The sequence below is a fragment of the Plecotus auritus genome (assembly GCF_963455305.1).
Source record: "Plecotus auritus genome assembly, chromosome: 5".
In the NCBI taxonomy this organism is placed as follows: Eukaryota; Metazoa; Chordata; class Mammalia; order Chiroptera; family Vespertilionidae; genus Plecotus; species Plecotus auritus.
In genome coordinates this window covers 155498905-155997495 of record NC_137776.1, presented here as the reverse complement: position 1 = coordinate 155997495, position 498591 = coordinate 155498905, and the positions used below count along the sequence as shown (strand labels likewise).

The window sequence follows — 498591 nt, the reverse complement described above, 5'->3', positions numbered from 1 at the left end:
ATCTGGCCACTCAAAATAATATGCTCATTTTGAATGATGAACTAATTTGACAGGCACTACAATATCATATGCCAATGTTTGTGTGGGTGTTTTCTGGGTAACCTCAACACAGACCAATCACACTATGTCTACAGAGCCTGCCCTTACTCTAACATGCAATGAGCCATCTCAGTCAAGTGACTTTTGATAGAGTGCTCAGTCATTGTGTATGAGTAACAGAGGAAAAGGATGAGTTATTGTCCTAGAGAAAATTAGAATGCATAAGGCTCCTCATGAACTAGGGTTGCTAGATTTAGCAAATAAAAATACAGGACACACTGTTGTTTATCTGAAATTTAAATTTAACTTGGCATCCTGTATTTTATCTGGCAATGCTCTGAAGTACTGGAAGTTGAAGAGAAAATAAGTCACACAATCCTGAGTATTCTGGGGATACTGAGAGCTTAACAGGGAACCTACACAGGAAAATAAAAAAGCTCATTAAAAATGTATTCATCACCCCCCAGGTCCTTGTGGCTTAGTTGGTTGGGCATCCTCCCATGCACCAAAAGGTTGCCAGTTTGATTCCCCGCCATGGGCTTGATCCCTGGTAGGGGGAATGCAGGGAGCAGCTGATGTCTTGCTCTCACATCGATGTTTCTCTCTCCCCTTCCTCTCTTTCTAAAAATCAATTAAAAACCTTTTAAAAAATGTATTGATTACAAAAAAAATGTATTGATTTCCAGATACTATACCCATTAATCCAGCTCAGGAGCTCCTCCCTGCTTTAGGTTTTTATGATCCAAGATTTACTTATAAAGGGAAAGTGAAGAGGGATAAATCAAAGCTACAAATGGATGGGAACATACTCAGACTCCTGTTTGGCAGACCTGGCCTCAAAGAGGTACCTTAAACACTTAACCTAAAAATCAGAGGAAATCAGATTTTGCCTTTGGCTCAAAGCCAAAGAGTAACAATGGTGGTAAGTGCCCTATGGCCATACAGCAGAAGGAGCACAGTTAACAGAATAGCAGGCATAGGTGATGGGATCCCTCTTTTCCCCCATAATCCATACTATGGCCTAAGAACTCTAATCACTATTTTTACCTACTAATACTCTGAGTCCTAATTACAATAATGCCACTCCTAGTCAGGCAACTAACTACTTCTAAGCTTACAAACTCCTACAACTTTCTAGCTATTGTTTTATCACTCAGCAATGGTATCTACTTTCCCCACAGAACCTGGGCCCAAACTGAGGTCTGCACCCTGTCTTACCTTCAAGAAACTGAATCTGTTTAGGTCATCATCCTCCCAGGAATCAGTAAAAACAGGTCCCAGGCTCTTGTTCTTTGAGAATTCCATCGCTAAAAGGCCCGTGTTCTTGTTTATTACTGACACTGTTCCTTTAGTGGTAATCCCTGTCTGACTCTGGTCTGCTGAGATATAAATGGCCCATATGGGCTGATTATACTACAGCAGTATTTAGGAATCTTTGATATCTGTCACACTAGGTCTGCCTGGGATGTTTATCCCACCAGTCGGAGATAGGGGGTGGGGTGGTGGTGCGGGCTGGGTATCCAGGAGCTAAAGGGTAAAATAAGTAAGGTTCTTCATTCCTCGGACCTGTCCTGAAGCACCCGCCGACCAGCTACACTGAGTCAGCTTTAAAGGCTGTGGCTAGCCTCCAGAATTCTTCCCCAGGGGAGCAGTTAGTCTCTTGGGCAAGAGGAGTGGTTCACCTGGGCAAAGCTCTTTCAAGATTATCTGGGCAGCCTCTAAGGCACTAACCAATACAAATTTCTGCAGCCCCAGCCCTGATTTTCTTTCTTTTTTCTTTTTCTTTCTGTAAGTAGAACATAAGTGGGAACAGCTGATACATAGAAGCTAGTATGTAAATGAAATTAGATGTATGACTTGAAAGACTGAATATATTCCGTTTTATGCTCCCAATATGAGCACTGCAAGTACACCCCCCCTCCCCCAATGCTCTTCCTTTTTTCACCCTTTCATGTGCCTAGTGACACCTTTCCCACTCAAGCACTCTGCTCACAGCCTCTGCATTGGGCTCATTCATTTATTCATCCACCATCAAATATTTACTGAGTGCTACCACGTGTCACACACTGTCCTGGGCACTGGGGATACAAATGAGTAGTGCGCCGTCCTTGCCTCCAGGGCAGTCCCCCGGGGTCCACAGGGGCAGCCTGGCGGTCCCAAGCCAGTCCGGGGCAACAGAATCTCGGTGCCCTTCGCAGCAGGTAAGCGCAGTGGCAGGGGACTGGCAAACTGCCAGGCCAAAGGTTTTCGCGAGGTAAAACTGGATGCATCTGAGTTCCCATCCCGGCAGATATCAACTTGGGAACCGGGTACCGCGGGGCGGAGAGCGCAGAGGACCGGCTGGGGCTGGCCGTGCGGAGGTCCCCACCGCAGTCCCGGGGCTGCATGCGGGGCTCCGCGCTCCCCAGGCCGGCACAAGAGGTGTGGGTACAACGATGACCACTGGGCGCGCGTCAGCTGAGCGGGTGTCTCCGAAGGGACAGTTTGAGGAGACGGTTGGGCTGGATCTGGGGTGACTCTCAAAGGGAGAGGTGGCCCTGGGTGTTTGCAGGTTCCGTGGATGGTAGAGTTGAAGGGTCAGGAAGAGGACGGAGAGGGTCAGAGCGGACGGGAGACAGGGATGAGGGAACGAGAGGGAGGCGCTGAGGGAAGGGCGGTGCCGCGGGCTGGATAAGTGGGCAGACAGAGGGCCTTCTTCTAAGGGGTCATTCGGAAGTGAGGGCGAAGGGTAGCCCGGATCCCGCTGGCCGCGAAGAGGCCTCCCTACCTGGTCTCTCGTCTCACGTGGTCGATCCTGCAGCGGCGGCGGCGGCGGCGGCGGCGTCTTGCACCCTCCAGAGATTGCGCTGCAGCCGGGCAGGCCGGCGCCCCCCTCCTCTCCAGGCGGGTTGGTAACGCCCGGTCCCCCTGCAGCTGCGAGGCCGATGGTCCAATCTGGATTGCTCTCCAGCCGCCCCTCCGGACGGCGCGTGGGTCTGACCCACTAGGCTCGGGGTGCTCGCGGACCTCTTCTGCTCCGGCTGGGAAGGGCCCAGCGAGTCACGCGCAGTGCTTTCCCGCGAGGGGAGCGGCCGGGCTACAGCGGTGGCCCCGCCTTCTGCTGCCCGTGCCCCGCCCCTTCGGGGTGGTGTTCGCCGGAGCGGGGCTTGGGTGGGCTGGAACCTAGAACCCCGGGCGCAGGCCCACTGGTTTCCAAGGCAGGTGCAGTTGCTCAGCCACCTCCGCCTAAAACGGAGACGAGCAATCCTGCCAAAGCTCTTGGGGAAAATTGAAAAACGACAAAACTAAGGCCTGATCTCAGCTGAGACCGATTGAATCAACATCACTGGGGTGGTGCCCAGGCTTTGATAACTGTGAAAGCACCCCATGTATAGAAGAAGCCCTGGTAAAATCTGGAACTGACAAAGACTATCTCCTTTGACCAAAACTTCAGTCAGGCCCTTCTGAGAACTCTGCTGGACTTAGGCTTGACCGCCGGCTTCCCTCGCTGGCCTTGTAGAATCCAGTTTGAGCAAGGATCCTGGTAAGTCAGTTTAGTGAAGATTCCCCATCCTTAGTATTGGACCACCCTGGATATCTTATCACCCTGGGCTTGGCGTCAGCGAGAATTTTGTTGAATCAGTCTAGCAAGAAACCCTTACCCCTGACGTTTCCTCTTAGTAATTGCCATAGTCTGGGTGCTAGGGTCCACATGAATGTTAGACCAAGTGCTATGGTCCAAAATTCATATGTTGAAATCATAACACCCAAAGGTGATAGTATTTGTAGATGGGGGCCTTTTTGGGATGTGATGAGGTTATGAGGGTGGAGCCCACATGAATAAGTTTAGTGCTCATGAAGATCTCACAGAGCTGCTGTAGCTGGTTTGGCTCAGTGGATAGCTTGTAAGTCTACAGACTGAAGGGTCCTGGGTTCGATTCCAGTCAAGGGCACATGATTGGGTGTGTGGGGTGTGCAGGAGGCAGCCCATTGATGATTCTCTCTCATCATTGATATTTCTATCCCTCTCTTCCTGTCCCTTCCTTTCTGAAATCAATAAAAAATATCTTAAAAACAATCTCACAGAGCTTCCTAGTCTAATCCTACAAGAAGCCTGCAACCTGGGGGGAAAAGAGCCTACTCAGCACTCTGATTTTGGGCTTTCAGCTTCCAGAACTGAAAAATTAGTATTGCTTATAAGCTACCCAATCTGGTAGTATTGTAACAGCCTGAATAGATGAAGACTACTTTTCTTTCTTTTTTGTTGTGGTTGTTAATCCTCACCTGAGGATATTTTCCGCACGGATTTTTTTTTTAAGAGAGAGTGGAAGGGAATGGGAGAGACAGAACCATCGATGTGAGAGAGACACATTGATTGGTTGCGTCTAGCATTCACCCTGAAGGGGCCAGGGATTGAGCCTGCAAATGAGGTATGTGCACTTGTTCATAATTGAACCTGCAGGTCTTCAGTCTGTGGGCTGACGCTCTAACCACTGAGACAAACTAGCTAGTGCAAGACTAATTTTTCATTCACTGACCCCCACCCTTTTTCCTTGGCTATAAATCCCTATTTGTCCTTGTTGGGATCTGAGTTGAGCTCAATTTCTCCTCCACTGCAAGACTTCATTGCAGTGGTCCCAAAACTTATCACAATAGTCCCCTTTAAATAAAGTCTGTCTTACCATTTTTAACAAGTGTCATGAATAACTTTTTCTTTAACAAAACTCATGCGCTTCCCACTCCTTATGGTAGACAGGGTGTGTGTGAGACACGAGGATCCTATTGTCTTCTTCTAGCTAAAGGCGGGGTAGGGGCAGGTGGTCATTCAACAAATAGTTATTAGGAGCACGCTAGGTACCATGCTCTGTGAAAGAGTTAGAGACTGTGCCTTGTGCTCTGGGCACTCACAGGCTTGTTGGGTCACAGTCAAGAGAGCAGATGTCACTTTGTGTAATGCATCATCAGGCCTCTCCGAAGTGATGTGACCTGAGTTTTAAAGAATGAGTGGGAGATTAAGGGTGTGGAGGAATCAGCCTGAGCAAAGAACAAAGGAGTAAAATAACGGATATGATGGAGGTGTGGGGTGCAATGGAGAGAGCACAGCAGAAATGGTCAGGGGAGTGATGTTGAAGAGCCTCCTGTGACATACTAAGGAACTCATCAGTAAGCAGTGGAGACACTGAAGGGCTTTATGTGGAGGCAGTAATGGCAAATCAAATACAAACTTTAGAAATAAAATTCTGAGGGTGGAGAGGGCTTGGAATACCAGCAGGGGGACCAATAAAAAGCCACATATTTGTATAGTTAAATAGTTCAGGGAGGAGACTTATCCCAAAATAGGCCAATTAGAATCCCTTCTCTGAGAATTTGGACTTGGGGGAGAAAGAACTACACCCTTACTCATGGTTAGACTTACAATGGAAATTTGAAAACTGTGTGTGACTATCTTTAACTTGCCAAATGGCCTGAGGAGCAAAGAAACTCTATTTGCTAAGAAGACTCAGTCTGTTGTATAAAGAGGAGCCCAGTCAAGACACAAAATGACGGGTCCCCAGGTTCTTGGGGCCTTCCAGCAGCCCGTTCCACTTCTTACTGAAGCCCAACTTGATTCCTGCCCTGGGTTGATGACACATCCTTCTATCCACTCATACAGTCTTTTTCAGCAAGTGTGGGTTACTTCCTGTTATTTGTGTCAAGGGATAATTTCCAAAAAGGTAAAATCGTGTCTTATACAAATGTAAAATAAACACATATTAAACTCACTAATTAATGAGGGAACCAGCAAGATACTAAAATCAGTTCAAATGAGGATCTGACTTCCAGAAATGTCTATTTTCTACCAAAGTTAATTTGCAGCACTGGAAACAGGACTCATTTGCATTGTTATGGGCAGAAACATCCTGCATCATTACCAGTATTTTGAACAGAATTGCAATTTGGAAATCTCAATCTAGCTGGAGTGTGAATATTGAATTAGAGGAAGGTAAAGAGGCCAGTTAGGTAATTATGATGAGAAGTGAGAGGGCCTGAATTAGGGCAGTGGCTGAGGGGTTAGATAAGAGGAGATAGATTCAAGAGAGTTTAGGGTGTAGAATCTATAGGACTTTAATGAAGTGTGTCATTGGGGGTGGGGTTGGGGTAGAGTAGAGCCAATAGTCTAGGATGACTCCAGGATCCTTCAAATGCTGAGTCTTCTCCAAAACCCTTTGCTTGTATCTTAGAGGACTTGGGGCCAGAAGCGCAGGGAAATGCTGGGGCTAGGACAATGCTTCCTTGTTTTCCTGTTTCTGGCAGTGATAAATAAGGTTATTTCCCCAAAAAATTCTTAGAGAAAAAGGTGCAGGTGAACCATATGGTGCTGTGATCGCTCCTTGTTCCTGAGAGACTGTAGATGAGGAACAAATGTAAACCTGGCCCATGTAAACTTGGATTTGATGTAAGGAGGACCAACCCAGCTTCAGAAAGCCCCTCGTGAGGCTGTCTCTAGGAATGAAACTTTATTAAAGTGGCCAGACTAATGAAATCACTTTTAAACTTCAGACTTTAAAATTAAGGCTTGCATAGCCAGTTTGGCTCAGTGGATAGAACGTTGGGTCCCAGGTTCGATTCCCGTCAAGGGCACATACCTTAGTTGCAGGCTCTTCTCTGGCCCCGGGGCCCTGATCAGTTCGTGTGCAGGAGGCAACCAATCAATGTTTCTCTCTCATCAATATTTCTCTCTGTCTCTCCCTCTCTCTTTTCCACTCTCTGAAAATCAATGGGAAAATATCCTTGGGTGAGGATTAAAAATAAATGAATAAACAAACAAACAAACAAACAAACAAATAAATAAATAAATAAATAAATAAAATAAAGGCTTTTTCCCATTTTCATCTTGGCCTTACTGCAAATGGCCATGTTGAGTGGGAAATGGAGGTGGCACCTGGATGTCTACCTTCTCCCACTATCTCTTCTCCTTTCCCAGCTTGCTATCTCTCTTTCTCCAGGTTTTGAGCATGGTGGAAGGAGAAGAGATGAGGAAGGTTCTTACTCAACTAATAGTATCACAAACTAATTTTAGTAAATTAGAGTAAAATTAATTTCCTATGTTTATATAAAAATTTAATTTCAGAGTTGTAGAAAGTGGATTCACTTACTATCTACTTAAAAATATTTTTTATTGCCCTAACCAGTTTGGCCTGTGGACTGAAGGGTCCCTGGTTCAATTCTGGTCAAGGGCATGTACCTTGGTTGTGGACACATCCCTAGAAGGGGGTGTGCAGGAGGCAGCTGATCGATGTTCCTCTCATCGTGTTTCTAATCTCTATCCCTCCCTTCCTCTCTGTAAAAAATCAATGAAATATATTTAAAAATATATATCTATTTTTTTTATTATTGACAGTATTACATAATTGGTCACTTACAACTCCTTTAGAAATCTCTAGGCATTAAAAAAATCAATTTTATTGAAGTATAATTTACAATAAAATGCAGATTTTAAGTCTATAGTTTGATAAGTTTTGACAAATGTATACACACATGTAACCACCTCAAAATCAAGATATAGAAAATTTGCCTGGCCGGAGTGGCTCAGTGGTTGAGTATCACCCTATGAACCATGAGGTCATGGTTCAATTCCTGGTTAGGGCACATACCCAGGTGTGGGGCATGCAAGAGGCAGCCAATCAATGATTCTCTCTCATCATTGGTGTTTTTATTTCTCTCCCTCTCCTTTTCTCTCTGAAATAAAAAAAAATACAAAAAAATCCTATATAATAAAAAGGTAATATGCAAATTAACCATCACTCCGTCACAAAGATAGCAGCACCCATAGCCACAAGATGGCAACACCCAGTCCTCTTAGCCCCACCGGAGTCCCCCAGTCCAGGGGCCGGGGGGCGGGGGTGGGTGGCCATTGAGAGTGGGCAGTGTGAGTGGCCTGTCGGAATGCTTGCTGCCACGGAGAGCCTCTGGACAGCGGGTGTGGAGTGGCCAGGCCCTGCAGAGAGCTACTGGTGCATGGATTTGTGCACAGGGCTACTAGTATATATATAGAAAATTTACCTCATGCCCCATTTACAGAAAATCAACCCCCCCTTCAGGCAACCTTCTATCTAATTAGAAATCTGTAGGCATTTAACAGCATTATCTCATGTTTCCTTCTGCTGAGGTCTCCTTGACCTTTCAGATGCTATCTCTGACAAGACAAAGACACCCTACTAGGTCTCTTATGTGGCCCATATCTGGTCTATGGGGAGCACCCATGCATCCCTTTGTCCTGAAAGACAATGGGAATATTAGGCCTATCTCACCACAGCCACCTTGACTTGCTCTGCCAGAAAACAAATAGTTAGTTGTTCTCTTGCTTTTTAGATTTTCCAGTTATGTCAGGTATGAATTCTCTTGAGCCCCCCCAAACACATTAATCATATCAATCTCTCCAAGTAATTTCCTTAAAACCATCTCAACTTGAATTGAACTGGGGTGGGGGTGGGGGACTCAAAGCCCTCTAGCAAGTCTGTCTAAAGATCTCTCTCTAATGTCTGAATTTCTGGCCCTTTTCTCAAGGTGGGTGAGATCATTAAGTGCTACAATTTTTTTTATCTCACACCTCTTTTTTTGTGCATGTTAATCCTCACTCGAGGATATTTTTTTCATTGACTTTGGAGAGAGTGGAAGGGAGTGGCAGAGAGAGAGAGAGAGAGAGAGAGAGAGAGAGAGAGACATCAGTTGCTTCTTGCACGTGCCACGTGCCCTGACCAGGGTTGGGGATCAAACCTGCAACCCAGGTATGTGCCCTTGACTGGGAATTGAACCCACATCCCATTGGTGCACTGAGTACACCGGCCTAGGCTCAGACCCCTGTTTGCGAGTCTCGCCTGGTCATCATATCTCATTTTGGAATGTCTTGAATCCTCAGCAGAGACTGACTCAGATTTCCCAAGATGCATATAAACCACTGGGAGAGGATGCCAATTGTTCAGGGGCTTGAGGGGAATATTATTGGTCCAAATTGTATTTGTACAAATTTCTTAAATGGTAGACCATGAGTAACCATGTTTCATAAAAAAGGCCCCTAAAGTATAACTGGAAACGAGATGCCAAAGGATAAGATTCATTTTGAAAGAACAGAGTAAGAGACAAGTTTAGGACAAATAAGAGGTGGTAGATTTCATTCATTTACTCATTTATTGAAAAACAGCAATCTAAGTGCTAGCAGTTTCCTGGGTGATAGGTATACAAAAATGACACAAAGTTCTTGCCCTCAAGGAGATCATCATGGCCTAGCAGAGAAGTAAACCACAATTAAAATAGGCATGTGAGTGAAAATACGTTCAACTCATGGTAATAAAAATAAGGGAAATGTACAAGGTGGTTTAGTGAATAGGAGCTTTGGAGTCAGTGAAATCTTCCAAAGGAAGTGACCAAAACTGGGAGTGAAGAGCAGTAGACATTAGCTAGATGAAGGAGAGATATGTATACGAACAGGGCAGAATAGAAAGGTCCAAAGCATAAAGGCTTCTGAATATAATGGGAAATTTGAGGAACTGTGTATAGTTTGGTATGGCAGAAATGAGGGTATAAAGATGGAGAGGTAGGCAGCACCAAGGTATGGAAGTTGTGAGGAGTCACTAAAGAATTTTAAACTGGCAAATGGCATGATCCGATTTGTACTTTTGAAAGCTCATTTTCTGTGGTGTGGATAATGAATTGAAAAGAAGCAGAGTCAGAGGCAGGGAGACCGGAGAGGAGGATGTTGCCATGTAATAGGCAAGAAATGATGAAAGCAGTGGAACTGAAGATGAATAAGAAGGGAAAGATTTGAAGACATTTCTAAGACAGAGTAAGTGGAACTTGGTAACAGAATGGATTGGATTAGAGGAATACCAGGGAGGAGTCCAGAAGGACTTTCAGGTTTCTGGTTTGAGGTATTTATTGGGTGGTGGTGCTATTTAGGGAATCGAGAAAAATAGGCAGAGAAGCAGATTTCAATTCTTTCATTTGTTTATTCATTCAACAGACATTTATTAAAGGCCCATTACATGCTATGAATAGCCAAGTAAATAAATTATTAAAATGCCCTGGGAAAAGTGTCAATGATAGACACTTTTCAATTGCACAGGGGAGCAATTGAATAAATACGATAGGTATATAAATCACATTGAGGAATTAGGGGAAGCCCTTGGAGGAGACAATGCCTAATCTGAGCTTCTTTAAAAAATTGAGGTGAAATCCATATAACATAAAATTAACCATTTTAAAGTATACAATTCAGTGGCATTTAGTACAAAGTGTTGTTCAACCACCACCTCTATCTAGTTCCAACTATTCTGAATTTTGAAAGGTGACTAGGAGTTTGTTAGATGAAGAAGGGGGCAAGGGAAAGCATTTTAAGATATGAGAACAGCATGTTTGATGACATGAATGGAATGCAGAAGGGGGAGTAGTGAAAGACAAGGCTAAAGAGGGCCCAATAATAAAATGTCCAAATTTTAACTTGATCCAGAAGACATGGGAAGCCCTTAAAGGATGCAAAGATGGGGTTTGACATGATCAAGTTTGCCTTTCAGATTATCTGGGGATGCTTTGGATAGGAGAAAGCTAGGAAAATGAGTTGGGAGATTTTATGCAGCAATCCAGGTGAGAGATTATTAAAGTCTGACCAAGGGCAATGGTAGTAATAATGGAGGGAAACTGAAAACAAGACATAATAAAGATGCAGAATTCACACCACTTCATGACTTATTAGACATCAGACTAGAGGAAGACTATAGGATGATTCCCATTATTCTGTCTTGGGTGACTGGAATGATGGTGGTAGCATCCTGGGATGAAATTTTTTGGGGCAATGGTAGTTACAGGTTGGTGGGTTGAGTGTGAGTTTCCTGAGATTCAACTAAGTGAAGGGTCTCAGAGTCAGTTTAATAAATGGATCTGGATTTCAGAAAGAGATCTTGGATAGAGACTTGAGAATATTTTTGTTGGTAAATGTATCATGAGTTTGGATAAAATCACTCAGGAAAAGTGTACAGAGAAGGATGAGCAGGGAACCTAGTGCTGAGCTTTGGGAATCAACATTGAAGGTGTGCTAAGAGAATAGAGCTATATGGTTATATTGTGGTCATACTGAGGTCAAGAAAGAGTTGAGCAGCAGGGGGCAGAAGAGTGGCATGGAGTTTAAAAAAGGAGAGAAAAAGGGGGTAAGGGAAATGCTGGTTTAATTTGAATGGGGAGGGTGGTGGGTCTGTGGTTCAATGATATTGCTTGGACTATGTTATTGTCCCTGGGGCCCCAACAGACCATACAAATCTCTCCACTCCAAAATAAGCAATTTATTGCTCCACCAACTTTTTTATAAACAATTTACCAAGTAAATACAATTTCTTCTCAAAAGAATTTTATGGAATGAAGACAAATGTTCACCAATTATGGCTATATCCCCTCAAGCAAAGATTTAATCCTCTGAAATTTCTTCCTCCCAATTCTGAGGCCCAAAAAGGTATCAGTTTTTGGGTCAAAGGCATCAAAGAGAGAAGAAGGCAAAATTTTGAGCTGTCTTTAAGGCAAGAACCACCTCCCCCCCCTTTTTTTTTGGTCCAGATACTCTCCTTCAGCTCTTATGACCATTATTTTTATAGATGTCTCCTCTTTTTGTTACCCAAGGCCAACAAAAGACTCTTCCTGAATCCCCCAGATAAACCTGAGAAGGGTGCTTGAATGGGACTGTTTGTGTGGGGCTCTAGCAAGGTTAATGGTTGTTCTGAGTATGGAAAACAGGACCCTGAGTCAGGTTCTTAGGTTCTATTTTTTTCCCTTCCTCACACTGCCCCTCTCCACCCACTACTTCCACATTTGCTTGTCTGGACTAAAACTTAGAAGGGTTGATAGAAGGGAGGCCTAAAGTCACTTTTTTCTTGAAATGCTGCAACTCTGACAGATATCTGGGAGCTCTTTCTTTACCTTTCTTTGCCTTACCTGGCACAGCCTGCTAGGGAATGAAGAGGCTGAGCCCCTGGAGTAAGAGTGGAAGTGCAGGTTTATGCTGCTTTCCCAGTGTAACTAAGCCCTCCTTACTAAGTTAGGTGAAAACAAGGGAGGAAGAGCAATGACTGACTCCTTTGGGGTTTCCCTAAAGGCCTCTACTTTCTATAAGGACTGTTTTTCTTGGGCCACTTGGACTTCATAAACATGCCAGAAGTGATGAGGGGCCCAAAGCCCTGTTTATGGGAGAATGCGTAGGCAGAACGTCGAGAGCCTGTAATTTTCAGTTTACTCCGGACTGGGAATGTCAGCGGATGTCTCATGCCATGAATTGTGTCAAAAACCTATAGCCAGAGCAGGGGGACAGAGTTTTTATCCACAGAGGCAAAGGCAAATAGGGTCATGAATTGAATTATATCTCAGTAGATTCCCTGTTCCACTCACCTTATCCACACTTAAGGGCCATAATAGTGGTTTGAGAAACTGGTACCCAATGGCAGGCAACACACAGAGGAGCACGCTGAGCATAATACTCAGCCACAGTTGTGGCACATTCAGAGTGTTCTTTGTCACACCTGCAAACAATGAGCCAGGAGGGGAAAGTCTGAACCAGAGCATAGAGGAAGGGGCTGTCAGCCAGAACTTAGATACCTCTACAGTCCAAAGAAGGAAGTTATTGATTTGGGGACAGTTTAGTCTCCTCAGAAATAATATAAATGCAAAAGAATTGCAGTGAGGTCCTTTTTACAGCCAAAGTCACTGTGAATTCACATGCCTTTGTCTCCCTCTAAAGGCCGGGCAGGACAGGAGAGTTGGAGATTGGTTATAGGAATCATGGAGCATTGGACTGGACATAAAAGTGGGATAGAGGACTTTTGGAGGAAGGAAATGAATGGCTTGATAGAGGTGGGAGCCAGCTACATCTACGTATATACTCTCCCTGTCCTCATCAGAGTGAAGATGAGAGAAGGGAAATTAATATGGGAGACAATAAGGCAGGATTCCACAGTGAAAAGAATATTGGACTGGGAACCAGGAGACCTAGATTTGAGTCATTTAAAATTTAAAAACCTTCAGTCTCTAAAATGGTGCTAATAATTCTTGCTCTGACTACCTCAGAGGATGCTTGTAAAGATCAAATTAGATAAGGAATTGAAAATGTCTTCAAACTCTATAAGGTAAAATAGTTCCCCTAGCTAGATTCTGAGTCCTTTTAGGGCAAAGGCCATGTTTTGCTCCTGTCTATCTCCACAGAGCCTAGCACATAGTAATAGCTTCTCAGTAAACATTTATTAATGTCCCACCTTACCTCCCCTCTCCAACCCCCCCCACCCCGGACACACACTGTACAGAGCCTTACCTAGGAATTGGAAGATATTGGGTAATATTACACATAAGCCATCATCACTGTACAGGAAGAATAAGATGCAAAAGTAGAAACCCAGGCTACCCCAGGTGAATAAGTGATTTATCATCGTCCAGTAGGTTGTCTCCAGGGCAATCTGAAAAACACCCTCTTATGTGCAATATTGTATAACCTGGGACCTATCAGCCACTTCCATTCTCCAATTCTATAATAGGGGATTCTCCCTTCCCACCTTCCCTCCTTGCTTCCCTCCCTCTCTTCCAGACAGCCTCCCCATCCAATGCCCTTACCCCCACCACTACTGTCCACACCTGCATTGTGACCACCCAAAGCAAGGAGGTCTGCACTATTAGGGAGAAGGACTGGTAGTCAGAGATTTCCTTCCCATCACTGCGCACTGAGTTGAAAATGGTACCCATAGGTATAAAGAACAGCACGAAGGAACTGTAGATCCCATGTACTAAACACTTCAAAAATTCCTTCTTGTTGAAATAGAGGTTGAGTTGGCCTGGCTCATACAGCTCTGGGAAGCGTAGGCTCCATGTTTCATTCACATCCTGGAAACACCAGAAGGTAAGGAGGAAAGCTCAGGAAGGTCCCATCTCCATCAGAGTAGAGGCTTCTCCCCATATTGAATCTGCTGCCAGCTGCATAGGAGCTTCCTCATGGATTACTTGAGAAGTGGGACTAGAGTACAGATCAGTGACCGCAGACACTGCTTGAAATCCTACTCTTCAGGCAAGGATCTAGTTGGTGGAAGAAAGCTAGGAGAAGGTCAAGATGGTGGGAAGGACCTAGAGGCAATGAGGATTGGGGACTTTTAGAAAGGAGGCAATTAGGATTGGGATAGCTGGAAGGGAGGATTGGATCTTGGGGTGGGGGAGGCAGTTGGGGGTATGAGTCCCCAGTTTTAAGTGTTCCAGTGGGAGGAGAGGGGGAAGCCAACGGGGACCAGAGAGTTTATTGGAGGTATCCATGTTATGTGATGCCTCTCACATTCCCATGGCTACTGGTGACTCAGGTAAGAGGATTCTCTACGTTGATGACATTGGACCATCCTCTTCTCCTAAATCTGAAACTCTGGATAACAAAGCTTGGGGCTTATTTTGAGAGGGTGTGGATCCCTAGAATTAGACCATTGAAGCTAGTTAGGACTGTTGAGTGACCCAACTCATCCCTCTTGCTCCTCTGAGGCTGGCAGCTATGTCATGGAGAATTTTCCTTCCTACCCTGCTGGAGATTGGGAACCATGATCCCATGATGTCCTCTTTCAGCTACTTTATTCCTCTTTGGAGACTCCTTTTCTATTCCATGTGCCCAGGACTGGAGGTTGAGGTAGAAGAGGAGAGAGGTAGGGCACCAGGACCTCCAATGCCCAGGATATTTCTGACATGGACAGATGGCTCCCTTGGGCTGATTCCCTATAATTCAAAGGTATCATACCCATACTCCCATGCTTAGCCTTCAAGAACCCTCATCTAGGTCTCCCTGCACTGGCTTATCTCCTTATCTCTGAATGGGTCTCTCCTCTCTTAAAGTCCCTTGCTTTATCTAGTCCTGCCCCAGTGACTATTTCCTTTCACTACTTTGGTACATACTCAAATTATTATACAGCACAATTTCCATGTTACTCTCTACAAAGATAAAATGCACGCAAGAAAGCTTGGATTTCTAAAACTGATGATTAATCTATGTGGAGGAGGATTCTTTATCCCATGATACCTCTCCAGTGATGAGCTCCCTTCCTTGCTCTGGAAATTATTCCATTTACACATGCATAGCCCAGCTCTTTCTGTCCTCCTCACTCTTGGGAATATTCCTCAAGGGCCCAGGGGCTTCAGCTCTGACTAAGGCTTGCTGCTAGTCTTACCTGGTCAAATAGACTCAAGCCCAAGACAGGGAGGCAGGTGTAGACCAGGTTGTAGAAAGTGATAAACCAGGTATCATAAACTGTCTGGAAGGATACCAAGGCAATTTCTTAGGTTCTCCTCTTCTCCAAAGTTCCAGCTCCACCTCCCAGGTCCCAGGCAGCCCTTTCTCCCCCCCCCCCTTCCCATCCCCCCTTCCCCCACCACTTATCCATCACTACACTAATTTAGAGTAGGATTTGAATTTCAGAAATCTGAGATGGCTGACTTCAGTCTCTATTGGTCCTACTCTACCTAGAACTCTGGCTATCAGGCTGAGGCAAGGCTATATCAAGTTTGTTTGTGGCCAACCTTATGAGGTTGATTTGGACCAACCCTACCATGACCGGCACTGCCCCCTCCCTGCACAGAAAGGACCCGGAGGGTGCTAGGGAATGCTAGCTATACCCCTCAGGAATGTAAACCTTTGGGCTTTTTTCTTTTTTTTTTTTTTGAGTTTTTCTTACTTATTTATTTTAACTTTTTATTTTTTTTTGCCAGTCTTTTTTTTTTTAATGGGCTTTTTTCTTTATCTGCTTTATGGCATTCAGTAGCTTCTGTAACACTGGACACTTTCTAACATTGGCAAGCAGGATAGGATAGACCCACTGACCCTTCCCTATCTAGGTGCTCCATCCTAGGGCCTAGAGAGGGCTCCTTTCCTTACTAGCCACAAGAGGTCAGCAGCAACACATACATGCACACACCTAAACCTCCCACAAACCAGACCTGCTTTGTTAGACACTGCAGGTATACAAGTCTACTACTGTCTGCTGACTAGTCCTTTTCTCTTGGAGCCAAAGGCAACAGAGGCAGTAGGGCTCTCCCAAGAGAATTGTTCCCAAGGTTGTTTCTCTTGGGAATCTTTGAGAGACTCTTGAAAAACTTCTCATAGGAAAAGGGACTACTTGGGGCATATCAAAATCCAGGTGTCACTTCTCCCCACTACTGTGGGAGAGATTTCATATTCAAATGGGGAATTAATTCATTAGAGCAGACCTAGATGCACAAGAAAATAGACAGGGCTTGCTTAAAAACCTTTCACTGAAGAAGCTATAGGTCTGGGGTGTGACTAACCACCATGATCTGCCCAATTTAGAAATTTCTGAGTTATTATAGCACTCCTTTTTCATCAGCAGAACTGTTGTAGGCAGTTAGATAGGCACGAGCTGAGTAGAAATGAGAGCCCAGGTGTAGAGGGTGCCTAGCAATGGCGAAACTACAAGCCCTTGCACAAGCACTCCCTTAACTATTAACCCCTGGAGATGACATCTAGCCTTCAGCTGTGTTTCAGTTTCAGAGCCAGAAAAGTAGCAAAACCAGATGGAATGACTGACGCCATGGCTGACATCAGGACCAGCTGCATTGACTCATGACCCCCTCTGCTCTGATGCTGACCTATCAGTGGAGACCATGACGCTGAGGAGACACACCTGGAAAGCTGATGAATCTACCTCCCGATAAAAGCCCTCAGGATGGAGGGCCCAGTGGGGATCTCTCTGAAGCACACCTGAGCCCTTCCCTTCTCCCCTCCCTCCCCCCCCCCTCCCCGTGCTCCAAGAGCCCTTCTTTTGTGTCTCTAACTTGATCCTGAGCCCACTTCTATGGCTCACTACTGCTGCCTCTGAGACATTCTAAATAAACTTCCTCTTATAGTTTTTAAAAAATCATCAGAACAAAAATAGTGTGTGGGGTTTTTGTTTTTTTCTTTTGGAGGGGGGTGTTGGGTTGGGGAAGGAGAAATAAAGGGAAGCTGTGTTTCCAAGTATGGCTAATAGGTGAACACCATAACCAGCCTACTGCCAAGACCCAGAGCCCCCTTGAGGCTTAGCCTGTTCCATAAAGATTACTTTGAATGCTTAAAAAAATAGGAAAAAAGAAAAATTCCCATTACATATGTTTGGAAACTCTAGGTCTCTTTCAGGAAAAGTTGAAAATATCTTATGGGAGAGTTCTGAAGGTAGGAGTCATGGCCAAATCAGAGCCAGGTCAGATAAATTAGGGTTTGGAAATCTAAGGCTAAGTGTAGGGTTCGGAGATGGGATAAGCATGGGTGAGGAGCTTTACAGATGGATGGCAGCATGTCAGACATTTGGTCTCTAGAGGAGAAAAAGTCTGAGCTGGCTGAAGTGGGGATGACGAGAGCAGACCCAGTTTACCAACGTGGGAAATGCCACCTGACCGCCTACCTGTGCAGAGAACCCGTTGTAGAAGGAATACCAGAAGTGCAGCAGAGTGAAGGCAAAATTTTTGTAAAAGAAGTAGCTGAGAAACTTGCACATGCGATTATAGGACCAGCGGCCGTGGACCAAGAGTAGACGCTGAAGATAGCAGAACTGGGAGAAGGTGAAGTCACTGTTGAGCATGGCCTGCATTCCCTCCTGGCCACTAATACCGACCCCAATGTGGGCAGCTGCAAAAAAAACCCCAGGAGCTTCTCAGTCACAGATGTTGAAAATGTAAAAGGAAGGCTGAGGTCATGTTGTACAAGTCCCTTATTTTACATTTGGAAAACAGTTAGACTCGGCTCAATATGGCACTTAGGGCAGTTCCTCCTTAGTGGACTGCCCCACAAGTCAGAAAACAGCTCCTTCATCTGCACTGTTTTGGATGCTGCTGCTCAAGAACGCCTGTCATGTCTAGTTTTAGAAACGGTCTTGAATGGTTTTTGCACCTGCTATAGCCATCTGGGCTCTGTCTTACTGCCCAGATGTTGAAGTAAACATTTCTTCATATCTCTTGAAGCCACTTAAATCAATTAGAAATGCAGGATAGATGCCAATCTAACACAATATTTAATTATCTAAGTTTATCTAAGCAGCTAAAATCCAACTGTTGGGAGGAATAAGTGATCTACTACTTTGTTACTGTTCTTCAGGAAGTCTAAGGTGACTTTTTCTGGATAAAAAAGATAACATGGAAGTTCCTAAAACTTTTAATTAGTCTGTTGTAGTGTAGGTCAAATTCATTGATTTTTCTGGCACAAAACTATTGCATTGCTTAATGGATAATTAAAAACACTAAGGTCCTAAAAAACAGATACATTCTAGAAACTGGGGGAGAGAGAAAGAACACTTCCTAGTGGAATATCTGCTAGTGTTTCCTGTATGGAGGGAGGCTGGACTGGAGGACCTCAAGATGTTGTCCACATCTCATAGAACTACAAGCTGTTGGAGGCTAACAACATTCAGCTGAAATTAAAACCAGTTTCAGCCATTTGTTTCTATTGGTCCAAAGTATCAGTGAGTCTGCTATTCTCTCCCAGCCAGAGGAGTCCGGGCAAGCTCTCTAGAACACTGCCTTAGGGAGGAAAAGATCCCTGCATTGGGCCTCGCCGTTAATTTCCTGGTTGGGCGGCCCTGTCTTCAGCCTAACTTTGCTCAGGCCTAAAGCCTTCAAAAAAGGAACAGGTTATGACTCCTGTCCAGGGGTCCTTTCTGTGGGCTTTGATGCCATCTCAGAAAGATAGTGTGGTAGTAGCACAGCCTGTTCTGTGTATAGATGCATGGGTTCTTATGGGAGCTGTGTGCATCTATATGTGTATAAGTGTTAAGGATATGAATCTAAATGTGCATGCATACCTCTGGGTATGGGCTGATGTATACTGTATATGTGTAAATAAATGGGAATGCAGGTATAGAGGAGCATGAATGTAGTTGAAAAACAGTATCAATGTACAATATAGTATATGCTATACAGGAGTGTGAGCCAGTAACACAGTGTCACCCAGATCAGTTTTGCCAGTAGAGGAAGGAAAGGGCAAGCCTGGGGGCTCACATGCCTTTGATCATGCCGACATCATTGGCCCCATCCCCGATGGCCAGTGTCACCACCTTCTTGTACTTCTTCACCAGCTCTACCACCTGGGCCTTCTGAAGGGGTGTCATCCGGCAGCAGATCACCCCCTTGCACATGCATGCTGCTCGCAGCAGTTCCAACTCCAGGTTCCCTTCTAGAGCACAGGCCTGCAGCACCAGGGCACACCCACATTTCAGGCTGCCCAAAAGGTTCTCAGGGCAGGACCTTCCTAGGCCCCTCCCCTCCCCTCCATACTCTCCTGTACTACAGAGAGAGGTCAGGCATAGCTGTTCCCAAGGTGCTCTATCCCAAGGGTCCTAGGCATCCTCACATCTGACCCAGCCTCCAGCAGGAAACCAGTCAGGGTCTCTCACTGGGTCTAATCAGTTGACTGGGCTATAAAGCAAATTTCCTTTTGGAGGACCTGGTTCTGCTCACTTCCCCCCTTCCCCTAAGTGACAGGCCACATCAGTAGTAAAGAATTTGGATAAAGAAGGAATGTACTCTTGGCTTCCCCGCCCTCATTATTCCTGCCTAGAGAAGGCTTGGGAAAGGTGTTTGTCAGGCATGAGCACCTGAAAGGAGGAGGAATGGGGTGGCTCATGGGTCTTGAAATTTCCCTGAAGTGGGCTGGACCTAGGAAAAAAGATCCTTGAAGGAAGAGAACAGAGCTGTAGCTCTGTGTTGCCCACCAGACTGTAGCCATTGATGATCAAGCCATAGTTGCCACTGGGCTCCTCCTCAGGTATCCTGACAGGCATTTTGGGCTTCGTGGCGAGGTACCTATTTACTGGGTCTGATTCCAATAGAGACTCAGGTTTCATCTTGTATAATGCTGACCTGAAAACCAAGAGGAGTGGTCAGTGTCTGACCTGAAGCCCCAGAACTTCGGAAGGAAAATGTGCCCCAGAGTGAAAGTGGGCAAGATGGACATAGAGCCTCTGAAAAGCACCAGCCAGGATGTCCGACTTGAGACCTGCCACTGACTTAGGTCCCTGACCATTCACACACCATACTTCACCTCCCCTCCCACCCTACCCCCACACTCCAACCTCTTGAACCCTAATGCTTATTCACAAAATTCTCTCAAATATTTTAGGTTTTTTGTTTCACCCCTCCCCCATTTCTCTTCTATTCCTTCTGGTAGTGTGGGGGTCACACTGGGTGAAGAGGTGGGTGGGAACTCTTGTGTCCAGGGACAGGCTGTGGCAGCTCTCTCATCTATACCTGAGTTCTTTCTCAACAGTCTCATCATCCTTGCCTTCCACGAAAAGCAGCCCATCCATTTCATCCTCAAATATGTTAGAGGCATAGGCAATGTTCACAGCAGTCTCTGCAGGGAAGGGGGACACAGGTCACACTTTCACTGGAACTGGGTGTTTTCACAGTATACAGTTACACAGACACTAACCGTGGGCTACCGAGCCCATTTGTCCACATTTGCCATGGATGCAGAGTGCGTTTTTCACGAGTCAGTGGAGACCATATTCAAACATACACAGAAGACTATCTACTTGGTAGAGACTTGTGAGTTATTTATTGATAGCTAGAATTATTCTGGCTTAGCCTTCTCTACAAAGCCTTCCAGTTTCTTAAAGCAATTTCAGTTTGTATCCACTTCTCCAGGCAATCAGGATGTATTTCCTTGAACAGAACTATGCACATTTCTATGCTGGATTTTATGAGAGACTGAGATGTTTAGGTTGTAGTGTTTCCTTTACATCAAGAAATCTGAAATTCAGAATAAATTCATACTAAAGAAAAAAAAATTAAGTCCTGAACCCTGGCTGGAAGTGGTATTAATAGTCAGAGGAGAGTTGCAATTGTCAGAAAAACTTTCTTGGAGAAAGGCTTTGAGGATGAATAAGACTTGTCTAGGGGAAGAAAAACATTTCAAATGGGGAAACAACTCAAACAGAGGCGCTACAGGAGAAATTAGTTTGTTTTGGGACATATTGGAGGTAATGGTCGCATTAGGATGGAAATAAGGATGTGTAGGCAATAGATTATCAAGGTCTGCAGGGCCAGACAGTAGAGTTCCACCTACCATGTAGAGTCACTGTAGGGACCTGAGCAGAGGAGTAACATCATAAAAGTAGAATGTTTTAGGTTGTTTGTAGGTTATACTAAAATGAGTAAGGGCAAGAAACAGAGAAGTTTTTGCAAAAGTTCAGCCAGCAGGGGGACAAAGGCCGAAAGAGGGTGGTGACATAGCCAAGAGGATTTTCAGAGGAACTGATGAGACACGGTGAGAGAATGAATCTTTGGGACAACAGAGAGGGTACAGTCAAAGACAACTCTAGAATTTTTAGCTTGTGAGCTCCTCGATGACAGACATCTGTGTCCTCTGCCTAATACAGCAACTAGCATAAAGTATGTAGTTAGCAAATTGTATGTAGGACTGGAATTGTCCTAATGGACTTGACCTGGGTATTTTTCAAATAAATGAATAAGAAAAAAAGAAAAGGAAGAAATGGCTAAGGTGGATTGGGAACATGATTATCAGGTGAGGTACTCCCCTTTACCTTGCTTATCTCCAGTTAAAACCCAGATTCTGATTTTGGCTTTGTTCAGCATTTTGATTGTCTGAGGTACTTCATCTTGCAGCTTATCTTCTATGGCTGTGGCCCCTAAGAGCTTCGAACAGAGATAGCAACAAGTGAGGAGAAAGGAGAGTCACAGCATTTAATGCTACCCAACAATTCAATGGGCACTTCAGCATCCTCTGTAGTAAGCTGGCCCTGTCCTGGCATGAGGAACCCAATAATATAAAACTCAGCACACTCTACCTCTCAACAGATGTAGCTTTTCAACCACACGCTGAAATCAAATTTGGAAACATAGAATATTAGGGACCAGAGAGGGAAAAGACTTGCCCAAGTCATTCATGATGCTTTGTACCACTTCTAAACCATTTGTTTCTCAACATACTTTCACTTCTCTCTGGATTCACAGCATGCTTCCTGCCTTTGGTCTCCAAAAGCAATGGGTTCCAGATAAAGGACCCCCTACATCCCATTCCAGTTTTTATTTCAACCCTACAAGAGCTTGGGTGGACCTCTTTTGTTTGTACCTACTATAGCCCTCTAAGGTTTTTAAGGCCTTTACCCATGAAAAGGGAAATAGCTAGATTAAAAGCTTCTGAGTCCTCAAATGCTTCTCTGTCTCATGTCCTTTAAGTCTCTCCTCCTTACTTGCGCTGTTCCAGCCACCCCAGCTGTCTTGCTGTTCATTTAACAAGATAAGCCTGCTTCTGTTTCAGGGTCTTTTTTCTTGCCATTTCTTCTGTCAAGTTAATCCCAAAGAGACCTGCTTGGGTTGCCTGGCACATAGGAGGAATTTAATAAATATGCCAAATGAATGAGAGAATATTTTTGTCTTAAGTCTTCCATCAATTAGTTCTGGACTATATAATCTGTGCTTTATTCAGATCCTGATTTCTCCCAGATGACTTAGCTTCTGTGAGCAGATTTGGGATAAGAAACATTGCCAGAGTCCTACTTGGTTTGGCTCAATGGATAGAGTGTAGGCCTGCGGACTGAAGGGTCCCAGGTTCGATTCCGATTAAGGGCACGTACCTTGGTTGCAGGCTCCTGGCCCTGGCAACCAATCAATGTGTCTCTTTCACATCAGTGTTTCTCTCTGTCTCTCCCTCTCCCTTCCACTCTCTCTAAAAGTCAATGGAAAAAATATCTTTGGGTGAGAATTTAAAAAAAAGAAAAAAGAAACATTGCCAGAAAGATGAAATTTATAACTAGTGCATTTTTTCATTATTTATGGATTTCAAAGATCCAGGGCATTCTGAATTAGCTTGGATTCAGTATCCAGTATCCAGAGCGAGCCTGCAGCTATTGTTTTGCTGGCAGCCACTCTCAGAGCCCTTGCTCATTGGCTGACCACCATCCCCCATCGTGCCTGTCCCTGGCTTCCTCCCACTAACCGTCAAGTCTTTTTCGACCTCTTCATAGACACTTGATATTTTACTTTCCCGGTCCTCCAAAGACAAGCAGACTTCACTGTGTTTCCTATACCAGGCATGGAAGAACGACTTGTCCAGTTCTCGGTAGGCCACAACAAGGGTGCGAAGGCCTTCACTGGCAAATTCCTGGAAGACATGTATGTGTACTGAGTGGACCTGGGCTGGGATAGGGCTAAGTCCAGGGAGCGGCAACTGACTCCACAGGCCCCGTCTATCTGCAAAATAGGGTTTAATAGTTAGTACCATGGGGCAAGTACCTACCCTAACCAGAAAGCAACTGCTGAGCTTTCTCAGCAAAATGAAGGATTGAGCCAGCAGAGTTGGGGGCAAAGTTTGAGAGTACTGACAGAAGGTTTTAGCTTCTATCTGTAATTAGTTAATTTGCAGTGCGACCATAGGAAAAACCAAGCCTTCTAGATTTATTTCTTGTAAAATTCAGCCCCTACAGAGAAGTTAATGATGTCTATAATATGAAAATGAAGGGAGTAAAAAGAAAAAAGTTCTTATAAAAAAAAAGTTGTTATAAAAAGGTGTTTCTATTTTTGACAAGCATACATTCATTTTATTTTCCTGTCTCTGACATCCTTCATTGAGCATTCAATGAACATCTCAAATAGCACACATATTACATATTTGTCTACAGCTGGTTGACTCAGCAGTGTTAGTGAGGCCACTGCTGAAATGCTTTCTGGGTGAGCTAGCATCTTTTTACTCTGTGGCCAATGAGATATATTCTAACCATAGTTTGCTGTCTTGCAGAAGTATAGTCCTGCTCACAAGGAGGGCTGGATGAGAATGTGGGTGGTTTAGGGTAGAACTCAACTGAAGGTGGGTCAGAAACAGATTTTGTGTACTGAGAATTGCACATGAATAATAATTCTACATGATCACTGTTATAGTGAGCTTCAAAACAATTCACTTTTGCATTATAAGAACAAAGAGAAATATAATTTATCATCTTGATATTTTGCTCTTAGTTCCCTGTGTAACTCCTGAGTGCTTGATGTTAGCTGTCAGGTGAAATTAACATAAAGCAGTATATGTAAGGATGCCATCTTTTAAACCTCTGTACTGTTGGCAGGTGAAGCTATGAAACAGAAGGTTGAGAGAAGATCTTAGAAACTTCTTAAGAAGAAAAAAAACGGCAGAAACTGATTTTGCATAGGATACTGATAACAGGAGTTGGCAAGCTTAACAATACACTGACAGGTTATTTTTAAAATATATATATTTTTTATTGATTTCAGAGAAAAAGGGAGGGAGGGAGGGAGAAAGAGAGAGAGAGAGAGAGAGGGGGGAATATCAATGATGAGAGAGAATCATTGTTTAGCTGCCTCCTGCACACCCCCCACCGGGGATCAAGCCCACAACCTGGGCATGTGCTCTTGACTGGAATCGAACCCGGGACCCTTCAGTCCACAGGCCAACGGTCTATCCACTGAGCCAAAATGGCTAGGGCCACTGACAGATTCTTAACCCTTCAAAAAATAATTTAGCAGCCCATGTCAATGTCAACAGTATTTCTTATTATCCCTTCTGTTTTAATTTTCTTTTCTGATGGGCAAACTAGGGCTCTGGGGCAAAATCCCGACTGCCACTTATTTTTGTATGGACCGTTTGCTGATCTCTGTCCTAGAGGTTCTAGAACTATGCTTCTGCATGTGTAGGTTTTTGCAGCTTAACTCATAGGTTTATCATCAGTGGTTAATAGATTGTAATGTAGTCAGGCTTCACTATGGGTTTCTGTTAGGTTGGTATAGGAAGCAGGTCAAAAGATCTGAAACCGTTTTATGAAGCAAGTCTGTGGAAATGCTAAGAAGATAACCTAATTCATGTGTTCTAGAAGGTTTAAAGATAAGAGTTTTCAGACTAGCCCATAAAAAATACTGTGGCCTATTGGAACCAGTGTAAGACATAAGAACCATCTTGTGTGGGATATTTAGCTAACTTTTATTTTTTAAAATATGTTTTTTACTGATTTTTAGAGCAAGAGGGAAAGGAGAGAGATAGAGAGATAGAAACTTTGATGAGAGAGAAACATCATTGATGGGCTGCCTCCTGCATGCCCCTTGACTAGGAATCGAACCATTAGCCTCTTGGTTCATGAGTCGATGCTCAACCACTGAGCCACACCAGCTGGGCTTAACCAACTTTGAAAACACTTGAGATATAATGTAGATAACATAAAACTCAGTCTTTTGAATTATACAATTCAGGTTTAAAAAAAAATATTTATCCATAAAGTTGTGCAACCATCATTAGTATCTAATTCCAGAATATTTTCATCACCCCCGAAAGAAACCCCATTAGTAGTCATTCCCATTCCCTTTTCTCCAAATCCTGGCAACCACTAATCTACTTTCTGTCTCTACAGATTTGCCTATTCAGCACATCCTATCTAATAAAAGAGTAATATGCAAATTAACCATCACCCCGCTACACCCACAAGCCACGCCCATCAGCCAATCAGGAGCAAGTATGCAAATTAACCCAATCAAGATGGTTGTAGCCACGGAGTGAGCAGGAGGCTTGGGTTTCCCTGGCAATGGAGGAAGCCAAGCTTTCTGCACACCCTGGCAGGCCCAAGCCTCCACTCAAGGCTACAAAGTTTCAATTATAGAAGATAAATAAATCCCAACAAAATGGCGGCAGCCACGAAGCTGGAGAGAGCAGGAGGCTTGAGTTGCCCCCGGCGATGGAGGAAGCCAAGCTTTCCGCACACCCTGGCAGGCCCAGGCCTCCACTCAAGGCTACAAAGTTTCAATTATAGAAGATAAATAAATCCCAACAAAAATGGCTGGGGCTGCGGAGCAAGCAGGAGGCTTGGCTCCACTCAAAGCTACAAAGTTTCAATTATAGAAGATAAATAAATCCCAGATACCAGGGCCTCAGCTTGGGTCGCCGGGGGGCGTGGCCAGCCTGCAAACCACCAAGTCCCCTCGCCCAGACCGCCCCATGCCCCAAGGGAACCCCCATCCTGATCCGGGACACCCTTCAGGGCAAACCAGTTGGCCCCCACCCATGCACCAGGCCTCTATCCTATCTAACAAAAGAGTAATATGCAAATTGACCATCACTCCAACACACAAGATGGCTGTCCCCATGTGGACACAAGATGGCTGCCACAAGATGGCCAGCAGGGGAGGGCAGTTGGGAGGGACCAGGCCTGCAAGGAAGGGCAGTTGGGGGTGATCAAGCCTGCAGGGGAGGGCAGTTAGGGGTGACCAGGCTGGCAGAGGAGGGAAGTTGGGGGCGACCGGGCCTGCAGGGGAGGGCAGTTAGGAGCAAACAGGCTGGCAGGGGAGCAGTTAGGCATCAATCAGGCTGGCAGGGGAGTGATTAGGGGGTGATCAGGCAGGCAGGCAGAAGCGGTTAGGGCAATCAGGAAGGCAGGCAGGTGAGCAGTTGGGAGCCAGCAGTCCTGGATTGTGAGAGGGATGTCTGACTGCCCGTTTAGGCCTGATCCTACAGGTGCACTGGGCCCACCACCAGGCATGGGAAAGCGGAGTCCAGGCAGGAGCAGCTCGAGCGCATGTGGCTGGGTGGCCTCGGGGGCCATGCAGATGGATGGACCGCTCTGGATGGTGCCGGCAGGCTATGCAGAGGGCTGCAGAGCTGTTAGGGCAGTGGCCCGTGGGGTCAGCGAGGCTGGGGTAGGCTCCAGGTCCTCAGGCACCTCCGGGGGAGCGTGGCCATCCAGAATGGGAGAGAAAGCCCTTCTTTCCGGAAGAACACAATGGTTTAAACGTGCATAGAGAAACTGCAGCGGTACTGACATGGCTATGTCAGTTCCCTGAGCTGCCTGTCAGTGCCCGACCGCAGGCTTCACTGTGGGGCATAGGCCCGGATGTGGGCCAGGGCATGGCCTTGGCAGCCAGACTCACCCCCAGCGTCGCCTCAGCATCACGACTTCATGACGTCACCCGCAAGTGGCCATTGTTGCTGGTTTGTGGGCCCCAGTGAGTCGGCAAGATGTGTGCTCAGGGCAGTGCTCTCTGTGTTTCCGCTGAAAGGACACCGTATGTGATGGGTGCTGTTGATTCCTTAAGGTTGAAATGGGGCAGCTTGAACTTGCTTACGTGATTTTTTCTCCATATTTTACCGCACAGTCTTCTCGGGCTCAGGGAACCGGCAGCCACTGGAGCACCAGCTTGGCCATCCCACACAGCCAGACGCCACCAGGAAGCACAGAAATGCCAAAGCCCCAATGGAACCCGTCGCGAAACAGACCCCAGTTCACATACTGGAGCGGAAACAAGAAAACAGCGGCACCTGTTGGACCTCAGCTGGGACTGTGCCCACAGGTCCGTCTGCAGGGTTCCTGCACCCTGGCCATGGCCCAATGGCTGAGGAAGCTCTGCAAGCCTTGATTCTGGAGTTACAGATCTTAGCAAATAGGCAGGTGCACAAAGGTGGAGTGGAAAATAGCAAGGTTGGACTGTGTGTGAGTGTGTGCATTTATACACATACTAGATGCCTGGTGCACGAAATTCGTGCATGTGTGTGTGTGTGTGTGTGTGTGTGTGTGTGTGTGTGCCCCCAACTGCCCTCCCCTGCAGGCCTGGTCGCCCCCAACTGCCCTCCCCTGCAGGCTTGGTTGCCCCCAACTGCCCTCCCCTGCAGGCCCGGTCACCCCCAACTGCCCTCCCCTGCAAGCCTCGTCTCCCCCAACTGCCCTCCCCTGCAGGCCCAATTCTCCCCAACTGCCCTGCCAGCCTAGTCCCCCCCCCAACTGCCCTCCCCTACAGGCCTGATCGCCCCAACTGCCCTCCCCTGCCGGCCATCTTGTGGCAGCCATCTTGTGTCCACATGGGGGTGACCATTTTTGACCACATGGGGGCAGCCATCTAATGTGTTGGAGTGACGGTCAATTTGCATATTACTCTTTTATTAGATAGGATATGCCCATTTCCCCCAGTCTTTTTCTGAGCTGTTTGAGACCATGCTCTACACATGACAGGATGCCCGGATATTCCCCTGTGTATTTCCCAAAAGCAGACACTCCTACATAATAATTCTCCACCCAACCACGTGAGGAAATCTCCATTCAAATGGTATTAAGGTTCAATACACAGACCCCATTTGAATTTTGACAACTGTGTCAACAATGTTCCCCACTCCCCCACCCCCAGAATCCCATCCACTTAGGATGGGTTTCTGTCATCCTGTCCCTGACAGTTTTTCAGTTTTAATTAAAGATCATAGACTTTTGGCCTAAAAAAAACATTTAAATAAATAAAAATAAAGAAAGACCCACTGGCACTCTGAGTTAGGAGCCAGCAGTCCCGGATTGTGAGAGGGATGTCCGACTTCTGGTTTAGGCCTGATCCCTGCTCTGAGTTAGGAGCCAGTGGTCCCGGATTGCGAGAGGGATGTCCAATCCCTGTGGGATCAGGCCTAAACCGGCAGTTGGACATCCCCTGAAGGGTCCCAGATTGGAGAGGGTGCAGGCCGGGCTGAGGGGCCCTCCCCGCCCCCCTGCACGAATTTCATGCACCAGGCCACTAGTTTTATATAAATGAAATTATACAACATGTGGCCTTTTGTGACTGGCTTCTTGCACAATGCTTTCAAGGTTCATTCACATTGTAGCATGTATGAGTATGTCATCCCCCCCCTTTTTTTTTAAATCCTCATCTGAGGACATATATATTGATTTTAGAGGGAGAGGCAGGGAGAGAGAGAGAGAAACAATATGAGAGAAACATCAATTGGTTGCCTCCTGTACGTACCCTGATCAGGGATCAAACCTGCAACTTTTCAGTGTATGGAACAATGCTCCAACCAACTGAGAGTCACAATGACCAGGGCTATGTCATTTCTTTTTGTGCCTGAATAATTCATTGTATGAAGACACCACATTTTGTTTATCCATTCATCCATTGATGGACATTTGGGTTGTTTCTACTTTTTTGCTATTGTGAATAATGCTGCTATGAACATTTGTGTATAAGTTTCTATGTGGATGTATATTTTTATTTCTCTTGGAAGTATGCCTAGCAGTGGAATTGCTGGGTCATATAATAACTCAACATCTAATATTATCAAGAACTGCCAGACTGTTTTCCAAAATGGCTCCATTATTTTATATTCCCATAAGCAATGTATGAAGGTTAAAATTTCTCTACATCTTTGTCAGTACTTACTATTGTCTGGTCATCTTTGTTATTTTAGCTACCCCAGTGATGTAAAGTAGTATCTATGGTTTTGATTTGTATTTTTTTGATGGCTAATGATATTAAATATCTTTCATGTGCTTATTGGCCATTTGTTCAGACTTCTGACTATGTGTTAAATATAGTCAAGCCAAAATGTCCCAAATAGCATGTTCTCTAATATATTTCCTCTTTAAATATTTTTTTCTGATCTACCTCTTCCTCATCCCATTCCATGCCCTATTCCCCCAACCCTCTATATATCCAGGTGTAAGGGTAGACACTCCAGAGAATATGGATTTAGTTTTCCTTCCTAGTGCTAGCACACTGGAGCCACTCTCTGATATATCTCAAATCCAAGAGGTTGGATGTGGAGTGGGATAGGTAGAGGGGAGGTAGCCTTGGTGATTCTAATTCTGTGGTCAACAGGATGGTATAAAACAGTCCCCTAAACAGCTCAGGCCTGGCGATTTCTGCTCCATGCCCTAAAAACAATCTAATCTCATCATGGCTGGTGGGATGGGGCCTCCCATACCAGCAGACCTATTCTGAAGCAAATTCTAGGTCTGACCATCAGACCTCCAAAGCCAGGAATTAGAACTATTCTGATGTGGTAAGTGGTCCCACTGACATAATCCTTGTTATGCTCTTGGGATCCTGTGCCATCCAACTCCTTGACAATGTGGTCAGTGAGAATCCCACAGATTGAGGTAGTTTTTATTCTTCCATCAATTAAAGAGACACAGACACCAATATACACCCATATAGAAACACGACAGAGGGACACATGTGGACACATATCCAGGTACACAGAACCACCCTCAGCTTCCCTCCCCTACAACCTACACACTTACATCTAAATGTTCCATGGTCACATCTCTGAGGGGTGTACAGGATGGAAGAAGCAGCTGACAAAGGATGGTGTCTGCTCCCTTGCAGAACAACATTATCCGATCTTCAGGTGTCTTCACTAAGAATAAGCAAAGTAACCATATAGGCCCACTGTTAGAAGAACTTGTCTGGGCCACTGAGGGATAGCAGGTAAGTGATATGGTGAAGGCTGGTGAGAATGAGAGAGCACTTTATGAAATCAGTTCTTCCACGGGTTAAATATCACCTGTGGAAGACTAATGCAGATCCACATTTAGCTTCTCAAGTCTGAGTTCCATACTAAGGCTCACACCTAGTAAGTACCAAGGATGAAGAATGACCCAAACTAATTGAGCAAAAGATAGTATAAATTTCCCCTATATTTCTGCCCCCATCTCTTACTCCAGGTTCAGTCTTTATGGATTTTATCTTAGCTTTAAGGGTTTTTATAAGGCACTACTCAGGAAAACTAAAGAAGGGCCCTTACATATGGTAGCAAGCCCCCTTTGTGTTTAAATATAAAGATATGTAACAGAGAAAGTGGAAATGGCTGTGCGTTAGTATTTGAGGCATGGTACCTGTGAGAAGGCATGTGAGTGGGAGAAAACATGTATGTGTAAAGAGAAAGTCAATGTGTAAAAGTATATGAAAGACAAATAAGGAGAGAGGACCTACTGGGAGGGGCACCTACCAATAACAGACATCCTCTTGCGCACATTGCTGAAGTCCAAAATAGCCAGCAGATGGTAGACTTTGGTTTTTCCCATTTCAACTACCGTGATTGTCTCAGGCGAACGGGAACGCAACACAAAGCCGAAGTTCCTGGCAGCAGTAACCAAGGCACCTTCATCTGGGGACTGAGCCTGGTATACCAGCTCACCTGGCAGGAGAGAAGAGAGCAGCGAAAGCCCACAGAGAGGTGCAACTGAAGTCCACCCAGAAGTGACACTGTCTTCCAAATTGTTTACATAAAGATGGCGCCCAAGAGGGCACATTTTTCTTTAAAAATTCCTCATAGTTTGGCCCTAAAAGGCCAGGTTGTATAGAACAAGTCAAATTGTTTTCTTTCCAATATTTTCAACTCATTTCACAGGCCTGAGTTAGTATTACAGAGGTACATGGTACATGCAACATATACAGATGAACAAGGACATAGGTAGTTATTTTCCACCTTTAATGGATAAAGATGGCTTAGGGGGCTTGTTAAAAATGCAAGTTCCTTGGCCTATCAAAACTTACTAATTCAGACTCATAAAATCTCAGAGGAGGGCCCAAGAAATAGAATTTTCAACAGGTCTCCTTTGTGAGTTTCATGCAGATGGTCCTGCATAAAGTGCTCCTGTATAAGACTGGCCAAACTTTAAATAAATACTGCTAAATGGTAATAATATTGATGGTTTAATAAACAATTTAAAAATATATATGAATGAGTACTGTCATCTTTGAAACTCTCATCTTGGGAAGCTAAATGACTTACTTTGTCCAATCAGTCTTTCAATCTGATATTACTCAAGACATTTCTTGAGTTCCTCTTTTAGTTCCTCTTTCACTACAACCTGAGATATATTTTGGATTATTTATATTCTGAAGGACAATTTAATTTTTAAAAACAGTTATTAAGCCCTGACCGGTTTGGCTCAGTGGATAGAGAGTTGGCCTGCGGACTCAAGGGTGCCAGGTTCGATTTCGGTCAAGGGCATGTACCTTGGTTGAGGACACATCCCCAGTAGGGAGTGTGTAGGAGGCAGCTGATCCATGTTTCTCTCTCATCAATGTTTCTAACTCTCTATCCCTCTCCCTTCCTCCCTGTAAAAAATCAATAAAACATATTTTTTAAAAAATCAAAAAACAGTTATTAATAATCAGAGTCTAATACTTGTGAATGAGGTAGGTGGGGAGTATAATTTTAGGTCAGCCATAAGGTATATCTATGGGACAATAAGACTATTTCCTACTGTATTTCTTTTTCATTCAAGGTATAGTAAACAAAGTCCAAATATGCTCCAAGCAATAGCAGCTTTTGGAATGTGAAGCTGGAGAGGTGGGGTGGGAGCTCATGGGGTCAGGAGACGTGAAATTTGGGTTCCTATTTCACCTCTGCCATTCTTATGGGATTTTAAGAAAGTCATTTAATTTCTTTTAGTTTCAGTTTCCTTGAAAACTGGGTTCATTTTTCATTTTTTGCTTACCTCAGAGGGCCGTTGTAAAGATTGTAGGAGATAATATAAATGAAAACAATTTATAAAACTGTAAAGTAATCAAGTAGAAGTATTATATAAAGAGTATATTAACTTTAAAGGATGTGATTTATTCAGTTGCTTAAGTTCTTTTTTGTTAAGAAAAAAGTCTTAATTTATAATTGGTCATTTCTCATTGTTTCTAAAAAAGGTTTGGATAAATTCCTGGATAATATAGTTATACAGGTTGAAGCAAAAGTAGGTTTATAGTTGTTTGTATAGAAAATAATACAATAATAAATGATAATACAAGAATAAACTGTGTTTCACATATCCACATCTACTGTTGCCCCACCCTGTATTTCATTACTAAAGAAACTAGGATATGTGGGGATACCTTTAAATTATGAAGTTTGTTACTTCACCTTTCAGGAAGTCTTGTCAGAGACAGTGGGACTGATCTTGGGGACAATTCAGATGGATTCTATGACAGAATATCACATAGTCTAAGATCAGAAGCTCCCTAAATAGCAACAAGTCTGACCCCTATCCAATGATTGAATCTTCTTTAAGACCAAGAGATTGTTTTCTACTTGAATATCTCCAGTGACTAAGAGCTCACTACTTATCTTGACTATCCATTCCATTGTTAGGTAACACTTCCTTTCAGAAAGTTCTTGCTTAGCCCTGGCTGGTATTGCTTAGTGGTCAGAGCATTGGTCTGTGCACTGGATGGTCAGTGCACAGACCAATGCTCTGACCACTAAGCAATTGGTCAGAGCACAGACCAATTTTTTCCATTTTTCCCTGGCCCCGGTCAGGGTACATGTAGACAGCAATTAATTGATATGTCTCTCTCACCTCTCTCTCTCTCTCCCCCACTTCCCTCCCACTCTTATAAAAGCAATGGAAAAAACACCTTCAGGTGAGGATTAAAAAAAATAATAATAATAAACATCAAAAAAGAAAGTTCTTTCTTAGACTAAGAAAGATAATGAACCACCCCCACCTCCAACCAGCCTAGACTCTATGACATATTCTCAGTTCGTGATGCCTCGGGCCCCTTCTCACCTTCCACTTTCTCCTCTGCCATGACAGTATGACACAATGCGAGTGAGCGAAAAAACAAGTGCACACAAGGATCTCTCCTTTTTACTGCATCCACCAACGTCTTGTCATAAAATGAAAACTTAGGATCAGCCAGTTTGTTGTAGCTGAAGTTGACCTTTTCTGTTTTCTGGAACACATAAGCCAGAACAAACTTCTCAGCAGCAGCTTGACACTTTGTAAAAGGTCAATTTGGGAGCAATTTCTGTAACGTGATAAGAACTCTTAGGAAGATGGGAAGAGAAAAGCAAGATAACTGGTTTCTCAGGCCTTTTTAGCTCTGACCTGGACTACCCATTCATTTGGGCCAGAAAAGATTCATCCCACAGGAGACAAGCTGAGCACTGCCTGGCAGGCCCTTCTTACTCCCCTTCTCCCCCAGCTACCCCGAATGATCAATGGCCAGCTTCAGTCTCTCCTCTTCCAAGTCCCAAATCCATGATAATCAAACCTGAGGACAGAAGGGGGTAACTGCGCCCTATTAGTAAATGGTATCTGGAAAAAGTTTTTTCTGTAGCTGTCCTCTGCCTGATTTGGGGAGCTGGGAATAGAACTGAGTTCTGATATCACTGTGGTATCAGGTCAGTAATATCACTGTGTTACATTATTCCGATTTAACTCCACAAGGAGGCTAGAGAGGAATACTGCAAGATACAGGCAAGGCTGCATTGCAAGGACTCTTCAGTACATACCACTTGTTCCAGATTTCATTTTAAACCATTTTACTTGACCTGCCAGCATACCTGACTCCTTCCTGCTTCTAACCCGCATGGTCCTTGACTTTGCCTCAGTCTTTGGACTTAATATTAATTACCATTTTCCTGGCTATGACCTTGGCTCCTATAGATAGACATGCCTCTCATTCTCCATTTCAGCTAGGCTGTTGGTAGCTACCTTGGGTAAACATCTTTTTCTTTTTTCTGGTTTAATTTGACTCTGAGGCTCTTTCATCCCCTGGAGTGTGATATTAACAGATTTCTCCAGTCCATACTAGAACTCTCACTGATATTTCTCCAGTTCTTTGTAGTTGTGGTACTACTTGGGCTGGGATCCAACATGTCAAATACAGACACAGTTGTCCTGCTGATGCTATGTTGGGGTAAGGGGAGTTTGTAGTGAGCTATATGGGCTTTTTTCTATATCCGATATAGAAAGAGTTTTGTAAATGCAGTAAGGAAGTATAGTCAGGTCCAATGCCAAGCCCTAGACCTGGCCAACTACAGTTATAAACTCTGGGAAGTTTGTGGGTTCAGTAATTTAAGATAAATCATTATATAGCATCCCCTGAGCCTTTTCTAGAATTGGGTTCTTGTACTGGCACATTCTTTAAAATTAGAAGCTGGTGCGTGAGGAGAGATAAATTGAAGAGGGAGGCATGAGGCTGGTCTGCATTAGTATGTGAACAGGCAGTTCACAAAATAACTTTAAATGGGCAATAAAGTGATCGGGAAGGAAAATAAACATAAAAATGGTTCAACCTGATTAGTAATCAAAGAAAGGTAAATTAAATGAGATATCATTTTTCACCAATTAAATTTCTAAATATTAAAATACTGTTAATAGCCAGTATTGACAAAGATAGGGGAAAAAGAAATTTTCATATATTATATTTTGATTATATTTTGATTTAATCTATCTGAAGGGCAATATGGTAACATTAAATGCAATAAAAATGTGGCTACCCTTTGATCAACCAATTTCACTTCTAAGACTTTATTCCAAGGACATATTTATCAGAAGAGGAGACAAAAATGTGTGTATCGGGTGCTTACCACAATGCTATTTATAATAGCAAAACAAAATGGAACAAAAATAGGTCTTGGTTAAATGAAGGTATATCAATATAATTGGATACAATGCTCATTCAAAATGACGATGCAGACTTTAATTTAGTGACATGGAAAGAGGACCACAATATAGTGTTAGGTGAATAGAAAGAGGCTGAAAATAGCCTGTATGCTATGATTCTTTTCTCCTTCCCTCCCTTTCTCTCTTTCTTCTTATCTATCTATCTATCTATCTATCATATCTAGGTTTATATATATGTGTATATATACATAGGAAAAGCATATGTTACATTGGTTACCTAAACAGGATTAAATGATTTTAACTTTCTTCTTCAGAGATTTCTGTATTGTTTGAATTTTTTTTAAGTGAGCGCAGATTTTTTTTTAACAGAAACAAGCCCCCACCAATAAAGCCATTTTCATTTTAAAACACAAACCCAAATCTCCTCAAATAAACATAGGTCATTTATATAATGCTTTCTGATATTATGGGGCCAACAAAAGCTTTAATATTTCAGGGACTAAGGGCCTCCCAACTTGTGTTAAGATGCTACCATGTACCAAGGCCTCACTCAGCTCCCATATGCATTTCACAGGGAACTGTAATCACTCACCTCAGAGACTTCCACCCTCTGTCCATACCTGTCATAGACAGTACCTGTTAGCAAGTAAAAAGAGCAGAGACTTGACAAGGGTTTTAAAGAAAAGTTTAACGTTTTTTTGTGGTAAAATATATATAACATAAAATATGCCATTTTAAACACTTTTAGTGTACAATTCAGTGGCATTAATTACATTCGTAATGCTGTGCAACTATCCCCATTATATATCCCAAACTTTTTCAGCATCCTACACAGAATCTCCCCATTCCTCCCTATTCCCAGACCTTGGTAACTTCTAATGTATTTTCTATACATTTGCCTATTCTATAGATTACAAAGAATCATACAATATTTCCTTTTGTGTCTGGCTTATTTCATTTAGCATAATGTTTTAAAGACCATCCATGTTGTAGCATGTGTCAGAACTTCATTACCTTTTTTTATCATTGACTTTACTTTTTATGACTAACATTCCATTGTATGGATATACCACAATTTGTTTTCCATTCATCTGTTGATGCACACAGGAGTTGTTTCTACTATTGGGCTATTATGCATAATACTGCAATGAACACTAACATATATCTATCTGCTTGAATTCTGTTTTCAATTTTTGGGGGTATATACCTAGGAATGAAGTGACTGGGTTACATGGTAATTTAAAGGAGGATTTTTAAAAGCTTTTTTCTTTTGATTCTATCATCCTAGACTTGCAGTCAAGCTGCCTGGAACCCACTCAGGCCACCTAGTCCTCAGTGCTACAGTAAGCTTCCTTCCTCAAGCCCATGGTAAGAAGAAGGTATCTGCTTGGGTCCCAACTCTTCTCCCTTAAGTGAGAGTGAGGGGAGGCTGGAGGTTAGTCACTGGATCTATGAGAGACTTCATACTTCAGGAAGCCCTCCAATCAGAAAAGTTACCTAGGAGAGATCTGAAAATAGAGCTAGAATGTTTAGGATCTAGGTCAGTCGATAGTACAGACAGAATGGGGGTGGGAGGCATTCTGAGTCCAAGCACAGAAATACCCACGATCCTTTTCAACCTTATCTAGTATATGGTATGGTCTTACAATAAGCCAGAGAATAAGATCCTCACCCAAATCAATTCATCCAAAAACAAACCTTGTTTGACAGGGGTAATAGGAAATATTAGAATGCTAGCTTTCTTTTAAATTAAAAAATTATAATTATTTTTTAGTTGAGGAGAAATTCATGTAACACACAAATAATCATTTCAAAGTGTACAATTCAGGGGCATTTAGTGCATTCACAATATTGTGCACCTACCACATCTCTCTAGTTTCAAAGTTTTTTCATCATCCCAGAAGACATCCCACAGGCTCTAGCTTTTTAGATGAGATTGCCTATCTCTGTTAGTTAGTGCACTGGGCATGAATGTTCACACACATGAGGCCTTCATACTATCACAAAAACAAGCTTATGATTAAGGTATGAAATAAACGAGGAATGGGGCATGGAAGATACTGATCAAACTCTGACTACACTTTGATGGCTTCTTTCAAGACTGTTTATTGGCCTGAGGGAGAATCCGAAATTAGTAGCTACAGTAATATGCTGGTTTCTCTATCTGATTTAATATGAGAGTGAACGAACTGATATTCCAAGACATCAGAAATTCCTTGGGACAGAGATTAAGTTTGTATATCTTGATATTTCCAATGTCTAACATGATAGTTTGCATCTACAAGGTACTAATTAAATACTTTTGAATAGAACTGACTGGGCTAAGTGATCTTTACATTTTATCTAGTGAATAGAGAAGGCTATGAGAATAAAAGGCAAATGTGAATTTAGAGCTTGATTATCCTTGAAAACAATCTGCAAAGTAGTTCTCCAAGACTGAGGAAAAGCAAGAAGACATGCATACCATATAGTGTCCCATTGATAGAACACTTGTTGAAAACCATGATGTTCTTAGTCAGGGTCCCTGTTTTGTCTGAGAACAGGTATTTGACCTGGCCGAGCTCCTCATTAAGAGTGGTGGTACAAGCCTGTGCTGGTGTGTTCTTTGGCGCATAAAACATCTTCTGATCCCAGTTGATATAGAAACTGTTGCCCAATCTTATTATCTCAACACTAAGGAGAAAGCAAGAAAAGAAGGGTCCCGGATCAGAGTAGGACAAACAAATACATTATCCTGGTTTCATTACCAGTCCTGAGGTAGGCCAGGGCCAGCATCTGAAAATCATATCAGAGTATCTTCCTTGGGAACTTACAATCAATCTTGGATCACAGGACCCTTGCCACCAGCCAACCCATTGTAATTCTGATTTTGACCATTATCACACAAAGCATTACCATCTGGATCCAGAGATACCTGATTACTTTTGCTGGGGCATTTCCCTTTTCACTCTTTCTTCTAAAACATACCTAGGAAAAGTCACAAATGTTGAACTTCTGCAGTAATGCAAGGCCTGCAAGAGCTAACTTATAAAAGGCTGCCCAGGCTTAATTAGATGATTATTGTTGCTGTCATGTAAATCCATTGGCGGGGGAGAGAGAGAAACTTGAAACACTCAGAGCTTTGTTGTTTCAGAAGAAGAAGGGAAGGATCAACGAAAATCAGAAACAGCTTACAGGAGCTGACCCTCTGATAAATTTCCAGGCAGAAACAACCTACCTGTGGGGTAGCTTCTCCCCCTAATCGCCTTCTTTTCATTTTATCTGACTTTTCCCTACTGCCTTTGTCACATTCAGAGGTAACAGAGAGGATATGAGAATAAGAGAAAAATAACATGCCTTATAGATTCTTTATGGTTAACATAAAGCATCTTCATTTTAAAACAGTGAAAACTATCAAGGTGCCTTCTTCCTATGATCATTCATACTTAATATGGGTTAGATTGCTTCATTAGCAGCCCTGTCTGAGGTGCATTGAGCAACATGGATTTGTTTGTTTGTTTGAGGGAGGCGGTACTCAGACCCACATTTTTTACTCTCTTCATTTGTTGTCACCCCCCCTTCCTTCACCATACCAGACACAATAGCAGCCACAATCTCTTCTAAACAGAAACTTTTAATCTCATTATTTCTTTCCTTAGAAAGATCTTTACTGCTTTTAGGATAAAATCCAAACTCCTTGGCTTGACAATTAAGTCTTTCCTGGATCTGATCCTAAACTACCATCTAACATCTTAGTTTAGATTGTTCACTGTTCTATGACCAGATCAAACTTTAAAAAAATCTCCAAAACTTTGTACATGCTGATATTTCTGCCTGCACTATTCTTTTTCTATTTTCTGCTTGGTGAGTTTTATTCTTTTCTCAATTATGAATTTATTACCTTTTTCTGTAAACATCTAAGCCTTTCTAGGCAGAACTAATCCATCCCTTTTCAAGGCTCCCATAGCATTCACATATGTATTTCTATTATATAATTTTTTGTATTGTACCATAATTATTTATTTAAGTATCTGTTTCCATGGCTATGCTGTAAGTTTATTTAAAGGGCTGCCTTGTTGTTAATGTTTCTTTCTCTAGCATCTAATACAGTATGTGGCTCATAGTAAGTGCTCAACAAATATTTGTAATTTAACAAGACAATTTAATTATGTAGGGTGCTTTTCAGGTTTGAATGCCACAGTGCAGGTTTTAGAAAATCTGGAAAGAAGGATGAGAAAATGTATTTGAGATGTGTGTATGTGAGAGGAAATGTTGAAAATAGACAAAAAAGGATATCAGAGTAAATACTTTTAACTATTTCAATTTTTGTCCACAGTACTAATGAAAAGGGGAGAGGAGACATCCTTCTTCTTCTCTTCTCCAACTTTTAGGAAGCAGAACTTAGGTCACAATTACACCTATCTACCATTTCCCACATTGTTTCCATGGGAAAACGAATTCTGAGTTTTGAATAACTGATTTAAATGAATCAGTTATTCAAGCTGCTAATGAATGTTTGGACTCTATCTCATTGATAAACTAGGGGCTGCCTGGTTTATGCTTTAGCATCACACAATTTGTGTGTATTTTTTTCTAGTTATTTCATGTGCTTGTATGTCTAATTCAGTCACTTACATTTTAAGTTATTTGAGGGCAGGACAAATTTCTTTTTGTATAACCCACACAGTATCTAGCACAATATTCTGGACATAGAAAACATTTATGCAATCTCTAGATATTTCTCAGAGTGTTTTGTACACCAGGCACTGTGGAAAGCAGTGGGTTAAAGAGCACACAGTCTATGCTTTCTAAAAGTTCACACTGTAGTTGGGGAGTTCATCAGGGATTATGAGTCAGTTCCTCCACCTATAACCCAAAGTGATCAAAGAAGCCTACCTGACATAGAGTGAAATAGGCACCATGGTGTTGAGAATAATGAAGTAGGACCAGAATATGAGGATGGCAGACACAAACGATGAAGAGACATAGTCTTTCCATGGCAGAATACTCTGGAAGTAGTAGCCTCTCTTGCTCTCCCAAATGCTATGCCCAATTGCTAGGATAAAACACATGCAGCCTAAAAACAGGAAAATCTAGAAAACAAAAACAAAAAGAATTAACATTTCATCCAAGGCATGTGCTGCTTCAGTTCTGCCCTTTGAAGCCTTTTATCTCAACAAAGCTCCTCTCTCTTCTTGAAGGGTGGGGGAGCTTATGAGGGAAGTGCTGTAGGCGGTAGTACACAGGACAGAAAAGAAAGCCCAGCAGGAGCTATCCTGGGAGTTTTGAAGGGATATGATATATTAAATAATATTTAATTACTAAAATATATTAAGTAATATTTAAGTACCGGGAACTGTGCTAAGTACTTTACATATATTATTTTATTTAATATTTATAATACCCCTCTTTTAATAATAGATGAGGAACTTGATATTAAGAGTGGGAAACTATTTTGCACAAAGTCATTTAGCAAATCTATCTAAGAGAGATAGGTTTGAACCAGTTCTAGAACCCAACCTCCTAATCACTCCATTATTGAAGTTAGATGCTGCTTTAACAAAAATCTAAAATGTGTGGCACTGGCTTAGCAGTGGGGGTTAGGTAGGTGGTAAGATACTGATAAAAGGCTTAAATATGGCAATCACATTAATAAAGAATTTGGTAAAACTTGAAGACAGACCTGCTGAACCTATAGCTTCTAAGGGAGGTGGCTAGAAAGAATTAGAATATTAGTGTGTGTTGACTGCCTTTGACAAGGTATCAAAGAAAGAGCTGAACTAGGGAAATAATTGGCCAATTTATAAGCAGAAATGAAAAAAAAGAGGGAGAAATTTGGGTCATCAAAGGATTGAAAAAGCCTATTACTTTTAGAAAGTAAAGAGGAAGAGGTAAGATTATGATCTTAAACACACAAGTCCCAATAATTCTTTCTAATTGAATTTTGCCTGGAGGCAAAGTTGAGATTAAAGATGATACCTTCTTATCCAAGAGTATTGTTCCAGATAACAGCAATTTTCATGCCATTAAATTGAGAGAGAAAGGCCTGGAGGAGCATGGAAGCAAAGACATAAGATACATTTGAGAACTAAGTTTAGAAAAGAACTTTGGGGAGAGGAGATAACACCCTGGAACTCCTTTACAAGGCCAGCATTACCCTGATACCAAATCCAGACAAGGACACTACAAGAAAAGAAAGTTACAGGCCACTATTCCTGATGAACATGGATGCAAAACTTCTCAACAAAATAGTACCAAACCAAATTCAACAGCACATTAAAGAATCATATATCATGACCAAGTGGGATTTAGACATTACTGAAAGAAAATGCAAATAAATGGAAAGATATCCCATGTTCATAGATTGGAAGTGTTAATATTGTTAAAATGTCCATACTACTCAAAGCTATCTATAGATTCAATGAAATCCCCATCAAAGTTATAATTTTTACAGAAATAGAAAACCAATCCTAAAATTTGTATGGAACCACGAAAGACTCAAAATAGCCAAGGCAATCTTGACAAAGGAAAACAGAGCATTACAACTTCCCAAGTTCAAACTGTATTACAAAGCTATAGTAATCAAAACAGTATGGCACTGGCACAAAAACAGCACTTCCACCCCCTACCCTGGCCCACCTGGCTCAGTGTTTAGAGTGTTAGCTCACATACAGAAGGGTCGCAGTTTGTTTTTTTAAATAAATATTTTTATTGATTTCAGAGAGGAAGGGAGAGGGAGAGAGAAACACTGAAGAGAGAGAATCATTGATTGGCACCTCCTGCACACCCCCCACTGAAGATGGAGCCTGCAACCTGGGCATGTGCCCTTGACCAGAATCGAACCTGGGACCCTTCTGTCTGCAGGCCGATGCTCTATCCACTGAGCCAAACCAGCCGGGGCAAGGTTGCAGTTTTGATTCCCGGTCTAGGGCATACACCTGGGTTGCAGGTTCAATCCTTAGCCTCGTTTGTGGGGAGGCAACCAATCAATCTGTCTCTCATATTTCTCTCTCTCTCTCCTCCCTCCTATTCCTCCCTTCTACTCCTCTAAAAAGCAATGAAAAAAAAAAATATCCTCAGGTGAGGATTAACAACAACAAAAAGAGATATTTATACCCCTATGTTCATTGCAGCATTACTTTCAATAGCCAAGATATGAAAACAGCTGTGGCAGGTTTGGCTCAGTGGACAGAGTGTCAGTTTGTGGACTGAAGGGTCACAGGTTTGATTCTGGTCAAGGGCACGTGCCTGGTTTGCAGGCTTGATCCCCAGTAGGGGGTGTGCAGGAGGCAGCCAATCAATGATTCTCTCTCATCATTGATATTTCTATCTCTCTCCCTCCCTTCCTCTCTGAAATCAATAAAAATATTTTAAAGCCCTGACTGGTTTGGCTCAGTGGATGGAGCGTCAGCCTGCGGACTAAAGGGTCCCGGGTTCGATTCCGGTCAAGGGCATGTACCTTGGTTGCGGGCACATCCCCAGTAGGGGGTGTGCAGGAGGCAGCTGATCGATGTTTCTCTCTCATCGATGTTTCTAACTCTCTTTCTCTCTCCCTTCCTCTCTGTAAAGAAAATCAATAAAATGTATTTAAAAAAAAATATTTTAAAAAAAGACATGCAAACAATCTAAGTGTCTATCAACAGATGAATGAATAAATAAAATGTGGTGTTATATATACACATACAATGGAATATTATTCAGCTATAAAATAAGTAAATTCTGCCATTTGTGACAACATGGATAAACCATGGGGGCATTATGCTACGTGAAATAAATCAGACAAATAAATCAGACTGTATAACTTCACTTATCTATGAAATCTAAAAAATGTAAACTCAAAAAAACAGAGAGAAGATTGGTAGATGCCAGAGGACAGGGCTGGTTGAGGGGGAATGGGTGAAGGTAGTAAAAGGGTACAAACTTTTATTTATAAGTTTTAGGAATGTAATGTACAGTATGGTGACTACAATTAACAATCATTATATATTTGAAAGTTGCTAAAAGAGTAGATCTTAAAAGTTCTTATCACAAAAAAATCATAACTTTGATGTGTTAGCTGACCTTACTATGATAATCATTTCACAATATATACATATATAAAATCATTATGTGGTATACCTTAAACTTACACAATGTTATATGTCAATTATCTACACTAATAAAAGAGAAACATGCAAATTGACCATCACTCTGCTACACACACCAGCCAATCAGTAGGGAATATGCAAATTAGAAGGACAAGGATGGTGGCCGCCCAGCTGCTCCAGGCGTGGAGTGACCAGGTGGGGCATGACGCCTGCTATGAGAGGGAGGGCCGGCAGCGAAGGGATCTACAGGAGCGGCACTCCGGCCACAGCAAAGATGAAGACTGCAGACTTCAGATCTGCAATGAAGATGAAGATGGCAGACTCCAGCTGGAGTCTACAGCAAAGACGAAGATGACAGACTCCAGCCGGAGTCTGCAGCAAAGACGAAGATAGCAGTCTGCAGCGAAGATGGCAGACTCTGGCCAGAGTCTGCAGCGAAGCAGCGAAGATGAAGATGGCAGACTCTGGCCAGAGTCTGCAGCGAAGATGAAGGCGGCAGACTCCGGCCAGAGCAAAGCCCTGGGTCCCGGGTGCCGGAGGAAAACCGGTGCTGGAAGCCAAGGGAAGGAAGGCCTATTGCACAAATCTCTTCGTGCAACGGGCCTCTTGTCATAATAATAAAAGGCCAAGAGGCGTCATGACCAAAACGACGAAACAACCCGTCACCATGAGGTGCATGGAGCACCTCTCGGGCCCTCCCCTGCAGCAAGGCTGGTGGCCGGTGGGCAGGTAGGCGGCTGGCAGGAGGGCGCGATAAGGCAGGCCTGGCTGCGAGCGTGGCAGGCGGGTGGGTGGAGCCACGCGATTGTGTGTGCTGGGCCTCTAGTATCTTAATAAAGCTGAAAAAGTTAAAATTATATAAATGGAATAATACAGTATACTAGTGGCCTGGTGCACGGATTCGTGCACATTGAAAGGAAATTAATAAGAAGAAATATTTTAATATCACTACTTGCCCTTTCTCTATAATAGAAGTGTCAACCAAATTCACAATGGACAATGATAGATCGAAATACATGCGTGCAATTGGCGCCAGTGAGAGCTTTATATGTATTGTGCATGCGTGAGTCAACATTTATTTTTAAATTGTCAGGGCGTATCATATGTACCAGCTGGTCGGTTGGATGGTTGGACAAACATATGGTCGGTCACTTAGCCCAGTGGTTGGCAAATTGCGGTTCACAAGCCACATACGGCTCGCAAGCCATGGTTTGCCGCTCTGTTGACTAATGAGTTTGCCGACCACTGACCTAGACTCTCGATTCCAATAATTACAGGCTGTTGTTGTTCCTTGTGATTAAGCCCCTATCCCAGTGGTCAGCAAACTCATTAGTCAACAGAGCGGCAAACCGCCGCGAGCCGCATGTGGCTTGTGAGCCGCAGTTTGCTGACCACTAACTTAGCCTTTTATATATAGGTACTCTTTTCTAGTCTGGCTTCTTTCACTCAGCAATTGCAGATTTCTTTTTATTGCTGAGTAGTATTCTATTGTATGGATATCACGCAATTTGTTCATTAATTTATTTTTTATTGGACATTTGGGTGTTTCCAGCTTCTGACTATTACAAACAAAACTGCACTGAACATTTGTGTACCAGATTTTTCATGGACATTTGTTTTTATTTCCTTTGTAAATATCTAGGAGTGAAATTGCTGAGTCCTATAATAAATTTATATTTAACTTTTTAAGAAACTACCAAGCGGGTCCTGGCCAGGTGGCTCAGTTGATTGGAGTGTTGTGGATTCATCCTCCATCAGGGCACATAAAAGAAGCAATGAATGAATGCATAAATAAGTGGATCAGCAAATTGATGTTTCTCTCTCCCCCTTCCTCTCTCTCTCAAATCAATTTTTTAAAAAAGAAACTATCAAACACTTTCCAAATTGGTTATACAATTTTATATTCTACTGGCATTACATGCTCTCATGCCTCTAGAGAATATATGAATGACATTGTGAACATGTCTATATCTACTGAATGATCTTCAAACGTGTGCCCTTTGGCACAAAGTGTGACGACCTGAAAATAACCATGCCCACTGCTATGTGATCAGAGGTCTCATTTTTAAAAAAATATATTTTATTGATTTTTTTACAGAGAGGAAGGGAGAGGGATAGAGAATTAAAAACATCAATGAGAGAGAAACATCGATCAGCTGCCTCCGGCACACCCCCTACTGGGGATTTGCCCGCAACCAAAGTACATGCCCTTGACCGGAATCGAACCTGGGACCCTTCAGTCCGCAGGCCAACGCTCCATCCACTGAGCAAACCGGCTAAGGCCAGAGGTCTCATCTTTTAATTACTGATGGGAAAGTATTTGAAGATAAGAATAGAAAGGCAGGAGGAGCAGGTCTAACTGGCACCATTCTCAGAAAATGAAATTTTAAATACTTTTTACTATAAAAAATTTCAAATATATATTAAGGTATATAAATAATACAACAAGCCCTGGTCAGGTAGCTCAGCTGGTTAGAGTATTGTCCTGCTGCAACAAGGTTGTGGGTTGGATTCCCAGTCATGTCACACACAAGAAGCAACAATTCATACAATGAATGAATAAATTGATATTTTTCTCTCTCCCTTTCTCAAATCAATAAATAAGATTAAAATTTTAATAAATAGTACAATAAACCCCTATGTATCCCTTTACCCAGTTCCAATAATTATTACCTCATGGACAGTCTTATTTTAGCCAAACCTCTTTTTCTCCTGCCCTCCTTTTTGTTTTAAGCAAATTTATTACATTATATAACTTTATCTGTAAACAGTTTAATATGTATCTTTAAAGGATATTATTTAAAGACATAACTACATAAAATAATTAGCAATAAATCCTTGAAATCATTTAAAACATGAGATCTGAGAGATGGGTGATGGATGGGGAGAACAAGACAGAGGAGGATTGAGATAAAACAGAAGAAAATCTGCTTTTATTCTGAGCTTAATGCAGATTCATACTGAGTAGTTCAGCTCTTTGAGATAAAGGTCTCTCTAAGGCCATCTAGCCCTTCCTTCTCAATCTTACTCCCACTTCCTCATCCTTCTCTCTCTTTAAAAAAATTTTTTTAATTGATTTCAGAGAGGAAGGGCAAGGGAGAGAGAGATAGAAACATCAAATATGAGAGAGAATCAATGATCAGCTGCTCCTTGTATGCCCCCTACTGGGAATAGAGCTTGCAACACTGGTATGTGCCCTGACTGGGAATTGAACATTGATCTCCTGGTTCATAGGTTGACACTCAACCACTGAGCCACACTGGCCAGGTTCATCCTTCTCTTCAATGAGTCTTAAGAAAGCAAGGGTATCCTCATGATGCAGATCAAAACTCAGTGATGAGTTCTACTGGCTTTGCCTTCCTTTTTGGATAGTCTATGTGGCCAATATGAAATCTGAGACTATATTCCTCTACCTGCCACTTTGTTAGGCCTACTTCATCAGCTCCATTGGGAAAAAATGGGGAAGGTAAAATTATTATATTTATAAATATAAATTTATTTATAATTTATTTATTATACATTATTAGAATAAATAATTTTAAACCCTCCAAAGCTGTAGAAGATTATAAGGTGACCTTAACACCCTTGCTCCATCCCTATTGCTTGGATAACAATTACCCATAGTTTCCAGAGATGTGCCCTGTCTCCATTGTTAGACTATGAGTTCCCCAGAACCAGATCTTTCTGCTCAGATTAGGCCACTAGAAAGGAAAAGCACCACTATCAGACCAAGCCCCAGAGGGCCGGGCTTCCCCATCAGCATGAGGCCCCGCAGGGCTAGGACACATTCTGCTCTTCCCTCATTCCTTCAGCTTTTCCTGCTATCCTGAAGCTTTCTAAACCCTTGTATATGTTCTGAGTTTCTTATTGTGATGGAGTTTACTGGTACTTATCTCTTAGTGTTTCATTTTGCTCCCTTTCTATAGGAAGAAACAAGAATGGCCAGTCAGACCCCAGAAGTGCAGATAGCCTCTTACTTAGCAAAAAGTGGTTCCAGCAAATGCTGAAATTACACTCAGTTTTGTCACTCTTGACAAAGGTGACTAAAGCCACCACTGTCACAGTGAGGCTCCCAGGCTTCACAGGCAGGCTGTAAAAAGAAAGTACTCCTTATTTCTTCAGCCTTTCACATCTGTGCTTTTTTTCATTGTGCCTTACCCAGAAGTATATCCTAAATTTCTGGCATCATTCTAATTTCAACCACTCTGCTTCTCTGCCCCACAAATACGTTCCTACTTAACAGACTAGGGTGCAGAAAGCATTATCACTGTGAGCTGTGGTCACTGGGGAGAGGTAAAGGGGTCAAACCCCAGCTCAGCTGTGAGTTCATTAGGAAGCCGCTTTGCTAAACATGCTTCTGGTGTCTGCCAGATTTCCCCCTAAGAAACATTTCCAAAAATGGGGAAAAGTGTTTAAATCAGGAAGGTTTACTGCTTCAGCTTCGAGAAATGTGACTGTATTATATCTAACTACATTTACAATGTCCTGGCAAAAATTCCACATAAACAAAACTGCTAAGCTGAAAAGAACCTAGCTAATTTGAGGACATATCTTCATTTAATAACCATTCAAAGATATTTCCTGAGCACTACTTTATGCAAGGCACTCCCAGGAATATGGAGATGAGTATGACACATTTTCTGCCTTAGAGGCTCATTAATTTGGTAGCTCAGATATTCACTATTTCCAAAAAAGCAACAAATAAAAATGAGGTTCCTAGTATGTGTCAGACACAGCTCTAGGGACTGAGAACACAGTGGCGAAAAAAGACAATGTCCTTACTCTCAAAGAGTTTATAATCCTGTGGAGATAGGTGGACAGCAGAAAAGTTAAGAAACGGGAAAATATAATGTAATTAGAGGTAAGTGCTGAGAGGAAAATAAAAGTTTAATAGATTAGAGAAGATGTTGGTGGAGGCGGCTACTTTACTTATTTTTTATTTCATTAAAAATTTATTTTTGGACCTCACAAATGGGTACATTCCCAAACAGTAGCAATACAGAGTACTTAAAAACATCTTAATATTTCTTTCTCTTCAACATTCCACCTTTGTTTTGCTTCCTATAAACAAACATACCAGATTAAAGCAACAATATTTAACCCCAAGTTCAATGCTTAGTACTTTTAATTATCTATTTTGAGCACATAATAAAGTAGAGGCAATCAATTTTCTTGAGCATGTTATTTCCATTCAGAGCTTAGCAATGACTTTAGCTTCACATTTTTCTGTCACAAATGATATAACCAAATGGCCTAAGTAACTAAAATCATAAAACTATTTTTAAGTTAAGTCAATCACATGTTAATATAAAATAACAATTATACTGGTACACATGTGTTTTTGCACCCTGCTAGAAATAGGCCAAAATAACCAGTTTTATTAAAGCATGAAGCCCTAGGGCAAAGGAAGGAGGAGTCGTATCATAAGAAATTATTAGTATCTTTCTGGTACTCCTGGTAGATAAATTGGAGGCACCTGGTTTGGCCCGCCATTCAAACATTATCTCGCCCAGCCAGCATGGTTCAGTAGTTGAGTGTTGACCTATGAACCAGGAGGTCATGGTTTGATCGTCGGGGCACATGCCGGGTTTGCGGGTTCGATCTCCAGTGTAGGGCATGTAGGAGGCAGCTGACCAATGATTCTCTCATCAATGATGTTTCTATCTCTCTCTCCCTCTCCCCTCCTCTCTCTGAAATCAATAAAAATATATTTAAAAATATATAAAAATAAAGAAGTATTTACCTCATATATTCTATCTCTTTGTCTTTTTGTTTTATGGTCTAGGATAGTTCTTGGACTCTTTATTTCAGCCCACTTATTGGCTTTTTAATTTCAGCAATTTTTACTTTTCAAAATTATTTTTTGTTGTTCACTGATTGCTTTCCCCCCCCCTTATTTTTAGCAAACTATTCTTTTTTTTTTTAATCCTCACCCAAGAACATTTTTCCATTAATTTTTAGAGAGAGAGTAGGAGAGGGAAAGACAGAGAGAAACATCCATGTGAGAGAAATATATCGATTGGTTGCCTCCTGCACAAGTCCTGACCAGGGCCTGGGCTGGGGAGGAACCTGCAACCGAGATATGTGCCCTTGACCGGAATTGAACCCAGGACTCTTCGGTCCACAGGCTGACACTCCATCCACTGAGCCAAACTGGCTAGGGCTAGCAAACTATTCTTATTTTATTCATGCAATTGCTTCTTCTAAGAATAATAAGAATTGTTTGTTCTTTTCTTTTCTATTTCCTGAAATACAATGTGTTTATTCAGAGGTCAGTTATTCTATTTGTTCATCCTTATCCTCCTCCTGTGCTCCTGATTTCTCTCTAGTCCGCTTAAAAATATGAGTAAAAGAGTAGTGTGTTCCTTTGGTTGGTTTTGCTTCCTTTGGTTAACTTTGTTTCCCCAACAGGCCACTACCCTGAGTGGGAGGATGGAACCATGAGCTCTGTGCAGATAGGCAGTATGTATTATTTGACAGGTGCACCCTAGGTTACACAAGGAGCTTGCAGGAAAACTTGAGCCCTCAAGTTTAAAATAAAGTGGGTTTTACTCGGAAGTAATGACACCCATATTAGAAGATAGCACTTTGTTTGGGACTGGAAGGTAAATACATTTCTTATTGCTATATTTATGTGATAGGTTTGATAGGATGGTACAGAGGGCCAATTGTTGCCCATGTTGTTTTATATCGGCAGTTTAAAAAATTTTTTTAAATTGATTTCAGAGAGGAAGGGAGAGGGAGAGAGAGATAGAAACATCAATGATAAGAGAGAATCATTGATTGGTTGCCTCCTGCATGCCCCACACTGGGTATCAAGCCCGAAACCCAGGCATGCGCCCTAACCAGGAATCAAACCGTGACCTCCTATTCATAGGTCAATGCTCAACCACTGAGCCAGGCCAGCTGGGCTATGGGCAGTTTTAAAATGAACTATTCTGACCATTAGCCCACATCCCCTCCTGATCATTTTATATGTTCTTCACATGTGGTCAATCTGCCATGTTAAGCAGGACTTGTTATGTGTTTTAATTTTGACTCCTCAAGGAGACAGCAAGTATAGCAGAAATAGCGTTGACCCTGAAAAGTTATGCCTAGGTAGGTAGATGTGACTATTAAATAAAATTATGTATATAAAGTATCTGGCACATTTTTATGCCCTACCCTCCCCCCAAATGTGAACTTAAAACACTTGAGGCCTAGTCCTAGGTCTTTTTTTTGTTTGTTTGTTTTTTAAATATATTTTATTGATTTTTTTTTAATTTTTATTTTTAAATAAATCTTTATTCAGATTATTACAATTATTTCTCCTTTTCCCCCCCATAGCTCCCCTCCACCCATTTCCCACCCCACCTTCTGCCTTTACCTCCCCCCCACTGTCCTCATCCATAGGTGTATGATTTTTGTCCAGTCTCTTCATGAACCCCCCATATCCCTTTCCCCCTGAGAATTATCAGTCCACTCCCTTTCTATGCCCCTGATTCTATTATATTCACCAGATTATTCTGTCCCTCAGGTTTTTAATTCACTTGATTTTTAGGTTCACTTGTTGATAGATATGTATTTGTTGTTCATAATTTTTATCTTTACTTTTTTCTTCTTCCTCTTCTTTAAGAATACCTTTCAGCATTTCATATAATACTGGTTTGGTGGTGATGAACTCCTTTAGCTTTTTCTTGTCTGTGAAACTCTTTATCTGACCTTCAATTCTGAATGATAGCTTTGCTGGGTAGAGTAATCTTGGTTGTAGGTTCTTGCTATTCATCACATTGAAAATTTCTTGCCACTCCCGTCTGGCCTGCATAGTTTCTGTTGAAAAGTCAGCTGACAGTCGTATAGGTGCTCCCTTGTAGGTAACTAACTGTTTTTCTCTTGCTGCTTTCAATATTCTCTCTTTGTCTTTTGCTCTTGGCATTTTAATGATGATGTGTCTTGGTGTGGTCCTCTTTGGATTCCTTTTGTTTGGGCTTCCGTGGGCTTCCTGGACTTGTAAGTCTATTTCTTTCACCAGGTGGGGGAAGTTTTTGGTCATTATTTCTTCAAATAGGTTTTCAGTATCTTGCTCTCTCTCTTCTTCTGGCACCCCCATAATTCTGATGTTGGTACGCTTGAAGTTGTCCCAGAGTCTTCTTACATTATCTTCAACTTTTTGGATTTTTTTTTTTGCTTTTTGCTTTTTCGGTTGAGTGTTTTTTGCTTCTTTGTAATTCAATTCTTTGACTTGATTTTTGTGTTCCTCTTGTCTGTTTTTGGGTCTCTGTATAATATTTTTTATTTCAGTCAGTGTATGTTTAATTTCTAGTTGGTCCTTTTTCATATCTTCGAGGGTCTTGTTATATTTATCGGCCTTTTCTAGGATATTCTTAAAAAGTCTTATAACCGTGGTTTTGAATTCTATATCCAGTCGTTTGTTTTCCTCCATTTCTTTCGTTTGTGATCTGATTCTTTGACGCCGCATTTTCACTGCTTCCCTGAGTTGGTAAAGTAGATTTGTGTGCTAGGTTTCCAATATGGCCCAATGGGTCTGCCTCCCCAGTTAACCTGAGGTGGACACTCTTGGTGCACCCCTTTGTGGACTGTGTGTACAGCCTTGTTGTAATTAAGTCTTGATTGCTGTTGGTATCACTGGGAAGAATTGACCTCCAGGCCAGTTGGCTGTAAGGATCAGCTGTGTCTATGCTGGGAGAAGTTCAGTGCTGGAGACAGCCTTATAGGATTAGACTTGCCAAATTGCAATAGCCTCTGTGCTCAGCTTGGATGGGGTGGAGTCTCAGTCTTGGCTTCCCGTCAGCCTTGCCCTTGCGCGCATGTGCGTGCCTTCAGACCTCTGCCTTCCCGGCTCCTGAGTCTCTGCCCGAGAGTCCAGACTCCCCCCACAAGAGCGTGGGTCCCCAGGGGCTCGCCTGGAACTGGGGTTCACTGCAGTCAGAACTGGGGCTCAGTGCATTCAGGGGCCTCTGACTCCCTTCCACTAGGGAAAGCCTGTGGCAACCTCCGCAGCCTTTGTGCGCACTGGCGCGCGCGCGCTTTCAGTCCTCCGCCTTCCCCGGCTCCCGAGTCTCCGCCCGAGAGTCCAGACTCCCCCCACAAGAGCGTGGGTCCCCAGGGGCTCGCCTGGAACTGGGGTTCACTGCAGTCAGAACTGGGGCTCAGTGCATTCAGGAGCCTCTGACTCCCTTCCACTAGGGAAAGCCTGTGGCAACCTCCGCAGCCTTTGTGCGCACTGGCGCGTAATCGCTTTCAGTCCTCCGCCTTCCCCGGCTCCCGAGTCTCCGCCCAAGAGTCCAGACTCCCCCCGTAAGAGCGTGGGTCCCCAGGGGCTCGCCCGGAACTGGGGTTCAGTGCAGTCAGAACTGGGATTCAGTGCGGTCGGAGGCTTCCTTCCCCCTTCCGCCAGAGAAAGTCAGCCAGGCTCTCAGCCGCCCTTCCTCTCTGCGCGCACAAAGCCCCTTTGCCGTACCTCCAATTCTCTGTGAGCTTTTCTCTTTCCTTCTAGTTGTAGAATTTTCACTCAGCCAGCTTTCCTGTGGTTCTGGATGGTGTCCATTCTGTCTTGTAGTTGTAGTTTTGAAATTGTTGTGCGAGGCAGCAGTTTAGGTGTTTACCTATGCCGCCATCTTGGTTTCTCCTAGTCCTAGGTCTTATACATCCTTATGATTCTTACCACATCTGGCATGTATTGGCTATATAATAAATCCTCAGTAAATATGACTTGATAACTTGATGAGTCATAGATAGACCTGTCTTTGCCATTATTTTTCTGTGGGATTTTATTTATTATATTTATCTTTACTGTGTCTCAATTTCCATGTTTGTCAAATAGGTAAAACACTTCTTCATGTGCTTATTGTTTTTTGGTTTTTTTTTTAATTTTTTTTTAAAATATATTTTATTGATTTTTTACAGAGAGGAAGGGAGAGGGATAGAGAGTTAGAAACATCGATGAGAGAGAAACATCGATCAGCTGCCTCCTGCACACTCCCCACCGGGTATGTGCCCGCAACCAAGGTACATGCCCTTGACCGGAATCGAACCTGGGAGCCTTGAGTCCGCAGGCCGACGCTCTATCCACTGAGCCAAACCAGTTAGGGCCATGTGCTTATTGTTTATGGATGTATTAAGGCTGTGGTTAGTGAGCAATATGAAAATATTATAAAAAAGTTAAAATACCTCTATACAGCCCTGACCAGTTTGGCTCAGTGGATAGAGCGTCGGCCTGCGGACTCAAGGCTCCCAGGTTTGATTCTGATCAAGGGCATGTACCTTGGTTGCGGGCACATCCCCAGTAGGGGGTGTGCAGGAGGCAGCTGATCAATGTTTCTCTCTCATCGATGTTTCTAACTCTCTATCCCTCTCCCTTCCTCTCTGTAAAAAATCAATAAAATATATTAAAAAAAAATAAAAATAAAATACCTCTATACAGATATCAATTATTATCACTACGCTTAAGACAGGTAAACAAGTAGTTTAGTTAACCTTCCTATGCATATGGGAGACATTCTGTTTTGAAGACAAACCTAGGCTAAATGACCTTGTTAAGTGTCTAATGATATATGTTTCTTATATTATCAAAGGCATATTTGCCTAAATCGCCTTTCTAATTTTTCAACTGTGATTGTCTTCCTCATTAAGAAACCAGAAAATGTCACTTTGTTTCAACTGCTGAAAGCTATGTAAACAGCAATAGAAAGAGAAAGATAGTGAATATGAATTTTTTATCTCAAAGCTGAATAAACTTTCCTAATTTTCTAAAACCTATTTACTAAATTCAAAGGATTTAGAAAAAGAAATGTGATATATCCCATAATAAATAATGGAGGGCGGGTAGTTACATAATTCAGATATTTATGAGAAATGTACAGAAAGAAAAGGCATTTTTGAATTTTCAGAGTCTAAGCAATAGAGTAAAATTAAAAACGAAAGGTCGCCCTGACCGGTTTGGCTCAGTGGATAGAGCGTCGGCCTGCGGACTGAAGAGTCCCGGGTTCGATTCCGGTCAAGGGCATGTACCTGGGTTGCAGGCACATCCCCAGTGGGAGGTGTGCAGGAGGCAGCTGATCGATGTTTCTCTCTCATCGATGTTTCTAACTATCTATTCTCTCCCTTTCCTCTCTGTAAGAAATCAATAAAATATATTTAAAAAAAACAAAAAAAAAAACAAAAAAAAAAACGAAAGGTCATATAATTAAGTATAGACAGCACTAGAACTGCTTGGTTATGCAGAGAATTTCTTCATTAATCTGTCTATATCTGACAAGAATAAAGGCAACCTGTATATGTAGCATGGAAATAAAGTAACTGATTCATTAGTCTTCAATTTAAACTTCTATTTTCAAGGCTGATTATTTTCTACTGTCGTGCTTTCCAAATTTAATTTCTTAGCAGCAGAATCCTCTGTTTTCTAACCGAAACCTTACGGAACTGATAAACATGAAGCTGCTCTTTTTGAAGCAGGACCTTTAGAATGAGGAAGCCAGGACAAAATGTAACTGATCACCTCAATCCCCCTGCAGCAGCCGTCAGACCAGGGGTGGGGAATGTCCAGCCAGCACGCCGCATAAGGCCCACGAAATCATTTGGTCTGGACCTGCCAAGCCATTAGGAGTAGGTTAATTAAATGTTTGACCAAATATAGTGGGCGAATTTTTAAGTTGATAATTTTGTATGGCCTGTGAATGATGTTATAAATACCCAAATGGCAGTTGGCAGAAAATAGTTCCCCACCCCTGCCTTAGATTCATCTAAGAGTTTGAAAATCATCAGTTCAAGTAAGGGGTTCTATTAGCCATGTAAGATTTTATTAAAGTGGTCATGAGTAAGACTGGTTATGAGAAAATAAAAACACGTCTTAATTTCGAGGCCCTTGATCCATCTTAAATAAATCATGACTATCCTCCAGAACAAAGGTATATACTAGAGAATTCCTTATCAATTGGCTCTGTTCTTTTCTACTTCAGACTTTAGTATGTGGGGGTCCCAAATATTGCTTGAGACTTTCAAAGAACTAAATCCTAAGTTGGAAATACCAGCTACTCCCACGGAAGGAAGGGAAGTATGTCTATTCATAAAGAAATACAAAAAAGTCTTTAACTTACCCAGACCACAAGGACATTCATGAGATGGTCTATGTGCGTCCGTTTAAAAGAGGATTTTCCACTGTTCTGCATTAATTTGGTGTCTGGCCCTAGTAGAAACAGGGAGACATCAGCTCTTAGAATTACTGAATATACCCAGAGGCTTGAAATTGGGTTGGGATGTGCCTTTATGATCATCTAATCAAACCTCTTTTCAGTGCCAGGGATAAAACCCTGTAGTAAGGCTCATAGTTGGTGCAGTAACTCAAAGAATAGAAAGTTTGTATCTAAGAATAACTCCAAGTATTTCTGCAAAGTAATCTTTCACAGATAAGCTGAGTCAGAATAAAAGCCACAGCTTCTCTCTCATTACCACCTGGTTTATTTAGCTTAGAAAAGGGATTTTCTGATAAGGAGATTTTTATTTTTAGAAAACCCACCGTTGAACCAAGTTTTATTTAAAGTTTCTAATTGAGAAAGGGAGAAAGGAAAAGGCAACGATTTCTGAGGTGGAAGCTGGGGATCTGAGACTTCTTTGGAGCTGAGACAGAAAGTCCATATTTCTTCATGACAGGGCAGATAGTGAGCAGAAGTAAAAAGCTTTTAATGACCATAGGCACTAGAATTGGATATTACTGGATATTGGATATTACTGGATATGAATTGGATATTACTAGAGAGATATGGTTGCAGAGAAAACAAAAGGTTTAGAAGAAAGTGTAAGTAGCAATTTCTCTGGCCTTTTACCATCTGATTATTAGTCTTATACCTACTCTAATAAAGAAATTTCATCAATGTTTACATATGAGGGAGCAGAAACTTCCCTGGTATGTGGACAAACTTATGCAGTACATAAGCTATGCCATTCTTTCCTCTTAAGCATTCCTTGAAGGGCTTGAACTAATGAGAAGTTGGCTGAGAGACTGAAATCTACAAAGGACAGTATCTTCCAAGGGTTCGTAGAAAGACTGCCTCTTCCCCAGGTTTCAAGAGGAGTGTGGAGATCACAGTAGAACTTACACATCATGTAGCAGGAACAGCAATTCAATTCTGCCCTGCATACCTTGAGAGGCTCTAGGTGGCATCAGTGCTCCTCTGTTCTGAACTTCCCAAAGTCCCCAGAGATTTTTCACTATCATGCAACCAAGAGTAAGAGGGAAATCTTAACTAGATTTGTGCTGGTTGGCAACTTCACTGCTGTTGCTTTAAGGAAAAAAACATTTTGCTGAAAATGAGCTTTTTATGCATAGTAATATGTGTGGGTAGTTAAGTACAGTGAAAAAAATAAGTCTATAAATCTTTTGAGTTTGGGACTAGGTAGCCTAGAAGCTGCCACTTATAGGTCAAGAATCAATGAAGACAGTTCCACCAAGGCCTCCCTGGATTCTTAAGCTTCTCTCTAGGGCTTGGATCCCATTATTTTCCACAGAAGTGAGGCATCTAGGACCCCCAGTCTAGGAGTAAATTCTCTAGAAGGGAAGCTCTGAGTTGAGTAGAATTCACTGTAGTAAATTTTCCTTGATGCTACCTTCAGAATGCTATCTTACTATGGTTGTTGTCAGCAATGCCCACTGTCACCGAGGGCATAGAGTAGCACAGAAGGTTCCTCCATTTTCCTGAACCATATCATAACCAGAGAAAATCCTTCATTAAGTATAAGGGATTATGATCCTAAATGACATCTCAAGAGAGGCCACTGCTAATGATCCACATGTGCCTTTCCTTTGGCATGAACCCTTCACATTAGAGTTTACATTCTTCTCCATAATGAGCACTGTGTTTATTCTCTCCTCAGGGGAGTAGTCCACATGTATACTCTCCCCTTTTACAAGTTCCCCCTTCATAGGCCAATTCTATGTGTACTTCTATATGTATTCCTTCTCTTGTGTCCAGTTATGATTTGGAACACAAAGCCTTCCTCTAACAAAGGAAGAGTTGATATGTGGACAACTCATTGCTTGGGGGAAAAAGTTTTCTTTTTAAATCCATCCATCCATCCATCCATCCATCCACCTCCCTTTCTATCTGCCTCAAAGCCATAATGTTCTGATATATACCTGAGTACTACATCTACATCCAGCAGGCTGGGGTCTAACTGTGGCTCAGGGAGACATACCAGTATAAATCACTAAGCCATAGCACCAATCTGTATTCCTGATGATGCATCCTCGGAGCAGCAGCTTATCAAGGTCCAGGAGGTAGTTTTTCCCCTTATAAGTTAGTACTCCTGTGAATCTGCCCAGCTTGTTATTGGGAGCATCACACCTCACTTCTCCTGAAAAAAAAAAAAAAAAAGGAGTAAGAGTGCTGGTTCTATAATTAAGCCTTTCCTAATAGGATAGAAGGAGGCTTAACATAAAAGAGGAAAGAACATCCCTCTTTCAAAATACATACACATCTTTTTCCTATCCTCTCCCCATTTCAGATGCTGCCCATTTCTCACCAGCTCCCTTTAGAAAGGCAGACAATGGTTTCTGGGCATCAGAGAAGAGTAATTCTGTTTGTGACATGGCTTATCCAGAGAGAGTCACAGATGAGAAAACCCACATGGTAACTTATCACTATCAGTACTGCTAGATCATATGAGCTCTGAATCTGAAAAAAAAATTTTAAACTACTTAACTTAAAGCAAACCTAAAAAAAAAAAACACACACACAAGAAAAACCACCACAAAATCAAACCTAGTATTTTCAAAATGAAAATAATTTGTACTTATTCCTGGTTAGTAAAGCAAAATATGGCCTTTGTAAATATGTATATAATATTAAAAGGAGAAAGAAGTAAAATTCACCAATTGCCTAGAGATTAAGTGTTATTAACCTTTTGAAGTACATCCTTCAACTTTTTTCTACACATGTACTCATAAACATGTTTCAAAAAACAAGTTTATGCTATATATACTAAGCACAGTCTATTGTAATATTTTTCCATTTATGACTATCCTATTCCTATATAATAATATGCAAATTGACCAAACAGTGTAATGACAGGTTGCTGTGACGCACACTGACCACCAGGGGGCAGATGCTCAACACAGGAGCTTCCCCCTGGTGATCAGTGCGCTACCACAGGGGGAGCATCGCTCAGCCAGAAGCCGAGCTCATGGTTGGCGAGTGCAGTGGTGGTGGCGGGAGCCTCTCCCGCCTCTGCCTCTGTGGCAGTCGGACATCCCTCAAGAGCTCCTGGACTGTGAGAGGGCGCAGGCCGGACTAAGGGATGCCCCACCCCCCCGCCCCAGTGCATGAATTTCGTGCGCCAGGCCTCTAGTGTTAAAAATATTTTTCCATGTCAATAAATATCAACTTGAATATTGTTTTTAAAAAATGATATAGAATTCACTGTATGAATATAAATACTTTATTGAACCATTCCTATACTGATAAAAATTTGGGCGGGCAAACCTATATGCTAACTTACCATCAAAGGCAGAAAGCAGACTCAAGTCATTTTCCATTTCACTGGTAACCTGGATGGCCTGCTTCACTTTCAGATTGGTTTCACTAGAGTAAAGCACACAGAACCAGCATACAGGACACATACACAACAGCAATACAGGTCCAGTTTCTCCTACTTCTTCATGGAGTTTTAGAAAATAGATATTGTCAACAGAACTTGGGCTATAGGTTTGAGCTGTAAGACTCACTCCTACTATTCTCTCTGACAGTATTGAGGTGGAATGGCTCTACAAGGAAGCTATTTTCAGCACACCCTCTCCCCTCTCACTGCAACACACCACGATTCTTTTAAACAACCCACAAGATCTTGCTGAATAGATGCTCTAGAGCAGCTGAAGAGACATCACAAAACAACGTGGAGGATGCACCTGCTCCCTTCAAGAATAAGGAGCATGCCCTGATAAAAACCTGCACACACCTTCAAGTAAACAAACTCATCACTTCATAAATATTTATAGAACTCATGAGGGGATCCCAATTAACCATTTGCTGATATAGGAATGCACAGAGACAGAAGCAAAAATAGAAGCCATATTTCAAAAAGCTTGTGGGCACCAAGAGGAATAGTTGTGAGAATGCAGATCCATTCAAAACTCTATAAGGCAAGCTCTCTGAAGATGGCCTCTATCATCCTAAGACCTTAGCTTTTGTATGCTAATGAATTTCTACCTTAAATCCTTTATAGAACATGGTGTTTTATCAGTAAATAGTTACCTCCATACTGGCCCCAGAAACTTTGTAACTCTATTCTGAAAATTTAAAGTTTTGTTAACCTCTTTCCTGTCACTCAGCATTATTAAATACAGGCAGAGAATATGAAGTTATTTGCCCAGATTCTGTACCCAGGGAATGCTCAGTTAATGCTATCAAGAGCTTAGCCTTAGACTTGAGGTCCCAAGAATCTGGCCTCCTATCTTCTCTTAGCTGGATATTTCTAGTCTCTTTAGTACTTCCACCTGAGAATACAATTCATTCTTGGCATCATGTTCTCTCTCAGTGAAAAATCACTCTAAGCTGCCTCAATCACCTTAATGGACCATTAGGAGGGAACACTTACCCATCCAGTTCCGCTGTTTCTATATATGTCATACTGTAGGGCTCACTGCTAGAGAGTAATAGTATATCAGCCTGTGGTCAGAAAAGTCAAGAGAAAATAAGGAAAGCAGGAAGGCGGACTTTTAACATTCCAATGTGACAAGAGTAGTTACTTTTTTTGTCTAGGACCAATCACTGCTACCATAAACCCCTCTCCCAGAACTAGTCTCACACTGTCTGTAGCTATGGTGAGAGGGGACAAGAACAAGCTTCTTATCACAGGAACTGTTGATCTCTGCATGCAAAGTGAGGCAGATGAAAGTCCCTAAAAGCAGTGGCAGTAGAAGTGCTAAAAGGGTTCCCTTGTACACACTTAAGCCAAAAGAGAAAAAACCCAAAGAAATACTCACCGTGACAGGCTGATTATTTTCTAATTTTATTATATCTCCCACTTGGATATTCATCCATTTTTTCTTCTCCATCCTATAAGAAAATAACCCTTGAATACCTGCTCTGAGAATTCCCCCGAAGTTCTTTTTTGACAATCAAAGAAAAAAATAAAAGCTGAGATAAACTCAAGGCTCAGAGGACGACCAAATCAGTTTGTGATGCATCACTGCTACAATCAAGAATATGGCCCAATTTTTTCTTCAAATTCCAGGGTTATATTTCTTTAAATCTTATTCAAATCCAACTTTCTTTTAATCTTATAATATAAACATAATCACTATGTTGTTACAAAATCACTATTTATATATCCTTGAACCTTTTTCATTTGGTTTCAAGTATCATCTCTATGCAGATAAATCTCAATACGTTTATTTATTTTATTCCTAATTTTCAAATCAGGGCGATAGTACTAAAGGTAGTAGCTGTAAGCTTTGGAGAAAAACATCCGAGTGTTTTATTTTGTCTTGATTCAAAATTCACTTTTGCCAGTTCTCTGGCATTCTGTCTGCCATGATTTTCACCAGTAGAACACAGCACTACAGCATTCGGGCCTCTCCTGTAGATAAAAGCTTGCATATATTACCTTTCAAATGTATGTTTTTAAAATAAAAATTTTAAATGTTGTATCATGTATATTTATATTACATTTGCATTATGTATTGTTATATATGTTTTTAAAACAAAAATTTATATTTTGTTATACAAGGAGCTGTCAAACTATTACTACTTTGTTCCTGGATATTATCACAACCATGTGTCCCTGATTCAGGAGAGGAGGAGATATTCCCTCCCAACTTAAAATATTCAGTCCTATTTGCCATAAGTACATTTTTAATCTCCAAGCATTTCATTCTAACTTTTGGTTTAGAAAATTTGATAGAGATAGAGAAGGCATTGCTTGGACCGCAGAGGAGATCATTCATGTTATGTTCTCTGTTTTCTGTGAATAGTACCTCCTGGAGTTCCGTAACACTCTGGTACTTTTCCTAATACAAATACTTAGAAGTGCTAGATAAAATAAAGCCAACATTTTTTCAAAAGCAAGGCTATATTTAACACTCTGTGAGGAGCCAGGAAAAAAGACAGGATTGAAATTCAGAACAGAAGTATGTTCTGAAGCTGTTGTTGCCCTGAGTGGGGGAGGGGATTGCCAGTCAATATTAATAATTAGTAACTTGAGTTTTACTTTAGACCTCCAAAGGGCCAAGAGATTAAGCCTTAGGATCTTGAGAGGCAGAGAGTTGGAACTAAGAACCCCTCATAAAGCCAAGACTCTGGAAAGGGCAACACCATTAGAAAAAAGGTGGTCTAAAAAAAATCAACTCATTGGCAAGAAAGTTTGTCTATTTTACCCTGGAGGGTTGGGGCCAGGGAGTGGAGGACTCTCCAGAGAATTTGTAACCTCATGAAGCACGGGAGAAGGTGATACCCATGAGTTACTTGGCAAAAGCAAACAAAAAACCCCTCGGAGGGATACCACCTGAACTCAGGCCACTTAGAATTCCCATAAAGAAAGTTCCACTAGCATGTGCTTTAACCAAAATTATTGAGAAATAAAAACAACAGAAATCACAACTTGCAAAACAGACAAACTTTTACAGTAGCAGCTCTGCTCAGACTCACGTGCTCTGAAGAAAGCTACTTCTGGAATATAGACTGTTTCAACAACCAGCCTCACTGCCAATGTTCAATTAATCAGACACTCACTGGGTGACTAAGTCAAGTCAGGGCCCTGCTTTCGAACTCCCACAACACCACTCTCTGACAAATTCTTCAATAACCTTATAAAACCCAAGTGCTCAAATTACTTCATTTGATCAGTAACTCCCTAGCCTTGCAAATTTCTAAAACACTCACTTTTGTCTTTCTTTTTTCTCTATTTATGTTCTTCTAAAATGTTCTTTTGACTCACTACTGCCTTTTTTGGTGGTACTTATGAAAGGCTTCAATAGATCAAAACACTTGAGGAAATAATCCACCTTGAGTAAGGATCAGCAACCACAATAAATAAAAGGATTAGATCTCCAAGAACTTCACACTATAGAATTATCTGATTAAAACTATAGTTACTGGGTGTTCTATAAGGCCTACATGAAAAAAGATGGGACCTCAATCATGAATTCCTTCAGGGTTGTACTTCTTTGCAACCTGCTTCTGCACACACTGGTCACTTTTCCTCTCACGCAATCTCTATTTGTTGAATTCTTCCCCATCTCTTAAAGCACAAACATCACCTCCTTCCAAAAGTCTTCCTTGATTCCTTTAACCAGCTATGATTGCTCATTTTTATTAATTCTTATAATAATTTTTGTACCTCTTATGACAGTTTTCATATTTTGCTTTATATAGGAATTATTCCTGCCTCTCTCCATTCCTTCCGTAAGTGAATTGCTCAAATTTTGCAACACCCCACCAAATATAAACACTGACCTAACACTTGAGATAGCTATGACCAAACACCACAGCAGTGGGGTCAATGCCAATACTTTCTTTAGATTGTTAACAAAAAGATGGTCTGGCCAAAGGCTACAGAAAGAATGACCAATAAGGCATATTAGAATTCACTGAGGTTCTAAAGAGAGATGTCTCCATGCTGATCACAGCACTAATAATAACCACTTGCACATTAATACCATGTCACAATTTATTAATTGCTGTAATATATATTATTTAATTTTTATTTTCATAAACATCCTCTAAGGTAGAGAATATGATCTCTACTTTATAGATAAGAAATACGAGGTCCAGAGAGGTCTGAGGTCATATGGTGTGTTCAGGGTATGCTAGACCTAGAAACAAATTCTTCTTATGTCCAATCTGAGGTTATTTTTACTGACCTGAACTACCTTTCCAAAGCCCCCAGCACATTAAGTGTTCACAAGGCCAACCCTCTCCCGAGCCGGTCCTACCTAAACTAGCTTCCCTAGAAGGACTTACCTGCCATTCATCAGGACCAGAACAGAACGGTTGTTGACCTGATTGTCGTTTTGGTGCCTTTTCTAAAATTACACACACACACACACACACACACACACACACACACACACAAACACACACACACACACAAAAGTTCAGGTAATAGAATTGAGCAAATGGCATGTAGAAACTTAATATTTTGAAATATTATCCAATGTAGTTCACCCTCTTTGTAATTTTCCTCAACCCCCGCAAAGTCATTCCACTATTATCCATTGACGCTTTTATTTCTCTATCCCTCTCCCTTCCTCTCTCTCTAAAAATCAATAAAAAAACATTAAAAAAAAAAAAAACCAAACCAGGCCAAGAGGCTGATTGTCTCTGAGAAGCTGAAAAGGGAATTCTGAAAAAGAACCAAGGGAGAAGAAAGAGAGAAAATCTTGGCTTTAAAGATCAAAAGCCAAAGCCCAGGGGATGAGAACAAACAACTTATATCGAAGGCCACAGAGGACAGAATGCAAAAACATGGGCAGAATGGAGTCTCATACTCCTTGGTAGGTACAGGGAAAGCTAATTATCCTTAAGCATATTCCCATCCCACCCCCAACCATGGTCCACATTCAGAAGCCTACAGTGGATGCAATGAGAACTCCACAAACTTTTCCAATAGCAGCTCTGCTCAGTCATCTATTTAGCCTCTGCCCTTACTGCCCCCCGCCGACACTGTCCTCATCCATAGGTGTATGATTTTTGTCCAGTCTCTTCCCACACCCCCCACACCCTTTTCCCCCCAAGAATTGTCAGTCCACTCCCTTTCTATGCCCCTGATTCTATTATATTCATAATAAATTTAGCAAAGACCAAATAGAAGAGTGTAGGAGAAACCAAGATGGCGGCATAGGTAAACTAAACTGCTGCCTCGCACAACAATTTCAAAACTACAACTAAAAGACAAAACGGACATCATCCAGAACCACAGGAAGGCTGGCTGAGTGGAAATTCTACAACTAGAGGGAAAGAGAAAAGCACACTGAGACTCAGAGGAGCTGCAAAAGGCTGAGGTATGGAGACTCACACACAGAGAGGGCTGGCAACTGAGTACGTGGTGGGCTTTCTCAATCAGGAGGGAGACAAAAGCTCCCCACTGCTCTGAACTCCAGTTCCGGGCAAGACTCTGGGGACCCAGACTCATACAGGGAGAAACTGGACTGTCTGGCAGCAGGTGAAACTCGAGGGCGGCTTTCTCTCAGAGGTGCTTGCAGTGATTACCACGGGACACTGAATTCCAGAGGCCTCTTAGGGCAGGGCTGACTGGAAGCCATCACTGTTTGCCCCGCCCTGTGATCCCGCCCCACGAAGCCATAGCTGTTTGCTCCGCCATGAGACTCTGCCCCATCCAAGCTGAGCACAGAGGCTTTTGCATATGAATGGCCTGGTCCTTTGAATTTTAAATTTACCTACAGCTGAGTCAGTGAGACCCAGAATATCCAAAAGAAGGCCCAAGGCTCCACAGCAGCTTGCATTGCTTCACAGCTGGGCCTCATTTGGGCACCTCCAACCTCAAACAAAGAAGAGGAATCTGCAGATCTCTCTGGAGCTCCTGCTGGGTGGCCTCAGGCAGAGGCTAAATTAGTACCTCCTTGGAGATCCAGGAGCCAGTGTACCCAGGGGTCAGAGTGGGACCATCCAGATTACAACTCCTCAGATCCATAAGGGACACACTCAGGGGGCAGACTCAGTGAGCACCAAAGCCCCACTGAAGCAAATCTTGCCCCATAAGGGTATCTCCAGCACAGATGTTCTCCCATCATAGACACAGCTGATTCTCACAGCCAATTGGCCTGGAGGTCAATCCCTCCCAGTGATACCAACAACAATCAAGGCTTAACTACAACAAGGCTGTGCACACAGCCCACAAAGGGGTGCACCAAGAGTGTCCACCTCAGGTAACTGGGGAGGCTGAGCCACTGGGCCCTATAGGACACCTAGCACACAAAGCCACTCTATCAACTCAGGGAAGCAGCCAAAATGCGGAGACAAAGAAACAGGTCACAAATGACAGAAATGGAGGAAAGCAAACGACTGGATATAGAGTTCAAAACCACGGTTATAAGGTTTTTCAAGAATTTTTAAGAAAAGGCTGATAAATTTAGCGAGACCCTTGAGGATATGAAAAAGGACCAACTAGAAATTAAGCATACACTGATTGAAATAAAGAATAATATACAGAGATCCAACAGCAGACTAGAGGATCGCAAGAATCAAGTCAAAGATTTGAAATACAAAGAAGCAAAAAACACCCACCCGGAAAAGCAAAAAGAAAAAAGAATCCAAAAATATGAAGATAGTGTAAGGAGCCTCTGGGACAACTTCAAGTGTACCAATATCTGAATTATGGGGGTGCCAGAAGAAGAGAGAGAGAGCAAGATATTGAAAACCTATTTGAAGAAATAATGACCGAAAACTTCCCCCACCTGGTGAAAGAAATAGACTTACAAGTCCAGGAAGTGCACAGAACCCAAAACAAAAGGAATCCAAAGAGGACCACACCAAGACACATCATAATTAAAATGCTAAGAGCAAAAGACAAAGAGAGAATCTTAAAAGCAGCAAGAGAAAAACAGTTACCTACAAGGGAACACCCATATGACTGTCAGCTGATTTCTCAACAGAAACTATGCAGGCCAGAAGGGAGTGGCAAGAAATATTCAAAGTGATGAATAGCAAGAACCTACAACTAAGATTACTTTACCCAGCAAAGCTATCATTCAGAATTGAAGGTCAGATAAAGAGCTTCACAGATAAGAAAAAGCTAAAGGAGTTCATCACCGCCAAACCAGTATTATATGAGGTATCTTTAAGAAGAGGAAGAAGAAGAAAAAGGTAAAGATAAAAATTATGAACAATAAATACATATCTATCAACAAGTGAATCTAAAAATCAAGTGAATAAAAAATCTGATGAACAGAATAAACTGGTGAATATAATAGAATCAGGGGCATAGAAAGGGAGTGGACTGACAATTCTTGGGGGGAAAAGGTTGTGGGGGTGCGGGAAGAGACTGGACAAAAATCGTACACCTATAGATGAGGACAGTGGTGGGGGGTAAGGGCAGAGGTTGGGGTGGTAACCGGATGGAGGGGAGCTATGGGGGGAAAAAAGAGGAACAATTGTAATAATCTGAACAATAAAGATTTATTAAAAAAAAAAAAAGTCCAAATAGAAGGGGGACAAATACAGGGTATGTCCTAGTGCTAGGACTCACATGTAGGACTCACATGAATCCCCTCCTTTCAGTTGAGATTTCTCCCTGAGAAAAGGATAGGACTGGGAAGGAGGCAGAGAAAATCCTGAATTGGTCAGAATATTTATCTTAAAGAGATTGAGTTCTAAATCAGAAGTAAATAGGTTATTTTGAATTGGCAAGTTAAGTGTTTTGTTTTTTAAAAAGGGTAGGGTGGTTGTTACCAGCAACAGTGAGTTTAGTTATAGAAAAAATAAAGTAACATTTTTGCATTGTGACTTCAGTCATAATCGAAATTTAAACCATGTGCTAATTCTGGGTTTAAAGAGTTACAGAGTTAAAGAGCTGGAGAAACATCCTTCTCTCAAACTTTGCTCTAAATATCTATTCTGGCAGAATCAGAACTCTCTTATGGAAGATGCAAGCAGGTCAACAGGACTGGCTTTCCAAATCCCACTAGTAGGCATGGTACTGGGTCCTCACCCTACCCTTCTATGCAGGACCTGCTGTAAGGAGCAAAGAGGAAGCCATGCAGCACTCACTGAGAGCCAGTTTCTCCCTCCAAGGAAAGGAAGCGTCACAAAACCAGAGGGTTCTTGGCGGTGCATACTTAATAGCATTGAAAGTCAGAAAGGGAGCCCAGCCAGTGTGGCTCAGTGGTTGACCTGGAGGTCACGGTTCAATTCCCAGTCAGGGCACATGCCTGGGTTGCAGGCTCAATTCCCAGTGTGGGGTGTATAGGAGGCAGCTGATCAGTGGTTCTCATCATTGATGTTTCTATCTTTCTCTTTCTCTCCTTTCCTCTCTGAAATCAATAAAAATATATTTTAAAAAAATAATTTGAGCCCTAGCCGGTTTGGCTTAGTAGATAGAGAGTCGGCCTGCAGACCAAAGGGTCCCAGGTTTGATTCCGGTCAAGGGCATGTACCCTGGTTGCAGGCTCCTTCCTGGCCCGGGGCCTGGTTGGGACTCGTGCAGGAGGCAACCAATGGATGTGTTTCTCTCACATCAGTGTTTCTCTGTCTTTCCCTCTCTCTTCCACTCTCCCTAAAAGTGAGGATTAACAAAAAAACCCACCAAAAATAAAATGTTTGAAAGCCGGAAAGGGAAATAGGGAGAGTTGGAGAGGAGAAATGAAATGTGCAAAGGGAAGATGAGAACAGGAAAAAAAGGGAGGAGACAGAAGGATGAAGGGAAGATAGATATAAAAACAAGAGAAGAAGGAATGGAGAAAGAAGGATGAGAGCAAACCCAGAGAAAGCTAAGAGGGGAGTGAAAGAAGAGGTGAGTTATTTAAAAAAAAAAATGGAAGGAAGCCTGGAAAAGGGGCTGAGTGGTGGTAATAGGAAGACAGAGAATGACCTTGCATTGCCTCTTTCTGGCCATGCACAGACTACCAATCTTGGGCCTATGAAAATTACATATTCTCTCTCCATTCAATGCTTCTTCTTAGCAATAGGTAGTTCTGGGAAGTCCTTCTTGTCCCCCAGCCTGACTAGGTAGTGAGGAACTAAAGGCCTAGAAAGCCACGTTACCAGGTCATCGATGGCATCTTTCACTGCTGTTATGGACAGCACCACTATCAGGGGTATTACAGTTGTGTACCAGGCCAAGGAGGAGATTTGGGGAATCAACTGTGAGAGGGAAGGAGAGAGAAACTTGGGTCAGAAAGCTTAAAGGACAATATACTTGCCGCTACCACAACACCATTTTCATCTCCATAGGTTCATAATAAATTCAACTATCCTGGTTGCTTTTCACTGTTTGCAGCCTTCATATAATCCCCAAATATAAGTATACATCTCACAAGGACTAAGGAAAAAAGAAGAGAATATCAGTTGCTACCTATGTGTCCTGAACTCTACCACATTTGTCTTGATGGCAAAGGGCCATTTCTCCTGTGAAAATGAAGGTGCTGGGGGTAGGCGGGTAAGAGTGGACATGGGAAAACCACAGACCCTCCCACACTTCTTCAGCACAAGGAAAATGAGATGATCAGTCCCTCTCTCCTAATTTGGGCCTACCTCGTCCTACTTCCTTGCTCTGTGCTGATATTCTTATGTTCTAGACCAGTGGTCGGCAAACTGCGGCTCGCGAGCCACATGCGGCTCTTTGGCCCCTTGAGTGTGGCTCTTCCACAAAATACCACATGTGGGCACACACGTACAGTGCGATTGAAACTTCGTGGCCCATGGGCAGAAGTCGGTTTTCGGCTCTCAAAAGAAATTTCAATCGTTGTACTGTTGATATTTAGCTCTGTTGACTAATGAGTTTGCCGACCACTATTCTAGACCATGCTCCTTCTGCAGCATGCCTGCATTTTAACTTTCTGTCAGGTAGGCTGGGACAGGAAGGAGGAATAGGGATGTAGCTGCAGTTGGGGTGAAGAGTCTTTAGCCTCTTATGGTCAGGCTGAACTGTGGCCGTGCAGCCATAACGAGGGGCTCCCCTTCCTTGGGATCCAGTGACCTTGTTTCCTTCCTCCTGGAGAGGCTTGTTTCATCCTGGCTAATCCTGACCAAAGCTACTCTAGAGGACTGGCCTGAGATTCCAACCATCCACTTGCCTGTTACCTAATGACAGAGGGCATTTCTCAGTTTAGGGATGAGAAGGACGGATTATACAACCTGACCCCAGAGAGGCTGATAAAATGTTCTGTGGAAAAGGTCACAAAGGCAATACCTGTAGGATTAGCAAAACGAGAAAATATGCATTGGCGAGTCTCTGGAACTGTTCAAATAGGTTCATGGGCAAGAAGTTAAAGACATTATATTTTGAGGTCTTGATGGTATTGTCCTGTGAGTAAAAGAAAACAAGCACAATTAGAGGAACAAAAGACCCCCACCTCCCAGGCTTAACAAAAAGGACCAAGGCCATTCTGAAATGGTGAAAAGCCACAATCCCCCTACCAAAGGAAGGAAAGAAGTATTTGTCTTCCCTCCTGCAATGTTTTCTTTGAGGCCTAGAGTGGTCTAGAGCAGTGGTCAGCAAACTCATTAGTCAACAGAGCAGCAAACTGTGGCTCGCGAGCCACAGTTTGCCGACCACTGGTCTAGAGAATGCAAAGATGTTGAGCCTGATCAATATGGGTTTTTTGGGGGGAGGCAGAAGGTATTTCTGCACTGGAGAGAATTCTTTGTTTATTGACACTATTGATAATGATAAAATCAACAATAAAAACGTACACTTAGTGAATATTTATTACATGCAAGGCAGTGTTCTAATCATTTTATATGTAGCAACTTATTTAATCCTCAAAACAACCCCATGAGGGAATACTATATGATCACCTTTTGAGGATGAGTAAATTAAGGCACTGAAGTTATTTGCTGAAGATCACACTGTTAGTTGCAGAGTTGGGATTGTACTGTCCCCTGAGATTCAGTCCACTTGTGTAGCCATCCAAATACTTTCTTTTCTTAGAATCGTAAATCCTTCCATTTCATCTTACCCTCTGGCCTCTAAGGTCCTCCTCAATTCTAAATAGGCAAGTTATTTGTGTTTGCTCCACTCCAGAGTTCTCTAATGAAGGTTTTCTTAGTCTGGAAAACTCATTTTGATGTGTCTTTACATGCTGGTTTCATTGCTGAAGGATGTCAATGCCAAAAGCAAATTACTTTCTTTCACCCCTAGCCCACTGAAGGTTCCGACACTGGTTGCTGTCAGCATTAGAAAATCATTTGCCCCTTAATTGTCCTGAGAGAGTTTGAATAGTTTTGGCCTATATCTAAGCTATATTTTGCTAAGTGAAAATGGGAATGTGCGCCGAAACCGGTTTGGCTCAGTGGATAGAGCGTCGGCCTGCGGACTGAAGGGTCCCGGGTTCGAATCCGGTCAAGGGCATGTGCCTTGGTTGCGGGCACATCCCCAGTGGGGGGTGTGCAGGAGGCAGCTGATCGATGTTTCTCTCTCATCGATGTTTCTAGCTCTCTATCCCTCTCCCTTCCTCTCTGTAAAAAATCAATAAAATATAAAAAAAAAAGAAAAAAAGAAAATGGGAACGTGCTACCTCTTCAGTCCCAATCTGAAGATGTTGACAGAACCATCTTACTTTCTATCTTTGAGTCTACAATCATTTGACCTCAGATGTCAGAGCTTGAATCTAAGTGCTCAAGAAAAGCAGAAGAATGAGACCAAATAATTCCCTATGAACAGGGCTTCTCCTCCACATCCTCCATCTAGAAAGCCTAAAGAAAAGAATAAACCCACGTACAGGCCTGGAGTACAGATACTACTCAAGTATGAGGAATCTTGCTGGGCCCTTCCTTGGGAGGACATCAGCATCCTCTTGGAGAACCAAAATCATTCAGTCCTGAGGCTAAACCTTGCCCAGGAAGGCTAGATAGGCTACCCAGCCAAGACTTGCCCAAGGTCTATTTCCCAAGGGAAGAGAAACTGGTCAAATAGCTTAGCACTTAGGAGGTTAGAGATCCAAGCCAAAACTAAGGTTTCCTTGGTGTTTTCCCTTTATTTTCTCCATAATTTCTCCAATTAACAATAAATTGAATACTATACATGTCTCAAGGCTTGCTCTGTTCACAGCCCTATGCTGGGCTATACTAGTAGAAAGTGAAAAACAACTAAACAAGATCTACTCCCAGAGAAGCTCAGAGGTTTGTCTTGCATGGAGTTCTAACTAAATGATCTATAAGAGCCATTCTAGTCCTGAGGGTATGTTATTCTAACAAAGAAATAGTTTTCTTTTATTATTATTCTAAGACACCTTGGATTTTTGGTGTCTAAGTCCAAATGGCTCTGATACTTGGACCCAAAGACCTTTTCATCTCTTGCCTTACTGAAGCAGCTGACTGTCACTATTGATTATTCATTTGATTTAATAGCTAACTTGAGGCCCGGTGCACGAAATTTGTGCATGGGGGGGGGGTGTCTCTCAGTCCAGTCTGCACCTTCTCCAATCTGGGACCCCTCGAGGGATGTCCAACTGCCCGTTTAGGCCTGATCCTACCTGTATTAAAGGGTCTCAGCATTAGAAAGGTTGAGAACCACTACAACCACTCTCCTGCCAGCCTGTTTGCCCCTAACTGCCCTCCTCTGCAGGCCTGGTCACCCCTAACTGCCCTCCCCTGCAGGCCTGGTCACCCCTAACTGCCCTCCCCTGCAGGCTTGATCACCCCCAACTGCCCTCCCTTGCAGGCCATCTTGTGGCGGCCATCTTGTGTCCACATGGGGGCAGTCATCTTTGACCACATGGGGGCAGCCATCTTGTGTGTTGAAGTGATGATCAATTTGCATATTATCCTTTTATTAGATAGGATTAGATAGAACAGAGGCCTGGTGCACAGGTGGGGGTCGGCTGGTTTGCCCTGAATGGTGTCCCGGATCAGGGTGGGGGTTCCCTTGGGGCATGGGGCAGCCTGGGTGAGGGGCCTGTGGTGGTTTGCAGGCTGGCCACCGCCCCCCCCCCACCCCAGTGACCCAAGTGGAGGCCCTGGTATCTGGGATTTATTTATCTTCTATAATTGAAACTTTGTAGCCTTGAGCAGAGGCCTGGGCCCGCCAGGGCAGGCGGAAAGCTTGGCTTCCTCCATTGCCGGGGGCAACCCAAGCCTCCTGCTCTCTCCATGGCCGCAGCCATCTTGGTTGGGTTAATTTGCATACTCACTCCTGATTGGCTGGTGGGCGTGGCTTGTGGGTGTAGTGGAGGCATGGTCAATTTGCATATTGCTCTTTTATTAGATAGGATTAATGTATTTCATTTGGGTAGCATTTGTTTAGCAAATGAAGACAAAAGCCATGCTGATTCTGTCTCAAGACAGAAGTATCAGTACTTCTTCACTAACTTGGCAACTAGAGTGTTTTGTTCTACTCTTAAATGTCAAGTCAGAAGCAATATCTCAAGAATGTAGAACGTCTGCTTAACTATGAACTTCCTCAGTGTTTAGTTATTTTGGCACATGTGATAAAATTTAAGCATGATAGAGGTGGTGGAATTTTGTTGGGCTCTTTATTTATTTGGGCAGTGTACTTGATTGATGGCTAAATGGGGGAATAGAGGAGAACAGAAGGCCAAGTACATAATGGGAATCAGTATTTAGGGGTTGGGAAGAGGAAACGGTGTAGGAATGGAAGAAAGTAGAGAAATAGGAGGAAAATGAACACTGGGGAGGGTCAGGGAAATGGAATCAGTCAAATCTGTTTATTTATTCATTAACTATTGGTTGCCTCCTGGACATGCCCCCACTGTGGCTGGGGAATGAACCTGAAACCGAGGTGTGTGCCTTTGACTGAGAATCGAACCAATGACCCTTCAGTCTGTGGGCCAACATTCTAATCACCGAGTCACAATGGCCAGGGTGATGAAGACATTTTAAATGTTCATCAATAGGAGCCCTAACCGGTTTGGCTCAGTGGATAGAGCGTCGGCCTGCGGACTCAAGGGTCCCAGGTTCGATTCCGGCCAAGGGCATGTACCTTGGTTGCGGGCACATCCCCAGTGGGGGGTGTGCAGGAGGCAGCTGATCGATGTTTCTCTCTCATCGATGTTTCTGACTCTCTATCCTTCTCCCTTCCTCTCTGTTAAAAATCAATAAAATATATTAAAAAATAAATAAATAAATAAATAAATAAATAAATAAATAAATGTTCATCAATAGGAAACTGGTAAAATAAATTAAGGTATCCTATATAATAAAAGGCTAATATGCAAATTGTCCCCTCAGGAGTTCGACCAGGAGACAGGGAGTTCGCTTGCTCGCTATGACAAGTGGCTGACCACCAGGGGGCAGCGTGGAACATGGCGGGCGACCAGCAGCTGAGGCAGAGCAGAGCGAGGGAAGGAGGAGCCGGGGAGGCTGGGAGGCAGGGAACCTGATTGGCCCTGATAGCAGGCCAGGCCTAGGGATCCTACCTGTGCATGAATTTCATGCACTGAGCCTCTAGTATCAATATAATGGAAAACTATGCTGCTATTAAATGAATTAGGTAGATCTATATGTATTGTAATAGATGTCTAAATGAAAAAAGAAAATTGTGGAACTATGCTTTCATCTGTGTTAGAAAAAGCAACAAGTATTTCTTTTCTAGGAGTTATATATAAAACCCAAAATATGAGATATATTATTCCCTGAGCCTAGGCCACTGGATTAATTTTGGTTCTGAGCCCTCACTGCACCAGCCTTCAATGTATAGGAATGTGAAAGAAAGCAGAACCTAAGTTATAGGATCTACATCTACAATGAAATTCCTGCCCCACCAACAAAGGGGAATATTAGAGGGAGATTTCAGCACCCTTCTGAAATAGCCAGCGACCTGATACTCACTGGATATCCAAACATACTGTTGAATTCTTCATTGTTGGCTTGCAGGTATCTCTCTTGTTCTAAGAAAGAGGAGAGAATTGATGAGAAGGATGCTTCTCTGCAAATCAGTCTGGGATGCTGGCTGCTAGTGAAGATTCACTACCTCACACTTTCTTGTTGAGGATATCTGTTTAAAAATGGGATTTTTGATCACCCCCAACTGCCCTCCCTTGCAGGCCATCTTGTGGCGGCCATCTTGTGTTCAAAGAATCAAGAAAGCCCTGGCCAGTGTGGCTCAGCTGGTTGGAGCATTGTCCCATGCACTGAAGGACACGTGGACATGTGTTTGATTCTTGGTTAGGGCACATACCCAGGTTGTGGGTTCAATCCCCAGTAGGGGCACTTACAGAAGGCAACCAATTGATGTTTCTCTCTTACACCAATGTTCTCTCTCTCTCTCTCTCTCTCTCTCTCTCTCTCTCTCTCTCTCTCTCTCACCCCCCTTTTCCCTCTCACTCTAAAATCAATAACAACATATCCCCAGGTGAGAATTAAAAAAAAAAAAAAAGAATCAAGAAATACAATAAAAATAAAACCCTCAAGTGTTTCCGTTTTCTGAAGGCAACAGGACAAGGCTGTTATAAACATTCATATGCAAGTTTTTGTGTGGCCATGTTTTTATTTCTCTTGGGTATATACCTAGGAGAATTGCTGGTATGACAATTCTGTTTAACTTTATGAGGAACTGCCAAATAGTTTTTCCCAGTAGTTGCATTATTTTATAATTGCAATATTTTACATTCCCTGCATAATGAGCGTTCTAATTTCTCCACATCCTTGCCAACACTTGTTAGTGCCTGCTTTTTATTCTAACCATCTTAGTGGATGTGAAGTAGCATCTCACTGTATCGCCAGCATGTAACACGGTCATTGGCATTCATTTTGTGATCAATAAATATTTGTTGAATAAATAAATCAGTCTTTATTGATGATTACTAAATTCATTTGCCTTGAATTTATTACTTCCTACAGTATTCTGCTCTCTATCTATTATTCTGTTCATAGGAACATGCAGGAGAAATTGGTCAGTTCATTTGTTTTCCTCAGCCCTTTCTCCTTTAGCAGCTATGAGAATAGGAGAGAACTGCCTAGTTTTCCCTTGATTGGGAGTTCACTGACTTTCTCTTCCTGTGCCTTGGAATGGACTTCTGTCTGTAACTCAGGCCTGTGCCCTTAGAATGGGCTTCCCCCAGGAATCAGACAACTGCACAATGACAGAAAGTAAAGAAGATAGAGTGTGGCCTTAAATCAGTGACCTAATTTCATTATCTGCACCTTCTCTATTCCTCAAAAGAAAGCTGAAATATATAACTACATTCTGGCTTGCTTTTTCAAAATTTTATGTTAAAAAATTTACCTTTGCCCATGTCAGGCAGTTTCATTCTGAAAGCTGGCTTGGGTGTGATTACCCCAGTTCCCTTTAGTATTTGGCTTCACCGAAGGAAAGCATGGAAGTAAATGAAAATACTTCCTGACATGATAGCCATAGCCATTTGCTGTGGCCACAAATAGGCAGCAAAGCTTAACCTTATCTGCCTTGGCAACTTCTTTTCACATTGACCACTTCTTTTCAGTAGGAGGCGGCTGGGAAGGGTGGGAGAGGAAAAGGAACACATGCTTTCCTGGTGAACTTCCAAATGAAAGTACAAAAGATGAGAGATTGTAACTACTCCAGTTAGAATTCTCAGATGTCAAAACAGTAGACCTTATCCTAGTAAGAACGAAGTATTTACTTCTGTGAAGCCTATTTCCTCTCCTCGTCAGTTGTGCAGTAGATTGGTAGTCTGGTTGGTAGACTGGCTAGTCTGTTTATCTGTTATAGGCAAGCGCACATTTTTTAGAGGCAATAATGACATACAGACTTCGATATCTCTGAGATCACCTACCTCCAGCACTTTCTCTTTCCTCACTCCGGGTGTCATACATAGACATTGCAGAGTAGTACCAACTATAATTCGATAAAATTTCTGTAAAGGAAATAAAAAGATTTGGAATGACAATTTCTCATGCCAATAACATTTCACTTAAACATGTTCTTAAGTAACAAGGAACTTGATCTCTGAAATTGAAAATAATCTACCTCTAAGATAGATATGCTAAATTTTAGAATTCATTTCATATGTCCTCAACATAAAGTTACATTTTCAAAGCTTGGGAAACAGATTCCAATTCCTGGCAACTAAGTCTAAACTGATGACTACAATCTGTCAGACAAATTATCTGAGCCTTGGAAACAGGTAAAAGAAATCATTAGGTGATCTTTTGGTGTAATTCTGGGATTACACCTTTGATTAGTTTTCTACTGACTGGACTATACTATAACTCCGTAGGGCGGAGGTTAACTTATATATATTTATTCAGTAGAGATACAAATATTTAAGTCCGATGAAAAAGATAACTCCAAAGGTTATGATTTATGGACTTTAGGACTGTAAATGCTTAGCTCCTATATTTTCACTTCAAGTGGTCTTAACATCTTACTTGCTTCCTCATAAATTAATGAGTTTAATAAAATCTTTGATACCTGTTCATTTTATATATATATGACAGTCATGTTCCTTAACCTTTTAAAAGTTATACTTTATCAAATCCCATGAGTTTGCTACACAGAAAATCCCTCCTTAACCCAATTCAGAAAAGGCCAATAAAGTATATTTTAGTTAATCAATTTTTTTCAGGTGTCCTAATTCACTACGTGTGGATAAGCCAAGACTAGAAAACTGTACAGGCATTTTCATCTTAATCATCCCAAACAAGAAAGATTGGGGGGGAGGGGCGGGAATCACTTGAGGGAAGTGTAAAGTCCAAGTAAAAGGGATTCCCAGGAAACCAAGAGATATTCAACTGCCAGAAAAACAACAACAAAACCCTGGACAACTACGATTACTTTGGAATGAGAATGAGATTCCAGTTCTGCCCTCTGTGAGTTCCAAGTGACTTCCTTAAGGATACAGTTGCATCAAATAACTTCAGGAGTCAGGGAGTTAACAGCAGTTAGGTATGAAACAGTAGAAAATAAAGTGCTGGGTATTGTGACAAATTGGTGAGTGCATGCCTTCTATAAAAGTATCCAAATACGAAAAAGAAAATTAAACATTGTGCAGGCCGAATAAAATTCACTTGTGCTTGTTAGCTACAAATTTTGTACCCCAACCTAAGGTTTCTATTTCTTCTGTCGATAGAATCGGTGTTCTCCTACCATTCTCTAAGCACCCAGTCCTACTCTCAGCTGCCTATACCCCCTAGGTAGGCTTGGGGTTCCTTCTGCTGCTGAGAAAGGAGAGCCAAGGATGGGATGTCCTTAAGTTCTGGATTCTCTCCAATCCCTGAAGGGCCATCAAGCAGTTTTGAGAGGGCAGTTGGGCCAAATCCACACAGTAGCACAGCTTAGAATGTGAAATGGTTAGAAGGCACTAAGCCAGTGGGCACATGAGTAATGACTGTTTGGCTGGAATCAGACACTCACCCAATCTTGTGACATTCTCTGCAGGCACATCACATTACATAGCAGCCAACTGGAAAGTACATTTAATCTCAGAAGAGGGATGGAAGAATGTGAGGGAAGGGAGATAACAAATGGGATGTGGGGGGCGGTGGAGAGACAGAGGGGCAGGAGGGGAAAGGATTAGGAGCCAGAGAACTGGGTTTTATTTCAAAGTTGGCTACTAAATAATGATAATGTGATTTGGGGTAAGTTATTAACTATTTCATGCCTCAAATTTCTTCTAAAAAGATATTTTTTTTAAAGAAACAGGAAATAAAAAATTAGATACATGAAAGAGAAAGACCCACTAAGAAATAAATTTTTCAGAGAGAGGTAATTATGTGTTATACACTAAGAACAGCATTAGTTCCCATTATGGGGTTGAGAGAAAGAATTGAGAGAGGATAAAATTAAATAAGGTATGAAAATGTCTGCCACTTTGCTTGGCACAAAGTAGACAATCAATAAATGGCAGTGCTTTATAATTTTAATATATACGCCTGCCAGATTGGCAAAATATTTAAAGTCTTAATAATATTGTGTTAGAGAGAAAAATGTAACTTCCAGAACACTTACATACTGTTGGTGATATTAAAAATCAGATAACCACTTTGGAAAACAATTTGGTCTTACCTAGTAAAGTTGATGAAACATTTACCCTGTAAGTCCATTTTTAGGTCTATACCCTAGGGAAACTCTCATAAAATGGCATATACAAGGATGCTGTGCAGTAGCATTGATCATAACAGCAAAACTTGAAACCAACCAAATAGCCATTAATGGTGAATAGAGAAATAACTTGTGGTATGTCCATACAATGAAAGCTACGTAATAGTGATGATGAGTGAACTACAGTTATACACATTAACATTGTTAAATCTCAGGAATATAATATTTACAAAAAACAAATTGCAAAAAAAGATGTATAGTACTAATTCATTTTCATAAAGTTAAAGATCATGCAAAACTATATCATTAGGGATACATATTTTCATGGTAAGCCTGTAAGAAGCAAGAGAATAAAAAATATAGAATTCAGAATAGAAGTTAGGGAGAGGGAGGAGGGAAGGGATTGAGAAAAGCATGCTGAGAGCTTCCAGCCACACTTGTGCTCATCTTATTGTTGCCCTTTACAATTTACACATGTTATAAGCTTTGTATCTATTCAATATATAATAACAGAAGTCCTAAACATTTTAAGTGAATATACCAACTGTATAGGAAATACTCTTCCTGTATTACTCGGAAAAGTAATTTTTAAAATACCCTTATTGAAAGAGTCGGTACAATTTGGGTTACTACATTTTAAAAAAATGTTTTGAGATCATTTTTAATTTTCAGAAGATTTCCAAAAATAGCATAGAGAATTTCCATATACCTTTCACCCATCTTACTCTTATGTTAACATCTTATAGAACCACAGAACCACGAACAGACTAAGAAGTTAACCTTGGCACAATACTATTAACTGAAGTGCATAAACTATTTTTTAACCAATTCTCTCCACTATTGTACTTTTTTAAAATTCCAGGATCCCACATTGTATTTAGTTGTATATTTCCTCCAACATGTGACTGTTCCTCATTCCTTTCTTGTTTTTTGTTATCTTAATACTTTTGAAGGTTACTGGACAGTTGTTTTGTAGAATGTGCCACAACTTAAGTTTTGATTTAAGTTAGGGATTCTTTTCACAATATTCACCACATCCCTCTTTCCCACTTCTCTCTCCAGAGGTAATCATTGTTCATGGTTATGTTTTGATATCTAGTAGGAAAAATCTCCTTGTCCTTCTTTAAAAATTTTATTTTATGCTATTCTTACATTTTCTCCTAAAGAATATTGAAATCAATTTGTCATGTCCTAAAAATTCCTGTGCGACTTTTAGATTGAATTCCTTCAAATTGTAGATTAATTTGGAGAGAATGGACATATTTTCAACATCAAAATTTTTCACCATTCACTCTATAAATATATATTAAGCATCTAAGCACCTACTTTGTGCCAGTCATTTTAGCATTTGACATACATCAGTGAACAAAACAGACAAAGAATTCTTATCTTTGTGGAACTTACATTTTGCAAGTAAAGGCAGGCAATAAACAATAAAATAATAAAAAATTATAAATTATGTTGGAAAATGATAAATGCTATATTAAAAGGGGGAAATAACAGTAAGATAAGGGTGATTATGAATATGAGAGTGAGAGGAGGTGCTAGGGTGATCAAGGTAGGCCTATGGAAAAATTGAGATTGAGCAAAAACTTGAAAGAAGGGAATTAGCCAAGGGGCTATCTGTAGAAAGAGCTTAAGTCAGAGGAATAATGACAACAAACATTAGGAAGGAACAGTCAGACTAACTGGAACAGCAAGGTAAGGAGCAGAGTGGTAGAAGAGGAGGTCAGGGAGGGTAGAGGGAGGGTCTATAGGGTCTAAAAGGCTATTGTAAGGACCTTCGCTTTTACTCTGTATTCCATCCAGAAGAATACCTATATTTTGCCATTTATTCAGGCCATCATTTTGTCCATCAATAAAGTCTTACCGTTTTCTTAATACAGGTTTTGTGCATTTCTTTTTATATTTATTCTTACATGTTTTAAGTTGTTAGTGTGAATAGAATTTTTATTCCAATATATTTTCTAATTGGTTACTGCTATTAAGAAAACTATTGATTTTTGTATATTGATTATATATCTGGAGGTCCCTTAATTTTCATGAGGAGATTATCAACTTTATCCAGCTTGGGTGGTTATTGGTATCTGATTCTACCCTGTGCCCTTAATAGTATCCTCTCCATACACTGTTGCATTAAAAGGCTCTTAAAATGTACCATAGTTGCAGGGTATCTTTCTAGGTTTTTGTGTCCAAAACATGCTCCATTGCACCCATTAGGATGGGTAGTATTGAAAAAAACAAAAACAGAAAAGAAGTGTTGGCAAAGATATGGAGAAATTAGAACTCCTATGCATTGTTGGTGAAAATGTAAAATGGTACCGCTGTTATGAAAGACAGTGTGGTAGTTCCTCTAAAAATTAAAATTATCATATAATCAAGCAATTCCATTTGTGTGTACATATCCTGAGAACTGAGCCCTAGCTGGTTTGGTTCAGTAGATAGAGAGGACTGAAGGATCCTGGGTTCAAGTCCAGTCAAGGGCACATGCCCGGGTTGTGGGCTCCATCCCCACTTAGCGGGTGTACAGGGGGCAGCTGATCAATTATTCTCTCTCATCATTGATGTTCCTATCTCCCTCTCCCTCTCCCTTCCTCTCTGAAATCAATAAAAATATATTTTAAAAAATAAATATAATAAAAATATATTTTAAAAAAACCACTTCCTCCATTGATATCATAGCTTTCTGTTTTAAACAACTTCAAAATTAAATCACTTACCTGTCTGCCTCAAGTCTTCAAGTAGAATGTTCCTCTCACTTCCCTCTAAAAAGAACATTCAAACATTACTCTCAAATGTGAAGTAATATCACCAGTGGTAATAACCATTTTTGATAATAATCTCAAGTTCAACATTATAACTATTTTCTTTACAGCAAAAAAAAAAAATAGTCTTAAGCCCATCCAGAGGGAAGTCAAGCTGTGTTTTGCACTAAGAAATTTCTTAGAGATCCAAAATTGTAAAAAGTTTCTTGGTGAGCTTCGTTCAATCCTTTAATGAATGCTCTGAGAGCACAAGCGGTCCATTTCTTGGCTTTGTGGGTGGAACATGGGATAGTGTAGTACTAAGCAAACACCATTATTGATTGGTGAACTCCGGATATCTCAGCAGATATAAGCTGAGCACTTACCTGAAATATAAAGTTTTATGTATTTCATCTCAGAGAAACACCACCTAAGAATAAAACAAAAAACTCCTTGTCAGTTAGTCCAGGTCCTGCTGATATAATAATACCTACCATTTATCAAAATTTACTGTGTACTAGACACTTTACTATGTGCTTCACATATTTAATCTTGTTTAATTTTCACTAACACCTGGGCCTAGAAAGAGGGCACTCTTCTCCTCCTCCTCCTTCTCCTCCTCTCCCTCCTCCTCCTCCTTCTCTCCCTCCTCCCCCTTCTCCTCCTCCTTCCCCTACCCCTTCCCCTTTTTCTTCTTCTTTTACAAATAAATACCCTGAGACTTAAGATTAAGTGATTTACTCAGGATCATACAATCAGAACGTGGTAGTTACAGTGTTAGATTTGAATCCCTGCTTGCCTCACTGCTCTTGACTACTATACTATATCATTTCTTTATAGACTTGCCCACAGATGAAGAGATGGTTGTGAAGCGGGTTTTTAGGGCAGTAACTGAGAACTATGGTCAAATACGAAGTAGAATTTAATATATTTTTTTTATATATATTTTATTGATTTTTTACAGAGAGGAAGGAAGAGGGATAGATAGTCAGAAACATCGAGGAGAGAGAAACATCGATCAGCTGCCTCCTGCACACCTCCTACTGGGGATGTGCCCGCAACCAAGTTACATGCCCTTGACCGGAATCGAACCCGGGACCTTTCAGTCCGCAGGCTGACGCTCTATCCACTGAGCCAAACCGGTTTTGGCCGAAGTAGAATTTAAAGTCTTAAATACCCAGATGCTCCTCTTTGATAGATCAGGCACTGAGCTCAGGGGGAAATCCATTAATCTGTCCCAACACTTCAGCATCCCTTATTTACGTTTGACCCACAAACCCTTAGAGCAATCTTTCCCAAAAGTGTGGTCCATAGACCAGCTGTTTCAAAGAGACATGAAAAGTCCTTGTGGAAAACATAGACACCTGACTCCTTCCCTGGATGTATGGGATCAGACTACCTGGGGAGGGTGGCAGCAAGAATTTTAGACTACTCATCATCTTGAGGCAAAAGAGTTAGGGTAATCAGAAGGAAGTAAATGGAAAGCTAATCTCCATAATAATCAGTCTGACAATGGATCAAATTGGTGTTAAGAAAAACACAGAACATAGCTCTTGTGAGAAAGCAAAAGGTCATAACATTGTTTGGATCTGTAAATGATTTTGAAAATTGTCCATTACAATGGTTTTCTAACAGTGCTCCATGAAGCATGAATTCTAAAATGGGACACAAGAAAAAGGGATTGGCAGTTGGAGCTTAATGTCCTAAGAAGACGGCAGAAGCCTCACTGATATGTGTGTTGTAGCCTGGATTTTTGTGTAAGATTTTATCTAACTGGTTTTGCTGATTTAAAAAATGCAAAACCTTGGCTACACACAGGGAATTAAAAAAAAATCTCAAGGCCCAGAATTTTCCCCAAACCAATTAAATTAAATATATGGGAGTGGCTTCCAGGCATCAGTATTTTTCGGCACCACGTGATTCCAACATGTTGCCAAGGTTGGGAACCAACCTGATCTCTGCTTCCTCATTTGAGATCAAAGGAGACTAAGATCCAAAGAATTTAAAGGAAATCAGGACTAGGATAAGGATCACCGACTTCTAGCTCACTGTGCTGAGTTCTCTCTCCACAATTCAGAATGAACCAAATATTCCTCTAAGGTAGAGAGCATCTGAATCAAAACTTACGTAATTTCACCTTTACAGAGCTCTCTAGACTTTTAAAGAGTACTTCATATATATTCCATCTTTAAATTCCTATAAAGACACTGGGAAGGAGACAGTACAAAACTTATTAGATCTGTTTTAGAGATGAGGAAATCAGAGGTCAATTAACTCGCAGTGGCTTAGAGGTAGAGCCACAATTAAAATCTTTAACTTCTGAATTAAATTTGGCAAGTGTTTACTGAGTGCAGAGTATGTATTGTTGTGACATGGTCAAAGATGCAAAAATAAATAAAACATCATCCATGTCCTCAATTCGTGTACAAACTTTGTGGAAAGACAGAGACTATTAGAATACTGTATTACCTGGTTTATCCCTTGGACTAGCAAAAGCTGAAAACTTCCCTCAATTGGCCTTGATGACCAAGATCAATTCTTTCCAAATTCAGTCTGTAGCTTCTAGTTTCTTTATGACTATGGCTACTGAACCTAAGAGATTTGTATATAATTACTGCATCTCTAAGCAAGGCCATGTAGTTGAAAAATTCTTGATGGTGGTAGAGAAGAGAGAATGATGTAATTTCAGTGAGGTTCATTTCATACTCTCCAGAGCCAAGGATATGACTCAGCATAAGATTGGGAGATTCCAAAACAAATAACTGGATGGGTAAAGAAAGGGTGTTTACAGAAATAATTATTTCCTTTTCACAGTTTAGAATGTATATTGTTGAAGATGACTACTGCACACCAAAAGGGAAAATAATATGCAGGAAATAATATTTGTATCTATAATTCAGAATGGTGAAGGTCACAGATGGATAAGAATGTTCCAAGACAACTTTTTCATGAATAATTAATTCATCAGACATTGCAAAATGTTGCATCCAGATTTTATTATATAAAAGTTAAAGACAGAACCAGGAACCCCCGTTTTATTTATAGACTGAAAAAATTGGCCAGGAAGTCTAGCACAGTTGTTTTCAAACTTTAGAATGCATCAATCACCTGACAGGCTGGGTTCCAACCCCCGAGTTTCTCATTCTTATGGTGGGGTTCAACAGTTTACATTTCTTACAACTTCAGGTGATGCTGATGCTGTTGGTTCTAGTCCCATACTTTGAGAACTGCTGCTTTATCCACAAGATACACACACATTTGTTGACAACTTAGCTAACTCTATTATTGATCTTGTAATGATACCCCACCAAACTAATGGCCAATTAAGACTAAGTAAGAAAAAAGGTATGACTAGTAAACTAAGGAGATGATTTATTTAAGAGTACAAATGAATGAATTTGTGAAATATGTGTTGGGCAGAGGCAACCAAGTGAGGTAAAACTAACAAGTAGGAAATACCATTGCCCTTCAAAAGCCTTTACCTATCTTGAGGCAGACATGAATTTTATTTCTTATACTCAAGATAACACCCATTGAACCTCTTCAATATTATCCAGGGTTCCATCCTCATTCTTTTTTTTTTTTTTCTCCACTGGTCATTTTTTTCTGAGTTTTGTTAATCACCCCCATGATTTTAATATATATACATATCAGTGGTGGCCCCAGGTTAAGAGCTCCCTATCTGCATGCTAATGATTCAAAAATCTGTACCTTGAGCCTAACATTTTATCCTGGGTTTCAGTACTACATATCCAAATGTCTACTTAACATCTATATTTGGATGTCAAAATCTACACGTACTGATGAGTGACTACTTAATGGGGCTAGGGTGATGAAAGCATTCTGGAACTAGGTAGTGATGGTTGCACAAGACTGTGAATATACTTAATGTCACTGAACTGTACACTTTAAAATGGTAAAATGGCCCTAACTGGTTTGGCTCAGTGGATAGAGCATCGGCCTGTGGACTGAAAGGTCCCAGGTTCGATTCCGGTCAAGGGCATGTACCTTGCTTGCGGGCACATCCCCAGTAGGAGGTGTGCAAGAGGCAGCTGATTGATGTTTCTAGCTCTCTATCCCTCTCCCTTCCTCTCTATAAAAAATCAATAAAATATATTTTTTAAAATGGTAAAATGGCAAAGTTTACTTAATGTGTATTTTACCACAATAAAAAAAATTACATTTACAAAACTGAAATCACCATCTCTATTCCCACCTGTCATATACCCAAAATCTGTGCTTTTATATTTCTGGTCTTTAACATCAGTTACTAGTCCTATGATTTACCTATGTGCCCAAGCCAGAAATCTGAGAGTTATCTTTGACAATGCTCTTTCACTCTCCCACTTGTAATGAATCATGAAATTCTGTACATTCTCCTTCATTAATAGAGAGTTAACTTGGAATAGTCATCTACTTCCCTCTAACCCTAAAGTTTCTCCCTAAGTTCAGGCTACCATCTTTAGCCTTCTTGTCTCATTTTGCACCTTTTCACCCTCCATTGCAACCCCACTTCAAATAACTTCATTATTACCTAGCCAGAGCGATCTCTCTAAAATACTGTCTTTTTGTTACTCTTTTTGCTTAAAAATCTACCACTGCCTTCAGGAGAAAATCTAAATTCCACTTCATAATCTGGCTTTTGCTTACTTTACTAGTCTTTCATTTTTCAGGTTTTTTTTTTTAATTTCAAGAAAAGCTATTTTAAATATAATAATGTTACATGCAATAAACCTTAATATTTCAAGAATAAAAGGATTTTAAGTATAATAATATTACCAAAACTGTACTTAGTATGATATCACAAAAGTTATAGGAAATATTAAAAATCTGCAAATAACAGAATCACTTCTATTATATTCTAGTATATTTCCCCCTCCACCCCCGATCTATTTTTGTTCATCAGTTTATGTTGTTCATTATATTCCACAAATGAGTGAGATCATATGACATTTATCTTTCTCTGACTGGGTTATTTTGCTTAGCATGATGTTTTTAACGTCTATTTTGTCAGATATGAGTATTGCTACTCCAGCTTTTTTATTTCCATTTGCATGGAATATTTTTTCTATGCTTTCACTTTCCATCCTGTGTCTTTTGTTTTGAGGTGGGTCTCTTGTAGATATCATATAGTTGGGTCATGTTTTTGTATCCATTCAGCTACCCTACACCTTTTGATTGGACCATTTAATCCATTTACATTTAGGGTTATTATTGCGAGGTACTTATTTATAGCCATTTTAATTTTGTATGGCTAGGTTTCTCTCTCTGTTTCTTCTTCTCAGCAATCCCTTAGCATTTCTCGTAATGCTGGCTTGGTGGTGATGAACTCTTTTAGCCTTTTTTTGTGTGTGTGTGTGTCTTGGAATCTCTTTATTTGACCATCTCTTTTGAATGATAGCCTTGCTGGATATAGTAATCTTGGTCTCAGATCCTTGCTTTCCATTACCTGGAGTGCTTTATGCCATTCCCTTCTGGCCTGTAGAGTTTCTGATGAGAAATCAGGTGTCAGCTTTATGGGAACTCCTTTGTAGGTAACAGTTTTCTCTTGCTGCCTTTAAGAATCTCTGACTTTAATTTTTGGCATTTTAATTATGATGTGTCTGGGTCTGTTTGGGTTCTTCTTGTTTGGGGTTCTCTGTGCCTCCTGAACTTGTGTGACTTTTTCCTTTACCAGGTTAGGGAAGTTTTCTACCATTATTTCTTTCTTTTTTTTTTTTTTTTTAAATATATTTTATTGATATTTCACAGAGAGGAAGGGAGAGGGATAGAGAGCTAGAAACATCGATGAGAGAGAAACATCGATCAGCTGCCTCCTGCACACCTCCCACTGAGGATGTGCCCGCAACCAAGGTACATGCCCTTGACCGGAATCGAACCTGGGACCCTTCAGTCCGCAGGCCGACGCTCTATCCACTGAGCCAAACTGGTTTCGGCTACCATTATTTCTTCAAACACCTTCTCTATTCCTTTCTCCCTTTCTGCCTCTTCTGACACACCTACTATTCTAATATTGTTAATTTCATATTGTCCCACAACTCTCTTAAGCTGTCCTCCTGTTTTTTCTTTTTTTTCTTTTTCATTCTCTAATTGAGTGATATTTTCAACTCTTGTCTTCTAATTCACTGATTTGATCCTCAGCTTCCCCTAATCTGCTGAGTATTCCTTCCAATGTGTTCTTTGTGTTATGTCATTCTTTATCTCAGACTACTCTTTTTTCCTAGTTACTATATCTTTTTTCATACCGTTGAGCATTTTTAACATCATTACTGTGAACTCTGTTTCAGATAAATTTCTTATCTCTGCTTCATTTGTCTCTTCTTCTGGAGAATTCGCTGGTTCTTTCATTTGGGGGTTCTTTGTTTCCTCATTTTGGTTGTCTATTTGGGTTTGTGACTATGTTTTAGGTAGATCCTCTATACCTCTCAATCTCTAGTGCAGGACAGTGTTAAAGGCTGTTCTGACTAATTGGATCAGGCAAAGACTCAAAGCCTCAAGAGACTGCCTCTATCTACAGACTAATAGGATTCCGACTTGAATCACCCCCAGGCAATCGTCCTCAGGTGTGGTGAGAGTTTTTTTCAACAGGGTGGGGCAGTTGATTCTGCCTGGAGGCTAATTGTTAATTTTAATCTCTTAAGTGGCCTCAGGACAAGGTGTTTTCCAATAGGGTGTGTCCACTGTCTTCTCCCCAAGCAAGGCAGATATCTATGTGGGAAAGATGTCCTCTGCTGTTTAAGGGAATGACTCAGCCCAGGAAACTTGGGGTGTCTGCCTTCTGAGCTCTATCCCCCAAGTCCCCTTCCTGGGTTCTGCTCTTACAGCTCCAGTCCACTTCACCCTTCCTCTGCCAGAGCACAAGATGGGTGGCTCCACAGGGAATTTTTGTGCATTGGCCCTTTAAAAGGGTGCCTGAGAGAGAGATAAAATGGCAGCGGAATAGACGGATGTGTCCTGAGCCTTGTCCTGGAGCAAATAAAGGGAGCAGCTGGAACGAGTGGAATTCAGCCCAAATTGGTGAAGGAGGCGCAGCTGGTGAGACAGTTTGCAGCTGGGAAGGGCAGAGATCCCCCCGATAAAGAAAACAACTCCAAGACCATGTGGATTCCTGCAACAGAGAGGAATTGACAGGTCTGCTCCAACCACGAAGACAAGAGGAGAAACAGTCCAGAGATGGAAGATGCTGACGACGCCTTGCTACGCTAGCAGTCAGCAGCTGTGCGATGCAGCCAGTTGCCTAGGACAAAACCAGAGAGGGTCGGACCTGCATTGCCACCATGTGCCCACCATCCAGATATCATTGCTGACAAGTACACTTAAGGAACTGTTTGACATTGAAACGGGTACTCAGAACAGTTGGACATTGAAATTGGGACTCAAACATTTTTTGTTATTATATGTTTATTTCTAGTCTGCAGAGGCAAGATTTTTTAAAGGAATGAAATGGGGAAAAAAATAGATACAGAGGCAAAGAAGCATTGAACAGACTGTCAAACTACAGCGGGAAGGCAGAGGAGGTTGGTTGGTGGGGGGGGGGGGGCTGTAAGAGATCAACCAAAGGACTTGTATGCATGCATATAAGCATAACCAATGGATAAAAAACACTGGGGGGGGGCATGTAAAGGCATGTACTGGGGGGAAGGGGAGGCCAGGGGAAGGTCAATGTGGGGGGGGGGAAAGGAGACATATGTACTACTATTTGTAATACTTCAAACAATTAAAAAAAATTTTTATCGCAAAAAAAAAAGTTGATTGTATCTTCAAAAGATAAAAAATAAAAAATAAATAAATAAAAGGGTGCCTGAACTTTCAGCTGCCACTCCCTGGCAGACAGCACCCCACTGCTTTTCACAGCTAGATGTTATGTGGGTACCCTCCTCAGTTTGGTGCTCTCTGCTAGGGAGCCCAGCTTCGGGATTAGATCCCAGAGTTCTCAGCGGCACTCTCTTCCCCTCCCCCGGCCCCCCACCCCCAGCTCAGATATCCCTCCGGGACTTCAGTTGCCATCTGTGGGTGCTTGGCCAGCCCTTTCACGCCTCTATCCCTCCTACCAGTCTCTATGTGGTCTCCATCTTTGGTCCTTGGGTATCAGGGTTCTGTCCTGTGAGTTTTCCATTGATTATTCAGGAGGCCATTCCGTATTTCAATTTTAATTCCAGCTTGTTACTGGTAGCATGTTCGTGCCTACTTTACTAGTCTTATTGCTCACCATCCTCCTGCTCAAAGCTAACTGTCCAGTAAATATAAACGACCTGTAATTCCCAGCATACCACCAACTTTTTATTTATTTGTTCCAAGTGCACATACTATTCCAAATGGTAGAACTCCATTTTCCTCTGTTTAGACCTGGTTAAGTGCTACTGGGTAATATTAAGCTTACATTGTCTTCTTCGGATGCCTTTTAAGAATGGGTCAGGTGTCCTTACTATGAGCTCCCATGGTACAATCTATGTTCACTCCTATCTTAACATTTATATCTGAAATGGAAATTGTCTGTCTCCTTCATAAGACCACATTGTCTTCAAGGGTAAGGACTATATATCAATGCATCTCCAGTGCCTAAAACAGTGCCTAACATGTGGTATGTTCTAAATAAATATTTTTGAATAAACAAGTGATAACCTAGTGAATGACAGGAACCCTGATGTCAGAAGTCACACTAGCCTGAAGAACTTTCCAATGACTTCCTACCTTACTCCTGTTAAAAGCCAGTCATTACAATGAGCCAGAGGGACCTACATGTTGTGACTTTACCTCCTACTATTCTAACTTCATTAACTCAGTTCCAGCCACACTTTGAGACCTTGACTGGAAAATGTATTTCAGCCAAGGAGTCATTTAGGCATGTTCAGAAAGGAAGAAAGGGACTACAATATATTGGGCCTCTAATATGTATCAGGCCCTGTGCTGGGCACCTTCACATCTCATATCAGAATCCTCACAATCACCTTGGGACAAAGGCTTTACTATCCTCACTTCACAGCTAAGGAGACTAAGTCTTAGAGAGGGAAAAGTGCATGGTGGTGACTTTTCCTTCCCTTGATTTCGTGTTTGCTGTCTCCTCCTGCTTAACTCCCTCTGTGCTGTTCTGGGAAGCTGACCTCTGTGAACTACATCACCCAGACTATCTTGCCCCTGGGCTTCTGTTGGGTTTTACCAATGGGAAGTACCAGCTGAAGACTGGAGGACAGGAAGAAAGGTTAGGGCATTTGTTTTTCTGCTTCATCTCTGCCTTGTTAAATTCTTACAGTGGCTGCTTAGCACTTATGACCATAGCTCTTTTAGACTATAGCTCTAGCTAGGCTCTGGGTAACAACACTCTCTCCTCTTTCCCTTCAGGCTGAGGAGTGCCACTGATTTGCCCTGTTGTGTTTCACCATTCCATTCTAGTTATTTTAATAATAACTGTACCTCTGTAAATAGCCCTTTGGTTAAACTCTCTTCATATTCAAATAAACATATTTGAATGCAATCCTTTTTCTGCAAGGATTCTGCCTTATACACTAGGACAACAATGAATGGCATGTCCTTCTCCTTTGTACTTCAAATAATTCAATTTCCAATATCTACAATAGAATCTCCTTCCTTTCCTCTAATCCAAAGCTTCCCATCAATCTGGGTCTACCTGGTCTTCCAGGAAATCTTTTTATATGCTCCATTACCTACAGAGAAATCCTGTTGTAACCACTATTGTGCTGAAGCTAGTGTGACATTAGCACTCTGTTGTCCTTGAAGTTCTAGGACTGTTCAGTTTTGTTAGTCTGATCATCCCAGCAGTACAATAACTCCTTATGGGTAAGGAACTTTAGCAATTAGAATCTCTAAGGAAATACATTTTATTTGGAATGAACCTTAGAGTTTACCTTGTATAACCTCTTTATTTTACAGATGAGGAAGTTCAGTCTCACATAGGGAAAGAGTCTCTCACAGCTATATTAGTGGCAGACTTAAATCCATAATCTAGATTCTTCCTACTACTTTACTATGCTATTATACTGCACTGGGTACTTAGTAGACACCCAATATGCTGATGACTCACTCCTAAATTTATACAAGGTTTTTTGTTTTGTTCAATGCTAGGCTCCATGCCTAGATGAGCACCTGGAACACAGGATGTACTCAGCAAAATATTCGTTGATTTTGAACCTGGAAGCAGCAAGACAAATACCTTGAAAGTTAATCAGCACCCAGAATGTCATTAATAATAATAATAATGCCTTATACACTTAGAGAAAATGTAGTTTTCAAAGTGCTTTCACATTTAATGAGCCCATTTGATTCCTCTGAGGTAAACATGGCAGGAATTATTGCTCTATTTAATAGATGCACAAAACAGCCTCTGAGAAATTAAAGATCAAGGATCCCTGACTATTATGTAGCAGAGCTGAGATCAGTATTCAAGGTGTTATGCCATCTCCATTATTCCATGTTGTTTATTCAGCTTTACCATTCTGCTTCTTGGTATGGCAGATTCATTCAGGGTGGGTCATACACTATGCTCCAAGAAATGATTTTTGGTTCTTTAAAAATCCACTGTGAAAGGTCCTGTTCTACTTCTGATTAGATACAACCTGCAGAACACTCCCACTCTTGACATTATGAGACCTGTTATTTCCCTCAGAGAAGAGTGTTACCATCTGTGTGTTTTGGCACCGAGACAGCACCATTGAGACATCACTTTCAGAATAGACCAGAGCCAGGCCCCTTTTATAACCCAGTATTCAAAAAGAAACAATACCTTGCCCTGATCTCATCAGAGAGGAGTTAACACAGTGGATTTCTTCAAGATCAAATGCACCAGGGAACAACCTACAGATATTTTGGTTGAATTCTCTTATTTAAAAACAAACGATTTTAGTTCAGATTTCACCTTGGGTTTTAGCTACTAGGATGATCTCTGGTCCTAATCAGAGCATTACAGAAACCAAAAGACAACCTAAACACAAATCCAACCTCTTTGTATGTCAGTTTCCATCAAGAGCTCAAAGTATCGATTCAGAAATTAAGTCCTACATCAGGAATCACAAACGCAAATGCCTACAGTAACAGGCAAATAATTGTAAAACTTAGTACAAATCAGAAAATAAGGAGTAATGTTGTCTAATGAACGGCAGTAAACTAATTTACCAGTTGCTTCTCAGCTCCAACCACCTGTCACTTTGTGAGAATGTGAGCTAAGAGTTAACAGATCCTTCAATTTTTCAGAAAGCTAAAAATCTGCATTTTAAAACGTGGTATCTGTTTTTAAAAAGTTAGCTACTGAGTCAAATCTGCAAGCCAGAGTTTGACTTTTCCTATAAAGTAGGTCCCCTGCCCTATGAGAAAGAAATTACAACAAATGTGCCACTTTCAAGTCAAATATAGTATAAGATTTGTGCCTTCTCAGAGAATTTGGATAGTGCTGGAGAAGTAGATCAAACTCCCTGAGTTAATGTGCCTCTTAGCTGGGGACCGGCTCTGTGAGGTAACTGGATAAATGGGTACCCTGTGGGAGGTATATGTGGGATAAAGATCCCCTTTGCTAGGTATCTGGACAGATACATTTTCCCTAAAGTCTGGAAAACACATTGATTCAAGTATAGGGAAGGGAAGTAACCTCGAGGAGTACTGGGAGAACAATTTACAATAAAGTCCGGGGATGGACATGGACAGGTACTGAAAAGTACACAGAGGGGTACGGATGTCAGGTAGTATAGGGACAGAGTCTTCAGTGTTGGGAAGGAGAAGGCTACAACCTCTTCTCCAGGGCCACCTTCGGGCACCTCTTGCTCACCGTCGCCACGCAGACGTCCATTCCAGCGACGTCCATCTTAACGCACCTTCATGCGCAGGCGCTGTGGAGCCCCAAGGTTCCGCCTCCGACCACGCCCCTTCCCCCACAAGCCCGCCTCCGACCACGCCCCCTCTTTCACTGGATTTCCAAAGGAGTCCTGCAGGCCTGGCTTTGAAGTACCTAGGCATCCTCTCTGTTCTGGCAGATGGGGAAGGGAGATGAAATATTCAGACCCTGCCTTTGGATAGATTCAGGCTGATGGGGAGCAGGCAGACCGAGTAAATGATAACAATGTAGAGTACTGTGTGGAGGGTGTCCAGGATTGGCTGGGTCCTAAAGGAAGTCAGGATGTCAGAACCCAGAAGGCAGTGGAAAAGGCTGCGGATATTCCAGTAAGGGGATAGGAGTGTATGGCGGGGGCTGAGCGGCGGGGTAGGCGGGGAGAGCAGGGGGAAGCCTCCCCCGCTTCCCCACTGCAAAGGAAGTGCTTTAGAATAGCCGCAGGACGGTGAGGGGTGCCTGCCCTTGTCCTGAAGGGTCTTGGAATTTAAGCCTAAAGACTACGTATGATAGGTAACTATTGAATAGCTTTAACAGGAAAGAGACCAAAGTGTGTGAAGAGGGCAGGGGCAGAATGGAGGCAGATGATCAGCAGTAATCCAGATTAAGAACTACAAGCCACTACTCTACTTGTGGTATTGTGTGGGTTTTTTTCCCCCTTTTAAAATATATTTTTATTGATTTCAGAGAGGAAGGGAGAGGGAGATAGAAACATCAATGAGAGAGAATCATTGATCGGGTGTTTCCTGCATACCCCCTACTGGGGACTGAGCCCACAACCTGGGCATGTACCCTGACCAGGAATTGAACCGTGACTTCCTGGTTCATAGGTCAATCGATGTTCAACCACTGAGCCATGCTGGCTGGGCCACTTGTGGTATTGTAACTGAGGTGAGACAATGAATTCAAAAGGTAAGTTTGAGATGTTTCATCTTGAAGGATGTTTGCTGGTTTCTTTCTGAAAGAGCTGCATTTAACACCAGTCTTTGCAGGTGACACTCATCATGATGACCGCTACTCAAATTTATCATCATTGGGCCTGGTGGCAACGAATAATTCAGAAAGGATATTCAAGTAAAATCTGCAGACATCTTGTGATTATTTCTTGTATTACATTTCTCATCATTCATAACCTGATGGCCATTTATGACAGATACTAGGAGTCATAAGATGTCACCACAATCCAACTAGAATTACCGAGTTGTTTCATTAACAAGGATCAAATTGATGCCTCACAAAGGAGAAACGGACAGACACCAAATCAGGTTGATCTTAAATTAAACCTGGACACCTTTGGGCTTTTGGGCCTTTGGGCCTTTTTAAAGTCTCTTGAGCATTTTTAAATAGAAATTTGGGCTTCACAAAACAAAACAAAACTAAACAAAAACCCAAAAGGTAAGCTTGAGGCAAAAATGATAGGCAACTGGTTTGAGAAAGGAAGAAGTTTAAAAATGACTGGGCAACTGAATTGTAAGGATTTATTTAGCAAGCAAATGGAAATAAGAAACTGGGAGGCTCTAGTTAGCTCCCTTCTCAGAGAATTTGGGTAGTGCTGGAAAAGTAGACATAACTCCCTGAGTTAAGGTGCCTTAGCTGGGGGCTGCTCTATGAGGTAAATGGATAAATGGGTGCCCTTTGGGTGCCACCCTGTTAAGTGGTGACAGGGCAAGTTGAGAGTAGGTGAATACTTTCTCTGATTCCCATGCCAGGAGGCCTCACTTTTACCTTGTTTCTTCCCTGTTGGGAGTAGACTTTATCCTTGAATTTCCCTGCATGAAAGGCCACTGTGCACTCCTAGGCTTACACCTCTGTCCTACACAGGCAGCCTCAACCCTCCCCAACCTCTGGAGACACATCTTTCCCCAGGAGGTCCCTGCCTTGTTCTTATGGCCCAGGCTGTGTCTGTCCTAGAAGAAAAGCCTTGTGATTCTAGAACAGGAAAGACAGAGCATGGACTAGTTTTCACACATGCCATCTCCTATTTTCTGGACCTTTTGCAGGAAGCTTATGCCCTGGGTCTCATGCTTTTGTTAACTGTACTGTTTGGTCTCAGGTTAAGGCCAAGATGCTAGCACATTGGCTGCTTTACTGCTTATCCACCACTTACAGGGGCAGGGGTGAGTGAGAGGTATGTTTGGGGAGGGGGTGGGAAGAGCAGCAAAGTCCACTGGTCCAAAATATGCCATTATATAGGACAGTCATTTCTACAACTTTCCACATTTTAGCAGAATTACAAGACCCCAAAGGCTGCTATAAGATAATTTATTACAGACTAGCCAATAATCTCTTGTAACAATGGCACATACAATAATTAACAACAGCAAATATGCTTAGTTTCTTGTTTAATGTAATGACCAGTACAGCTGTGGACAATGCAGAGTCCTCAGAAAGTCCAGGAAGGAAGTCCAGGAAGCTGCTACCAAGGATATTAAAGGACCATGTAATTTCTCTGAGCAAAGGCCTGGAAAGTCCACATGACCGACCTCTGGCAAGAATTTCTTTCTAACCTCCCAGGGAATATTGAGGCCCTCCTCCACCCAGCCTGTATAGAGGGATCATAGGCCAAGTTTCTTCCAGAGGGCTGAACACCTATAAGGGGGACACAGCTGACCTAAGGAAAGGAGTGAAGTCAAAGGCTAGATTCTTTCTACAAGTGGGGGGACAGCCAGAAGGCAGTGGCCATAAGTGAGAACTCCTTCTAGACTAATTTCCAAAATTTTTGGCTTTGTTCGGGGCCTACCCAAGAAGGAAATATAGTCCCCTCTCCTGCAGATGCATACACACAAAAACAGCCTCTCATGTCCTGAAGCATCACTTCCCTTCCTACAGGAGTGAGGTAGAGGGACTCCTGGGAAAGTAGCCTCTGGTACTTGGGTTCCAAAGAATATTCTGCTCAAGGCTCTGAAGCACCATATGAACCTGCTTCTGCTCACGACAGATATAAACTGGGTAAGGGAATAACAGAGCTTATTTCTAGAGGTATCTTGTTCAGTTTCAAAGCCTTTTTCTCACTGGACGCACACAAAACCAGTGGATTCTGCTCAAGGGACAGTGTGAATTCTGTGTGCTCTAGCCCTGGCTATACTTCAATCCAGACTACAGGGCTCAGTGATACCTATAGGCTCAACTGACTACTTAGCTGGCCAGGCACAAGCTCCTGGCCCTCTAAACTTGTTCTTCTAATGATTGGTACATAGGGGTCCAACTGGATAAGGTGCAGTATGGAGAGGGGTAGACATGGGATGTCGAGTGGAGGTGTGTCTACCAAGAATGGGTGACACTCTCAGAAATGTCTGTCCCTCTCTCCTTATGGAAAATCTCCCTATGCAGTAACCCCCTAGCACCACAGACCTACTGGTCAGGGATTCATGACCCTTTCTGTGAAAAGACAAACTCCTATTACCCCAAAATTTTCCTTAAATTTGTTTAACTGAAGAAGTCAGCCTCTTCACTATGAGGACCTAGGCTGGCTACACAGTAACACCCATGGCCCTGATTTGTGGAACTGGTGCCATCTGGTTGGCACAGGAGCTCAGGTGCTCAGCTCCCCTCCTCCATGGAACGAGACTCCGATTTGAGCTTCACAAACTCTCGAGCCACTTCATCATTGCTCCTCTGAGACAGAATCCGGAGAATGGTCATGCCTGTCTCATCCATGTGGATCTTCCGGCCCAAGGGGCACCAGCAGGCACAGCTGCCCTTGGCTGCCACATCCCTCAGAGGCATCACAGCCAGCCCTAGAACACGATCCTCTCGGGCAAAGCAGTAATCCTTCACACATATTTGCAATTCATAGGCTTCTGGCCCCTCTTCATTTCCCAGGAGGCTGTGATCACAGGGTAAGGTAGGAGGCCAGAAATGAGGGGATCTTCAACTGAATTCATCCCAGCTGCCATTCAGCCCATCCCTCCTCTCCCCTCTCAAGTCTTACCTCCCAGTTCACCCCCATCCCACAGTCCTGCAAATCCCCATCCCATAACTTACAAGTGAAATGTCTCATTGTACTTGGGGGCCCAGTTGTTGCTTTTTGACTTGGTTGTGAACTTCCTCTTCTTATCACTTTGATGTGGGCCAACCATGGTCACTTCCACAAAGGGTCGGAACATCCCAGCTGTCTGCCACCTGAGGTCATTAGCAGCCACCACTGTCCAAACAAGGGGAACTTGTGAGGGATTACACCAAGTGTTCCCAGTTCTTGAGCCCCAGGTGGCACTCCCCATAGAAGAGGGCTAAGCTGGAGGGCTGGGTTAAACAGGCTCTGCATTTGACTGATGAGGTCACTGAGCAAGAAATGGCGTGAGACCTGTAAGTCCAGGCCACTCACCTTTCACTGTGACCTTGTGCTCTCCAGTTCCAGGATGTGTAAACAAGTCCACCTGAATAGAGACTTCTCCAACAGGATCATCCACCCCAGACCCTGAGGGACAGATGGACACATCATCCTCCACTGAAGAAGATTTTAGGCCTAATTGTTCCAGATAAAACAGGAGTTAGGAGGCCACAACCCTATACCCTAAAGTGAGAAGCAGTCACCCACAATAGCCATGGGGAAGCAAGCATGGGAGAAGTGAATAAAAGGGGATAAAGAATGAGGTTGTGTATATTAAAATACAAGTTAGGCTGACAAGATATTAGGCAAAACTTCTTTTAAAAATGGACCAGGAATCTCTCAGGTTCCTCAAACCTCTCCTATCTCCTAGGCTGCAGATGTTGGAGAAGGCGAGTGCTTCCACCTTGTGTCTTTAGAAATTATGTCCATCCCATGGTCTTAATGGAACAAAAGCAGTAACCTCCAACCTATCCCTGGATTCCTGGAGGCCCCTGCTTGGGAGGCTGCTCTGCTCAGAAAGACGTTATCCTACTCAAATTTGGACCTCTCCACAAACAGCTTCCCAATCTCAATGTCTCGCCAATTAGCAGGTTCCCCTTAGCAGAGGCCTCACTTTATTTTGAAAAAACAGCAGTACCCTACACCCAGCTAAAACTTCTTTGTCCTAAGGTAGAGGGTAAGGATAATTCTAAGGACAGGACTATTGCTAACCCCATCTCAGACTGTATGAATACAATGCCCATCTCAAACTTGGGATAGAGCTTCTGAACTTTGACACCTAGTACCTCCACTCCAAAAATAAGCAGCTCATGTTAGTTCACAGGTGACAGTGTTAGGCAATGTTAGGGTCATATCTGCATGGTTTATAACATACCCTTTTCCGGCCGAATGTCCTCATTAGCAGTAAACCTAATACCTTTCCCATCATGCACTGAGTGAGAACAGGAAAGTCAAGAGGTAGTAGCAGCAGTAGGACAGAGAAAGAAGAATCAGTTAGTGGTCTAAGGAGTTAACAGCCATTCAGAGCAGCTCTACACATATTCTGAGGGAGCATAGAGATGGGGCAAGGTGGAGAGAGAAGTAACAAAGCTGGGGTCAGTGCCTGAATACTCCAAATCAGACTTCATGGGTCAAAGATCAATCAAATCATAAGAGAGTGAAGGTATCTAAGTCCAGTGGAGCATGAAAAAGAAAGGCTGTAGGCTCTAATTTCCTAGGCTCTTAAGTAATAAAGCAATGGGTAGAAAATATACATATAAACTCGGATCCTCCCTGCAGTGCTCACTCCTACTCTTACCTCATATCTGTCTATTCCTGCTTCTGCTCATCTTTATATTTAGCTTAAAGCTCAAAGTTGTTGGTGTGTTTTTTTTTGTGTGTGTGTGTGTGTTTTTTTTAAAGCTTCTGGATTAACTCAGAACCTTCCTAATGTTATGGACCTTTACATGTACTCAGCTCTGTAAAAGTTTTCTCTGTCCCCTTAAGTAAGGCTCATAACTTCTTTTGCTTCCTCTTCTTCCCACCCTAGAGTTAAAATAAGAACAGATATGAAAAATGTAGCACTGCAGGTCTTGTGTATCTTTTCACCTTCCATCAAGTCCAGTCTAACTGCTTAGATTCCTCTTCCCCTTTTCAGGTCACTTTATACTCCAGATCCATAGCTCAGTAAGGTCCAAGCCTTCCCAATCCCTCCTCCATCAGCTTCACTGCCCCAGGAAGCATGTCCAGGTTTCCTTGGAACAAACAATAATAAATGCACCTGAAGGTCCTTCCTGGGAGGGCGCTTCTCCAAGGTCAGAGTCAGAATTTAGCCATGTTTATGCAAATGTGTTTTGTTATGGATAGGTCTGACTGGAAGCAGGGAGGGGTTCTGAGGACTGGAGGTCACTGGGAGAAAACCAGCCTCCTGGGTCCCCTGTGCATTAGCATCACCCATGAGGCTGGAGCTCAGCTATGTATGTGATCTCCACCATTTCATCAACTCTCCTATGGTTTGCCCCTCTTCTTCTTGTCCATGCTGGAGAATCTGGAAAGTCTTTTGCTTTCTATGCCCAGGACAACTTCCAACAAAGGTTCCTAAAGCAATGAGTCCTCATGAATGTCTCAATCACTCATTCGCTAGGCTTCCTCACAGATTTTCCCCTACTAAACAAGGTATACTACTTGAGCTCAATAAACATGCACTGGACAGGCAATAAAAATCTCAGGCACATTTTCCAGGTCCCTGTGATTCTCCTGTCTGATATTGAGTATGGGGTAGGGGTAAGTATTAGGGTTCTTCAAGAAATCCTGGGGATTGAGTTTGAAGGGATCTATGAAGAAGTACCTCTTAGAAAGGTCTAAGCTAGAAGACCCTAACTCCATGGGGGCAGAGAAAGATCAGGAAAGGGAGGCAGTGACCCAAAGCCCTTAGTCTTACCCTGGGCAGTCTGTGAACGCACAAAGGTTTTGATGAGTGTATCTGTAGTCTGTGTGTACAGAGATAGGGCATAGCGGAGGGACTGCAGATCTGGGCTCTTCTCCAGGAAGGTTTTCTTCAGTCCATTGCCTCCTGCATGAAAGTATTGCTGAAAGACAGAAGAGTACTTGCTACTGCCTCATGCCCTTATAGAGAGGCAGTTCCCCAACACTGTCCTCAGAAATGACATCTGAGGTTCAACAAAGATGTCAGAAGAGGATGGTAAGAACAATAAGTCAATCAGTAAACAACAAGATCAGGCGGCGTCACATCTTTCAGGTGAAGGGTATTATTTGGGTCTCTGGTAGGAGAGGGAGGGGATGGCCATGTTACTAGATTTTGGTTTTGAAGGACAGATCTATCTGGACAAGCAAAGATATGAGACAGAAGCATTTCAGGCAGAGAGTAGACAGAAGTGCTCTTTTATCCCCTCTGAATTCTTAGAGAACTTTATACCTATGACCTACCTCTCCCAAGTGCCCTGAATCACAGTTCTCATATACCTGCCTTATAACCATTACAACCACCTTGAGGCTAGGAACCATATTGATTCTTTCTGTTTCATTCACAGTACACAGTGTCTGGTGCATGTTGTCTCATTGAATAAAGAAGTGGGTAGTAGAAAAAAATCCTTTGAAAACCCAAATGACTTTATATGTAAGCGAAAGAGGGGAATATCAGACAGATCTGGGGTATTAGGATCTGGAAGATTAATTCCCAGTGGAAAATATTCAGGAATGGTAATGAAGAGCTAAGTAAATTGAATGTATGCAATTCAGAACCCAGGAATAAGTAAGTATTCTAGGTCCATGGTGAGTCACCCTAGACCACACAGGAGGTGCCTTTTTGGTTTCTCCCAAGTAGGAATACAGACATAGCAGAGAAAGAAACGGACATAAAAACCACTCTCTCTGATGTGGGTGACAGGAGCCTGAGGGACACCTAGTCTGGCAGAGTGAAATGCCAGGGCCAAGAGGGTGTGGTAGTAAAACTGTCTGGAGGCAGGGGAAGTCTCCACCTTGATGGTGTCCAGGGCGAGGTCAAGGACAGCACACTGCTTTGGAGTGAGACTCCGTGTTTCCTCTCGCACCATGTGGTCCTGGAACCACAGAAAAAGCAACAGACCAGGTCAGCTTGGGGCTGTCATGAAAATCTTGCCCTTACCTGCCAACCCACAGCTACATGGCACTCTCCTTTCCCTCCTCTTCAGTCTCCAAAGCTTAAATTTCCTTTCTTCCTTCCAGGCAACCCCCTACCCCCACCAGCCTCAGAAGGACTCCACACATCTAGAGCAGCAGTCGCCAACCCTTCGGACCTCACGGACCACCAGTGGTCCATGGATCACCAGTTGGCGACTGCTGATCTAGAGTACCTTGAGTTTGGAAAGATGGCTCAGCTCCTTGGCAGCAGTGAAGATCAGCTGAGTGCCCTGGGCAGAGAGGAAATCAGTCAAAAGCAGAAGACTCCAAACTTGATCAGGAAGCAAGGGAGACCGCAGAAGGAAGCTGAAGGGAAGTATCCTTACCGTGTGGTCAGTGAGTGGGGGCAGAACAATCATCCTTTCCATTGTGTTCAATACCACCCGCCAGAGCTCCTTCAGTACACGCTTCAGGACTGTCTTCTCACACACAGTGGCAAACAGGGTGAGGCTGCAGGCCCAGGCAACAGGTAAGGCTGGGTGGGTGAGTGAAAACCCCCCTCCCCAAGAGGCTCCTCTGCCTTGCTTGTCCCAGAGGACAGTCTTGAGTACTGTACTCACTTGCCATCCAGGAAGTCCATGAGAGGTCGGAGCACGCTATCTGCATCCTGAGCCACTGAGGCCCTGGCATTGGGGGATGCATTCCCTGGGCCCCGCACCTGGCCCAGGATGTCGGCCATTTGTTTAATGCACTCATCAATCCGCACCTGGAAACTACACATGTGCCCATAGCGCAACCCTCTCCTTCCCAAACACACACATTGTCCCTGGAGTAGCACCAGCTATTCGATTCTACTCCAGAACACTCATGGTACAGTTCCAATAGGGGGAACCAACAGGAAGAGAGGGAAGATCCACACATCTGCAGCTGGATGAATGGGTGTGGGGCAGGGGCTTTGAGATTCATCAGGAACCACATCTGGCTCTGAGGACTATGTGTTTTGGGGCCACTGACCTGTTTCCAAACACCATGCTGAGCTCATCCAGAACTGTATTCAGTTTCACCTGCAGCTCCTTCAGACTGTCTGCAGCTTCAGGATCCAACTGTATCCACAGGAGGTGGGCTTGGCTTGGTTCAATTACCCTTGTCTCCCATCCTGTGTCCCCACTCCTCCCTCCTTGGGCCTTTGCCCCAATGCCTACTCAAATCTCTCAGCCCAAGCCAGCCCAGACCCCAAGCTAAACTTCTGGCCTACACCAAGTCAAGAAAGGGTAGAGTTCTGTGGTCAGAAAGCTAAGGAACAAAGGGAAAGTACAGCAACCCCAAACCCTAAGACCTACCTCCTTGCCTCCCATGGCCTCAAACATTTTCTCCAGCTGGACCCTCAGTTGCTGCATGTTGTTCATCAGGATGCAGGGCTTTGGGGACAGATGGAGCTGCTAAGTCTTGGCTTCTTTTAGCACAGAACCCATCAGCCTCGGGTTCCTCCCTTTCTCACACTACTCCAAAAGCCACAGGGAAATTACGACAGATTTTACATGTGTCTCTCCCTAGGCACTGAGATCTGGAACCAATTCAGACAATTCTCCATGAATGAAGACTAGAAGCAAATGTTTCTGTTTTTAAGCTGGGTGGTGGGCCCCAGGTGTTCATGGTGTTATCCTTTAAAACTCTTAGAATATCTCAACGTTTCTTTTTTTACTATTAAAAAAGAGACTAAGCAAAAGTCTAGCTTAGTAGAGGCTAAAGAACCAAATGGAAGCTCAGATGAACTCCTAGTCAAGTTCTTATTCTGTAGCACAATATCAAGCGAAGCCCTGCTGGGAATCAGAAGTCAGGAGCATCACCCCACCCTCAGCTCTAAGAATAGCTTCAAAAGGAAGGATTCAAGTGGCTTCCATTCCCTTCTTCAAGGGTCCCAGGGCCGGATCCTCACCATTTTCTCTTTTGTACAATAAGCTGGGAAGTTCTTTGATAAGATGTCTGCATACTGCATCAGCACCTTCCCGATGGTCTGAGAAAAGAAAAAAGGTAAAAAGAAGGAAACCTTAGCTCTCCCGACAAGGATCTTGCCTGAGAGGTCATACCTCTCATCCTAGAACAAAACAACATAGAGGTAAAGTAGAATCTCACAGAAAGGACAAAGCTCCCTCTCAACCCTGGAACAGCACTGAGACAAACCCATCTGTCCACCCTAGACATGAACAAAGGATAATGGGGTAACCCAGGTTTCACCTCAAGGCCACCACAAGCTCAGGCCTGTGACTAGGCTGTGAATGGTGGTAGTATGGGGAAAGGGAAGGGAGGGTCATGGTCACCTTAGCAAATCTCCTCATGTAGTGGGCAAGGATGTTGGGGTCTGGGCATTCCAGCTTTCGGATGATCTCAAAGCTCTGGTTGAGCTGTGTGAAGACGTCCACCACAGAGCAGGAAAAGAGTGCGTGCTCTGATGTCTGCTGGAACTAAGGAAGGCCACATACAGGGTCAGCAAATTCAGCCACTATTTTTCTCCAAGTTCATAGGGTTCAAAATGGCTCTTCCCAGTAGGGGTGGCTTAGTGGCCTCAACCACCCTCCTAATGGACTCCTCAGGGCAGGAACAGCCATCTAACCAAAGCCCAGGAACACTTGCTGACAGCTAATTGCTGGCCTCAACCCTGTGCAGCCCAAGCCCCTGACTTACCCCATCCTTCTTATCTCGTTCCAGGGCCCCATGTAGGAATTCCAGGGAAACATCCTCGTTCTCATCCAGCCATTGTAAGACAAACTGCTCAAACCACCTGCAGCCAGGAAAAGAGAACTGGGGGCTGGAGCTAGTTGTTGGCATATACCATATGCCTGACAGCTCTCCCAGACTGGGATCTTCTGGAAAGTAGGAAATGGTTTGACACTTTCCTCTTTCTATAGCAGTGCCCAGAACAGGTCTCAACACTGGCTTACTGAACCAAATTGAGGATACTGGCCCCATGCCCACACTAAGCCCTCTTCCCTTCCCTCCATAGTGCCCACTTGATGACTCACGCTGGGTACTCAGGTACCTGCCCCTGGAGGGCAGGCAGATCCCGCACATATTCATTGTGGAGCCACTTCACCTTGAAGTGTAGGTTCATGTAGTCAGCACTCTTACACAGCCGGTCTTTCTCATGCTCTAGTGATAGGGAAGAAAGCTGGGTCAGTCCTGGCAGTAGAGGCCTGAGTTTTCTCAAGGCAGCTGATCCAGTTAGGCAGCTCCTCCCAACCACCTCCTCATAGCCATGTTCCCCCTACCAGTGAATGCTCTGTTTTCTAAGAGGCTAGCCTAAATCTTTTATAAGAGACTAAGCCAGACTCCCAGATAAGGCCTATAGTCTTCCTGCTCTGGCTTTTGGAAGTGCCAAGTGAGGTACTGGCCTCTGGTAAAGAAGATGAGAAAGGGATATGGGAGCTAATGCTGATTGGTGGGGAGACTACCAGAACTGGAGAGGGATGTTAGTTTTCTAGGGCTTTTCTAATCCTAGAAGCTTAAATGCAGGCTTAAAAATGTAGAGATGAGCCCTAGCCGGTTTGGCTCACTGGATAGAGTGTTGGCCTGTGGACCAAAGGGTTCTGGGTTTGATTCCGGTCAAGGGCATGTACCTTAGTTGTAGGCTCCTCCCCAGCCCAGAACCTGGTCAGGGCACGTGCAGGAGGCAACCAATCAATGTGTTTCTCTCACATTGATATTTCTCTCTGTCTTTCCCTCTCTCTTCCACTCTTTTTAAAAAAGTCAATGGAAAAACATCCTCGGGTGAGGAAAAAAAAATGCAGAGATGAGCAGTTGTACATGACATGAATGGGTCAATGACAATACACAGAGACAGGGAAAACCAAAGTGGACCCAAGCTGACAGAAACTGCATTGAGCAGCCATGGTGCAACAGAATCTTGATATAAACCGAAAGACCCAAGAGCAAAGCTGAGACCCTGAAAAATGAACTCTCAAAGACGTTTGCAAATAAGAATAGTCATTTTGGAAACAATGGATACACAGCCAGATGAGAGGCCCATCATGTTACAGAAAATGGGATGCTCATTATGGACTTGAAAGTGTCCATAATTTCCAGCTGAATCTCCAAAGCCTTCTGGAAAATCTAGAACAAAACACTCATAGCTTGCCCAGAGTCTGAAGCACTGGCCGTAATCACAGGTTCTCGTCATCTATCCCCTTTATAGAAGAGCTTTCAAGGAAAGCCAGGCCAGGCAGTCCCCAGTGTGAGAAAAGAATTCTATTTATGTATTTAAGGGTCTATGATTCGTTAACATTGTAAAGATAAATTTCATACAACTCTTCTCCAGGAAGTGGGCCACTTGTGAACACCCAGATGGGAGGAGCTGATTCCTGGGCTGGGAAAGTCTTAGGCAGGCACTTGTTCTCAAGCTGAAGGAACGAACCTATAGCCATTTACATTATTTGTTTAGCTGAAGCTTTGTCCACCCAAGACCTCCTGAGGCCTATCACTCACTATGTATGGAATTCCTCTATTTCTCACTGTACCATTCACCCTGAACTTGCAGTTGCTGGGAGAGGAAAGAGAAAGCAAACCAGGTGCTTGGACAAGGGGCCTGCAGCCCACTGCCTTGGGCACACCCTTACCCTCCAGTGCATATTTCATGTCTTGGGCAAAAAGTTGCCACATCACTTCTGCGCTGACTTTTCCCACATTCAGCTCCTGAGGAAACCTGGATGATGAAAGAACCCTCAGTCAGAAAACAAGGCAAGAACCATTTGATTTGATTGATTCCAAGGCTAATGTGCCCAGTTCTTAGAGGTCATATTGAAGAAACAAGAAGCCTAGGAAACATTGGGTAGACTCACTCTGGAAAAAGGGGGTTCAGAGTCAGTGCTAGGGCAAGTGGGGGCAGAGAATTCCCTCAGGCAAAGTGGGCCCAGGGAAAGGATGCCCAAAAAACAGGGAAGTAAGGCCCAGAGGAGAAGGTGGAGGCTGGAAGGTAGGCCCAAGCTAAATAAGCTGGAGGAGGAAGGGTAAAGAGGTGGGCTATAAGGTGGCCCACTTTATTCACAGCAGACAGACACATACACACATGGTCTCTGGATCCCCTGGGACTCCTATTCCCAGAGGACTCTCACTCCAGGGAGGGTAGTGCAGTTTGGGCAGGGCCCCCCATTAGGTTTCCACACCTGTCTCCAGAAACAGCTACCCAGACAGATACAAGGGACAGAGGGACAGACGGACGGACAGGAGGAAGAGGTGGCACTGCAAACATACAGAGATAGGAAAGAAAGAGGCTGTTAGACAGATGGACAAACCAACCACCAACCAGACAGGGCCAAGTAGGGTGATACTCACTGGTTCAGAACAAGTGTGTAAGAATTCTTGTCTTCCTCTATGATTGACACAATGAGTGTGATAAGTTTGGGCCAGAAATCCAGGTTCCGAATGCTGGGCCCCTGTTCCTCGGCAGGTAGTTCCTGCTTCTTGTTCCAGAAGAGATAGTTACAGAGTCAGAGTTGAATGTGAAGAGTGTCTCTAATCTTCCTCTTTCATTCCCCTCTCCAAGCTCCTTCCTCTAGAATCAAGTACCCTTCCTAGAGTCTGTCTTCCACAAGACTGCCCCTGATATTGGGAGGTCTTTGAACACAAAGAGTTCATCCCTGTCCCCACTTCCTCAGAAGCTATAGGTATTGTGACTCCTTGACCAAAGTAAGCAGCCCCTCCAGTCTCACTAAGTAGGTCTAGTTGCATGTGACCCACACTAGCCGCCCTCCTCTGAAACCCAGCCTTCACCCCCGCCACATGCATGCACATCTCAGCTCTAAGAAGCTACTTCAAGTTTTGCAGGAGCTACTGAACAGACCTAGCATTCAGGTTGGCCTAACTGCCAATGGGTTAGGACTTCCCTTAACCCCTGGAATGTCCTTATGAGGAAGAACTGCATCTAGGAAGCTACTTGCCTAGCTGAGTAAGAAAAGGCCTTGGGAAGCCAAGAACACCCAATGGGGAAAAGATAAGACTCCTTAATAAACAGTGTTGGGAAAACTGGGTATTCACATGAAAAAGAATGAAATTGGATCCCTATCTTACCACTCACAAAAATTAACTCGAAATTAGAAAAAAAAATACTATTGAAGAGATCAAGAAAAATATAAAAAGTCACCAGGTACTAAGTTAGGATGCCAGCATAAAATAGGCGAAATAGTGGGAGAAACGAAGATGGCGGCACAGGTAAACATCTGAAATTGCTGCCTCACACAACCACTTCAAAACTACAACTAAAAGACAAAACGGACATCATCCAGAACCACAGGAAGGCTGGCTGAGTGGAAATTCTACAACTAGAAGGAAAGAGAAAAGCACACTGAGACTCAGAGGAGTTGCGGAAGTAAAATGCAGAGGTATGGAGGCATGCGCACAGAAAGGGCTGGCAACTGAGTACGCGGTTGTCTTTCTCAATCAGGAGGGAGACACAAGCTCCCGACTGCTCTGAACTCCAGTTCTGGGTGAGACTCTGGGGACCCAGACTCATTTGGGGAGAAACTGGACTGTCTGGCAATGGGTGGAACTTGAGGGCGGCTTTCTCTCAGAGGTGCTTGCAGCGATTACCATGGGACACTGAGACCAGGAGGCCTCTTAGGGCAGGGCTGAGGATTGGCCATAGCTGTTTGCTTCACCCTGTGGATTCTCTGAGACCCCGCCCCATCCAAGCTGTGCGCAGAGGCCTCTGCATATGAATGGTCTGGCCCTTTGCATTCTAAAATTACCTAACAAACTGCAGCTGGGTCAGAGAGACTCAGAATATCCAAAAGAAGGCCCAAGGCCCCACAGCAGCTTGCATTGCTTCACAGCTGGGCCTCATCTGGGCACCTCCAACCCCAAATAAAGAAGAGGAATCTGCAGATCTCTCCATAGCTCCTGCTGGGTGGCCTCAGGCAGAGGCTAAATTAGCACCTCCTTGGAGATCCAAGAGCCAGTGTACCCAGTGGTCAGAGTGGAACCATCCAGATTACAACTCCTCAGATCCATAAGGGACACACTCAGGGGGCAGACTCAGTGAGCACCAAAGCCCCACTGAAGCAAGTCTTGCCCCATAAGGGTGTCTCCAGCACAGAAGTTCTCCCATCATAGACACAGCTGATTCTCACAGCCAATTGGCCTGGAGGCCAATTCCTCCCAGTGATACCAACAACAATTAAGGCTTAACTACAACAAGACTGTGCACACAGCCCACAAAGGGGTGCACCAAGAGTGTTCACCTCAGGTAATTGGGGAGGCTGAGCCACTGGGCCCTATAGGACACCTAGCACACAAAGCTACTCTATTAACACAGGGAAGCAGCCAAAATGTGGAGACAAAGAAACAGGTCACAAATGACAGAAATGGAGGAAAGCAAACTACTAGATATAGAGTTCAAAACCACGGTTATAAGGTTTTTCAAGAATTTTCTAGAAACCACAGATAAATTTAGCAAGACCCTCGAGGATATGAAAAAGGACCAACTAGAAATTAAGCACACACTGATTGAAATAAAGAATAATATACAGAGATCCAACAGCAGACTAGAGGATTGCAAGAATCAAGTCAAAGATTTGAAATACAAAGAAGCAAAAAACACCCAACCGGAAAAGCAAAAAGAAAAAAGAATCCAAAAATATGAAGATAGTGTAAGGAGCCTCTGGGACAACTTCAAGTGTACCAACATCTGAATTATGGGGGTGCCAGAAGAAGAGAGAGAGAGCAAGATATTGAAAACCTATTTGAAGAAATAATGACAGAAAACTTTCCATACCTGGTGAAAGAAATAGACTTACAAGTCCAGGAAGCGCACAGAACCCCAAACAAAAGGAATCCAAAGAGGTCCACACCAAGACACATCATAATTAAAATGCCAAGAGCAAAAGACAAAGAGAATATTAAAAGCAGCAAGAGAAAAACCATTACCTACCTACAAGGGAGTACCCATACGATTGTCAGCTGATTTCTCAACAGAAACTATGTAGGCCTGAAGGGAGTGGCAAGAAATATTCAAAGTGATGAATAGCAAGAACCTACAACCAAGATTACTCTACCCAGCAAAGCTATCATTCAGAATTGAAGGTCAGATAAAGAGCTTCAAAGATAAGAAAAAGCTAAAGGAGTTCATCACCACCAAACCAGTATTATATGAAATGCTGAAAGGTATTCTTTAAGAAGAGGAAAAAGAAGAAAAAGGTAAAGATAAAAATTATGAACAACAAATACATATTTATCAACAAATGAATCTAAAAATCAAGTGAATAAAAAAATCTGATGAACATAATAAACTGGTGAATATAATAGAATCAGGGGCATAGAAAGGGAGTGGACTGACAATACTCAGGGGGAAAGGGGTGTGGGGGTGCAGGAAGAGACTGGACAAAAATCGTACACCTATGGATGAGGACAGTGTGTGTGTGGGGGGGTAAGGGCAGAGGGTGGGGTGGGAACTGGGTGGAGGGGAGCTATGGGGGAAAAAAAGAGGAACAACTGTATTAATCTGAACAATAAAGATTTATTTAAAAGAATTTAAAAAAGAGAAAACTGTGAAAAAAATAAAATAAAATAGGCAAAATAGGGCAGCCTTTCAGAGGACATGGCCAGCTGTGATATTCAGCTGATCAATATATCTCAGAAGACCATGCAGTGCAGAGAGAAGTGGTCAAAGGAAAAGTTAAATTTCTATTAGCCAGTAGCTCAGAGAGACAGCTATAGATCTTAAAGAAGGAGACTGAAACATAGAGAGATCCATATGAGTCAGAATAAAATTAATCTTGGGGGAGAAAAAAAAGACTCTGGGATGGACTGCAAATTCACCCTCTGAAATTGCTCAAATTTTACTCATTTTCTTAAACGAAAACTTTCTGTTCCCACTGTTGTTCAACTCAGTTATGTCACACCTGGTCCCTTTCCATCCACAAATGTCTCAGATGGTCTAAATGGTTCAAATCCTACAAAACTCACTCACCCTCAAGAACACTGGGACTTTGTCCTGAGCTCCCTTCCACCATAACCAAGGAAAGGAAAGCTGAGGCTCCAAGAGCCACTAACAGCTGGTTCCACCTGATCCTGAACCTCTTACCAGCTGATACTGGTGGCTGTATAAGTCATGGCAGTTGTTGAAGATATACTCATATGTGGAGTTCAAACAGGCCTTCACACAATCCTTTACCACCTGGCTGGCTCTTGGAGGGCTCTGCAGTTCTTGCACCTGCCAATTAAGAAAAGAAATATGGCCCAGGGTTCTGCTCACCTGGGTGGGATCTTCTCCTAGAACTACCTCTAAACTAGTCCAGATTCCTTCATTCCTCCATGGGTTCCTGGACCTTGCCCTGGATTTAAATTGCCAAGATATCTGATGGGGAGAACTGCCAAGCCCTTCCTTATTGATCCATTGTGTTCATCAAAGTAACCGAGGGAACAAATATATGGAAATGTGGGCTTAGAGGAGATGATTCTTGTAGCCTCACACTGTGCCAAATGATTCTTATTTTCCATATCCCCATGGCCAAGTCCCCAGACCAATTCATCTCTTACCTTCATCCTGAAGAAAGTGATGCTGGTCAGCAAATCCACTGTGGACTTTAAGTCTTGAAGCCGCTCAGGACTCCCAGCAGGGAAATTATTCTATTGTAAATCAAGCAAATGCAAGAAAGGAACAGAGAAATATGAAAGCCTTCCCTTCCAGAAGTAATGAAATAAAAAACTTCCCTAACTGCTACCCACTGGAATTTTTCCTAGTTGAGATGGACAAAAAAGCTGTAATATTGAGATAGGCCTTTGCCAAAAGCAAGGGTTAATCATCCCCAGCCCAGAAAGCAATGCTTCCTCCCCCAACCCTACTTCCCATGCAATGTGTGTGCATTTGCACAAATGAACACACACACACACACACACTTACACACACACACTTTTCTTGGGTGAAGATTCTTACACCCAAATAGTGAGTTCTTCAAAAGTTACAATCTAACTGTATATCCTGGAATATAAGTGTAGCCACACTCCAGACCAAGACCGGTACTTCTTGTACAGTGGGCTCCAGCTATTCCTCTGTTCTGGAGCCAGCAGATGGCAGAGCTCTGAGCAGAATTGCTTTTGGAGTGAGCTCCTTAGGACGTTCCGGCCATGCTTCACTTCATGCCCTTTGACATGAGTTTTAGGAAGAAGCTGCCAATGACAGCTGAAGGGATATGTTGAGCCACTCTCCATATTAAAAACCACTTACTTAAACCTTCAAATAGCTACTTATATGCCAACTATAAGATATACAGTCAACTCTCCATTATTCGTGCAAATGGAGGGCACTAGAAGTACAGATCATTAAAATCTCATTTCTTTTTTTTTTTTTTTACTTTGAGGTTATTTTTATACTTACTTTTTAGTGTGGATATATTGCCTGTCCTGGAAATTCACAGCACTTTAAAGCAAGTAATGAATTCATTCTAAGAAGATTTAACTTAGGAAGAATTGAAAACCTGCCCCTTTCCCTGTCCTGCCCATTCCAGGTACCTACCCTCCTACTATATCTATTTCCTCCCTCCATCCTAGAAATGAGATGACTTCTGCTACAAATTACTTGCCCAAACCAAGCTGCTCTCTCTCTTCCCTTAGCTGGATTCTCCCCTGAAAAATGAGGAGATATGGAATAATGCAAGAAGGTAACATAATTATCTAATTTTTAAAGGGGCATTTCCAGAAGAGATTATCCTCAGGGGACTCCCTAATGAGAATTATCATAAGACAATTTGGTAGAGTTAAGTGAGTGGGGTTGGAAAGTCAACTGTCTTTAAAAAGCAGCCACACATACTGCTATTACACACTGCAGGGTCCTTGGAGTTTGCAGAACCACAGGTGTCGGTGGCATTGGCCATGCATATGAGTGTGATGACGCAGACCAATATTCCTTGCTTTCAATCTTTACAGCCAAGATTGGTGTACAGTCTCTCTAGACTGAGCTAATATTATCTCTTACCCAGCCCCACAGCCATGTCTTCACTCACCCTGTATGTAGAGAGGTCAATTCTCAGGGAGTTGTGGAGCTGGTCCAGTAGTTTCACAAATCTCTCTTTCTGACAGTGGGAAACAAAAAAGAAAAAGAGAAATAATCTGTTTCTGAGCCGCTAAAACTATAAAGAAACTGAACCACCTCTGGGTGAGGAGGAGACATTGAGTTGGGGACACATCACATCCCATCTCTCCTCATGAGGAGAATAACAACATGTAAGGGAGAAATAAAATTGATGGTCTCTGTTCCATCTCTTAGCAGCTCTGTTTCAAACTGGGCAATCTTTTCACACTGGCAAAGGGAAAGGCAGTCCCTGGGAGGGAAAACTGCTCTTTCTATACACATCAATAGGAGATGACCAGATAGTGTACCTCCATCCATTTAAAATGCTAACTCATCTTAGTCAAATAAAGGGAAACTCCAAACATTCTCCAACTTGTTCCTTAGTCTGTGGTCTCCTGACTTATCTTGGGGTAGCTCAGATGAGTTAGTCACAGCCCAGCAGTAATGATGGGAGAGAGAAAGAGTAATGTATTTGGAAGGTGATCACGTAGTCTTGAGTGGATTTCTCTTTAAACTACATCTACATCATTTCCCTCAGTTTATATAACATATACTAATTTAAAAGTTGATTTTTATAGGAAAAGTATAATTAAATGTGGACTTAAATGCCTATAGTCTGTGTGGCATAGCACTCCTAGAATGCATAGATTGATTATATTATACTAGAGGCCCAATGCACGAATTTGTGAACACTGAAAGGAAATTAGAAGAAATATTTTAATATCGCTATTTGCCCTTTCTCCATAATAGAAGTGTCAACCAAATTCACGATTGACAATGACAGATTGAAACACACACGTGCGATTGGCACCAGTGAGAGCTTTATATATTTATAGATAAACTTGCTTAATTAGACCTGCTTTCTGATTTAGCTAAACTTTTTCCAGCCCATTGAAGCACCTCAACTTCTCTTTCAGGTAATTGTCAGCAACACAGCAGTAAATATCAATGCAAAGCAGATTATTATTGTAGATCACACAGGGAGAACTAAGGGTAAAACATTTAACTGTGGCAGTGTTTGACTATATTCTGCGCAGTGAGAAAACCTGAAGTCATTTTCAAGGCCCACCATTTCTTACTTCTTTTCAATCAGTTCAAGTTTCTAAACTTTCTAAATCTCTGTTTTCCGGCTAACGAAAAGAAAACAGGATTCTACCAAGTCTCCTATCTACCTACTCCAGGATTTGAGGATCAAATGAGATGAGGCATGGGAAAACGCTTCAGAGACATTTGGTTAAAGTGTAAAATGTTTGCACTTGGCTATAAAGCAAGACGTGTTCCTGGGCTGAAAAAACTCCAAGGAGGCTAGTCACTAGGGAGAGAAAGCCGAACGTTGCTATGTGATGTCATTACCCGGTGCCCACAGCCACCATTTCGGGCTGGGCTGGGCTATGGGCCACATTTTGTACTATGGAGTTTTGGCAGCGTTGGCTGGGATTTGGTGGGCTGTTGCTACGGGGTGGTGGCGGGGCCTGTGTCCCACTTGGGGGAAGCCCAGTGTTGCTTTGTCGGCGCCAGCTCCATGGTGCCGTTTCTTTATAAATGGCCAGTGCACATCATGGCGCGTCTGCCCCCTGGTGGTTAGTGCACATCATAGCAACCGGTCAGAGGGACACTTAGCATATTAGCCTTTTATATATATAGATATCTTTGGATATTAAGTCAATATATAATGGGATATAACATAATGAAACAAAGGCTTAATCAATGATATTAATTCATCTATAGAAAAACTCTCTTTAATAACAAGAAAAAGTTGTTAGGTCCATAAACAGACCTAGTGGATTTGGGGGTATCAGTGATTTTATGCCTAAAGAGGTCATTTTTGTGGTGGGTCAAAGATATTTCATCTAGTTTATATTGAAGTTATGTCAGGTGACATTCTGAGTAAAGATTCAATTTCTCAAGTACCTTAACATAGGAAAGAGCACATCCTGAATAGAAAAAACAACAACAGTCCAGACACTAGAAAAGTGATAGGCTGAGTATAAACTGATATCCTTGCTTAGGCAATAGTCTCATATGAATTTAAGTGGTATGAATCTGTCAGAGAGAGACTGAGTAATATTAAGAAAGATCCATTTGTGGACCTGTAGGACTAACGAACATGGTGATTCAGTCACGCTCTTGGCCTAGAGAGGTTCTACCTGAGTCCAGGTGTGCCCCCAAACCATAGTGATGCTATTTTTCTTTCATTTATCTGTGTCTGAGGAGAGTCTATTAGTAAGTCAACATATCCATAATGAAATAAGAATAGTTTATTAGCATAGTCTGCATACTCATAAGGAAACAAATTCACCTATCTATGTGGCATCTATCTGAATTTTAGGCTCATCAACCAACTCTACAGTACTGACCATGAAAACTCAAACTTTATTGATAACGGGTAGATATGTTTTATATCACACTCACCCCAAAGTTGGAGGCTGCAAAGCGATCAGATGCAGAGACATTGGTGGAGGCAGTTGTGTGGGCATAGTAGGCATTGATGTTGGCGAGTAAGGTGCTCATCACTGCTGGCACACCAGGACACATGTACTTGGATGACAAACATGCAAAGTGCCTGAAAAACAGCACCCTCAGCCTCAAAGACTCTTCAGGGCTTGCAGGGGAAGCCAAGTAATTAAAAGATCTCACTGATGTGTATAAAGCTTCCAATCACCTTGATATAAAAGGATCTTCATAGTTTATTTATTCAAATACATGTTCAATAAATGCCTACCATGTGCCAGGCCCTGTACTAAGTACTAGAATCCAAATATGTAATAGCCCAGCCCTGGCTGAATGGCTCAGTTGGTTGGAGTGTCATCCCATACACCAAAAGGTTGTGGGTTTGATTCTCAGTCAGGGCTCATACCGGAGGCAAGCAATCCATGTTTCTCTCTCTCTCTCTTTCTTTTTTCTTCCTTTTTCTTTTCCTTCCTTCTTTCCTCCCTTTCCCCTTCTCTCCCTCCCCCCTCTCTCCCTTCCTTCCTTTCAGTCTCTCTCCTCTCTAAAAAAAAAAAAAAATCAATAAACCTGAGGTAAAGATTTTAAAAGCCCACAAAGATGAGATAGCCAGGCAGAGAAAGTATTAGAAAGTAAGTCAACAATTCAAGGTGTGCTATGCAGAAACACTGTAGAAACATACAGGAAAAATCACCTAAAACAGAATGGTTCGGGACTGGAAGGATTAGAAAAAGGCTTCCCAAAGAAGAGATGGTTGAAACAAGTCTTAAAGGATTAGTAAGAATTAATCAAATGGAGAAATGTATAGACAAAGGGAAATTGCATAAAAAGACAAATATATTCATGACAGAGTGATTTGTTTGGGAAACAACAGTTTGGCTACTGTTAAGGTGTCTGATAGAGGAACACAAAGAAATGCAAGAGAAGTAGGTAGAGAATAGATAATAAAAGAGTTTATCCTAAAGGCTATACTAAATTTTTAAACAAAAGTATAGTGTAATCAGATTAGTCTTTCAGAAAGGTTCCTTTGATGATAAATTGGAAAGAGAAGACTAGGACAAAGATAAGAATAAGACAGAAAGATCAGTTGAGGAGTTATTGCAATAATTCAGAAAAGAAGCAATAAAGCACTAAATGGAACAGAAAAAAATGGTTAAGAGCACAGACTCTAGAGTCAGACTGTGGGTTTGAATCTCACCCCCACCATTCACTCTCCTTGGATAAATTACTTAAAGTTCTCTATGTCTCAGTTTTCTTATCTGTAAAATGGTCAATAATGATTCCTACATCATAGGATTGATATGAGTATTAAATGAGTTCTCATTTATAATATGCTTAGACCCGTGGTCGGCAAACTGTGGCTCGCGAGCCACATGTGGCTCTTTGGCCCCTTGAGTGTGGCTCTTCCACAAAATACCACGGCCTGGGCGAGTCTATTTTGAAGAAGTGGCGTTAGAAGAAGTTTAAGTTTAAAAAAGTTGGCTCTCAAAAGAAATTTCAATTGTTGTACTGTTGATATTTGGCTCTGTTGACTAATGAGTTTGCCGACCACTGGCTTAGACCAGTGTCTGACACATAAGGAAATGCTATATAGAAGTTATTATTATCATCATTATCATTATTGTTGAGCTATAGTAATAGTGATAGATTAAAAAGATTTTTAGGAGATAGAAACTAGAGATTTTAGAAATTGGATGTTGGGACTTAAAAGTACAGTAGTAAGTAAAAAAGAAAAGTTTAGGCTGACTGCTAAATTTTTTTGGACAACTACATAGAAAATCATACCATTTACTCAAGTAGAGAATATAGGAAGATAAGCATATTGGGTGAAGATAGCATTGATTTGAAATTTAGGCAGGATGGATTTACAATGCCTATGGGAATACCCAGGAAGCAGCTGAAAGTGGATCTGAAATTCAGGAAAAGGCCTGATCTGGAAAAAGTGACCTGGGAATCCTGATTCTAAAAGTAGTGGTTGAGGTCACAGGTTGGGATAAGATCATCCAGGGTGAGTGAACAGAGTAAGAATGTCAGAGGGCCAGTCTTAAACCTCATTGCTCACCATATTTCTTCTCTTCGTCTATACTGAACTTCTTGTAATTCCTTGAATGTTCTTTGCTCTGTAAGTATACCAGTAAATGCCCTACCAAAAGTGCCCTCTCTCCTTTTCTATATTTCAAGATTTAGTTCAAGTGTCAACTCTTTAATGGCTTCCTTCACAGGCCTCCCCTAAAATGCAGATGCTCTCATAATACCCTGGGATTACTTCTATCACAGCACTTATCACACTGTATTGTAATTGTTTGTTTACTGGTCTATGTCTCCTGCTAGAATAAGTTCCCCCAGCACAGAGGCCCCATCTTACTCATCTTTGTGTTCTCAGCACCTAGCACAATGTGTGGCACATAGAAGGAACGCAATATAAAATTTCAGAATAAATGAGCACAGCCAGGGCAACAGTTACCCTCTGCTTACCTAGGGCTGCTTCCTGTGCAGCCTCACCAATAGACAAACTGTACTTCTCATAGTAGATGGGAATTTCTATTATAGGAGGAGTCTTGGTCAACTCCAGCTGCTTTCCCTACAGTTCAGTGCCCTTTACAACATCCACGCCAATCGAAGAAGGCTGGTCTGTCACACACATATACATGAGCACACATGCCCTACCTCCTCAGGCCAGTGATATTTAGGCAGGTTTGTCTTTGCATACCCTCCTGTGCCCTTTTCCCTTCTTATGTCTGAACTCTGGGGTAGACAGACAAATACAGACAGTCCTCGGGTTACATCAGACTCGATGTATGTCGTTTCATGGTTACGTCACAATCTCCATTTATAAAAAAAAAAAAAGTCCCGTCATTTCGACATATGCACATATGTGCTTGATGTTTTTTATTATTTATTTACCACAAATAAAGGTCAGGAATTGTTATCTTTCTTTTAAATTTTTTTTACTGTTTCACTTCATTACTGCTGTGTATGTGCTCCATGTGAATGACATAGGTGCTTATGTAGGTGGGTTCCCACTTACAGCGAAAATTGTGTTTCACGCCGTAGGAACGGATCTCCAACATGACCCAAGGACCTACTGTACCTTCTTCCTGAGTCATTGATAAACACACTCCCTTTATACACATACCCTCTTTGCCTTGGGGCATACATGTACCTCACTTAGTTCAGAGAGGGAAGCAATGGATCACTGCATATTACCCTGCTAAGGATCTGTCTACCCTATCAGTGTGCCTTCATTAGCCACCCCAAGGGTTAGTAGCCACATCCCAAAACCCCAGGAGAGCCTCACGTCATGGCCTGATATATGGATTCAATGCCATAGCGCATAGCAAATTCATCCACAATTTCTTGGGCAGTCTCATCAAAGTACACCTTCCAGGCATCGTCTCCTCGGGCCTCTGGGATCTGGACTCCTCCATTGCCCTGAATGTCTGTGAGGTAACGGAAAAGGTTCTGCAGGAGACAGAGCAAAGGAAGGAGTTAAATATAGTTTTTAAAAAATCTGGTGGTAAAGTGCAGGGTTTCACAGAAATTCTGTCCTTCAAGTCATCGCTCAGTTCCTCCTGTGGCCCTAGTAGGCTGTGAGTGAAAGAGAACTGAGGCTGGGACTGTTACTTGGGCTGTGTAGTAGCATAGTAAGCCAAGGATAAAATAAAAAACAGGCTCCAAATCTTTAACTATCTAGCAATCCTATTCATCATCAAAGGCCCCTCCCAGCATTGCTTTCTGGCACCCCATCTACCAAGGGCTGGCTCACCTCATGGAGACATGTGTACTGTACATGATACGGTGCAACCTTCTCCTCCCCCTTGATTTCCACACTGATTTGTAGTCGAATAGCCCCTGAGACAGCTGATTTGTCTGTCCTCTTCTCTAGGAAGGAAAGAAGATGGAAATTGACACCAATGCAACTACAGACAGCGTGGACAGTTCCCGCTCTGGCTTAACCCAATGAAAAGGAGGCACTAACCCCAGGGTTCACCTAACAGGCTGAACTCACTCCAGTGACTATATAGTCCACAAACACCCCACATATTCCCAATAGGAATCCTCTTATTCCATTCGAAGAACAGGGAGCTAAAGGCACTGGGATGGATATGAAGATTAAAGGGCTTCTTGAAATCTGGAGAATGTCCAGCCAGAGCGAGTTCAAGCCACATTCCTCTGTCCCCCATCTCTACCCATGGTCGGTTCTCTACTGGGAAGGCAGGTTCTGCATAGAGGTATGTTTTAGCAATTGAGAGGTAGTTTTGGTAGATAGTATTTCCTCTAAGATCCTCATTCATTCTCTCCCTTCCCACCAACTTTCTCTGGTCCTGTTTCCTCACCCAGGTTGTACCAGACATCCATCTCGCCACTCAGTGTCCGAACCTCGATGATGGTTTGGCCAAGAAAATCATCAGACTCTCGCTTTAGCCGCTGCTTTACTCTCGACTTGATGTCATCATCCTCATCCCACACACGTACCTTAATACGGTCAGAAGAGTTGTGGCACTCACTGTGACAGAATTAGGCAGGCTCTGTTAGGGACAGACCCAGAGGCCCCCATTCCAAATCCCTCCCAAAGCTCCATCAACTACACTTAAAGCCCTACAGAGGCAAAGAAGGAGTTAGAGAACAGTGGTACTAAAGTTCCAAGGGAGTCAAGCTATCCCAGCAAATGGCTCTTTATTCCTCAGCCTGGGTGGCTCTATATATCATTATCCAGTCCTTGTTGCCTTGGAATTGGAAAAAAAAAAAAAAAAGAGGGGAAAGAAGAGTAATCAGAAATAATTCTGATTTCCTGTGCAGCTAGCTATATCAACAGCACCAAGAGGAAAACAGCTGGACAGATGCTACAGAGCCCTAGGAAGCAAATGCTAGTTCCCTCTCCAGAGTTAGTAAAGGTGTTAATGTTCATGGTATGTCCACCTTGTCATATCTGCTTAACTTTCTATCTATCTCCTCCATGTATCTATGTATGTGCTTGGTGAACTTCTATCATTCTTTAATATACACTTGAATGACCATTTCCTCTATGGTGTTTGCTTTGGAGAGGGAATTTGCCCAGGTCCCGGCCCCCTCCACCTCTTTCCCAAACAGTTGCTTTCTGGGTCCTGTTGCCTCACCCCAAAGTTGCACTTGACAAAATTTGCTGCTCCTTTCTCTGTGTTCTTATAATATCTTTGCATGTTCATTAAAATATAATAGTATAACTACTGGTGTACTGATAAAATAATAAACCAACAATGAGCTTCTTGAAGCCAGAGACTGTTATATTCATTTCTAGATACAAAACATCATGTACAGTGTCTTGTATAGAATAGAGGCCTGATGAATAGTTTACTAAATGGATAAAAGTGGGAAAATTGACAACAGAGTCAATTCATTTAGAATAAATCATAAGAAGGATTCAAGCAAGAACCATTCAGATTCTCAAAGAACCAAGTGATCCCCCAGTAACTATTGCCTCTGGATTGGAGAGTGATTTTACTAGGCCCCAATCAATCCCTTTTCACATGAGTTCTCCAAGGAACCAACAGAAGGTCTCTATATGGCCAGCCTGCTTAGCTCATCCAGACTTCAAGTACTGGTCCTGGGCCTTAGGGGTGTGACAAAGCATCTCAATTCTCCAGACATTAGTCCAAATCCTAGACTAAAGCTTTCAACAACCATCTCTTAACTATCTTATAAAGTAGTCTAATAAAGTGAGATAATAGGAAAAAAATTGGTGGGTGTGGGAGTTGGGGTGGGAATGGGGGAAGCTGAGGCAGAAAGAAAAGCAGAGTCCTTTTAGGTGAAATGGAAACTCCTCCAGACTGCAGATTTCTTCCTTCAAGCCAGAAATACCCAGTTGTAGGACAAGGACATTTCTTCCCCATTTCCCAGAATAGCCTAACCTTTCCTAGGCAGGATGGCAGTGCTGGGAGGTACACAATAGGGTGGTCAGTCCCTGGTTCTGTAACTGAGCATTAGTAATATTGTAAATCAGTAAAACTTGATAATTGTTATGGGGGTTTATTATATTAGAAAGATTAGTAAAATCTTTCTAATGCTAGAAAAAGCAGTATGAAGTGCCCAGGATCCCCGTTAATAGCCCTAGTTAAGATAGGGCTTGGGTAAAGTAACCCTGATACAACAGTCCATGAGAAGAAAACCAGAAAAAAATGGCTGCTGCCCAATTAAAGCATGTGAGAAATGGGTTTTCTCCACTGCCTCTGCCCCATCCCCTTAGGGGCCATGCCCAGAATAAGAGGATGTAATGTTGCTCCCCAAATATACATAGTATCAGTAAGACAAAGACCTCTGTGACTTACAAATGGAACTTCTCCTCCCAAACTGGATTCAGGTTCCCAAAAATGGTCTTGGTACGCTTCTTGGTTTTACCCACTTGCACAGTCACGTAAGGGTCACTGGATCCTGTCTTGTCCTTGGCTTGCAGGCCCTGAGCACACACCACTGCAACCCAAATACATAGAGGAGACTTCAAAGCATGCTCTGGAAGTCAGAAATCCTCCAAAGCATGACTCATACATTCTCCATCTTAGAAAAGCCTCTCTCTGCTTCTTGCACAGGAACTCCTCCAGATCTACCCTTAGTCCCAAACCACCAGCCTTTCCTTCAAAACCTAATTCAAGAATCTCAGCTCCCCATCAAAACCCTAACTGACCACTTACCCCTAAACCGCCTCTGATAGATACACCCTTCAGCCACATTCACCCAGCTAATATAATAAACCACTGGTTAACTATTTCCTGATCTCTTACCAGTCCCCTCTCCTCCACCCCCAGCTCCTGTATTACCAGATTGTTAACCAAGTCCATAATATCAGATTGTTACCAAATCCTTCTGTTATCACTCATATTGTTTGCAGGTGCCAGTCTTACCTCTCCCAGCCTCCTAGGAGAGGAGGAGTGATGAATAATGAGGCCCTCTTTCTTTCCCTCAGTTCTGTCTTCTTTCTTTCCAGCCCCTTGGCTCCCTCACACTCAGTTGACTTCTTCCCTAGGCTCCTCCCCATAGCCTAGCGTTTCCTGTCTCCTTACACTTTGGCCTACTCACCAGTGATAGTAATCTTGGCCGACCATTTGGAGGTGCCATCCAGTACACTCTGCTTCACTGTTTTCATCTGTTGCACATGGGCAACTTTGCTCACAGTGAAGACATCCCGGATAACTTCAAAGATCTCAGGCTTATTACGCTCTCGGATCTTCATGCGGTCCTTCATGGCCATGATAATGTTCTGGGTCCGGTCCTCGGCTCCATGTTTACAGCTCTTTTCTGCAGCCCCTGAAGGATGGCCAGAGGCAGAAAGTAAGATAACCAGCAGGCCATCTATAAGATTAAGGGTCAGATTGAGGAATGGAGTCTAGGAGAGGTCATTGAGGAGTGGAAGAAGCTTAGGAAGGCTGGGATATCTCTGGGAAAAGTTCATCACTTATGAGGCCTGCTGAAGTTTAAAATGCAATTCAAAGGGTAGCAAAAACTTGATAAATGTTACGGGGGTTTATTATATTATTCTATTTTTGTATATATTGAATTTTTCATTAAAAAAAAAGAAAAAAAGTGTAGCTCAGTCTGCAGTTGGCTTTATCTTTCTTCCACCTAGATGGTGGTTTGAGAGAGATACCCTTCAAGTCTAAGGCTCAAATATCACCAATGGATATCTCAGTTATCATGGAGGGGTGGTGGGTGGGCATGACAACTCCACCAATCTCATCCAACTTCCAAACCAGGATATAGACCCCAGAACTGGTCATAGCACACAGTTAAGTTCTGTCCCATGGCTCCAGTACCTTTAATATCAGAAAATAGTGTGGTATGGTGAGAAAAGTACGGCCAGACAGAGTAGGTAACAGAGTTAGGTTCAAATCCAGATTCCAGTACTTGTAGCTGAGTAAACTGGTTTCTTTTAAGAGAAGAAAACATCACTTTTCTTTCAGGGTGCTATGAAGCATTACATCAACATGTATAAAGCATCTAGCCCAATGCCTTGCACCTAGCAGGTACTCAATAAATGGTCACTGTTACTATCATCATTATTATCTTGGCAGGATGGCAAGGGCCACCATCACTAGCTGTGACCCCAGTCAACTTATCTCAAAGACTAGCAGACTTTCCCTGCTGCCCTAAGAATTATGAAAGAGTATAGACTCCTCCAGTATATTTCATCAACCAGGCTTCTCAGAAACCATCCTCCAGCTTTATCAGCCCTGCAGACTGATTCTTACCTCTCTCTATTCTCCAAAGGCTTAGGCCTTTACTACAAAACCTAAGGGGCGGGGCGCGGCGGGAAGGCCAACATCTGCATCCTAACCGTGGGAGGATGGCAAGCAGGTTTTCTGTCCAGGGAGGCCCATAAAAGGGCATTTCATTACACTATGTGCTTCACATAAACCTTAGGCAGAACATATTTGCTGATAAATGAAAATTGATCTGGGCTGCATTCATTTAGCACACCCTATGCAATGCTACGCCCTTGGATTGGAACTTCTGAAAGGCCCTTGAGAAGAAAATCGACACTCTTGCTACACAGCAGCATTTCAGAAGGTTTCTGGCAAGCAGCCCACTTGGCTGCTAGCAATTAAAGCAAAGACCTGCTGGCACCTGTGCTTGTCACCCGCTCATGATGGGTTTGGGCAACGTCATCATTAGCATTCATCTTCAAACCGTCTTTTCAGAGCCCCATCTCTTTTGCCGACTTGTTCTATCAGTCTGTTCATGTCTACTGTAGTCATGTCACTGGCACCAATCTAGGGCTCTTCAAAGGAGGACATTTTTTTCTTTTTAGGTATTTTATTTATTTTTCCTTTGTATTGAATTTATTGAAGTGACAATAAATTACACAGGTTTTAGGTGCAAATTCCACAACACATCATCTGTACACTGTATTGTGTGTTCACCCCAAGTCAAGTCTCTTTCTGTCACCATTTATCATCCCTATACTCTCCTCCACTTCCTCCTGACCCCGCACCCTGCACATCCCTGGCAATCACCACACTGTTGTCCTTCCTGTCCATGAATTTTTTCTCTTTTTTCTTTTTCTTTTTTGCTCAACCCCTCCACCCACTCCCATCCAGGCTCCCAACTCACTCACTTCCCTCAACAGCCTGCTCTCTGAGTCTGTCTCTATTTTGCTTGTTCATTAGATTCCACATATGAGTGAAATCATATGGTTCCTATCTTTCTCTGATTAGTTTATTTCACTTAGTATAATGCTCTCTAGGTCAATCCATGCTATCAAAAAAGTAAGATTTCCTTTCTTTTTGACAGCCAAGTAGTATTCCATTGTGTAAATGTACCACAGCTTTTTTATCCACTCATCTACTGATTGGCACTTGGACTGTTCCCATATCTTAGCTACTGTAAATAATGCTGCTATGAACAGAGGGATGCATATATTCTTTCTGATTGGTGTTTTGGGATTTTTAGTATATATTCCCAGAAGTGGGATTGCTGGCTCAAATGGCAGTTCCATTTTTAATTTTTTGAGGTAACACCATAGTGCTTTCCACAGTGGCTGTACCAATCTGCATTTCCACCAACAGTGTGCACAAGGGTTCCTTTTCTCCACATCCTTGCCAACACTTATTTTTGGTAATTTATTTATGATAGCCATTCTGACAGGTGTGAGGTAATACTTCATTGTGATTTTAATTTGCATTTCTCTGATTAGTGACATTGAGCATCTTTTACATATGTCTATTGGCTATCTATATGTCCTCTTTGGAAAAGTGTCTATTCAGGTCCTTTGCCCATTTTTTTTAAATGATTATCATCTGCTCTTTATCCTCTTTATTTCAGACACTAACGGCCCGGTGCACGAAATTCGTACACATTAAAAGGGGATTAATTAGAGGAAATAATTTAATATTGCTATTTGCCCTTTCTCTATAATAGAAGTGTCAGAGATGAAAGAAAATTAGTAAAATGTATATGAAAACCTTCCTCCTATCAGAGTCTGGGGCACACCACGGGACCCAGAGTCAAGTCCCCGCCCACCCACACGCACCTCAAAATCGAGTGAGATCCAGACCCGGCTGCCCACTCCCCATTGGGCTAGATCCAGACCCAGCCAGTCCCACCCTTGTCAAGCCCCACCAGGCAGGGGATGTAGCCTCAGGTCCTCTGGCCCGGCGCCAGGACGGGGGGCGTGGCCTGAGGTCCCCCAGCCCAGACCAGGGCGGGGGGCATGCCTTGAGGTCCCCCGACAAGCCCCGCCAGGTGTGGGACACGGCCTGAGATCCCCTGTCAAGCCCCACTGGGTGGGGGGCATGGCCTGAGGTCCCTTGTCAAGCCCCACTGGGGTAGGGGTGGGGGAGGGCATAGCCTCAGGTCCCTGCTGATTGCTCATTAAGGCTCCTTATGGGAACTTGGCCTCAGCTGTGGGTGCAGCCATCTTTGTGATGGAGTGATGGTTAATTAGCATATTCCCTCTTTATTAGATAGAATGATATTTGCTATACTGCATAGATGAACATTGTTTTGGTAGAAGCATTATTATTATTATTATTTGTTATTGTTAATCCTTACCCGAGGATATTTTTTCCATTGATTTTTAGAGAGAGGGAAAGACAAGAGAAATATCGATGTGTTTCACATGTGTTGCCTCCTGCATGTGCCCAGGCCTGGGCTGGAGCCTACAGCCATAGTACGTGCCCTTGACCAGAATCAAACCTGGGACCCTTGGTCTGCAGGCTGATGCTCTATCCACTGAGCCAAACAAGCTAGGGCTGCGCATTTTTAAATTGGATTGTTTGGGTGGGATTGTGTGTTTTTTTTTTAGTTTTATAAGTTCTTCATTAATTTTGGATATTAACCCTTTATCAGATATATCATTGGCAAATATGTTCTCCTACTCAGTGGGTTTTCTTTTCATTTTGTTGATGGTTTCTTTTGCTGTGCAAAAACTTTTTAGTTTGATAGAGTTCCAAAAAAATGTTAATTTTTTCTTTTGTTTCCCTTGCCCAAGGAGATGTATCAGAAAGAAATATTGTTAAGAGCAAGTCTGAGATTTTACTCTTTATGTTTTCAAAGGATATTTTATTCCTCGAGGCCTGCCTCTTCCTGGGTCCCTTTTATGTCACATATCTTTCCTTGAGATAATGAAAGGCTTGTGAGTCTAAAGGCGACCTTCCTTTCTCCTACCATAATCCTTAAAGCTTTTGTTGCTATGGCTTGGCTCTGAATGACATCTGGGAGACATGGAGGGGTGAGAAAATACTTTCCCACATCCCCACCCCTGGGTCCGGCAGGAGCAGAGCAAAGAGACAAGAACTTGGAGTGCTACCACCTCCAAAACAACAACAAGACAGAAATTTTGTTTTTCCTGCTCCTCTCCTTCCCTCCTCTGCACTCCCCACTCCATGAAGGTAGCAAAAAACACATTTAGTCAGGGCCTTGGGTTTCCGGCACATTCTCCTCTGGGACCCCTGCCATTTGAAACTTCTGCCCCTGACACTTGTTTAAAAGCTGCATCCATAAGCAAGGAATAAATGCTGCCTTCCCTGGATCCTAGGGTCTATTCTTCAGGAAGTTCCTCTCTGAGGCCTAACACTGAGAGTTCCTCTCACAGAATTCTCTTTCCTCATTAGTTTTGGTCCCCAATTAAACATGCTCTAGTCATTTAGGAACTGTGGCCACTGTGGTGTGTACACTACTCAAGTGCAGCCTCTGGGATCATCTGAATCCTGAAGAGATTCTAGTTCCACCAAAGGGCCTTAGAAAACTCAAAGAATTCTTCCTAAAGGTGCTTAAGAAAGTGCTATAAAACCGGTTATTTGGAAAGGCAATGCACCTTGACTCAGGACTCGACATTCTCTGAAAAGGAAAGAATTTCAGAATGAGGTAGGCTGGAGGAATGACGTCCAGCCATCCTAGCTCTTGTTTGACAGATTACTTGGGAGAGGCCCTGCCGCCCGTGCTCCCCACCCCTCATCCCACAAGAGCACTCACGCTGTAGGCAGTCAGCATTGAGCAGGTCCTGGCACTTCTCATGGCACTTGACTCCACACTCGCTGCAGCGCATGCCCTGCCGGGCAATGCCCCAGAGCAGGCCTTCACACTCATAGCAGTAGGTCGGGGTAGTGGCAGTCCAGACCTCAAAGTTGTGGGGTGTGGTGCACGAGATGGGGTAGATTAAGGCCTGCAGGGTTTTCTTATACACATGGGATTTCTGAAAGATACATATCATTACCCACCAGTGACTTTAGGTCTCTGCTGGGAGATACCAGAAATGAGACCTTGTAGGGCAATCAAGACCATGATTTCCCCTCTAGTAGTAGAGAAGATTCTCTAGAATGGCCCAGTGCATAGTCCAGCCTGGCAGAAAGAAGCACCCATATGTTGTGTGCTCCAGGTCATGAAAGACAGGTCTGACCTGAATACTGATTCTGAGCCTTGCCCCAGCATTCAAACTTTCTTGGGAAACAGAGGGTTCTAGACCCATTATAACATCCCAAGTTCAGTGGCCCATACTCCCACATGAGACTTGGGCTTATGCCTGGTCTGGACCCTTGTTTTTCCTAGTGCGGAAGATTGAGACCCAGTGCTATCTACCTGTTCCATTAACGATGTATGCCCAACACTGTTGAGTTCCCAATTAGTATGGCTACAGAGATGATCACCAGTGGATGGCTAGATCTTTAGGCCAGTGGATTCATGAAAGCCCAAGGGTCACTTACCAGCTCTTCATCCTTGAAAGAGGTACGGGTAGCCATTGCAGAAGTAATCCCTGCCTTCCGGGACTGGACCAATGACTGTAAGAGAAGACCTACTGTCAGTTCTGGCTACCACCAAGGACCGGCAAAGTCCTGGGAAGGGAGTTTCCGTGATCAAAGCAAACTGACTATAACTTACTGGCTTCTATTTTTACTGGGTAGTAGATAACAGCATCCCAGGTTAAGATCCAAAACCCAAGGCCCTCAGAGGACTGTTCTAACAATATTAGAATAGCACCTCTCTCAGGGTACCTATCATCCAAAGGTATCTTACCCCTTGTTTATAGAAAGGCAAAGAAAAATGAAAAGCTTAGAATTACAGTAGGAAGTAGGTCATTAAGAATAGAATAAACACACAACTCTGTCAGAGTTACATTCAAGAGCCATCCCTGAGAACGATTCCATGCTATCACCTATCCCCTAGTACCACATCATGCCCACACAGTCCCAAGTGGCTTTAGATGTCAGCAGCTCAAATGAGCAGGGGACTACGAAAGTAAAGGGGGCAATGTACCCTCAGTAAAATCAAGCAGGGCAAGGGGGTAAATATGAGATCTAGGGCTGCACCTAGCAAACCTGTCTCTTGTATAGAGGGGCCTCATGTATGCCAAGCCCAAGCATTAGGGGCAGCCCATGAAGAGGCATATGGTTTCCCTAATGCAGTGGACACTGGGCAGACAGAATAAAAATACTAGTCTAAGCAGGAAGAACAGTTAGGAGGGGCCGCGTGGTCTGAGATATGGATTCGTATAGTGGTTAGAAAGGGCTCTGGAGACACTCACCATTGCCTGCGCAGAGGAAAGCAGAAAAAGGAACAACATGATGTTAAAGCTCCCCCAAGGTCATTAAAAAGAAAACAAACAAACAAACAAAAAAAAAAACACCTTCAGAGGCAACTGAGAGGTTCTTCCCTATAGTCCAATGTAGGGAACACATTCCAAAACTCTCTGCTTCTATTCAGTGGAATTGTCTTCAATTCGACAGGTAGCCTGGGTGTAAGGCCTAGAGCTTTTATTAGAAGAGTTATGCCAGAAAGTGAAATATAGGAAAGGTTAAAAGATGGAGGAGGGAAAATAAGAACTGAATGAGACACTGCTATCCAAACAGTTAAGCAAAGTGGAGGTGGTGGGCAAGAGGGAGTAGAGAATGAGAAAAAATAGGGAGAACAGAAAGAAGAGAAAAAAGGGGAGAAAGAAGACAATGAAAGACAGTAATAAAGAAGAGACAGCATCAGAATGTATCTTCATCCAACCAGCTTGATGAAGAGTTGGTGGGAGAAGAGGTGCATTTGAAAGGAGGAAAAAAAGAAACAAGAAGATACACAACAGTAGGAAAGAAAAAATGATTAAGAGAAAATGGCAGAGGATAGTTCCATTCAGCCAACTATAGAGAAAGAAACTGGTGGGGGAAAAAACAGCAGAGAATGGAGGAGAAATGAGATAAGAGGTGGATAGAAAAACAGACTGAATAGAGAGAGAAAAAGAGGAGCAGAAATGGTAACAAGAAAAAGGATAAAAGTCTTACTGAACATCTAGTTTCAGAGTTATGGGAGAGCCTGTACTCCACTCTATTCCCACTATCCACTCTGTTATGGAAAATTCCTTGAGCTAATCCTGCCTTAGGACGTACAACCCAAAATGGGAGTTTCTGATCATCCTGGAGGTCCTGAGATCAGCTTTAACTCCTAAGCCCATTTCAATTCAATTCTACAAATTTTTATCATTACCTCTCAGTGACAGACACTAAGAAGAACTAGGGGCACGGAGATAGTCTAGAAAGCCTATGTCTTGAGAGGAGACTATCACTTGACCTACAGGAAGTTATACCAGCCATGCTCATCACATGCCAAGCTCAATGATCTAGGTCGGAGCTAGAGGCAGTTTCCATTCTAAGTCATCAAAAAAGGCTGTCGAGATACCCAAAAGAACTAAATACCTAGAAGATAACCACAGAGCCCAGCTTTGAGGGCCTAAGCCTTAAATGTTCCAGGTGGGAGCTTGAGCTCATGAAGAACCTCGGGTTCTGTAGGAAGTGAGGTAAAATAAAGTCTCACTAAAGCCATCACTAAGTCTCAGTAAGTCTTTAAATGATTGGTCTTCTGCCAGGCTGGTGTGGCTCAGTGGATGTGTCAACTCATAAACCAGGAGATCATGGTTCAATTCCTGGTCAGGGCACATGCCCAGGTTATGGGCTCGATCCCCAGTAGGGGGCATGCAGGATGATTCTCTCTTACTGATTTTTCTCTCTCTCTCCCCCTCTCTGAAATAAAAAAAAATTTAAAAAAGAAAAGATTGTTCTTCAGACCAATACTTGTCACTAAATGGACCACTACCACTTTTGATAGATTACCAAGGTCCAATGGGGGATACCCCAAGGATACAGCCTAAGCCTGCACAAGAGTTTCACTCACCAGATCGCTGACAAGGGGCAGTGGCTTTTTTCTGCGTAGATCTGGCATGCTGTCGATGCCATAGAGCCCTCCTGCTGGCCTGAGGAGGGAAGAAAATATGTCAGAACCTTTAGTCCTGTCCATTTTCCTTGCTCATCTTTTCCCCGGAGGAAGATGTGCTTTCAAGGGGGGTAAGGAAGACAGGAAGTGAGGGAAATAAAGCCATGGGATGATGAGCAATGGAATCTGCTCTCAGAGTGCCCCTACCTGTCTCCTTCTATGGTTTTAGCCAAGGACCTAGAGCTCTTTTATCCCATAGTGACAGTGACTCTGTTTACCTGAAGGACCTTATGCTCCATAAGGCAAGGTGGAAATGGATGGTTAAGAGGGCTCTTCTCTACATTCAGGCCAGAGACACTGCTCCCCAAAGATAAGCCTTTCTTGGCCTATGCTAGAACAGAGCCCATAGGAATAGCTCTACAGAAGAGCTGCTGCCTAGGTGAGCAAGACTACCAAATAGTGACATGTACAAGGAGATCGTCTCCATCCTGAGGAAAAGGATCTCCATGGACAAAGGAGCCCACATCATAAAGTGGAGGCGGTGGGGGTGGGTGGGATGGAGACTTCTAAAAGACCATTTAAGAAGGAAACAGCAAAAGAACTCTGAATGTCTGGTCTAGCCCTAGGGACACATCAATAGGGACCAAGAAAAAATTATAGCTGGAGATTTCTAAAATTTTTATACTTTTTCTATGTTTATTAACTTTAGTGTCCTTTGTCTGTTCTTCCATAACAATATCCAATAAAAATACAGAGAATGTCCCCCAAAGAACACCATTTTCACATTGCGATAACTCAGATTTTATTCCATACTTTTTTACTAACTCTACATGTCCTCTGCCAAAATTCCTTCCTCTTTTGGGGTCTTGGTGTCACTTCTACAAAATGAGGGGGATGAACTACAATATTTCACTGACCTTTGGAAGCTGCCATTCTTAGTCTCAATGAAAAGAACTCATGCACTTGGTTCTAATGAGAGCAATGAGGTGGGAAATGTGGGGTGGCTGGGTTGTACACCACAGCTGGTCTGAAAAGAGGTATATCTCAGAAGAATAAGAAGGTACTGCCGGCAATATAGGCCAAAAAATAAAAATTTTTAAAAAATGGAGCCACAGCCGAAACCGGTTTGGCTCAGTGGATAGAGCGTTGGCCTGCGGACTGAAAGGTCCCGGGTTCGATTCCGGTCAAGGGCATGTGCATTGGTTGCGGGCACATCCCCAGTGGGGGGTGTGCAGGAGGCAGCTGATCGATGTTTCTCTCTCATCGATGTTTCTGGCTCTCTGTCCCTCTCCCTTCCTCTCTGTGAAATATCAATAAAATATGTTTTTAAAAAAAAGCTTTAAAAAAAAAAAAATGGAGCCACAATTTGGGTCAAGGCCAGGAGTTGGAACAGGCAACCTGATATGTTGATTTCTAATAAAGTCGCTTCCAGAGTACAGGCAGTGAACTTTGTTTTCAATGAGACTACCAGACCTAGGGAAGTTCTAAACTTGTGGCAGCTTCCAAGGAGCTGAAGGGAGGAAAGACGACAATAGGAAGGCATTTAGAAAATCACTGCATGGCTCCCTTTAAAAATAGCTCAGATATGTCCCACTGGCATGCATGTATTTTACAATTATTAGAGGGAAAAAGCTAAAGCCCTGAAGAAGGGCTGTTGAAGAAACAACTAGTGCCACGAGTTTGTGGCTAATTCTAAAAACTATAATATACACCATTTAAGACATGAAGGTTTTTGCAACATAGATGAGCTTTTGACAAAAGACGGGTGGTTCATTCACATGATTAACTCTTGATTTAAAAGAAAAATCATAAGGAAAAGGAGCACGTAAAAATGTAATAGATAACGTTATGATCTGATCTTTTTTCTCCCCTGGTCATGAAGGAGAGAAGGCAGCCACTGAGAATTCTAATGTCAGAAGGTCTCTGTGGGAGAGAAGAAAGATCCTGACAAATAATTAATTGGCAGTACATGTAGGGAAGTGGAGGTAAAGAAGCACTTAAATTATTTTCTCTCTTAAGAATAAGCAGCAGTTGAGCAGTTTAAAATGACTCTCTGCTGCAATCACATGGGTCTGAAACTCCCAGATAAGAAGCACAGACAGAAAGAACACACAGAGCTCATAAGGGATGCTACTTATGTCTTCACTAGAGTGAAATGGAACAAGTAGGTGACTCACAACAGCTAAAGCAGGACAGAGCCCAGGGAGAAATCTAATCAGCTACTGCTATCTTCTACCTAGAGTAATCACCCCTATGCAATGGATCAGAAATTCCACAGGCAAGAATAGGGGAGCCCTCAAGCCCCCTCCCCTGCTCCAGGGAACCACTTGGCAAAGCTCTCTCTTCTGCCTCTAAGTAATCAGTTTGCAGAGTTCTCTCCTCTGACCCAGAGAACCAATCAATCCCTACAGTGGAACATCTTCCTTCCCCAGGATCAAGCGTATGAAGTTGTTTCTCCTTCGTCCCAGGGGAAAAGTTAAAAGCAGCATGGGAGTCTGTACAAGATCCACAGAAACCCTGCAAGAATCACTTACCCTTCTGGGAGCCACTGGGGTAAAGAGGAGTCGCCATCATCTGGAATCTTTAAAAACAGATAGAAAAAAGTTAGATCCTAGGAAAGAAGGGAGACTGCCATCTTTCTTTGGTAAGGCAGTGAGCAGTAAAGTAGGAAGCTCAGAGGAGTACAGGTCACATACACCATGTGGTGACATAGCTAGCCTGATGTCTAAGCCAATGCCCTGATGAGCCAAAGGCAACAAGCAGGCTGCTGAAATGAGCAGTACTTCATCTCCCCTCTCCCAAATGAACAGGAAGGATACAAGGCCAAGCTCACTGAAATCCCTGGGCTAAAGTCTACTGGAATTGTGAGAGCTGCCAGAATTTATATCCTTCCCCCCGACACACAACCCATTAGTATATGTAACAGTAACCAAGGCCGGGAAAAGGATCCATTTAGGCTTCCAGGCCTCACTGAGGCAAAAAGACAACTTCATATAGAATCTGGTCTTCTTCCAGTTATATCCCTAAATTCCTTTGGCTGCCACAGTCAGACCTGGTCTTTCTCAATTCCTCTCATCTTGTGATTTGACTTGGCTTAGGTTCCTTGAAGGCCGAACTCATTGACACTGAGTTCACTCAACATTTGATAAGTTCTATATTACCAGAGAATCCAAGACAGGTTAGACACTTGGATGATCACTCTGGTAAATTTTATGAGTTCTCTAATGAGAAGTTGAACATTGAGGCACCAAATAATTCAAGGAAGAAATAGGTCGAAAACAATTTTTAAAGGTTTCTGTGCCAGAATACCCAAAGCAAATCCTTCAGGCAGTGTACAGAGTTGCAAAGCTGCCAGGGCTCTCCAGGGAACCAATGGCAAATACTGTTTAGGCTTAAGGGACCCAGTGTGAGCAAGTCTGGGGCTTCCTGCCCTACCTTGTTCCCCTCCACCACCACCAACTTCCCTGCCACCTGAGACCTGGGCTCGCACTAACTATCCCAGAGCAAATGAGCTCCAGTACAAGGGAGGCAGAAGTAGGTTGCTCTGGACAGGGGGTGAAGTTTTGGGAGTGCTAAAGATGGGAGAAGTTATAGACTGAATGAGGCAAGACGGAGTAGAAAAGGGAGATGTATAACAGGTTAATGGATGAGGTAAAAGCTGGCAAGAACTACCTTAGGTCAGCTCAAAATGAACTTTGGATTTAGGACTCTTCTCAGTAAAACCCTTCTCAGGTTGTCTGTGCCCTAATCAAGTCTATCTGTTTCCTGCCCTGACCTGTGGGTAGGATACTGGTAAAGAACGGGCCAGACCCACAAGGCAGCCAGAAGTGGCTGAAGCAAGTCTCCTAAGGTTGTTTTGTGAGTGGTGGCCATCCCTAAATCCCCAGGTCCTACCAACCAGAACTTCTATTCCCTTTGAAAACAATTGCTGTACTGAGCAGATTTTTATGTCCTACCTAGAATTAAATGCTTGCCAGAAAGCACTGGGCTTAAGGAAACAAAGTCACAAAAAGTCTTTAGGAGCCAGGGTTCACTGGCTCAGATCATACACATTTCCTGTGCTTAGGGATACAGTAGGTCTACAGAAGCCTGCAGACACAGCAAACAGCATGCACACACAGGGCACTGAAGGAGGGACAGGGGAGTGAAAGGAGATCTAGACAAAGTACCTACAGGAGGTACATTCATAGACATAACTTGTGCCCGAGGGAAACACAAGGTGACATGGATCCTGCTCTGTAGAGGGCTATAGAACCAGTGTGCACACCCATCTGGGGAGGATTCAGTGTTCACTAGGGCCCAAATCACAGACAAAGCAAACCCTCACAGTCTTCAAGAACCAGTGCTTGCAGGCACAGAGCATTAGTATAGTATGCATTCACATGGCATAAGGGAACCACATCACAGGTCTATGGAAGCTTGTGCTCACAAGAGGCCAGGAAATCTTCTCAGAAGCACATTCACATTTAGGGCCACAGGCAAGAGGAACAAAATGCCTGCAGCAACACCTGCTCTCAAATACAAAGAGTGTATGCATGCTCGGCTCAGAGAGGGTTCACAGCATATGCCAGGCACAGCAACAAGTAGAAAATGGACACACAAAGTAGGAGAGGAGGAGGGCAATCAGTGTCTGGAGGAGTCAAACTGAGTACAAATATAAGCACACACATGCCACACTGAATGTACACCATGCCGGCACACAGATTCTCACACCGTGCTCCAGGGATGTCTGCAGGAGCACACACAAGCACGGAGCATGCACACACACTGCTTTTAGGAAAAACACACACACTGCTTTTAGGAAAAGCAGACTATCTGCCCAGCCAAAGCTCAGAGGCACAGATCATGTGCACTCGGCGCACACACACAAACACCCCGTGCCAGGAGAGGGGGGTAGAGAATAGACAACAAAAAGGCCCCAAAAGGCCAGACACACAACCTGAAGGGCTCGTCGCTTTCCTTCTGCAAGGAGAGAAAGAGCAGAAAAAAAGGGCAGAGAGGTTAGTAGATTCAGTCCTATAGCAGGGAACCCAAAGAAAATGCCAGCAAACATCAAGGGACATGGAGGAGAGGGAGAGGTGCTCTGAACTGGGCAGTTCACAAAGCCCAGCTCCCAGAATCTTATATTCCTGGCCCCTGCTTTTATAATGTAGGACATACCAGGTTTGGCTACTTAAACCACAGGACAAAGTCTGCCTGGGGATTCCAGTCACCTTTTGGCCTTTCCAAAGTAGCCTGCATGCAGGATCAGGGCCACCAGGGCCACAAGACCAGTTCTGTTACCAAGGGCCACTCCAACAGGCCACCTGAGCTGGCTGAGCACAGACTGAGTTTGTTCCTTCCTCAGAAAGTATATGAGCTCACTCTGGATCTGGATAAGTCCTCAAATCCCCAAGGCCTGGTGGCTGAGCCCTTTCCATTTTAAAGCAGAGTTGGCCATGCATTTTCCCAGCAAGCTCTATCCTGTTTTCTCAGAATCTAAGGTGAGCTGGGCCATGTTAAGACCTGGAGTTAAGGCCAGAACCAGGATGCTCAACGGCTATAGACTGGGGTTATCAACTGACCACTGCCCTAACAGAAGTAACCATGATCTGGATGATAAAACTATGACTTCAATCTCAGGTCTGATTATTTATCAAATATAGAACAACATTTCTAAGGATCCAAGTAAGCCACAATAGAGGAAGTATAAAGCTCAGAGGTAATTCGTCAGAGACTACATTGGCTTCTAGGCCACACATGGATAGGCCACACAGAGCCTTTCTTCTCTACAGAAAGTCCAACCACCTGGGCCCATCAGCTCCCCTCTACTTTCTTTTCCCTTCCTTTTAAAGACTCACTGGTGTTACATAACAAGTAGAAGGGAGAATCATAGAAACTAATTCATAAGTTCCCAATTTTTCAAGCCATTCTGATGACCAAATGGGTCATCTCACTTGACAGAAGAATCAACTCAGGAACTGGAATCCTCCAAAACAGTGCAGCTACAGGAAGGTGGGTGAGATGAAAAAAGACACTTCTTGGATTGGGGGGCGGGGGAACATGTCTCCTCTACATTTTTTCCCTACCTCTAGGAAAGCACTCTTACTCTGTTCCCTTTGTTTTTGTGTGTGTGGTGGTATTTTTTTTTTAGCACTGTTCCCTTTGAAAAGACAATTAGTCAAGGAACACTTTAATTGACTATGTGACTCAAATTGGAAAGGTTTCTGTCCTCCTCCACTATCTTAAATACATTTTACCATGTCAAAGTTACTTTGTGTCCTTCTGTTCTTCCCAGAGTTTCCCATTATACCTAAAGAATAAAATCCAATCTGCTGACAAAGCAATCAAGGCTCCCCCTGATCTGCCCTCTCACATCTACTGGGTAGACGCAGACTTAATTCTTAAGACTTAGCTCAAATGTTAAATGCCTCTGTAAAAGTTTCTTTATCTGCCTTTCCATCACGTGCCCTTGGTACCCACACTTTTAAATGCACACTTCTATAGCAGTATGTTGCCAGTACTGCTTCATTGTAATTGTCTGTATAAATGTCTCCCTTTATACACTGTTAATTTCTTGAGAGTAGGAATTATCTTACCTAATAATAGACAAATATGTAAATGGACCGTACCTCCACTACGACCACAGCCAATCAGAGTGAGTATGCAAATTAGAAGGCCAAAGATGGCAGCTGCCCAGCTGCTCCAGGTGCGGAGTGGCCAGGCGGGGCAGGATGCCTGCTATGAGAGGGGGGCGGGGTATGTGCAAAGGGATCTGCAGGAGCAGAGTGCCACAGTGAAGAGGAAGATGGCAGACTCCAGCCAGAGTCTGCAGCAAAGACCAAGACGGCAGACTCCGGCCGGAATCTGCAGTGAAGCAGCGAAGATGAAGATGGCAGACTCTGGCCGGATCGAAGGCCTGGGTCCTGGGTGCCAGAGGAAAACTGGTGCTGGAAGCCAAGGGAAGGAAGGCCTATTGCACGAATCTCGTCATGCAATGGGCCTCTAGTATATATATATATAACCTTTGTAACCTGAGAGATCAGCATATATCCCAGCATTTGTAAGTAGTTAAAGAAACCCAAAGTTTCAGAACTTAGAAAGCAACACCTTTTCTAAGAAAATTTCTCTTGCCATCCCCAGAGAAAAGATAGATTTCTTGGCTAGTAGTCTGTATCATTTTCTAGAAGCCAAGGAACTATTCTACTGGCTCTTCCGTTTGTCCCATCCAAACATAAAGAAACAAACACCTTTTCTTGTTAAGAACTGGAACTTAAAAAGAAAAAGAACTGAAACTTTTTGTGCTTCCTAACTTCCTTAAATGCCTTAGGATTTTTCTATTAATATTTAGTTTTCAGTTTAAATGATATATATCTAAGGAATACCTACTTTGTAGGAGAATCCCTGACCCCTAAGAATGGTCTCACTCTTCCAGACAGTTCACTCCAAACTTCCTCATAGTTAAAACAATCTTAACTTCCTTGTACTTGGGAGTCAAAAGACTTGAGGCACTGATTTATTTAAGCCTGCATTTCCTAATCTGTAAAAAGTAGATAAGAAACAGCTACCTCCAGGGTTATTGCAGGGATTCCTTTCTTCAACAAATACTTACTGAGAACATACCACATACTAGGCACCAGCTATGCAGCAGTGAATGAAACAAACTCCCTGATCTTGAGAAGTTCTACTCTAATAGGAGGAGCAGACAATTAATAATGGTGGTGAAGATGACGATAATAGCTAACACTATGTGAACATATTATGTAACTGGCATTTTATTTAAATAAGTTCATTTATTTCTCATAACAACTCTCCTGGGTAAATAGTATCTCAACATTTTTGTTGATTAAACTGAAGATCCGAGAGGTTAAAAAAACTTGCTTAAAGTCACACCAAGTGGCAAAGCCAAATTCAAACCAAGCATTCTGGTTCCATATCATGTGTGATAGGGGCTCTGCTAAAAACTGCAGGTTGGAGGCAAAGATAATGTCCCCTGTGATCAAGTTATGGTTGCTATTAAAATTTCTAAAAGGTTATAGGAAAGCCTCATGGATAAAATGACATCTAAGCAGGGACCTGAAGGAAATGAGTACAGAGGCTATTCAGAATTCTAGGAGAAAATTATTCCAGTCAGAGAACATGCAGTAAATACAATGCCTGAGGTTCAAGCATAATTGGTGTGAAGCAAGTGTGCAAGACTGCCAGTTTAAATAGGGCTCTATAGGCCCTTATAAACACTGTGTCTTTCATTCTGAGTGAGACAGAAAAATCACTGGAAGGCTGTGAGCAGAGAAGTGATATGATCTGACTCATTACTCTGCTGTGGGGAGAACAGACTGTAGAAGGATAAGGGTAGGAACAGGGAGACCAGTTAGACTACTGCAATCATCTATTCTAGAAGAAAATGGTGGCTTAGACAAGGATGACAGTGGTAAAGACAGAAATGTGGTAAAATTCAGGATTTTTTTTTAAAAAAAGATAAAGCAGGCAGAATTTATTAATTGACTGGATGTCAGTTGTGAGAGAAAAGAAGTCATGAATGACTCTGGATTTGGGCACAAGCAGCTGCAAAGATGGAGCTGCCAAGTACAACAAAGCAGGTTTGATAGGGACTTGAGGAGCAGGAGCAGGAGCAGGAGCAGGAGTTGATTGTCAAATATGTAATGCCTATGTATGTCCAAATGGGATGTTAAGTATATGTGGAATCTGGTGTTCATGAAGATCCTGGGCCAGATATATAAATCTGGAAATGCTTATGAAACTTATAAGATTGAAAGAGATGACCTAGGAGACAAGCATGACTTTTTTTAAAAAAAGTAGTGAGGACTGAATACTATAAGGTTGGGAAGATGAGGAGGGACCAAAAAAGATGACTGAGAAGGAATGGTCAATAATGTTGGGGGAGAACCAAGACTGAGAAGTGTTCTGAAAGTCAAGTGAAGGGAGTGTTTCCAAAAGAAGGAATTGAGGCATAAGGATAGTCAAGAGATCAATGGAATAGAATTGGAATCCAGAAATAAACTCTTACATTTATGGTCAGTTGATTTTTGACCAGGGTACCAAGACCATTCAATGGGGGAAAGAACAGTCTTTTCCAGAAAATGGAGCTGAGATAATTAGATATCCACATGCAAACAAATGAAGGTGTACCCCTACTCACACAATCTACAAAAATTAACTCAAATTGGATCATACACTTAAATGTAAGAGCTAACACTATAAAACCTTTAGAAAAAAACCGTAAGAGTAAATCTCTATGACCTTGGATTAGACAATGGTTTCTTATCTATGAAACAAAAAAGCAGAATCAATATAAGAAAAAATAGATAAATTGAACTTCATCAAAACTTCACCTAAAACTTTTGCACACTACTTCATTATAATGGCTATTACAAAAAACAAACAAAAAACCCAACACTCCAGTAGGAAGTAACAAATGTTGGCAAGGATATAGATCTATTGGAACCTCTGTACACTGCTAGTGGGAATGTAAGATGGTACGCCCACTGGAAAACAATATGGCCATGCCTCAAAAAATCAATTACTATATGATCCAGCAATTCATTTCTGGGTATATACCCAAATAAATGAAAGCAAGAACTCAAACAAATATTTGCACACTCATATTCATAGCAGCATTATTCACAATAGCCAAAAGATGGAAGTTATCCAAGTGCCCATCAATAAATTAATGGATAAACAAAATGTGGTATATGGACATACAATAAAATACCATTCAGAAAGGAAATTGAGCCGAAACCGGTTTGGCTCAGTGGATAGAGCATCGGCCTGTGGACTGAAGGGTCCCAGGTTCGATTCCGGTCAAGGGCATGTACCTTGGTTGCGGGCACATCCCCAGTGGGGGGTGTGCAGGAGGCAGCTGATCGATGTTTCTCTCTCATGGATGTTTCTAACTCTCTATCCCTCTCCCTTCCTCTCTGTAAAATATCAATAAAATATATTAAAAAAAAAAAGGAAATTGAGTACATTTTGCTAGGCTGATATGATGAACACAGCACCTTAACCTAGAAGGAAGCATGTATAAGTGAATATACTGAGAACAGAAAGTACAAGGCGAATTTGAACAACAGCAAAGTTTCCTTTAGGGTGGAGTACAGTGGGACTATGGGAGATAGCCTGGAAATGCAAACTAGAGACCAGCTGTAGTGGTCCTGAATGCTAAGAGAAGGAATTTAGACTTTGATAAGCTATAAGGAGCAGCCTAGGGATATTTGAAAGAAAAGTGACATGATTTAAAAATTTTATTTTTAATTTAATTTTATGACTTGATATTACAATCACTGGATTCAAAATCTAAAAGAATATTAAAAGATATTAATGAAGAATCTTCTCATCCCATTAGTTTTTCACCTAATACCTTTTCCCACAGGAAATTGTGCATCAGTTTTTTTGTATCTTTGTTACATATTCTATACATATACAAACAGACATTATGGGTTTGGATGTATATTCTTTCCCACTCCTGTTTATACAACTCTGGACATCTTAGACATCCTGTTCTGTACCTTGTTTTAGTCACATGTCAATTTATCTTAGATATTTTTCTATTTCAGTAAAAAGCTACCTTATTCTTTTTATAGCTATATGGTACTGTATCCCATTGCTTGGACATGACAATAAGTTATTTAACCAATCTTTCTTAATGAACAGTTAGGTTGTGTTCAATCTTTGCTATTAAAAACAATGCTTCAAAAACAGCCTAGAACATACGTCCCTTTCACAGGTGAAAATATACCTTGCAGGGTATATTCCTGGAAGTAATACTGGAGCTCAAAGAGTACATACAATTCTGATAAATTTCCAACTGCCTTCCTTGGATTATACCAAATTACACTCCCATCCCACAAGCAATGTGTGAGTACATAATTCCCTCACACCTTTGCCAACACAATATGTTTCATAATTTTAATTTTGCTTTGGAAAGATTAATCAGGTTATATGCATAAAAGGACAACTCCATTTATATTTAAAACTGGATGAATGCAGTACATGCTCTTTGAGTAAATTTAAATTTGACTGGGAGAAGTAATTTTAAAGCTACGTATCTCCATACTGCCTAGAAAAAAGTTCTCGTATTCCTTGTAGTCAAAACCATTTCATTCTCTAGTTCTTAGGTGGACAGCCTTTAGCTGGAGATGGAAGAATGGGAACATGGCCCTTAGGTAGGGTCAGCACTATAAACAGTTTCTGGACAGTTCCAAGTTGTAAATAAGGTTCTATGTTGTCAAGTCCAGAACTAGGAAGGAGGCAGGTGGGGATAACGGAAATTCCCAGAGTGGCCTACGAAGTGCAGAAGCACCATCAGCTGCTGGGGAAATGGCAATCTTATCTCAGCAAGAAATAAGAATAATTTTTAAATGCAACGTAGCGTTGTGTTAGCCGCTCTAGTGCCTGTGAGTCAATACGCCCCATCCCCCATTCCTGCCTCTTACTCTGCACCTACTTTACTCTGGAATATCCTAAAAATTCTACAGCTGTAAACTACTTCTGCCCAAATGTCCCTTCTTCTTTTGAAAAGGTACTTTCTAAAGCCACACACACACATACACCATTGCTATATAGGAAGTTCCTTAGAGACAGGAACTTCTTTCCTGTTGCTTTTAGAACCCTCTTTCACTCTAATTCCCTCAGGATTAGTTTAAAATTTATACTCAAGTAATTTAGACTGATTCAAGCTGTGAACCTCCCCCTTCACCTTGTGAAACTCACCACCAAGCTAGGTCTTATGCTGGCCACAGAGAGCCCATGCCCAGCTGCAGCCCCATTAAATAGAGACTCGGAATACCTGGGTGCATGTCTTCTACCGAGAGATGGTTTGCCTTCTGGACCAAATCATGCAAAAGTTTTTTCTGCCTCAGTCTTTTCTCTCTTAGAACATTTTTAAAATTGTTGATGCATTTGTTGAGGTAGATGGTCTCTGCACACACTTGCTCTAAGCTTAGTCTGCCCTGCTTGGGAGATTCAGGCATGGAACACATTTCACTTTCCAGACCCGGAGCCAGAGTCAAACCTGGCAATGAATATGCAAGAGGTGAGTTATGAGAAGCCAGAGAGAAGTTGCTGGGATCCTGAGAGGTTTGGTCTCCCTGTGTGGAGATGCCCACTCGGCCAGAGACCACACTGAGCAAGCTCTCACTCCCCTGGCTCCCAGGGCTCTCCACAGAGAAATCCTGGGCACCCCCTGAACTCGTTGTCCCAAGAAGTCTATCACTGTTCTCTGACTGGGAACAACTCTCATTGCTTTCCAGGTCCTCAGGACTGATTGACCCACTGTTCTCCAGCTTCTGAAACACTCCCTGCAGAGCTGAACGAAAGTGGTGAATTGCTCGGCCCAGTTTACTTGTATAAAACTTAATTTCTACATCTTCATCCTCCTGCGGGCCACTCACACCACAAGAGGATTTTTCAAAGACATCTTTAAGGACTTGAGCAGCACATTCTTCCTCTTCATTCAGGTCAATAGGAACCATGCCACTGAAAGTCTCAGGCCCTATGGTAATTTGCTCCATCATGCTGTCACAGCTCATAGTTGCAAACCTTCTGGACTTGTCTGTCAAAAGGTCCTCTAGCTGCTTTGAGCTCAAAATATCAAGTCCGGCTTCACAGGCCAGGAGCTTGTCCTCTGTCTTCAGCAACCCAGACAGTGACAGGCAGCTACTGTCCTCACATTTATCATTGTAGTTGTTTTCTCTTTTTGCTACTTCACATGCTTCAAGTCCTTGACTACATGGTCTGAAAACCTGGGATTTCCCAGAATCCCCCTCTTTTGAGATTAACACTAGGGAAGGTTCATCTAATTGACGAAGGGCAGACAGAGAAGCCTCTCTCTCTGTCAGTTCACCACAGCTGCCACCGATGACTTGGGATGTTTCTGATGTTCCTTTTACTTCATCCCCTGGCTTAGACAAATCACTTGGCTTTGCTACATTGTCCCTGGGTGGGAAGCACAGGCTTTGCTGCTCAGGGATCAAGGGTTTGCTATGCTGATTCTGGGCCCTCATTTGATATGCTCCATTTAAGGGTCCTCTATCTTCTCTTTCGACGTGAAGAACTGGTTTGTCTGGGATTGAGTAACTTGAATTATGATCCTGATGCTGTTGTTGCAAAAATGATAGAGACTCCTTTGGGGAATGCTTACTGTATTCCCCAGAGCACTGTAGCCAGGTTGGTTCTTCTTTGGTGGCAATCCGGACCCCTACACTTCGCAAGAGTATGGATTTCTGCAGGATGAAGTCTCTGTGCTCTACATGGGCAAGCTTCACAACAGTGGGCCTGGGGGCCTGGGCACTGCCTGCCCTATAAGCCTCTTTGATGTACCTATTGCACTGCATGCCATTAACACAGACATGCTTGGCCAGGAAGCTGTGCACCAGCTCCAAGGTATTCTCCCCATCTTGCTCAGGAAGTCCATACAGATACAAAATGTCTTCCTCAGGAAGTCTTCCCACCTGGGGCTCCTGGGCCTTTCCTCCTGCACACACCTTGGCAAGGGAGCTGCTGCCCACCTGCAAGCCTATTTCACTCAGAACTGAGTCTACACAGCTAGAGACTTCATCCACCGAACCCTGGACTTGGCTCAAGTGCTGCTGCAGCTCAGCAATCTCAGTTTGGAGACGACTGATGCCTTGCAGCTCTCTGATTATATAGTCCACTACATCCCCCAAAGGTTCTTGCTGTTCAAGGCTCCAGCCTTGGCCCCTGGACAAAAGTAACTTGGCTTGATTCCCTTCTGAGGGCTCTTGACAGCTGGTGGTAATGCTGGCAGATGAGAGGTCCTGAGAGCTAGACCCTGTGGAGCCCAGAGGCAGCAGGCTGCTGGCCTCCTGTCCAAAGCTGCTATACTGGGCCAGGTCCCCGTCTCTATCCCCACCAATGGCTGAGGCTGTTGACCCACAGCAAGGTGGCAGGGAGCTGTCCTCTGGTAAGGATTCAGCAGGTCCTGAGGACTTGCTCTTGATGCCACACATGGTCTCTGCCTTAGCTTTATCTGGGGAAATCCTGGAGGAGAGTCCCAAGGTGACCATGATTTCTTCCTCTGACTCTTGCAACAATCGCTTCATTTTCTCCCTCTGGGTTTGAGGTATTCTCTGTTTCTTCCTCTTATTTCTGTTCAGGAGCTTACTAGAGATTGTCTTGGAAGGCAATACCCTGTCCTGCTCTTTTCAGGCTACTTCTAGCAATAATTGCTGGCTTGGGAAACATCCCACAGTGTTGCCTGGATTGGTCCCATGTGTGGTCTCCAAACCTGGCACATGCCCCTGGGATCCTGGCTTGACTCTTATCCTGCAGCTAGTGAAAAAGGAAAATAGTGCACTCAGGTCAGAAAGCAGCAGGATACTTTTAACCTGAATCAAACTGTCAAGCAGGAATAAGAATGTTACCCTCTAAGACTGTGGAAGTCAACCCTGACTTGTCTCCCCATGCTGACTTTAAAGGCTATAGGCAATCAGTTCTCTTTCCTTGGCTTTTCATCAGAGTATTGATATAAAATTGAATCAAGCCCTTTTGTTCTGGGCAACCCAAAGGCACAAGGATTGAGACAAACTCCTGGGAAGTAGGTGGCGGTGAGATCAATGAGTAACTGAATCTTTATAAAATTTAACACGAGGGTCTGGTTCAGGAATGAACAAATAGATGCTTAACTACCAAAGCTAAAGTCACATACACAGTGAACAAACGACAAAGACAAGATGTAGAATGCTATTTTTCTTTTTTCCTAGTTGGTTGTTCTGGTGAAGGCTCAGCTATTCCAGGTTCACTCCTGCCTGTGCTGATGCTCTATATTCACAAGAACTTATAGCACAAAGTGATAGCAACCCTTAACTGGAGAAAAGACCAGGGTAAGTATTTAAAACTTGGAAGGAAAAAAATGTTTTCTATACCTAGTTCTAGAATAAGAGAGCACAGTGTGGGCATACTTACTGTCCAGACTCAGGAGGCATTTAGCATGTTTGGATTAGAGGGCCAGATGGCCAAAGGCACAAATATGATGGGCTCACAGGTGGGGATGAAAGAGGCTCAGGCTTAGCTGGCATTCTGAACTCCATTTAATAGTCTCTAAGGGCTTGGTGCAGCCTAATCAATACACAGGTTTGGCTCGCCTGACCCACAGAGCATCTGGTCTAATGCCTTCTTCAGAGCACCAGGGGAAGTGATTTTCTTGGAGTAACAGGAGGGTTGTTTTAGCCTTCTGATTGGCCTGTGAAGGGTAGATGGAGAGTTTATTATATCACAGAGGGCTCCACAGTGCTTTGCTGTTCTCCAAAAAGGTAAAGACAGTCTTGCCCCTACAACCTAAGCTATTGGCACCTGTACTATAGAGGTTGAGATGACTATTACCTTACATGAGGTAGGCATCCATTCTCTTTTTACTGGAAATGTACAATATAGGGAAGGAGCAGAGTGGAAAGTACAAAGGGGAAAGCAGAGAGCCCAAGCAGACATGGAACTGCCAATACTCTGGCTCTGCTGGGTCTCCCTGGGAAGGGTAAAAACAGAGATGGTTTTCCCAATTTCTAGATTTGATCAAGATTTCTAAATCTTTTAAACCCTTGCCTCCTATTCTTTTTCCAGTACTCAAGTTAACCCCAAAAATGGAAAACAGCATGTGAAAAAAACAAACTGACTGCCCTGGCTGGATTTGCTCAGGGGTTAGAGTGCAGGCCCTTGGACCAAAGGGCTGTGGGTTCAATTCCCAGTCAAAGGCATGAAACCTCATTGCAGGTTCAATCCCAGCCCAAGGTGTGAGCAGGAGGCAACCAATAATATCTCTCTTCTCTCTCTCTCTCTCTCTCCCCCTTCCTTCCACTCTGAAAAACCAGTGAAAAAAATATCCTTGGGTGAGGATTTAAAAAAAGAAAACAAAACAAACTTACAGCTCCCACTGCAATTCATTTTCAGGAAAGGCCACCATCTACGGTCTATGGGCCTAAAAGTTAAAAGCACTATGCCTCCCAGACTAGGAAGAACCAGAAGGATGAGTCACAAGATTTGGGATAAAGATGAAGCTGACTTTTTTTAAATAAGTAGGCCAAGAATCAAGAAACAGAAACTAGATTAATTCCCATTTCATTTCTTCCCTTCTCTCTAGCTCACCAAAAACTCCACTTCATCTAGAAATTCCCCATCTAAGAATTCTACCCATCCTGTAAGGCATTTGAAAGGCCTAATTATTGCCTTTCTTTTTCTTTTTATTTATTTTGGTTAATTCTCACCTGAGGATATTTTTCCATTGATTTTTAGGGAGAGAAGAGGGTAAGACAGAGAGAAACATCAATGTAAGAGAAACAACATCAATCGGTTGCCTCTTGCATGAGCCCCGACTGTGGCCCGGGCCAGGGAGAAGCCTGCAACCAAGATATGTGCCCTTGACCAGAACCAAATCCGGGACCCTTTGGTCCACAGGCCGATGCTCTATCCACGGAGCCAAACCGGGTAGGGCTTTTTCATTTTTTAAAATATATTTTTATTGATTTCAGAGAGGAAGGGAGAGGGAGAAAGAGATAGAAACATCAATGGTGAGAGAATCATTGATTGGCTGCCTCCTGCATGCCCCCTACTGGGGATCAAGCGCATAACCCAGACATGTGTCCCAACCAAGAATCAAATCATGACCTCCTGGTTCCTGAGTTGATGCTCATCCACTGGGCCACACCTGCCAGGCTAATTATTGCTTTTCAAGCATTATTGCTTTACTCCAATGTCTCAAGGGGCTGAGGTCAGCCAGACCCCTAATCTAGCCAATTCAATCTAGTCTGTGTGTGAGAGAGGGGATGCTCTATATTCACAAGAACTCCTGGGTCTTGGGCTTAGTGTCCAGCTGCCTCACCAGCAAAGCCCTCAATTCTAGTACTGACTTGTAAAATTATTCCTTTTCTCCTCCAACAGGTACAAAATTTATATTTCTAAAGCCACTCCTTTCTTTTCTCCCCAACTGTGAAAAGTATTAGCACCTTGACCCTAGAAGGGCTGGAGCTGGCAATTAGCCTTTCAAGTTTGTCTCAAGAAGAAAGATTGCTTACTGAACCAAGATGAAAGCTCCGTGTATGACCACATGATGCCATGAGGAAGTGCTACTAGGCTGAGAATCAGAAGACTTAAGTTTGGGTCTTCCTTCACCAGTGACCTTTGATTAAACATTTGACTTATCTGTGTCTTAGTTTCCTTATCTGTAAAGGGGAAAGTAGGAATGTTATAAAGCTAAAATGTGAGACTGGTAATTGGTAAACAATAAAGAACTGCAGTGTTATTATTACTAACTTGGCAAGTCCCTGAGACAAAGAAGCAAGGAAATTAATATCTAAGCCAAGCATGCAACTGTCTAAATAGTATGATTTGAGTGAACCATGACTTCTATTCCAGCCCCAGCTCCCTACCTTTCCCAGTCACTTTTAATAATCTACAGCAGTGCCTGGAATCCGACAATTAAGTGACATCCTTTGTTAGTCTTGCTTCCTTCTAGAAGCTTTTTTTTTTTTTTTTAAGGTAAGAAAAAGGAGGAGCAAAACATTCAGGTGACAACAGGTTTGCCATCCTCCCTCAGGCAAATTGAAAGTATGAATAAGGGGCAATAGCTATAGGAGGCAAGCTTTTCCTTTCTAATGCTGGTAAGGCCCAGAACTCATTTCCAGGTCCACCAAGTCAGCCTCACTTTGGTCCAGATGAGGCATTGTCTCAGGAACAAAAATGAAGCTAACTCACCTGCTATTGCTTCAGTGCAGGCCAGGTTAACTTTGGGCCTATCTGCTTCTGCCCCTCAGATCAGTACTCTAGAATAGATAGTGTTGGCCTAACTTCCTGAACATCTTGCCAGGTGAACCCTCCAAGAGTGCAGTGCCTACAATACTTGCTGGCCAGCCACACAGGGGCAAATGACTCTAAACTTGAAAATCACCTCCTGGGGATACAGGTTTCCTTAAGGCACAAAATCCACTCAGTTATTCAGATATTTAAGTTCTGAAGCAGGGGACAGAGCCCAATGTGATGCCCAGAGGATCAACCACTCTGCTCAGAACCCAATAGGATACCAAAAGCCAGGACGCACTGAAGGGGCAAGCCTCAGGGATCAGGAGGCCTAATTCAAGGCCATCTCCTTCCCCATCCTCTCTTTGCTACTACTGTCCATAGAAATGAAATAACAGGGGCCAAAGTAAGAGAAGGACAATTTGATCTCTAAATCAATTCAACCAATGTGCCAGGCACTAAGCTATATGCCAGGGATATAAGGCATAGTTCCTGTTCTCTAATATATCAAGGTTTGGAGCAGGAGATGGGCATATAGATAAGCACAAAATAAAGTAATACATGTTATAACTGAAGGGGTAAAAAAGTAAATAAAAGCAAGCATTTAATTATAGGGATGGATAATGTGAAGGCAGAGAGAGGCCCAGTAAAACTTGGGCAGGGAAGGCCACAGACAAGTAGTATTTGAGCTTATGGGATAAGGAAGCCTTGGGGTCCACCTAGCTCAGACCTGGCCCTTTAGTTTCCTCTGTTACCTACCCAGTCCTGTCACTCTGCTCTATCCTGTTGGCCTATCCACTCTCCAAATCTCATACATATACTCTCAAATATAATACTTTCTGCAATCTTTCCCTAAAGAATGTCTAAGGGTAGGAAAAATAAAGCACACCTTTCAAGGAATATCTGTGTTTGAAAAGGGAACATATCAAAACAAAATGAGCCCGGCTGGTGAGGCTCAGTAGTTGAGTGTCAGCCTATGAACCAGGAGATCCCGGTTCGATTCCTGGTCAGGGCACATGCCCGGGTTATGGGCTCCATCCCCAGTGTGGGGCGTGCAGGAGGCAGCTCATCAATGACTTTCTCTCATCATTGATGTTTCTATCTCTCTCTCCCTCTCCCTTCCTCTCTGAAATCAATATAAATATATATATTTTAAAAACAAAATGAATTAATCAAAAGGAGTAAAGCTCCAATGATAGAAAGCTAAGTACTATGGGAAGGAGTAAACCCCTTAAAGCCTACTCAAAGTCACGGAGCAAACGCCCTTCAGTTTTCTGAAAGAGCTAATTCTTTTACTACTTTCTGACTTATCAAATAAATGTGATTAAAATGTGAATATTCCTTGTAAAATTGCTTCTGACCCAAATCCTGGCTTGGAGAAAACAACTGGGGAACCTCTGGGAACAGCCAGGACTCTATGCATATCAAGCAGCCTCTCATTTTGTGTGAAGCTCTGAAGGCAGAAAGCCAAGAGCTCTGAGCCCCTTACTCCCCAGGGGTCATATATTCCTGAGCCATTTACCAATTATGTTATATGGCTAATATAGTAGAAGAAATTAATTTTTATTTATTAACGAGAGGGGGAGGAGAGAGACAGAGAAACATCGATTTGTTGTTCCACTTATTTATGCATTCATTGGTTGATTATTATATGTGCCCTAACTAGGGATCAAACCCACAACCTTGGCCTATCAGGACAATGTTCTAACAAAATGTGCTATTAGACCAGGGCCAAGGGGAGGAATGGATTTCTAGGGCCACAGCAGGTAGGGGTCCACAGGAATGGATGCTAACCTTTGAGAAAAAGTCAATGCTTACAGAGAATCTGGTCAGAAAAAATGATCAGGATCACAAGGTATGAAGCGTGAGGTTAACCAAATGGAATAAAAGAATGCCCTAGATCAAATACAGAGCAAGGTCAAAGGACGGTAGCTCCTAGGATTTATCACCCCTCCTCAACAGCTTTAGGGGGAACCCCATTTATAGGCCAAAAGCTGGACATTGTAAAGGAAAGAAAACCTCAAGCATTGTATCCAAGAGAGAACCTTGAGTAATGCACAGTAGCATGAGAGAGGAGGCAGCCTTCAGAGAGTTGGCATATGAGGACCTCAGCATGAAGACTGAGTGACAGGAGAGCTGGGGAGTCTGTGCCCTGCCCAGGCCTCCCTTTCAGCAGCACCAAGGTTTATTATACCAAAGAGTATAACAAACCATAAATACACATGTACCCAGACTCTGATACTCATGACAAAGACTCTCCTTTGACCAAACTTGAGACAGGTTGCTCTGAGTCCCCTTTCTAACTAGGCCCCTGACCTTGGGCTCTGTTTAGTCCAATTTTAGCAAGTATCTTCCTGGGTCAGTTTAGTGAAAACTCCCTTCCTTTGATATCTGACCAAATTCCTTATCTCCCACCCTAGCCAACCTTCAGCAAAAATCCTGTCAAATCAGTTTAACCAGACTCTCCTATTCTCCTGATATTTCCTCTTAGTAATTTTTATCCACTTACTCTCACCCCTGCTCCTGTCTATAAATTTCCACTTTTCCTTGTATTCAGAGTTAGGCTCAATCTCTGTGCTCTATTATAATACCCTAATGTAGTAGTCCCCTGAATAAAGTCTGCCTTACTATTTTTAACATCTGTCAAAATAATATTTTCTTAAGCACTTATCACACTCTCTTTTTTCCTTATTACCTCATGGCTCTTGTGAACAGAATGAAGAAGCCACATGAGCAGGAATCAAAAAAACATCCTACATTATCTATCACTTTACTCTGCAATAGTTTCTTCATAGAACTTATTACCTCATTACCACCTGATTGATCATATATTTGTTTGCTTGTTTATTATTGGTCTCTCCCCCACCTCTTTATCCTAGAATGAGAGCAGGCATTCTGTTTTATTCATTGCTGTTTCCTAGCACCTAAAACAGTGCCTGGCACATACGGTGCTCAAAATAAACAAAAAAATCTTGCCACTGAGTAAAAGGAACCAAAACACAAAATTAGAAAATTTAGAAGAGTCCTTTAGAGAATACTACATTGTGATATAGCCTATGGAGTAGTAGTTTTGTTTGGCTATCATAGCATTTTTCTTAATTTTAATATTTGCATTCCTTTTTTCACACAGAATCCTTGAAGTCTGGTATGTATCTTAATTTACAGCCCATCTCAATTTAGATTAGCCACCCTACAAGTATTCAACAGTCACATGTGGCCAGTAGCTACCATATTGGACAGCACAGTCAAGAAGGATGGGGCAGGGTACATTCTGGAGAGCCTTCAAAAACCTGACAGCAGATGCTCACTGCAAAGAGCAGACTATCATCACAGGGGCAGCAGAATGCTCTGTTCTTTCACTCATCCTTTTACCTGATCACTTTGATACCAGCTAGAAGCAGCTTACTTCCATTTTGTGACAGATTCAATCTTTTTCAAGGCCACAAAGAATGAAATATTAAGACCCCAACCTGCAGAGGATGAGACCTTTTCTCTCTCTCAACCTGACCCTTTCTAGACACTTTGTAGCTTCCTTCTTCCCAATTCTCTGGGCAAAACCACAGGATAAACCTAATTACTTCAACAGAAGCTACCCCTTGTCTCACAGATAAGAGCATAATCTCAATGGAGCTGGGTCAAAGGTATGCTATCCTACACAATTCACACTAGAGGGACACATAACAATAGTAAAATTGTATTTGTTTAGTATGATTCCTATTTTATCATCACAACAGCCCTGTGAGGTGGGAGAGAAAAGGTCACTTTGACTAGGATTTAAAAGGGGTCTTCAGTCTATAAAGTTAGTGCTCTTTTCACCACATATTCATAACACAAATGGACAGATTATCTATTATGCAAGGGTGCACACACTCAAGACTGAGAAAACTCAAGATGACTTTTCTATTTACATGGCATTGCACACATGAGAGGAAAAAATTAATACATTTGACAAGAGGACAGTATACAGAAAATGGAAAGGTTTTAAGTATACACAGGCACAGGAAATATACACAAGAATAGGAAAGTTACTGAGTATGTGCAAACATGCATAAGATAAAGAGACAGCTATCTATATGTGTATGTACATGGAGGGAGAGATGGCTTGTGTATATTCATATAAGATGAATGAATGAGTTGTCTATATGTATATACACACAGAGAGGAATGAACATGTTAGCTATAAACATATGAACATATCGAGAGGGAGAAAACAGATTATTTGTATGCAAGTATGCATACATCCAGAGGGGTAGGTGGGTTATGTATATACATATAGAAGAGTACCAAGGAAGAATGGATGGTCAGATTATCAGCACATAAACATGCGCACGTGAAGATTCTATCCTCAGTGCTGAGTATGCTATTTTTCACTCGTTATAATGACCCCCCACCGGCAAGTTGGCTCAAGCAGTTATATAATTAATGTAGCTGTTCCTTATCCCACCCACAAATGCTTTGCTTTTGTCCCTTCTTATCGTTCAGTCAGTCATACACTTGATACCACTTACCTTGCTGCTGCAACCAAAAGAAGAGTTAAGGAAATTTTAAAAACCAACACATTAAAACCACAAATACTCGAGTTTTAAAATGCAAGTGCTGTCTGTAAGAGGAAATCCATTCAGAAGCACTCCTTGGTTTGATAAAGAAGCCACAGGATGAACTTTCTATGCCACAGCACGGCTGTTTGCCCAACCAACAAACAGAGCCAAGGAGCTGTTATTCTCAGTTGCACCCAGCTGGCTGGCTCCACGGTGCAAAGTTGACGATAGGAACAATGCCCAGCAGAGAAATCCTCTGATTGAAAGGCTGGGCAGGAATCTTGCTGACTACAAATCTAGGAATCCAATCTGGTCCACACCTCTCTGCTGAGGGGGATTCTGACGACCAGCCTGCTTCAGCAATAGCAGCCAAACTTCAACTGGATGTGGAATTCTAACTCAATCGATTCCGGGCTTTGAGACTGAGACAGAAAGCAGGGCAGCTCCCCTGCTCCTGCTGCTGCTCCTCCTCCTCTCCAGCTGCTTCCTGCCTGCAACCTCCCATAGGGCACCAGCCCTCCTCACACATTCCTGGAGCACACACCCCCTTCCCCAGCACACTCACGCACACACAGACCTCACCAGCAAGCTCACTCACACACCCTGGGTGAGTGTCTCTCCCTCTCGCTAAATATAGATCATACTCTCTCCCCTCCCCCATTTCTTCCCCTCATTTTTCTCCCCCCTCCTTTCTTCTCCCCTGCCTATTCACCTCTCTCATGTCTGGGCTATAGGATATAAAGGCATAGAAGGAGGCCTATACTTTGAGGAGCTCCCAGTTTCAGAGGAAAGACAGAACATAGCAAGAAACTGCCAGAGCATAATATAAAGGGAGTTTTCCCTTCTGCTGAGATAAGCTCTAGGTTTTATTGTTTGATTGGTAGGTTTTTGTTTTGTTTGTTGGTTTTTGTATGAAAATAATCTGCTGTCTGCATTTGGTGGATAGGTAAAGTACCCAAGTGCAGTTAGAAATCAAATAGAATCATGTTCTCAGACTAGATACCTAGTCCAGTTCTTCCTGAACAGCCACAGCAAGAGAAGCAACTGGAAAACAAGAATGCCTCTAGGCTATGCCAAGGCAACGATTAGAGAGAAGTAGGTGATGCTGGGTAGGCTGAGATGGACCCTCTACTGCGCAAGTCATGACCACAGATTGTTTTAGAATCCAAAATTAGGAACCAAGTAACCTAAAGTGATATCACACTGACCAAAAGCTGTCTAAGGTTCAAGGCCCTGGTATCATGATCCCAAATTTCCCAGTCCTTTGCCAGTAGCATCCTTGTCTCCCTAGAGACTTGCTAGTCAGGTGGCTCTCACATGGCCCTAATTCCTAATAACTCAATAATTCTGGTTAGTACTCATCAGAAAATTGAATATCCTTATCTTCAAAGAGCACTCAAGCTGTTCACTGCAACGTGATGCCGAACATAAGCCACAAACATAAGCCACATATATGACATCCCTTTCTGATCTGCAACCACAGAAGAGGAGAAAACACAGTTTGAGCCCAGAGAACTTAAGAATTCTCAATATAGAGTTCCAATCAGCCAATAACAAACCAGTGAAGCACTCCTAGTCTACCTCCTCTGAGCCTGTCGTAATGAGAAGAGATCCACTCTTTTCAGAGGCAAACTGCAAATGGGCAAGTTTGATTCACCCAAACTAGGCTCTCCAATCTTGCTACTTCTGCTGCCCTGCAACATTCCTCATGACAATCCACAACAGAACACAGCCCTATTATACAGGGATCAGGTAGTCAGTCTATGGGGGCCACAACAGAATCTGTCACTGCAGAACAGGCAGCCCTATATGGTAGATAAAACAAGCTTTTAAATTAAGAATGATTTCCTTGGCTTGGCCAAGATCCTGAGGAGAAAGCGTTTATTCCACAGCCAACATTTGCCTCCCTACTGCCTTCTTCCAATAACATCGCTTCCCCCTCAACCAGGGAAGAAAATTTAGATTCCAAGACATGCTAAACAACCCATTTCTTAACTATCTACCTCATTATACAGCCAACGCTGACAGCAGAGCAAATACCTCCTAACCCAGTCAGGAGCTGGCTGGATGACAGAAGAGATAAGGATTGGCAGTGCAACTATAGCCATATCTAAATACAGAAAGGAAAAAAGAAACCTTGAAAACTGTCAAATTTCTGTGGAAGTCACAGCCAATTTATTGTGGAGCTTCCCATACTTCAGCCTGGAGAAAAAGGTAAAGGGTTTAAAACAAGAAACACAGGGAAGACTGATTAAGTCAGAATTCCCTCCTCAATCCTGCAGCCACTCATAAAGAGCCCAGAACAGAGGGTTGTCATTACTAGATTTGCATCTGGGCTTCCTAGACTGAGGAGAAGTTCAAACCTTAAGACTGGGGAAGATCCTCAGAGCTAGGACAATGCCCAGAAAAAAACTATTTCTTCCTGCCTCACCACCAGTGGCTCCAGGACCTGGCTGAGGCCTCTAGATGCAATACCAGAGGCTAATGTGACCCTGTCTTGTTCATCTGCCTCCCCAGACATCTTCTAAGCAGCTTGGGGTTTCCAGACAAACCAAGGCTCAGACAGCAGAAGATGTGTTTAAGACATGAGGCACAATAAATCTTCTCTCTCTAGTTATAGTCATGACTTTGACCATAAATTATCTTTGTATATTTCCACCTCCCCATGTTTCAGCAAAAGCAAGAAGGAGAATAAGTGGAAAATAGCAGTCAGTATAAGCTCTGGTAAACAAGTATGACTCCTTCTGCCACCATTCAACAGGGCCCACAGAGTAGCAGACATCCTATGACCATAGGACTATCAGACCTCCTCAGTAGACTAGCCTTTTGGGATAGACACACAATTTCTGTTTCCTGAGCTGTGTGCGCAACAATGCAGCCCCCCCCTGGTCACAGTGGATCTGGCTCTTGGGAATCCTGGGCAGGCTAAAAGGATGGGGGTGCTTTTTTAGAGGTAAGAAATAGCACAAGCACCCACCTCACTTGGGAAGATTCCTCAAAGCAGGGCTGGTTAAGAACTAGCTGGGCAGAACTGGAAAGATAGATTGGGTTAAGAAGGAAAAAGCATTTATTCAGAAGCTGTGAAATGCTCTGAACAGGCATCTCAAGGTCTGGTTCCCAATTTAAATCTTTTCAAGGATCTTTGCCTAGAGACAGATGAGTCAAGATGGAAATTCAATGAGACACTGACACTCACGCAGAGTTGTGGGAAGGTTCAGAGCTGCAGGAGCTCTAAAGGGGAACTGAATGGATGGGTTAGTCAGAAGACCACCTGGCGCACAGAATTCATCCTCAGCTAAAGATCTGAGTGGTGTCACAAGGATACTGGAGGAGGGACTCACCAACCACAATTTTCCCCTCTCATACAAAGTCTCCCTGGGACCAGATACAACTGTTCTGGAAGCAAAGAATGTGCCTGCTCCACACCTGACCTGCCTTTTCAGGTGTCACTGTTAGAGAGTGGCTGGGTCAGGACCAGCAGGTGCCTACCTTATCTCCCAATGTTGACAATGACACATACGGGGTGGAAATGATAGGTGGAAACCAAGTCCACTTATGCAGGAGTGAGCTTTGACTCTGTTTCTTCTCTACCACTAAGTGAAGCCAGAAGCAACAGGAAGAGGCGGACATGTGGACACACCACTGGGACCTGTTCATGAGGAAAATGATTTGTTTTGGTGGCTGAGAAAAACCTTTTTTCCTTCTGTAGAATTATGCCCTCCATAAACTACTCAAAAAGTATATGGAGCAGAGAATGATGGGCAATGGAAGATGATTTTCCTTCCTCCCTCAAGAACATGCCACCCTAGGGGAGTGATGAGCCTGGCAGAGATGTTACTGATGTGCTAAGACATAGCTGCTACACAGCCTAAATCAGACCTGACAAGCTGCAAGGCAGGCCTAAGGAGACACAAATTGCTGACAAATTTCAGTCCTGCAATCAGGTCAAGCACCATCCCTATTAGCAAAAACTTGAACATAAAGAGCTGATAAATTCCTCAGGACTGCCCAGCTAAACAGTTAGGTTTCTAGCCTGTACCTCTAAAGTTTATGGCCCCATTTCCATCCCAAAATCAAATGATTAAAAACTCATAATCAAAGCAGTCTACAAGTTACCTCTCCTCTCACATAAAGCTGGTCAAAAGTCACAGCTCCCAGATTTAGGACTAAGGCTGATCCTGAACTAGTGTCTGCTTATACATATTCCAGTTCAATCCATAAAATGCATTGGACCTGCCCCAGTCTCTATACCCTGAGGAAGCCAAGGGCCCATATGCTAAGGATTTGCTAATGGGAATCAAAAATGTTGAATTTCATGGGGAAAGTGAGCCTTTTGTACTAAAAGGAGACTATGTTCTAACTGGCTTAGTATTGATCAAATATCTCCTTCAGTTGTAAACCCAAATCTAGAAAATTCTCCTGGTGTAGCGTATGTTTCTATAAGCTTTTCAAAATATGTCCTTAGCCAACATATAGTATTCTCCATATACTCAAGAATATCTGGTATGAGGCACTGAGTTATATGAAGCTAGCTAATGTTCAAAGGGGGAGAAAAAGACTTAAGGGAGACCCATCCTTAGTTGGGGATTTCAGACAGGGTAACAGGGAATCATGGTGGGGAGAAAGGGAAGCACTCAACTACATGAGCCAGGAGAGAGAACTAGACCAATTCAAAAAACAGGTCAAGCAATTTGCAATTTAATCCCTTGTTCCACATCCTTGACTGGACATATGAATTTCTCCAGAGGTACTAAAAAGAATATCAAAGGCTCAAAGTAGTTTTCTCAACCTGCCTTTTCAGCCCTGGTTTATTCCAACTGACAGGGCTCCTGCCTCTAGCATTACAGCCCAATTAGAGTGCCTATCTATTCTTTGGGCCTGGAGTGAGAGAGCAGCCCTTCAGCAACTCCTAAAGGTTAGAGTGAGTGACTAATATGCATATATCATAAGAGACACAGATGAAATGTAAGAATTTGAGAGAGGAAAATATTTCCAGCTTTCAAGGTGCTAGTTTGGAAGGGATTTAGGGAAGGGTCTGTTAAAGAAGTGGTATCTGAGCTTGATACTGAGGATAAATAATATTTAGATATGTGGAAACTGAAAGGAAGAAAAGGCAGATGATACAGGATGAGCAAAAATATAAAAAAGAGAAAAAGGTATGTGTTGAAAAGAAAATTAACATTTACTGAATGCTATCAATATACCAGGCCCTGCTCTACATATATTATCTTATTTAACCTATATCCAATCATGGAAGAAAATGATATCCTATTTAGAGATGAGAAAACTAAGTTTCTAAGAGACTGGGTAACTTGTTTAAGTCTAAGGTAACACAGCTAGTAAGTGGTGGAGCCATATTTCAAACTCAGTCTCTGGCTGATTCCAAGGCCCAACTTCTAACCATACAATATGGCCTCAGGGTTAACAAGGTTAGAGAAGTAGGTTGGGCCAAGTCATGGGTGGTAATGGATATCAGGCTAAAAATGTTGAGACTATAACTTAACTACCAGTGGAAAGAAAAATTAAAGTTTTTTTGAGAAGAAATTTTCCTTCCATTCATTCACTCACAATCTGTTATGTGAGCTTGCTAGGTGCCAGGCATCGGGATATAGTTAAATAGACACAGTCCCTATTCTGTATTTCCATGCTATTTTCATTTAGCATTTATTTAAAATTTGTATTGAATTATAACATACATACAGAAAAGTACACAAAAGTACACCAGTGTAAACAGAATGCATACCAAGAACAGAATGTTATCAGAATTCCAGAAGCCCCCTTGTGCTCATATCTAGTCACTACCAGCCCCCTCATCCAAAGGTAATCACTATCCTAAAGTCTAATACCACAGATTACTTATGCCTATTTCTGAACTTCATATAAAAGGAATCATACAGTATATATATTATTTTAAGAAATACATAATCTTGAGGGCACGCTCACCCAATACTAGGACAATATGATAAACACCAAAATTAACTATATGAAATGCTATAGAAAAATATAAAAACAAGTATCTAACTCTACCTGGGGACTCTGGGAAAGGCTTTAAAGGATGTGACATCTAAGTTGAGCTCTGAGCATAACTGATAGCCATGACTAGTGCTCTGTTTCAGGAAGATAAACCTGGCAGTGGTATATACAATGGATTCCAAGAAAAATATAAAAGCAAGGAAACCCTTGGAAGGATAATACTATAATCTAAGCAGTAAAGAGGGGAACAGAGAAGATGAGACAGATAAAAGAAGTCACAGAGACAAAAAGAGCAATATCTGGCAAATGATCCAATGTGGGAGGTGAGAGAGAAGGAAGAATGACACCATGCTTTTGAGTGGGTGACTAGCAGAATGATGGTGATTTTAATACAAATACAGAACAAAGAAGAGGAATAGACCCAGAAGGGAAGTTTCAAACATTGGAAAATTGTGGTGAAAAATAACTAGTAGATAACTAGAAATGAAGGATAGAGCCTAAGGTGAGAGGAAGGGTTGGTAGTACAGATGTGGAATCATCTGCTTAGAAAGGCTAATTGGAAGTCTACTGGCTGCCTATCACAAGCCAGGATCACGCACAGTACTGGCCTTACAGTGGTTGCTCAATTAAGGATTCTGGATTAGAGGCTGAGGAGAAGCAGATTTGAGATTAAAAGAGATGCCTGAGGAGAAGGCTGTAGAAAGAAGAGACAAAGACAGGAAGGAAAGGAGATAAGCAAAGGAAGAAAGGAAGGAAGAAAATTGGGAGAATCTAGAAAAATGGAAGCCAAGAAAAGAGGAAGTTATAAGTAGGGAGTTTCAAAAAAAAAAACAACACTATGAAATGCTACAGAGAAAAATGAGAATAAAGACTGAGAAAGGTGTCTGAGGGGATGGTGGGAGTATATAAATATTTGACTGTTATCTATTTATATCTCCCCTGTGGCCTATTACCTCTCAAATAATAAGAAAATGTCTTACAAATAGCCCCAACAGCAAACAGTGGTTCCCACTTATTAGTTGGCTTCATTTAAAATGGAGTAATTATGTTAGTTGCTTCCTTTTGGATAATTCTGGCAAAAGGATTTTCTCTCACAGACGAAAAGTTCCTTCCCAGCCAGTATCAAATGTCCACATTGGTTGGATGGTCAAACAAGCAGTAGGAGTTAGAGAAAGTAGTAGAAAGAAGGGCTGCTTTGCTTATTATTTGGAAGCAAGTAATTTTGTACTGAGGCATCAATCAGATTTATTCCATAAGAGTTTATTAAGTACCTTCCTTTACTGATACTTGTCCAGAAAATACTGCCAGCTGGAACTAAGGTCTGCTGCCAGTACCTGCTACCTTCCTCTGATTCTAGGCAGGTCAATGACATCATGGCATTCCTCAGAGATGTTTTTATATGCTCCTCAAAAACCAGAGGCAAATTCCACCCCCTTTCAAACAAGCTGCCCCAAATCCAAGTTCCAGATGTGATGTTTTATAAATCAACAGGTTCAGTCACAGCCTACAACGAGATCTAAGGTTTACAAAAGACCAACTACTTGATAAATATACAGATCCAAGCCATGAACATGTCCAGAATATTTCAGAGGAAGGGGAGGAAGCATTTCTCCTGACAAGTATTCAAAAATAGCTCTTGGAAAATATTCCCACAGCAGCCTTGGACCCCCCTCCCCTAGACTCAAGTTAAGGCACTTCACTGACTTCTTCCTTAAGAGACAGGGCTTCATCATTTTTTTTCCACAAGGGGAATCCCTTTTTCAGGTTTTAATTATAGCACAAGAAAGAAGTATTTTTGCTTGGGAGAGTTACAAGTAAGAACAGAACTTTGCAGGAGAGAACATTCATTTTCTGTCTTAATGATCATCCCTGAGAAAATGCTGATCCGTCTCTCAAGCTGACCAGCTGCAATCTTGGATCTCCTGGGATTGCTCCATTTAAGCACAGCCCTTCTAATCTATATGCTCACTTCTATCTCTGCTTACTAAGCCTCTCCATCCTCAGCTTTCTTTAGCAACAACCTAAGAGCTTCTGGCAAGGCTTTCTCACGACCTACCTCCATGCCTTCTCCTTCACTGTCCCTTCCACCTGGAACACCCACCCACCTGCTGCCACCGCAGTCTCCGTTTCTAGAGCTAAAAGTCTCACCTCCTCCCCCAGACTTTTCTGCAGCTAAGCCAAATAAGGTAAAGAACCATATTCATTCCACCCACACTACCAACATTACTGCCTCATCAGCATTAGCAATGTCATCAAACACTTATTAATAAGTACATATGGCCAGGTACGCAGCTAGCCCAGATACAGAGATGCCCTATATGATCTCTTCCCTCAAGCTGCTAACACTCAAGTAGGAATGGCATAAGAATAGTTCCTCAAAGTCTACTGAATGTAGTATCAGCTAAAGAAGTATAAATGTCCTATAAACTTACAGGAATATTCAAATCACAAATAAAGAAATGCAAATAAAAATAATGGTATATCATTATTCTGCCAAATTGGCAAAATTTTTCTAAAATGACAACGTTGGTGCAGCATACTCAAATATTCAAAGTACAAATTGGAAAAATTTTCTGAAAACACATCTAGAAGTTTATCAGAAGCCTTTAAAAAGTATACTGTATACTCTAACTCGAATTTATTTGACTTCACTTTACTTTGAGAAAGCTAAGTTAAAAAAATAATCAGAAATGAAAACAGACTTAATGATGTTCATAATAGCATTGTTTATCTTAGTAAAGAAACAAGAGAAATTGTTTGGAACATCTACATGATGGAATATTATTAACCTATTAATAATCATTAAATGTTTTCAAAAATATTTAATAACCCAGATTAAGGCACACAAAAACAATCTAAATGAGAAAAATTTTAAATCCACACATAATATGGTCCAGATTCAGTAACTTTATATTCCTGTATATAAAAACTAGAGGCCTGATGCATGAAATTTGTGCAAGGGTAGGCCTTCCTTCCCCTGGCTGCTGGCTTCGCAGCCCCGGCCCCTGCCTGCACTCACCTTGGATCGGCATTGCCTGTGTCCACCGCCACACACCCCCAGTTTCCCCGTTCCACGGAGCCCCACCATAGATCATCCCGCAGAGGGTGGCCTGGGCCTCCCTCTTTGGGGCAATCACGGAAACCACCCCCTCCCCCTTGATCACCCCGCTGGCCAGTGGCCTGGGCCTCCCTCTGGGGGGTGATCGTGGGGCGATGGCAGGGCCCCAAATCAATCACATTGCACCCGCCTTGGCTGGCCTGGTGCCAGTGCATGTCATAGCGTGGTTGTCCAGACAGTCGTTCTTAGTGTCCAGTCATTCGGTCGATTTGCATATTATGCTTTTATTATTATAGATTATATTAAAAAACATAGTTAATATTTTGCTGTTATTGGTTTTAGGTACTTGCCTTAGGAAAATAAAAATAGGAATAATTAAGAGAAGATAAAGAAGCACAGGGAAACTTCTGTGGAAATGCTGATGGGCTTTTCTGGCTTCTTAAGCATCCATAAAAAGCTGGCTAAATATTCTGCTAGGTTCTACATTGGGCTCTAGAACACCAGCAATAAAAAGTATAGCCCCACATTCAAAGATCTTACAAATACACAGAAAAATGAGATGTTACAGCAAACAAGTAACTCCATTACATCATGGTAAATGCCAATCTAGAAAAAGTATGCACAGAGCCTGAAAGCTTTACACACACAAAACTTGACACCTGAGTGGGTGTTTTATTTTTAATCTTTATTGTTGAAAGCATTACATATGTCCCTGAGTGGGTTTTAAAAGATGTGAATGAAAACTGAGCTAGGAGGCCCTAGCCAAGTGGCTCAGCTGGTTGGAGTGTCATCCCATACATTAAAGAAGTTGTGGGTTCGATTCCCAGTCAGGGCACATACCTAGGTTGCAGATTCAGTTCCCAGGCACATATGGAAGGCAACCGATCAATGTTTCTCTCTCTCTCTCTCCTTCCCTTCCTTTTTCTAAGAAAAGAAATCAATAAAAATATATCCTCAGGTAAGGATTAAAAAATATATGAGCTAGGTGGAGAAAGAGAAAGAGTATTCCATGTATGGGAAATAGCAAGTATAAAGCCTCTGAGATTCTGAAAAATAATTTTGTATGTTGGAAGTGTTGATGAAACAGAACAGTAGAAAGAGGTAAGACTGCAAAGGAATATTGGGTCTATATCAGGCTTTTCAAATTCTTTTTGTGAAGGATCTGTTTTTTATTTCCAATATGTCATGGACTGGTAATTTTTATCTATACCCTTTTCAATGACATGAGACCACTGATCATGTGCTTGATGTCACAGCAATCCAAATTGCCTCTAAATGTTCACTTTCAATTTCAGTAATTATTTCAACAAAGACTAGAAACAAACTTCCTGAACTGGGCTGGTCCATGGACCACACTGAGCTGAATCACAAAAGTTTTATTTTATCATGAAAGCAATGTGGAATCATTGAAGTATATTTTTTTCTGGCTTCCTCTTTTTAAATCATAGTTTTAATACATAATTTATAATCCTAAAAGAAAAGGTACTATTATTCTCTTCATTTTCTGGATTAAGAAAATGTACCTCATTAAGGTTAAAAAACTTTCTCACAATGATACACTGAGAAAAAATATTGTACACTCATATCTCAGGTAAGAGTTAATTCCCCTAAAACAACAAAAAGCTCCTGGGATTCAAAAGCTTAATAGGAAAAATGGGGAAAAAAAAATATAAACAGACTGTTCACGGAAAAGTAAATACTAATAGCCTTTACTTATATGAAAACATGCTTAACTCTACTGATAATAAGATACATAAATTTAAACTCTACTGAGATACACCATTGCCTAGCAGACTAGAAAAAACCTAAAGCCATTTTATTAGGTTTGGGCAGCAAAAAGCACCATCGTGACATTACTGGTAGGAGTATAAATCGATACAATCTCTGTTGAAGGCAGATACCCTTTGGGGTAGTCATTAAAGCTGTTCACAAATCCTTCCCTATCTCTTTCAGAGTACAAGCACTACTAACTTGAAGTTATATATGGCTTTATGATTTGCTTTAGCTGGGAAAATGTGAGCAAAAGTGACATATTGTATCTTCTGGGCAGGAGTTTTAAGAGGCAGAATGCGATTTACTATGTTCTCTTTCATTTGTTATCTTTTCTTTCCCCCTACCACCAAGACTGGCAATGTTCTAGGTGCAAGCTATGCCATCAACCTGGTTTGCAGAGAAAACACAATTTAAAGCAGAATATAAGAACATATAGAATGACAAGTAGCATGAGTAAAATAAACCTTTGCTGTTTTAAGCCACTGACAAATGGAGGGCAATCTGGCAATATTTATCAAAATTACAAATGCATATCCCCTTAGATACATGTGCATACATGCAAAATGACACATGTAAAAGGTACTCATTTAGAACATGGTTGTTATAACAAGTGACTGGAAAAACCAAATAAACATGAACAGAGACTAGTTAAATACTTGTAGTATATTCAGATAGGGGAATATTATGCAACTGTTTACAAAAGAAAAGTACTGTTAGAGCTAATATGGAAGAATCTGTAAGTGAAAAAGCAAAATGTCCTCAGTGTGTATAATATATTTGTGAAAATAAAAAATTGGGGGGAGATTGGAATATCCCATCTAATAAAAGAGTAATATGCAAATTGACCATCACTCCAACACACAAGATGGCTGTCCCCATGTGGTCAAAGATGGTTGCCCCCATGTGGACACAAGATGGCCACCACAAGATGGCCAGCAGGGGAAGGCAATTGTGGGCAATCAGGCCAGCAGGGGAGGACAGTTGAGGGTGATCAGGCCTGCAAGAGAGGGCAGTTGGGAGGGACCAGGCCTGCAAGGGAGGGCAGTTGGGGGTGATCAGGCCTGCAGGGGAGGGCAGTTAGGGGTGACCAGGACTGCAGAGAAGGGCAGTTGGGGGAAACTAGGCCTGTAGGGGAGGGCAGTTGGGGGGGACCAGGCCTGCAGGGGAGGGCAGTTAGGGGTGACCGGGCCAGCAGGGGAGGGCAGTTGGGGGTGACCAGGCCAGCAGGGGAGGGCAGTTAGGGGCGACCAGGCTGGCAAGGGAGGGAAGTTAGGGGTAACCAGGCCAGCAGGGGTGCTGTTAGGCGTCGATCAGGCTGGCAGGGGAGTGGTTAGGGGGTGATCAGGTTGGCAGGCAGAAGTGGTTAGGGGAAATCAGGCAGGAAGGCAGGTGAGCAGTTGGGAGCCAGCAGTCCTGGATTGTGAGAGGGATCCCAGATTGGAGAGGGTGTAGGCTGGGCTGAGGGACACCCCCCCCCCAGCCCCATGCATGAATTTCATGCACCAGGCCTCTAGTCCTATCTAATAAAAGAGTAATATGCAAATTAACCATCACTCCACTACACCCACAAGCCACGCCCACAAGCCAATCAGGAGTGAATATGCAAATAAACCCAACCAAGATGGCTACGACCACAGAGAGCAGGAGGGAGGCTTGGGTTTCCCCGGCAATGGAGGAAGCCAAGCTTTCCGCCTGCCCTTGCCGGCCTAGGCCTCCACTCAAGGCTACAAAGTTTCAATGATAGAAGATACATAAATCCAAAGAGAAATGGCGGCAGCCACGGAGCTGGAAAGAGCAGGAGGCTAGGGTTGCCCCCGGCGATGGAGGAAGCCAAGCTTTCCGCACACCCTGGCCGGCCCAGGCCTCGCTTAAGGCTACAAAGTTTCAATTATAGAAGATACATAAATCCAAAAAAAAATGGCTGCCGCCTCGGAGCAAGCAGAAGGCTTGGCTCTGCTCCAGGCTACAAAGTTTCAATTGTAGAAGATAAATAAACCCCAGATACCAGGGCCTCCGCTTGGGTCACCAGGGGGCGTGGCCGGCCTGCAAACCACCACAGGCCCTCGCCCAGGCCGCCCCACGCCCCAAGGGAACCCCCACCCTGATCCGGGATACCCTTCAGGGCAAACCAGCTGGCCCCCACCCGTGCACCAGGCCTCTATCCTATCTAATAAAAGAGTAATATGCAGATTGACCATCACTCCAACACACAAGATAGCTGCCCCCATGTGGTCAAAGATCCTGCCCCCATGTGGACACAAGATGGCCACCACAAGATGGCCAGCAGGGGAGGGCAGTTGGGAGGGACCAGGCCTGCAAGGGAGGGCAGTTGTGGGCGATCAGGCCAGCAGGGGAGGGCAGTTGGGAGGGACCAGGCCTGCAAGGGAGGGCAGTTGTGGGCGATCAGGCCAGCAGGGGAGGGCAGTTTGGAGGGACCAAGCCTGCAAGGGAGGGCAGTTGTGGGCGATCAGGCCAGCAGGGGAGGGCAGTTGGGAGGGACTAGGCCTGCAAGGGAGGGCAGTTGGGGGCGATCAAGCCTGCAGGGGAGGGCAGTTAGGGGTAACCAAGCTGGCAGAGGAGGGAAGTTGGGGGCGACCAGGCCTGCAGGGAAAGGCAGTTGGGAGGGACCCAGGCCTGCAGGAGAGGACAGTTAGGGGTGACCAGGCCTGCAGGGAAGGGAAGTTGGGGGGGACCCAGGCCTGCAGGGGAGAACAGTTGGGGGGGATGAGGCCTGCAGGGGAGGGTAGTTAGGGGTGACCAGGCCTGCAGGGGAGGGCAGTTAGGGGAAAACAGGCTGGCAGGGGAGCAGTTAGGCATCAATCAGGCTGGCAGGGGAGTGGTTAGGGGGTGATCAGGCTGGCAGGCAGAAGCGGTTAGGGGCAATCAGGAAGGCAGGCAGGCGAGCAGTTGGGAGCCAGCAGTCCTGGATTGTGAGAGGGATCCCAGATTGGAGAGGGTGCAGGCTGGGCTGAGGGACACACACCCCCATGCACGAATTTCATGCACCGGGCCTCTAGTATATTCATATTTGCTTACACTTGCATAAAGAAATTCTAGAATAATAGAAACTAACAAAAAATATTATCTTGGGGCAGAGTATTAAAGGGTGACTAGATGCAACTTCCCAACTATTCAGGGGGAAAACTCTTGATGTTATACTTCTTACTGTCTCACAATCTCAAACAATCTGTCAGCAAATCTCATCTTGAGTATAAATGGTGTACTTCTGCCTCTATCTTAACCTGTTATCAAATCCTTCTTTGAACTCTGGCTTATCTTTCTTCTCTTGGCAATACTCTCAGCTTCCAGTTACATTACCTATGTTAAGAATATATTTATAATTGTTCTCTTATTCAATTAAGTGGCAATGGTTCTTAATTACTCATAAGTGAACCATGCCTTTCTCTAAATAATTCCAAGCTTTGTCAATTGTTTTTAGCTATTGTTTTTGAGAAACTCTGAAATGCCTTTTAAAAAGAACATCATAACAAACTGTTTCTGCTCCAATATATATTCTTATTTTTCTCATTCAGAACTCTTCTTTTATGTGAAGGTTATTTTACTTTCCTTTATAATAAGAATTACAAGACCCTTATTTCTTAAAAATTAGAAATAAAATATTAATAAGTATTATGACATTGACTCTTATTTTTGAAATTGACATTTCATTATTTTTGAAATCATAGTTTACAGAATTATTTGAAGGTCTAGTTCAGCTGTGGGCAAACTACAGCCCGCGGGCCGGATCCGGCCCGTTCGGCTGTTCTATCCGGCCCGCGGAGCCGAAAGAGCGGAGGGTTCTCTTGCTCTCCCCTCCGCTCCTTTACTTTGAATTTATATTGGTTCACACAAACACTCCATCCATGCTTTTGTCTGGCCCTCCGGTCCAGTTTAAGAACCCATTGTGGCCCTCGAGTCAAAAAGTTTGCCCACCCCTGGTCTAGTTCCACATCTATTATTTCAATACTTAGTTTTCATAGCTGTCACAGCTAAAAAAGATATTGATACACCAGTCAAATGAAAAATGTACAATTATGTCCTACATACCAAAGATTTTGTTGAAACCTGGCTGTTTTCATCTTCTCTGATGTCTTACAAAATAGTCAGAAATATTTTTATATTTCTAACAATTAAGTTCAAACCTCATTAAAACTATCATTTAATACATTAATAGCCTCTTTCCAAGATTTTAAAATATGCAGTTATGAGTTTTTCTAACACTCATTGTTTCTAATACCAAAAGAACACACACACACACACACACACACACACACACACACACACATGGAAGCATTTTCAAACGTGTATTGAAAATGCTTCCTTCAAAGCAGCTACTTTTTCAATCATTTTTAAAACATTATCTTCTTGCTAAAGGGTCAAATGAACAGTGCTTATACAAAGGACAATTTAAAATAAATGATAGTAAGGAATTCATGTAATAAATTAGGAATCAATGAGTCCACATAGATATAAATTGATGGGAGAAAAAGGATATCTCTTCCTCATAGTAGAATGCCAATTAATGAATGTAGAAAGGATAACAGAAATAGAAAGTTACCATTTGGCTGATTATGGTACTGAAAATAGTATATAACTTTATCTTCAGACTCTTGACCCACTAGGCCTATTTAATTTTCATTAATCAGCATAGATGGAAGCCAGTGGCCACCTCCCATCATCTCTTAAGGCTCTGGTTCACTTGTCGTATATTCCCAGAAACACACTAAGAAGATGACTAATCATTGATTGCTTCTTTGGCACCATATGTCTCCCAATTTCAAAGGAAAAATTATTCCACCTAGTACTAGAACAATAGATTTCCTACCTCCTGCAGCTGGAGTCGAACCTTGGTAACTGCTCGGATCCAATGTGCTCTGGCTTGGGTAAATGGCGAAGATGCAGTCTCCTCAGGAAAACTTATTTAACAAAAAAAAAAGAATAGTCCTTAAAAATAGTCCAGGCCACACAGTAACAGGCAAAACTGCCGAATATCTAAAATAAAATTATTTATATTCATGCCTACACTTGTTTAGTGATTCAGGCCACTAAAACAGCATGAATGTCCAATGTGGAAAAAAATAATCTTCTCTAAAATGACAGCTCCTTTGAGCTTTTCATCTATTCCTTCTCTTCCTTTCCCCTTTTTTTACTCATCCAATGAGGTAGAGTTCACTAGGACAGTCAGGGATCAGGAAATGGCAGAAATGGCAAGGGTCTGAGTTAATGTCTAGAATTAAAACTGTGCAGAGAGGTGTGGAATAACTCTCTCACCTCACCTCTTAAGACCAACAGCCTCCTTTGGGGGTTCTACATGGTATCCTTAGGGCAGAATTTTGTTCCTAAAAACCCCTGCTGCTCTACTAAGTATTTGGGAAGGCTTACCAATTCCTAGACTACATCAAAAGTGCTAAGAAAAAAGCACAGCCCTTTTTCTGCCATGATATTATTCCTTGAGCTGCCTCAGGAACATCCTCAGTGAAATGAACAATAAATATAACAAAGCAGCTTTGAGACAGAAATACTACCCTGTATTAGAACAAGTCATCATCCAGGTCCTTAACTGTAGAATAGTGGTTGATTCTTGGTGATAATACTTCTCCTATCTCCCACTGTGGTATACTGCCAAGGCAACAAACAAGTGTCTACCATCGAGACATGTAAAAATGTATATGCTGGGCTCTAATGTCATCTAACTGGATCAATTGTTCTAAAACATTTGTAAGCCCTTCTGGCCAAGGTAGAACTGGAATTCACTTGCACAGCTAGGATCTGAGAGGACACAGCCAGTAGAGAAGGACAAATGCTCATGCTGGTCACTTCTGCTGCTCTACCAACAACTCTACACAGACAACAGTATCTGCCAAGTCTAAGTTAACAGGGAATAAAAACTTAATACTACTCTGACTAACCATGAAATGGAATTAGAATAAAATGTACTAACAAACTGGTAAAAAGAAACTCATATACTGACAGTTTCCTTATAAGAATATTGCAGGCATCGGCAGTTCCAGTTCCTGCTTGTACAAGAAACAGCCTTGACCACAACTTCAGTTGATGTGGATCACCCAACTTCAGGAATTTGTCTAGCACTGACCTCCAGTATGCTGACATTAAAAATCCATATCAGGACCAGCAAGGACACTGCCTGCATGTCCACAGCCCCTCCTCCTCATCTTTGTTCTGCTTTCCCTCTTCCTCCCTATAAAAACCCCTGAAGAGGGGTGAGTTAGATCTGGCTTTGATATCAATTCTAAGATGGGCCTTGCGACAAGTCCCCCATCTTTTCAGGTTACCAGCACTTGAATAATTCTCTTTCCTTTTTCACCAGCATCTGTCTCACAAGTTTGGCTTTCATGGTGGCAGGCAGCGGAACCTTGGTTCCGGTTACATAGGTCTACAAAGAGTCATTTTTCAGTGGGTTGTCAACCCAGTAAAAAAGCTGGTCCAGAGCTCAGTTTCCTGGATGTTTCATCTATTAGATGAGCCACCAGAGATGACTAAAGATTAAGAAAAAGGAAGAAGAGAAAATATGTTTATACTTTCAGTGGTGGAGTTGACATACCAACCATTCTCTCACTTTTACCTCGTAATCAGCATTCATTGCTCTGATCTTTTAGTGAGAAGCTTTATTATTAGATATTGACATTTGAGAATCTAAATCACACCTACCCCTTATCATTCTCCATAAGTGGTTTTCAAAAGGGGCTACGGAAATCTGGCAATATCTGGAAACATGTCTGGTTGTCACGCTAAGGGCTGCTACTGGTATCTGGAGTGTACAGACCAGGGATACTACTAAACATCCTACAATGCACCCAATAGCTCCCCAAAACAAAGAGTTATCTGGCCCAAAATGTCAATAATGCCAAGACTGAGAAATCCTGCTCTGCCCCAACCTATCAGCAACATTACTGACCAATTTAGCTCAATAATAACACTCAAACTCTGTACTAAGTTTCATTATAAGACTGTTAAAAGGAAACATTTAAATTTTTTCTTATGGGTACCAATTGCCAGATACACTGCTAGGCCCTGGGGAGGCTGAGGGGTGAATTAGATCTGGCTTTGATATCAAGTCTATCTCAACTCTGTCCTGGTTTTCTCAGCCATGGGGAAAAACACACACACACAAAAGAAAACACACACACACAAAACAAAAAGCAATGTTCATAAAATCATTTTAAATATTAATATACTTGGAAGCCTATTTCATTCTAATCAGCTCCTTTGAATGAAATAATCTGCAGGGCTCAGGTCAGTTCCACACTCAGAGGCTACCATATATGGGGTCAACTAGTAAGCCAAGAACTTCAAATTTTAAAAAGCCTGGTACACTGTAGCTAACTACAAAGATCCCAAATATTCTGAAGAGATCTTTAAAATATCTTGGGACTTACACCAAAAATCAAAGGGAGCAATGTAGAGCTAAGCCTCAGTACCCTGATCACCACCAAACCCAACTGTAGGGGGTGGGAGGTGGGGGGAGAATGAAAAGCACATATTCAGCAATATAACAGGGTAGGACTGAGGAAAGCTTGTGAGCTCCTCAAGCAGCCATCACCTACCTCTCTTGGGGACCTTGGACATGGTCTTTTTGTAGCACCAGATCTGGGGTAGGATGGGTTGTGACATCTTTCATCTCCTTGGGTTCACATGCTCTCCCCATCTCTTCTTCACCAGTCACCTCCAAGGTTTTCTCTTGTTCTCCAAAACCCACTTGGACATCTCTAGAGAAGCTACCAGAGCTGTGGCAGGAATGAACTGAGTCCCTCTCCCGACGGTCATCATCTTGTTCATGACACTGGTCTAGTTCACTCAGCTGAGAGCTTCCTTGGCTCACATTACAGGAGGAGCCATACCTACTACTGCTGGTGGGGCTGTGAGAAGGAGAGGAATACAGATGAGTAAGTAAGTGTAAACTAAGGATCAGAGTAAAAGGAATAGATTAATCCAGGAAATAATGATTGTATCAATGGCAAGAATCACAAACAGGAGGTTCCTGGGAATGGAGGACCAAACTTTACAATCTAGAAAAACTAGTCTCTACTGAGCAGTCACAACAGGGGAAAAAACACATGCTGGGTTCTTAAACAGCACTTAACCTCAACACAGAAATTGACTTTGAAGAATGCCTTGTCTTAATGTGATATTCATAAGTAGATTAAGACTTATTCAAAAGTCTATTGTAAAAAGTCTAAAATTCTTTACTCAGACTTCTAAAGAAACTTGTCCAGTGGCTGTGATTAAAGTTTTCTAATTTTCACATAATAAAATGGATGAACTCTAATCCCTTTTGTGATTATTTGTTAAATTGAGGTCCCCTTTCCTTCTTGTACAATTGTTAATGTGGATGCCTGTGCCTTAGGATGAGCAAAGGACAGTGGACATGTCCCTTCAATTATCTCTCAGACATCTGCATAATAAGGTAATGGAAGCTACTGGGAGATGGAGGTTAGGATCAAGAAATTCCTCATGGGATTTCATTGACCATTCATCTCATGAATGTTACAATGATAAACTTGACAGCATACAGAATGTCCCATAGATAAACTTGCCCATCTGTAACTAAGTTGCTCTCAGGACATAGCTTAATTTTGGATAAAGTGGACAACGTCCAACTCTAGGATCTAGGTCAGGGCCATATTAATGAATTTCTGTACCTGAAGAGAGGTCAACCCAACCCTCTCTCAAACACCCGAGTTCCCACACCCAGAAAGGAAATTTGTTCCCCTGCTATGAGAGTTAGCAGCTGTAGCAGAGACTCATGGCCAAAAAGAAGAGCAGTACCCAGAAGTTACTCCCTTCAGCCATATGTAGAATCTAAGACATTCTGACCTATTCAAGATAGAGGACTTAGTGACAATCCACAAGACCTATCCCAGCCAATTTAGATAGTTCCATCCAAGTCAGGGGCCCTCATTTTACTTCTGGCATCCTGCTGGAAAGCCAGAGGGTCAAGCCTTCAACCAAAGGGCTTATGCTTACTATTGGTCAAATAAAGATACATGGTTGTTTTCCAGTAATATTTCCCTATGGTTCCTCCCAATTACCTGGTATTTTCAGCTAATTCTCATTCATTCTCTCTCTCTCTCTCTCTCTCTCTCTCTCTCTCTCTCTCTCTCTCTCTCTCTCTCCCTCTCTCTCTCTTACACACACACACACACACACACACACACACACTCTCTCTCTCTCTCTCTCTCTCTCTCTCTCTCTCTCTCTCTCTCTCTCTCTCTCAAGCCCCTGACCAGCCTCTTTGGATAGTTTTTGGCCAGAGATCAAAGCATCATTCTTAAACTGCACTGTATGGTGCTTCTTAGGAGAAATAATAGTACCCTTTGCAGATAGACCTGACAATGGTCCAGACTGAAGAACTACAGCAAATAATAGCCCTGAGCTCCTGTGAGACTTCGTTCAAAGCATTTATCAGACACAAGTCTCAGAGATAATAAAAGGCAAAGACTGGAAGAAGCTATGCAAATTCATGTGGAATAGGATATAGAATTTAGATTATCCCAAGCCATCCTTTGTACTTTGTATTTTACTTAATACCCTCATTGCCACTGAAGAAAGTGTCTTAGAAGACTTGGAAAGGGAAGTAAAGTAGGTCTCTCCCCAGCTATTACAGATATAAGTGCTGAAGGCCCAAGGAAGCATCCTAGCCCATCATGTGGTTGTAATTAATATATACTACTCAACTACTTGCTGCCTCTTCCTACCCTCCCTTCTCCATTCCATGTTATATAAGGCAGAGCAAATCAGAGTGAGTAAATGTCAGGGCCTACCCTTTCCTTTAAGTAGGAAACTCCTTGTTCCAATAAATAAATTTAAATTTGGCACTAGAGAGAAGGGAGAGGATGAAAAGACCCATACATTATTTCTTGTTACTTAACCTCTAATTAACATGAAATTCGGGTGCTAGGAAAGAAAGAGGAAGGAGGAAAAGCAGGCTACATCTAATCTACCTCTAAGTCATTGCATCATAAAAGATCAATTCCTTGAAATCATTTATGATGCTTTAGTTGAGAACAGGCCTTTCATTGGTCTTTGTTTCTTTGATGCCATGCGGCGTAACTGGCAGCTGTCCATTCAAAACAGAGTCAGAGCTAGGAGGCATTGCCTTCTCTCCTTGTGTTTCTGGCTGGTGAAGTAGCTCAGAGACAGTACAGTGCTCTTCCTCATGACTCCCTGAAGGAATGGTGAGGCCAGAGAGGTTGCCTTTGGTACTCCAGTCTTCTCCAGATGCTGGGATTTCTTGCTGGTTTTCCACTTCTCCAAGCCCTGAAAGCCCATGAGCACCTATACTTGGCTTGGCCTCGAGCTGATCAGAGGTCACAGAGAGCTGAGCAGAGACTTTAGCTGGGTGAGCACTGACCCCAGACATTTGAGAAGATTCCAAGGCTTTGTCAGCTTCACTGGAGTTAAGGTCCTGATCACTGCTGATAATCAAAATTGGAGTGAAGGATTCTGTAGGCATTTGTTCAGGGTCCCCTTTGTGCTCTTTTGGCCAGGGGAATAAAAGATCCAGCTTCTTTCCAAACCTTAGTTTAGTATCATTTGCCACTATACCGCCTTTTCCCTCATTACCTCCCTCAAACAGAGTTGACAACTTCTTAAAACCAGACATTAAACCAGTCTCTGCTCCCCTATTGCCAGAGGAGGAAGGTGGGAAAAAGAAAGAGCTCAGTGGTTTCCCATAGTCAGCAGCAGAGGATGGGAAATGGAGCTTTGGCCAATTGGTCATGTTTGGGATCTCAAAACGTGGTCTTGGCTGCTCTGTTTCCTGGAGGGCTGCAGGTGGATCTTTCTGGGCATCAAATATCCCATAACTTTCTTTGGCACAAAGCACAGGTTCCTCCCACAGAGGGTGAGAAAGGGATTCTTGGGTTTCCAGTGTGGTACTCTGACCAACTGAACTTGCCTCACTGAACAGTGTTGTGGTACTGGTTTCTAGTGAATTGGTTGCCTGTAGCTCTAAGATGTTTTGTTTTGTGAAGGCAGATTGCATAGCTGGCTTTGGCTCAAGAGGAAGAAGTGGCTGAATTGGAGAAGGAAGATCTTTGGCAATCCAGGTAGGATCTGGATGGGACGGTGTTGGCAATGAAATATGCTCTGCTTCAAATGATGTCTCTGTGTCTGTGCCCTGCAACACCCCCATGTCTCCTTCATCACTCAGAGATAATACTCCTTGTCCAGTATCATCTCCTGATATAGAAGATGTAGCCCCAATTGTTTCAGAACCCTGGGGTTCTGGAATAGTGTCAGGAATACTGTTTTCCATTTCAGTCATTAGTTTTAGATCATCTGTCAAGGTATGGTCAGGAATATTACTGTTTTCCACTTCGGTTGTTAGGTTAGGATCATTTGTCAAGGTCTCTGAGTCTGACTTGGCTCTAAGCACAGTCATTCTATAGTCATTGAGAGCAGATTCTGAATTGAATGATGTAGAAGCAGCCGCTCTCCATAAATTTTCTGGAGGCACTGATCCTACAGCATCTCTGGAACTACCATTTTGAAGCCATGCAGTAGCTGGGATAGATGATTCTTGTTTGCATGTGTCTGGTTTGGGACTTTTGACAATTCCAAATAACTCACCTTTGAGTGGCGGAGACGATGCACCAGAAGCAAGAGAGAAAAAAGAGTTTTTCTTTGGAGGTTTAGAAGAGGAGAAAAATCCAGAGAAAGTTTTGGGAGGTTCAATTAAGCTCCCAGAGAAAGATTTCACTTTGTTCACAAACCCTGAAAGCATTTCTACTGAAGAGCCCAACAATGATTTGTCTTCCTCTTTATCTGTATCTCGGCTCTGGAGGTGCCCTGCACACCCCAGCTCTTCAGAGGAAGAGGTTGGCTCCAGGATCTGTGTTAAGATCTCAACAGGGGCCTTTTCTAATGGCAAGTTCAATGGGTCACCAGAAAATCTTTCATTTTGGTGGTGGTTAGTACAAGTGTCTAAATTGTTGAGCTTTCCAATCAAATGACTATCATGTGGAAAAGACTTGGCCAGTGAGCCACTGAGGAAGGCTTCCTGCATGAAATCTTCTTCATGAGAAGCTACCTCAAAGGTGTCTGGACCAATAAGCAGTGTTTCGGTCTGTGCCTGATATCCTGGTGAATGAGGAGCAATGTCTGTTTGCAACTGACTCAACTGGAAATCTGCTAAAGATATCCATGATCCATCACTGGACTCTAGTTTTCCCTGATAGTTCTCTCCTACATTGAGCTCATCATCAAGGAAGGTAACCTCAATGGTGTTGTTAATGGAAACACAAGGAGCCATTTGCTGCTCATGAATTAACTCCTGGACTATGCTACCTCTATTGTCATTGGAACCTTCATTCACCGTGCCAGACATGTCTACAAAAACACTTGGCTTCTTACAGGGTTGGGAAGTCACTGGAGCAATAGTTGAGAGGCTATGCTTTTCCCCAGGAGTCTGCTGTTTTTCATCCAAAAAGGACAAGCTGAAGAAACTAAAGGAGCTATTATGAGAGGCATCCTTCTTGATGTTTGAATTAGTGGGAAAAAAGGAAGGGAGTGTGAATAGCCTTTCTGCTTGAGATTTGGTTCTTGGTAGAGTAGCAGAGGCTTTGTTCTCAGATTTTCCGGATCCAGTCAGGAAAGAAAATATACTCTTTCTGGTTGGCAACTCCGGTTGGGGTGGAGATATTGTGACAGTTGAAAAACTTAAGTCTTTATCAGAAAAATGATCTTGTTCATTTAAATTTTTTCTGCTCAGAATATCAAAAGATATTTTATTACTTCCTGAAACTTCTGTCACTGTAGACACACCACTAGTTTCTATTGAAGACTCTCTTGAAGACTCTTTGAAACAATTTGTTGTGAAAGATGGATTTGGTGACTGTTGGATTAAGTGGTCTCTGGAGGGTACCTCTTTTTCAGTCAAATTATTGCCCTGGATATCCTTAGTTGATGGTTCCTTTAGCCCAGTATCATCAATAGTAGTCTGCTTATTCAGACTTCTAACACGAACCTTCCCTTTAGAGGAAACTGGTGCAGCAGGAAAGTTCCCAAAATCCTGGATAGTTGGCTTCGTTGGATTAGGACTTGACTTTACCTCATCCTTATTAGTCACTGAAGAAACAGACATATTTTCAGTTGTCTGTGTAGAAGATACATTGGTTTTAAAGAAATCTCCAAGGGTACCAAAAAAATTTGAAACACCATAAGATTCATTCTTTTCCTGAGATGTTATTTTTCTATTTTTATCACCATTCTTTTCTAAGTTTGGTGATCCTTCTTTATTCATCTGGGTTTTAAAGAGGTTCAAAAACCCAGATGCCTGTTTTTCATTTGCTGTTGCACTTACTGAAGAGTCTTCTCCCTGACCAAAGAGTTTCAATGCACTTTTAAATAATGTTCTCTCAGACTCTTTAGAAGACTGGTCTTGGGGAATATCACTATTTCTGTGTTCATCCCTACTAAACTGTGATGCAAGAGGAACTGAAACAGAGTCGGTTGTCATGATTTCATCATCTTCTACACCTAATTTAGCCTGAGGAGTTATTTGGCTTACCTGAAAAACAGATTTCAACAGACTTTGTTTTTTCACATGATTGCTTTTATTTAAAGGAAATTCTTGCTTCACATTTTCAGTAAATTCTGGTTGCTGAACATCGGATACTATTTGTCTCTCTGAATATTTAAGAAGACTTTCCTCCTCATTTTGGGATTTACTCTCTGATTGCTTACGCAAGATTAATGACTGAAGCTCGTCATTTGTGAGCTCTGCCAAGTTTGACTGCTGATCCTTCTTATGTGTGGCCAAAGACTCTAAGGATTCGTTATTTTCAAAATTCAAAGTACTTCCAACTGGAGCACCCGAAGCAGAAAATAATGAAGTCACTTTGTTCAACATCTCTTCTGTTTGTTGTGGGCTGTTAGTCATATTCTCAAGATGAACCAAAGTAGTACCTTCTTCAGAAGCCTGAAGCCAATGAAAACTGGGAAGGTAAACTAATGAATCCTTAACCACAGCCTGGTTCTTGTCTCCCTCTTTAATTTGATTTTTATTTAAGACATGATTACCAACACTTTGGGGCTGATTTCTGAGATCCAATGTACATTCAAAGTCTTCAGAAACACACAACCTTTCTTCAAAAAATCCAAAATCTCCTTCAAACTTCTGAGAATTACAGACTGAAAAATCTAATGGTCGATCCCTTTGGCTGTACCCTGACTCTTCAAGAACTTGTGAAAATGTTCCTAAGTTTAGATACATTGGTCCCTCACTTCTTGGCAAAACTATAGATAAATCAAGAGGGTCATCAGTTGGTTCCTCTTCAACATACCATAATAATTCATCTTCTTTATCTAGTATTCTAAAACTACAGGCAGAAATAATGTTGTCATCCAATATAATACCTGATAAATCATTTGTCTGTAAATCACAATTTAAATACTCTTGATAAGGACAATCAGGTATAAATAAATATGCATACTGCCCAGTAGAATCAGTGAGAAAAGAATAGATATATTGACCATCATGGAACATATAATACCCATAGTCTCCATCCTCTAATGGCCACCACACTCCATTTTCAAGACATGACAACCATTCCTGGTATTCATAACCAACATTTGAAAAAGCAAAGTTTTCATCCATTCTTAATGATTCTTGATCATCTATGGGGTCTGAAGTCTTCTCATAACCTGAAGAACTTAAGTCAATGGGTAATTCTTCTAGTGAATTCTCAGTCTCATTAATTGAAAGATGACAAGAATTTCTACATGAGTTAGCTGCCCACATATCACCTCTTACTAAGTAATCTTCATTAAATGCAAACTGATCGAATGATTCATATGGTAAGTCACACCAAATGACACTGTTTGAATTTGTTCTCCACTCCAAGATATTTGCATTTTGATCTTTTTGGCAAAAATTTATTGCTGTGTTTTCTGAATCAGGCCACAAAAAAACATCAGCTGATGGAAATGTATTTTGATTCAACATATAATAAACTGGCTGAAGTATTCTGGAATCTTTAGATAAATCTTTTATATCAGAGTCCCATTCATAACAAAAATGATTATTCATCTCTTCAAAAGCTTGATAGTGGTTTGATTTATTAAGAAAGTTAGTATTTAGTATAGGTGGATTTAACTTATTTGAATTTTCATATAAGTTTGCCTCAACAACATGGTGTGGTGTTGGCCTCTTAACCAAAGATTTTTCTAAGAGGTCTTCCTGAGCATTTGGTACACTGTTCTCAGAAGAGGGGCAATGCTTTTCACTGTGCTGGTTTTTCCATATATAGGGGCAATGATGATTATCAACCCAAGCATCAACTAACGATATGTTTTCTTTAGATGAAGATAAGAAAGTTTTTAGGAAGCCAGAAGTTTCTTGTTTTTCATCATGATTCCTCTGGTTCTCAGAAGTCACACATGAAGTAACAGGGATCTCATCCAAGAATAAATGCTTATTTCCACTCAAATTATTTATGTCGCCTAAAGACATGGACTTTGCTTCATCTGGTTTATTATCATCAATCATACTGTTACTGGTTATCAAGTTAAATATTCCTGAGAGTAAGCTTGGGATATTATTCCTGTGATGAGAATCATCATTTTTCAAATTTAATTCTTGTGTACTAGACAAGTTTTCAAGAGAAGAGAATCTGTTAAACAGGCCAGAAAGGAGGCCTCCTTGGGTTCTTTTCTTGGAAGCTTTATCTACAAGTTTGTCTTCACTAATTTCATTAATCAAGGTGGGTTGTGAAATAGAAGTCAATGCTAATGAAGAGTCTGATACTATTAAAGATGTCACTTGTGAAAGAGTCTTACTTTCTTCTGAATCAGAAGGCATATGTTCTTTGGGCACAACTGCAAGGATGGCTAAAGTATCTCTTTCACAGTTCTCTTCTGCTGTGTGGTCGCTCGAATTTAATACTTCTATATCAAGATCATTATTAGTATTTGAAAGTGAATCAGACTTTATTTTATTAAGTGTGCCATCTTCAGGACATTTTTTTTGGTCATTTTTATTCAATTTCTCTGGGTCTCCAAATTTTCCAAGATTATTATGAATATTTGGAACTGAACTAGATTTTATTGAACTAAGTTTGGTATTTTCATGGCAGTTTCTATGCATCTCTTCATCAATGGCTAATTCTGAGCCATGAAAACTCTGGTCATTGACAGTGATATGGCTGTCAGTGAAAGGAAATTTAAACAAAGGAAAAATGCTTCCTTTCTCTCTTAAATCCTGCTGCTTTTCAGAATTACTAAGAACACTGAGAAATGGAATATGTAATTTTCCACTAAAGGAAAAGGAATGTCCATCTTTCTTAGGGATCCTTTCCCATCCATTTTCCTCCAACTGATGAACTTTCCTAGGTTCTGACAAAGTTTCCTTTGAACAGTTTTCAGTGGAAGTGAGTAAAAACTGGCTAAAAGATTTTCTGAGTGGCTCAAGGAAATCATCATCACCAGTAACTCTGTCTCTTTCTAATGCCGTTGAAGAAGCCTCTTTATTTGCAATTCTACTGCCAGCTACACAAGGATGTCCTCCTGGAGTATCTTTGGCACATACTAGTACTTTTGGTTCATCTGGTAAGAGAGAGAGGTCTATGTGGGGTTTTCTTTCCAACAGATTCTCAATATCATCTTTCTTACTTGCAGAACTAGCTAAGTTTGAAGATTCACTGGCTGCTTGGGAAGACAACAAATCCTCACTTATGGTCTTTTGGGACAAGCCTGTACTGTCTCCATTACTCTTGTCTAAAGCAGTGATGCTACTGTCATTGCCAAGTGTATCTTCCTTTTGACTTGATTCTGAACCACACCCAACAAAGCTTTCCTTTCTTGTTGGCTTGTTCTTATCTTTTTTGGTTTCATCCTTTTCTGAAAAGATCTTTAAAGGAGTTAGCATGCTGAAAACAGACTTTATAACTGAACTCTGACTCTGTGGATCAGAGTCCCTTCCAAGAGTTTCTGCTGCATCCTGAAAGCCTAAACTTCCAGTTTTAATGCCTATGTGCTCATTTCCAGAGGTTTTGTTATGTCTGCCAAAATCCTTATTATCAATTGTTTGAGAAGGTAATGGAGATTGCATGGAAAGATCCTTCTCTGATACTGACTTGGCTCTGGGTCTAGGTCCCGAATTAATTGTCTCTATTTTAATAAGAGTTTCTGTTCTCTCTGGAGCTAAAGAACCCAGCTTTTCCATAGAGAATGTTAGATGCTTTGTGCCCGAGCCCACCTTTTCTGTGAGTGAACTGAACAAAGAACCAACAGCACATTTCACTCCATTCAACTCAGGAAAACAGATGGCCTTGTCCTTGTCATTCTTGACAATGTTTATAGGTGGTATTTGATCCCCAGGGTTTTTTTGTTCTGCATTATCAACAGTACTATTAATTTTATATGTTTTTTTAGTTTTTGAAAGGGAACCATATTTATCAATCTCCTCTTCCTTCTCTGCTAAATATTCTGAGACTGTTTCTACAAAACACTGAAGCTCATCTATTGTATCAATATAGTTCTCCTTACATTCAGTAGAAGAAAGGGTTATCTCTTCCATGGGACACCCAGACAGATCTCCAAGTGTGTTTGCACTGCAATTCATCCTTTGTAATGGATGAATTGCTGGATTTGCTACATAATATTCTTTAGGAAAGCCTCTAATATGATGGACATTGGATGGATGGCATGTTGGTGACAATAAACCTTCCTGCTTATCAGAAGAAATGGGGGAATCCAGAAGTTCATCAGAAGTACTGCTAGTAGAATCTTCAAGAATATCCAATGGAATGAAATCAGTGACATGCTGGGTTAAGCCAGATGACTTTTCGCAGTTCCTAAAACAACCTGGAAGATCATAATCATGACTTTCCAACTTAGCAGCCCACATGCCACACTTAACCACAAATCCATTTTTGTAGGGGTGCAAAACTGGGTAATTATTTTTCTTCTTTTCAATGCTGCAAAGGTTACAATTTTCACTATAAGAATACATACTTTTGAAGTTAGTCTTAGTTCCTAATCTATCATTATATTGTCTTCTTTCATTGTCTTCCAAATGACTGTACAAGTGTTTCTTTTTCCTTCTTCTATCAATTGTATCATATTTCTGAGGATACCTAGAGGAAATAGATGCTTCAAACTTAAGGTCAAAGTTAGAGGCAATAGAGAATTCTGTTTCTTGGCTTTGAGAGGGTATCTTTTTCCAATTCTTATAACTTGGTTGTACTTGCTGGCTGTAACATTTATCAGTTTTTGAAAAAGTTCTAATTCCCTTTACCTCTGCTTCTTTTACGTTTATGTTACCGTTTTCTAGAAACTCTTGTGATGTTTTCCCCTCTATTTGCTCATATATACCTTCTTGCTCTTTATAGTCAACATCAGAGAAAGCTGAAATAATCCTAATTCTGTCAGTTTTAGCCTGTAAGCCTTGTCTAGTGTAAAGAGATAAGTTTGAAGGAATATGAAGCAAAGAAAAAAGGAAAAACAGGGAAAAGAAACAAATAAGATTTAGTGCACAGTCAATAAGAAAACTAGAATTAGTACAATTATCAATTTAATAAAAACCATTCAGATTGAAAAATATAAGGAAATCCACATGATCTTAAATTAATATTATAGCAATGTAGTAAAAGAGTATTTTCCACATCAAAAAAAGAACAGCTATAATAATAACTTTGAAATACTTCACTGGCTATCATAAGCTTTTTAAAATCCTTTATTTTCTAAGAAACAAGCTAACAAAATGAACATGTCTCAGCAATATATTAGTATAGCAGCGATTTTCAATCTTTATCATCTCATGGCACACATAAACTAATTACTAAAATTCTGCAACACACCAAAAAAATACATTATATTTTTTCCCAATCTGTCAAAAAAACAGGTATGACTTTGATTCATTCACACCAGATGGCTGTTGTTGTTGGCTGTTGTCATTTTTTACTTGATAATCTAAGGGAAAAGAGGTCAGTGCCCCTGACTAAATAGTCAGGTATTGCATGTTTTCAAAATTATTGCAGCACACCAGTTGAAAATCACTGATATATAGAATATATCTACAATGCCAAGTTTAAAACTGTTAAGTATTCCATGAAAACATATCAAGGGATTTCAAGAAACCTAAATTTGTTGATAAATTTGGGTCTGAAGAGAAGCCAAGCTGTTAACCTGCTGAAAGTTATATTTGAGGCAGTACAGCCAACAATATGGTCAAACACATTTCTTTTAGAAAGAAAAAATATACACATAATAAAAATAGTCTTTGACTATCAGAAGTCAAATCTTGTTACAGTACCAAAAAAAGCAAATTATTTAAAGCGTTATAATTGTTATTTGTGAAATCGAAGACTATATGCATTGAGGATTCCAGTGAAATGAAAATCTTTCTCTATACTGAGTACAACAGCAGAAGCCACATGTTCACCTTAAGTCAGTGAATACAGAAGAGAGCTGACCTTTCTTTCAGGTAGATTAGAGACTGCCTACTTCCCATGTAGTGAGGCAGGGGTGTAGAGAGAGCCTGCAGACTAGGAGCTTGTCAGCTCAGTGTGTTCTTTTATAGATCTAACATCCAATAACATTTATTTAGGAAACAGAAAAAAGGATCAAAGTTGTAACTTAGTCACTAAAAATCTTCAAGATTTTTAGCCTTTGAGACTGATAGTCTTTTTTTTAATTTTTTTATTTTTATTTTTTTAAATTATTTATTTATTTATTTATTTTTGTTTAAAGTATTACAGATAGTAGTACATATGTCTCCTTTTTTTCCCCATTGACCTTCCCCTGGCCAGAGACTGATAGTCTTTTGAAACCAATTAACACTAGAGATACTTTGGCGATATAACATCTAACAAAGTCTAATTCTACTATCAAACCTCAAATTATGTATTTTTACATAATTTACATACATTTCCCATTATTCTGGACTCATTAGGTGGAAGTCCATTTGAGAGAGTGAGGAAATCAACTTTACATATTTTTTTTTTCACATGCAGTTTCATTACTCTCCATTATTCTCAAAAACTGAAACTAAACTAAGTCCAGTCTGGAAAAAGTCTTTGTAGTTACAACTTAAAATCAACAGATAGCCAGCGATAGAGTGAATGAAGCTATTTATTTTTAAACTTCTGATTGGAAGATACTGCAAACATGTTTATTTCCTCAAGGTTTTTAAATGTTCTTCTTATAAAACTGTACAACTTAAGAACTTAGACTCTTTCCAAGAATTCAGTATTTATAGTAATAGAGAAGTTTAAAAAATCAATGCTAGTGATAGAATTTCTTCAAAAAGTTTTAAAGGAAAAATAATTTCAAACATTTAAGTTAAAAATGTCTATAATAAAAGTTTACTTACAGAGGTGGACTGGAGTAGGTCCATGGGGGAAAAGGGGAACACATGTAATACTTTCAACAATAAAGATTTTTAAAAAATCATGTTGCCCAGCTGGCATGGCTCAGTGGTTGAGCATTGACCTATGAACCAGGAGGTCACGGTTCGATTTCCAGTCAGGGCACATGCCCAGGTTGCTGGCTCAAATCCCCAGTGTGGGGCACGCAGGAGGCAGCCAATCAATGATTCTCTCTCATCATTGCTGTTTCTCTCTCCCTCTCCCTCTCCCTTCCTCTCTGAAATAAAAATATATATATTTTAAAATCATGTTAATTTTTCCTCTGCTGGAACTGATAAAGTATTTACTTTTTAACCTCATTTCATATAATACAGTAAAATCAAATTTATATTGGATCAATTAAAGAAAAATTTTAGGGAAAAAAATATGCAACTTAAAGTACATCACTAATGCTCTTCTAAGTGTTATTTATTATAGCAGTAGCCCAGGAAGTAAATAAAATTATAATAGGGTATTTATTAGGCAACTGCAGTTGTCCAGCAGAGTATGTAGTCATTTAGCTTGATGTGCCATTATTACTACTGGCCTGTTCATCTAATGCTTGCAAATACAGAGGGGAAAGAGGGCCAAAAATGTGTGTGTGTGTGGGGGGGGGATTGTTGTGTTTTGTTTTGTTTTTGCTATTATGTGTGGGTTTTTCTTAAACAACTAAAATCAAATGAATAAAATATACAAATATTTAAATACCTAACCATCAAGGAGTAGGGACCAACTATAGTAGGATTCCTGGCATGTTTCTTTTTAGAATCAGATTATAAAGAGTGAGAATTCTATTTGATGGTTGATATATGAAAAAATTTTCATTGAAAATATACTCAGTAATGATAGTAAATTGAGACAGGATGCTGTCTAGCAGGTGGACCATCATCTGAGGCTCAGGATATAAATATTCACCAGTTTGGTAAGGTGGGGCAAAAAATGAGATCATCACCCAGCCAGTATAGCTCAATGGTTGAGCATCGATCCACGAACCAGGAGGTCACGGTTTGATTCACAGTCAAGCAAATACCGATGTTTCAGGCTCAATCCCCAGTAGGGGGCGTTGCAGGAAGCAGCCAATCAATGAGTCTCTCTCATTATTGTTTCTGTCTCTCTCTTCCTCTCCCTTCCTCTTTCTGAAAACAATAAAAATATTTTTTTAAAGAGATCATCCTAAGATAGGTGAATTTCAGCAACCAAAATATGTGCTAAATTGGAATGGTTTTTAAAAAACTAACCTCCAACCAATGAAACAATTGATTCAGGTAAGGATCATCAATGGATGCTAAAGTCAATGGGTTAAAGGTTGTTGGGGAAACAGAATATTAACACAACCTCAGATATAACCCAGAAATCCTTAATTACAAAGGGGAAAGGTAACTTTACACTGGAAAAATATGGTATATACAGATTTATTAACCAAGAGATAAAACTGAACACCAATAATGAGACAAAGTAACCTTATGTGAAGAAAACATCATCTGTACTATTTTTTTAAATATATTTTATTGATTTTTTACAGAGAGGAAGGGAGAGGGATAGAAAGTTAGAAACATCGATGAGAGAGAAATATCGATCAGCTGCCTCCTACACACCCCGTTACTGGGGATGTGCCCGCAACCAAGGTACATGCCCTTGACCAGAATCGAACCTGGGACCCTTCAGTCCACAGACCGACGCTCTATCCACTGAGCCAAACGGGTTAGGGCAATCTGTACTATTTTTGCCAAAATGTTTAATCTGATTCTAAACATGAAGAAACAACTGGACAAAAACAAAATTAAGGGCATTCTCAAAACAACTGGCCTAAATACTTCAAAAAATGTAGTGTCTTAAAAGACCAAAATAAAAAAAAAAAAAAAGAAAGGAAATTTTGTTAATTATAGGAGACTACAGAATCAGGAATATCAAATGTTTTGCACCATGATCATTGACTGACTCCTGAATAAAAAAGGAAATATACTAGTATTATATTACTGGAGAAATTAAAATATGGTCTATATATTAAATAATTTCATTACATTATTAAATTTCTTGAGTATGATCATAGTATTGAGGTTATATAAGAGAAAGCTCTTTTTCTTAGGAGTTATATGCTGTAGTACTTCCTGGTAAAGTAACATGGTATCTGCAACTTTCTTTTTTCCTTTTTTTATATATGATATTTTTTTTTTTTTTTGAGAGAAAGAGGAAGAAGGATAGAGAGATAGAAACATACATTGATGAGAGAGAAACATCATGGATCGCTGCCTCCAGCACGCACCCTATTGGGGATCGAGCCTGCAACCTGGGCATGTCCCTGACAGGCAATCAAACCTGTGACCTCTTGGTTCCTGAGTGGATGCTCAACCACTGAGCCACATCAGCTAGCTGCCAACTTACTTTCATATGGTCCAGGGAAAAAAAAGGTATGTGTTTATTAATATACATTAGAGAAAATGAGATAAATGTGACAGAATGTTAATACAACTGTGAATCTAGGCAATGTGAATATGGGTGTTCATTGTATTATTTCTCTAAATTATAAGTTTGAATTTTTTTTAAAGTTAGAGGTGTGGGGAGCATGTATTTATGTATTTGCTTTTATAGTCATAAATATACGACAATAGTCTACGGAAAGATACATAAGAAACAAATGAGGGTGGTAAGAAAACTGAGAAATGAAGGGGATGGGGTGAAGGAGGACAAAAAGTGTGAGTGGGAGATTCTTTGCTGTATGCTGTATTGCACCTTAACATTTTTTTAAAAATATATTTTATTGATTTTTTACAGAGAGGAAGGAAGAAGGATAGATAGTCAGAAACATCGATGAGAGAGAAACATCGATCAGCTGCCTCTTGCACACCTCCTACTGGGGATGTGCCCGCAACCAAGTTACATGCCCTTGACCGGAATCGAACCTGGGACCTTTCAGTCCGCAGGCTGACGCTTTATCCACTGAGCCAAACCGATTTTGGCACATTTTTTTAACCATACAAATGTTTTATATATTTAAGAAATCAATAAAGTAAGAAATTTAAAGGTTCAGCAAAAGCACTGAATCTGCTACAGAGATATCCATAGTAGTTTTCTTCTGAAATTCCCAGGGAAATATTTAGGTAGGAGGGGTTATCCAAACATTTAACATCTGTGATTTTTCTTTTTAATTTTGGTAAAGGGTGAATCAAAATCTCTGGGCTGGGCAGAGAAGTGAGCAGGCTTTTCCCAGACATCCACCCCCAGTGGGCATTCTCTCACCATTTGAGAATCGCTAATCATAAAGAGAAATATTACTGATGGAAACGTGTAAATGTGAATGTGTGGAAGAGAAAAAAGATAACTGTACACAAAATAACTGTCTCTCGTCCCATCTTACTGCTATACTTCCATTACCACCTCAGGTTAAAGTGCCCAAATCTTTGATGTCAGTTGTATCCTGGGCTCAGCATACTAGGAAAAGAAAGTGTTTTGTTTCCAACACCCACCTGAGAGCCCGCCGCTCTGGGTAATCGAGGTCATAATCATAACTTTGCATAGAATCATTGCAAGAGTCCCGGGAACTGCCCTGAAGTAGCAGCTGCTGTGGCAATCGCACAGGCACAGGGAACTGGTGCACAGAAGCGTTGGGCTGAGAAGTCGAATGGTAAGGAGGTGGGATGCTGTTGCTGGTCTCACTGCGATAGTCACTATCTCGGTCATCGACAGCACTATCAGGATCTTCAAAAGCTGTGGAACAAGCACAGTCAAAGCTTTATTTAATTCTTCAGAATTTTTTCTGCTTCTAACTTAGGTAGCCACAAGCTGTGGGATCAAGAGCAAGCTGAGTTGCACCCGAGTCCAGTGACCTCAAAGCCGTGTACGGAACTGTCTCAATACCCACTAGTTTCTCCCCTTACCAAATGAGAGAGAATACTTGGTTTAATTTTAGTGTTGATTCTTAGAGAAGTTGCATTTTTCCAATGCAGAATTCTTTGAGATTCTACTTCTCTAGCTATCATAACCCTAAGGAAAACCTGCTTTTAAATGTCATAAACAGATTCTGGCCCTCTACTACTATCAAAAGGAGGAAAAAAATCATTTTTCCCTAACTTAATAAAAAGAATTTTTTGTTTAAAATTGTCTTGTTTTCAGACTTTAAAATACATGGCTGAACCAAACAAACAGGTCCAACATCAGAAGCTGGCCAAGGAAATCAGGTTGGTCAAGCCAAGGCTTAAGAGTCACCCTAAAGGTCCAGCACTAAACAATGAACACAGCTACAAATCCTGCTCCAAGCAAAAATAAAAATGTGCAACACTGTGCTTGGAAAGGGAGCTCAACCTTACTGTGCTCTATAGGTTACCAGACAGGGAAGCCATTTCTGACACCATCCTCATATGTACCTAATTAATAAATTCCCACATTTCCTTTCTTGCCAAGTACCCATTTGGCTCGCAATGAGGAAAACCAATATTCACCATCCAAAAAGGAGATACTTTTAGCAAATGATGGACTCCTCATATTAGTAATTAAAAAAACAAAACAAACAAACAAAACACCTTGGTAGTAGTATGGGAAACAGAAGCCTCTTGAAGACCATAGGTTAGGCTTTTACGTTTTCTCATGAAGGAGGTAAGGACCTGCATCCATACAGCAGGAATTAAAAAGAGTTACTGAACTAGGGTGGGAGGAATTCAGGCAGAAATGATAAAACTTGGAAACAAGCCCTGGTTAGTGTGGCTCAGTTGGTTGGGCATCATCCTCCATGCACTGAAAGGTTGCCGATTCAATTCCCGGCTGGATCCCGGGTAGGGGGCAGCCGACCAATGTTTCGCTCTCACTTAAATGTTTATCTCTCTCTCTCTCTCTCTCTCTCTCTCTCTCTCTCTCCCCCCCCTCCTTCTTTTCCCTTACTCTCTCTCTCTCTAAAAATAAAAATAAAAACTTGGAGACAAATGGAAGGTAACAGGAAAATGACCCTTGGGCTTCTACATTATACAGCCTAGTAGGTAATTCCACTAAAAGAGACAGGGAGCAGCACAAACGTGGGCTTTACACGAAGGAAGAAAATTTGAACACTGGATTCCAGACCACACTGTGGATACAGCAGGATACAGGGTAAGCTTTTCCCGTTTGAGTTTAAGGCAACATGTGAGCATAAGAAGAAAAAAAAAAAGAGGTTAGTGATTAGAACCCCAAGGGGAAAAATCAGTACAAGAAAGAAGCTAACCTTCAAAATGGGCAGGAACAAGATCAGTCAAAAAATACAAAGCATTCTGATCACATATTAGGAAAAAGACTGGAGGCACTGGTTTTAATCCTTGATGTATGTGTTGTTCTGAAGACTAGAAAGGATCAAAGAATGAAAACCAGAATGCCTTTCAGGTTTAATTCGAACCTACAGAAGGAATAAGTGTGGGAAAAGTCAGAACTGAATTATTCATGCATACAGGGGGAGGGGACAGATACAAAAAAGAAGACACAGCAAAAAGTCTACTTAAATTCTGGCAGGAGAAGAATTAGCACATAATCCAGAAAATCAAAACTGAGTCTCCAAAAAGGAAGCCTTGATAGACAATCCTACTGACTGTGAGGCCAGGAGAGAGCAGCTCAGCCAGAAGTAGAAGCCCATGATCCAGAGCCAGAAACTTAGTACAGAGACCCTTAGTTTCTCACTGCATCTGACCTATTACTTCTAAATAATGTTTTGCACGCGCGTGCGTGCGTGTGACTGTGTGATATTCTTTTTTATCTTAATATCTTTTTATTGATTTCAGAGAGAAAGGGAGAGGGAGAGAGAGAGAGAAACATCAATGATGAGAGAGAATCATTGATTGGCTGCCTCCTACACTCCCCCTACTGGGGATTGAGCTCATAACCCCGGCACGTGCCCTTGACCAGAATTGAACCCCAACCCTTCAGTCTACAGGCTGATATTCTATCCACTAAGCCAAACCGGCTAGGGCATGCTTTGCTTTTTTATTTTGCTAGGTTAAGGGAAGGAATATTCCAAAACTTTCCTAAAGGCTGACAGCATTTCTATACTAAAGAAATAAAGTACAAATATTAAGAAACAAAATGCCTATGGAAAAAAAAAGATTGGGAATAGAAGGAAAGAGAATATGAAAAGTAGGAGGGAACGGGAGAAAGGAAATATAGGGAAGTGAAATGAGACAAAAGAGAGAAACAGAAAAAGAGACTATGGAAGGGAATGACAGAAAATAAACCTGCAAAAGTAAACTGGAAAAGAAATCTAATCTGGGACAAATCTGGACCACAGGCACAGAGTAGGTACCCAAACAAAATTGAATGAGATACTGAACAGTGAGGCTTTCCGGTGTCTAGCACTCCTGGATTAAGTCCCTGTCTTTAAATCCAGAGTACAGACAGCAATTTACCAGCTAGAGAAGAAAGAAAAAAGAATTCAAACCTTTTTATTTTTCATTAGTTACTTATTTTCTATTTAAGTTAAAACCTTAAGTTATCCGAGCTCTCTTAGGCTGCCTTTGAGCAGTTCCCTAGTGAAAATACTCAGGATTCAAATAGCAGAAAATACATTCTCCATGAGAAATTCCAGTAACAGGACAAAATTTAGTGCCTCTTAGCACCTACTGGACACCTAATCACTGGGACTCAGCCAAAACCCCTTGCCAGATGGGTAACAACCAGTAATGTTCGCCTAGGGCTGTGTTTCTTGCTAGAAAGGACTGACTACCCACTCTCCAAGCTCTAGAACCAAGTTAGCCTACCTGGGCTGCTTCAAGCAAAGTGAAACCATGTCATCAGCCTCTTGCTCACTTCACCAACCCAATGACCTCCCCCAGAATAAACCTTCTCCTTCTAGTCACTGCACTCCTTAGTCAAGAAACCAATGGAGAGGGCTTCCTACACTGGCGGCTGATGGTACTACTTGTCTCTGGCAAAGAAAACTCAGGAGATCCTGTCAGAATTGTAACTGGGACTTTGGTTTGAAATTTATCATACACACACAGTCTTCAAGAAACCAGCCTGAAGGGATATAACATTTCACTAAAGATAACTATCTCCTGAGGCTTAAGGAGGGGAGGGAGGTGAAAGGAGGGGTGTGAAGTTATATATGCTTGTATGCATGAATATCCAGCTTTATAGTTCAGAGAGAGTATGTTAAAGGATAAGATCAAGAAAATTATAAGGAATTCAAATTCTTACGTACTCTGCTGCTCTCCCCAGCCCAGATAGGTCCAGTGACCTAAGAACACCGCAAGTGGTAGCAAGAAGAAGAGTGACAGAGATAATTTTAGGAAGAATTCAAAGATCATTTCCCCAGCCCACCAAATATTATATACCTTACCTTATTAGAGCCTTCCCTACTTGTATCCCATTAATTTTACATAACATGTAAAGAGCATCTGCCTTCTACCAAGCATAGGACAAATCTACATACAAAGTACTCTTGCTCTCTACTAGTCACTACATAGGGAATAACAAAAACACTACTGCTTCCATACTCTTTTTAAACCTCCTCTGGCCTACAACATCATTTAGAAGCTGATATACCCTTCCTTACTCCAAATGAGAAAAATTCAACCTGCCTCTACGAAACCCTTCCTTGTCTCTGTGTTCATTAAACCTGAGCCTACCACAGTATACCCATGAGAGGCTCAGTCCTGATACAGTGGGAGAGCGATTCCCTTTTCTGGAAGTGGTGGTGTCCAATTTTGCTTCTCTCCATTGAAAGTTAAAAGGCCAAAGAACAATCGCACTCTCTCATTTTTCAATATGTAATAAAACACTGTAGCCTGTTGGGTCCTCGGAGATAGCATTTTTTCTCAATTACCTATGAATTTTAAATAAAATCTATTAAAACACAGAAGCTTTGAATGACAGGAGAAATTACGTTTTCTACTCATTTTTCAAAATAAGAAATTCAATATTAATTAAATTTAACTCCTATTCTACACTCAAACTAAATTTGAGGCAACAAATGTGACAAAGAAATCACTAAAAAAGGCCTTTGTCCTAAGAAATAATGAATAATTTGGCTTCATATTTGTATTGAAGTCAAAGCTAAGTTATTCTGACCCTGCCACATACTAGCTATATAATCTTGGAAAAGTTGTAAGGATTACAAGAGAAAATTAGTTTCGTCATATTGCCAGATTTTTGCTTGCCGCATAGGTTCCTGATAAATAGGTAATGGGAGGGTCAGCACACTCTGACAGCCCTAATGTTTGCTGAGAGATCACCATGTCTGGGTTAGAAATCCCTCAGAGTTCTGAGGATGCAGTTCCCTTGAAAGCTTGCTGTAAGAATCAAAATTCTAGAAGCATCGAATGATGCCAACACAGGCTGGCTTCATTACCTGAGCTAACTTCCAATCCTGGGGATATGGGACTACTAGTCACAGGCTGTTTAATTTAGCTATACACTGAGTGTCAGTTTTCTTCCTATGTACTTAACTTCTTCCTGCCACCTATGTCTTCTTCTCTGAAAGGATACTGTGCCATTTTTAAATTTTAACAATTTATTAAACTTTCTAACCATGGGGAGAGAGGGACTTCAGCTGAAAATTCTCCCAGGCCATAGCACAGTTGTCATAGCAACTGCTAAGGGGTAATTACCTTGTTTCTTTTAAAAAGAAAACTGAAAAATAATCACATAGAACTTCAGATTAGCTTGCAACCTAGATTGCTCCAGGCAAGTAACAATACTGTTTCTCAGTGAAACTCTGGGACCAAAGAAGCCTCTCCTTACAAGACATTGCCTCATTCCTCAATGTTCCACAGCACTGCATAGCAGTTTCTTATACATAGTAAGCGGTCAATAAATGCTTATAGCATGAGTAAATCAAACAAGTGACCCGATCCCACTACGAGGTTCATTACTAACCCATTAAAATAACAATAGTTATGCTGTCTGGACAACCAGTTCCCTATTCTCACTTAAGCCTGTTACCATTATTATAAGAGAAATAACACCAGGTTAATTAAGCCAGTTACCTTCTCCACCCCCAAAATGCACTAAAACATTTCACTAACCAGTAGAACAATTAATGAGGACAGTTAGATTTTACTAGGGACAAGTACCAAGAAAGGGAGGGGGGAAATGTTCCAGGTAAATAAAATTATACATACAAAAGCACATTTAGTGAACTGATAATAATGCTAGCATATTTGAAAAAGAGGCTTCAGAATAGGGGCATGCAGGAGGCAGCCGATCAATGTATTGCTCTCAGATGGCTGTTTCTCTTTCTCCTTCTTCCTTCCCCTCTCTAAAAATAAATTTAAAAAGCCTTTTAAAAAAAGAATTCATGAGTTCATAGTGACAGTCATAAAAAAAAGTAGGATAGGAGAAGAGGAAAAGACAGCTACTCGATGTAAAAGTAATGAGAGAATTAGAAAATCATCATTTTGCAACCACCAATGTGGCTATGATCATAACAGATTCTAATATCCTATATAATAAAGAGGTAATATACAAATTAACCATCACTCCAACACACAAGATGGCCACCCCCATGTGGACACAAGATGGCCACCACAAGATGGCCGGCAGGGGAGGGCAGTTGTGGGCCATCAGGCCAGCAGGGGAGGGCAGTTGGGAGGGACCAGGCCTGCAAAGGAGGGCAGTTGGGGGCGACCAGGCCTACAGGGGAAGGCAGTTGGGGGGAACCCAGGCCTGCAGGGGAGGGCAGTTGGGGGCGACCAGGCCTGCAGGGGAGGGCAGTTGGGGGCGACCAGGCCTGCAGGTGAGGACAGTTGGAGGGGACCCAGGCCTGCAGGGGAGGGCAGTTGAGGGTAACCAGGTCGGCAGGGGAGGGCAGTTAGGGGCAATCAGGCTGGCAGGGAAGCAGTTAGGTGTCGATCAGGCTGGCAGGGGAGTGGTTAGGGGGTGATCAGGCAGGCAGGCAGGTGAGCGGTTGGGAGCCAGCAGTCCTGGATTGTGAGAGGGATCCCAGATTGGAGAGGATGCAGGCTGGGCTGAGGGACACACCCATGCATGAATTTCATGCACCGGGCCTCTAGTTAATGAATAAAAAGTTATGATAAAATAGGATATGTACACACAGTCTCAAAGTAGTATGCCCCCCCTCAGATTACTTATTAATTACCGGGGAGGGGGGCAGAATACCCTAATAGTGGAAATATCCAGAAAATACCATCTGAACTAATAATTAACATCAGCATCACAAATCATTTTTAAAAATTAGTATCAGCTATGTAGTAACCAGAATCTAATTATGAAGAAATAATAGGACAAATCCAGATTTTAGGAAATTTTATAAGACAATTTAACTGGATCCTTGCCAGTTATCTTATAGAATGTGGGTGGAACTCTTTAACCTTTTGCAAGAGCAGTTATTGGTGAAGAGAGGTTAGCCCAGGGGTGGGCAAACTTTTTGACTTGAGGGCCACAATGGGTTCTTAAACTGGACCAGAGGGCCAGAACAAAAGCATGGATGGAGTGTTTGTGTGAACTAATATAAATTCAAAGTAAAGGAGCGGAGGGGAGAGCAAGAGAACCCTCCGCTCTTTCGGCTCTACGGGCCGGATAGAACAGCCGAACGGGCCAGATCCGGCCCGCGGGCCGTAGTTTGCCCACAGCTGGGTTAGCCCATCCATTCCCTATCTCCTGGGGAAGGGAAAGATGAATAAAGTTTGGGGATGCTGGCAAAAAATGGGAGCCAGACAGGTTAGATGTCTACCTAAGCAGGAAAATTGCTAATCTGAACTCTGTACCTATCTGTAGGTATAATCTAGAGCTCATTTAGACCAATTCTTGTTTTTTATACATCAAGAAACTAAAGTAGACAAGTGGAAAGACTTCCAAAAACACTCAGAGAGACAACAGCAAACACAGATCTAGAACAAGGACTCAATGACTCCATTACTCCTCTTAATAACTTTTAACTAGTAAAAGCAGTACTTAGTTAATTATTTAGAAAATGTAAGAACTGGAATGGTTCACTGGACAACACTCAACCATCTAAGCCACACTGGCCAGGGCCCTTCCTCTTAAATTGTAACTGGTAGCCCTAGCCAGTTTGCCTCAGTGGATAGAGCGTCAGCCTGCGGACTGAAGGGTCCCAGGTTCAATTCCGGCCAAGGGCACATGCCCATGTTGTGGGCTCAATCCCCAGTAGGGGGTGTGCAGGAGGCAGCCGATCAATGATTCTCTCTCATCATTGATGTTTCTATCTCTCTCTCCCTCTCCCTTCCTCTCTGAAATCAATAAAAATATATTTTTTAAAAAGTCATAATCCCACTACCAGAGACAAATTTGGTTAATATTTTGGTGCCTCTTTTTTCAGATATTTTCCCTCCAATTATATAGATTTGTTTCCCTAAGTGTATTAGTCTGCTCCGGGCTGCCATAACAAAATGACATAGACTGGGTGGCTTAAACAACAGAAATTTATTTTCTCAGTTTCTAGAGGCTGAAAAATCAAAGATCAAAGTTCTGGCAGGGTTCAGTTTCTGGTGAGAGCCCTCTTCCTCACTTGCAAATGGCCATCTTCTTGCTGTATCCTCACATGGCAGAGAGAGCTCTGGTGTCTCTTTTTATTTATTTTTTTGTTAATTCTCACCCGAGGATATTTTTCCCCATTGATTTTTAGGGAGGGAAGGAGGGAAGGGAACACATGCAAGAGACACATCAATTGGTTGCCTCCCGCATGCACCCCGACTGGCGCCAGGGATCGAACCTGCAACCCAGATATGTGTCCTTGACTCAGAAAACCTGAGAACCTTTGGTGGACAGCCTGATACTCTAGCCACACTAGCCAGGGCTCTTCCTCTTTTTAAAGGGGCACCAGCCCTATCAGATTAGAGCCCCACCCTATGAAATCATTTAACCTTTAACACTTCCTCACAAACTCTCTCTAAATATAGTCACATTGAGGGGTTAGGCCTTCAACATGAGTTTTAGAGGACACAATTCAGCCCAAAAGCATTCTGCCTCTGTCCCAAAGCCACAAATTCATATCCTAATCACCTTCAAAATATATTCATTCCATCCCATCAGCCCCAAAAGTCTTAACTCATTCCAGCATCAACTAAAGTCTAAAAGTCTCATTTAAATATCAACTAAATCAGCCCAGCTGGCATGGCTCAGTGGTTGAGCACTGACCTATGAACCAGGAGGTCACAGTTCCATATTCGGTCAGGGCACATGCCCAGGTTGCAGGCTTAATCCCCAGTGTGGGGTGTGCAGGAGGCAGCTGGTCAATGATTCTCTCTCATCATTGATGTTTCTATCTCTTTCTCCTTCTCCCTTCCTTTCTGAAATCAATAAAAACATATTTTAAAAAGAAACACACAGAGAGAGAAATTTTCATCAAGTTAGTGACAGAAAAATAAAAATAAAAATTCGCTCATTACAATAACTTTGGAAAGGACCTATAGACTTTGAATTCACAACCTGGTCTTCAATTCAGATTCTTCTGGTCTCTATGACCCTAAATGTTTGATAAATTCTATGTCCTAAATAACCAAAAAGGGGGAAGAGTAATAAACCATGAAAAAATAGGTTTTCTTAAATAAAGAAAAAATGTTGACCTCTGCTATTGGTCTTACTTTTATCAGGAAAGTAGCCTATAGGATGGAAGGCAACCAATGGATTCATAAACCATAAATAGAGGTTTTCATTCTCAAAAACAATATGATAGAAGTAATATAACAAAGCGGTTCAAGGCATGGACTATCAAGTCAGGTTGTCTGTGTTTGAATATTTACTATACCACTTACAACCTATGTAATTTGTGGCAAATTATTCAATCTCTGTATGCCTCAGTTTCCTTATCTGAAAAATGGAAAGAGACAAGAGTAAAATTTATGTCTTAGGGTTGTTGTGAAGATCAAATAAGTTAGTACTTTTTAGTTCTTATACCAGCATCTGGCATACTCTAAGACCTCAAAATGTTAGATGCTATGGTTCTTATTATTAGTAGTATTACTACAATTACTATTACCACCAATTTCCACATGCAATTGATAAGAGTTTGACATGTGGTTCAGAAAAACAATAGTAACAACAACAAAAGTACAACACACACACCACAGGTTGAAAAATTGAAAGAGAAGCGACTCTAAATCAGTCCTTTAGTGAATCCTCAAGCTGTTTTAAGAGAAATTAAGGAGAAGGTAGCAATATACCAACCATGCATGGCTCATTTCAAGAAGAAATCTGTGTGATTTGGATAAGTTAATCTCAGGAGAAATGACATGTTCTCTCACTCAAACATTTATCAAACTTTATTGAGGCGAACTATACTATGTGTCAGGTATTGAGCCAGATGCTAGGAATACAAAAAGGAAGAAATGTCTATGCCTTTAAAAACCTTTTGTTCCTGTCAAAGAAATATACATAGATTATAATACATGGTAGGTTATATAATAAATGTATGCACAGGGTACTACAGAGGAGAGACAACTAGCTAGACTTGCGGGAAGGAAAAAGCGGCAGAAAGATTTCCCAGAGTTAATGACATTACACAAAGTCTTAAAAAATAATAACTGGTAAATGGGGATAGAAAAAGTAAAATCATTCCTCCTGGGATAAAAAGTTGGCAAATGGACAAAAAAGATGAGCCACCATTGCCCTGCCTACAACCACACAAAACCAAAAGATCTCTTCATAAAACTACTGGGCAGAGATCCATTGGAGGCATGGGTCTGAATAGGTGTGTTTCTGGAATATATTCTGTTTACACACACCGCAACACCATCCTCCCCAATTCAAAATAAGCCACATTCAGAGAACTCACAGAAAGCTGTGATTAAGAGCTTCAGAGATAAGTTTCTCACTTACAACACTGGGCGGCAGCACTGGGCAATGGCTTCCTCTGGCTTTCTTCTTGAATAGAATACTAGAAGCAGAAAGAAGAAAAAAACAAAAAAACGCATATAATAAGAGGCCCAAGTAAAGAGGGGGGAAATCACAGGTACCTGTAAAAAGGTTTAGTGTTTGACAAGAGTCAAAATTTTTATTGAAAAGAAATAGATGATCCTGCTGCTGATTTCCCTGTGTGATCCCAACATGAAGGCCAAAATATCAGATACGACACTGGTCCAACGCAACAGGCTAAATCAGGATAGCAGAGACCATTCTGGCCAAGGACACCTGCCAAGTAGCTGTAGAAGGCTTAGTCTCTTTTTTTCTTAACTTTTTAAAAAATTATCACTGGAGGATATTTATTGATTTTTTAGAGAGAGAGGAACGGGAAAAGAGAGAGACAGAGAAACATCTATGTGAGAAACACTGATCAGTTGCCTCCCGTACACACCCCGACCGGGATTGAACCTACAACCTAGGTATGTGCCCTGACTGGGAGTCAACCCTGTAACCTTTTGGTGTACAGGACAATGCTCCAACCAACTGAGCCACCCAGCCAAGGCAGAGAAAGCTTAGTTTTAGAGAAGGTTCAGAAGACTTAGAAAACTCAGTCTTCTACGTTTTCCTACGAATAAAGTATAGATTTCCCCATTGGAGTGATGGAACTGAAAACCTCTTCGAGACTGAGTTTCTGATGTTTTAAAAAAAAGTAACAGTGCTTCTTCCCTCATGAGGTCATGTGTGCAATTACTTATTTAAGCATCCAATGCAACATCTGAAATCTCCTCGAGTCCCCTTCCCACTTACATTCTAGCCTTCCCAACCCAATCCACCACCATTACCACCAAAAAAACCAATACAGGGTGCCCTGGCTGGTGTTTCTCAATGGTTAGAGCATTGGCCTGAGCACCAAAGGGTCATGGGTCCAATTTCTGGTCAAGGGCACATACCTGAGTTGTAGGTTTGATCCCTGGTCCTGGTCCTGATCTGGACACGTGGGAAAGGCAACCAATTGGGAAAGGCAACCAAGTGATGTGTCTCTTTCACATCAATTTCTCTCTCTCTCTCTCCCTCCCTCCCTCCCTTTCACTCTCTCTAGAAAGGAAGAAAAGGAAGGAAAGAAGGAAGGAAGGGAGGGAGGGAGGGAGGGAAGAGGGAGAGAAAGAAAGAGAGAAAGAAAAAGAATTGGGTTAGAATTAACAAAAACAAAAGGCAAACACAGAGTACTGAAGCCATAAAAATTTTTCTCTAAAATTTTTAATTAAATTTAAGTCTTGAGGATAGGCAGGATTTGAAAAGGCAAAAAAAAAAAAGAAAACGACATAAACAATTAACACAGGTACATAGTTTGAAAGACGGAATAGTTTGGTGCAGATCCCACTAGACGATTGGGAAAACATAATGTGGTCCAGCAACTTGCAAATAACCTGGAGTTTTCATCTTGACTCTGCCATTTATTAATAAGCTGTGAAATCCTGGGCAATACAGAGCTTTTCTAACATTGCTAATAAATGTGTCACTCATTTAACAGATATTTCTTGAGCACTTATTATGTGCAAAGCCTTATTCCAGGCAATGGGGAGGTAGAGTATGTAAACCATGGTAAGGAGTTTGGATTTTATTCTAGTGTATTGGGAGGCCATTTAGAGTTTTAAACACAAGAGCGATGTGACTTGATTACACTTTAAAATCACTCTGGCCCTGCCCAGCTAACTCAATTGGTGAGAGTATAGTCTTGATTTGCCAAGGTTGTGGGTTCAATCTCCAGTCAGGGCATATACAAGAATCAACCAATGATTGCATAAGTAAGTAGAACAACAAATCAATGTTTCTCTCCCTCTCCCTCCCTTCTTCACTCCCTTCCTCTCTCTCTCTCAAACCAATAAACATTTAAAATATCACTCTGACCCACCAGGTGTGTCTCAGTTGGTAGAGCATTGGCCCATGTACCAAGAGGTCACCAGTTCCATTCCTGGTGCCCAGGTTCCGGGCTTGATCCCCAGTAGGGGGTGTGCAGGAGGCAGCCGATCTATGTTTCTCTCTCATTAATGTTTTTATCTCTTTCCTCTCCCTTCCTCTCTCTCTAAAAAAAAAAAAAAAAATCAAGAAAAACATACTTAAAGCCCTAACCCCGTGGTTGGCAAACTACGGCTCGCGAGCCACATGCAGCTCTTTGGCCCCTTGAGTGTGGCTCTTCCACAAAATACCACGGCCTGGGCGAGTCTATTTTGAAGAAGTGGCGTTAGAAGAAGTTTAAGTTTAAAAAATTTGGCTCTCAAAAGAAATTTCAATTGTTGACTGTTGATATTTGGCTCTGTTGACTAATGAGTTTGCCAACCACTGCACTAACCAGTTTGGCTCAGTGGATGGAGCATCAGCCTGCGGACTGAAGGGTCCCAGGTTCGATTCCGGACAAGGGCATGTACCTTGGTTGCAGGCACATATCCAGTAGGGGGTGTGCAGGAGGCAGCTGATAGATGTTTCTCTGTCATCGATGTTTCTAACTCTATCCCTCTCCCTTCCTCTCTGTAAAAAAAATCAATAAAATATATTTTTTTTAAAAACATATTTTTAAAAAATAAAAAGTCACTCTGGCTACTGTGTGAGATAAACTGTAGGGAACAAAAAGGGAAATAGACCAATGACTGCAATTATCCAGACAAAAGCTGATGATGGCTTATATAGCAGTGTCAGTAGAGAAAGGCCTTTCAAGTGGTTGGATACAAAATACAAAACATTTTTTGTATAAAAATATACTTTTATATACAAAATACTATACAAGCGATAACCTATGATACAAATATCAGAGGCAGATAGGAAGGATCAGAAGTACAATTTATTTTATTTTTTTAAATATGTTTTTATTCATTTTAGAGAGAGGAGAAGGGAGGGAAGAGAGAGAGAAACATCAACGGGCTGCCTCCTGCACACCCCCTACTGGATGGGGATGAAGCCTACAACCCAAGTACATGCACTCACCGGAAATCAAACCAGCAGCTTTTTGGTGCATGTGACAATGCTCAACCAAAAGAGCCACACCAGCCAGGGTGAAGTCAGGTACTACTTATTTATTTATTTATTTATTATTTATATTTATCTCTTTATTTATTCAGTCCACGGGCCAACACTCTATCCATTGAGCCAAACCAGCTAAGGCCTACCTTACTCAGAGTTCAAATTCTCTTTATTGTCTCAAAAATGTCTTGTCACAGTTGATTTGTTCAATTCATGATCCAAACAAATTGCACATATTGGTTATTATGTCTTTCAAATCATTTTAATTCTACAGTTGTTTCCCCTTCTCTCATTTGTTATGCAGAATTCTGTACATTCTAGATTTGGCTGATTATATCCCAAGGTTTCATTTACCATGTTCCTCTATCCCTCTTACTTTCTTTAAACTGGAAATTATTTCTAATAGTTTGAGGATTCATTTGAAATTGAGATTGAAGGTGTTTTTTTTCTTTTTGGTGGGCTGATGGTGCCTTATGTCACTTTTAGTGATGTTAAATTTCAATAGTGGATTCAACTGGTATCAGCCTATTTCATCCCATATGAAATGATCCCACCAGCCTTTCACCAAATGGTTTTCACAGCATAAAAAAGACATAAAATTTTTAAGCAGACATAAAAATGAGCATAGTAAACTGAAACCTTTACACTTACCTCCAAGATTCAGTAATTATCAAGATTTCATAAATGATATATCCAATAAGGGGTTCATATGTAAAACACAAACAACTCAATAACAAAATAAATAACCCAATCAAAAAATGGGCAGAGGACATGAAAGGACATTTGTCCACAGAAGATATAGATGGCCAATGTACATATGAAAAGATGTTCAACATCACTAATCATCAGGAAAATGGAAATCAAAGCCAGAGTAGCAAAAGTAATAAATGGTGGAACATTTCCAAAAGTAAAATAACTTATTTTTTCCCTCTGCCACCAATATCAAGAGCATTCCCTATTCCTGTTGGCCCAGATTGAGTTGTGTTCTTTTCTGTGCAACAGACCCATTTCTGGAGATAAGTTAGGACAATAGGACACCAAGCATGTAATAGTCTAACCATCCTTCAAAAGAGCACACAAATAAGGATATATAGATCCAAAAATCTGGGAACTAGCAGAAGAAATGCCTTTGTTCATCTGTGTAACAAGAGGACAGTTTTTCTAGTATACGCTCCTTCCCCAACAATCTAGAGCCAGACTAGTGCCAATTCAGCCACTTCTGGGCAACAATAAGAAGAACAGGAAAAGTAGGAGAAAAATCCTTCTAATGAAATGTCAGGCAATCTTCCAGATGCCTTTTTCTTTAACACAGTTTAAATTCTTTCATTCTTCAACATACTCACAGGTCCCTCTGTTGAAAAACTATAAAGTGTTCTATAAAACGATTTCCTTTATCTCTCCATATTGCAAATAAGGCTGTTCCTACCTCATTGTCAGCACCCAAGGCATTGATTTGCTCCAATTTGTAGGTCCAATATCTGGCTTCTTCCTCTGGGATATCTACCATGAAAAAGAAGAAACCAGATTACAAGGTTAATAATTTAATCATGGGTTAATAATGCTTTGTTCAATTGGATAATCAAACTTAAAAGGGTGGTAGCAATGGACTAATTTTACTGGTAGCTTCATTCTTTCTATGAACATTATCTTGAATCTTTAAAAAAAAAAAACCCACAAAATAATGTTCTATTATTCCCACTGGACCAGAAGACTTAATATTGTTAATATATCACTACCCAAAGTGATCTACAGATTCAATGTGATCACTATCAAAATCCCAATATGTGTTTTACAGAAATAGAAACCACATCCTAAAATTAATATGGAATCTCAACAGATGCCAAATAGCCAAAACAATCTTAAAAAGTAATAATAAAGCTGGAGGACTCACATTTCCTAATTTCAAAACTTACTATAAAGCTATTTTAATCAAAAATAGTGTGGTACTATATTATGTGACATGATAGAGGTATCAGCTAATGCTATGATGGTGGTAATCATTTTCCAATATATAAATGTATCAAATCAACACATTGTGTACCTTAAATTTACAGTGTTAAATGTCAATTATATCTTAATACCTGGTACAAATATTTTAAGTGGGGGAAAAAAACAGTGTGATACTGACATAAAGACAGATATATAGATCAACAGAATAGAGAGCTAAGAATTAAACCCTCATATATGTGGTCAAATGATTTTTTGACAAGGTTACATTCAATGGGGAAAAGAATCTTTCAACAAATGTCAAACTGAATATCTGTATGCAAAAGAATGCAGTTGGATCCTTACCTAACACCATATAAAAAAATTAACTCAAAATGAATCAAGACCTAAAACCATAAAACTACTAGAAAAAAGCATAGGGCAAAAGCTGCATGACATTGTATTTGGCAATGATTTGTTGAATAGAACACCAAAGGCACAGGCAACAAAATAAAATGTAGACAAATTGGACTTTATGACAATCAAAAAATTTCTGCAGTAAAAGATAATACCAATAGAATAAAAAGGCAACCAACAGAATGGGAGAAAATATCTGCAAATCAAATATCTGATAAGGGATTAATACCCAAAATATACAGAGAACTCCTAAAACTCAACAACAAAACAAAAACCCAATTAAAAAATGAAGGACTTGATTCTCCAAATATATACAAATGGTCAATAAGCACATGAAAACATGCTCAACAACACTGATCATTAGGGAAATACAAATCAAAACTACAATGAAATACTACTTCACACCAATTAGGATGGCTACCGTAAAAAAAAAACCCAAAACACAGAAAATAACAAGTGTTGGTGAGGATGTGAGAAACTGGAACCCTTGCATACTATTGGTAGGACTATAAAATGGTACAGCCACTAGGAAAAACAGTATGGCAATATTTTAAAAATTGAAAATAGAATTACCATATAATGCAGCAATTCCATCTCGGAGTAATAATATACTCAAAAGAAATTAAAGCAGAATCTCAGAGATTTATGCACACACACATTCATAGCAGCATTATTCACAGTAGCTAAAATGTGGAAGGAACCCAAGTGTCCACCAATGAATGAATGGATAAGCAAAATGTAGTATGTATATAAAATGGAATATTATTCAGCCTTAACAAGGAAGGAAACACTGACATATGTTGCAACATGGATGAACCTTGAGGACATTATCCTAAGAGAAACATGCCAGTTATAAAAAGACAAATACTATATGATTCCACTTATCTGAGATGCTTAGAATAGTAAAAAATCATAGACATAGAAAAAATGGTGGTTGCCAGGGGCTGAGGGGTGAGGAGAATGCGAGTTATTTTTTAATGGGTATAGAGTTTGATTTTTACAAGATGAAAAGAGCTATGGATATGAATGATGGTGATGGTTCATGACATTATGAATGTATTAATCTCACTGAACTGTACACTTAAAATAGTTAAGATAGTTAATGCCATGTTATGTGTATTTTACCACAATAAAAAAAGAAAAAACAATAATGGTATATACTCATTTGTATATATTTAAGATTGACTATTACAACTTACCCCAAAACAAAACTCACCTTTTATAAACATCAGATATATACAGTATGAAAGAGAAACAATGAGGCAACATATGGATCAGAGCAACTCTGGAGACGTTTAAACAGATACATCTTCCTGCCTAAAACTTCCCCTCCTTCCCCTCAAACTGCTCTTCAGCAATTAGTGGCAGTATTCAAAGTCTTATAATAAAACCTTCAAATAATCTACTACCTTGTTTGTGTAGCACTTCCTCATCCATAAAATGGTGTACCCTGTAATTATTTAAAAGAAGTGAGAGGACAGGAAGAGCTGTTATGCTGACGATCTGTAAGTTCTGATGTAGAATAATATAGAATGATTCTCTAAGATACACTGTTAAGTGGAGAACAGCAGGGACACCAAATGTGTTGGAATATACTACTATTTGTGTTTTATAAAGAGATTAAGTCTATATTTGCTTATAGATTCAAAGACTGACTCTGAAAAGATACACAAGAAAGTACTAATCATGGCAGCCTATGAGGAAGAGAACTTATTTGTGAGGGAGGCTTAGTAATTTTCTCTGGATAACTTTTTAAACCACAGTGGATGTATTCCTGCCTTACCCCTCAAAATAGTTTTAAGAAAAATATAGAGCTATGATTATGTTTACTGCAGTATTCTTCATAATAGTATAAACTTTGAACAAACAAAATACCCAACAAGAGGAGTGGTTAAATGTATTATGGTTTAAATTAAAAGTCCAGGCCCTAGCTGGTTTGGCTCAGTGTGAACAGTCAAAATTAAAATTAAAACAAGATACCATATAAACCAATTAAACAGAAAAAGGTTAAAGATTGTGAAATACAAAATGTTAGCAAAGATGTGTAGAAAGGGACATCTCGGATACAGCTGTTAAGACTATAAAATGGTACAATCTTTCTCACAGGTAACTTGGCAATACTATGAAAAGCAATGGTGCATATACTGTTTGACCCATTCTTTTTTTAATTTAAATTCTTTATTGTTTAAAGTATTACATATGTCTCCTTTTCCCCCCATTGACCTCTCCCTAGCCCCTCCCACCCCCTTGACCCATTCTTTAAATTCTACTTTAAGGGCTTTTTCCTAGACTCACAAATGGGCACAGATATACAAAGCTGTTCATTACAGCGGTATGTAATATATATATTTTAAAAACCTACATGTCAATTAATAAAGGGTTGCTTAGGTAATTTATCATATAGGCATCTGTTCAGACCAGCAAGAGAGACCTTAAGTATAACATAGAACAATGTCCAAGATAATGTGCTTTTGTAATTCATACAACACTTTATGCAGTTATGTGAAGCTTAATAACAAGGTATGTTCTGAGAAATGCATCAGTAGGCAATTTCATCATTGTGCAAACATCATAGAGTGTACTTACACAAACCTAGATGATATAACCTACTATACACATAGGCTTTATGGTATACCACCATCATATAGGTGGCCCGTCATTGACTGAAATATCATTATGCGGCGCACGACTGAATCACTATATGTAGTATATACATATGATTCAAATTTTATCAAAATAAATTTCTGCAAAAGAAATTTCTTATTTCTAAACCAAGACACAAGAAAGTTAATAGTGGTTTATTTCTTTAACCACTGCAAATGGAATGCAAAGGAGGTGGGAAGAGAAACAACTTTTATCCATGTATATTTCCATACTATTTGAATTTTTGCCAGGGCATGTATTTTTTGTAATTTTAAAAAAATTTCCTTTTAAATTACTATCCTACTTATTAGTGCTACTTCACTGTTAAAATGAACAGATCATAAGATATACATTCACTTCAAGACAATAAATGTTAAAATACTATTACAAGAATAAATTATTGATGTTCTCTAACAAGTAGGTATTTCATAAGTCATACTAAACAGTCATAAAAAAGTAAATACTTAAAGATAATGCTTTTAGTATAGATTCTTTAATTAGCACCGTTCTAGCATCAACTTTGCACCATCCCTGGGCTAGGCATTATAGGAAATAGAGAGGAAGAAGACAAGAATGCCCTCAAAAGAGATGGCTGATAAGACAAAAGACACAGGAATAAAATAAATAGCAAACGATTTCAAACAATATGGTAAAAAGTATTAAATGACATTAAACTCTAATCAAACAGACTCACCAAAAGGCAACTCAAATCTTGTATCAAGCAAAATTTTATGAGGAGTTGGGTTTTTAGTTCCACAGATCTCATCATCTTTCATTAGTGTCTCTGCTTCCAATGTGGACCACTCCCCGGGCCCTTCCTAGAAAACAGAGACCTAAGATTAAACTTTACTTTTTCATGATTCCCCTCTTGGCTTAAGAGCCAAGTGTTTTTCTCTGAATTTCCTTGTTGGAGAGCTTCTGAGAGCCACTCACTTCCTGAAAAGGCAAACACACCACTGTCACCACCAACCTCTCCTGCTCTCTGCAAGCCCACTGAGGAAAGAATTTCCGGACTACCAAACTGAAAAACCGAGCATCTCCATGGATCAATATTTAATCTGTGTCATTCTTAATGACTGTGTCACTTCACGTGTTTCTATTTCTAATCAGTAAAGAGCTACTAACATTGCTAGTGAAGTAGACTTGAACTGGGGCCACAATGAAAATGAACTGCCCATTGCCTGGGGGAGTACAGATTTAACCAGAACTAAAAGAAATTCCGGAAGGAGGGTCACATTTTCACCACGCCCACTCCCAGAGAAAACTCCCAGTCCATGTAAAAGATAAATAGGAATACTATAGATTCTGTCCAGGTTCAAAGTGAGTGTGTACGGAGAAATTATGCTGAATTCTAACCTGGGTAAGTGGAATGGGAATTCAGTCTTGAAAATAATGTGAATACCAATTGCCAAAACTGGTAGTTCCTTAAACTCTGTTAGGGTTATATGTAGAAGGAAGACAGAAACCAGTTCTCTGGGGATTAGTGACCCGAAAAAAAGCAGAAAATAGGATCCAGAGTAGAGAACAGAACCCATCCAGATGGCTGAGGAAATTTAATGGACTCCTCTCAGGAAAGTATCTTAGTGGGAAAGGTAAAAACCACAGGTACCCTAAATCAATCACACACACTCTCTTTCTTCCCTCCTTTACCCTCCTGATATCTCTCCTCTCTCTCTCTCTCTCTCTCTCTCTCTCTCTCTCTCTCTCTCTCTCTCTCTCTCTCTCTCACACACACACACACACACACACACACACACACACCTCAGAAGGGCTGTCTACCTGGTAAGTTTAAAGAGATGTTCTAGCACCTTTAAATTCAGTCATAGGGCAGAGGAAAGATCAGACTGAAATAAAATCCCCTGAACTTCTAGGTGAGGTGAGGAATAAGCTGGTTGTATGCCCTCTAATTAGCAAGGGGGAAGAAAAATCTGAGATGTATGGATGAATATTAGTTGAATGGAGCTTGAGTGGGGAGAACTAAGGGCTAGAACCATACCTATAAGTGGGCAATGCAAGGACTGACCTCATTTGACTGTCGAATAGTCTTCAGTGCAATCCACACGGTACCCACCATGGTGTCCCAAATCAGTCCTTTGTTCCATACCTCCACACTTAGACCCAGGTCCAGGCGACTAATCTCACTAAAAGGATAGAAGAAAATCCTTTAAATAAAGCCAGATAATATGAAGGAAACAGCTACATCTTCTGTTTACCTTGAATATTTTATTACCAGGATTTTGTCATCAAGGAAAATCAAAATGCCCCAGAATGCTGCACCCATTGTTTAGATTCCTAGAAACCTATGTAAGGTATCTATAGAAAAATGCCTTTGTTAGTCTGTCCCCTCTCCTTTGGAGCTATAATTATTATCAGATTAACAGTTTCATTTAAAAAAAAGAACTGAAGCCAAGCAATGTGGGCATTACTACAAAGGCTGCCTGCATACACTCTTCATCCACCCTTAGGCAATAGTCTTAAATGTTTTCTTGTTAATACTAACACTGCCCACAACTTATATCTATGGATTGCATACAGGAAACTTTTAGAAAAAACAAGGCTTCTTCACAAGATTTATTAAATAGGTTGTAAGCAGAAGAAAAAACATCCCTGAGAACATCTAAGTTTGATGGGAACACATGGTCAGGGACAGGTGAGGGACACCAGTGTGCCAGTTCATACCACACAGCCCCTCATTAGACATTAACTCATTAGACATTATCAGTTAGAGTAGGCACTGTCACTTATTAACAAAATGATTATCACAGGATAATGATAAATAATGATTTTCCTATAATAATAACTAAGAGAATTTTTTAAAGAAATTATTCTGGAAAGGGCCAGATAACCAATAAGCAAAAGCAATGTCATGTATTGGTGGAATATCAGCTTGGAAGGGCTAACTCAAACTTAACTATAGCCTTACGGTGAAACAAGCAAACACTTATGTTAATGCTAAAAACATTCTCCAGATAGCTCTTATTGAAACACAAGATTATTTGTGAAGAAATGCAAGAAAGATGAGAAAAGGCCAATTCCAGCAGAAAAAGCAAAAAGGTATTCTCAGGAAAACAACATCTACTTATCACATGTAGAAGTTTCAAGTTAACACTTTAGACTGCAGGCGTCCTCAAACTACGGCCCGCAGGCCACATGTGGCCCACCAAGGACATTTATCCGGCCCGCCAGGTGCCGCTGCCTGTCCTGCTTAGCAGCCGACTCGTCCCGGGCTCGCAGTGCGCATAGGAATTTGTTCATAGTTGTTTTTTTTTAAAACTATAGTCCGGCCCTCCAATGGTCTGAGGGACAGTGAACTGGCCTCCTGTTTAAAAAGTTTGAGGACCCCTGCTTTAGAGAAAAGCTTGGCTTCCCTATTGTACTATTAAGATAAATGTTCACAGATTCAAAATTTTGGGATGGGATATTATAACCATAGAATTCATATCAAATGTGTTGAAAATAAGTGAAGCAAAGAAAAAGTTCCCCTTTACATAAATACAATAGAATATAGAATGTAATAATGAGCTCATTTGTTCATTTATTTAATGTTTCCTGAGCACATACATATGACCTGGTTCTTTGGGGAAGACATAATCCAGGACCCAGTTCCTGTCTCTAAAAACTTCCAAGCTATCGGGAGTTGACTCACATTCATAATTCGTCTCTAAGAATAGATTACAAATCCACAAAAGAATAAAACTGCAGACATACTTCACCTTCCACACACCTCACTTGTTCCTGTAACTCTGTAGTTTTCAAAAAGAATATTTAACATATGCTAATACATTAAAATATGTTTTAAATATTTAACATATTTTATAAACCTTACACATACACAAAATCTTGGGCCTGTAATTGTTTAATCCAATGTAATTACCTTGAAAAAGGTAATCAAATATTGTAGGTACGCTGCTGCTGCAAAGTACTTACAACATAAAATCTTGTTCCCAGGAAGGCTGATCACCACGAACTGCTACAGTTGTGCTCTTCACATTCTGCACTTTCAGGGTCACATATGTGTTAAATTTATCTTTGAAAAAAATGCAAAATGAAGATGCAATACTTAGTGCTCAGACTATTACCCAATCTCACAAAGCCTTTGGAATTAAATAATATCCAAAGTAAAGCATTACATATAGAAGAAAGAAATGGAAACATATATTGTACAAAGTAGCATCATTCAAAACATAGTAGAGTCGCATAAAATACATAAAATACATATTACCTTCAAAAGCATAACCTATAAGTGTTTTGCAAGTTTAAAAAATATATTTGACCCAGGAGACATACATAAACACATATAAACTAGAACAAAGCTTCATAAAATATGAGATGGTACATTGATATTTACTATTCTATTTCATTTAATCTATAAAAATGTTAACATAACCAACTAATTCGATTTTATAGCACACCTGCAGCTTGAAAAAACTAATATAATTTATCTAATAGGAAAGATATGTAACTTTAAGTGTAGAAAATAAAAGTGCCATTAAGAGAAAGAGAAAAATAAAGGATTGTAGAAGAGGAAAGGGTAAACTCTAGCTGTTGAAAGGGATAAGAATTCAGGATAAACCCTCATAAAGGAAATGAATTTCAAGCTTGATCTATTCAATTATCAGAAATGTTATTACAGAGTTGGGAAAAGGAAATTCTCTAACTGATAATATAAGTTGAGTATTAAACAAAGGTAGGTAGCCTGAACCTCAAAACTCAGAGATCTGACCAACGCTTAACACAGCACATTCTATTCTCACCGTACTATCTTCAATCAGCCATGATGAGGGCACTGAATTGAGAGTTCTTTTATATAAACACTGAGGCTCGGTACACGAAATTTGTAGGCTCGGTACACAAAATTCATGCACTCAGGGGGTCCCTGAGCCCGGCCTGTGCCCTCTTGCAGTCTGGGACCCCTTGCTCCTTACCACCCACCTGCTCGCTACTCCTTAGCACTGCCACGGAGGCAGGATAGGCTCCCGCCACTGCTGCTGTGCTCGCCAGACGTGAGCCTGGCTTCTGGCTCAGTGGCACTTTCCCTGTGGGAGCGCACTGACCACCAGGGAGCAGCTCCTGCATTGAGCGTCAGTGACCGGTCGTGCCGCTATTTGGTTGATTTGCATATTAGTCTTTTATTATATAGGAAGTTAATAATCTATACTAATAAAAGCCTACATGGTCCTCACGCATGACGCCACCACATGATGGCCGCCACGAGATGGCTGGCAGGGGAGGGCAGTTGTGGGTGATCAGGCCAGCAGGGGAGGTCAGTTAGGGGCAAACAGGCCAACAGAGGAGGGCAGTTGGGGGCCATCAGGCCAGCAGGGGAGCAGTTAGGCGTCAATCAGGCCAGCAGGGGAGCAGTTAGGCGTCAATCAGGCTGGCAGGCAGAAGCAGTTAGGGGCAATCAGGCAGGCAGGCGAGCAGTTAGGAGCCAGCAGTCCTGGATTGTGAAAGGGATTGGGCCTAAACTGGCAGTCAGACATCCTCCGAGGGGGTCCCAGATTGGAGAGGGTGCAGGTTGGGCAGAGGGACACAACCTCCCACCCCCACCCCAGTGCACGAATTTCATGCACCGGGCCTCTAGTAATTTTATAAAATGAAAAAGCAAGAAAGTTATCTTTGACTCATCAAACTAGCAAAGACTGCTTAAAATGATTACCTAATGTTAGAGATGTGAGAAAATGGTCCCTGTCATGCACTTCTAGCAGAAGGTAAATCTTTCTCTTAAGTATCATTAAAAATTATGTAGTTTAGCCGAAACCGGTTTGGCTCAGTGGATAGAGCGTCAGCCTGCGGACTCAACAGTCCCAGGTTCAATTCCAGTCAAGGGCATGTACCTTGGTTGCGGGCACATCCCCAGTAGGGGGTGTGCAGGAGGCGGCTCATCGATGTTTCTCTCTCATCGATGTTTCTAACTCTCTATCCCTCTCCCTTCCTCTCTGTAAAAAATCAATAAAATATATTTTAAAGATTATGTAGTTTATATATAATTTCCATCCATATCCAGTGTCCCAGTGCAGTAGACTACTGAGCTATGTTTCATATCATATGATTTTGTACTCCACTCCCCATATCCAACCATAGCTAATTAGATGAGGGGCAGATGCCACTCAAGAGCATCCAGTCTATGGGATGGCTAAAAGGTGCAACCAATATGATTCCTTCTCAAAATACTGTAAGTAGGGAAAACAAAGAAACAGTGGTAGCTGCGGGTTGGTAAAGCTTGAATGAGAAGCATACACACTCCACTGGAGAAGCCATCATGGACTGTATGCAAGCATAGAAAGCCAGCTGGAACAGATTCTTACCGGGGGAAAAAAAAAAAAAAAAGTCTTGATCCAGAACCACTGGAGAGAGTAGAAAGCTCAGAACTTGCTTTAGTTCCTGTTGCACTCAAGGTCTTGTTTGGTTTTTCAGATTTCCCTGGGTTCCCAACCATGTTCATTTTTTTCTAGTTATTTCCAGAACTCTTCCCTTCCCCAGCAGTAATCAGAGTAACTTGATATTCACAATTAAGGAAATGTGTATAAAAATAAGGAGATACTATTTTTACCTTCAGGAAGTGTAATGGACAAAGGTTAAAGAGTTTCATATTATTTCATGTTGATAAGGATTTGGGAAAATAAACCCTCACACACTGTGTATGTTAGTATAATCTAGCAAAAACTTTCAGAAGGTCAATGTAGCAGCAGCTACCAAATTTCTCTAAAATACATACTTTTGGCCCAGCAATTCTATTTCTGGACTCTAGCATACATTTACATTTGTAAAAGCAGGCAATGATAAATGCACAAGAACATTTACTTCTTAAAACAGCAAGAAATTAGAAACAACCTAAATATTCAATCAAGTATCTAGGGTACAAAATCTACAACAAAATTCTGTAAAACATTTTTTTTAAAAAGAACCAGATACACACACACACACACAAGAAAAGAATTTCATGATGTGCTGGGAAAAAACCAGGTTGCACAAAGGTATGTGTAGCTAATCCAGTAGTGTATACACACATATACACAGAAAAAAAGTCTGAACAATATATAAAAACCTCTAAATAGTTACTTCAGGAAGTGTAATTGAGTTGGTCAAGAAGTAAGGAGACTTGAACTTTTTGCTAGATAGGTATATAGATTTTGATTTCTTTAAAGTTTTACAACAGCATTGTTTTTCCCCCCAGCTTTCCTGAGGTATAATTGACAAGTTAAAATTATATATTTTAAGGTAGACAACCTGATTATTTGATATAAGATACACTGTGAAATAATCACCACAATCAAGCAAATTAACATATTCATCACTACCTCTTATAGTTACCATTTTGAATGAGTGAGAGAGGGAGTATGTGTGTTGGGAACACTTAAGATCTTCCCTCTTAGAAAATTACAAGTATAGCCTACCAGTGTGGCTCAGTAGTTGAGCATCGACCCATGAACCAATACATCACTGGTTCAATTCCCAGTCAGGACACATGCACGGGTTGCAGGCAGGCTTAATCCCAGTAGGGGGCATGCAGGAGGCAGCCAATTGATGACGTTTCTCTCTCATGGATGTTTCTAATCTCTCTATCCCACTCCCCTTCCTCTCTCTCTAGAAATCAATCAAAACATTTTTTTAAAAAAGAAAATTACAAGTATACAATACTAGTTAACTATATACACATTGCTGTACATTACATCTCCAGAAATTTTCATCTTGTATAACTAAAACTCTGATCCCCTTGACCAACATCTCCCCATACTGATTTTTTAATTAATGTTTTAATGAATTTAGTATATTTAATTAATTTAATAACTGAATTCAATAAAATTAATTTTTAAAAGATTGCTTTTAAATCACAGAATGTATGAGGGAACATAGTAAGTAAAGATGGATCTTACCTGAAGAACCCTGGAATTTGGCTCTTTTAACTGCAAAAGAAAAAGAAGGCACCATGAAAAATTTCACAAATTATTTAACCAACATTTCCTGAGCACCTGAGGCCAAGCATTGTTAAGAGTTAGGACTAGATTTTTTTTTTTAAGAGTCAATTTTTTTTTTAATATATTTTATTGATTATTTTACAGAGAGGAAGGGAGAGGGATAGAGAGCTAGAAACATCGATGAGAGAGAAACATCGATCAGCTGCCTCCTGCACACCTCCCACTGGGGATGTGCCCGCAACCAAGGTACATGCCCTTGACCGGAATCGAACCCGGGACCATTCAATCCGCAGGCCGACGCTCTATCCACTGAGCCAAACCGGCTTCGGCATAAGAGTCAATTTTTAAAAATCTTTATTGTTGAAAGTATTACATATGTCCCCATATTTTTCCCATTGACCCCTTATAACCTACCCCCACCCCTCCACCCCAGGCCTCCACCACCCTATTGTCTAAATCCATGGGTTATGCATATATGCATACAATTTCTTTGGTTGATCTCTTCCACCATCCCACCCACCTCCACTTTCCCTCTGAAATCAACAGTCTGCTCTATGCTTCTATGTCGCTGGATCTATTTTGTTCAACAGTTTATTTTGTTCATTAGATTCCACATACCAGGTGTGCCGGTTAATAATGCGGATTTTATGATCAAAGAAAACACGATAATTTCAAGAGAAACATCAAAAGTGCTTTATTCAAAGTAATGTCCATCGCTAACTACACATTTCCCCCATCTTTCAGGTAATTTGTGGATACCGTCCCAATAGAACTTTTCTTGTTTTGAGGCAAACCATTCAGAGACCCAATTTTCCACTTCTTCGTATGTTTTGAAGTGCTGCTCAGAAAGTGCGTGTGCCATCGATCGGAACAATCTGAAGGAGCAAGGTCTGGTGAATACAGCGGGTGGGTTAATATTTCCCAGGCAAGATCTTTTAACGTGTCTTTAACTGTTTTTGAAGTGTGTGATGGTGTGATATCATGAAGCAAAATTACTTTGCTGTGTCTTCTGGCCCATTCTGGTCGTTTCATGATCAAAGCGTGGTTCAAATTGATTATTTGATGTCGGTAGCGATCAGTATTAACTGGTTTCACCAGTCGCCTGCCTGCCTGATCGCCCCTAACCCCTCTGCCTGCCTGCCTAATAGCCCTTAACCACTCTGCCTGCCTGCCTGATCACCCCTAACCACTCTGCCTGCCTGCCTGATCACCCCTAACCGCCTCTGCCTACCTGCCTCATTGCCCCTAACCACTCACCTGCCTGCCTAATCACCCCTAACCACTCACCTGCCTGTGTGATCACCCCTAACCACTCTGCCTGCCTGCCTGATCGCCCCTAACCACTCACCTGCCTGCCTGATCGCCCCTAACTGATGGCCTGCCTGCCTGATCACCCCTAACTGCTCACCTGCCTGCCTGCTAGCCCCTAACCACCTCTGCCTCGGCCCGACGTCTGGAATGACATCCAGAAGGTCATTCGGTTATCCAGTCTAATTAGCATATTATGCTTTTATTATTATAGATTATTAAAAGAAATTGAAACCAGGCAAGTGTTGCTCAGTGGTTGAATATCGACTCATACATGAACAAGAAGATCAAGGTTCAATTCCTGGTCAGGGCACATGGCCAGGTTGCACATTCCACCCCCAGTAGGGGGCATGCAGGAAACAGCCTATTGATGATTCTTATCATTGATGTTTCTTTTTTGTTTTAAGATATTTTTATTGATTTCAGAGAGGAAGGGAGAGGGAGAGAGAGATAGAAACATCAAAGATGAGAGAGAGTCATTGATAGGCTGCCCCCTGCATGCCCCCTACTGGGGATTGAGCCCACAACCCAGGCATGTGCCCTTGGCCAGAATCGAACCGGGGACCCTTCAGTCCACAGGCCAATGCTCTATCCACTAAGTCAAACCGGCTAGGGCATCATTGATGTTTCTATCTCTCTCTCCCTCTCTAAAATCAATATATATATATTTTTAAGCAGAAATAAGAGATGATACACTGTGCCTACCCTCAAAAAAAAAAGCTGTAACTTCAGCTCTTGAGTTTCTCTGACCTTGCTAAAGAATCAAATCTACAACTGGCACCCTTGAGATTACAGAAAATAATCCTATTCACCCTGGCTCTGCATCCAGTGACCTGGTTCCTCAGAGACAGGGAATGACTAAACTGCCTTGTTCTAGCCTGTCCTACTCATGAAACAATTTCTGAAGCCTTTGGGAACTAGTTCCCTTGTTTGCAACCCTCCTGCTTCAGAATCTAGAATTAAAGTATGTCACCTCTCACATATAATAACCACCATTTCCTTTTTTCTTTAAAGGTTAACATTTTATTTTTTTTTAATATATTTTATTGATATTTTACAGAGAGGAAGGGAGAGGGATAGAGAGCTAGAAACATCGATGAGAGAGAAACATCGATCAGCTGCCTCCTGCACACCTCCTACTGGGGATGTGCCCGCAACCAAGGTACATGCCCTTGACCGGAATCGAACCCGGGACCCTTCAGTCCGCAGGCCGACGCTCTATCCACTGAGCCAAACCAGTTTCGGCAAAGGTTAACATTTTAAATGATGGAAATCATATATAATTCCACTGCCCTGTTTTCAATCTAGCATAGTATATGTTTTTAAATATATATTTATAATTATTAACTTTTCAAATATTTCAACATAAAGATGCACTAACTGTGACATCTGTTAGCCAAATGATCACAGGAGTTGACTCAGCTGTTCTGACTGGCTAGCAAGATGTCCTTATTCCTTCCCCCTCCATTATGAGTAACCATAAAAGTTAAACACTCAGTTTAGGAAGAAAACAGACCATGAAAAATCATTTTCCTCTCAAAGTAACAGCAAATATTTCCCAATGTTTATTCAGTCTTTATAACTATCATTTTAATAATCATCAAGGATGATGGTTATTAATATTGTTATCAAAATGTCAAAAAGGTAGATCATTTTTAATGGTTCCCTACAATCTCATAATGTTTTAAGTGTTATATTAAATCATTCTCCCTTATATCACACATTTAGGCTTTAAAATTTTTTTTACACATATGTTTTAGCTCTTCATTTTTATGAGGGAAAATGAAAGCTGGTTCTTAAGAAAAAGATGACTTACCTTTTTTAAAAACAAAGGAGGCCCCAGCTGGTTTGGCTCAGTAGATTGAGCTTCAGCCCACATACTGAAAGGGGGGTCCCGGGTTCAATTCCAGTCAAGGGCAGGCTCGATCCCCAGCCCTGATTGGAGCCTCTGCTGGAGGCAACCAATCAATGTATCTCTCTCACATCAATTTTTTTGTTCTCTCTCTCTCTCCCCTTCTCTCCCTTCCTCTCTCTAGTCCTAAAATCAATAAAAGCATATCTTCAGGTGAGGATTAATTAAAAAAAAACACACAGAGATGATCATAATGTGAGGACAGAGTTAATAAATGTAAAACACTTAGAACAGATTCTGGCACAGAATAGGCAGTTAATAAATGTTAGCTATTATGATGATGATTATTAATAGTTAACAAAATGGCAAAAAGATAGATTATGCAAAAAAAATACACGAATAAATATTGACTCCTGTCCATAATAGGACATTCTCAATACACTTCATTTCCACATGTTCAAAGTATTCCTCATTCTTCAACACCAACCTTGAATATTATCTCTCCTACTAAACTTTCCCTGATCTTTTTCCAAACAAATGCTGTCAAAAATACCGTCTCCCTGCTCACAATTCCCAAGGCAGTTTATATGCACCTCATGCACTTCTTGCTTTCCATCTCTCCATTGCAGTTATTCCTATCAAAATCTTAACTTCCATAATGATCAAAATCTCTTTAAGGACGGAATTCATTGTTTTATTCATCAGGTTAATTCTTCAAAATTCCTTGAATATAATCTTGGTAAGCAGCCCCTGAGACAATTCCTTTTTTGGAACCGATTAATAAAGCCTCAAATAAATATCATAAATAACTCTTTGCAACAAAACTTTGGTAACCAGACCAGTGGTCAGCAAACGCATTAGTCAACAGAGCCAAATATCAACGGTACAATGATTGAAATTTCTTTTGAGAGCCAAATTTTTTAAACTTAAACTTCTTCTAACGCCACTTCTTCAAAATAGACTCGCCCAGGCCGTGGTATTTTGTGGAAGAGCCACACTCAAGGGGCCAAAGAGCCGCATGTTTCTCACGAGCCGCAGTTTGCCGACCACGGAACCAGACTAACATAATTAGAAATCTATAGGCCTTATCTATATATAATTGGTTGATACAATCTAATTAAAATAAAGCAGTTTTGAGTTTAGATGCCAATGCTCTATCTAAAATAGAAACATGTGGATTGGCTTTTTACTTTTATGTTTTTCAGGATCAATGGATTATTTGTTCCCAGTCCCAGCATGCCTGGACATATTAAATAGTCAGGACAACATCTAGTTAGCCACATAAAGCAAAAGAACCAATGGCCATTTTTCTGGGACAGCTTGAGAAAATGGAACTGGTGGTTGAAGAACTCAGGTTCTTTGAGGACTCAAAGGCTGTTAGAAGAATTCTATCCATCCTTCTTTGATGTCATATAACAAAAAATATATAACCTTCAATTTTCACACTTAACAAAGGAATCATCCATTTCTTCCTTTACTCAGTCTTAGGAGGCAGCATTAAAGCTTGTTTATGTTTTATCCAGGCTTTATAAATCTACTAGAGGCCCAATGCACGAAATTCACACAAGGGGCTCGGCCCCCCCGCGACTGTGGTGGCTGCCTCAACCCCCACTGCCGTGGCGGCAACCTCTGCCTCAGCCCCCTCCCGCCGCGGCAGCTGCCTCTGCCTCGGCCTTCAAAGCCCCCACTTCATCCGGAAGGTCACCCGGAAGGACATCCAGAAAGACATCTGGTCTAATTAGCATATTACGCTTTTATTATTTAGGATGTTATCTGTACAAAGGCCCATTAATTCAGAGAAACTCAAACATTAGTCTTTATTCAGATTAACCCAGTACTCTTTCTTTATAATACTTATGACAAATTTATATTTACATATTTATTTTTGGTCAACTGTTTGGTCAACTGTTTGTTGACTTTTCTCCCACTAGTCTATGACTTCCATGAGAGCAGAAACCATGTTTTATCTACTACTTATCTGGCACTCTGTAGTATCTGGAACATAAAAGGCATTAACAAATACCTGTTGAGTAAATAATAAATGAAAGCAAGAACAGATACTGTAAGAGAACTAAAGAATAAAAGATTATGGTTTTCAAATGTGATTTTTTTTTTTTAATTTGGTTTGGTTTAGGTTGTGGAAGGGGCAGTAAATTTAAACAGGACCACAAAGAAGTAGGCATTCTTCAGGTGGAAAATGAGAATAGAAGGAAATACAAGTAAGGAAAGAGCAGAAGCAAAGGCATAACACAATACAAATGCATGGCTTCTGTGGCTAGAACAGTATTTCATCCTGGGCACAGTCCCAAGTGAGTTTTCTAGGAAGTTCTGGAACTCATGGTGCTCTTTACACTAACAAAACATAAGGAGGAATTCTAACTACAAAGGTATTGATCACAATTACATTTATAATATCAAAAATTAGAAATATCCTAAATTATACCCATTAATAAGGAAAGATTTTAGTAAATCATGTTACATATAGTGGAATATTATCTAAACGTTTAAAACAATGATATAGATCTATCTTTGACATAAAAAGGTGTCCAAGTTATATAAAGTGAAAAATCAAGAAAAGCATGTAGCTCTAGCCAGTTTGGCTCAATGGATAAGAGTGTCGGCCTGAGGACTGAAGGGTCCCAGGTTTGATTTCAGTCAAGGGCACATGCCTGGAGTGCAGGCTCGATCCCAAGTAGAGGGCATGCAGGAGGCAGCCAATCACTGATTCTCTTATCATCACTGATGTTACTATCTCTGCTCCTCCCTCTCTGAAATCAATAAAAAAGTATTTTTAAAAAAGAAAAGCATGTATAATATCCCACTTATGTTTTTTATGTATTTAAATATATATTTGTTTAAACAGAAGCTGTCATATAAAACAGCTAAACTTTGCTATAGGAAAAAATAATAATTAATAAAAAATGTACTGACTGTACTATTGGCAAGATATTCTTTTAAGTGCTTCACATGTATTTTGTCATTTATTCTCTACAATAGCCTGATTAGGTATGTACTGATATTATCTCCATTTTATAGATGGGAAAATAGAGGCACAGATTAAGTAACTTCTCCAAGGTTACACATCTAAGTTACTATGTCAATAAAAGATAGATTCTTATCACTAAGATATAGTAATACCAAAAATCATTAAGTGATTTTTTTAAAAATTAGAATCCAACAACCTGCTACTCTGAGAGTTCTACCTAAGATCAAAAAATATAAGAAGACCAAAAATAAAAGAGTATAAGATTAGTTATATCTGTGAAATAAAAAAATTAAGGGTCACTATCAAAGCATTAGAAAAAGTATTTTTAAACCAAAGAGAGATAAATAAGGTTATAAATATCATAGAAATTTCAAGAAATGCCTATTAACATTTTTTCTTTCTTTATTGATTAAGGTATTACATATGTGTCCTTATCCCTTTATTGGTCCCCCCACCTACCCCATATTAACATTTTTTAAAAATTTAAATTCTTTGCTTTTGACCTAACAATTCCACTCCAAAAATGTACTATGGTTTTCTTTTCTATTATGAAAGTGGCATAAATTCATTGCATAAAATTTAGAAAACCTCAAAAAAGATAGGTATTTCCATAATTCTACCATGTTACTTAATCTTTTAAACATTACTATGCATATATTTTTATTTTTATTTTACCTGTAAATAACTATGCATATATTTTTAGTTTTTTTTTCAATCAATAGACAAAATTTGTGCTTTACCTAGCTAGTTTGGAACTTACTGTACCTAATTGTTTTGCAATCCATTTTTTCCCCATTAAAAATATTTTTAAAATATATTTTATTGATTTTTTTTACAGAGAGGAAGGGAGAGGGAGAGAGAGTTAGAAACATCGATGAGAGAGAAACATCAATCAGCTGCCTCCTGCACACCCCCCTTCTGGGGATGTGCCCACAACCAAGGTACATGCCCCTGACCGGAATCGAACCTGGGACCCTTGAGTCCTCAGGCCAACACTCTATCCACTGAGTCAAACCAGTTAGGGCCCATTAAAAATATTTTATGAACATCTTTCTGTGTTATTAGGTATTCATTTAAAATATAATTTTTATTAGCTATTGTTATGGACTGAATGTGTCCCCTCAAAATTGCTATGTTTGAGCACTAACCCTCAAAGTGATAGTATCTAGAGGTGGGCCTTATGAGCTAACTGGGTTTAGATAAGGTCATGAGGGTAGGGTCCTCAGGATGGGATTAGTGTCCTTATAAGAAGAGACCAGAAAGCTAGTTCTCTCTCGCCGAAACCGGTTTGGCTCAGTGGATAGAGCGTCAGCCTGCGGACTGAAAGATCCCAGGTTCCATTCCAGTCAAGGGCATGTACCTTGGTTGCGGGCACATCCCCAGTAGGAGGTGTGCAGGAGGCAGCTGATCGATGTTTCTCTCTCTCATCGATGTTTCTAACTCTCTATCCCTTTCCCTTCCTCTCTGTAAAATATCAATAAAATATATATACACACACACACACACACACACACACACACACACACACACACACACACACACACACACACATATATATATATGAGAAACCAAGATGGCGGCATAGGTAAGCACCTAAACTGCTGCCTCGCACAACAATTTCAAAACTACAACTAAAAGACAGAACAGACACCATCCAGAACCACAGGAAAGCTGGCTGAGTGAAAATTCTACAACTAGAAGGAAAGAGAAAAGCTCACAGAGAATTGGAGGTACGGCAAAGGGTCTTTGTGCGTGCAGAGAGGAAGAGCGGCTGAGAGCCTGGCTGACTTTCTCTGGCGGAAGAAGGAAGGAAGCCCCCGACCGCACTGAATCCCAGTTCTGACTGCACTGAACCCCAGTTCCGGGCGAGCCCCTGGGGACCCATGCTCTTAAGGGGGGAGTCTGGACTCTCGGGCGGAGACTCGGGAGCCGGGGAAGGCGGAGGACTGAAAGCGCGCGCGTGCCAGTGCGCACAAAGGCTGCGGAGGTTGCCACAGGCTTTCCCTAGTGGAAGGGAGTCGGAGGTTCCTGACTCCACTGGGCCCCAGTTCTGACTGCACTGAACCCCGGTTCCAGGCGAGCCCCTGGGGACCCACGCTCTTGTGGGAGGAGTCTGGACTCTCGGGCGGAGACTCAGGAGCCAGGGAAGGCGGAGGTCTGAAGGCGCGCACGTGCGCGCAAGGGTAAGGCTGACGGGAAGCCAAGACTGAGACTCCACCCCATCCAAGCTGAGCACAGAGGCTATTGCAATTTGGCAAGTCTAATCCTATAAGGCTGTCTCCAGCACCAAACTTCTCCCAGCATAGACACAGCTGATCCTTACAACTGGCCTGGAGGTCAATTCTTCCCAGTGATACCAACAACAATCAAGACTTAATTACAACAAGGCTGTACACACAGTCCACAAAGGGGTGCACCAAGAGTGTCCACCTCAGGTTAACTGGGGAGGCAGACCCACTGGGCCATATTGGAAACCTAGCACACAAATCTACCTTACCAACTCAGGGAAGCAATGAAAATGCGGCGTCAAAGAATCAGATCACAAACGAAAGAAATGGAGGAAAACAAACGACTGGATATAGAATTCAAAACCACGGTTATAAGGCTCTTCAAGAATATCCTAGAAAAGGCCGATAAATATAACGAGACCCTCGAAGATATTAAAAAGGACCAACTAGAAATTAAACATACACTGACTGAAATAAAAAATATTATACAGAGACCCAAAAACAGACAAGAGGAACACAAAAATCAAGTCAAAGAATTGAAATACAAAGAAGCAAAAAACACTCAACCGAAAAAGCAAAAAGCAAAAAAAAAAAAATCCAAAAAGTTGAAGATAGTGTAAAAAGACTCTGGGACAACTTCAAGCGTACCAACATCAGAATTATGGGGGTGCCAGAAGAAGAGAGAGAGCAAGATACTGAAAACCTATTTGAAGAAATAATGACCAAAAACTTCCCCCACCTGGTGAAAGAAATAAGACTTACAAGTCCAGTAAGCACACAGAACCCCAAACAAAAGGAATCCAAAGAGGTCCACACCAAGACACATCATAATTAAAATACCAAGAGCAAAAGACAAAGAGAATATTAAAAGCAGCAAGAGAAAAACAGTTAATTACCTACAAGGGAGCACCCATACGACTGTCAGCTGATTTCTCAACAGAAACTATGCAGGCCAGACGGGAGTGGCAAGAAATTTTCAATGTGATGAATAGCAAGAACCTACAACCAAGATTACTCTACCCAGCAAAGCTATCATTCAGAATTGAAGGGCAGATAAAGAGCTTCACAGATAAGAAAAAGCTAAAGGAGTTCATCACCACCAAACCAGTATTATATGAAATGCTGAAAGGTATTCTTAAAGAAGAGGAAGAAAAAAGTAAAGAGAAAAATTATGAACAACAAATACATATCTATCAACAAGCGAACCTAAAAATCAAGTGAATTAAAAACCTGAGGAACAGCCGAAACCGGTTTGGCTCAGTGGATAGAGCGTCGGCCTGCAGACTGAGAGGTCCCGGGTTCGATTCCGGTCAAGGGCATGTACCTTGGTTGCGGGCACATCCTCAGTGGGAGGTGTGCAGGAGGCAGCTGATCGATGTTTCTCTCTCATCGATGTTTCTGGCTCTCTATCCCTCTCCCTTCCTCTCTGTAAAATATCAATAAAATATATTAAAAAAAAAAAAAAAAAAAAACCTGAGGAACAGAATAATCTGGTGAATATAATAGAATCAGGGGCATAGAAAGGGAGTGGACTGATAATTCTCAGGGGGAAAGGAGTATGGGGGGGTTCATGAAGTGACTGGACAAAAATCATACACCTATGGATGAGGACAGTGGGGGGGAGGTAAGGGCAGAAGGTGGTGTGGGAACTGGGTGGAGGGGAGCTATGGGGGGAAAAGGAGAAATAATTGTAATAATCTGAATAAAGATTTATTTAAAAAATATATATATATATATAAATGATAAAAAATAAAATAAAAAATTAAAAAGAAAGCTAGTTCTCTCTCCCTCTCCACAGTGAGAAGGTGGCCATATGCTAGCTTTCAAGAAGGCCTTCACCAAGAACTCAACCATGCTGGAAACTTGATCTTGGACTTCCCAGTCTCCAGAACTGTGAAAAATAAATGTGTGTTGTTTAAGCCACCCAGTCTATGGTATTTTGTTGTAGCAGTCAGAATTAAAAGAGCTGCATAAATAGTATTTATTGTCCACTCCTACAGGACTTTTATCTTGCTTTCAATTATCAAGTATTATTGTTATGGGTTGCATTATGTCCCCCTAAAATTCATATGTTGAAGTCCTCACTCCCAGTAACTCAGAATGTGACCTTATTGCCCTGGCTGGTGTTTCTCAGTGGTTAGAGCATCAGCCTGTACACCAAAGGGTCTTGGGTTTGATTCCCCGTCAAGGACATGTTGTACCTGGGTTGCACGTTCATTCCCCAGCCCTGGTATGGTACATGCAGGAGGCAACCAATTGATGTGTCTCACATAATGTTTCTCTTTTTCTCTGCCCCTCTCTCTCCCTCCCTCCTTTCCTTCTACTCTCTAAAAATCAATGGAAAAAATAACCTCAGGTGAGGATTAACAAAACAAAAACGAAAAAGAAAGGAATGTGATCTTATTTGAAAACAGTATCATTTCAGATATAATTAGTTAAGATGAAGTCATTAGGGTGGACCTTAATCCAATGTAACTGGTATCATTACAAAAAGAAGAAATGGACACAGAGACAAACACAAAAGGAGAACACCATGTGAAGATGAAGGCAGAGATGCTTCTTCAAGCCAAGGATTGCCAGCAAGCCAGCAGAAGCTAGGGGAGAGGCATGAAACAGATTCTCTCTCACAATCCTCAGAAAGAACCAAACCAACAGACACCTTGATCTTGGTCTTCGAGCCTCCAGAACTTAGAGACAATAAATTTCTGTTGCTTCCTTGCCTAGCTGGTTTGGCTCCGTGGATAGAGCATTGGCCTGTGGACCGAAGGCTCCCAGGTTCGACTCCCCTCAAGGGCACGTACCTCCAGGCCCTGGTTGGAGCATGTGTAGGGGGCAACCAATCGATATGTTTCTCTCACATCAATGTTTCTCTCTGTTTTTCTCTCTCTCTTCCACTATCTCTAAAAATCAATGGAAAAATATCCTCGAGTGTGGAATAACAACAACAAAAAGAAATGCTTCCTTTATGGTGTGCCAGAACACCCAGTGATAAGTTCCAAAAAATAAATAAAAAATAAATTTCTGGTAAGTCACCCAGTTTGTGGTACTTTGTTATGGCAGCCATAGCAAACTAATAAAATTATAAATAACTTCTGATGACTATCTTTATAGATAATCAGAGATGTCTAAAAAAAATGCCTTTGTTAGGATAAAGTCCTAGAAGTGGAACTACAGTTAAGCAGCAATTTTATAGTTCTTAAACTATAAACTGATCATTTTTCAACAGGCTTTCATGCACTCTTTAACTTCTTTGTAGGATCTCCAGAGGTGGTTGGGAAAGAATTATTAGTTCCCTTATAGACAGAGGAAAACAGGCTCAGGAAAAATTCACTACCTATAAGCTTGGGAAATTAGTGTAGTAGTAATCAAACCTAGAATTCTTTTCAACAGACTAGAGCTGCACTGTCCAATATGGGAGCCAACAAACACAAGATAATTTTAAATTCATCAAAATTAAATAAAACTAAAGATTCGGTCCCTAGGTCATACTAGCCACATTTCAAAAGCAGCTCAGTTGCTTCATGTGACTAGTTACCACCATATTGAAGAGCACAAACATGGAACATTTTCATTATCACAGAAAGTTCTAAACTAGAACGGTACTGAACAAGAGCATACTAAAAATCTAAAATACAGCCTTATAATGCTTGGTACAACAGATCTTTGAATACATACTAAAACTGGTTAACCAGGATCCTCAAGAAATTACTTATGATGATACAGCAGAGGACATTTGTAACACAATAAAGGCAGGAACCAAGCTAAGACACACTGAAGCACAATTATAACAAAAGTACATCTGAGAAAGCACAAGGACCTTCTCAAGAATATTCACAAATACTGTTACTTATCCTGGAAAAGCAATGGGTAAAAACGTGTATAGTAAGTAGACAGATTCACACTTACAAAGAAAAATGTCCAGGTTGAAGTTTGGTTCTATATTATGAAAATAGACACACAATAATTCTACTGTATGTATTTTAACTTTTGTCTACACAGAACTGAATGTTCATCCTACTGAAAAGCTTGAACATCACCTAAATAGGTTAGAAAATTTTATTTTTCTCTAGACTCCAAAACAATGTGCTGTTCTTAACAGAGACCATTGAGTATTTAATCTGTGCCATGAATTGTGCACTAAACTTTTTAAAGAAATATATTATTTAAATATTTAATACATACAGGCAACAACAAAAATTATGGCCTCCCATTTACTTAACAGTCTGACTATCTAGATCTAAACATTGTGCCATATTTGGCTACACATTATTTTTTCAAAATTTAATAACATATTACAAATACAACTGCAATTCCTCCTTAATCCCATTCCCTCCCTCCATTCCTTTTTTAGTATCCATTATCCTGACATTAATATATATAATTCGGTCTAAATTTTTATTTTTACCACATATGCTTATATCCATAAACAATATACAATACTGCTTTTGCATGTTTCAAATGTTAAATATATGGTATCATACTATATCTGTCTACAATTTGCTTTTCTTCCCATTTTGATTTGAGATTTATCATTATTGATAAATGAAGCTTAGTTTATTCATTTAACTTACTTTAGTTTAGCATTCCATTTGATGAACACATCATGGTTTATTTATCCAAATTTCTACCATGGGACTTTTAAGTTGTTTTCAAATTCTTGCCATTATAAACAATGCTTCAGTGAACATCCTTCTGCATGTCTTCTTTGACCAAGCACAAGAATTGCAATCACTAGGCCTTAGGGGATACACATCTTCAACTTTACTAGGTACTACTGCCCAATTGTACTCCAAGTTGTCATATAAACTTACACTCTCACATATTTATAAGAGTTCCCAAAATAATACTTAAAAAACAACAACCTTTCTATGTCAAATTACTTTCCATACACAATAACAAATTAAAGTAACAGCCCTAACTGGTTTGGCTCAGTGGATAGAGCGTCGGCCTGCAGACTGAAGGTTCCCAGGTTCGATTCCGGTCAAGGGCATGTACCTTGGTTGCGTGCACATCCCCAGTAGAGGGTGTGCAAGAGGTGGCTGATCGATGTTTCTCTCTCATCGATGTTTCTAACTCTCTATACCTCTCCCTTCCTCTCTGTAAGAAATCAATAAAAAAACATATTTAAAAAAAAATTAAAGTAACAAACCAGCTTTTATTTTATAGCTCTTGGAATAAAGACCAAATCTGTATAAACACAACAAAATCCAATAAGGTCAAAATATCCAATAAGATTTCTCCAACGCCATTTTTCTTTCAGTTACTATCTATGAAACAGGAGCTATACTAGACATTTAATCCTAACAATTTTACAGATGTTTTTCAAACTGTTTTTAACCCAGCCTAGAGTGCATATACATTTTTGGGGATACCCTGTATATCTTACATTGAAACAAAGTTTCCTTCTACTTACATACATATTTATGTACAGTATGAATGTGTACTATGAAATAAAAGTTTCACAAAATACCATACTTTCCCTTATTAGCTACAGTTCTATATATTTTTCCCCTGATGCTGGTTACCCACTAAACTCATTTCAGGACTAATGAATCATGCCTAAAGTTTACAATTTCCACTTTACAGATTAACAAAAACACAAAGAGGTTAAGTAACTTGCCCAAGGTTTCAGACTTAAACAGGGAAATCTGAAATTCAAACCCAGATTCAAAAGCCATACTTATTACAGTCCACAGCTTTCTCTTCATTTATCAGTATTAATATCAATTCCATAGCAACTGAAACAGCTAATGTTTCCATTTATGCCCATATGAACCAAGGCAAAGAAAAATATAATAAATTCTTTTAAAATATGGTGGTATGAATAGAGTAATAAATAAAACCAAAGTTGCACACCAATATTATACTTCTGATTTCATTCATTCATTCATGTACAAATTTTCTTCTGAGAAAACCTTAAATATCACTGCTAACCTTCTACCTGACTTCATAGCAATTTATTATAATTTAAAGAGAATACTAATAAAATATACATAAATATACTACCCTGCCCCTGAAAAAAAATTAATTTCTGTAAGAATCAACAAAATTCACTACCTATAAGCTCCTTTTCAAACCAAAAGACAAACAAGTACTTACGTCAAACTTCAACTAACAAAACCGATGACTAATTCTAGAGTAAACACAGTCCAGGTTATAATTGAACATGTACAAATGCTCAAATATATCTTTTAAAATGTTTTCTAAATAAATAAACCTCGGTTGGAATAGATTTTCATATACACAATCAGATTTCTATGGTTACTATTTATTGGAGCTCATTCAAGCTTGGTTATACATGGACAGCACAAGGATATTCTTTAATTCACTCAGCTTAATGTTCTAACATTTTTAAAATTATATTTTTATTGATTTCAGAGAGGAAGGGAAAGGGAGAGAGAGATAGAAACATCAATGATGAGAGAATCATTGATTGGCTGCCTCCTGCAAGCCCCCCACTGGGGATGAGCCAGCAACCCCAGGCATGTGCCCTGGACCAGAATCAAACCCAGGTCGATTTCTGGGTTCTCTGTTCTGTTCCATTGACCTATATGCCTGCTCTTGTGCCAGTATCAGGCTGTTTTGATGACAGCGGCTTTGCAGTATAGTTTGATATCTGACTTTGTGACCCCTCCAACTTTGTTCTTCTTTCTCAAAATTGCTGTAACTATTCAGGGTCTTTTTTTAGTTCCATATAAGTTTTTGGAGTATTTGTTCTCAATATGTAAAATACTAGAGGCCCAACGTGCAAAATCGCACAAGACCCAGACCTGCCACCCCTGTCACGCAGCAAGACCCATCAATGCACCTCCTGGTGACTGTTCGTTTGGTCGTTATGGCGTTATGGTCACTGGCTTTTTATAATATAGATGCCATTAGTATTTTGCTAGGGATTGCATTGAATCTATAGACTAATTTGGGTAGTATGGACATTTTAATGATATTAATTCTCCCAATACATGAACACGGTATATTCTTTCCACTTGCTTATACCTTCTTCAATCTCTTTTTTCAATGTTCTGTAGTTGTCCAAGTACAGGTTTTTTACTTCCGTGGTTAAGTTTATTTCAAAGTATCTTAATTTTTTTTGTTACCATGGTAAATGGAGTTGATTTTTTAGTTTCTCTTTCTAAGAGTTCATATTGGTGTATAAAAAATGACTCAATTTCTGGATTTTAATTTTGTATTCTGCTACATTGCCAAATTCATTTATTAAATCTAGTAGTTTTTTTGTGGAGTCTTTAGGGCAGGGGTCCTCAAACTTTTTAAACTGGGGGCCAGTTCACTGTCCCTCAGACTGTTGGAGGACCGGACTATAGTTTAAAAAAAAAAACTATGAACAAATTCCTATGTGCACTGTGGGCCCGGGACGAGTCGGCTGCTAAGCAGGACAGGCAGTGGCACCCGGCGGGCCAGATAAATGTCCTCGTTGGGCCGCATGTGGCCCGCGGGCCGTAGTTTGAGGATGCCTGCTTTAGGGTTTTCTATGTACAATATCATGTCATTTGCAAATAATGACAATTTTACATTCTCCTTCCCAATTTGGATGCCTTTTATTTCTTCTTCTTGTCTGATCACTGTGGCTAGGACTTCCAGTACTATGTTGAATAAAAGTGGTCAAAACTGTCTTGTTCCTATTCTTAGGGGAAATGGTTTTAGTTTTTGCCCACTGAGTATGATGTTGGCTGTAGGTTTGTCATATATGGCCTTTATTATGTTGAGGTGTGACCCCTCTATTCCTACTTTACTGAGAGTTTTTATCAAAAATGGGTATTGGGGAGGGGTGGTACTGGGGTGAGAGGGTCAATGGGGGGAAAAGAGAACATTCATAATACTTTCAACAATAAGGATTTAAAAAGAAAAAAATGGGTGTTGGATTTTGTCAAATACTTTTTCTGCATCTATTGATATAATCATGTGATTTAAAAATATGAAATGCTTCACGAATTTGTGTCATCCTTGCACAGGGCCATGCTAATCTTCTGTGTATCATTCCAATCTTAGTGCATGTGCTGCCAAAATGAGCACCAGATTAAAATTATTGATGCAGTAATTAACACATTCCATTCCTTGCCTATTTTGTTTGATTTTTTAATATATCTTTTCAAATAGTTTATAAATTGCTATCATAATTTCAAATGAGTCATTATATTGGCACCTTTTAGCTTACTAGGTTTAGCTTGTTAGAGGTTTGTAAAAGATCTTTTCCAGTTTCCAAAAACTAAAGATATAAACCCAGAGAGGCCTTGTCAAATTCTAATCTACAACATTCTACTAAGAAAAATAAATCAGGATAAACTGTATACAAATATGATGCGATTTTATGTAAAAGAAAAAAGTTAATACACAGACACACACAATAGAGAAGAAAAGACCAGTGTAATTATAATTTTTATTTTTCTCTTGATGTATTTTCCAAACTGTCTAAAGCATGTATATAGTCCTCTTATAAATGAGAATAATTGTCACCAAAAAACTCTCCCTGACCACCCAGTTGAAATCTGTTCAATTTTATTTGTTCTTCTAATGCTTACCATATTCTGTTCTATATCATAATATCTTCTCTTATATCTGACTTCCCTGTTAGAGTGCAAACCAGTTGAAGGATGGACCACATCTGTGAGCCTTAATAAGTGTTCACGAAGGCTATATTGTGCTTCAGCTAAAAACAGTAAGGCACATTAGGCTAATTTCACTTGGAGCACAAGACCTTTGTCTCCTGAATAAACTCCTGTTGAATCCACAACAAAAACTAATATATGTAGCCGAGACCGGTTTGGCTCAGTGGATAGAGCGTCGGCCTGCGGACTGAAGGGTCCCGGGTTCGATTCCGGTCGGGGGCATGTACCTTGGTTGCGGGCACATCCTCAGTGGGAGGTGTGCAGGAGGCAGCTGGTCGGTGTTTCTCTCTCATCGATGTTTCTAGCTCTCTGTCCCTCTCCCTTCCTCTCTGTGAAATACCAATAAAATATATTTAAAAAAAAAAAAAAAAAAAAAAAAAAAAAACTAATATATGTACTAAATGCATGTACCAACTTATAGTTCTTTTAACTAGATTGTTTCAAGACTAAAAGTTAAGATCTTCAAGTATCATTTGTCCAAGGCCAGCAGACCAGCACCTTGCCAGACCTAGCCAAGTAGAAAAGGCTACAATTTTATCTCAAGTTGAAAGTCCCAATGTAATGATTACCTTTCTCAATTTACAAGAAAGATGGCTGTATTTCAATTTATTCCCAGGCATGTTTTATACCTTAGGCCAGGCTTTATGAGTCGTTTCCAGCTTCTAAACTTTTCAGAACATTGTACCTACCACTCTGCATTTGTCTGCAGAGTACCTTCATATCTACTACCAGTTGGACTCTCACTTCAATCCAGTGAAACTGGCACAGTATTATCTTTCCCACTTGAAAGAATATGATTCTGAATGAAATTAAGAGCTTTCAAGATAAAATTTTAGTCATTACCTAGTGAGACTCAAAACAGAGTTCTCTTGAATTCAAAATCCTAGATTTTCCATTATACCACATGTCCTCGCAAAAAAAAAAAAAAGGAATTTAGGTTGTAAACACTATTAAACTAGAGCCATAATGAACTCTCCAGCCTATAAAACACCTGCTATAATATTGCCCCTGAATACATACTAAGCAAACAGAAACCACAGCTATAGAGAAACTGATTCACAACCAACATTGTGCAAAGTCATCTTCTCCTAAGTACTATTTAAAAATAAGACTTCTTTCATGCTCCAAAACACTGATATTATTAATTTTGTAGTTTATAGTTTATAATAGTTTATAATAAGCCAGAAAATTCTAAATTCAACTTTACAATACATAAACACACTAACTTCTGTGGACCCAGTGACCTAATATGTAAAATGAGAATATATAATAAGGTTATTTTGAGAATTATTAATCCTTACTTGCTAATTAGCAGAGCTTGGCAAAGGGTAGACTTACTAAATGTTAACCTCATGCCGAAACCGGTTTGGCTCAGTGGATAGAGCGTCGGCCTGCGGACTCAAGGGTCCCGAGTTCGATTCCGGTCAAGGGCATGTACCTTGGTTGCGGGCACATCCCCAGTGGGGGGTGTGCAGGAGGCAGCTGATCGATGTTTCTCTCTCATCGATGTTTCTAACTCTCTATACCTCTCCCTTCCTCTCTGTAAAAAATCAATAAAATATATTTAAAAAATAAAAAAAAATGTTAACCTCACTATTTCACTGATTCTAAGATGGTGAGACATTTTCTCATATTTTAAGAACTCTGAAGTCAAAATGTGTCTTAAAAACAATGATGTGTCACCCTGGCCCATGTCATTCAATTGGTTGAAGCGTCATCCCATACACAGAAAGGTCAAGGGTTTGATTCCCAGTCAGGGCATATGCCCAGATTACAGGTTCAATACCGCAATCATCCACTAAGGGGAGGCAACCAATGTTTCTCTCTCACATTAATGCTTCTCTCTCTCTCTCTCTCTCTCTCTCTCTCTCTCTCTCTCTCTCTCTCTCCCTCTCCCCCCCCCCATTCTCTCTAAAATCAATAAAAGCATGTCCTCAGGTGAGGATTAACAATAAATAAATAGAGGAGAAACCAAGATGGCGGCATAGGTAAGCACCTAAACTGCTGCCCCACACAACAATTTCAAAACTACAACTAAAATACAGAACGGACACCATCCAGAACCACAGAAAAGCTGGCTGAATGGAAATTCTACAACTAGAAGGTAAGAGGAAAGCTCACGGAGAAGGAGCGGCAAAGAGCTGAGGTACAGAGACACGCGCGCGCAGAGAGGAAGGGCGGCGGAGTGCCTGGCTGGCTTTCTCTGGCGGGAGGGGGAAAGAAACCCCCGACTGCACTGAACCCCAGTTCCGACTGCACTGAACCTCAGTTCCGAGCGAAACCCTGTGGACCCAGGCTCATACAGGGGGAGTTTGGACTGTCAGGTAGAGAGAAAGGCACCCGGAGACTCGGAAACTCGGAGACTCAGGGGAGCCGGGGCGGCTGGGGTCTGGAGGCGCGAGTGTGCACAGGGACTGACTGCGGAGGTTACCACAGGCTGTCCCTGGCGGAAGGAAGTCGGGGGCTCCTGACTGCACTGAACCCCAGTTCCAACTGCACTGAACCGCAGTTCCAGGCGAGCCCCTGGGGACCCACGCTCTTACCGGGAAGTCTGGACTGTAGGGTGGAAATTCGGGAACCTCGGAGGGTGGAGGTCTGGAGACTCGTGCAAGGGCAGGGCTGACGGGAAGCCAAGACTGTCTGCCCCACCCTGAGACTCCACCCCTTCCAAGCTGAGAACAGAGGCTTTTGCAATCTGGCAAGGCTAATCCTATAAGGCTGTCTCCAGCACCAAACTTCTCCCAGCATAGACACAGCTGATCCTTACAGCCAACTGGCCTGCAGGTCAATTCCTCCCAGTGATACCAACAACAATCAAGACTTAATTACAACAAGGCTGTACACACAATCCACAAAGGGGTGCACCAAGAGTGTCCACCTCAGGTTAACTGGGGAGGCCGACCCACTGGGCCATATAGGAAACCTAGCACACAAAGCTACTCTACCAACTCAGCAAAGCAGTGAAAAATGGGGAGACAAAAAAACAGATCACAAACAAAAGAAATGGAGGAAAACAAACGACTGGATATAGAATTCAAAACCACGGTTATAAGGCTCTTCAAGAATATCCTAGAAAAGGCCAATAAATATAACGAGACCCTCGAAGATATGAAAAAGGACCAACTAGAAATTAAACATACACTGACTGAAAAAAAAAATATTATACGGAACCCAACAGCAGACTAGAGGAACGCAAGAATCAAGTCAAAGATTTGAAATACAAAGAAGCAAAAAACACTCAACCGGAAAAGCAAAAAGAAAAAAGAATCCAAAAAGTTGAAGATAGTGTAAGAAGCCTCTGGGACAACTTCAAGCGTACCAACATCAGAATTATGGGGGTGCCAGAAGAAGAGACAGAGCAAGATACTGAAAACCTATTTGAAGAAATAATGACAGAAAACTTCCCCCACCTGGTGAAAGAAATAGACTTACAAGTCCAGGAAGCACACAGAACCCCAAACAAAAGGAATCCAAAGAGGACCACACCAAGACACATCATAATTAAAATGCCAAGAGCAAAAGACTAAGAGAGAATATTAAAAGCAGCAAGAGAAAAACAGTTAATTACCTACAAAGGAGCACCCATACGATTGTCAGCCCATTTCTCAGCAGAAACTATGCAGGCCAGACGGGAGTGGCAAGAAATATTCAAAGTGATGAACAGCAAGAACCTACAACCAAGATTACTCTACCCAGCAAAGCTATCATTCAGAATTGAAGGGCAGATAAAGAGCTTCACAGATAAGAAAAAGCTAAAGGAGTTCATCACCACCAAACCAGTATTATATGAAATGCTGAAAGGTATTCTTTAAGAAGAGGAAGAAAAAAGTAAAGAGAAAAATTATGAACAACAAATACATATCTATCAACAAGTGAACCTAAAAATCAAGTGAATTAAAAATCTGAGGAACATGCCCTAACCGGTTTGGCTCAGTGGATAGAGCATCGGCCTGCGGACTGAGAGGTCCCGGGTTTGATTCCGGCCAAGGGCATGTGCCTTGGTTGCGGGCACATACCCAGTGGGGAGTGTGCAGAAGGCAGCTGATCGATGTTTCTGACTCTCTATCCTTCTCCCTTCCTCTCTGTAAAAGATCAATAAAATATATTTAAAAAAAAAAAAATCTGAGGAACAGAATAAACTGGTGAATATAATAGAATCAGGGGCATAGAAAGGGAGTGGACTGATAATTCTCAGGGGGAAAGGGGAAAGGGGGGTGCAAGAAGAAACTGGACAAAAATCGTACACCTATGCCGAAACCGGTTTGGCTCAGTGGATAGAGCATCGGCCTGTGGACTGAAGGGTCCCGGGTTCGATTCCGGTCAAGGGCATGTACCTTGGTTGCAGGCACATCCCCAGTAGGGGGTGCGCAGGAAGCAGCTGATTGATGTTTCTAGCTCTCTATCCCTCTCCCTTCCTCTCTGTAAAAAATCAATAAAATATATTTAAAAAAAAAAAAATCGTACACCTATGGATGAGGACAGTGGGGGGAGGTAAGGGCAAAGGGTGGGGTGGGAACCGGGTGGAGGGGAGCTATGGGGGGGGAAAGGAGAAACAATTGTAATAATCTGAACAATAAAGATTTATTTAAAAAAATAAAAATAAAAAATAAATAAATAATAAAATTAAAAAACAATGATGTGTCATAACTAAATCGATAAAAATTTTTTCCTCAATGGTACCTAAAATAATGATGAGTCTTACAATCTCTGGCATCTTGTAGTCAATGAAATACAATATATTATGATGCCAATACTGAGTAAATGTTTATCCTGCCACCATTCCTCCACCCAACAGATCCACACCTTTAACCCTGATCTTCCAAGTCATGTTTCCAACTATAACACATGGATAGATTGCCAGCACCACAAATTTAACATGTCCAAAACCAAAATCATTATCTCCCCAGAAGCTGTCATTCTTTTTTTCCGTTTCCTATCCCAATTAATGACACCATAATGAAAAACCTGAATCCATCTTGACTTACTTCCTCTTCTTCTCCCAGCTGAGGCCTTTCCTATCTCTCAGTTGGAATCAAACACTCCATTTCTAAATCCCATTTTATCTTGTACCTCTATCTTAGAAATTACCAAACTGTATCTTGCAACATATTTAGTTATACACATGGCTGCATCTTGGCTCTCAGTTTCTTGAAGGCAAGGCCCATTTCTTACTATTTTATACTAGTGGCCCAGTGCACGGATTCGTACACATTGAAAGGAAATTAATTAGAAGAAATATTTTAATATCGCTATTCACCCTTTCTCTATAATAGAAGTGTCAACAAATTCATGATTGACAATGACAGATCGAAACACACGCGTGCAATTGGTGCCAGCAAGAGCTTTATATGTATCGTGCATGCGCATAGGCACGAGTCAACTTAGCCTTTTATCTATAATTAGAGGCCTGATGCACAAAATTTGTGCAAGAGTAGGTCTTCCTTTCCCCCAGCTGCTGGCACCAGCTTCCCTCCGGCATCTGAGACCCAGGCTTCCCTCCAGCCGCCGGCAGGCACCTGGGACCCAGGCTTCCCTTGCAGCCCCAGCTTCATCCAGAAGGTCATCCGGAATCTATACTAATAAAAGGACAATATGCTAATTAGACCAGACATCTTCTGGGCGTCCTTCCAGACAAAGCCACAGTGGCAGGGGCCAAGGCAGAGGTGGTTAGGGGTGATCAGGCCGTCAGAGGAGGGCAGTTAGGGGCAATCAGGCCAGCAGGGGAGCAGTTAGGGGGGCGATCAGGCCAGCAGGCAGAGGCAGTTAGGGGCAATCAGGCTGGCAGGGGAGCAGTTAGGGGTGATCAGGCTGGCAGGAGAAGGCAGTTAGGGGCAATCAGGCCAGCAGGGGAGTAGTTAGGGGGCAATCAGGCTGGCAGGGGAGGGCAGTTAGGGGCGATCAGGCTGGCAGGCAGAGGTGGTTAGGGGCGATCAGGCCAGCAGGCAGAGATGGTTAGGGGAGAACAGGCAGGCAGGCAGGCAGGCAGGCGAGCAGTTAGGAGCCAGCAGTCCTGGATTGCGAGGGGGATGTCCAACTGCTGATTAAGGCCCAATCCCTGGGTGATCGGGCCTAAACTGGCAGTTGGACATCCCCCGAGGGGTCCCAGATTGGAAAGGGTGCAGGCTGAGCTGAGAGACCCTCCCCCCATGCACAAATTTCATGCACCGGGCCTCTAGTATAATAATAAATGCATAATATGCTGATTAGACTGGACAGCTGAACAACCTTCCGGACGACCTTCCAGAAAAAGCCAGGGCTGCGAGGGCTGAGGCAAGCCGCCAGGGCTGTGAGGGCCGAAGCAAGCCACTGCAGCTGCAAGGGCCGAGCCCCTTGCACAAATTTCATGCATTGGGCCTCGAATATATATAGAATAAACTTGCTTAATTAGGCCTGCTTTCTGATTTAGCTAAACTTTTTACAGCCCAGTGAAGCACCCCAACTTCTTTTTCAGGTAATTGTCAGCAACACAGCAGTAAATATCAATACGAAGCAGATTATTATTGTAGATCACGCAGGGAGAACAAAGAGTAAAATATTTAACTGCAGTAGTGTTTCACTATATTCTGCACAGTGAGAAAACCTGAAGTCATTTTCAAGGTCCACCATTTCTTCTTTTCAGTCGGGTCAAGTTTCTAAGCCAGCCGTGGGCAAACTACGGCCCGCGGGCTGGATCCGGCCCGTTCGGCTGTTCTACCTGGCCCGCAGAGCCGAAAGAGCGGAGGGTTTTCTTGCTCTCCCCTCCGCTCCTTTACTTTGAATTTATATTAGTTCACACAAACACTCCATCCATGCTTTTGTTCCGGCCCTCCGGTCCAGTTTAAGAACCCATTGTGGCCCTCGAGTCAAAAAGTTTGCCCACCCCTGTTCTAAGCTCTCTAAATCTCCATTTTCCAGCTAATGAAAAGAAAATAGAATTCCACTGAGTCTCCTATCTACCTCCTCCAGGACTTCTGTGAGGATCAAATGAGATGAGGCATGGGAAAACGCTTCACAGACATTTGATTAAAGTATAAAATGTTTGCACCTGGCTATAAAGCAAGATGTGTTCCTACGCTGAAGAAACTCCAAGGAGACTAGTTGCTAGGGAGAGAAAGCTGGATGTTGCTATGTGACATCATTACCCGGTGCCCACAACGACCGTTTGAGGCTTTGCAACAATGGGGTCTCGGCAGTGTTGGCTGCGATTTGGTGGGCTGTTGCTCTGGGGTGGTGGCGGGGCCTGTGTCCCACTTGGGGGAAGCCAAGTGTTGCTCTGTCGGCGCCAGGTCCACAGTGCCGTTTCTTTGTAAATCGCCAGTGCAAATCACGGCAGCTCCTGCATCTGCCCCCTGGTGGTCAGTGTGCGTCATAGCAACCAGTCAGATGGTTGGAGGGACACTTAGCATATTAGCCTTTTATATGTATTGATACTTAGGGTGACTAGTTCAATGCCTCACCCACAGTGAAGTGCTCAATAAATGTCTATGGAACTGATCACATCCTCTTTGTTTATAAGTTTCAGAATACTTAAGCCTCTCCAGCTGAGAGAAAAAAGGGACTATCAAATAGTAAAAGTTACTATAACTTAAAAGAAATTTCACATACATGATCTCACTTAAGAGTTTAATTCTCAACTCTATGAGGTACATTGAATAGATAGTAATATTTCATTTTTGAATTGTGGCTTAAAAGTCTAGAGCAGCTGTGGGCAAACTACGGCCCGTGGGCCGGATCCGGCCCGTTCGGCTGTTCTATCTGGCCCGCGGAGCTGAAAGAGTGGAGGGTTCTCTTGCTCTCCCCTCCGCTCCTTTACTTTGAATTTATATTAGTTCACACAAACACTCCATCCATGCTTTTGTTCCGGCCCTCCGGTCCAGTTTAAGAACCCATTGAGGCCCTCGAGTCAAAAAGTTTGCCCACCCCTGCTCTAAGAGTACATTTTATAAAAATCAGCAACCAGGCTTCCTCTATGTTTAAATTAAAATGAATGTGATAAATAACTTTATTTTATTAGTTGCAAAAAGAGTCAATAATCCTTTCAAGAAAGAGACTATTTCATTTCCTCCCAACTTGGATTCACCATAAACACAATCCACAAATGTTATTGGAACTTCGCCAATAGTATAATTCAACTGTCTTGCTCGAACAATCATTTCCATCTGGAAAACATAGCCTTTAGAAACACATTTTTCTATTAATTTCTGTAGAACTTCTTTTCAGTATAACCTGAAACTTCCTGTTAAATCAGATGATCCTGGTCTCAGCAAAATCTGAGTTACAAAATTGGCCCATGGCTGATTAATTTTCTTTTCAAATCCCAGCCATAACCACCTCCATTTCCTTTGTAACGAGTTCCAGAGACAATGTCAAAATTACCTTCCTTTTGCTTCCTAATGAATTCAGGAATAAATTTTGGATGGTGTGAGAGATCAGCCTCCATAATAATTATGTAGTTTCCTGTGGCATGTTTCATTCCATGTATATATGCAGTTCCTAGTCCCAACTTTTTCTCCCATGTTCTTAGAAGAATTTTGTCTGATCCATAGATCTTCTCCAACTGTTCAGCGACCTCCCTTGTTCCATCTGGGCTCCCATCATCTATGATTATAATTTCAGTCGATTTCACTCTCGGAGACGCTTTTCACCAGCAGCCACATGATGAGTGGCAGGTTCTCACGCTCGTTGTAGGTGGGCAACAGCACCAAATACTTGTCCTGTCCCAGGGTGCGCCCCTCCGGCTCCCGATGAGATCTCAGAGGGGTATGATTCGCTGTATTGGAGGCCATGGGAGAACTGCGCCTCACAGCTGCATTTTATCAACTTGTAAGATTCTCCTTTGATTAATGTCTAGTTCCCTCACTCATCTATACAACTTCCAAGAAGGCAAGGGATTTTTTAAAATCATAATTCTGCTCCAAGTACCTGGCACAAGAGCTGTTAAAAGGATGAATAAATGAAACCTTCTGTATGCTCAAGCTCACTAAATCATCCCCACCAGCTCACTTTCAGTTGATAAATCTTGTATTCTGCTTTACACGAAAATCAGTTATCATCTCTTCCTACCCCCATCTCATCTTGACCTTCCTCTTCTTACAGATTCCTTCCCTTCATGCCCCAAACATTCAGATTTCCTCTCTTACAAGACCACTCTCAACCCTTCTCTTCATGGCAAAATTTCTCAATGCAGTCTATACTTGCTAATTCCACTTCTTCACTTCCCTCCTATACTCCTCAACCACTGCAATATGCTGCCTACTCTCACACTACTCTTATGAAACTGCTCTAATTTTCAGATCCAATGACCCTGCTGTTTTATCCTCAACCAGTATCATTAATCTCTATCATCTGATTATTCCTTCCTGAAACTACCTCTAATTTAAGCTTCAGACAGACACAGAATTCTCCATTTTCCTGCAGTTCTGACTACATCTATCAACTCTTCTGCCTATTCCTTTAGCTAGAGCATTCATTCTTCTCCTCTTTAATCCTCTAAAGGCAAATTTATTCAAGCTAATGTGTTTACTATCAAACATCTTCAACTCCCAAAGATTTATCTCTAACACAGACTTCTCTACTAAGCTCTAGACACTAATTTTCAGGTACCATTTTCAAGGGTCATCTGCAACAAGATTATTGATACTTTCAACTCAACATATCTTATATGTAATTTATCTTACAGATTAACATCAACAACAAAAAGCATTTATTAAGCTCCTATTTTATTAATCCTCACCCGAGGATATTGTTTTTCCATAGATTTTTTAGAGAGAATGGAAGCGAGGGAAAAGAGACAGAGAGAAACACTGATGTGAGAAGAGACACATCGACCAATTGCCTCCAGTACGCACCCTGACCAGGGCCGGGGAACAAGCCTGCAAATAAGGTATGTGCCCTTAATTGGAATCGAACCCGAGACCCTTCAGTCTGCAGGCTGACTCTCTAACCACTGAGAAAAGCCAGCTAGGGCTTTTAAATGGATGTATAAATATTAAAGATGTGGAAATTAAGATTCAATTAAGTAACTCAAAAGTGGAGCTGATATATTACCAACTCAGGTCTGTCTAAAACCAAAGCTTTTAACATCTACCCTATATCACAGTACTAAAGTACTAGTATAGTGAGAGTAAAAGCTAGAAAGACAGACTGGAGAATATGATCAGATAGATGGAAAAGTTTAAGATTACAAAAGCAGCCCTGGCTGGTTTGGCTCAGTGGATAGAGCCTCGGCCTGCAGACTGGAATTGAACTATCCCAAGTTCGATTCCAGTCAAGGGCAGGTGCTCAGGTTGTGGGCTCAATCCCGGGTAGGGGGTGTGCAGGAGGCAGCCAATCAATAATTCTCTCTCATCGTTGATGTTTCTATCTCTCTCTCCCTCTCCCTTCCTCTCTGAAATCAATAATATTTTTCAAAAAAAGATTCAAAGCTCCTACCGGTTTGGCTCAGTGGACAGAGTGTCGGCCTGTGGACTGGGGGGTCCCGGGTTCGATTCCGGTCAGGGGCGTGTACCTTGGTTGCGGGCACATCCCCAGTGTTGGGTGTGCAGGAGGCAGCTGATCAATGTTTCTCTCTCATCGATGTTTCTAGCTCTCTGTCCCTCTCCCTTCCTCTGTAAAAAATCAATAAAATATATTTTAAAAAAAAAAGATTACAAAAGCAGAGCACCAATCCAAGGAGCAGCATGCTCTATGATGTGATCAGGGGTGTGAATGGCTGACATGAAGTAGACACAGATGTTTATATCTATACTAGAGGTTGGATGCATGAAATTTGTGCACGGGGCAGGGCGGTCTCTCAGCCCGGCCTGTACCCTCTCCAATCCGGGACCCCTCGGGGGATGTTTGACTGCCAGTTTAGGCCTGATCCCTAAACTGGCAGTCGGACATCCCTCTTACAATTCAGGACCACTGGCTCCTAACTGCTCACCTGCCTGCCTGCCTGATCACCCCTAACTGCCTCTGCCTGCCAACCTGATCACCTCTAACTGTTCTCCCCTGCCCTGGTCGCCCCTAACTGCCTCTGCCTCGGCCCCACCACTGTGGCTTTGTGCAGAAGGACATCCGGTCTAATTAGCATGTTACCCTTTTATTAGTATAGATTATACAACATAAGCTTTAAGGTAGAATTGCATTAGTAGAAATGAAGAGACATTTCATTAAAAAATGTATATTGGTTTGATATGATTCAAATCCACTTATTACAAAAATCAAATCTTTTAAGAATAGGATTGCTTGCCCTAGCTGGTTTGGCTTAGTGGCTAGAGCTTCAGCCTGAGGACTGAAGGGTCCCAGGTTCGATTCTAGTCAAGGGCACATGCCTGAGTTGCAGGCTCGATCCCCAGTAAGGTGCTTTACAGGAGGCAGCTGATCAATGATTCTCTCTCATCATTGAAGTTTCTATCTCTCTCTTTCTCCCTTCCTCTCTGAAATCAATAAAAATCTATTTTAAAAAATAAAAGAATAAGATTGCTTTGCTATCAAAGCTAAGTAAGGTGTGTCATTCATTGTCCCTGATGAAGTCTGAGCAGCTCAGTTGCTAAGCTACTTCGCTGGGTTCTTATCAAATAAAATCTGTGGAAAAGCAACTACGCCCATCATGCATTTAGGCTATAAAGACCAAAAGATGGGGAGGACAGAGTGCTTCTGGGGTAGGAGACAGTGAGGGTCAGCGGCTGGGAGGCAGGGAAGACGCAGGAATGCCCAGTGCCTGGAAGCACTGGAGGGTCTGGGATATGCAAATCTGCTGGGGGTGGGGTCAGGCCTGCACTCCAAGAGGTCAGGTCCAGAGAGAGGGCAGGTGTGTGGTTCCGGGGATCCCCATCCTGCAAGGATCCTCCTCCCCCCCTTAAACTCCTAACCTGTCCATTTGGATGAAGTGGGTGGGAAGCAGGTACGCAATGCTTGGGTGGGACGCCCCTCAGTCCCGGATCTCTCCCAGGGTGGGGAAGGGGTGTTTGCATTGGTTTATTTGATTCTTCTTACACGTTGAAGGGGGTGGCAGGGGAGTGTCTGCCAGACATGGTTTCCTTCTGCTTGCTCGCCAGAGCTGCCCCACGTGATGCCTTTTCCCTTCCTTCCCCGCTGCCCCAATGGGATGAGATTGCCAGGGATGAAACTGGGGGCCCCGTTGTATTGTGTGGAGATTGCACTCCACAGGAACCTGCCTGATCCAGGGAGGGTTGGGGTCATTCACTGCAGGAAAGGCTCGATTTAAACGAAGCCGCCACTTATATAGGCGCTGGCTGAGCCATTTGCAGAGGGTTTATCATCCCTTCTGGCTGTTTCCTTGGAAACCACAAACTCAAGATAGCAGAGCCGGGGGGCCGCCCCCAGGCCAGGTGGCCACTGGGCCGGGCAGTGTGGCGGGCCTGCACACGCCTCCACCAGGGGCCGCCCTGGGCCAGGCTGCACGGAGGCCCTCCTGGTGATGGCAGTCCCCGCCCACCTGCTCCTGCTGTGCATGCCTCCTGCTGAGCAGTTGTGACATTACCGCGTCCCGGCTAATTTGCATATTCCTCTATTATTATTATATAGGATCATTTTAGACCCTTCTCCTTGGCGAGCAGATTTCCTTTTCCCTTTTGCAGATGAAAGCTCTACAAATTTGGCTCATAAATAATAGATAGAAATCATATAGGTGAGCTAGCCCTTCGACTGAATCATCTTTATCACACTCTGACTCATATAAAAGCAATTATCTTCCCACTGTCCAAATGCCAGTCCCTCCTTAGTTGACAGGCAGATCTTCCTCACTTGCTGCCCTCTGGTCTCTTTCCTCTCAACATCACTCACAGTAAAACATTATAGAAATTAATAAAGCAAACAGCTGCAAAAGAAATTACCAGCCCAACACAATCCATAGGCCTATCTGTTCTCATAGTCCTACATAAGTACTTACTTAATGCCGAGAAACAGAAGAAACAGAAGCAGCAAGAGGGGCCCATTTCCTAATGACGAAGAATTACTTTTTTCTATTTATATGATTATTTAGGAGAAAATAGCTTGTATATATACACCCTAGCACAAATTCTCTCCTATCATATTTTACCACATATTTTATCACTAGCAAAAAAAAAAAAACAAAGCCCTCTTGACTTTTTTTCCTTTGATGCCATAGGCTTCTCACAAGTTCAGTGGATAGTTTAGTGCTATATGAAACTGAGACTCAGACCTGACTGGTTTGGCTCAGTGGATAGAGCATCGGCCTGCGGATTCAAGGGTCCCAGGTTCGATTCTGGTCAAGGGCATGTGCCTTGGTTGCGGGCATATTCCCAGTGGGGAGTGTGCAGGAGGCAGCTGATTGATGTTTCTCTCTCATCAATGTTTCTAACTCTCTATCACTCTCCCTTCCTCTCTGTAAAAAATCAATAAAATATATATTTTTTAAAAAAACTGAGACTCAGATACACAGACAGATAACAGTATGGTGGTTATAGAAGGAAGGGAGGGTGCAGGGTAAAGGGATCAAATTTATGGTGACAGAAGATGATTTGACTATGGGTTGAGGGTGCACAATGCAATATACAGATCATGTATCATAGTAATGTATACTTGAAACCTATATGACCCTATTAACTAATGTCACCTGAATAAATTTAAAAATAGAAAAAGAATGAAGTTCATTAATTTAAGAAACACTAAAACTATTCTATGGTATTGGAGTCAGATAATGTGACCTTTGGGAAAGTGGGAGGGAGTAATGACTGAGAGGAAGGATAAGCTGGGCTTCTGGGGTTGTTAGTAGTGTTCCATTTCTTGTCCTAGGTGGTAGTCACATGAATGTGTTCACTTTGTGATAATTTGGTGAGGCTTACACTTAAGATCTTAAGATATGTGTACTTTTCTTTATGTATGTAATAAGTGAATAAAAAAACTTTAATATACAAATAGCAAATCTTCTCTGACCTTTAATAAAAGCCTACCATTGAGTGGAAGCCTTACCAATAACAATAGAAAGTATGTATAAAACACTCCTCCAACTTAAAGAATTGTACTTTAGCCGAAACCGGTTTGGCTCAGTGGATAGAGCGTCGGCCTGCGGACTGAAGGGTCCCGGGTTCGATTCCGGTCAAGGGCATGTACCTTGGTTGCGGGCACATCCCCAGTGGGAGGTGTGCAGGAGGCAGCTGATCGATGTTTCTCTCATTGATGTTTCTGGCTCTCTATCCCTCTCCCTTCCTCTCTGTAAAATATCAATAAAATATATTTTTTTTAAAAAAAAAGAATTGTACTTTAAAAATTAGAAAATAATAGCATAGTGTTTTTCCACTCCAACAGAACCTTAACTTATTCTGCTTATCCCATGTCAGACCTAACATTCCTAATGGATTCTGGGTTTATATAAGAAATGAGATGTTTTAAAACCTACTTAGCCCTGGCTGGTGTGGCTCAATTAGTTGAGGGTTGTCCCATGCAGCAAAAAGGTCCGCAGTTTGATTTATGGTCAGGCACATGCCCAGGTTGCAAGCTCGATCCCCAGTAGGGGGTATGCAGGAGGCAGCAGATTGATGCTTCTCTCTCATCGGTGTTTCTCTGTCTCTCTCCCTCTCCCTTCCTCTCTCTCTAAAATCAATAAAAACATATTTTTTAAAAAATATTTCAATTCCTTGGGCTCTTATCTATTATATAGATATGTATCATAAACAGGTTCAGAGAAGGTTCTCAACAAATATTTACTAATGATACTCAGCCCAAACTTTAAACAAACTCACATAGCAAAGTCTAAAATGCATACCACAGGTAAAATAGGAGAAAAACTCAGCCTACTGGCCTAAAGAGTGCAACTACCAGAAATTCCTCTTTTCAAAACGAAGCAATTACAGAATGGACTTCTTATAAGGAAGAGAATCATTTATGACAACAGTTATCTATGACAAAGGAAATTGGTGTTTTCCCCCTTCACTGCTGCCTAGCTCAGACAAGGCACAATCAACTTCCTGATGCCACAGCTAAGCAAAAGGAACCCAGCAGCAACTCAGCTTGTAAGGGCAGGGACTATAATGTGATGTAAACCCAGCAGCAAGGCGTTACCTGAGGTAGAAGACAATAACGTTGGGGGGAAAATGAGAAGTACTTGACTCTAAAATCTAAATTCTAAAATCATTACTATTCCTACTTTCCACAGTGACAGTAAACTAAAATACAGTTGACCCTTGAATGACTCAGGGATTAGGGGCACTGGACCCCACTCCCATAATCAAAAATCCACATTTAACTTTTTACTCCCCCAAACTTAACTACTAATAGCCTACCATTGAGTGGAAGCCTTACCAATAACAAACAGTCAATTAATAAATATTTTGTATGCTATATATATTACATATTGTATTCTTACAATAAAGTATGCTAGAGAGCCTGGCCAGTGCTCAGTGATTGAGTGTTGACCTATGAACCAGGAGGTCATGATTTGATTCCCAGTCTGGGCACATGCCCAACTCCGGGCTCAGTCCCCAGTGGGGGGCATGCAGGAGGCAGCCGATCAATGATTCTCTCTCATCATTGATGGTTCTATCTCTCTCTCCCTCTCCCTTCTTCTCTGAAATCAATAAAAATCTATTTTTTAAAATGTATGCTAGAGAAAATAAAATGTTTTTATTGATTTTAGAGAGAGAGAAGAAGGAAGAGGGGGAGAAAGAGAGGAAGAGAGAGAAACATTGATGTAAGAGAGAAATATTAATCAGTTGCATCTCATATGCACCCTGACCCATGATCAACCTGGGTATGTGCCCTGACCAGGAATTGAACCCAAAACCTTTTGGTGTATGAGACGACACTCTAACCAACTGAGCCACCTGGCTAGGACTAAAAAGAATGATTTAGACTCACATTAGCTTATAGGAAAATATATCATTAAGTTTTTGTGGTTGTTTTTTTTTAAATATTTTTATTGATTTCAGGGAGGGAGAGAGAATCATTGATTGGCTGCCTCCTGCACAACCCACACTTGGGATTGAGCCCACATCCCAGGCATGTGCCCTGACCAGAAATCGAACAGTGACTTCCTGGTTCATAGGTCGACGCTCAACCACTGAGCCAAGCGGCCAGGCTATTTTTTGTTTTTGATTTTTTTTAACAAGTCAAGTGTTATCACTTCTGGTTCAAATTAGAGAAGGGAAAGCCATGGCTCAATTATAAACCCTGTGGCAATTACAAAGAAATATGGAAAGATTCAGTTCTCAAAATGCTTATAATTTGTTTGTAGAAACTAGTCATGAACACCATGACAACGAAAGTTAAAGAAAATTCTTGATTTAGTTTACTGGAGTTGCTAATGTTGTACTGGCACCCATGGAAGCAAAAAGACATCAGTATTCTGAGAAAAACTGTGCTAAATATTTTCAGAAAGTAAGTTCTATAAAAGGTTAGTTTCTTAAAATTCTTCGAGTCTAACCTCCCACTCAACATAGATATCCCTTTTAGAACACTGTTACCATTCATTCAATTTCTATTTAAAGCAGCCTATGTCAAAAGATCCTCATAAGTAGTCCATTCCATTTGTTAAGAACAACCCTAATTGTTTAAGTTCTTACTTACATTAAGCTAATATCTAATTTCCTACAATTTTCAATCATTAGTTGACTTGTCCCAGTTCTGTCCTCTGGAACAACAGTTTTTTTAAATGATTTTCATCTACTATAATGAACCTTTCCCTCTTAGATCTTTTCAAAACTAAACCTCCCAATTCCTAAAATGGCTTCTACACCCTTCATTATTCTAATTATTCTCCTCTGAAGAAATTCTAGTTTTTCAATGTGCCTCTTAGAATCAAATACCCCCCTGAACACAAAAATCCCAGATCTTATCTGACCAGTGCGATTATCCCCTTTGTCTGGGTCACCATGAGTATAACAATACAAGACTAGGTGCCAGGCTGTTTACAATCCATTGCCAAATTAGGGACACTGTTCAGATCATAAGTAATTTGTTTTAAGAGTTTAAAGAGTGTAAAAAAGAAAGATGACTGAGGAGTTGAGGAATTTTTCAATAAACACTGTAGACTATAAGCTGGGAAAGGAAGCATACATTTAAGATAAGCAGAAAATACAGAAAGAAAACAATTTCGGGGGTACAAATACAGAACAGGGCAGAGACAGGGATGAACCAAGTTAGTACTAGAGCAAAGTACCTATATAAGGATATGCAATAACATAGAGCCAAAAAGCAGAGCTGGAGTCATATTACTTGAATTGTGAGCCCTTAACCTGCATAACTAAAGGGTTAGATCAAGAAATTGAGCCCTAGCTGGTTTGGCTCAGTAGGTAAAGCGTTGGCCTGCAGACAAAGGGTCCCAGGTTCGATTCCAGTCAACGGCACATACCTTAGTTGCAGGCTCCTCCCAGGCCACGGCTGCGTGCAGGAGGCAACCAATCAATGTCTCTCTCACATTGATGTTTCTGTCTCTCTGTCTCTTCCACTATCTCTAAAAATCGATGGAAAAATATCCTCGGGTGAGGATTAACAAAAATAGAAAAAGAAAATGAACTGTTAGTTGAGATGGTCAGGGTGATTAAAATCAGTATTAGTTTGCCAATTTCTACATCAAATCAATGACTGTTTGAAATTTTACTTCAATGAAAAAATTTCTAATTCAGTTCTACACTAAGATGACCAGAAATTGAGTTGTTCTACAATATCGTTACACAGTCTTCTTTCAGAACATAAACAACATTCTTAACTGCCAAAATGTCATTTTAGAAAGATTTCTTTTCATCCATTTCTGTAGATTTCCCCAGAATGAATAATTTGCCATTTAACATGAATACTTCTAATCAAAGTAGCTGCTTGTTTCAGTAATTAATAATCTTCAGGATCTCCATTCAAAAGACAATGACCTGCTGGTCTCCCTCCAATGCCCCAGGTCAAAAAAATTGAAATTTGACTAATGAGCATTAAAAGGTTAAGATGTTAAACAGCAGAATTTCTAGGCATGAATGCTGTCCAATATTACAACAAATAAAAATAACAGCTGCTCCATCTCTGAAGTGATTTAAATTCAATTAAATAGGAATTTTTGGTTTACTATTGCTCCTGCCTAAAGATTCTTTCATAAAGACTAGCTCTGTAATATGATGTGGCAGCAGAGATTTAAACTGACCAAGAGACAGTGCAAAACCCTGCCTCTCCCAAATCCTGCTACTCAATGGCAGGGATCTAAAAGAATAGATTCCCAGCTGCTGAGAGAAATGTCTTACTAAAAGCAAAGCAAAATTCTCATTAATGAAAAATCAACCATGAAAGAAGAAAATTCTGTGTGTCTCATAATCCCCGGAAATAGCCAAACCCATTTTGGGTTAATGCAGGTTTAACAAAACAGTGCAAGTGAAAAGAGAAGAGCAGTCCCGTTTGCCAGCAGCTGAGAGAAAACACTTATCAGAGAGATCACAAACAATGCTTCTAATCCACAGAGCCAAAAGAAACTCGAACTCTAACTCTCCAATAAAAGATTCAGCCAGGAAAAGGCTCTTATGGATAAATTCTCTCTCACACTCACAAGCCACCTTATCCTATCTTGTTCAGCACAGGTATAACAGGCTGTAACTTAAATTTCCCAAGATCAAATTCAACAGGTAATCCAACCCTGCTTTTTCTGATCAGATAATCTCTAAAATCACCGTCCTTGCATCCATTCAAAACCAACTTAGACCTTGTATGTCAAGCACAGAAAATACAAAAACCTGTAAGAAAAAGCCTCTACCCTCCTGGAGCTTAGTGCATGCAACTTGCTTCATATGAACCCCAAAACTCTTGCCTTCAAATACCTAAAGATGGAGCAAGTGTCCTCACTTAAAAAGCAATAAAGGCCCTTCCTCTTTAGTTACTGTGATTTACTGTGGAGCAAATGAAATCAATCAATTAATCAATCACTTCCTATGCTCTGCTCGGGAAAGAGAATCCAACACACCTGTGCAAGTCGAATATGAGAATAACCTTATCCTAGATTACAGGGAAGGAGCAGGGGACAAGACAAGCAATAGAGGAGTGCAAGCCAAGAAATACGACGGAAAAGGGGATGTGACAGCTGTCCCATAACGTATTCAAAGATTTTTTAAAAAGAAAAGAACCTGCTACTAAGCCGACTGTAGTTTAACAGTGCAGGGAGGAGAAAGGAAAAAAGAATGGGAGACTGCCCACTATCGACAGACACCAACTATTCCCGGTCTCCTTCCTTCCTCGGTCCACTCTCATTGGGGAGAGTGCCGGTCACTGTATGTTTAATAGGATTTGGGCCTGTCACATGGCCACTGGAATGGAGAGGTAGCAGTCCTTTCACGGGAGCGTGAGGAAAAACAGGAGTGGAAAGAACTCTTCGAATGCTTGTAAATAAGTTAACATAATTGTCCCCCGAGGCACCGACGGGAAGTGAAGTTTGGAAAGGATGGTAACCCGACGTCCACTGGAAGCGTGTGGGGACCTCTCAGCTCCCCCGCCCTACCCTACCCCAACCCCTCAGTGCGTGCACTCACCGCGCACGCAGAGCAGAGACATGGCCGAGGTGCGGGCGAGCCGCCACCGCGCCGCCGCACCCTCTTTCCTTTCAGCAGGTGCCGCGGCTACTCCCGCAATCCGCCCCACGGGTTTGGCCGCTCTTCATGGTCCCCGTTGCGGGCAGCGCTCTGCCGCTCCCTCGGACCCGCTCCAATTCTCACCGTCTGAGGGGGTTCTCGATAATTGTGAGTACCGGCCGGCAGGCGGGGTACTGGGCGCGGCAGCACGGCGCCATCGCTGGGAGAAAGGAGCGACCGGGACTCCCTCCCTCCACTCCACCCCACCGGGATCCGAGCGAGCGCCGGACAGAACCACCCGTGGCGCCCCGCCTCCCAGCCAATCAACTCACGCCCAGTCCACCAACCCCGCCCCCATACGAGCACGTAGCGGGCGGAGCCTCCCTCTGCCTTCCGAGCGTGCCCGAATGAAGGCAGCGCCGCCACTAAAGAGGCTTAAAGCAGAGAGGGGCGGGCTTCTCACCTCTGTGAGGTTTGGAATTGAAGCCCCGGGCTCTTCCCTCGCGGGCGGGCTTCCAGCCGAGAACAGATTCTTTTCATTGAAGATTTCCATTGGACTTCCTTAAAGGGTCTATTAGCTGATGAAGTACTTACCTGTAATAATTGTAATAATTTGACGAGATTGTACCACACAGCACGGAAGTTTTTAAATTAGCAACGACGGCGGCCAGGGGAAGGGGAGAACATGAGTGAGCATAAAGTAAAATATCTGGAGCCCTCAGTTATCAATATCTTTTTTCATGCTCTCTATTTCTGTCTCCAATGTCTGCATTGTGCCAAGTATATAGTAATTAGTCCATAAATACCTACTGATTGAAGGATGGAGGGAAGATAGGCTTTTTAAGCTGAGGACTTCTGGCAAGAAGATGGATGAATGCACATACGATGTTAGAGAAAAGGCCAGAGCAGAAAGCAGAAGACACATGGTATGGTGTACAACACCCCGCCATCCCAAAATTCTGATTTAATTGGTTTGGGGTAGAACAGTGGCATCCTATTTTTTAAAAGCTCCAAAGATGATACACATAGCCCACAGACAACAGAGTGGTGAAGGCCAGGGAAGGGGTGGTAGAAGATGGGTAGGGGTGGGAAAAAGGGGGGGAAATGGGAGACATCTGTAATAGTGTCAACAATAAAAAATAAAAATAAATAAGCAAAAATTTGATAGTAAGTTATCAGGGTCACACACACAAAAAGCTCCCCAGATGATTCTAATGTGATGCCAGGTTTTACTACCATTAGACTAGCCCAGCTCAGGTTTCAGTGTTTGCAAGCTTTCAGCCTCATAGGATTCTTCCTGCCAGACCCAGGCAGGGTCTGTCAATCTACCAGGGTATTTGCCTACCAAAAGCAAGCCTAGCTACCATATGATTCCTCTCACTGGAATAAGTGCTATGAGAGATTAACACTAGAAGCCTCAAGAAGGAAAGGAGAAGACTTGATCTTTCCACTGTGTATCCAGATTTGGAGCAATACACAGAAACATTTTAAACAGGGCAACTCAGACAGCCTCATCAACAGAAACATCTGACCTTAAGACGATGGGCATTCTCTGTGCTGCTGGAGTTTGGAATATCTAGCTATTTAGCCCAGCTTTCGTAAACCACAAGAGCATGAAATTAAAAAAAAAAAAAAGTGTTAAACTTCTGGACTCTGGAACCAGAGATTCTCCTAGAGCAGTGGTCAGCAAACTCATTAGTCAACAGAGCCAAATATCAACAGTACAACGATTGAAATTTCTTTTGAGAGCCAAATTTTTTAAACTTAAACTTCTTCTAACGCCACTTCAAAATAGACTCGCCCAGGCCATGGTATTTTGTGAAAGAGCCACACTCAAGGGGCCAAAGAGCCCCATGTGGCTCGAGAGCCGCAGTTTGCTGACCACGGTCCTAGGGGGTGCAGAAGCCATCCAACAAAGAATGGAAAGTCACTCTGCACTTGGAAACAGTGTAGAGTAGTGGGAAACAACCTAATAAAATTGTAAAGAGCATGAACTTTGGAACCAGTCAGATTCACCTGGTATATTACCTATTATCATGAAACAAATTGCCCCAAATTTTAGTGGTTTAAAACAACATTATTATCGCAGTTTCTGTGGGTCAGCAATCTGGGTACGGCTTAACTGGATCCTCTGGTTCAAGGTTTCCTACAGACTGCAATCAAAGTACCAGCCTGATTACAAAAGGATCCACTGTCAAGCTCACTCATGTTATCGTTGGCAAGACTCAATTCCTCCTGGGCTGTTGGACTGAGAGCTTCAATTTCTTATCAGTTATTGGCTGGTCTCAGTTCTTTGTCATGTGGGCCTTTTCAATGGCAGCTTGCTTCATCAAAGTATGCAAGCTAAGAAGGCAATAGTGTCTGCTAGTGAGATGGAAGTCTTAATCTATTGTAACCTAATCTTTTTATCAGAAGCAAGTCACACACAAGGGAAGGGGATTACATAAGAACATGAATACCACCAGGAGTCAGGATCTTTGGGGGGCCATCTTAGACATCTGCCTATCACACCTGAATTTGAGTTCTAGCTCTGATACTTGCAACCATCAGCAATTTTCCAGGAAATAATATCTACTTCATAGGATGGTTTTGAGATTTAAATGAGGAAATGCATTTAAATTACCTGGTACATACTAAATGCCCAATACATGTTTGTTATTACTTGGGTTGTGGACACAGGGAAGGGAATGTGGCTGGGAGGTGAAGATTGGCTAAGCAGAGCAGGAGTCAATGTCTAAAGGTGTGGTGTAGGCTCTGAGGCATCCCAGTTTACCAGTTAAAATTTTTTTAAATATATTTTTATTGATTTCAGAGAAGGAGATGGAGAGAAACATCAATGATGAGGGAGAATCATTGATTGACTGCCTCCTGCACACTCCCTACTGGAATTGAGCCTGCATCCCAGGCATGTGCCCTTGACTGGAATTGAACCAGGGACCCTTCAGTCCAGAGGCGGAGGCTCTATCCACTGAGCAAAACTGGCTAGGGCTCCTAGTTACAATTTAAGAGGAAGGACCCTGGCCAGTGTGGCTTAGTTGGTTGGGTGTTGTCCAGTGAACCCTTCCTCTCTCTCTAAAATTAATGAAAACATTTTAAAAATTAGAAAGTCTCAACTGTCACAGCCAAGAGGAACTTGAGACATGACAACTAAATGTAATGTGCTATCCTAGTTGGGATCCTGGAACAGAAAAAGAACATAAGGTAAAAACTAAGGAAATCTGAATAAAGTATAGGCTTTAATTATTGTATTAATATCGATTCATAAATTGTAACAAATGAACCATACTAAGGTAAGATGATAATAAAAAGGAAATTGGGCATGAGGTACATGGAAACTGTGCTATCTTCACAATATTTTCATAAATCTAAAATGGTTCTGCCTGGTTTGGTTCAGTGAATAGAGCATTGGCCTAAGGACTGAAGGGTCCAGGTTCGATTCCGGTCAAGAGTACATGCCCAGGTTTCGGGCTCAGTCCCCCATGTGGGGTGTGCAGGAGGCAGCTGATCAATGATTCTCTCTCATCATTGATGTTTTCTATCTCTCTCTCCCTCTCCCTTCCCCTCTGAAATCAATAAAAATATATTTTAAAAATAAAAAATAAAATTTTTCTAAAATTAAAAGTTTATTTCTTAAAAAGTCAAGTAGCCCAGCCGGCGTGGCTCATTGGTTGAGCATTGACCTATGAATCAGGAGATCCTGGTTCGATTTCTGGTCGGGGTACATGCCCAGGTTGCTTGCTCCATCCCTAGTATGGGGCGTGCAGGAGGCAGCCGATCAATGATTCTCTCATCATTGATGTTTCTATCTCTCTCTCCCTCTCCTTTCCTCTCTGAAATCAATAAAAATATATTTAAAAATAAATAAAAGTCAATTAATTTACCCAATCTATACATTTAGTAAATACCCAAAGTTCAAGACCAATCCAAATGATTTCAATGTGCTTTTTCCACTACACAATACCCTTCAAACTTTATTCTCTTTAGGATTATATAGGTATTTGTATGACTATCTAAAACAAGTCCCTTAAAGGCAGAGAAAAAAAATTTTCCCCTAGTACACCATTAGTGTTCAGTAAACCAGTTTAAGTTAACTACTAAAAAAAAATCATGGAGACGTAAAGAAACTGAGATTTGATCAGATCTGACCTACCACACAGTCAACTAACTGTACAGCCTGCTGCGTAGTGAGGCCCCTTAGGCTCTGGACTGAGGGCCACTCAGTTCAGCAAGAGTCCTGTGCTGCCATCTACCGGTAGCTGGTAAGCATCGACTTCCCTTGCTGTATTTCGGGAACTAGTGGGGAGTGGGCAAGTTGTACAGAAGACTCAAAAGCTAATTAAATTACATAACCTATGTTAAGTGTTACAAAGTTCACTCAACACTTGTTCAAGGCAAAGGCCCTACTCTTCTTCAAATATTTCAGGCTCTTGCCCTAACCGGTTTGGCTCAGTGGATAGAGCGTCAGCCTGCGGACTCAAGGGTCCCAGGTTCGATTCCGGTCAAGGGCATGTACTTTGGTTGCGGGCACATCCCCAGTAGGGGGTGTGCACAAGGCGGCTGACTGATGTTTCTCTCTCATCGATGTTTCTAACTCTCCCTCTCCCTTCCTCTCTGTAAAAAAATCAATAAAATATATTTTAAAAAATATATTTCAGGCTCTCCTATCTCCATATTAAATCTTAGGCTTCTAAAATCCAGACTTCCTCTCTAACCCACCTCCACGGGTACAGATCTGACTGTTACCGCCCATCTCCCAGAACTCAGACTCTCCCGCACATGGTAGGCTGCAGAAACCCTTAACCTCACAACCTTGAGACCCCCATCGTCCAATTTCCCCATTTTCACACATACACATCCTCCCCCGAGACTCCTTGCACACTACCTTGCAAACACCACAGACCTCTCCCATTAGGGCAATTGCGCGCGCTAACCCACATCTCCACACAAAAGAGGTTCAAGTTCCGCATGTAGCTGACACCAACGCGAAAACCTGGGGAGAGCCCGGGTCAGGTTCGGAGCTCTCAGGCTAGCGCTCTGGCTCTGGGTCCCGCCCCCATCCCCGCCGGGATCCGGTCAGCCTAGGCCCATAGCCTGCGGGCTGAGACCCCACCCTTCTAGACCTGTCATCACAGAAGCCGCACGTGGCCGGGGTGGGACCTCAGGCGACCTGAAGCAATCACTTTGTCTCCCTTGCCATCCGTTGGGGGCGCTGCCGCCAATCAGAACCGGCGGATCTGGGCTGGAGCTCCAGTGCCTGGGTGAGGCGAGCGCGAGAAGGGATGGGGGAGGAGAGACTCTGAGACGGGAGGGGGCTAGTGTTGGAAGGGGGCCTGGCACAGGTTCTGCCAGGCTGGAATTCTAGGGGGCGGGTCCTAGTAAAAGGCGGAGACACCAAAAGGGGGCAGGGATCGGGGTGGGGCCAGGGACAAGCTGAGGATCCTGGGGAGACAACCAGAAGACGAGAAGAGGCGGAGCCCGAGAGGGGCGTGGTCTAGGTTACAAGGGGAGGACCCTGAGGAATTCAAGAAACTAGGAAAGGGGACGAACCCGGGGAAGGTGGGAGGTGGGACAAGGGAGAGGGTGGGTTTGGGCGTTGCGGGGGCGGGGCTCCGACCTAAGGGGCGAGGTTTGCAGGCCTAGGCTGCAGCTGGGGCCGCTCGGTAACTGCACCAGTCCACTACCTCCCCAGGTGCAACGGAATTCACGGAACTACAGGTGTGGGACAGGGTGCGGGTGGAAGAAGGGGAAACGACCGGGGTGCGCTTGCGCAGACATGAGGAGGTGGGGGACACGTAAGGGAAGAAGAGGATCTATAGGTCGTTGGGGGTAGAAAGACAAGAGTTTGGAAGGAGTTGGGGCTCAATGTGGGGGCTAGGTGCACTCTTCAGGGGCTCTTGTGGGGGAGGGGCGGGACTGCTTTGTGGGAATGGAAGGTGCTATGTGAAGAGGTGATGTTCTTGTCTGATGTGAAGGTTTGGAGACGATACTTGAGGGGGGGGTTCGAAAGCACTTTGGGGGAACAGGGTGCTGTGTGATGAAGAGCTGGTGGTCCAGAGTGTGGGAGCGACGGAGGGACTGTGGAGAAAGAAAGCACAGGGCTGTGAGCACTGTATAAGGGAAAGGGGTTGTAGGCCCCAATTGATGAGACAGAACCCCTAGTGTTTTGAGAAAGTGATAGTCTGGGGGCATTGTAAAGACTCCAGGAAGATGTTTGTGTACGGTGTTTTAGGAGTGAGGGTGATGGAATTAGTGGGGTGAAGAGGCTAGTCTGTAGTGCTCCTGGCTCCTCAGCACCTAACTCCACCTTCTGGCCTGAGCACAGGGCTTGTGTAACTGTCTCCTCAGTCTGCTTTGAATCTATCTGGCTGAGACTGGGGTTTCTTCCCCTAGCTGGTGTCCCTGGGGACCCTTCCTCCATTCGGTTCCTGTTAACCCCCCACTCCAGTTCCTGTTCCTTCCAGAAGCCTGCCTTGGTCCCTATCTTCCCCCTCCCCCCACTTTGCTCTGCCCTTATGCTCTGGGTGTGCTCATTTCCCACTTCCTTCCTCGCCCTGGGGCCTGGCCTGGTCCTTGCCCGTCTAGGAGCTGTGCCCTGCCCCAGACTTTGTACTCAATGACCAGAGACCCTAGTAACCAGCAGCAAGACCCAGACTCCACCCACCACTACTGTGAAGGTCTCCCTTAACAGCCCCCAAGTGACTGGTAGCCATATTTTTACCACTTGCCACAGACTGATTTTCCCCACCTTTTTCATTCTCCTCGGTGAGGGTCCCAAGGACCCTCAACAATTCTGGACTTCTGTGAGAGGAAGGACATAGTGAGGAGTATTGAAGGTATTTGATCTATGTTTTGAGAATTGGACCACGATTGTAGGCTGAACTAGGGATGTGAGCTTCAATTGGGTAAGGAAAGGGAATGGCTTCCCACACTCCTGGCTTGGAAGCTGACTGTCAGAACTGAGACTAGAGCCTAGTCCTCTTGGGGGCTCCTCTGGTTCCCTGAGGGGACTTGATGTAGTGCCAGAGTTCTTTTTGCCTCTGAGTTGACTAGGAGAGGGTGGGAAAGGCCTGTCTTCCACACAGTGGCTGAATGAATGTGACAGTGTTGCTGAAAGGGGCCCCAAGCCAGCCTCTGCTAGCTGAGAGACTGGCTGGGGAAGGAGGGGGTGCTAAGGCCAGACAAAGCCTTGGGGTAGGGTGGGGTAAAGGAGGGCAGTCTGATGCCTTTCAAGGAGGAGCTGATTGCTATGGCAACCCAGCTTCCCTGACTGTCTGTCAGAGAGGCGGGCCTAGGGTAGACTCACTCCAGCTTCCTCAGGATTGGGGCATTTGTGTGAGTGGGTGGGACATGAAGAGAAAGGGCATTAGTTTACTGTGCTGAGGCTGTTGTATGTAGCCTTTCTGCTTCCATACAAGCTGCAGGGCATTCAGATGCTTGGACCCATCTTTTGAAAATGGATATGAGTGAACAATAGCCATTAGAATTATAAGTGGTATAAGGCCAGAGTTGTAGAGGTCCTTAGTGGTCATCATTTATGCAAACTCCTCATTTTACAGATTTGGAAACTTACCACCAAAGAGACTGATTTTCTCCAGATTTCACAGTAAAAGAGCAGGAATTAGGACCCAGATCTCCTGATTGCTGTTTGGCCAGGGCTCATTGCCTCCTTCAGCCAATGTTTAGTGAACATCTATTGTGTGCCAGGCACTGATGTTGATTCTGGGAATACCTGCATGAACAAAATAACGTTGCTGCTTTCAATGGAGCTTCCACTGTAATAGGGGGAGAAAGAAGTGTGTGTGTGTGTGTGTGTGTGTGTGAGAGAGAGAGAGAGAGAGAGAGAGAGAGAGAGAGAGAGAAAGGGAGAAAGGGAGGGTCAGCTGTTGATAATGGCTATGAAAAAAATAAAGCAGGTTAAGAGTTAGGGCAGCTAGGTAAGGCCTCTTGATTGTACTATGCTGCTTTTCCAGGGCACACTGAGGCTTAGAACATCTTTGATCTTTCCCTCTGATATCCTGACCTTTGCAGGTTACCAAGGCCTGGGCCTATATTAATGGCACTAAAAGAGAACAAGGTAGGGTCTGTCACCAAGGGATTATTCCTTTCCTACAGTGTTCTTTGTCTATCAGAAAGCTTTTACTAAGGCAAGTAGACTCTGACATTGGTACTCTGCAATTTTGTCCAGGGTCTTGAAAATTCCTTTAGTCCTGTTTCATACCATTAGGGAACCAGTGAGGAAGTCAGTGTATGGCAACTGGGTTCTTTTTCAGGGCTTTTCCTTGGTCTGAGGTGAGGAGAAGGTAGAGGAACTAACTTACTTGCTTGCCCTTCCTACGTCTAGAGCACAAGGAGAAAGTAGGGGGAGGGGAACCTCTTTTTACTGTCCAGTGACAACCTCAGGGACCTTGAGGCCCACAACATAGGTGTGATAGAAACAAGGACCTTGGGCCTTCTGTGGCCTCTGAACTATAGAAGTACAGACTCCCCATGTTCTGGGGGTTCAACCAGGGAGCTGCCCTGGCTGTTGTCAATTCTCCAGGGCCTCAGTTTGAGTCGTCCATCTTTTGGTTCTGGTGTTTGCCTCCTGCTCCTGTGGAAGACTAGGAGAAAAGCCTCCTAAGTTCCAAACTGTTTGACTTGCTGACAAGTGCAGGTAGAAAGATAGGCAGTGCCATCTATTTTCTTAGCTTTCCCCTAGAGCAGCCCCTCTGGAAAGTTTCTTTTAACTTACAGAGGTTTCCATCCTGGTCATTTAAAGAATAGGAAGACAAGAATTAGGAATGCTGGTTCTGCTGCAACTTAATTTGGCTGGGCCTGGGGCCCAGTGACTCAGGGGGAGGGTGGGGAGTTTCGAGGGAGCTGTGAGTCATAGGGGTGAGCTCCATCACAAGAGTTGGGCATATTTCCCCCACTCTGGGCAGAAGCCTTCCATCCCACTTCCCATGGGTGTTCTGCCTCCTTGAACAGGGGCCTATGAATAGAAATTACTGGCAGAAGGGATGAAGCAGACTAATCTCAGAATGGGAATTCAGAGACACAAAGAATGATATTCAGGTCTCTGAATTAAAATGTACCCCTATCTCAAGAGCTCTTGGGGTCCCTCTAATAAAGGCAAAAGACTATCAATATAGAGTAAGATAAGAAAGAATACCATTTCTCAGCCCTAGCCGGGTTTGCTCAGTGGATAGAACCTCGGCCTGCGGACCAAAGGTTCTGGGTTCCATTCCGGTCAAGGGCACGTACTCAGTTGCAGGCTCCTCCACCAGCAAGGGCCTGGGCCCTAGTCCGGCTCTGGTCCAGGCGCATGCAGAAGGCAACCAATCGATGTGTTTCTCTCACATCTATATTTCTCTGTCTTTCTCTCTCCCTTTCACTCCCTCTAAAAATCAATGGAAAAATATCCTCGGGTGAGAATTAGAAAAAAAAAGAAAGAATACCATTTCTCAATGGAAAGAGATATATCCCACTTCAGGACTTTTTTCATCTGCTCTAGCATGAAGGAATCTTCCCATGCTCGAACAATTCTCTGGTCTCTGGAGCTCTGGTTTGCAAAACATAGAACGATGAATGGGAGTGGGGTTATTTGGGGTCTGGTGTGGGAAGAGCAGGTGGATTTTGGAGGTTGTCCAGCTGTGTCTATGAAAGCTCTAGGACGTCTTATTTATTTACTAGCCTCCGTAGAGGAAGGGGTGGGGGGAGGAGAAGTAAGAGGCCTTTGCCTTTGAAAGGGTTACATGGCTGGGCCGAGAGATGCTTTGAACTTCGGCAGATGAGGAGTTAAGGAGGTGGGCGGGGCGACTCTGGATAGGCCTGCCCCCATATGGACCAATGGGTGTGCATCTCTTGGAGGGGGCGTGCCTCACTCTTGAGGTCGTGGGAGGCTGGCCTCCTATGGGCCAATGAGCATGGTCGCTGCCATGGAGGGCGTGGTCTGAGGGGGGCGTGGCGGTCGCGGCCGCCGCGGGGGTGGGGGGGTTGGGACGCTGGGCGGGGCGGGCAGCCCCATCAGCTGGTAGGAAATGGCCTGTGAGTCAGAGGGGCAGCAGAGTCGGCAGCGCGGAGCCGGGGCGGCCACGGGGAGGAACAGTCGCAGGGAGGGGCGCAGCAGTGGCTGGGGGGCTGCAGACGCCAGGGCCCGCTAGTGTTGCACAAGAAGCTAAACAGAGAAGAGCCTAGCAGAGCAGGACTCAGCCTGAGCCACCCTTTGTTTGGGTTGGGGGCCCGTGTCGGGGAGGACTGGGGATTCGAAGGGAGGGACGGGGACGGAGGGGCCTGGAGCTGCGACCGCCGTGGCGGAGCCAATTTGGGAGCGGGGTGAGTGTGTACTAGGGGAAAGAGCAAATCTACGAAGCTTCAGGATGGGATGGGGCCTGTCCCAGGCTGTGGGGAGGAGAGGGGTGAGAAAGGACCTGGGAGGCAAAGTAGGGAGTGGGGATGGGGGATGGTCCAAAACAAGGAGTCCAGGAACCCTGGGTGAGCATGCCAGGTTCAGTTTGGAGTTGGTGCTGAGATCTGCTCCCTCTCCACTGAGGGTGGAGGGCTCTAGGCCATAGCCAAGAGGGTGGTGAGAGTTGCAACCCAGTGGTTGACCTTGCTACCCACAGTGGTGGTCTATGGAAACAAGCCCCCTAGTTTGCACATGTGTAGGGACAAAATTTAAAGCAGCTAGCAGCAGTTCTCTCTGAACAGGATGAGGGTGATAAACACATGGAGAGGAATTTCTCTTCCTGCCACCTTCCTTGATCAGAGTAGAAATGGATATCTTTAATACTGAAGGAAAGGGGACAGTGAGCCTACTAACACCCACCTACCCCACCTCTCAGGCTAAGCTGGTGTCTGAGGGTACAGACCCCATGGTATTCTGGTACTTGTTGTTTTTGCTGGCCATGCTCCCTTGGCATGTTGGGAGCTGTAGTCTTGGCCAGCCAAAGCCTGGCACAGCTGTTTGAAGCCAGCTGCTGCCCACCCCCTGCACTGAGAGGAGGTTTGGCCTACCCTTCCCCCAAAGTCCTGCCCCATGAGTCAGCTTGAAGCCATGGTCTAGAGCCAGACTGGCTGGGTGGCAGGGAAGTGAGTCTTAGAGCTTCTCATTGACAGGGCAGGAACTGAGGGCTCTGGGATAATGAGCAGGTGCCACGCATGCTGGGGTCAAGTAGGGCATCATGTCATCACCTGGCCTCCCCAGGGCAAGGGCTCAAGAGGCCAATTGGGATGAGTTGGAGGTGGAAGTACTAAGGAAAAGGCCCTTCCATATGGCTTGGGTAGAGGAAAGGAGGGGTAGAGAGAGTACAGATTGTACTCTGACAACACTGCCATTGGCATTCTGTCCTTTCCCGCCATCCCACCCACCACAGGAAACCAGAATTTTCTTAGAGATCCCAGTTCTAATGAGAACTTGGTGAACTAGGATAGTGTGGGATGCAATGATGGGAATTTAGTGTCAGAGAGTTTTTCAGTCCCTGGGTGCAAATCTCCCCTTTTACCCTGCCCCCACTCCCACCTCTGTTGCTGATTCTCATTCTCCCTATACAATTAATCTCTCTGCTTCTTTCATTCTGGAAGTTTTCCTCTGCATTGTCCGGACTGCTGCCCGAATCTCTGGGGCTTGCATTCTACTTTTTTGAGCCCTGCTGTGTGCCTACCCCTGTGCTTGGAATTGGACAGAATAGTGGGGTGCAGACCTATCCTCAAGAACCCTATGGTCAGTCTAGGAGATGTCTTACCCACAGAGTGAACAGAACTATCACAGGAGATAGTGACCTGCCATAGGTGAGGTCTCAGAGGAGAACGATATCTGTGGTCTGAAGTGGCCAGAATGGGCTCTCTGGAGGGGGTGACATTTGACCTAGCCAAGGAGAAAGGGTAGGTCTTGGGGTAGACAAACAGAAGGCATTTCTTGAAGTGGAAAGGGCATTGTGGATGTCAGGCAGCAAAGGCTATTGCCCAAAAGAGAAGTATTTCCTTCCATGAAGGAAAATGGTCTTCAATTTGACATTCCCCTCCCCCAGTATGGGCTCCTGAGGGAGGACTAGTTCATGAAGACCATCTTGTGTTCTGGCAGAAAAGCAGTGGTTTGGGTTTTGGGGTATTGGAAGTGTGTTGGAGAGGAGCAGAAGTACCCCTAGTTGCTTCTAGCTGTCTGACTGCAGCTGCCTTATCTCTAATTTGCAGGGCCTAGGGGGAGGAGTAGTGCCTTCTGGCAGTGCCCCCCCACACATACTTGTTTATAGTTAGATTTGTTGCCTCCTGTTAAAGGGACAAACTGCTGGGGGCAATTGGTAGTTTTAAGGCTGAAGGGTCCACTCTGAGCTGACCTGAGGTTTGTACTACTGAGGAATGCTGATGAGGGGGGGTGGTGAGTTTCGGCAAGATCTCTGCCCTTAGGGCTCCGGGGTAGCACTTGTCTCTTTAGAGACAGACATATGGGAAGGAGTTGTGCAACTTGGTGGCGTTGACTAGAAGGGCTGAATTCTTGTACGGCCACCTCTCATCTGGTGTGGTCTCTTGAATCTTGGGGTATCCCATCCCCCTTCCCATTCAGAGCACAAGTCCCCAGAGTGTTGGCCCTAAAAAGTGGTAATCCTGCCTCAACTTATCAGATCCTTATTACATTGAGCCAAAACCTGCCTCTCTGTAACTCCTTAGGTAGCCCAGCTCTGCTCTCTGGGACCTGGATTCCAAGACTGCCCCTTCTGTTTCTGAAGAGCTCCTCATACGGGCAGAGGATGACCTGTGGTGTACTCTATTAGCCCACAGTTGGAGAGGAGTTTTACCACTGACTACAGGGATCCTGGTTTACATCTGTTCTTCTCTCCTCAGGGTCCAGCTGAGCCCAGGAGCTGCACGGAATGGTGGCAGTCACCTTGCCAGTGCAGCAGGCATGGACCAGACTACAAGCTAGGAGAGCAGGACATCAGTCAGAAAGAGGGACTACTCAGCTAGGCTTAAGGCCTCTTCATCGGGGTGAGTGCCAGAAAGAGGGAGGTGGAGCAGGTCCAGTAAAAAACCTGAGCTAAACATGTCACCCTTTCAGAAGCTCTGGAGTGGCCTCTATATTCCATTAATCCATCTAGGGATTTGAACACCTTTATCCTCGCTAACCTTCAAGGTCACCTCTTCAGGCCAGGGAAGGACCTGAAACTCATCTGGGAGGGAGAAAACTCATGGATTCCTCTGACCACCGTTTTTTTTCTCTTCTTTTGTACAGATGTCCCCAGACCCCCCAGCCCAGGCCCAGCATAAAGGCTGTGAGGGGGGGCCCCCCTGACACAAGGGGGGACTTCATGCGCCACGTGCAGGCGGAGCCATCTCCATCCTCAGAGCCAGAGGCTGGCCCTTCGCAGCCTGCAGTCAGGCAGGGGGCCCTCCAGGGTGGCCTGCTCATGGGCTACAGCCCAGCAGGAGGGGCGACATCCCCCAGGGTCTACCAGGTATCCATCTTTTCCTCTCCAGCTGGTGCCTCTGAGCCTCATAGGGCCCTGAAACGGTCATCCCCGCTTACTGAGGGTCCCCGGGAGCTGAAGAGAGGCCCTGGGCTGGGGGTCAGAGAGGGACAACCCCCTGAAGAACCATCTACTGTGGGGCTATGGGGCCCAGAGGGGCTGGGGCTGGGGCTGGGTGTGGCCAGCCAGCATTTCTGCCATCATGGCCTGTGTGTTGTAGAACAGGGAGGTAGCTCCACCTCACCTTGGACTTCAGGGGCCCAGAGTCTCCCCTGGCCCCCATCAAATGCTTCCTGCAATACTTTGCACACCAGAGACTGGGCTTCCCCAGATCCAGGGGGACAGGGGTCCCTGGGGGAGTCCCCAGGGCGAGCCCCTCCAGGCCAGCTGCACACACTTGACACTGATTTGCACAGTCTTGCACAAATAGGGTGTAAGAGCCCAGTGGCTGGGGTGGGCAATGGGGGCAGCCCCTGGCCTAGGGAATGCCCTGGCACTGCCAATGGGCACAGTCCCGAGCACACACCCCCTGGCCCTGGACCTCCAGGCCCCTGCCCCACCAAGCGAAGGCTGCTTCCTGCTGGAGAAGCTCTGGATGTCAGCTTTGAGGATGAGGGGCCAGCCCCTCAGAAGCGCCGGGGAACCCTGGGTCACCCTCCTGCTGCCAACAGTTCTGATGCCAAAGTCACACCCTTCTGGAGCCACCTGCTGCCTGGGCCCAAGGAGCCTGTGCTGGTAAGCCAGGAGAGGAGGTGGTCTACTATTTTTTAAAATTTATTCTAAATTATAATTGACACAATATTATATTAGCTTCAGGTATACAACATAGTGATGCAACATTTATATACCTTACAAAGTTGCCCTAACCAGTTTGGCTCAGTGGATAGAGCGTTGGCCTGCGGACTGAAAGGTCCTGGGTTCGATTCCGGTCAAGGGCATGTACCTTGGTTGCGGGCACATCCCTAGTAGGGAGTGTGCAGGAGACAGCTGATCGATGTTTCTATTGATGTTTCTAACTCTCTATCCCTCTCCCTTCCTCTCTGTAAAAAATCAACAAAATATATATTTTTTAAAAATCAATAAAATATATTTTAAACAAAAACAAAGTGATCACCACAATAAGTCTAGTAACAATCTGTCACTGTACATAGTTATTACATTATGACTCTATTCCCTGTGCTGAACGTTATGTCCCTGTGACATTTTATAACTGGAAATTTGTACTTCTAAGTCCCCTTCCCCTTTTCTGTCTAACCCTCTATCCTCCTCCCCTTTGGAAAAAAGTGAAGGCCTGGGGGAATGTTCCTATGAGAGCTCGTGATGAGCCCCTGCTCCTCCAAACATATCTGGCCTCCACACAATCTTTTTCTTCAATCTTTGTTCTCCATAGGATCCAACAGACTGCAGTCCTATGGGACGGAGGCTGAAAGGTGCCCGTCGCCTGAAGCTGTAAGTGACCAGCTTCCCTCTTTGTCCTGTCCCTGGAAAATGGGGACAGAAGTCTATAATCCTCTTTCTCAGTCTAGGGTAGGGTACCCCAGGGCAGAAGCCCTGAGTAATGGTAAAGGGTGGGGCCTAAGAACATGAGCAGACATCCCAGAATACCTCAAGCCAACCCACTGTGTATCCCCTGCCCTACCAGGAGCTCCCTTCGAAGCCTCCAGAAGGGCCCAGACCTGCTGAGCCCCCCCAGTGCCTCCCCTGTTCCTACCCCCGCAATCAGCCGTACCCTGTTGGGCAACTTTGAGGTAGTTACCCCTGGATTCCATGATTGGGGGGATTCTTGGGGGAAGTGGGATGGTGGAATGTGTCTTGGATGGATAAGGAAATAGCTGGCGTCTCTTTCATAGCATGTTTTCCCACCCTAGGAATCACTGATTCGAGGACGTTTTGCACCATCTGGCCACATTGAGGGCTTCACCGCAGAGATTGGAGCTAGTGGATCCTACTGCCCCCAGCATGTCACGCTGCCTGTCACTGTCACCTTCTTTGATGTTTCTGAGCAAAATGCCCCGGCCCCCTTCCTGGTAGGACCCGATTTCAACCCATAAACAGCTCTTAAGGATGAGGGATTGGGGGCATGAGGTATTCTTTAGGTGTTCCTCACTTAGAAAAGAGTCAGGGCAGTAGGGACAACTCTAGTGGGGGACAGGGCCAGGTCCCAGAGTGAGATTGTGGAGATGAATGGGCTCTCCCAATGCCCAACTTGGCTGATGGCTCTATGGCCTTCCCAGGGCGTCGTGGACCTGAACCCCCTGGGGAGGAAGGGTTACAGCGTGCCCAAAGTGGGCACCATCCAAGTGGTGAGTTTTCCCTGAGGGGGAGTGTGTGTGGGAGTGGGTAGAGGAAAACAGCCCTTTGACCCTACCAACCTTGCTTGTCCTGCCCCCAGACCTTATTTAACCCCAACCAGACTGTGGTGAAGATGTTCCTTGTGACCTTTGACTTCTCGGACATGCCTGCTGCCCACATGACCTTCTTGCGCCATCGCCTCTTTTTGGTGCCTGTGGGTGAGGAGGGAAATGCTAGCCCCACCCACCGTCTCCTCTGCTACTTGCTGCACCTCAGGTGAGGATAGGGCCCAGGGACAGCTGGGGAGGCCCAGGTATCCTTTCACCAACACATGTATCCCTTCCCTGAATAGGATCTCTCCTTGCTTCTCTACTGTCTGGATCCTCATTGTGATCACCCTTTCCTCCCCCAGGTTTCGGAGCTCCCGCTCAGGCCGCTTAAGCCTGCATGGAGACATCCGCCTGCTTTTTTCCCGCCGGAGCCTGGAACTGGACACAGGGCTCCCCTATGAACTGCAGGCTGTGACTGAGGCCCCTCACAATCCACGTTATTCACCTTTGCCCTGATTACCAGTGCCCTGAACCATGTGGGCCAAAGACTAGCCCCTCCTGCTCCATCCTGGACAAAGCAAACATGTGGAGAGGTGGCAAAGAGACTCTTCAGGCTTGAATTAAAGCCCTCACCATGCTTATGCCCAAATTGATTATTTGGGTATTTAAAGCTTCTGATCCTTACCACAATCTGCCCTACTCTGGGTTCTCCATGTGCCTGCCCCCTCCCTTGGAATTTCCAGACCAGCTAGGCTAGGGAGTGAGAGGAGGAACTGGAGGTACCCTGAGGTTGTCCCAAGTTCCCAGGCAAATCATGCCAACATTGCCTCCCTGCCCTAGGCAGGGGCCACTTATTATTTTATTTATTTTTAACTAATAATTTATTCGGATTGGATTGCCTTGGTAACCTTCCAAACCTGATATTTGGCATTGCTCCACCTTCTTTCCCACTCAGATATTGCTCCAATTTCAGGAATTGAAGAGGCTGATGTTGGGGCTGAAGGAGAACTGCTCTCCCTCAGCTGAGGACAGAGAGGTTATCCCAGAAGGACTGAGTCACTAGCCAAACACTCAACTTCTCCTGTCCTTCCCTATATTTTTCACTTCCTCTATCCTCTGACCCCTCTCTGAAAGCAACTTATGTATGTGTGTGTGTGTGTGTGTGTGTGTGTGTGTGTGTGTGTGTGTACACAAGCTTGTGTGTATGGTATGTGTGTGAGAAAGAGAACATGCATGCATGTGCACACACCTGGGGTTAACTACCCCTCATCTAGGGCTCCAGACTCCAGTTGTCCCTCTCCTGCTTGTGTCTCCTTGCTTTAGGGTCCTGACTGAGGAAGGTCTTCAGGGGGCAGAGTCAGGGCCAAGGATCGGGATGCTTCCTCTCACCTGGCCAGACTCTGACCCACCTACCTCAGCTGGGGTGAAGGGCACCCTTCAAACTCAATCATGTGGTTCCCAACTACCCCATATCCCACTCCAGACTCTGACAGCCTTAGCCCTGACTCCTGGGGCTGGGCTGAGGGGAACAAGCATTTGTTGAAACTTGAAAAACAAAACACCGGAAAAATTGTACCTGGTACTTTTTTTTTTTTTTAGAGGAAAAAAAAAAAGACAGAAAGAAAATAAATTCTTGTTTGGAAACTTGAGCTGAGCTGCACTTTTTCTGTTGAGAGCATGGGAATGGGGATGGAGGGCCAAATTGACGTTGGAACTCTGCCCTTTCTTTCAGAAAGGGGGCCTGAGGCCATGAGGTGTTAGGTGAAGTCCTGCAGAGCCTCAGGGTCTGGTCTTGCTTTTTTCAGTTAATGGGGTTACAAGGTGGGGAAGATTTAGTCATAAAAGTTGAACTCTCTGTGTACATGAATTTTTGTACTAGTTCTGTTGATGATTTTAGCCCCTCTGAGCTTTATTGCCCTGATACATAAAATGAGGGTCAATATGCAAGTCTCTTAAAGGATGTGCCAGAGCATCAAGGAGGTGTGCAGGGTGACATGTTCCAGACTAGGTTGAATTTTGGGGCTATGTGTTGGACTCTATGTAAGGGTATCAGACTTGATAGACCCTGACTGGGAAGGGGTAGAAAAGCTATGGTGCCTTGGGAAAAAAGGGAAGGGGGAAACCTCAGTCCAATTACCGGACAATGTTAGGCCCAGTCACCATGGCAACAGGAATGGGGTCAGTCCCCAGTGGGGGGGTTGGGTATATCACAGCAGGACTGCCAGAGAATGTCACTATGGCAACCGGCAACCGTGGCTACGAGTCAGCTCCAATACCCTGGTCGTTATGGTGACAGATGAATGCGGTTATAAGCTCAGAAGGGTAAACTGTCTCTCTCTTGTGGGGGTAAGACCTCGGTGGGAGGTGTTTCTGGGTCACCAGCACACGGAAAATAGCCTTCATTTTGGTCACCGCGTCCAGGATCTTGAGCTGGATCAGCGAGAACCATAACAAGCTCCACTCTTGGGCTCTCTCTAGGTCTGCGTTTCCCAGGTAACACCTTGAAGCACGCTTCTGCCAAGTAAACGCTGATTGGCTGAGTATGAAATGCGTGAGGGAGGGAAGAGACGACCGGAAGTACATCCGGGGAAGTGGAACTACTGGAGGAAAAAAGGCTTAGGTCCGCCTTCTAGTCTAGAGCGACCGCTCTGCTCCGCATCTCGTTGGTTCCGGAGGTCTCCACGGCCGTGGGAAATGCTGGCGCGCGCGGCGCGGGGCACTGGGGCCCTTTTGCTGAGGGTAGGAACAAGGCAGCCTCCTCCAAGGGTTGGGCTAGAGATCACCCGGGTCCTTATCAAGGAAGGAGAGGGATTCAAAGTTTAAAGAACTGGGGTCAGAGGTCATGGTCCCCACGTGAGCCCTTCTCCGGTGGTGTAGGAAGATGCCTCCCGAACAAGCGCCCAGCCGGCTGGGATCTCCGCTAACCCTCGTCTTCCCTTCAGGGTTCCCTGCAGGCTTCTGGCCGCGCGCCGCGCCGTGCCTCCTCAGGATTGCCCCGAAACACCGTGGTACTCTTTGTGCCGCAGCAGGAGGCCTGGGTGGTGGAGCGAATGGGCCGATTTCACCGCATCCTGGAGCCTGTGAGAACCTCTTCTGCTCATCCTGGGCCAGCCTGATTCCCAATTCCCTCACGACATTGCGAGGGTGGTGATGAGAGTACCTCCTTGGGGCCTGCCCTCACCTTTGGCTTGCAACTCCCTAGGCCAGACCGGGCAGAGCCCAGGCTGCTGACCGTCATAACCATGTTCCCACCTCTTCCTGTTGCCCTAGCATCCTCCATTCGCGGGAATCTCTCCTACCCACTCTCAGCTCCACCCGTCTGCAAGGAGAAAGATACTCTGCTGGCGCCCAATCCCTTGATTCTCCCATCCATTCAAAGGACAGGCTTCACATTCCTATTCTCTTGGGCTTCCCTACCATTGACACCCCCAGCCTTCTGCTTTTCTGGGCATGTCCATATGTTGATTCCCTACCCATTCCAGGCCTAGCTTGGATACCAACCCTACATCCTTCTGAAGACCCATGACTCTTCTTCCCAGGGCCTGAACGTTCTCATCCCTGTGTTAGACCGGATCCGATATGTGCAGAGTCTCAAGGAAATTGTCATCAACGTGCCTGAGCAGTCAGCTGTGACTCTCGGTGAGGGGTGCAGGGTGACTTGGGTGCTCTGAGGCCATTAGGATGTGGTTGCTTGAGACCCAGAGCTTAGGAGAAAGAGCTGATTGGGACCTGGAAGTCTGACCTTCCTCCTTTTCTTTCCTGCTCCTGCATTGCAGACAATGTAACTCTGCAAATCGATGGAGTCCTTTACCTGCGCATCATGGATCCTTACAAGGTATCTTTTTTCTGCTTTATTCAGCTCCTGATTTGCTCTCCTCACTAAAATCCTGCACCCAAGCTTCTTACACTATCCATATTCCTTTCAGGCAAGCTACGGTGTGGAGGATCCTGAATATGCTGTCACCCAGCTCGCTCAGACAACCATGAGATCAGAGCTTGGCAAACTCTCTCTGGACAAAGTCTTCCGGGTAAGGGGATCTGAGCCAGAGTTAGGGTTTGAAGACATAGGCTTGGCACTCTTCAGTCCTTTCTGGGAGTCAAGATCAATCCTAGATCCTTCTCAGCTTAGACCCCTGATGAGTGGGTTGAGGCTTATACCTCTTTTACACCTCTCTTCCTCCAGGAGCGGGAGTCTCTGAATGCTAACATTGTGGATGCCATCAACCAGGCTGCCGACTGCTGGGGCATCCGCTGCCTCCGTTACGAGATCAAGGATATCCATGTGCCGCCCCGCGTGAAAGAGTCCATGCAGATGCAGGTAGGGCCCAGGGAGGACTTCCCATGCTCTACTTGTATGGGAACCTGGATTCCCTTCCCTATTGTGATGGGTACAGTTGCAGGTCTGTATAGGAGTTTTACTCTGATTGGTGTTGCTGGGGGATTCCAGGTGGAGGCAGAGCGGCGGAAACGAGCCACAGTTTTAGAGTCTGAGGGGACCCGAGAGTCAGCCATCAATGTGGCAGAAGGAAAGAAGCAGGCACAGATCCTGGCCTCTGAGGCAGAAAAGGCTGAACAAATAAATCAGGCAGCAGGTCAGCAGAGGGTAGAGCCTGAGGGAAGAGCAGGGCATGGGTCTTTGAGGGTTGGTTCTGGGACAGGAGCTTGGGGGGCGGGGAGGGGCACCCTGACCTCATGGGTCTAGTTCTGTCTCTTTTCTTCCAGGGGAAGCCAGTGCAGTTCTGGCCAAGGCCAAAGCTAAAGCTGAAGCTATTCGCATCCTGGCTGCAGCTCTGACACAACACGTGAGAGGCCCCTGGGTGGGAGTGGGAGACAGAAATTGACAGTGGAAAAGGTTCTCTTATCTACCCTTGGGAGAAGTTCCTGCCTTTGTGGGTTTTATTGAGCCAGATTATATGATCTCTTGTGATATGCATATCCTCTTTCCAGGAACCTGACTTTTCCTCTCCACTCCCTCTCCCCACCCTATACCCTTCTCTAAGTCTGTGATCTCTGATTTTATCCCTCCTGTGGCCACAGAATGGAGATGCAGCAGCCTCACTGACTGTGGCTGAGCAGTATGTCAGCGCGTTCTCCAAACTGGCCAAGGACTCCAACACTATCCTGCTGCCCTCCAACCCCAGTGATGTCACCAGTATGGTGGCTCAGGTTAGCATGCCCTGAGGATCTGGCACAAAGCACCAATGCCAGAGATTGAGACCCTACCACCACCAGCACCATTTAGATACCATACGCAAGCATGTCAAACTCTCGGCCTGCTGGCTACGAGTTTGACATGCTTGTGAGGCTTTCAGAGTGCCCTGAGACCTAGACCTCCCTTCATTTCCTGTAGATATGAATCTCTAAGGATGAGATACCCCCCTCATCCCTTGAGATAGGGAAGCTCTTAAGACTTTTTTTTTTTTTTCCAGATATTTGTATATTATTCTGAGGGTGGCCCTGCTCTGGTAGTTTGTAAAATTCCTAGAACTTGACTCCAGAGCTTATAAGACTGACTATTGAGAGAGGGGAAAAAGGAAAAACAAGCCAACTAACCACAGCCCCACCTTCTGCCTTCTGCCGTATGTCCTAATGGCTCTCTCTTCCTCTTCTCAGGCCATGGGTGTGTATGGGGCCCTCACCAAAGCCCCAGTACCAGGATCCCAGGACTCAGGCTCCCGTGGGAACAGCAGAGATGTCCAGGACACAGATGCAAGTCTTGATGAGGAACTTGATCGAGTCAAGCTGAGTTAATGGAGCTGGGCTTGGCCAAAGAGGCTTGGACAGAGAAGCAGCACTCCCTAACTCTGGCTCTAGCCTCTTTGCTAAGAATTTGGTTATTATTTTTTTATTTGAACTTTAATCATGTAATAAACTGGCCAGTGGTAAACCAGAAACTGTCCTCTCTGATTGGGAAATGAAGTTGAGAAAATCATTATTGTTTTCCTTGGATGTTCACTCCCACTCTCTAGTCCTTTCAGGTCTTGGAAGCCAATCCTCTGTGAGCAAGAATGAATCTGACATAATAGAAAATCACCCTTTTGTTTTCAGCAGAAGCTGTGGGATAGGGTGGAAGGATTAAGCCACATGTTAACTGAACTGCCAGCTGGGAGTATAGTTCCTTCCTGCCAAGTGTTGGGCTGTGAATTTGAGCAGGTGTTTGGGGGGATTTTTAATGGCAAAGAGCATTGCTCTGGCAGGGTAGTACTGCTGAATGCTTAAAGGATCTTCAGGGAGACTGACACTTATTCATGTATTCAGAAACATTTAATGCTCTCTACAACGTGCCAAGCTCAGTGCTAGACATGGTTTACAAAAACAACTGAGACTCAGCAGCCCCTGGTCTCACAGAATACCAGGTCAGGGAGAGGAGACAAACAAGGAAGCAGACAGAGATACAAAGTGATAAGGGCTGTAATGGAGGAAAATTCTGGCTGAGAGATACTGGAAAGAAAAGCATGTCAGCATGTGGGTAGTAAAGTTGCCAACTCTGCCATTGAGTTCAGGATGGGAAGATGAATGCATTCACCAAGCTAGGGTTTGGGGCTAGAATATGCTAAGGCCCACAGCTCCAGAGAAATTGGAACATTCAGAGTCATTTGCTGTGGCTTAAAGATGGGCTGTTAGAGGGATGTGACTGTATTGCAAGGTCCAAATCATGGAGTCTTGAAGAGTTTGGACTTTACCTTTAAGGTAGTGGGGAGGAGAGCCCATGAAGGTTTTTTCCCTCATGAAGAATTTTAAGAAGATTTAGGTAACTACCTTAGTGTTTTAGATAATAGCTGTTTTGCTGCAATCTGGACGGGATTTGAAGGAGAAATGGAAGCTGGAAAGACAAAGAGGGCTGCTTCAGTGATCCCTGAGAGGGTGATGAGGCCTGAATATCAGGATGAAGGTGGAGGGATAATTTGACATATTTCTGACTTAGAATTTATTCATTTATCCATTTGGTAACTATTGAACCCCAACTATATGCCAGACACCAAGGATATAGTAATGAAGAAAAAATTCTCTGATCTCAATGAGCTTACATCCTGTTTGGAAGGATCAAACCATTAATAAGATGTATAGTATTTCAGATGCTGGTGAGTTGTGCTAAGGAAGGGAAGGAAGATGGGGAGTTTGGGGTGGGGCATTCTGTAATTTTAAGTAGAGGGTTCCAGGAAGCCTCACTGATGTTATATTTGAATTTAGATAAGGAGACTAGAGGAATCTGGGAGTAAATTTGGGCATCTGGTAATAAAGCTGACGAGATGGATGGCAAAGGCCCTGAGGCAGAGCATCTCTGTCTTATAACTGGAAGAGCAAAGGGGCTGTACTGGATGGAACAGAATTAAGGAAACAGAAGCAACTCCTAGATGAATCAGGGAAGTGGGGAGCTGGTGTGTAGGGCCACCACAAGAACTTAGGTTCTACTCTGGTATGAAAAGCCAGAGGGAGATTTTTGGCTTTTAACAGTAGTTTTACTGCGATGTAATTCACATACAATACAATTCGCCCACTGAAAGTGTAAATTCAGTAATTTGTAGTATATTCAGAGTTTTACAACCACCACAATTTTAAAACATTTTCATCACTGCTCCTTCGTCTCCACCCTGCCACAAAAACCCTGTACCCATTAGCAGTCACTCTCCTCTCCCCCAGTCCTAGGCAACCACTAGTCACTTTCTATCTCTCTAGATTTATAAATTCATATAAATGGAATAATGTAATATGTGTTATTTTGTGATTGGCTTCTTTCAGCATAATGTTTTTAAGGTTCATCCACGTAGCATTCCTTTTTATGGCTAAACAATATTACATTGTATAGATATACCATATTTTGTTTATCCATTCATTAGTGAAGGCTATATGGGTAGGTTTCACCTTTGGCTATTATGGATAATGCTACTGTGAACATTAACGTAAGTTTTTGTTTGGATATATATTTTCATTTCTCTTAGGTGTATACCTAGGAGTGGAATTGCTGGATCATATGACAATGCTATGTTTAACTTTTTGAAGAATTGCTAGACTATTTTCCATCCCAACAGCAGTATATGAGGGTTCAAATTTCTCCACATCCACACCAATATTTGTTATTTGTCTTTTTTATTATAGCCATCCTTGTGGATTTGAAATGGTATCTCTAGTATTTCCCTGATGGCTAATGTTGAACAGCTTTTCATGTGTTTATTGGTCATTTATATATCTTTGGAGAAATGTGTATTCAAATCCTTAGCTCATTTTTAGGTGGTATTATTTGCCTTTTATTGAGTTGTAAGATTCAGTGAGAGACTTGGAGAGGGAGAATAATAAAAGCTATCAGTTGGAGTCAGTTAAGGGAAAAGGGGAAAGCAAATACCATATATCCCTATTTTACAGATGAGCTAACACCCAATAATGACAGGGAGTGGAGGATCTAGGGTTTAAGCGGTTTGACTCAGCTCTTAGTCTTAACCAAGAATGGACAGTGGTTCCCTGAACTTGCCTAACTTTGTTTCTTGTACCCAGTTCTCCTAAATAATCTCACATTAAACTCGACCTCTCGCCATCCCTGCGCTCCTTGCCGAACTTGCTCGTAGGCGCCGGCAGATGGCGATGTGGCCCCGCGGGCCGCTCTGTTCGGCGCGCGCATGTCTGTGGTATCAAGACCCAGGCGCCTCCGATGCACTTCCGGGCGCCGTTCAAGGTGAGCTAGGGTCTACGAGACCCCCTCATAAACTCCCTCTCCTCGAAGAAAGGGAACTTTCCAACCAGCTCGCAGCCTAGGTGCCCAGTACTGGGGTTAGGGTGCCCAGGCGGAGCCCGAGTAACCACAAGAGGAAGCAGAGCCGTTGGGACGACTGGATTCCCGGCGAGGCCCAACCGGCTGCAGACCCCACCGGCTTTGACCCGCTTCACCGAGGAGGTCAAGCCCTGGTCTGGCGATCCTGGGTTTCCGGAAGCGGAGTGTGATTACTCCCCTTCGTCCCCTCGGTCCTGCCTGGCGGCGCCGTCAGCCTGTCCCTCAGGGTTCCCCTGAGGCTGCGAGCCCTGACCACCCCAGGGGTGTTGAGGTTGGCAAGGGGAGGTGGAGAAACGGGCTGTCAGAGAGCAGTCTACCACTTGGAATAAGTTTTCCCTCGTGGACTGTTTTTCATCATTAGTATCTCCTGTAGTATGTGTGCGATCCTATACCCCACTCCCAAAGATCCTGATTTAGTAGATCTGGGGTGGGGGCCAGGAAATAAACATTTTTTTAATTGCCACTCCAGGTTGATGCCCATAGTCTACAGATCTCACCTTCAGAAACACTGGTATCACTGGTGGAGAGGAACAGTGCATTAGGTTGCCTATGGAACTGCTTTATCTTCAGGAAGGCTTCCAAGAGGAAGTGATTCTAGCTGGGCTTTGTATTGAGGCACCAGAATACCCAATGGTTCTTTGCTCCACAGTGATGCATTCTCTGCCCTGCCACCACCACTAGGATGCAGAAGATCTCAGTGCTGCTCTTCCTGGTCTGGGTCTGCTTCCTCTTCTACGCTGGCATTGCCCTCTTCACCAGTGGTTTCCTGCTCACCCGTTTGGAGCTCACCAACCATAGTAGCTGTCAAGAGCCCCCAGGACCTGGGCCTCTGCCATGGAGGAGCCAAGGGGAGCCCGGGGCCTGCTGGATGGCTTCCCGATTCTCCCGCGTTGTGTTGGTGCTGATAGATGCTCTGAGATTTGACTTCGCCCAGCCACAGCGCTCACATGTTCCTGGGGAGCCTTCTGTCTCCCTGCCCTTCCTGGGAAAATTGGGCTTCTTGCAGAGGATCCTGGAGATTCAACCTCACCATGCCAGGCTCTACCAATCTAAGGCTGATCCTCCCACTACCACCATGCAGCGCCTTAAGGCCCTCACCACTGGCTCACTGCCTACCTTTATTGATGCTGGCAGTAACTTTGCCAGCTATGCCATAGTGGAAGACAATCTCATTAAGCAGCTCACCAGTGCAGGTCAGTCTAGGCCTCTTTGGAGGCTAGAAGTACTTTGACAGGTTTCCTCTTTAGAAGAACTTGGGGTGTCTAGCTGCATGCTTGACAATGCTGGGAGGAGAAGGTGGGGAGAAGAGGAGAAAGAGACTAGGTTCCTGAATGCAGGGAGCTTTGCCCTTCCGAAGTTTCTCATGTGCATGGGGTATGGTTTTACTTTTGGGGCACTCTCAGTAAAGGAGCAGGAGAGAGACGAAGAGATGTGGATCTGGACAATGTACAAGTGTGGAGGAAAGAGTAGAGGGGCAGGCCTTATCCATATATTGACTTGGAAAAAGCAAGACACGCCAGGAAAAGCAGCAGCAGAGATAGCCAGAAACAGAACAGGCAGAACTTTTTGTGAGAACAAGGAGTGAGAGGTCTGGGTGGAGAGTATGGTCATTAGGAAAAGCTTTCTGGCAGAAGAAAAATTTTAGACTTTGAAGGGTAAAGACTTGCTGGATGGAATTTCTTTGCCTTAAAGTACATGGTTGGGATTTCTGATGGGTTCTTAAAGGGCCTCCTCTCCTCTTTTCCCCTGCCCTGTTCAGGCTGTGACCCACTCTCATGCCCCTGCAGGAAGGCGTGTGGTCTTCATGGGAGATGATACCTGGAAAGATCTTTTTCCTGGAGCTTTCTCCCAAGCTTTCTTCTTCTCCTCCTTCAATGTCAGAGACCTACACACGGTGGACAATGGCATCATGGAACATCTCTACCCAACCAGTGAGCATAGGGCCAGAGGCAGGCCTGAGTTTGGGGGCTGGGAGGGCTGCTTCAGTCCTCAAATTCTGAGCCTCCAATGGGTGCAATGGCCTGGGCTTGATGCTTCTGGACATAGAGCGTCAGAACCTGGCTGGGTTTGGGGAGTGGGCCTTAGTCCCCTGTGCTCAGTCTTCTCCCCTTCACAGTGGACAGTGGTGAATGGGATGTGCTGATTGCTCACTTCCTGGGTGTGGATCACTGTGGTCACAAGCATGGACCTCACCACCCTGAAATGGCCAAGAAACTTAGTCAAATGGACCAGGTGATCCAGTGAGTGTGGGATTTTGGGTTGGGAGATTGGCTGGGAGATTGGGTTTGTTTCTGAGAATCTCAGGGCATATGGTCCCAAGAGAAAAAGTCCTTACATTGGAGCCTCTTTCCTGGTTGGATCTGCCTTCTCTAGGCCATTTTCTGAAGCTAGGGGTCTCATCCATCTTGAGTTGTTCAGTGTGTGGCCTTGGGCAGTAGGGTTATTACTGAAGAGGTATCTCTCTAGGCCCTAATAATAGAAATTATGGCTGGGGGTGAATGGGCCCCTGAGAAAAATCTTTATCCATCCTTACCCCCTGACACATTCTTGGCCCCCAGGGGAATTGTCAAACGTCTGGAGAATGACACACTGCTGGTGGTGATTGGGGACCATGGGATGACCAAGAGTGGGGACCACGGAGGGGACAGTGAGCTGGAGATCTCAGCTGCACTTTTCCTGTACAGTCCCACAGCTCTCTTCCTGCGACCCCCACCAGAGGTGAGGCCTGAGTTTTGCTTTGGTTTCCAGGTATTGAACCCTTGTCATGATAACAGCCTCTATTTTAGGCCTCAAATTGATGACCTCTTGGCATCCCCCATTCTCATTTCCTACCTGCACCCTATGTCTGCCATCCCAAACACTGACTTCAGCTCTGTGGTGAACCTATTGACCCCTGTCCTTCTCCTCTAGGAGCCAGAGGTAGTTCCTCAAATCAGCCTTGTGCCTACGCTGGCCCTGCTGCTGGGCCTGCCCATCCCATTTGGGAACATCGGGGAGGTGATGGCTGAGCTGTTCTCAGCGGTTGAAGACTCCCAGCCTCATTCCTCTGCTCTGGCCCAAGCTACAGCTCTCTATCTCAATGCCCAGCAGGTAGGTAATGGGCTGGGCTTCCAGGTTACAGAACTAGGACCGACATGGGAGAAGCATAATGACCCACTCTAGTCCTTTGTTTAGTCTTAATATCACCTTCCATAGCCATGTCCTCCTTCCATTATCCTTCCCTTCCCCCCTGTCCTGGACAGAGTTTGGGTCCCTGATTTCTAGGTACCCTCTTTGGTAATACCTGTCTTTGCCTCTGTCCTAATATCTGATTTGTGCCCTTTGGCCTCTGATCTTTCCTGCTAGGTATTTCGATTTCTTCACACCTACTCAGTTGCTGCACAGGACCTCCAAGTTAAGGAGTTTCATCGGCTGAATAACCTTTTCTCCAAGGCCTCTGCTGACTACCTACGGCTTCTGCAGAGCCCCCAGGGGGCCGAGGCAGCACTACAGACTGTGATTACTGAGCTGCAGGAGTTCCTGCGGGGAGTTCGGGCCATGTGCATTGAGTCTTGGGCTCGGTTTTCTCTGGTCCGCATGGCAGGGGGTGCTGCTCTTTTGGCTGCTGCCTGCTTTCTCTGCCTGCTGATAGCCCAGTGGGCAACATCCCCTGACTTTCACCTCCCCCCTCTCCTAATACCCGTGACCTGGGGTCTGGCTGGGGTTGTAGTGTGTGCTGGCCTTCTGGCAACTACTGAGCTGAAGCTGGATCCAGTGGTTCTAGGGGCTGTGGCTGCAATGGGTTCAGTCCTGCATATTCTATGGAAAGCCTGGGCTGGCTGGGGGTCCAAGAGGCCTCTTGCAGCCTTGCTTCCCATTCCCAGGCCTGTTCTATTACTTCTGCTCATTCGCTTTGCTGCTTTCTTCTCTGATAGCTTTGTTGTAGCTGAGGCCAGGGCCATCCGCTTCCTTTTGGGCTCACTTATCTTGCTCCTAGTTGCCCAGCTTCACTGGGAGGGCAAGCTGCTGCCATCTAAGCTACTCACAATACCCCGCATTGGCCTTTCGGCTCCAACAGGCCCTTCAGGGCACAAGGGAACGCATGCCCTGGGGCTTGGAGTTGGGTTGCTTTTGTGTATAAGGCTAGCTGGGCTTTTTCATCGCTGCCCTGAAGAGACACCTGCTTGCCACTCCTCTCCCTGGCTGAGTCCCCTGGCGTCCATGGTGGGTGGTCGAGCCAAGAATTTGTGGTATGGAGTTTGTGTGGGGGCACTGGTGGCCCTGTTAGCTGCTGTGCGCCTGTGGCTTCGCCGCTACGGTAATCTCAAGAGCCCTGAGCCCCCTGTGCTCTTTGTGCGCTGGGGGCTGCCCCTAATGGTACTCGGCACTGCTGCCTACTGGGCATTGGCATCGGGAGCAGATGAAGCACCCCCACGTCTCCGAGCCCTGGTTGCTGGTGCATCAGTTGTGCTGCCTAGGGCTGTTGCAGGGTTGGCTGCTTCAGGGCTCTTGCTGTTGCTCTGGAGGCCTGTGACGGTGCTGGCAAAGGCTACGATGGGTGCTCCAAGGATCAGGACTGTCCTCACTCCCTTCTCAGGCCCCCCCACTTCTCAGGCTGACCTGGATTATGTGGTTCCTCAAATCTACCGACATATGCAGGAGGAGATCCGGGGCCGGCTGGAGAGAACCAAATCTCAGGGTCCCTTGACTGTGGCTGCCTATCAATTGGGGAGTGTCTACTCAGCTGCTATGGTCACGGCCCTCACCCTCTTGGCCTTCCCACTTCTGCTATTGCATGCAGAGCGCATTAGCCTTGTGTTCCTGCTTCTGTTTCTGCAGAGCTTCCTTCTCCTGCATCTGCTTGCTGCTGGGATACCCATCACTACCCCTGGTAAATACATATCCCAGCCCTGATTCATCCAAGGACAATAGGGATATGAGTTTGTTTTCAGGCTGATGTTAATCCTCAGGTTCTTCACCTTGACACAGGATCTCATACCTCACACAGTTGGGAGGGTCTTTGTGATCTCTCTTATCTGCTATAGCCAAGCTAATTGATTCCTACCATTGGCTCTGAGGGCCAGCAGGGTTCAGGAAGGACGGAGATAAGGAGTACTCTAAGACTCATTCTTAAGGAAATGCTGCATCCTCATGAGTGCATTTTCTGATTTTCCAGTCATGGGAGTGGTGAATTACCCATATATAATGTCATAGTGAGCTATGTGTATATGAGAGAGAGAAGAAATTGACCACAGAGGGGTTCAGATTAGAGTAATGGGGCTTTGTGTCTCAGAGGTAATTAGAATAACAGAATATTGACGATAGGAGGTTGGGGTAATGGGCATATGTATGTATGAGAATTAGCATTGAAGGAGGAGGAGGAGGAGGAGGAGGAGGAGGAGGAGGAGGAGGAGGAGGAGGAGTAGGAGTAGTAGTAGTAGTATATGATCATGGGGCAGGAGGCTATGGATTAGGAAATGGGATATGACTATAAAGAGGCATGTTTCTTTCCCCAGGTCCTTTTATTGTGCCATGGCAGGCAGTCTCTGCTTGGGCCCTCATGGCCACACAGACCTTCTATTCCACGGGTCACCAGCCTGTCTTTCCAACCATCCATTGGCACGCAGCCTTCGTGGGATTCCCAGAGGGTCATGGCTCCTCTACCTGGCTGCCTGCTTTGCTGGTGGGAGCCAACACCTTTGCCTCCCACCTCCTCTTTGCAGGTACCTCCTCACTCCTTTGCTTCCATTGTTTACTCTGGCTTTGTAGAAGGAAATGAACCCCCTGGATTTGAGTGGGGACAAGTAATTTTGTTGGATCTCTGGCACCCCTTGACCTATGTTAATTGGAGGCTGAGTGAACTAGTCTGATTGAGGGCCAGGCTGCCTAGACCCTGGGTCCTCCATTGATTCTGCCCTGCCTTCCTCTGAGACAGTAGGTTGCCCATTGCTTCTGCTCTGGCCCTTCCTGTGTGAGAGCCAAGGGTCCCAGAAGAGGCGGCAGCCCCACGGGAATGAAGCTGAGGCCAGAGTTGGGCCTGAGGAGGAGGAGGTGGAGCCACTGATGGAGATGCGGCTCCGGGATGCACCTCACCACTTCAATGTAGCACTGCTGCAGCTGGGCCTCAAGTACCTCTTTGTCCTTGGTATTCAGGTGGGTTCAGGGGAGAGATCATGAAATTCATGACCTTTTCTCATTGTGTGTACATCACATTCTTTCTTTCATACTTTGCCAAAACCCTGGGAGAGAGCCTTGACTGAGGTACAGATAAATGAAGTGGTTGCCCAAGGTTAGTGACCTCAAATGGCAGTGTTAAAATTTGAACCTATACAGTATGTCTTTAATCCTAGACTTAAGATTGTTTCCCCTCTACAAGCTAGATTTAGACCCTGTTGTTGCATTTGGGATTACTCCATTGGTGTTCTGACTGGAAAAACTGAAGTGATGGCCAGGATTCTTTCCCAAGCTGTGATCATGGATCCTCCTTTCCTTCAGAGGCAGGGGTGTGATTGTGACATCTTCCTCCACCCTGGGAGCTAGAGCCTGAGTGTTAGCAGCACAAATGGATAGTGCTGGCCCAAGATCACCCAGTGAGTCATGGTGGGGCCAGGCAAAGAATTAGATCTTCTAAGTGTTTGCCCAAGCCTGCAGATCTTCTAAGTTTTTTTCCCCACTGGCACACACTACTTTCCTACTCCTCTCATTCTTCACAGGGGCCTACAGCAACTCTCTCTTTGACCTGCTTCCTCCTCCTCTTCCCAAGTAACTTGACTCTTCCTCTCCTCCCTCAGATTCTGGCCTGTGCTTTGGCAGCCTCCATCCTCCGCAGGCATCTCATGGTCTGGAAGGTGTTCGCCCCCAAGTGAGTGGATTTTTCTTGGGGCATAGAGGTCTTGGGGAGGGTGAAACTGGGAACAAAGAATGAACATCCAGGGTAGACAAGGTTTTACCTCAGCAGGGAAAAAGCTCTAGACCTACTCTCAGTGTCCCCTGATATTCTCCACCTTTCTTTACAGGTTCATTTTTGAGGCCATGGGTTTCATTGTGAGCAGCGTGGGACTTTTCCTGGGCCTAGCTTTGGTGATGCGAGTGGATGGTGCTGTGAGCTCTTGGTTCCAACAGCTAGTTCTGGCCCAGCAGAGGTAGCTTAGGCTGTGGGTGTTGACTCCTGGCTATGGGAAGAACTGGAGAACAGTCTAGTCTGGCCTGTAAGGGTACTGGATCATCTGCAAGGAGGCTCAGCCACACCTCTTACCACCATGCAGCCAGGAGCTACTGGCATATGGGACTTTATTATTTTATAATTAAAAAGCATAGTGGGGCTTGATCTTTAACTCCTGTTTTAAATGAATCTTTGGGACTGGGGGTGGTCTCCAAAGTGGAATAAAATAATATAAATGAGTGTGTCTGAGATGTAGGGAAGCCCCCACTGTCCTATATGGGCTAGCGGGAGTGCAGAACTGATCCCACCTGGCACGGATGGGATCAGTTCTGCAGATCTGCTGTACCTAAGAACCTTTGGGAAATAGTTGCAGTTGTATGAATTCACTTCCCCCAGCTCTTCCCAAGTCATGCTTTGACTGTGAAAAAGTGGCTGAAAAGACAAGCCCAGGCATCTTGGAGCACAGACTTTCACTGTGCAAAGCCTGAGTAGTGCTGTCTCTCCTCTACTGTGTGCTTCATCCCAGAACACCCTTTGCCCTTCACTTCTGTGGAGGCCTCCCTACTTTCCCAACCAGTGTTGCCTTTTATTAGACCTACTTGCCCAACTTAAAGCATTCTACTTTGTCCCGTTGATTATTCCTAACTTGATGCCAAAACTGTATGAATCTAATGCTCCTCATACTTATCTCTTGTGTCCTTCATCCACCTCACTACTCCTGTAGCATGTGGAAGTGCCGACATGAAATCCCTGTGGAAATGTCCATCAAAAGAGTGAGGAACAGGCTCTGAGAAGGGTCAGGACTGGGGTTTGAGGTTTGAGAGTACTCAGGACAGCATGAGATAAGACCACTGAAAGAAGAATGGATGTTAAAATTGTGGGATAACATCTACCTTTACACAAGAAGAGAAACTGAGTAGCAGTATTTGTGCAGTAAAGGCATTCACTGCTATGGTAGCTAAAGGAAGAGTCCTAATTATTAATGGCCAACAGTCCTTAGTGCTATAAAGGTCAAATAGGAAGATGATGAAAAGTGTGTACTGTTTCATGCAATTAGAGGATAGGACATTAGATCCTGGCAGGGATAGATTTAATAATGCCAGGGGAGAAGTTAGGCCCCAACTAGCCTATAAGATGAAATTAGAAAAAGTCCCCTCAATCTGGTGGACACAACTCCCAGGCATCATTTAGTGAGCAGACAATGTCTTTGTGAAAAGAAATAAAGACCTTTTCTCCATCTCAAGACCCAGGGGAAGGATTTTAGGTACATCCCCGCCTCTGCTTTTTCTTTGTAGGGAGCCCCCTTCCCTGGAGCCTAAAGATAATCTGATCTGCCAACCACTGTTTCCTTTTCTCCCGAAACATCTACAAGATTCTTTTAGAGAAAGACCTGTTAGCACATTGATTTATACTATTAAAAATTTGTATCCCTGCCTTTTACTTGACGTCAAAGAGCCCATTCCACACTAATTAATTGTGTTTATTTTAAAAATACATTTTATTTATTTTTTTACAGAGAGGAAGGGACAGGGATAGAGAGTTAGAAACATTGATGAGAGAGAAACATCAATCAGCTGCCTCCTGCACACCCCCTACTGGGGATGTGCCCGCAACCAAGGTACATGCCCTTGACCGGAATCGAACCTGGGACCTTTCAGTCTGCAGGCCAACGCTCTATCCACTGAGCCAAACCAGCTAGGGCCATTGTGTTTATTTTAAAAAAGAGCTTTACAGAGGTACAATTTACCATAACATTTACCCATTTAAAGTGTACAATTTAATGATTTTTAGTATATTCATAGAGTTATACAGCCATCACTACAGTCAGTCTTAGAACATTTCACCAACCCACGAAGAAACTAGATACTTTTTCCTATTACCCTCCATGCCTACCCTCTGCATCACCAGCCCTAGGCGACCACAATTCTGACATTTCATAAAAATGTATGGCCTTTTGTGACTAACTTCTTCATTCAGCATAATGTTTTCAAGATGCATCCATATAGTACCAATTTTCTCTCTTAAAATTCAGGTAAAATTCACATAACATAAAATTAACCATTTAAAAGTACACAGCCTGGCCCTAGTTGGTTTGGCTCAGTGGATAGAGCGTCAGCCTGCGGACTGAAGGGTCCCGGGTTTGAGTCAGTCAAGGACATAGGCCCGGGTTGAGGGCTCGATCCCCAGTAAGGAACATGCAGGAGGCAGCCAATCAATGATTCTCATCATTGATGTTTCTATCTCTCCCTCTTCCTTCCTCTCTGAAATCAATAAAAATATATTGAAAAAAATAAAAGTGTACAATTCAGATCTTCCCTTAGGGCAGTGATTCTCAACCTTTCTAATGCCGCGACCCTTTAATACAGTTCCTCATGTTGTGACCCCCCAACCATAAAATTATTTTTGTTGCTACTTCATAACTGTAATTTTGCTACTGTTATGAATCGTAATGTAAATATCTGTGTTTTCTGATGGTCTTAGGCGACACTGCTAGCGGTTCTCAACCTGTGGGTCGCGACCCACAGGTTGAGAACCGCTGCTGTAGAGAACCGCTGCTGTAGAAAATAATTTTATGGTTGGGGGTCACCACAACATGAGGAACTGTATTAAAGGGTCGAGGCATTAGAAAGGTTGAGAACCACTGCCTTAGGGAAAGGCAGGGGGTCTTACTATAGTATACAGTTAGACAGACAATGAGCAGAGCAAGGACAATGAGCCAGGTACAGAAAGTCACCTAGATGGAAAGCCCCAGGTGCCTAACAAATGACCTTTCCTAAAACCATCCTTAAAACCCTTAGGATGGAGGACCCAGTGTACTCCCTCCCTCCCTGGAGTACTCCCCATGCTTTCCTTCCCACTCCCTGCCCCAGGCAGGTTACCAGCTTCCACTCTCCCAAGCTCCAGGGGCCCTTCCTTTACTTCCATAACTCATTTTCTAAGCCCATTTCTTCTAGGAATTACTTTTTCTACCTCTGTAATTTACGCAATAAATGTTCTCTTGAAAACAAACAAAAGTGTACAATTCATTGGCCCTTAGTACATTTACAATGTCTTATCGTCACTACTATTTCTAGAACATTTCCATCACCCCCAAAAGAAATCACTTATTCATTAGCAGTCACTTCTAATCCTGTTTGCCCGCAGCCTCTGACCGCCACTAATGTGTTTTCTGTTTCTGTGGATTTGCCTATTCTGGATATTTCATATAAATTGATTCATATAATATGTGGTCTTTACCATCTGGTTTCTTTCACTCAACCTAATGTTTTCAAGGTTCATCTATGTTGCAGCATGAATCAGTACTTTGTTTTTTTATGGTCAATTCTATTGTATGGATATAGAACATTTTGTTTATTCATCTACTGATGGACATTTGGGTTGTTTGCACCTTTTATTTTATTTTATTATATATATATACATATATATATACATATACATATGTATGTATGTATATATGTGTGTGTGTGTGTGTGTGTGTGTGTGTATATATATATATATATATATATATATATATATATATGTATATGTTCCTGATTTCAGAGAGGAAGGGAGAGAGAGAAAAAAAAATCAATGATGAGAGAGAATTATTGATCACTATCTCCCACATGCCCCACACTGGGCATGTACCCTGACAGAGAATTGACCTCCTGGTTCAGAGGTGAGCCATGTAGGCCAAGCAGATCCTTTTTTTTTTTAATTGGCTTTTCTTTTTATCATGGAGTTATAAGCATTGCTTATATATTCTAGATATAAGTCTTTTATCACATATATGGTTTGAAAATATTCTATCTATTCTGTGGGTCATCTTTTTATTTTTTTTTTTAATATATTTTATTGTTTTTTTACAGAGTGGAAGGGAGAGGGATAGAGAGTTAGAAACATCAAACAGCTGCCTCCTGCACACCCCCTACTGGGGATGTGCCTACAACCAAGGTACATGCCCTTGACTGGAATCGAACCTGGGACCCTTCAGTTCACAGGCCAACGCCCTATCCACTGAGCCAAACCGGTCAGGGCTCTTTTCATTTTCTTGACAGTGTCCTTTGAAGCACAAAATTTTTAAGTTTTGTTTGTTCATTTGTCTGAAGGAGACTGGCAGCCTTACTATTGATTTATACTGCTAATTAACCTATTTATATAGCACATAAAAATAAAATTTTAAAGTTTTGATGAAGTTCATTTCATTCTATTTTTTCTTTTGCCACGTTCTTTTTTTTTTTTTTTTTTTAAATATATTTTATTGATTTTTTACAGAGAGGAAGGGAGAGGGATAGAGCGTTAGAAACATCAATGAGAGAGAAACATCTATCAGCTGCCTCCTGCACACCTCCTACTGGGGATGTGCCCGCAGCCAAGGTACATGCCCTTGACCGGAATCGAACCTGGGACCCTTCAGTCTGCAGGCCGACGCTCTATCCACTGAGCCAAACCGGTTTCTGCGCCACGTTGTTCTCTTGATTTCATATGTAAGAAACTATTATCAAGTGCTACAATTTAGTTTTAGAACATTTTCATCACTTCCCAAATTCCCTGCCTTTGTTTATAATCAAGCCCCAATCCCACTCTTTTTGTCTTTATAATTTATCTTTTCTGGACATTTCATATTAATGGAATGCAATAATGGTCTTTTGGTTTGGCTTCTTTGACTTAGAATAAGGTTGTGAGATTCATCCCTGTTGGTGCATTATCACTTTTTGCCCCTAGTTATTGCTGAGTCATATATTCCAATGCATAGCTATGATCTGATGGACATTGGATTATTTCCAGTTTTTAAAAGCTATTGTGAATATGTTTTTAAAAACTGCTGTGAGTGCCCTGGCTGAGGACTGAAGGGTCAGGTCGCAGCATGTACCTTGGTTGAAGGTTCCATCCTGTGCGGGAGGCAACAATCAATGTGTCTCTCTCACATCGATGTTTCTGTGTCTCTCTTCCTCCCTTCCACTGTCTAAAAATCAATGGGAAAAAAAAAACATATCCTCAGTGAGGATTAACAACAACAGAATAAACTGCTATGAGCATTTGCATACAAGTCTTTTCATTTCTCTTAGGAGAATTTTGTTAATATAAAAACATTTAAACCTGTAAAGAATTTTTGTGAGTTTATTTGAGCCAAACTGTCAACAATTGCCAGGAAGCAGAATCTCAATGGATTGGGATAATGCTCTGGAGAATGGTGGTTTTTCACTTTGTTTTACACTGAGTGGCCAGATTATTATGATCTCTGAACACATAATAATCTGGCCACTTAGTGTATATCCTATATAATAAAAGGCTAATATGCAAATTGTCCCCTCAACCAGGAGTTTGACCAGCAGACAGGCGGACCAACTGCCCATGTCCCCTCCCCCTGGCCAGGCTGGCCTGACCCCAACCATGCATAAATTCATGCACCGGGCCTCTAATATATATAAATATACACTGAATGGCCAGATTATTATGCATTCAGAGACCATAATAATCTGCCCACTCAGTGTATATTTTGATTGATTTCAGAGAGAGGGGGGAGAGAGAGAGAGAGATCAGTGATGTGAGAGAATCATTGATCAGTTGCCTCCTGCACGCCCCACACTGGGGATGGAGCCCACAACCCAGGCATGTGTCCTTGACGAGAATTGGACCATGACCTGGTTTATAGATGGAAGCTCAACCACTGAGCCACGCAGGCCAGGCTGTGGTTGAATTTTCTTGATGGTGTCTTTGTAGCATAAGAGTTTTTCATTTTAATGAAGTCCAACCTCCCATTTATGTGCGGTAATGGTCGCAGTTGGTTTTTGTTCGTTGCATACAGATATCCAAGTCTCCTGGCTCCATTTGCTGAAAGGATTTGGGCAGGTACTATACTTGTGAGTAGCAGTGCAGGCTGTACAAACACAGGGCCAGGACGCGCTGCCAGCAGTCAGACTGCAGGCGGTTGAGCCGACGGTGATGAGTGTTGATGCTCCATGGTGAACAGAAAAAGGATGGCCCGATTACCCAGGGCCTTGGTCTCCCGCCGGTTCCTTTTGGAGACACTTTGTTCCGGGCCCAACTTTTCTAGCTTCTCTCGGCGGTACTACAATTCCCAGAATGCACCGCACGGCCTGCCCTCCGCAGAGGGCGGGGAAACCAGCAGACCTGGAAGTGTAGCTGCGAGGGAAGCGCTCCGGCGGGCTGTTTTCAATATCGATTTCTTAAGGCCTCAGCGCGAGAGTCCAGCTGGTGGAACGGCGAGCGGTAGAACTCCTCTCTGAGACACGCCTCCGGCCTCTGGCCCGCCTCTGCCTTCCTCACTGGCCTGTCCGGAATCGTTTCTTTTTCGAGTTTCCCGCGGGGGAGTATGCCTCGAAGACGACCAACAGCAGCTGAGAGTCTTGCCGGCCCGGCCAACTAGAGGCGAGGGTGAGAGCCCGGCTGGGCCGCGAGGAGAGAGTGCACGGCCCCTTTCCCTAGGGTGGGGACTGCGGTGGGGACAGGCTTACGCTTTCGCAGCCCTCTCCAGGTCTCCGGGCCCAGCCATGTCCCGTCAGACCCCTCTGGGCTCCTCAGTGCCACAAGCCAACTGCCTGGACCTGTGGAGGGAAAAGAATGACCAGCTAGTTCGACAGGCCAAGGTAACGTGGTTGCTCCGATCTTGCTTTGCAGCCCCAAAATACCAGGAAGAGGTTTGCTGTGGACTTACCCCAGCCAATGGGGAGGGGGCTGAGCTTGACTTCCTCCTAAAGCCAGAAATGCCTGGAGAATGACATCCCTTGCCACTGCTGCAGGGGTAGAGGAAATGGCTTATTCTTAGTGACTCTACACCCCATGTTTGGCAGGTGGCTCAGGACTTGGGTCTGTCACCCAGGCGACAGCAGTTGGCTCAAGATGCGCTGGAAGGGCTCAGAGGACTCCTCCACAGTCTGCAGGGTAAGCAGGGTCCTCTCCAGGATGGTCAGTTCAACCCCCCACCCTCTCACCCCCCAACACACACACACACTCCTGCCCCTCCACAGCCAGAGACCTCTTCACCATTTCTGGGATTGAGGCGATTATTCAGGATGGGGGTGGGGTGCTGTTTAAGGCACACACAGGGAGTGCATCTTCTTTGTACAAGTGAATCTCCTGGCTACACACACAGACACACACACACACACACACACACACACACACAGAACAGCATTTGAAGATGTGGTTCCCAGAATAGTCTAATCTGGAGAACTTTTTGCCCTTTCCAAACTCTGTCCAAAGAGTTTTTTCTTTTTTAAAGGGCGCATTCTTTATTGAGGCCATTTGGTTGAGGTGGGGTGTTTAGGGACTCTTTTATGGGGGAACAGCCTGTGAGACCAGCATTTGTTGCTCTAGGACTCCCTGCAGCTGTTCTTGTTCTCCCCTTGGAATTGACGGTCATCTGCAACTTCATTACCCTGAGGGCAAGCCTGGCCCAGGGTTTCACTGAGGACCAGGCACAGGATATCCAAAGGGGCCTAGAGAGAGGTGAGGGCCAGGGAATGTCTTCCATGCCCCTGCCAGACTCAGTCTGGGTTTAAGTCCTTGCAAGGGGGATGGGAGGAGCAACATAATCTGCCACCTCCATGAAGAGAGATGCCCTTCTCTGATCCTCCATGTGCTCCTCAGACCAGGAACACCTTATTGGTCTTTGGACTACTGTAAAAAAAAAAGCCAGAGATGAGGTCCTATCTCATCTGTGTGTGTGTGTGTGTGTGTGTGTGTGTGTGTGTGTGTGTATACTCTATAGTGCTGGAGACCCAGAAGCAGGTGGGGCCCGGGCTAGAATGTGGGCTCGGGCTTAGGGGCCTGTGGAACTCCGTCCTCCATGCTTCCTCCCTTCTGCCGGAGCTGCTCCCTGCCCTGCACCACCTGGCTGGCCTGCAGGCTGCCCTTTGGCTGAGCACTGACCATCTTGGGGACCTGACCTTGCTACTGCAGACCCTGAATGGCAGCCAGGTAATTTGGGAAGTGACCTGGATCTAAGTGACTTTTCCCTCTTCCCAGCTGTAGTAGGATCATTTTGTGCTGGAAAGGCTGCGGGGTTCTCTCAAGGAATCTTAGGTGACCTTGCTCTGGTTGGTCATTCATTAGAGGGGTTCTCTAGGGAGCATTTTAAAAGTAGCTTATGTCCTGCAAGTTAGCTCAGTTGGTTGGATCAGCATCCTGATGCACCAGGTTGTGGGTTTATTCCTCGGTCAGGGCACATGCCAGAGTCAGCCAATAAATGCATAAATGGGCGGAAAAACAAATCGATGCTTCTCTCTCTTTCCCTTCCTCTCTTTCTAAAAAAACAATAAAAAACACACTTAATAATCTTGGGTGGTGGTAGGGTTCTCGTGTCCTTGCAGAAGTCACTTCCCAGTCTGTCTTTTCATCAATAACTCAAACATGGTCCTTGCCCTGTGTCCTCACGGGCTTATCCTGAGTGAGGAGGTTCACTAGAATAGATGATCATTGGTTTTTCTTCCTCCCTTTATCCTTTCCCCACAGCTATCTCTTAGAATCGGGGAAACAGGAATCAGAAGGACCCTTGAATTCAAGGTCCAGCCAGGGTAGACTGAAATAGAAAAAAATAGTTACAGACTTGGATCCTCTTTGTCCTTCTCTCCCAGAATGGGTCCTCTGAGGATCTGCTGCTCCATCTAAAAACTTGGAGCCCCCCAGCTAAGGAATCAGATGACCCACTGACCCTGCAGGATGCACAAGGCTTGAGGGATGTCCTTCTGACAGCATTTGCCTATCGCCAAGGTCAGCAGTCTGACTCATTCCTTCCTCCCCATTCCCCATCTTAAGGGGTCTCTAGCCTCATGACTTTCCTATCATGTTCTCTATATAAATCTATTTAACTCATGTCTTATGGGCCTCTCTAAGCTCACACCCTGATTGCTCTCAGGCCTCCAGGAACTGATCGTAGGAAACCTGCCCAGGGCACTGTGCAGCCTGCATGAAGCAGCCTCAGGTCTATGCCCACGGCCTGTGTTGGTCCAGGTGTACACAGCGCTGGGGACCTGTCTCCGAAAGATGGTAAAGAAAGTGCTAGGGTGGGTTGGGGAAACCATGGGTGTTATGGACAGCTTTTTTCTTTGTGAGGGTGGCTGAAGCTTGCGTCTTCTCACCCGTCTAGGGCAATCCACAGAGAGCTCTGCTATACTTGGTTGCAGCCCTGAAGGGGGGATTAATCTGTGGTCTCCCGCTTCTGGAGGCCTCTAGGCTGTATCAGCAACTGGGGAACACAGCAGCAGAGCTGGAGAGTCTGGAGCTTCTGGTTGAGGTAAGGAACTATTTCAGTTGAAGATATGGGGCTTGCTGAGGTGCTTATGTGAGGCATTTAGTCAAGGTATAAGTGGAAGGAAGCATGGCTCCGAAGATTATAGATATACTTTCTTATTTTGTCTCTTTTAGGCCTTGAGTGTCACTCCTAGCTCTGAAGTCCCCCATTTTCTTATTGAGGTAGAGCTGCTACTTCCACAACCTGACCCAGCTTCACCCCTTCACTGTGGCACACTGAGCCAGGTCAAACACCTGCTAGCAAGCCGATGTCTACAGACAGGAAGGTGTGGTCCTGCCTTGCTCACACGAGCTCCTCTCTCCACTTCTGAAACCTGTTTCTGTTCTTGTGAGTGAGAGGGATGGATGAATCAGTGGCAGGACCTACGTCCCCACTCCTCAACATCCTGCCTTGCCACTGGACCTGAACTCTTCACCCAGACACTAACATGTATATTATTATTTTATTTTTTAAAATTTGCACAGGTTTATCTTTTTAAAATTCTTTATTGTTGAAAGTTTTACATATGTCTCCTTTTTCCCCCATTGACCTCTCCCTGCCCACTCCTGTCCCCCAGCATATGCCCCCACCCCTCTATTGTCTGTGTACTAACCTATATCTTTAAAACTCTGAAGTCTCCTCCCAAATCTATTCTGTAAGTAGGGTATATCCATACGTAGCCAAGGTTGGAGCCACAAGACCACCCACTCCCCAGGACCCTTGAGCATCCTTCCCTTAGCTAGGAGTCCTTGGAGGTCCCTGCAAGGATCTAATGTAAGGCTCATGGGCTATGACTCCTCAGGACAGAGGATGCTGTAGAGCATTACTTGGACCTACTGGCCCTTTTGTTGGATGGCTGGGAGCCAAAGGTGGGTATATCTTCAAGGTTCTCTACAGTTGGGGTGGGGAAAGTGTTGGAGTCTCCTTTAGAATAGAGCAGGATTGCTGTTTTCTGTTTTTTCCTCTACTGTTCTGTCTGTCCAGTCTAGGGGATAGAGGGGGGCAGACCAGGAAGGCTTCCCAGAACAGGGGATCCAAGGCAGCAAGCAATGGGTGGTTTCCATGTGGTACCAGAGGTTGTGGGTGGTGGCTCACTGCATCTTTCTCTCACCCCAGTTTTCTCCACTCCCCTGCCCTCGAGGGCTGTGTATGCCTGAGATATTCTTGGAGGCAGCAGCAGCACTGATCCAGGCAGGCCAAGCTCAGGATGCTTTAACCATATGTGAGGAGCTGCTGAGCCGTACATCATCTCTGCTTCCAAAAATGCCCTGGCTGTGGAAAGATGCCAGAAAAGGAACCAAGGAGTCACCACACTGCCCACCCTGGGTCTCTGCCACCTACTTGCTTCAGGGACAAGCCTGGGTGCAACTAGGAGACCCAAAACAAGCAATTAGTGAATTTAGCCGGTGAGCCCAGGAAGCCAACCAGGGGGCCCTAGGGGAAGTGTGGAGGGATAATTTTCTCATTGGGACCTGAATTGGTGAGCTCCATTCTTTTTTTTTTTTTTTTTTTTTTTATATATTTTATTGATTTTTTACAGAGAGGAAGGAAGAGGGATAGAGAGTTAGAAACATTGATGAGAGAGAAACATCGATCAGCTGCCTCCTGCACATCCCCTACTGGGGATGTGCCCTCAACCAAGTTACGTGCCCTTGACCGGAATCGAACCTGGGACCTTTCAGTCCACAGGCCGATGCTCTATCCACTGAGCCAAACCGGTTTTGGCGGTGAGCTCCATTCTTACCTATTCACCCCAGAGTTTCTGAGCTTGACTCCTCTTTACCCTTGTTCTATGTCCCACTTCAGGTGCCTTGAGCTGCTCTTCCGGTGCATACCTAAGGATAAAGAACAAGGTGATCTAGACTCAATTTTCCTCTTCCCTCCTGGAAGTGGTGGTAGTGGATATCAGTTCCCTTTACACGTGTCCCAGCCCAACAGGAGATTTAAGAGAAAGAGACTCCGGACACAAGAAGAGATAGAGGGAGACTTGGGGGTTTAGTTAGTGACTTTGTGGCTGGTAACACACTTCTTGACTTTGGGGATCCCCAGGGCCTGCTTCCAGCTGTGAACAGGGGTGTATGTCAGATGTGGTACTACAACAGCTTCGGGCAGCTGCCCTGATTAGTCGTGGACTAGAATGGGTGGCCAGTGGCCAGGATACCAAAGCACTACAGGACTTCCTCCTCAGTGTGCAGGTGTGTCCAGGTATGTATATTTGCATGGCGTCAGCTATGCATAGATGCACAAGGATGTAAAGGCTCATGAGGGAGGTACTGAGTGATGTTCTTAGATAGGAGGGGTGAATGGGATTGTGCTGTATATAACTAGGGATATACACAAGACATATACAAGTGTGTATGAAGGCCTCTAAGAGTTCCCCAGTTTTCCCAATGTTCTCAGACACAAAGGCAATGATGGTGTTGGGCAGAATTAATTGAGCCCTTTATCCTGGGCAGGCAGTGCTTAGGGGTAGGAATGATTGGGAATAATTTACTCCTGGTTTAGTATATGACTGTAGGCAAGACAGTTCCCTGCTTTATGCCTCAGTTTTGCCTTTTATAAAATGATGCCTAAGACTGGGTCAAGTTCTAAGATTCTGTGTTCTGGGGTGGGACCACAGGTAATGGAGACGCTTCATTTCACCTGCTTCAGACTCTAAGGAGACTGGATCGGAGGGATGAGGCCATTGCTCTTTGGCGGAAGCTGGAGGCCCAAACTAAGTTGCCACAAGAGAATGCTACATGGTGAGGTTGAGGCCTGCTGGCTTGGATCTAAGAGCAGTTGGTGTCATGGAATCCTTGGGCCTATTGGGGTGGGTGGTGGTGAATGAAAGGGAGGGAGTGGCTGCCCAACCCTCTGCCTACCCTTTACTCTTAGACCTCACCCTTCTTGCTCTCCAGGTCTCTCCCCCTGTACCTTGAAACCTGTTTGAGCTGGATTCATCCTCCTGACCATGAAACCCTTCTTGAAGATTTTCGGACATCTCTGCTGGAGCTTTGTGACTAGTAGCTGCAAAGTTTAGAAGAATCTGAGCTGGGGCCCCAGTGGGCCATCTTTCTGTGGGGAGGGCTTTCTGCTGTACCCTCCTTGGGGAATGTGTTTGGAGCTCACAATTCCCATATAAGTCCAGCTTTTGAAAGGTTGGTGATATTCCTGAAAAAAATTTTGGCCTACTTATTGCCATCTGATTCCAGAGATACCCCTCCCCGCAACAAGGCATTGACTTTGCTCATAGCACCTTTTTCCCTGTTTCCCCTTTTCTTGTGTTGAGTAAAATCTCATATCTATCTCTTGTCTGCCTATTACATATACTACATACACAGCTGACTGGTTCATTTGAGTGCTGGTTGTCTAAGGTGCAATCTCCCAACATCATCTACTTTATGACTTGAGGTCTGGGGTAGAAGAAAGGGCTTGAGGAATCCTTACTCAGAAAGCAGACTTTAGCCCTTTCTATTGCCTAAAAGCAAAGGCCCAAGCCCCAAGATCCGGTGTGAGTTGACAGAATGAGTGGAGGTGGGTCTGCAAGGTGGTCTAGGCAGGCCTTCCATGACAAGGGCAGGTATTTGATTCTTAGAGGGGAGAGACAAGCAAACCTGAGTCTCTCAGATTGACTTCCCATCCCTCCCTTAAACCCAAATTCTAGGAATTTGAGAGTTGACTGCCTTAGTCAAATGTGTCTGAAGGATTAATCAAGTTAATGAGCTACCAAAGCTGCCTATTGAATATAGTCAGGGCTAGCTGGCATTTTGGGCCCAAAGACTTCAACTCAGCATGCAATTTTCTTGTTGCTTTGGGCTTTCTTGAATCTGCTGTGTTCTTTGGTAGCCTTTTGACCTCTCTTTGGACTTGGGTGCCCTCCATCCTCAAATCATTAATATTAATACCCAGTGGTAAGAGGAAGAATGTACCTCCAAGCCCCTAAGAACTGTAAAGCCTCGTGGGACCAGCGTTAACCAGAAGGTGCAATGACTAAAATAGAGTGGATTGAGAGCTGCAGTGCTAGTTAAAAAGGGTCCAGAGTAGGGGTGGCCTGAGCTAGCATTTTGAAGGAGCAAGGAGAGGGGTTAGGGTGAATCCTCATTTTGGAAGAAGATAGATGTGTAGGTTAATACAATAATATGAGTCTAGTACTAGTACAAGGGTTCAATAACTAGACTAATACAAGGTTTCAATCCATTGTGCCAGGTTTTTCCAGCAGGATAAACTCAGGAGCCAATGAGCTGGAGCCAAGTGGGAGAGTCCGCCTCTTGAGAGATTGAACCCTCCTTCCGCCAGTCGATCTGGTCCCATTCCTTTCGTTGATTGGTTGAGAATACCAATCCGTCGAGGAAGCGTAGTGTTGCGGCCAATTGACGTGGCGATGCATACTTGAGGCGGGAGCCAGGCCAAGGCGAATTTTCTGATTGGCTCTGGTCCGTGGGTTGCTGGGGAGAGGCGCCGAGAGGCGGGCGGGAGTCCCTAGGGCAGGCGCTGATTGGCTGAGGTGAGAGTACCTCTTCTTCCGATGATTCGGCTCTTCTCGGCTCAGTCTCAGTGAAGCGTCTGTAGCCGTCGTTTGGGTCGTCGCTGCCGCTGCCTCCCAGATCAGGAGCCAACGTCTCCTGCCCGCTCACCGCACGGGTGCCGCTGGGAGGAAGCGACAGGGAGGCTGCCTGCGGGTTTGTCGCCGCTGCTCGCCACCCCGCCCGGGAGAGCCGAGCCCGGGTCCAGACGGTCTACTGCCACCCCTCGTAGCCGTTACCCTTGGGCTGCCACAGCCGCCGGCCGGGAGAGGCACGCGCCATGGCCTCCGGAGCTGAGTGAGTGTGTGTGTGTGCGCGCGCCCGCCCGCTCGCCGCGGGTGCGCGCACAGGGGGGCCCTTCAGCGCTGGGTAGGCCCGGGTGGACCTGGCCGTGGGCGCGTCTAAGAGATGGAGACCGGGAAAGAGGGAGACATGGAAGGAAGGAGACGAGAGGACGGGAGCGAAGGAGGGGCCGGCTGGGCCAGGTTACGCACCCGTGCGCCCCCTAGGCGGGGTTTGCGTTGGGCCCGGGTCGGGGCCTGGGCCAGATCGTGCTGTGTCATGCAGGCCCAGCCGACCTGATTGTCTCACTTGGAACGGCCATGCGGGCCTAGTGAGGTCTGCTGGCCCACACTGCCGGCGCGGAGCCCTGGGGCCTTGAGCCCCCGCGCTCCCCCTGCGATTCGGCCTACCACCCGCTGAAGGCCTTTGGTTCCGGGAGAGAGCAGGCCCCAACGCCCTAACTGGGCCCGGTGGGCGTGGACTTTGGGCCCGGTGAAGGCCTTCGGAGCCGAAGACAGAGGCGGAGGCCGTAGCGGGGGAAGGCTCGGCGAGCTCAGGGAAGCTCTCGGCACTTTTGGAGCCGAGTCCGCCTGGGCCGCGGTTAGCATCCTGTGCCACCTGAGTAGTGAGGGAGAGAGTGGGCCCTGCTTTTCGCTTCTGGCCTTGTTCTCATGAGAAAGCTTTAGTCAGTTTTCCTTGATGTCATGAAATAGGCGTAGGGAGAAAGGAACTTTTTCTTTCTTTACTATTTTAGGTTCTTGTTATATCGTTCGAATATGAGTTCGTATTTTCTAGGCCTTCCTAGATTTCAGCCTTCGTGGTGTGTAGGTTAGAGTTGCTCTAACTCTCCCCAAACACACGGTTTCCCCCCCCCCCCCCAAATCTGCTATGAGAAATCCTTGGCCCTCCACCCTGAGGAAAGCATCAGATAAAATCTGGCCCCTCTGTCCTCTGAATTTAGAATCAAGAGCTTTACATACTGGGGGGAAGGGAGGAGACACAGCCATCCTATAGAAACTCCTCTATGCAAATCACCTTCCTGACTCAAAGATTTTTTGTTTTTGGTGTGTTCCTTTATTTTCACATTTCTGAATCTAGATGAAGTATTAGTCATCTATTTAAAAGGTCCACTTATTAATACTTAAAATTTACGTTATCCAGTCAGTCTTTTGTTTTCAAAACTAAAACTAAAAATTCAAAATTATTGGAACCTGGCAGCATAGATGGTTTCTAATCTCTAGGTCATCATCTTGATGACTCTTACCTGAACTCTCCCTCCAAGTCTCCTCTGGTCCTTTGGGATTCTGGAAAGGACCAGACTCATGCAGAAGACAATAGGAGGTGTCTCCAAAGAGCCTCCAGACTGCTGTTGGGTGATGTTCAGGCTGAATTCTCTCTTAGACCTTCCTACCTTTTATCAGTAGATAGATGTGGGATTAAAGATCTTTATTTTATAAAGACAGGTGGGGAACCTTTTTTCTGTCAACAGCTATTTGGATGTTTATAATATCATTTCTGGGTCATACAAAATTACCAACTGAAAGATTAGCCTGCTATATTGGTTAAATATTTAATTAACTCACTCCTAATGCCTTGGCCGTGTCAGACCAAATGATTTTTTGGGCCTTATGGCCCTCAGGCCGGATGTTCCCCACCCCTGTTAAGGGAAGAGTATACCACTCTTCTCCAATGCCAGGGTCCAGAATGGTAGGCAGATTGGAGGTATTTTTAGAATGTAGCCTTGGGGTTAAAACACAAACTGATGATTAGAGGCAACTTTTGTTTCAGTACCAGTTCTATAGGTTAAGCAGGAAGATGGGCAGCCCTTGGAGGGTATTTTGAAGTCTGAGGGAGAGGGAGAATTGATGGGTTTAAATTGCCCTCAGATGTCACATTGACCATGGTTGCCCTCCAGGGTATTGATAAGCATTGGGAAAACTTGTCTGCTCTGCAGTTTATGCCCAAAGTGCCACACTTTTGGGTTTGGGGAGGCAAGTTTAAGCCTAGGAAACTCCACTCTTGGAAACTAGTTTAAAGGTGATGATTAAAGATGCAACCTGTGTAAGAGGATCAGCAGAAAATTTTCAATTTTATTAGAGAACGGGATTTGTATTTCTTTTGGGTATATCAGGACCAAAATATGTAAAAACCCCATAACTCCACAGCAGGTATTCTGGAGTATAGGCATCTCTCTTCTTGCAAGTTGTGAAGACATTTCTAATAGGAATACTATTTTGTTTTGTTTTGTTGACTCTTAAGTCCCTGGATCCCAGAACAGTGCCTGGCATATAATACATATACTCGTTAATTTGTTGAATGGAGAAATAATCCATGGAAGACATTCTTTTTTATGTATTTCTTCACTTCCTCCATTATCTGGCCTCCCTATTAGTAAGGCACATGTTTTCTTGAGCCTTACTAAGAGGAGGTAGTTCTTCAAAGGGGGAGAGCCCACTAATTGAGTTAGTGAAGGCTGGAGATAAGCTAGGTAAAAAATTGGTGTCCAGCCCTAACCGGTTTGGCTCAGTGGATAGAGCGTCGGCCTGCGGACTGAAGGGTCCCGGGTTCGATTCCGGTCAAGGGCATGTACCTTGGTTGCGGGCACATCCCCAGTGGGAGGTGTGCAGGAGGCAGCTGATCGATGTTTCTCTCTCATCTATGTTTCTAACTCTCTATCCCTCTCCCTTCCTCTCTGTAAAAAAGCAATAAAATATATTTTTTAAAAAAAATTGGTGTCCAGGAAATAATTGAAACTGGACAGTTTATTATTTTTTGTTTATCCTCACCCAAGGGTATTTTTCCATTGATTTTTTTTTTTTTTAGAGGGGGGGAGGTGGAGAGAGAGAGAGAAACTGAAACATCGATGTGAAAGTGAAACACATCACATCCCTTGTTTGCTTCCTGCATGTGCCCAAACAGGCGGGGATTGAACCTGCAACCTAGTTATGTGCCTTTGACTGGCAATGGAACCTACCTTTTGGTGCACAGGTCCACCACACTCTAACCACTGAGCAACACCAACCAGCACGAAACTGGACAGTTTAAAGTGGTTTAGACTCGCCCTAACCGGTTTGGCTCAGTGGATAGAGCGTCGGCCTGCAGACTCAAGGGTCCCAGGTTCGATTCCGGTCAAGGGCATGTACCTTGGTTGCGGGCACATCCCCGGTGGGGAGTGTGCAGGAGGCAGCTGATTGATGTTTCTCTCTCATCAATGTTTCTAACTCTCTATCTCTCTCCCTTCCTCTCTGTAAAAAATCAATAAAATATATTTAAAAAAAAAAAAGTGGTTTAGACTCAAGCAACCTTGATTTGGGTGAAAGGGATTTGGATTTGCTCCATGTCTCAGCATTTCTTGGTTTTGACTTTTTTTTAATGCTCACCTGAAGACATGCTTAGTGAGAAGGAGGGAGAAACATCAGTGTGAGAGAAGCATCAATCAGTTGCCTCCCATAGGTGCCCCAATCAGGGATAGAACCAGCAACCCAGGTATGTGCCCTGTCTGGGAATCGGAACAGACAATCTTTTGGTGCACAGGATGACATTGAACCAACTGAGCCACTCTAGCTGGGTGGTTTTGACTTTTGAACCAACTCCATGGAGTTGTGTGTCTTACAGAGATTACCGTTTGAGCTTAACCCTCTTTCTGAAGGTTCTAGATCTGTTCCTGTTTTTTTTTGTGTGTGTGTGTGTGTGTGTTTTTTAATATGGTGGTATTTAAGTTTGACATTTCTGTGGTATATAGAAAGCTCTGGCACTCAGCAGATTTAGCCAGTAAAGGAGGGTAGTGCTAATTTTGCTTCATTGTCCCTAGCCTTGCTTGGTGGTACTTGGGGCCTCACTGAATCCTAAGGGAAGTTGTCTAGTTCACTTCATTCTTTGCCTTTCCCTTTCCCTTCTCCTCTCTCCCTTTGCCTTCAGAAGCGATACCATTAGCTTCCTCACTCCCAAGCCTCCAAGGGCCCTTCTTTTATAACTTATTTCCTAAACCCATTTCTTATAGAAATTACTTTTTCTACCTCTGTGATTTTATAAATAAATGTTCTCTTACCAAAAAAAAAAAAAAAAAAAAGGTTAGCAAAGAAAGGGCTTGTGCTTTGTTTTGCAGTGCTAATTAATCGTAGTGACCATTAATATCATGTGCCAGGCATTGTGTTGAACATTTTGCATCCATTATCTCACTTAGGACAATAATCCTGAGGTAGATACTACTATATCCCCATTTCACAGATTAGGAAATCAACTTCCAAAGAGGTTAAATAACTTGGCCAAGATCAAAGTTAAGTAATGGCAGGGTTGGAATTCAGGCCCAGCAGGTCTGACTGCAGCGCCTCTGCTCTAAACCACTATTCTATCCTAAGTCTGTTTTCATTTCTATAATGTATTTGATCTCCACTTGTATGTCACCTTTTTAGGTCATAGTTGGTTTTTTGTTTGTTTGTTTTTAATTCTTTATTGTTTAAAGTGTGGCATATAGTATTACATTATCCTTATCCAGTCTCCTTTTCTCCCCATTGACCTCTCCCCGGCCACCTCCACCCCCCAGTACATGCCCTCACCGCCCTAGTGTTTGTGTCCATTGGTTATGCTTATATACATGCATACAAGTCCTTTGGTTGATCTCTTACCCTCTTTGGTTGATCTCTTACCCCCCACCCCCCCGCCCCCCAGGTCATAGTTTTTTGACCCTTGGGCTTTATAGCTAGCATACTAGCATCCAAGAGCTACTGGAATGGGGATTGTAATATGTGCTAGGTATTACTCATGACCTTGGCTGAACTTCCACTTCATCTACTCACTATTTCTTTTCAAGTGTAGGTTTTAGAAATTGGTGGGGTCCCCGGGGCTGGAGTATGTATTGGGACTGACTTCATTTTCTCTTTCTAGTTCAAAAGGTGATGACTTATCAACAGCCATTCTTAAACAAAAGAATCGTCCCAATCGGTTAATTGTCGATGAAGCCATCAATGAGGACAACAGTGTGGTGTCCTTGTCCCAGGTAAGTTAGGTCCACAGTCCGGTCTTTCCTTATTTCACTTAACCTGAGGGTTTTTCCCAGGATTCTTTTCTCATTTTTCTTGCAGTGACCACAAATAGAGTGGGGTTTACTGGGAATCCCAACCTCCAGGGCTGCTGCTTACCCCCTGGCCCAGTGACCCAAAGGCCTTAACCTTGTTTCCTCAGCCCAAGATGGATGAGCTGCAGTTGTTCCGAGGTGATACAGTGTTGCTGAAAGGAAAGAAGAGGCGGGAAGCTGTGTGCATTGTGCTTTCTGATGACACATGTTCTGATGAGAAGATTCGAATGAATAGAGTTGTTCGGAATAACCTTCGCGTACGCCTAGGGGATGTTATCAGGTGTGTGTGGGGTTCTTGGCCCCTCAGGGATGGGAGGCCAGAGGTAGCCTGCCTTATAGGCAGGACCCCTATGAAGGCCTTGGCAGCTGCAGGTATCAGAAACCTCCTAACCATTGAAAGATTTATGTATCAGAGTTGGTTTTAGGCTTTGGTTTTGCCTTCCTGGGACTTTAAAATCTGCTTCTGCTTGACTGTTGGGACAAATTGGCATTTCTATGACTTTCTTAATGCTTTTTTTTCTTTATTATTTTCTATAAGAGGTATAACTTATCACACCTTAGACCCTGGTTTAGGATGCCATTTGAGGGTGTGTATCTGCCAAATAACCTCACTACTGTGTTAGAGTAATCATTTGTGTTAGGGCTCAGATAAGGTGGGAGAATGGGTGTGGAAGTTGAACTCCTAGCAGGTCTTTTTAAGGATCCAAATTAATCTAGAAGAGAAGCATAGTTTGAGCTAAACCCAGGATAGCTGACATCTGAGTGATTTTGGACTTAACTTTAGGCAAGAGGCTTTTCTCATCTTAGAGTCATATTTAGCTACTGCTTCCCAACCACCTGTTAACTGGCCGTGAATATCAGACTTCTGATTCTTTTTTAAGATTTCTAGGTTTCGTGTAGATTTCCTGGAGGGGCTTAGTCACTTTTTTCAAGGTGCTCTGACCACCTGACTTGAGATTATTTTTTTATTTCTATTTCTCTGACCCTGACACTTAACAGGCTAAGACCTCCCTTTTCAATATTGGGTCACCAATATCCAGAATGGGTCATCCTTGGATCTCTCTCACTGAAGACTATCTCTCCCGTCTTCTTTGTAGGGGTTCCAGATGTGTGGGTCTTCCTTTTAGTTCACTGATTGGGAGCAGGCAGCCCCACTAATGGCTTCTACCCTTCCCTGAGTGTGACCTTTCTTAGTTCTGCTTGGCTGTTCCTTTGTCCTCATTCCCACTCTATCCTGCCTCTCTTCACCTAAAGCCATCCCTGCCTTTTCTCTTTCGCTCGCCATCAGCTCTCTGTGCCAGGCCCTTTCGGACACCCAGTGCTTGGGGCTGCAGTGTGGTTGGTAATGTGGAGTCTGCTTGTCATCCTCAGCATCCAGCCATGCCCTGATGTGAAGTATGGCAAACGCATCCATGTGCTACCCATCGATGACACGGTGGAAGGTATCACTGGCAATCTCTTTGAGGTATACCTTAAGCCATACTTCCTGGAAGCTTATCGACCTATCCGGAAAGGTGAGAGACAATTTTAGAGACTGAGCTTAAGGATGGCTGTTTGTGGGGATACTAGTCAACCTTAGAACATCTGTCTCAGTCTCATATCCTCCTATCTAATAAAAGGGTAATATGCAAATTAACCATCACTCCATCACAACGATGGTGGTACCCAGTCCTCTCAGCCCCACCGGAGTCCCCCAGTCCCGGGGTCACAGCTGCTGAGAGTGGGCGGCGTGAGCGGGTAGCGTGAGTGGCCTGGTGGAATGCTTGCTTCATCACTGCCCGGCTGTGGATGGGTCTCTGGCCAGGCCGGGGCGCAGATGGGCCTCTGGGCCAAGGAGAGCCTCTGGGCAGCGGGCGCGGAGTGGCCAGGCCCCGCAGAGAGCTACTGGTGCACAGATTTGTGCGCAGGGCTACTAGTGTGTGTATACATGTGTACTTTCTCCCTCCCACTCCCCTAGTTACCCCATTCCCACTCCCTGCTCCAGGAGAGTAAACTGTCTTTTCTTAAATCTCTGGGCCATTTTGGCGGTGTCACAGAGTATTTAATGTTTAGCACAGCTCTACCATTGGTGGGTGTTGTAAAAGCTTGGGTTGCCTAAACCCCAGAAGTCAAAACCTTATGGGCTTCTGGCACATCAAATTGTTCACTGTCCCTCTTGAGAGTCAGAAGGACACTTCACAGGCTAGCTTTTCTCCTCTTGCCTGATGTTTAACAGAATCATTGGAGGCGGGGTGGGGGAGACAATATCTAGTGAATTTGGCATTCTAGACTCCAGGTTCTGATGAATAATTCTCCCTTAGTCTTATAGTTGACACCTCTAACTACCCTCATGCTGATTGCTCTCACAGGAGACATTTTCCTTGTCCGGGGTGGAATGCGTGCTGTGGAGTTCAAAGTAGTGGAGACAGATCCCAGCCCTTACTGCATTGTTGCTCCAGACACAGTGATCCACTGTGAAGGGGAGCCTATCAAACGAGAGGTGAGTCCTCTTTCTGATCCCAATACTGGACTACATGATACTCAGTGGGACAGTCATGTGATGGTTATCAAGCAGGGTGCTCTTTGGAACTAAGCTTCTTGCAGAGGTGGGAAACCTCCCAGTTATTCTTTCTGGGCTTAGGTGTTTCTTAAAAGTAATTTAAAAAATCTAGTTTGAACCAAAAGGATCTAAGTAGTTGGACTATATTTTGAAGAAGTGATGCTGATGATGGAGCTGGAATTTCCCTTTACCAGAATTTCTAGCTTCATGTCTTAGGGGAGCCCTTCCCAGTAGACTGAGGACAGTGTGAGAGGGAAAAGCTGTGCTAGAAATCTTTGCCTTGGGATTTTGAGTTGTTCTTTGAGGCACAGTCCCCTTAGAGGAGAGTCTTCAATTACAGCAGATTTTCCCATACCAGATTGTGGAAGGATTTGAAGAAACTCTGCTTTTGCTGATAATAATATCCCTGCCTTCTCCTTTGTCTCCTCCATATTCAGGATGAGGAAGAGTCCTTGAATGAAGTAGGCTATGATGACATTGGTGGCTGCAGGAAACAGCTAGCTCAGATAAAAGAGATGGTGGAGCTGCCCTTAAGACATCCTGCCCTATTTAAGGCAATTGGTGTGAAGGTGAGCATCTGGGGCTGTGATGGATGTAGTCTAGGATGGTGATTAATATATATAAAATAACTTTAAAGATGTAAAAGCTATTCTTATGAACCCTATAAAAACAAATCTCACCATAGTTTGCTAACCGGTCTAGAAGAGTGCTGCCCAATAGAAGTAGAAGTTAAGGAAATTTGCAGTGTTAAGGGTCCTGAGTCTAAAACATTTGAGAACTGCTGGTCTGGAATGGAACTTCCCAACCATTTCCATGTCATGGGATATACTGAAGATGAAATTATTATCCCTTCCCTTAGTATGCACCATATAAATAACTTTATCTTCTGTGTGGGCACTTACCATGTGTTGACTGTGGATGAGGCCACAGAAAAGACAGCTTCAAAGAGGAAAACTTGGGATTGGCGGTAAGGAAAAGCATTCTAACATAATAAATCCTGAAGGGTTGTGATTACTGAAGTGATTGAGTCTCTGGCAACACTTTTTCTTGAAAATGTATTTTTATTGATTTCAGAGAGGAAGGGAGAAAGAGATGGAAATATTAATAATGAGAGAAAATCGTTGATTGGCTGCCTCCTGCACACCCCACACTGGGGATCGAGCCATACCTGGGCATATGCCTGACCAGGAATCGAACTGTGACCTCCTAGTTCATAGGTCCACACTCAACCACTGAGCCACGCCGGCCTGGCTCTGGCAACACTCCTTTGAGTAAGCTATCACTAATTTAAAAAATCTTGGTCTATCTAAAGTCAAGGTCTTGGTCTATCTAAAGTCAAGTTCTTGGCCTGATGGCCTCTTGCTTTTGTCTAATGCCAGGATCTTTAGACTCAATTGCACTAGTTTCTTGGTTTTCTCTGCCCTTGATTTCCTATCTATGCTAATAAAAGGGTAATATGCTAATTAGACTGGATTGACCAAACATCTTCCAGACGTCCGACTTCCTTCTGGACAAAGCCACGGTGGTGGGGGCCGAGGCAGAGGTGGTTAGGGGTGATCAGGCCGGCAGGGGAGCAAGCAATTAGGGGCGATCAGGCCAGCAGGGGAGCAAGCAGTTAGGGGGCGATCAAGCTAGCAGGGGAGTGGTTAGGGGCGATCAGGCCAGCAGGCAGAGGCGGTTAGGAGCCAGCGGTTCCGGATTGTGAGAGGGATGTCCGACTGCCCCCAAGGGGTCCCGGTTTGGAGAGTGCAGGCTGGTCTGAGGGGAACTACCCCCTACCCCCATGCACAAATTTTGTGCACCAGGCCTCTAGTGCAAGTTATAGTCATAGATGTCAGCCTTCTATCAGTATTTTCCCTGCTGATAAGGGGAGTGAGTGTGACCTGAAGGAAGCTGTCTTTCCAGCAGCTATGGCTAAGGACTCAATTTTACTGGTGTCAGGGTTGAGGTGTGATCCTCACCCTCAGTAAAACCCTATTTAAGCCATGTTAGGCTGGATGGGGTTGGGAGAAAGTGGGAGTCAGAACCTAATTATATTCTCTGTACTGGTCCTCAGCCTCCTCGGGGAATCCTGCTCTATGGACCTCCTGGGACCGGGAAGACTCTGATTGCTCGAGCTGTGGCAAATGAGACGGGGGCCTTCTTCTTTTTGATCAATGGTAAGAAACTTGGTTCACCTTGAGTTTGGCTGGACGTAATTCTGAGCTTAGCATGACCCAGTCTCCTGAGCTGGATAAATCATGGACACATTCATTTGCACACATGCTCTTGTGTACACTTTAGCATGTTTTTTTCTGCTGGGATGCATTATAGACAAATAAGCAACAAGGGAAGATATTTTCCTCTTGTGCCCCCAATCTATCCCTCTTTGAGAAAGATTATAGACAGGCTGAAAACATTTAGGGGGAGCAAATTAGGATGGGAAATCAAAAAGTATGCTTATTTATTTTAGAGGGTTTGGGGGAAGGTCAACTGGATCTTAAGAATGCTATTTAGCTGTTAGAGGTCCAACTGGTGTGCTGCTTCTCCTGCTCTGGCCAGAGGTCCTAGAGCATCTTCTGTCACCTTCACACTTTCATCTCAACTATGAGATAAGTGTACTAGTTCCCTTGGTTTCTCTCCAGTCTGGCCTGTTGGTTATCCTGAGATAGTGGCGCATAGAGTCTGTGAAAAAGTAGGCAGAGGTTATCTACCATCTTGTCACCCAGGACCTGTCTCTGGTTGTCTTAGCAAACAACATATCTGCTTTCATTTGGGAATGAGGAAGGATATAGTTTGTCATTGACTTTATTCTGAATCCTTTCAGGTCCTGAGATCATGAGCAAGTTGGCTGGTGAGTCTGAGAGCAACCTTCGTAAAGCCTTTGAGGAGGCTGAAAAGAATGCTCCTGCTATTATCTTCATTGATGAGCTGGATGCTATTGCTCCCAAAAGAGAAAAAGTAGGGCTTTAACACAGGGGATTAGTGGGGGGTTGAAAGGTCTTGATTTCACTTCTGACCAGATATCCTGTCCTGACAGACCCATGGGGAGGTGGAACGGCGCATTGTATCACAGTTGTTGACCCTTATGGATGGCCTTAAGCAGAGAGCACATGTGATTGTCATGGCAGCAACTAACAGACCTAACAGCATTGACCCAGCCCTACGGCGATTTGGTAAGGACCCCAAATTTCTTTAAACTCTGTCCTTGCTCATAGGGAGATCATAACTCTACTTGGCTAATTTTTTTTCCTTTTTAAAATACATTTTTTTTTATTGCTATCAGAGAGGAAGGGAGAGAGAAACATCAATGATGAGAGAGAATCATTGATCAACTCCCTTCTGCAGGCCACCTACTGTGAATCGAGCTCAAAACTCAGGCATGTGCCCTGACTAGGAATCGAATTTATGACCTCCTAGTTCATAGGTCAGTGCTCAACCACTGAGCTGAGCTTTGTTTAATCTTTTTAATCCCACATCTGTCATTTATCTAAATCATCTAATCCTGCTCATTTCTTGAAGCTTTTTGTAGTGAAAGGGCCTGGCTGTCCTTTCCCTTACTTCATGCCCTGTCTAGGGTGAGCCATCCTGTGCCTGAAACTGAAGGGTTTCTCAGGATGTGGGACACATGGGCGTTTTGAATGCTAACATCAGAACAGTCCTGGGTGTAAACTAGGATGGTTGGTCACGTTAGGCCTATCCCTTCCTCCCTTTGGACCAGAAATAAGCCCTGTGTATATTCACACGTTGTCCCACAGGTCGCTTTGACAGGGAGGTAGATATTGGAATCCCTGATGCTACAGGACGCTTGGAAATTCTTCAGATCCATACCAAGAACATGAAACTGGCGGATGATGTGGACCTGGAACAGGTGGAGTAGTGAGAGCTGACCAGGAGTTTTAGTATATCTATTTCCAGGCAGTTGAAGGGAACTGTCTAGGAATATAAACTTAAGATGTGTGAGGAGACTGATTTTGATTTTGGGGCAGAGAGAAGGAAGTGATTTGAGGTTGAATCCAGGAAATTGGAGTTGGCATGTTTCTTGGTTGACGTTATGTTAGAGCAAACCAGAATTTTGGGGGCAGCTTTATTTCCAGGCCCCAAGTTCAGGTTTGAATACTTAAATCTATCCTGTGAAAGGACTGCTAGTATGTGTTCTAGTAATTGGGAGGACCCAGAAATAGGAATCAGGGGAAGGGACTAAGATTCTGTTGTCTGACCCTTTAAAGCAACCAGGTCTTAGAGATAGTATAGTAAGTAGAATTTCTCTCTGCAGGTAGCCAATGAGACTCATGGGCATGTGGGTGCTGACCTAGCAGCCTTGTGCTCGGAGGCCGCTCTGCAAGCCATCCGCAAGAAGATGGACCTTATTGACCTAGAGGATGAAACCATTGATGCTGAGGTCATGAACTCCCTGGCAGTTACTATGGATGACTTCCGGGTAAGGACTGCACTGCCATCTTAGGTCCACATGTGCACTTTCATGCCTTCCCTTGCAAATTCCATTTCCAATTTTACTTCTTTTTTTTTTTAGTGGGCCCTGAGCCAGAGCAACCCATCAGCATTGCGGGAAACTGTGGTGGAGGTGCCACAGGTAACCTGGGAGGACATTGGGGGCCTGGAGGACGTGAAACGTGAGCTTCAGGAACTGGTCCAGGTAGGGTATCTTGGTTCAGGGTGAGTCATTGCTTCAATACTTTGTAATTGAACTGGCTAGTCTTGGGGTATTGGCACATTCATTGCAGGAATTGTGAGAGAATAATTCAGGAATCTGCTATTCTCAGGTCTGAGGCACTAAAGGAGCCTGCTAGGGAAACTGGTTCTTTAACCAGGCGATGGTAGGGGTAGGCTTCTATTTGGTTAGGTTTCTTTCAAACTGTAGAGGTATCCCTGAACCATCTTACTTTTTCCTTTTAGTATCCTGTGGAGCACCCAGACAAATTCCTCAAGTTTGGCATGACACCCTCCAAGGGAGTACTGTTCTATGGACCTCCTGGCTGTGGGAAAACTTTACTGGCCAAAGCCATTGCTAATGAATGCCAGGCTAACTTCATCTCCATCAAGGGTCCTGAGCTGCTCACCATGTGGTTTGGGGAGTCTGAGGCCAATGTCAGAGAAATCTTTGACAAGGTGAGTTATAAGCAGTTGGGCTATCTTACTCACTTGCTTGAAGGCAAGATAGAAATAGAGGCTGTTTTCTTTGGGAGAGTTAAAAACATCTCATTCTGGCAGCTCAGCTGGAACAGTGAAGGTCTCTTTATTTTCCTTCTCGGGTCTGAGAGACCAGTGTACTAATGCTTGAGTCCATCTGTCCCTCCCATAGGCCCGCCAAGCTGCCCCCTGTGTACTGTTCTTTGATGAGCTGGATTCAATTGCCAAGGCCCGTGGTGGTAACATTGGAGATGGTGGTGGAGCTGCTGACCGAGTTATTAACCAGATCCTGACAGAAATGGATGGCATGTCCACAAAAAAGAACGTTTTTATCATTGGTGCGACCAACCGGCCTGACATCATTGATCCTGCCATCCTGCGACCTGGCCGCCTTGATCAACTCATCTATATCCCGCTACCTGATGAGAAGTCCCGTGTTGCCATCCTTAAGGCCAACCTGCGCAAGTCTCCAGTTGCCAAGGCAGGTGCAAGATCATGGGTCATGGGGATGTCTATGAGTCCTCAGGCTAGTATGGGGTGCTGTTTGGTTTCCAGACAAGATTTCATTGGGATTTCTGGGATTAAGGTTGTAAAGGGAAGATGGAAGATTTGAGGGTGTTAGGAGAATCTAGAATTGGGAATAAAACAGTGGTGAAAGATGGGACAGATTGGGAGTGCTGGAGTGGCTCAGAGATCGTGTTTGTGTATCATGGGAGGAGAGACTAAATGCTAAGATACTCTCCTTTTAGGATGTGGATTTGGAGTTCCTGGCTAAGATGACTAATGGCTTCTCTGGAGCTGACCTGACAGAGATATGTCAACGTGCCTGTAAGCTGGCCATTCGTGAATCCATCGAGAGTGAAATTAGGCGAGACCGTGAGAGGCAGACCAACCCATCAGCCATGGTGAGTTTGCATCCTTTCCCCATATGTGCCAGTCATGGGGTGCTGGGGGATAATCTTCACCATGCCCTCGAACAGTGGTTGCCAACCTCTCAGACCTCACAGACCACAAGTGGCCCGCAGACCACCAGTTGGCGACCGCTGCTCCAAAGGTTTCCTTAAACCAGTGGTCGCCAACCTTCCAGACCTCATGGAGGACCACCGGTTGGCGACCGCTGTCCTAAAAGCTTGTAAGGCTTTGAAAAGATCATCTGATTTAGGTATTTAGTAGGTCATCAAAGAGAAAGAGTAGCTGAGGGTTAACTTCCATCTGGAATTATAAATGGATGGATAGATGGATGCTTTCTCTACCTTTTGGAAGGGGTCTGTGACATCCCTCTTATCTCCCATAAAAACTACTGATAAATTAATCCCAGGGAGCAGTCTTTTTTAAAATATACATTTTTATTTATTTCAGAGAGGAAGGGAGAGGGAGAAATACAAACATCAATGATGACAGAGAATCATTGATTGGCTGCTTCCTGCACACCCCGTACTGGGATTGAGCCTGCAATCTGAGCATATGCCCTTGACCAGAATCAAACCCAGAACCTTTTAGTCCACAAGCCGACGCTCTATTTACTGAGCCAAACCAGCTAGGGCAGGGAGCAGTCTTATAACTCACAGCAATTGGAGTGGCTTCTCAGTGGAAAAGATAGGATTTGAGCTGGGTTTTTGAAGGGAGAGTACAATTTGAATAAAGAAAATAAGCCCAAATAATCTCCTGCTAAGTAGGATTACAAAAATTGGGAAAACCTGGGTAAATTTAAGAGTATATGTTACTGAAAGTGAGGCCACTAGGTAAGGTGTAATTCAGATGTGGTAAACACTGAGAGGTGTTATTTTTCTTATTTATATTTTGTTAATCCTCACCCAAGAATATTTTTTCCATTGATTTTTAGAGAGAGAGTGGAAAGGAGGGGGAGAGACAGAGAAAGAGAAACATTGATGTGAGAGAGACACATCGATTGGTTGCCTCCTGCACTCGCCCTGACTGGGGCCGTGGATCCAGTCTGCAACTGAGGTATGAGCCCTTGACTGGAATCGAACCTGTGACCCTTCATTCTGCTGGCTGACACTTTAACCACTGACCCAAACTAGCTATATTTTCTTTCTAAAACTTGGATTTACTGAGGCATAATCCACATATAGTAAAAATTCACTGTTTACATACTTTTTTGACAAATGTGTATAAGTTCTGTAACTATTACTACAGTAGAGATAGAAATTTCTGTCATCCCAAAAAGTTCCCTTGGACCATTTTAGTCAGTTACTCTTTTTTAAAATTATTTATTTTTGGGGTGTGTGGTTAATCCTCACTTGAGGATATTTTTCCATTCATATTTAGGGAGGGAGCGGGAGGGAAGAGAGACACAGAGACACACACACATGTATTGGGATTGAGCCTGCAAACCAGGTACCTGTCTTTTACTGGATAGCAAACCTGTGACCCTTTGGTCTGCGGGCCAACGCTCTCACCACTGACCCACACCAGCCAGGGCAACCAGTTTCTTTTTTTTACTACCCTAAGTCCCTGGCAGCCACTGATGTGATTTCTGTCCCTAGTTTTGCCTTTTTCAGAATGTATTGACAGGTTTTTAAGCAGGGCAGTGATTCAGTTGCATTAAGATTGTCCTGGTGACTTACTTAGGTTGTATTGGAGAGGCAGGAAGACCAAGAGGTTACTGTGGTAATGAGGAGCAAGAAGGCCAGGGAAGGGATCCAGGCTGAGTCTTAACTATCCCTGGTGGTCTGTGTTTACCAATCCTACATGTAGGAGGTAGAAGAAGATGATCCAGTGCCTGAGATACGTCGAGATCACTTTGAGGAGGCCATGCGCTTTGCCCGCCGTTCTGTCAGTGACAATGATATTCGAAAATACGAGATGTTTGCTCAGACCCTTCAGCAGAGTCGGGGCTTTGGCAGTTTCAGGTAGGCGACAGTGGGCAATGCTTAAATTGCCTGGTGGGACTATACAACCAAGTTCGTGGGAGTCCTAAGGAGACTAGAGGGGTAGTTGTGAAAATCCTATTACAGGCCCTGTCCTAAACCCTATCTTTAAAAAAAAAAAATTTTGTTTTGTTTTGTTTTGCTTTTGTGCACAGATTTCCTTCAGGAAACCAGGGTGGAGCTGGCCCCAGTCAGGGCAGTGGAGGCGGCACAGGTGGCAGTGTATACACAGAAGACAATGATGATGACCTCTATGGCTAAGTGACGGTGGCCAGTGTGCTTCGAGCTGGCCTGCTGGACCTTGTTCCCTGAGGGTGGGGGGCGCTTGCCCAGGAGGGACCAGGGGTGCGCCTGCGGCCTGTTCCATTCCTCAGTCTGAACAGTTTAGCTACAGTCAGACTCTGGACGGGTTTCTGTTGAAAAAGAAAAACCACAAAACAAAAGCGATAAAATAAAAGCGATTTTCATTTGGGAGGCAGAGAGTGAATTACCAACAGAGAATTGGGCCTTGGGCCTACATCATTTCTCTTGTAGTTTGGGGCAGTGCAGGGATCCTGTGTGGGTGTGAACCAAGGCACTACTCCCCACAGTAAAGCAACTGCACTTCACTCAGTGCTTCTTGAGCCCTCCCTTCTTCCCCCTACTCAACCTGGGCAGGAGGATGAAGGGCACAGTTGCTGGGTGTTTATATAGAGAGTAGGTTGATTTTATTTTACATGCTTTTGAGTTAATGTTGGAAAACTAATCACAAGCAGTTTCTAAACCAAAAATGACATGTTGTAAAAGGATAATAAACGTTGGATCAAAATGGAGCCTGAGTCCTGGCCCCTGTGCCTGTTTCTTTTTCTGGGAAGGGCCTTAGGCTACCCCTCACTGCCAAGGCATTCTTCCAGTGTAAAATCCTATAAATTTCTGCTCTCTTCCCCTCCTGATTAACATCAGTATGATACTGCTGCCTAGCCCCAATGTCTTCAGTATCACTGGATAGGACCATGGTAGATGGAGGATAGCCTGATGGAGTTCCAGATATGGACAATGTAGCATCCTTTACCTACATTTGAGGTGGATGGTAAGGCTAGGTCTGCAGAAAGTCCCCTTTCCTGACCAAAGACTGGATTGGGGTTCCCAACAAAAACCTTAAGGTTGCAAAAAGATAGAATCTCTGTCTCGAGGTGGATGTTCTTTTGGTGCATCAAAAAATCCCAAACATTCATGCTCTGGTTGAGGATCACTTATAATTGTGTCCACCTTTATTTTATGTAACTTGTATTATAAAAAAAAAAAAAATAGCTTTTTCTAAGACAAAATAATAGTATTGGATGTGTTTTTTCCTAAATTAAACATCCTCCCCTGCTCTGTTTTTCAGATGATTGCTTGAATAGTTTTATCCAGGTATAGAGTAGTGTACTTTTCTTCAGCAGCTACCATCATAAATCATTTAGTGCTTCTGGGGTCAGTACTATTATGCCTTACCCAAAAAAGATTATGGTGCAGAGAAAATTATTCACAATCAAATTTGTGTTGCTTGTCCTAGTACTTATACCAGGCTCTCATCTGGTCTAAACAGATAGAAAATCTTCACCAACATAAGAACATTCTGTCTTATTCCTAGGTTGACAGCCTATCCTTAGGGCTAAAGACAGGGGAAGATATTTAGTACCTCTGCATTAAGCTATGGGAGCATAACAGAAGGCAAGTGATATTTTCCCATGAAATAGGTAGAGATAAGTAATAGAAATTTGTGTTGAAACGATTGCTTTGTTTTCATTTGTCACACAGTGTGTCTATGTGGAATATGTCTATAGATTCTTACTTTGAAATATATTTTTATTGATTTCAGAGAGGAAGGAAGAGAGAGAAGCATCAATGATGAGAGTAAATCATTGATTATCTGCCTCCTACATGCCCCATACTGGGGATTGAGCCCTCAACCCGGGCATGTATCCTGACCAGAATTGAATCGTGATCTAGTTCATTAACTGATGCTCAACCACTGAGCCACGCCAGCCGGGCTCTAGATTCTTCAGGAAAAATCAAGATCAGACTTGTAGTGAGAGACCTGTTTCTAATGCTGGCACTTGAGCTTATAGCAGTGTAGCTTTCTGATACAATGATTGACAGTGCTTTGTAAACTGTAGGAAGCAGTGAGGGACTATTTGTCACCTTTCATCTGCAGAAGCCTGCATACTTAAACCAAGAGGTAAGTTGTATCAGCAGTCTGTCTTTTTCCCTACGGTGTTCCCAGAAAGAAATTGGAATATAGTCTTAACTAATCACTTCTTCCTATAGGGTAAGTGCTATGATTAAAAGATGGATTTTTGACTAACAAAATGGCATCAAATAGGTCACAGAGGAGCAACAGTACGCCACAGATGAAACTATAAGTCTAACATCTTGAGATATATTTGGATCCAAGATATTGATCCTACAAATTGCTGTGAGAGTCTAGTGGTTACACAATACCCATGAGGAACACTCACCTGCCGGTCATTAATTTGGTCTGCCAATTATTAATTCTTGTGAACTATGGCAAACATTAAATGTTTTGTTATTTTTGCCCAACCTACTGAGTCCTTAAAAAGACAAGAATGTAGGACTTGAATTTTTCATAAAGCTATCTAGAGATGCAAAGAGTCATTAAATATCCCTGTGTCAAATAGAAATTCAGAATTGCATTGTCTTTGTGACTCGGAGTGTGGTGGCGGGGGGGGGGCGGCAATAGGTGGGGAGAAAGAAAGGACTTTCAGTTCCACCCTTAGCCAGCAGGTGGTGAGTTTTGGACTCAGGTTTGGGTTATAAATAAAGCTTTGGAATAGAATAGTGACATTAGTGAGAGGAGACAGAGGAATAATATGTATCTTCTGACTGGCTGTTTTTCTGAACTAAATATACAGAGTAGAGGGAATATTGTAGAATGGAAAGAATACAGGATTGGGAATGTGGACTTGACCATTGAACGGCTCTCTTTGAACGGCTTCATTGCCACCCTATCAGGAAACAAGTGCTATCAACAAGGTACACATTGTTATGTGGCTGCAAGAAGGGTAAACCAAACCAAAATAGGAAAGGTAGTCTGAACTGGGCATTAAAGGAAGGTGGGAGACTTGACATGGAGAAGTGCAGGAGAGCAACTAGCAAAAGGCACAGAGGGTAGAGAATACAGAAGAAACATCAGGTTGGCTAGCAAGGGAATCCTGGAGTGAATTTGAAGGGGTCAGAAATCACATGAAGACTTTTCATATGCCAGGAATGAACTTTAGTCCAAAGATAATCTGGGGGGTTTAGACAGGGAAGTGAGTCAGATTTCAGTGCTAAGAGGATTAATTTGTGTGTGTGTGTGTGTGTGTGTGTGTGTGTGTGTGTGTGGCAAAAAGCCAAAATTTACCTTACAATTACCAAGTGTACAGCATAGGCAATGCACTTTCAAAACCTATTTTTATAGAAGCAGTAATGTGCATTGTGGAAATTTAGAAAAATACAAGCATATTTTTTAAAATGAATATTCCCAATAATCAGAGACCACCATCTTTAGTTGATATTTTTCAGTCTTTTTCTGTGCATGTGTGTAAATGTGTATGTCTATACATGTGTTTTAAAATCAAAATGAGATCCTGCTTTATACCTTTTTTTTAACATTAATCTCCACCTTTTCCTTTTATACTTTTTTTTTTAATGTTAATGATTTTAGAGAGGAAGGGAGAGGGAGAGAGAGAGAGAAACATCAATGATGAGAGAATCATTGACCAGCTGCCTCCTGCACATCCCACACTGGGGATCGAGCCCGCAACCTGAGCATGTGCCCTGACCTGGGATCAAATCGTGACCTGATTTGATTCATAGGTTGACTCAACCACTGAACCACTCCGGCCAGGCAAGGAATTCTATATATATATATATATATATTTTTTTTTTTTTTTTAATATATTTTATTGTTTTTTTACAGAGAGGAAGGGAGAGGGATAGAGAGCTAGAAACATCAATGAGAGAGAAACATTGATCAGCTGCCTCTTGCACACCTCCTACTGGGGATGTGCCCGCAACCAAGGTACGTGCCCTTGACCGGAATCGAACCTGGGACCTTTCAGTCCGCAGGCCGATGCTCTATCCACTGAGCCAAACCAGTCAGGGCTATATATTTTTAATTGTACTGGTAACATTGGACATCTATTTTCTGGGAGGTAGGTGGGGAGAGTTAAATTTTTGCCTACCATACTCAAAACTTAGGTTAACCTAACATCCTATATAATAAAAGCCTAATATGCAAATTGTTTGACCGGGAATTCGACCTCTCTCTGTGACATGCGCTGACCACCAGGGGACGGCGTGGAACATGGCGGGTGTTGGCAGCGCGGCGCCAGCGGTGGGCAGCAGTGGAAGTGCTGCTGGCCCCAGTGGGCCCTGACCAGAGCAGGACTGTGGCGGGATGGTAAAGCAGGTGAGGGGGAGGCACCAGGCCACGGCGGGGTGCCAGGCAGGGCTGTGAGTCGGGGGGCATGAGCTGGGGCTGCAAGCCTGGGGCCCTCAGCTGGGGCCTGGTCCCCACAGGCCACCCCGAGGGACCCCACCTGTGCACGAATTCATGCACTGGGCCTCTAGTCTATACTAATAAAAGGGTAACATGCAAATGGTTGGGACGCCCTTATGTTTAATGACCGATCAACTGGAGGCTGTGTGCACAGCAGGTGCGGGTGGGCGGGGACTTGGTGGGCAGGGACTTGCAGCAATGGAGGCAGGGCCGCGTCTGGGGCCTCCGCACACCTGCGCCAGGGGTCCTGAGGCACGTGGAGGTCCCAAGGACCAGCCTACCTCTTTGGGGCAATCTGTTGAGAAGCCCCGAATTGGTAGGCGGGACATACCTCTTTGGGGCGATGGATCGTGGGGCTCCCTCACTGTGATAGCACAGGCCAGGCTGGGACACACACACACACCTCCCTGAGTGCACAAATTTCATGCACCGGGCCACTAGTTGATACATAAAAGTACCAGAAAAAAAAAATTTTAGAAGCCACTGAAGGAAAATGTTGGTAGATTTGATTATATAAAAATTTTGAATTTTGGTAGAGTAAAAATCACCTTAAAATTAGAAAAGCCACAGATTGGGAGAAAATAACTGTGATATACATAATAGGTTGTGGTAAGCAGGATAATGGCTCTCCTAAGATGTCCAATGTCCTAATCCCTGCAACCTGTGATTATGCTATTTTACATGGAAAAGGGAATTAAGGCTGTAAATGGAATTAAGGTTGCTAACCAACTGCCTAAGTTGGGAATAGTATCTTGGATTATCCAGGTGGGACCAAGTATTTATAAATGTCCTTACAAGTAGAAGAGGGAAGCAATAGAGAGCAGATTGATGTGATTTGAGAATTTGCCTTTGGTAGCTTTGAAGATGGAGAAAGAGGCCTAGTAGCCAAGGCTCCCTCTAGAACCAGGAATGACAAGGAATGAATCCTGCTCTGTGCCTACAGAAAAGAATGCAACCCTGTTAACCCCTTGATTTTATTTTTCTGACAAAGTAAATTTGTGTTGTTTTGTGGTAATTTGTTATGGCAGCAGCAGCAAACTAATACAATATCCAACAAATAGTGCAACAGTGGAAAATAGGTAAAGGATATGAACAGGCAATTCTAGAAGAAATCCAAATGGCCATTAAACATGAAAGGCACTTGTTTTTGTAGCCATGGGAATGAACGGTTGTTGAGTTGACCCAGGGAGAATAAGAGTAGAGGGCTGAGAAGAGATGGAAAGATATGTGGAGAACTGTGGGTTGAGTGGATGAAGAAGGGGACCATACCCAGGCATACCCTGGGTCTGCCTAGACCAAGACCAATTGTGCTCATATGAACAGATGTATTTTTCTTCTGTTCACTTGCTGTGAAGTTCTCAATGGCAGTGCTGGACTGTGCTCCCTGGCCTTTCAGCTTCACCCTAGGGATGTGTGGATCCCAGATTGATCATCTATCTGTGAAGGGCTTGAAAAGAAAGTTAAGCCTGCAGAATCCTGAGCTCTCTATTTTAGGGACCTGATTCTGAGGGAATATAGTTGATGGAGAAGTTAATAGGGAACTGACATTCTCAGTACCCCAGACTCCAAAGAAATCATGAGTGGGATTTGTCTAATTTAGCCAGTTTATTAGGATTTCCTCTGCTTGTCTCCCCAGCCCTCAGGTGCCAATACTATCAGCTTTTTTTGCATGCTGACTGGATTTGGTGGGCAGGGGTCCATGGGTACCCAGAAGCTTGGCGAATATCCTTTGGAGACCCCTGGTAAGGGGAGGCTGAGGTGTGGGGGGAGAGATATATTTCTCCATTTGGGCCCAAGGGCAGCAGTGCTTACAGTGCCGAGGGATCAGGATATCACCAGCTCTCAGCTCTGCTCCTCGCTTATCTTGGGGACCTGCAGCCTTGGAGCGAAGCTGCTGGGGGAGAGCAGTGTGGAGAGAGCTCTGGTTCCTGTGCTGAGATCTTTGGAAAAGTCTGGCCTGGGCTGGATGGCTCTTTCCTGTCACTCTGAATGACCTCAATCTTGCATCCCCTCCTCTGTGGTCTCCTGATTTGGGTTTCCAGGGGTTCTCTCTCTTTTTGGCTGAAGATAAGACTGAAGCCTTGTTCTGTCTGTTGCCTGAGACTGGAACCTCAGGGTTTGAGGGCCCTCTCAAGTCTGGGCAGTTCTCATCATCCTCCATGTGAACAAATTGTCCCTGAAGTGAGACCTGGGCCACCATCTTTTCCTTCATTCTTTCCTCTCTCTGAAACCTTTGTTCTGACCTACCTGACCCTTGTGGCTGAGGATGGGAAGAGGAGTGGGAATGATAACAGTGGGAGACCTGGACAGGCTGAGTCACTGTGCTCTCAACTTGTGGGGGTTGACAGCTTGAAAACTGGGAGCACAGATTGGGGGGATAAGTCTGCTGTGAAGAGCAGGAAGAGAGTCTCCAAGTGCCAGGAGTTGTGGAGCTCAGGGCAGGGGAGCTGCCAAATGATTGACTTGGACCAGGGGATCTGGAAGCAGGGCTCAGCTGTAGTTTCTTCAGCCTGAGTTCTAATTCTCTACTCCAGTGCCAGGCCTGGATCCCAGAATGGGTGGATATCTCTAGGACAGCCTCTCTCTGGGAGTGTGGAATCTCTGCCTTAGCTCCTGGGAACAGGTCTTCCTTGGGTAGACCAGGCTGGTTGGGCTCAGTCTTCAGAGCTTCAGCTAGGGTGGGAGGCCAGTTTATTGGCTGCAGGGAATCCACTGTTGGAGGGCTGGAGCCTTGGGGGGTCTCTCTTTGTTGCACATTCCCCCACACAAACTCAGGGTCAATGTGTGGACCTGTTAGAGGAGCAGAACGTGTGTTGGGAGATAAGGCTGGTTGCTCAGTGGCCCAGCTGTTCTCTTTCTGTTCCAATGCTTCCCCCTTAGGCTTATAGTTGCCTTGGTCTCTTATAGGCTCACTTAAGTGAGACTTTGACATAGAATGTGGATGTGGGCTGGGGTCCCAGAATGGGGACACAGGAGTACAACAGATTTTTTTCTGCTTCATGTCCCCCCATGAAGGGTCTGTAGACTCAGAGGTCTTGAGGTTCTCTACCTGCCTCATAGTCTCCCACAAAGCCTTGGACTTAGATAGGACTCCCTGGGGGCCCATTCCTAGAGACTCCAGCAGACAGGCTGAAGGAAGGCTGGGAGATGAAACTGAGTCGTCAGAGACCCAAAGATGTTCTGTCTTTTGCATGCCTTTCCATAGAGTCTCAGATCCTGATGGGATACATGCAGGGCTGGTACCATAAAATCCTGGGTTGAGGTCCAAGGCTGGGGGCTTAAAAGCTTGTGGATTTCCTCTGCATCCCCAGTGAGGCTTGTATCCAGATAAATTTCCCAGGGGACTGCCTCTCTGGAGTTCTTGCTGGGGGTCTGAGGGAGGACAGGGGGCTAGCATTAGATAGCCAGAGGCCAGAGGCTTCTGTGTGTGTTCTATGGTTCCCCAGAAGTCCTTAGATATAGGTGGTCCTTCAGAGCTGACTTTCTGGGGTTCTGACAGAGAATCAGATTGGTAAGGTGCTGGCATTGGGAGCTTAGAGGCTTGAGGACTCTTTTTATGTCCTGTGGTTCTCCACTGAGACTCACATCCAGGGGGAACTTCTAGGGGTCTAGTTCCTTGAGGCTCTGTTATGGGGGCTACAGATTGGAAAGGGACCAGGATTGGAGGCTTAGAAATCTGAGGATTCTCATTTTGCCTTCTGTTTTCCCAGTGGTCCTCAGATCCATACAGGTCTCCTATAGGACTGACTCCCTGGAGTTCTGGCAGAGAGGCTGGGGTTGGGCTGGGAACTAGCATTGCTGTCTCAGAGGCTTTGGGATCCTCCTTTTGCACCATGGTCCTCCATGGAGCCTCAAACCTAGTCATGACTCCCAGAAAGTTAGAGGGAGACAGCAGAGAGGCAGAGAGTGGATTTGGGATGTGCTGTGGGAAGCCAGGATCCCATGGCCTCCCCCGCCAGACCTCAGATGAGGGGGAAAACTTGGAAGGTCTGGTTCTTTGGAGTTGAGGCTGTGGGTGCAGGGCTTGATCCTCAGAGACCTGAGGGGCCACTCTCTGCCACAGAAGCCACTCTGTATGTGCCTGAGCACCAGAATGGACTCCTTTGTGGTCTATGGGGAAGCACTTAAGATGGAGGGGTTGTGATGGGACAAAAGGGGAAAGTGGAGAGGGAAGTTGCTGAGGATTAGGGGCCATCTCTTCCAGATCTTTTGTAGTACGGACTTTAGGGGTAGGAAGTTGGGTTGGGGAGCAATACTGGGGAAACAGCAGGTTGGACTTATGCAGGAAGGAAAACTTGTTGAAGCAGACAGAAGGACCAACAGGTAACTTCAGGGGAGAGAGGCCACCTGAACTCAGGATGATGGCCTCCAAGGACTCACTGTGCAGAGAAGGGAGCCCCCAGAAGAGCTGGCTTTTTCTCTGCTGTAGACTACTCCCTGCTGTTGTCTTATGCCTCACAGGTAGGTTGGTCAGGATCTGAAAGGTGGGGAATGATCTAGGAGGGCTTGGGGTCTGTCTGAGTACTAGTTCTGTTGTCTCTATGGTCTTGTGGAGGCTCTCAGGATCACAGGATGGTTGGGATGGAGCTGTGGTGGCGTGCTGTCCAATAGGAGTTTCTTTGGAAAGAAAATACGGCTTCAGTGGATCCAGAGATACTGCCTCTTCTTTCTCCTTTTCCTCCTCTTCCTCCTCCTCTTTCTCCTCTTCCTCCTCTTCTTCCTCTTCTTCCTCCTCTGACTTCTGCTTCCACAGATGACTAAGGAAAGCCACATGGTATAGAAGTGATAGGCCCTGGGAAATGGGGAAAAAATACTGTCAACCTTTTCAGAGTCAAAAGGTGTATCATGAAGCTCTTCGTCTCTGTTCCACATCCAGAGTGAACAGTTACTCAACTGGCCCCACATCTGTGATCAGTCACTTACCGATCCAGTGTTAATGGCCATTACCCAGCGCACAGGTGGAGATCAGCATTTCTTACATAATCCTACATTAGGGTAAGTCATCACTGATCTGGCTTCAAATCTAGTGTCAGTGGTCAGTCACCCTGCCTCACATTTGAGGCTTATAGTCACTTATTTGGGCTCACATCCATGTCAATGATTCCTCACCAAAATTCAGATGTGGCGTCAATAGTTATTTAGACCTCTGCACATCTATGTCACCCACCTTGCCTTGCATCATGTCTCCAGAGTACCAGGGCTGAAGATTTCGCCAGTTCCCAAGTTGCCACCACCTCTGGATCTGCCAAACCATGAATAGGAATAGTATCACTATATTCCCTGTACTCTGGAGGCAACTGCTGCCACAGTGTCTGCAGGTGAGGGAGTGGGTCAGCTGGCCCCAGAGAAGCCCCTTGTCCCCCTCAGCCCCAAGCAGGCCCTCTAACAACCAGTCCATTTTTCTCAGCCTAGTGGCAGTTTATCTTGATGTCATCACTGTGTCACAGAACAAAGAACTCCCAACCCCCACATGCCTAACAGCCTTCTCTCTGAACTTAAGGTAAAAAAAATGTGTCCACGAAACAACTCGTTCTTCACACTGAAACCTGGGCGATCCTCTTTTGTCTTGATTGCCATGGTCAGACTTATGCTTCCAGCATTGTGGTTCAGGACATGGATTCCAGCATTAAAAATGCTTCATTCAAATCCTAGCTCTGGTCCTGGCTAGTTTTGCTCAGTGGTTAGAATGTCGGACTGAAGGGTCCTGGGTTCTGTTCAAGCCAAGGGCTTATGCCTGGGTTGTGGGCTCCATCCCCAGTAGGGGGCGTGCAGGAGGTGGCCAATCAATGATTCTCATCATTGATATTTCTATTGATCTCTCCCTCTCCCTTCCTCTGAAATCAATATAAATATTTTTTTAAATATTTATTATTGATTTTAGAGAGGAAGGGTGAGGGATAGACAGAAATATCAATGATGAGAGAGAATCATTGATCGGCTGCCTCCTGCACGCCCCTTACTGGGGATGGAGCCCGCAATCCAGGCATGTGCCCTTGGCCAGAATCGAACCTGGGACCCTTCAGTCTGCAGGCCGATGCTCTATCCAGTGAGCCAAATTGGCTAGGCCAGTGGTCCGCAAACTCATTAGTCAACAGAGCCAAATATCAACAGTACAACGATTGAAAAATTTCTTTTGAGAGCCAAAAACCGACTTCTGCGCATAGGCCACGAAGTTTCAGTCGCACTGTATGTGCACACCTGCACGTGGTATTTTGTGGAAGAGCCACACTCAAGGGGCCAAAGAGCCGCATGTGGCTTGGGAGCCGCAGTTTGCTGACCACTGGGCTAGGCAATAAAAATATTTTTTAGAAAATTCTAGCTCTGTCACTTCCTACCCATGAAATCTCAGTCAAGCTTAATCTTTCAGTGCCTCAGTTTTTTCACCTGTAAAATGGGAATAATATTATTACCACATAGGGTTGTTTTGAGAATTAAATGTATACATTTATATGCTTAGGTTTGTACATGCTATATTAAAAATTTATTTCTTTTAAGGTTTCCCATTGCAAGCCTCATTCCATCTTTAATAAATGGAGTCTGCTCCCTCTTTTTTTTTTTTTTTTTTTTTTTTAAATCTCTTGTCAACTGTGAACTGTCTTATTTGACTTTAGGTTGCCTGCGACATTGTTGGCAAGCATTTATGTTAAGGATGAGAAATAAAATGTACTTGACCATTTTTCTTCATTTTCCCCTCTTTACCCTAAAATAACCACTCTGTTCCATGTCAACTCTTCTTTTCAGGGCCCTCAATCTCTGCCTTCACAGTACAAGTTAAAGCCTCTTTTCTCACATCACCTGCCTCAAAGGCCAGCTTAGTCTGGTAGAAAGAGCACTGAACTAAGACTGAGGATACCTGGGTTTTCTAGTTCTTCCCTGATTGGCCATGTGATCTTGGGCAAGAAAGTTTTCTCCATTGCTATCCTCAGTTGGATTAGATTAATTAATTCAACATATATTTATTGAGTGACTAGTTTGAATCAGGTATTGTGTTCAGTCTCAAGTAGATAGAAGACAGAGTCTCTAAAGTAAGTCCTATTTCTGTGGGGAAAGTCAGTCAAGAATCTATATATAAAAACCCCTAATATGCAAATAAACTGAATGGCCGAACAACTGGTCACTATGACGTGTGCTGACCACCAGGGGGCGCACGTGGAACATGGCAGTCGTTGTCAGTGGGTGCGAGTGGTGGCGGAGGGAGTGGGGCTGCCGGCAGACAGGGGACCAGGGGCTGCAGCGGGAGGGGTGAGGCAGGGGCGCAGAGGATGGGCCAAAACCCACCCCTGTGCCCATTGCAGCCTCACAGCCCACAGTTCCTTTCAAGGTGCACGAATTCATGTACTGGGCCCCTAGTAGACAATAAAATAGAGATATGCACAATGGAGGCAGAAAAGGTTAACCAGTCTGAGGAAAGGGGTTGCTTGTGTGTGGGGGGGAGAGGTTATGTCCCCAAAGAGGATTAATGTTTGGTTTGAGGAACCAAGAAAATGAGAGTAGGGAACAAGGGAAGGAGAGTCCAAGCTGTAGGAAGAGCCTGTGAAAAGGTGCTAGGGTAGAGGAAAATGTCCTATTAGGGAAATGAAGGTATTTCAATTCGGTGGGGGTTGAGGAAGCAGTAGGAGATGGAAAGACAAGTTCACAAAGGGCCCTGAATACCAGTCTAAGAAGTTGAAATTTATCCTGAAGGTAATGGTAAATCATTGGAAAGTTTTGAGCAGGGAAGTGACAACATCAAGCTTGTGTCTTGCAAAGAACGCTTTGGCTATAGTGAGGGCAAAAAGATTAGAGATTGAAGGCAAGAGATTAGTTAAGGAGCTCTTGCTTTAATTTAGGCAAAATAAAAGATGAAGCCTGAGCTAAGGCAGTGATGGTGGGAATTGAGAATAATGGGTTCCAGTAGAATTCCACAGATATAACATGATACTTTGTTACCAGTGGGATGGGGTGGAGGGAGAGAGAGTTGAGAATAACTCCAGGGTTTCTGAGAGGAAACTGGGCATATAATTGTACCATTGTACTGAGATAGGGAACACAGACCTGGAAACCAATTTAGCGTGTGTTTGGGGTTGATGGGTTCCATTTTAGACATTGGAATTTGAGATATCTGTGACAGGAAAAGCTAGGCAAGAGGCAATTGGATACTTGGATCTGAAGCTTGGGAGAACAGGCTATGGAGAAGATGTAAATTTGTCGGCTGACAGCATATATGTAGCAGCTGAAACCATAAAAAGGCTTAAAGATGACCAACTGAAATATTACATTTGGCCCAGACAATGTAGCCAGGAGTGTTTTTATTAAGAACTTGAGTAAGTAGCCAGCACTGTAACTTAACAGATTGCACATAATAATATTTCAAATTTAAAATCTGGCAATACTGACTCTCATTCCCACCAAGTAAAGACCATTAGAGTTAAGTAGCAGTTGCTCCCTCCCTTTGAAGTGGACAGGTGCTCTCCAATTCAGCATGGCTCTTATCATAGTTTCATTGTTAATGCCCAGGCTAAGGGTTAGTTGCTGTTTATCATTTTGTTTTCTTATATTTTTTTACTCATTTGTATTACCTGCCTGGCATTTGCATTTGCTACCTCTGGATGAAGAAGATTGAGTCTTTAGAGAAGGCAATACTGGATCTTATTCTGTGCTAGTTGATTTACATGATGGCAGCATAATTTACCAAGTTATTGATTGCTTTCTCCTATGCCTTGGCAGTGGGATAAAAAGGTAACTGTTGCCCTAGCCGGTTTGGCTCCGTGGATAGAGCATCAACCTGTGGACTGAAGGGTCCTGGGTTCGATTCTGGTCAAGGGCTCATGCCTGGGTTGTGGGTTCGATCCCCAGTAGGGGGCGTGCAGGAAGCAGCCAATCAATGATTCTCTCTCATCATTGCTGTTTCAATCTCTTTCTCATCCCTTCCTCTCTGAAATCAATAAATTATATATATATATGAATATTTAAAAAGTAACTGTTCTATCCCAGGAATTCGAGGTTTCTTATCTCATGGAATTGTTAATGGATTATTTATTTTTTAGTCCCAAACTAAAGTTGCAAGACACCTCGTCTACAATCTTATTCAGGCTCTTGTGTAGGAGGGGAATTTAATTTAGCTGGGCATTCTTAAAAAGGAGAAGTTGGAGGATCCTGGGTTGAAAGAAGAGGAGTTGCCCAAATATAGCAGTGGGCCCAGGGACTTGGGAAAAAAGATGTAGTGATGGGTAGTGATGGGTTCACTAGGAGGCATCAGGACTTCTAATGGGGAGAGCTGATTTAATAGGGCACTGAACATCTAACACATAATCTTCGGAACTGCAACAAAAGATGCTGGTGTGCAAACTTGACAGAGATGCTGTGGAGCCACCTGCCTTTGAATGGACCGTAAGGGTTTAAACTATGCAAATCCTGGGGGCAACCATGACAGGCTCAAACTGAGCTTTCCTAAGTGATTTTCTTTTCCTTTATTTTTTGTCTGTTTATACCACACTAAAGAGGGGAAAGGACCCAATTATGATTAATACTAGAGGCCTGGTGCATGAAATTCGTGCACTGGGGGGGCGGGGCGTCCCTCAGCCCAGCCTGCACCCTCATGTAGTCCAGGAGCCCTTGGGGGATGTCCAACTGACGTCTTAGGCCTGCTCCCCATGGGGAGCAGGCTAAGCTGGCAGTCGGACATCCTTAACGCTGCCATGGAGGCAGGAAAGGCTCCTGCCACCACAGCTGTGCTTGCCAGCTGTGAGCCTGGCTTCTGGCTGAGCGGCACTCCCCCTGTGGGAGCGCACTGACCACCAGGGGGCAGCTCCTGCATTGAGCGTCTTCCCCCTGGTGGTCGGTGTGCATCATAGTGACTGGTCGTTCCGCCATTGGACTGAAAAACCGGCTCTCTGGCATCCCCCGAGGGGTCCCGAATTGTGAGAGTGTTCAGGCCAGACTGAGGGACCCCACCAGTGCATGATTGGGGCTGGGGAGGGACACAGGAGGTTGGCCAGCCGGGGAGGGACCATGGGAGGGCTCCAGGGCATGTCTGGCCCATCTCACTCAGTCCCAATCGGCCAGACCCCAGCAGCAAGCTAACCTACGGTTGGAGCACCTGCCCCCTGGTGATAAGTGCATGTCATAGTGACTGGTTGACCGGTTGACTGTCTGCCCCCTGGTGGTCAGTGCACATCATAGTGAGCGGTTGAGCATCCTTAGCATATCATTAGCATATTATGCTTTGATTGGTTGAACAGCCGACCAGACATTTACCATATTAGGCTTTTATTATATAGGACTAGATGTCTTTGAACTCTAGTAAATGGGAGTTTTGAGCCAGATTTAATTTAATTTAGAAAAATTAAGTAATTTGATGTTTCTTACTTCTCAGTGTTATGGAATAAATTTATACTCTAACATTTATCATCCCATTTAATCTCTGCAACTCCTTGAAGTGAGTATTGTTCTCCCCTTTCGCGTAAGGGGAAATTGAGTTTGGAAGGCAGAGCTAAGGATTGAGAAACCCTCTTGTACTGTGAGGAATCATTTGGGTTTTTTTGGGTGGTTTTGTGTGTGCGTGTGTGTGTGATATATACATATATTTTATTTCAGTGAAGAAGGGAGAGGGAGAAAGAGATTGAAACATCAATGATGAGAGAGAATCATTGATCAGTTACCTCCTGCGCATCCCCTACTGGGAATCCAGGCCGCAACTCAGGCATGCGCTCTTGACCGGAATTGAACCCAGGACCCTTCAGTCTGCAGGTCGACACTCCACCCACTGAGCCAAACTGACTAGGGCTGTGAGGAATTATTTGGATATAAATGACAGAAAATAAAATCCAACATGTGTAAACAAAATGGGAATGTATGACATAACCGAAAATTCCAGGGGTAGGGTGGCTTCAGGTAGTAGGATTGGTGCAGGGACTCAATTCAATGTCAGCAGGACTCACTGTCCACTTCTTGGCTGTCTTCTATGCTGACTTCTCTCAGGTTTTGTGTAGTAGCAGTACAATTGATGCTAAAAATGTGATGTCACTGACAACATCATGACTTATGGGTTTCAGTTGGTATGTATCCATCCTTGAACTACTCATTACACTGCTCACAGGGGAATAGACTGCTTCTTCTGACAGGTCTGAGCCACACATATACCCTTGGAATAAGGGTGTGGAGGAAAGACCACTCCACCTGCACATGGACTGAGACTGAAGGAGTGGGAGTGTGGTAGTTCCTTCTGAGGACATAGACATACTGTTTCCAGAAAGGTGTATGCATGCTGGTATAAAACAAAGAAAACAAAACAGATATTCACTACAGCCCTCCCTAACTTCCCCATTTTGGTTTCTGGCCCAGAGCTATATCATCATTCTTTTATGATTTAAGGCATAACTTGAAGTATGAATGCAGGTCCTCTGAAGGTTGGGGAAGAGACTGGATGGGGCCCAGAGCAGGGATCTTGAAGAGGGGACAAACATCTGTGTGGATAGACCATTCAATGACCTAGAGGTCCTAGACCTTTTCATCTCAGAGTCCTTTACCTCTGCTCCAATCCAGCTGTGGTCATATCTGAAGCCTCATCATCAGGAACTGCTTTGCCTTCCAGTCTGACATCCCATCCTCTGACTTCAACCTTCAGATTTGTTCTAAAGATGACAATTCTTCAACCTTGTCAGGACATCCATTCCATTGATCCTTCCATTTTCTCCCTGTCTGTCAGCAACCTCTTGCCTTCATTTCCTCCCTCTCCACAATAGACTTCATGGTCAACCTCCCAAGCTCTTCTCAATTCATTCTCCTTTCATCATTTCTACCTGGCAAAATCCCAACTCTGCCTCTGCCAGACCTGCCCTGTAGGAAGTGGCTCGGTGCTATTGGATAAAATCGATCGCACATGAGTGAGTTGGTGCCCCCCATAAACTCACAGTCTGCAATTAATGATCAGCTCCAAGCATCACTTGAAAAGCATTTATTCATGAATTCCATTTATTAAGTGCCTGATGTGTGCTAGGAACTGGTCTAAGTATTTGGAATACATTGTTAATCAAAACAGGAAAAGCTCCCTGCTTGTGGCGCTTACGTAATTCCTTAAAACACACACACACACACACACACACACCCTTTCTACTAAAAAATCAGTTCAAGCCTTCTTCACTTTTCTCAACTTCTCTTTTCCTCGCAGCGCCTCCCCGCCCCCCCCCCCCACCTCCCCCAGCTGATGTGCCAGACCTCCACTTTGCAGAGGAATCAGAAAACATTCCCTGCTACAATGAAAGTTGTCTCTCTGGGAGGCCTTCCTTAACCCCCGCCCCCCCCCCCCCACCACCCTCCACCCCCGCCAAATTGGGCTGGGTGCCCTTATCGTCTCCTCCCCCACCAGTACTTTCCACACTAAATTGTAGCTTATGTCTTAATTATCTGAGGGCTGGGACCTTGTCTACCCAGTTCCATGCGTTAACTCCAGCATCTGGTGTTTAGTATCAGGTTAGAACTCAGTAACTTCTGGGCGAATGAATGAGAAATCGGAATTTTTGTTGCGGGGTGGAGCCTGCAGCGGGACTCTTCCTCTGGCTTCCTGTTGGCTAACTCAGGAGACAGCCCCTCTGGACGCCCAAATCAGCTTCCTTGGCTTCCTTGATACCGGAGGTGGGCAATTAAGCTCAGCCGAGATTTTGATGGGACTTTTCAGATGCCTCAGGGCCCTTCCCTCTGTTGGCGGGGGCTGTGGGTGGGGCGGCTGCGCCCAGGATCAGCGGCAGAGCTTCGGAGCTTCGATGCCTGGCCTCAGCCCCCTTTGCTGCCCAACACGCTTTCCCTCCGCCTCCTTGTCCCTTTCCTTCTCCCTTCTTCCCTTACTCCTCCCCCCTCTTTCCTCCCCTCCCTTTCCTTCTCTATAAGGACGCTGAGTTAAGGGCCTGGCCAGCGGCCCACCTCCACTTGCCGCTTGGACACGGTCTTGTCCCATGCCAGTACCCTGAAAATGCCACGACTGATCAGAGGACAGTGAGACCTTCCAGAACCGCCCTCTGGGAGGGGTCAGTTTCTCAGACTCTGCCTGCCAAGCCAGCTCCCACAGAAGGGATGATGCCCACAGTCCCGGGAGAGTTGTTTCAAAGCAGTTGAAGGAGCTGTGAGGCTGGGGGTGGGGGTGGGGGATGCAGTGAGAATGGTGGTTGGGAGGCCAGCCTAGCCCCCTCAGGGCAGTGTCAGTGGGCAGAGGTGAGGCTGAGTCCTGATGGGCAGAGGCAGGCTCGTGATCATGATTGAGTGGAGGTCCACTGTGGTGAGGCATTCCAGCGGACAAGACAGGCCCCAGCCTTCTAGAAGGGAGGGAAATTCAAAGCAGTTGCCTTCAAATCTCAGGTATTGGTATTTTACTGCATTTATTGACAGGCTACTATGTGTCAGGTCCTGTGTTTGATAGAAACACTAGCCATGTCCCACTAGAGATAGGAGAAAATATTACTGTTTTAAATAGTTTTTCCCATTATGAAAGTATATACTGAATTTAGAAGATATGAAAAAGTACAAGGAGGAATCCCATAAACTTCTAAAGTCAAAATAATTTCCATAGCATTTTTATGTATTTCTTTCCAGACATTACTATTCAAATTTTCACATTGCTTAAATAAACAGGTTTTTGTAAGGTAGGAAAGCAGTTAATATTTTAGCATAAACCTTTTCTACACACTATAAACTTTTCCTAACATAATTTTTAATGACTGTGATACTCTCCGAAGTAGGATCTCTGAGGTAGTGAGGTAGCTATTTATGTGGTTAGTTATTTCAGCACTGACTTCTTTGAGCTTGTCTCATAAATCCCAGTTCTTGCTAAACATCCCTAAGCTCCATTTCCCACAGGTACCCCAGGCCTAACATCTTCATAACTTAGGTCATTTTCTTCTTTTGACCCAATTTGCTCTTCCTGTTGTATCCCCCCAAATAATTAGTATCATTTAGTCACCCAAGCAAGAAACACATTAGCCATCTACACTGCTCGCTCTTCATCTTTTCCATAAGAAGTCAGTCACCAACTTTTGCTAATTTTCTCAGCTGTTTCTCAAATCTGTCTCTCTTCCCCATCCTTACTGTCACCCTGGTAGAGAGAAAAGAAGGGAGAAGGGATAAATATCAATGCCAGAGTGAAACATCAACGATTGGCTACCTCCTGGATGTCCCGACTGGGGATTGAGCCCACAACCCAGGCAGGTACCCTCACCAGGGAATCCAACCTGCAACCTTTCAGTGCACCGGACAATGCCCAACCAATTGAGCCACACTAGCCAGGGCCCATTAGTATTTTTTAGACGTAGTTTTCTTTACTTTTTTGATCATATTTTAAATAGGTGGTTTGACGTTTTTGTCTAGTAAGTTCAATGTCTGGGCTTCTGTGGGGTCACTTAATTGACTGCTGTTTTTCTCTCCATGTATGTGTGTGTGCCAATTTTTTTTCATTTTTTAAAAATTTTATTTCTTTACATATCTTGTACTTTTTGTTGAAAATTGGACATTTTTAAAAATATATTTTATTGATATTTTACAGAGAGGAAGGGAGAGGGATAGAGAGTTAGAAACACCGATGAGAGAGAAACATTGATCAGCTGCCTCCTGCACACCTCCCACTGGGGATGTGCCCGCAACCAAGGTACATGCCCCCGACCGGAATCGAACCTGGGACTCTTCAGTCCGCAGGCCGATGCTCTATCCACTGAGCCAAACTGGTTTCAGCGAAAATTGGACATTTTTAATAATATTATGTGGCAACTCTAGAATCAGATTTTCTAGAGTTTGTTGTTTGCATAGTGATTTTTATAAGTAATTCTGTGGAGTATATATTGTTTGTTGTGTGTGGCCATGGCTTGGTTAGCTAATGACTGGACAGAGGTTTCATTAAGTCATTGGAACTGATGAGTCTTCCAGTCTTTGCTGGATGATGTATATAATTTTAAATGTTTTCATTCTTCTAGGGCTATTTTAGAGTCACTTGCTGAAATGCAACTATTGCAGAGCACTGAAGACAAACCAGAGCAACTGCACAGTTTTCAGCAACTCTCACATCCCTAAACCTGGGGGGACCATTTACAACATAATGAAGCCAGCTCTTCTAGGGTCTTCCCTCTCTGCTCAGTGAGTTCCTTGTAGCTACTGTCCTGTTTTGGGTGGTTGTTCCCCATTGGAGTCTCCCTTTGCTTTGTCAGGGGAATCTCTAATGCCCACTCCTCTGTCCCTTAGTTTAAATCTTAGGCTAAAGATTTCCTCTTGCTTTCCTAGCCCCGAACCCTGCTTCATACCCAGCCCCTACCTCAGGCACATTCTTGCTACCATTCCTACTACCTTCTCCTCCATCCCAAGGCCTCTTTCTGGAACCTCAACTGAAATTTTTTTTTTTAAAATATATTTTATTGATATTTTACAGAGAGGAAGGGAGAGGGATAGAGAGCTAGAAACATCGATGAGAGAGAAACATCGATCAGCTGCCTCCTGCACACCTCCCACTGGGGATGTGCCTGCAACCAAGGTACATGCCCTTGACCGGAATCGAACCCGGGACCCTTCAGTCCGCAGGCCGGCGCTCTATCCACTGAGCCAAACCGGTTTCGGCCCTCAACTGAAATTTAACACCCGTTAGAGAAGCAGATTGAAAATTTGTGGGTTTTTACTTTTTTTCAAGCCTAGCCGTCCATGTCTATGTGTCAGTTTCCATTCTTTGCATAGAATGTCCTATAAGCAATAATATTTGGAACAAGAAGAGTTTCACTTTTGAAAGAGTCCCATTTAACACTAGTGGGTTCTGGTCTGTAGGATCCAAGATACTCTGATGCAGCCTCAGGGTAACTAATAGACAAATCTTAGCTAAGTAAAATCATAGACTTTTAAAGCCTGTTGTGTTTATGTACCAAAGCAGCAAGGATCTAAGAAAGATTGGATTGTGACATCCAGGAAGTTTCCATGTGAAGGGCCCAGCAAATTTCCAGTTAGAGAATGACTTAGGGAAAGGTCTGAGGCAGAGCCCGAGAAAGGGCTCCAAATGTAAGCTATGAAGGAATTCAGAAAGTTGCCCAGTAAAGGTTTTGGGGGCTGATTCTTCAGAAGAGATAAAAAGTGACTTTTTGAGTCATGCAGGGAATGGGTCAGGAAATGACTTACCAATGTTTTCAAAAAAGAGAACCTAGACTTGAAGCAACTGAAAAATACCCTAAAGATTTACTTGGGCAAGAAGCTGGGGCAGATCAATCAAAGTGGGACTTCTAGAAATGTGTATTCATGGCTTTCTGCCAACTATCCATTGCCCCCTTCTGGGAAGTCCTTGGAAACTGGAAATTTAGTACCCTTAATAAATCGGGAACACTGCCTGAATACCTCTTGGAAGCTTTCCTTCCTTAATGCAGGCATTGGATTGACAAGCACTAGGAAGCCTAGATTATATGGTTTTGAGTGTGGCAGAGGTAGAGCTTACCCTTCAAGGTCCTTGCACACATAAAACGGTTAAGTTGATAGAGACCTAATCATGGCTCCTTCCCCAGTTTACTTTCTCTCTCAGCCATCCATGTTTCAGGGATGGCTAAGCCAAGGTTCTTCAAAAGAAACCCTTAGGCAGGTCAGGAGACAAGCTGATTACAATATATATATATATGTTCATACTCTGGATAGTTCTCATCCTTCCCCCTCAGCTTTGAGCAAGAAAGGCCAGAGGCCCCTGAGATGTTAATCATGGTTCATGCAGGACCCTTAGTCAGGGAGAAGAGCAGACACATTTTTAGCTCTTCATACCCATTAAAAGGGATAAATTGTGACAGAGTATGAGTGTATGAGGAACAAGAGAAATAGTCCAGAGTCACTCCAAATCAAATAATGGCAGGACATAACCCAAGGGATGAAAGTGGAGTTGTGTCCCAACAGAAGCCAGCAGTGCCCCAGGGGCAGAGAACAGAGAGAAGAGTGTCTGAAGGGGATCACCACAGAGGTCAGCACCTTCTTGGAGTTTCCAGTTTAGGAAAAAGATATTGGAGATTATTTAGGGATTCTCTCAAGGGCCAGAGAGTTCAGGGAGATAAGTGAAGTCTAAGAAGACTCCAACTCCTAAGCCACATTCAGAAGATGTTTTGAGAGTCTGGGGGATGCCCAGAAACTAAATGGCTATCTGAGTGGACAAGGGGCCCCAGTGACCGAGGAATGCTCCCTGCCCACCCCCACCCCCCAAATTGCTGGTTGCCCAAAATTCAGGATTGCCAAGACTTAAATATTATGGTCATACAAATAAGCAGATGATTGTCATAGTACTGTCATTACAAAATCACACACACACACACACACACACACACACACACACACACACACCACCTATTATAAAAGGATTCAGGGGCTTGTCAAAGTGAGAAAACCCAATAAAGACCCTCACTTCTTAGGACCTGGCTGAACTGGAATTTTCCCCCAGTTCCTTTACTGTCTTGACTTTTATACAGGTCTCTCCTCTCTCTGTCTCCCTCCTTTTCTCCCTTCCTCCCTCCCTCCATGTATGTGTAGGGTTACATAGGCATTAAAAGACCACAAATCCTCCGTGTAACCTTTAAGGGTAAGGCTAAAATTGTAGGCAAAGTCAGCTTCAGGTCTTCCTCATTGAAGTGCCCCTGGCCTCAGATAGCTTGGCTTCTGAAGTCTCATAGTCCCATCTCAGAGAGTGCCCAGTAGGGACATGACAATTTCCTATATCCTTTGTATTCACATGGAGGCCAGAGGCAGGTGTCTGGCCCAGCAGACCTGGATCCCAAAGCCTCAGGCCTCAGGGAAGAGCCAGGACAAGAGTTTAGCCCCAGTCAAGAGGCACAACCCTACTAAAAGATCCAAAATAGGAGAGCATTGAGTAGGAGATGCAGGATTGGGGCTTTCCCTGCCCAGGCCATGGGATTAGCAGACACCCTTGTGAACAAGAGCCCTTGGTTTCTGCACTGGAAGGAGCATGCTCCTTCTGAAAGTACCTTGAATAAAAGGATGAGAAACTATTTTCACTGGCATTGTCCCAGGGAAAAAGGCAAGGGCAGAAAGGTTCTGGTGAAAACCCTATTCAGTGTCAACTTCTGTGTGGAGCCCAGGACCAGGTGAAGGCAGAGCTGTCTTCATGGCACTGCGGACACTGAAGCCCAGTGGGGCATGGTCATCATGGGCTGGATCCTGGGGAAGAATTAGGGCTTAGGTGCAGAGGAAAATCAGCAGCAGGACAAAGTCTAGGCCTGGGCAGAGCCCACAATAGGCACTCCTTCGACTACAGGGCTCCTCTCTACCAAGATCCAAGGAAAGTGACAGGTGCACCCTGCAGTCAGCGCAGCACACAGGCCCTGAGGACCAGAGCTGTCTCAGCAGGACAGGTGGCTCAGAGACCAGGACACACATCGCTGGAAAATTATAAGGTTTGAGGATTAGCTACGATGTCCATGCCTCCCAGGGAGCCTGTGTTCCCAGCCAGACCCCACCAGCATGGACCAAAGATCCCAGGTACCTCCAACTCTCCTCCTCACTGCCTCAGGCTCTTTCTGTGGGGATATGTCTTTTCTAGTCATCCAGAAAGTCCTCTTCCATCTCCTCCTAAGAGGGAAATTTCTCTCAAAGGAAAATTCTAGTTCATGTAGAGAAAATCTTTTCATTCTTGTGATAGCACAGCCTTCAAAGAGGATAGTCTCTGTTTCTCATAAAAAAAGATATTTATTCTTTCCAAATAGATTTGTTTCTTCTTATAGTGAGTGGTATCTTCTGTCTTTGTTGTGTGGAGTGTATGTTTTAGAAATCTCGGGAGTCTGGGCTTAGAGGAAGGAAGGAATCAGCTTCACCTTATACTGAAGTTCTGTTTGGCTTCTCAAAAGGGACCAGGGCCCCAGAGGAAGGTTGATAGTGGCACTGCACACCCACCTCCAGCCCAGGTTCATTGCTTCTGGTCAGATGATTATATATATACTAGAGGCCCGGTGCACGAAATTCATGCACAGGTAGGGTCCCAAGGCCTGGCTGGCCATCAGGGCCGATTAGGTTCCCTGCCTCCCCACCTCCTCCTTCCCTCTCTCCCTCAGTGCCCCCAGCATCCTGCCACTGCTGGTCGCCCGCCATGTTCCACACTAACCCCTGGTTCAAGCAATCGAACTCCTGGTCTCCTGGTCAAACTCCTGAGGGGACACTTTGCATATTAGCCCTTTATATGTATAGATATCCGTCCCTGAGGATGTGTTTATTGATTTGAGAGGAAAGAAAGGGAGAGGGAGAGAAAGAGAAACATCAAGAGGATCAGTTTCCTCTCATAAGTGCTCCGATTGGAGATCGAGCCTCTCTTATGCGATTAACTGGGGATGGAACCGCAACCTAGGTATGTGCCCTGACCAGGAATTGAACCCACAACCTTTTTGGTGTACAGGATAATTCTCCAACCAACTGAGCCACCCGGCTGGGGCTCAGATGCCATATTTTTAAAATATTTTATTTTTTTCATAATACTGTCATTACAAAAAATACAAAAAAAAAAAAAACTACTATAAAAACATTCAGGGGCTTGTCAAAGTGAGAAAACCTAAAGACCCCACCCCAGGACCTTGCTGAAGTAGTCTTACCCTAGATCCTGCACTATATTGGATCTTTCACAACTCTGGGAATGGGGTGGAGTCACATAGGCATCAAAGGGCTGGAAATTTCCCACACAGCCTCCATGAAGGGTAAGAAATAAGTAGATACACATATCACAAAAATGGGATTTGGAAGTTTTGGGGTGGCTAGGCCCTGAGTTCAGAGGTGTGGGGAGAAACCTGTGACCCTGAATCTCTTGCTGGGGAATAGCTGCCACCTGACCCCAAAGCCCTTTCCCTTCCTGATGAAGGCTGGGAGATGGATCCTGCCCGCCCCCTCTTAACTTTAATACAGCAGGCCCCCTTCCCCTCCCTCCATGCTTGCACACTCCTGAGAGCAACAGGGAGGACAGAACTTTCAGCTTTGTGGGGTCTGGGCAGGGGAGCTGTCCGGGAGGCTGCTGAGGGCCCCATTCACCTCCCTGCCCCAAATGAAAAGTGTCTCGTGCTCAGTGGCCTGGTTATGGACCTTCCCTTTCTATCTCAACCTGGGAGAGGCACAGACAGCTCTAGGTGAGTGCTTTGTGTGTGTGAATATGCATGTGATAACCTCGGACACTGTGGACCAGGAGGTGGGGCTGGGGTGGGAAAGCAGTGTCCTTTCTATCCTCTTCCTCCCCCATAGGCGGAAGCCAAAGGGAAGGGAGAAGCGAGGTATCAGCAAAGCTGAGAGGGGAAGGAGGGTATGCTATTTACAGGCGTGGACAAGGAATCTCTATATCTTCAAGTAGCACTCAGGTCACTCTCCAGCCACTGGAGTGGGAACTGGATTCAAAGCTAGTGACATGAAAATTGACCCCTGGTCTGGGCTAGTTCTCCCCACCTCCCTCCCACTCCCCCAAGGCAGCCCAGTTCTGAAAGGGGTCAGGGACAGGAACATTTTCCTGAAAACCAGTGGCTTTTTTTGCATTTAAAAAAAGTTGCCAGTGTCCAGTGGACATCAAGTTGGGTGCACATTGGGTGGGGCGAGTGTGGGGGTATTGCTGTGGTAGACTCTGGGCTGGCTGGGGCAGAGCCTAGGAACAGGGCAGGTGCTGCTTAAGGATCTGTCGTGTTTGTGGTGTTAATCTGTCTGGGAATCGAACTTTGAATTCAACAATGAGGTCTCCCCGTTGGGTGGGCACCTTGGGGAAGGGAAGGCCCTCCCCACGGAGTCTCTTCACGGTGCCTGGCTTGATGACATCATTGCAGGGCAAAGGGATCACTCGACCATCAATGGTGGGAATGTTCACGGTACAGCCACACAGTGCCTGGGGAAAATAAGGCAGATAGTGAGGAAACGGTGGGGTAGAGTGCCTGGGAAGAGATAAAACGATTAAAATGGGGAAAGAATATCCCTGTCATCCCCCCTCATCACACACACAACCTGACCCAGGCCGTACCTCCTTGAGGCTGATCAGAGCACTGTAGAGCACGTTGGTACCATCTCGGCGGAAGTGTGCATGGGGCTTGTCTTTGAGCACAAAGACTATGTCAGCAGGGATGTTGTCAGGTGTGGCATCACCCTCTTTGGGGAAGGTGATCTTGGTGCCTTCCTTCCAGCCACGTTTGATAACAATGTGCAGGATCTTGTCCTCGGTGCGCACAGTTCTCCCATCAGGGTTGAGGCGCCGCCTTGTGATCTTCATACGCTTGGTGGAGCCATGGTAGATCTCCTCCAGGGACACCCTCAGCTCATGCACCACAGGTGGGTCCTGCACCTTGCGCCGAGGGTACAGTGGTTCGGGGGCTCGCCTTGGACCCCTACTCAGCCCATTGAAGCCAAAGCGGCCGAAGGCGCCAAATGGGTCCTCATCATCATCCACATCCATGTCATCTGGATCAAAACCACTGAAGGGTCGAGTGGAGCGACTGCTGGCAAAGAAGATATCGAAGGGGTTGGAGCCACCAAAGAAGGAGGCAAAGGTGGCATGGGGGTCCCCATGAAAGGTGTAGTGAAAAGAGCCACTGGAGCCACCTGACGAACCACCGCCGGTCTTCAGGCCTGGAGGGAGGAGAAGTTAGGGACAGTGTGGCTGGTCTGGGCCCCACCCCAGTCTCCTCTCTCTGCTCTCTAGCTCCCAACTCATGGACCTAGAGAAAGATGAAATCTTTAACTCCCAGAGAGAGGGCTGGCCTAATACAGTAAGAAAATTCTCTGGCAAGATTAATTTTTACTCTTAATTATATTTTTAATAAAGCACATCAGAGGTTCAAAGAGGCTGTTTCCCAGTGGGTGGAAAAGCTAAGAGTAGAAGTCTTGGAGGATGTGACTTCCAGTCCTGTAATCTCTCCCATGTACCCATGACCCAAAGATGTCTCCGAGCTTTGAGTGGCTGGCCTGAGTCACATTACAAGTCATATCTAGCTCTGAAATTTTTGCTTATCTCCAAAGACACACAGAGCATGAGGCAAGTGGGCAAGATTTGATGACACAGGGGCTAGTAAGTGACCTGTCCCAAATAAAGTAGGGATCCGGTCCAGGAGGAGGCCCACTCTCACTCTGCTTCTAGCAGTTTCTTCTTTCCCTGACTTCTGACCAAATGGGAAATAAGGAGGGATCCCAAAAAGCAGGAAAGCTCATTAGCTTGGAGATGAGGAACTACTTCTTTAGAAAAAGTTTTCAAATGCTTTGTTCCCATAGTCAGGGCTCACAGTATTGCACAACTCCAGGGGGTGCCATTCACACATTGGATAGACATAGACTACAATGGGAATGGAGCTCCCTGGAGTTATATAACACCAAGCCTTACCCCTCACACTTAATATCAGAGCAGCCAAAATGAATGAATGAGCTGGCACATTGTGGGTGGGGACCCCAGCTGCTCTTGCTGGAGTTAGGTCCTGTCTAAGAAGGCAGCCTTAATGGGGGGATGGCAGTGGTGAGGATGGGGATAGTAGGGCACAGAGGAAGGAGCAAGGTGGGGATTAATACTGAGAAGCGATCTATAACATGTAGACTTAGGGTGGAGTCCAAGCTACGGGAAGGGACTCTTTTTTAAGGCCTTTTATCTAGAATTTCAATTGGCTATGGGAGCCAGAGCCTAAATTAGCCTCTTATTAGATTTGGATTTCATTAGAGAGGCCAAGTGGCAGGCAGTTCAGAGACTTGTGGCAGCTGCCTTTTTCACCCCTTCCTTAAGACGCAGGGTCTGTTCTTTCCTTCTGGGGAGGTGTGATTATCAGGTGAGTTCAAGAAGCTTGGCAAAGCTCAGCGAAAGAGGGAGGTTGGACTAATGACAACAGGAAGGGGTAATTTCTCTGTGGGGATTCCTGCTGTACCACTACCACCCCCTTTTCAAGCTGGGAACAACTTGTCTCCAGCCAGGGCTGAGTACAGAGTCTATGTGCACAGCTGTTCCGTCTGGTTGATGGGGAGGAGGCAGGGCGGACAGAAATATAACCCACATTTCCAAGGCTGCTTTTCCCTCCCCAGGCTCTGGCTGTCTCCTCACGGCTGTGCTGCATCCTCCTGGGATGCAGATCTGCTTTAGAAACCAGTGTCTGGGCCTAGGGGCTGAGCTTTGCCCTTCACTTAGGCTTGGTCATGCAGAAGGGTTAAGTTTCCAGCTCTCACCTTCTTCCTAAACAAAGGTGAGGCAAGTGGAGGAATGAGTGCAATTCCCAAAAAGGTCACATGGTGGCATAGTGTCTGCAACGCGACCCTCTTTCCCCACCTCTACATCTCCCATTCCTCCATCCCAGAGGAAAAACACATTCTTAGCTGAGAGAGTACTGGGGAATCCAGAAGGCGCCTGGTGAACCTGGGAGTTGGTAGGTGAGCAGGGAAAAATGGAAGGAAAAATGGAAAGAACTAGTTCTCTTATGGAGACATAAGAGAGGGGGCTGGGAGGACTGGGGTGCCAGAAGATAATGGCATGGGACACAAAGCAAGGAGGAGGAGAGGAAAAGAACATTCTTTTGAGTGCCTACTCTGTATCAGGCCCAGTACATATGGTTAGCCTATAATTTGAGACTACAGTGGGGAGAGTAAGGAGGAGAATGTAAAAGAAAGGTGCACGTAGTTAGGGAGGAAGGACAGTTTCTCCCGGGAAGGAGAGTCCTCAGCTGTGACTATGTCTCTTAATATAGCCTGACAGGTGCCTGTGGCTGGCGAGTGGCAGGCAGCCCTGAGGGGCAGGCCCAGAATTAGCTGCTACATCATGCCCGTGGGATGTGTTGGGCGGGGCCGCCCTCTCAGAGGCTTTATTTGGGCCTTTCCTGCCACCCTGTGCGTGGCCACCAGCTATCCCAGGGAGGGGGCAATATGCCAGCAGCAGTTTCCCTTCCACTCTTGGATCTCTGCCACTCCTCAGGGAGGCGAAGCCATACCTCTGTCCTGATGGCCTGAAGTGGGCAGGGAGGGGGCAGACAAGGAACAACCATGTCTCTAGCTCAGCGCTCCAGTGGTTAATTCCCAGGCTGCTTAAGGGTCAAACTTTTATGCTGATGAATGTAAATGCTCTGTCCTCAGAGAGCCATACACTCCTTTTCCCTAACCTTCCTCATCAGCCAATGAAGCAGCAGGGACTTCAGGCAGGACTAATAAGGGCTGGGAGGGGAAAGTGGGAGGGGGAAGGCCTCTGGTTCTAGCTTCAGACCTCGCTAAGGCCTGAACTTAAGCAGGGAGAGGGGCAGAGAGGGGTTGGGGGGAACTATGGTAAGCTGAGGCTGGGAAGTGGGTGGTCTCTTCTTTCCTCTGGGTGTCAGTGTTAGGAACACTTGCCTCCCTCACCCCCTCCTCAGTCTCCAGTTCCCTGTTATGAGAATTGGGTCACCTAGGACCCCAGACAAGGACAAGGGTCCAATATCAGGCTGGAGCGCTGCTCTCTTACCTTCCTCCCCATACTGGTCATAAAGGCCTCGTTTCTTAGGGTCACTCAGCACATCATAGGCCTCTGCAATTTCCTTAAACTTCTCCTCAGCATTGGGTTCTTTGTTCTTGTCTGGGTGGTACTTCAAGGCCATCTTCCGATATGCTTTCTTGATCTCATCCTCATTGGCTCCCGATGGGATCCCAAGAATCTTGTAATAATCCTTTCCCATCACAGCCACTGGACCGGCACTGGTCTCCTTGTTTCTGAAAGAAATCCAGGGCCAATCCTTGGTGCCTCTATTCTCTTCTGCCCCAGCCCTGCTCCTGATGATCCTGCAATCCCTAAAAGTCACTGCGTGACTTTTCTGTGGGCCTCTGTCTCCCCATCAGTAAAAAGAAAGGTTTGGACTAGATGATCTCTTCCAGCTTGGACATTCTAGGATTCTGTGATTCTTTCCTCAGTTCCTGGGTTTTCCCAGCAGCAGGCGGGGGGCTCTGGCCCACTTCTTGGAGCTAGGCTAAGGCCCACATCCTTGGGCCGGACTGAGGACCCCTGAAAGGACCTGCTGAGTGAGGTGGCACCATGGACTGACAAAGCCACGCACAGAAGCTGGTGAAGATCAATGTACGGAGTGAGGTCACCTGAGTATCGTGGTCTCCTACGCCATGCCTCAGGCATGGTGCCCAGGCTAAGGGCAGCTGGGGCAGTGGCCTAGGACTGGGGACAGGCCTAGATCTTCAGCCAGCTGTCCTGACCAACCAGGCTGACTCAGGGTGTGGGTACCTGGAGTTGTCTCTGCATTGGAGATCCCAGGCCCCCCTGCTCTTGGTCCTCAGACTATCCTAAGCCTCACGTGTGACTCAGATCAGAGGATGACTCACAGCCTTTAGAAACTGCCACTTCTAACTCCCTCATTAGTAGGGGGATGATCACTGTCCTTCCCCCAATCAGGGCAACTGTTCCCTTTACTCATTTCCCAGTGTCTACACACAAAACTGTGTGTGAAGACATATCTGTGCCGCCTAAGCACGAATGTTAGTGAACAAAAGCATCCTGGTGGTAGGACCTTTTTAAACCTTAGTTGTTAGGAGGCAATTGGGCACTAACCACCATTTCCTTAATACCTTCCCTCTCTCTCACCTGCCCAGTGGTTTAGGATCTGGCCCAGTGCCAGGCCCACACTCCTCTAATAGTCCCTTCTAAGCTGGATGCAGGGGCATTTGTTATATGAGGGAGAAACATAAGGCCCCAATTCTTCCATGCTAATCTCCCTCCACCAATGTCTCTGTGGTAAATATGCAGGGAAGGGAACATTCCTGTATCTAAAGCTTTTTGGGAGAATGGCCAGAAGCCATGCTCCAGCCCTTCTGAGATTTGGCCAACCCTTACCAAAGCCCGGAGAACCAGAGTCTTTCTAGCAATGTCCTGGGCTGGCAGCCACAGCTAAGGCCTGCTTTTCTGCCTCTGACTACTTCAACGAGGGGTACAGGGTTTCCTGGCAGGAGTGAGGGCTATAATTTGTAAGAGGAGGCCTCAAGACTCCAGGTAGGTAGGGACCATGGCCCTAGTCAGCCGTGGGCAAACTATGGCCCGCGGGCCGGATCCGGCTGTTCTATCCGGTTCTCTTGCTCTCCCCTCCACTCCTTTACTTTGAATTTGTATTAGTTCACACAAACACTCCATCCATGCTTTTGTTCCGGCCCTCCGGTCCAGTTTAAGAACCCATTGTGGCCCTCGAGTCAAAAAGTTTGCCCACCCCTGCCTCCTGCCCCTACAGGGCCTGTTGCAGGTGGCTGGGCTGACTCATGGTTCTGGGAGTCACCTCACTCTGACAAAGAGAAGGCTCCCAAAAGGTGGATACTCCCCTCCTTCCCCCCTATCAGTATGTCACGGCTGGTGGGGGAGGCGGGGGTTGGAGGAGGCAGAGAAGAAAGAGCAGCTGGGGGAGGGCAGCCATTTTCGGAAGCAGCAGTAAAAGCCGTCTGAGCGGGAGCTGGGGGTGGTCTGCTATCTCTGCCTTGGCCCACACCTTCTTTCCCCAGGGACTGGGAAGGAATTCTAGCACACCAACAGGGTGCCCCAGAGAACTATAGCAGCTTCTAGGCAGAGGGCAAATGAAAGACTTGCCAATTCTCCCACCATCCTCTTGATGTCCCTGTATTACCTCTTCATCTGGCCAGCTTCCTCCCTGGCACCCACCTGCTAGCTGTTCTAGATCTATAATTCTCTTGCCTCCACAGACACAGGGTGTTCTCTTTCAAGAATTGCCCTTTTCTTCCTCCCTCCCCCTACCCAAAAGCCACGCATTGGAATGACAAAGGAGCCCCATGGCATGGCACTGCCTTTGATGGAGAAGAATAAAGAGGACGTTAATGCTGAGGCAGGAATGAAAAATGAGGAGAAATGGCAAGGGGGACTGGTTTAGGGAGGGGAGATGGCTGATACAGAAAATGAAGTACTGATGGAGGGGGATAAAGGGTGACAAATGGAAGTGGCTGAGGTTGAAAATGGGGATAAAGGGTGACAAATGGAAGTGACTGAGGAGGGGGTGAGGGAGGCAAGTGTTCCTAACACTGACACCCAGAGGAAAGAAGAGACCACCCACTTCCCAGCCTCAGCTTACCATAGAAAATGGGTTGAAAGAGAGATGTAGAAAATTAAAATACTGGAGATGTTTGTGGGAAATAAATGGATGCCTGAAGGGTTTGAGATGAATGATAAGGGGTACACTTCATTAAAATGTAGGGATGAGGTAGTAGGCACTTATATGTAATGGGAATGAGATGAGGATGAAATGGAGGAAGCGAGTAGGCAATGGAGGGGGATGTGATGTGGAGAATTTGACTTGGTATGGGCATGAGTGCCATTCTCCGGAGCGACTTACCGAAACTTTACAAACCCATTCAGCGTCCACGCTCGAAGTTTTAAGGGCTCCAGCTGAATTTTAAACATCAAGCTGGCTAAGAAGTCTTCTCCCCAGAAGTGTGGGAAGCTCCGGAAAGCTCCTCGGGCCTGCAGTGGGTTTGCTGCTGGGGATGGGCAGGAGAGCACTGTGCGCTTAAACATGCCCTGCCCAGCCCCTCACCTCTGCTCGCTCCACGGGAGCCTGCTTGGAAAGCTGCAGCTCTGGCAGTCACCTCCTCAGGTTCTCAGAGGCACTTACCCAGCAAGGCCTGTCCGGTGCAACAGGAGCTGGACCTGAAGCCCAGGTGTGGAGAGTGAAGGGATGGGGTCCAGTGGCCACCAGCTCTTACGTGCGGCAATGTCTGGCTGATTGTGAATGGCTGTATGACAGTGTGACAGTAAGGCTGACAGTGCGAGCGTGTGTGTGAGTGGCAGCGTGTGTACCTGTGACAGGTGTGATTGTCTGTGAGGGCCTGAGAAGCACTAAGTTCCTCTGCCTCTCTATCGGGGAGGACCCGACCCCAATCCCCAAGAACCTACTCAATGAAGTCACTGACAGGGAGTCTCCTCCCTCGCAGATGCGCGGGGAGGGGCGGGGCAGAGCCGAGCCCCGCCGGGACAAAAGGCGCGGCGAGCAGAGGAGGGGGAGAGAAGAGGGGGCTCGGGCGGGGGAGGGTGGTCGGTGATGTCACCGGTGCTGGGTGGCTGGGCCGGCTCAGAAACGCCTCCTCCCGGCGGAACCCAATCCGACCTGGCCCGACCCTCCCCCGGCTCAGGCGCTGGCCGTCCCCTGTAAGAGGGTCGCGGACAACAAGCACCTTGCAGAGCCTGAGTCCCCGCCGCCCTAAGGCAGAAGAGCCGATGGGCCCTCAGTGTCCCAACCCCCGGACCCCAGGACCCCTGACTTCGCGACGCCCACACTCCCAGGATCCCCGAGTCCTAGATCGGCGTCCTCACCGGTGAGGAGCTGCGGGCGCCTCCGCGGTCCGTCTGACAGCCACTGCCCCCTCCCCCGGCTCCGGCTCCGCAGCCTCCACTCGGGACAGGAGTCGCCTGCCCGCCGGCCGCAGACAGCGGGCCCGGGAACCCGCCCCCACGGCTCCGCCTCCACGCTTCCCATTGCGCCGTCTGCCCGTCACTCAACTCAAACCTCTGTTGTAATTGGACAGTTTTCTACGAGTGGCTCGGCGATAGCCGCCCATTCTCCACCCCTGTCACCCGGCCACACGCGCACACACTCCTGGCAGCGATTGGTGGGGGTCTGATTGGTGCACTCTGGGATCAGTCAACCACGCCTCTTCACGATCTCTCCCTGTCATTGGTGAAAGGGCCAGAGGGTGGCAACTCCACGCGCCCTTTGATTTTATTGGTTGGTCTGTGGGGCTCAGACCCGAGCCGGGAGGTGGGGTGCGCCACTATATTAGTCCAATCTCCGGTTTGGGAAGGTGGGACGTACTGGCCACAGCTGGAATCCCGGGAGAACCTTCTGGAACCCGTGCAATGTCAAAGGTAGCCTTAAAGGAAAAGTGCGCCCACCAGTTGGCGGTGACTGGGCATTTTCCCTCTCATCATTTAGGAGGGTAGGAGAGAAAATAGTGCACTCTGGGAGGTGTAGTCTCTGGAGTAGAGTCAAAAGGTCCCCCCTTCTTAACCTGTTTTCTATCCAACTGTGATCTGTCTTCGACTGACCTGATTTAGCTTTACCCGACGTGACCTTTCAAAACAGGCCCCGGTAGACACGCAGAGTTTAAGTGCCCTTCTGCTCTCTTCCTTGTAACCTGGTAGTTCTCCCAGGTGTAGCGCCTCCATGATTCCCTTTCTGAGTCCCCTTTTCATTCTCTGTATAATCCCCACATCCTAGCTGCCTCATGCATGAGCAGCCCACCGTCCCCATTAAAGTTCTCTCTATGATCTTTCATCCCACTTTCCCTTTGAATTCCTACATTTTACACCCCCACCCTTTACTTTTCCCTCTTCTTGACCCCATATGATCTCCAGTCTTCCCCCCAAGATGTTCTGACTTATCCTATTCTTAATTCTCTCTGCTCCTATGATCTCTCCCATCCTAGCTCCCCGCCTTAGCCCTTCATCTGAGTTCCACATGATCTCCTTTATTAACACCCTCAGAATCTTACATTTCAGTCCCACCCCACCCCCATTCCCCATTAAATCTCAACCCGGTGTCCCCGCTGTTCAGAGCAGGCAGGGCTGCGGAGGCGGTCACCAGCGGAAGCCGACGCTTGAGCAGACACGGTGCCTGGCGCCCACGTCACTGTCTCCCAGGCCCATCTGTGCTACAGAGAAGGGGGTGGAGGTGGTGGTGGGGGGGATGGGGAGGAGGTAACCTCGGGGTGAAGAGGGAGAAGGAATTCTTGGAGGGTTTGAGGACTAAGGAAGGGCCAGGGCAGAAGCTCTCACCTCTCTTTCTTTGCAGTTTTTTCAGAGACAGAGTTTGGACACCCATGAGGTCGTGCAAACTGGATAGAGCTGGAAACTGAGGCTTGTAGAGCATCAGTACCTAGGCTACAGAGCAGAGTAGCAGAGAGGCCTAGGGGTACTGCACAGTTTCCACTACCTGTCTTCTTTCTGTACTCACTATGGGTATCCAGGTGTAAAGAAGTGTGAGGTCTGAAGATAGGAAAGGACGTGGGGGGGGGTGAGAGGGGGATGGAGAGGAGGTGGGGTTTGGGGGATAAGGAGAGAAGGACAGGAAGATAGGATGGGGGGATGAGGAAAGGTGGGGAGGGGAGATAAGGTAGGAGACAAGAAGGTAAGAAAGGGAAGTGGGGAACAAGGAATAGAAGGGAGGGGAGATGGGGTGAGCAGCAAAGGGGTGGGAGAGATGGAGTGAGGAAGAGTGAGGCAGGGTGGGGAGGTGGGGTGATGAGGGAATGGAATAGTGTGACATGGAGATGGGCAAAGTAGGATAAGGGAGCCAGGACTGGTGCTGTCTCCTTAGATCTGGAGGCTCTCACTCCCCTAACTCCAGACTCATGGGGGCCTGGTTTGTGAGTGGCTCTGTTTCCTCCTATTCCAGTTGTGTATTTTGCCTCCTCCAGCCTTGCCTGTGCCAACATGGAGGCAGAAAATGTAGTCACCCGCCCTTCACCTGGGCCTTGTGAATGCTAAAGTGTAGGCTGAGCACTCAGAGGGTTCAGGGCTGTGCTTTCCAGTGTTGGTGGCACGGACTCCGTTGTCTGCTGGGTTCCCTATTGCTGCCCTCTGTCCCTTTGCCCCGGTGTGTCAAGTGTGTTGCGTGAGGAATGAGGGTGAGGCCTAGGGTAGAAAAATGGAAGCTCTGGAGACAGATGGTCAACCTTGTGAGGTTACTTGCCATATCTGTGCCTCATTTTCTTCTTTGTAAAATGGGATGGGCAACGGCAGTACCTCATAGGATTATTGTGAGGATTAATTAAGGTAACACATGATGCACCTAGTTCTGAGCCTGGCATATAGTTAATCCTCACAAAATTAACTGTTAGCCTGAACAGTCACAGATATCTGGGTGTGTGAGTGCATCTGTGAATGGTTGTCTGATTGGGAGTTATTTGTTCTGTTATATCTGTAATGCAACTTGTGAGTAAGAGTGTGTGTGTGTAATTAGTTTTGTCTGGTAGTGTGCCTGATTCTGTGTTCTTTGCTGTAGGTGTTAGTGTGCACGTATGTTAGTGTGCACGTGTGATTAAATGACTGTGTAAGCCTGTGTCTAGATGACAAAGAGTGGATGAAGTGAGGTTTCATGGCTGTTGACACACTGACATCGTGTCTGCTGGTGTATGCATGCATCTGTGATCTTGTCAGTTCCAAACATCCCATTTACCCTCCCTCCCCATGGGGATGTCATAATCCTAGGTGTCCCTCATTTCCTCACCCTGAAGGAACCGGAAACCTGGGGGCACACGTGGGGGTGGGTGCCAATGGGGAGGTAGACAGGAGCACATGTTCCGTCCCAGACTGTGTATGGGAGGGGGAGCCCCCTATCTTGCACATATCCTAAAAGCTTCAGAGGAAGTGCTCCCCCTCCATCCCATGCTCAGTTCCCTGTCTTGTTACCATGGCAGCAGTTGCCAGGGGCTCCCTTGGTTGCTAAGGTCTGGGTGTGGGAGGCTGCCAGGCACTGTTGCCAGTAGAAACAGAACCCTGGGAGAAAGGAAGACTACCCCCACAGCTGCCAGCTCTCTGCAGTGACAGGACTAGCCCTTTGACTTCTCCTGTCCCCAAACTGTACTCCATTTGTATGTGACAGTACTAGGTTTGGTAGGGGGCTTTAATAGGAACTAGAAACTGAGATTTACCTTCTGAGGAGAAAGGGGGCTCTAGCCTGCCCATTACTATCTTTAAGGTTGGGAGGCCTTTAGAAATGAGTGACTACCTCATTCTGTTCCCCATACCTTATATTTACCCCCTGGCAATATCTGTGCTTGCATTTTTCAGAGCTGGTGCTTATCACCTGATGCTTCCCCCTGGAACAGGAATGCTACATTGATCCCATTACCTTGGATGCAGACTGACTTCTTCCTGAGGTCAGACTCATAGCATCTCACCTGGATACATATTACATGCTGACACCTGAGCCTAGACTTCAGTCCCACACTGAGTCCTAATTTTGGTCTTAGTCTTAGCCCTGAACTAGACAGTTTGCCAAACCCAGTCTCAGTCTCAGCCCTCCTCCTAGACATGGGTGAGCCCTCATCTAGATTTATTTTCAAACTCATCCAAAGATTCAGTTCTGATCCTGTACTTTGATTGAACAATGACAAGCGATCTAACTCTCTGGTACTTGCCTGGCATCTCCCTGCATGTTCTGAACCTACACTGACCAGTACTCAAGAGGTCATGTCTTGCCTTGGGTGAGAGGACAGTGCAAGGAATGACCAGCAGAGGGCATGCAACATCAGGTCCTAGAGGCAAGCTTCCCAGAACTTCCGATCTTTTCTCTCAGGTCAGGACCCAGAGCTGCAGGCACAACAGTTGGTCTAAAAGGTTGAACTAACTTGGTTGTGCTGATGCTTTGGGGGTCATGTAGGTTTGTACAAGCATGGATCTCCCTATAGCTCAGCTGGGCTCAGGGCTGGGCACTCACCAGAAGGTACTTAACCATTTATTGGCATCATAGGTCTCCAGAGTACTGGATACCTGGTGAGGCATCCTCCTCCCCAACTCAACACATGTTTATACAGCTTCACTCCCTTCACTGATATACAGTTAGCTTTTAGTCCCATTGAGCAGAAATCTGCCTCTACTCCATTTTTGGTCTTAGCTCTGTGTTTGAGGTCACATTGCCCTTATAGGTCCCATCTGCCAGGTATCAGCCTCTGCATCCCTCACGTCTGCTCCTCTCCAGGCTGAACACCTCTCAGGCCTTCATGGGTTCCTCTTCTGCTTTGTTTCCTTTCAGGCACTAAGACCATGCTCCCCTGTCTGGGTTTCAGTTTGTGGAGCCTGATTTAGCTTTTAGGTTTTTTTTCTCCCATGCCAGTGCAGTGTACAAATAAGCCAGCCTGCTCTCTCCTCTGACTTGGAACTTTGTTCCATGAAGCCTCATGTTATATCAGTCTTTTTGTAGCCACCTCATGCTGTTCACCTATACCAAGTGAAGACTGCAACATCTTTTCTCTCTGAGCTGCTAAATGACATCTGGCCCATTTGTACTGGTTATAATTTTGAAAGGAGTGTTATATTTACTTTTAAAACAGAGATACTTGAAATAAATAAAATGAAAACCATTTTGGCAATATGTTTTGAGTTTCAGGGCAATCCCTGGGCTTGGAAATCTCACCTTGATGCTTACTTAAAGGTGGGACAAGGAAGAACCGAAGTGCTCTCTTTGGCAGCACATATACTAAAATTGAAACGATCCAGAGATTAGCATGGCCCCTGTGTAAGGATGACACACAAATTTGTGAAGTATTCTATATTTTTGTTTTTGATAAATGTTAAAATGTAAGACTGTAAATTAAATTTATTTATAAATAAATTAGTATCCTACAAAAGGAAGAAAAAAAAAAAAAAGCAGGACTGAAGATTCCCAGCTGGATTGGCTGTGACTTCAGCACTGTGGACAGAGGCCATGGCCATACCCCCAGCCATGCCTGTGGGTGGGTAGGAAAATGATGTACACATTGCCTTCAGATGGGGCCAGAAATCCATGCTGCTCACTCAGTGCCTTGCAGTGTATAAAGCTCTTTCCTCTTATCTAACTCATTCTATACTCACTCAACTATCAGCCTAGGAGGCAGTCAGAAAAGAGACAATTTTCTAGATTTTTACAGATGAGGAAACTCAAGGTTATACAGTCACACAGCTAGGAAGCAGGGGAACCAGGTAGTCTGGCTTCAGTACCCATGTTCTTAACCTGCCCACAGTTCCAGGCATAGCTGGGGGTACAGCCAATGGCCTCTGTCTAAAGTACACCTCACAGATACAGCTGCTGTGTGGTCCAGCACCTCCCCTTTCTACCTACTGGAAATGGACATATACAAGTAGCCAGGCCTATATAGCCATGTCACAGGATTTTTTACCATCTACACAACTCAACCCATTCACTCACGGGATTCCCATACCTCTCCTCCCTGGAGTTTCCCATGGGAACTTCAAGTAACTCTTTGGGTGGGGTGGGACAGAGATCACATTATTCCATGTTTAGCAAATTTAGCAGCTGCTGCTTCCCTTGGGGGAATGACTTTCCCTAGAGATAAAGAGGAGTGCACTTGAGCCAATGCAGGCCAGGGTGGGTGGGAGTTTGTGCAGAACCAAGGCTCCAGCCAGCCCTAGAAACATGTGGCGGTTGGTAGAAGGGTTCTGAGGGTCTGAAATTCCAGTCAGGACTGCCGGAGAGAGGGTAGGGAAATCTTGTCATTTGGGTGTCCCACAGAGGACCAGCGTTTCTGCCTTTTTCTGTCCCAATGTTTTGCTTCCCTGAGCCTGGAAAAAGGAGAAGGGACCTTTGAGATGTTATTAAGCTGTCTCTGAGCTGGACGGACCTCCATGGGAAACTCCAGGGAGGAGAGGTATGGGAACCCCGTGAGTGAATGGGTTGAGCTGTGCAGATGGTAAAAAATCCTGTGACATGGCTATATAGGCCTGGCTACTTGTATATGTCCATTTCCAGTAGGTAGAAAGGGGAGGTGCTGGACCACACAGCAGCTGTATCTGTGAGGTGTACTTTAGACAGAGGCCATTGGCTGTACCCCCAGCTATGCCTGGAACTGTGGGCAGGTTAAGAACATGGGTACTGAAGCCAGACTACCTGGTTCCCCTGCTTCCTAGCTGTGTGACTGAATAACCTTGAGAAACTTTCAGCATCACTGTTCCTCACTTTTCTTATCTGTAATACAGATCTCATAGGGTTGTTTTGAAGATGAATTATTTTATGCAAAGTACTTAGAACTTCCCAGTGCATAAAAATGTTAACAATTATTTGTATTTGTCTTGGAGGTAGAGAATCTGCCTCTGAGCCACAGACTAGATATGCTTTCCTGCTACAGGTACTGGTTGTGTTCTTTTTAAAAATACATATATATTATTGATTTTTTTTATGGAGAGGGAGAGTTAGAAACATCGATGAGAGAGAAACATCAATCAGCTGCCTCCTGCACACCCCACACTGGGGAGGGAATGTGCCCGCAACCAAGGTACATGCCCTTGACCGGAATCGAACCTGGACCCTTGAGTCCACAGGGCGATGCTCTATCCACTGAGCCAAACCAGTTAGGGCTTGGTTAGTGTTCTTACTGGGTAAAGAGATGAGTGGGGATTCCATAGTCCTCTGGAAGTTTCTCCAAACTGCAGTTAACCAACCCTATTATGTCACATTAAAACAACTAGCAAAAATGGGTAAGAAACTCTCAGACCAAGGAGGGCCCAGAAGACCAGGAGAAAACACAGCCAACTAGCTTCCCTACTTGTAGCTCAGCAGGAACTGGGAAGAGAAAAGTGTTTATAATGGGCCTTTGATGGGAAGGGTGGGACAGTACAAAGCAGACAGGCTTAGAAGATTTACCTCTTCCTCAGTTTCTCCAAAAACTCTGGCCTCTTCAGTGCCTCCATAGTCCCTCTATGTTGGTGATGGAACCCTTGCCTCCTCCCACTTCCACACATCACTTAGTTCTTGGGAAGGTCAGTACCAAGAAAGCTTTAGAAAGAGAGCCATGGTGTATTGTGTTCTTAGAGGCTATAGCTGCTCCTGTCTTAGACTCAGACTCAGGAATTGGCCAATGATAGGAAATCACACAGAAACTCACCAGATGCCCCAAAATAGGAAACAGGAAGCTGAAATAGCATCACAATCTCTTTATTATGATTTCCACTGTGTTCACCCCCTGGAGCATCAGCTCCTTCCAGAGTGAAAGCTGAGCGTGGGGAGGAGCATGCAGCTGGGATGATGTGGAGACAGGGCTTGGGGATGTTCCCCTCAGCTACTGTCAATTACCTTCCTCAGAGAAGCACATAGGAAGGGCATGAAGGACCACAGGACATAGGATCCCCCATTGTTACTTGAGAGCTCTCAGAACCCACCTCACAAGCCTGAATTTGGCTGGGAGACAGAGCATCGGCCATCTCTTTAAGGAGGCTAAGATTGAAGGCCCGTGTTTCACCAGCGATGGAAAGGCCTTGGTACTTATACCTTGTTCATATCTGTGGGCACACCAACCCATGGTACTTATACCTTGTTCATATCTGTGGGCACACCAACCCATTCTGTACACACTGTGATTGGGCTTCTTTGTGGCCCAGACCAGACCTTTCACCATCTCCATGATCTGGGTCATCTGGGCATGTGGCCCAGAGGGAACAAGGTTTTCTTTAGTGCTAGTTGGGTCTGGTGGAAATTCTATAAGCTGTTTTTGTTAGTTTTTTTCCTTTCAAGGTTGCCAAAAGCAGTGGCAGCAGGAAAGCAACAGCAGGGAAAGTGCCCAGTCCAGGCATGTGCATTAGTATCGTCCACTAAGGGAGATCTCTATTGTCTAGGCTGCAGGCAAGAGCCCAGAGAGAGATCCTGGGCAAATGCAAACTAAATGGCATGGAGAGAGTAGCAATTTTATTCCACTGTAATAGAGGGGTGAACGGGATATGGTTACAGGTGCTGCCAGGATGTCCTGAAATTGTGGCATCAAGGTTGTTCTGCCTTATAGTGCCTTTACTCTGCTGGTTGGAAGAGGACATGCTTGCGGGCCACTAGAGCCTGCTTCCAGTCCTATCTGGAGGTTACTCTTGGCTCTGGGGTGGTCAGGGCTGGTCTGGGGCCCTGCCAGACAGCTTCTGCTGAGCTTCCCTTTGGCTTTAGGGCTTCCTGGCATCACTCTTACTAAAGCTGTGAGACCTGCAATGGTTGAGGTTGTGCTTTGGCCTAAGAGGCCCAGGCACAATCCTGGGCTTCCCCCCCGTGAGGTGTCCTCTTCCCAGGCAGTTTGATTCTGTGCTTCCCATATTGGTGATAGGAATGGGGGGACCCCCAGAGTTGGCCACTCAAGCAAGGCCAGGGTGACATCCCACAGGGAGCACCAGGGCCAGAAAGGCCAGTGTCAGCCCTGCAGCCCCAGTCACTTGGGTTGAGGGCAGGAAGAGGCAATGTGCTCATGGCTTTGGCTGTGGCTGTCCTCAAAGGAAGAAGAGCACTTGAGAGTGGGTCAGTACCTAGGAGTGAGGGAACTGCTCCATCCCTGGGATCCAAAGCGGTCATTGCTCAAAAGTGTAGAGCCTAGATCTGTTGGGGAAGGCTGGTCTTAGCACAGGAAGCCACGGAGCAGGCCTAGAGACATTATGTGGCCATAGCTACGGTCTCAGCTGACCCTCTGTTGCTGCAGCTTCATTGTGTCATCTAGAGGTCCCTGTCCTTAAATTTGAGCATGGGGAAGGGGACTGTTGGGTGAAAAACAGTCTTAGGGCAGGTGGTTTTCAGAGGAGCATATATGTAACTCCAGCTTCTCTAGGTTGGGGGGTGGGGTGGGGAGTTCTTGGGAAAAGCACTGATCTCAGTTTTGGGCTGCCAAGAAAAGACTGAAACATTTTCTCTTATCCTTATTAGAGTCAGACAGTAATTTTTGTGCTTGGCAGAATATCAGACAGTCACAGTGATGAAAGGGTTTGAAAAGGAAAGAGAATTGAGTTCACTAGGTTTATAAAAGGGCTCCATGGATTAGGATACTACAAAGGGAGATCCTGAACAGGGGCTGGGGTGGGGCTTCTGCAACGCTGCACTGGGAGGACTATGGAACCTTGCCTTTGGTAAAACATTAGATGTCTACAGAGAAGAAGCTGGTTGCTTTTCTATGCTTTTCTGGTTCCTGGGACTCCTGTGGACTGGGGACTCTATCTTTTGCTAGGGGCAATGTTCCCTGGGCCCTCTGCAGCATACCCCTACCAAGGAAGCTTGCTGTCCTGGAATAGGGAGAGGTGACCCCAAATGGGCCCGATCCTGTTGTGGAAGAACTCTGGGGCCTGCTTTGCCAGGCCTAGGGATCCAGCTAGCCTGACCGGGCCCATGGTCTTTCACCACTCACCCACAGAAAGCTAGAAGCTGCACCTCAGAGAGATAGGCATCACCTTGATCTGTAAAGGTCAGGGAACAAGAGGGTAGACTTCTAGTCCCTGTGACTGATGATGAGGCAGGAGAAAACAAGCTGTTCAGTTCTCAAAGTCCAGAGCTTGTCTTTACTCAAAATGCCCTGTCCACAAGATCAAGCAGCCCAAGGCCATTGATGTAGAAAGTGATTTGCCAGAAGAGTAAGCAGGAGGCCCTGTGCTTAATGTGCTTTAATCTTCTTAGGCCTGGCTGCTTCAGATGCAGTCCTTTAGCCCGAGTCATGTGCTTTCTCTTTCTTTTCTTCCTTTTGGCTGGACTGAATAATGAGCCCTCCTACTGATCAGTCCTGAGAGTACGGGTAAGAAATATTTACAAAAACCTGTGGGTTTTGGACCTGGCCAGGGTGTTCGTTCAGTGGTTAGAGCATTGGCCTGTGCACTGAAGGGTTGTGGGTTCAATTCCCAGTCAAGGGCATGTACCTGGACTGCAGGTTCAATCTCTGGGCCCAGTCAGAGCACGTTTGGGAGTCAACCAATCGATGGGTCTCTCTTACATCAATGTTTCTCTCTCTCTCTCTCCCCCCCTCTCTTCTACTCTAAAAATCAATGGAAAAAATATCATTGGGTGAGGATTAACAACAACAAAAATCAATATAAAAAAAAAAGCTGTGGGTTTGAATTTTCCAGAGTCATATACATGAACCCAGTCTCGACTTCTATCTGTCTCACTTTATTCCTAAATAATCCAACCCCAGAAGCTTCTCACCCTGCTCCAGGTCAGGCAGTTTCTGCAGGAGACCAGATACCATACTCCTGGTTGTAGCTCCCCTCTTTCCTCTAAGCATCTCAACACTGAGCTGTATGCTGCTGCTTTTGTAAACACTAAATTTAGTACAAATTACTTGAGCAATAGAGATATGTTAGCTTCTGCATAGAGAGCCAACCCCCTCTCAAATAACTCTTGGTAGTCAGATCTGGCCAAACCTGTCATTAGGCTGGAAACAGAAACCTGATCCCAAGGACCAGGGCTGACCCACAGCATGCACTGACTTGAGAACTTAGGAAGAATTGCTGGGGCTTGGAGGCCAGGCTTGGTGGCCTTGTGGCAGCCTCTGCTTGTCCCCAAAGGTCTCTGATTCTAGGCCCAGGCCTTACCCTGGTGGAGAAGAACATGTAGCAAACAATGGGGAGAAGTAGCAACTCTGGCCATATCTCAGTGATGGGGAGAAGAGAAAACGGAATCCTCAGTGAGGCTTTGCTGGAATTTTATCTGCTTAAGAGAGCTGAGATGCAAATCCTCTTCTTAGATCCAGCCTCTTATCTTCTTTGCCAGGGTGGTTGAAAGAAGTCCCTCCTCAGAATTTCTGTGAAGCTGTTCTTTCTTGGTCTGTGGAAGAGGCTGGCTCTGTTCTCCATACAATGGCACACTTTTCTAGGTCTACAGTTGAGTTGAGCTGGAAGGACGGAAAAGCATGAGCCTTCGCCTCTTTTGTTCCATCCAGAACTTGTCCTCACTGGAGTTCAGGCTTCAGGTCTCCGTGGTAGCTGACTTGAGTGAAGCATCTAACACAGAGAGCTATGACTCCTGCCATCATACTTATTCCATTCAGGCCCCTTGGGCTCTGGGCCATGAGCTTGCATCTGAAAAACAAGGGCCAGGATGGCTCACCTTGATTTTTGACAGTTCTTCTAAAGACTTTTAAAGGACTTGAATGACCTGGCTGAGAAGTTCCTAGACTTCTGGGTCCCTGGGAGGGACTGCCTCCCCCTTTGCTAATTAGGACTCCACAGACTAGTTACCATCTCTCTTACCAGAAATTGGAATTTAAGTAAATAATGTGCTGAAGTGCAGTGGTGGTTTTTAACCATTTCCCACCCCAACACCCCTGAGGGACATAGCACACACCTACTAGAACAGTAGCTCAGCCCAGGAGGGATTTTCAATAGGGGAAAAGGGAACCTGTCAGCATCTCCAGGACAGCATGTGAGTCTGATATGCCCCTTATTAAGAATCGCTTGGCCAGTGTCTTATCTAATGGAATTGGAACTGGAATAGAATGGGGTGAGTCAAGACCCCTCATCTATACCAGTGGATTCACAAAGGAACTTTGGTCCTTTTAAACCAAAAGAACCAGGTCTCTGAAGGCATGGGCTGCAAGGGGTGAGTGTACAGGCATATACATGTGCAGTGGTGGGTCCAGTCTATCATGTGGAGGTGGGTGTGTGTGTGTACAGGACTGGGTGCTGCCACAGCACCTTGGGCTTCTCCCTGTAGTAGTGCATTTCCTGCCTCTGTTGTGAGGGGAATGGTGATTTCAGTGCCATAAAGCTTGGTGACAAACTGAGATGTTGGCAGTGCTCCATCCTCCTAAATCTCAGTACCAGTGGTTGGTGGGGGAAAGGGAGAAAGGAAAAGGAGAGAATGCCACTGTCCCAGAATTCAGCTTCTCTGCTCCATGCTATCCTGGGGGTTTCAGGTGAATGGCTGCGCTGTTTGGGCGGGCAGCCAAGATGTAGATGACATTCTCCCGCAGGAAGGTAGGCCAGTCCACAGATCTAGAATAGAATCAAAGGACAGGTTTGTGAGGCTGGTTGCAGAGCCCGGAGCCTCATGGGACCTGATCCCGGTGTCAGTGCAGCTTGAGTTGGACAAAACTCCAGGAGCCCTGGATTGTGCCTGACATAGTTATGGCCAGCTGTGCTTCCAAGACAGACCAGCTGGCAGGCCCTAAGGATCTGTGCTTCCAAGACAGACCAGATGACAGACCAGCTGGCAGGCCCTAAGGATCTGTGGTCAAATGTGCACTCTTGGAACCTGGTTTCTAGGGTGGGCACTTGCTGTTTGGGGGTGACAATGGGTAATACTCTCTCTTATTTGTGTGTATTGGGTGGTTGGGGGAGCTCACAGCCAGTTGAGGAGATCCCACTCACCTGGATTCATGCTCTGTGGGCATCAGTGCCTTGTCCTGACTCTTGCTGCTGCTGCTGGCTGGGCTGCTGTCTGCTATGGGACCCACATGGCTGATGCTGTTGGGCATAAGGGCTTGTAGTTAGGAGTGAAAAGCCTGGCCCCTCCCAAACTCTGGTGAATCTATGTGCATGTCTAGGCTTTCTGATATGGGGCAACAGTTTGGAGTACAGACTGCCCGATGCCTTGGCCAATAGGGGTCACTGTCCTCTGTCTAATGCACAGGAGGATCCTCTCCTGGCTGTTGGCAGGAGAAACAGGGAGCTACATTTCCTAGTCATGGCCATTTAGGTGGGAAAGGTGGGAGGTATGTAGTGAGGGCAGGGATTGGTAGGGAGCGGACCTGACACTGGAGGAAGGAGCCTGTGGGAGGTGTTTGTGGAACCACGAGTGCTGTGCATGGTGGCACTCTGCCTCACTGATGGTGCTCCCACTGCCCCACGCCAGGAAGGTGGCCCGGGCTCGCTCCCGCTCCTTGACTGTCAGAAGCCTTAACAGAGAGTTCTGAGGAAGAAGAGACAAGTTAAGATCTTGGAGGTAAAAATATTTTGTAAACTGTCAAGCCACAGAGAATTTTACCTCCATTACCACCTCTGCAATCTCCCTTTGCGGCAGCCCAGAGCCTTTCTGGTAACACCAACATTCGCAGTGGGCTCCCGTGCAGGTCAGTCTTCCTTGGGCAGTTTCCTCAGCCTAGGCACTGGGTCACCTGCCACTGGAGGGAACCTGAGCCCTTTTCTGGTACTGGTCCCTACTCAGAGAGTACCCAGTGTTCCCCCAACCTGCCCAGCATGCTTCCCAGGTGTCTGCCACCCAGTATCCCATAGACATTCACCTCAGCTGGCCCTTACCTGGGGACGCAATTGCTGCAGAAGTAGGAGGGACTCATGGGACAAGAAGTCAGGCCACTCTATGTGTCCTCGATGATCAGGGTCCAGGGCTGCAAACTGGCGGGCTGCCTGCTCCTCTTGCTCCTCGCTTAAAGCCCTGTCACTGTCCCCCCGCTTTGCTGCTTGGTGGCGGTAGCGCAGGAAGTCCTCCCGCGTCAGAGAGCAATCTATGGGGAGGCACCACATGCTAGCCATGCCCACTCCTTCCTCATCCTATGTGGCACCTCCATTCACCTCTAGGGTACCCTCTAGAGCCCCTATATCCACAGCTCCTGTTGAGTCTTTATCTCCCATCACTAGAATGACTCAGGCTGTGGTCAGGTGTGCGTGCTCCTGCTGGCCAACAGCTTGGGAACAGGGACCTATTTACCCCTTAACCCCCAAATTCCACGATATTTCTTTCATCCTGGAAAGTATGATGGAGAAATCAGCCTAGCCCCGCTCCATCCAGCAGCACCATCCGGCCTTACCAGGGATGACTTTACACTGCTGAAAGGTCTCTGTGAGGCTATACATTTCCTCTTCAGTTAGCAGCAAGTTGAGATTGTTCTGAGAAGAAAAAAAGAAAAAGAAAGAGCTGAGTCAGTGTCCACATAGGCCAGTAAGAAAGAAAGGCCAAAGATCCAGAGAAATGGAAATAGTATTTCAACTGAAAGGCAGTTCTGAGGTCATGTAAACTAGTCTCTCATTCACAATCAAGGAGAAAGGGGAAAAGCTTGCTTAGAGTTGCTCAACTGGGGGGCAGGGTCTTCCCCAGAACCCAGGTATCCTGACTCCAGATCTGAGGCCCTTTTACTAAAACAGTTTTTAAAAATTATTTTCGGAGATACTTCGGAAGTGCCTTAGGAAGCTGTTGCTAGGGAGAAAGTGGACTAGAAAGTGGGTGGAGTTGTGAATCCCTAGCCTCATCCACTAGAGAAGCTCCATCTTTATCCATTTTAGGGAACTGGCTTCTGTGTTAGATTGTGCTCAAGAGCATTTTAGCTTAAAATAATTTTAACTGTAACTCTGCTCCTAATGGGTTGTATCACTCCAAAGTGGTTTTGAAAGAGATGCCATTATGACAAAGTTCCTAAAATCAAATGAGGTTTTCTTTGTGGTGCCATAGAAGTTTTAATTTCAAAAGAGCACTGATGTGTTATTTTGTTAACGTTCATTTACAGTATTACAGTCTTTAAAATAGCAAAGATTCTTTCTAGTAGGTTATTTTCCTCCTCCCCTAAAATACCAGCAAAGAATAGGAAGCAGACATTTCATGAATATTCATTTGTGGATTTCATAAAGAACTCAAACCATTCTTTCAATAAACACTTATTGAGCACGTTGTATATGCTGGGCACAGTGGTGTGTAACACTGAGATGTGTACTGTGGCTGGAGTGTAGAGTATGTGTGTGGGGAGAGCAGGAAGGAATGATAAAAGGGAGGGGAGGTAGGCAGAAGCCTGGCTATGAAGTGCCTCAAATGTCCCTTATTGAACTCCTCAAATTGGGCCTTAATTCTGAGAGCAAAGGGGAGTCACTGAAGGGTTTTGAAGTGTGGAGTGCCACGGTGAGGTTTTTTACTGCAGTGTGGAAAGTGGATTAGAGGGGCAAAGTCTGGAGGCACGGAGAGCAGTTAGGTGGCTGTTGCGATAGTATAGATAAGGAAAGATGAGCGGCTAAACTAAAGCATGAGAATGGAGAGTTGAGAGGTATTAGAAAGCTGAATCAATAGGACCTGTTGATTTACTAGATGTGAGGAATGAAAGAGAGAAATAAGTTGGGATTGGTAACTGGCGGGTAGGGGGAAGTGGTATTCACAGAGATAAGAAATGGAAGGAGAACAGGTTTGGGGAGAAAGATAAGTTCATCTGGGGGCATGCTGAATATGAAGTACATGTAAAGCATAGAGATGAATATAAGTCCAAGAGACAGAGAAAATTTGGGTTTGGACACACAGATTTGAGAATCATTAGTGTTTAGATGGTGACTGGAGGAGGCCAGGGATATTGCTAAAAACCCTACAATGCACACAGCCCCCACAACAAAGAATTATTGTGGCCCAAATGTCAACAGTACTGAAGTAGAGAGATCCTGTCCTAGCTCTACTAGGGGACAGGATTGGAAAACTCCTAGGTCACTGCCTAGAAACCAGTGTTCTAAGACTGGGCCTCCAGAAAAAGTGCCATGTCCTCTGAGGTGCAGCAGCCCACGGCCCCTGCAGCCCAGGCTCACACAGTAGTGGCAGCTCCAGCCTGTTTCCGTGTGTGCCATCTCGGTCACCTCTGCTGCACTGTCTCCTTGGATGTAGCCCATGCGACGCAGGCAGCCGTCATGAAAAACCCTGGTGCAGACCCTGCATGGGAAGAGGCTCTCGGCCGTCCAGACCTCACAGACATCACACATCTCATCATTGACGACCTGGGGAAAGATGGCAGGAATGAACAGGGATGTGCAGCAAGATCCTCCGGCCACCAAGCCCAGAGCTACTCATATAGGGCTGTCTCCCTGCGCAGCCTAGAGGAACAACTCCAACTGGAAGTAGTGTGAAGGCAGTATTTCTCATCTTGTCTCTGGAAGACAAGACCAGCAGGCTCTTCCAGCTGCTCAGGCCTGTGTGACCATGTTTCTGAACAGGAATGCTACTACCATTTTTGGAAAGAATAATCTGTTGTGAGAGAGTGTCCCAGGCATTGCAGGACACTTAGTATCCTGATTTTCTTGGCACCAAATACCAGTAGCAACTCCCACAGTTATTGTGACCTCCCCAAATTCTCCCCACCCCACTAATTTCCAAATGCTCCCTACACGGGGCAGTACTATGCGGTAGGTGGGAAGGCTGGCAGAAGACCTGCCATGGTATCATTCCTTGTCACCTACTGCCTCAAGTCTTTCACTAAGACTAATCCAGAATGTAACTAACAATTTTATTCTTGTGGAAGAAACTCAAAGATCGTTCTAGAGTCAACTCCATCTTTCTGGTTTTGAGTCTCACTTTAACCATACCCAGGCCTCCCTGTCCTGCTTCCTGATCCTCAGAAGGTCTAAAACTTGGTGAATCTTCCCTAACTGGACACTCACAGGCTCTCTGGGTTCCAAGCAGATATCTGGAGGCTTGTCATCATCCAGCTTCCGGGTAGGGCGGATGAAGGCAGGAGGGGTAAAACGATTGTTCCTGTCAAACTCCTCAGGTTCCACTCCACGCCCATCTCGGAGCCTCTCCCAGGCTGCACGGTTGATGCTGCTCTCTTCTTGGAGCACTGAGGTGCTTGCCTCTGCTTCTTTCTCCTCCTGCACCTCCTGGACAGAGCCCTCTACAGTGTCATGGTGGGACCCTGGAAGCTCACCTGTGCGTTGGATGGAAGGCCTGTCCCGCAGCCCATCCTTGAAAGCAGACACGGCCAGGCTCACCTTCTGCACCTGCTCCACTGTCTGCCGCTTGGACATCAACACCCCCATGGCTCTGTGAGCAAAAAGCAGAGGGGCCCGGACTCAGCTAATGGCTGACCATGTTGAGCCAATCAGTTTCAACCATTTACCTAAGTGGCAAATGTTATTAAATAGTCTCTCTCTCTCTCTCTCTCTCTCTCTCTCTCGAGAGAGAGAGAGAGAGAGAGAGAGAGAGAGAGAGAGAGAGTGGAAGGGAGGGAAGGAGAGAAACATTGATGTGAGAGAGACATATCAATTTGTTGCCTCCTGCACAGGCCCTGACTGGGTGGGGATTAGACCTGCAACCCAGGGACGCACCCTTGACCAGGAATTGAACCTCTGACCCTTAGTATGTGGACTGATGTTCTAACCACTGTGTAACACAGGCCACTGCAGTTTCTTTTTATTTTAAACTCAGTAGTGGTGGAGTGGAGAGAGCAATTGTTAAGGAGTCAGAAGACGGTTCTACTTCTGACTGGTCTTGTGACTTGGTTTTTTCCCCTATATGAAATGAAGGCTGTCTGCTCACCGTACTTCATAGGGCTGCCATGAAGATAACATTAGTTCATGGGCTTACCTGTGCTTAGTAGACTGCAAAGCACGATGGTATTTCTATCATCCTTCCTGTCCCAAAGCCAATTAGGTTCAGGGATCCCAGGTCTCTGCTACTTTGAGATAGTTGGAGACCTCAGAGCCCAAGTCCCTCTTCTGCTCCACAAGATGACCCAAGACTTAATGTAAGACTACAGCAACATATTTCAGCCTTCTGATTTAAGGGAAGTTCCTCCAATAAGAGCTGTGCACAGCCCATCCAGGGATAAGCCACATCAAATGCCTACTTTTTGAGTCAGAGTGAATGAACTCCTATTTCCAGAGGATTCCTGAATAGGTAGTCAGGAAACACTACCATGTGGTCAAAGTCACAAACTCTCCTTTGCCCCCTAATTAACAGCTGTGACTCTTTAGGGGTCTGTTTATCTCTCAGCTGACCCAACAACAGACAACTGGCCCATTACAAGCTCTAAGGTGCTTCTCACATTTGTAAGGCTTCATTAATGTCACTCCCACATTTTTCTGCTTTGATTTTTCTGAACCTTTCAAGAAAGGTCATTTCCTGTACAGGTTAAAAAGTAACGTCATCCCTGCTCTTCCTCTGCAGAGCATGGCATTGGAAAGTGAGAGTGCATTGCAAAGCTGTTTGCTATTTCCCAGCCTGAGGGGCCTTAGTGGGATTCAGCGGGGGAATGCTTGTTCTACTTAAAGTGGAGCAGAGTCCATTTTAGCCTTGCTCTCTATCCATTATAATCAAGGCTTTTTGAACAGTACTTTGTGCAAGGCACTAACCATTCATCATAGGAAATAGAAGACAGGAGAAGAGTCTTACCACTCAAGCCACTTAATATCAAAACTCAAAGAAGAATAAGACAAAGTTCTGAAGTGCTTAAATGAAGGTGAGACCACACTACTGGGAGTCAGCGTGGATCCTGAAGGATGGGTCGGAAGTTAACCTCTGTTTGTGGGAAAAGGTGACAGAGGGTAGGAGAAAAGGTTAGGGCCAATTAGAAGGCTATTATAATAGTCCAGGCAAGATGTAGAGGATTTAAACTGAAATGATGGCAGCAGAAATGATGATGACTAAGTGTATTTGATACCATGTAAATAGAATTGGAGAAACTTAGGAATAAAATAACTGATTGGTCAAGGGTAAAGAGAGAGAGGGCAGTTTTATATTTACTTCCCAATTTTATTGAATATATAAGTGACATATCACATTGTATAAGTTTAAGGTGTACAATGTGATGATTTGATTCACACACACACACACACACACACACACACACACACACACACACTAGGGGCCCAGTGCATGAATTCGTGTACCTTGAAAGGAACTGTGGGCCACAAGGCTGCCGTGGGCACAGAGGCAGGTCTTGGCCCATTCTCCAAGCCCCTACCCAGCCCCTCCCGCCATGGCCCCAGTCCCCTGTCTGCCAGCAGCCCCACTCCTGCCACTGCTCCCATGCGCTGAGGCGCTGGCCTGCTTGCACCCACTGAAGGCCGGTGCCCTCACTGGGTGTGAGCAGCAGCTGCTGTCCTGATCACCCCTCAGGAACAGGGGGAGGTGGAGAAGCCCTCAGGGGCGATCGGGCTGGTGGTGAGCGATCAGGACTGGCACCCAGCACCAGCAGCGGGTGCGAGCAGTGACTTCAGTGCCAGCTGGTGTGAGTGGGGCTGGTGCTGACAGTGGGAAGAGCAGGGGGAGGTGGAGAAGCCCTGAGGGGCAATTGGGGCCGGCAGATGCAGCTCACACCCGCTGATGGTGCCGAGTGATTGGGGCTGGCGCCGGGCGCCAGCAGCGGGTGCAAGCAGGGCTAGCGCCGGCAGCAGATGCAAGTGCCAGGCAGGACCATGGCGCGTGGGAACAAAGGATTTTCAGTAACCACCCGAGGCTTGCCTTGGTCTGGTGCCCCCGCTCACCTGCTCTACCATCCTGCCATGGCTGACGTCAGCCATGTTTTGCGCACACCCCCTGGTGGTCAGTGCACGTCATAGTGACCAGTTGTTTGGTTGTTCCACCATTCCGTCTATTTGCACATTAGCCTTTTTTTTATATAGGATTGTGAAGTTTTACCATAATGTTACTTACATCTTTTACCTCACATAATTATTATATTGTTGTTATGGTGAGAACATTAAAGTTGAACTCTTATTGCAACTTTCAAGTATATAATACAACATTGTTAACTAAAGTCATCATGCCGTACCTTAGATCCTGGAAGTTACTCATCTTGTAATTGAATGTTTCTACCCTTTGGCCAGCATCTTCCCATTTCCCCTATCCCCCAGTCCCTGTTTCTATGAGTTCAATGTCTTTAGAGTCCACATATAAATGAGACTAGTATTTCATTCAGTCTTTCTCTGTCTGACTTATTTTTAAAAATAATTTTTATTGAATTTATTGGGGTGACATTGGTTAATGAAATTATATAGGTTTCAAGTGTACAATTCTTTAAAAATGTGACCTAATGAGGGTATCCAGCCAGGGTGGGGTTGGGGGTTGGGGTGGAGAGGAAGGCGCATGTGTATATGTTAGAGCTTTTTTTTTTTTTTTTTTTTTTTTAATATATTTCATTGATTCTTTACAGAGAGGAAAGGAGAGGGATAGAGAGTTAGAAACATCGATGAGAGAGAAACATAGATCAGCTGCCTCCTGCACACTCCCCACCGGGGATGTGCCCGCAACCAAGGTACATGCCCTTGACCGGAATCGAACCCGGGACCCTTCAGTTCCCAGGCCGACGCTCTATCCACTGAGCCAAACCGGTTTTGGCAGAGCTTTTTTTTTAAAAAAAATATATTTTATTAATTTTTTACAGAGAGAAAGGGAGAGGGATAGAGAGTTAGAAACATGAATGAGAGAGAAACATTGATCAGCTGCCTTCTGCACACTCCCTACTGGGTATGTGCCTGCAACCAAGGTACATGCCCTTGACCAGAATCGAACCTGGGACCCTTGAGTCTGCAGGCCAACGCTCTATCCACTGAGCCAAACCGGTTAGGGCTGTTAGAGCTTTTGAGAAGGCTATGGACCCAGGGGATTCTTGAAGAGGAAGGGCCTATGTTTCCCTCACAAGCACAGCTGTGTTCTATAGTTAGGTGGGAAAGCAAGTCCCAACAGGCAGTGAGAAGAGCAGGAACAGGCACGCCGTACCAAGAGGGACAATGCAAAATGACACGCAACCTTCACTGTAGACCTTCCTCGTGATCAGTTACTATTTCCAAGGGCACAATATTTTCCCAGAAACCTTCTGTGGTATGTTTTTCAAATTTTTTAACTGTGACCCATAGTAAGAAACATAGTTTATGATATGACCCTGTACACACATAGTTACAAACACATGTTCATAGATCTGAAACTGAACCCAAACTTTTGTGAAACAATCCTCCTTTTACTATATGTGACGTTCTCTGAGATTTTCTATCTCCTCTATCCTATTTCATTAAAATAACCCTAATAGTGTCTCTCTAAAATGATTTCATGACTTGCTAATGGGTCTGGACCTGCAATTTGAAAAAAAACACAGCCTTAGGATCATTTTACATTTTCTATAGAGAACTACACTTTTTGTTGTTGTTAATCCTCATCCAAGGATACTTTTTCCATTGTGTTTTAGAAAGAGTGGAAGGGAGGAAGGAGAGAGAGAATGTGAGGGAGATACACTGATTGGTTGCCTCCCACATGCGCCCCAGCTGGGGCCGGGGATCAAACCTGCAACCCAGGTACATGCCCTTGACCAGGAATTGAACCCGCAGCCCTGTGGTCCGCGGGCCGACGCTCCAACTACTGAGAAACACCAGCCAGGGCTACACTTTTGTCTTTTGATTTAAAGATGGTTACCTATAAAAGACAAGGACAACATTGTGGGGTATAAGGTAACTTTCCCCTTGGCTAAAGTGATATAAAAACAGAATTCTCAAGCTTGTCTAAGAATCTATGTGGTTGGAAGGTCTAGCAGAGGTGGACAGCTACTAATATTACTCTTTGAAGAAAATCCTACTCTAGGAAAGGCTGATCTTCTGCCCTTTAGACATATTTAAAATAATATTTATTAGGGCATTGTTTACAGTTATTTAAAGGTGGAAACAACCTCAACAGGAATGCAGTCTAGAGCAATGATTCTTAAGTGGCGAACTGGGCAGGTGGGAGGTGTCTATAAGAAACTCCTGGTGCCCTGGCTAGTGTGACTCAGCTGGTTGATCGTCCTCCTGTGAACTGAAAGGTTGCTGGTTCGATTTCTGGTCAGGGCCCATGCCAGGTTGCAGGTTCAGTTCCTGGTTGTGGGAGGCAACTGATCGATGTTTCTCTCTCATCTCTCTCTCTTTCCCCTTTGTCTCTCTCTAAAATCAATAAAAACATTAAAAAAAAAGAAAGAAACTCCCAGAGGAGGGGGATAAATGGGTGAATTGGAAAAGCACATCAATTATAATATTTGTTTGGAAAACAAATATTAAAAGCCATTACCCCCCTCCTTTTGAAACATGCTCTATAACACAGCAGATATTTACAGTATTTTCTTGGTTGTTGGGGATACATAGAAGGTACTAGCTCCCTAAATAGTTTGGGAAGCCCCTGCCAGAAGTTGTATCAGAAGTTTAGGGAGCAGTCATCATATTTATCAGCAAGAAGACATGGGTTGGAAAAAAAAGTTCAAAAACACTTATTTGGAGACCTGGAATAACCATATACAATTCGCTTTTCCAAGACTGATTTATTGGAGGAAAATCAATGGTATGCTTTTGGTTCTTACTGGCTTTTTCAGATAATGTGTAATAAGAGTTCTGAACAAAGACTAGCCAATTAGAAGGGTTACTCTGAATGTGAACTGGCTCATTAATAGTGTACTAGTATCAGCAAACTAACCACAGATATCCCCCAACACCATGTAATCTTGCTACAACCATTATTTTCTGTCAAGATGACACAAATCACTATTTAAGCCATCTCAGTTGTTTATCATGATATTGCAATGATGTTGGGTTTGTCCTTAAAGTAATTTCAATGAAGACTGAAGATGACATCCACCAGCAAAACTAACAAACATAAAAACAAATAAAAAAGGACTTTCCAGAGAAACCAAGATGGTGGCATAGGTGAACACCTAAACTGCTGCCTCGTACAACAATTTCAAAACTACAGCTAAAAGACAGAATGGACATCATCCAGAACCACAGGAAAGCTGGCTGAGTGGAAATTCTACAACTAGAAGGAAAGAGAGGGGGACACGGAGACTCAGAGGAGCTGCAAAAGGCTGAGATACGGAGACACGTGCGCGGAGAGGATAGGCGGCTGAGTGCCTGGCTAGCTTTCTCTAGCGGGAGAGAGACGGAAGCTCCTGACTGCATTGAACCCCAGTTCCGGGCGAGACTCTGGGGACCCAGACTCATACGAGGGGAGTCTGGACTGTCAGGAAAGGAGAGGAGCGCACGGAAACTCAGGGGAGCCACGAAAGGCAGAGGTCTGGAGGCACGCGCGTGAGTGCGCACAGAGAGGACTGACTGCTGAGTGTGCCACTGGCTTTCTCTAGCAGGAGGAAGACGGAAGCTCCTGACTGCACTGAACTCCAGTTCCGGGCGAGAATCTGGAAATCCAGATTCACTGGGGGAGAAACTGGACTGTCTGGCAGCGGGCAAAACTCGAGGGCGGCTTTCTCTCAGGGTGCTTGCAGTGATTACTGAGGGACACTGAGACCCAGGGGCCTCATAGGGCAGGGCCAAGGACGGGAAGCCAAGGCTGTCTGCTCAGCCCTGAGACTCTGCCCCATCCAAGTTGAGCACAGAGGCTTTTGCAATTTTGCAAGTCTTGTCTCATAAGGGTGTCTCCAGCACAGAAGTTCTCCTGGCGTAGACACAGCTGATCCTCACAGCCAATTGGCCTGGAGGTCAATTCCTCCCAGTGATACCAACAACAATTAAGACTTAACTACAACAAGGCTGAGCACACAGCCCACAAAGGGTTGCACCAAGAGTGTCCACCTCAGGTAACTGGGGAGGCTGAGCCACTGGGCCCTATAGGACACCTAGCACACAAAGCTACTCTACCAACTCAGGGAAGCAGCGAAAATGCGGAGACAAAGAAAGAGATCACAAATGAAAGAAATGGAGGAAAGCAAACGACTGGATATAGAATTCAAAACCACGGTTATAAGGTTTTTCAAGAATTTTCTAGAAAAAAACGATAAATTTAGTGAGACCCTCGAGGATATGAAAAAGGACCAACTAGAAATTAAACATACACTGACTGAAATAAAGAATATTATACAGAGATCCAACAGCAGACTAGAGGATCGCAAGAATCAAGTCAAAGATTTGAATTACAAAGAAGCAAAAAACACTCAACCAGAAAAGCAAAAAGAAAAAAGAATCCAAAAATTTGAAGATAGTGTAAGGAGCCTCTGGGACAACTTCAAGCATACCAACATCAGAATTATGGGGGTGCCAGAAGAAGAGAGAACGCAAGATACTGAAAACCTATTTGAAGAAATAATGACAGAAAACTTCCCCCACCTGGTGAAAGAAATAGACTTACAAGTCCAGGAAGCGCACAGAACCCCAAACAAAAGGAATCCAAAGAGGACCACACCAAGACACATCATAATTAAAATGCCAAGAGCAAAAGACAAAGAGAGAATATTAAAAGCAGCAAGAGAAAAACAGTTAATTACCTACAAGGGAGCAACCATAGGATTGTCAGCTGATTTCTCAACAGAAACTATGCAGGCCAGATGGGAGTGGCAAGAAATATTCAAAGTGATGAATAGCAAGAACCTACAACCAAGATTACTCTACCCAGCAAAGCTATCATTCAGAATTGAAGGGCAGATAAAGAGCTTCACAGATAAGAAAAAGCTAAAGGAGTTCATCACCGCCAAACCAGTATTATATGAAATGCTGAAAGGTACTCTTTAAGAAGAGGAAGAAGAAGAAGAAAAAGGTAAAGATAAAAATTATGAACAACAAATACATATCTATCAACAAGTGAATCTAAAAATCAAGTGAATAAAAAATCTGATGAACAGAATAAACGTGAATAGAATCAGGGGCATAGAAAGGGAGTGGACTGACAATTCTCAGGGGGAAAGGGGTGTGGGGGGTGCGGAAAGAGACTGGACAAAGGTCGTACACCTATGGATGAGGACAGTGAGGGGGAGGTAGGGGCAGAGGGTGGGGTGGGAACCGGGTGGTGGGGAGCTATGGGGGAAAAAAAGAGAAACAATTGTAATAATCTGAACAATAAAGATTTATTAAATTAAAAAAAACTTAAAGGAAAAAGAAATGAAACAAGATTACAGATTCTTATTCTAAAAAAATAAATAAAAATAAAAAAAGGACTTTCCAGTCCTGACCACAGAATCTTGGTGTACTGCTCTTCATTTTACCTGAGACGGTTCAATTTTCTGGGCCCATAATGCAGATAATACAGAGCAGAACCATTAAAAAGAAACCATTAAAATCCAAACAAGATACCAAGTCATTTGAATTGACATGGCTTTAAATTTGATATAAATTGTGAGGACACAACAAAATCAGGCTTCAAAACTGAGGCTATAATCCTTAATGCTTAATGGAGAGGCTCAAACCTATATACAAAAGACACCTTGACTAAAAGCAAAAATGTGCTGAAATATTCACGATGTGTACCATCAGTGTTTGAGAAATTAACAACGTCAGGCCTAATTTCCAGAGAAACAAGTGGTAGTGATTAGCGATGCCAAAAACAAATGCCTGGTGAGAAAACCCTGGCCTCTCCTGTGCTGGAAGAAATCCTAGGAAGAGGAGAGAGCTAAAAGGAAATCAAGTTACAAAGAGTCCATAAATTATACCTAATGATTACTTGTTTGGCTGGTTGGTATAATTGGGGTTTTCTGCCTCCCTAACAAGGTTGAAAGGGATAAAGAGACATTGTCCTAACCTAAGAATGCTATGACTGTCAGAGAATTTGTGGTATTCCGGGAAAGCTTGGAAAAACCCTCAGGGGGCAGGAGCAGGTGGTATGAATGGCAGAAGGATAAGAAGGCAGAAGGTAGAATAGGGCTGTCTGACTATGATCTGGAGGAAATGAAAATAGTTGACAACCAGAATCTTTCTTCGGGTAAGAGAAGTCTGTCTAGATGTATTTGTCAGGCAGTGAGACATATGTGTGCAGCTTGGAATGTGTGCACAAGACACACCCATTCTCCGCAGAGCCTGTGCTTACACCGGCAGTGGGATTATTTATAAGGGCAAAGTGGAGGGGGTGGGAGGAGGAGGGGCTGCTCCACAGCCAGAGCTGGTAGAGAAATAGGAAGGCCATAAAGATTTATAGCTGTGATGAGCCTGGGGCACAACCTTCCTACTGGGCTGGAGTCTCCACACTTGGCATGCGACTTACTCTATTCACTTTCAGCTGATTCTTGATATGGGAATGGCAGCTGTTTGGAAAAGGCTCAAAAGCAACTAAAAGTGATTGCTTGGATGGTTATGAGGGCTTCCCTAGGCAGGAACAAGACAAAGAAAATCTCTGAGTTGAGGGACAGGAAAACCAACCAGAGTGGGTTGAGCAGGTGGGAAAAGGAATCCTAGTTTTTCACTGACACCAAGAGGGAGAAGTCTATATGGTTCCCCTGCTCTCCAGGGAGTGAGTGTTCTAGAAATCTTTGTTGAAGTAATGTTGCAGAGATGACTGGGCAATGTAAGTTTATTTGAGATCATGGTATTAGCCGCCTTTTTCTTCCTCAATGTTGGCCAGAGAGACCGATCTGGCAAAATTTTCAAAACTCAGTTCTAGAAACTGCACAGTCACCAGCTCATCTCATCTACTCTGTTTCCCCAGAGGTGAACTACCCTAACTAGTGAGTCAGGGCTACTGGGGATGAGAACAGTAACCATACAATAGTTATGGGTAATTTCTTTGACAATAGGAGAGAGCTACAGAATTTTGAAATTCAGTCAGTGTCTACAACCACAATGCTAAGAAAAGAGAGACTCATATTACCAAACTTAATGGTCCCCGGCACTGTGGCCTGGCCCACAGAGGGCAGCTGCCTAAGAGCATGTGCCGGAAGCCCTCAGGCTTGGTGTGGGCTGGGTTTTGGCTGGCGACATTTAGCACCAGCAGCATCTGCACATAAGGTGAAAACTTCAAGGTGTTTGACAACTGGCTCCAGGAAGCATGTGCCTGAAAGACAGCCTCAGAGAAAGCCACATACCTAACATAGAAGATGACCATCGGCAAGGATATTGAAATACAAGCAGAACCAGGGCCTAAAAATGCAGAATGCACAGTACAGACTTTAAACTCACTGTGGACATTAACATCTCCCTTGAGACCTTAAACAAAAACCACCAAAAAAGAGTCCCCTTACCTTTTGATGGTCGTTGGGGAAATTCAAGCCCCAAATGGTCTGGCTGTTCTCCAGTGATTAGGTGTTGCTTTAGGAATCCAGTGCCTCACACAGTGCTCTTGCTCCTACTCAGCCATGTTGTTGCTTGGCAGTAGCCTACAGACTTTTAGTTTCCATGTGTTACAGACCCTAAAGGGGTCTACCTGGAACCTCCCTGTCCTCCTCTATTTGCCGATGTTTATCCAGCACAGCAGCACCGGCTTCAGTCAGCCCAGGAAGGCATAGTCATTCCAACTGCACAGGCGCTTTAGGGGTTTCCACGAGAAGGGCTGAAGAATGAGCAAAACTGTCTTCTTGCACTCAGCTCAAGAGAATGAGATGTGAGGGAGGTCCTGTTGTTGTCTAATATTTTCTGAAAGCCCACACGGCTCTAATATACATGAGGACAAAATTATGGCATAATCTTTAGCCTCAGGGGGCCAGGGATGAGTCTTCATGAAAAGCTACAGTGCTAGCTTCCCACAGAAGCAGAGCAGCAGTTAAGGAACAGCACACCATCAGTGATTGGCTAGTGTGATTGCACTTAGCCAGCAGAGCTTTTCAGTAAGATGGAGAGGCACTCCTCGTTGTTTGCACTGGGGCCCTGAAACACCTATTCAGCCCCATTTAATGCACTTATTACACCATAATTATCACAACTTGCTTGTTTGTAGAGTCTACAAATATTTGATGAATGCAGCCTACTATGTGCCAGGCACAAATCAAGCACTGAACTGTCGGTAGAATGACAAATGGAACCTCACTCAGCCTGAGAGTGCAGTGTGTGTGTGTGTGTATGTGTGTGTGTGTGTGTGTGTGTGTGTGTGTAGGGGGCATAAGTATGGGATTTAAAAAAAAAAAAAAGGTGTTGCTTGAGCTAAATTTTGAAATATGAGTGGGAGGTACCCCAGTGGATCAGGGGAAAAAAGGCATTCCAGGAAGAGGTAAAAGCACATGCCAAGGCATGGAGCTATATGGGGACTCCATCACGGCTCAGATGGTATGAAGCCAGCTGGGTGTTGAATCGTAATAGGCAAGGAAACTTGCGTTCACAGAAGGAAGAGCCTAAAGAAATGGTTTGAGATAGTAGGCTTAAAAGTGTTTGTTTAAAAGAGTATATAAATGTCGATTTTCACGGAGAAAAGAAACCCCAGAGAATTGGATTTTCTGAGGTCAGGAAGCAGGATAGCTCTGATAAGTCCCAGGGCTGACCACCCAGCAGGAAACTCCTCTTTATAGCCTAAGAGCTGGTAAGAGGTGACTGTAGTGAATCATTGGGGCTTTTCCTTTTCCTTCTGGGAGACCCATAAGCATGATTAGAAGTCTAAAAAAAAAGTAGAAGAAAAAAGAGAGAAAAGGGAAAGCAAGCAAGCCAGTCAACCTACGCACTGTTATTTTAGTGAGAAAACCCCAGTAAGATGAAACATTTCTCAAACCAGAGGTTATGTACATAAAAGGGCTTTGTAAATTGTAACATGCTATTCAAATACAAGGTACTGTCATATTATCGTAAGAAGTCAAGAGTGTGGCCAGTTTACTCAAGACATATGAGCAAAGGTAACGTGGGTAGGGCAATGGCAGGGGGACTAAGAATGTGCTGCCAGAGGAGGCATAGAAGAGTTGCATTTCAGTGATGCTTGGGAAAAGGCATACTCCACACTGATTCCTGTGGATACTCTGTAAAGCTGTAATTTCCCCCTTACTTTTCTTACTCTTTATAGTAAATGATTAAAGAAATGCAGACTGATTCTATGAGAACTCCTCAAGGGCAAGGAACTCTCATTATTATCTAGCATAGTGCCTGGTAAGTAGGTAGCACTTAGTAAATATATGTGGTTCATCTGAGGGGATTGCTGGAAGGGGAGGAGGAGGGAGGGAGAGGTTATAATGGAAAAAATAATCATGTCTCTAGCTGGACACTGATGGTTTTGGTTTCTTGGTCCAAAGCTGGTAAATAATTCCTGACAGAACTGGTCATTAAGATTGAGGGGTCGCGTGGATAATGATGTCCAATCAGCAATGAATAAATCACTACTGGAGAAAAGCATGTGGGACTGGGAGACCATCGATTCTGTAGCTATAAGAAAGGGAACTATTTGCATAAATATGATTCACTTAGGAACCAGTATACTGGGTGGGGGGGAAATACAGGGAGTAGGGGGAAATGGACTGGGAAGGTCCTACTATTCATGTTTGAGGGAAAGGAAGCACTGTCAAAAAGATGGCAAATGTGGGAGGAAGAAAATCATGAGAATGTGGTCAGAGAAGATTTGGAAGATCAAAGACTGTCCAGGACATTGGTATACACTTGAGTGAGACTGGTTGAGCCATTCTCTCCCCTTGTCTTTCCCTTTGTAAAGATCATTTTTTTTGTTTTGTTTTGCTTTGAGAAGATTAAGGCTCCTGGTTACATCCTTCACACCCATCTGGAATGATTTGATTTGCAAGCTCATGTTGTGATTAGAGGACAGTTAGACAGTATTCTTAGGAGGTGATATCCAAGGTCCAGTATTTGGGGAGCATCTGGAGCCATCCAGCAAATTTTCCAGGGTTATAAGAGGCGGCGATGCCAAGAGCCCTCAATGAAAAGACCAGTTTAGGAATCAAACTCTTAACGACAAACCTCCGAATTGGAGCAAAGATCATATTTGCAGGTTTGCTTCTTCTGATTTCCTTTAAAAATATATATCCCTGTTTATTTTGGTGTCTTAAACTGATGAGAGGGGTTTGAACTGAAAGGGGGTAATAAACAGCGCTGTAATGGGGAGGTGCTAAGATAAACCTTTGTCCGTTTACTCCATGGAGTTGTGCAGGAGGTGCCACACCCAGGCTTCAGGCGGCCATCAGGTTAAAAAAGAAAAGCTAACAATGGGCAAACAGGTTGTCCTGTTTTCTCACAGGCCTGATCTCTCTTCTCACTATGTGTAACCCCAGCCCGAGGAAGCCGCTTCCATTACAGGAAGATGTCACTAGGTTTGGGTGAGTGGAAGAGGCGAGGAAGGGAACAGAAAAGCTCTCTCGGAATGGCTCTGTGGAGAATTCCATTGCTTAGCTCCCGCACAACTCCATTTTTTTTTTTTTGGACAAGAAACTAGTCTATCCTTGATTCCCAAATTCACACCCTTAAGATTCAGGTGGAATGAAAGCATGACCACAGCTCAGGGGGCAAGATGAAGGTGCATTACTATGTCAGATGCAGACCCTTTGCAGTCCCCCAAGACAACGTTAAACTTTCCTCGGTTCTGCACCTTTCCCACCCTCCTCCTCCTCATGCTGAGGCACTCTGGGGCACAAGTGTCCTGAGTGGTACCTGTGGGCCAATGTCTGCTGGTGCATGTAGTTAGATGGCCCCCGGACAGTGGGTCATGCTTCCTAAAAATGATCCTGTCTCCCCTTTCTCTCCCTCAAGGATTCTGTAGCCGGGAGGGTTGTCTCAGGACACTCCGTCCTCTGAAGGGTTCCCCTAGTTCCGAGGAGCAAGTCCTGTCAAAGACCACACCCAGAGGCCTCTTCCAAACCCAATCAAGTCCAGAGCCAGCCAGAGGCATCTTCACAGTGAGGTTGCCAGTGAAGGAAGCCACACCCTGGAATCCGGAGATTCAGTGGAAATCAGTCCCGCAGCAATCTCATCCTCAATGAAAATCTCCTCATCCTCTTATTTAATCATCACACTTACTGAGCATATACAATTGCAAAGCCCCATGCTTGGTGCTTTAATGCAACTTGTTTAAAAACATGCATTCTTGTTTCTGCCTCTCCTTGATACTTTTTCCCAAATAAACTAAAACACACACACACACCCCAAAACAAAAAACACCACACAGATTTCATGATTCCAAGATTTGGGCAAATTGCTAAACCTTTCTGAGTCTAAAGTGCCTAATGTTTAAAAGGAGATAATTTCAAGGCTGCTGTAAGGATTATATAAGATGCTAAACATCCCTGGTGTAGAATTGGCACCCAGGTGCTCAAGAATCCTACATATCCTTTCTTCCCTCCTTCAAAGGACTTTCCTGACAGGACCTGCTAGATTCAGCTGTTGCACCTGAGTTTACTTCTTCCTCATGCTTAAAGCCAGGGATTCAAATCTCCTTTCTTTGCTTCAGAGGCCTCACTGGTCCTTCCCTTCCTTGAGCCTTGCGCTCTTACAGAAGTTCCTGCCTCCACTGAAATCCAGCTTGCAGCCAATTGGGCTACCACCAAGAACAAAAATCCTAATGAGGGGCAATGGACAAAGGCAGCAGCCCCACAAGGTCCCCACCTCTGGGCCACGCTGGAGGGACACAGGTTAGGGCACATTCAGTCCGAAGGGAGGTCAAGGCCAAAGTCCTCTGGGTATATGGGAATTACTCCTGGCCTGGATCCCATAGCAGGACCCTCTCCTCCCAGGCAGAGGTTCCTTCCAGACAGTTCCAGGGCACAGTCTAAGGTCCTCCTTGAAGTACTGGTCCTCTGTGGGGTCCATCGCCACCACGCAGGTTTTTTAGGCTCCCTTAGGGTCTCCCCTGTTCCCAAATGATCTTCCGGAGGCAACTCCAGAGACTGCCCATGCCCTCCCGTAGTTACACAGACGCTCTCTGGGGACGATGCCACGGGCCTCCCCATGGCAGCAAGCGCAGAGCGAGCCCTGGGAGTCTCCATTCACACAGGGGACAGCTCCCACACACGCCGTGGGACTCTCCCAAAGGGTGGAGGCAGCAGGCAGGTTTATCCATCTACACAGGGACCCCTTCGGGGCGGCTTCCACACAAGACCTCAGAGTCCCCGAGGGTCCCCGCCGCCCCCGACCCCGCTTACCCGGACTGTCAGGGTGCGGGACGCGGTCCGGGGTGGCGGACTACACCGCTGGCCCCGCGTCACCCATGGCCGCTGGGAAGCCGGCGTGCTGGGTGCTGGGTGCTGGGGCCCAGCCGGGAGCAGGCGGCGCGGGCGGAGCGCAGGCTGAGGCGGCGGCGGTGCGCGCTAGGAGCACACCCACCCTCCCCGCCCTCCGCCCCACGCGACTGCGGGACTGCGGCGCGTGCGCCCGCGCGAGACCACCGCTGGGCCGGGGGTGCGCCCGCCCCGCCCCCTGTGCCTCTGGGCTTGGCCCTCGCGGCTCAGCTGCAACCTGGCACCGGAGTGAGGCGCTGGGGGACCGTGGAAGGGTGCCCCCGACCAGCGCCCGGCTCTGCGGCGCGGGGACTGCGCCAGCGCCGCCGCCGCCGCCCGCGGCAAGGTCAGTGGCCTCCGGGAGGAGGCGCCCCGGGAGGGTCACGGCCAGGGGCCGAGGCTGCTGTCAGCACCCGCCCGCGCTCGTGGGGCCCGCACCTGGCTGGGGAAGTGAGAGGGACTCACCCCGCACCCTCTGTCTGGGCGCTACCTCCCCTCCCAAGTTGCTCGCTCAGGCATCCTGGCCTGCGACCCTGGCCTGGGCACTCACCTTCGCAGTACGCCCCTACCCAAGGTCCAAATGAGCGGTCACAAAATGCTTGGCTGGCCCAACTCTTCCTGGGGCGTTTTCTTAAATTAGGGGTCTTTCGTTTCCAACAGCAGAGCAGTTCTGTCTGTAATGTAACCCACTTTTTGCTGCAGCAACCTCTTCCCTCAGACTATCTGAACAGCCAGCTCGTCAGGAGGCCAGCAGTTCTGTAATGCATGTAACATGCCCTACACCAAACTACATGTCTGAAGAGGGCGAGAAAAAGGTCAGGTCATAGAGCTCCTAGCAACTAGTCCGAAAAAAATAACTGAAGATATGTAAATAATATGACAAGAACACTTTTATTTAAATTAATTGCATTTACATTTTATGCATACTTTCATTTTCTTGTGCATTCAGCTTCTATATCTCAAATACAATTCACATCATCATTTTTTTGAACATCTAGTATTTGTTACACACTGTTCTAGAGGATAAAAAAAGAGCCCGCTTTGTCCTTAACAACATGGAACTAACCAATGAGGGATATAAGGTAAATATGGTACTACATATTGCTATCACTTTTTTTTCAAAATATATTTTTATCGATTTCAGAGAGGAAGGGAGAGGGAGAGAGAGAGAGAAACATCAATGATGAGAGAGAATCATTAATTGGTTGCCTCCTGCACTCCCCCTACTGGGGATCCAGTCTTGGTATGTGCCCTTGACTGAAATCGAACCCAGGACCCTTCAGTTCTCAGGCTGACGCTCCATCCACTGAGCCAAACCAGCTAGGGCTCTTTCTTTATTAAATACTAGAGGCCCCGTGCATGAATTGGTGCGGGAGGGGGGGCCTTTGGGCAGTTGGCTGGCTGGCCCCACCCATGGTCAAACTCACCTGTCAAGGGGATAATTTGCATATTGCCTTTTATTACATAGGATGTTTTTTATTCATTTTTAGAAAAAGAGGAAGGGAGAGGGAGAGGGAGAGAGAAAAAAACATCCATGTGAGAGAGAAACGTCAATTGGTTGCCTCCCGCATTCACCCGGATTGGGATTGAACCTGCAACCTGGGTATGTGCCCGGACCAGGAATCAAAGCCATGACCCTTAAGTACACGGGACACTTCTACAACTGAGCCACACTGACCAGTGTTTGCTATCATTTTTAAACAAAGTGCCAGGTACTAGTCTAGACCCTTTAAATATATTAGCTATTAATTTTCACACCATATCTTGGAGGGTATGTACTGTTAGTTTCTACATTTTGCTGGTGATGAAAATGAGACACAGGTAGGTTAAACAACTCACCTGAGGTTACATAGCTACTATGTGGTGGAGGTGAGATTGAAATACAGGTGTTCTGACTTCAGACTACAAGTTCCCAACCATTTTACTGTACTACCACTGTGAAAGGAAAGGCTGCTAACCATTAATATATGGAGTTCTAAAATTAGAACATATTTCTCAGGAACCACTACACTTCCCCTCCCCCCCCCTTTTTTGCTTGTGAAAGTAACACAAAAGAGCAGAGAACTTTCCATATAGCCTGGTGAACCCTGACATTCTTTAGAATTATATCACACCAACAATTTTCACAGATAAGATTCTCTGGACTGTTTTCAGTGAGTGTTTTATTTCTAGGCTGTGTGTGTTAGGCTTATATGGAAGACAAGGGTGTAATAATATCACCATAGAAATCTCTGTTGGTTAATTTCTTTCTTCATTCAAAAAAATGTGTATTGTATACCTATAGTATGCCAGGCATTGTGCTGAGAACTAGAAGGTTGCAAATAAGAGTCGACACAGTACTTTCCCTCAAGGAACTGTAATCTCACAGAGGAAACAAGCATTGACAGAGAATCTAATACAAAACAGAAAACGAGTTGTGTTCAACAGAGGAATGCAATGCAGTGGAAGTTCCAAGGAGGAGAGAGACAGATTACTTCATGAAGGGAGGTGTGTGGGTTAAGGAAAATGCATAATTATTGTTTAACTTTTGTTGATATTAAAGTATTACAAACAGTATAAAATTTATTAAATTCCTTTTTTAAAAGATTCCATACAAAGTTCTCATGTTCAGAAAAGACAGCTTTTTACTATAAGGATTGTTCAGAGTATGGAGAGGTTAATAAGCACAAATTTTTGTTGTTGCTAATCCTCACTTGATATTTTTTCCATTGATTTTTAGGAAGAGTGGAAGGGAGGGAAGCAGGGGGAAGAGAGAGAGAGTGAGAGAGAGAGAGAAGTGAGAGACACATAGATTGGTTGCCTCCCTCTACATGCACCCTGACCAGGGTCAGGGATCAAACCTGCAACCCAGTTACATGCTTTTGACTGGGAATCTAACTCTCGAACCTCTGGTGCTCAGGCCATTGCTCTAACCACTGAGCATGCCAGCCAGGACAAGCATTCAGTTTTTTAACATTAAGTATGTTAGCTATAGGTTTTTCAGAGACATTCTTTATCTGTTTAAGGGAGCCTTTAGTAGCTGAAGATGGCCTCTGGCCAATAGCTAGCAAGAATCCAGGGCCTCAGTGTTGCAGCCATAGGAAATGAGTTCTGCCAGTAATCTGAGTGAGCTTGTAAGTGTATTCTTCCTCAGTGATGATTCGTTTCCTATTGCTGCTGTAACAAATTTACACCAACATAGTGGTTTAAAACAACACAAATTTATCTCACAATTCTGAAGATCAGAAGTCCAAAATGATTCTTACAGGGCTAATATCAAGGTATCAGCTGGGCTGTATTCCTTCCTGAGGTTCTGGGGAAGAATCATTTCTTTGCCTAGCTTCTAGAAGCCACCATGTTCTTGGCTTGTGGCCCCTTCCTCTGTCCTCAAAGCTAGCAATGGCTAATCAAATCTGTCTTACATCAGATAACTCTAGCTTTTTCTTCCATTGTCACATCTCCTTCTCTGACTCACTTACCTGCTTTTGTCTCTTATAAGGACCCTTGTGATTACATTGGGACCACTCAGATAGCCCAGAATAATCTCTCCATTTTAAGATCCTTATTTTTAAAAATTTTATTCAGGTATAATTGAGAAACAACATTATGTTAGTTTCAGGTATAAAATATAATAATTTGATATTTGTATATATTCCAAAATGATCACCACAATAAATTCAGTTAACATTCATTACCATACATAGTTACATAGTTTTTTTCCTTGTGATGAGAACTTTTAAGATTAACTCTCTAGCAACTTTCAAATATGCAATACAGTATTATTAACTATAGTCACTATGCTGTACATTATGTCCTCATGACATTTATTTTGCAACTAGGAGTTTGCATATAAGTGACTTATTTCACTTAGCATTTGACTATTGTAAATAATGCTGCAATAAGCATGGGAGTGAATATATCTTTTTGAGTTAGTACTTTCATTTTCTTCAGATAAAGACCCAGAAGTGCAATTACTGGGTCATGTTGTAGTTTAATTTTTAATTTTTTGAGGACCCTTCGTACTGTTTTTCACAGTAGCTTCACCAATATACATTCCCAGCATCGGTGCACAAGGGTTCCCTTTTTTCCACATCATTTCCAGCACTTGATTTTGTTGTTTAATTCTTTTTATATTTTGTTGGATTCAGTTTCCTATTATCTTGTTGAGGGTTTTTGTGTTTATATTCGTGAGGGATATTGGTTTATGGTTTTTTTTCTTTTGTTACCTTTGTCTGTATTCCAATGATACTGACTTAATAGAAGTCAGTATTTTCTGGAAAGTTTGTGAAATATTGGTGTTATTTATTTTTTAATTTTTGATAAAATTTACCATTTAAGTTATCTGAAACTGGGCTTTTATTTGTAGAGGGCTTTTAAATGACTGATTTAACTTCTTTACTGGTTATGGGTCTATTTCCATTTATTCTTAAGTTAATTTTGGTAATTTGTGTCTTCCTAGGAATTCTATAGAATTATGTTATATAAATCTTCCTAATTATGTTATATAAGTTGGCATAAAATTGTTTATATCATTTCTTTATAACCCTGTTAATTTCTGTAAGATTACTAGTGAAGTCTCCTCTTTTATTTCTATTTTAATAATTTATGTCTTCTCTCTTTTTTTTTCCCTTGATGAGTCTAGCTAAAGATTAGTCCATTTTGTTCTTTTCTAAGAACCAACTCTTGGTTTCATTGATTTGCTTCCTTGTTTTCTGTTTTCTATTTCACTTATTTCTATTTTCTGTTCTTTGTTATTTATTTTCTTCTGCTAGCTTTAGGTTAAGTTTGCTCCTCTTTTTCCTACTTTAAGTTTAAAGCTTAAGTGATTGACTTGGGATCATTCTTCCTCAATAAAGGCTTGCACTTGTACATTTTCTCTTTCTTGCCTTCTCATAGTGCTCCTCTTTAAACTGTCAGCATCGGAACCTCCTTTCTGTGGTTTAGGAATCACCAGTTTTATGGGTGTTGAAGGTTGCCAATGGGCAACCACTGTCTTGCACTGGGCATCCAGTATCCAGTACCAGTACTCACTGTCTAGTACCTGCATTTCCGTGTCCAGTGCAATAGCCTGGGAAGTTCAGCTGGAGAAACCAGGATTCAGTGACTGCACCGCAGCATCTTCCTTTGTTTGGTTCTCTCGTGTGATTTTGACTTTTTACTCTGAGCAGTATCCTTTTGTTTCTGTTTTTCAATCTTGGATCTTCAGTCTTTCTGGGATTCTCTGAGCTACACAGTACTTTTCCAATAAACTCCTTTTCTAATTAAATCAGTCAAAGTTGTTTTCTGTTTATTGACTGGTAACCTTACTGGTATATGTACCCTGCCTTACCTTGCCTCACAGTTTTGCTACCTAAACCTTATGTTCTTTTAAAAGTCAGGCCAGATATTATTTCCTTCACACCAGGTAGGTTAGTACCCCACCCCGTGCTTGTCCCTATTTTCATTTCTACCATTTTGTAGTATCACTATCTGGATTTCTGTCTCTCTTACTAGACTATGAATTTCTCAAGGCAAGGACCATGTTTTACTCTCACTGTCTGAGATTTAGTGAGTACTCAAAGGTACTAACATAAATGTTTGGTGGTTATTACTTTTTATGTCCTTTTTTTTTTTTTTTGCCTCTAAACGGAGGCCATAATAGTCCATGGAAACCCTTAGTCATTCCTTGGAACGCAGTTGCTTAGTTTCCAGCAAATGAAATTTAGTTAATTTCTAGGATATGTTGCCTGGTTCTAAGACATTACAAAGTCAATTTTCTCTGTTGGAGTATGTCTTCCCCATTTAGGAGAATAGTTGGTAAGTGTGCTATTTTTTCTGCAGTTACTTCTAATTTGTGCCAGAAGCATGTGAGTTATTAATGAGACTTGGTTCATGTTAAGTAAAACCCTAGAAAAATAAAATGTTCAGAGCTATAGAAAAGAGGGGGCAAATAACAATATAGGTAATATAAATCTGGCCATGGAAAGACTTGTTTATAAGCTCTTTGAGAACTGGGATCATGTTATTCTTCTTTGATTTCTCACAATAGCTTGAACATAATAGATATACATATACATATATGTATCTTTTTATTAATTTTACTCTAAGGTCCTTATTATTCTAATTTTTTTGATTCTCTGATTTTGGACAGTTCAGAAAATATTTGTACCAATAGAGTATATATTTCTAGAAGAAGCAGACAAAATGATTTTGGACCAGGAAGATTGCAGACTTAGATAGCCTTAAAGTCTTACGTAAACTGAGTCAAGAAGCCAGAAAAACTTTATCTAAGTTTGGACTCTGGGTCTGTTCTCTGTACATGTGACAGTCCCTATTGTAAATAGTTTTTAAATCCTTTGGTGATGGTTGGGGAGACTCTGATACATGTTTTTAATCTGCTTTCTGAGGTCCTATGCCTTGTGGGGTTGTCTGAAAACTAACTGAAGTGTCTGAAGACCCTGGAGAGGCAGTGAGTGGTCCTGTGAGAGGACTCCTACTTCCAGTAAAGCATGCGAGAATTAGATTGAAATGTTAGAATCAGTGATCCACTAGCTCAAAAGCAAGCTCCAGGGCATTGTCACCCCTAAAAGAAGACAGGTCGATGTAGCTTCTAGGCAAGGTTCTTGTTATTGAGTGGCCTCTCTGGGAAAGCAGTAAACAACGATATACACTTGGGATAAAGGACTCTCTGAGCTGGCATGAGTGTAAGTAGAGTTGGGGTATAACAATAGAAAAATTCACAGTCTAGAGCAGCCGTGGGCAAACTACGGCCCGCGAGCCGGATCCGGCTGTTCTATCTGGTTCTCTAGCTCTCCTCTCCGCTCCTTTACTTTGAATTTATATTAGTTCACACAAACACTCCATCCATGCTTTTGTTCCGTCCCTCCGGTCCAGTTTAAGAACCCATTGTGGCCCTCGAGTCAAAAAGTTTGCCCACCCCTGGTAGAGGGAGACAGGTAAATAGGAGTGGATGTGCCATGAAGTGGCTTGCACAGGCTCATTCCAAGACCTTGGAAAGGTCTTAGAAATATTATATTAGTAATAATTTTTCTTAAGGATGTACACACACACAAAATAACAGACACGAGCCTAGATGTCTCATAAAACCTAGATCTACCCTTGTATTCAAGTACATCAACTGCTATAGCATGTTGTGATAAAGTATCATAAAGATATTATTATAGTTCTGTGGAGGCACTAAAGAAAGGCATCCTACAGAAGGTGCCATCTGAGTAGGGAGAGAATTCATTCACTAGGAGAGCAAGTATTTTTGTCTTTTTATTCATCATGCCATCGCCAGTACCTAGAACATTGCTAGGCACAGGTCAAGTAGTCAATAAATATTTTATTAAAAAAATAGGAGTGAGTGAGAATAGATAGTTGGAGATAGTGTATGTGTGAAGAGTCTAGCAGCCTGGTGAGGTGGGTACCTGTGGGAGAGTGGTGGGTGATGTGGCTGGAGAATAGGTAAGCAGGAGCCAGAGCATGGGGATTTCTGTTATACCAGGCTTAGGTTTTGGACTCACTGAAGTCTTTAACTTTGGGAGTGGTATGATCTAATTTGATTTTTTTTCTAATTTGATTTTAGAAAGATTATTCTGGAAGCTGTGTGGAGAATAGAGCAGAGGGGATTGAGGTTTGAGTTAGGAAATTGTTATAGGAGTAGTCCAATCAAGAAATGATTAGAACCTGAGCTAAGACAATAGCATTATAGATAAGGGAACATATCCAATCAACAATTTAGGAAGTAAAATGGCACAAGATAGGCACAGTGCATATTGAACTGTGAACATTCTTGAACTGCTGAATCCAGCTGAATGAAGATTTAGTTATTCATTCATTCACTTCAACAAATATTTAATGAGTGCCTACTATGTGTCAGTGCTTGTGTTAGACATTAGAAATAAAACAATGAACAATTTAGATAAGGTCCCTGCTTGGAATCTGGGAAAAATACAGATAAATAACCTGGCAATTACAATACTATATTGTGATAAGTGTTATGAGAGGGGAAGTTTAAAGTGTAGAAATAGCCTTAGCTGGTTTGGCTCAGTGGATAGAGTGTCAGCCTGTGGAATGAAGGGTCCTGGGTTCTATTCCGGTCAAGGGCACATGCCTGGGTTGCAGGCTCGATCCCCAGGAGGGGGTGGCAGGAGGCAGCTGATCAATGATTCACTCTCATCACTGATGTTTCTATCTCTCCCTCACCCTTCCTCTCTGAAATAAATAAAAAATACATTTTAAAAAATAAAGCGTTGCAGAAACATATAGAAGGAGTAGCTTACATAATTTTGTGGGGTTGGCAAAAAGTTCCTCAAAAAAACTATGTCCAAGGCAAAACAAGAAGAATGAATAGAAGTTAGACAAGTGAAGAAATTTGGGTGAGGTTGGGGAAGGAGAAGAAAGACTGTGGAATGCATTTTTAAGGCTAGAGTTAAATGACTGTGGACCATGAAGACATAGACAGAAGGTTAAGGTACTGGTGAGAAGATGCGTTCAGTTATGCTGTCTTAGGTTTGAGATATCTGTGGGACATCCAGATGGAGACAAAGGATATGTGGGTTGGGAGTTCTCAAAAGAGGTCAGGACTGGAGATATATAGATTTGGGAGTCATCAGGGCAGTTCTTGAAGCCCTAGGTAGTGTTGAAATCATCCAGGCTGAGTGCATAGACAGAGCATTGACAGAAACCAAGGACACATTTTTTTAAGGGGCTAGAAAAAGGAAAGTCTTGGGAGAGATTGAAGGAGTGACTGACAGAAAGAAGAAAGTACTGGAAGAGAATGAAACCAGAGGGAAGACAGAGCAAGGAGCCAGAGAAAGGCAGAAGGAGAAAAGAGCAAGAAGTGACCAACTTCAGAACTCTTGCTGAGTTCTAGAATGGTAAGCATTAAAAAGTACTCACTGGATTAGGGATCATGGGTGTTGTTGGGGACTTGGCAAGAGCAATTTCAATAGAGAGATTGGTGGCAGGAACCAGACTGGACAGTTCTAGGAGGTAATGGGGAATTCTGAGAAGTATCCTGTCAATATTTAACAGCATGATAAATGTCCATGTTAGACAAAATTGGTGAGCACATCACACCCAGCCAAGGTTTTCCACATGCCTAATGTATTCTCCTATGGAAGATGTCTGTCATGGAGACAATAAATGACAATGATGACTTATACTAAGTATCTTGGAGACAGAGATGAAAGTAAAGAGTGTTTTCCTTATCCTATTCTGCCTATTGAGGAACTTATTGAATTTCTGGGTTTTTAAATTTTGTTAAGTTTCCTTTAGATACCTTGGAAAAATAATTGCAAAGAGCAGGGAAAGGGGGCTGTCTACTTTCCAGGCTTCTGGTGGGAGGGGGGGGGGAATTTGATGAAAAAGAGGGATAACTCCCCAGAGGATAACTACAAATTTTTTGTGTTCCTGGTGCCTCTATATCAGAGTTACTGTTTATATCAAATCAATTTTCACTGTTAATGTAAAATCATCATTATTAGACTTCAGAGGAAGTGGAAGCTCCCTCCATATTCTAGCCCTCAAAGGTATTAAAGATAGCCAGAAATTTTATCAGAAAAAAAATCATATTTACTCAATAGTTTTCCAGAACTCCAGTGACTAGAGGAATTATGAATGTTAGTAAAATGACATATGTGAATTTTAGAGCATTTAGCCTCATGTAATAGACACAAATTGACCTTAAGAAAGGTCATATAAATACATTGGTAGAGGGCATTGGTTCTGGAGTCAGAGTGATCTGTATTCAGAATGCTAAATTGCATTTAGTTGATATATACCCTTGGCAGTGGTTTCTTAATATCGCTGAATCTTAGTCTTCTGTGAAATGGTGGTTAAATAAAATAATGCATATAAAGCTCTTAGTATAATGTTTGGCATACAGTATGCATTTAATAAATGTCAGTTATTGTATTGCCCATGATTATAAAATTGTACAGTGCTGGAACAAATTTCACAAACATTGCTATGTATTTTATATAATATTTTCTTAAACCTATAGCTACATGGGCATAGTAGGGGTGGTATATACTATTATGCACTTTATGTGATTATCTATATGTTAGTTTGGAAATATAGTATAAGCTTTCTTATTCTGCCATTGACTCACTCCTTTTAAAATCTTTCTCCCATTACCTCAAACTTTATTCATCAAATCAATTCTCTCCTCAGATATCCAAGTTCTCTTTTACTTACACATGACAGAAACCCAATTCAAACAAATTTGAGCAAAGGCTTATGTAATTGAGACGTCAGGGGTTGAGCTGAATATGAGAATCAGAGCGTTATTAATAAACAGTCTAAGTATGACAGCACTTATACTTTGAAGTGCAAGAGAGGCCATAATTGAGCAGCAAACAGATGATCTGATAGAATGGCAGAGATCAGTCAAAGCAGGTTTGTTATGCTAAGGTCAGGGTCCTGGCTAGGAATACCTGGGATATGGGATAGGGACACCTGCATAGATGCTTCAGAGGATTTTGGCTCTGAAGACCCCTCTGAATCCTCAAAACTTGCAGAAGTGGCCTACTTTTCCATAGTAAGAGCTATTTTGATAGCTCTGTTTTGATAGACATTGTAATATAAGTTATAGAATCCCTCCTGCCATTAGGCAACAGGTGCCCTCATCAGGAGCCCTACCTCCTCTCCTGGCTGCTGTGCCTATAACTTATGGTCACATACCAACACAACCTGGCTGAGGAAGTGCTGGACCTGATAAGGTAGGAAAGATGTTGTACACTGAAGGAACTGCAAGAATTAGTTAGCATATACTAGCAGAAGCAAGATAGTATATGTGACATTGTATTTTGAAGGTGCTTTATCAGGTGGGATAGAATATAATAATGGATAGCAATAATTTATGGACTTATGGACAATTTTGGGGGGGACACGGGATTTAACATCCTAGCAAAACCCCCAGGAGATGGGGTCATTCTTCTAGAGCAGGGGTGGGCAAACTTTTTGACTTGAGGGCCACAATGGGTTCTTAAACTGGACCAGAGGGCCGGAACAAAAGCATGGATGGAGTGTTTGTGTGAACTAATATAAATTCAAAGTAAAGGAGCGGAGGGGAGAGCAAGAGAACCCTCCGCTCTTTCGTCTCCGCGGGCCAGATAGAACAGCCAAACGGGCCGGATCCGGCCCGTGGGCCGTAGTTTGCCCACGGCTGTTCTAGAGTCCTTAAGAAAGTGATGGCCAATGTTGAGTGAAGTAGAAATGCTTGAATGACCCTAGCAGGGTAGACAGAAGAAGGAATAAAGAGGCTAAGGAAATGGGCAAGCAGGAATGGCTATATTATGTGAGGCCACAAAACATCCCAGTTGATTATATTCCACAGGAGAGCTCAGAAGCCATGCCATTCACCAAGACCATTAGATGAGTGTGATGTCTCTAGATAAAGTATAGCTAGTTTCACCATGGCAAGTAAATACTATGATGATTCCTCTAGTTCCTTTCTCCAAGGCACCATAAGTAGAAATTTACTTAAGTGATTGTATACTGGGGAAGAGAAAATACCCAGGCATTTAAATATATATATTTTTGAGAGAAACCAAGATGGCGGCATAGGTAAGCACCTAAACTGCTGCCTCGCACAACAATTTCAAAACTACAACTAAAAGACAGAACGGACACCATCCAGAACCACAGGAAAGCTGGCTGAGTGAAAATTCTACAACTAGAAGGAAAGAGAAAAGCTCACGAGAAAAGCTCACAGAGAATTGGAGGTACGGCAAAGGGTCTTTGTGCGCACAGAGAGGAAGGGCGGCTGAGAGCCTGGCTGACTTTATCTGGCGGAAGGTGGAAGGAAGTCCCCGACCGCACTGAACCCCAGTTCTGACTGCACTGAACCCCAGTTCCAGGCGAGCCCCTGGGGACCCACGCTCTTACGGGGGGAGTCTGGACTCTCGGGCGGAGACTCGGGAGCCGGGGAAGGCGGAGGACTGAAAGCGCGCACGCGCCAGTGCGCACAAAGGCTGCAGAGGTTGCCACAGGCTTTCCCTAGTGGAAGGGAGTCAGAGGCTCCTGAATGCACTGAGCCCCAGTTCCAGGCGAGCCCCTGGGGACCCACGCTCTTGTGGGGGGAGTCTGGACTCTCGGGCGGAGACTCCGGAGTCGGGGAAGGCGGAGGACTGGAAGCACGCGCGCGCACGCCAGTGCGCACAAAGGCTGCGGAGGTTGCCACAGGCTTTCCCTAGTGGAAGGGAGTCGGAGATTCCTGACTCCACTGGGCCCCAGTTCTGACTGCACTGAACCCCGGTTCCAGGCGAGCCCCTGGGAACCCACGCACTTGTGGGGGGAGTCTGGACTCTCGGGCAGAGACTCAGGAGCCAGGGAAGGTGGAGGTCTGAAGGCGCGCACGTGCGTGCAAGGGTAAGGCTGACAGGAAGCCAAGACTGAGACTCCACCCCATCCAAGCTGAGCACAGAGGCTATTGCAATTTGGCAAGTCTAATCCTATAAGGCTGTCTCCAGCACTGAACTTCTCCCAGCATAGACACAGCTGATCCTTACAGCCAACTGGCCTGGAGGTCAATTCTTCCCAGTGATACCAACAACAATCAAGACTTAATTACAACAAGGCTGTACACACAGTCCACAAAGGGGTGCACCAAGAGTGTCCACCTCAGGTTAGCTGGGGAGGCAGACCCACTGGACCATATTGGAAACCTAGCACACAAATCTACCTTACCAACTCAGGGAAGCAGTGAAAATGCGGCGTCAAAGAATCAGATCACAAATGAAAGAAATGGAGGAAAACAAACGACTGGATATAGAATTCAAAACCACGGTTATAAGGCTTTTTAAGAATATCCTAGAAAAGGCCGATAAATATAACGAGACCCTCAAAGATATGAAAAAGGACCAACTAGAAATTAAACATACACTGACTGAAATAAAAAATATTATACAGAGACCCAAAAACAGACAAGAGGAACACAAAAATCAAGTCAAAGAATTGAAACACAAAGAAGCAAAAAACACTCAACCGAAAAAGCAAAAAGCAAAAAAAAAATCCAAAAAGTTGAAGATAGTGTAAGAAGACTTTGGGACAACTTCAAGCGTACCAACATCAGAATTATGGGGGTGCCAGAAGAAGAGAGAGAGCAAGATACTGAAAACCTATTTGAAGAAATAATGACCGAAAACTTCCCCCACCTGGTGAAAGAAATAGACTTACAAGTCCAGGAAGCGCACAGAACCCCAAACAACAGGAATCCAAAGAGGACCACACCAAGACACATTATAATTAAAATGCCAAGAGCAAAAGACAAAGAGAGAATATTAAAAGCAGCAAGAGAAAAACAGTTAATTACCTACAAGGGAGCAACCATACGACTGTCAGCTGATTTCTCAACAGAAACTATGCAGGCCAGACGGGAGTGGCAAGAAATTTTCAATGTGATGAATAGCAAGAACCTACAACCAAGATTACTCTACCCAGCAAAGCTATCATTCAGAATTGAAGGGAAGATAAAGAGCTTCACAGATAAGAAAAAGCTAAAGGAGTTCATCACCACCAAACCAGTATTATATGAAATGCTGAAAGGTATTCTTAAAGAAGAGGAAGAAGAAAAAAGTAAAGAGAAAAATTATGAACAACAAATACATATCTATCAACAAGTGAACCTAAAAATCAAGTGAATTAAAAACCTGAGGAACAGAATAATCTGGTGAATATAATAGAATCAGGGGCATAGAAAGGGAGTGGACTGATAATTCTCAGGGGGAAAGGGGTATGGGGGGGTTCATGAAGTGACTGGACAAAAATCATACACCTATGGATGAGGACAGTGGGGGGGAGGTAAGGGCAGAAGGTGGGGTGGGAACTGGGTGGAGGGGAGCTATGGGGGGAAAAAGGAGAAATAATTGTAATAATCTGAATAAAGATTTATTAAAAAAATATATATATATATATTTTTTATTGATTTCAGAGAGGAAGCGAGAGGGAGAGATGGAAATATCATTGACGAGAGAGAATCATTGGTCGGCTGCCTCCTGTACATCCCCTACTAGGAGTCGAGACCACAATCCGGGCATGTGCCCTGACCAGGAATTGAAGTGTGACCTCCTGGTTCATAGGTCCCTGTTCAACCCAGACATTTTGAAGACTATTAGACATACAGTCTGAGCTGACATTGTTACCCTATCACAAAGATGGAAGCACAGCTCCAGTAGTCTTATTTGGGTTCTGGAAGCAATATAGTCTCCACCTAGGATCATTGTTCAGGGGTGGGCAAACTTTTTGACTCAAGGGCCACAATGGGTTCTTAAACTGGACCGGAGGGCCAGAACAAAAGCATGGATGGAGTGTTTGTGTAAACTAATATAAATTCAAAGTAAAGGAGTGGAGGGGAGAGCAAGAGAACCTGATAGAACAGCCGGATCCGGCCCGCGGGCCGTAGTTTGCCCATGGCTGCTCTAGCTCAAATACCAGGTGACATGGAAGGAAAGGCCTGCTTTGAATGAGACCTGGAAAAGAAAAGGGCTCTGCCAATAGGATCTGGAGGACCCTAGAGTGTTGGAAGTGTTAATAGGAAGTGTTGGTAGGAAAAGATGCAGTGTAGAGCTTATGCTAAGCTCCAGTGGGGGAATCACAATGCAGGCACTTGAAATTCTGGCTACTGCTGCCCCTGAATATTCAGCTCATCAGCAATAAAGATCAATGTTGATCCCTTCATGGGGACTCCTCTTCCTTGAGGAGACCAACCAGCTATATGGTGGCAAGTCAACGACATTGGGCCTGTCCCACAATGGAAGGGCCAGTGTTCATCCTCACATGAATAGATTACTTCTTTTGGGCATAGATTTGCATTTCCTGCCCATTGTACCTCAGCCAGGATCACTATTTATTAGGAGCTTGTGGAATGCCTGATCTGTAGGCAGGGATTCTCACATACCATAGCATCAAAACATGGGACCCACTTTACTGTAAAGGATATGTGAAGTGGGCTCATGATCATAGGTCCACCGGTCATATCACATACTGCACCATCAAGGGCATCTGGCCTCAGAAAATGTTGAAATAGCCTTTTAAAGGCACAAGTAAAATGCCATCGTGGTGGCAACACTGTGAAAGGAGGGGCATCGTACTTCAGAGTGCAGTATACAGGGTGGGCAAAAGTAGTTTTTCCATTATTTGTGAGTACATGAAACACAGAGTTTATTCTTATATTATTATGTATTCATTATTGTATTATTTCCCATACAATCCTTACCATTGGATTCCTGTAAACTTAACTTTTGCTCACCCCGTAAATAGAGAGAACTTTATATGGTGCTAGATCCCCAATGGGAAGAATACATGGATCTGGAAACCAAGGGGTGCAAGCAGAGGTAACCCCACTTACTGTTACTTACAATGACCCAATGGGGGATTGTGTACTTCCTGTCCTTGGAGGTCCTGATCTCCAAAGAAGGTGTACTCTTGCCCGGGGACATAGCAATGATCCCACTGAACTGTAAGCTATGGCTGCCACCAGGACATTTTGGACTCCTTGTGTCCAAGCACCAGCCTAGAGAACAGGATTCACCATATTGGCAAAGGTAATTGACCTTGATCAGCAGGAGAAGATAAGGCCACTTTTACACAAGGGGAACAGGGAAGGAGGAAATAAGTATGGGATCTTTGTGATGCAGTTGGGCATCTCCCTCTCCCCCTTGAACAGACACATGCAACAACTCCAGTCTGAGAAGGTGTGATTACTAACAGTGTAATTACCAGACTCTTCAGGAATGAAGACTCAGTGGGTCACACTACCAGTAAGCCACCAAAACCAGCCAAGATGATAGATGGCAGTGAGGGGAATTTAGAATGGAGAAGGCAGAGTATGAGTACCAGTTGTAGATCAACAGCAGTCATGAGGACTGTAGTTCATTCCACGAAGTTCCATTCCTTCTCCTTAGGAAGAGAGGCCCCTGGGAACCCCGGAGGAGCTGCTCTCCAAACCCTCGTGGAGAAGATGTTGTAACCATGAGAATGTGCCTCTCAGATACCCTTACTGTGAAGAGCAAAATTGGCTGATGCCCCCAGCTGCTGTGTTCTAAATACATTTACTCCAAGACCATGTTTCCTGTGGTCTGTTTCCAGCCAGTGATAGCACACAATGGGAGGCCCATTCCTGTGAGACAGAGGACTCCTCTGACTGCTGTTTTGGCTTGAGGATTCTATACTGGCTTTGTAGAAACTTTCTGAAAACTTTCTGACAGTCTAAGGCTCTTCCCATCATACCTTCCTTCTTTCCCTCTCCCCTTCTCATGGGTCAATGTGCATCACTGTCTGACAGATCTCAGCCTTCTCTGGCTCCCTCCCCATTTTCTTTCACAGGCATATCCCCCAGTTTCTTGCAAATCTGATCTTGGTGTCTACTTCTCAGAGGACCTGAACTAACATAGAAAGGTATAAATACACCCATTTTACAGATAAAGAAACGATTCTTCAGAGCGGTTGATCAACCTGCACAAGGTTATACAGACAGTAAGTGGCAGAGCCAGAATTTAAAGCAGGATTATCTGGTTCCAAAGCCCGTGTGCCTAGATTTCATATTCCTGTTTCTCTGCTTCTGCAGTTTCTGTTCACTTCATTCTCCTCTTAGTCTCCTAGAAAGGCTTCTGAATATTTTAGTCTCATCTCTACCCTGCAAAAGCAGGAGGAGTTTTTCACTATACTTACAACATAATATAAAAGGAAGAACATTGCACTCCTGAGGCCTGTAATAGTTCTTGAGGTAAGAGTTCCCCCGGGAAAGGAGAAACTCAGGGGATAATGTTGGGACAGCTTTACTGAGCTTCCCCTTCCTCCCCGAGGAGTCTTCCTGGAGAGTTACACCGTGAAAGTTCACAGTTCGTTTTATAAGAGAAATCATATGCCATTATACCCATTATCTTAGAACATATCCCTCCTTCATACAAACGCTTCCTTAATTTTGTAAGCTTTCCTCTTCTTCTTTTCTAATCCTCACCTGAGGATTTTTTAATTGAATTTTAGAGAGATAGAGGAAGGGAGATAGAAAAACATCAATGTGAGAGAGAAATATTGATCAGTTGCCTCCTGTACGCACCCCAACTGGGGATCGAACTCGCAACCTTTTGGTATACGGGGGTGATGCTTCAACCAACTGAGTCACCTAGCCAGAGCAGTTTCCTCTTAATTAAATAAAACACAAACTTTCTAAGGTTGGCACTGGAATGAAAATCAAGGGCTGTCTGGGCTTTCAAATGCAGGCACTGCCTGTGGAATTCATTCACCTTTTCCTGATTACAGTTTCCTTCAACACACTGGCCTCCAGGAGACAACATTCTTTTTAACATTCTGATTCTCATGTGGATATAGGGCTTTTGTGAGATTCTCTATAAAAAGCTGAGCTATCTGAATGAGACATTAGTAAAGGATAACAAAAGGGAAACTAATCTGGAGAGCGCAATGAAATTTTCAGTCTGCAGGTTGCATTCCATGCGTGGGTAGCTCACCCAGGTTCTAACCTTCCTGGCCCTTGGTGGGCCTCTATTAGGTGACGATCACTACCTTTCCTAGGAGCAAGCTTTCTGCCTCAGGGCCTTAAATTGTTTTGATTTTATTTACCCCAGATGTTTGACATAAGGAATCACTTCACATACTGCTGGAACCCTCTCCTTTATTATTAGGGATGCAGCTTCTATAGTGTAGCTGTATCATAATTTAACCTCTTCTCCTCCTCCATCTGTATCATCATTCTCATCTCTCCTGCATCATTCCCATATTCCCATCAGCATATAAGCATGCTGTGATATACCATCTAAAAACAAAAACCATAAAACCAACACACTGTGTTCTGTGACACTTTTCAGTTTATAGCTTTTTTCTCTGTTCTTCTTTCTAGCAAAACTCTTACTTGTCTCCCTGGCCTCTCTTTCCATTCTTTCTTGAGCCCACCACATCAATTAGACTTTCATTCCTACCATCCCACTAAAAATGCACTTGTGAAGGCCCCAATGACCCACAGGTAATGAAATCTCACATTCAATTCTCAGTCCCGTCTTGCTTGTTGGCCACTCCCTCCTACCTTGAGAACAATTTTCACTTGGCTTTGGAGACACCACATTCCCTTGGTTTTCTGCCCATATCATGAATGGCTCCTTTTCAAAGTTCTTATTATCTCATATTTCTTATTATATTGGAGTGCCCCAGGACTCAGGACTCAGCCTATCAGGGGTTGGCAAACTACTTCTATAAAGGGCCAGATAGTAAATATTTCCAGTTTGGGGCCATATGGTTTCTGTTGCAATTACTCCAGAAGTCATAGACATAAATGAATGTTGACTTGATCATTGTCATCAGTGCTTATTATGTGCCTCATATTGCTAAATAAACAATAATTTGTCAACCTGGTATTTCTGCATAATTATATGAGCATAACTGGAGCTCAGAGGGAGGAAAGGTTTCCTTCTGTGTCATGGAGGGATGGGAATTCTATTTTGAATTGTCTGTACATTTCTCCCCTTTGCCCCATTTTATTTGAAATTTGGAAATTTTGAAAGGCAAAAGGCTCAGTCTGAACTTTTTTCTTATTAATGTTAGCATTTAGCCTTTGTTAATCAACTGGGAGTGGGGGTAGGCAGTGGAAAGGAAGAGCTTCAACAGCTGGTGGGGAATGAGGAACAGCTTCTTAGTAGGGTCTGAGATAGAGGGAGATTATTTTATTTGTTGAGATGGGGTGATTAAACTCACAAAGTGAATTTTGAGAGACAGCTGCACACAGAAAAAGAGATGGTGATTAGAATTAATTACTGTTGTAGATGTTTTGCATTTCTACAGCACTTTGTATTTACAAAGAATTCTGTAATCACTTATTAATTCTCTCCCACCAGAACCTTCTGACATGGGCAGCATTACTACAGATGTTTGTATTTGTCTTCTGGGAAGAAATCTGAGCTGCTTTGGATGCATACTAGAATTAAGGAATCAAAATCCTTATTGCTGTTCTTTTTACTCACTGTGTGGCTTTAAGGAGCCAAATAATGAGAACTGGAACATTGTCTTACTCTATAATTTTATTATGATGAATAACTCATGAAGATGGTTCAGTGCTCTGCTAAATAATAAAAGATATCATATGTGGGTATGCAATGACTAACCCCTCTACAATACAGTTTCCTACAGGTTTTTTAAAAATAAAAATATATCATATTTTTACATATCAAATGCTTAGCATAGTGCCTAGCATATTTACTTAATAAATGCTTTATAAATGTTATCCATTATTTATACTGTAATAAGACCTGTGTAACATATGCACCCACTTCACTGCTTTAAGTCTTCCTGTCTTTGGATAAAGAGGCAGATGTACATCCACTTATTCAGCAGTATTTACTGAGTGACTACCATTGATCAGGTATTGTTCCTGGAGCTAGGGATACACTGGTGAACAATAAGGGAGGTCCTGCTCTCATGAATCTTATATTCTGGCAGCAGGGGGAGGACTCACTTTATCATGGTGGAGGGCCTTACAATTAAGTGGGAGTTAGGCTGAGATAGAGAGGACAGAAGCATGATTAGGGTATATTTAGGAAATGTGTGGGGAATTTTTTTTCTGAACTTTCATATAAAACAGCATTTTTCTCTAGAAATAGGTTAAATAAGTATATTTAAGCTATTCACTTTTTATAAAAGTATTTAAATACATAGTTACATATTTTATTTAAAATGTACTTAAAAATTTATAAAATATTTAAAAGAAAATAATATTTATTAATATAAAAAGAATGCCACTACACTGAAAATTTTAAAAATAGAAAAATTACTCATAACTTCATTACAATATCATTTCTTTTAAATTGCCTTAGCATATATTTGCACATAGTTTGTTCAGCACCCATTTACCAAACATTTTCCCATGAACTTCAGGAATCGAACCCACGACCCTTTGTTGCACAGGCTCAGTTTCCTGATATTTGGGCATGGCTTGGAGTTGCAGACAGTTCAGTGGGATGGCAGTAGTGGGAGACAATATCACATAAAGACATCCTGAACTCCCTTAGCCCAGGGCCTGCTTGGAAGGGATGAGATAAAGGGAGAGGACGATTAGCCATGCTGAAAAGAGCAGGTAAAGAATAGTAGACTGAAGCAGGATGAAATGCCTGGGACATGTCAGGAGCCTGAAGAGAAGGTTCCAGAGGCAGAGAGGAGACCAGGTTCTCACCATTGCCTTCTTAACCTCAGGTGATTTCTGGGGAAATAGCTGCCCCTTCCATCCCAACATAAAGACCCACACTTTTCTTTCTGTTTAGGATATTATTGGGGCTATGGATTGAGATGCAAGCGAGAGTCCCTTCCAAGATAACCCTGATACAAGTTAATTTTGAGTTCCACGGTCAGTGGATTTGGCCTTTTGCTGTCTTTTCCAGCTACTACCAGTGTCTTCTCAGGCTGGGTTCTTACCTAGATGCATCTAAGTTGGGATGCAGTTTCCTAATTTATTCCTCACTCTTCAGACACTGAAATGAGTTTACAAACACTTTTAATATATATTTTTTGTTAATCCTCACCTGAGGATATTTTCCATTGCTTTTTCAGAAAGAGGGGAAGGAAGGGACGGAAGGAGGAAGGGGTGGGGGGAGAGAGAGAGATAGAGATAGAGGGAGAGAAAGAGGAAGAGAGAGAGAGAGAGAGAGAGAGAGAGAGAGAGAGAGAGAGAGAGAAAACATCTATGTGAGAGAGACACATCAATTGGTTGCCTCCCGCACTCACCCCCACTATGGGGTGGGGAGTGAACCCGCAACCCAGGTATATGCCCTTGACCAGGAATCGAATCCATGACCCTTTGGTGCACAGGCTGATGCTCTAACCACTGAACAATGCCAACCATTTTAGATTTTTAAGGTTAGAATTATACAATTGCAAAAGATGTCAAAAACGTCATCTGAGAAGTTCCTTTCCATGTCCTGATTCTGTCTGAAGAGTTTGTCCTGCTTACAATGTCAGTACCCTGACGGCAAGATTTCATAAAATAATACAGTACTCAATCACTAGAAATCTTCATAAACATCAGGAGTAAATGTACTTGATCGTTATGGAAATGTGTTTGGGTCTCTCCTGCTTCCTTCTAACCCAGCCTTGGGCAAACTACGGCCCGCGGGCCTGATCCGGCTGTTCTATCCGGTTCTCTTGCTCTCCCTTCCGCTCCTTTACTTTGAATTTATATTAGTTCACACAAACACTCCATCCATGCTTTTGTTCTGGCCCTCCGGTCCAGTTTAAGAACCCATTGTGGCCCTCGAGTCAAAAAGTTTGCCCACCCCTGTACCCTTTTCCCGAGATACTTCCTTGATTCTGCTCTACAGGTGAGCACTAGTCACAAAACCCTCAAGCATTCTTTATTCTGGACATTAGGTCCACAGGCTTCCTGGCACCTTTAATAGGAAGGCCTCCACACTCTGCCTTTCTGCTGGAAAGTCCTGGAAGAGTAAGGAACAAGAGATGCTAAATCATTACAGAGAAAACTCTCAGATTCCTCCTGTTTTATCAAAGAAAAAGTCAACCCGGTCATCCTCTTACATGAAGAGACCCAGACCTAAGTCAACAGCAGCGCTTAAGTACACTGAGAAACCTGCACAAACAAATGACTCATCTCAGGTACTAAACACTTAGACTTAGGGTTTAGATGAAGTCTCTAGACCAGCAATTTTTAACCGTTTTCATTTCACAGCACACATAAACTAATTACTAAAATTCTGCAGCACACCAAAAAGTACACTTGTGGCCAGTCTGACAAAAAATAGGTATAATTTTGATTCATTCACACTGGATATCTATTGTGTTGGCACTTGTCATTTTTTAACATGACATTCAAAGGGAAAAGAGATTAGTGCCCTTTGACTAAATAGTCAGATATTTATTGCATGTTTTAAATTTTTTTTGCAGCAAACCAGTTGTAAATTGCTGCTCTAAACATATTTAGGAGACTACCAACAATTTTTCTATTTTTCTTGGAAATGCTAATTTCACTTGCAAAAGAGAAGTACCAAAATAGTATTGTTATTATAACAGTAGAAATATGGGAAAATAGCCCTAGCCAGTTTGGCTCAGTGGATAGAGCATTGGCCTGTGGACCTAAGAGTCCTGGGTTCAATTCTGGTCAAGGGCACGTACTTGGTTGCAGGCTCCTCCCTGACCCGGGTCCTGGTCAGGGCGCATGCAGGAGGCAACCAATCAATGTGTGTCTCTCACATTGATGTTTCTCTCTGTCTTTCTCTCTTCCACGCTCTCTAAAAGAGAGGGTTTTTACACCCATGTTTGTCAGCTCTTGGTTTCATTGATTTTTTTTTAAACTTAATTTCTTTTATTTTTATTTTTATTTTTATTTAATAAATCTTTATTGTTCAGATTATTACAATTGTTCCTCTTCCCCCCACCATAGCTCCCCTCCACCAGGTTCCTACCCCACCCTCTGCCCTTACCTCCCCGCCACTGTCCTCATCCATAGGTGTACGCTTTTTGTCCAGTCTCTTCCCGCACCCCCCACTCCCCTTTTCCCCCAAGAATTGTCAGTCCACTCCCTTTCTATGCCCCTGATTCAATTATATTCACCAGTTAATACTGTTCATCAGATTTTTTATTCCCTTGGTTTTTAGATTCACTTGTTGATAGATACGTATTTGTTGTTCATAATTTTTATCTTTATCTTTTTCTTCTTCTTCCTCTTCTTAAGGAATACCTTTCAGCATTTCATATAATATTGGTTTGGTGGTGATGAACTCCTTTAGCTTTTTCTTATCTGTGAAGCTCTTTATCTGCCCTTCAATTCTGAATGATAGCTTTGCTGGGTAGAGTAATCTTGGTTGTAGGTTCTTGCTATTAATCACTTTGAATATTTCTTGTCACTCCCTTCTGGCCTGCATAGTTTCTGTTGAGAAATCAGCTGACAATCCTATGGTTGCTCCCTTATAGGTAACTAACAGTTTTTCTCTTGCTGCTTTTAATATTCTCTCTTTGTCTTTTGCTCTTGGCATTTTAATTATGATGTGTCTTGGTGTGGTCCTCTTTGGATTCCTTTTGTTTGGGGTTCTGTGCACTTCCTGGACTTGTAAGTCTATTTCTTTCACCAGGTGGGGGAAGTTTTCGGTCATTATTTCTTCAAATAGGTTTTCAGTATCTTGCTTTCTCTCTTCTTCTGGCACCCCCGTAATTCTGATGTTGGTACGCTTGAAGTTGTCCCAGAGGCTTCTTACACTATCTTCAACTTTTTGGATTCTTTTTTCTATTTGCTTTTCCAGTTGAGTGTTTTTTGCTTCTTTGTATTCCAAATCTTTGACTTGATTCTTGCGGTCCTCTAGTCTGTTTTTGGGTCTCTGTATAATATTTTTTATTTCAGTCAGTGTATGCTTAATTTCTAGTTGATCCTTTTTCATATCCTCGAGGGTCTTGTTAAATTTATCGGCCTTTTCTAGGAAATTCTTGAAAACCCTTATAACCGTGGTTTTGAACTCTATATCCACTCATTTACTTTCCTCCATTTCCTTCATTTGTGACCTGTCTCTCTTTGTCTCCGCATTTTGGCTGCTTCCCTGAGTTGATGGAGTGGCTTTGTGTGCTAGGTGTCCTATAGGGCCCAGTGGCTCAGCCTCCCCAGTTACCTGAGGTGGACACTCTTGGTGGGCCCCTTTGTGGTCTGTGTGTGCAGTTTTGTTATAGTTAAGCCTACATTGTTGTTAGTATCACTGGCGGGAGTTGACCTCCAGGCCAATTGGCTGTGAGGATCAGCTGTGTCTCCACTGGGAAAGCTTCTGTGCTCAGCTTGGATGGGGCGGAGTCTCAGGGTGGAGCAGACAGCCTTGGTTTCCCATCAGCCCCACCCTACGAGGCCCCTGTGTCTCAGTATCCCGTGGCAATGGCTGTGCACACCTCTGAGAGAAAGCTGCCCTCAAGTTTCGCCCGCTGCCACACAGTCCAGTTTCTCCCCGAATGAGTCTGGGTACCCAAAGTCTCACCCGGAACTGGATTTCAGTGCAGTCGGGAGGTTTTGTTTCCCTCCCAAACGAGAAAGCTAGCCACGTGCTTGCTGCCGTGAGTAAGCCAGCCGCGTATTCAGCCGCCTGCCCTTTCCGCGCGGGTCTCCGCACCTCTGTCCTCCACAGCTCCTCTGGGTCTCAGTGTTCTTTTATCTTTCCTTCTAGTTGTAGAATTTCCACTCAGCCTCTTTCCAGTGGTTCTGGACGATGTCTGCTCTGTCTTCCAGTTGCAGTTTTGAAATTGTTGTGCAAGGCAGCAGTATAGGTGTTTACCTATGCCGCCATCTTGGTTTCTCCTTCAATGATCTTTTGTATTGTTTTTCTTTTTTTAGATTCTATTTTATTTCTGCTCTGATCTTTATTATTTCCTTCCTTCTACTCACTTTGGGATTTGTTTGTTGTTCTTTTTCTAGTTCCTTTAGATGTTAGGCAAGATTTTTAAAAAAATATTTGTCTTAATTTGGGGGGTAGGCCTGTATTGCTATGAATTTCCCTTTATGACTGTTTTCACTGTGTCCCATAGATTTGGAGTTGTGTTTTCATTTTCATTTGTTTCAAGATTTCTTACTTGATCTCATTGTTAATGCATTTATTATTTAGTAACATGTTATTTATCCTCCATGTGTTTGTATGTTTTTCTGTTTTTTCTTGTAATTGATTTCTAGTTTCATACCATTGTGGTCAGAAACGATAACTTGATCTGATTTCAATCTTCTTAAATTTACTGAGACTTGTCTTGTGGACTAATATGTGGTCTATCCCAGAAAATATTCCATATGCACTTGAAAAGAATACATACTATGGTCTATATTTGAAAGTTTCTAAGAGAGTAGTTCTCAACACAAGAAAAAAGTGTAACATGTGAGGTGATGGATATTAACTAAACTTATTGTGATAATCATTTCTCAATATATACATATATCAAATAATTATGTTGTACACCTTAAACTAACACAATGTTTTATGCCAATTATATCTCAATAAAACTGGGTGGGGTGGGGGAGACTGTCGCTTTTTGGATGCCACTTGCTTCCAAATACACATCCAGAGCCCAGTGCTTTATTGTATGTAGATTATTTTTTATTCTTAATATATAGATTACTAGATCTGGGTTGAGGCCAGGAAATCTATACTTTCACAAGCCTCCCAGTGATTCTGATGCAAGGCCAGTTTGAAAGACACTGGAGCAGATAACCTGTTCCTGTCACTTAGTCCTCCAGATGAGGAGCATTGAGTGGGCATGTGCTGCCCTCTAGTGCCCCTGGCTGCTTACTACACTTCTGCATGGTAGAGAACCCTCTGCATGGTAGAGAACCCGCTGCATGAGCGCTGGTGAGCTTGCTGCCTGACACTACTCTGGGGCTTCCAGTCCAACACTGTAAATCTTAGATCTTAGGTGTTAATAAAGACGCTCATGTAAAAATTGTTGCTGTTGAATAACAGCAACTATGCTTCTCTAACCGAGCACCTTGGCATATCCAAGGTGTTCCATAATATAATCTGAGAAGGAGACACAGCAAAACTTCATAAGGCTTGTCTTGGAGGAACAAACTAAGATCAGTGGCATGTCTGTATGACCCATGGTTCATATGAATCAGAAACTATAAACAGTTCCCTGAGGAAATTCTATTACAATAATTGTGGTGCTGTAACATTATAATGGAAGCAGGGTCTGGCTTTACAGGTTTTCTAGAAATAAATGAATATGAATCCTTTAAAGCTGTGTAGTCCTCCAGAGTTCAGAGACTTTTCCTGTACTTCATCTCCCTTGTTTGCTGTTCACTATAAACCATGAGTCAGGAAGGGCAAAAGTGAAGATCCATACCCACATCTAAAAATGACAGTGTTTTCATTACATGAATGTGCCTTGTTGAGGAAGGCACTGGTTCCACTGTCCTATCCACGCAAGCACCCTTCGTCAACAAGAACCAAATCAATAAGTAAACTTGCACTAAAGGCCAATTCTGAAAAAGCATAAGATTATCTTTGATTCTAACTCCACAGCTCTGAGACAGAGGAGCAAGGGCTGGGTGAGTTGCTGGAGAGGAGATTTCAGCTGATGGTTTTAATGGCTTAGTGCGTTGAAAGTACCTGTGGGTAAGCGCACTGGTTGTAGCAGGTGTGAAGTTTGCAGAATTTGATGGTTTTGCCTGGAGCAAGGGGTCAGGCTATTGCAGCAATTGCAATTGCAATTGCAATTAAAAGGTGGCAGCAGTTGCAGGAAGCAAGAGCTGATTGGTAGGATACATGGTATTCTGTTTACCTCCTCTACAGCCCATTGGTGAGGGAGAGCATCCCACTCTAGAGTCCTGGGGATGGCTGAATGCATCCCCTTTATTAGATAGGATAGTAGCTTATCCTATCTAATAAAGAGGGAATATGCTAATTAACCATCACTCCATCACAAAGATGGCTGCACCCACAGCTGAGGCCAAGTTCCCATAAGGAGCCTTAACAAGCAATCAGCAGGGACCTGAGGCTACGCCCTCCCCTGCCCCTGTGGGGCTTGACAGGGGACCTCAGGCTGGCAGGGCTTGACAGGGGACCTTAGGGTGTGCTTCCTGTTCTGGTGCTGGGCTAGGGGACCTCAGGCTGCTCCCCCCGCCCCAGTGCCAGGCCAGGGGACCTCAGGCTGCGCCCCCCACCAGGTGGGGCTTGACAGGGGACTTCAGGCCACATCCCCCACCCGGCAGGGCTTGACAGGCGACCTCAAGGTGCACTTCCCATCCTGGTGCTGGGCTAGGGGACCTCAGGCTGCTCCTCCTGCCCCAGAGCCAGGCCGGGGGACCTCAGGCCACGCCCCCCACCTGGTGGGGCTTCACGGGGGACCCAAAGGTGTGCTTCCCATCCTGGTGCTGGGCTAGGAGACCTCAGGCTGCTCCCCCGACCTGGCAGGGCTTGACAGGGGACCTCAGGCCATGCCCCCCACCCGGCACCGAGCCAGGGGACCTGAGGCTGCGCCCCCCTGCCAATGGGGTTTGACAGGAGACCCGAGGCTGTTCCCCCCTCCCAGTGCTGGGCCGGGGGACCTGAGGCTGCGCCCCCCTGCCAATGGGGTTTGACAGGAGACCCGAGGCTGTTCCCCCCTCCCAGTGCTGGGCCGGGGGACCTGAGGTTGCGCGCCCCCCCTGCCACACACACCTGGCAGGGCTTGACGGGGGACCTCAGGCCATGCCCCACACCTGGCAGGGCTTGACGGGGGACCTCAAGGAATGCGCCCCCCTCCTCCCCCGGGTCTGGTCTGGGGGACTTCAGGCCACACCCCCCGTCCTGGTGCCAGGCCAGGGGACCTGAGGCTATGTTCCCTGCCCGGCGGGGCTTGACAAGGGTGGGACTAGCCAGATCTGGATCTATCCCAATGAGGGGTGGGGGCCAGCCGGGTCTGGGTCTCATGCAATTTTGAGGCACATGTGGGTGGGCAGGGACTTGACTCTGGGTCCCATGGTGTGCCCCAGACTCTGACAGGAGGAAGGTTTTCATATACATTTTACTAATTTTCTTTCATCTCTGACACTTCTATTATAGAGAAAGGGCAAATAGCAATATTAAATTATTTCCTCTAATTAATAACCTTTTAATGTGCATGAATTTCGTGCACCAGGCCACTAGTTAAGTACATATATTTAGAGACCAGAGGAGGAAGACACCAAATACTACACAGCAACATACTGGATCAGGTTAATGGGAGGTAGAACTATTGCAGCACCATAGAGAGAAGTAGTAGCTGCAGGAAGCAGGGCCAGGTTGGGTAGTAATAATAAAAGTAACGTAAGAGTCAAACTAGCCCTGCCGGCATGGCTTTGATGTGGTTGAGCATCGACCTATGAACCAGGAGGTCATGGTTCCATTCCCGGTTAGTGCCCATGCCCAGGTGCAGGCTCAATCTCCAGTGCAGGGCATGCAGGAGGCAGCCAATCAGTGATTCTCTCTTATCATTGATGTTTCTATCTCTCTCTTCCACTTCCTTCTTCTCTGAAATCAATAAAAATATGTTTTTAAAAAAGAGTCAAGCTACTTTGTCGGTATCCTGACCTGCTACTGAAAAGCTGATGCAAGCTGCTTTTAAATTGATTTTTTGTTAACCTGTCATTTAGTGCTCTTTGGTTTAAAAAGTCTTCTCTTTCCTGTACTATGGAATTTGCAAGTTCAGAAAAGATGTTGAAATGGCTCAAATTCATCCTATCTTCAAGGATGAAATGTAAGAATCTATTTTTAAAATTTTGTTCTATATAAAAATAATATTCAAGAAAAATACTCTCTTATCCAATATTTTATCAAATCATTTTCAGAATATTCTTCCTTATAGCTAGCAAAAAGTCCCTCATGCTAAGGATTGTTTTTTTTTGCATTTGTTTTTTAAACTGTGGTTAAATATACTTAACATAAAATGGACTATTTTAATCATTTTAAGTGTATAGTTCAATGTCATTAAGTACATTTACATATTGTGCAACCATCACCACTACCCTTTTCAGAACTTTTTCATAATTTCAAACAGAAACTCTGTACCCATCTATACTAATAAAAGGGTAATATGCTAATTAGACCAGACATCTTTCGGACAAAGCTGCAGCAGCTGCTGCTGTGAGGGCTGGGCTGAGACTCAGGCAAGCCATGGATGGAGGCTGCTGCTGCTGCAAGGGCCGGGCCAAGGCTCAGGCAGCCTCAGTGACCGACTGGCAGTGGCAGCAGCAGCAGCAGTGTGATGGGGGTGTCGCCTTCCCCGATCAGCGGTTGCCTCCTGCAGAGGGAGGCCAGAGGCAGCAGCAGCAAGGGGGTGATAGGGGTGGTGCCTTTCCATGATGGTCCAGTAGCCTCCTGCAGAAGGAGGCCAGACTTCAGCTTAGCCCAGACTATGAGAGGGGGCAGGCCAGGCTGAGGGATCTCCCCACCCCCAGTGCACAAATTTTTGTGCACTGGGCCCCTAGTTAAATAATAACCCCCTACTCCCCTCTTTCCAAACCCCTGGTAAGGTTAGTTCTTGATTCATGTGAATTAGTCTTGTCTTTAAAACTAGATTTTTTTAAGTGTCTTGTGAGCATGAAGGTAATACAACTCAATGTCTTTGTGCTTTGACATACTCACCACACTTGTTAGGCGGGAGACTGGATGCTGGAGGCAGGACCAAAAGCCTCTTCAGAGATTTGGGGCTTAAAAATATTCGGGCTGTAGGACCACTCTCATCAGGGCAAGAACTTATTTTTTAAAAAATATTTTTATTGATTTTAGAGAGGAAGGGAGAGGGAGAGACAGAAATATCAATGATGAGAGAGAATCATTGATAGGCTGCTTCCTGCATGCCCCCTACTGGGAATCAATCCTGCAACCCAGGCATGTGCTCTTGACTGGAATCAAACCAGGGACCCTTCAGTCCTCAGGCCGACATTCTATCCACTGAGCCAAACCAGCTAGGGCAGGGCAAGAACTTCTTAAGGAAATTCAGAAATCCAGGAGTGTTGGAGGTTATATCACAATGTCAACAAGGGCCATGAAGGTTAACATTAATATGTGAATCAGTGGATAGAAGGGTGGTGGGTATTGAAGTTGAACAGGAATAAACTTGCTCTGCCTAAATGTGTCCAAATTCAGATTTTTATAACACATTCAGCCAAACATTCCAACCATGATGGAATCAACCAAAGAGCCACAAGTTTATGGTCCTTAATAAAAAATCTTGCCAATAAATCCATCTCCATGAATAGACAGGATGCTATAAGATCTGTTTAGGCCATTCTGGAACATCAAGCTCCAGAGGTAAGCCTCATTCACGTGCCTCCCTCAAAGGCATTTTACAGTCTCCCTTGTCCAACTCAAGCTTGACCAGAGTGGAAAGTGCCTTTTTTAGTAACTTAGAAAGTTATTTAAAAGGACAGCAGTTATTTCCTTTCCTTGCCACATCAGACATGGTGCTCTTCCTGAACTTTTCCATACTGACCACCTATTTATTGCCTGTAACATCAAAACCCTCACTTTCCAAGACTTAACAAGACATTGGGTGCCCTATCCTCTTGTGTGTTTTTTTAGTTATCTTCTCACTGCAGGTGATGTTGTTTATGGAATTCCTCTGACCTAGCCACTCTCTCACTCTTACAGGGCAATGCAGCATACATAAAGACTCAGTTACCTGGGGATAGATGTCCAACTACAGTCTTAAAGGAGCGAGGTGAGCCATCAGGATATAGGAAATAGGAAAAGCATGAAAGAATATATGCTTCCCGTGACCTTGGCATCTTTAGGCCTACACCCTGCACTCCATACAGACAACCAGATACTCTCATCTAAATACTGAATCACATGAGCTTCTCCTAGACCAGCGATTTTCAACTGGTGTGCCACGAGAGTTTTAAAGCATGCAATACCTGACTATGTAGTCAGGAACACTGAGCTCTTTTCCCTTAAATTGTCAAATTGTTAAAAATGACAACAGGCAACACAACAATAACATCTGATGTGAATGAATCAAGATTATACTTTTTTGTGTGTCAGATCAGCAAAAATATATACTTTTTGGTGTGCTTCAGAATTTTAGCAACTTGCTTATATGTACCATGAGATGAAAAAGGTTGAAAATCACTGTCTAGAGGTCTGTAATGATCCACATACCTTGTGAAACAGGAGGGCTTTGTGATGTAGTCTGTTGGTCTGGTTGCATCCTCTGTGAGGCAGAGATGACAAGGCCTAGAATATGGACTCATTAGGTTTCAAGATCTTGAAAGCCTAGGAAGAGGATGGCTAGGTTTAGATCATGTTGAACCCTACATTTGTTCTATGGGAAATAGGATATCCCTTATACACTTATGGCTCCATCATCATTATTGCATTTATTATTTGGCAAGCGAAAAAGAACCATCAAAGATTGAAGTTGGGACCTAACAAGAGCGGTGGCCGGGTAGGGAAAAACTATATCCATGACTGAACCGATTAAGCCTCAAATGAGATTTTATTTCCTTATTTTCTCTTGTTACTCTTACTCCCTGCTTTTTTAATGGGGGTATCCTTATTGGCTCCCAGAACTGCTCTAAATGTGGGTGATTCTTCTGGTTGGTAGGCATTTTAAAAACATATATTTTTATTGATTTCAGAGAGGAAGGGAGAGGGAGAGAGAGATAGAAACATCAACAATGAGAGAGAATAACTGATTGGCTGACTCCTGCACACCCCACATTGGGGACTGAGCCCGCAATCCAGGCATGTGCCCTGACCGGAAATTGAACTTCTACCTCCTGACTCATAGGTCAATGCTCAACCACTGAGCCCTGCCAGCCAGGCTGGTTGGTAAGCATTTAGAGACTTGGATGGCTAAAGTCCCTTGGCTACTAGACCATCCATCCTTTAATCTGTTCCATTTATTTCTCCTGTCTCATTCTGATTTCTCCACAGAATTTGTTCAGAGAATTGGGGGTGGAAGTATGGAGTATGGAAGTGCCTCAAAATGAATCAGAAATAAGAAAAAGGAAATGATGGGGTGGAAAAGGCTGAGTAGGAAAAAGAAAGGTAGAAGAATGTATAAAATTGGTATACAGAAAAAAGTTGGGAAATATTTGCAGGTTTTGTCTCATTTTGACATGAAAACAAAGTATGCTCCAGCTTCATATTCGAACTTTTTTGTTGTTTTGTTTTTAGCATCAAAGGAGAATCAAACAAAGGACTAAAGATAGAACGTCAAGAGGTAAAGTCCCAGTCTCTTCTCTGACTCCCCTCCACTGTGGGCAAGGGTCCCATGGAACGTTTCTCTGACCTTCAGCTTCCTATAGTATGTCCCTGACTCCTCTCCTATTCCATGTGACACTGTCTCCTGGTTTCTCAGCTAGAAAACATTCCCGTAAAGAAGATGAGAAGCCATGGGAGCTGCTCTCTGTTATGAAAAGGTGATCACTTGCTCTTTGTAGTCTTCCAACTCCAGCCTGAACTGTCATGATTTCTCTACTTGGCTTGGGACAGGGATGAAAAGAGGGATGATGAATAGGAGGGAATCAGACACAGCAGAGGCTGGAGCATTGGTTGAGGGGGTTGCCAGGGCAAGGGAGGCCTCACATATCTCAGGAGGCGGAGTCCTAGTTCTGCTCCGGGCTAAGCTCACAGTGCTCCTGGAATTCAGAATTTGACTTGTACTTAATTCCTAAAAGGCTCTACATGGATGTGCACTCAGCCACGAGACAAGTTATTCAGCCAAGAGAATGGATAAATAAGTGCATACATAAGTCATCACTGTCATATTCTTCTTACAGCTCCACCCTTTCAAGGGCAGAACCCTGGGCCCTGCTGACATTACCTCCTCTGGTTCTGTCTTCAGGGAACCCAGTTCCTGAGACAGCCCCCAGCCAGGAGCTTGTCATCTCATCCTCTTCTTAAAATCTGTAGAGAAAGGGATTGGCTCCCAAGAGATGTTATTTATAGATACAACAACTTATCAGAGTCCCTAGAATGCAGAGTTCTCACACAAGTACCTTATTTTCCACTGCTTAGAAATACTAAATACCAGGCCATGGCCTTCTTAGTCACAAATGAGACTGAGCCCAGGTTCTACCTGGTGATGGCCCTGGTGATGCCCCATCAGCTAACCATTGGCTCCCCCATCCTTTGTTCCCATCTCTGGTTAAGCTTCTCAGCCCAGGTCAATAAAGAACTCACCCACCTCTCAGTCACTCATGACTCTGTGCTCTCATGGGTTGTCTGCAACCTTGCCCAACAAGCCCCAGACCCTCAGCCCAGCATACCATAACTTGCAAAGTGGCAATTTCTTAGGAAGAAAAGTAGGGGAGTAAACACTGGGTGGGGCATATGCCCCAGGGTGTAAAGGACTCAGAGGGCAGGGCCAATCTTCAGGCCACAGCTTCCAAAGAGGCAGCTGTCACCCCATCAATAACAGTTGCCATGTTTCCTCTTCCAGCCAGAGCTGGTTTCCTCAGGAGGGAAGTGTGCGGAGGCTCCTGTGTGCAGATCCCTACTGCCCTGTCTGCAATGCTATGGCTCTGGAGATTAAGCAGTTGCTGGCCAGTGAGAAAACCCCGATCTCTCCCACTTCATCGAGGCGATCGCAGGGCTCCTCTTGCCTAGATATCTTGTCCGTGTCTAATTTGTCTTTTGGTCAAAGTCAGAGTTCCCAGCACTCCAGAGAGCTTTCAGTTCCACCTGTAACCCCCTCAATGACACAACTAAAGGATCACAAATCCTTAACCCAGTCAGCTCCCCAGTCAACTGGTGCATTCAGCATCCAAGATTACTGGGCTGACCACCAACTAAGGCAGGAATTTCAAGCACCAGATGTGTTCTGGGATGCAAGAGATCCGTCTTCCTCAAGCCTTGAGGAGTGCAGGATTCCTGTGAACCAACAGAACAAGAAGAGCAACACCGAATGTGTCTCAGAGAAACAAGGTCAGCAGCCCTTGAATACCTTTTCCTTCCCTGAACCCAAAGCTCACAAACCTAAAATACCCCCATGGCCTTGCATTCCCTTCACCTGTTGTTCCTATGTCACAAAAGGTGTGAGGTATCTTTAAATACAGATAGATAAATTCATGCATTTCTATAGCTGAGGGCTTCCAAGATGTGTGGAAGAGGCCCCATGGCAGCTTATACAAGCCTGGAGGGAAAAAACAACCTTTTCTTTCATCAGAATGCTGCCTCTAAGGCCTTCTGTTGTCTCACTGACTCAGTTTCTCAGTGACTCCCTGCAAGGGTACTCATGCAGGTGCTGATCAAGGTGATCAGTGACAGCATCTGGTGAAGTTTGTTGCTGCTGGTCAAGACCTGTCAGTATTCAGGGTGTCAGTTCCTGATCCATGTAAAGACTTATTGCTGCCTCCACATAGGGGCTTATTTTTGGGGGCGTAAAGTAACCAAGTTGCTTCCAGGGCCCCTGGGGTCATGGGAGGTCAGCCAGTCCACCCAGACTTTCTGGGTTTTTGGAGAATCCACTATGGATCCAGAGCAAATATCACTGCAAGCAAATCCCAAACTCCATGACTCACCCTTTGGTTACTAAGTGGTCTCTGTCCATTACCTCGGCAACACACTGAGAACTCAGTGTGTTATCTGCAGCATAAACACAGCTGTTTTTCTATGGTTCCTCTTTTCTGCACAGTCCCTGGTCCACCCCTGGAGATCTCTCCACAAGAGGGGAGTCCCCAGTCCCTTTTTCTTCAATGATTTCTCCTTAATCTCTACTGTCGGTTAGCTCTACTTTCTTCCCACATTTCTGAATTTGGGCTTCTCCATCTGGCTATCAACAAGCCCATATCAATGTCCCATTTCCAACTCTGACCAATTGTGAAGCCTTGGAGTGGCCCTGCTGCAAATGAAGTTCCAGCTTCAGTGGGACTTGCCAGCTGTTGCCCAGAGATCTCTGTAGATGCAGAGAACCGTGCAATATAAGCCCTGTGACATGTTAAGCAACCTGTCTCCTGAGACTCAGGGGCCTTCCTGTTGGGGAAGCCTATTTCAGTCAGGAAGAGGCAGGTAGTGTTTTCCTGGAGCAGGCCCAGAGCTGCTGGAGTTCCACCTTCAGAAGGGGTCAGTTTAGCAGGTCAATTCACCATTGGTAGGGCCTGCTCCAGAAGATCCAGCAGTCCATCCAGTTTCTTCTGTCCCCTGATGACCAGCAGCCCTTTCCCTGAAGCAGCACACTAACCAGTGTGAGTGTCCCCCAGTCTGCAGACCTAGAGGCCCGTGGGGATAGGGACCTGTTCTGATACATTGTGGCAACAGGACCAGTTCACAGTTGCTTGCCCTGGCCAAGGCAATGTTGCAGAGCCAGACTCCAAATGGAGAAGATCTACTAGGGTATTGTCCCTGCCCATGTCTGCACTGGGGGGACTGTAAATCACTGGGTCTGCAGCATTTCAGGGACCCTGGAAGCAACTTTGTTCCCTTACACCCCAGAAAATAAACTCCTGTGTGGAGGCAGCAATCAACCCTTAGATGGATCAGGAAATAACACTCTGAATACTGACAGGTCTTGACCAGCAGCAACAAACCTCACCAGATGCTGTCACTGATCACCCTGATTAGCACCTGCATGGGTATCTTTGCAGGGAGTCACTGAGAAACTGAGTCAGTGAGACAAGTTTTGATCTTTCTGTCAGGGGTGCCGTCTCTTTACTATATGGCTTTCTCCAAGGTCATGGTCCCAGCAATCAGTAGCCAATCAGCAAACACAGAGATGGAGCCTGGGTTTGTTGGGGGTCCAATAGAGCCTCTGACTCAATCTCATGTAAACAGCAATGTATAAGTCCTGGGCCATGCTTTCAGGATGCCAATGAAACTTGTGCAGACAGTGCTCGAGCATTCCAGATTGAAGTACAGGTGAATGGATATGGTGCCTCTAGATAGCCAGACATATCCTAGTACCCTGTTCACTCCATATACCCATCTTGGCTGAACTAAATTTTTACCTGAAAAAGAAATTCCTGGAGATACATTTGGGACATCTCATAATGACAAAGGAGTACAGGGGAGGAACTGTGGCTATCTCAAGGAAGAGCTGTGCCAAGGAGTCCTTTAGGAGTCTAAACAACCAAGGGAAAACATTGTCCCAGGAGCTCCCCATTCCACCAGGCATCCCATGTGCCCCAGAAGGGTCCACTTTAAAGAAGAGCTTGCAAATAAACTAAGGTGGTGCACAGAACCAAAAGCAAGCTAATTCCAGAGCAGTCCTTATGGTTCTGCTCACTGGACCTTCAAGATCTCACAACCCAGTGGGGACATGACAGAGATTCAGGTGCTTTGTGTTCAGCTGGAGGCCAGTGTGAACAACCCCAGCCAGGAGGAGCCCTAGGCTCCTTAGCCCCAGGTCTCTACAAGATAAAGACAACTCCCTACTCCAGCAGATAAAATAGAGGACCCAGGGAAACTCAAAACAGCAGAGAATTACAGAGAAGGGAGTGCAACACTGAGGCTCTCCCAACCAGAGAGAACATCTACTGTGCCAAAACTCAAGGTTAAGTAGGGACACTTCTAAATCAGACCACCAGAGCCCCTGACTTCCCAAATGTATCTCCAGGATCTTTCTCAAATAAAATTTTAGTTTGACCAAGATGGTTGCCTTGGGTGAGTAGGGACTAGCAATGACAAGTCTGGATCTATAGGGTCACCATCTCCATTCTTTCAACTTACTGCTCCTTGTTAGCACATTCACCAGCTTCTCCCTCTCCTTGAGTTCTTAGACCATCCTCCAGGATTTCTTGGGGCAGAATGCCCAGATAAGAATGGTCTGCAGGGCTGGTAGAGCAAGCTGAATGACCTCATCCAAATAAGGATTCCTGAGAATGCCAAATCTGGAATGTCCAGAGCTGAAAAGGCCTGACCTTACAGGATCAACTTACTGGACCACCATTCACTAGGTCAAATTTTACAAGTTCAGCATTTGAAGGGGCCCACATTTTTCAGATCTAAACATTTCAGGAACAAAATTTGTAGGGTCACACTTTCTAGGTCAGGAACTTTAGGGTCTGGTAAAGGCATCTCATATTCACAAGAGCCCTACCCTTCCAGAAGCTGCAGAAGCTGGCTTGGGAAATAAGATGAAGCATTTTCCACACTGGATTAAACCCAAGGTGAAAGATCAAGGGGATAAGGAACCCATTCTCCTTTCTAAGGATGAGACAGTGGCCAAAACCACGACCAAAAAGGTTGAGAAGAGTCCACCCTCCACCAGAGGCCATGTGAAGCAATAGAGGACAAGAATATCACCTTCTTTGATGCCCACCAGTGCCTAGACAATGAACTCCAGCAACACCCCTTCGAGCCTGGCCACTCCTGGTTCCAGTGCCTTTCCCACAACAGATCTAAGCACTGTCCTCAGCTGACTTGTGCCACTCAACCAAAAATCCATGCCAGATCTCAAATCTCACCTCAGCAGGAGGCACTGGTCTATACAGGGAGAAAACCCATTCCAGAAAAAAAGGAGTTCAGGGTTTCCAAAACCTCTGCATATCCTTGAAAAAGGCTGTCATCATTTCCATTTATGTACAGGTGAGGCAGTACCTTCTCCAAATATACACTATAACTCTATGCAAAGAACCACTTGTTTTTGCCTCCTTGTTTTCAATGTCATATGTAATGAAGAGAGTAGAGGAAGTAGTACTTCCAATATGGGATAAGAGCTTAAATGCATATTTCAGATGAATTATCATTTCATGTAACTCAGCTCCATCCTGAAATACAGATAAAGGGACCTGATCAGAAAAGGAAGACCCTTCTCTAAGGTGCATTGAAGCCGAAGATCAGGCTTGAATTCTTCTGATAGTGTCTTTTGGGCCCCAGAGGAGCAATGTGAACATGAAGACAGGACAAGAAGTAGTGGCCAGGAATCCAGTGCATTTTTGACCCATAGACACAATTTATGGATAACCCCTCTATATCCAGAACCTGTAGAAGGTTTTTAGAGGAGTGTGCACCATCCTTGGGGAGGTGCTTTGTGTTTATCAAAAGCACAAAGCTAATATGACAGATGTCAAAAGTAAATGATAGCACCTTCCCTCTCTGTGCCCTGTTGTTACTGCTTAACTCTTTAAGGGTAAGCCATCTGGGAACCTGCTGTAGCCTGTTGCCTGTTTGACCCTCATTGCCTTTCAGTTGCATGAATGAATGCCTCCTAAAATGAAGAACAGTTGATGAGAAGTTCCTCAAAAGGGTCACAATAAAAATGACTTTTAGCTGAATTTTGCATTCAACAATTCAAATATCTGAGTACTTTATATGCTAGGTACTATGCCAGACCCTAGGGACATAATAGTGAACAACCCACAGGCCCTCCTCCAATGGAGCTCATGGAATCATGGAGTAGACAGTTAAGTAAAAAGTCACTAAAAGCCCAGCCAGCATGGCTCAGTGGTTGAGTCAGGAGGTCACAGTTTGATTCCTGGTCAGGGCATATGCCCAGGTTGCGGGCTCAATCCCCAGTGTGAGGCTTGTAGGAGGCAGCCAATCAATGATTATCTCTCATCATTGATGCTTCTATCTCTCTCTTCCTCTCCCTTCCTATCTGTAATCAATAAAAAAATATATTTTTTAAAAGTCACTAAAAGCTGGTTAGAGAAATAAGTGACAGGGAGATATAAAGTACAGCATAGGGAATATAGTCAATAACATTGTAATAAATATGTATAGTGTCAGATGGGTACTAGATTTATCAGAGTGATCACTTCAGAAGTTATGTAATATCCAATCACTGGGTTATACACCTGAAATTAACGTAATATTGTATGTCAACTGTAATTGAAAAATTAAAATTATATTTTGAAAAAGAAATGTGACAGACACAGAGGACACTTAACCTAGGCTTAGAAATTTTCCTGGAAGACATGACACATAGACTGAGTTTCAAAGGATGAGCAGAAGTTAGCCAGCAAGGAGGTGGGGGTAGAGAGGTTCCCCAGGCTGAGTACAGCATAAGCAAAGGCATGGTGTCAAACTAATGGGCATGCCATGTTGGAAAACAGTGACTTGCTCCAGAAGTACCTGCAATAATCAAGAGTATATTAAAATGGTTGAAGGTTCAGAATGAGGTTGGCTAGTGGGAGAATGAATGACATTCAATCATCTATTTTTTCATTTCCTTAACTAATATGAGAGCCTATTCTATGCCAAGCACTTGTGGGCATTGGAAATACAGCAGTGAACAAAAGAGGGGGGAAACTAGGTCCCCAGTGAGCTTTCATTGGTGGTGCACTAGAGAGGGAGACAAAAACAAGCATAAGTAAAAAAATAGAGTATGTATAAGATGACAAAATATATGCCAAAAAAAAAACCAGGGTAAGAATCTTGGGGAAAACATAGGTGGGATATAGTTTAAATAGGGGATTCAGGGCAGGTGTCACTAAGACATCAACATGTGAACATGACTAGAGGGAGAAAGTAAACCACATGGATAACTGAGGAAGAGGACTCAGTTAAATATAGCTAATGCACATGCCTGGAGGCTGGAGCATGCCTAACCTATTCTAAGGAGCAAGGGCAGTGAGCCTGAAGCAGAATAATCCTATATAATGAAAGAGTAATATGCAAATTGACCAAACAGCAGAATGACCTGTCACTATGATGTGCACTGACCACCAGGGGGCAGACCCTCAACACAGGGAGCACCGCTCGGCCAGAAGCCGGGCTCACGTGAGCCCAGCGGCAGTGGCAGGAGCCTCTCCTGCCTCTGCTGCAGGTGGGTGGACATCCCCCAAGGGTCCCGGACTGCGAGAGGGTGCAGGCTGGGCTGAGGGACGCCCCCTCCCCCGCCCAGTGCACAAATCTCATGCACTGGTCCTCTAGTCAAGGGATAAAGTACTAGAGGATGAAGTCAGAGTGGTAAAGGATGCAGATGAGGTAAGGCCTAGAAGGTCATTGCAAAGACATGGACTCTGAGTGAATGGGGGAGCTCTCAGAGGATCTGCTTAGATCTGACTTATTTTATTATATTATTTTTTTAATTTAATCTTTATTGTTCAGATTAGTACAATTGTTCCTCTTTTTTCCCCCATAGCTCCCCTCCACCTGGTTCCCACCCCACCCTTTGCCCTTAACCTGCCCCCCACCTCGACACTGTCCTCATCCATAGGTGTACGATTTTTGTCCAGTCTCTTCCCAGACCCCCACACCCCTTCCCCCCTGAGAATTGTCAGTCCACTCCCTTTCTATGCTCCTGATTCTATTATATTCACCAGTTTATTCTGTTCATCAGATTTTTTTATTCACTTGATTTTTAGATTCACTCGTTGATAGACATGTATTTGTTCATAATTTTTATCTTTACCTTTTTCTTCTCTTCTTCTTCTTAAAGAATACTTTTCAGTATTTCATATAATACTGGTTTGGTGGTGATGAACTCCTTTAGCTTTTTCTTATCTGTGAAGCTCTTTATCTGCCCTTCAATTCTGAATGATAGCTTTGCTGGATAGAGTAATCTTGGTTGTAGGTTCTTGCTATTCATCACTTTTAATATTTCTTGCCACTCCCTTCTGCCTGCATAGTTTCTGTTGAGAAATCAGCTGACAGTCGTATGGGTGCTCCCTTGTAGGTAACTGTTTTTCTATTGCTGCTTTTAATATTCTCTCTTTGTCTTTCTCTCTTGGCATTTTAATTATGATGTGTCTTGGTGTGGTCCTCTTTGGATTCCTTTTGTTTGGGGTTCTGTGCACTTCCTGGACTTGTAAGTCTATTTCTTTCACCAGGTGGGGGAAGTTTTCGGTCATTATTTCTTCAAATAGGTTTTCAGTATCTTGCTCTCTCTCTTCTTCTGGCACCCCCATAATTCAGATGTTGGTACACTTGAAGTTGTCCCAGAGGCTCCTTACACTATCTTCAAATTTTTGGATTCTTTTTCCTTTTTGCTTTTCCGGTTGAGTGTTTTTTGCTTCTTTGTATTTCAAATCTTTGACTTGATTCTTGCGATCCTCTAGTCTGCTGTTGGATCTCTGTATAATATTTTTTATTTCAGTCAGTGTATGCTTAATTTCTAGTTGGTCCTTTTTCATGTCCTTGAGGGTCTCACTAAATTTATCAGCCTTTTCTAGAAAATTCTTGAAAAACCTTATAACTGTGGTTTTGAACTCTATATCTAGTTGTTTGCTTTCCTCCATTTCTTTCATTTGTAATCTATTTCTTTGTCCTCACATTTTGGCTGCTTCCCTGAGTTGATAGAGTGGCTTTGTGTGCTAGGTGTCCTATAGGGCCCAATGGCTCAGCCTTCCCAGTTACCTGAGGTGGACACTCTTGGTGGGCCCCTTTGTGGGCTGTGTGCACAGTTTTGTTGTAGTTAAGCCTTGATTGTTGTTGGTATCACTGGGAGGAATTGACCTCCAGGCCAATTGGCTGTGAGGATCAGTTGTGTGTACGATGGGAGAACTTCTGTGCTGGAGACACCCTTATGAGACAAGACTTTCAAAAGCCTCTGTGCTCAGCTTGGATGGGGCGGAGTCTCAGGGTGGAGCAGACAGCATTGGTTTCCTGTCAGCCCTGTCCTACTAGGCCCCTGTGTCTCAGTGTCCCGTGGTAATTACTGCAAGCACCTCGGAGAGAAAGCCGCCCTCGAGTTCCACCCACTGCCAGACAGTCCAGTTTGTCCCAGAATGAGTCTGGGTCCCCAGAGTCTCGCCCAGAACTGGAGTTCAGTGCAGTCGGGAGCTTTTGTCTCCCTCCCACTTGAGAAAGCCAGCCGCGTACTCAGTTGCCCGCCCTCTCCGCGCACGCGCCTCGGTACCTCTGCCTTCCATAGTTCCTCTGAGTCTCAGTGTGCTTTTCTCTTTCCTGACAGTCCAGTTTCTCCCCGTATGAGTCGGGGTCCCCAGAGTCTCGCCCAGAACTGGAGTTCAGCGCAGTCGGGAGCTTTTGTCTCCCTCCCGCTTGAGAAAGCCAGCCGCGCACTCAGTTGCCAGCCCTCTCAGCGCGCGTCTCAGTACCTCTGCCTCCTGCAGCTCCTCTGAGTCTCAGTGTGCTTTTCTCTTTCCTTCTAGTTGTAGAATTTCTACTCAGCCAGCCTTCCTGTGGTTCTGGATGATGTCCGTTTGTCTTTTAGTTGTAGTTTTGAAATTGTTGTGCGAGGCAGCAGTTTAGGTGTTTACCTATGCCGCCATCTTGGTTTCTCTTATTTCTTAATTTTAAAATAATACAGGCATACATTTTTTTAAAAAATCCTCACCTAAGGATATTTTTTCTATTGATTTCTGGAGAGAAATGGAAAGGAGGAAGGAGGGGAAGAGAGAGAGAGAAACATCGATTGGTTGCCTCTTGCACATGGCCCTACTGGGATTGGGGAACCTGCAACTGAGGTACGTGCCCTTGACCAGGAATTGAACCCACCCTTGATCAAGAATCGAACCCAAGACCCTGGGTGTCCTTGGGCTGCCACTTTAACCACTGAGCCAAACCAGCTAGGGTCTGACTTCTACTTTAAAAGGATCACTTAGGCTGCAGTGCTAATAGAGGGTTGAGTCTATAGACTTGGGTAGAAGCAGGGAGGTTAGTTATGAGGTTACTCCAGTGATGGTAGTAGCAGAGAAGATTGGAAGTGTTTAGATGCTGGATTCTTTTTGAAGGTAAAGACAACAGGATATATAGATAGATTCGATGTGGGCAGTTAGAGAAGAAAAAGTCAAGGATGACACCAACGTTTTTGGCCTAAACAAATGGCAAGATGGAGTTGCCATTAACTGATGTGAGAAATACCAGGATTGGAGTAGGGCAGCGATTTTCAACCGGTATGTCAAAATAATTTTTAAAACATGCAATACCTGACTATTTAGTCAGGGGCACTGACCTCTTTTCCTTTAGATGGTCAAATAAAAAAATTACAACCACTGACACAATGATAGCCATCCAACTTGAATGAATCTAAATTATACCATTTTTTAAATCAGATCAGCAAAAAAATGTTTAGTGTGCTGTAGAATTTTAGTAATTAGGTTATGTGTGCTATGAGATGAAAAAGGTTGAAAATCACTGGAGTAGGGTGATATATGTGATTGGTTGTGTGTGTGGTTGGGTAATTAGGAGTTCAGTTTTGTACAGTTAGAGATGGATATTGGACATTCAAGTGTATACATTGAGTAGATGTTTTAGACATATGAATCTAGAGTTCAGGGAAGGGTCCAGTCTTTAGGCAGGCAAGAAGACAGCTAGAGAAATAGATATACATAGAGGATGATGATAGATAACAGATAGATACATAGTTAGATAGATGAATTTAAAAACATGAACCATGAGAGAGGCTGGGGAAGTAGACCAATGACTACATCAATGTGATGAGTACTATGGTGTGTGGGGTCCTACCACAGGAGGAAGTACTCAGCTGATGAGAAGAACCCTAGGGTCACATAAAGGGGTCACAATAAAAATGACCTTAAGAGGCATGGTTTGATTCCCAGGTTGCAGGCTCAATCCCTAGTGTGGGGCATGCGGAAGGCGGCCAATCAATGATACTCTCTCATCATTGGTGTTTCTCTCTCTCTCTCTCTCTCTCTCTCTCTCTCTCTCTCTCTCCCTTCCTCTCTTAAATATAAAATATGTATATTTTTATAAAGAGGCACATTGCTCTCAACAATTAAAATATTTGAGTAACTGACTGTGTTCCAGGAACTATGCCAGACACAACATTCACCAAGACACAGGCCTTGCTTCCATGGAGGTCATTATCTTATGGGGTAGACAGTCTCACATGCCCAAATTATCTAATCAAAATATACACTTGCATGTCCAATATTCATCTCAAAAGTGAACTCCTGATTCCATGTATCCACCACCACCACCCAATCACACATACCAAATCTGTTTTCACCACAGTAATTCCCACATCTGTTAATGGCACCTGTCTCTTGCCAGTTGTTCAGGCCAAAAACATTGGTGTCGTCATTGACTTTTGTTTCTAACAGTCCACTTCTAATCCATCAGTAAACCCTTTTGTCTCTACCTTCAAAACAAATGCAGAACATGACCACTTCTCACCTCCTCTGCAGCTACGATTACTGCAAATAGTGTCATAACTAATCTCCCAGCTTCTTCCTGACACAATACCTCCAACGGTCTATCCTCAACACAGAATCCTGATGGTCTCCAGGGAAGGTCCTGGCTACAGATGATTGGTTGATTGATTGATTGATTGATTGATTGACTGATGTATATAAAACCATGAGACCAGGTGGTCACAAAGGGAATAAGTATAAATGAAGGAGAGAAGCATCAGAAGGGCTGTTGTTTCCTTATGATGTGGTAAGGGGGACTGTGGGATGCCCCTGCCTCTCTAATTCCTAAGGAAATCCAGGATGACTCAACATTCTATCAAATGAAGAGGAGGTAGGTGGTGGCAGGATTCCCTACCTCTGGTGGGACCCTAATACTTAGCATGATGTGTTCATTGCTATCAGGATGCAGAAAAGCCAGGATGGGAAGAAGCAAGAATGTGTCCCTCCTCTGAATGGCAATTTTGTGCCTAAGGGATGGGGCCCCCTAGTGTGGCCTCTAGAACAAGAAGGCACAAGATCCAGACCTGCTGAGCCAACACCCTCCAGGTGTTTTCCTAAAGCATCCCCAGAGATAATAGGAGGTCTTGTGACAGGCACATCCTCCCTGCCTGGTGGGATTTGGGCAGAGAGTCATGTGAAGGGATGCCTGAGAGATGGAAAGTGACTCAGAGGGGTCGCAACAGCATCAGATGGGAAGCCAAGGTTAATGTGCACACATCCTGTTTTAGGTGGAGCAGGTCCTTCCCATGGTCCCCCATAGGCTTTTACCTGCCCCAGCAGATTTCTATTATGGAATTTCAGGCAACTGACCACCACAATTGCCTGACTTTTTACCTGCTCACTCCACCCTTGCTGGGAAGTCATAGAAATATGCTGAGCACAGGAGTGAGTGTGAGACCTCTCCTTGCTTTTGCTCAATCCTGTCATTCCAGCCTCTTGCCAGCAGGGGGCCAGAGTCTCTAAGTATAAACTGAAAGTCCCTGCCCTGCTAGAATTCCCAGCCTGTTGAAATGCTCAGACTCAATGTTAGCTCTACCTGTCCGCTCAAATTCTAGTTCTCCTCTGTGGGACTTTGAGTACAACATCCGCTACCCCTATATCCCCACATCCTCTGAATCTCATCCTCCTTCCACAGCTTCATTTTTATTTTGGCTAACCTTCCCATTGTCATCCTATATTTGCCTCTGCCTGTGTAGGCTGAAACCCTAGGAAGATGTTGATAATGTATGAACAGTGAAAAAAGCAAGTTAGAAAAATATGCCTATTATAGTATAATTTTTTAATTATTGAAACTATTTTTAGAGCTTTAGGTTTGCAGAAATATTGAACAGCAAGTACAGAGTTCTCATATGTCCACTTCCCACCCTTAGTCACATACAGTTTCCCATATTATTAACATCTTGCATTTAGTGTGGGGCGTTTGTTACAATTGATGAGCCAATACCAATATATTATTGCTAAAGTTAATAGTTTACAGTAGGGTTCACTTTTGGGTTTTGGCCAATGTATAGTGACATGTATCCACCATTACAATGTCATATAGAATATTTCACTGCCCTAAAAATACTGTGTTCCATCTCTTTATCCCTTTTTCCTTTTTTTTTTTTAACCCCTGGAAACCATTGATCTTTTTTTTTTTTAATTGTGCTAAGATATACATAACATTTTCACCATTTTTTATTGATTTTATTGGGCTGACATTGGTTAATAAAATTACCAATGTTGTGTAACCATCACCACTACCGACTTCCAAAACTTTTCATCAACCCAAACAGAAACTCTATACCCATTAAACAATTCCCCATTTCCCCCACCCTATCCCCAGTACCTGTTAACTTCTACTCTACCTTTTGTCTCTATCAATTTCCCTCTTGTAGGTACTTCATATAAGTGAAATCATACAATATTTGTCCTTTTGTGTCTGGCTTATTTTGCATAGCACAATGTATTCATGGTTCATCCATGTTGAAGCATCATGTATGCGAATTTAATTTCTTTTTATGGCTAAATAATTTTCAATTTTATGTATACTAGAGGCCCAGTGCATGAATTCGTGTACGGATGGGGTCCCTCTGGGTGGCCTGTGGGGATCGAGCCTAAACCCGCAGTCCAATGCCGCCTACAGCTCCTACCTGCCGCTCCCACTCATCCTGACCCCACTGCACCTGCAGTGGGCTTGCGCCCAATCAGTCCCAATCGGGAGAGGCTCATGCTGCCCACAGCAGCACTCGCCAGCTGTGAACCCTGTGTCTGGCACCCTCCCGAAGGGAGTGGCCTGCAGGATCTGGCCGAAACCAGCTCTATGACATCCCCCGAGGGTTCCTGGATTGTGAGAGGGTGCAGACCAGGCCAAGGGACCCCACTGGTGCATGATCAGGGCTGGGGAGGGACTGCGGGAGGGCTCCAGGGTATGTCCGGCCCATCTCGCTCAGTCCTGATCCTCCAAACCCCAGCAGCAAGCTAACCTACTGGTAGGAGTGTCTGCCCCCTGGTGGTCAGTGCATGTCATAGTGAGCGGTTGAGCGGCCTTAGCATATCATTAGCATATTACGCTTTGATTGGCTGAACAGTTGACTGGTCATTGGATGACCGGACAGTTAGCTTATTAGGCTTTTATTATATAGGATAGCACCTTTAATTTATCCATTCATCTGTTGATGGACATTTGGGTTGTTTCAATCATTTGACTATCATGATAAATGGTTCTATGAACATGATGTGCAAGTATGTTTTTGAGTTCCTACTTCCAGTTCTTTTGGATATATACCTAGGAGTGGATTTGCTGGATCAGATGGTAATTCTATGTTTAATTTTTAAGGGAATCACTGCCAATTGTTTTTCATAGCAGCTGCACCAGCAGTGCACAAGGGTTCCAATTTTTTCACATCCTTGCCAACACTTGTTCTCTCTTTTTAAAAAATAATAACTATGCTAATGGGTATGAAATGTTATCTCATAGTAATTTTGATTTTCATTTCTTTAATGACTAATTACGTTGAGCATCTTTTCATGTGTTTATTGGCTATGTGTATCTTCTTTGGAGAAACGTTTAAGTCCAATGTCCATTTTAAAATTGGTTTGGGTTTTTTTTGTGTGTGTTTTGGTTGTTGACCACCAATTTTTTTTATTGTCTTTATAGTTTTGCCTTTTCCAGTATGGTTCAGAGTTGGAATCATATAGTATGTAGTCTTTTCAGTTTGACTTCTTTCACTTAGCAAAATATATTTCCTCCATGTCTTAAATGGATTGCTAGCTCATTTCTTCTTAATGCTGAATAATATTCCATTGTATAGATTTACTATGGTTTGATTATTCATTCACCTTTTGAAGGTATATTGGTTGCTTCTAAAGTCTAGCAATTATGAAAAACGCTGTTATAAACATTTAAGTGCAGGGTTTTTTGTGTGTGTGTACATACATTTTCAGTAAATTTGGTTAATAAGGAAGAACACAATTGCTGGATCCATATGGTAAGAGTACTTTAGTTTTGTAAGAAACTGCCAAACTGTTTTCAAAGGAGTAGTACTGTTGTGCATTCCCACCAGCAGTGAATGAGAGTTCTTGTTGCTCCACATCCTTACAAGCATTTGGTGGTGTCAGTGTTCTAGATTTTGGCCATTTTATTAAGTGTGTAGTGGTATCTCATAGTTGCTTTAATTTTCAATTCTCTAATGATATATGATGTTGAACATCTTTTGATATGCTTACTTGCTATTTGTACATATTTGGTGAGGTGTTCAGGTCTTTTGTCCATTTCTAAATTGGGTTGTTCATTTTCTTATTATCGAATTTTAAGAGATTTTTGTATATTTTGGGTGCCAGTCCTTTATTAAATAGGTGTTTTGCAAAGATTCTCTCTCAGTGTGGATTGTCTTTTCATTTTCTCTTAACAATGTCTTTTGGAGAACAGAAGATTTTAGCTTTAATGAAGTCGAACTTAACAATTTTTTTTTCATGGATTGTGCTTTTGGTTATATATCTAAAAAGTCATCACTAAACCCAATATATATTTTCTCATAATCTCATTCTTGAAAGAAAAAATGTATGTATGGCTGTATTTTTCATCTTTTCATTAATCTGTACTTTTAATTTTTTTACATTGCAATTTAATTTTTTGTTAGGTAATAAAATAACCTGGGTTGGCAACATAGTGGCTTTTTTTAGTTTTATATATAATACTCTGTGACCCAGAAAACAGCTTTACTGCTCTGAATTCCATTTTCTCTATCAGTGAGCATTAGAGCAGAGAGTCGGAGTTCCCTTTCTGTCATAAACATCTAGAATGCTCATGCTTTAAAAAAAAATTATTTTAATGGGCCTAATTGGGGCAGAGGAGGAGTGTGTATGTATGTATAAACTTTTTAAAGGCTATTCACCTATAAGTTTCTTTTCTTTCTTTTTTTTTAATCCTCACCTGAGGATATGTTTTGCATTGATTTTACAGAGAAAGGAAAGGAGAAGGAGAGAGAGAGAAACATCTATGTGAGAAGCATTCGATGGGTTGCCTCATGCATGTGCCCCAACCGGGGATGGGACCCACAGTCTGCGTAGGTGCCCTGACTGAGAATCAAGCCCACAAACCTTTAGTATATGGGACGATACTCTAACTACTGGATAACACCAGCCAGTGCTCATCTAGAAGTTTCTTAAAGTGAGAGGTAGACCTATAGTCCCTAGACACTGCCCACATGCCTCACAAGCACAGCTGTACTCTATGGTTAGGTGGGAAAGCAAGTTCTCAACATGCTGTGAGAGGAACAGGCATAGGCACACCACACCAAAAGGAACAATGCAGCCCTGCTCATGTGGCTCTGTGGTTGAGCATTGATCGTTCCATGCACTGAGAGGTTGTTGGTTCAATTCCCAGTCAGGGCACATGCTCAGATTGCAGGCTGGATCCCTGATAGGTGGTGTGCAGGAGGCAGCCGATAGATGTTTCTCATCTCTCTCTCTCTCTCTCTCTCTCTCTCTCTCTCTCTCCCCTCCATCTCCCTTCCTCTCTTTCTAAAATCAATTTAAAAAGCATATTAAAAACAAAGTGATTATTGATAGGTATGTATTTATTGACATTTTATTCTTTTAACTATGTTCTTCCATGTTTTTCTTTTTCTTCTACTTCTTAAAGCAGGCCCTTTAATATTTCTTATAATACTGGCTTAATGGTAACAAACTCACTTAGCTTTTTCTTGTCTGGGGAACTCTATATTCCTCCTTCAATTTTAAATTATAGCCTTGCCGGGTAGTAGTCTTGGTTTTAGGTCCTTGCTTTTCATCACTTTGAATATTTCATGCCAATCCCTCCTGGCCTGAAATGTTTCTGTTGAAAAATCAGCTGACAGTCTTATGGGAGCTCCCTTGTAGGTAACAAACTGCTTTTCTCTTGTCATTTTTAAGATTCTTTCTTTGTCTTTAACCTTTGCCATTTTAATCATGATGTGTCTTGGTGTAGACCATCAGTAGATGAGTGGATAAAAAAACTGTGGTACATTTACACAATGGAATACTACTCAGCCGTTAAAAAAGAAGGAAATCTTACCTTTTGTGACAGCATAGATGGACCTGAAGAGTATTATGCTAAGTGAAATAAGCCAGTCAGAGAAAGACAAATACTGTACATGGAATCTAATGAACAAAATAAACCAACAAACAGAGTGGAGACACACTCATGGATATAGAGAACAGACTGATAGCTGTCAGAGGGGAGGGGTTTGGGGGATGGGTGAGAAGAGACAATAGTATGGTGATTGCCACAGGGAAGGGGGTGGGGAAGGAAGAAGGGAGAAAGGGCAAAATGGTGATGGAAAGAGACTTGATTTGGGGTGGTAAACACACAACACAATTTACAGAGGATGTATTATAGAATTGTATTCCTAAAACCTATATGATTTTATTAACCAATGTCACCCCCATAAATTCAATTAAAAAAAAGGATCCCAAACAAAAAAAAATGAATATAAAATTCTGTTTAGATTGTTGGCTCTTTCTTCTTCAGTCTTATCTTGGAAACTACATTAAATATCTTGAGAGCAGGAAAGCAACTCTACTGAAATGTCTTTGTACACTTGACACTACCCAGCTTAGGGATGAATACAGATTGGGGGTTCACAATACCAGTTGGGTGGAGGATTGAATACTGGGGAAAGGACCAATTAGCCTCTGCATATATTTTGAGCTCAAGGATTTTTGGCTGTGAGACTAATTCATCTAGGGCAAGACTCTCTCAAGGAAATTCAGAAATCCTGGAGTGTTAGAGAAATATGACAGTATCCACTGAGGTAGGGAAGGTAACATAAATGGAAAGAGTATAGGAGTGATGGGCCCTGAGGATGAATTAAGAAACAAGAAGCCTCCTTGATGGTTTTAAATACCCAGGTAAAAAAAATAAAAAATATATATTTCTTCAAGCAAACAGCAGACATCCAGAGTAGATGAGTACATTTAACCAGGTCAACAACTAGTTTATGACCTTAAATCAGAAGTGGCCACTAACCCATCTCTGCAGGTAGTCATCACCACGAGCAGATAGAGTTCTATAACATGGTAACAAACAAACAAAAAACCAGCTCTAGAAAATCAACTGTTAAAAGTACTCCATACATGAGTCTCATTAGAGTATCTCCATGGAAGACAGTGTTTACAATCTCTTCCCACTCATCTGCAAGCTTAAGGCCACACAGACTGAGAGGCACTCCTTCCTGCCTCCCATAGTGGCAATTGGAGATACTGCTACCTTGGCCATACTGAGGAGTTTTCATAGATACTTTCCCTGCCATATTAGCCATGGTCCCCTTTATGCACCTCTGATTTCCCATCACACATTGCTTATAATACCAAAGCTCTCCATTTCCAAGCCATAACCAGATTCTACCCACCCTAAGTTTGTGTATGCTTCTTACATACATTTCCAGTATTGATGGGGGTGAAGATCCATCTGTACCTCTTTCTCAAGAGGTGTCCTGTGTCCCTAGACACTCAGTTTTCTGGGGACAGGTGACCAGAAAACTGTCATGATGGAGAGAACCAAGTCATCAGGCTGGTGTAGAGTGTGGAAAGTGAAGACAAAGTGGGCACATAGACACTGCCTATGCGTGGGTACCTTTAGTCTCTGGCTCTGTAACCTTTAAAGACAACCAGACACACTCATCGACAGACTGAATCACCACACAAACTTCCTTAAGGCATAAAAGTCTTTGACACTTTCTGTCTTGTGAAACAGAAAGACTTTGTGATGTAGTCGGGTGACATGGTTCTATCCTCTGTGAGGTGGAAATTACAAGGCATGGCATTGGGGGTCATTAGGTACTAATGACCTAGATATAGGGAAGGGTCATCTCCTCGTACTTATGAGTTTTAGACCATGTTGAATCCTACTTTTATCCTATGGGATTTGATGTATCCCTTATATACCTATGGCTCCATCTTTATTATTGTACTAATTATCTGGCAAGTGAAAAGGAGTTACCATGGATTAAGGTTAGAACCTAGAAGGAGCTGCTGTCAGGTAGGGAAATATTGACTATGATTAAACTAATTAAGCCTCGGATAAGAAGCTTTTAAGATCTCAGAGTCTCTCCTTTTACCTTCCCCACCCATTTTTATACCATACATTTATTTACTTTAATATGGTACTTTTCTTCTCAGAAACTAGAATAATTCCTTACCAGACTATCCCGGCAATGTATTCTAATGGAAAAATCAAGAACCTTTCTATTAACCTTGGATAGAGACCTAGATTAAATGAAATCTATATCACTAGATCTTAGAAAACTCCCCAATATGAAGGATTCTTTCCATTAGTGGTCCATTAAGGTACTTGTTAGCAAAGGTCCTTTGGCTATTAGATCTACACACCCTTTAATTTGTTCCACTCTTTCTCATTTCATCATAAACCTCACATAGAACTTCCCTTGAAAATGAAAGGGAGATAAAGAGTATGGAAGTCTTTTTTTTTTTTCATGCTAACACATAAAGGCAATATTAGATGAAAGTCTATGTGTTTTCATAGAAATCCTGGTGAAGCCCTCAGCTTGTTTGCATACATCATTTTAAAAAAAAATAATTATTGTTGAAAGTATTACATATGTCCTCTTTTTCCCCCATTGACCCCCTCCGGCCTTCTCCTCCTTCCTCCTCTCCCCTAAGCCTTCAGCACCCTATTATCTGTGTCCATGGGTTATGCATATATACATACAAGGTCTTTGGTTGATTACCTCCAACCCACCCACTCTCCCCCACCTACCCACTCTCCCCCGCCTACCCACTCTCCCCCACCTACCCACTCTCCCCCACCTACCCACTCTCCCCCGCCTACCCACCCTCATCCGCCTTCCCTTTGAGATTCCACACACTGTCTCATGCTTTGAGTATGGAAGAGTCTTGAAATGAATCAGAAGCAAGCAGAGAAGGGAAATGTTGGGGTGAAAAGGATGGAGACGGAAATGAAAGTAAATAAAAATATAGACATATAAATAGAAAGGGATTAGTAAACAGATTTGTCTCATTTTTGACATAAAAATGTCCCAGTTTCATGCTTTAACTTTTTTGTCTTTAAGCGTCACCGAAAACTCAGGCAAAGGGCTAGAGATGCAGCATCAAGAGGTAAAGTCCTAGTCTCTTCTCTGACTCCCCTCCACTGTGGGCAATGTTCTCATGAATTTTATCCTTCTTTGATCTCTGGTACCAGGGACAGGTACTCTAACCACTAAAGGTTCCAATTCTCCAAGTCAACAAATTCTCCTAGATAACCTTTTGGGTGGGAAATCAGAGCCTGGGAATGTTCCAAAATCCTCCATCTTACCCCAAGGAATGAAGAACGAGGAAGTGGGGCAGAAGTGCTTAACTGAGTAGTTTACTACTTTTATGAACCAATGGAAGTCCCTTCATCTCTCAGTCTTTTATTCATTAAATAGGTACTTGAAGATCCTGCCTCACTTACAGTGTGATTGTGAGGCTCCAATGAGATTAGGTCTTGGACAACCCATTGTAATTGGTTAAGTTGTATGCAGATGTGCCTTAGAGAATTGACTGTTGGGATTTCCAATCTTCTCTTATTCAAAGGCCTTCATTTGGATGCCCTATAGGATGCCCCTCAATCCTTTCCCATTCCATGTAACACTGTCTCCTGGTTTATTTTTGTTGTTTATTTTTTGTCTCCTGGTTTCTCAGCTAGAAAACATTCCTGCAAAGAAGATGAGAAGCCATGGGAGCTGCTCTCTGTCATGAAAAGGTGATCACTTGCTCTTTGTAGTCTTCCAACTCCAGCCTGAACTGTCATGATTTCTATACTTGGCCTGGGACAGGGATGAAAAGAGAGCTGATGACTGGGAAGGAGTCAGACACAGCAGAGGCTGGAGCATTGGTTGAGGGGGTTGCCAGGACAAGGAAGGCTCAGACATCTCAGGGGAGAGGAGTCTCCTACTTCTGCTCTGGGCTAAGCTCACAGTGCTCCTGGAATTCAGAATCTGATTTGTACTTAATTCATAAAAGGCTCTACATGGATCTAAACTCAGCTACAAGACAGTTATTCAGCCAAGAGAATGGATAAATAAGTGCATACATAAGTCATCACTGTCATATTCTTCTTACAGCTCCACACTTTCAAGAGCAGACCCCTGGGCCCTGCTGACATTATCTCCTCTGGTTCTGTCTTCAGGGAGCCCAGTTTCTGAGACAGCCCCCAGCCAGTAGCCAATTATCTCATATTCTTCTTAAAACCCCTAGCGTCTAGGGGTTTTAAGAAGAATATGAATTAGGGCCTAGAGAAAGGGATTGGCTCCCAAGAGATGTTATTTATAGATACAGCAACTTATCAGAGTCCCTAGAATGCAGAGTTTCCACAAGTACCTTTTTTTCCAGAGTTTGGAAATATTGAATACCAGTCTGTGGCTTTTTTAACCCAAATGAGACTGACTCCAGGTTCTACTTGGTGATGTTCCAGGTGATGCCCCATCAGCTAAGCACTGGCTCCCCGACCTGCCATATTTCCTTCTCCTGGTCAACTTCCCCATATGGGTCAGCCGAGAACTCACCCCACTTCCCAGTTGTTCATGGCCAGGTGTTCTCATGAATGGCCTGAGACCTTGCCCTACAGGCCCCACAAGCTCAGTCCAGCACACTATAACCTGCCCAATGGCATTTTCCTACAAAGAAAAGTTTAGGAGTACGCACTAGAGTCAGGGAGAGGCCCCAGGCTGTACAGGACTAGGAAGGACAGGACCAATCTTCGGGCCACAACTTCCAAAGAGAAAGATGTCACTCCATCATTAACAGTAACCATGTTTTCTCTTCCAGCCACAGCTGGCTTCCTCAGGAGGGAAGTGTGCGGAGCCTCCTCTGTGCCGATACCTACTGCCAAATCTGCAATGCCATGGCGCTGGAGATCCAGCGGTTGCTTGTGGGTGAGAACAGCCCGGTCTCTGCCACTTCACCAGGACCATCAGAGGTCTCCCCTTGCCTAGAGATTTTGTCCAAGTCCAATTTGTCTTTTGAGCAGAGTCTAGAGCATCATTCCATGCACCCAAAAAAGCTTTCATTTCCTTCTGCAGCCCCTTCAGTGTCAAAATTTATGGATCAGAAATCCTTAACCTTGTCAGCTGCACAGTCAGTTAGTTCAGATAACATCAAAGATTGTGAGGCTAAACACTCGCAGCTAGAGCAGGCAATTCAAGTGCAAGAAATTGCAGTGGATTCAGAGACTATAGTTTCTTCAAGGTTTGAAGAGCCTAGGAATACAGTGAACCAGCAGAATATATTGAAGAGCAATTGCAACCTTGTGTATGGGAACCAAGGTCACCTGCCCTTGCATCCCCAGGTCCCTCTGCTAATCCTGAACCAAGAAATCACTACCCTGACACATTCTATGGCCTTGCCTATCGTCACTATCCTCCCTTCCTACCTGCCATTCTCCAGTCCTGAAGTCCTGAGGCTTCTTGAGGTACATGTAAAAAAATGGATGCATTTCCAGAGGTGGGGGCTGCCTAGACGTGTAGAGAAGTCTCTGAGGCAGTTTATGCCAAACCAGCCATTGTTTTACCAACTTGTAAACAACCAACCAGTTTCTTTCATCCAAAATGATATTGCTAAATTCTCTGTAGAGAAATTTGCGACCATTTCTTATCAGACCTGGGGTTCATATATGACTGGCCAGGCTACCCAGGCATTCTGGGTTTCTGAATGGTCCATTATAAACCGAATACAAAGACACCACCACTACCAGCAAAACCCAAACCATGTGGTGACTCTAGCCTTGCCATCTCCAGCTGTTAGAGATGTAAGTAGCCTCTACATATTTCCTGGGCAACAGGCTAATGACTCAGTGGGCCACTTACAGCAGAAATACATCCAACTATTCTGTGGCTTACCTTCTCTACACAGTGAGTCACTGGCTGACACCTCCTTGGGCTCTCAAGATCACTCCACACATGGGAGCATGTCCAAGCTCTCCTTGGAGGATCCTTTTCTCTTCAAGGAGCTCTCCTCCCTCCCTCTGCTGCCTAAAACTCCACCTCACTCAGCCCCACCCTCTTCCCCATGTTCCCCAAATTGGGTCATGCCATCTGACCATCAACAAGCTCAGATCAATGTCCCGTTTCTGACTCTGGCTGAGTGTGAAGCCTTAGAGTGGCACCTGCTGCAGAGGCGGCTCCAGCGTCAGTGGGGTTTGCCAGCTGTTCTCCAGAGAGCTCAGCACACCCAGAACCCCGTGCAATATAAGTCTTGTGGCACAGCCCAGTCCCCTCGGACTGTGAAAACTTCCTGGCCAGGAAAGCCCATTTCTGTCCTCACAAGGGAGCTGTTCTGGTCAGAGCATGCCCGGAGGCTGCTGGACTTCCACCTCCAGAGGCAGCTGATTCACCATCGCTGGGGCCTGCCCCAGATGATCCAGCAGTCCTTCCAGTTGCTCCTGGCCCCCACTCACCAGCAGACTCCATCCTGGAGCAGCAAAGCCCTAGCCAATGGGAGTGTTTCCCAACATTCAGCCCTAGAGGCTACTGGTGCTGATGACCCTTTCTCACCCTTTAAGGACCCAGTGTCAGTCCTCATGCCACACTTATTTGACCAGGTCAAGGCAATACTGCAGAGCCACATCAACTCCAAATGTGGGCAGATTCATGAGGGTAAGGTCCCTGCCCATGTGTATAGGTCTTGTGAGGGCCTAATTCCTGGGGGCCTCAAAGTGGCTCCCTTCACTTACATCCCAGAAAGCAAGCTCTTGGAACTACAGGCAGCAACCGACCCTGACCTACAACAGAAAGTTAGGCCCTGGATGCCAACAGTCCTTGATCAGCAGCAACAGGCCTCCCCAGATGCTGTCACTGAGCCTCGTAAACTAACTCACGCCCTGTCCAAGGAAGTCCTTGAGAAACTGGAGGTGATTTTAAGGCACAAGTATCTGGCCTTCTTGTCAGGGCTGAATCCTCTTTATTACCTGGCTCCCTCTAAGGCCAATGCCCCAGCAATCACTACTCGTGCTGCCCGCACAGAGGTGGTACCTGAGGCTGTCAAAATCTTAAGAGAACCTCTGGCTCAGATGATCTCACTTGAAGAGCAGTGTCTAAGTCGTGAGCCATTTTTTCAAGGTACCAATGAGACTTGTGCAGAAATTGCAGGTGATTTTCAGTCTGAAGTGCAAGTGGAAGGAATGATTAAGATGGAGCCTCTAGAGAGGCAGATAGAGTCTGCTCGGCCCTACTTATTCAAAAGGCCCATCTTGGCCAAACTAAATTTCCACCTGAGAAGGAAGATTTTAGAGATACAATGGGGAATTCCCACAAAGGCAAGGGAGTCCAGGGAGCAAACTGTAGCAATCCCAGAGAACACATCCACACAGGAGTGTCTTAGGAGTCTAAACAACCAAGGAAAAACATGCCTCCAGGAGCTGCCCATCCCACCAGACATTCCCTGTGCCCCACATCCAAAGTGGCTCTACCTTAAGGAACAGTTATCCACTGAGTTAAAGGCAGTGCAGCAGAACCAGAAGCAACCTAGTTCCAGAGCAGCACTCCATGGTTCTGCCCATGGGCCCTCCAAGATGACTCAGCCCTGTAGAGACATGACAGAGGGCCCAGTGCTTTGTGTGCAGCTGGAGGCCAGTGTGAACCAGCCTAGCCTGGAGGAGTCCCAGGTCCCTGAGTCCCAACGCCCTGGCAAGAGCAAGTACTCAGCTCCTGTCCCCATGCTGACTGAAAAGAAAGAGGACCCAAGGAAACCCAAATCGTCAGGAAAACGTGGAGAAGGAGATGCAGGGTTTGTGCTCTTTTCAACAAGAGAAAAAGGCCACCCAGTAGCTCAGAGGCCAAAAGGGATGCTTCTGAACAGGACACCCCAAAGACCTTGGCTACGGAGACATGGCTTTCACCTTGATGCTCTCTGTCAACACAGTTCCCAGCATCGCCCTCAGCTTAAGCCCCCAGACCTCCTTCCAGGAGTCCCTGGTCGGAAGGAATCTAAGAAGAATGACCTAGGAAAAACAACCAAGGAAAGTCGAACCAGGCTCAATGTCAGCCTCAAGGGAGCAAGGATTCCTAAGAATGCCCAGCCTGTTGGGCCCCAGGCGTCACAGGGCCAGCCTGTCCTGGCCCAACTCATTCAGCATAAGCCATTACAGGGCCAAACTTTGCAAGGTCAGGTATTGCAGGGGCAGGTGATGCCAGCCCATACTCACAAGAGGCCCAGCTTTCCAGAATCAAACTTGAGATATAAGATGAAATCCTTTCTGCAGTATATAAACCTCAAGGCAAAAGGCAAAGAACACAAGGAATCCATGTTTGTGACAGCTGTGAAAGTGGCCAACACCAGAAAAGAAAGTGGAGCAAAGAGGCTGGCTCCAGCCAAAAGTCCCATGGAGCAAACTAAGACAGAGACGAAGATAAGAGGGGACCACAAAGCCCAATCTCCCCTGACTGAGAAGCAGGTGGGCCTGGCCTCCTTGGAAGGCTCCCATTCCCCAAACAGTAAGCTCAGGCACCGCTCCTGCTCCAGTCAACTCCAGTCTGCCTCAGGCTTAGGCCAGCCCCATCATTGTCCTCGGCACTGTCCTTGAGTGGCTTGTGCCACCCAACCAGGATCCCACCCTAATTCTCAACTCTTTCCTCAGAGGAAAAAGTTGGCCTGCTCAAGGAGACCTAGCACAATCAAAGGACTTTGTAGGCTCCTCCACGCCTGCATCCCTTAAATGGATAGCTAATGTCTTTTTCATTAATGTGCAGTGCGGCAGCACTCCACCCAAAGTACAGTCTGTATCTCTAAGCAAAGAATTGTCTGTCTGTTCCTTTCCTCCACTGTGGCGTGTTGAGGGAAGCTAAAATGTCCTTCCTGTCTAGGGAAAGAGCTTTAATCCACATTTACGTGGGGTCAGCATTCTACACAACTCCTCCCAGCCCCACCCTGGACAGTGGATAAAGGGACTTGAGCAGAAAAGGAAGGCCTTCATCTAAGGTGCATTGAAGGTAAAGGTCACACTTGAATCCTAGCATGGCTTCCCATGGTTTCCTTGGGCCCAGAGGAGCAATGTGGACATGAGGATAGTACTGACAAGAAGGAGTGGCTAGGAATCCCACAGGCAAAATTCACTGATGACTGCTATATATGGCCATATCTGGAGAGGAGCTTTTTAGAGAAGTGTCACAGTGATCCAACCTTGAGGAGGGGCTTTGTGTTTATCAAAAGCACATAGCTAATGTGATGGAATATCCAAAGCAAATGATAGAATCTCCCCCTCTCTGCTCCCTCTTGGTTATTGGTTAGATCTTTCTGGAGAACTCATCCAGGAGGCTGCTGTAGCTCTCTTGCCTGTATCCCACCTGTCATCTGCATGGAGTGAGTCCTGCAATGAAGATCCCAGTAGGATATGGAGAGGGACTTGTTTCCCATCCTCAAGGACAGGCAGGGGGAAGGCAGGGAGGGGAGCATATAGACAAACAAAGGTCTGAGTATTTGGGATAGAAACTGACATGTTCTGACCAGGCCATGTAAAGAAAGAAAGCCAATTTGATTTGTACTCACAGGAACCTAGAGCCAGGAAGCCAACCAAGGCCCAAGTGCTTTGCGGGGAATTAATTAAATCTGAGCTTCAATCTGCTTGCCTATGGTGTTATAAAGGGAAGTGAGTTCTGGAAAAGAACCACAAACTGAAGGGGTTTTCTAACTGTCTGGGCTTGTCAAGTTACCACCAGCAGTTTGTACTTAGCCCTACTGCTCTCATTTCTACCTCACCTACACCTGGGATTCTGCTCCACTTTCTTCTTTTCCACCAACCTTGCCGCCTTGGCGGGGGGTGGGGGGGAAGGGGGGGCGGGAATCATACATAGATAGATAGACTTTCATGTATTTCATGTATATTACATGGTGTTGAACTTAGCTATATTCCTTTCCCAGGATCTGCCTAGTGCCTCCTTTTGTGACTTCCCCAGATGATGACTCCTGTCCTTTCCCCAATGAAAGACTGCATCATATAAGCCTGCCAGATCTTTGCCTTTTGCCTTGAGATTTATACACTGTGGAAACGATTTCATCTTATATCTCAAGCCTTATTCCTATCAAACTTTCCCATATATTAATGTACCATCACATTTCATAAAGCACCAGAACTATTCACCTTGACTGTCAAAAGTTTATAAGCTTTAAAGGCTTTTGGAAAGTAACCTGTGCCATTAACCAGACACAGAAAGTGGCCAGAATCTAGAATTTAATGGTATATACATGAGTCTCTAGCAACAAGATAGCTGCTCAGAACAAAAGTGGAATTGCCCTCTCTGAGACTGTTCAAATTTCCTATTTCAGAGAAATAACTGTTTATCATTAATGGATATATAATGTGAAATTCTCTGAAATCCTTGATTAGAAATGGTGAAACCCAAGAGAAAGGCTGAGAGGCATGCTGAGATCTGTAAGCAGCTTTTAAGAAATGTAAGCCCGCACCCCCTCTCCCCCCAAAAAACTATATCTTGTCCACTCCCTCCCTCACACAGAGACTCAATGAAGTTCCTCATGTAGACCTGTTTTAGGAGGCCTCCCAAATAACTTGTCACACTGAGACATATAGAGCTCTTTCCTGCTTTCTGTTCAGTTGATCTACACTTTCACCTCTAACCCCCAGAACCATTGCCAAATAGGTAACCTACCACCACCAGTAGCCTTTGTAGTCCTGCTGCAGAATGGATCTCTTAACAGTGGCCATCATACTCATGTTCCCTTGACCTCCTGAAGAGGTGTGAAGTGGACAAAGTGGATCCTGTCCTACCTTCTCTTGTTAACTGGGATGGAGCAGGTATTGGTCTCCCTGGAAGGAATACTGAGAAGCTGGACCCTTAAGGAGGCTATGGCAGAACAGCATAGCTCAAGGCTGTGCTTGTTCTACTCAATGTAAGCTTAAGTTTCAGTAAAATATTTGGGTCATCTTTAGAAGGTAACTTCTGGCTGAAGTGGTCAGAGAATGATTTTAGAGACAGTTGATAAACATGAACAAAGGGCAGCAAAACTACACCACCAGGAAAACATTACAAAATTCTCGAGCATGTGTTTTCATGATTTTCAGCCCAAATGTGTGACCCTTGGAGAGGATGCAGATTTTAAGGTCAAAATCACAAGATGGAATGTGGAAAAAAATCATAAGAGTTAGAATCCTAACTCTGACGTTTGACAAGTTATTTAACATTACTGAGCTTCAATCTGCTTGCCTATGACCCTACTGCTGTCTCATTTCTACATCATCTACACCTGGGATTCTGCTCCACTTTCTTCATCTTGGAAAGAGGGATAACTGGACATCCATACCCCAAACTTCAATTACTATTAATGTACTGGTGATTCCCAAAGCCACTTCTCTATGCTAGTCTTTCCTCTGAGTCCCAACTATAGAGCCAATAACTGGGCAGGAGCCCCATCTTGTTCCTAAGACAATGTAAATTAATTCGAAATTTCCAAATGCCTTCCACCGCATCAAATTATTTTCCAATGTCAGGGAATAGTATCACTACACATCCATTTTCCCCCATACATCAAATCAGTCACTGGGTTCCAATTTTGGTGTCTCTTAAGTTGTCCCCTTTCCTCCATTTTTACTGCCTCTACTTAGAGTTCAGTTTTTTAATCCTTTCTTTCCTGAGTAATTACTAAAGTGTCTTGTATACCCAGGGTTTAGGATAGGGTGGCACATAGTAACACCTTATTAGTAATAGAGTCCAAAGTCTGGACTGAGGAGGTAGATAAATTATTACATCTGTGTGTGAGTGCCATGGTGTGTGGGGTCCTGCCACAGGAGGAAGTACTCAGCTGATGAAGAGAACCCTAGGGGTCACATAACGGGGTAACAGTAAAAAAGACCTTTAGAGGCATCTTGTATTCAATAATTAAAATATTTAAGTTCTTACTATGTGCCATGGATGATGCCAGACACAACAGTCACCAAAATACAGGCCTTGCTTCCATGGAGATAATTATTTATAAGGTAGATAGTCTCACATGCCTAAATTATCTAATTAACATATACACTTGGATGTCCAATATTTATCTCAAAAGTGAACTACTGATTCCCTGTACCTCCCCACCACCACCCAATCACGAACACCAAACCTGCTCCCATTGTAGTATTTTACACATCTGTTAATGGCACCTGTCTCTTGATGGTTGTTAAGGCCAAAAACATTGGCTCTTTAATGTATTATCTTTTAACAGTCCACATCCAATTCATCAGAAAATCTTGTCATCTCACCTTCAAAATGAATTCAGAACATTTCCACTTCTTACTTCCTCTACTGCTGCAATTATTGCAATAACTAATCTCCCTGCTTCTTCCTGAGACTATAGATGATTAGTCGATTGATTGATTGACTGATGTATACAAAACCAAGAGACCAGATAAGAACAGCTAGGGAATGAGTGTAAATGAAGGAGAGACCTAAGGACTGAGCTCTGAAACATTCCAATGTTAAGAAATTGGGAAGAGGGAAGCAAGCCGAGGAGACTGAGAAGCCAGGAAGGGAGAAAAACCAGAAGAATATATAATACTGGAAGCCAAAACAGAAAAGTATTGCAAGGACAATGCATGAAAAGTTATGAATTGGCCAAATAAGATGAGGACTCGGATTTGACCATTAGGTTTAGAAACATGGAGATCATTCATGGCATTGAAAAGAACTGGCTCAGGTGAGGTGTAGATGTGACTGGAGTAAATTCAAAAAAAAATGGAAAGAATGATTGGTGATAGAAAGTATAATCAATTCTTTCAAGGAGGTTGGTTCCACAGAGGAACAGAAAAATGAAGAAACAGCTGTAGGAGGAAGTGTGAACCAGAGAGGGTTTTGTGTTTGTTTCTTAAGGTGAGAGACATAGTATGCTGAATGTTGCTGGAACTGATGCAGTCAGGAGGAATAAACTGATAATGCAGGAGAGCAAGGCAAGAACTGCTAGAGCAATGTGGTATAAAGGTAAGTGATAGGAGTGAAGGCCGAATCCAGGAGATGGTCTTGGCTAAAAACCTGGACACTTTGCTGCTTGTAAGTAGAAAGAAGGTAGCACAAATGAGGAAAGACTTTTTTAGCTTAGAATAAAGGTTTCTCTTACTTCTAAGAGAGTTTGTACAGAAACCAAAAAGGGTGAGAGAAGAATTGGAAGGGACCATGGCTGTGGGTGGAGGAAGGGAAGAACAAAACCCAAAAGCCAGAGGTGAAGATGGATTCTGGAAGTTGCCATGGCAACTATTAGAGCTTAAGGAGTGTGTGTCAAATTGAGAGTCCAGGTGGGCATAAAAAGATGGTTTGAAGCCTGGCTGGTGTGGTCCAGTGGTTAAGTGTCAACTTATGAACCAGGGGGTCATGGTTTGATTCCTGGTCAGGGCACATGCCCGGGTTGCAGGCTCAATCCCCAGTGTGGGGCATGCAGGAGACAACTGATCAATGATTCTCATCATTGATGTTCTGTCTCTCTCTCCCTCTCCCTTCCTCTCTGAAATCAATAAAAAATATATTTTTTTAAATAAAATTAAAATACCATGGTTGAAGTTGCTGATCATGTGTGTGAAGCAGGTGCTCTTAGAAGACTGAAGCAGCAGGAGAGCTTGCAGAGAAGTACTAGATGCATGGAGCCCAGAAAGAGGGCAGGTGTGGCATCTAGTGTTCAGCAAGGGGCAATGGCGTCTGGGAGTAGGGAGGAGAGAACTAGAAAGCAGAAAGACAAAGAGGCTTCCCTGAGTGAATAGGATGGACCTCTGATGTGGACACCTCTTATCTCCCAGAAGGTGGCACCTCTGCATTCCCACCTTCTGACCTACTGCAGAGCAGCCAAGAACTGGAGGAAGCATAGGAAGTGCCGTCACTTCATTATGATGTGTTAGGGGGGAACTGTGGGATGTCCCTGCCTCACTGATTCCTAAGGAAACCCAGGACGACTCAACATTCCATCAAATGAAGAGAAGGTGGTGGCAGGACTCCCTTCCTCTGGTAAGACCCAGCACTTACGAGCAGAAAAGCCAGGATGGGAAAAAGCACAAATGTGTCTCTCCTCTGAATGGTCATTCTGTGCCTAAAGGATGGGGCCTCGCTCCTAATGTGGCCTCTAGGACAAGAAGGCACAAGACCCAGGCCTGCTGAACCAACACCCTCAGGTGTTTTCCTAAAGCATCCCCAAAGAACATCAGGGGTCTTGTGACAGGCACATCCTCCCTGCCTGGTGGGAACTGGGCAGAGTGCCACAGAGCAAGGAGACATGAGGCCCAGAATGAAGGGAATGACCCAGAAAAGTAACAGCAGCATCAGGTGGGAGACAGAGGTTAATGTGCACACATCCTGCTTTAGAGTAGAGCAGAGCCTTCCCATGAAACCTACCTGCCACATGCCAGCACTGGTAATGCTGCCAAATCCAGTAACAAGGGGATAGGAGCAGAAAGATGAGATAGAATCAAGACCTTCAGGATTCTTAATTCTCATTAAAGGCAAAAGCTGAGAAAAGACAGGATCAGAACCCATGACTCATATAGGGTCTTAAGGGATGGAGCCTTGATCATCCCATCCCATAACCCTAGCACAACCACTATTCACTAGCACCCCCTAGGCTCAAGAGAGAAATTTAGAAGAGAACAAAAACCTGATGGAGGACAAAAACAACAACAACAACAACTACTACTACTACTACTACTACTACTACTGCAGAATTTGTGATAGGTGCTAGAAATATATCAATGCTTGTTTAGAAACACTGGAGTTCACCTCTGATCCTCTGATCATCATGCCATGGTGAGTGGCTCTGGCCTTCTGAAGCCCTTCCCTTGATCTCTGCAGAGGGCACTACAAAATTCTAGGGAGGGAATTTCAGGCAACTGAATGCCCCCCATGAAGGATAGTGGCTTCTCCACTAAATTACTTCTTCTGTTAAACACTGAGCCCTAGAACATAGGGACCACGTCTGCTCCATTTCTGTACCTGCTCACCGCAGCCCGCCCACACAGGGAGGACAACAAGCACAGGATGAGCTCAGGCATAAACCCCATGGAGACACTGCTTCCTGCTCCAGGTGAGAGGGGACAGGCCCTCTGCTCTTTACCAACCATCCAAAGCCCAGTGTTCCACCTGGGCTCAGGGGCCCATGGCATAGGCCAGGGCTGCCAGAGAGTAAAGGACGAGAATGGTTCCTGTGTTCACTCCAGGGAGAGAAAAGAAGGGAGGACAACGTTGAGTTCAGGTGGGGATATGAGGAATGAGCCCACTGCAGGCATATGAGATGCTGGGGAACAGAGAGCGCCAGAGCCCTAACAGGTCTGGCTGGGCTCGTGGAGGACTGTCCATTCTCATCTCCAGAGACAAGGAGGCCAGGACCCCAAATACTTTGTCTGGATAAGAGCATGGGGAAAAAAATAGGGGGCCTGGGAAGGGGCCAGATCTCAGTTTCCAGAAGGAGGGGTGGGTGTTGCCAATTGGCCCCCTTTCCCGCCTTCCCCTCTCCTGCACTGTAATTTCTCTGGGTTCATGGCCAAACAAGAAGCATATTGGGGGCTTTCCACAGTATATCACTGACAAGGTCAAGCCTGCAGTAGGGGCAGTAGGGGCAAGGCCCCGGGGCAGGCAGCTAGGCCCATGGGAATCCAGATGGCAGCGGGAAGGAAAGGGAAGCCATTGCTGTGTGAACAGTGCTAGCAGCTGGCATGCATCAGGGGAGAGGGCCAGGGTAAAGTGAGAGGCCAGGCAGAATTGCACACACAGCCAAAGACACACAGACACAGACACCCGGCCACACAGATACAAAAACAGACACAACTTGAACAATGTCACACAGAAATTAGTTCAGAGTTACAAGAGACATGTCCAGGAAACAAGCTACACAGAGTGGGGAACAGCCTGAATTCGATATGCTCGCACAGGCACAGGCACACGTGCAGACACAAAGACAGCCTTGCACACATGCACACAGACACACCCATCTTGCAGACCCACAGACACAATGCAGCGCAAACCCACCCCTCAAAGCCGCTCTCCTCTATAAAACCTCCTCACCACCTCAGACCAGGACTGTTTGTCTTTCCTCTAAACGCTGCTTTGACATTTCTGCCCCATCGCTTGTGCTTGAACAAGGATCGTCTCACCTCCCGACAACTTGGCCGTGTGCTTTTAAAGAACTATTGAGATCAACAAGTGAGACCACTGTCCTCTTCAGCAGCCCCATCCTTCACCTATACATCCATCCATCCCCACCAGTGTCCCCAGTTTACTGCAGAGTCCTGACCCCCCAGCCTCTCTGACACAGCTGACACAGACTCAAAGAAAAGAGTGAACCAGACAGACACAGCCTGTCAAGGTAATGCTGGTGGGGGTTACCCCAGTCATCTCTACCTGGCCCTATGCTTTCCACCTCCAACTGTAACCACTGCATCAGTGCTAATCCAGCAGAGCCCTAACGCCGGGTTGCTACCCATTGAGCAAAATCAGCCCTAGGCACACAAATATCACACACTTAGGAAGGTTTGGGGTCATTTGCGCTCCAGGAATTCAGAGGCTCCTTCAGTAACAGCTGCACAGTCACCAGGGCAGCTTGTCCCTGGAGGGCTCTGTGCTCATCTGAGAACCCAGGAGCACCAAGGCGCCCAGGCCTTTGACCTGCGTTATAACGCCCACAGTAGCCCTGAGCACCCAAGCTCTGTTCCGGGACTAGCCCAGCCTCTGAGCTGAAATTCCTGCCATACCCCTCCCAGCTCCTGCCTGTCAAGCTGGGAGCATCTGTTGCCCTGGAAGCCCCCACCAGGCTGGAGCAAATTGTGCATGGGGCCTGGGCCCAGAGGGAATGTGACCACTTCTCATTGTGGGGTTTTCCAGACTCTTGCAGCACCACACCTAGACCCCTCCCCCAGAGCCTGGCCCAGGGGCCTGTCTTAAAGAGGTAGTGGGCCTTGTGACACTGTGGGCGAGTAGGGGTGAATTAGCACACCTTTTCTCCCCACATTCAGGCTCTCCATCTGCTAAAAATGCAGTGGGATTATTTACAAGAGCAAGTGGAGGCTGTTCCACAGACTGAGCTAGGGAAGGAAAAGGGATCTAGGGAAGTCCTCTCCCTCAGTTGGTTCTATAAAGATGCATAGCTGTGGAGAAGCTGCAGCCCTAATAGGCTGGAAGCACCTCATCCCACGTGTTAAATGTACATTACCCTTATGTGCTTTCATTTGATTCTTGATATGGCAGTGGCAGATATTTGTAAAAGACCAAAAATGTAGAACATGGCAGTAATGACCCCAAAACTTCCTAAGTGTGTGATATTTGTGTGCCTAGGGCTGATTTTGCTCAATGGGTAGCAACCTGGCGTTAGGGCTCTGCTGGATTAGCACTGATGCAGTGGTTACAGTTGGAGGTGGAAAGCATAGGGCCAGGTAGAGATGACTGGAGTAACCCCCACCAGCATTACCTTGACAGGCTGTGTCTGTCTGGTTCACTCTTTTCTTTGAGTCTGTGTCAGCTGTGTCAGAGAGGCTGGGGGGTCAGGACTCTGCAGTAAACTGGGGACACTGGTGGGGATGGATGGATGTGTAGGTGAAGGATGGGGCTGCTGAAGAGGACAGTGGTCTCACTTGTTGATCTCGATAGTTCTTTAAAAGCACACGGCCAAGTTGTCGGGAGGTGAGACGATCCTTGTTCAAGCACAAGCGATGGGGCAGAAATGTCAAAGCAGCGTTTAGAGGAAAGACAAACAGTCCTGGTCTGAGGTGGTGAGGAGGCTTTATGGAGGAGTGTGGCTTTGAGGGGTGGGTTTGCGCTGCATTGTGTCTGTGGATCTGCAAGATGGGTGTGTCTGTGTGCATGTGTGCAAGGCTGTCTTTGTGTCTGCACGTGTGCCTGTGCCTGTGCGAGCATATCGAATTCAGGCTGTTCCCCACTCTGTGTAGCTTGTTTCCTGGACATGTCTCTTGTAACTCTAAACTAATTTCTGTGTGACATTGTTCAAGTTGTGTCTGTTTTTGTATCTGTGTGGCCGGGTGTCTGTGTCTGTGTGTCTTTGGCTGTGTGTGCGATTCTGCCTGGCCTCTCACTTTACCTTGGCCCTCTCCCCTGATGCACGCCAGCTGCTAGCACTGTTCACACAGCAATGGCTTCCCTTTCCTTCCCGCTGCCATCTGGATTCCCATGGGCCTAGCTGCCTGCCCCGGGACCTTGCCCCTACTGCCCCTACTGCAGGCTTGACCTTGTCAGTGATATACTGTGGAAAGCCCCCAATATGCTTCTTGTTTGGCCATGAACCCAGAGAAATTACAGTGCAGGATAGGGGAAGGCGGGAAAGGGGGCCAATTGGCAACACCCACCCCTCCTTCTGGAAACTGAGATCTGGCCCCTTCCCAGGCCCCCTATTTTTTTCCCCATGCTCTTATCCAGACCAAGAATTTGGGGTCCTGGCCTCCTTGTCTCTGGAGATGAGAATGGACAGTCCTCCATGAGCCCAGCCAGACCTGTTAGGGCTCTGGCGCTCTCTGTTCCCCAGCATCTCATATGCCTGCAGTGGGCTCATTCCTCATATCCCCACCTGAACTCAACGTTGTCCTCCCTTCTTTTCTCTCCCTGGAGTGAACACAGGAACCATTCTCGTCCTTTACTCTCTGGCAGCCCTGGCCTATGCCATGGGCCCCTGAGCCCAGGTGGAACACTGGGCTTTGGATGGTTGGTAAAGAGCAGAGGGCCTGTCCCCTCTCACCTGGAGCAGGAAGCAGTGTCTCCATGGGGTTTATGCCTGAGCTCATCCTGTGCTTGTTGTCCTCCCTGTGTGGGTGGGCTGCGGTGAGCAGGTACAGAAATGGAGCAGACGTGGTCCCTATGTTCTAGCGCTCAGTGTCTAACAGAAGAAGTAATTTAGTGGAGAAGCCACTATCCTTCATGGGAGGCATTCAGTTGCCTGAAATTCCCTCCCTAGAATTTTGTAGTGCCCTCTGCAGAGATCAAGGGAAGGGCTTCAGAAGGCCAGAGCCACTCACCATGGCATGATGATACATACCTCAGAGGACCAGAGGTGAACTCCAGTGTTTCTAAATGAGCATTGATACATTTCTAGCATCTACCATGGAATCTACATTTGTAAATTCTTGAATTTGTGTTCTTCATGAGGCTTTTAATTCTGATTTTATCCCACTTGAGCCTAGAGTTTATGCCAGGGTTATGGGATGGGATGAGCAAGGCCTCATCACTCATCAACATCCTGCATGAAGTCATAGGCTCTGACCCTATCTTTTCTCAGCTCTTGGCTTTGCTGAGAAACCAAACCTTGTTCTTGGACTTTGGTCAGTACTATGAACTCATGCTCTGGGGCAGGTAGAATCCTATGGGAGATCATGGGAAGGGCCTAATTCCTGTAAACTAGAATGCATGCACATTAACCTCGTCTTCCTACCCGATGTTGCTGTGACCTTTCTGGACATTGCCTTCATTCTGTTGTGATCTGCCTTGCTCTGTAGCTGTCTGCTCAATTCCCACCAGGCAGGGAGGATGTGCCTGTCACAAGACCCCTGATGATCTTTGGGAATGCTTTAGGAAAACACCTGGAGGGTGTTGGCTCAGCAGGTCTGCGTTTTGTGCCTCCTCATCCTGGACGCCATATTAGGGGTGAGACCCCCATCCCTTAGGCACAGCATCACCATTCAGAGGAAGAACACATTCATGCTTCTTCCCATCCTGGATTTTCTGTATCCTGCTAGCAGTGAACACATTGTGCTACCCATTGTCCCTTGTTGAACTCTAGGGTGCCACACCTGCCCTCTTTCTGTATCTCTGGGCTCCATGCAACTGGAACTTCTCTGCAATCTTTCCTGCTGCTTCAGTCTTCTAAGACTTCTAAGACTTCTAAGAGCACCTGCTTCACACTCTGGCCGTGGCTCTCTGTACTGCCCCTCCATCTACTCCAGTCATGCCTTTTCCTCCATCACTCAACTGAGTCTATTCTTCTCAAAGTCATGAATGATCTCTATGTTGTTAAATCTAATACTCTACTCCAAGTCCTCTTCTTACTTGACACATTGGCAACTTTTCATGCAATTGCTCACTTTCTCCTTGCTTTCCTCTCAGCTTCCATTATACCACACTCTCCTGGTTTAGCTCCCACCTCAGTGGCTGCTACTACTCAGTCTCTGCTTATTTTTCCTGTTCCCCCCGCCATTTCTTAATGTTGGAGTGTCCCAGAGCTTGGTCCTTAGTCGCTCTTTCATTTACACTCATTCCCTTGTGATCTTATCCAGTCCCAAGGTTTTTATATCTATCTAGTTATCTATCATATATCTATCTACCTACCACCTATATTTCAAGCAATAATTTATAGCCAGAACCTTCCCTGAAGATCATCAGTCTTCCATGTTGAGACTAAACTATTGAAAGTATTGTCTCAGGAAAAAGCTGGGCGTTTAGTTATGCTACTGCTGTGATCATAGCAACAGAGGGAGTGAGAAGTGGTCATGTTATGAATTCATTTTGAAGGTAGAGACAACCAGATTTACTGATGGATTGAATGTGGACTGTTAGGAAAAAATCTCAAGGATTACATCAATATTTTGTCCTAAAGAAATGGAAAGATGGAGTTGCCATTAACTGATATGGTGAATGCTGTAATTGGAGCATGTTTTTCATGTGTGATTAGGTGATGGTGGTAGGTGGGGAATCAGTAGTTCAATTTTTAATTTTGAGATTAATATTAGATATCCAAGAATGTATGTTGATTAGACAATTTGGGCATGTGACACTATCTCATGAGATCATGAGCTCCCTTGTGCAATCCTGTGTCATGTTCATTGTTGTGTTTGCTATATATAGTACCTTGCATATATTAAGTACTCACATATTTTAATTGTTAAACATAAAAAGCTTATCAAGGTCAATTTTATTGTGATTCTTTTGGGGTCTTTACCAGCAGGGTATTTTCTCTTATGGCAGAATCCCCCATTTCACAATGTTTATCATACTAATGTAATGATTTGTCTGCCTCCCCAGGCCTGACTTTCTATCCAAGTACTATTAAGGTGTAACTATGTGCCAGCCATCATCCTAAGACCACCATCCTAATAGGGAATATGAGACACTATTGTAATTATTCAGGTAAGAACAAATGAGAAACTGAACACAAGCTGAAGTCGTAAAAAATAGAGAAAAGGAGCAGGATTGAGATATATCAAGATTAGAACCCATTGACTGACTTCATGTTTGGGGTGAGCAAAAACATGGATTTATACTTAAAGGGTGAGTGTTCAGATTTTGGTTTTTTTTTGTGTGTGTGTGTTTTTTTAAAATATATTTTATTGGTATTTTACAGAGAGGAAGGGAGAGGGATAGAGAGCTAGAAACATCGATGGGAGAGAAACATCGATCAGCTGCCTCCTGCACAACTCCCACCGGGGATGTGCCCGCAACCAAGGTACATGCCCCTGACCCGAATCGAACCCGGGACCCTCCAGTCCACAGGCCGACAAACCGGTTTCGGCGAGTGTTCAGATTTTGAATTAATTTGCATTGCTTTTGCATAACAAAGTTCAATTTACTGCTCTTCATCACATCATGGGCAGAAGACCTAATCTCAGTGATTGTTCACCTCCCACCCACCCCCTCCCCCGCCCCTCTGCCCCAAAGCACATGGGCCTTTCTTTGGCTTCCTGGCTCTAGGTTCTTGTGAGTACAAATCATATTGGATTTCTTCCCTTACATGGCCTGTCAGAACATGTCAGTTTCTATCCCAAATACTCAGACCTCTGTTTGTCTATATGCTCCCCTCCCTGCCTTCCCCCTGCCTGCCCTTGGGGATGGGAAACAAGGCCCTCTCCATATCCTACTGGGAACTTCATTGCAGGACTTACTTCATGCAGATGACAGGCAGTGGAGATGGGATATAGGCAAGAGAGCTACAGCAGCCTCCTGGATGAGTTCTCCAGAAAGATCTAACCAATAACCAAGAGGGAGCAGAGAGGGGGAGATTCTATCATTTGCTTTGGATATTCCATCACATTAGCTACGTGCTTTTGATAAACACAAAGCCCCTCCTCAAGGTTGGATCACTGTGACACTTCTCTAAAAATCTCCTCTCCAGATATGGCCATATATAGCAGTCATCAGTGAATTTTGCCTGTGGGATTCCTAGCCACTCCTTCTTGTCAGTACTATCCTCATGTCCACATTGCTCCTCTGGGCCCAAGGAAACCATGGGAAGCCATGCTAGGATTCAAGTGTGACCTTTACCTTCAATGCACCTTAGATGAGGGTCTTCCTTTTCTGCTCAAGTCCCTTTATCCACTGTCCAGGGTGGGGCTGGGAGGAGTTGTGTAGAATTCTTATCCCACTTAAGTGTGGGTTAAAGCTCCTTCCCTAGGAAATCTTAGAAGAATCCATAGGCAGCAAAACATCAGACATATCTCATAGCAATATGTTTACCGATACATCTCCTAGCACCGTGGTCGGCAAGCTGCGGCTCGTGAGCCACATGCGGCTCTTTGGCCCCTTGAGTGTGGATCTTCCACAAAATACCACAGCCTGGATGAGTCTATTTTGAAGAAGTGGCATTAGAAGAAGTTTAAGTTTAAAAAATTTGGCTCTCAAAAGAAATTTCAGCCCTAACCGGTTTGGCTCAGTGGATAGAGCGTCGGCCTGCGGACTCAAGGGTCCTGGGTTCGATTCCAGTCAAGGGCACGTACCTTGGTTGCGGGCACATCCCCAGTGGGGAGTGTGCAGAAGGCAGCTGATCGATGTTTCTCTCTCATCGATGTTTCTGACTCTCTATCCCTCTCCCTTCCTCTCTGTAAAAATCGATAAAATATATTAAAAAAAAAGAAAAGAAAAAAGAAATTTCAATCGTTGTACTGTTGATATTTGGCTCTGTTGACTAATGAGTTTGCCGACCACTGTCCTAGCACAGTGGAAACTAAGGAGGAAATAAACAAATGGGACTACATCAAAATAAAAAGCTTCTGCACAGCAAAAGAAACCATCAACAAAACAAGAGAGCACACTGTATGGAAGAACATATTTGCCAATGTTACATCCGATAAGGGTTTAATCTCCAAAATTTATAGGGAACACATAAGATATAAGATGAAATCCAATAGGAAGATAAACAATCCAATCAAAAAATGGGCAAAAGACCTAAATAGACACTTTTTGAAAGTAGACATACAGAAGGCCAAGAGGCATTAAAAAAAAAATGCTCAAAGTCACTAATTATACGAGAGATGAAAATCAAAACAACAATGAGTTACCATCTCACACCTGTCAGAATGGCTATCGTCACAAAACAACAAAAGACAAGCAGGTGAGGATGTGGAGAAAAAGAAACCCTCGTGCACTGCTGGTGGGAATGCAGTCTGGTGCAGCCACTGTGGAGAACAGTATGGAATTTCCTCAAAAATTAAAAATGACAGGCAGTGGAGATGGGATATAGACAAGAGAGCTACAGCAGCCTCTTTTGACCCATAATCCCACTTCTAGGAATATATCCCAAGAAATCAGAAACACCAATCAGAAAGAATATATGCATCCCTATGTTCATAGCAGCACAATTTACAATAGCTAAGATTTGGAAACAGCCTAAGTGCCCATCAGCAGATAAGTGGATTAAAAAACTGTGGTACACCTACACAATGAAATACTATGCTACTGTAAAAAGGAACTCTTACCATTTGCAACAGCATGGATGAACCTGGAGAACATTATGCTAAGCGAAATAAGCCAGTCAGAGAAAAATAAGTATCACATGATCTCACTCATTTGTGGAATATAATGAACAACATAAACTGATGAACAAAAATAGATCCAGAGACACAGAAGCATTGAACAAACCATCAAACCTCAGAGGGAAGGCGGTGGGGGCGGGGGAGGGGAGGGGCAAGAGATCAACCAAAGGACGTGTATGCATGCATTTAAACATAACCAATGGACACAGACAATAGGGGGGTAAGAACCTGTGCTGGGGGTTGGGAGAGGGCTGAGAAAGGTCAATGGCCGAAAAAGGAAAAATATGTAATACTTTCAAAAATAAAAAATTAAAAAAAAAAAAAAAGCTCCTTCCCTAGATAGGAAGGGCATTTTAGCCTCACACATGCTTTCCCTTAACAAACAACAGTTGAGGTAATGAGCAGACAGACAACTCTTCGCTTAAAGATATAGACTGTATTTTGGGTGGTGCGGTGCTCCGCCTAAATATTAATGACAAAGACAATAGCTAACCCTTCAAGGAATGCAGGCGTGGAGGAGCCTACAAAGTCCTTTGATTATGTTGGATCTTCCTTGAGCAGGCCAGCATTTCCCTCTGAGGTGATAGTTGAGAATTGGGGTGGGATCCTGGTTGGGTGGCACAAGCCACTTGAGGACAGTGCCGAGGACAGTGGTGGGGGTGGCCTAAGCCTGAGGCAGACTGGAGTTGACTGGAGCAGGAGCGGTGCCTGAGCTTACTGTCTGGGGAATGGGAGCCTTCCAAGGAGGCCAGGCCCACCTGCTTCTCAGTCAGGGGAGATTGGGCTTTGTGGTCCCCTCTTATCTTCGTCTCTGTCTTAGTTTGCTCCATGGGACTTTTGGCTGGAGCCAGCCTCTTTGCTCCACTTTCTTTTCTGGTGTTGGCCACTTTCACAGCTGTCACAAACATGGATTCCTTGTGTTCTTTGCCTTTTGCCTTGAGGTTTATATACTGCAGAAAGGATTTCATCTTATATCTCAAGTTTGATTCTGGAAAGCTGGGCCTCTTGTGAGTATGGGCTGGCATCACCTGCCCCTGCAATACCTGACCTTGCAAAGTTTGGCCCTGTAATGGCTTATGCTGAATGAGTTGGGCCAGGACAGGCTGGCCCTGTGACGCCTGGGGCCCAACAGGCTGGGCATTCTTAGGAATCCTTGCTCCCTTGAGGCTGACATTGAGCCTGGTTCGACTTTCCTTGGTTGTTTTTCCTAGGTCATTCTTCTTAGATTCCTTCCGACCAGGGACTCCTGGAAGGAGGTCTGGGGGCTTAAGCTGAGGGCGATGCTGGGAACTGTGTTGACAGAGAGCATCAAGGTGAAAGCCATGTCTCCGTAGCCAAGGTCTTTGGGGTGTCCTGTTCAGAAGCATCCCTTTTGGCCTCTGAGCTACTGGGTGGCCTTTTTCTCTTGTTGAAAAGAGCACAAACCCTGCATCTCCTTCTCCACGTTTTCCTGACGATTTGGGTTTCCTTGGGTCCTCTTTCTTTTCAGTCAGCATGGGGACAGGAGCTGAGTACTTGCTCTTGCCAGGGCGTTGGGACTCAGGGACCTGGGACTCCTCCAGGCTAGGCTGGTTCACACTGGCCTCCAGCTGCACACAAAGCACTGGGCCCTCTGTCATGTCTCTACAGGGCTGAGTCATCTTGGAGGGCCCATGGGCAGAACCATGGAGTGCTGCTCTGGAACTAGGTTGCTTCTGGTTCTGCTGCACTGCCTTTAACTCAGTGGATAACTGTTCCTTAAGGTAGAGCCACTTTGGATGTGGGGCACAGGGAATGTCTGGTGGGATGGGCAGCTCCTGGAGGCATGTTTTTCCTTGGTTGTTTAGACTCCTAAGACACTCCTGTGTGGATGTGTTCTCTGGGATTGCTACAGTTTGCTCCCTGGACTCCCTTGCCTTTGTGGGAATTCCCCATTGTATCTCTAAAATCTTCCTTCTCAGGTGGAAATTTAGTTTGGCCAAGATGGGCCTTTTGAATAAGTAGGGCCGAGCAGACTCTATCTGCCTCTCTAGAGGCTCCATCTTAATCATTCCTTCCACTTGCACTTCAGACTGAAAATCACCTGCAATTTCTGCACAAGTCTCATTGGTACCTTGAAAAAATGGCTCACGACTTAGACACTGCTCTTCAAGTGAGATCATCTGAGCCAGAGGTTCTCTTAAGATTTTGACAGCCTCAGGTACCACCTCTGTGCGGGCAGCACGAGTAGTGATTGCTGGGGCATTGGCCTTAGAGGGAGCCAGGTAATAAAGAGGATTCAGCCCTGACAAGAAGGCCAGATACTTGTGCCTTAAAATCACCTCCAGTTTCTCAAGGACTTCCTTGGACAGGGCGTGAGTTAGTTTACGAGGCTCAGTGACAGCATCTGGGGAGGCCTGTTGCTGCTGATCAAGGACTGTTGGCATCCAGGGCCTAACTTTCTGTTGTAGGTCAGGGTCGGTTGCTGCCTGTAGTTCCAAGAGCTTGCTTTCTGGGATGTAAGTGAAGGGAGCCACTTTGAGGCCCCCAGGAATTAGGCCCTCACAAGACCTATACACATGGGCAGGGACCTTACCCTCATGAATCTGCCCACATTTGGAGTTGATGTGGCTCTGCAGTATTGCCTTGACCTGGTCAAATAAGTGTGGCATGAGGACTGACACTGGGTCCTTAAAGGGTGAGAAAGGGTCATCAGCACCAGTAGCCTCTAGGGCTGAATGTTGGGAAACACTCCCATTGGCTAGGGCTTTGCTGCTCCAGGATGGAGTCTGCTGGTGAGTGGGGGCCAGGAGCAACTGGAAGGACTGCTGGATCATCTGGGGCAGGCCCCAGCGATGGTGAATCAGCTGCCTCTGGAGGTGGAAGTCCAGCAGCCTCCGGGCATGCTCTGACCAGAACAGCTCCCTTGTGAGGACAGAAATGGGCTTTCCTGGCCAGGAAGTTTTCACAGTCCGAGGGGACTGGGCTGTGCCACAAGACTTATATTGCACGGGGTTCTGGGTGTGCTGAGCTCTCTGGAGAACAGCTGGCAAACCCCACTGACGCTGGAGCCGCCTCTGCAGCAGGTGCCACTCTAAGGCTTCACACTCAGCCAGAGTCAGAAACGGGACATTGATCTGAGCTTGTTGATGGTCAGATGGCATGACCCAATTTGGGGAACATGGGGAAGAGGGTGGGGCTGAGTGAGGTGGAGTTTTAGGCAACAGTGGGAGGGAGGAGAGCTCCTTGAAGAGAAAAGGATCCTCCAAGGAGAGCTTGGACATGCTCCCATGTGTGGAGTGATCTTGAGAGCCCAAGGAGGTGTCAGCCAGTGACTCACTGTGTAGAGAAGGTAAGCCACAGAATAGTTGAATATATTTCTGCTGTAAATGGCCCACTGAGTCATTAGCCTGTTGCCCAGTAAGTGGGTAGAGGCCACTTAAGTCTTTAAATATTGGAGAGGGCAAAGCTAGAGCCATGTGGTTTGGGTTTTGCTGGTAGTGGTGTCTTTGTATTGAGTTTATAATGGACCATTCAGAAACCCAGAATGCCTGGGTAGCCTGGCCAGCCATACATGGACCCCAGGTCTGATAAGAAATGGGCGCAAAATTCTCTACAGAAAATTCATTTTGGATGAAAGAAGCTGGTTGGTTGTTTAGAGGTTGGTAAAACAATGGCAAGTTTGGCATAAGCTGCCTCAAGGACTCCTCTACACGTCTGGGCAGCCCCCACCTCTGGAAATGCATCCATTTTTTTACATGTACCTCAAGAAGCCTCAGGACTTCAGGACTGGAGAATGGCAGGTAGGAAGGGAGGATAGTGACCATAGGCAAGGCCATAGGATGTGTCAGGGTAGTGATTTCTTGGTTCAGGGTCAGCATAGGGACCTGGGGATGCAAAGGTGGCTGACCTTGGTTCCCATACACAAGGTTGAGATTGTGTCGTGTCACCTCCTGCTGGTTCACCGGAATCCTAGGCCCTTCGAACTGTGAAGAAGATACAAACTCATGCATCCTGGGCATATCTTGACATTGAATTCTCTGTCCTAGATGGATATTTTTAGCCAAGTAATCTTGCATACTCACTGGATCAGCTGATTGGCCAGCTGACTGGGTAAATGACCGAGATAAGGATTTCTTAGCTGTTAATTGTGGCACTGCTTGGGTTGCAGATGGAAGTGATGGCTTTTGAGTATGTGTGGAATGATGCTCCAGACTCTGCTCAAAAGACACATCGGACTTGGGCAAAATCTTTAGGCAAGGAGAGCCCTCTGATGGTCCTAGTGAAGTTGAAGAGATGGGGGTGTTCTCACCCACCAGCAACTGCTGGATCTCCAGAGCCGTGGCATTGCAGATTTGGCAGCAGGTATCTGCACACAGGAGCCTCCGCACACTTCCCTCCTGAGGAAGCCAGCTCTGGCTGGAAGAGGAAACATGGCAACTGTTATTGATAGAGTGACAGCTTCTTCTCTGGAAGTTGTGGCCTGAAGATTGGCCCTGACCTCCCTGTAAGCCCTGGGTCCTACCCACCTAGTGCTTAGTCCTCTACCTTTCTTCCTAGGAAATTGCCACTTTGCAAGTTATGGTGTGCTGGGCTGAGGGTCTGGGGCTTGTTGGGCAAGGTTTCAGACAACCCATGAGAGCACAGGGCCATGAGTGACTGAGAGGTGGGTGAGTTCTTTGTTGACCTGGGCTGAGAAGCTTAACCAGAGATGGGAACAAAGGATGGGGGAGCCAATGGTTAGCTGATGGGGCATCACCAGGGCCATCACCAGGTAGAACCTGGACTCAGTCTCATTTGTGGCTAAGAAAGCACAGCCTGGTATTTAGTATTTCCAAGCTGTGGAAAATGAGGTCCCATGGAAATTCTGCTTTCAGGGGACTGTGATGTGTACACAACACCTCTTGGGAGTCCATCCCATTCTCTAGAGATTTTAAGAAGAGGATGAGATGACAAGCTCCTGGCTGGGGGCTGTCTCAGGAACTGGGCTTCCTGAAGATACAACCAGAGGAGGTAATGTCAGCAAGGTCTAGGGTTCTGCCCTTGAAAGGGTGGAGCTGTAAGAGGAATGTGACAGTGATGACCTATGTATGCACTTATTTATCCATTCTCTTAGCTGGATAACTGGTCTTTTGGCTGAGTATCAACCCCTTTAGGGTCTTTTGTGAATTAAGTACTAGTCAAATTCTGGATTCCAGGACCACTGTGAGCTTAGCCCAGAACAGAACTGGGACTCCTCCCTCCTGAGATGTCTGAGCCCCTTTTGCCCTGGCAACCCTCTCAACCAGTGATCCAGCCTCCGCTGTGTCTGACTCCATCCCAGTCATCATCCCTCATCCCTGTCCCAGGCCAAGCAGTTCAGGCTGAAGTTGGAAGACTACAAAGAGCAAATAATCACCTTTTCATGACAGAAAGCAGCTCCCATGGCTTCTCTGTTTCTTTCCAGAAATGTCTCCTAGCTGAAAAACCAGGAGACAGTGTTACATGGAAAGAGAGGATTGAGGGTACCCTATAGGAATCTGAAGGCCTTTGAGTGAGAGAAGATTGGAAATCCTAACAGTCAATGCTCTAAGGCATGTCTGTATACAACTTAGCCAGTTACAATGAGTTGTTCAGGACCTAATCTCATTAGATGGTCATGGCCACACTGTGAGTGAAGCAAAATCTTCAAATGGCCATTTAATGAACCAAGAATTGAAAAATGAAGTGACTTACACAGGGTCATAAAACTAGTAAATGACTTAGGTGCTACTTCCTTATTCTTTGGGTTAAAGTAGAGAGTTTTGGAACATTCCAAGGCTCTGATTTTCCACCCAAGAAAGTCTTCTGGGAGAATGCGTCAACTTGTGGAATTGGAGCCTTAAGTGTTTAGAGAACCTGTCCCAAGCACCAGAGATCAAAGAGGGACAAAATCCATGGAAACCCCATCCTCAGTAAAGGGGAGTCAGAGAAGAGACTGGTACTTTACCTCTTGATGCCGCATCTCTAGCCTTTTGCCTGAGTTTTTGGTGACACTTAAAGACAAAAAAGTTAGAGTGTGAGATTGGGACACTTTTCATTTTTATGTCCAAAATGAGACAGAACGAATATAAATTTCCAAAATCCTGTCTATGTATTTAATGCACTCACATTCCCTGCCTCTACTCCACCCTTTCACCCCAACATTTCATTTTCCTACTTATTTCTCAATTCAAGTCTCTCCACATTCCTTACTTCCTGTTCCCTTTCTTAGGACAGTTCTTTAGAGGGCTAAGCATGACACAGGAGGGATAGTGAAATAAATTAAATGGTGATGGTGACTAGTTTTAACAGCCCTAGGACTTTTGCTTACTAAGTCCACCAACCAGAAGAAACCCCCATATTGGGATGTCTTCTGAGATCCAGTGAGATAGATTCCATTTCATCTAGGTCTCAACCCAAGGTAGACAGAGAAATTCTTTATCTTTCCATTAGAATACACTGCAGGGATGGCTTAATAGGGAATTACTTCCAGGCTCTGAGAAAAGCACCATATTAGAGTAACTGAATGTACAGTATAAAAATTGGCAAGAAAGGTAGAAGGAGGTCCTGAGATCTTAAAAAGCTTCTTATCTAAAACTTAACTAGTTCAATTACAGTGTTATTATTTCCCTACCTGGTAGCAGCTCCTTTTAGGTTCCAACCTTAACCCACAGTAACTCCTTTTCACTTGCCAGATAATTAGGATAATAAGGAAGATGGTGCCGTATGTATATAAGAAATATCCAACATTCCGAAGAACAAAAGTAAAGCTCAACATGGCTTTAGCATGAGGGGAGGAGCCATCCTTATATCTAGGCGTTCAGGATCCTCCTGTCTAATGATTCCCAATGCTATGCCTTGTCATCTCCACCTCACAGAGAATAGAACCCGGTCACCAGACTACATCACAAAGCCCTTCTGTTTCACAAGGCAGGTGTAGTGTCGAAGATTTTGTCTTAGGGAAGCTTGTGTGGTGATTCAATCTGTCCATGAGGATGTCAGGTTGTCTGGTTGTAAAGGTTACAGAGCCAGAAGCTAAACATGCTGGCTCACAGGCAGTGTCTATGCTCCCACTTTCTCTTCATTCTCCACACCTACACCAGCCTGATGGCTTGGCTCTCTCCTTCATGACAACTGTCTGGTCATCTGTCCCAGACAATTGAATGTTTAGGGACACAAGCATCTCTTGAGGAAGAGGGACAGAAGAATCTCCATGATCAACAATTAGGTTGTGACCCTTAATTGAAAGTGTCACTTCCCTCTACAAAGAAGCATATTCCAGGAGGGAGAGAAACTTATCAACATGCAGAACACTTAACATTTGGCAGTAGGAAAGGCAATCTGTTTTTACCAGACAATTAAGTGGGTGGATTGGAGAGGACTTGTGAGAAAGATTGGAGGAAGAGGTAAGGCCTCTGGATGAAGGGCCAGTGCATTTACTTGACTTCAATCACCAAAAATAATCCTATCTAATATAAGAGTAATATGCAAATTGACCATCACTCCAACACACAAGATGGCTGCCCCCATGTGGTCAAAGATGGCTGCCCCCATGTGGACACAAGATGGCTGCCACAAGATGGCCAGCAGGGGAGGGCAGTTAGGAGGAACCAGGCCTGCAAGGGAGGGCAGTTGGGGGTGATCAAGCCTGCAGAGGAGGGAAGTTAGGGGCAAACAGGTTGGCAGGGGAGCAGTTAGGCATCAATCAGGCTGTCAGGGGAGTGGTTAGGGGTTGATCAGGCTGACAGGCAGAAGCAGTTAGGGGCAATCAGGAAGGCAGGCAGGCGAGCAGTTGAGAGCCAGCAATCCTGGATTGTGAGAGGGATGTCCAACTGCCTGTTTAGGGCAGTCAGACATCCCTCGAAGGGTCCCAGATTGGAGAGGGTGCAGGTTGGGCTGAGGGACACACACCCCCGTGCACGAATTTCATGCACCGGGCCTCTAGTCTATATTATAAAAGCCAAAGCAACCTTTACAGCAGAATGACCGGAAAGTCTGGTGGCTATAATGCACACTGACCACCAGGGGGCAGATGCTCAACATAGGAGCTTCCCCCTGGTGGTCAGTGAGCTCCCACAGGGGGAGCACAATTCAGCCAGAAGCCGGGCTCATGGCTGGCGAGCACAGTGGCAGTGGTGTGAGCCTCTCCCACCTCTGCTGCAGGCAGGTGGTAAGGAGCAAGGGGTCCCAGACTGCAAGAGCCCCAGACTGCTAGAGCCCCTAAACCCAATCAGCCCAAACAGCCCCGAACTGGAGATCGGGCCTAAGCTGAAAGGCAGACACCACCCAAGGGGTCCTGGACTGCGAGAGGACACAGGCTGGGCTGAGGGACTCTCCCCACCCCACCCCCCAGTGTGAGAATTACATGCACTGGGCCTCTAGTTGTTTTTATAGTAAGTAGATATAAATATACTTTTTTTAAAAAGCATGTACTATGCCTCTTTCCCACTCTTGTCTCCCCTTTTGTTTCCCCATGTATCTTTCAAATTAACTTAGCGAAGGCCGCATAAATAAACTGATATATTTTCTGCACAAATGAAAAAATGTGATAGACCTGTTTTCCCTCTTTCTTGTTTTATTTAATCATATAAATATAATTTTTCCATTGCCCTAGGAACAACCAAGGAGAAAATAAACAAATGGGACTACATCAAAATAAAAAGCTTCTGCACCATCAACAAAACCATCAACAAAGAAACCACCAACAAAACAACAAGAAAGCCCACTGTATGGGAGAACATATTTGCCAATGCTATCTCAGATAAGTGTTTAACCTCCAAAATTTACAGGGAACTCATACAACTTAACAAAAGGAAGATAAACAATCCAATTAAAAAATGGGCAAAGGACCTCAATAGACACTTTTTAAAAGAGGATATACAGAAGGCCAAGAGACATATGGAAACATACTCAAAATCACTAATCATCCAAGAGATGCAAATCAAAACAACAATGAGGTACCATCTCACACCTGTCAGAATGGCTATCATCAACAGAAAAAAGAACACTCGTGCACTGCTGGTGGGAATGCAGACTGGTGCAACCACTGTGGAAAACAGTATGGAGTTTCCTCAAAAAGTTAAAAATGGAACTCCCATTCAACTCAGTAATCCCATTTCTGGGAATATATCCCAAAAAACCAGAAACACCAATCAGAAAGGACATATGCACCCCTATATGCATAGCAGCACAATTTACAATAGCTAAGATTTGGAAACAGCCTAAGTGCCCATCAGCAGATGAGTGGATTAAAAAAATTGTGGTACATACACAATGGATTACTACGCTGTGGTAAAAAAGAAGGAACTTTTACCATTTGCCACAGCATGGATGGACCTGGAGAGCATTATGCTAAGTGAAATAAGCCAGTCGGAGAAAGATAAATATCACATGATCTCACTCATATGTGGGATATAATGAACAATATAAACTGATGAACAAAAATAGATCCAGAGAGAAAGAAACACTGAACAGACCATCCAACCTCAGAGAAAAGGCAGGGGAGGGATAAGAGAGCAACCAAAGGACTTGTATGCATGAATATTAGCATAAAAATGGACATGGTTGGGAGGGAGGGGAGAAACCTAGATGGTGGCATAGGTAAACACCTGAAATTGCTGCCTCGCACAACAACTTCAAAACTTCAAAAGACAAAACGGACATCATCCAGAACCACAGGAAGGCTGGCTGAGTGGAAATTCTACAACTAGAAGGGAAGAGAAAAGCACCCTGAGACTCAGAGGAGCTGCGGAAGTAAAGTGCAGAGGTACCGAGGCACGTGCACGGAAAAGGCTGGCAACTGAGTATGCGGCTGGCTTTTTCAATCCACAGGGAGACACAAGCTCCTGACTGCTCTGAACTCCAGTTCTGGGCAGGACTCTGGCGACCCAGACTCATACGGCAGAAACTGGACTATCTCACAGCAGGCAGAATTCAAGGGCTTTCTCTCAGAGGTGCTTGCAGTGATTATCAAGGGACACTGATTGTTGTTGGTATCACTGGGAGGAATTTTTGTTCATCAGTTTATATTGTTCATTATATCCCGGGGACCTCTTAGGGCAGGGCTGACAGGAAGCCATTGCTGTTTGATCCGCCCTGAGACTCCGCCCCCATCCAAGCTGTGCGCATAGGCTTTTGCATATGAATGGCCTGGTCCTTTGAATCCTAAACTTACCTAACAAACTGCAGCTGAGTCAGAGAGACCCAGAATATCCAAAATAAGACCCAAGGCCCCACAGCAGCTTGCATTGCTTCACAGCTGGGCCTCATTTGGGCACTTCCAAAACCCAAACAAAGAAGAGGAATCTGTAGATCTCTCCATAGCTCCTGCTGGGTGGCCTCAGGCAGAGGCTAAATTAGCACCTCCTTGGAGATCCAAGAGCCAATGTACCCAGGGGTCAGAGTAGGACCACCCAGATTACAACTCCTCAGATCCATAAGGGACACACTCAGGGGGCAGACTCAGTGAGCACCAAAGCCCCACCGAAGCAAGTCTTGCCTCATAAGGGTGTCTCCAGCACAGAAGTTCTCCCAGCATAGACACAGCTGATCCTCACAGCCAAGCAGCCTGGAGGTCAATTCCTCCCAGTGATACCAACAACAATCAAGGCTTAACTACAACAAGACTGTGCACACAGCCCACAAAGGGGTGCACCAAGAGTGTCCACCTCAGGTAACTGGGGAGGCTGAGCCACTGGGCCCTATAGGACACCTAGCACACAAAGCCACTCTATCAACACAGGGAAGCAGCCAAAATGTGGAGACAAAGAAACAGATCACAAAAGACAGAAATGGAGGAAATCAAACTACTGGATATAGAGTTCAAAACCACGGTTATAAGGTTTTTCAAGACTTTTCTAGAAACCGCCGAAAAATTTAGTGAGACCCTCAAGGATATGAAAAAGGACCAACTAGAAATTAAGCATACACTGACTGAAATAAAGAATAATATACAGAGATCCAACAGCAGACTAGAGGATCGCAAGAATCAAGTCAAAGATTTGAAAAGCAAAAAACACCCAACCGGAAAAGCAAAAAGAAAAAAGAATCCAAAAATATGAAGATAGTATAAGGAGCCGCTGGGACAACTTCAAGTGTACCAACATCAGAATTATGGGGGTGCCAGGAGAAGAGAGAGATCAAGATACTGAAAACCTATTTGAAGAAATAATGACCGAAAACTTCCCCCACCTGGTGAACGAAATAGACTTACAAGTCCAGGAAGCGCACAGAACCCCAAACAAAAGGAATCCAAAGAGGACCACACCAAGACACGTCATAATTAAAATGCCAAGAGCAAAAGACAAAGAGAGAATATTAAAAGCAGCAAGAGAAAAACAATTAGTTACCTACAAGGGAGTACCCATATGATTGTCAGCTGATTTCTCAACAGAAACTATGCAGGCCTGACAGGATTACTCTACCCAGCAAAGCTATCATTCAGAATTGAAGAGCAGATAAAGAGCTTCACAGATAAGAAAAAGCTAAAGGAGTTCATCAACACCAAACCAGTATTATATGAAATGCTGAAAGGTGTTCTTTAAGAAGAGGAAGAAGAAGAAAAAGGTAAAGATAAAAATTATGAACAAATACATATCTATCAACAAGTGAATCTAAAAATCAAGTGAATAAAAAATCTGATGAACAGAATAAACTGGTGAATATAATAGAATCAGGGGTATAGAAAGGGAGAGGACTGACAATTCTCGGGGGGAAAGGGGTGTGGGGGTGCGGGAAGAGACGGGACAAAAATCGTACACCTATGGATGAGGACAGTGGGGGGGGGGGTAAGGGCAGAGGGTGGGGTGGGAACCGGGTGGAGGGGAGCTATGGGGGTGAAAAAGAGGAACAATTGTAATAATCTGAACAATAAAGATTTATTTTTTTAAAAAAACAATGGACATGGACACTGGGGGGCGGGGGAGGAGACATATGTAATACTTTAAACAATAAAAAGAATTTTTTTATAAACCAGTCTCCAGCCCTAACCGGTTTGGCTCAGTGGATAGAGCGTCGGCCTGCAGACTGAAGGGTCCCAGGTTCGATTCTGGTCAGGGGCATGTACCTTGGTTGCGGGCACATCCCCAGTAGGGGGTGTGCAGGAGGCAGCTGATCCATGTTTCTCTCTCATCGATGTTTCTAACTCTCTATCCCTCTCCCTTCCTCTCTGTAAAAATCAATAAATCAGTTCACAGGCCAACGCTCTATCCACTAAGCCAAACCGGTCTCGGCAATATATATATATATATATATATATTTTAATATATTTTATTGATTTTTTACAGAGAGGAAGGGAGAGAGATAGAGAGCTAGAAACATCGATGAGAGAGAAACATGGATCAGCTGCCTCCTGCACGCCCCCTACTGGGGATGTGCCCGCAACCAAGGCACATGCCCCTGACCGGAATCGAACCCGGGACCCTTCAGTCCGCAGGCCGACGCTCTATCCACTGAGCCAAACCGGTTTCGGCTGGGTTTTTTTTTTTGTTGTTTTTTTTTAAATAAACCAGTCTAACGGGGAGAAGCCGGCCCGACAGCGCGCGCGGGCGGGGGCAGAAACCGGCTAGAGTTTGAGAGGTCCCGTTGGGTTTGGAAGATTCTTCAATCAGTATGTCATCCAACACAGATGTTTCTCTTTCTTTATATGATGAAGGTCAGGGATCTAAATTTATCCGAAAAGCTAAAGAGGCACCATTTGTCCCTATTGGAATGGCGGGTTTTGGAGCAATCGTTGCATATGGATTATATAAATTGAAGAACAGGGGAAATACTAAAATGTCCCTTCACCCGATCCACATGCGTGTGGCAGCCCAAGGTTTTGTTGTGGCTGCAATGACTCTTGGTATGGGCTATTCCATGTATAAGGAATACTGGGTAAAGCCTAAACCATAGAAGAAGAGATGCTGTCTTGGTCTTGGTGGTGTTTGCTATAGTTAGACATTTCATATTGAGGTTATATGTTTATGTTGAAAATAAATCATTTGAGAGGGTCAGACAATAACACACACACACAAAAAAATAAATAAATAAATAATTTCCGGTTGGCAGCCACAACACAAAGACGGGAAGTGCTGCATTTAAAAAAGGCCTACCCACTCCAGGACCCCCAGTTGCAGCTCCACCTCACCCACAGCTGTGGCCTTGTACTCACCCTCTACCACAGCCATGGCTCAGTCACTGGCTCTGAGCCTCCTTTTCCTGGTCCTGGCCTTCTGCATCCCCTGGACCCAAGGTATCAAGGAGGGGGCTGCCTAGGATGGGGAAAGGGGCTGGAGAGGCCTGGTTGGGAGCCTATAAGTAGCCCCTGGCTCCCTGTGAATGCCCTCTGCAGGCAGTGATGGAGGGGCACAGGACTGCTGCCTCAAGTACAGTGTAAGGAAGATTCCTGACACGCTTGTTCGCAGCTACAGGAAGCAGGAGCCAAGCTTGGGCTGCCCCATCCCGGCTATCCTGTGAGTGGGTGCGAGGGCGTGGGTGAAGCTGAGTGGGCTGGGCAAGGTGGGCAAGACTCGGACAGGCTTACAAATGCCCGACTCCAGGTTCTCACCTCGGAAGCGCTCTCAGGCAGAGCTATGCGCAGACCCTAAGGAGGCCTGGGTGCAGAGGTTGATGCAGCGTCTGGACACATCACCAGCCCCACGGAAACCAGTCCAACGCTGTAAGAAGGACAAGTCTGGCAAGAAGAGAAAGGGCTCCAAAGGCTGCAAGAGGTAAGGAAGCTGAAGGGACTGGGTAAGGAAGTGAAGAAGAGCCTCGGTCAATCCTTCAAGCCCCTCTTCTCCCTTTCCAGGACTGAAGAGCCCCAGACCACCCCAAAGCCATAGCCCAGTGCCCAGCCTGGAGCCCAGGGAGCCCCCATCAGCTGCACCAGGGTTTGGAGCCCCTATCCAAGGGGCAAGAAGCGGGCTAGAAGAGAGGGAGGACTCAGGGGCCCCAGAGCAGTCTTTCTACCCCCATGCTGGCCTTGCCTCATCCCTTCTCCTGCTTCAGCTATCCCTTCTGTATTTCTAGCCCCCGCCGCAGGGCTGAGCTGCCCACACCAGGCCAGGCCCAGAGAGGCAGAGGAGGGAGTGTGAGAGGAGGCAGCAGGACTGTCCCCTCTGAGGAAAGGTCACCCAGGACCCTGGACCTGACCCTGCTCCCCACTGCACCTACCTCTTCCTTGTAAATATGATTTATAAACTAATAAAAAGCTGTTCTGGCTTCCCACCCAGGTATCTGTTCCTGCACGTTTGTGTCCCTGGGGAAGCCAGTGTCACTAAGGGGGCGAGGGGTTCAGGAGCTCAGACTGGTGAATTATATGTTCTCACCACCCCAGGAGTTTCCTCCTGGCCCAGATGCCCAGACCTGTGGGCAGTAGAAGGGAAATTGACAGGTAGGGTGGAACTTGGGCTGCTCCTGGTCTCTGAGAAATTCCTCTCAAACGAGAGATGGTAAATCCAGAGCACACCCCGCAGTGGCACTGCAGGCCTCTGAGAGCCTGAAGAGATCCCTTCCCTGATTATGCGCAGCATTCTCTCCCACCCCTACCCCCACCCCTACCCCCACCCCTAACGGAGACTGCCCCCCCTCCTTTCCTTGGAGCCTACAGCTCACAAACTTCCAAGTACCTTTTTGGGAGGGTCCCCGGGAGGGAGCCTGGAGCCTGGGCCCACCGATAACACAGGCAAATACAAGTCTACTGAGATCTACCCTAAGCAGAGTCCCAGCATTCCCTCCCCCAAACCCCAAAACCCAAAAGGACTCCCTTCTGTCCCCTTCAGTAAAGCGGGGTCCCTGTCCTCTCCTCTTTGTTTATTGCAGCTGTGAGCTCTCTATTCCCATCTGGGCTTCTTGACTCCCTCAGATTCCTTCCAGTTGGGAAAGTCTCCTCCCCTTCCCTTATGTTCTCCTTTCTCCCCTTTAATCTCTTCACACCAAGGACTACATCTCCTAGGGCAGGCATTTGGAAACCCAGAATTCAGATGTAAATCTAGGTTCCCCTCCCAGAAGGCACCTGCCTGGCTCTCCTCTACCTGTTCCTCCCCAGAGAAGAGATTCTCCTATTCCCCTTGACCCCTGATGTAGGAGAGGGAGGACCATCAGAGGGGCCAGACGTGAGGGAAAGAAAGGAACAGGTCTTAAGAAAGGGGCAAGAGCTCTGGCCTAATGGCTCAGTTAGTTGGAGCATTGTCCCCTACACCAAAAGGTCGTGAGTTCAATTTCTGGTCTGGGAAAATAACCAGGTTGTAGGGTATACATATGAGAGGCAACTGCTAAGTGTTTCTTTCTCTTTCTCTCCCTCTCTCCCTCCCTCCATCTCCCTCTCTGTCTGAAATTAATAAAAACATATCCTTGGGTGAGGATTTTTTAAAAAGATTTATTTTTTATTTTTTTTAAGAAAGGGACAAGAAGCTGGAGGTGGCTGCCCCACCACCTTCTCCTTCCCCCGGAGCCTGAGCATGCCACAGCACTCACTAGTTACCATTAAGTCTTTAAAGTGTTTGCTGAGGCAGGTGAAGGCAGGGGGTCCTCCCTACCTATCCTCATGCAGCAGGTGTGATCATAGTCTACAAACGCAGATGTGCAAGAATTACTGCATTTTTAAATGTTCTTTCAATGAACTTGATTCCTACTCCCAACCCCTGCACCAGAGTGCTGATGAGAAATAGATCCCGTCTCCCAAGGGCCGTGCAAAAGTCACAGAAACAAGGTATCAGAGAGGCTTCTCACCTGCCCTCCCCCATCCTATCATTGGACATCAGTCTCACCAGTGAATGCTGTGGTCCTTGTGATTCCAGCAGGTATGGCTCTCCAGGTCCTGGACTCCCAAACGCTTAGCTCCTTTTTTTTTTTTTTTTTTTGAGACACAGGAATTCGGTTATGAAAACCACTGACTGACCTTGGACCTAGTTTCCCCAGATACATCCCAGAGCCGTCTACTCGGGTCCTGCCACTTGCTTCATCACAGCCAGGGACTAGAGCACATTGCCCTCGCTGACTGGACCTCCAATCCCCTCCGCTGTCTTAAAAATCTCCAAAACCCTCCCTGAGTCCAGCCTCTTCAAGGCACAACCTCTTCCCAGACTTGCTTTCAACTTTTATGAAGACAGAAGGGCCTTTGACATCAGGATGCCTCTTCTCTCAGCCCTGCCAAAACCCTTGCTTGTTTTAAAGAGAAAAGACACACACACGCAGAACAGATAAAACTTTGTATCTCACTAAATTATCCTGCCACACTTGCATGCCTGGTATTTACCTCAAGTCCTGTCTTGAGCAGGCATACAGTATGTTATTTATGCCATCAGAGAATGAGTAGTCACTCGCCTTGTCTGCCTTCCTGTTCTTTCTTCTTTCTGTAAGATGTCTGTATTCCTGTTCTTTCTTCTTTCTGTAAGATGTGTGATTCAAAACACAAAACAAACAAACAAAAAATAATGCGTACTGTTTATTTATATATTTTATATCTATACTAATAAAAGGGTAATATGCTAATTAGACCGGGAGACCTTCCGGACGTCCTTCTGGTCAAAGCCATGGTGGCAGGACTGAGGCAGAGGTGGTTAGGGGTGAGCAGGCTGGCAGAGACAGTTGGGGGCGAGCAGGCCAGCAAGCGGGGGCAGGGGCAGTGGAGGTGATCAGGCTGGCAGGGGGGGCAGTTGGGGGTGATCAGGCTGGTGGGGGGGCAGTTGGGGGTGATCAGGTCGGCAGGGGGCAGTTGGGGGCAAGCAGGCCAGCAAGGGGGGCAGTTGGAGGCAAGCAGGCCGGCAGACAGAGTGGTTAGTGGAGATCAGGCAGGCAGGCAGGTGAGCGGTTAGTAGCCAGTGGTCCCGGATTGTGAGAGGGATGTCCAACTGGCAGTTGGACATCACCCAAGGGGTCCCAGATTGGAGAGGGTGCAGGCCGGGCTGAGGGACACCCCCCCCCATGCACAAATTTCGTGCACCAGGCCACTAGTAGTTATATAAAGGCTTATTCTGAATAGTATCCATTTACTGCAACTTTTAACTCAAAGCTACTTCTTCTAGGAGTTAGTGCTATATGTATAGACTAGAGGCCCGTACACTGGGAGGGGAGTCCCTTAGCCCGGCCTGTGCCCTCTCATAATCTGGGACCCCTCGGGGGATGTCTGACTGCTGCGCAAGGCGGGAGAGGCTCCCACCACTGCCGCTGTGCTCACCAGCCGTGAGCCTGCTTCTGGCTGAGCGGCGCTCCCCTGTGGGAGTGCACTGACCACCAGGGGGGGCAGCTCCTATGTTGAGCGTCTGCCCCCTGGTGGTCAGTGCGCATCATAGTGACCGGTCGTTCTGCTGTTTGGTCAATTTGCATATTAACCTTTTATTATATAGGATACTTTGTTCATACCTCTGTTTCTTTATCTATTTTAAACAGTACTAACTGACTGTGTAGCATTAAAAAAAAGGAAAGTTACCAACCCTCCTCTCCTGTCACCCTATCCTAAAACATAGTTATACCATTGGATCATGATCAGAATTTACATTATTATGACCATATAAATGTTCACTGCAGAGTAGTGTACTACTTTTCTTTTTTTCTTTTCTTGTGTTTGTTTGTTTGTTTGTTTGTTTGTTAATCCTCAACTGAGGATATTTTTCTATTGATTTTTAGGGAGAATAGGAGAGGGAAAGACAGCAACATCGATGCCAAAGTAACACATCGATTGGTTGCCTCCTGCACTAGCCCTGATCAGGGAGCTGGCTGGGGAGGAGTCTGCAAGCCTTGACCGGAAGCGAACCCAGGACCATTTGGTCTGCAGATCCACACTCTCTCCACTGAGCCCAACGGGCTAGGGCCCTTTGTCACTCACTTTTTTATTTTTCTTAAAAGTTCTGATTGTTGCCCTAGCCGGTTTGGCTCAGTGGAGAGAGCAGCGGCCTGTGGACTGAAGAGTCCTGGGTTCAATTCCAGTTAAGGGCACATGCCTGGGTTGCAGGCTTGATCCCCAGTAGGGGGCATGCAGGAGGCAGTCAATCATTGATTCCCTCTCATCACTGATGTTTCTATCTCTCTCTCTCTTCTCTCCCTTCCTCTCTGAAATCAATAAAAATATATATTTTTTAAAAAGTTCTCATTGTTCTCCCTTTTTAAAAAATACCTCTATCTGACATTATCAGGGCCTCAATATTTTTCAAATGCTTCATTATATTGGGGTTAAGACTTAATGTCTAAAATACTATGCGACAGAAAAAATAATAGGCGGGTGTGTTTATAACCTTGAGGTAGAATAGAACTTCTTAAACAGGATGTAAAACCATAAAACATAAATCATAAGGGAAAAGCCCTGGCCAGTGTGGCTCAGTTGGTGGGTGTCACCCCATGCAACGAAAGATTGCTAGTTCGATTCCTGGTCAGGCCACATGCCTGGGTTTCGGGTTTGATCCCTAGTAGGGGGCATGCAGGAGGCAGCTGATCGATGTTTTGCTCTCACATCGATGTTTATCTCTCTCTCCCTCTTCCTTCCTCTCTCTCTAAAAATCAATTTTAAATCGTTAAAAAAAAATAAATCATAAGGGAAAAGATCAACACCATTAAATTAAAAGACAAGTAGGAGTTCAGGGTAAAGATGACAAATTAAACACATGCCTTTATATTCACCCCTTCCTGAGCCCCAACTAAAACAACAGTAATAGTTTCTGATGTGTGTTTGTGTGTGTAGACATAAATCCGCAAGGACCCAATGGGAGATAAAGGTAACTTTCCAAAAGACTGCTGCTTAGACAAGTAAATATTTCAGTATAAAGCAAAAAAAGATACTATAAATTTGGAGGACTTCCAATGCCTTGTTCATGCATACAATAAAAATATTTTACTAAATACTAGTACGCTAGTGTTCAACAGGAACACAATTAATACTACTAGAAATGTAAAAAGAAAAGTAGAAAAAATTATAAAGATCAACCATCTCCAAAATTTATAAAATCATCATTCCCCCAAACATGAGAACCCATTGTAATCCCTGAATCGCGAGTTTTCCTTTAACTGAAACATTTTATTGCTTTAAAACTGAGTCATCACTGTCTTCTAACAATAAGTTATCCTAAGGGCTATCCAGAAAATTACTAAAACCATGTTTTAAAATGATTTTACCACTATCTTTTCCATTAAAATGATAACAGGCACACACTTATGGGGCCCGCTCCCTCTTCTCACTGCTGCCTCAGAATCTGAAGCCTCTTGCTTCCCCTGGTTCAGTCCTTCCTAGTGAATCCTTTAAAGGCTTCTTTGATACGAATATAAAGGCTGAACCAGGCTACCGAGATCTCCCAGAATTACGGATCATAGAAACACCTTCACCTGAGTCATATGAACCTGAAGCTAATCCTAAACTAAGCACCAGATTTCTTAATACTGCCCACCCCACCCCCATGATACCTAGACCACACTTTCACTCTTTACTCATCAATCCAGCCCTTTAGGACATGATCACCAGTGATAGTTGGGGTCTTTCTTTTAAAAAGTAAAAATGGGGACAGTATGGGACTACCAGCACAGCACCACTGACATGCTTGGCATCTTCTGCCTTTTTTTTATGGCACGGGATGTTCAGGGGGGTGGAGTTTATAATATTATTTATGGAAACTCAAAATTAATTTGTTTCCTAGCTTTAATCATGTACCTGTGATCCCCAGTAGGGGGCGTGCAGGAGGCAGTCAATCATTGATTCCCTCTCATCACTGATATTTCTATCTCTCTCTCTTCTGCTTCAGCTGACTTCTTTTGTGAAGTTCTGTATCTTTCCCAAACATCCAGGTGTTGTTTTTCCTTGTATTTTAGGACAAAGTGATGCTGTTTTGTTAAAAATCATCCATGCTTCTGATCTTCGGCATCAATCTTCACCATTTAATTTTTATTGATGCTGAAGTTGCCAACCCTCTTCTTCTGGCGACTATATTTGCAATTCTCCCAGTGCCGTCTACGCTAATGTTCCCCGACAGAGACTGTGTTAGCTATGCCGAGAACCTGAAAACATCATTTTCTTCAAGACAGTTTGTTTCTCAGTTGGTGGCAAAACCAAAACACCTGAGGGAAACTACTTGCCATATTCTTGAAGACTTTTGTTTTATTTTATTTTCATTTCTATTGATTGATTTTAGGGAGAGAGGAAGAGGGAGAGAGACAGAGAGAGAACACCATTCATTGTTCCACTCATTTCTGTATTCAGAATCTGAAGCCTCTTGCTTTCCCTGGTTCCCCTGATTCTTGTGTGGGACGGGGGATCCAACCGGCAACCTTAGCCTATCAGGACGACGCTCTAACCTTAACTGAGCTACCAGTTAAGGCTTTTGCTTTAGAGCCATGGATTGTGCTAATAATAAATTTCAATCCAATATTAAGAGAATAGCCAAACTCCTCTTCTGATCACCTGAGCAGCCAGCGCCAGCATCGGTTCAGAATATATTTGGTTGTGAGACCCTCACTGCCTCGCTCCGCCACAGGGAGGCAGCATCGTCGCTGCGGTCCTCTGTGGTCTGAAACCAACAGCGGGCGTGTGGATTGACTTTTCTGTTCTCAGTTCCTTAGTCTTTCTGGAATCAATTTATTTTTAATTGTCCTCAGATATGTCCCAGGCTAGGCCAAACTCTAGTATTTTCCTGTGTCCATTGATGAACAGGACAAACTCGTGTTCCGTCTGTGTCCAGGTTACCCTCTGGCGCTGAGCATCACCCGAGCAGTCAGGCCTCTCAGTAAGTCTCCGTTGAATAAAGAAATTTTAGAGCTGACACCGTAATTAAGTAGTTTTAGGAATCGATTGGGTGCAGGATATTTATGCTGTGAAGGAAGTGCCGGGGGTGAAGTGAACTTCTTTTAGCCTTTAAGGCAAACATTATTTCACGAATTTACCGTTGGATGCCTTGGACTCGGGGTAACTTGGCAATGGGGGGTGGGGGGGCGGGGGAGGGGTGATATTCGCAGACAAACACCAGCCTACGCCAGCCCACGAGTCTCCGCCCGCCGGGTTCAGAGGCCTGAGTGGCTGGGATTTGGCTGCAGGGCCGCTCTGCTAGGCTTGGGGAAACAGCCTCCGGGGGACTTCCAGGGCCCACGCTGACCCCAGGTCCCGGGGTGCGGTCTCACGCACAGCCCAAGTCTCCACTCCGCACGTGGGGCCGCACCCTGGGCCTCGGACCAGTGGGTACCCGAAGCGAGGAGAGCATAGGGGCGCTCCAAACCCAGGAACCATGGGCCAGCGTCCTTCCTAGACGCTAAGCAGCCGGCGGGGTCTGGGCCACACCTGGTTCCTGCATGAACCCTCAGAGCGCCCCCACCAAAGAGCCAGAGCCGCGCCCCTCTCCAAAGCCTCCCTCCCCAGGCTGGAGCGCCTTCTGCAGGCCTGAGAGGGGGGCCACATCAGACACACAGGTGGCCAAACTACATACAGGTGATCCTCAATAATGTCGTTTCTTTCTACTCTTTTCTTTATAACGTTGTTGGAGGGCGGGGAGGAGGGTAGATCGGTTCGCGGGGGCCATTGGTGTGTGGAATTTGCACATTTTCCCCATGTCTGCGTGGGTCTTCTCAGGGTACTTGGGTTGCCATCCCCATCCCAAAGCCATGCAGGTGAGGTGAATTGGCCTGTCTAAATTGTCCCAGTCTCACCGAAACCGGTTTGGCTCAGTGGATAGAGCGTCGGCCTGCGGACTGAAGGGTCCCAGGTTCGATTCCGGTCAAGGGCATTTACCTTGGTTGCGGCACATCCCCAGTGGGAGGTGTGCAGGAGGCAGCTGATCGATGTTTCTCTCTCATCGATGTTCCTAACTCTCTATTCCCTCTCTCTTCCTCTCTGTAAAAAAATCAATAAAATATATAAAAAATAAATTTAAAAAGTAAATTGTCCCAGTCTCCGTGAGCGTGGGTGTGTGATGCACCCCGAGATAGAATGACACCCTGTCAGGATGGGTTTCCACCTTGCACCCCGGAGCTGCCAGGAGAGGCTCTGGACCCCTGCCACCCTGACCTGGCATAAGAGGGTTGGAAAATCATTATCTTGTTTATATTAACCTTTCTTAAATATTATATGCACAGCTCATTTATTTCAGTGCTGTTAATATTAGAAGTGTTTTGGGTCTTTGTTCAGAATTTTGGTGATGTTTTGTGACTAGAAATATGCCCTGGGAACTTAACTCTTATTTATCTCAATTAGCCTACGGTAACGTTGGCTTTGTTATACCTCGTTGCTCTTCAGTCACAGTTTCCAAGAACCTATCGATGGCGTCAAGTGAGGACTTACTGTACACCTGGCACACACACGTGCACACACACACAGGAGTGACGGGTTTAGCAGTCAGGGACAGCCCCACGGACACAACTCAAGATATGGACACAACTGAGGGCACACATTCATCTACTCAGCACTGCTTACTGAGCATCTGGTCTACACACAACATTCACTCCCCTGGACCCGCACCCCCAACGTGGACTTGGTTGACTTCCTAAGCCCAGTTTCTCCTTCCCCAATGGCTAAAGTGCCCTCCCTCCACAAGATCTCCCGCCCCTGGGACATAGATTTGGTCAGACCAGGGAGTTCACAGTTGGCCTGGATCCTTGAAGGAGGATGGGAAGAGATTTGTCCAGGGCTCACACTGAACCAGGAACCCCACAGAGGGGACTAGGCTGGGAAGAGGGTGAGCTAGCTGGCACCTGTAGCACACTGAGGGCTCTGTATATGTGGTCAGAAACTGCTTTAAACCTACCTCCCTGGACTCCAACCCTCTCACCCCCATTGGATTGTCTAAACCCGTGGTCAGCAAACTGCGGCTCGTGAGACACATGCGGCTCTTTGGCCCCTTGAGTGTGGCTCTTCCACAAAATACCACGGCCTAGGCGAGTCTATTTTGAAGAAGTGGCATTAGAAGAAGTTTAAGTTTAAAAAATTTGGCTCTCAAAAGAAATTTCAATCGTTGTACTGTTGATATTTGAATCTGTTGACTAATGAGTTTGCCGACCACTGGTCTAAACCAACGGCTTGGAAGTGGGTGCCTCAAACCATCCACCCAGGAAGCCTGTGTCTCCTCTTTTTGCCATGATAGTGGGTACCATCAGAAATAACATCCTGATGGCCCCCTCCTTCCCTTTTCACTTTCCTGACCTGTCAGTGTTGGGGAATTCCAGGACTTGGAACTTGGACCTCTTCTATCTATAGCCACTCCCTAGGGATCACATTGTCTTATGGCTTTATATACCATTCATATGCTCCCAAATTTGTGTCTTCAGCTAGAATCTCTTCCCCGAACTTTAGACTCATTTAGCCAACTACCTCTTTTCACATCTCCACTGATATGTTCAAAATGGAGCTCCATCTTGAAAAGTCAAAACAAGGTTCCTGACTTTCCCACAAACCCACTCCTTGTAGTCATTCACATGTTGGCATATTTACCCCCATCCAACGCATTGCTGAGGCCAAAAATGTTGCCGTATTCTTCCTTTTTTTTTTTTTACGTTTTATGCTGAATCTTTCAACAAAGCCCATTGGCTCTATCTTCACAATATTTCCAGAATCTGACCACTTCTCACCAGCTCTCAGCAATTGCCTCCCACCTGGTCTTCGGGTTTCTGTTCTGGCACCACTTTGGCCTGTTCTCCCTCTGACAGCCAGAGGGGGCCTTTAAAACATGTCAGATCATATTACACCTCTGTTCAAAACCCTCCAAATGAGTAAAACAAACATAAAGCCTACAAAGCCCTACACTATCTGGCCCCTATTATTTTCTGACTAGAGGCCCGGTGCATGAAATTTGTGTAGGGGGGGAGGGGATGTTCCTCAGCCCAGCCTGCATCCTCTCCAATCTGAGACCCCTCGAGGGATGTCCAACTGCCTGTTTAGGCCCGACATCCCTCTCACAATCCAGGACTGCTGGCTCCCAACCGCTCGCCTGCCTGCCTGGTCACCCCCAACTGCCCTCCTTTGCAGGCCTGGTCCCTCCCAAGTGACCTCCCCTGTTGGCCATCTTGTGGCAGCCATCTTGTGTCCACATGGGGGTGGCCATCTTGTGTGTTGGAGTGATGGTCAATTTGCATCTTACCTCTTTATTATATAGGATAACATTAACTTCCTTTCTATTCCTCAAGCACACCCTTGCCTCAAGAACTTCACACTCACTGTTTTCTCTACCTTGAGCATCTTCCTCAGATCTCTGCATGGCTCTCTCCCTCATCTTCTTCAGATCACCTCTCTGCTCAAATGTTATCAAAAAAAATCTTCCCCGCCAAAACCGGTTTGGCTCAGTGGATAGAGCATCAGCCTGCGGACTGAAAGGTCCCAGGTTCGATTCCGGTCAAGGGCATGTAACTTGGTTGCGGGCACATCCCCAGTGGGAGGTGTGCAGGAGGCAGCTGGTCGATGTTTCTCTCTCATCGATGTTTCTGACTATCTATCACTCTTCCTTCCTCTCTGTAAAAAATCAATAAAATATATTTAAAAAAAAAAAAAATCTTCCCCGCTGGGCCAGTGTGGCTCACTGGTTGAGGGTCCACCGATGAATCAGGAGGTCACAGTTCGATTCCCAGTCAGGGCACATGCCTGGGTTGGGGGCTCGGTCCCCACTAGGGGGCATGCAGGAAGCAGTTGATCAATGATTATCTCTCATCATTGATGTTTCTCTCTCTCTCTCTCTTTCCCTCTCCCTTCCTTTCTTTGAAATAAATAAAAATGTATTTTGACCACCCTTCCAATACTCCCCCTCCCTCTAGCCTTCTTTATTTTTCTTATAGCAATTATTGCCATCTGATATACTGTATATTTTCCTTGTTTGCTTCTTGCCTGTCTCCTTCATTAGAATAAAAACACTGCAAAAGCAGGAATATCTGTTTGTTTGTTTGTTTGAGTTTTTTTTAATATATATTTTTATTGATTTCAGAGAGGAAGGGACAGGGAGGAGAGAGACAGAAACATCAATGATGAGAGAGAATCATTGATTGGCTACCTCCTGCATGCCCCACACTGGGATCAAGCCCACAGCCCAGGCATGTGCCCTTGACCAGAATCAAAACTGGGAACCTTCAGTCTGCAGAACAACGCTTTATCCACTGGGCCAAACCAGCTAGGGCTGTTTGTTTGTTTTCTTAATTGCTGTATCCCAGTGCCAAGAACACTGTCTGGAACATAGAAGGCCCTCAATAAATATTTATTGAATAAATGCGATATCTTTTTTATTATTTCATTATTTCACTCTTCCTTGCCAATAATAAAAAATGCCTTTTTTATTATTTCATTATTTCACTCTTCCTTGCCAATTCTCAGGATCTTTCACAACAAGCTTTCCAGGAAGATAGCATTAAATTTTAATTAAAACCTCTACACCAGCTCTTCACTCTGTCCTTGTATCATTCAGGATCTTGGTGGGAAACAAAGGGCATGCTCAGAAAGGTTTAATGGAAATGAAATTAGGGAAGGGACCATTTACAGAGGTGAGGGCAGGGTTCGATGTAGGCAGCCACTGCACATGATTAACATAGCTTCAACCCTCAGGCTGTCTCTCCTTCCTGACAAAGTGGACATTAAAGGTACTGCCAGAAATTCTGCCCACTAAGAAGACTTCCCTTCCTTTCAGGGCTATGCCTCAATGTAAGCAACTGTCTACTGCTGACTGGTGCCAGCATACTTTAGAGACCCATCTGAAAATCAAGACCATGAATTTTCTCCCTCTGTTAACTGTTTATAGAAAACTTCTTCATGAAGGCCCAAGTATGATCAAAAGAGGAAGAAAACAATACAAGTAGGAATCTGAGCCACCAGCCAATGCTTCCACCAGTCTCATGTGTACAATGTCTATATAACAATGGAATGCTGCTGTGCATAATCCAACTATATGATTTGCTATAATTATACCCTTAGGTTGCATTGTCACTGGGTGATCACTAGTCTGAGTTTTAGGCCAGGGCCCAGTGGCAAATCAGGAGTTGCTTTTCAAATAGGAAATAATCATTAGCAGGAGTGTAGCCTACTCCAATAGCCAAGGGGACTTTGCTGGGACTCCTACAGTGCCCTTCTCTGCCACCGACAATCTGAGGTTCACTGGATTTAGAATGCATAAGGTTCAAGCAGCAGGGCAACTTTCCATGGAGCTTAGACCTGCTGCCAACACCTTCCTTGCTCTGGACCTCATTCAAAACTATCAGCTTTATGTCATAGCCAGTCAATAGTTTGCAGCAGTATAGTATATGTTGCCTCCAAAATCCTTGTGCCTCCTTATTCATAGTGAAGGTACAACATGCCCCAGACCATTGTTTTTCAGCTTCTCCCTACCCCAGATAGCCTAGAAGTTTCACCTATATGGCAGGATGCTGAATTTTTGTAGAATTTCTTTCTCTCCCTCTGGCATACATGGGTCCATCTAAGACATTTAAGGTTATTGCTAATTCTTATAAGCATAATGACATCAGTTAAAAGGACCAATTTGATATTCTGTGGGATGTCAAGATTATATTACGATATCAGAGTAGGAAAGTTGCCATAACCCTGAGGTAGAACAGTGAAGGTGTATTGCTGTCATTCCAGTTGAAAAGGGGCTGATATCAGTGGTCTTTAATTGATTGTATAGAGAGAAGGCATGTGCTAGATTATTAGCTGTAATGTGCTGTACCAAGGGCTGCAGCATCTTTTAAGTCTTTGAAGTTGCTCTAATCCATGCAACTTCTCTAGCAATGCAGCAATGCTTTAGGTTTAGTATTGTAGGCAGGAACGTGGTGGGGCAAATACTGTTCAAAGGACTTCCACTAGTAGCATAATTTTCCTTACTCCATGGTCAAGGAACCAGTGTGGAGATTTTGTTAATTATGAGATATACCTATTCCCACTATGCACTCTGAAACTAGAGAAATAACCACTGGACAGGTCTTACAGACTCACTGTGAGATGTAACTGCACCAAGATCCTTCTATCACTTGACCTCCATAAAACCTCATTCTGACTGGCAGACCACAATGAGGTTTTGGGTCCCCAAGTCTAGTATTATCACAATACTGTATCTAATAATCCCCCCAAAGGTCTGACTATTTTCTGTTCCCCATTCATAGTCAGCCTCGCAAATGGCTACAGATCTCTGTGGAGAAGGTGTAGACCAGTGATTCTCAAAGTTTAGCATATGTCAGAATCACCAGAAAGGCCTTGTGAAATCACAGGTTGCTGGGCCACTACCAGAATTTCTGATTCAGTGGAGTTGGGACAGAGCCCAAGAATTTGTAGTTCTTGCAAGTTCCCATGTGATGCTAATGCTGCTGATCCAGGGACCACACTTCGAAAATCACTGACTAACAGAAAGATTTATACAATTCACCTGTGAAAGAAATGCAGGCCTTCCTCAACCCAATCAAGGGGCTTTGTAAAAGACTGCAAATCCTCTATATAATTTGCATCAAGTTTCTCCTCATCAGACGTAGAAATTTTCCACTTACAGGGGTCAGGTAGGACATCAGTAAGCTGTCCATGGATGCTATAATCAATTAGCTACTATCAGAGATCCCCGTGGACAAAGCATATTGATTACCACTTGTCCCTGCAACTGATATAGTAATTTCATTCACCTTAGTGCTCGTGGATAGGTGCCAACATCTGTCCTCCACCACTCAAGGTTTCCGTTATTTATTCCTCTCTTTCTCTCCCCTCTCCCTCTTATTCCTCTTGAAATAAGATTGCCCAGTCCCATCTCCCTTCCTCATATCCTGCCTACTAAAGAAGGCACTATAGAGCTTTTTAAAGAAGCTAGTGTTCCCCTCACCAATGATGTTCTTATTGCCTTGGAGAAGGAAGTGTTTTTCTGGGCCCTTCAGAGATGTCCATCTCTCTAACTTTTGCACTTCTTTCTCCATTTTGCTACTCAAAGTATCATCTAAGGATGATACTTTGCAGCATCAGTGTCACTTAGAAGTTTGATAGAAATGCAACAATTTAGGCTTCACACTAGACCTACTGAATAAGAAGCTACAGCTTATCAAGACCCCAGAATGAACCATATGCACCTCAAAGTCTAAGGAGCACTCCACAATATGTCAGTGAGGTTCTAGCATCTCAGCCTCATTGATCATATTGAACCCAGGCTTCCAACAGACTATACCCAAATCCTGGGTGAGGACACTCATATCAATAAATTTGTCCTCGCTGGTCCCCAGGATTCTCCCAATACAGTTGACAACTTCCTGTTACTTCTCAGTGTATATGCTCTTGTTCTTGGAGCACACCTGATACATTCATATTAGAATCAAATTCTCACTATGGCTATGGAGACTATGTGGAATGGTCAGGATGAGTCCTGAAGAGAAAATGCATGCCCCTTGCCAGGGAGTTATTAATAACTATTTTTAAATATGGTTTTATTGATTTTTAGAGAGAGAGGAAGGGAGAGGGATAGAGAGATAGAAACATTGATGAGAAAGAAACATCAGTCAGCTGCCTCCTACATGCCCCCTAATGGAGATTAAGCCCACAATGCAGGTGTGTGCCCCGACTGGGAATCAGGCTGGTGACATCTTGGTTCATGGATCAATGCTCAACCACTGAGCCACACTGGCCAGGCTAATAACTTTTTTAATAATATGGAAGACTATATCATCCACAGTTTTCAGAGAGAGGGAGAGGGGGAATGTTCTTCTACCAGCAAAGAAGATTCAAAGGGATTTGAAAGTCCAAATTCCCAGCTTTGTTCATTTCTGTCCAAATTCCCCCTTACCAAGTCTCAGAGTCCTACTCCTTCTCAACAGTGCCCTTATTCTAGCATAAGGGATGTGGTGGGGTTGGGTATTCACCTGGTGTTGCAACTCTACACCATATCATCATGTCTTGGGCTTGATCCTTAGCCATATCTGCCATGTGGTCACATAAAATAAAGATTCCTTAAGAATTCCATAGGGGTTGTTGGGATCACCACCCAAACTTAAGTTAGAAGTTCATGATCTTAACCTTATCTTTTTCTCGTGTAATTTTGCTAGTACTATCAGAAGCAGGCTGCCCAGCTGGGCCGGCGTGGCTCAGTGGTTAAGTGTCGACCTATGAACCAGGAGGTCAAGGTTCAATTCCCAGTCAGGGCACATGCCAGGGTTGCAGGCTCTATCCCCAGTGGGGGGTGTGCTGGAGGCAGCCAATCAATGATTCTCTCTCATCATTGATGTTTCTATCTCTCTCTCTCTCCCTCTCCCTTCCTCTCTGAAATCAATTTTTTTTAAATCACTCTTCTCTAAAAAGAAGAAAAGAAAAGAAACAGGCTGCCCACCCAACAATATATGTAATCACCATTTGAAATGACCATTTGTGACCATAGCGATCAAGTGTCTCGGGCGTTTTATCTCATAATGCCTTTCCCTCCACCAGCATTCCACCCTAGACTATCACTGATGATAGTCTAAGTGATTGTGATGTTTCTCATGCTCCAGATTATTAGTGTCCTCTTGTCCTATGCAAGGAAATTATCTGTGTGCTCATCAAACATATGAACAACCCAATCCTAGGATCCCATTTTGGGGGTCTATTTCCTGGGATCTCTTCTGGTACATTTACTGTATCTGTCAGGATCCTGGCACAAAACAGATGGCACACTCAAAAAAGTTTAACCAGCCCTGACCTGTTTGGCTCAGTGGATAGAGTGTCGACCTGCAGACTGAAGGGTCTCAGGTTTGATTCTGGTCAAGGGCATGTACCTTGGTTGCGGGCATATACCCAGTGGGGAGTGTGCAGGAGGCAGCTGATTGATGTTTCTCTCTCACCAGAAAGATTTTAATAAAAGAACTATTTAAGATATGGGGTCAGGATTAAGGAACCAACAGGGGATGACGAAACACTCAGAGTTTAGCAAATACTGGGAAATTATTACCATACTAAGGCCTGAAGGAGTAAGAGGAAGGAACAGTGTTTCGGAGCCTTAGAGACAGACCAATGAAGAGGAGGCAGCCCAAAAGGATGTGTAATGGTCAATCAGTGCTTCTCACAGTTCAGCACAGATAAGGGTCCCTGGAGGGTGTGTCAAAATGCAGATTACTCCATTAGGTCTGGAGTAGGACCTGAGAATTCGCATTTCTTTTTTTTTTTTATTTTTTTTTATTTTTTTTTTAAATATATATTTTATTGATTTTTTACAGAGAGGAAGGGAGAGGGAGAGAGAGTTAGAAACATCGATGAGAGAGAAACATCGATCAGCTGCCTCCTGCACACTCCCCACTGGGGATGTGCCCGCAACCAAGGTACATGCCCTTGACCGGAATCGAACCTGGGACCTTTCAGTCTGCAGGCCGACGCTCTATCCACTGAGCCAAACCGGTTTTGGCAAGAGAATTCGCATTTCTAACAAGTCCCCAGGTGCTGCTGCTGCTGTCCAAAGACCACTCTTTGAGAACAACTGCCCCAGAGGAAATTGTTCACTTTCAGAACTGCAGAAAGAGGAAGGATTTGCGGAATTCATACTTCAACCTCTCTCTCCTAGCACCCACTGATCTCCTTCTGCTGCCTCTTGTGGGCCAAATCCAAACAGGAGCTAGAGGGCAAGAGGTCTTGAGTAATGCTGAATGCAAAGGTTAGCCTTCCAGAGTCCAGAGCAGGGCACAGAAGAGTGGAGAATGAGGCAGGGGTGGGGGGTGGGGGATAAGGGGGACAAAAGAGACTAATCAGAACCACAGTAAGAAGAAGATGGATAGCTCAATAGAAAGATGGCTAGATGAATTAACTGACAAATATTTCCATAAAAGGGTACATTATAATAATGGTTAATATTTAATGAATGCTTATTATATGCCAGCCTAAACTAAATCCTTTACTCAGATTACCTAACTTAATCCCCAGAAGTAGGTCTATTACCATTCCTGCTTTACAGATAAGGACACTGAGATACAAAAACTGGATCATTCGCACATAGTCACATAGCTAGCAAGTGGTAGGATCTGATTCCCAACCCAGGCATGCTATCTGTGGAGTCTTACTCCTCTGTACTCATCTATGATCAATGGACAGGTGCTAGGCAGGCAGTATGGGACAGTAGAAGAGTGTAAGTTTTACAGCAAAATACACCTAGATTTAAGGCACTTGTTTGCTGTGTGACCTAGCATTCTAAGTCTCATTTCCCTTATGTGTAAAACACAGATAATCCTATATAATAAAGAGGTAATATGCAAATTGACCCTCACACCCTTGCACAAAATGGCCACCCCCATGTGGTCAAAGATGGCTGCCACAAGATGGCCGGCAGGGGAAGGTAGCTGTGGGTGATCAGGCCAGCAGGGGAGGGCAGTTGGGGGTGACCGGGCTGGCAGGGGAGGGCAGTTGGGGGTTACTGGGCCAGCAGGGGAGGGCAGTTGGGGGCAATTGGGCTGGCAGGGGAGCAGTTAGGTATTGATCAGGCTGGCAGGGGAGTGGTTAGGGGCAATCAGGCAGGCAGGCAGGCAAGCGAGCAGTTGGGAGCCAGCAGTCCCAGATTGTGAGAGGGATGTCCGACTGCCGGGATTGAGCCTAAACCAGCAGTCAGACATCCCCAGAGGGGTCCCAGATTGGAGAAGGTGCAGGCTGGGCTGAGGGACAACTCCCCGCGCCCTCCCCCCCCCCCCAGTGCACAAATTTTGTGCACCAGTCCTCTAGTAATATGATAATAATAAAAATGACTTTATGGTTTTCTTGAGAAAGTTAAGCAAGACAATAGTGGTAAAGTCCTTAATATGGATTATATTACTATATTAATTAGAATATAGTAAACAAAAACAAATGCTAATACTACTATTATTGCTATTACTATTATTGTTATTATTAATGATGGAAAGAAAGATAAGTTAAAAACTTATGAGGGAATCACCACCCCATCCAGAAGAGAGGGTCCAGAGCTTAGGTGGGCTGATTGAATGTGTATCCCACATATTAATTTCTCTTTTGAGGCCTTCTCTCCTGGCCTATCTCTAGTCTTTCTTGTAAGGATGGGAAATCACTTGTCCCATTCCCCATCTGTCAATTCCTTGAAATTCGGAAATTTGTCTGAATATGAGCTGGCCAGCTTCTCTCCTTAGAAATCCCCTCTTGGTTCCCAGGATCGAGAGGAGGGGAAAGATGAAGGGGGCTATTCCCGGCCAGGCTCCCTCCAGCTATTGCATTGACCCAGGTATTGGACAAGTGAGATTGGTCAATAGAGAAAGGGACAGAGCTCACTGAGCCAGGAAGTTGAATCCTAGAGGTCTGACATGTGGGATGGGGGTGCTGGGCCTCCTTCCAAGGAACATACCCTTTCAGCTCTGCTTGTCTCAAGGGAGGGCCTAGTTCCCAGATGATGGATGGGCAGGCACCGTGATGATTTGGGGCTACCCCAGGCTCCATGCTTGTGCTGAGGGCACCAGGAAGCCTTCTTTTCCACCTGCACCAGAGAGAAGAGAAGAACCACAAAGAACAGAATGAGGAGGAGGGAGAAACCTAGGGAAGGGGGCCCTACCCGGTGTTGTGCAGTGGTTTAGAGCATCAGTTGTGCACCGAAGGTCGCTGGTTCCATTCCCTGTCGAGGGCATGTACCTGGGTTGCAGGTTCCATCCCCACCCTCATTGGGGCACGGGCAGGAGGCAACCAATCAGCATGTCTCAAACAATCATTGATGTTTCTCTCTCTCTCTTCCCCCACCCCACCCCACTCTCCTCTTCTCACTTTCTCCCCTCTCTCCCCGCCCCCGCCCCGCCCCGCCCCGCTCTCCTTCTCCTCCTGCTCTCTCTCCCTATCCCCCCTCCCTTCCACTTTCTGAAAATCAATGGGAAAAATATCCTCAGGGGAGGCTTGACAACAACTACAAAAACGACCTAGAGAATGGGGCACAACTCCTCGCTCTGGCCCCCCCAATCCTGACCACCATCCCTGAAGGCCAGCTCTGTGGTCCATAATGCAAATGCCACCAATGAGACAACAGTTCAGGCCCTCTTCGATTCTCAGAGCTAAAGCCAAGGCTGCTGGCGGGAGGGGGGGTGGGGTGGAGGGAGGGAAAGAAGGGTCATATTCCCAGAAAGAGGCGGAGCTGGGGGCCAAAGGGGAATCCACAGAAAGAATTTTGGAGGGGAATTTTTTACGAGAAATAGTGAAAGTTCTGGTCCATAAATAAGAAGCAGTCGCAACCTCACACAGACTTCCACACTCTGATTTCCAGACCCCTGCACACTCCACGCCTGTGACATTTCAACTCCCAGCCAATCTCAGCCTCACGCAGCCTCCTGCAGAAGCTCAGAGACTCACTCACACGCACACTCTCGCTGTCAGTCAGCCTTTGTTCACCCTCCATGGCATCCCCTGCAGCCGCGCTACTGGCCATCATCCTGCTGGTCCTGTGGACCTCCCCTGGTAAGGCTTAGGGGAGGCTTGCAGGGTGGGGAGAGGAGAGGGGATGTCTAGCCCTCAGACTGCTTGGCGCTGGACATGCGGGACACTGGGAGTTAGGTCTGCCTGGTTCAGAGAACCTGGGGTGCCCTGTGTGTATGCCAGTGAGTGTGGGTATATCTGGGCCCCTGAATTCCAACATGTGTCTGTCTCTTCATGTATCTGAGGGCCTCTGGCCGCCCCGCTCTCTGCAGGTTCTATTTCCTGCTGCCTCAGTATCCCAGGCAGAAAGAGAGAAATGTATTTGCTTAAGGTGGGGAGAATGAGAGACACTGAGGCAGAACTAATAGTCAAAATATTTAACAATTCATAAGTCCTCTAACCCAGCCTCCTACCCCACACCCACCCCTTCCCCATCAATTCAAGGCTGTGACCAACATTAACTCTTCATGTGTGGGAAAGTCGAGAAGCCCTGAGTGAGAGATTGGGGTAATGGGGCAGTAGGAAGGCATTTGTGGGGCTCCACACAGTAGTTATTTACCAAACAGCTTGTAAGCATTTCAATAAATTTTGCAACCAAGAGGGCTGTGTGCGCGCACACACACACACAGCTGTCCTGAATCCCAGTGAGGGCTATGGCCTCCCTCCTCAGGGTCCCTATGTTCTAACACTACCTTCTTTGGCCTGTGGCCACCCAGCTCAGGGTGGTGCCAACGACGCAGAAGACTGCTGCCTGTCTGTGGCCCTGAACCCTATCCCTGGGAATATCGTGCGAGCCTTTCGATACCTCAACATCCAGGATGGCTGCAGAGTGCCTGCCGTTGTGTGAGTTGTGGGGAGGAGTGCAGCAAGCCTCATCTCCCACCCTACCCCCACCTCCTCATCTCTCTTCTTCTTGCCAAGCCCAACCCCTTCAGGAAGCCCCTGAAACACTTTTGGGATGTGGTCCTCAGCCTCTGCCCCACACCCCTGGGTCTGCCAGGAAGCTGGGTTCCAGGGCTCCATTCTCTCTGACCTCTGACTCCAGGTTCACCACAAGGAGAGGTCGCAAGCTTTGCGCACCGCCAGACCAGCCCTGGGTGAACCGCATCATCCAGAGACTGCTGAAGAAATCTGCCAAGGCAAGCCCGCCCTCCCCGCCGGCCTCCTCCCTCTGAACCCCTGCCCAAGACCCCAGCCCAAGACCTTCCCTCTCCTTCCTCCCCCAGAGCAAGCGCCACAGCAGTTAGCCCCTGACAGCCTCCAAGGAAGCCCTGTGTCTGAGTGAAGGGATGTGAATCACTGCCGCCCTGAAGACCCAAGGACCAGAAGAGAGAACCAGACCATCAGCTCCTCTGCACCAGACCTGACAAAGCCGGGCAGGGCCTGGAGTGTCTGTGAGTGTGAGTGTGAGTGTGAGTGTAAGAGGGTGAGTGGCAGGAGCACAGTTTCTCCACACCCAGACTGCAATGCTTCCAATAAAGTCCACTGGTACCACAGATTCGTCTGTTTGCTCTTTGTCCATGATGACCTGGGTAGGAAGGGGGAGATGGAATGGCAGGTTCTATTCTTTCCTTTTTTTTTTTTTTTAATAATTTTTTATTGTTGAAAGTACTATATATGTCCCCTTTTTCCCCCATTGACACCCTCCAGTTCACCCTCGCCACCCCTCCCCGCACCCCAGGGGCTTACCACTCCATTGTCTGTGTCCATGGGCCATGCACACATGCACACAAGGTCCTTGGTTGATTACCTCCCACCCACCCACGCTCCCCCACCTTCCCTCCAAGATCCCACACTCTGTTCCATGCTTGGCAGGATCTACTTTCCACTCTGCAACCTGAGAAACCTTCTCATCAACCGCCACCTAATACCCTGTATTCTCAAGATAAGCTGCCACAACCAGGGCTCCACTGCCTGTCTCTTCAAAATCCTGTCACACTCCACGGTTCAGCGACACTAAACCTGTGTCAGTTCCCTGAACAAGCCAAACTCTCTCCCACCTCCCGGTCTCAGCTCATCAAAGCTGTTCCAGCACCCAGGCATCTCATGGATCAGGTGTCACTGGGGAAAGGGAGTTGTCAGGAACTTGCTCTCATGGCTAGAGGAGAGACCGGGACCCAGCTCTCCTGCCTGGGGGAAAGTACCCATCTACCCATGCCATTCCCTCTGTTTGGAACACTCTTCTCTCTCCTGCTCAGAGAACTTCCCATCTAGGTCTGGATGACTAGGAAGCATTTCTGAACCCAGGCTGGGGTTAGATAGCCTTCCTCTCTCCCAAGCTCCCAGAGACCCCTATCCCTCTCTCCTTATAGTACCCATCACACTGAGTTATAATGACTAGTTTGTCAGCCTTCCTGGACAGGGACTTTGCCTATTTGGTTCCCACTGTCTCTCTGGTACTCAGCACGCTGCCTGGCACAAAGTAGTTACTCAAATATTTTTCTAGAAAATGAATAAATATGTGGAAAAGACTTTACAGCCAGGTGTGAGGGCTCATCTGCCCTTATAGACTCTAACCTCCAGGCAAGCTCATCCAGACAGTCTGGGCCAGGGCCAGCGCCATCTGGGGCCGTACTTCTCAGGATACTGACAGACAAACCTGGGAGCCAGGAGTGAGAGATGCTAGAGCGGTTCTGTCTGAAGGAAGCTCACCAACCCCTGAAGCCCATAAGGGCTCCAGGGCTGAGGCAACAATGAGACCAGGGGGTTCACAGGGGAGGAACCTCGGCTCTGGGAGACAAAAGCCCTAGAACTCTCAGAGCATCCTAGGGCAGCTCTGGGGGGAGTAAACCTCTTGTGTGTGGGAAATCCTCTGGGGCAGCTGGCTGGCCTCCCAACTATGGCCTCTGAGGTCCAGCTGGGAGCAACAAGTCTGTGCCGCTGGGGTTGAATGGCAGCTGGAATGCCAGACTACACATCCTCACCTGGCAAGAGTGGCCAACATTTTACCAGGTATAACCTATCTGGTAACAAAACCAGGCCTGCACAGGCCTGGGCAGCCTGGGAAGGGGAGAAACAGTGAGAGGGCTGTGCCAGCCTGTGCCGCACCAGCACGGCCAAGGGTGAACCTGAGGAGGGGCGGTGAGGGATTGAAGAAGAGACAGACAAGAGAATACAGCGGGGGCTCAGTGGATCTCCCGTGCCTGGATAAGGACACAAAAGACCCAGCCTGCAAGCCGATGCTTTATTTTATAGTTTGATTAAAACAAGGGTAGATTAGCATGTATACAAATGTTCTTGTTTTGGCAACACTTGCTGCACCTCCCACAGCCCAGTAGCTACTTAGGAAGGAATTAGGGAGGGCTACAAGGTCAGGCTTAATTATGCTAAGAGAGCTCTACCCTCCAGGCTGGGACTTGTTTGTGGCCCTGCCACAGGTCAGCCCGAGGCTTGACCCTAGAGCCGCTTCCTACACCAGACCTGCCTCTCTGAGCTGAGAGCATGACAGCTTCTTCCCCCCTCTGCTCCCAGAAGCAGGTGTTTAAAACCTCAGATTTCTCAGGTCTTAGAGTTACAAGGAGTGGAAAGGATGGGGACTTTTCAAGAACACTGTTATGGCTGGGAAGTTTGGCTCTGCTGCCTGGGGGAAATTACCCATCCATTCATGCATCCATGCATCCATCCACCTAATGTCCCTGCATCCATTAGACCTCCATCCACCGCACCCCCCCCCACCACCACCACCACACACACACACACATCCATCCATTAAACCATCCATCAAGTCAGCCAGCCATGGAGTTCAAAGGTCCCAGCTGTGAATACCATTTGGATTCTATGCCCTGCACCCCAGCAGGCAGAGGACAAACATAGGTGTGAGGGGGCACATTGCCTCAACTCCTTCTCAGTTCTCAGTGAAGCCACACAGAGGCCAGCTCACCACAAAGGCAGACACAGACTGTCCCTCCGGACCCTCAGGAGAACACACAGATAGAGTAGGGGAGGGGAGGGGAGGATGTGAGGCCTGAGGAAGATGCCACCAGGACAGAGGTCCCTGGACACTACTTCCCTGCCACTGCCACTGGGTGTTACAGGAATAGGCCTTGAGCTCAGTGCTCAGCCATCAATCCCACAATCCTGTTTCCACCACTCACTGTTCAATTCTAGGCAAGATTTTTCCTTACCACCCCCTCCCCCCCCCCGCAAAGCCTTAGTTCCCCCATCTGTCAGGTGTGTGTGTAACAGAGGGGAGCGGGGGAGCTTAATTTTTTCATCCCTCCAAAGACTTGACTCATGAATCTTTGGGTTCCCCCTGTGGTTCATATGGGCTTCGCCAAAGTCACACATGTTCATAAATGTCGCCACCTCCTGGGGCCACAGGGAATCGCTCTGGGAACGTAGGAGAAACGGAGACTCAGGAAGGGAGATAATCCAGGAGCTAGCGAGAATGAAGAACTTAGAGGAAGTCTGGGGGCAGACACCAAAGTCCCATAGAGAGTAGGCATGCAGCCCTCCCCACCTTTTCTCCACCCAGTGCCTTTCCTCCTGGCTTGCTCCCTTCCTTTTGTCCTCATGCCCAGCCACCAGTCCTTCCTGGGCACTGGGTTTGTCTTCTTATCTCCACCAGAAACATGAGAGCTTAGCCCAGCAATTTGGGACTTGTCCTGACTCACTCAAACATTCTCAGTTCTGTGACTTCATCTGATCAACACCTGCTCTCTGTTTCACTATAATTCACTGGTAAGTGTGGCGTCTTTTTTTCCAATATGTTTTTATTGTTGTTGTTTTGTTAATATATTTTATTGATTTTTTACAGAGAGAAAGGGAGAGGGAGAGAGAGTTAGAAACATCGATGAAGGAAAAACATTGATCAGCTGCCTCCTGCACACCTCCTACTGGGGATGTGCCTGCAACCAAGGTACATGCCCTTGACCAGAATCAAACCTGGGACCTTTCAGTCCTCAGGCCGACGCTCTATCCACTGAGCCAAACTGGTTAGGCTGTTTTGTTTGTTTGTTTTTTTAGAGAAAGAGAATAAGGGAGAGGGAGAGAGAGAGAGAAACATCGATAAGAGAGAAACATTAATGAGAGAAAAACATTGATCAGCTGCCTCCTGCAGGCAACCAAGCATGTGTCCCAACCAGAATCAAACCCGCAACCTTTCAGGACACAGGATGACGCTCAACCAACTGGGCCACACTGGCCAGGGCTGTGGCATCTATTTATCCTGAGTTCTGGTGGGCCAGAAGCCAACCTGCCTCCCTGACAATGATGAAGCTGCCAGCCAGCTAAGGGGTGGTGTGGACTCCTAGCTCCCCAGTCAGAATACAGGGACTTTGCTACCTGCCTATAAGTAAACACCTTTCTCGGGCAATGGGTCACCAACCAGTGGTCGGACCACTGGTGGTCCATGAGGTCCGAAAGGTTGACGACCGCTGGTTTAAGAAAACCTTTCACATGGTACCTGCTACAGGTTTAAGGCCAGCAGCCAAGTGATACCTCTCTACCCAACAGCCAGCATCTCCCTGACATCCCTGTTCAGGGAGCTGCCAGCTTCATAGGTGGACGAAAAGCTCCCTGTCCTGTCTTTTTTTTTTTTTTTTAATTTATTGTTGACAGTCCCTGTCCTGTCTATTGATAAAGTTCCCAGGGGCTGGCACAGAACAAGCCCCAGCACATATCTGAGTAACAAAAAAATGGAACTGAGCATGGATCTTTCCCACGATGCCCCTCCCACTCACACCTGGAGCACATCCAGTTCTCACAACAGCAGTGCTGTGGGTGTTTGGTCAGAGCCAGCCAGCCCCATGCAGTTTTGATCATATTTTCATCATCTCATGTCAACTTCTTGGTAAACACCCACCCTTGTGCTCCCCTTCTCTGGCCTCCGGGAAACTTAGAAACAGCCAGAAAACCTTGGAATTAGTCTCACAAAGGGACAGGATTCCCAAGTAGGGAGTTTCCTTCAAGAGCCCCTCTGTAAAATTAAGCAGGCACCTCTCTGATTAGAGAACTGCCTCGATGGCCCCTAAGACTTCACCCACGTGGAAGGAGATGGCTCTGTAGAACCAGTTAATTCACCACTAGTGCCTAACAGGTGCCAGGCACTGCTTTCGGTGCTCCTGACATTCGCATATAACTTACCCAGGTGGACAGCTGGTAAAGTGGCAGAGCTAAGGGTCCTCACTGGGTAGTTTGGCTTCAGAATCTGTACTACGTATACTGCCTCTCTTAATTGACCCATCTCCTAAGTAAAAATGGGGAGCAATACAGCAGGCCTAGGTCTGAGGAAGCGGCCCTCAGGAAAAGAGGGAAAGCCATTATTTTGAGGTACTGACCATGTGTCAGCCTCCAAGCTGAGTCCTTTATGTGTATGACATACTGCATCCTTAAACAACCCTATAAGTTGGGGATCACTGGTCCCATTCTATGTCTGAGGAAACTGAGGCGTAGAGAGGTAGAGTGACAATGCTGAGATTGCAGCCCAAGTCCGTCTGATGGGTAGCACTTGGGAAGAGGGCTGGGGTCTGGGATGTCCAGTTGGGGTGGAAAGGCTTGACCTGCTAGGACAGTGGTCGGCAAACCGTGGCTCGCGAGCCACATGCGGCTCTTTGGCCCCTTGAATGTGGCTCTTCCACAAAATACCACGGCCTGGGCGAGTCTATTTTGAAGAAGTGGCATTAGAAGAAGTTTAAGTTTAAAAAATTTGGCTCTCAAAAGAAATTTCAATCGTTGTACTGTTGATATTTGGCTCTGTTGACTAATGAGTTTGCCGACCACTGTGCTAGGAAGAGTTGGGGGAAAAATAAGAAGAGAAGCTGAAGGCCTCAGGCAAGATCCCCGTGCTTGAGCCAGACACAGAGATGCCCCCTGGAGGGCCACCAGCCTCCTGGGCCTCTCCAGCAGAAGTGGAACTGGTTTCCCCAGAGTCTCCAGGAGGAAGTAGGCACAGTTTCTCGAGGCCTGCCCAGGCCTCAGTTTCCCCAAGTGGAACAGCGGAGAAGGGATCAGACTACAACTATGCCCACCTTCTTATCTCCATTCTCAGGGAGTACCAGAGGCCAGGTGATGTTGCAATAAAAATGGGAATGAAGAGACAGGGCAGGGTTGGGATACAGAGGGTGGGAGTAGGGGCAGGACCAAGGGGCCTGTGGGCAAGGCTTCTAAAAGGGGCAGGCCTCGCGGGGTGGGGGCCTGCGAGGGGTCTGAGCCAGCCTGGTTGAACCTCTGCAGAGCAGAGCATCTAACTGGGATGGCTTTAACCCCCAGGGCTCTGGATATGAGAACTGTAGTCCCTGGAAATCTGTAGTCCCTTGAAAGATGCTTCTGATTGGACAAGCCTAAGTCATGTGTTCAGATCCTCAGGAGTGGGATTAGACTCCTGAACGACCCACTTCAAGGACCACTTCTATCTCCTGAGGGGTCAGGAATAGGCAGGACAGGGGAGAAAGACAAAGGTTAGGGCAGAGACTCTGAGGATCAGAGTAGATGAGGGAGTCAGACACCCAGCCCTGCTTTTGTTCCTAGGACCCATGGCTCGGGGCAGGAGGGGGGTGGGGCGGGCGGGGAGCACAGAAAATATGAGCTGCCCTGGGCTCCAACCCACCAAAGTGGGTGGCTTTAACCCCCAGGGCTCTGGATATCAGAACTGTAGTCCCTGGAAATCTGAACCCAACACTTACCAAAACCCCAATCACCTTGCTGATCCCATACCTGTCAGACCATCATTTCAAGGATCCTCCCCCAAAAGGAAGCCACCCCTTCCCACAGGGGCACAACACTCAAGCCCTCCATCCATTCAGGAACCCTGACAGAACATACCAATACCTATTGGTGTCCCCATTGCTGACAGGACTCCACTAATGTCAAGGCCCCCCATTACTATCAGGCCACCATTCCTCCTGGGAAATCCTAGCACTGTCAGGAACACCCATGCCTGTCAGGCAGGACAGCATCATTGCACAATCCAGGGACACCGTTTTCCCTGGAGTCTGTGTAAATGGCACCTCCTGGCATGGCAGCCCTAAGTATCAGAGTGTCTGTTAGTGTGGGGCCCTCAGCAATCTCAGAGCTGCCATGATATAGAGTTACCCCCAGCCAAAAAAGGGCAAATAAACAAATGTATCAATCAGGATTCTTACTTGCAAGCCACTGAAACTCACTAGATGATTTAAACAGAAAAGTAAGTTATTTAAAAAAACCTGAAGGTACAGAAAATCAAAGAATGGGGGGGCCTAGGCAGCCAGAACCACTCACAAAGCATGCAGTAGAGCCAGGACAGTCCAGATAGCCCTCCAAGACAGCGTGGTGGCACAGAAGGGGATGTCAAATGCCAGTACCACCCTAACATCCAGATAACTGAGGCTCCTGTCCTATAATCCATGTTTTAGAGGACCCTGTTCTGTGCCTCTTACAGTCATATCTCTGGACGTGGCACCAACAGTACTTAAGGTTAAGGGGGCATGCCCATCTGGAGCTAGTGCTTCTCCTTCTAGACCACATTTCAGGAACTGAAAACTGGAGAATTCCCTGCCCAAAAGGCCCCAAGCAACTTCAAGAATCCATGCAGACCTCTTCCTTAGATCTGTCCTTCCTATGATAGGCTATGTCATTGCTATGTACACTACTAGGTCCAGAGAATGAACAAGAGGTAGCTATTGCCAGATAACATGAGAGAAACTTGTATGTATGGGGCTGGAGTGTCTACATCAGGTATATGAGACCTTTCATGGTGCAATTGGAACTGAGGGTAGTAAGAGAAGGAAGTGGGTGGACAAGTTGGAACTGGCGCTTGGATCTCCCCTTGCCACATCTCTCCATCAAGGAACTCCAAGGATTCCAAGAATTCTAAATTTGAACCTAGTCTTCAAGTTGTTTTGAAAGTATGTTTTTCAAGGTAGTAAGAGAGACATTTTTATTTGGCAGTCTGTCAACTTGATTTGTAACTTTTAAATATTTAGGTATATGCTATGTGAGCCTCCATTTGTACTGTCGTCACAAGCCCTTCAAATATTGGGTGGTCAGCCTGCCAGCTTCCAATTCTAGAATCACAGCTCAGCTGCCCATGAAAAACAGACTTCACCTCTGCCATCACTCCTACCACCATGAAAATGGATGTTCTACTAACCCTGCTCCTTTGCTTCCTATTCAGAGTCCTTGAAAGGCGCTTCTGATTGGATAAGCCTAAGTCATGTGTTCAAATCCTAGCTGGAAAGGAAGCTAGGAAAATTAGTATGTGACTCTTAGGGGGTTCTACCATATGTTGGAAGGTAACTAAAACTCATATAATAGAAAATTCCTCAAACCATAGAAAGGAGTTAAGTTTGTGGGCAGTGAAAAAAAAAAATCTATAGTCCACCCTATGGCTATCCTACATCAACAGACATCCTTCTTCCCAAATCCTAGACTCCTTAAAAATTTAAGGATATCACCTAACAAATATCTGCCTCAGTCACATAAACTGCCATAATAAAATACCATCGGCTGTGTTTAAACAACAGAAATTTTATTTTCTCACAGTTCTGGAGGTTAGAAGTTCAAGATCCAGATACCTGGTGAGAGCCCTCTTCCTGGCATGCAAATAGCTGCCTTCTCACTGTGCCCTTACTGTGTCCTCTCTCTTCCTATTCTTTTAAAGCTACAGTCCTATTAGATTAGGACCCTACCATTATGACCTCATTTAACCTAAATTACTTCCTTAAAAGCCTATCTCTAGATACAGTCACATTGAAGGTTAGGGCTTCAATTATGAATTATGGGGGGACACAATTCAGCTGGGAGCAAAATCCAATTCTAAATCCAAGATCTCAGGCTGACATCCAATCCTTTTCTAGTTTTGTTGTAACCTCATCTCTCTATTCTACAATACCTGAAAACCACCACCAACACACCTGTTTGGTCAGGATAGACTGAGTTATGCTGCAGTAATAAATGACACTCTAGTCTGAGTGGTTTAACACAACAAAATTCTATTCCCCATATATACCAAGCCTGCTGTGGGTCTAAGCGGGTCTTTAGTGCAGCTGTATTCCATGTGGTGGTTCAACATTCCAGGCCGCCTGGATCTTTTGGCATGCTCCTTCTTCTCAACAAATGTTTCCATGATTGTTCCAGCCAGGTAAAACAACAAGTAGAACCCTGGTTTAAATGCTTCTATCCGCAAATGACACATGCCATTTCTGCACACAGTTAATTGGCCAAAGTAGGTCCCGCAGCCATGCCTAACTTCAAGTGGGTGACTGCCAGGAAAAATAAACGACAGTCTTGATGAGCAGAAGTACTCTTACCACAACAACCTATATTGAAGAATGGAATAAAGGAGGATGACAGAAAAAGGGAGTCAGTTAAAGAAATAGTGACATTTCACAACCTGGAAGGAAGTAGGAATAAAAGCTCTAGTCAACAGTTCTGAAACTGGTCCTGGGACTTCATTAGCATTCATTCCTTTGTTTTTATATTAGTTTTCTATTGCTGTGTAACAAATTGCCACAAACTTAGCAGCTTCAAACAATCCAAATTTATCATCTCATAGTTTCTGTGGGTCAAGAGTTCAAGTACTTGTTGACTGGGTCCTCTGTTCAGGTATCAGCCAGGGCTGCAATCTCATCTCCAGCTCAGAATCCTCTTCCCAACTCACTGGGTGCTGGCAGTAGTGGTTGTAGGACTGCGGCCTTGAGTGCCTAGAGCTGCCTGCCCTGCCTGCTGCATGGTCCTCTCCACAGCATGTCAGTTTGCTTCTTCGAGGCCAAATAAGAGCATCTGCTGCCGCTTCTTACTTCTTATCTCTAGACACTCTTTACAAGGGTTCGCCTGATTAGGTCAGGCCCACCCAGGGTAATGTCCCTTTTGACGAACTGAAAGTCAACGGATTAGAGACCTTAATTACACCTGCAAAATTCCTTCATTTTGCCATATCTAATCATCTAATCCCATCATATTCAAAGGTCGAATGTCAAAAAAAAAAATCCCCTCAAAGCAAAATTATACAGGGCATGCACACCAGGGGGCAGGGAACTCAGAATTCTGTTTACTGTACTTTCTCTATAACTCATTCCCTTCATCCCCAACTGGCACTTCAGCTGGCTGACATTCTATGCTGCTAAGGAACTCAAACCTTCACACTCAAAGGATGTGAAGCTCCTATTGGTCCTGCCTGATTAAGGTTACCGGAGTCTTCCATTAACTTTGACCACTGGGCCTGGCATCATCAGGAAGTACCCCAAGTACCCCAAGGATTACCCCCATACACATAGCTTCTTTCACCAATTACCCTTCCCCTGCCTCACCCACACTGGGATTAGTCACAAACCCCTGTCCTTCCTCAGAGCCTTTGCTTCCTGTTCATTCTACCTGGAATGTCCACCCTCCTGCCTCACCCATCTTCAAAGCTCTGCAGAGCTCCCTCCTCCATGAAGGCTCCCCTACCTTCCCTCTGAGCCCACAGGGCTCCTCATCTCCAGCCACATATGCCACCTTCTGCTTTGGGTTCAAGGACCCTTGTTCCCTGCATTTCTCCCAAGCAAGATCAGTCCAAACGCAGGAACCCTGGGATCCAGAGTGGCCCAAATTGCAGAAAGTAAAGGAGGAGGTTGTTCAGGAAACCCTGGCAGTGATTTTACTTCAAGCTCCAGGAGGTAGGAGGCAGGGAAGGGGGGTGTACTATTGCTCAAGAGTTTCCCCCATCCTGATGTCCAGTCACCTCTGGAAGTCTTGTGCAATGTTCTACCCGCACTCTGGCTAAGAACTGCCCCTCTGGCTGGCCAGGAACCTCTGGTAGAAGTTTTGGACAAGAATGGAGTGTGTCGCCCTGACCGGTTTGGCTCAGTGGATAGAGCGTCGGCCTGCGGACTGAGGGGTCCCAGGTTCGATTCCAGTCAAGGGCATGTACCTTGGTTGCGGGCACATCCCCAGTAGGAGGTGTGCAGGAGGCAGCTGATCGATGTTTCTCTCCCATCAATGTTTCTAACTCTCTCTCCCCTCTCCCTTCCTCTCTGCAAAAAATCAATAAAATATATTTTAAAAAAAAGAAAAAAAAGAATGGAGTGTGAAGCAGACCTCTTCCCAGGATCAGGGACTTTCAAGAGCTGATTCATCTGTTTTCTTAATCATTTCCAGCTCACTTCTGGAACAAGACAACTCAGACTTTTCAGGCCAGAGCCCCCCTTCCACAGCCCAGGAGTCGCTCATCCTGTTTTCTCTATATACTAGATGCCCTCTGCAGGCCCCATGAGATTGAGGAAGCCACATGTCCTCTTTTCCCTTTGCACTGGATGCCCCCTGCAGGCCCTATGAGGTTGAGAGCCACAAAGTGATGGATTGGACAAATAGTGCGCGCACAACACACACACACACACACACACACACACACACACACACGCACACACACACACACGCACACACACACGCACACACACACACACGCGCGCGCGCGCACCAACACCTTAATCCACCTACACATCTGTACACACAGTCAGATAATCAATCACACAATCACTTACATACATCAAGGACACAGCACAGATAGTTAAGCGTATACATTATCACAATACAAATACAAGGACATAGACAGACACACAGACGCAATTACACACAGACATGGGCACACAGACACACACTCACACATGAATACAATCTTTTCTCCTAGAAAGGAGTATTTGTTTGGGGGAAGTAGGTTGCAAAGCCATCTGAGAAACAGAGCAATATCCTGAGCGGTAGACTTAAGAAAAAGGTGGCTAGAGCCCGGCCAGCGTGGCTCAGTGGTTGAGCGTCAACCTATAAACCAGGAGGTTCCAGTTCGATTCCTCTCAGGGCACATGCCTGGGTTGTGGGCTCAGATCCCCAGTGTGCAGCATGCAGGAGGCAGTCGATAAATTATTCTGTCTCATTATTGATGTTTCTCTCTCCCTTCCTCTCTGAAATCAATAAAAAGATATTTTTAAAAAACAACCAAATGAAAAGACACACAGGGCAAGTTTTGAGAAGGTCTCAAATGCTCTCTCCTCTTGGAGACATGCAGGGCACATCACCCTCCCAGCACATTGTTTCATTCACCGAACAGGAAGTTCCATGAGCTTTGGTGTCCAGAGTTTTTATTGATATTTCATTACATAGGCATCATTGAGCCACATGACTGAACTCAATCTCCAGCCCCCTTCTTTGGAGGTTGGGCTGGCTCAAAGCCCCAACTCTCCAAGGACATAGTTGATCTTTCAGTGATGAGCCCCCATCCTAAGTCATCTCACCTCCTAGCAGAAACTCAGGTGTAATCCAAGGGGCTCATAAATAACAAAGACACTCCTATTACTTGGAAAATTCCAAAGATTTAGAGTCTCTTGCTCAGAAACCAGGGACAAAGGCCAGTGAAATCCTATCTATATATATATAAAGCCAGCGACCAGAAGGCTGTAACAACCAGAACAACCAGTTGCTATGACTCCCACTGCAGCCAGCGAACCGACCCCTTCTGGGGTGGGTCCAGCCAACCTCCTGCAGCCCCTCCCCCCAGCCGGCCTACTCCCAATTGGCCTCTCCCACCCCGATCAAGGGTGGGGTGACGGCCAACCCCCCCACAGCCCCTCCCCCTGGCTGGCCCCACCCCAGATCACCCCCACCCCAATCAGAGGTGGGCTGGCCAACCGCCTGTGGCCCCTCCTCCCAGCCGGCCCTGCCCCTAGTGGCCCCCCCCACCCCGATCAGACTGGGGCCCCTCCCCCCAGCCAGTTCCACCCCGGATCAGCCCCACACACACCAATGAGGGGTGGGGCTGGCCAGGCAACCTCCTATGGCACCTCCCCTGGCTGCTGACTCTCAATAGGCCGCCCTCACCCCAATCAGGGTCGAGGCCCACCCGCAAATTGCCCTCAGCTCCTCCCCCCAGTTGGCCTGGCCCTGATCTGCCCCGATTGGAGCCAGGCCAACCAGACCCCACATGTGCACGAATTTGTGCACTGGGCCTCGTATTATATAACAGAAGGGAAGAAATTCCTAGACATAAAGAATGAAAGCTTCAGAGGGCCATAAATAGACAACATCTACAGCCTCACACAGGCTCACACACACACACAGCCACAGGACCATCATGGACTCCCTCGCCATCACTGTCATTCTTCTGCTTGCTCTCCCCCATCCAGCCTCACAGTCTCACATAGGCTCCACACAAGCAGAAAGACTCCTGCAACCAATATACTCACTGCTTCCAAAGATTCTGCACATTTGTCCATCTCTAGCTGTCCTCCATGGCCTCCTGCGCAGCACTGCTTCCATCCTCAGCATACTGATTTCTAGGTCTCCCTTGGAAAGGATAGAGGGTAAGTGGTCAGATGAGGGGCACAGCTGCGATCTGGGAGTCTGTGAAGGGGACCGTGAGTTCAAGTCAACGCCCAGGTCCAAGTGTGTCTGTGAACCTGAGAGTACACATGTACCAAATGGATGTGCCCTTATGATTGTGTGTCTCTATGTATCATGGTATACCTGTACAATGGGATTGTGAGTGTTCCTGTACAATCTATACATGGGCTTCTGTGGTGTGGGTACCTATGTGATGTAGATGTGGTGCCTGTGGCCCAGGTGTTCCTATATGTGTCAGTGCCTGAATGTGTCCAGGGGCCTCTGGCAATCCTTCTCACTAGAGGCTCTGTCTCCTCTAGCTTGGATTCCAGAGGAAGAGAATAGTACATTGGTGGAGGTGGGGAGAGAAACACTAAAACTATGGCACTGGACACAGGTATCCTGAATTTAGTCAGGGCTATGAGCTCCCCACCTTATAATCCCTCAAGCCCTAACACCAATACCCACTCGCTCCCAGTCCTGTGTGCCAACAACCCTGAGGACACTGTCTCTTGAACCAACACCCAATTCCTGGGAACATTTGTGGTGTCTTTTGTTCCTATCTCCTCCTCAAGGATTGGCTGCCAGGCACTGTTCTCCTGTGAGTGGAGGGTGGAGGGTGGAGAGTAACCTGTCTCCTCCTCCTAGTCATCTCTTTTATCACCATCTTACCTTTCTTCTCCTTGAGCATGACTGGAGCACAGCTTCTCCTCCACACCTTGCTGAGCCTCTTCCCACATGGAAGCCCCTGAAACAGGTTCCTAGATGTGGACCTCAGTTTCTACCATACACACCCAGACCTTCCAGGAAACTGAGTTCCACAGCTGCTCTATTCTCTCTGACCTCTGACTCCAGGTTCACCATGCTGGAGCATGCACACCCTCAGACCAGCCCTGGGGGGACCATATCCAGAGACTGCAGAAGAACTCTGCCAAGGCAAGCCTGCCCTCTCCAGCCCTGCCTCCTCCCTCTGAGCTCCTGCCCAATAACTTTGCCTCTCCTTGCTCCCCCAGAACAAGTGCCACAGCATGTAGCCCACGAGAGCTCCAGAAGGAGCCCCATGGCCGAGTGAAGGGATGTGAATCACTGCTGCCCTGGGGAACCAAGGATCAGAAGTGAGAACCAGACCATCAGCTCCTCTGCACCAGACCTGACCCAGCTGAGGCAGGACCTGGAGTGTGAGTGTGAGTGTGAGTGTGAGTGTGAGTGTGAGTGTGTGTGAGGGTGAGTATGACTGGAGCACAGCTTCTCCTCCACAACAGACTGCAATGCTTCCAGTAAAGCCCAACTGGCACACACAGATCTATCTGTCACCTGTCTGTGGCCCAGGCAAGGCAAGACAGGAATGAGAGGGAGAAAGGGTGGGATGCAGGGAGAGAGTAGATGTATCCATTCTCCACACTTCAGGCTGAGGGAACTTTCACTTCACTCATTTCTAGTCACTCTCTCTCCTACAGTCCAGCCACAAAGCTCCCGTCCTCCCTCCAAAGACCATCTGGGGCAGCTATTCCCAACCTCCCACACTCGGCTAATTGCTCTTTCTGGGTTCTGTACTGCACCTAGCCAGTCTTCCAGGTTTATTGTCTCTTTCAATCCCCCCCATCTCCAACCCAGATGATAAGCCCTCTGAGGGTGGAGACTGTGCCTTTCTTCTTCTTTTCAAATTTTATTTTAGAGAGAGGAAGGGAAAAAGAAATATTGATGTGAGAAACATTGATTGGTCGCCTCCTGCACATACCCGACCTGGGTATGTACCCTGACAGAGAATCAAACCTGCCACCTTTTAGTGTACAGGACAACACTCCAACCAAGCCACACCAGCCAGGGCTGTGCCTGTCCTCTTTACAGTTGTAACCCCACACCCAGCACAGTGCCTGCATGTAGCAGACACTCGATAAATATTTGTTGATTGAATGACTGTAGGAACAAAAATCACAGGAAGGTAGGTCTCAGCCCAGATAGGAAGGGCTTTGACCCTCTGGCCATTAAGTGACTTGGCCAAGGCCACTCATCCGAGAAGTATTTTCATAGCCTGGCCTGTCTAGACTGAGCCCTCTCTGGAGGCCTATTTCTCCTCAGCCCAGGGTCACACAAGTAGAACAGGGCAGACAAGAAAAGGCCATCGTCAGGGCAGAAGCCAAGGAGATTGAGAGAAGAGGGAATTGAGGAAAACAGCACTGAACAGCGTCTCAAAGCTCTTTTCTTTTTAATATATATTTTTTATTGTTGATAGTATTACAGATATCTCCGATCCCCCTCCCGCAAAGCTCTTTGCTTGCTGCCTATTACTGAGGTCTCCATCTCCCAGGGTAGAACTCCAAAATCTGACTCCATCCTTATAAAAATGAGTCCAGAGCCTCGCATCTTGGCAATAAATACCAACTTGATCCTTTAGTGATAGGCCCTGCCTCCACCTCCTAGTGACACTTTGACCCCGCCTCCTCTGAAGAAATGCTCTAACTCCGCCCCTTCCGGGTAACGGGAGCCCCGCCCCCGGTGCATGGAGTCCCTGTGACGTCACGGTAACGGTCTGTTTCCGGGGTGGAGCCAGGGAGGGCGGAGTTTAGGCTGCGCCGACCCCTCAGCCCCCCTCCAGGTGACCCAGCCCCCGAAAATCCTCACCTGGGGCCCCAAATACCCCAACCCCATGACCGCAAAGCCTATCGCCCTGACCCCCTAAATGCCGCAGGCCCCTGCGGTGACCGACCTCCTAATTCCATAACGTCTTGTGCCTCCGAAATCTTCCTCCCCACCCCTCCCTGATGTGCAACTGAGCCTTCCCGGGGGCACCTGCCTCAGGTTACCCGAGAGCAAGTCAGACCGATCCTGAGAATGACAGAAGGGGACCGGGAGCTGGGAAGTACTTGATCCGATCATTCCGCCCCCCAGGAGACGTTCGGAGCCCGAGACATGTCGGGATTGAGGAGATACGAGGTGGCGCTGGAGGCGGAGGAGGAGTGAGTGGAGGCGGGTTCTGCGGGGGAGAAGCTAGCGGCTCGGGATGGGGGGAGGGCGCGAGTTCTCCGGGGGCGGGGGGAGTGGGAGGGGTGGAGCCCCTAAAGGGGCGTGGGCTGTGAAGGAAGCCGCCTCCAAGGGGCGGGGCGGGGCCTCCAGGGGGCGGGGCCTCCGAGAGACACGCGGAGTGTGCGGGGTCAGCCGCCCCGCCTGGCCCGGCTTTGCCTTCTCTCTGCAGGATCTACTGGGGCTGCTTCTACTTTTTCCCGTGGCTGCGCATGTGGCGGAGGGAGCGGAGGTGAGGGGGCTGCGATACCGCGGACCCTCCCTGGGCACGGACGAGGCTCAGTCTCGGAGCACAGATCTGGGGGGGCATCCGGGAGACCCCGCCCAGCCTCATGCCCGTGTCGGGTCGCCCCACAGCTCAGCACACCCCCGGGAGCCGAAACTGGAGCCTCTGCGGGGCCTGATGAGCTGTCTGTCCAGCGGCCTGGGCCCTGTTCCCCAGCGCTCGGGTCTTGCCCTCCCCCGCCGCACACCTACCGCCACTGCCCAACCAGCCAGTGCATTAAAGATTTAAACCGAAGCCCCCGTGCTTCCCTCCTGACTGCCGCCGCTGCCGCCACGTTTAAGCTGGGAGCCCCTCTCCATGCTGGCTGTGTCCTTAACTGGCAGGGCCTCTCTTCTCAATAGGTTGCCGCTCCATGTCTAGTTTCCTGTTATATCTAAGGGTCCCTCATCAGTGTCAGGCCCTCATTACTGTCAGTGACTGCCCTTCACCCCCTACACCTGGATTCATCACTGAGTGTGGCCTATGTGGAGGGTTGGTCTTCCTTCCCACTTTATTCCCACATTCTTGTGTTCTCACAACCCCAGCTCTGTCTGCTACCACCTTCCTCCTCGATAAGACTGTGCCAGATCTTTTCCTAGTAGTGGATCTAAAAGATCTTAAGGCCAGGGTTGTGGAAGTAGGCTGTGAGGGGAGGGGAAAGAATCCTAGAAGCTGCCTCCCTCGGCATGCCATAGGGAAGAGTCTTAGGACTGTTGGAGGGCTTTCCCTATAATTAATACCCCAACTTCCAGCTCCTCCGTCTGATCCCAAGTTTAAAGACACTTGGCATCAACCCACCTAGAAGTTCTTACTGCTCCTTAGGACAACCTAAGGGCCACTGTTCCCTGTCATCCCTTTCTCTCTTGTCACCCAGTTGACCCACTGTCTCCTAAAGTGCTGAGGGTCAGGGACTCCAGCAGGCCAACACCCCCATCAGTTAGG

The 498591-nt window shown here is 44.3% G+C and overlaps 19 protein-coding genes and 1 pseudogene across 54 annotated transcripts in view; 11 read left to right on the top strand and 9 right to left on the bottom strand.

Moving 5' to 3' along the window:
• The window catches only part of RUSC2 (RUN and SH3 domain containing 2), a 56485-nt gene extending 53399 nt beyond the window's left edge, over positions 1 to 3086 (bottom strand). Inside the window, exon 1 of one of the 2 annotated variants that reach the window (XM_080670751.1) lies at positions 2807 to 3086. The gene's annotated coding sequence lies outside the window, so the exon portion shown is untranslated. The remainder of the gene's footprint in view (positions 1 to 2806) is intronic. The other variant, XM_080670752.1, reaches the window with a different exon arrangement.
• Positions 3087 to 11311: 8225 nt separating this feature from the next.
• Positions 11312 to 92413, bottom strand: LOC308248346 (phospholipid-transporting ATPase FetA-like; the record flags this gene model as incomplete). Its single annotated transcript, XM_080668312.1, has 23 exons — positions 11312 to 12323; positions 12424 to 12554; positions 13340 to 13481; positions 13657 to 13902; positions 17442 to 17665; positions 19034 to 19217; positions 19743 to 19890; positions 20278 to 20383; positions 21576 to 21687; positions 22991 to 23155; positions 30039 to 30154; positions 30746 to 30934; positions 33303 to 33468; positions 35740 to 35783; positions 37612 to 37820; positions 40023 to 40219; positions 55309 to 55397; positions 57404 to 57562; positions 58706 to 58788; positions 59801 to 59871; positions 67924 to 68022; positions 69071 to 69184; positions 92378 to 92413. The coding sequence occupies 23 exons, from the start codon at positions 92411 to 92413 to the stop codon at positions 12138 to 12140; spliced, it is 3216 nt and encodes a 1071-aa protein (XP_080524438.1). The 3' UTR covers positions 11312 to 12137.
• A 2270-nt stretch (positions 92414 to 94683) lies between these two features.
• Positions 94684 to 253865, bottom strand: LOC308249258 (protein unc-13 homolog B). Of its 14 annotated transcripts, XM_080670301.1 has the most exons (40): positions 248602 to 248909; positions 212126 to 212155; positions 208176 to 208275; positions 206272 to 206389; positions 204943 to 205066; positions 200689 to 200762; positions 196224 to 196281; positions 185942 to 186182; positions 169674 to 169985; positions 166934 to 167024; positions 131559 to 131605; positions 128986 to 129064; positions 126540 to 126614; positions 125812 to 126031; positions 120919 to 121146; positions 120174 to 120315; positions 118206 to 118375; positions 117635 to 117750; positions 117167 to 117330; positions 113833 to 113983; positions 111353 to 111421; positions 109890 to 109979; positions 109435 to 109563; positions 105690 to 105817; positions 104975 to 105060; positions 103385 to 103511; positions 103047 to 103143; positions 102683 to 102826; positions 102301 to 102378; positions 101705 to 101782; positions 101379 to 101467; positions 100985 to 101137; positions 100751 to 100874; positions 100598 to 100654; positions 100244 to 100324; positions 99187 to 99334; positions 97642 to 97698; positions 96762 to 96854; positions 96422 to 96581; positions 94690 to 96263 (listed from the first exon to the last, which is right to left on the bottom strand). In XM_080670301.1, the coding sequence occupies exons 1-40, from the start codon at positions 248621 to 248623 to the stop codon at positions 95978 to 95980; spliced, it is 4836 nt and encodes a 1611-aa protein (XP_080526427.1). In that variant the 5' UTR covers positions 248624 to 248909; the 3' UTR covers positions 94690 to 95977. The 14 variants fall into 14 exon arrangements, 12 of the variants coding, with proteins under 12 accessions (XP_080526417.1, XP_080526418.1, XP_080526424.1 ...); XM_080670291.1 differs by lacking the exon at positions 97642 to 97698 and having other exon boundaries at positions 94684 to 96263; XM_080670292.1 differs by lacking the exon at positions 97642 to 97698 and having other exon boundaries at positions 94684 to 96263; positions 105690 to 105814.
• LOC308249555 (uncharacterized protein) lies at positions 172124 to 179977 on the bottom strand (the record flags this gene model as incomplete). Its single annotated transcript, XM_080671115.1, has 1 exon — positions 172124 to 179977. One exon carries the CDS (start codon positions 179975 to 179977, stop codon positions 172124 to 172126), a length of 7854 nt encoding a protein of 2617 aa, XP_080527241.1.
• On the bottom strand, positions 237115 to 237927 carry LOC308249554 (dolichol-phosphate mannosyltransferase subunit 1-like; annotated as a pseudogene). The gene has a single exon. The product of its transcript is annotated as a dolichol-phosphate mannosyltransferase subunit 1-like (transcript).
• A 292-nt stretch (positions 253866 to 254157) lies between the features above and the next one.
• Positions 254158 to 266072, top strand: ATOSB (atos homolog B). Of its 2 annotated transcripts, none has more exons than XM_080667898.1 (9): positions 254158 to 254355; positions 261460 to 261603; positions 261848 to 262817; positions 263473 to 263531; positions 263725 to 263830; positions 263951 to 264109; positions 264317 to 264385; positions 264475 to 264650; positions 264787 to 266072. In XM_080667898.1, the coding sequence occupies exons 3-9, from the start codon at positions 261924 to 261926 to the stop codon at positions 264938 to 264940; spliced, it is 1617 nt and encodes a 538-aa protein (XP_080524024.1). In that variant the 5' UTR covers positions 254158 to 254355; positions 261460 to 261603; positions 261848 to 261923; the 3' UTR covers positions 264941 to 266072. The 2 variants fall into 2 exon arrangements, with proteins under 2 accessions (XP_080524024.1, XP_080524025.1); XM_080667899.1 differs by lacking the exon at positions 254158 to 254355 and adding an exon at positions 258739 to 258954.
• A 963-nt stretch (positions 266073 to 267035) lies between these two features.
• On the top strand, positions 267036 to 270311 carry STOML2 (stomatin like 2). Its single transcript, XM_080669922.1, has 10 exons — positions 267036 to 267163; positions 267367 to 267504; positions 267964 to 268063; positions 268201 to 268259; positions 268351 to 268452; positions 268608 to 268742; positions 268872 to 269016; positions 269147 to 269226; positions 269462 to 269590; positions 270038 to 270311. Exons 1-10 carry the CDS (start codon positions 267119 to 267121, stop codon positions 270173 to 270175), a joined length of 1071 nt encoding a protein of 356 aa, XP_080526048.1. The 5' UTR covers positions 267036 to 267118; the 3' UTR covers positions 270176 to 270311.
• Positions 270312 to 273008: 2697 nt separating this feature from the next.
• PIGO (phosphatidylinositol glycan anchor biosynthesis class O) lies at positions 273009 to 280501 on the top strand (the record flags this gene model as incomplete). Of its 5 annotated transcripts, none has more annotated exons than XM_080670376.1 (11): positions 273009 to 273092; positions 273838 to 274381; positions 274976 to 275119; positions 275305 to 275428; positions 275747 to 275906; positions 276099 to 276278; positions 276534 to 278058; positions 278684 to 278890; positions 279103 to 279320; positions 279959 to 280029; positions 280184 to 280501. In XM_080670376.1, 10 exons carry the CDS (start codon positions 273871 to 273873, stop codon positions 280311 to 280313), a joined length of 3270 nt encoding a protein of 1089 aa, XP_080526502.1. In that variant the 3' UTR covers positions 280314 to 280501. The 5 variants fall into 5 exon arrangements, with proteins under 5 accessions (XP_080526502.1, XP_080526504.1, XP_080526500.1 ...); XM_080670378.1 differs by having other exon boundaries at positions 273035 to 273092; positions 274948 to 275119; XM_080670374.1 differs by having other exon boundaries at positions 273037 to 273092; positions 273870 to 274381.
• Positions 280502 to 286436: 5935 nt separating this feature from the next.
• FANCG (FA complementation group G) lies at positions 286437 to 292885 on the top strand. Of its 4 annotated transcripts, none has more exons than XM_080670830.1 (15): positions 286440 to 286707; positions 286808 to 286919; positions 287124 to 287214; positions 287650 to 287781; positions 288044 to 288252; positions 288909 to 289044; positions 289190 to 289320; positions 289421 to 289567; positions 289699 to 289850; positions 290367 to 290433; positions 290681 to 290970; positions 291371 to 291417; positions 291614 to 291769; positions 292185 to 292308; positions 292465 to 292885. In XM_080670830.1, the coding sequence occupies exons 2-15, from the start codon at positions 286824 to 286826 to the stop codon at positions 292568 to 292570; spliced, it is 1884 nt and encodes a 627-aa protein (XP_080526956.1). In that variant the 5' UTR covers positions 286440 to 286707; positions 286808 to 286823; the 3' UTR covers positions 292571 to 292885. The 4 variants fall into 4 exon arrangements, with proteins under 4 accessions (XP_080526958.1, XP_080526956.1, XP_080526957.1 ...); XM_080670831.1 differs by having other exon boundaries at positions 286798 to 286919; XM_080670832.1 differs by lacking the exons at positions 289699 to 289850; positions 290367 to 290433 and having other exon boundaries at positions 286437 to 286919.
• Positions 292886 to 294027: 1142 nt separating this feature from the next.
• Positions 294028 to 310797, top strand: VCP (valosin containing protein). 2 transcript variants are annotated; one of them, XM_080670828.1, is made up of 17 exons: positions 294028 to 294366; positions 299236 to 299347; positions 299533 to 299705; positions 300797 to 300939; positions 301774 to 301904; positions 302402 to 302533; positions 304021 to 304123; positions 304771 to 304904; positions 304984 to 305119; positions 305702 to 305814; positions 306220 to 306384; positions 306478 to 306600; positions 306861 to 307073; positions 307267 to 307575; positions 307844 to 307999; positions 309813 to 309967; positions 310141 to 310797. In XM_080670828.1, exons 1-17 carry the CDS (start codon positions 294350 to 294352, stop codon positions 310244 to 310246), a joined length of 2421 nt encoding a protein of 806 aa, XP_080526954.1. In that variant the 5' UTR covers positions 294028 to 294349; the 3' UTR covers positions 310247 to 310797. The 2 variants fall into 2 exon arrangements, with proteins under 2 accessions (XP_080526954.1, XP_080526955.1); XM_080670829.1 differs by having other exon boundaries at positions 294094 to 294366; positions 299433 to 299705.
• A 5352-nt stretch (positions 310798 to 316149) lies between these two features.
• Positions 316150 to 319908, bottom strand: SPATA31G1 (SPATA31 subfamily G member 1; the record flags this gene model as incomplete). Its single annotated transcript, XM_080668311.1, has 2 exons — positions 316150 to 319302; positions 319678 to 319908. The coding sequence occupies 2 exons, from the start codon at positions 319906 to 319908 to the stop codon at positions 316150 to 316152; spliced, it is 3384 nt and encodes a 1127-aa protein (XP_080524437.1).
• A 13248-nt stretch (positions 319909 to 333156) lies between these two features.
• Positions 333157 to 342854, bottom strand: DNAJB5 (DnaJ heat shock protein family (Hsp40) member B5). 4 transcript variants are annotated; one of them, XM_080669059.1, is made up of 5 exons: positions 342736 to 342854; positions 341759 to 341903; positions 338893 to 339137; positions 335461 to 336062; positions 333157 to 335328 (listed from the first exon to the last, which is right to left on the bottom strand). In XM_080669059.1, the coding sequence occupies exons 2-5, from the start codon at positions 341824 to 341826 to the stop codon at positions 335095 to 335097; spliced, it is 1149 nt and encodes a 382-aa protein (XP_080525185.1). In that variant the 5' UTR covers positions 341827 to 341903; positions 342736 to 342854; the 3' UTR covers positions 333157 to 335094. The 4 variants fall into 4 exon arrangements, with proteins under 4 accessions (XP_080525185.1, XP_080525186.1, XP_080525187.1 ...); XM_080669060.1 differs by having other exon boundaries at positions 341759 to 341900; positions 342736 to 342846; XM_080669061.1 differs by lacking the exon at positions 341759 to 341903 and having other exon boundaries at positions 342736 to 342851.
• A 7201-nt stretch (positions 342855 to 350055) lies between these two features.
• On the bottom strand, positions 350056 to 375061 carry PHF24 (PHD finger protein 24). Of its 9 annotated transcripts, none has more exons than XR_013960565.1 (9): positions 374286 to 374487; positions 359221 to 359602; positions 358375 to 358560; positions 356631 to 356709; positions 356122 to 356327; positions 355614 to 355774; positions 355234 to 355329; positions 350447 to 354858; positions 350056 to 350404 (listed from the first exon to the last, which is right to left on the bottom strand). XR_013960565.1 is itself a non-coding variant. In XM_080667506.1 (9 exons), exons 2-9 carry the CDS (start codon positions 359596 to 359598, stop codon positions 354762 to 354764), a joined length of 1092 nt encoding a protein of 363 aa, XP_080523632.1. In that variant the 5' UTR covers positions 359599 to 359602; positions 374911 to 375061; the 3' UTR covers positions 350056 to 354761. The 9 variants fall into 9 exon arrangements, 8 of the variants coding, with proteins under 8 accessions (XP_080523632.1, XP_080523631.1, XP_080523629.1 ...); XM_080667506.1 differs by lacking the exon at positions 374286 to 374487 and adding an exon at positions 374911 to 375061 and having other exon boundaries at positions 350056 to 354858; positions 359221 to 359439; positions 359551 to 359602; XM_080667505.1 differs by having other exon boundaries at positions 350056 to 354858; positions 359221 to 359439; positions 359551 to 359602.
• A 29992-nt stretch (positions 375062 to 405053) lies between these two features.
• On the top strand, positions 405054 to 410982 carry SPATA31F3 (SPATA31 subfamily F member 3; the record flags this gene model as incomplete). The annotated part of the gene is made up of 3 exons (XM_080668310.1): positions 405054 to 405197; positions 407218 to 407305; positions 410801 to 410982. The coding sequence occupies 3 exons, from the start codon at positions 405054 to 405056 to the stop codon at positions 410980 to 410982; spliced, it is 414 nt and encodes a 137-aa protein (XP_080524436.1).
• LOC308248343 (protein SPATA31F1-like) lies at positions 407595 to 431926 on the top strand (the record flags this gene model as incomplete). Its single annotated transcript, XM_080668309.1, is given in 5 exon segments — positions 407595 to 407683; positions 426306 to 426351; positions 426919 to 426979; positions 428044 to 431791; positions 431795 to 431926. Coding segments are annotated over 3 exon segments (3888 nt in total). The 5' UTR covers positions 407595 to 407683; positions 426306 to 426351; positions 426919 to 426971.
• A 15506-nt stretch (positions 431927 to 447432) lies between these two features.
• On the bottom strand, positions 447433 to 453647 carry LOC308248520 (protein SPATA31F1-like; the record flags this gene model as incomplete). Its single annotated transcript, XM_080668636.1, has 4 exons — positions 447433 to 451288; positions 452268 to 452328; positions 452838 to 452883; positions 453504 to 453647. The coding sequence occupies 4 exons, from the start codon at positions 453645 to 453647 to the stop codon at positions 447433 to 447435; spliced, it is 4107 nt and encodes a 1368-aa protein (XP_080524762.1).
• A 5788-nt stretch (positions 453648 to 459435) lies between these two features.
• LOC308248524 (HIG1 domain family member 1A, mitochondrial-like) lies at positions 459436 to 459858 on the top strand. Its single transcript, XM_080668638.1, has one exon. The coding sequence runs from the start codon at positions 459479 to 459481 to the stop codon at positions 459758 to 459760; it is 282 nt and encodes a 93-aa protein (XP_080524764.1). The 5' UTR covers positions 459436 to 459478; the 3' UTR covers positions 459761 to 459858.
• Positions 459859 to 459982: 124 nt separating this feature from the next.
• CCL21 (C-C motif chemokine ligand 21) lies at positions 459983 to 461080 on the top strand. The gene is made up of 4 exons (XM_080668746.1): positions 459983 to 460100; positions 460200 to 460320; positions 460408 to 460578; positions 460659 to 461080. Exons 1-4 carry the CDS (start codon positions 460034 to 460036, stop codon positions 460690 to 460692), a joined length of 393 nt encoding a protein of 130 aa, XP_080524872.1. The 5' UTR covers positions 459983 to 460033; the 3' UTR covers positions 460693 to 461080.
• Positions 461081 to 479879: 18799 nt separating this feature from the next.
• CCL19 (C-C motif chemokine ligand 19) lies at positions 479880 to 481593 on the top strand. Its single transcript, XM_080669053.1, has 4 exons — positions 479880 to 480140; positions 480815 to 480941; positions 481144 to 481237; positions 481325 to 481593. The coding sequence occupies exons 1-4, from the start codon at positions 480080 to 480082 to the stop codon at positions 481343 to 481345; spliced, it is 303 nt and encodes a 100-aa protein (XP_080525179.1). The 5' UTR covers positions 479880 to 480079; the 3' UTR covers positions 481346 to 481593.
• Positions 481594 to 496907: 15314 nt separating this feature from the next.
• On the top strand, positions 496908 to 497904 carry LOC308249433 (uncharacterized protein). Its single transcript, XM_080670918.1, has 4 exons — positions 496908 to 496959; positions 497253 to 497320; positions 497557 to 497616; positions 497742 to 497904. The coding sequence occupies exons 2-4, from the start codon at positions 497274 to 497276 to the stop codon at positions 497896 to 497898; spliced, it is 264 nt and encodes an 87-aa protein (XP_080527044.1). The 5' UTR covers positions 496908 to 496959; positions 497253 to 497273; the 3' UTR covers positions 497899 to 497904.
• Positions 497905 to 498591: the final 687 nt, after the last annotated feature.

Coding starts and splice junctions, on each gene's coding strand:
- LOC308249258 (XM_080670290.1), bottom strand. CDS start 143,084: ATGAAGCGATTGTTGCAAGAGTCAGAGGAAGAAATCATGGTCACCTTG. Junction 96,582..96,761: donor GCACAAGGTCACAGTGAAAG/GTGAGTGGCCTG, acceptor TTGTTTGGACAG/TGGTGGCTGCTAATGACCTC. Junction 96,264..96,421: donor TACAATGAGACATTTCACTT/GTAAGTTATGGG, acceptor CTGTGATCACAG/CCTCCTGGGAAATGAAGAGG.
- ATOSB (XM_080667898.1), top strand. CDS start 261,924: ATGCGCCACGTGCAGGCGGAGCCATCTCCATCCTCAGAGCCAGAGGCT. Junction 262,818..263,472: donor GGCCCAAGGAGCCTGTGCTG/GTAAGCCAGGAG, acceptor TGTTCTCCATAG/GATCCAACAGACTGCAGTCC. Junction 263,532..263,724: donor GGTGCCCGTCGCCTGAAGCT/GTAAGTGACCAG, acceptor CTGCCCTACCAG/GAGCTCCCTTCGAAGCCTCC.
- STOML2 (XM_080669922.1), top strand. CDS start 267,119: ATGCTGGCGCGCGCGGCGCGGGGCACTGGGGCCCTTTTGCTGAGG. Junction 268,064..268,200: donor GCAGTCAGCTGTGACTCTCG/GTGAGGGGTGCA, acceptor CCTGCATTGCAG/ACAATGTAACTCTGCAAATC. Junction 268,453..268,607: donor CTCTGGACAAAGTCTTCCGG/GTAAGGGGATCT, acceptor CTCTTCCTCCAG/GAGCGGGAGTCTCTGAATGC.
- FANCG (XM_080670830.1), top strand. CDS start 286,824: ATGTCCCGTCAGACCCCTCTGGGCTCCTCAGTGCCACAAGCCAACTGC. Junction 290,971..291,370: donor GCAATTAGTGAATTTAGCCG/GTGAGCCCAGGA, acceptor GTCCCACTTCAG/GTGCCTTGAGCTGCTCTTCC. Junction 292,309..292,464: donor CCACAAGAGAATGCTACATG/GTGAGGTTGAGG, acceptor CTTGCTCTCCAG/GTCTCTCCCCCTGTACCTTG.
- VCP (XM_080670828.1), top strand. Junction 307,576..307,843: donor GCAAGTCTCCAGTTGCCAAG/GCAGGTGCAAGA, acceptor CTCTCCTTTTAG/GATGTGGATTTGGAGTTCCT. Junction 309,968..310,140: donor CGGGGCTTTGGCAGTTTCAG/GTAGGCGACAGT, acceptor TTTTGTGCACAG/ATTTCCTTCAGGAAACCAGG.
- DNAJB5 (XM_080669058.1), bottom strand. CDS start 341,940: ATGTTTAAGCGCACAGTGCTCTCCTGCCCATCCCCAGCAGCAAACCCA. Junction 339,138..341,758: donor AATGGGTTTGTAAAGTTTCG/GTAAGTCGCTCC, acceptor GATTTCTTTCAG/AAACAAGGAGACCAGTGCCG. Junction 336,063..338,892: donor TGACCAGTATGGGGAGGAAG/GTAAGAGAGCAG, acceptor TCCTCCCTCCAG/GCCTGAAGACCGGCGGTGGT.
- PHF24 (XM_080667503.1), bottom strand. CDS start 359,598: ATGGGGGTGTTGATGTCCAAGCGGCAGACAGTGGAGCAGGTGCAGAAG. Junction 356,328..356,630: donor GCAGTGTAAAGTCATCCCTG/GTAAGGCCGGAT, acceptor GCCTCCCCATAG/ATTGCTCTCTGACGCGGGAG. Junction 355,775..356,121: donor TGCAGCAATTGCGTCCCCAG/GTAAGGGCCAGC, acceptor CTTCTTCCTCAG/AACTCTCTGTTAAGGCTTCT.
- LOC308248524 (XM_080668638.1), top strand. CDS start 459,479: ATGTCATCCAACACAGATGTTTCTCTTTCTTTATATGATGAAGGTCAG.
- CCL21 (XM_080668746.1), top strand. CDS start 460,034: ATGGCTCAGTCACTGGCTCTGAGCCTCCTTTTCCTGGTCCTGGCCTTC. Junction 460,101..460,199: donor CTGCATCCCCTGGACCCAAG/GTATCAAGGAGG, acceptor TGCCCTCTGCAG/GCAGTGATGGAGGGGCACAG. Junction 460,321..460,407: donor TGCCCCATCCCGGCTATCCT/GTGAGTGGGTGC, acceptor GCCCGACTCCAG/GTTCTCACCTCGGAAGCGCT.
- CCL19 (XM_080669053.1), top strand. CDS start 480,080: ATGGCATCCCCTGCAGCCGCGCTACTGGCCATCATCCTGCTGGTCCTG. Junction 480,141..480,814: donor GGTCCTGTGGACCTCCCCTG/GTAAGGCTTAGG, acceptor GTGGCCACCCAG/CTCAGGGTGGTGCCAACGAC. Junction 480,942..481,143: donor TGCAGAGTGCCTGCCGTTGT/GTGAGTTGTGGG, acceptor CTCTGACTCCAG/GTTCACCACAAGGAGAGGTC.
- LOC308249433 (XM_080670918.1), top strand. CDS start 497,274: ATGTCGGGATTGAGGAGATACGAGGTGGCGCTGGAGGCGGAGGAGGA. Junction 497,321..497,556: donor GCGCTGGAGGCGGAGGAGGA/GTGAGTGGAGGC, acceptor TTCTCTCTGCAG/GATCTACTGGGGCTGCTTCT. Junction 497,617..497,741: donor ATGTGGCGGAGGGAGCGGAG/GTGAGGGGGCTG, acceptor GTCGCCCCACAG/CTCAGCACACCCCCGGGAGC.